The following is a 576,716-nucleotide window of genomic DNA, read 5'->3' as shown; positions in this document are numbered from 1 at the left end:
GAGTATTTGCTGTATTCCATATCTCCAAAATACGCCCTAATATAGACTGACGTCAGGACAGCTAAAGTGAATGCAACTTCCCAATCAACAAAAACCAGCTCATATTTCATGCCACAAACAAGAGACAATATGCAGATGCTCGATATCTGAGCACCACACACAAAATATTTCATGCCTTTGCTTTATTCAAATTTAAGATTTAGTTGCAGATTGAACTGAATTAATATTGCACAAGCACACACCAGCCTTAATGAAGGGTCATTTCCTCCATTGGTACTTCCTGACCAGCTGAGTTCCTCCAGCATTTTTATGCGCGTGGCTCCTGATTTCCAACATCTGCCGTCTCTATCATGTCTTAATTTTGCATAAAGTTCTATTACAGTAGGATCATTCTTTCCTTGGCCACCACATCATCAGTTAATCCTACCTCACTGTGCAATAATAGATTCAGGAGTTTGTTCCCTTCTTGTATCTTCAACCTACTGCTCTAAAACAATAGTTCAAACTTTATGAAATCCATGTAAAAAAATAGGAGTACAGGAAGGAGATGGAGAACCTAGTGACTTCTGTCATGACAACAACCTTTTCCTCAGGAAGGGGAGTAATATAAACACACTCTTGTTTATATCAATGATACTGAGTTTGAGAGAGTTGAGAACTTCAAGTTCCTGTCACCTATAGCCTGCTGTGGCCCAGCCACATAGATGCCACTGTGAAGAAACCTCACTAACACCTCTACTTTGAAAAGAAATTTTCCCTCTAGTCTTCACCAATATTTTATTGTTGCACCATAAAAACTATCCTATCTGCATACATCACAGTTTGGTATGGCAACAGCTCCATCTGTGACCACTAGAAACTGCAAGTGTTATGGAGTCAGTTCAGCTCATCACAAAAATCAGCCTCCCCTCCCCCCTCCATGGACTCTGTCTACAGTTCTTGCTGCCATTGATAAAGCAGCCAGCATAATTAAAGTCCCTACCCACTCTGGGCTTTCTCTCTTCTTCCCCACTCCGCCCCATTGAGCAGGAAATCCAAAACCCTGAAGACACCTACCACCAGAGAGCTTCTGTCCCAGTGTTTCGAGATTACTGAATGGTCCCCTGGTACAATAAGATGTATATTTCAACCCACAATTTACCTTCTTATGGCCTTTCACCTTACTGCCTATCTGCACTGCACATTTCCTGTAACTGTGATACTTCACTTCTGCATTCTGTTATTGTTTTAACATGTACCATGTCAACGTACTGTTGCAATGAATTGACCTGTATGGATGGCATACAAGATAAGTTTTTCACTATAGACTATATATTTGATAAATCTTTTGAGATAGTAACAATTCAGAATAAGTAAACTAGAATCAATTGATGTTGATATTTGGACCTTCAGGGAGTCTTCAATAAGATGCCACACAAGGAATTTTTAAACAAAATTAGAGCACTCTATACTGGTAATAGTAATACTGATATGGATGGAAGGACAGGTTTGGAGAAAGAAGGGATACATAGATTAATGGGGTGATGCAGAGATTGGGCTTTGTTTTCAGATTTTTACAGTTCATAGGAATAGTTTGGAGAGGGAACCAAGAGTAAAATATCCAAATTTGCTGATGATACTAAGCGGATAGTCAATGTGGTCTGTGAGAAGGAGACAGTGACATTTCAGTGGAAAATAGAGAGTTAAGGTGAATGGACAAGCGCATGGCAGATGGAATATAATGTGGTAAAAATGTCAAGTTATTCACTTCAGCAGAAAAATAGAAAGGTCAAGTATATTTTTTTAATGGTAAAAGATTAAATGTTTTGGCATTCACGGGGACCTGTGCCTTGTATATGAATCCCCTACTATCAACATCCTGGGGGTTACCATTGACAGGAAACTGAACTGGTCTAGCTATATTAACACCGTGGCTACCAGAGCAGGTCAAAGGCTAGGAATCCTGTGGCATAAAACTCACCTCCTGACTCCCCAAAGTCTGTCCACCACCTACAAGGCTCAGGTCATTGCAGCTCCATCAACACTCAAGAAGCTTGACACCATCCAGTACAAGGCAGCCCACTTGATTGGTACCCCTTCCACAAGCATCCAATCCCTCCACCATCGACAAACAGTTGCAGCAGTGTGTACTATCTACAAGATGCGCTACAACAACACACCAAAGTTCCTAAGGCAGCATCTTCCATACCCAAGACCACTACCGTCCAGAAGGATGAGAACAGTAGATACCTGGGAACACCACCACTTGGAAATCTCCCTCCAAACCACTCACCATCCTGACTTGGAAACATATTGCCATTCATCCATTGATGCTGAGTCAAAATAGAACATAGAACATAGAATAGTACAGCACAGTACAGGCCCTTCAGCCCACAATGTTGTGCCGACCCTCAAACCCTGCCTCCCATATAAGCCCCCACCTTAGATTCCTCCATATACCTGTCTAGTAGTCTCTTAAACTTCACTAGTGTATCTGCCTCCACCACTGACTCAGGCAGTGCACTCCACGCACCAACCACTCTCTGAGTAAAAAACCTTCCTCTAATATCCCCCTTGAACTTCCCACCCCTTACCTTAAACCTATGTCCTCTTGTATTGAGCAGTGGTGCCCTGGGGAAGAGGCGTTGGCTATCCACTCTATCTATTCCTCTTATTATCTTGTACACCTCTATCATGTCTCCTCTCATCTTCCTTCTCTCCAAAGAATAAAGCCCTAGCTCCCTTAATCTCTGATCATAATGCATACTTTCTAAACCAGGCAGCATCCTGGTAAATCTCCTCTGTACCCTTTCCAATGCTTCCACGTCCTTCCTATCGTGAGGTGACCAGAACTGGACACAGTACTCCAGGTGTGGCCTAACCAGAGTTTTATAGAGCTGCATCATTACATCGCGACTCTTAAACTCTATCCCTCGACTTACGAAAGCTAACACCCCATAAGCTTTCTTAAATCACGGCATTCCCTCCCTAACAGCACTGTGGGTGTACCTACACCTCAGGGACTGCAGCAGTTCATCACCATCTTCTCAGCTGCAACTAAGGATGGGCAATAAGTGCTGCTTATCTGGCGACACCCACATCCTGTAAATGAATTTTTAAAAATCACCAGAAGTTAATACAGCAACACAATAATCAAAAAGAAGCTGAACAATATTCGACCTTTATTGCAAGAGCAGTTGAGTGAATCTGACTGCAATTATACAAGGCCTGGTGCGAGCACATTCGGAATAGTTGCAGTAATGCAGTGAAGGAAATATGGTTAATGAATATCTACATATTTAATCATTTTGGGAATCTTTGCCTTGTGTTTCCAGTGAGGCCTTCCAATTTCCCTTCTTAAGTGGTGATTAGTTTGTTACACTCACAACAAGCTGGAGGAACTCAGCAGGTCGGGCAGCATCCGTGGAAACGATGAGTTGACGTTTCGGGCCGGACCCTTCATCAGGACTGTAGAGGGAAGGGGCAGAGGCCCTATAAAGTAGGTGGGTGGAGGGTGCCCAACCTGCTGAGTTCCTCCAGCGTGTTGTGAGTGTTGCTTTGAACCCAGCATCTGCAGATTATTTTGTGTTTACGATTAATTTGTTAGTATCCTGTAGCAGAGCAGATATTAGAATAACTGCAATTGAATGGATACACCAGGAGAAGGCCGGAACCTCTATTTCTATCAACCATTTGTTACATTGCTCAGCCACAAAATCAACTGTCAGTGTTAAATGCACAACCCCTTTACAACTGTAGTGCCTGGTATACTTCCAAAGTTGTGCACTCATCATGTATGCCATTATCAAGGTTAAATGTCCGCAACATCCAGTAAAGCAGAATGCTATTTTCCCCAGGCAACATCCGACATGGTAGTATCCACCCAATGGACACATGGACTAGAAAGAATCTGCACAGATTTTCCTATTGTTAATGTTACGAGGTTTGCGGTGTCCCCAGAAAACATGACAAGATATGGCATCGTGAGAATAGATAATAAGATGGCAAATTCACCCTGTGTATGGGAGGTTCAAGGAAGTTATTGGTGTCTTCGTGGCCATGAGGTTGGCATTGATGGTAGCTGTATCAATATCAATTAGAAATAAAATAAGAGCATTCTCTCATAGAGTTGTTGCAACACAGGAACAACACACACACTTTCTCTCACTCTCTATCTCTTTCCCTTTGAGTTTTCTTGTTTTCCTGTGACCTATTTGAGCCCAGAACCATATTTCAACAGGCATTGGTGATGTATCTAATGTAGCAATAAGTTTTTGACTAATTAACATGAGTAAATCATAACATAGTAATGTAAGTGAAAATCAAGCAGAAGACGTTGGTAACCAATAATGAAAAGAGAAAGTGCTGTGAACACCTAACAGACTAGGCAGCATCATGTTCATGTTTCAGGTTTGGGACACTCCATCAGAATTTATATCATTTAAGTTTCGTTGTATTTATTTCCTCAACAATGACTGTGTTGAGGAAACTTCAGGACAAATTCTGACACCTGTATATCTTGTTCGTATCATTTAGAAGACCACTATTTCTGAATGCAATTAATAAGCAAATCAAGGAATATTCTTTTAAATCCATGGACTAAAGAACTGAGAAGATTCTACCCACCACGATACCAATTCAGAATTTTAAGGGATTATCAAATACTGTCAGGTTTGATAGTTAAAGTTTCAGTTCTCAGCAAGAAGTTGTGTGTCTGGTCTCTTTAGCATTCTGTAGGTGTGCACAAACCCGTTACTGCAGAGAGCAACTGAGTATTCTATGGATCATGAGAAAATGAGTATTAGATCCTCCAAATCAAATAAACTGTCTGGGCAACTATTCACTCCAAAGTCCTTTCTCAGACGGCCAGCACTTTCCAAGTAACGCAGCCAGAGGTCACAAACATCTGTGCAAATCAATGCCTTTTTACATCAGTGCAATCTGATACAATGTGAAACAATGGAAATATTCACATGCCATCCTGCAACTAAGAATAGCCATGACCGGAAATGATGTAAAATAATTATATTATTATACTTAAGATAAGTGACAGGATTAACAATGTAACAATGTGCAACTTATCCACATACCTGTCTATGTTCCTCTATTCCTTGCAGTTCTATAAGGCACATTCCACATCAAGTCAAGTTTACTGTCATTTAACTATATACATGTATATACGTATATACCCATATAACATATATAAAAATGAGATGTTTCTCTGAATCAGGGTGTAAAGCACAGTGGTACACATAACACATGATAAATTAAGGCAAGGATAAAATCTACAGATGAATCACACATAAATAACCAACTGATGTGCAATAGTATTAAATATTGTAAGGTAAGGAATGGATTAACCAGTGACACTTCAAATATGATGTAGCAGGGTGATCAAAAGTCTAATGGCCTGGGGGAAGGAACTGTTTCTCATCTGACTGTCCTTGTTGATGGTAGAAAGTCAAAGCGGATGTTGGATGGATGGGTGGAATTCTTAATAACACTAAGGACCTTGTGTATGCAGGGGTCCTGATAAATGTCCCAGTTGGACGGTAGGGAGACCCTTATGATCCTCCCAGCTGTTCTCGCAGGCCTTTGTGGGGACTTCAGGTCCGATGCTTGATTGCTCCCATACCAGATGGAGATGAAACTTGTCAGAATGCACTCAGTGATGCTTCTGTAAAACACAGCTAAGATGGGACGGGTGAGCCTTGCTTGCCCCTCCATCTCCTTAGGAAGTGGAGGCACTGCTGAGCTTTCTTGTTCAGGGAGGTGACATTAAGGGACCAGGTGAGGTCATCTGTGATGTGAACTCCCAAGAACTAGGCAAACTTAACTCTGTCTATGGTAGAGGGGGTGATTCATCTGCACCCTCCTGAAATCTAAAATGATTTACTTTGTCTTCTTACCTTCAGATTTACGTTGCTCTTCTCCCACCAATCCACTTCCTCCCTATACTCTGTCTCGTCATTATTGTTTATAAGGTATGTGTTGCTGCCCACCCATACTGTTGATGACATGGTTTGAGCTAGATCCTGCAACACAGTCACACATCACCAGTGTGAACAACAACGGCTCGGCTCACGTCACACGTCAGCAGTGTGAACAACAGCGGCTCGGCTCACGTCACACGTCAGCAGTGTGAACAACAGCGGCTCGGCACACGTCACACGTCAGCAGTGTGAACAACAGCGGCTCGGCACACGTCACACGTCAGCAGTGTGAACAACAGCAGCTCGGCACACGTCACACATCAGCGGTGTGAACAACAGCGGCTCGGCTCACATCACACGTCAGCAGAGTGAACAACAGCGGCTCGGCACACGTCACACGTCAGCAGTGTGAACAACAGCGGCTCGGCACACGTCACACGTCAGCAGTGTGAACAACAGCGGCTCGGCACACGTCACACGTCAGCAGTGTGAACAACAGCGGCTCGGCTCACGTCACACGTCAGCAGTGTGAACAACAGCGGCTCGGCACACGTCACACGTCAGCAGTGTGAACAACAGCGGCTCGGCACACGTCACACGTCAGCAGTGTGAACAACAGCGGCTCGGCACACGTCACACGTCAGCAGTGTGAACAACAGCGGCTCGGCTCACGTCACACGTCAGCAGTGTGAACAACAGCGGCTCGGCTCACGTCACACGTCAGCAGTGTGAACAACAGCGGCTCAGCTCACGTCACACGTCAGCAGTGTGAACAACAGCGGCTCAGCTCACGACACAAGTCAGCAGTGTGAACAACAGCGGCTCAGCTCACGTCACACGTCAGCAGTGTGAACAACAGCGGCTCGGCTCACGTCACACGTCAGCAGTGTGAACAACAGCGGCTCGGCTCACGTCACACGTCAGCAGTGTGAACAACAGCGGCTCAGCACACGTCACACGTCAGCAGTGTGAACAACAGCGGCTCGGCTCACGTCACAGGTCAGCAGTGTGAACAACAGCGGCTCGGCACACGTCACACGTCAGCAGTGTGAACAACAGCGGCTCAGCTCACGTCACACGTCAGCAGTGTGAACAACAGCGGCTCGGCACACGTCACACGTCAGCAGTGTGAACAACAGCGGCTCGGCACACGTCACACGTCAGCAGAGTGAACAACAGCGGCTCGGCTCACGTCACACGTCAGCAGTGTGAACAACAGCGGCTCGGCTCACGTCACACGTCAGCAGTGTGAACAACAGCGGCTCGGCACACGTCACACGTCAGCAGTGTGAACAACAGCGGCTCGGCACACGTCACACGTCAGCAGTGTGAAAAACAGCGGCTCGGCACACGTCACACGTCAGCAGTGTGAACAACAGCGGCTCGGCTCACGTCACACGTCAGCAGTGTGAACAACAGCGGCTCGGCTCACGTCACACGTCAGCAGTGTGAACAACAGCGGCTCGGCTCACGTCACACGTCAGCAGTGTGAACAACAGCGGCTCGACACACGACACACGTCAGCAGTGTGAACAACAGCGGCTCGGCACACGTCACACGTCAGCAGTGTGAACAACAGCGGCTCGGCACACGTCACACGTCAGCAGTGTGAACAACAGCGGCTCGGCACACGTCACACGTCAGCAGTGTGAACAACAGCGGCTCGGCTCACGTCACACGTCAGCAGTGTGAACAACAGCGGCTCGGCACACGTCACACGTCAGCAGTGTGAACAACAGCGGCTCGGCACACGTCACACGTCAGCAGTGTGAAAAACAGCGGCTCGGCACACGTCACACGTCAGCAGTGTGAACAACAGCGGCTCGGCTCACGTCACACGTCAGCAGTGTGAACAACAGCGGCTCGGCTCACGTCACACGTCAGCAGTGTGAACAACAGCGGCTCGGCTCACGTCACACGTCAGCAGTGTGAACAACAGCGGCTCGGCACACGACACACGTCAGCAGTGTGAACAACAGCGGCTCGGCACACGTCACACGTCAGCAGTGTGAACAACAGCGGCTCGGCACACGTCACACGTCAGCAGTGTGAACAACAGCGGCTCGGCACACGTCACACGTCAGCAGTGTGAACTACAGCGGCTCGACACACGACACACGTCAGCAGTGTGAACAACAGCGGCTCGGCACACGTCACACGTCAGCAGTGTAAACAACAGCGGCTCGGCACACGTCACACGTCAGCGGTGTGAACTACAGCGGCTCGGCACACGACACACGTCAGCAGTGTGAACAACAGCGGCTCGGCACACGTCACACGTCAGCAGTGTGAACAACAGCGGCTCAGCTCACGTCACACGTCAGCAGTGTGAACAACAGCGGCTCAGCTCACGTCACACGTCAGCGGTGTGAACTACAGCGGCTCGGCACACGTCACACGTCAGCAGTGTGAACAACAGCGGCTCAGCTCACGTCACACGTCAGCAGTGTGAACAACAGCGGCTCGGCACACGTCACACGTCAGCAGTGTGAACAACAGCGGCTCGGCTCACGTCACACGTCAGCAGTGTGAACAACAGCGGCTCGGCACACGTCACACGTCAGCAGTGTGAACAACAGCGGCTCGGCTCACGTCACACGTCAGCAGTGTGAACAACAGCAGCTCGGCACACGTCACACGTCAGCGGTGTGAACAACAGCGGCTCGGCTCACATCACACGTCAGCAGAGTGAACAACAGCGGCTCGGCACACGTCACACGTCAGCAGTGTGAACAACAGCGGCTCGGCACACGTCACACGTCAGCAGAGTGAACAACAGCGGCTCGGCACACGTCACACGTCAGCAGTGTGAACAACAGCGGCTCGGCTCACGTCACACGTCAGCAGTGTGAACAACAGCGGCTCGGCACACGTCACACGTCAGCAGTGTGAACAACAGCGGCTCGGCTCACGTCACACGTCAGCAGTGTGAACAACAGCGGCTCGGCACACGTCACACGTCAGCAGTGTGAACAACAGCGGCTCGGCACACGTCACACGTCAGCAGTGTGAACAACAGCGGCTCGGCACACGTCACACGTCAGCAGTGTGAACAACAGCGGCTCGGCACACGTCACACGTCAGCAGTGTGAACAACAGCGGCTCGGCTCACGTCACACGTCAGCAGTGTGAACAACAGCGGCTCGGCTCACGTCACACGTCAGCAGTGTGAACAACAGCGGCTCGGCTCACGTCACACGTCAGCAGTGTGAACAACAGCGGCTCGGCTCACGACACAAGTCAGCAGTGTGAACAACAGCGGCTCGGCTCACGTCACACGTCAGCAGTGTGAACAACAGCGGCTCGGCTCACGTCACACGTCAGCAGTGTGAACAACAGCGGCTCGGCTCACGTCACACGTCAGCAGTGTGAACAACAGCGGCTCAGCACACGTCACACGTCAGCAGTGTTAACAACAGCGGCTCAGCTCACGTCACACGTCAGCAGTGTGAACAACAGCGGCTCGGCACACGTCACACGTCAGCAGTGTGAACAACAGCGGCTCAGCTCACGTCACACGTCAGCAGTGTGAACAACAGCGGCTCGACACACGTCACACGTCAGCAGTGTGAACAACAGCGGCAAGGCACACGTCACACGTCAGCAGTGTGAACAACAGCGGCTCGGCTCACGTCACACGTCAGCAGTGTGAACAACAGCGGCTCAGCTCACGTCACACGTCAGCAGTCTGAACAACAGCGCCTCAGCTCACGTCACACGTCAGCAGTGTGAACAACAGCGGCTCAGCTCACGACACAAGTCAGCAGTGTGAACAACAGCGGCTCGGCTCACGTCACACGTCAGCAGTGTGAACAACAGCGGCTCGGCACACGTCACACGTCAGCAGTGTGAACAACAGCGGCTCGGCACACGTCACACGTCAGCAGTGTGAAAAACAGCGGCTCGGCACACGTCACACGTCAGCAGTGTGAACAACAGCGGCTCGGCTCACGTCACACGTCAGCAGTGTGAACAACAGCGGCTCGGCTCACGTCACACGTCAGCAGTGTGAACAACAGCGGCTCGGCACACGTCACACGTCAGCAGTGTGAACAACAGCGGCTCGGCTCACGTCACACGTCAGCAGTGTGAACAACAGCGGCTCGGCACACGTCACACGTCAGCAGTGTGAACAACAGCGGCTCGGCACACGTCACACGTCAGCAGTGTGAACAACAGCGGCTCGGCTCACGTCACACGTCAGCAGTGTGAACAACAGCGGCTCAGCTCACGTCACACGTCAGCAGTCTGAACAACAGCGGCTCAGCTCACGTCACACGTCAGCAGTGTGAACAACAGCGGCTCAGCTCACGACACAAGTCAGCAGTGTGAACAACAGCGGCTCGGCTCACGTCACACGTCAGCAGTGTGAACAACAGCGGCTCGGCACACGTCACACGTCAGCAGTGTGAACAACAGCGGCTCGGCACACGTCACACGTCAGCAGTGTGAAAAACAGCGGCTCGGCACACGTCACACGTCAGCAGTGTGAACAACAGCGGCTCGGCTCACGTCACACGTCAGCAGTGTGAACAACAGCGGCTCGGCTCACGTCACACGTCAGCAGTGTGAACAACAGCGGCTCGGCTCACGTCACACGTCAGCAGTGTGAACAACAGCGGCTCAGCTCACGTCACACGTCAGCGGTGTGAACTACAGCGGCTCGGCACACGTCACACGTCAGCAGTGTGAACAACAGCGGCTCCGCTCACGTCACACGTCAGCAGTGTGAACAACAGCGGCTCGGCTCACGTCACACGTCAGCAGTGTGAACAACAGCGGCTCGGCACACGTCACACGTCAGCAGTGTGAACAACAGCGGCTCGGCACACGTCACACGTCAGCAGTGTGAAAAACAGCGGCTCGGCACACGTCACACGTCAGCAGTGTGAACAACAGCGGCTCGGCTCACGTCACACGTCAGCAGTGTGAACAACAGCGGCTCGGCTCACGTCACACGTCAGCAGTGTGAACAACAGCGGCTCGGCTCACGTCACACGTCAGCAGTGTGAACAACAGCGGCTCGGCACACGACACACGTCAGCAGTGTGAACAACAGCGGCTCGGCACACGTCACACGTCAGCAGTGTGAACAACAGCGGCTCGGCACACGTCACACGTCAGCAGTGTGAACAACAGCGGCTCGGCACACGTCACACGTCAGCAGTGTGAACTACAGCGGCTCGACACACGACACACGTCAGCAGTGTGAACAACAGCGGCTCGGCACACGTCACACGTCAGCAGTGTAAACAACAGCGGCTCGGCACACGTCACACGTCAGCGGTGTGAACTACAGCGGCTCGGCACACGACACACGTCAGCAGTGTGAACAACAGCGGCTCGGCACACGTCACACGTCAGCAGTGTGAACAACAGCGGCTCAGCTCACGTCACACGTCAGCAGTGTGAACAACAGCGGCTCAGCTCACGTCACACGTCAGCGGTGTGAACTACAGCGGCTCGGCACACGTCACACGTCAGCAGTGTGAACAACAGCGGCTCAGCTCACGTCACACGTCAGCAGTGTGAACAACAGCGGCTCGGCACACGTCACACGTCAGCAGTGTGAACAACAGCGGCTCGGCTCACGTCACACGTCAGCAGTGTGAACAACAGCGGCTCGGCACACGTCACACGTCAGCAGTGTGAACAACAGCGGCTCGGCTCACGTCACACGTCAGCAGTGTGAACAACAGCAGCTCGGCACACGTCACACGTCAGCGGTGTGAACAACAGCGGCTCGGCTCACATCACACGTCAGCAGAGTGAACAACAGCGGCTCGGCACACGTCACACGTCAGCAGTGTGAACAACAGCGGCTCGGCACACGTCACACGTCAGCAGAGTGAACAACAGCGGCTCGGCACACGTCACACGTCAGCAGTGTGAACAACAGCGGCTCGGCTCACGTCACACGTCAGCAGTGTGAACAACAGCGGCTCGGCACACGTCACACGTCAGCAGTGTGAACAACAGCGGCTCGGCTCACGTCACACGTCAGCAGTGTGAACAACAGCGGCTCGGCACACGTCACACGTCAGCAGTGTGAACAACAGCGGCTCGGCACACGTCACACGTCAGCAGTGTGAACAACAGCGGCTCGGCACACGTCACACGTCAGCAGTGTGAACAACAGCGGCTCGGCACACGTCACACGTCAGCAGTGTGAACAACAGCGGCTCGGCTCACGTCACACGTCAGCAGTGTGAACAACAGCGGCTCGGCTCACGTCACACGTCAGCAGTGTGAACAACAGCGGCTCGGCTCACGTCACACGTCAGCAGTGTGAACAACAGCGGCTCGGCTCACGACACAAGTCAGCAGTGTGAACAACAGCGGCTCGGCTCACGTCACACGTCAGCAGTGTGAACAACAGCGGCTCGGCTCACGTCACACGTCAGCAGTGTGAACAACAGCGGCTCGGCTCACGTCACACGTCAGCAGTGTGAACAACAGCGGCTCAGCACACGTCACACGTCAGCAGTGTTAACAACAGCGGCTCAGCTCACGTCACACGTCAGCAGTGTGAACAACAGCGGCTCGGCACACGTCACACGTCAGCAGTGTGAACAACAGCGGCTCAGCTCACGTCACACGTCAGCAGTGTGAACAACAGCGGCTCGACACACGTCACACGTCAGCAGTGTGAACAACAGCGGCAAGGCACACGTCACACGTCAGCAGTGTGAACAACAGCGGCTCGGCTCACGTCACACGTCAGCAGTGTGAACAACAGCGGCTCAGCTCACGTCACACGTCAGCAGTCTGAACAACAGCGCCTCAGCTCACGTCACACGTCAGCAGTGTGAACAACAGCGGCTCAGCTCACGACACAAGTCAGCAGTGTGAACAACAGCGGCTCGGCTCACGTCACACGTCAGCAGTGTGAACAACAGCGGCTCGGCACACGTCACACGTCAGCAGTGTGAACAACAGCGGCTCGGCACACGTCACACGTCAGCAGTGTGAAAAACAGCGGCTCGGCACACGTCACACGTCAGCAGTGTGAACAACAGCGGCTCGGCTCACGTCACACGTCAGCAGTGTGAACAACAGCGGCTCGGCTCACGTCACACGTCAGCAGTGTGAACAACAGCGGCTCGGCACACGTCACACGTCAGCAGTGTGAACAACAGCGGCTCGGCTCACGTCACACGTCAGCAGTGTGAACAACAGCGGCTCGGCACACGTCACACGTCAGCAGTGTGAACAACAGCGGCTCGGCACACGTCACACGTCAGCAGTGTGAACAACAGCGGCTCGGCTCACGTCACACGTCAGCAGTGTGAACAACAGCGGCTCAGCTCACGTCACACGTCAGCAGTCTGAACAACAGCGGCTCAGCTCACGTCACACGTCAGCAGTGTGAACAACAGCGGCTCAGCTCACGACACAAGTCAGCAGTGTGAACAACAGCGGCTCGGCTCACGTCACACGTCAGCAGTGTGAACAACAGCGGCTCGGCACACGTCACACGTCAGCAGTGTGAACAACAGCGGCTCGGCACACGTCACACGTCAGCAGTGTGAAAAACAGCGGCTCGGCACACGTCACACGTCAGCAGTGTGAACAACAGCGGCTCGGCTCACGTCACACGTCAGCAGTGTGAACAACAGCGGCTCGGCTCACGTCACACGTCAGCAGTGTGAACAACAGCGGCTCGGCTCACGTCACACGTCAGCAGTGTGAACAACAGCGGCTCAGCTCACGTCACACGTCAGCGGTGTGAACTACAGCGGCTCGGCACACGTCACACGTCAGCAGTGTGAACAACAGCGGCTCCGCTCACGTCACACGTCAGCAGTGTGAACAACAGCGGCTCGGCTCACGTCACACGTCAGCAGTGTGAACAACAGCGGCTCGGCTCACGTCACACATCAGCAGTGTGAACAACAGCGGCTCGGCACACGTCACACGTCAGCAGTGTGAACAACAGCGGCTCGGCTCACGTCACACGTCAGCAGTGTGAACAACAGCGGCTCGGCACACGTCACACGTCAGCAGTGTGAACAACAGCGGCTCGGCACACGTCACACGTCAGCAGTGTGAACAACAGCAGCTCGGCACACGACACACGTCAGCACTGTGAACAACAGCGGCTCGGCACACGTCACACGTCAGCAGTGTGAACAACAGCGGCTCGGCTCACGTCACACGTCAGCAGTGTGAACAACAGCGGCTCGGCTCACGGCACACGTCAGCAGTGTGAACAACAGCGGCTCGGCACACGACACACGTCAGCAGTGTGAACAACAGCGGCTCGGCTCACGTCACACGTCAGCAGTGTGAACAACAGCGGCTCGGCACACGTCACACGTCAGCAGTGTGAACAACAGCGGCTCGGCTCACGTCACACGTCAGCAGTGTGAACAACAGCGGCTCGGCTCACGTCACACGTCAGCAGTGTGAACAACAGCGGCTCGGCACACGACACACGTCATCGGTGTGAACAACAGCGGCTCGGCTCACGTCACACGTCAGCAGTGTGAACTACAGCGGCTCAGCTCACGTCACACGTCAGCAGTGTGAACAACAGCGGCTCGGCACACGTCACACGACAGCAGTGTGACCAACAGCGGCTCGGCACACGTCACACGTCAGCAGTGTGAACAACAGCGGCTCAGCTCACGTCACACGTCAGCAGTGTGAACAACAGCGGCTCGGCACACGTCACACGTCAGCAGTGTGAACAACAGCGGCTCGGCTCACGTCACACGTCAGCAGTGTGAACAACAGCGGCTCGGCTCACGTCACACGTCAGCAGTGTGAACAACAGCGGCTCGGCACACGTCACACGTCAGCAGTGTGAACAACAGCGGCTCGGCACACGTCACACGTCAGCAGTGTGAACAACAGCAGCTCGGCACACGTCACACGTCAGCAGTGTGAACAACAGCGGCTCGGCTCACTGCACACGTCAGCAGTGTGAACAACAGCGCCTCAGCACACGTCACACGTCAGCAGTGTGAACAACAGCGGCTCGGCACACGTCACACGTCAGCAGTGTGAACAACAGCGCCTCGGCACACGTCACACGTCAGCAGTGTGAACAACAGCGGCTCGGCTCACGTCACACGTCAGCAGTGTGAACAACAGCGGCTCGGCACACGTCACACGTCAGCAGTGTGAACAACAGCGGCTCAGCTCACGGCACGCGTCAGCAGTGTGAACAACAGCGGCTCAGCACACGTCACACGTCAGCAGTGTGAACAACAGCGGCTCAGCACACGACACACGTCAGCAGTGTGAACAACAGCGGCTCGGCACACGACAAACGTCAGCAGTGTGAACAACAGCGGCTCGGCTCACGTCACACGTCAGCAGTGTGAACAACAGCGGCTCGGCTCACGTCACACGTCAGCAGTGTGAACAACAGCGGCTCGGCACACGTCACACGTCAGCAGTGTGAACAACAGCGGCTCGGCACACGTCACAGGTCAGCAGTGTGACCAACAGCGGCTCGGCACACGTCACACGTCAGCAGTGTGAACAACAGCGGCTCGGCTCACGTCACACGTCAGCAGTGTGACCAACAGCGGCTCGGCACACGTCACACGTCAGCAGTGTGAACAACAGCGGCTCGGCTCACGTCACACGTCAGCAGTGTGAACAACAGCGGCTCGGCACACGTCACACGTCAGCAGTGTGAACAACAGCGGCTCGGCTCACGTCACACGTCAGCAGTGTAAACAACAGCGGCTCGGCACACGTCACACGTCAGCGGTGTGAACTACAGCGGCTCGGCACACGACACACGTCAGCAGTGTGAACAACAGCGGCTCGGCTCACGTCACACGTCAGCAGTGTGAACAACAGCGGCTCGGCTCACGTCACACGTCAGCAGTGTGAACAACAGCGGCTCAGCTCACGGCACACGTCATCGGTGTGAACAACAGCGGCTCGGCACACGTCACAGGTCAGCAGTGTGAACAACAGCGGCTCGGCTCGCGTCACACGTCAGCAGTGTGAACAACAGCGGCTCAGCTCACGTCACACGTCAGCAGTGTGAACAACAGCGGCTCAGCTCACGTCACACGTCAGCAGTGTGAACTACAGCGGCTCGGCTCACGTCACACGTCAGCAGTGTGAACAACAGCGGCTCGGCACACGACACACATCATCGGTGTGAACAACAGCGGCTCGGCTCACGTCACACGTCAGCAATGTGAACAACAGCGGCTCGGCACACGTCACACGTCAGCAGTGTGAACAACAGCGGCTCGGCACACGTCACACGTCAGCAGTGTGAACAACAGCGGCTCGGCACACGTCACACGTCAGCAGTGTGAACAACAGCGGCTCGGCACACGTCACACGTCAGCAGTGTGAACAACAGCGGCTCGGCACACGTCACACGTCAGCAGTGTGAACAACAGCGGCTCGGCACACGTCACACGTCAGCAGTGTGAACAACAGCGGCTCGGCTCACGTCACACGTCAGCAGTGTGAACAACAGCGGCTCGGCACACGTCACACGTCAGCAGTGTGAACAACAGCGGCTCGGCACACGTCACACGTCAGCAGTGTGAACAACAGCGGCTCGGCACACGTCACACGTCAGCAGTGTGAACAACAGCGGCTCGGCTCACGTCACACGTCAGCAGTGTGAACAACAGCGGCTCGGCACACGTCACACGTCAGCAGTGTGAACAACAGCGGCTCGGCACACGACACACGTCAGCAGTGTGAACAACAGCGGCTCGGCACACGTCACACGTCAGCAGTGTGATCAACAGCGGCTCGGCACACGTCACACGTCAGCAGTGTGAACAACAGCGGCTCGGCTCACGTCACACGTCAGCAGTGTGAACAACAGCGGCTCGGCACACGTCACACGTCAGCAGTGTGAACAACAGCGGCTCGGCTCACGTCACACGTCAGCAGTGTGAACAACAGCGGCTCGGCACACGTCACACGTCAGCAGTGTGAACAACAGCGGCTCGGCTCACGTCACACGTCAGCAGTGTGAACAACAGCGGCTCGGCACACGTCACACGTCAGCAGTGTGAACAACAGCGGCTCGGCACACGTCACACGTCAGCAGTGTGAACAACAGCGGCTCGGCTCACGGCACACGTCAGCAGTGTGAACAACAGCGGCTCGGCACACGTCACACGTCAGCAGTGTGAACAACAGCGGCTCGGCACACGTCACACGTCAGCAGTGTGAACAACAGCGGCTCGGCACACGTCACACGTCAGCAGTGTGAACAACAGCGGCTCGGCACACGTCACACGTCAGCAGTGTGAACAACAGCGGCTCGGCTCACGTCACACGTCAGCAGTGTGAACAACAGCGGCTCGGCACACGTCACACGTCAGCAGTGTGAACAACAGCGGCTCGGCTCACGTCACACGTCAGCAGTGTGAACAACAGCGGCTCGGCACACGTCACACGTCAGCAGTGTGAACAACAGCGGCTCGGCTCACGTCACACGTCAGCAGTGTGAACAACAGCGGCTCGGCACACGTCACACGTCAGCAGTGTGAACTACAGCGGCTCGGCTCACGTCACACGTCAGCAGTGTGAACAGCAGCGGCTCGGCACACGTCACACGTCAGCAGTGTGAACAACAGCGGCTCGGCACACGTCACACGTCAGCAGTGTGAACTACAGCGGCTCGGCTCACGGCACACGTCAGCAGTGTGAACAACAGCGGCTCGGCACACGTCACACGTCAGCAGTGTGAACAACAGCGGCTCGGCACACGTCACACGTCAGCAGTGTGAACAACAGCGGCTCGGCACACGTCACACGTCAGCAGTGTGAACAACAGCGGCTCGGCTCACGACACACGTCAGCAGTGTGAACAACAGCGGCTCGGCTCACGTCACACGTCAGCAGTGTGAACAACAGCGGCTCGGCACACGTCACACGTCAGCAGTGTGAACTACAGCGGCTCGGCACACGTCACACATCAGCAGTGTGAACAACAGCGGCTCGGCACACGTCACACGTCAGCAGTGTGAACAACAGCGGCTCGGCACACGACACACGTCAGCAGTGTGAACAACAGCGGCTCGGCTCACGTCACACGTCAGCAGTGTGAACTACAGCGGCTCGGCACACATCACACGTCAGCAGTGTGAACAACAGCGGCTCGGCACACGGCACACGTCAGCAGTGTGAACAACAGCGGCTCGGCTCACGTCACACGTCAGCAGTGTGAACAACAGCGGCTCAGCACACAGCCTTGGGGAGCGCCAGTGCTCAGCTTAATGGGACTGGAGACATTGCTGCCCACACATACTGACTGTGGCCTTGCTGTTAAGAAGTTCAGTATCCAATTACAGAAGGAGTTGTTGAGACCCAGTGAGGACAGTTTCCTGACCATTTTCTGGGGTATGAAGGTGTTAAACACAAAGCTGAAGTCTATAAACAACATCATTCAAGCAGAGGTAGAAGAAAACTCTCAGGTGTCTGCACTGGCAGCTGGGTTGGTCTTTCTAGATTGGAATATGATGGGGGTCTTATCTTACATTGTTCTTCCTGCACATTTGCAGGGGTCTATTTGCCTATTGAAATGTAGAGGAGGGCAATATGAAGTGCCCTGAATGAGGTAAGGAGTCAACATCTGACAAATAGGCTCCCCAGCTGTGTCTCCCCTTTTTTGGCATAATCTCTCAAATGACCCATCCATTCAGTGTTGCTAGGAACGTGCTGGAGAACAACTTCTTGAAGATTAGTGAAGTAATTAATGCCTATGGTCAATGTATCTATTTTCCCATTTCACGTGACAGCCAAAGCGTGCAAGCTCTCATCCAAGGACTGCAAGCTTGTGTTTCATTACAGCAACAATGCTCCGTGCAGTTGTCTGTGGAGAAGACATCAGTGCAAAGGATTGCTGCTGTGTGCTTTCAGGCAGTTGCACCAACCTTTGTAAACACCTATGGCCTGGCTGGAATGCCCGGTAGTACATTGCGCACATTTCTGCTGCTCCTTGTTGGCCAGAATGTGGAAATATTTATAAATTATTGGTGTCGTGGTCAACTTCAGCCCCTCCTGTTGGGTATATGAAGGTAATTTGGGAAGAAGTATGAATGAGTACCAGAAAACGGAGCATAGAACAATACAATGCTGAACAGACCATGCAACATAGAAAGTTCCGACAATCTTGATGCTAATTTATACTGAATGAGCTTGTCCTGGGTATCATCCATATTCCTCCATTCCCTTCATATCCCCGTGTCTATCTAAAAGCCTTTTGAACTCCACCAAATTGCCTGCTTCCACTGCTATCCTTGGTAAGCTATTCCAGACATCTGCCACTCGCTGTGTAAAAAACCTGCCCTCACCTCACATTGTTTTTAAACTTTAACTTAAAATGCATGTCCTCGGGCATTTGACATTTCTACCCTGGACAAACTTTCTACTGTCTACCCTTTCCATGTCTCTCACATTTTTAAGAACATTTTTCAGATCTCCCATCAGCCTCCAGTTCTATAGAGGGGGCAACCCAAGTTTGTCCAACCTTTCTGAGAGCATTCTGGTAAACCTCTTCTGCTCACTCTCCACATTCTCTACGTCCTCCCTACAATGCGTTGACCAGAACTGCACATAATACTCCAAATGCAAAGACTAAGGTTTTGTAGAGCTGAAGTATGACGTCCTCACTGCTACCCTCAGCATCCCTACCAACGAAGGTTATCATACCATATACCTTCTTTATCACCTCATCCACTTCCACTTTGAGTCAACCGTGGACCTGGATCACAAGATCCCTCTCTACCTCAAAGTTCAAAGTAAATTTGTTATTAAAGTACATAGATGTCACCAAATACAACTTGAGATTCATTTTCTTGTGGGCATTCATAGTAAGTACAAAGAAACACAATAGAATCAATGAAAAGCTGCACCTAACACGACAGAAAGACACCAATGTGCAAAATCCAGCAAATTGTGCAAAAATGAAAAAGAGGAATAAACAAATTGACAATAAGTATCAAGAACATGAGATGAGGAGCCCTTGAAAGTGAGTCCATGGGTTGTGGGATCAATTCAGCGATGGGGTGAGTGAAGTTATTCCCCCTGGTTCTTGAGCTCATAGGTTGAGGGGTAAAACTGTTCCTGAACCTGGTGATGTAGGTCTTGAGGCTCCTGTACCTCCTTCCTGATGCAGGAGTGAGAAGAGAACATGGCCTGGGTGGTGAGTGTCCTTGATAATTAATGTTGCTTTCCTGCAACATCTCACCATGTACATGGGCTCAGTAGCAGAGGGGGCTTTACCCATGATGGACTGGGCTATATCCACTACTTTTTGTAGGCTTTTCCTTTTAAGGACATTGGTGTTTACAAACTAGGTGGTGATGAAACCACTCAATATACTCTCCACTACATGTCTATAAAAGTTTGTCAAACTTTTAGATGACATGCAAAATTTTTGCAAACTTCCAAGAAAGAAGAGGTGCTGCCATGCTTTCTTTGTAATAATACGTATGTGCCTGGCCCAGGACAGATTTTCTGAAACGATAACGCCAAGGAATTTAATTACTGACCCTCTCCACCTCTGATACCCTAATGAGGACTCACTCATGGACCTCCGGTTTCCTCCTCCTGTAGTCGACAATCAGCTCTTTGCTTTTGGTTTTGCTGACATTGAGTGTGAGTTTGTTGTTTAAGCACCATCACCATTCAATGAGATTTTCAGTCTCCCTCCTACATGCTGGCTGATCATCACCTTTGATTCAGAATAAAGGGCAAAATAAAGTCTGACAGTAGAGAGAGAGAGAGTGCAGGAAGGCTTAAGGTGTAAGGTCACAATGAGGTAGATGGAGAGGTCAAACCCATCTTATCCTACTAGGAAACCATTCAATAGTTTTATAACAGTGAGATAGAAGCTCTCCTTGAGCCTAGTGATAAAAGCTTTCAGGCTTTTTGTATCTTCTGCCCAATAGGAGAGGGACAGGAGAGAATTCCGGGTGGGTGACAGCTTTAATTATGCTGGCTGCTTTCCTACAGTGGTGAGAAGTGTAGGCAGAGTCCATAGAGGGGAGACTGGTCTCTGTGATGTGCTAAGCAGTGTCCTCAGCTCTCCACACCTTCTTGGAGTCATATGCAGATCAGTGGCCATACCAAGCTGTGATACCTTCTGTGGTCAGCAACAGATATTGCAGAGGGTCAGCAGAGACATAACAAATTTATTTCGCTTCCTGACAAAGTAGAGGCATTGATAAACTTTCCTGGCCATGCATGCCATCAATGTGGTTAGAGCAGGGCAGGATATTGATGATATTCATTCGTAAGAACATGATACCATTAACCCTCTTGTAGACAGGAGCATTTGTACTGATCTTCCCCCCCCCACCCCACTTCCTAAAGTTAATGACTTTTGTTTTGCAGACATCAAGGAAAAAGTTTTTGTCAGGATACTCTAATTAGGCCCTCTATCACCTTCCTTGGGCGACGGGTTGGAGATATGTCTCTACCAAGGGAGGTACAAGGCATTCCTTCCCACCGTTAGCCTGCAGATCACTCTTGGGCAAGGTGTAGCCCCAATCATGGTCACGTGAAGCCATGGGAGCAGGTGGCAGATGGTCGTATGAACAGCTGGTGCATTTCACAAGTTCTGGCTATGCGACCACCGATGCCAGGCAGACAGTCTCTGAAGAGTACTGGTAATGGCTGGGGTCACCCGTCTTGTAAAGACACGGCCCCGAAGAAGGCAATGGCAAACCACTTCTGTAGAAAATTTGCCAGGACTGATCATGGTCACTTGACCATGACTGCCTACGTCATACGACACGGCACATAATGATGATGATGATCTCCTTCCTATTCTTTCACTCATTGTTATTTAGAATACAGGCTATAACAATGTTATCATCGACAGACTGTAGATGGACTTAGAACAGAATCTGACCTCCTATCTTTACTGATTGTGGTCTGTTAGTCAAGATGTATAGCTCAAGCATACTTGAAGTCAGGAGTTAGAGGTGGTACAATGGGAATGGCCAGCATTGTCGGCTTTCTCCTCTAATTCTCCTAGTGATCACCCGTCTACACGTAGCCTGCACTTGGGGTGTGACCACCTCACTAGAATGCTTATCTGTGATCGCTTCGGCTTCTTGGGTGATTCTAAGAACATCCAGCTGTACTTCCAGCTTCTTAATCTGGTCTGTCAGGCACTGCCGCTGGATGTGTACTTCCCACAGATGGAGACCGCGAGCTTCTGTCTGATTTCCCACATCTTGTAGGTGGGGTATTCCACTGCCCCGGCTGCCATTTTGTCTATGCTAAGTCAAAGCCGCAGATCAATAGGAAAATAGAAACCTTACTTGCTCCACACCTCCTGTGCTTCCTCACTGAAACCTCTTGCGCCAAAGCCTCAGCTCCCCACTCTTACAATGGCCCACTATCAAAGGAAGGAATGGTTGAATTTTTCACTATGCTCATGAGGGAGGCTTCAAGTAAGCCTCAAATAAACAATTAGTGAAGACACAAGGGGCTGTGGATGCTGAAACCTGGTACAATACACAAAAGCTGGATTAACTCAGCAAATCGGGCAGGATCTATAAAGGGAAATGCTTAGTCAGCATTTCAGGCTGAGTCCCTTTATCTGCACAATCACCAGAACACACTGGAGCTGCTGCAGGATCTCAAATGGAGCAATGACGGCTTCTGGTCTACTTATGACATACCAAGTTCATCAAAGTTGGGTAAAACCTTTACAGCTACTACACAGGCTGGTGGTCCAAATGATTTGGTGTGATATTGAAATGGCACCACAGTAATGTAGTAGTTAGCATGCCACTGTTACAGTTTGGGGTGTTCTCGAGTTCATAGTTCCATTCCAGGACCATGCTGTAAGGAGAACCCGTACATCCTCCCCATGGAATGCCTGGGTTTCCCCAAGGTACTCCAGTTTCTTCCCACAGTCCAAAGACGTACCGGCTAGGTTAATTGGTCATTGTAAATTGCCGTGTAATTAAATTAGGGCTAATTGGGTTTGTGGGATTACTGGGGCATTGTGGCTCAGAGGCCTGGAAGGGCCCACTCCATGCTGTTTCACTAGATAAATAATAAAAATCCTGCTGCTAAAATATCCATTGCTACCCCCCATTTTAGTCCCTCAGTGTTTTGTGCAAAGCTGCTTCTCCTGCTTTACTGGGCAAAACCTGCAATGGCTCAACTTCAGAATAAATAATTTAGTCATTGAATCTCTTTACAATGAACTGCAAGTCCTTTCTTTGTAGGGTTTCAATAATGATCTCACAGCTTCTAATCCTTCAGTGAGACACATCACAGGCCTGAAGCACACTGACTCTGCCAACAACACAAACCCAGTCTAAAACTGAACAAAAACTACCCCATGGATTAACAGTATATGCTAGACCGTTCATAAGATTAATAGTGTGTGATTACACAGCAGTATCTAATTTTACTATTCAGATTATTAGTATAAACCACTCAAGCTTTACTCTTGTAGTTTATGATGTTATCTGAATTCCTTGGGTGTATTGTTTTACACTTAGCAAGGGGACCATTTAATGTTGAATGACAAAGGATCTTTAAAATACGGTGGTGAGAGATGGGTGAGAAACCGATCGTTCTCTGGCATGGGAGTGCGTGGTTGTCCTGCCTGTTACTCGAAATGGGTGCACAGTGACAACTGAACAGCTGCCGGGAAGAAGAGACCATGTGTCACAGCTGACTAGGTAACATCTTCAGTTTTTACTTCCCTCGCACTGAATAGTGGTGAAGCCAATCGCAGAGACAAGTCAGACAAAATTTGAGGGGAAAGAATCCAACAAGGCTTTACCATATTCCTTAGCAGGCAAGGTACAGGAAGAGGATCCCAAAAAAAAAAATGGGCAAAGTCAAAATCCAAAAAAAAACATGAACAAGAGTTTCAGAAACTAGAGATTACTACAAACACAGGCTAGGTATCACTTACAAAAAGAAAAAAAATATAACTCCAAGGAACTGCAGACAAGGCACAGGTGATAACAATAAGCCAATAATCAACCTAATATGCAGGTGAGCAGGAAGGGGTTGGCCTTGTCATCTCTGCCTCCCTCTAGTGGCCAGTTCGACGTGTGACACTGTGTGCTGATGCTCAGGGATGGTTATGCACAGAGCATTTTATACAGTAGGTGCATTTAAGAGGATGTATAAATATATGAGACACAAGGGAATAATGGATCGCAAAATAGAGTTTCATGAGACAAGACATGAGGAATCTTGAGTGGAGCACAAACACTAGCACAGGCTGGTTGGGTTAAATGGTTGTTTCTGAGTTTTGTAACCATCATTTGCAGGATCTTGCATGAGGGAAAGGTTACCTGTCTCATGATTCTGTTTGAGATGATAGTTTCTAGAACAATGCCATAGACAGGACTGGATTACGCTCTTCTGCACTAGTAGCAAGCATTGACGATCGCCCTATACTGGAATAAAACTCAAAACACAGAGAGAAAGTGCATAAAATAGCAATTTAAATAATAAATGAAATCTGTTTTATGTGGTTGCAATAACTTACAAGAGGTTGAGAATATATCAAATGAAAGTTATTAGAGCTGAATGCTAAGGTCTTCAAGAGTAAGTTGATAAATTGGTTTATTATTGTCACGTGCATTGAGGAAATGTGAATAACTTAGTCTTGCATACAATTAATACCAATCATTTTGCACTTCAGTACATTGAGGCAGTAGTACAAGTAGTATATCGCACTTACATAGTCAACACAGTGCAGGTGAACAATAAGGTGTAAGGCCATGATAAGGTAAATTGTGAGGTCAACAGTTCATGTTTTGGTATTAGGAAACCGTTCAATTTTCTTATAACAATGGGATAGAAGCTGCCCTTGAACCTGGTGGTACATGCGTTTGTATCTTCCACTTGATGTGAGGAAGGAAAGGGAGGAATGGAGTGTGTGGGATCCTTTATGATATTGGCTGTTTTACCGAGGCAGCAAGAAATAAAAACATAATCCGTGGTGGGAGGCTAGCTTTTAAGATGTGCTGAACTGTGCCTACAACTCTTTGTAGTTTTGTGCAATCTCGGGCCAAGCAGTTGCCATGCCATGCCTTGATGTATCCAGATAGGATACTTTCTGTGGTGCGTTAGTAAAAATCAGTAAGGATTAAAGGGGGCATGAAGAATTTCTTTGGCTTCCTGGGACAGCCGTGGTGCTGGTGCACTTCCTTGGCCATGACATCTACATGTTAGAACCAAGAAAGGCTATTAGTGATGTGCACTCCTAGGGACACAGGATGCTCTCACCCCTCGCTTTGCTGTCATTGAGGAAACGGTTATGGTCATGACAGCATGCCTCGAAGCCCTCCTTCTCCTTCCTATGCCCACTACTGTGGTGCCACCTGCAAACTTGCAGAATCTGGCCATGCAGCTATGGATGCATAGGGAGTAAGTTAGGAGGCTGAGTCCAGATGGCACTGCTGATACACAGCGACGCTTTGCAGGAAGCTCACAAAACTTCTAGATATGTAGTCAATTCTAATTAATTGGGGCAACCGCTTACTTGAGACAACTCTTCAAGAACAAAAACTAATTGAGAAAATAGCTTTGTTTATTTCGGGCACTATACTGTATGTGCTTAATTTGAATTGAATCGACTTTATTACTTACATCCTTCATATATATGAGGAGTAAAAATCTTTACGTTACGTCTCCATTCAAATGTGTAATGTGCAATTGTAGTAATTTATAATAAATATTACATACAGCAGGATAGTCAATATAACATAGAAATGCAGTTGTGTCGGCATGCATTAAGCAGTCTCATGACCTAGCGGAAGAAGCTGTCCCGGAGCCTTTTGGTCCTGGTTATTGTGCTGTGGTAATGTTTCCCAGATGGTAGCAGCTGGAACAGTTTGTGGTTGGGGTGACTCAGGTCTCCAATGATTCTTCGGGCCTTTTTTACACACCTCTCTTTGTAAATGTCCTGAATAGTGGGAAATTGACATCTACAGATGCACTAGGCTGTCCACACCACTCTCTACAGAGTCCTGTGATTCAGGGAGGTACAGTTCCCAAACCAGGCAGTGATATAGCCAGTCAGGATGCTCTCAATCGTGCCCCTTAGAAAGTTCTTAGAATTTGGGGAACCATACCAAACTTCTCCAACTGTCTGAGGTGAAAGAGGTGCTGTTGTGCCTTTTTCACCACACAACCAGTGTACACACAATGTGAGAACCTCGGTTATGTTTATGCCGAGGAACTTAAAGCTGTTCGCCCTCTCAACCCCAGATCCATTGATGTCTATAGGGGCTAGCCTCTCTCCATTCCTCCTGTAGTCTACAACCAGCTCCTTTGGACAGGAGATCGTTGCTGAAAAGTTTCCAACTAGCATAAGTCGTGTGCACTTATGTGGACATTAGACCCTACACTATGCTTAGAGTAAATACCTTTAAAATAGCATCAGTTGTGTGTGCTTGTGTTAAAAAAAACAGTGATTTTTACCACTGATAGTGATGGGAAATAGCAGTAAGATCATTCAGAATTGTCTTGCTGTCTGTGGTTTCAAGCATTCAGGTTTGGAGATGCCAGAAACAGCCTGGAGTGAAGGTGAAACTATTTCAATGAGTTAGGTACTACTAAAAATTTAAAGGTATCCACAATCATCTTGAATGTTACAATGAAAATGAAGATTTGGAGGATGCAATCATCAAAGGCAGTCCATTATCTGCACTAGGCATCAATAAAAAGAACATAGCAATCGTCCGTTGATAACTATTAAGAACTAATACACAGTTATATAGTACTGTAGTGGTATTGGTAGTGTTTTCATTTGTTCATTTAAATACATAATTTGTTACTCAGTTTAACAGTAGTTTAAGTTTTTTATACCATTTTAACTATTTCCATGAAACTTCAACTAATTTTGCAGTTGCTTAATTGGGCTAAAATTTATTGGTCCTGATATGTCCCAATTAATGGGAATCCACTGTACTTCTTTTGAGCTACTATCACTGTGATCTGCAGTCTATAATTTCCCTTCAAGAAACATACTTTTGAACTGTCTAAGCAAACTAGCAATTTTACAGTCTCCTGAAGGACTCTGCGAACTTGACTCTCAGGAATGCAGGTACAGCACCTTAATGTAGATGAAGGTTGGTCATCAGAAGAGAGGGCTTCAAGCAAATTTAAATTATTGATGTATGAGGCTGCTTCTCCAAAGCATCCTCCTGGCCAATGTGAGAACAAGATAGTGTCATTGTCCTGACTGAACAGTGGCAAGCATTCATGTTTCAGTGATCCATTTCCCTGGAGTATGGTTAGCTGCCACTGCCCTTGGAAAGTCTGTACGTAAAGACCTCATGCTGAGCACTCAGTGTTCAATCGTAAGAGTTCCATTTCTAATACTGTTGTTTGTGATTTCGCGTTTGGATTTCATTGTGTTGCCTTGTTTATTTCAAGTCTGAGTTTATTCTAGATGTTACTCTGCACTTGGGTTCAGCACCATCCATAACTCTCTTGTTACAGATAGAGGACCCAAGGGCAAGATTGTTGTGTCAGAGGGAAATGAGGGATTGCTGTGTTCTCTGTTTCACTGAGACATGGCTCACACCTGACACTCTAGCCATTCCAGTCCAGCCCGAGGGGTTCCCGATCCACCGGATGCACTGGATTGCATATTCAGAGAAAGCAAGATTTGGGGGAGGGGGCTGTGCTTCATGACAATCTCTTCATGGCACTCAGTTGTGGCAGTATTGTCATACTCTTGTTCTCCTGACCTGAAACATCAAATGATGAAGTGCCAACCATTCTACTTACCGAAAGAGTTCTTTGACAAGATCCTGATTGCAGTTTACATACCACCTAAGACAAATGTTAATCAAGCACTCGATATATTGAGTCCTAAGATTAGCAATGAGAAACAGCCTATTCTAGTGCCTTTTTCAACCTTCTCGAGGACTTCAATCAAGTTTGCTTGAAGAAATCTCTGCCCAATTACAATCAGCACGTCCACGCAGCACCAGGAGTCCCAACACACTCAACCACTGCTACAATCCATCAAGAATGTCTACTGTTCCATCCCTAGACTACACTTCATGAACTATGATCACCTGGCTGTCCTCCACCGACCTGCATACAGGCAAAGGAAAAGGAGCAAGGCGTCAGATGTAAACACATCAAAGAGGTGGTCTCGGGAGGTAGAGGAGTAGCTATAGGATTGCTCCGAGTCAGTGGACTGAGCCATGTTCAAGTTCTCATCAGAGGGCCCAAGCGAATATGCCATAGTTGTCATGGACTTTATAAAAAACACTCGTGGATGAGTATGTCCCCACAAAATTCTTCAGAGTCTTTCCTAGCCAGAAGTCAAGGATGAACCAAGAGATCCATAATCTGCTGAGGACTAGATTGGTGGCATCCAGGTCTGGTGACCAGGAAAAGACAATAGGTCAAGGTGTGACCTCCAGAAAGCCATCTCACATGCAAAGTGACAATTCCAGTCCAAACTTCAATGGCCGATGTGCAGTCACCGGAGAACAAGATAGTGTCATGGTCCTGACTGAACAGTGGCAAGCATCCACGTTTCAGTGCTCCATTTCCCTGGAGTATGGTTAGCTGCCACTGTCTTTGGAAAGTCTGTATGTAAAGGCCTCGTGCTGAGCACTCAGTGTTCAATCATAAGAGTTCTGTTTCTAATGCTGTTGTTTGCGATTTCGTGTTTGGATACTCAAGAAGTATACTCAACAGCTGTGACAGGGCTTGAATGCTATCACCTCCTACAAAGTAAAACCAAGCAACATATGTGACAACGAGGATTTTCTCCCAGATGAGCTCAATGTCTTTTATGCTTACTTTGTCTGTCATCACATGGAGGGCTCTTCTCAAACTTCTACAGCCCCTGATGACCCTATGATTTCAGTTTCCATCACTGACGTGAGAGCTTTCTTCAGGAGGGTGAGCACAGAGGAAGCATCTGCCCCAGACGGTGTACCTGGGCAAGTACTGAAGACCTGTACTAATCGACTGGCTGGTGTGTTTACTCACATCTTTAACCTTTCACTTTGACAGTATGAGGTACCCAACAGCTTCAATCTTACTGCTATCCAATAAGAACATGGTAACCTGCATTAATGACTATTCTCCAGTAGCACTTACATCCACTGTGATGAAATGCTTTGAGAGGTTTTGTTACCAATCATTTCAACTCCTGCCTGATCCACTGCAATTTGCCTAGCATCACAGCAAGTCGACAGCAGGTGCCATTTCATTGGCTCTTCACTCAGTCCTAGACTTCTGGATGGTATGCATGCATCATGATATTCTTCATTGACTACTGCTCTGCAATCAATGCTATTGTCCCTTCAAAACTAATCAATACACTCCGACACCTAGGCCTTGATACCACCTTGTGCAACTGGATGCTCAGTTTCCCCACTAGCAGACCCCAGTCAGTTCAGATTGGCAACAGCATCTCCTCCACAATCACTATAGTCACGGGTGCATCAAAAAGCTATGTGCTTAGGCCCCTGTTCCACTTGCTGCATATTTATGACTGGGAGGCTAAGTACAGCTCCAATGCCATATTTAAGTTTGCTGATGACACCATTGCTGTTGGCTAAATTGAAGGTGGTGACAAATCGACATATAGGAGAGAGATTGAAAATCTGGTTGAATGGTGCCTGAACAACAATCTCTCACTCAGTGTCAGCAAAACCAAAGAGCTACTTATTGACTATGGGAGGAAGATACCAGAGGTACATGAGCCAGTCATCATTAGGTATCTGCGGTGAAGTGGGTCAATAACTTTAAATTCCCTGGCATTATCATTTCAGAGGATCTGTCCTGGGACCAACACATAAATGCCATTACAAATAATCCATGGCAGTGCATCTACTTTCTTAGAAGTTTGCGCTGATCTGGTGTCTGATGTTAAATTTTGACAAATTTCTATAGATGCGGAGTGGGATGTATTTTGACTGGTTGTAGCACGGCCTGGTATGAGAATGTCAATGCCCAACAAAGGAAAGGCTAACAAAAAGTAATGGATATAGTCCAGTCCATCACAGAAAAGCCCTCCCCACCATTGAGCATATCTACAGGGAGTGCTGCCTCATGAAAACAGCATCCAACATCAAGGCCCCCCAGCATCCAGGCCACGCTCTTTTCTCACTGCTGCTATCAGGGAAGGAGTACAGGAGCCTTAGTTCCCACACACACCACCAGGTTCAGGAACAGTTATTACCCTACAACCATCAGGTTCCTGAACCAGCGTGGACATCTTCACTCACCTCAACACTGAACTGATTCCACAACCTATGAACACACTCTCGAGCAACCTACAGCTCATATTCTCCATATTATTGATTTATTTGTTTATTCATTTATTGATGTTATTATTATAATAATATTATTATTATTTCTGTTTGAATAGTTTCTCCTCTCCTGCACATTGGTTGTTTGTCAGTCTTTGTGTGTATTTTTTCATTGATTCTATTTTATTTCTTTGGTCGACTATGAATGCCGACAAGAAGATGAATCTCAGAGTAGTATACTGTATGGTGACGTATACATACTTCGATAATAAATTTACTTTGAATTTTAAAGCTCCGGCCTTTTGGGACACCTATTGAAGATAATTGTGGTGAAGTTGTTGTTGCCTTTCCTTACTAACTGTAGTCTTTTGGTGAGGAAGGTAAAGAGAAGTGTTGAGTCTCGGGTCTAGGAGTTTGGAGATAAGTTTGCTTGTGTAATGTCCTGGAAAAGGTTTCACCACTAATGTAATGGCTGTTCTGTAGCAGCAGTGTTTGGGTTATGACTAGAGATAACAGGGGTTTTGGAATGTGCGCCGTCCAGTGTATTTTCTTGTGTACCTGAGAGCGGGTTGTTCGAGGTTTTTTGTTCGGCAGAAGATGCCAGAGCGGAGAGGTCATAAACTGCAGGATGGAGTGGAATTGGAATGGGGCTGGGAATTGACGCCACCCGGGGGAAGTCCATGGAGGACTAACAGATAGGAAACCGTGAGCTCCAACGTGTGCATTAGACTGTTTCATTAAAATGGACCCTTTTCTTTTTGTTTTCTTTACTAACCCTCTAGTCAAATTCAGAATTATAAAGCTAAATCGTTCAATTGCATATGGTGTACTGTTTGTTATTTCGAGGTACTGATTTGTAACAGGGGAACAGATCACACAGCATCCACACAAACGAGGTTTTGCGCCTCAGATTTCACAAGTTTGATGGGGCCAGAGACCGTCTTTCCTAGACTAACACCATCAGCCGAACCTAAGGGTTACACTTGGAATTGTGGCTTGCTTGAAGCCTCCCTCATATGCATAATAAAAATTGACAATGGAGCTGTAGTCAATAAATAATCGTCTAATATTGGTGTCTTTGCTATCCAGATGTTGCAGAGATGAGTGTAGGGCTGGGAAGATGGTGTCTACTGTGGACATATTTTGATGGTAGGCAAATTGCAATGGATTGAGATTATCTGTGAGACTAGAGCTGACATGTGCCATGATCAGCATCTCAAAGGACTTCATGAAGGTATGGGTCAGAGCCAATGGATGGTAGTCATTAAGGCACATTACTTTGTTTTTATTTGTACTGGGATGATAGTGCACTTCTTAAAGCAGGTGAACCTCAGATTGAAGTAAGGAGAAGTTAACACTCTCCTTACCGCTTTCAGCTGATCGGCACAAGATCGAGTGATACAGCCGGGACCGCATCATATGAAAATTAGAGATGCTTGCTTCTGAAGAAACTAAGAGTTTACAAGAAGATGGTATACATATTATATATATCATCACGCCATCGTTTGAAGCTAAACAACGGTACAGCAAAATGTGGAGTCAGTGTCAAGAGTTGAACCTACAGTGGAAAACCAGTTCCAGAAACCTCCTCCTATTGGAGCTATCCAGAATGACCTGTATTATTCTCATAAGCCCAAATCTGAAACACTCCATTGTCAGAGCCAGGGTTAGTAATTATGGTATTATTCCCCTTTGCTGAAGTTGTGACTTGATAGTGTGCTATGCAAATAATTATGGCACTGGATTAAAAAGAGCATTCAAATCTCAACATGCCAATTCATGAAATCAAATTCCATAAACATTCTTCTCAGGAGCACTCTGGGAAAAATGATTATTTTTTTTCCAACTTTATTTCTATGAATTCTGGGGTGAATGTAGGAAAACTTTTGCTACAGATGGGAACAGAAGACGGTTGACAGGTGGATGGCATGAGAGGGCAGGGGTGCAGTGGTAGCCGGGACGCTCTGAAACGCGTTCGGCACCTCTTCAAGAAAAAAGCTGAAATAAACAAGCTAATTAATTAGGTGCCGCCCAGGGTGATTTGAGTCTCTCAGAAACTGCTGATCTGCTGGGATTTTTACGCACAACATACTCTGGAGTTTACAAAGAATGGTGCCAAAAACAAAACAAAATCCAGCAAGTGGCTGTTCTATGAGCGAAAACATCGTGTTAAATCCACTCACTGGATTTTTTTTTTTGTTTTTGGCACCATTCTTTTTAAACTCCAGTCTGTTGTGTGTAAAAATCCCAGGAGATCAGCAGTTTCTGAGATACTCAGATCACCCTGGGCGGCACCTAATTAATTAGCTTGCTTATTTCGGCTTTTTTCTTAAAGAGGTGCCAAACGCGTTTCAGAGCACTCCGGCTACCAATGCATCCCTGTGGGAGGGATTTGTACAGGACTTCTCCCAATTAAGAGACTCGAGGTCCACAGCACTACATTACCCTGAGTTCTCCTTCTCTTTGTTTTTGAGTCAAGGATACCCATGTCAGCAATCCTCTTCCAAAGTGTTCTTGAGAAAATGCCTGACTGAATTCCTATACCTACCTGGTCATTTCTCGCTGTAACAAAACAGTTCCTTTTTGTGATATTGAGCAAATGAACACCCTTCAAAGCTAATCGTGTGACTTTTGGAGCAGAAAAGGCAACCTACTGGAGGAACTCAGCAAGCCAAGCAACATCTGTGGAAGCAGAGGTATAGATGAGTTGAGACCCTGCATCAGGTCAGAGTGTGCAGAGGGGAGGTAGTTAGCATCGAGGATTGAATCTATAGTGGAAAACCAGTTCCAGAAACAAAGTGAGGTGTGGGAGTGAGGCAGCAGCTAGCAAAATAATAGGTGTGTACGTGTTGGTAGGTTAACTGGCTACTTTAAGCTGCTTCTAGTGTGTAGGTAAGTGTAGAATTTAGTAGAAATTGATGAGATTAATGTTAGATTAGTGCAACATTAATTTCTTTCATGAGTGCGACATTAATATTGTATGTTGGATTAGTGCAACATTAATGTTGGGTTGTTCAAAGTGGTACAAACTCAGGTGGCTGAAGGGTCTATTTAGACCATAAGACATGGGAGCAGAATCTGACCATTCAGCCCATTGACTCTGCTCCACCGTTCTGTCATGGCTGGTTTACCATCCCACTCAACCCCCATTCTCTTGACTTCTCCCTATAACCTCTGACGTCTCTTCTAATCAAGGAGCTATCAACCTCCATTTTAAATGTACCTAATCATTGGGCCTCCATAGCTGTGTGAGGCAATGAATTCCACAGATTCACAACCTTCTGGCGAAAGAAATTTCTCCTCATCTCTGCTCTAAAGGAACATTCTTTCATTCTCAGGCTGTGCCCTCTAACTCTAGACTCCCCAACTCTATAGGAAGCATCCTCTCCATGTCCACTCTTTCTAAACCTTTCAATATTCAGTCGATTCCAATTAGATTCTAACCGCACCCCCCTTGCATCCCCCATGCCTCATTTTCCAGGCCAGAACCATCAAACATTCCTCATACATTAACACTTTCATTCCTGGGATCATCCTCTGGGCCCTACGAAATGCTTAACACATCCTTCCTTAGATAAGAGGCTCACAGTACTTCAAGTGCAGTCTGTCCAATACCTTAAAAAGCATCAGCCTTACTTTTATATTCTAGTCCTCTTGAAATGAAGGCCAACATTGCATTTTCCTTCCTTGTACTGTACCTCTCAGAGACTCTGAAGGGGAATTACTGCAAGTTGTCCTGGGCTTCTTTGAAGAGCTTTATTGCCCAAAGTCTATGATGTACACCAAGGAAGTTTATTATTTGTAAGATTCACTTGTTGATTGTAAGGCATACACTTGTATGCCTTAGTGTATTTAGTCTCTAACTATAAACATATTCATTGTTGTTTATGTGATGCAGCATCATGATTGAGTTTGTGATGACTTTGGTTTTGCAGAGAAGGCAACATATGTTGAACAGTTTCCATTTGAGCTACTCCAGCAGCTAGTTTGTTGGAGGTGATGTGCAGATTTGCAGCCAGTTGGGTCGAGAAATCCACCACACCACAAGGGAAAGGAAATGTGAGTGCACCCGATGGCTAAGGTCTAACAGAGCAAGCATGCCTTAATAGATGGTAGATGAAGCAAGCACAAGAGATATTGCACATCACTGATAACCACAACAAGCATGGATTCCGCAGCACTATTATGTATGATGGTATTGGGTTTGCTGACCATGAATTTTTAGTTTTTAGATTATGAGGTCACGCAGTCCTCTTTTATTGTCATTTAGTAATGCATGCATTAAGAATTGATATAATGTTCCTCCAGAATGATATCACAGAAACACAAGACAAACCAAGATGAAAAAAACTGACAAAAACCACATAATGGAGAAGATGGCGGCACGACGACAGCGCGTGCGGCCTCTCCGGTGATGAATATCTGTTATCTGTCAAGTACGGGACCGTGCACATTTCTGATTTGATGGAGACAGACGTGAGAGCACAGCAGAACATCTGGAAAACTTCTGAAATGTCTGCTTTGCTACCACTGCTACTGTATGGTAACCAGAATCTCTGGAGCTGTAGGCCTCGAAATCCTTGGCTTTGCGTGTTTCAGGGTCTGGGGTAAGGTCGAAGGCGCTCGGCAGAGGATGGAACTCGGGAGGCTGTATCGGAAAGGCTGGTCGGAAGCTCGGAGTTTTCAGACGGAGGGTCGGATGGGGTCAGCTGCCTCCAAGTTGACGGTGCCTGGAGGTTTATGGCAGGGAGTTTCTCCCTTTACCCACCGCTATCAGGGACTCGGGAGTCAATCGACTCGGGGACTTTGAGACTAATTTTTTTACTGTGCCTATGGACTGTTCTTCATCAAATTATGGTATTGCTTGCACTGCTGTAACTATATGTTATAATTATGTGGTTCCGTCAGTGTTCGTGGTCTGTCTTGTTTTCTGTGATATCACGCCGGAGAAACATTGTATCATTTCTTAATGCATGTATGCATTTCTAAATGACAATAAAAGAGGACTGAGTGTTCTCATAATCTAAATAAAATAAATAATTATAACCTATAGTTACAACAGTGCAAAGCAATATCATAATTTGATAAAGAACAGACCATGGGCACAGTAAAAAAAAAGTCTCAATGTATCTTGAAAGTCCCATCATCTCACGCAGATGGTAGAAAGAAGAAAAACTCTCCCTGCCATGAGCTTCCAGCACCGTAAACTTTCCAATGCAACACCCTGGAAGCACCCGACCACAGCCAACTCTTGAGCCCATCCGAAAACTTGGAGCCTCCGACACCGAGCACCGAGCACCATCTCTGCCGAGCACTTCGACCTCGGCCCCGGCAACAGGCAATAGGCAAAGCCAAGGATTTGGGGCCTTCCCCTCCGGAGATTCTCGATCGCACAGTAGTACCGGCAGCGAAGCGGGCATTTCAGAAGTTTCTCCAGATGTTCCTCCGTGCATCTCACGCCTGTCTCCATCAAATCAGGATTGTGCACGGTATTCTATTTACAAATACGATATCATTTCGGAGCGGCCACGCACGCTGCGTCACGCCACCATCTTCTCCTCCCCTCCTAATTTCTAATCTCAAGTGAAATCCTTCAGCCCTATTGGATATAAATAGCCACAAGCACTCTCATTAAAGAGAGATAACCTCTGACGTCTCTTCTAATCAAGGAGCTATCAACCTCCATTTTAAATGTACCTAATCGTTGGACCTCCATAGCTGTCTGAGGCAATGAATTCCACAGATTCACAACCTTCTGGCGAAAGAAATTTCTCCTCATCTCTGCTCTAAAGGAACATTCTTTCATTCTCAGGCTGTGCCCTCTAACTCTAGACTCCCCAACTCTATAGGAAGCATCCTCTCCATGTCCACTCTTTCTAAGCCTTTCAATATTCAGTCGATTCCAATTAGATTCTAACTGCACCCCCCTTGCACCCCCCATGCCTCATTTTCCAGGCCAGAACCATCAAACATTCCTCATACATTAACACTTTCATTCCTGGGATCATCCTCTGGGCCCTACGAAATGCTTAACACATCCTTCCTTAGATAAGAGGCTCACAGTACTTCAAGTGCAGTCTGTCCAATGCCTTAAAAAGCATCAGCCTTACTTTTATATTCTAGTCCTCTTGAAATGAAGGCCAACATTGCATTTTTCTTCCTTGTGCTGTACCTCTCAGAGACTCTGAAGGGGAATTACTGCAAGTTGTCCTGGGCTTCTTTGAAGAGCTTTATTGCCCAAAGTCTATGATGTACAACAAGGAAGTTTATTATTTGTAAGATTCACTTGTTGATTGTAAGGCATACACTTATATGCTTTAGTGTATTTAGTCTCTAACTATAAACATATTCATTGCTATTTATGTGATGCATCATCATGATTGAGTTTGTGATGACTTTGGTTTTGCAGAGAAGGCAACATATGTTGAACAGTTTCCATTTGAGCTACTCCAGCAGCTAGTTTGTTGGAGGTGATGTGCAGATTTGCAGCCAGTTGGGTCGAGAAATCCACCACACCACAAGGGAAAGGAAATGTGAGTGCACCCGATGGCTAAGGTCTAACAGAGCAAGCATGCCTTAATAGATGGTAGATGAAGCAAGCACAAGAGATATTGCACATCACTGATAACCACAACAAGCATGGATTCCGCAGCACTATTATGTATGATGGTATTGGGTTTGCTGACCATGAATTTTTAGTTTTTAGATTATGAGGTCACGCAGTCCTCTTTTATTGTCATTTAGTAATGCATGCATTAAGAATTGATATAATGTTCTTCCAGAATGATATCACAGAAACACAAGACAAACCAAGATGAAAAAAACTGACAAAAACCACATAATGGAGAAGATGGCGGCACGACGACAGCGCGCGCGGCCTCTCCGGTGATGAATATCTGTTATCTGTCAAGTACGGGACCGTGCACGTTTCTGATTTGATGGAGACAGACGTGAGTGCACAGCGGAACATCTGGAAAGCTTCTGAAGTGCCTGCTTTGCTACCACTGCTACTGTGTGGTAACCAGAATCTCTGGAGCTGTAGGCCTCGAAATCCTCGGCTTTGCGTGTTTCAGGGTCTGGGGTAAGGTTGAAGGCGCTCGGCAGAGGATGGAACTCGGGAGGCTGTATCGGAGAGGCTGGTCGGAAGCTCGGAGTTTTCAGACGGAGGGTCGGATGGGGTCAGCTGCCTCCAAGTTGACGGTGCCTGGAGGTTTATGGCAGGGAGTTTCTCCCTTTACCCACCGCTATCAGGGACTCGGGAGTCAATCGACTCGGGGACTTTGAGACTAATTTTTTTACTGTGCCTATGGACTGTTCTTCATCAAATTATGGTATTGCTTGCACTGCTGTAACTATATGTTATAATTATGTGGCTTTGTCAGTGTTAGTCTACGGTCTGTCTTGTTTTCTGTGATATCACGCCGGAGAAACATTGTATCATTTCTTAATGCATGTATGCATTTCTAAATGACAATAAAAGAGGACTGAGTGTTCTCATAATCTAAATAAAATAAATAATTATAACCTATAGTTACAACAGTGCAAAGCAATATCATAATTTGATAAAGAACAGACCATGGGCACAGTAAAAAAAAAGTCTCAATGTATCTTGAAAGTCCCATCATCTCACGCAGATGGTAGAAGGAAGAAAAACTCTCCCTGTCATGAGCTTCCAGCACCATAAACTTTCCGATGCAACACCCTGGAAGCACCCGACCACAGCCGACTCTTGAGCCCATCCAAAAACTTGGAGCCTCCGACACCGAGCACCGAGCACCATCTCTGCCGAGCACTTTGTCCTCAGCCCCGGCAACAGGCAATAGACAAAGCCAAGGATTTGGGGCCTTCCCCTCCGGAGATTCTCGATTGCACAGTAGTACCGGCAGCGAAGCGGGCATTTCAGAAGTTTCTCCAGATGTTCCTCCGTGCATCTCACGCCTGTCTCCATCAAATCAGGATTGTGCACGGTATTCTATTTACAAATACGATATCATTTCGGAGCGGACGCGCGCACTGCGTCACGCCACCATCTTTTCCTCCCCTCCTAATTTCTAATCTCAAGTGAAGTCCTTCAGCCCTATTGGATATAAATAGCCACAAGCACTCTCATTAAAGAGAGATTATACTGTAACTACCCAATCTTCAAACACTAGTTTACTTCCCTGTTTATTCTCCACAGCAAGTTCAGCTGCCAATATCTACTATTGAAGTGGTGGATCTCTTCTCCCTACCAAGAAGAAGATACTTCCAGTTTACAAAGTAATCTAAAACACAGTTAATTTCACATTCAAATCCACATATTCTTAAAGCACAGTTAATTACACATTCAAATCCACATATTCTTAAAGCACATTTAAAACTCACAGAGGAATTCTATCTTAACTGGAATCATTATCTTAAATCTTGAAACATTATAAAACATTTCCAAATTTCAAGCTATTTCTAAAACACAAGGCATTAAACATTTATTAAGCATAAAACTTTAAGACTTTCTAAAACTCAAAGAATAAAGCACAAAGTATAAAACATTTCTTAAACATAATCAATTTATTAACCTCAAAGGATTCCAAACCACAGGTGCAATTTCTATAAACTAAAAAGACATACCAAGAAGTTGCAGACAAACAAGTCGTCTGTTGCAGAAACCGAAACTGGAGCAATAGATTCTCGTTCAGCCTGTGTTTCTTTCATGTTTCTTCGTGATGTTACTTATCCTATTTCTATTAAGCTTAAATTGTGCTCTAAATTTATAACTTATTTTTGCACTTGGGTGACCTCACTCGCATATGATATTTCCTCAGATATCCTTTTAACACAAATGGTCCAAAAGCATTTTTGAAGACATAGATCTTCAGCTAATACTCACAGTTCACAATTAATACTGTAAAGCTAACTTCTTTGAGTATCTAAACCTTCAACTATAAACACTTTAGTTACTAATATGTTAAATGTTATTATCCATGTGTTCTGCAAGCTTCCTTGAATTAAGCAACTTAAGAATCAGCTTGTCTGTTTGAAATAACCCAATTTAAACAACATATTGTCTTATGCTGCATCTTGAACAGTAATAAAGTAAGTGAAATGAGCTACCATCTGCTTTCACAGATGGAGCACCTTCTAAATACAGAGCTTATTTGCAAAACTGTGTTTTAACTTCAAGCTGATTACTGTTTGCTATTTATATCTTAAGAACTGAAGACTGGCTTCCACTTATGACCAAAAATTAAACAAACTGTTAATTCAAAGTTTACTTATATATACTTGTGATCTTAAAGGTGGCAGATGCTGTGTTTTAGAAAGCAAACTTAACAAGAACAGTGAATATACGTCACACCTGACCATCTAAAAACCAAACACCAAAGGACTCAACCAGCTGAGAGGAGAACTAATCGAGTTTGTTGGTGTCCACTAGAACTATGAAAGAACTTCAACACTGACTCTACGCTTGACATGAATACCCCTGTTTTCCTCTTACTGCAAACTATCTGGTCCAGCCTTGCCAGACCAATCGTAATCAGAACATGATAAGATGGAACCCCATTGGAATTCTACAAACTTGGTGGAGAGAGTCAATCATAATTTTCACCCTCATCTTCCATACCTGGGAAGAGGAAGGAATGTCAAGGGACCTCAGAGATGTTTTAGAATTGTGAACATCAAGAAAGGAGACAAATCCAGTTGTAGTAACTATAGACAGGACCCTATGCTATCTACTGCAGGGTAGGTCATCACCAGAGTTCTCCTCAACCATCTACTCCCAATATATAAAGAGTGGATGCTCTCCATCTAGACATTGAATACCATCTTCCCAGCACAACTCCAAGGGAATTGCACAGTGCAGACATCAACCACTATACAGAGTCTATTATGAACTCCCAAAAGCCTTTGAATTTATGAATCAAAAGGAAATGTGGAAGATCCTTCTCAAATATGGCTGCCCATCAGAATCAGAATCAGAATCAAGTTTAAAATAACCAGCATATGTCATGAAATGTGTTGTCTTTATGGCAGCAATGCAATGCAGTATATAATAATAGAAAAAATGTATTACAGTAAGTAAATATGCAGTGTATTAAATAGTTTGAATAAATGAGTAGTGCAAAAACAAAAATAAAAAAAGTAGTGAGGTCATGTTCATAGGTTAAATGTCCATTCAGAAATCAATGACAGAGGGGAAGAAGCTGTTCCTGAATCACAGAGTGTGTGCCTTTATGCTTCTGTACCTCCTTCCTGATGGTAGAAATGGGACAAGGTGTGACCTGGGTAATGGGATTCCTTAATAAATGATGCCGCCTTTTTGAGGCATTGCTCCTTATAAATTCACCTCCAGCTGTATGATGGCATGCAAGTTGCAGTGTTAACAATTGGGTCTACAACTAACCCGTACTCAGTGCAGACTGAGTATCATCCAAACATCACCCCAACAGCTTCAGGAGTGGTACTTCACCCAGTCTTCGCTATGCATGTTTCTAGTGCCATATCCTCTTGATAGCTTCTGAAATGTTAGCAAACTATTCCACTTTAAAATAATTGCCATAACAGAACCCTCAGTAAAAAGAAATATTGGATAGATTCATCAGTATTTATACTGTTACCAAACCATAACAAACACTGGTGCTCACAGCATTGTTAACATAAAAATTCTCCTCTTGAAGGACGATGTCTAAGAGTGTGGAGCTCTTCCACAGATTGGCTACACTCAACACTTTACATCATTCTGCCAAAAACTGTTCCCCTTCTTGACAGTGACCTGTCTCATCTGTCTTACCAACCAAACCTCAAGAGCTGGAGTATGTTCATAGAATGGACGTTTGAAGATAAAATTAATCTCTCGTCATTATCACCTATAACTGGAATGTATACCAATAATCTGACATCGATCTTTATTTTCTTGAGTTAATGAACATAAATAACAAGGTGTCAGATATATATCAATATTCTGGTTTGGCAGCAAATTCAGGTGCAACCAACATACACGCACGCACGCACACACACAAAAAGGCATCCATCATTAGGCCTTGAGCCTTAGCTAATCAGTCTAACTGAGTTGCCAATATTCATTGCACAAGCAAAGACAGCTGTTTTGACACATCTGTCATACTAGCTGTAGCTCCCCATTGTCGGATTAGAGTGAAAAAATGTTATCTTTCTCACAGTTTAACTTTTCCTAAATGTGTAATTGTTCAGTGAGTTTTTCAGTAATGGTAGTGTACCTGATTCTGTATCTTTCTAGAAACTTCTTAGGTTCTCTGCAACAGGTGTTACATCAGTTGACTAGTTCAGAGGCAAACCTCTTATCACTGAAATATGCTTTATCTCTCTAGTGATCTAACTTTAGTATAAGACTACCACAACTTTGTTGTATCTTTCTTCGTTTCCTTGTTTCATTCTTTGTTCTTAATACATTTGATAAATGGCTGTAGTCACATAGCTTATGCCTCATTCTTGACTTCCAAAGAACCTTTGGACTGATGAAGGGTCTCAGCCCAAAACAGTGACTGTTCTGTCCTGACCTGCTGATCTCCTCCAGCATTTTGTATGTTGGATGTAGGAGAAGCTGGAGCACCCAAGGGAAGCCCTCACAGTCATGAAGTCATAAAGTCACACAGCACATTCCTAACTCTTTCACTACCACTGAGAGACCCTGGCCATTGTTTGTAATTTCCTTGACCTGGAGTTTTCAGCACAATCATATGCATAACTGCACAATATGAAAGTGTCATGCTATCATTGTTACTGAGCAGAATAGGACCGGTGGGCCTTATGGCACCTTAGGGTGACACACTGGCTCAGCTAATAGGTCAATGGCCTCACACTTCAACCACACAAGTTCAATGCTGACTCTCAGTGCTCTCTGTGTGGAGTTTACACATTCTTCCTGTGAACACACAGGCTTCATCAGGTGCTCCATTTTCTTACACATCTAAAAATATGTTTGGGATGGTAGTTTAATTGCCTAGGTGAGTGGCAGGATACACAGGGAGATAATGGGATTGTAAGGAAAAGTAAATAGGATTAGAATAAGTGAATGTTTGATACTCAACACTTTGGGAAGGAAATTTCGGATCAAAGGAGACAGTTATAAGCAGAAATTGACAAACGTGGTCACTTCCAACAGAGTGAAGAAAAACTTAATTTGTTTGCTTGCTCTTTGAGGATACATTTCTCCAATTTCCTTCCTAATTCACTTTCTGTTACCTCCGTTTTACCTCCCTTGTCTAATTTCTTCTGTGCATGTCCTTCTTCTCTATTCTCTACTTCCCTGCCATTCATCAATTTCCTTGGTTGAGTTCAGTCATATCATGAAGCTAACTGACACTGAGCTACCAGAAGATAATTTTATCTCCTCCAATCATTTTCAAGGGGATCTCAATATCTTTTTTGCAGTATCATGACTCCATCTTGGAAAGTGCACATACACTGCAGACACCATATTGGGCAGTTAAGTACAATATCTGCCTTATGAAAGGGTAACACAAATGAATTTCTCAGCTAATCTCTTCCAAATCATCCTTACAAACAGTGTGTACAATTCATTTTCAACTATTACACCAAGTCTTCCCACCAAAGCCTGATCCTGTATCTCTGTCTATTTTTAATGGAGCTTGCAAGTGATTATATGAAGCTGCAATATAACAGTAAGTTATTCAAGATTTGGTTAATTACTGGTCATAAATAAATTCATCAATAAGCTAAACTGTTAGGAACCTTGTTGTTTCATGATATTCTCATGGCAAGGTGCTCCAGTGCTCTGTTCGTGCAGGGTTACATGGAATATTGTTTTGAAAGACCTAGATAAGCTGACAGTTCTTTCTCTTTTTTATTTAAGTATTTACTTCACTGGGAGCAAGGTATAGTATGCTCTTTACTCTTCCTTTAATTTAGAAGTTCTCAAATCTTCCTGCAAAATAACCCATAAATAATTCAGACTCCTATTAATGTTTCTTCGCCACAGTTGGCTGAATTATTATTCAATCTTTCTGTCACTCACCCCATCCCTATCTCTGTCCCATAGAACAAGAATTTGCCTTATTTATGGGGAAAAAATCATAAATAAGGTGAATTCCTGAAATATCAACAATTGCAAGATTTGCAGTAAAAATCCCATTTGGTTGGCAGCTTGCCTCTCAGGTCTGAGTCCTTGTTGAGGAGAGAACACAGAATTCGGGCAATAGTCCAGAAGAAGGTGCACTTTTGGTTTTGGTCTGGGGATGTTGAGAGAAGAAAGCAGTGCCCTAAGTGAAGCAAACTTGGAGGGTCAGGAGTCATCACATGATGAGTAAGTGACCAGGAACAGAGAGATGGGGCTTGGGGATCCTGACAAAGGGTTCCAGCCCGAAACTTCGACTGATCTTTTTCACGGATGCTGCCCGGCCTGCTGAGTTCCTCCAACGTGTTGTGAGTGTTGCTTTGACCCCAGCATCTGCACATTGTTTTGTGTTTAGGGCAGGAGTGTACCAGTGATAAATAAGAAAGGGGATGGGTACATGACCATCCATTTGCAGAGAGAGGGAAATTCAATTGACCAGGTGTGTTGGATTGCTTAGGCTCTGGTCCTGGTAGTGCCGGTACGGGAGCAGGAATGGGAGGTATAGAATCAGATCTGTTTTGAGTTGTTGACAGTAGTCCATGAACTGAGCTGGGGTTTCTTTGAAAGCAGAAGGCAGTCTGGTCAGGAAAGCTTTCCTACTGTTCCTGGCCTGGAAGCAGTTCTGGATAATCACATGTGCCTATTTTGTTCAGTATTTCTCACTTTCTGTTCTAAGCTAGGCAAACCAGCATTAACGCCCACTGAAATATTCAAATGAGCTCCCATCTTTAGGAACTGCTCAGCTGATGTCCCCTCTGTTTTGCGCCATTAAAATCAGAAGAGGGTGGGCTCATCAAATGTTGGAATTAGGTTTCCTAACATTATTCAGTTCATCTGACTCAAGCTTTGTTTGCTGGAGATCAAAATTACCTGCATTAACTCTGTTTTTTTCTCTCTGTCTTTCCTTCCTAAAGGGGGTTGGGAGCTGGAGTGATAGGGCAAAGGATGGAGCAGTTGGTTTACAAACGGGGCAGAGTGTAGTAAGACTGCTAGCAGAGACAGGCCAATGATAGGGCAAAATTGCAATCAATGAGATAAGTTTTAGTGCAAAAGAGGGACAAAATTGTAAAGGGTGGTCAATGCAGGACTGAATGTGTTGTATTTGAATGGACGCAGTATACAAAATAAGGAAGGTGAACTCGTAGTGCATGGTTACAGATTGGCAGGTATAGTGGTGTGGGCATCATTGAGTTGAGGCTGAAAGAAGGTTATAGCTGGGAGCTTAACACCCAAGAATACACACTGTATTGAAAGGACAGGCAGATAAGCAGAGGGGGTGGGGTGTCTCTGTTGGTAAAAATGAAATCAAATCATTAGAAAGAAGTGACATAGAATCAGAAAGTGTAGAATCATTGTAGGTCGAGTTAAGAAACTGCAAAGGTAAAAAGACCCTAATGGGAGTTACATACAGACCTCCAAGCAGTAGCAAAGCTGAACTTTATGAATTACAACGCAAGATAGAAAATGCATGTCAAATGGGCACTGTTACAATAGCCATGGGGGATTTCAATATGCAGGTAGATTGGGAAAATCAAGTCAGTGCTGGATCCCAAGAGGGGGAATTTGTAGAATATCTGTGAAATTGCTTTTTAGAGCAGCTCCAGGTAGAAATCACTAGAGGATTAATTATTCTGGACTGGGTTGTGCAACAAACCAGAATTGATTAGAGAGCTTAAGGTAAAGGAACCCTTAGTAGACACTAATGAAAATATGACAGAATTCACGCTGCAATTTGAGAAGGAGAAGTCAGACGTATCATTATTACAGTAGAGTAAAAGGAATTACAGTGGCATGAGAAAGGAGATGGCCAAAATTGATTGGAAGAGAACTCTGGAAGGGATGGTGGCATAGCAGCAAATGGCTGGAATTTCTGAGAGCAATTTGGAAGGCGCAGGATAGATACAACCCAAACAGGAAGAAGTATTCTAAAGTCAGGATGACGCAACCATGGCTGACAAGGTAAGTCAAAGCCAACATAAAAGCCAGAGAGAGGGCATATAATACAGCAAAGATTAGTTGGAAGTTAGAAGACTGGAAAGCTTTTGAAAACCAACAGAAGGCAAATAAAAAAGTCATAAAAAAGGAAAAGGTGAAATACATACAAAGGTAAGCTAGCCAATGATATTAAAGAGGATACCAAAAGCTTCTTCAGATATATAAAGAGTAAAAGAAAGACGAGTGTAGACATAGGACCATTGGAAAATGATACTGTGGAGGTAGTACTGGGGGACAAGGAAATGATGGATGAACTGAATAAGTATTTTGCATCAGTCTTCACAGTGGAAGACACTATGAGTATGCCAGAGGTTCAAGAATGTCAGGGGGAAGAAGTGAGCTTGAGAAACTGAAAGGTCTGAAGGTGGATAAGTCACCTGGACCACATGGTGTACACCCCAGGATTCTGAAGGAGGTAGCTGAAGAGATTGTGGAGCATTAGTAATGATATTTCAAGAATCAATGGATTCTGGCATGATTCCAGAGGACTGGAAAATTGCAAATATCACTCCACTCTTCAAGAAGGGAGAGAAGCTGAAGAAAGGAAATTATAGGCCGGTTAGTCTGACCACAGTGGTTAAGAAGATGTTGGAGTGATTTGTTAAGGATGTGGTTTTGGAGTACTTGGAGTCACATGATAAAATAGGCCAAAGTCAGCATGGTTTCCTTAATGGAAAATCTTGCCTGAAAAATCTGTTGGAATACTTTGAAGAAATAGCAAGTAGAATAGACAAAGGAGAATCAGTGGATGTTTTGTACTTGAATATTCAGAAGGCCTTTGACAAGGTGCCACACGAGGCTAATTAACAAATTAAGAGCCCATGGTATTGCAGGAAAGTTACTGGCATGGATAGAGCATTGGCAGATTGGCAGGAGGCAAAGAGTGGGAATAAAGGGTGCTTGTTCTGATTGGCTGTCAGTGACTACTGGTGTTCCACATGGGTCTGTGTATGGACTGCTTCTTTTTACAGTATATGTCAATGATTTGGATGTAGTAATATAGATGCCTTTGTGGCCAAGTTTGTGGATGATACAAAGAAAGGTGGAGGGACAGGTAGCGTTGAGGAAACAGAGATGCTACAGAGGGACCTAGACTGATTAGGAGAATGGGCAAAGAAGTGACAGGTGGAATACAGTGTCAGGAAGTGTATGGTCATGCACTTTGGTAGAAGAAATAAAAGTATAGACTGTTTTCTAAATGGAGAGAAAATAGAAAAATCTGAGGCACAAAGGGACTTGGGAGTCCTCTTGCAGGATTCCCTAAAGGTTAATTGGCAGGTTGAGTCAGTGGTGAGGAAGGCAAATGCAATGTTAGCATTCATTTTGAGAGGATTAGAATGTAAAAGCAAGGATATAATGTTGAGGTTTTATGAGGCACTGGTGAGTAGTTTTGGGTCGCTTATTTAAGAAAGGATTTGTGTACATTGCAGAGGGTTCAAAGGAGGTTCACAAAGGTGATTCCGGCATTGAAAGGATTTTCATATGAGGAGAATTCGATGGCTCTGGACCTCTACTCATTGGAATTCAGAAGAATGAGGGGGGACCTCATTGAAACCTATCAAATTTTGAAAGGCCTGAATAGAGTAGATTTGGAGAGGATGTTCAATATGGTGGGGAGGTCTAAGCCCAGAGCACACAGCCTCAGAATACAGGGACGTTGATTTAGAACAGAAGTGAGGAGGAATTTCTTTAGCCAGAGAGTAGTGAATCCGGAATTTGTTGCCACAGGTGGCTGTGGAGGCCATGTCATTGAGTATATTTAAGGCAGAGGTTGATAGTTTCTTGATTAGTCAGGGCTTAAAGGGATATGGGAGAAGGCGGGAGATGGGGCTGACAGGGAAATGGATCAGCCATAAGACTCAATGGGCCAAATGGCCTAATTCTGCTCCTATATCTTATGGGTTTATGGTCTAAACTGTCAAGAGCTTCCAACATTCTCTGATCATTCTTCCAATCTGCGCCTTGTAAGACATGAAAATGCCCGACACAGGCCTCTCATGGTCTGAGTCGACGTTCCCTCCCTTCTTTTAGTACTACAGCACAGAAACAGATCCTTCAGCCCATCTAGTTCATGCTGAATTATTACTGTGCCTTGTCCCATTGACCTGAACCTGGACCATAGCCTTGTACACTCCTCCCATTCAGGTACTTATCTAAACTTCTTTTAAATGTTGAAAGCGAACCCACATCTACCATCTAGTAGCTTATTTCACACTCTCACTACCCTCTGAGTGAAGCTTCCCCTCATGTTCCCCTTAAACATTTCACCTTTCACCCTTAACCCATGACTTCTGGTTCTCGTCTCAGCCAACCTCAGTGGAAAAAGCCTGATTGCATTTCCCATATCTATATCCCTCATAATTTTGAATATCTCCATCAAGTCTCCCTTCATTCTCCTGTGCTCCGAGAATTAAAGCCCTAGCCTATTCAGATTTTCCCTACACAGTAACTCAAGTCCGCTGTATTTTAATCACTGGTGCTGCCCATTGTTTTCTCCGTGAGAATTTGACATTTGCTAGTGTCAGCTACCTTACGTCACCTATGAAAGTTCCTTATTCTCTGCTGATCATACAATATGTCACAGTATTTGCATGGTTGATAAAATAGTTAGTTTTTCTTTAGTGAGTATTTAATATTTTGTAAATAACCACACAGACATTGAACTATTAAGCATTTATTTAGTAAGTGATTTCTTCTGAGTTCATTGCAGTCTGTGTACAGAAGCAATTACAGGTGCTGAAATGAGGAGCAGCATCTGTAGAGGCAATAGGATGGTTGACGTTTGGGTCAAGACCCTGTATGAAGACCTTGCATTCTGCGCTGGCCTTTCAGCTGAGAAAAATATTAAACGCTGCTGATCAAGAGCTTAACAATTCAGCAGTTTAATTCTGACAGTGTCGCTTCATGTGCCTGAATCTACTCTATCTCTGCAAAGCTATAAGTTTCACATTGTTTAAAGCTCTCCAAAATATAATGGATACTCATTGTGCTGAAATCAACAAGCTGATTCTGATTTGAAGCTTGAAGCTTTATTTTAGTTCAGGTTGCTCAGAAAATAATGGAGAGCAAAAGTAAGCATTTCCACGTGTTCAAATTGTGCATAACTCTAAACTCAACATTTACTGCTCTTGAGTGTAATTAGCATGATGAAGGTGGATCCATCCTTGTTATCAAAGATATTTTGTACACTCTTTTATTCTTATTGTAAACGAAGGTTATATGAGAGCAATTACTGTCCTGAAAATGTGTACCTGATTTACACCAAATGTAACAAATAAATCTATCGGACAGTGTAAATGACATTTTGTACATCATTTTCATTTATTTGCATTTAAAATTTTGGGCGTGCTATAGGTACTTGTTCAAATGCCTATCGTTTTTGTTTGCAACCATGGTCACAGCATATAACATGCATTAGAAAGTGTAGCTACCAGTTATACATATTTTTCAACTAATACATCTAAGACATATAAACTGGATAACTATGTTTTATAATCCTTTGGCTATTTCTGTTGGGGGTATTAAGTTGTGGATGGAGTGTCTGCTCCGAGTCTTCAATGTTAGATTCAAGTATTTTCCTTTTTATATTCTGTTTGGTGAGCATCAGCTACATCTCATTTAAGAGGATGAGTTCAATATTCTAGAATCTGCAGAATCCGATCTCTCATCGTAGTCCTCCTCTGCATAAATGGATTGTTTGGTCACCATCGAGCAGCCTTCATCAGCAATTGAAAGCCTGGGGTCATTGGTAGGGTGAGACGGAAGGACTGGGGACCTGCGAAAAATGCCAGCTGAAGCATTTGGGAAAGGGGTAAGGTACTGGGATCTGAGCTGGTATTGTTGCTGAAGTGTCATGGTGTTCCACAGAGCAACATCATTTGATAGAAATGGACTTGCCTGGCTTCTGCTCAAGGTGTTCCTCAGAACCAGTGGGTAACGAGGAGGTTGAGGAAATTGGTGCTGTAATGGCATGGCCAGTGGGCTTGACATGACATTGCCAGGATCATTAGAGAACCTCAAGGAATCTGGGACCCTGAAGGCTGACCCAACAGACCATTTAGAAGAGGCGATGGGATAGGACCCAAAAGCATGTTCAAAAAATGTCTGTCCATTAGATGAGAGGTTTAATACGTCAGGGGCTTCTGAAGCTCTATCAGGGCGACTAGACAGAAGAATTTCAATGGCACCAACAAGGTCACCTCCACAGCCTTTCAAAATGAGCTCAAGGACTGTAGGTTTGTGATTTGGGAAAATCTTCTTCAGCACTTCTATAGGAGGTCTATTACCTTTTAAAGAAAAAGGAACTGACACAGCTCCAGATAATCCCTCCATCAGTATTTGACTCTGATCCAGATTACATTTGGAGCTCTCAGGAAGGGTTTCCAAGCTGTTGCTGCTCTTCTCAATAGGTAACCGTTCTTCTTCGACTACTGGCATTTCGGGACTGTCGGACGTGTAGCAATTCTTGTCTTTGACCATATCTGGTGAACTTAACTGGCGTGACACTTTGTCGTTGTATGTTTCCACAGTCTCATCTCTAATCTGGTCATCTAATCGTTCATCGCTTGTATCTAAAATAAAAAAGAAAGATTAGGCCAATGATAAACAAATCATAATTATAAACATTACAGCCAACTCTGTTGTAATTATCAATAGAAGTGATTCCCTGTTAATTTCCAATAGGACTCTCTTAAGTGGCCGATCTGTGTTCTTAAGAGACAGTGATGTCTGACTACTGCAGAGAGGTTATATGCGAACAGGTTATTTTTCCCCAAAACTGTTTCTCATTTGAATTTAATAACATTTATGGGAGCTTGTTTATATGTATAACGTGTCCATATTTCAGGCACACGTAACCTGGGAAAGGCCTGTACATTTTCTATGCTCAGACTCTCACCAAGGAGCCATTAATATTCAAATCAACGTACAAGGACACACAGCACATTGTTTCAAGGTATTATTGGAGCTGTTAGACGACTGTTACTTTTATTTACCCTAATAATGTGTATAATAGAGCAAAAAAGTATTGGTTCCTTACCCTTTTGGTATTGGCAATTTACAGAAAAATCTCAACTATATCTTTATGCTATAAACTCTAAATACGTTAGTCTGGGAATGTTCAAATAGGTATTAATAATTTATGTAATAACTATGGGAAGGATGGCTTGAACTCAAAGCAACAATAGGGTTAAATTTCCATTCACCTGTTGTATGGTTGAAGGGATTCAGTTTATTAGTCAAAGTTGGAAGTAAATATTTCTTTCTTACCTACTATTTTCTATTTTTACAGTTGTATTACTTCTCTGGGTCAGAGTAAATAAAGCCAATTTTAGAACATGTTCATTAGTATTTTAGAGCCAGGGAAGTATTTATGGAGCACGCTTGCTGTTGCAACATGGGAAACAATATCTATAAGAGACTTGCTCTTTAGGTTGACAAATTGGCATGGCAGATAGTACTGCTGCCTCAAAGTTCCAGTGATCCAGATTCAATCCTGATAGTATGGAGGGTCCATTTTCTTCCTTTGACCACAGGGGTCCCCCAGACATTCTGGTTTCATCCCACTCCTAAGGACATGACAAACTCCTAACAAACTCATTCGTAAGGCCGGTGATGTTGTGGGGATGGAACTGTACTCTCTGATGGTGGTGTCTGAAAAGAGGATGCTGTCCAAGTTGCATGCCATCTTGGACAATGTCTCCCATCCACTACATAATGTACTGGTTGAGCACCTACCTTCAGACAGAGACTCATTCCACCGAGATGCAACACAGAGCGTCATAGGAAGTCATTCCTGCCTGTGGCCATCAAACTTTACAACTCCTCCCTTGGAGGATCAGACACCCTGAGCTAATAGGCTGGTCCTGGACTTACTTCCTGGCATAATTTACATATTACTATTTAACTATTTATGGTTTTATTATTATTTAATTATTTATGGTGCAACTGTAACGAAAGCCAATTTCCCCCAGGATCAATAAAGTATGACTATGACTATGACTATGCCAGTTGGAAGGTTAAATGACTTCAGAAAATTACTTCTCTTGCAGGTGAGTAGGCAGGTATGAGAGGAACAGAATAAAGGGAAATAAATGAGAGGGATAGGATTAATTTGAACACCAGAATATACTTAGTAGGCTGAATAACTTCATTGTATGCCATGAAGAAATATGGGACAAATGCCAACATAGTAATGACCAGATTTACTAAATATTAGATTTATTGGAGTAAGAATTAGCCAGAGTGTATTGAGGTTGAATTAGCGGTTGTAATATATTTGCACTTTCAAAAGGTGTTCAGCGAGCTGCAACTCTAAGGCTACTTCACAAGCTGAGAGTTGGAGGTTATACAGATGATGGACCCTCCAGCAGGAAACAGTGATTTTTAAGGTTGATGACCTGTAACTACTGGGGTGCTGTGAAATCAAAGCTGGGACCACGTTGTTTACAATGCAAATCATGGATTTAGAGGAAGGAAGCTAAATGTATAGTAGACAGATCTACAGATGATAGGGGGAAAATAAACTGTAAGGAACATAAAGTTTACAGAGAGATATTGAAAGGTTAAATAAGTTAGCAAATTAATTATAATGCACATATGTAATATCTTTCTCAGGTCAGTGTGATCAAGCTTCAGTTATCAAACTGGAACGAATTCTTAACTGTACCTTTCATAACCTCAAAGCTTTCCAGAGTATTTGAGAGTCAATCAAGGACCTTTTAAATAGCCATTACTTTGTTAATGTTAGTAGTTATTAAATGTAACTAAACAAAGTTTATAAATCAACTTTCACTTTTATATATAAAATATATAAAATGTTGTTCTGGTGCCACAACAACAACCTCTTATTCAATGTCACCAAAATCAAAGAGTTGATTATTGACTGCAGGAGAAGAAGCTGAAGGTCCATGAGCCAGTCCTTATCAGGAGAATGGAGGTGGAGAGAGTCCATAGCTTTAAAATCATTGGTGTCAATATATAGGGGGATCTGTCTTGGAGCTAGCACATAAGTGCCATCGCAAAGAGGACACAACAGCACGTTGACTTTCTCAGAAGTTTCTGTAGATTTGACATTTCACCAGAACCTTTGACAAACTTCCATAGATGCTCAGTGGAGAGTACCCTGACTGGTTGCATCGTGGCCTGGCATCAAAATGCCAATGCCCGAGAACAGAAAATGCTACAGAAAGTAAGGGACACAGCCCAGTCCAACACAAGAAACGGCCTCCCAACCGTTGATTACAGTTACATGGAGCACTGCCACGGAAAAGCTGCATCCATCATGAAAGGCCTCCATGCTGGAGGCCATGCCCTCTTCTCACTACTATCATTAGTCAGGAGGTACAGAAGCCTTAGGTCCCAGATGACCAGGTTCAACAACAGTTATTACCTTATAAACATCAGGCTCCTAAACCAGCATGGATAACTCCATCCACCTCCTCTGAACTGATTCTACAATCTGCAAACACACTTTCAAAGACTCTTTATAATTCGTGCACTCAGTAGTACTTTGATGTGCACAGTTTGACTTTTTTTGCAGAATACTGTTTGTCAGTCTTAATATGTTTTGTACAGATTTTAATAAAATTCTATCGTTTTTTAACTGTAGATGCCCGTTAGAAAATTAATCACAAGATATCATATTGTTGCATATGCCTACTTTGATAACAAATTTACTTTGAAGTTTGAGCTTGAACTCAGAAGGCAGAAAGTGTTGGTAATACTCAACAGGCCAAGCTGCATTTGTGTGTGGATTCGGTAAAGATAGGCTCAGAGCTAAAAGGAATGTGAGTGGCAAGCTCCACTCAGAAATATCCAGGCTGATACAGACCTGTCGTGCTCTGACACTTTGTTTGAGATGACTGATCCAGGAGTGTTCTGAAAGTAATGAAACTCCAATCCAGATATCTCTGTGGTTCTAACAAATCCTATGGCAGCACTCAGTCAAACCACATAAGCTTTGACAGTCAGTAATAAGTACATACATCTGTCATGTTTCATCAAATTCAATATTTTGTAGACTATTTATTGATGTCAAATAAATGCAACTTATTTTATATTTTAAAAATTCATCGATATTCCAAGCTCCTTCACTAACTGCAGCATCCAATTTAACTTTGCATGGTCCTAATATTTCTGCCTGTATTTAATGGTTGATTATTCTGAGGAGGGCAGGCAGAGAATGCTTGTTGGCTTCTGAAAGTGTAGAAGCCCCTGTGTAGCCTGTGATTTCATATCACTTGACAGTGCACCTTATGTACTCACTGGTCAAAATGGAAAGCCTTTAGTTTCACCGATCTGGTAAAATATTTTGATATTTATTTTTACTTCTTTCTTAATCAGTCTTTGACCTGTCCTCCTAATGTATCTTTCAATGCAAAGTATTGAGAGCTGATCTCCTTGGAATGTGAGATGGTCTTAGTATGAATTACTTTTGACATGTACCATACCATTATCTTAGAGTTCACAGGAAAAGAACATTCATAGCTTACACACACACAAAATGCTGGAGGAACTCAGCAGGTCAGGCAGCAGCTATGGAAAGAGTAAACAGTCAACGTTTTGGGCGGAGACCCTTCATCAGAACTAAGAAGGATGGGTGGAGATGCCCAAATTTAAAAATTGGGGGAGGGGAAAGAGGCTAGCTGGAAGGTGATAGGTGAAGCCATGTGACAAACATTTTGATTCTGATTTCCACTTCCATTCTGATGTATCGATCCATGGCCTCCTCTTATGTCAAGATGAGGCAATCCTCAGGGTGGAAGAACAACACCTTATATTCCGTCTGGGTACCCTCCAAATGATGGCATGAATATCAATTTCTCCTTCTAGTGAACAAAATTTCCCACCTCCTCCTCCTCTATTCACCACTCAGACCTTTTACCTCTTCTCACCTGCCTATTACTTTCCCCTGGGCCCCCTCCTCCTTCCCTTTCTCCTATGGTCCACTCTCCTCCCCTATCAGATTCTCTTTTCTCCGGCACCTGGCTTCACCTATCAGCTTCCAACTAGCCTCTTTCTCCCACCTCTCCTCCTCTTCTTATTCAGACATCTTCCCCCCCTTCCTTCTCCGTCCTGAAGAAGAATCTCAGCCCAAAATGTCGATTTTTTACTCTTTTCCATAGATGTTGTCTGACCTGCTGAGCTCCTCCAGCATTTTGTGTGTGTTGATTTGAATTTCCAGCATCTGCAGATTTTCTTGTGTTAGTGATTCATTCTGTACAGAGGGAAGTACCATAGTCAAAACAATAAGGATATCCATATTTGAGAATTGTGGGCTGCTTATAACATTAAAGGAGAGTGTTATTCATTTTAATACAGCACCAAAATAAGCTGCAAAGACCAGGAACTCCAGGCAACACCAGTTTCTAGCCTATCATATAAACAATCTAAAAAATAACTAAAATGTCCTTTTCAATACTATTCCCTTCACGATTGTTTCATTTAGCATTTTAGAACATTCTTATTTTTTTCTCTCTATTGCCTTGGCCAGTCCTACTCAGGAAAATGCTTGAGCACACAGAAAGATACATCAGTGATAAATTAGAAAATAAATAATATAAACATTCTAAAACCTCGCATGTATTTCACTTTCAGCTTTCTAAATAAATGTAAACCTGCTGAAAATTACATTGTTAGGGCAGGCAAAAAGCAGCAATTTGGTCTTCAAGGCCTACGACAATATTTTTGCAGCAGAGGATTTGACAGTGTGGCCTAAACAGCAAGGGAGCAAATGGATGGTGGACATTACACCCAGATTAATATCTTAAAAGTAGCCAGCAAGCAGCAGGTGGTATTGTCCAATTAAATCAGCATACAGGGTTGGCAAACTTCCAGCACATGTGCCCAAGATGGAACATGCAAAAGTTCTATCGACACACAACATGCATTGCCACCCCTCAATTCTTTAAACTCCACCTATAATAAAAAGGTACATAATGCTTATCTTTACCACCAAAAGAAGCAGCAAATGAGGTTTTGCAACCTGAGAGCAGGGAGATGCTTTCACAGCAAACGTCTCGTGCTGGCGTGTTTCAAGTTTAATAATTCCTAGAGTACGTGATGTTGAAATCCTTGCAGGACTTGTGTAAACATCAGTATTTGGATAGTGTGCAGCTGGGCCAGTTGGCATTGGCTTTGTTCTGCTTATATTTTTTTCTTTTGTCACTTGTGACTGAACACTGGATATTCAGTGACATTAATGGTAAATACTATATGTAGTTTGGCACCTCCATGAATATTTATTTTTTCACAATAAACATATTACATTAGTAAAACTATGTTATTTAAGTTCATTGATGCGAAAGCTTTAGATTTTTCAGTTTGTTCAGAATGTCAGGTACACCAGCAAAGAAAAAAAATGTCCAAATGATGGGAGAGGTAGAAAGATTTTCAGAGAGTGGTGGAGTGAAGATTCGGCATGATTAAAAGTAGTGATAAAGCATTATGCATCTTATGTTCCAAAATAGTGATGTATGTAATATATCAGGTACAATAACAATATTATTTAGAAATTATACTATTTTCCAATTGTCTTTAAAAGATTCATATTAATAATTTTTGAACATGTTTTCTAAAGTACTCCATTTGCTTCAATCTGTCTCTGTTACACTTTCATTAATAGTAAAGCAATGACTACATATCAATAAGTTGCAAGACTCATCCTTTTTCCTTTAAAAAGTCAATAATTGCTGTACTATTTCATTAATCAGTACAGAAATTTACCATAATGATCAGGGGCTCCAGCTGCTTTCCAACCATCAGAAGCTCCCCAAGTACTATGTTGAGCAACAGACACAACATGCTGCGGGAACTCAGCATCATCATTTGATGCTGCCTGATCTGCGGATTTCCTCCAGCATTATTTATTTATTGAGATACAGCGTGGAATAGGCCCTAATTTAATCCCAGCCTAATCACGGGACAATTTACAATGATCAGTTAACTTACCAACTGGTCCGTCTTTGAGATGTGAGAGGAAACCGGAGTACCCAGAAGGAACCCACACAGTCACGGGAAGAACAGGCAGCAGCGGGAATTGAACCCAGGTCACCTGTACTGTAAAGCGTTGGGCTAACCACTACACTACCGTGGCACCCTAATTTGTGTGTGTTGCTCTGGATTTGCAGCATCTGCTGAGTCTCTTGCATTTATGAAGTACTATTTTAAAGCAGTTTCTAATTTTCAACCTACTCTGGAAAGAGCATTGTGTTTACTTTTCACAGTTGAATAATGGACATTTATTAAAATCTATCTTAACATCTTGATAACCTACAGTATCTAATAGGCAGTGCCATCTGCTTGATTTGTAATGTACTTTAAACAGTCAATATACAAACTGTATTTTTGATATTTCTATAGCTTTACTATAATTACTGTAAAAACTACTTATTATAAAGGTTTAAAATAAGCTGGTATTGAAGACTTCTGTAGATGCAATACAGTGCACCAGTGCATTCGCTAACACTTTTGGCTATGAACAAAAGAACAATGATATAAAAATAGATTTAATTTTTAAGAGAAAAGAAACAAAAATGATTATTGTTTATTTATTTTTCTTATGACTACTACTACTATTTGTACTTAGTCTTTTTCCCATACGGAAATTCCTGTACTTAGTCTTTTTCCCACACAGAAATTCCTATGTTCCTCATAAAATCACTTGCATATGTCATGATTATAAAGCCTGCATTTGAATGTATAGAGTAATTATTTGTTATCAATATCCTGTCACAAGTCAGCTTTCTTCATCCACTATAGTTCAGTTTTATGCCTTTGTGTAACTCTGTTGAACTACATTATTTGATACAATTTTGTAATTTTTTTCTACCATTTATAGGACCACATTCCAATAAAATAAATCTATTATCACTTTACATTCCTAAGAGAAAACTTAACCAGATGACATAATTAAAAGAGGTAAAATTGCACCTATTAACTTGTCTTCACAAGGTTCCCTTTCTCTAAACAGCATGAAACAAGAGTGAGGCCTCCAAATACCCTGCTTTCCAATTGTATAGCCCCCCAGGTTTCACTAATTTAATAATTATTTTCAATAATTTAATGCACTTCCTCATTTAAACAAACATATCTGCAAGCATGAGTCGCAGTCTCTAGTACAATTACAGTGGATTCTGGTTAATTGGTCCTTCAGTTAATTGGGGCAGCCGTTTATTTAGGATAACGCTTAAAGAACAAAAAATCATTAAGAAAACAGCCCTTATTTATTTGGGGCACTATGCCACTCAATTGGGACAGGAGGCTGTTGCCAAACAGTTTCTGTGAATTTGTGTGGCTGTTTGACACTACACCATGCTTACAGCGAACAATTTTTAAACAGCATCAGTTGTGTGTATTTGCGTTCAAAAAGCGGTGACTTTTGTCATTGATGGTTGCTGAAAAATAAGCAGTAAGACCATTTTGAATTGTCTTGTTCACTACAGTTTCAAGCATTCAGACTTGGAGATGCCAGAGACGGCCGGGAGTGAAAATGAAATGATTTCACTACTTCAACAAGTTAAGATCTATTAAGACTTTCAAGGTATCAACAATTATCTTGAATGTTTACAATAAAAATGAAGAGCTGGAGGATGCAATCATCAAAAGCATTGTATGAAGGCAGTCCAATATCTGCACTAGGTGCCTGCGCAAATTTTGTCCATTTATGGTCAATCAAAAAAATCAACCATTTTTTAAATTCATTGCATTGCATTGTGTAGGGATGTGCTGGGGGCTGTCCACAGGTATCAACATACACCGAGAGGACACTTTATTAGATACACCTGTACACCTGCTCATTAATACAAATATTTAATCAGCAGATGATGTGGCAGCAACTCAACGCGTAAAAGCATACAGACATGGTCAAGAGGTCCAGTTGTTCAGACCAAACATCAGAATGGGGAAGAAATGTGATCTAAATGATTTTGACTGTGGAATGATTGCTCATGCCAGTTTGAGTATCTCAGAAACTACAGATCTTTTCAGATTTTCACACACAATAGTCTTTAGAGTTTACAGAGAATGGTATAAAGAACACAAAACATCCAGTGAGCGACAGTTCTGTGCGTGAAAGTGCCTTGTTAATGAGAGAGATCAGAAGAGAATGGCCAGAATGGTTCAAGCTGACAGGAAGGCAACAGTAACTCAGATTACCATGCGTTACAGTTGTGATGTGCAGAAGAATATCTCAGAACACGTCAAACTTTGAAGTGGATGGGCTACAGCAGTAGAAGATCACAAACATACACTCAGTTGCCACTTTATTCAAGGACTCTTCATCTCATGTTCTCTATATTTATTGCTTATTTATTTTATTGTTTTTTAATTTTGTTTCTTTTTGTATTTGCACAGTTTGCTGTCTTTTACACCTTGGTCATTTGTCTGTATTGCTGTCGTTCATTGATTCTATTGTGTTTCTTTGTATTTGCTGTGAATACCCGCAAGAAAATGAATCTCAGGGATGTATTTCATGACATATTTGTACTCTGATAATAAATTTACTTTGAACTTTGTACAGGAGGTACCTAATATTGTTGCCACTAAGTGTAGCAAATCCCCAACTTACTAAGCCGAACCTGTACATCTTTGAAAAATGGGATCATCCATGCAGTCACAGGGATACAACTACCTACAGACTGTAGTGGGAATCGAACCTGGGTTGTTGGCGCTGTAAACATAACACTAACTGCTGCTCTGCTGTGACTGGAGCATACAGTCTAAGATAAAGTACTGCTTTTCCAGTGCTACTTTCTCTGCTGTTGTTGACTTCAGGAGAGCACAGAGCGACCACTCTCCGCTGAACATTGACGGCTCCTCCGTTGAGATTGCTAAGAGCACCAAATTTCTTGGTGTTCACCTGGCGGAGAATCTCACCTGGTCCCTCAACGCCAGCTCCATAGCCAAGTAAGCCCAGCAGCATCTCTACTTTTTGCGAAGGCTGAGAAAAGTCCACCTCCCAAACCCCGTCCTGACCACATTCTACAGAGGTTGTATTGAGAGCATCCTGAGCAGCTGCATCACTGCCTGGTTCAGAAATTGCACCGTCTCGGATCGCAAGACCCTGCAGCAGATAATGAGGTCAGCTGAGAAGATCATCGAGGTCTCTCTTCCTGCCATTACAGAAATTTACACCACACACTGCACCCGTAAAGCCAACAGCATTGTGAAGAACCCCATGCATCCCTCATACAAACTCTTCTCCCTCCTGCCATCTGGCAAAGGGTACCGAAACATTCGGGCTCTCACGACCAGACTGTGCAACAGTTTCTTCCCCCAAGCCATCAGACTCCTTAATACTCAGCGTCTAGATGGACATCTACATCATTTATTATTATATTGTAATTTGTCCCCTACTGAGCCTATTGTCTTGTTTATTATTTATTGTACTTGCCCTGCACTGTTTTGTGCACTTTATGTAGTCCTGTGTAGGTCTGTAGTCTAGTGTAGTTTTTGTGTTGTCTTACATAGTCTAGTGTAGCCTTGTGTTGTCTCACTTAGTCTAGTGTAGTTTTGTGTTGTTTCATGTAGCACCATGGTCCTGGATGAATGTTGTTTTGTTTTTACTGTGTAATGTAGCAGCAGCTTATGGTCGAAATGACAATAAAAGGCGACTTGACTTGACTTGAACTCAAAATTTTAAAGATTGACCATATCCAGATTCAAAAATCAAGATTCAAGAATGTTTAATGTCATTTCCAGTGAAAAGGAGAATGATATAATTGTTGCTCTGGATCCAATGCATCATATAAAAAAACAAACATACAATTATCTCTCAAACACAATTCCATGATGAAGTATGATTACTTAATAGGAAAATATTTAATTACCTATAATAAAATCTCATGTGAGCCATAATTATTTTCAGCTCAATGCTACTAAAATAGAAAATAGTGATTGTGATTATTAGCTTTGTTGTGGTATTTACAGAGTTAAGTCAGGCAAAGCTTGAGAGTGTAACCTGGAAAGTTAACCAGTAGCATGGATTTCATCTTATCATAAGAACAAAAGCTAATGGGTGAAAAAGTCATTGGTTAGGTGGTCAGCAAGCTGTCTTAGTGATTGACAAAACATAGGGATTAAAATAAGAGGCAATAGGGTGTTACAAAGTGACTGAGTTAAGTCTGAGGCAATGACTAGGGAGTGAGATGGAATTAATAAACATGGAGTTTGCAGTGGGAGTGAAGACTTCTTGATATTAACTACGATAAAATTGTGACTCAACCAAGGCTTATTCGCAGATGTGCTGTTGTAAAGTAGAAACGTATGTAACATTTGTAAATAACAGAGATAACACACGTGTGAATGCTGGTCTCAGTGAATAACTGATGGAGCAGCATGTAAACGAAATAGGGGAGAGAGCCAAGAGATAAAGAATCAGAATCAGGTTTAATATCACTGGCATGTGTGGTGAAATTTGTTGACATTACTTGAGTAGTACAATGAAATATATGATAAAAAAATGAGAAAAAATTGAGTTACATTAAGTACATAAAGACATCCATTAGTCTTGCGAGACCATGGATCTGCACCTGGAAAGTCTTCACTCTCCGGGGTGCAGGTCTGGGCAAGGTTGTATGGAAAACCGGCAGTTGCCCATGCTGCAAGTCTCCCCTCTCCACGACACCGATGTTGTCCAAGGGAAGGGCATTAGGACCCATACAGCTTGGCACCAGTGTCGTCACAGAGCAATGTGTGATTAAGTGCCTTGCTCAAGGACACAACATGCTGCCTCGGCTGGGGCTCGAACTCACGACCTTCAGGTGGCTAGTCCAATGCCTTAACCACTTGGCCACGGGCCCACTCACACGGCTATTAAATAGTTAAGTTAAAATAAGTAGTGCAAAAAATCAGAAATACAGAAGTCGTGAGGTCGTGTTCGTGGGTTCAATGACCATTCAGAAATCAGAAGCTGTTCCTGAATCACCAAGAGTGTGCCTTCAGGCTTCTGCACTTCCCAATGGTAACAATGAGAGAAGGGCACGTCCTGGGTGGTGGGGGTCCTTAATGATGGATGCTGCCTTCCTAAAGCAATGCTCATTGAAGCAGCTGCTCCATTTATTTGAAGTTTCATAGAAAGTTATAAAAAAGTCTAACTACTGTTTAAATGAGTGACAGATTATGTCTTTGAATGAAATACAAAACAAATTAGAACACTGTCAATGCTACTACAGTACTATAAAACTGTGCTTTAGTTCCTAATAGTTATTGACAGAGGAATTCATCCAGTGTACACTGCTGTGTATCGGGTGTCCAGCTCTACTGAAGGGGCTTGCCATGCCTGTTCTGGGGCAGCTCACCAACCTTTGGTCCCCTCAGGAAATTCAGCTCTCACCCTAGGCTCCAAATAGTTGTTTGCATGTGGCAACTTTTACATCCTTGTACACCGCTTTAACAGGTGGGTGAAACTGGGTGAGGGTAGCCAGCTGGCCTCATATCCCAGTGAAAAAGAGACATGTCTGTCCTAGAATGTGAAGTCAGCTCCAGAGGACTGGGCAGATGAGATCAACAGTGAGATCCAAAGGCTAAGAAGGCCGTTCTGCAATACTACATGGAGAGCGAAGGGAATGATAAGGGACAGAAGAAGTCATGGTTATCCACTGCAACTGAGTTTGTGATGATTGCTCATACCACTGGACCCAGACTTCTGAGGACAAGAGATTGGAAACAGGGTGACCTTTGCGGGCTGCTCCAGCACATCTTCGGTCCGTGTTGGTTGTTGACACAAATGATGCATTTCATTGTCTGTTTCCATGTTTTGATGTGTATGTGGCAAATAAGCAAATCTTTATTTTAGCTATGTTTCTTGAGTTTTTGGTACATCATTCTCGTGCAGTTCTATAGCATCTTAATAAGCTACATAAATCTACTTTAGATGTGTAATAGAATATACTGTAAACTAATCCTCAGCTATAATTTTGATAGATTTCCTTGAGGTGCCCTTTCCACTAAATCTCACATTTCTGATTTCATCTTTCCTGATCTTCCCATCATTAATGGCACAACCTTTAACCAACTGACAATATACAGGCCGCCTGAAATGAAATAAACCACATGATTTTTTAATGGATTTTTGATGGCAATTGACCTTCAAAGTGTGACAAAACATGGCAACATTGGTTTCACCAACAGTTCAGACTAAGTAACAAGGGAAAAGCATGCTGTTTGAAGAGGTAGGGAGAGGGGAGGGGGCAAGAAATGTGTGCGTGTGTGTGTGTGTGTGTGTGTGTGTGTGTGTGTGTGTGTGAGAGAGAGAGAGAGAGAGAGTGAAAGAGAGAGTGGGGGGTGGAGAGGGGGGAGGGGGAAGGAGGGGGGGAGAGAGAAAAAGAGAGAGAGAGAGATTATCCTCGGAGGAATTGGAGCTAAAAGTGATTCCTGTAGAAGTAAGAGAAAAGTAGAGCAATATCTCATGTAAAGGTAAACAAATAACTGAGGATTTATTGCGGAAGAATTCAAATGAATGAACTTATTGAAAGGCAAATAAAAGGGACCGGATGTGAGAAAAAAAAAAGCTTGCCTTATAGGGATTTAGGAGAGTTAAGTCTTTGCAGCCTTCTTTTTGCAGGAGGTTGCAGGCAGTTTGAAAATTATTTTTTGCATGCAGCCTGAAAATAATTTTATCATTGGCAGCAGAGTTTACACTTTTGAGAAACTCCATTGAAAATATACTGGCATGTTGCAATCTAAATATTTACTTCATACTGGATAAGTTAAATGTAATTTATGTTAGAAAGGACTTTGTGCATTTTGGGATAACACTGCACAAATTGTACTTTGTCCTAAAAGCTATAAATAAAAAAAATTGATAATAACATATGATGGCCATTAACACAGTGATTGGGTGATGGGATTTTGATAATTCACTTCCTTGTTTAAAAAAAGTGGCAATAAATGTGGAAATTTTCTTAACCAATTTTATGAAACTTAGAATCTACAATTAGAAACTAACATCCAAACAAGGAATTCTACCAGGTTAGCATTTGTCAGTCAATTAGTTAAATTACCAGAATTTAATAAACTGTCCTTTCAATATAAATAAATATTGGTTCACAGAGACAGAGTTTTCTGTCCTAATGTTTTTTTGATATTACACCTCATAACCCAAAACAGAATAACAATCTGTTAACTAGAGTAGTCACATTGCAAAAGACAGAAACATGAGGGGCACTTTTGTTTAGATAGGTGTATACCCAAGCATCAGTTTAAAATGTGGACAAACTATAGTTAACTTAATCAGTGAGTCAAAATGGGAATGCAATACTTTGGATTATAACAAATGATCCAGTCATTTATTAGTTGGCTGAAAAGGAATCCTTTGGTTTTAGTTAATTGATACTCCTGAGAAATTATAATACCCAGATTTACATGTTTAACCCAGATATCAAGGTAGCTCTCTGAAAGTCTTTTAAACTATGAGATGAAATTCTTGAGTATGACATTGGCTGAATTTTTAGTAAGAGTCTATTTTCAAGCAGATGGTGGGCCTTTCTGTACCAATAAAAAAGACTTTCATGTAGAAACAGTTTGCTCATTTCTACATTCTGTAAGCTGATGAAAATGGTGTAAAAAAATGTCTTATGTTATAATCAGAGCAATGTTTTCTCATCTTCATTTCTCCCTTTTAAAGGAATAATCTGTTTGCCTGTCTGGAAGCCACTGAAGATGAGATCAGCCCCTCACATGTTTTAATTCTATGCAATACAACTGGATTTGTTTACAAATATGAGTTATATTTTCACAGAATATTTAACACGTTTTACATTGCTTGATTTCATCGTTACGAGTGGTTTATATATTGATACTTATGTAAGTAATCTTTTCTTTTTAAAAAAAAAATTCACGTTTGATTGGAATGTTAGTTATTCCGTCTTATTCCAATTCTGTAATAATAATAACCTCTGTTCGGTTTCGAAACTGAATACAGCTTTTGAACAAAATAACCAATGGACCCTTAACCATTTCGAGATAAACTTACGATCTACAGCCGAACCACAAATTAAATGAGCCACTATGGGATGTCTGAAATTGCACCAGTAAACGCGGGATTTGTCGCGTTTGGTTCACTTTGCCCTTCCCTCAGTTCTGTTTGACAAGTGAACAAGTGAGAAACTAATTGTGTTCAGTATAATAAATGTGTTAAATATGAGCGATGCCTGGATGTTTTAAACTAAATTAATATAGCAATCGGTAAAACTTCCAATACCCAAAGATTGTTTGAAAAAAATATATTTTTTAAAAAATCGTGCCGAAAATTCCCCGACTGGGATTTACTTGGCGATCGCGCTTTGATACCAGAAACACACTGCCAGGTTAAATTTTACAATAAAATAGTGGTAAGATGAGTGATGTTTGGGTTTGGGAGGAGACTGTCGGATAAAATTAGAGAGAGGTTTTGTGATATTCGAGAGATGAAGGTGTAAGGATGTGAAGTTAATTGGGCAGTTTTAAACATTAAAAAACAAGCCTATTAAATCTGGATAAAGGTGGGCTGGGTCACTCCCCGTATCCTTGACTTTTAGAGAAAGCAACATTTATGAAATAGTGCGGAAGCTCCAGGCCTTGTGATTGATAAGGAGTTGGTCCGGGTTCGCTCTCTCTCTCTCTTTGTAAAGCCGTTCAGAAAATGCTGACTACTTGGCAAATCCCACTACATCAATGCAGATATAATTGTATTCCACACAACTCGCCTGTTGCTTGGTAACATTTTCAGGTTTGTTTGACCTTCTTTGAAGAAGTCATTGTTATCCTATTTCGATTGAATCTGGTCCTATTTGATTGCGGTAATTTGTTAAGAGTTTTGCAATATAGAGCGATTATTAATCATCCGCTCAAATCCAATACAGAGCCATACGTTTCATTTGTTCTCCAGCTAAGGTGCTGAAGTCTGCCCGTTGTAATCGGGCCAGTGTTTCATTTTTAAATTAAGTGCTTTTTGGAACAATCAATAAATCCCTCACCTCCACAGACGTCCCAAAACCATAATAAATTTTCACAACTGTTTGTGCGCCTATAAATCAAATTACTTATAAATTATAATCCCGTTGCAACATTCCAACGTAGATTCGAAGAGACTTTCACAACTTAAATTGTGTTATTATAAATCTCTCTCCCTCCCGGATACTTGGGACAAAATTTGACAAAGAATCGCCATTTACGTGTATCTTCTTTTGCAATTGTCTTGAGAACACAAATTTGGGGGATAATGTTTAATCTTGATAACGTTAATATAAATATTATGATTTTAATATATATTCTCTCAGCTGTGTCCAGATTAACATAAACTATAAAATGCGTGAATTGTAAAATCTTTAATCTGATAGAATTTAAATGTATTTTCGTAGAAAAAAAAGCATATGGTCCTGAACAACGAACATTAATGGAATTTAAAGCAAAGCCTCTCGGTTCCGAAGTTCCATCGATTTAATTATAGCTGAGACATACAAATATGAGGCATTGACTAAAGATTCTGCAAGTGTCCGATCGCTATCTCGTGCTGCTGGAGAGAGAGGAAAAAACCGCGCTGCTATAACCCCGTAGCCTCACCTGGCTAATATTTCTAAAATACGAAACACCTGACTGAATGGTGTTTATTTTATTTCAGGTTGGCTAAACAAAACATCCTTATTCATCAGCCAACAGACTACAAATAAACGTCTCCACTCACATTTTATTCAATCCCAATTTGCCGCAGAATGGCTATTTATTTTAAATGATCGGAAATTGAAATGTTTATAAATATATTATGTCCACCCCTGTTCGTAACAGAAGCAACGATCACTTGCTGCACACGGCAGTGGAAATGAATATTATCTATGAACTTCTGCAGTATTGGCGTCGACTATTTACTATTTGGTGGTTTAGTGTTCAAATCATCAGTCCAGTCCAGCTTTGGGTCTACGTAGATTCAAAGAGCAGAGGTAAATTCATTAAATGAAGTTATATCTTAAATATTTAAGAACATAATCAAACTATTGCAAAAACAATAATTTAATGAAATTATTCCAATCGGATACGGTCTCACCAGTCGAAAAGCAAACTCCCTCTATATGCAGATTAAACCGGTAAATAAACAACTCATAAAAAGTTCTATTCTAATTTTAGAAGTATCTTTGTTTTTCTTGGGTAATTGAAAATTACTAATAAAATATCTGGGTGAATATGTTCGATTACATAATAATTTACGATAAAGTTGAATGCAAGAATCTAAGAATCTAACCTTTGATTCGTCTAGGAAAGTTTCGGGTTTGATTGTCAATCTTCGCATGGTGAATAGATTGTAACATTTACCTGAGAAGTTCCTGAACAATCAACATCGGAACTGAACGGTGAAAAGACTAGCACTTGCGGACAAACGTGAAATCAACAAGCAGCAGACTTGCTGGAAGCAAGAAGCTTGTCTCATATCCAAATAAACCGATAGAGTCATGCAATATTCTGTTCTTTTTAATGTAAGCTTTCCCTGTGAATTATCATTCATTGATCGGAGAAAAGGATTATAATTCATTACTACAATATGTTATCTTTAGTCTTTTCATTAAGGTATTGAATGGTACATATTGCTAGATGTTGAAGGCATTGTGGGAGCAGGCCCAAACGCTAGCGCCATTTAAAATAAATACCTTATAGATAGAAGAATTTTATAGCAAATTAAAGACTTTCAATGTGTAGTAACTGTTGAAATGTAGGGATTGCGGTAGTCGGTCTCCACATAAAATCTTATAAACAGCAATGCGATAGTGACCCCAAAATCCGTCTAAGTGTAATATAAATATTTACCTGGACACCTGGGAGAACAAAAACAAAAACAACAGCTGCTGGAAGTCTGAAATAAAAGCGAAAAAAAAGGGCTGCCTGATCTGTTGAGATTTCCCGGCATTTTCTTTTTTACCTGATAGAAACCCCACGTCTTCTAACCTTCACCAGAAATGGGGTTGCTTTTTAATAACAAACGCCCAGTAATGTATTACTGTCTGTGTACTGTTCCGAAATCCTGGCCTAAATTTTGAGCTTAGTGCTCCAGAATGGGACCCGACGCAAAGTATCTTTGATGATATTTCCACATAGATTCACTTTTCCCTGTCGATCGCTGAATAATGTTTCACAACAGTATTGCCAGACAACAGAGGCAAAACAAAATGTTAATTGGAATTGTTCTAATTGTTTAATCTTAATTTGAAACTCATAAACAAACCTCTTCGTTTTTAACCATGACGCTTGGACATTATCGTTAAGTATAATTTAGTACAGATGCAACAATCTGAACACTGAGCAGTTCCCATACAACCTCCCCCGCCCCGGTTGGAGTTAATTTCTGAGTGAATGGATAACATGTGGAGAAAAAAAAGGTCCCAAAATCCAACCATAGTTCTGTAAGTTTTGCGGAGAGGTTAATCTTCGTACTAACGTCATAATCATACACAGTTAACATGTGTAGCAACTGGTACCGCAGTTTCTGCGTACTTCACGCTGAGTGCTGTTTTTAAAGAAATTACTAGCTCACAGTCCGCATCAGCTCTAAGCGGTTCCGTGTAGTCTCATCTCATGCTTACGTCACTCCACGACCTGCTCTGACATTCAAACATCGGCGATGTAACCATAGACGGATTTCAAATGCTACTAGAAGCTCTTTTTTTAGTTATAGTTTCGGGCTAGATGACTGGAATAGTTGGACCTGACCCGAACGCGCGTTTAAAATCCGATGTCCTCTAAAGGAATGCGGTCATGGAAACCGAGTACAACTTGCACTGAACGCGAGACACATGATTCAGCTGGGACCCTGGCCATTCTTGGTGTTTACAGCGTACGCAGGTCTTTCCGCTGGGAAACAGCAGGTCACCCGAGTCTTGGACATTTTTCTACACATATATTCCATTTAAGAAAATAATCATCTTCGTAAATCGTTAAATTATTCAACTGTTAAAGGTAAAATGAAATGCAAATAAGTGGCCTATACTGAAGGGGCGTTTTTAAAGGCCGTAAATCAATTTTTAAAAAAACTAATTATATAGGCCGTTGCACAGATTTTTGTATCCCTTTTGTAAAAGAACGGATTCTGGTGAAAGTGCCACGATTCTTTGGGCTATGTAAAGTTTACCCATTGGTAGGACGATTACGATCAGAAATGTACTTAATCTTCAGCCAAAACTCGCCGCTAAAAATCGGTTGGAATATTGATAAAGTCGTTCACCTTTACGAAATAATCACTGTTATCGAACTATCAGAATCTAATTCTGCTCATATGTCTTATGATCTAAACATATTTCATTTACATCGAATCTGTAATTAATGCTTTTAACGAAACACTTTGGTGGGATTTTGTCCTTTTTTTTAGCGTGTATAAGATATTTTCCTTGATGGGCAAATTTGTACAAATGATTCACCAACGCACACTGAGATAAATGATGTTACTGTCGAAATTTTCGCCGATATTGCGTATTCCTGGAGACCGGGGCACAACAATCCTAGTGAAATTATACGGGGCAGGGGTTCACACAACACCAGAATTAACGGGATATTGTTGGCAAAGATTGATTCTGTAGATTGAATCATCTTTAGAAGAATATTTAATCGGAATAACACACGGATGAAATGTACAAAACAGTTTTATAGGAAACGGGCAGCTTATTCCCCAACAGAAGTATCAATGTTATTTCAGTAGTTATAACAGTGTAAAAATATAAGAAATTTTATTTTCTAAAATAATAATAATAATGTCCAAGTACCCAAATTTGCCTGACGGTATCTTGTGAACAGTGTATATGGGAATAAGAGGACTACAGCTACAGGCAATCTGCTGTTGGAACTCATTAGGTGCGGGATTAAGAACAACTGTATCCATGGAAAGAGAAATAGTTAATGTTTTAGTCACCCCCCCCCACCCCCACCCAACGACCAAAGCAGTAGTTTTGTGTCAACGTGCACAGATGCTGTCTGACCTGCCAAGTATTTCCAGCATTTCATCTTATGGATGCTGGAAATATTCGTGCTGAAATAACAGCGTTCCAAGTAGTCTTTCTTCTACTAACTGTAAAAAGGAAACAAACGGGCTGACAATGTGAAGAAGCCGGTGGATTTTTAACAAGAATGTTCGATGTTCAGCAGTTTCCTTTCATGTCTCGGAGATTTCATTCAGGTGTATATGAGTAAAAACCTTGGACTAAAGCCCTGATGTTACTTTGTACATAAACTAACGAACGATTACTGCATTTCGGGTTTGTAATCATATAAGGGTAATGCTGAACATTAAAATTTAGCTCTTCCAGATTACGGCAACGTCTATCATAAATTAGTGCAGAATATATAAGTTTTGACCATGACAAATCATTTTGTAATATTAGGTAAATAGGTAAATTTCTTTATACGTGCAGAATTCCTACTTCAGGTTTCAGAGTCACGCCATAAAATAGAAATCGCAAAGCAACGAGAGGAAAGTTTTGTTTCCAGCCCAACTTTCTATCTACTGTGTGTTCCCTATTTAAAAACGTACTGTCGCTATGTAGCTAGGAGAGAGCGACGTCTCTCGTCATTTTAAGGTTTGCCTTAATTCGTATAAGCAAGTCCACCCATCAGAAGAGCTAATTAAACCATATTTTATTACGGGACCAGTAAACTCTCTCCCACTCCTGGTATGGTCTCTGTGCGAGTTGCTAAAGTTAAGCCCGTTACTAGTCACACATCCAAGCCCACAACACCCCAAGGGGCGTCCGTAATCACCTCGGCAAGTCATTCTAATATTACGGTTCGTTCTGCGGCTGAATTGAGTCGATGTCAAAAGTTGACAAAAGTAAAAGAAATAATATTTTAAATGGATTTTAAAGTGGCGTTGATTTCAATCGGAGTCAGCCCGCTTACCGGCCCTGGGCTCCGGGAGGCTGTGGGGTTGCTCGGGATCCCAGCGCAGCGCGCTCTCGGTGCTCTTGGCTTGAGTGTGCCGGGGCTCGGCAGCCCCAGGAGCCCCAGCCATGCCCTGCACGGCTCGGATGCTGTCCGGAATGAGGCTGCCGATGCATTCGTTGGCCTGCTGTCGCCGGAGAGCCACCTGCGCCGCCATCACCCGCTGCCTCTCGATGATCAAGATGCATTTCTCGCAGGTACAGTCCTTGAAGCGGCAGTAGCGCTTGTGTCCCTTCAGCCAGGATAGGACGCCGTGGTTCCGGCAGCGGGCGCACTTAGGGGTCCTCTGCAGAGGGGGCCGGGGCTGGGACACGGGGCCAGCCATGTACATGTAGGGAGATCCGTAGGTATTCATCTCTCATGGGCCAGAGCCCAGCGATGCTCCACAGCAGGTGCCCTAGGAAGGAAAAGCGTTTTCCTGCAGCCTGCTGGTTGCTTCTGTGTAGCTCCCAGCCTGGGGAGACGTGAAAGATCAGCCCTTCATGCACATGCACTGGTATCAGGAGCTGTTGGCTGTAGGCTGTCTTTGTCAGATAACTTGGAGCAGAAGCAGCGATCGGGTTTGAATCGATGTTGTTGCAACGACATCCGACCCCCGAGAGTTTAGAACAGATTCTGGCACGGCGAAGAGTCTCTGGCACCGAGCGCAGCGACAGCCCTGGAACCGCTGCGGTTCAACCCAAGCTCACCATTCCCACGGTGTGAGAGTACAGCAGGGCGCCGACTCTTCAGTTTTATTAGTCGGCGACCCACTCCATGCCCTGTGATCAGCTCGTTCCCTGCCACACTTCTACCATCGCCGTTGCCTTGAGTGTGTGCAGAGACGCGGCGGTAACAACCGGAGGAGGAGGGGTGGGGGTGGGAGAGGGAGTTCGGCGCTCATTCACTCCCTCTTAATTAAATGATTAAAATAGAGCCCGAGCGAAGCATCCATCAGTGAATTGCGTTTTGAAGGGGGCCCTGCCTCTTACGCCACATGTAACTGGAATCAATTCAGTCAGGCATGGTAACCTTGCCGCTTTCACAGCTTGTCAACTCACGCAGCCGTTTCTCCACCTGAGCTGACAACCTACCTCCAAAGCCAACTCCTATTCACTGTCCGCGAACGCACTCATGGTTTCCTGCATTTTTGCCGGTTATCCGTGACATGGCTGTGCTCGCATCGCTACCGGCCGCGATTCTTTAACAATCTGAATTTCCACAAGAGCCCAAAAGCAAACTCCATCCATCAACCTGGGGCCGGTATTCTGATAAAGGGACTGCAATTACAGCCCGAAAGTCCTGCAGATGCCAGACATCTGAGGTAAAAACAAATAAAAAACATCTACTGTGCACAGCAGGGCAGGCAACACCTATGGAGAGAGGAATGGAACTAATATTTCAAGTAATTGACTTTTGAACCTTTCCCTGATATGGCACATTTACGCCTTAGAGCAGCTTACATAAATAGATAGATAAAAGTTCTTAATTTAAAATGAGGATTTAAATTGAGATGTGTTTCCCTTGAAATCCCCTGCAAAAGAAAAGTGGTCGACTCTTAGACACAAGCAATTCTGAGGATACGGGAAACCTCGAGAAACACACAAAATGCTGGAGGAATTTGGCAGGTTCGGCTGCATCTCTGGAGAGAAATGAACCCTCAAGGGTTCCTGTTGAAAGGTATCGGCCCGACACATCGTCTCTTCATTTCTCTCTACAGGTGCAACCTGACCTGTTGTTTGTCCAGCACGCGGTGTGTTTCGACACTTCGTGTTATCCAGATTGTCAAAGCCATGAATCCCCGAACTGTAACCATGCTTTTGCGCTGGGTTGGTTTTTCTGCTACTAAATGACCAACGCGCCCGGGTGGATTACACGTACTTAGTAGCACGCTTTGTCACGAGAAAACTCACGGCGAAGTTGTGGCTTTCTCGCTACAAGTGGACGTGACAGTGCGCCCGAGTTTTTGTGACTTACTCTAGTTCATGTTGTGATTTTGTGAAGTCAGGCAGAAGCAGCACAGAAAGAGACCGTTCAACCTTTCTCAGCGCTGGGACAGTGCTCTCCGGTTTGCACCACACTCCGGCTCTTTGTTTTTTTTCAGGGTTGACAAGACCAGTATTTATTGCCCATCTCTGAGAAGGAGGGGAACTGAGCTACCTTCTTCAGCGTTGACAGCACTTCTGGTAAAGGTATTCCCAGACAGCTGTTGGGAAGGGGGGCGGGGATTGTGGTTACAGGATTTAGACCCGGTGGTGGTGCCCGCTTCCTTGAAGCTGTACTCGGTGGAGTAAGTGGAGGAAATTCCACCACACTTCTGTGTGCCTTGTGGGTGTTGGACTGTCCGGGAGGTGGGTCACTCACACGGGATGTCCAGACTCCGACCCACTTCTCCAGCCACAGCACTTAGGTAGCTTTCCAGCAGAGTTTCTAGTCAGTGGTGACCCCCAGATGTTACGTTGGGAAGCTCAGCAATGGTAATGCTACTGAAAATCAAGAGTAGATTTTCAAACCTTCTTTTGTTGGAGATGGTCATTGTCTGGCTGATTATTTGGTGTGAATGTTATATAGAGTCTTAAAGTCTTACAGTACACAAATATCTAGTCCCATTTGCCCACGTTTGGCCCACATCTTGCTAAACCTTTCCTATTCACATTCCTCTTCAAGTTACTTGAGGCTTAACCATCCATGCTTGAGTGTTGTCCTAGTCTTGATGCACATAGGCACAGAGGGCAGCTTCGTTTGCTGAAGAATTTGAAATAGAATTGAACAGGAGTGGCAGCATTGGTGAACTTCCCCCCTTCTAGCCCTGTCATAGAATAACGGTTACTGATGAAGCAGACGGAGACAGTTGGGCTGAGGTCACTGCCCTGAGAAGATCCTGCAGTCATGCTCTAGGGCAGGGATAATGGGCTTCCAACAATCACAATAACCTTTTTTTGTGTGATTCCAACCAATTGAACACTTCCCTCTCGAATCCCATTGATTTCAGTTTTACCAGGACCCCTTGATACTGCACTTAGCCAAATGCTGCCCTGATGTCAATAGCAGCCACTCTCATCTCACCTGTGGGTGTCACAACCAGGGGTCATTTTTTAAAAAGATTTTTTTTTGTCAGTTAGTACATGGACTGTTTTTTTCTCTGTGTCACCTAGTGTGTATGCTTTGTCCTTGGATTGTTTACTTTTTTATGTCTATTTGCTTGTCTTTGCACTAGATGTGGTTTTTCACTTTGTTTTCCAGGTGTCTCATTTGGAATCATAGGGATTGTTAAGCTCTTTGTATTTATCACTTTTCTTTAATTTAGGATAGCTTACTTAGCATGTTATTTTCAATGACTGGAATTCCTACGTACGCCAGGGTATATTTCGGGTGGGCATGCCACCCTCTCTCTATTGGGTTGTTCTGGTTCCCTGTCCAGTGAAACTTAAACTGAGTTTTTCTATGTATCAGGGGTGATTTCAGTTCTTCACGATTCTGTATAGTTTCCTTGTGCCCTTGGTAGTTTTTTCTTGTTAATTTCTGTAATAAATTTTTAGTCTTATTTTAATTGCTGAAGTCTCTGTGATTCCTGGATTTGAGTTGGCTAGTGACCCTGACAGTGGGTCTCAAATCCATACTTGGACCAAGGCAGTGGTAATGTTTGAAGTCCTGATGAAGGTCTCGGCTTGAAACATCAACTCTTAATGTCTTCTCTTCATAGTTGCTGCCTGACCTGCTGAACTCCTCCAGCTTTCTGTGTGAGTTGCTCTGGATTTTCAGCATCTGCAGAATCTCTTGTGTTTGTAGTTGAAAGGTCATGCTGGAAATCAACCAAAACATTAGGAAACAGGTTATTGGTGACTAAGTGCCCCTTGCAAGTTCATTGACACCTTCCATCATTTTCCCCATAGCCTTATCTTCCTTCAAAAATGTAATTTCAATTTCTAAACATGAGGAAGTCTGCAGATGCTGGAAATCCAGAGCAACACACATAAAATGCTGGAGAAACTCAGCAGGTCAGGCAGCATCTATGGAAATGAATAAACAGTTGATGTTTCGGGCCAAGACCCTTCTTCAGGACTGAGGTTTTCAGTCTATTTTTGGATGTTAGTCTTAAATCTTCTTCCATTACACTTGCAGGCAATGCATCCCAGAATACAAGAACTTATATACATAGTTCAAATATTACATTGCTTCTTTTGCTAACTGCATAAATTCTGCAGCTTCTAGATATTGGAGAAGTGTCTCTTTCTAAACTATTCCTGATTTTGAGCATCACTGTTGAATATTATTCAACTGATCTTTGCCACTGCATTTTCTACCCTGTCTCAGCTTTCAATATCACTCCTAAAGCTTGGTGCTCAGAACTTGGAGAGGCATGGGAAGATAGCAGAGTATTAGGACTAGCTGGATTGTAAAGATTCAGTATGCACAATCTCCTTCTGAATGCCATCTCCCAAGCAGTGATCATCTGAGATTCTGTGATTTAATTGCAATTTTCTAGATGAAGCCCAGTCAGTTTGTTGAAGATTCAGATAATTTCCCTGTTTTTGTGTTCTGTGTCTCTATTAGTAAAAAACAATGATACCATATACCTTTTTATACCTGCTCAACCTCTCTTACCACCTTCAGATATTTGTGTACGTAAATATAGACAAACATCTCTCTTGCACTCCATATAATACAGGGCTATTTGGATTGCCTTGCTTAATTCTATATGTATCACTTTACAGCTGCCTCTGCTAAATTGCATTGGCTACAGTACTATTTGCTCCACCAGACTGTTTGAAGTCTGCTATATTTCTGTCAGACTCAGTGTGTCTGATATTTCTGAGTTCTGTATCATACTTTAAAATACATTCTGTGTAGTGCAGCCAAGATCAAGCTATTGATAAAAGAGTACTTTGCTCTTCTGTATGAAGCTATTCTCTTTTATTTTTGCCCAATATCCCTTATCAACCATATATCCACGCTACCATTTCTTCAAGCCTAATTTTACTTCTGCTAAAAATTCTATTACTTAAGTGCAATTTGATGGAATACTTTTTAAGCTCAATATGCGTATGAACTATGATGCATTAATTAGCTCTCTCGGTTATTTCAACAAGTACTTGAACATGCTGTATTTCATTATTTCAAAAGCTGAATTAATTTTGTGCCAGATTGTTATCTTCCAGGTTCATCCTTCTTCCCTTCTTTAAGTAGCACCCTTTTCTCTAGTAATGTTTTCTACGACTGCCTAAAAATATTTCTAATCATATATAATGACCTTAATTAATTAATTATTTACTTCCGACTCCTTCCTTGATTTAAGGGAGATTGTGATTTGTCACAGTCACTCGCCACACATTCCAAGGGGTACAGTGCCACCAGAAGTATAGAAATATCCATATTCTACCATTATCTCTGAAAGAAAGAGGACTGCAGTTATTAAGTGCTTTTCATAATTTCAGAATATGTCAATATGGCACCAGAGACATGGTTATAATACTGGCAACTAGGCAACAACTTGGACATGGCAATGTCCTTCAAGAAGGCATATGGTAAGGACTAGATAGGCTGTGTTAGGCATGTTAATTGAGGGATATGTATTAGGCAAGGTAGCATTAGAACTCAGAGGAATCATGAAGCCGTGGAATCTTTGACATCCATCTGCAAAACAGGTAGGGTTCAAATCTGAAAGGTTGCACCCTCCAACTCCATAGCCCTGTCCTGTAATATAGCAAATTTTCATGTTGGATTTTGTGCTTAGGTTCTCAAGTGGGCTGTCAGACCTAATGTTTTCTTCCAATGCTTTTAATTCTAGAAAAGACCTGAAGTTATGCTTACTTTCTGTCAAAATAAATTGGACCCTTAATGCGCAAAGCTGTCTGCACAGAACAAAAAAAAATGCAGAGCACCTTTCCTTGAAATTTTGTTTTTATCTATATCAAGAATGTGTCCCTTTAATAATTGTACCATACTGTATAGTGTATGTTAAGGCATTCGTTAGCCTTGCGAGACCATGGATCTACACCTGGAAAATCTTCACTCTCCAGGGTGCAGGTCTGGGCACGATTGTATGGAAGACCAGCAGTTGCCCATGCTGCAAGTCTCCCCTCTCCATGACACTGATGTTGTCCAAGGGAAGGGCACTAGGGCCGATATAGCTTGGCACTGGTGTCGTCGCAGAGCACTGTGCTGTTAAGTGCCTTGCTCAAGGACACAACACGCTGCCCCAGCTGGGGCTCGAACTCACGACCTTCAGATCGCTAGTCGAATGCCTTACCACTTGGCCACGTGCCCACACATACCCCTTCAAAAATTTGCCACGTGACCAATTGTCCTTTTTTGTGTATGTTCTTAATATTGAAAGAGCTAGATCTATTCTGCCTTTCTACAAGTAGGCACTCAGAAAACGAATACTTTTCCCTTCTATTTCAGGCTCTGTGGTTTAATATAGTAGACCTTGGTTAAAAATTGACCATCCTGAAGACTCAATACAGAGGAATGCTTTTGAAGTGACAATAACAATTGAGGTTCAAGTGAAGGAAAACTCTTTCATGGGTCACCTGAACAGAAGAGTGGGGATTGAACCCACAAACCTTTTGAATCAGTGGTGAGAGTCCAAAGTGACTGCAATAGTTGATGCTATGGTTGACTAAGGTTTGTGATGGGAGGGGGGAGATTTAAAAGGGAACTGAAGAGCAACTTTTATCATATAGAAGGTGGTAAGTATACGGAATGAGTTGCCAATGAAATGATTCTGACAGGCACAATAGTATCATTATGAAGCTCTTGGATAGTTAAATGAGGGCTGGTCTCAAGTAGATATAAGTCAAACATAGTGAATTAGGGCTTACTGGGTTGGCACTGTGGTCTGCGTGGTCTGCATGGTCTGGTTGGGCCGAATGGCCTGTATCTGTGCTCTATTGCTCTATAATTCTATGGTTCAGATCAAACAGATTATTAATTTTCATAGTTACATGTATTCTCATGGGTAGTTTTCCATTTTGTTTATTCTTGGTTATTCTAAGCAAGAACTGCCTTAAAAAATTACTGGCATTTTGTTTTACATCTATTTGTTGAATAATGCTCCACTTAAAAAAGATCAGACAGTTGAAGTATTTAAAGGCCTTGTCTGGTGTATTGGTAAATTATTCTGATTAGGAAGAACCTAGTTTTGGCTAAAGCTGATATAACTGATTGTTAATCAGTAACTCCTGGTCGAAATGAATAAGTCTGAACAATCATAACTTTAATAGCTTCTCAGAGTTTGAATTGCCTGACAATAATTCTAAATTACACTGACACGTAATAAACAGCTTTATGGGCAAGTTTTATAGAGCCAGGTAATTCACTGCCTTCAATTGAAGTTAGAGGAGAACTTGGCTGAAAAAGCTGCAATACAGAAACTGCTATAAAGCAACGCAGGCAGGCACCCACAGTAAACAATGTACAAAATGTTTGTCTACACCTTTCAATGTGAATATCATAGTCAGAAGAATAAGTTGGTCAGTCACCCACCATGAGCTCCCATCGCAGTTATTCTGGACATCATTCGCAATTGCATTATTGATCTGGTCCAGACTCCAAATTAAGGCAGTAAATTATGCCAAGATGTGCATCAGCTTCAGTAATTTTATATGGTGGTATAAAGTGTGAGCTAAAAGGTTTTGAGGGGATCCATATGGTAATCACTTTATAGAGTGTGGATTAAACTTGGAATATGCTGCCTGAGGAGGCGATGGAGGTAGGTCAGAACCACCTAAACAAGCACTTCAAGTGCTAAAGCACAAAGGCCACAGATCAGACGTGGGTAAGTGGGACCAGTATGGATATACACTTCAGCTGGCATTAAGATGGTGGACATCCACTTCAGCTGGCATTAAGATGGTGAACCTAAGGGACTGTTGTTTTCTGTACGACTCTGACTCAGTGATCGTCGATGACTCTGTGACAAGGTTAAGATCAGATAGGCCAGTACAGTCTTGGATAAACTTCATGTTTGTGTCCCAAATGCTGACAGGCAGATCATCTGATGTTTTGAACTTGACTGCTGCCTCCTGCAGGCTGACTCAGATTCAGCAAGGCTGCATGGGAAAATGGAAGTTGAATATGAATTCACTGAGCTCGGAGAATGTTGGAACACATAAGAAGGGCAACACAGTTTTATGATCTGTGTGCCAATTCTTTGTCTCCCCATGCAATGGTGGGAAGCAATTACGAGCACTGTCTTCTTCAAAAGTGTTGTAAGCAAAGAAATTCAGAGATAAATACACCAACTCCAGTAAAGCATGCATTATCTACTGCTGCTGTTGTCGATGGCGATGGAAGTGGAGGAGGAACTCCAGGAAGTAAAGAGCCAGCAAGGATCCTTCATTTCCTTGGAATCCTTCCTTTCTGTTCCATGAAGCAGGATGAGTATGCTCACAGCTCCCTTCCAACGAGGCAGCTTTATGATCAGAAACCTTAAGGAAGAGTAACATCCTCCTTGCCTGCATCTTAATGAGCAGAAAGGTTGCCCCTAGTGTGAAATGCGGCTGCTATTTAGGTGAGTGATACAATCTGGGGGGAATTGATGTGAATTTGGATTAATGTAAGATTCGGGTAAAATGGATGACTGATGGTTGGCACAGTCTCAGTGGGCTGAATGGCCTATATCATGTTCAGTGACACAATCACCTTTGTGCAAGGGAGTGGGGTGAAGACTTGCCTTACTAGCTTGGATTAGGTGAAAACCTTCGTCGGGATGTTCCAAAACATGCTCAGTGAATATGCTACTCCAATTGGGATTCTGGCAGCTAAAAGTCTATTGGATACTGACATCAGTAGCACAGTTATATTCATGGATCAGACATGGAAACTTCTGGAACAAATCTGGAGTAAGGCAAGGCTACCCCATCTTGCCACTACTGTAGCATCTCAGAGGATCTATTCTGGGACCACCATATTGATGTAATTGTGAGGAAGACATGCCATTAGGAACAAGAGACAGTCTGCAGATGCTGGAAATCCGAGCAAAACCTTATATTCTATTTGGATAGCCCCAATCTGATGGCATGAGCATCGATTTCTTGAACTTCTGGTAATGCCCCCACCCCACCCCAGCATTCACCATTCCCCACCCGCTTTTTCCTCTCACCTATCTCCTTGCCTGCCCATCACCTCCCTCTGGTGCTCCTCGCCCCTTTTCTTTCTTCCATGGCCTTCCGTCTCTTTCACCAATTTACTTCCCAGCTCTTTACTTCATCCCTCCCCCTTCAGGTTTCACCTATGACCTTGTGTTAATTTCTCCCCTCCCCTCACCTTTAAAACCTGTTCCTCAGCATGTTTTCCTCCAGTCCTGCTGAAGGGTTTTGGCCTGAAATGTCAACTGTACTCTTTTCCTAGATGCTGCCTGGCCTGCTGAGTTCCTCCAGCATTTTGTGTGTGATACTTCATTAGGTGTTCGAGAATATTCGGTACGTCACCAAAGTTTCTAATAAACTTTTACTGATGTACATTGAAGAGCATTATGACTGGTTACATCTCGGCCTGGTATAAAGGCTCCAATGTGCAGGGTTGTCGACTCAGCCTGTTCCATGCAGGCACAAACCTCCACACCATGGAGGGCATCTTCAAAAGGCAGTGCCTCAAGAAGGTGGCATCCATCACTAAGGGTTCTCACCATCCAGGATATGCCCTCTTCTCACTATTACCAACAGGGAGCGGGTACAGGAGCCTGAAAACTCACATTCAATGTTTTAGGAATAGCTTCTTCCCATTCACCATCAGATTTCTTATTCAGCTGCCGTAAGGATTCTCCAAATGTATCTCACCCCACTGGAGCCAGGCATGAAGCCTTCCTCTAAATGTTCTGTTGGTCTGCTGGAGCTCTTATATTCTTTATAATCTTATCTTCAGATGCTTTTAATATTAGAAAAAGCCTGAAATTCTGTTTACATTCCTTCAATAATAGAATGGCCCTTAATAAACAGTTCTGTCTACATACACCAACAATATACAAAATATGTTTTTGTATGTTTTCTCTTTCTCTTTTGCCTCATTTCACACAGTGTGTGTGTGTATGTCTGTATATATATATATATATATATATATATATATATATATATATATCCCTCCCGTTGTTTGTTCTTTTACGTGCATGTAGTTGGGGTTGAATGTGTTAGATCCAGTTTGCCTTTCTGCAGCTAGGCACACAGAGAAAGAAATACTCTTTCCTTTGATCTCATGATCTGCTTGCTATTATTAAAATGCACCTTATTTTTAAAAACTGACAGTTCTGAAAACCAGATGTGGGGAGAAGCAATTGAATTTAAAGGAGTAAAATTTGAAATTCAAAGTGAGCTTTCTTGAGTCTCTTGCTCACCAGAGACGGTTGGGAGCCAGATTAAGCAAAAATCAAGGCAGCTGAGAAACGGGAAGCCAAAGGATGCTGCATTAATGCAGTGCTTTCTGCAGCTAGTCTGCTCTCTGAGTGAATCCTTCACAATTTCTGAGTGAGGTATGTGAACCACTTTGACAGGAAGAAGGTAACTTGATGTTGTGGTGTTCGCCGAGCTTTGTGTTTCTATAGACCCCCCCCCCCCCAACTCACCATTTGCTTGCCTCGGTCCTGATTGGCTACCCCTTCAGTTCACCTTTGATCTCTATTGGCTTGCATTTCTTTGGCTATTAGGAGTTCATAGAAGGCGCTGATTTCGAATAGTCCTCGTGCAGAACCTCAACCCAAAATGTCAACTATTCCTTTGCCTCCACAGATGCTGCTTGTCTTGCTGAGTTCCTCCAGCAGTTTGCTTTTTTTTTTCTTGCTCCAGATTCCAGCATCTGCAGTGCCTCGTGTATTCACACAGAGAGTGGTGAATCTGTGGAATTCTCTGCCACAGGAATCAGTTGAGGCCAGCTCATTGGCTATATTTAACAGGGAGTTAGATATGGCCCTTGTGGCTAAAGGGATCAGGGGGTATGGAGGGAAGGCTGGTACAGGGTTCTGAGTTGGATGATCAGCCATGATCATACTGAATGGCGGTGCAGGCTCGAAGGGCTGAATGGCCTACTCCTGCACCTATTTTCTATGTTTCTATGTTTCTATGTTTCAAGAAGAATGGTGTGAGGCAGTCACTCACAAGCAAGCAGATGATGGAAAGGCTGCTAGCAACAGAGAAAAAGTGTAGCCAGATACAGCCAATACAAGCCAGTACAACAGAGGCGACAAAGGTCTGCCAGCACCATGAGTATAAAAACAGTAAAGATGAAAGCCAATTTAGACTGAGACCGGTGACAGCTCAATGCAAACCATATCCCAGATCATGAAGGCCGCAATGAAGCAGACAGCACCAGAACAGGGGAACTGGTACCATCTCAGTGAGACCACTGAAGTGACTATAACGTAAGTAAGAGATGTGCGAAGCGGGAGTGTGTACTACTCATCCCGCTGAGTGAGATCATAACAGTTCAGCACTGGTACCCGGAAGAACTGCGACAACAAATATCAGACACGAAGGAGTAGTTCATTGACAAAAGAATTTGGAAGACTTCGCCACAAACAAGGGCACATTATGACTTTGGCAGTTATTTTTAAAGTTTGTTTTATTAAGGTAGAGAAGTAACCTATGTAATATTTATTGTGTTCCCCAATGAGAATTGTTCATTGTGACCACTGCCCTTTTATGTACTGTATAAATTGTTACATCTTTAGTGTCGAGCTGGATAGATCAGATTTCCCTTTCTGTGCTTACTATGCAGAAATTAATCCTTCATTGTTAAATAAAATGCTTTGTAGTTTGTTGTGGCTGCCCTTCGGTATCTTAGGGGATGATCCTGTCAGATAGCTCAAATCTTTGGGCACTTATTGCACTCCGTAGCCACAGGATTGGTCTGATATTTGTAATAATAGTAGCCTTTCATCAGCCTATCTTTCCACAGTTATGTCTTCCTCTATTCCTGCTTTTCCAATGACCGGAGTACATTTGGAGAATGAAATAAATTAATGGGAGTTGCTGGGACCTAAACTGAGGATAAACAGGGAGATGAGGGAGATTTTAAATGGAAGACGGACACAGAGTCTATAGAAGTGAGGCCAAAAAAAACAGTGAGGTTGTGGACCATGTACAGATTACAGAGGAGGAGATGTTTGCTGTCTCCAGGCAAGTAAAGTGGATAAATCCCCAGGGCGTAACAAGTTGTTCCCTCAGACATTGTAGGAGGCTAGTGCAGAAATTACAGGGGCCCTAGCAAAGATATTTAAAACATCCTTAGCAACAGGGGAGGAACCAGAGAATTGGAGGATAGCTAATGTTGTTCCACTGTTTAAGAAAGGCTTTAAAAATAAGCTGGGAAATTATAGGCTGGTTAGCCTAATGTCAGAGATGAGTAAGTTATGGGAGGCTTTATAAGGGTCCGGATATATTTGGACAGACTGGGAATGATTAGGGATAGTCCACACGGCTTTGTGAGTGGTGGGTCATGTCTAACCAATCTTATAGAGTTTTTCAAGGAAGTTACCAGAAAAGTTGATGAAGGCAAGGCAGTGAATGTTGTCTCTGTGGACTTTAGCAAGGCATTTGACAAGGTCCTGCATGGGAGGTTAATCAAGAAGTTTCAGTCACTTGGCATTCAGGATGAGGTAGTAAATTGGATTAGACGTTGGCTTCACGGGAGAAGCCAGAGAGTGGTAGCTGATGGTAGCCTCTCTGACTGGAGGCCTGTGACTAGTGGTGTGCCACAGAGATCATTGCTGGGTCCATTGTTATTTGTCATCTATATCAGTAATCTAGATGGTGTTACATACCCCGTAACTGGGTTGCCAAACCAGCAGAAATGGATCACGCAGTTGGAGTCTGGATTACTAGAACTAAGAAAGTTTTACTAAAGAAACAAGCAACACAGTACTCTAATCAAAAGGATAATGAATGCAACAGTTCAGCAATGATAAACATACATGTACACAGAATTAAGATAACAGGATCAATCAAGCTCTATTGTTGTCTAGGGGTAAATGACCAGTTTCAAAGTGACGCAAAGTTCAGTTCAATTTAGTTCAGTTCAGTTCGCAGTAATCGCTGCCGTGGCGATGGACAGTGGGGGTCAAGGAGAGAGAGAGCAAAACGAGTGAATATTCAACACAGCTTCCACACAGACGTTCGCAGTCAGCTTTCGGGCGAGTCCTTTGTGATGTCATCTGAGGTCACCGACCGTGACCCCTCTGTTTCCAGACGCGATCGTTTCCCTGCGGTGAACCCGGCACCCAGGCAAGGGTGGACACACACTAGGTTCCTGCCGATCGTGCCTTTCCACCCTGTGCGTCTATGGCCCGGGACTTCCCACCGACTTGTGAGAGACGCACCGCTTCCAGGGTCTTGTTACCTCGGGTGTCGTGTGTGTGTGTCGCCTTAGCGAACCTGTCCTTTTTTATCCCCCTGCTGGGGTATCGCCTGTCCATCACTTCAAACAGTTCGGGGTTCAAAGGGTGAGCCGCTCTTGACAGTTCTCCTTCCTTCATTAATATCTCCAAATGCTGCTCCATTGTTTTCCTTATCTCTCTCTCGCCTGAAGTCAGGTGGCAGACCAACTGCTGATTCCACTGGTGCCAGCCCAGGCCAGCTACATCTTAATCTATGTGTATTCTTGTCACAATGGTAATGTCGTAAACTGGATCAGCAGTTATTGAGAATGACACCAAGATTGCGGGTGTAGTGGACAGCAAGGAAGACTACCAAAGCTTGAAGCAGGATCTGGACCATCTGGACAGCACTTCCACACAGAGGAGTGCAGTAGAACAGAGGGACCTGGGAATACAGATCCATAATTCCTTAAAAGTGGCATCACAGATAGATAAAGTCATAAAGAAAGCCTATAATTTCTCACTTTGGCCTTTATAAATCAAAGTACTGAGTACAGGAGTTAGAATATTTATGTTGAAGTTGTATCACACTTCAATATCACAATATCACAAATCACAATATCACAAATGACCTGAGTTGGTCCAACCAAGCAGAGTTCACTGCCAAGAAGGCCCACCAGCACCTTTACTTCCTGAGAAAACTAAAGAAATTTGGCCTGTCCCCTAAAACCCTCACTAATTTTTATAGATGCACTGTGGAAAGCATTCTTCTAGGGTGCATCACAACCTGGTATGGAAGTTGTCCTGTCCAAGACTGAAAGAAGCTGCAGAAGATCGTGAACACTGCACAGCACATCACACAAACCAATCTTCCGTCCTTGGACTCACTTTACACCGCACGCTGTCGGAGCAGTGCTGCCAGGATAATCAAGGACACGACCCATCCAGCCAACACACTTTTCGTCCCTCTTCCCGCCAGGAGAAGGCTCAGGAGCTTGAAGACTCATACGGCCAGATTTGGGAACAGCTTCTTTCCAACTGTGATAAGACTGCCGAACAGATCCTGACTCGGATCTGGGCCATACCCTCCAAATATCCGGACCTGCCTCTCAGTTTTTTTGCACTACTTTACTTTCCATTTTTCTATTTTCTATTTATGATTTATAATTTAAAATTTTAATATTTACTAATTTTTTACTATTTTTAATATTTTAATATTTAATATTTTGTAATCCAGGGAGTGGAAAGTGCAGAATCAAATATCGCTGTGATGATTGTACGTTCTGGTATCAATTGTTTGGCGACAATAAAGTATAAGGTATAAGACATTGGTGAGGCATATCTTGGAGTATAGTGTGCCGTTCTGGCCACCAATCTACAGGAAAGGTATCAGTAAGTGTGCAGAGAAAATGAACAAAGGTGTTGCCAGGATTTGAAGACCAAAGTGAAAGGGAAAGTTTGAATAGGTTTGGAGTTTATTCCCTAGAGCATAACAGAATGAGGGGAGATTGATAGAGGTATACAAAATGATGAAAGGTATAGAGGGATAAATACAAGCATTCTTTTTCCACTGAGACTGGGTGAGACTAGAATTAGAGGTAAACAACAGGAATTCTGCAGATGCTGGAAATTCAAGAAACACACATCAAAGTCGCTGGTGAACGCAGCAGGCCAGGCAGCATCTGTAGGAAGAGGTGCAGTCGACGTTTCAGGCCGAGACCCTTCGTCAGGACTAACTGAAGGAAGAGTGAGTAAGGGATTTGAAAGTTGGAGGGGGAGGGGGAGATCCAAAATGATAGGAGAAGACAGGAGGGGGAGGGATAGAGCCAAGAGCTGGACAGGTGATAGGCAAAAGGGGATACGAGAGGATCATGGGACCGGAGGTCCGGGAAGAAAGACAAGGAGGGGGGCGGGGGGACCCAGAGGATGGGCAAGAGGTATATTCAGAGGGACAGAGGGAGAAAAAGGAGAGTGAGAGAAAGAATGTGTGCATAAAAATAAGTAACAGATGGGGTATGAGGGGGAGGTTGTTGCTAGAATTAGAGGTCATAGGTTAAGGGTGAAATATGAAATGGTTAAGGGGAACATGAGGGTGAACTCCTTCACTCAGAGGGTGGTGAGAATGTGGAACAAGCTGCAGCAGAAGTAGTGGACGTGGGTTCAACTTCAACACTTAAGAGAAATTTGGATACGTACATGGATGGGAGGGGTGTGGAAGGATGTGGTCCAGATATAGGTTGATGGGACGAGGCAGATTAATAGCCTGACATGGACTAGATGGCCCAAAGTGTCTCTATGTGTGCGGTAGTGTTCTATGTCTCTGAGACTTCATTGGTTAAATCCATTCAAACAGATAGACATTCAGGCTAAGGACATTGACACTATTCATAAGCACAAGAGATTCTGCATAATCTTGAAGTCTCATGCTGCCTGGCTTGCTGAGTTAATCCAGCATTTTGTTTGTGTTGCGATTGACATTACTAGTCTTTCTTAATGCATTGTGGTAAACTGTTCTGTTCATTGTGTCTCCTGGGATCTTATGTGTTCTTAACCTAAGATGTAACAATATGAACAACTAAACAGTCAATTAATTGATGCAGTTAACAAATGGTAGGCCCATTTCAGCTACAAACGGTGCAATTTCTGGATGAATGTAAAGGCAAGGAAGAAGTTTGTTGAGGCTATACATCTCTCCAGGTTGTATTGTTCTATGACCCAATGACTCCATCAGGAATTATACATGGTAATTATTTAGGGTCCTTTACCTTCACTTGCTTCATCAGTAATCTTCCTTCCATGAAAGAGTAAGGTTCCTAGTATGAGATTGTGTGTTAATCTTTATTTTGGCGTGTGCATGCATGTGCATCTGTGCATGTGCGTCTACGTGCGTCCGTGCGCGATGTTGGTGGGACGATGTCTTTTTCATGCCTTTACAAGGCGCGGAGCGAGAGAGAGAGAGACTGTGTGGTGCGCCACTCCTCACACAGACATTTCACAGTATTTTTCCCTTATTTTACAAGGTCAAGTTGCGATCTCGACACTAAACCCAGCACGGATGGAAAGCGTTCTCGGGAGTGGACCCGACTGGGTTTGAATCCGGGAACCTCCGTTCCAGAGTCCGGCGCTGATGTCATTGCGCCACCAGCCGGCCCCGAGATTGTGTGTTAATCTAACAGATATCTCAGCCCCATTATAACCTTTATCCTCTTTCATGCAAATCCACATCTTAGGAATGATGCAACACACATCAAAGTTGCTGGTGAACGCAGCAGGCCAGGCAGCATCTCTAGGAAGAGGTACAGTCGACGTTTCAGGCCGAAACCCTTTGTCAGGACCTCTTCCTAGAGGTGCTGCCTGGCCTGCTGCATTCACCAGCAACTTTGATGTGTGTTGCTTGAATTTCCAGCATCTGCAGAATTCCTGTTGTTTCTTAGGAATGATCTTAGGTTGTAAAGAAGTCTCTTACACAATACATTATCAAAGGCCTTTTGAAATCTTGAGATATTAAAGTTTTACTTTCTACTCCCTCAAAGTAGAAATGGTTAATCATCTATAAGTTGGCACGTTTAACAAACTGTCCATTGTAAGTAATTTACCTACAGCAAGTTGATCCAGTACTTTGTGTCTATAGGGGAAAAATAAATATTGTGAAGCCATATTGTAAATCAATCCAACAAATTTAGAAAGTTACAACTGAGAAAATACGAAGATTTATTCATGCATGCAGCCAAACATCCTAACCACATCTACAGCCATTGTGTAGCAGGACTTCTACTGCAATGGAATGTATGATATTCTTGTCTTTGCTATTATAGTTAGTGCAGTTTTGATATTGCCCCTGGATGTAGCTATAATTCCAAAATAAGGCACAACTTCTGAGTGAATTCCTTGCTGAGGTATAGTCTCAGAGTGTGAGATATCCCCATTCCTTTTTGAGCATGGTTCTTGACATTGGATCTAAATGTTTTTCCATGTCTGGGTCCAACTGTTGGTTTCTTCTCTTGCCCCTTCAAAAACATACACCCCCCATGAGTCCTGATGATCTGCTCGTGGACCAACATGGACTAAAACGGCTGAGTCATTGCTTATACAATCAATTGGTCAATTGTATCTTGCAAATTCATAGAATCAATTGCCACTTTGATAAGAATCATCATTAATCAGGAAAGAATTTAAGAACACAGTATAAAAAATACACTAACAGTTAACATGTGGAATTTCACACATTAATCCAAAAGCAGTGTGTGTGTGAATTTTAACAAATGTCATTCCCTCAGTATTGTAATACAGTGTGGTTTGAAAAGTAGCGGGGTGAAAGAATACATAATCAGCAATATATAATATAATGTCAAATAAATGAAGTGTGATCCTCAGAAATGCATCTGCCCTACAATAAAGAAGGATTGAATACAAATAATAGGCATTGGATTCACAGTGAGTTATAACTGAGTGCTTTATCTTTGCTGTTTCCATCGATCTGCCTATTTGCATTTTCCATTTTGAGTTCATTGTAAACACTGAAGCTGCAAGTGCAGAATCAATTGGAAGAATAATCCACTGAGGTTAGATTTTTAACTTCTTAATAATTCTTAAGTAAGATTTGGACTTCTCTAAGGTCACCATGTATTGCTTATAATAAGCTGACTTCTTGAACCACCGTGGTAGAAAATATCAACAGATAAGTTCAAGTGCAAGTTTATTGTCATCTGTCTGAACACATATATAACCAAACCAAACAAAGTTCCTCCATACCACTGTGCACTCACATACATATATCACACACAGCACATCAAACAAAATAGTAGCACATATATGTTAATAAAATAAAATTAAAATTGCATGTAGTGCGCAGCACAGATAAACAGTAAACAGCTCGTTGTCCTCGTGACAAGACCTTGGTGGTGGCAGGGCATTCATTAGTCACACAGCCTGACAGAAGATGCTGTTACCCAGCCTGGGAGTCCTAGTCCTGATGCTCCTGTACCTCCTTCTCAATGGTCGTGGTCAAAGTGATTGTAGGATGGGTGGGGGGGGGGGGAGATCCTCAACAATACTTCAGGCCCTATTCCTAAAATGTTGAGTGTGTATTTTCAGACTCTTGTACCTCCTCCTTAATGATAGCAATGAGAAAAGGAAATCTCCTGGCTGATGGAGGTCCTTAATGACAGATACCGCCCACCTTTTAGAGACATCGCCTTTTGAAGGTGTCCTCAATGCCGGGGAGACCAGTGCCCTAGATGGAGCTAGCTGAGTTTACAACTTCCAGCAGCTTTTTCCAAACAAATGCAGTGGCCCCTCCATACCAAACAGTGATGCGTCCTATTAGAATGCTCTCCATAGTATATTTCTCCATAGCCCAGAAATGTGTGGATGCCTTTGGTGACATACCAATTTTCCTCAAGCTCCAAATGAAATATAGCCGCTGTCGTGCCTTGTTTATAATTGTATCAACATGTCGGACCCGTGGTAGATCTTCAGAGATGTTGCCACCCAGGAACTTGGAACAGCTCACCCTTTCCACCTCTGATCCCCCAATGAGGACTGGTGTGTGATCCCTCGACTTCACCTTCCTGAATCCTCAATCAATTCCTTAGTCTTACTGACGATGAGTGCAAAGCTGCTGTTGTGAACCACTCGGCCAGCCGGTCTATCTCTGTGAACTGAAATTCTGCCAACAATAGTTCTGCCGTCGGAAAGCTTATAGATAGCATTTGAGCTCTACCTAGTCCATAAGTCCATAAGACCATAAGACAAAGGAGCAGAAGTAGGCCATTCGGCTCATCGAGTCTGCTCCGCCATTTTATCATGAGCTGATCCATTCTCCCATTTAGTCCCACTCTCCTGCCTTCTCACCATAACCTTTGATGCCCTGGCTACTCAGATACCTATCAATCTCTGCCTTAAATACACCCAATGACTTGGCCTCCACTGCAGCCCGTGGCAACAAATTCCATAGATTTACCACCCTCTGACTAAAAAAATTTCTTCGCATTTCTGTTCTGAAAGGGCGCCCTTCAATCTTGAAGTCATGCCCTCTCGTACTAGACTCCCCCATCATGGGAAACAACTTTGCCACATCCACTCTGTCCATGCCTTTTAACATTCGATATGTTTCTATGAGGTCTCCCCTCATTCTTCTAAACTCCAAAAAATACAGTCCAAGAGCGGACAAACGTTCCTCATATGTTAACCCTCTCATTCCCGGAATCATTCTAGTGAATCTTCTCTGTACCCTCCCCAATGTCAGCACATCCTTTCTTAAATAAGTCACATGGTCATGAGTGTAGCGAGAGTAGAGCAGTGGGCTAAGCATGCGTACTCGAGGCACACCATGTCGATTGTCAGTGAGGAAGTGTTATTTCCTCGAATGAGGCAGTCAAGGATCCAGTTGCAGGGGGAAGTACAGAGGCATAGGTTTTGGAGCCTATTGATTAGTACCGAAGGTATGAAGGTATTAACTGCTGACCTGTAATCAATAAACAGCAGCCTGATGTATGTATTACCTCCAACAGCAGCAGTGAGAAAATGTCACAAATAGTGGGGAGACAGACCCCCCATGAACCTCACGCCAGTTTTTACTATCCGCTCTAGGGTCTTGTGGTCTGATACCTTGCAGCTTCTGTACCAGATCATGATGCAAGCAGACAGGACACTTCCATTGGTGCTCCTACAGAAAGTTATTAGAATGGGGGCGGAGAGCCTTGCACACCTCAATCTGCTCAGAATGTGTAGGTGCTGCTGTGCCTTCTTGATTAATGAGGAGGTGTTGTGGGTCCAGGTTAGATAGTCCATTACGTGCACACCATGGACTTCGTTACATACCAGAAGAACCACAGTACTGTTGGATAATAAAAACAGAAAATACTGGAAATACTCAAAGAGAAATGGTTTACATTTAGCAATGAAGGGTATTCCAGTCCTTTTGAGAAATTGGTTGTGTGTTGGATTTAGTAAAGCTCCTGGCAATAATATTTTAGGTTGTTGACATTAGGAATCTCTGCAAAGATGGTGTCTTTCAGGTTGAGGATGCCATTGTCAGTACAAGCTTTGACTGTATTTTTGTAATCCTCCTCTGACATAAGCTGCTTCACGCAATAGTGAAAAGGGGTGTACTGTCATTGGAGCTGAGTTTCAGATGAGATGCAATACTGATGCTCCTTTCCCCACAGGTGACTTCATGGCCCCCAATATTCAAAGACTTTTAGAGTTCTCAAATATCTTAGCCATTGTTCAACCGAGAATTAGGCAATGCTTGACCCGAGCTTTGGTGGAATTCTAACTGCCCAAAATACCTTTCTAACCTTCCTCTGGGTTATTTAATCACTGAAACTTATAGAATCCTGCTATACATAACTTAATTTTTCTATTTGCCTAATTTTACAACAGTGATTATAATTCCAAAGTTATTATTGAAAATTGTAAAACGTAATGCAATTTTATGATGTTCTTAGGAAAAGTTAGGCACTGTGTAAATGTTAATTGGGCTACAAGATTGTGATTGTTACACTCCGCAATCACTATGATACAGAAGGAGGCAACTTGGCTCATACCAGATCCTTCCAGAACAACACATCAGTTCCATCTCGTCTCCTCTCCCTCACTTCTCTCCAACCCTGCAACTTAGCCTCTCTCAGTGCACTTCCACTCCCATCTGGTTCCATTGCCCATTAACTACTCCAAAGGATAATTCAAAGTTGCCAATTAACAAGCACACCTGATGGAAACATATACAGTTATGGGGAGAACATGCAAACTCCACACAGACAACACACGGCCCAGACCAACCCTGGTTACCTGCAGCTGTGAAGCGGCTGGACTTAATCCTGTAGCGACATCCCGAACACACTTGCTGTGCTAAACAGAGTTCTGGGCCATTCATCCAGAGAAATGAGTTTAAATTTGAACACAGTAGCTGGGGAATTTATTTCAACTTTTATCTAATTATTGGAATTTAAGCCTAACCTCAATACTGATTAGACCAAAACTACTGGGGAATCCCATTTAATTCACTGATACCCTCTGCAGGAAAGGACATCTGCCTTCCTTTCTTGGCCTAGTCTATGACTCGAGAATCACCGATGAGGCTAATTCTACTACCTCCTCCAATCAGGGGCAATTAGGGATGGACAATACATTAGGGAAGGGCACCACGGTAGCGTAGCAGTGGTTAATGTAATGCTCGGGATGTTGGAGTTCTGGGTTCAATTCCAGCAGTGTCCTCTGTAAGGAGTTTGTATGTTCCTCCCTGTGAATGTGTGGGTTTCCTCTGGGTGCTCACGTTTCCTCCCACAGTCCAAAGACGTATCAGTTAGTAGACTAATTGATCATTGTAAATTGTCCAGTGATTAGGCTAGGGTTAAGTTGGTGGGTTGCTGGCTCCAACAGCCTGTCCCAGCTGGATTTCTAAAAAATAAAAATACATATTAGCATTGCCTGTCCCTTGAATGAATGCAGAATAAAAGGAGGAAAGAAAGGAGGAAAGTAAGAAAGAAAGAAAGAATACATTCTTTAATATTCTCTTTAATTATAACAAGATAGGCATAAAATAATTTGGGAACAGCCACTTTCCTCATCATGTGACGAAAAGGAAATCCCTGATGAAGAAACAGAAGTTAGTTGGTCCAAAAACACAGGAACACTGTGCCTCAGTGATTACATAGAAACATAGAAACATAGAAACATAGAAAATAGGTGCAGGAGTAGGCCATTCGGCCCTTCGAGCCTGCATCGCCATTTATTATGATCATGGCTGATCATCCAACTCAGAACCCCGCCCCAGCCTTCCCTCCATACCCCCTGATCCCCGTAGCCACAAGGGCCATATCTAACTCCCTCTTAAATATAGCCAATGAACTGGCCTCAACTGTTTCCTGTGGCAGAGAATTCCACAGATTCACCACTCTCTGTGTGAAGAAGTTTTTCCTAATCTCGGTCCTAAAAGGCTTCCCCTTTATCCTCAAACTGTGATCCAGCAACGATGTTGAGCTTTCTTTCATGCTGGATGCAAGTCCAACTATTGGATGTTTTGAATCCCACTAGCTTCAAGGTGCTGATATAACAGTTAGTTAGATGCTGCCTTGATATCGTCTGCAGTGACTGACAGTTGTCCTTTCTAATTCACCATCTGTACCAGGTCTGGAATAAAGCTGGGAGAAAATGTAAATGCAAACAGTTCTGTTAGAACCAAAACTATACATTTATGAAGTAATGAATGACTATCAGTTGTTTGGTGGTATCTTTGATGCCTCATTTTGATACCTTAGTGAAAAATCAGTGAATATTGATAGGCAATATCTCATGGTTTGTACCTAAGGAATATTTTATACAAGAATAGGAAAATTAGGTTATTATTCCCAAATTATTCCCTGCATATCTTGTTATAATAAAGCAGAGGATCAAAAATTTGTTGTTCTGCTTTTTTTGTATTTAAGTGGAGATGGTAACCAATTCATTTTACTGATGTACAAAAATATCAGTCTTGAATGACTGGTTTTTGGTTACAGCTGAACTGCTGACTGTGCACTCACTACATTTGTGGTGGAGATCTTAGGAAGTACCAGCTTGTTACGTTTGCAAATGTCAATACCTTGGTTTACAAAAGGACTAGCTGGAAGTTTTCTTCCTTACTCAACATTATAAATGTGCCAATCAACTTTTTAAGTCCCAAAGAGAACTGGATTTTCCGGTTGCTAGTTAAAATTCTAACTAAGTGAAATCGTCTTCATAATGGTAAATAAATCTTGACCCAATTCTTGTGCTAAAAAACACAGAAGCTTTGCCATAAAGATATCTCTTAACAGTGGAAAAATGGGAATAAAACATTGTATCTTTTCAGGAGCATTAAGGATGTTCATTTTAAAGAAGTTCACAAAATTAGAACTACTATGCTCTGTAGATTCGTATACTTAGTGTTCTGTGAATGATGAATTGCAAATTCAGTTAACGAGTGGGATGAAATGTTTAAAAATGTAACTTAGCAGCATTTGTAGAGGAGGAAACAGATTTAATATTTTAGATTGATAATTCTTCATCAGAAATAATGAAGCATAGCACTGTTTCTCTGTCCAGACACTGCCTGGTCTGCTGTACGTTTTCAGCAATTTCTTTTTTTATTACATATGTCCAGTACCTGCAGTTCTTTTGCTAAGTACTGTATATGGGATTGTTTTGTTTCGGTTTTGTCTTTGCAGTTTAAAGTCAAAAAGACCACCTTTTCCCCTCTGGACAAGCCCAGGCATTTGCAGTGTGTCGCCCTGGTTTCATGGTTAGTTTTTTTTCTATCTTTAAACCAAAGGTTGTGGGATGGACATGAGTTTGAAATGCAGACTGACAATTCATTGAAGTCTCGGGGAGCGCTGTACTGTGAGATCCATCTATCTTTGATGAGAAAGGAAGCAAAAGGGCCTGGGCAAATGTATGTTTTAAGACCACTATGATTTTCATGCTGCTAGTCCAAGATTAATTGCCGCAATTGAAAAATATGTATCTTTGCGACACACACAAAATGCTGGAGGAACTCAGCAAGTCAGGCAGCATCAATGGAATTGGACAAACAGTCGACATTTCTGGTGGACACCGTTCTTCAGGACTGGAAAGGAAGGGGGTAATCTACCAGAATAAAAAGGTGGGGCGAGGGGAAGGAGGATAGCTAGAAAGTGATAGATAGGTGAAGGCAGGTGGGTAGGTAAGGTAAAGGGCTGGAGAGGAAGGAATCTGATAGGAGAGGAGAGTGGACCATAGAGAATAGAAAGGGGGGGCCAGGGGAGGTGATGGGCAGGTGAGAAGAGGTAAAAGGCCAGAGTGGGGAATAGAAGGGGACGAGGGGAGGGATTTTTTTACCGGAAAGAGAAATCGATATTCATGCCATCAGGTTGGAGGCTACCCAGACAGAATATGAGGTGTGGCTTCTCCACCCTGAGGGTGACCTCATCTTGGCATAAGAGGAGGCCATGGACCGACATGTCGGAACAGGAATGGGATTGGGAATTAAAATGTTTGGCCACTAGGAAGTTCTGCTTTTGGTGGATGGAGTGGAGGTGCTCAAAGAAGCAGTCCCCAATTTAAGAGGGGTCTCACCAACATAGAGGAGGCCGCATCTGGAGCACTGGACACAATAGATTCTCAGGTGAAGTGTTGCTTCACCTACAACATCTATGGTGGAGGAAGGGGAGCCCTGTTCTTTGAAGAAGGAGGACATCTCTGATGTTCTGGTAAGTAAAGCCACATCCTCAGGAACAGATGCAGCAGAGTCGAAGGAACTGAGAAAAGGGAATATCATTTTTACAGGAGATAGAGCGGGAAGAGGTATACTCTAGTTAACTGTAGGAATTGGTAGGTTTATAAAAGATGTTGTTCGACATTTTGTCTCCAGAGACGGAGACAGACAAATTGAGAAAGAGGAGGGAGGTGTCAGAAATGGACCATGTGAATTTAAGGGCAGAGTGGAAATTAGAGACAAAGTTGATGAAGTTGACGAGCTTGGTGTGGATTCCTGAAACATCTTTGCAGTTGACAGTTCAGAGTTCTACTATGTTGCTGCTGATGATGGTAAATCTAAACTTCAGCCTTGTGATTGTGTTAGGTAAAAGCTTTGTGATTGTGTTAGGTAAAGAAACAATCTCCCTTTCCAGCTGCAACATATCAAATGTTTTGGAAGGTGGGGAACCAGGACAATATCATAACACTAAAGGAAAAACAGTACCTATCATTAAATATGCTCTCACATTGTCCTTTAGTGTCAGGATCCACGAGTGTGAGCCTGCATATTCTCTTTATGACTAGCTGTTTTGAAGTTGTGTTTTAGTTGTACTAAGTAACAACAGCAGCATGCGATAGTCTGGAGGCCTGAAACATCCAGCTGTAAATGCTGGTGGACAGGTAAGGGCACAGGAAAGACTCAGCATGCGATACTAAGGAGAAGGTTGAAGCACTTGCAACCAAGTTCAGCCAGATGATCCACCTGGTCTCCTGCCTGCGAATCCCTGCTAAGGCATGTAAATCAATTCTTCAGATCTTCAAGTCTTCCATTAATTTGATTCACTCCTTGTGTGATAAAACAGCATTCGAAAGGATTAGCTCCAGCAAAGGCTAAGAGACTAGACAATATCCCAGCTGTAGTATGAAAGAACTGTGGTTCAGAACAAGCTATACCTCTAACCAAACTATTGCAACACTGTTACACCTGTATCATCTATCCAACAATGTGGAAATTTGCCCAGTATGTCTTTTTCACAAATCCAGTTCAGTTTATGACAGCCCTATCAGTGTTCTCATAATCATGAGGAAAGTGATTGAAGGCACCAATCATAGTTCAGTCAGTTAACAATTACACATTAATAGCCTGCTCTTTGATGCCAGTTTGGGTTTCAATAGCATGGCTCAGCTCCAGAATATATCACAGCCTTTGTCCAAACAGAGATTAAAGAACTGAATTCCAGAGGGGAATGCCATTGCACTAAACATCAAGGCAGCAGTTGACTGAGTGTCATGTTAGGCCCTGCTGGTAAAACTTAAGTTCATGGGCATCAAGAGGAGAACATTCCACTGGTTGGAGACCCATCTTCAAAGGAAGGAAGGTGGCCGTGGTTTTTGGAGATCAATCATCCCAGTCCCAAGACTTCCGTTGCAGGAGTTCGTCAGGGCAGTGTCCCAGGCTCGACCATTTTCAGCTGCTTTGTCAGTGAGCTTCATTCCACAACAGGACCAGGGGTGGGAAGTTCACCAATGTCTGCGCGCAGCAAGACCTGTACAATGTACAGGCCTGGGCTACTACAACCCAAGAGCATGCAAGGAAAGTGCCAGGCAATGTGTATGTCCAAGAGAGAGTTTAACCAGCTACATTTGACATTCAATAGCAGTACCATTGCTGAGTTCTCTTCTATCAACATCCTTAGAGTCACTATTGATCAGATATTCAATTTGACCAACCACATAAAGATGATACCACATTAGCAGGTCTGAGGATGGGTATCCTATGACAAATGACTCATTTCTTGCTCCCCTCCATGCCTTCTTACAAGACGTGCCAGGAATGTGATAGAACGTCTCCATCTGCCTGGGTGGCTCAAACTAATAACCTGCTTAGTGGCACCCAGCCAGGACACTCCGGACAGAATAGTCCATCTACATCATGTCTCATCCACCAACCAACCCTTGACATTCATTCCCTCTATGATAGCAGCATTGGAGGGGTTGAGGTGTCTACACCTGCAAATGCCAAAACCTATCATCTCTACCACCAAGATCAATAACGGCTTCTTAAACCTGAAGGCTCCCCTCCAACTCTCCATCCTGGTATGGTTCTTCACCATAACTGAATATAGATCCTGGAATCCCCTGACTATCACCTCTGTGGAGTTCCTTCACCAGGGAGTGCAGCTGTTTGAGAAGGCAGCTCACCATTGTCTTCTCAAGAGCAATTGGTGATGCGCAGTAAATGCTGGCCTTTACTTGAATCACACAGATCCCAAATAAATGAGTAAATGCACCATAATAATGGCAGCATATCCTTGCAAAAAATTGTATTTTGAGATGTTCATATTATTGTTTCTGTACCATTCTCCCATTCCTCTCCCATTCACATTCTAAGTGCAGGATAACTAGTTATTTGAAATTAAAAATAAATAACTTGCATTATTTCTGTTCTGCATGCCATTTAATTTGTACCCTAACAGCTTGGACAGAAGTGTAGGCAGTTCTGGGGCACAGATCTTTGGTGTTACAACCAGAATGAGGTGGACAGATGTCTCGGGGATGTTCTATCCTAAACATTGTTGCAAAAATGTACCAAGGGAGCAGTTTCTCAGTTCACGAAGTGGTATCAAACTAATGTAATACTGTATGTGGCTGTTGTAATCGCTTACGAAGATCAGAATCAGATTTAATATCACCGGCATATGTCGTGAAATGTGTTAGCTTTACAGCAGCAGTACATAGAAATACATGATAAATACTGTACAGAGAAAACTGAGTTTTACTAAGTATGTGTGTGTGTGTGTGTGTGTGTGTGTGTCTGTGTGTGTGTGTGTTTGTGTGTGTATTAAATAGTTAAAATAAGTAGTGCAAAATAACCGAATTAAAAAAGTAGTGAGGTAGTGTATATCGGTTCAATGTCCATTTAGAGATCTGATGGCAAAGGGGAAGAAGCTGATCCTGAGTTGATGAGTGTGACCCTTCAGGCTTCTGTACCTCCTTCCCGTCGATAACAGTGTGAAGATGTATACTAGAATATCTTAATGTACTCAAACTGTAAAATGCTGTCGAAATTGTACCGGCAGCTCAGTACTATCACCTCTCTACTGTGAGTTGTTGGTTCGTGTTGATCTTGGAACCAGGTCGGAAATATAAATTCCTGTTACAGGTCACTCCATTTCCAAATCCGACACAGACCCTGAAGAACAGAAGCAACCCAAGCCTTTCCCAGGGCCGTGAGGTACATTAAATCCAGTAAATAAGTGGGATGGAAATATTTTTAAAAATATAGCTTAACAGCGTCTGCTGAAGAAGAAACAGATTTAACATTTTAGATTGGCAATTCTTCATCAGAAACGTTGAAGCATAATACAGTATTGTTTCACTGTCCACAGACACTGCCTGGTCTGCTGCGTGTTTCCAGCATTTTCTTTTTTTTAAATTTCATATGTTCAGTACCTGCAGTTCTTTTGCCAAACACTGTAAATGAGGTGGTTTTGTTTTTGCAGTTTAAAGTCAAAAAGCCCATCTTTTCCCCTCCGGACAGGCTCAGGCATTTGCAATGAGTCACCCTGGTTTCACGGTTAGTTTCATTTTCTGTCTTTAAACCCAAGGTTGTGGGGTGGACACGAGTTTAAAATGCAGACTGACGTTTCATTGCAATCTCCGGGAATGCTGTACTGTGAGATCCGCTTATTTTTGATGAGAAACTAAGCAATAGGTGGCCTTCCAGGTAAACGGCGTTCTTTTTGTTAGAATACCTGCCGCCGGTCCCTACTTGGCTGTATGAAACCAGTTGGCTTTTAAAGTCATTTTCATCTACATTTATAAGTGTCCGCGGTAAGTGTTCATTGACGTGTATGTCTCTATACCTTTCACTTTTTAATTTTTAATTAAAAACCACATCACGATACCTCACAGTTATGGTTGTTAAAAAGGCCTCGTGCCCATGAGGAATAAGTCTAAAACGTGTCTCATTCCCTAATTTCATTTCATTGTTTTATGTATATTTATACTTTCGATCGGCGCAAAGTCATATTATCAAGTTACTCTTAATCTGGTGTAAAGTCGGTAAGGTAAGTTTTGGGAACTGAAGTCCTTGCAGACTTGATTCGGAAAACAGTGTCCTCGTTAAGTCCCTGATAATGAACTCGGGTCCCGGGTAGGAATGTTCATACCGCCACACGTATCTCCTTCGTTTGCCATTTCAGACGATCTCAAAATTGTAGATACAAACATTAAAAGGGGGGATATGAGCTGAAACGAATTTTTTGTTCTAACCTGCAGACATTGCATGGTACTGAGCTCAAATGTTCAGTTGTCAAGAATAAAAGCCAGCCTAACACTGACGGAATGGACTGCAGGTACTGCGGTGGAAATAAATGAGCTGTTCCTATGTATAAAAACCACAGACTACTGAAAAAATGAACGGCGCCGCCTTTCCAACCGTCTCACTTCTTCTAAAAACACCGCACCGTTTGGGGTTGGTTTCGATTTACCATTTTTTTTCGCATTTGTAATTTGACAAGGTCCCCGCTTTCCCAAACGCTGAGGCCGCCAGCGATTCCATTCCACTCGACTGCGTGAGATGTTGCCGATTTAAACAGCAGCGACTTCACACACTCGGACCCCTGAACTGGTTTTATGGGAGCTAAATGAATGAGTGGTGGGATTTATTTATTTTGTTGTTCTTGTATATATGTGCTATATATCTCTGCCCGGATTGGCTGTGGGTGTAGTTTGGGGATGGTGAAATGTCCCCTGCGTGAGTCAGTATTGTCAAGGAACACCTGACACCCCGACTCCTATTTCTGCATTTCAAAAGGGTTTATTCAAGCAAATAATGGGATCGCAGCAGAAAACGTTTCAGAGCAGGAGGCAATGTTAAACTTCACCACATGAACTCCGTTTCCAGGGCTATTAAGCTTTTAATTGGGAAATAGCGGTCGGGAGTTTCAAGGTGACTATAATGGGCTAGGTGCAAATTCAGATCAGAACAGTACACAGGCTTCGGCAGTGACGCGAGAGGTGGAAGCTGGGTGGGTGTGGGGAATAACTGTGCTGTGCTTTAATGGGGATGTTGCTGCAGTTATTTTGCTGGTATGTGGTGCGAGAGTAAAACTGTATGTCGCACTTTGACAGGCGATCTTGGCAGGTTGAAATGGGCATAAATACAGCATGTGAATTTGTTTTCCCCACTGTAAACCATGGACATGAAAGTTAATTCCAAAAACAAATGTGCGAGGATGTGCGAGGCATCATGCTAGTGTGGTTGAGGCGAAGGGCAGCCTGCTGTTAGATTTCTTTGACCATATGTCCATCACAGGGTTGCATACATTAAACATCGCGGTGACATAATAAACAGATGCTACACGTGAAAAAGACCCGTAATTTGAAATGAGCGGAGCAACAACATATGCTGCACATTATTATATAAAGGCAATAATGCTCATTTTCCGTAGCACTGGGCTGCGGCACTAAGTGCGCGTCGCTATTCGTTGTTATACTTCGAGACAAGATCACACATTAGACATGATTATCTCCTCTGGTACGAGCAGCGGGCAAACGATACAATAAAAGTCATAAGAACGCATCCCATTTTATTGCTTGCTGTTTTCATTAAAAGTTTAAGTTCGTTTGTTACCTGGCGAACTCAGTGATCGATCCTCTATTCCTGTTTAATATATCAAAATTATACTAAGAGTTGTTATTAACTTGTCATTAACTGAACGATTACGCCCAACGCCACTGAAGGCACTGCGAACTCGTTTCAAGCTCGTCAGAGTTGTCAGTCACCAAATCTGGCAAACTTCATTTAACGATATGTTTATTTAACGTACGAAAGCCGACCACAGATTTAATGCCGTGCTTTTTTTTTAGTTTTGCATTTGTGAATTATAACGCTGTATACGCATAATCAGTTTTTGTCTAAAGTCTGAAAATGACGGTGTTGCGACCTAGTTTTAACCCGCAAACTTTACGAAACTGATTATCTTGGGAACAAACTAATCAACTCTAATGGAAATTAGAGTACACTCTAAACGCATCAAAATAGGAGGAAACTAAAGATAAAACATGCTCATGAATTCACTCAAAGTAATTTCATTAGGCCGTTCCCCAAATGCGTAACACAGTTCTTCCGACAAACTCAATCAGTCGCACACTGAAATGTTATGTAAAGATGCAATTCGTTTCTACATTATGGGATGCAACAGACCATCTCGGCGGCTATTTAATTATTCAGAGTCGTTAAAAAACCTGGAACACACTTCCATTGTGTGTTATACTCTACGGCGCTCTCTACCACCCGCCTGCCATTGACACGCCCATTGCTCTACTTTATAATGCCCTCTTTTTTTTTGCCTTTAGTTTTACATTCACATTTGATCTTTCCCAAGTGCTTTCACGCCGCTTTTTGTGTGTACCTTTAATCGGGAAACACTTCCCTTGAAATTTAAGCACTTGGACTGCAAGTTCCACTTTGCAGATGAGCAGAACCAGTTTTGTCTTTCCAAGTTCCGACGAAAGGATTTCAACTTGAAGTGTTAACTTTCCTCTCTCTCTAGGTATCGGCTGGCCTTCTGAGTGTTGTTAGCATTTCAGATGTCCAACAGCTACAGTTTTAAAAAATATTTTCGTCGTGTAATATCGCTGTTTAGACAACAACGGTGCAGATTTGCTTCCAATTTAGTCGTCTCATGGTTTTCAATGGTTTTTTTTTACAATCATAAATGCACACGTACTAATTAACTATAATAATGCAAAGTTCACAGCAGTTTTCCTAATTAGGCATGTTTTGGTGTTAGGTTCCTTCGGGGAGATCAAAGAATTCGAGGGGGGAAAGATATGGATAGCATCACCGTTCAGGCAGAAGATAATTTATTAAGATGGCTGGCAGAGGGCCAAGATTTGGTGGGAACGTCACCACAGGATTTCTAATTATTGATGATATGATCAAGGAATGCACCTGGCTAAAACAAGTCCAGGGGGAGGTGGAAAAATCTTTGAGCCAATGCTGGAGTAAGGCTCAAAACCACCGCCCCCACTTTATCCAGTACTCAAGACAAATATCATTTGTGAACTGTGTATTAGCAACAGTCCTATGCGTCATCATTCCAGTGAAATATGCAGCTTGTTACTACTTTGCACAGCCTGCAGCTTCAGTGTAAATGAATATCGCAGGCAATGGTCCTGGATCAAATCAGCACTCGTCAAATCGGCACTGCTTGCACGTAAATGCTGACGGACTCCCAATAAAACACAACGAATGACGTAAAAATGCTGCATTCTGGGAGAAAATGGCTTGACTTGGAGCTTTTATTATCTTAGTTTGTTTCTTCTTTCAAATGTAATGGTGGGGCAGCCACAACGACTGTCTATGCCAACACTGGGTTAAAACAGCAGCTGTGACCTCAGCTGTATCACCAGTCATATCGTTTGGGCAATTTTATCTCCCTTTGGGGTGTGCAGGATTAAAACAGATTATGTACAATTGGGTGGACGGTCATGAGCAACCAAGCCTAGTCTTTCTGTTCCTTTTCTCTTGGATCCAGCCCGTATGTTAATTGTATTTAGTTTTGTATTTTGATGGGATTTAAACACAAGAATTTAGCTTCTCACTGGTATTATGTCTTATATAGGGCTATCAGGCTCCGAGATTCTTTCAAAGCAATTTTGTGAAACGGGGTTACTGTACATAAGCAATTCTAGATTACTTCTACAAGGTTCCACGAACTGCTGTTGGATGAACAGCCTGCTATTGAGATCGTATTAGATGGAACACCGAAATAAACACTTTGCTCTTCCTTAAATAGTGGTGCATAAGCACTTAAGCCCATCGTGATAGGATCAGTTTAAACACTTAATGCAAAAGATGATTTCCACTCATGAAGCCCAAAGACAGATGGTAGAAGTGTGGATGGAGGTTCCCAAAATCTTTCATTGGAGATCAGTGAGAAACGACCTGATTTGTAGCCATGAACATTCTCCCCATATTTTTGACTAAATTCCTCCCAGATCTGATCTTTCCTTTGCCAATAAAAATCATGTTTGCTATGAAACATCTTGTGCTTTTGTTAGGATAAAATGAGCACTTAACCTTCAAAACAATTTAATGTGGATAAATGTGAAGTTATCCACTTTGGTGGCAAAAATAGGAAAACAGATTATTATCTGAATGGTGGCCGATTAGGAAAAGGGGAGGTGCAACGAGACCTGGGTGTCATTATACACCAGTCATTGAAAGTGGGCATGCAGGTACAGCAGGTGGTGAAAAAGGCGAATGGTATGCTGGCATTTACAGCGAGAGGATTTGAGTACAGAAGCAGGGAGGTACTACTGCAGTTGTACAAGGCCTTGGTGAGACCACACCTGGAGTATTGTGTGCAGTTTTGGTCCCCTAATCTGAGGAAAGACATCCTTGCCATAGAGGGAGTACAAAGAAGGTTCACCAGATTGATTCCTGGGATGGCAGGACTGTCATATGAAGAAAGACTGGATGAACTGTGCTTGTACTCGTTGGAATTTAGAAGATTGAGGGGGGATCTGATTGAAACGTATAAGATTCTAAAGGGATTGGACAGGCTAGATGCAGGAAGATTGTTCCCGATGTTGGGGAAGTTCAGAACGAGGGGCCACAGTTTGAGGATAGAGGGGAAGCCTTTTAGGACCGAGATTAGGAAAAACTTCTTCACACAGAGAGTGGTGAATCTGTGGAATTCTCTGCCACAGGAAACAGTTGAGGCCAGTTCATTGGCTATATTTAAGAGGGAGTTAGATATTGCCCTTGTGGCTACGGGGGTCAGGGGGTATGGAGGGAAGGCTGGGGCAGGGTTCTGAGTTGGATGATCAGCCATGATCATAATAAATGGCAGTGCAGGCTCGAAGGGCCGAATGGCCTACTCCTGCACCTATTTTCTATGTTTCTATGTTCCTAAAACATGTTTTCGTAACTGAATTAGGCAGATTTCCAAGTAATCTCAGACCAAGAACCTTCAAAACATGCTTTCGTAACTGAATTAGGCAGATTTCCGAGTAATCTCAGACCAAGGTTGGAAAAGCAGATACACGAGTAAGCATGCATTTTATAAGTCACTGGTTTTAAGCACCAGGAATGGCTCTTTGTGCAGCTGACAGCTCAGTGAAAACTTGTACCATCTGGTTGCCAACATGACTTGCATTCTAGAAGTTTTTTTTCCCGGTACATAGATCGTAGTGGCGAAGCTGTGGCATCAGAATTTTATTTCCAATACATAAATAGTGGGGCAGAGTAGTTAATTTCTATTTAAAAACTAATTTATCCAGCCTGTCTCACAACTTCCAAAATGTCCAAATCACATTCTATATGGAAGTACCTACTTCTAAAATAATATAGAAAACACAACAGTGCACTGGAAGTTTATTTATAAAAGTGTGGATACTGATAGTACATATTCTTAGTGATTTAAAATAAATTGAAAACATTTTCCTCATTTGTCCTTTCATAATTCCATTCTTGTTTGTATTTCAATTTCTCCAAATGAATTTGCCATCAATTTCATATTGTAATATCCTTGGTTCAGGTTATGCCACTATAGGGCCAAACACAGGTAAATAGGACTACTCCCTCAGATGAGCAAATTGGTTGGCATGAATAATTTGGGCTGAAGAGCCTACTTCCTTGCTGTATAACTCTGACTCTCGATGGTTAAGTCCTAAATTTGTTTCAGGAGATATGCAAAGTTTATTTAAGCCTCAGACCAACTGCCGAAGCTGCTTATATTTGGAATGACAGGGTACAGATTAAATATATGAGAAATGGTCTATAAGGTCACAATGCTGAAGAACCAACAAGCAAAGAGGTTATTGCTGTTCTAGCATTATTTAATAAAATGTTAAGTAATGACCTGAGCTAAGGGGCTTTTAGGGAACAATAATGATATAGAATTTTATATAAAATTGAAAATGGCTCACCACATTCTACAGCGGTTGTATTGAGAGCATCCTGAGCAGCTGCATCACTGTCTGGTTTGGAAATTGTACCATCTCGGATTGCAAGACCCTGCAGCGGATAGTGAGGTCAGCTGAGAAGATCATCGGGGTCTCCCTTCCCGCCATTACAGACACTTACACCACACACTGCATCCGTAAAGCAAACAGCATTATGAAGGACCCCACGGACCCCTCATACAAACTCTTCTCCCTCCTGCCATCTGGCAAAAGGCAACAAATTATTCGGGCTCTCATGACCAGACTATTTAACAGTTTCTTCCCCCAAGCCATCAGACTCCTCAATACCCAGAGCCTGGACTGACACCAATCTACTGTGCCTATTGTCTTATTTATTATTTATTGTAATGCCTGCACTGTTTTGTGCACTTTATGCAGTCCTGGGTAGGTCTGTAGTCTTCTGTAGTTTTACGTAGTTCAGTGTAATTTTTGTATTGTTCATGTAGCACCATGGTCCTGAAAAACGTCGTCTCGTTTTTACCGTGTACTGTACCAGCAGTTATGGTTGAAATGACAATAAAAAGTGACTTGACTTGACTTTGAAATCAGTCTTTATGTCCAGATGGCGCAAACAATCAAGGCACACATTGGCTGTTAAAATTAACATATTGGCATGGACTGGTGAGTGTTAAATGGACAGAAAATAGAGAAGACAAATAAACTGATCGTTCTCAAGTTGGAAGGCTGTAACAAAGGCATGCCACAGGGATCGATGCTGGCATCCCAGCTGATCGCAATGCACATGAGGAATCAAGTATTGTGTTATCAAAGCTGAGTGGTAGTGTGCTGAGAAGCTTCAGAGGACAGACTCAAATTAAATAAAGGGTGAGGTCATGGCAGATGTATTATAGTGCGGTAAACATTCATGTTAGTAAAAAAAAAACAGAAGTGGTTTTATTTTTTAAAGTGGTGAGAGATTTGAGTTTTGTCCTGCACACATGTTGCTATGTTCATGGGCAGTTACAGACAGGAAGATAAAGAGATTTGTCTTCGTTGCAATGGAATTTGAGTACAAGAATTGTCATCTTGCTCCCATCTGGAATACATGTACAGGTTTAGTCTCTGATATATTTGTGATGCAGGAGGTTTGCTATACTGAATCTTGCAATAGAGGGTTTGTCAAATAAGGAGAGATTAGTCAGATGAGTTTGTGATGAGAAAGAAGTGTGATATAATTAAAATATATAAAATTCTTATGCAGCCTGATACATTTTTCCTGACTAGGATATCCAGAACCAAGTTTCAAAATAAGGCAATAACTATTAAAAGTGCAAATGTAAAGAAAATCTTTGGAAGCCATTGCCAATGAGGGTTGTTGAGGTTCACTTGCACAGCTGAATAAAGGCAGAATATTTTTTTATTATTGAGGGAATTAAGGGATATGGTGTTAATGCAAGGAAATGGTAGAGGTTAAAAAAGCACCCATGATCTTAATGAATGGTAAAGAGCAGGCACGGTGGGCAAAAGGCTTACTTCTACTTCCATTTCTGTCATTTCCATTCTGACTTGGATTTCTAACTGCAATTTTCTGGTCAAGTTTAAGAATCGTGAATAGCGATGTACTGTTTGTTCATTGTTGGATGCTGTTGCCACAACAGCATTGCCTAATATCTTTAATGGGTTTTGCTCAAATAACTCCTCCTGCTTTTCTATTATCAATGGAGAATGATAAATAAGGAACTCTTTCCCAGTTAGCAACTGCAACTTCTTTCAAGAGATAAACAGTGAAGATTGAGGCTGCATGGTGTTCAGCACAATACTTTACAGTACCAGTGACCCAGGTTCAATGCCCGCCGCTACCTGTAAGGAATTTGTACATGCCTCCCATGACCGCGTAGATTACCTCTGGGTGCTCCATTTTCCTCCCACAGTCCAAAGATTTACCAGTTGGTAGGTTAACTGGTCATTGTAAATTGTTTCATGATTAGGCAAGGATTAAATTGGAGGATGATTGGGGGCATGGCTTGAATGTTATGCTGTATTTCAAGAAAGAAATCACTCAATAATTCTCTTCTCAGTACGGTTAGTAAATATTAAATAAAACATGCAATATCATTACTAGTATAAAACTATCCCAAAGTATATAAAGCTCAACACAAACTCTAAAATGCATGATACCACTGTGTGACGCTCATGTAAGAGCCAGTTCACAACCTCGTGTTAAAGATTTCAGATGTCAGCAACAAACTGACAATGCTATCATTTTTGAGCTTATGGTGTCATTTGAGGTTATTCATCTGAATATCATTGTGTAATTATCTTGATTTAATTGCTTCAATTGATTATTTAATTTTTAAATTATTTCAGTGATTTTTGTCATGTTTAAGAATGATTGCAATACTAGATAGTGGAAATATTGTTCTGTCTCATTGTATTTCGAAAATTCATACATGCAAATTAAAACAAAATCCAATTCCAGATAATCTTCCTACAACCATAAATAAAACTTGACTTTAATTATTTTTTTCCAAAGAAAACTGATCCCTCAGTAAAGGAGTATCTTCACACAGAAGGCCCTAATTTTCACATTTCTCAGAAAAGGCTTATTCCCAGTTAAACATTATTCCCAACAATTAACAATGCTTCATCAAGTTTGATGATGTCATCCACTTGTTACAGGAGATTTACTTTCTGATTGAGTGAATAATTCATTTTTTTGCACTTCTTTTGTCTTAAGAAGTATTGTTCTTTCTTTACAAAGTGTTTGAAACATGAAATGAAAGCACAATAAAGTACTGGCCACCCCGATTGTTCAGAACATATTTTATTGATTTTAATAAGCTACTCCAACAGACAGGCATAGTGTGAACACCCAACACCAGCTCCTACCGTGACTTCTCTACCATTCAGGCTTGTTACATAGAGCCACAACACACTCTTGCTGCAAACTGACAAGTGTGATGAAATGGTCTTTCTTAACTAAACTCGTAAACCACAGGGCAATAAAACTCAATCTTCTGTGAAATCCAATTAAGTCATTATCTGACTGATTGTATCTTTAATTGAAAACAGAAGTGACAGTAAATTTCTGTGATATATCAGGATCAATCGATACTACCATACAATTTGGTTTCAAGAAGTGATTTATAATGTCAGATCCATATAGGTAACTCAACATTATTCTCCCTAAAATCACTGGTGGATGAAATTAAGAGTAAGTGCATTTAATAAAAAAACCAAGATGGCCAAGTTATTGATTACAATGGATGTGATGAAATCAGAGAGATTTTTAATGCACAAAGCAAAGAAAATACAAGTAATTTCCTTTTTCTTCATTCAGCATCAAAAATACATCCGCCAAAAATTCAATTCAAAAATTTTATCCGACATTAAGTCAGTGGCTACTGTATACACATTCTCAATGCTTACAATCATGTTATCAGCGATATTCAATACAATGATAAAAACCATACAACACAGAACCAAATTGTTCAAAAACACTTGGTAAAATGTATTAATGTAAACAACATCATCAAAAATGATTACTGTCTAGTAACAGCAAGTAAGGCATGATTTCTTCAAGGCGTCTTATGAAAGGAAATCAGGATCGTTTAATTGAAATGACCGTAATTTTTTGTTTGAAGTTGAAGACATTTGCTGTAACTCTCAAGTTCAGTGTGAATGCAAAAGGGATACACTGAATCAGCAGCCTCTTTTAAATACTGCCTAATTTGTCTTTCTAAGTTAATAGAAAGGAAAATCAGCCAGTGTTTATAAATGGCAACAATTTCGCTATCACCCTTCTGCAGTCTCATCAATGCTGCAAATGTTTTGCAGAAATCATGTGGATGAAGTGAGTTCTTTAATTACACTGCTCTGGTTAAAAGCTCATGAAAAGGAAATTAGAATCAATCCTTGGGCATGAGGAAGTGCAACTGGCAAAAACAATTGCATGGACATTCGAAGGTTTAGTCTGCCAGATACTCTATGATCAAAACCTGAAATATGCTTCTTCATAATACTTTCACATGAAGCAGTGAATATGGAAAATCTTCCCACTGTCCACAATGTCACTAATTAAATGACAAGAAGGTATTTGTGCCATATTTCAACAGTTAAAACAGATTAAAAATTTTGAATGCATGGTTTAAGACTTGCCAACTAAATGCAGTGTTTCCCACCCTTTCAAAGAACATAGTTTGATCAAATGTAACCCTCAAAATTCATGCCTTAATTGTGACACTTTCACAAGTAAGCAATGTTTCAAAAGTTTCTTCTGCTTATAACAAGGTTTTCCACTCCCTATATATAAAAAACCAGTTCATACTCCATATAATGAGTTATCTCAATAAGCTAAAAATTATGAACCAGAGAAAGGAACACTTAGGTAGACTCATACGGCCTGTTTAGTATCAGTGATAATGCCTGGTTCCAGTGTCATGTCAGTGATAAACCTGTGTAGTGTTGATCAGGTATTAATACTGGTATGTTTCTGAAGTCAAATGTGGGGGGAAAACACCTTCGTCCAGGAGTCACTTTGCATATAACCTATATACAAAGTGATACCTCTTTGCAGTGATACTTCTACTGTAAATGCGAAAGTCATTGAACGAATTTAATGAATATTGCAAATACAAAATTATCATGAAAGCCTGCAATTATTTAAGAAAACTAAATTTGCATTAATAATGCACATCAGAAGTAAAACAGAGCAGCATAAGCCTCCTACAACTCTGCTAAGGCCATCATTTTTGGAGTCAAGAACACTGCAAACTATATTTCTTTACTCTTCCAAATCTTCTTTAAAGTTAACCATTTCCATGCATGTGAAAAAATATATATAACTGAATCTGTCGTATCTGTCATCAACAACACTTTGAGTCTCAGAGAATGCAAGGGCCTTTGAGGACTTTGTGCTGTGAAGTGTTTACTCCCAAAAATCAAATTTTTAAAGTCTTTACATATATGCAAACGAGAGAAAAACAAATGTTCACAAGTAAGAATGTGCATGCACGTGTGGTTGAGTTATCATGTAAGTATGTCTCCATGGAGGTTACTGCAGTGGTGGGAGGGGGTGCAGTACAGGACACTCTTCTCAAATAGCACTAAACCAGGAATTCATAGCACGTGTCCAATATAGGCAAATGGGTTAAAGAGCACTAACCCGCTATGTGATTCTTAATGCCAATGGTTCTCGCACCTTGAGGCGAGTCAGGTGACAACCTTGGCATTTCTTTAGCATTTCTCTGTTTTTTACGAGGCCCAGCACTCAACCCAGCATGGATGGAAAGCGTGCAAAGAACTAACTGGATTTGAACTTGGGACCACTTACTTTGAAGTCCAGTGTGGATGCCACAACACCACAGGCCAGCTAAATGGTGGCAATAAGTAACGTACAGAGGTTGCACAGTTCCGATCATGTTATTCCTTTAATTTAGAAAAAACAGTCTTAAATTTAAGGGGCTGAAAAGTGGACTTCAATGGCATTTCCTTTTTGAATCTGCTGTGACATATCCCATCAGTTATATCTTTTCTATATTCTGGTCCAGAAGCTTTACTCTCAATAAAATAACACACACACACACACACACACACACACAAAATAAATATAAAATTAATATACATTTAGCCAAGTGCAGACAACATATTAAAGTTGGAGTTTACAGATATCGGTTCACTATTAAAATGACACACCATATGGTAATACTGCAAATATTTTTAATTTTCACTTGCCACCCTAAACTTGTGTGTGACAAAAGCCTGATGAGGACAATGTTTCAATGTCTTCAGTATCTGCTTTTGACTGTGTCACAGTTATTACAGGTATATGAAATACAATACTATGCATATTCAAATTATAGTACAAGCATTTTAGGTTGCATACAATTTTTTAAGTACAGTTCTGACATTTTGAACTTTGTAGTCCCATTTAATGATTATTCTGGGTACAGGGAAGGGAGAAAAGAAGACCATGTTGTAAAAATTCAGGATCTGCTTTTCAGAGTGTACATGATGTTAGGGGAACTATTACTTAGAATTTTCTCTTTTGTAAATGTTCATATCTATATGTTCAACACTTAATGTGAAATGTACATAAACGCTTCATGAAAAGAACATCATCTTTTATCACTGGAGAAGGTAACATGGTGGCACGTATTTTAGGATGCAAACATTAAATTTGGTTGGCTTTAGATTTTAATGTTTTTAAAGGTTAAGTTATATCACAAATTAACATAAGGCACACAAAGCTAGATCACCAAATTGCTAGAGGAATTCAGAGGGTCAGGCAACATTATGAAGGGCCTCTGTGTTCTTCCAGCACTTTGCATGTTGCTCCAGATTCCAACATCTGCACTTCTTTCTGTCTATGCAAAGCTAGACTTTTAAAATCTTTTTATCTCTAGTTTGAAGAATTTAACTCAAACTCAAACAATGATGCCAAAAATATCCAATGTCCCAAGAATCAAGATTAGAACTATACAACTTTCATAACTGTTTGGGCAGCTGTTAGGTACTTATAACAGATAATTGGTTTTGTTTGAATAATAGGAAACATATTCACATTTCTGCTCATTTTTACAGCTTGGAGATATGTTTATATGTTTGCTAAAATAGCAGGACATTTCACATAAATATGCGACTAACATTACAAAAATGAACTTTAGGCCCATGAACTCCTTAGGATAAAAAGTAGCAAATCTCAATATCGAACTTCAATTTTAGGAAATATCAAGAAGAAAAAACAGAATGGCATGTAGTACAGATCTAGAGATGTGCATATCTACTTGGGTTTCAAACTCAATCAGTTGTTGTATGTTTGTTTCCCGAAGTTCCTTGATAAATCTTGATAAAATATCAGTGACATTAGTGATATGCTCTTGCTAATTGCACAGTGATTTTTGTTTATCTTTTGTCAATATTAATTTGTATACCCTTTGACTACAAAAGAAATGTATAGTTTGTGGTTCTGAGAAAAGCTTTTATTCCTGGTCAAGGGAGAGCATCATGCATTACAAAAGAGGCAATAAGTTTTCTGCACAGTTAATGAACAGAAACGATAGTCCATTGGCCCAGAATGATCAAAGTTTTGAAAATCAGCCAATTATTAATTAACAATTAGACAATCAAAGTGTACATATGATTCATAAAAATTTTAAAGTGGGAATTTGGAGTCAGTGTATGCAGCCTGGCAAATAATACCCCACAGGGTATTTTATCTTTATTCTATCAAGTAATACTTTCAGTCAGGGTGGCAAAATGTTAGTAATTAATTGCTCTTGCATTATTTATTGAACTGTAGTTTTTGAAGCTATCCACAACAGTGTAAGGAATACAACAAAAACCTTTTCTTTTCCATTGCAGCGGAGAACTGGTTTCAGATGGTATGACCCAGCAGTTTAAACATCATTGTCACTACTCACTCTGCATTCTCAATAATGGAATCGACAGAGAAGGTGCCAGAGTCGGCGACAGATTCACATTCTTGTTTAATACTTCCATTGCTGACAGGGGAACTGCTGGACAGAGAGATCAAACCTGAGTCCTGATTACTGGAAGGTGAAAATACTGTAATGAAAGAAAAACGGTGAAAACCTGGATTAATATTTTCCATGTCTCTAATAATTTGGGAGAACATTGCTTTATCCCATAATAACAAGTTACTTGTTAAACTATAATTCAAGTGATTTGTGGCTGTGCAGTGAGCTAGCACAATCTAGTCCAGACAAATGGGGAAGAACATTCCCAAATGCTATAAAGATCCACTTATAAAATAACCATGGTCCTTCCACAGACTGGGCAGAGGGTAACAACATAACGTCTAAACTAACTGAGCAATCCCACTCAGATGTACCATGGGATAACCAACAGTGTGAAGCTGACATGTAAGGAATTCTTTTACACAGCTGATAATGGACTAGTGTCTAAGAATAAGGTGACTGTCAGAGGGGAATAGACTTGTTCTAGAGCTGGCTGTGTAATATTTACCCTCAAAAGCTTGATGCTGATACTGATCGCCTTAGTAACAAAAGTTCCACATTTCAATGCACTAACATCCTTCATCTTTATGGGAGCAAAAACATTCCTAAAGAGAAAGGCAAGACAGTTGCAGAGGAGGGAACATGTAAGTTTTGCAGTCACCCCATGAGAGTCAGCAAACTTAAACTGGATACACTCACTGTTGGGATCAAAGTTGTTCCTATTCTGACAGGATCCCACTTCCTTTTCTATTGTTAAGTTTGGCATGGAGGCTGAATGAATTTTTGCCTGATCACAAGCGAACAAAAAGATCACATTGTTTTCTTTCGTTCAGGAAAAATGGGATTTGAAACTGGAATGAAGGCAAATTATCAAATGATGATTCTAAAATAATGAATGCCTTCTCCAAGAAAATTAAAATTATAGTAGACGGTTCAAGGTAACAAGGTAAGAAAGATGCTCCCATGCAGCCTGCTATTTAGATAGCCTTACTCTTCAAAACATTTCAAATTATTTTTGTTTTCTTGTAATGTCATAAAGAAATTAATTTCATAACTAGTAACTCAGCCAAGTTATCATTCTAATTCACTTCCACACCTCCCGAGCCCACCTAGCCTTCACTATCCTGTCTGATTTCCTCACCTTCACCTCCTCTCTGTCCTGTGCTCTATTTTAACCACTCTGTTTCCCTTACCCTGCTCTTTGTTTGGAAGTTGGCACCATTGAGCAGTGTGAAAGGCCAGAATGAAGGAGGTCAGAAGTGAGTCTGCGAGATATTGATCAAAAAGCAAGCAGCTCTCTACCGAATCACACTAAACTGCACCCTCCTTTAAAATAAATCCAAAATGCTTTCTATCTTCTTCTGCTTTCCTTTGTTTCTGAACGTTTCAAATTTTAGTTATGGTTGCGGTATTGACAACCAGAGAATGGTACAGATATCTGGAGAACAAGAAACTAAAGATACTGGAGTCTGAAGTAGCAAACAATCTGCTGGAAGAACTCAGCAGGTCAGGCAGCATCTGTGGAGGGAAATTTACTCTTCATCTGCATCTACTGACCACTGGCAATCTCCCAAGCATACATCATCCCTTCACAGACTATAAGAACTGTGAACACTTGGGACTAAAATACATTTCAGTAAAATGGTTATTCAGAACAATACCATGATTGGTAAAATTGCAATGTATACCAAACCACAGTGTAAATCTTGCATACAGTTTATACAAATCAATAATTACAACAGTGTAATTAAAAGCAAGTGTAACAGCTGGAGAGAAGGTGCACTGCAGGTAGAAAGTAAGGTGCAAGTCCACAGCAAGGTAGATTGGAGTGAAGTCCGCCTTATGTATTTAGGGAACTGTTCAATAAACTTATAACAATGGTATTGAAGCTGTCCTTGAGCCCAGTGCATATGCTTTAAGGCTGTCGTATCTTCTGCCTGATGGGAGGAGAGAGAAAAGAGAAAGTCCAGGGTGGGTGCTGTCTTTGATTACGCTGCCTGCTTTACTGAGGTAGGAAGGGAGACTGGTTTCCATGATGTGCTGAGATGCTTCCACAACTCTCTTGCGGTCATCAGGAGAGCATCTGCCCTACCAAGCCATGATGCGTCCAGGTAGGATGTTTTTGATGGTGTGTTGATAACAATTGGTAAGCTTCAAAGGGGATATGCCAAGTTTTTTGTGTTGATAAATAAAAGTTTGTAGACATGTAGACTGCAAATCATCAGATACAGCAAAAACCAAACTGCTGGAGGAACCTGAAACGCTGCCCTCTGCCTCCACAAATGGTACCTGATCCACTGAGTTCCTTCAGCAGTGGTTTGCTTCAGATTCCAGCAATGAGCTATTCCTCTTTAAGGTGCACAGTTTGTAACTCGTCGCAGTAGTTGTCTGTGCAATAACTTAACTAGTTTCATTCCATCCACGTGCTAACTACACACTAAACAACTTCAATTATAAGTTATAATGAAAGCTGTTACTGGAAATGGTGAGTATCCTCCTATAGTACCAGGTTCTCTTCTACAGTTGGACTTGGGTTTATTTGGGCAGAGCAGAGAACATGCTCTATATCTGAAATGCAAAAGTATCCCCTATGACAGCAACGAGAATAATCAGCTAAACAACGGAATTCGTTCATTAAATTTTGTCGCACCAATTCCCCTCACCTCTTTATACTGGGCATCTCCTCTCTATAATGATACACAGGAAAAAGGCATTTAGTATAAATCAGCATCAGCACAACATCATGGCTGAAAGGCCCGTCCAGCCCTGTAAAATACTGTGTTCTACTCTTCTGGTACAGGTGAAGGATCTTGATCTGAAACATCAAGGGTCTACTCCTTCTAAAGATACTGCCTGAACTACAGTGTTCCTCCAGCAATTTATTTTGCTCTTTAACTTACAAGCCAATTAGCCCCTCGTCTCCATACTTTTTTGTTGAGGTTATGGTAAAGGCATGACACTTTATAATATTTTAATCAGGATGAAAGTGATCAATATATCAGCCAGTTGAAAAATGTAGGAACTGTATATAATTATGGTTTTGAATCCCACCAAACTGTAGCCACAATGGCTTAGACCAGTGGCCTGTAACAAGGATTTTGCAGAGGAAATCTTAAGCCTAATGCCATGTAGGCAAGAATGAGCTCCTTCCTACTGAAGTCTGGTTATCTCCATCCATCAACTCCTTAATGCTAGATACATTCTACAACTAGAGCACAACAACTATCGCCTACGAACTTCCCATTTCCCCCCCCCGTCTCCTAGAAATGGCCAAAACCAGAAAACTATACGCCTGAACGATATTCATTTAACTGATTCATAAGAATCTATAAAACATAAGTATTGAACAGTAATGCCAAAAAAAAATTAAAGTGACAATGATTTCCCTGATATTTTAGAAGGGCAAGCATTGTTGCTAGTCCTTTACTGCAAGAAGGGCTCCGAATTTTTGCTTAGTAAAGTGACAGCAGCTGAGATGTCTAACAATTAGGTTGCGCCTCTGTTTTAGGAAGTAGAAATGGTATGTTTTCTACTTTTGATTATGATCCCGGAATTCCTCCTGAATACTTAAGCACATAGGCACTGGAGGAGGTAGGCTGGGTGCTAGGAGCAATGTTCCAGTATATCTTGTGATTTCCATATTGTCTAGAAATATAACGTGGGAAACGTTTGAGTACAGTCCTATGAAAAAGTGATACTTGTGTGAGCGCATGCCAGGAATCAGGACAAAGAGAAAGCCTGCAATAATGCTGATTGCAATCAACCTGAAATGGTATTCTATTCTCCCTCTGGAACACAGAACAATACAGCACAGCAGCAGACTCTATGGCACATGATATCCCAAACTAATTAAGCTAATGACATCTCATTACTTCTGCCTTCACATGGTCTATATCTCTCCATTGCCAATTGCTTCACATTCACGTGCCTATCTAAGAACACTTATGCACCTGTATTGCGTCCTCTGCTACCACCATCCCAGAAGCACATTCCAGGCATCTGCCACTCTCTGTGTAGTGTACCACAGTACAGAAACAGGTCCTGCAGCTCATCCCCTCTGTTCAGATCTGTTATTCTGCCTTGTCCCATCTGCCCACACCTGGACCATAGCCCTCCATACCCTCCCGTTCTCACCTCAAACACACGCCAACCAGTATTAGACACTGCAACACTGGGGAAAAGATACTTCCCATGCTCTCCCTTACGCCTCTGCCACTTCAGAAGAAACAATCCAAATTTGCTCAACCTCTCCATATAGAACTTGCCCTCTAATCTAGGCAGCATTCTGGTAACTATCTTCTACAAAGCTTCCACATCCTTTCTATAATGGGGTGACCAGAAGTGAATGCAATACTCCAGTTGCAGCCTAACCACAATTTTATACAGCGACAGCATTACATCCTGACTCTTGAACCCAATGCAAGCACAGCATACACCTTCTCGTCCACCCTATTAACTTGTGGAGCCATTCTCAGTGAGCTATGGATATGGACCCCAAAGCCTTCCTCTACATCAACACTGTTAAGGGTCCTGCCTTTAACCATATACCTTCCCTTTACATTTGATATTCCAAAGTGCAACACCACACACTTGGCCAGGTTAAACTGCACCTGCCATTTCTCTGCCCACATCCAAAGCTGAACTGTATCCTTTGGCAAAGTTCTACGTTATCCACAATGCCACCAACCTTTGTGTCATCTGCAAACTTACTAATCCACCCATCCACATTTTCATCCAAGTCACTTATACGTATCACAAAAAGCAGAGAGGTCCCACTGCAGATCCCTATGGAACACCACTACCACGGACTTCCAGCCAGAGGAAGACCCATTGACCATTACCCTCTGTCTTCTATGGGCAAGCCAATTCTGAGTCCAAGCAGCCAAGTCATTATGAATCCCAATCATCTCAATCTTCTGCAGGAGCCTACCTTATTGAATGCCTTACTAAAATCCATGTCAGTAACATCCACTGTTCTACCTTCAAAGTTCAAATTAAATTTATTATCCAAGTACATATGCCTCACAATATAAAACCCTGAGATTCGTTTTCTTGCAGGAATGCTCAGTAAATCCAAGAACCATAATACAATCAGTGAAAGACTGCACCCAATAGAGTGGCAAGTGTGCAAAAGACAACAATCTATGCAAATACAAAAGAAAATAGTAAATAAACAAACAAACAAGCAAACAATAAATATCAAGAACACGAGATGAAGAGTCCCTGAAGGTGAGTCCATAGGTTGTGGGAACAGGTTCAGTTATGGGGCAAGTGAAGTTATCCCCACTGACTCAAAAGCCTGATAGTTGGGGGGTAATGACTGTTACTAAACCTGAGATTCTTGTACCTTCTTCCTGAAGGCAGCAGCAAAAAGACAGCATGATCTTTTGGTGGGGGGGCCCTAATGATGGAAGCTGCTTTCCTGCAGCACCACTCCGTATAGATGTCCTCAATGGAGGGTAAGGCTTTACTTGTTATAAATCCATTGTGGGATTTTCCATTTCAGGGCATTGGTATTTCCATATCAGGCTTTGATGCAATCAGTCAATATACTCTCCACCAGATCTACAGAAGTTTGTCACAGCATTAGATGTCATGACAAACCTTTGCTAACTTCTAAGGAGGTAGAAGTGCTGTCATACCTTCATCAATCAAATCACCTTCATCACTTCCTCAAAAATCTCAATCAAGTTCGTAAGACATGACCAACCATGGACCATAGCCCTCGACGGATGTTGGCTAACTTGCTGATTTAGCCCTCAGCATTTTTTGTTTTCATTGGTAGTAACATACTGCCATTTGTGGATGAAAAACAATCACTGGGAGATAAGTTTTAGTTTGCAAACCCTTTTCTCAAGTTTCTTTGCCAGTAATCCAGTCACCAAATTGGAAGCTGATTAATTTAATTTGTGCACTTGCCTGAAAAAGATAATGGATAGTCTGCACATAAAAATCTGGATCCTCAGCCTCGTTGTATAAACCTGACTGAAAATGGGTGGAGCTTGCATCTCAAGTACCTTAGCTAGCAAGTCACTAAATTACAACTACCAAACTTTTACCATTAATTTTCTGTAAGGCTGGAATAGTGAGAGTAAACAGATGCCAGTATGGTCATGGTTCTCTCTGCAGCATTATCCTGGGATCCTCCTCCCTATAGGATTTGTGACAGCCAGAGATCATCAGCTCCAAATTATGAAGCCATGTAGCAATGGAACCCGGCAATGTGCTTGCTTCAAACAAATGGGCAATAAATTATGAGAAGTAGAGTTAGTGTAAATGCAAGCAGGCTTTTTCCACTAAGGTTGGGTGGGACTACAACCAGAGGTCATGGGTTGGGTGTAAAAGTTGAAAATTTTAAGGGAAACATGAGAGGGAAACTTCTTCACTCAGAGAGAGTGTGGAACAAACTGCCAGCACAAATGGTGCACGTGAGCTCGATTTCAACGTCTAAGAGAAGTATGGATAGGTACATGGATAGTAAGGGTATGGTGGGCTATGGCCCAGTACAGATCGATGGGAGTAGGCTTAAATTGTTCCGCATGGACTAGATGGGCTGAAGGGCCTGTTTCTGTGCTGTACTTTTCTATGATTCTAATGCTGAAATTGGCCTCACGATCTCTCAAGCATTTTCAAAGTGCTACCCATGTGGTATAACAATCCAATGTATCAATTCTTCAGAAAGCTCCTTCAGAGGCAAAACAAAGTATTTATTACGAATGAGCCATTTACCTTCCACTACCTTGCTATTACATTGAGGTGACACTGAAGGAGGAGGGGGAAAATTCCCTTAAACTGGAGAAAACAACATTCACGCTATCAGGCTGGAGGCTACCCAGACAGAGTAGGAACTACTGCTCCTCCAACTCGAGAGAGGCCTCAGCATGGCAGTAGAGGAGGCCATGTATCGACATGTCGCAACGGGAATGGGGACTGGAAACAAAATGGTTGGCCGTCTGGAAACCCTGCTTTTGTGGTTGGAGTGAGGTGCTCGATAATGCGGTCCCCCAATCTACGTCAGGTCTTACCACTGAAAAGAAGGCCACATTATTAAAGCAAAGGAAAATGTATTCCTAAACATTCCGATAAATCGACATGGTTAATTATCCCGGAATAAAGAAAACATTTGACTTGGGGTGCCACAGTAGCACAGCAGTTAGTGCAACATTATTACAACTCGGGACGTCGGAGTTCGGAGTCCAATTTCAGCGTTCCTTCCCAGTTTCCTCCCACAGCCCAAAGATGCAGCACTCGGTAGGTTAATTGGTCATTGTAAACTGTCCCACGATTAGACTAGGGTTAAATCGGCATGTTGCTAGGCGGCGCGGCTCAGAGGGCTGGAAGGGCCTGTTTTGCGCTTTACATCTACATAAATAGATTTTGCTGTTGAGTCCTCAACCTCAAGAATATTTATTGAAATAACAACTTAACCAAACCACAATAACTTGATTTGTTTCTAGAACCAGGAGATAGATGCTTGTCTGTGACATACGGCTGGCAAAATAGCACATAAAAGGAAGAAAAAGTGAAACCAGCCTAGCCACAATAGTCCTGCACCATAATAACCTATCAGGTTACTGGCCACGGAAGATACATGAACCAATTGAAGGGTTCTTGACCCACCTGACCTTTACAAATAACAGCTGAGTTCAAATCCACCAACACCTCATTTTGTTGCTTGGTGTGAATGTAATTACAGTGCAGCCACAGTGGTAATTTTTCTCCTCATTAACTTCCTGATTGGTTTCATCCTCAGGCTCCCATAAGGCTGCAGTCTGTCAACAATTGCAAGCAGCCAATCCTTTAACACTAATGTTTATGTAACTAAATGCAAAAGGATCTGGCAGTGTTGTCTGTACAAATGATAATAGCACTCAGGTACATTAAAGCCCTGGTGTTAATTTAGCTTGAGTTCACCAGGAGGAAATCTATGATGCAATTAGCAAAGTACACCAGCAGTAGAATGGTTTGCACTGAGCTAAATCACCTCAGGCAATACAACACTTAGGTGTAAGTGTCAGTTTATTATGTTTGATTATCTGCAATCTACCATGCAATGTAAATTAGTGTCAAGGGACTCAGGGACAAAACTGAACAGTTTACGGGACTGATCCATTGTGTAATAGATAAAAGCGCTACTGAGTTCATGCACATTTTTGTGCGTGTACAGACAAAACTACTTTTGTTGCTCTGTTTAGCAACAATGTGCCTGGAGATAGACAAGCAGAGTTATTTAAATATACTTAGAAATTGTATCCCACTCATTCAGTAAATGATGATGCATCATTTTGGCAAGGTAACACAAATAATAAAAGCAACATTTCACACACTTAAGAATGAGTACTCCTGAATGCAAAGGCTTCCTTGGTCAAATCGCTTCCTGTAGCTCATTCTTTGGGGTGAGATTTGATGTATTTCGATTTGGTTGATGAACTGCAATGTTATGACCCATTCTGCTTCACCCGTGCATGAGCTACCACCTTTAAGAAGCATTAGTCTATAGCAGTCGGTGCAGGACAGTATGATTTCAGCCAAGGCTCACTGGAATTAATCATGCTGTTTAAAAAAAAGTAAATTATGAGCTCCATATAAATTCCAGAGAATTTTTTTAAAGCAATACACACAAAATGTTGGAGGAGCTCAGCAGGTCAGGCAGCATCTATGGAAATGAACAGATAGTCAACGGTTATCCAGGCTGTGGCTTCTCTTCCGTGCTATCATGAAGAAGCAGGGCTGCTGGAGGTGGTAACTTCTAGGTAATGCAGGTCAACGTAATGAAAGTTTTCACACACCTATTCAAGGAAGAGCACATCCTCTCCAATACCTTGCTTTAATAATCATATTGGTTGATTTATTTTTCTTGGTTTCAGAGACATTGCTCTGGAATTACAACAGTGAGAGGCACACTAAACTAAGTTACAGTTAAAGAGCATCTTGATATGACGAAGGACTTCTTTTACCTCACCAAGTTCATGATTTTTATTGTACCATTTTGGAGAAGACTGCATGAAGGTCTTGTATTTTCCAAGTCTGAGAGTCATTAAGAATAAAATAATCAGAGGGAAATACTTCGCTATGGTGAATAGCTTCCGAGCAGCTAATCCAGCAGCAATAATGGCAATGACCTACAAGTAGATAGTCAGCATGAACAGGGGAAAGGTGGTGACTCCATTGTCATTAGAAAATTGAAATACTTGCCCTACAAAATCAAAATTGACATACTATGAGATTTTATTCATACCATATATTTATTAACAATATAATTTTATGAATAACTAGAACAGGTATTTATCGAACAGCCACAGCAATTAATTTTGATCTTTATTTTTTTCCATTATAGATTGGAAGAGTTAAAATCATATCAGCCTTCAAAATAAAACTCTGCTACCCATCCTATAATATCCTTGACCCACTACCATCAGGAAGGAGCAACAAGAACATCAGGACTCGGAGTCCCATACTGGGTAACAACTTTTCCCCCCAGGCTGTGAGACTAATAACTGCACAAGTGGCAGGACAGCGTCGTGGTTAGCACAACGCTTTACAATACCAGTGACCTGGGTTCAATTCCCACCACTGCCTGTAAGGAGTTTGTATGTTCTCCTCGTGACCGTGTGGGTTTCCTCCGGGTGCTCTGGTTTCCTCCCAGTTGGTAGGTTAATTGTCCCATGATTAGTTGGGGGAATTGTTGGGTGGCGCCCACAGAAGGGTCTACTTCATGCTGTATGGCAATAAATTAAAACAATGAACACCCTGTCATCATTGATGCCTCATCACTAGGACAGCAAGCTGTTTACTGTTTACCTATGCTGCACATTTTACATTGAATAATATTTTATAAACTTACTTGTGGCAATTATTGTTGTGTGAATGAAGTCACAGGAGAAAAGCACTGGCAGCTATGAAGCAGCTTCTTTATTCGACAAAACAAGATACAGCAGGCCATATGGAGACGCTTTCGGTGGAAAGGTCTGGCTGGCCCAATGTGGGGCTCAATATCTTATGTGCTAAACATCAAAGGACAATTCCAGATTTACACTCGCAAACACGAAGAAATCTGTAGGTGCTGGAATTTCAAGCAACACACACATAAAAGTTGCTGGTGAACACAGCAGGCCAGGCAGCATCTCTAGGAAGAGGTACAGTCAACGTTTTGGGCCGAGACCCTTCGTCAGGACTAACTGAAAGAAGAGCTAGTAAGAGATTTGAAAGTGGGAGGGGGAGGGGGAGATCCAAAATGATAGAAGACAGGAGGGGGAGGGTATGGAGTATATTTAAAGTGGAGGATGATAGATTCTTGATTAGTCAGGGTGTTAAAGATTACAGTGAGAAGGCAGGAGAATGGGGTTGAGAGGGTTAACAAATCAGCCATGATGGAATTGCAGAGCAGACTCGTTGGGTTGAGTGGCCTAATTCTGCTCCTGTGTCTTATGGAACTATTGTACACTGTTCTTGTTGCCCCATTGTAGGAAGGACATGGATATTATGGAAAGGGTGCAGAAAAGGCTTACCAGAATGCTCCCCAGATTTGAGCTACAAAGAAAGTTCAGACAAACTTGGGTTGTTCTCTTTGGAGTACCAGAAGCTAAGGGGAAACCTGATAAATTGGGGCTTAAATTCTGAGAAGCGTAGGTAGGATAGAAATGTGTAACACCAGAGGAAATGCTTTTAAGGTTAGAGAAGGAAGTGAAGAACAAGCTTTTTTGCAGAGAGAAGTTAGTTTCTGGAATGGGTGACGAAGGGTAGCAGTGGAAGCAGACAGTTTGAGGGAGTTGTAGAGGCTTTTGGATAGACACATGAATAATGAAGTGAATAGAGGGATATCAATGATACACTGAAAGAGAGCATAAAGTATGAAGTGGCATGATGTTCAGCTAACATCATAGACTACGTGTCCAGTGCTATACTGTGTTTATGTTTCTTAAATGAAACGTGGAGCACTCTCAAGCTTCAAAGGTAGACTCAAAGTACTGATATCATCAATTGATACTAAGTTTACAAAGTTAATTTTTTACAAGGAATGGATCAGACTTAAAGAATAATCTGGAAAGAATGACTATAATAAAAAGGCAGTTTAATGAATTCTCTGACTATGAGCTGGGGTTTGCACCATAGCTGTGAAGTCAAGAAGAACACATGCTTTGAGAATTCCCAAAACTGTAGTGCCTTCAGAAGCTGTATGAGGCTTCAGGCTTATGACACACACCAGAGTAGCTATGCTTCTAATGAATGCTTACACTACTGTTATGAAAGCACAGCAGTCCAAATGCCATTAAGCAAATTCTGGGATATTTCTATTTGGTTAAAGAAGGTTACAACTGACCTTGACAATTGATTCTAGGGCTTCAAAAAGCCTTCTTTTTTGATGAGGCTATACATAATAGTACTTAACATGATCAATAGAACTTTTCTATTTCTCACAATATGTCTATTTTTTTCACAGATAGGAATATCCAGTGCCGTGCTTAGCAAAGATAAATCATCCATTTCACAGTTACTTTACGTGATATTCTGACACTTCTCTATTTTTGACTGATCAGTAGTCACAGGGTTTAAGAGGCTTGAACTAGTCCTCGCTTCCCTTGGCTGTCAGGTTTCCCACAACCCAGAGAAGAAGTGTAACCTTGGGTCATAGAATGAATATGTAGCACAGAGCCTCCCTTTAATTTTTAAATGACCAATCTACTGATTAGGAGCAGACTGGTAGCTCACCCCAAGCCCTATCTTTGTAATATCTTTGTGTGGATTGCAGGCAATGGGGTTGTTTTTTAAAATCTCACCTACACCTAATGAAGCTGTTTTTAGCTTTAAAGTTAACCTAGGAATTTAGTACATGGCTCTAAGATATTTGCTGTAGCTTTTGTAAGCAAATTATAGCCATTTCTTGCGACATGTTATTTTGACAGTCAGTTAAACAGCAGCAGAAAAACAGATTAATTCAATAATGGCAAAGTGTCATCCCACACTGGTGGGTAATACAAACATTCATCTGAAAAGCCCCAGTAACTCTTATGATTGTTGTCATAAAACTGTTTTGCATCAGTCAAAGTGAAAGAAAAATCTAATTCCTTAGCCCTTGACGCCCACTAACAGAAACTGGGAGGCCAGAATTGTACATTATAATGAAATGTTACGGCAGGAATGAATCAGATGGATGTGACAGCTTCAGTGGAAAAAAATTGGAATAAAAATTAGAACAAGGAAACAATCTATGCCAAGAGGCCTTGCCCACTTCCAAGCATTTCATGAGATTTTTGATTTTAACTTCCCTCTCTCAACCCACCTCTCCACTCAACCTAATACAGCAGGGTTTACTAAACAAAATATTAGTCTGAACATCTTCGCACATATGCGATACACCAACACACTTCCTTAACTATTTCAGAGCATTTTTTAATTTCAGCTTTTATAAAATACATATTAGAGCTGACTTTTGAGTTCACTTCTGTTAACAGTCCTTCAGCAATCTTGTCACTGACATTGATCCAAATACATGTGGAAGCTAACAACTCAACTTCATTTAGTGGAGACAGAATGCTAAGAGGAATAATCACATAGAGGGCAAAGGGTAATTAATGGCTGGTGACCTCCACCCTGCTCCATTTTATCTACCGTCCCTATTACATCTAGAAATACAGACTTTTAAAAATATTGACCAAACACTTCACTTCAAATAAAGCTTAAAGTCAGGCCTGACTGGGAAACTGCCTCGGGCTGTAAGCTAATAAAGATTCTGTGATGGTACAAGACCACACACTGTTGGTGTGACAATTACTCTCGTATTTAGCACATTTGTTGCTCATCATGAAGCAGTCAAATGACATGGCAATCCTCAGCTGCTTCATGTGGGAGTTCCAGCGTAACTGTAACAGAATGCAGTGATTCAATTCCCTTTGATAATTCAACCACAAAAAGCAACCTAAACCAACCCAACTTACTTTCTTACGATCACCACAGCATGTTTCAAAATACTTAAAAGTAAAATTAACTTTCCGCTCCCAATGAAAGCTATATTTTCCCTCATTAAACCTCATTCATTTTCATTCAGTAGGTTGCAGGGAGGAAGGGGAACAGGTAATCGTGATTTTAGTGGCGAACAGAAAACTTATCAGGTGTCCCTTGTGCATCTATCCTGACAAAAAAAAATCAAAAGTACACCCTGTACTGTTACAAAACCTGTATGTTCACCCCTACAAGATGATATTTTTTCGGTTCTCTGAATCTCCTGTCATTCAAAGTTTTAAATGCCTTAGGTTTAATACCAAATTTACAGTAACTTATAAAGCATTTGGCAAGTACAATAGCTTTACTGGATGGAGCAGGAATGACTTTAATGTAAGACAGGTTGAGTACCCCTTATTCAAAATGCTTGGGACCAGAACTGTTTCGGATTTTGGATTTTTTAATATATAATGAGGTAGCTTGGGATTGCCAAAATTTCCTACCCTGAATTTTGTGCTACTGGTAAACTATCTTTGTCTTTCACTTGTCTTACAGTCCTTTGAGGGTCTCGGCCCCAAATGTCGAATGTGTACTCTTTTCCATAGATGCTGTCTGGCCTGCTGAGTTGCTCCAGAATTGTGTGTGTTGCTTTGTCATACACTTGTTCATCACACATATGTACTTAACAATAAAAATTATTACATACCATTAATATAATTAAAATATAATGTGTGCAGGGCAACAAAAGCAACACAACAGCTTTGGGGAGTACCTGAATCAGCTGTTGAACTACAACAATGGCAGGTTTTCAGTCTCCACCTACAACGTCGTGTTTTGATTAAAAGGTTACAGCACACTATTTTACTTTTTTTCAAGGTTTTATGTAAGGTATATGCTTGTTCTGATGTTAAGATTTTCATCAATGAATTGGCAAAATCAACAGTGAATTTCTGTGCTACTTTAAAATTTTCATGCCCTGCCTTTGCCCAGATTTCCACAACCAGTCTGCAAAATATTCACAATTACCTTCAATTTTCAGAGCATTGTGATAGATCTTTGCTTGTTTCAGGATCAGGATCAGGATAAGTGGCATATGTTCAGTCCAAAGCTGACAAATCCACTCTTTCAATACACGATGAAGATCTTAATTTTTCACTTTACACGGTGTTTTTCTCTTCTTCACTAACTTCTGTTCATTACATATGTGTGATCACTTCTCAGAGCTCTCTGTGACGCAGAGACCAGGAAATCTTTTCAGCACCTTATGGAATTTTCCATTTGTGACATCATGTCAGTGCTCAAAAAAATTTTGGATCCCACAGGTTTTTGGATTTTGGATTTTCGGTTAAGGAGTACTTAACTTGTAAAACAACAATGGCATGACCAAAATGAGTTTTGAAACCAGTCTTTGACAGACAGAGGCAACAAGCAGAGAATTAGGGGGAAAGTTCCACATGATACAGATATGCCTGCTCAGGAATTGACGCAGAGCCTCAGGACTGACTGGAACAGAACAAACAGATACAGAATGGATTCCAGTTAAGTGGGACACATCTGGACCAGTACATTTTGGCCCAATTAAGTGGCTGCACCAATTGGCTGAAGTTTCATGGAAAGGGTTAAAAAGGTATAAAAAAGGCAAACTACTGTATAACTGAGTGACAAATTGTGTGTTTATATGAAACAGTACAAATTAGAACACAACCAGTACTATTATAGTCCTACAAAACTGTGCATTAGTTAATAGTTATCAATGGAGGAGTTCACCCAGAGTCTGCTGCCATGTTCTTCTGATTCTCTGTAAATGAACAAAATCTGCACAGTTACCTAGTGCAGATAATGGACTGCATTTATACAATGCTTTCAGTGATTGCATCCTCCAAATCTTCATGCTCATTGTAACATTCAAGATGATTGTCAATACCTTCAAATTCTTCATAATTCCTAACTTGCTGAAGTAATGACATCGTTTCATTTCTGGCATCTCTGAGCCTAAATGCTTGAAATGCAGTAAGCAAAATAGTTCTGAACTGTCTTACTGCTTAATATTCATCAACCACCAGTGACAAAAATCACTGTTTTTTGAATACAAACACACACATGATGTTATTTAAAGACTGTTTGCTCGAAGGACAGTGTAGTGCCTACACAACATGCACACGACAAACACTAATTAAAAACTGTTTGGCATCAGCTCCTGTCCTAATTAAGTGTCCCAAATAAACAAAGGGAATCCCGGCTAGTTTCTCGACATGTTTGATGCTTAAAATACGTTCCAAATAAACAGCTGCCCCGATTAACAGATGGCCTAATTAACCGGAATCCACTGTATTTTGAAATATAGGATAGAAAACATAACAGGAAGGAAGTGGGGAATACTCATGGAAGAATTTTAATGAAAGGATCAATGTTTCATCTTTCTTAACCTTTCTTGTATATATCATAGTGGATAATTCAGAGGAATACTAGACAATGCACAGATAGCCATTTCGACTTGTAGAGTTTTAGATTAGTTTAGATTGTGTGTATAGCAATACGGAATCCATTTGTGTAAGGTTTTAAGGAATCCATTTTTCACACATCATCATCTGAAACTGAACAGCAAAGACTTAACATTCACAATTAAGATAGACAAATTATTATAAATCTACTTGCCCCAATCAAACTCCTAGAAAGTTCTTTTTAGCCCTTATTTAATCTAAACATAAGGTAAAACTGGAAGGGGCAAAAAGTTATTTCTCAGAATCTGAGATAGTTAGTTTCAGGATTGATGCCAAGTGAAATTTGCAAAGTATTAAATCAGCAACTCCCCAAGTATATTCCAGTGGTTTAATGAGTTGCTTGTAATATCTTGTTTCCTCCTTTGTGAAGTATTAACTGCATGGTGTTTTTAAAGCTGGTCAATACACAATAACAATACAAAGAAAGACCTGAATATTATGGCACTGAAGCAACAAAATAGAAGTGTGGAGGTATCAGCAGAATGATAAGTTGATGCTTAGAGCCCATGGTGAGGCAGAACAGGTCAATATTAATGTCTAGGGATTGCTGCATCAGAAGCTGAAGTTCATCAATTAGTGGACTACAGTGAATGTCCACAGATCTCCATTATACTAAGGGCTCAGTTTAGCTATAATTTTACACAAACTGCGAAACACAAAGTGAACATCTCCTACATGGAAAGATTAAGACTAACGACAAGATATGCTCTGAGATATTCAGCAACACGTCAGGAAACTGAAACCTAGAATATGAGAGACTAAGAAATGAAAGAAACTTTACAAGATTCTGACTTCATACTGAAATTCGCAAACACGAGGAATTCTGCAGATGCTGGAAATTCAAGCAACACACATCAAAGTTGCTGGTGAACACAGCAGGTCAGACAGCATCTCTAGGAAGAGGTACAGTCGACGTTTCAGGCCGAGAGGGATCTCCCCCTCCCCCTCCCACTTTTAAATCTCTTACTAGCTCTTCCTTCAGTTAGTCCTGACGAAGGGTCTCGGCCTGAAACGTCGACTGTACCTCTTCCTAGAGATGCTGCCTGACCTGCTGCATTCACCAGCAACTTTGAAGCATGTTGCTCATACTGAAATTGTTGGGAAATATCTAACTGGTTTATATAAATCTTGAAACAGGTCTTAGAGATTCAATAATATTGTACACTTTATTGTAACGCATCTTTGAACTGAATACATAAATACAGGCCTGCAACTTTTTCTCTTGTCTGCAGGGTTTGTGTAACCTGTGTAGATTCTGTAGATAGGAAAAACAAAAATCAAAAATTCACTACAGTGTGTTATCAAGGAAGAAACGGACAATGGATTTACAATTAGTTATTTCTCACTGGGAGTAAATTATGCAATTATCATGCCCTTAGATAAAAAAATGAAGATTAATAATGGTTTACAAAGGTTTTTTCACTTGACTATGGAGCAGCCCAAAGTTAATGATTTTAGTTTGAAGGTTTGATTCTAAAATGAAGCCTTATTAAGTAAAAGATCACCCAATGAGGCAGATCAAAGCACTCCACTTTCAGCACGTCAAGTGGTCATTAATTCACCTTACTGCCAGAAAGCTTAATCTCATCATTTTTAAGAAAAAATAAACTATTTGATGAGTTCTACTTACTCGACATGTCAAATGATGGGGGGCTGATGTAAGCCCACTGTGTGTTCTGGGAATAGACAGCCAAACTTGCATATTACAGTGGAAGATAAACAAAATAGATAATGTTCCTCTATGTTATTACCTCAGACCAAGTAGTTGATTTCCTCATTTAAAAATATAAATTACTAAAGGATTTCCAACTATTAGCAATAATGCCAGTTCAAAATCCTAACAGCCTTGTTCATAACTTTAGGTATTTGTGGCAAAAATGGAGTGACAGTGGATTAGACAGTTCAGCGGCACAGGGAAAGGCCCTTCAGCTCACAATGTCTGAACTTCATGCCAACTTAAACTACGTATCTTCTGCCTGCACATGATCCTAGACTTCCTTTTGGATCGCTGACAGGTGGTAAAGATGGGCTCCCTCACCTCTGCCCCTCTGACTCTTGACGCAGGTGTGTCCTGAGTCCCCTTCTCAACTCACTTTACACCCATGACTGCAGTGTCACATACAAATCCAATCTGCTGATCAAATTCGCAGCTGACACGACTTTGATCGGCCTTATTTCTAGCAGAGATGAGAAAGTCTACAGAGGAGAAGCTGACGCCCTGACAGTGGTGCCAGGATTAACAACTTCTCCCTCAATGACAAGAAAACAAAAGAGCTGACTGGGGACTACAGGAGAAATGGAGACAGGCTTGCCCCAATCAACTTCAATGGGACTGCAGTTGAGAGGGTGAGTAGTTTCGAGTTCCTCGATATACACATCGCCGATGATCTCACCTGGACTGTACACACCAGCTTTGTGGCAAAAAAAGGACATCTGCGTCTCTTCCAACTCAGGCGACTGAAGACGTCCGGCATGGGCTCCCAAATCTTCAACCTTCTACAGGGGCACCATTGAGAGCATCCTGACTGGCTGTATCACTGCCTGCTATGGGAACTATACCAACCTTGATCACTGGGCACTGCAGAGAGTGGTACAGACAGCCCAGCGCATCTGTGGATGTGAACTTTCCTACATTGAGGACATTTATAGCAGTAGGTGCAGAAAGAAGGCCTGGAGGATCATCCGGAACACCAGTCACCCCAACCATAAACTGTTTCAGCTGCTTCCGTCTGGCAAATGGTATCACAGCATTAAAGCCAGGACCAACAGGCTACAGGACAGCTTCTTTCTACAAGCCATTAGACTTTTAAATTCACATCTGTACATTGTGACAGTCATAATGCAAAGGTTTTTACTCCCTCACATTGTGGGACAAATGTAGGATTTAAATAAATTCTAAATCTATATTTCCTCCATTCCCTACATATTCATGGGTCTATCTAAATATTTCTTAAATGTCACTATCCTATCTGCTTTGGTGATCCTTGCTCAAATTCAGATTCTTTAAAAAGATAACTGAGCTAAGTTCAACTACTCCGACAGAGCAAAAATTAGCTTAAACATTCTTCCAAAAAAAAACCTCTTCTTTTCAAAAAAAATCTTCAATATTTGAGCAAATCTAGCATGCTGAAATACCATCACAATTATTTGTTAATTTTTTGGCAACTTCTAGGATACAATCAGATGGGCAGGGTCCCTAAACTCTCCACATGCCAGCATCCCTGAACTCAGGAACACATAATCCACCACTGCCAATGTTACTTTGAACTAAGCAGCTGGAAGTGAACGAAGATGTTTTGTGATACTATTCTCCCAGCAACCATACAGACATCTCCCTGGGCTGCTTGATATCAATGTAAATATGAGACAAGGTTTTCAGCAGCACTGACAGCTTAAGACGAACCCAACTATACTGTTCAGCCAGTATTGAACCTGGGCAAGAGAGCAAAGTATTTCTTTAGAACTGTTAATTGTTCTCACAATCAATATTCAAATAGGCTAACATCTTATTAAGTTAGCCACTGTATGCTGCTTAGTCAATCTTACTGTTTATTTTTGCAATAAATATTTCTGGGATATATCTATAAAAGGTTGATTCTGATTTATCTAAAATATATGCTATTTAATAAAACAACCACAAACTACAGATATGAAAAAGGCTTTAAGGTTGAGCTTAAACACAAGAGGTTCTGCAGATGATGGAAATCTAGAGTAATACACACACAATACCTCCAGCATTCTGTGTGCATTATTTTACATTTGGCTTCCAATACCAAAGAGCGAATGAAATGAAAAGTTGCTTGAACTCTTAAACAGATGTTCAGAATATTCTAAACATCTTTGCTTTGCATTTGCTGGACAAAATGGGGTGGTGATCATTACCCAGACCACTTGATCTTTCAACAATGAAACAGTGAATAAATGGAAACAAAGAGATAGGTTTTAACTTTTGCTACGAGAATGAAAACTGACACTAATCAGATTACAGTGGATTCTGGTTAACAGGGCCATCGGTTAATCGGGGCAGCTGCTTATTTGGGACAACTCTGAATGAACAAAAACTGAGTAAAAAAAATAGCTGGGATTCCTTCGTTTATTTGAAACACTCTGCTGACTAATTGGGACAAAAGACCGTTGCCAAACTTTTCTAATTAGCATCAGTCATGTGCAGATTGTGTGGCCGTTAGACACTACACTGTGCTTACAGATAGCCTCAGATGTGTGTGTTTCTGTACAAAAAGCAGTGATTTTTGTCATCGATAGTCCACAAGAAATAAGCAAAAGGACAATTCAGAACAGTTTTGCTCACTGTGGTTTCAAGCATTCAGGCTTGAAGATTCCAGAAACAGCCAGAAGTGAAAATGAAACAATTTCACTACTTCAGCAAGTTAGTAGCTATGGAGAATTTGAAGTTATCAACAATCATCTTGAATGTTAAAATGTTGGCTCTGATTTTGTTCATTTACAGCCAATCAAAAGAATACAGCAGCATACACTGGAAGAATTCCTCTGTCAATAACTATTAGAAATTAATACACAGTTTTATAGTCCTGTAGTAGTATTGGTGGTGTTCTAATTTGTTCTGTATTTCATGAAATACATAATTTGTTACTCAGTTAAATGGCAGTTTGTCTTTTCTATATCTTTTTAAAATTTTCCATGAAACTTCAGCTAATTAGGGCAGCCGCTTAATTGGGCCAAGGTATACTGGTCCCATTGTTTATTTTATTTAAAGATACAGTATGGAATAGGCCCTTCCAACCTTTCGAGCTGCACAGCCCAGCATCCCCAATTTATCATTATCCTAATGATGGGACAATTTATAACACCAATTAACTGGTACTACTAACTGGTATGTCTTTGGACTATACAAGGACACTGGAGGACCTGGAGAAAGCCCAGACATTCCGTGGGGAGAACATACAGACTCCTCACAGTTGACATAGGAATTGACTGATGCCCCGAGATGTAATAGGGTCATGCTGCTCCGCTACAGTGCCCTCTCCCCCACCTCCATTAACCAGAATCCACTCTGCTTGCAAACAAATGGTGGTGCAATTTGATATGAGGCCGTTTATCATCAACTCCACGGAAAAAATTTCCCCTATGGAAAGGTAACCCTGCTAATACTCCAGACCTTACTGGACTCTGATACCACCGCGTGCATCTACAAAAATTAGCCTACAGCTCACTGTACTTTGATTATTTTGCAACCAGCTTATGAGATCTGGCTTGTGTGAAGATGTCAGTTAAGCTGTAGACTTCGCTACAGTGATGTCAAATTCCCTTCAGTTAAAAGGTTTGTTGTTATCTTTTGGGCAGAACACAGGTAAAGTTCAAATTGTACATCACACGTTTCAGTTGAGGCTGGCAACACACACAAAATGCTGGAGGAACTTCAGTCCTGCCGAAGAGTTTCGGCCCGAAACGTCCACTATACTCTTTTCCATAGATGCTGCCAGTTCCTCCAGCATTTTGTGTATGTTGTTCGGTTTTCCAACATCTGAAGATTTTCTCTGGTTTGTGACAGGATGGCAGTTTTCAAGGAAAAAGCTAAAATCAGATATACTGGTAACAGTAACTACTGAGGCATGGGAGAGGTGCTGCTCAAAGATGACTGAAAGGAGACTCTAGCAGCGTTGACAGCAGAACAGCAACGGCTGGAGTTTCTGGGAGTAATTCAGAAGACGCAGGATCAGTTTATCCCAAAGAAAACAAGTCAAAGACAACATACAAGCAAAAGAGAGGGCATATAATATAGCAAAGATTAGTAGGAAATTAGAGGATTGGTAATATTTAAAAACCAACAATTAAAAAGGCTATAATGATAGAAAAGATGAAATAATAAGGTAAACTAGCTAATAATATAAAAGAGAATACCCAAAGTATTTTCAGATATATAGAGTAAAAGAGAGGCAAGACTGAACATCAAACTGCTGGAAAATAATGCTGAAGGTGGTAAAGGGGAACAAGGAAAAGTACTTTGCCTCAGTCTTCACTGCAGAAGACTGCAACAGCATGCCAGAATTCAAGAGTATCAGGAAGCAGATGTGCATGTAGTTGCTGTTACCAAGAAGGTGGTGTTTGAGAAGCAGGAAGGTCTGAAGATAGATAAGCTACCTGGACCAGATGGATTACACCCCAGGATTCTGACAGAGGTTGCTGTTGTGGAGATATTAGTAGTGATCTTTGAAGAATCCCTAGATCCTGGAATGCTTCTGGTGACTGGAAAATCACAAATGTCACTCCAGTCTAAGAGGGGAGCAAGGCAAAAGGCAGGATATTATGAGCCAGTCAGCTTGACTTCAAAGGCTGGAAACGCATTGGAGTCCATTAAGATGAGGTTTCAGGGCACTTGGAGGTAGATGATAAGACAGGCCTAAGTGAACATATTTCCCCCTCGAGGAGAAATCCTGCTGTCAGATCTGTTTGCATTCTTTGAGGAAATAACAGGCGGGATAGACGAAGGACAATCAGTGGACTTTGTTTACTTGGATTTTCAGAAGGTCTTTGACAAAGGTGCTGCTAAACAAGGTAAGATTCCATGGTATTACAGGAAAGATACTAACATGGACAGAAAACTGGCTGACTGGCAGGAGATAAAGAGCGGGAGTAAAGGGGCCCTTTTCTGGTTGGCTGCTGGTGACTAGTGGTGTTGTGCAAGCGCTGGTGTTGAGTGTGCTACATTTCACATTACATGCTAACGATCTGGATGACAGAACTGATGGCTTTGTGGCCAAGTCTGCAGATGATATAGAGAAGGGGTGGGTACTATTGAGGAAACAGGCAGACTGCAGAAAGACTTGCACTGACTATGAGAATGGGCATGGAAATGGCAGATACAATACAGTGTAGGGAAGGGTATGGTCATGCACTTTGGTAGAAGGAATGAAGGTGTAGACTATTTTCTAAATGGGGAGTGAATTCAGAAACCAGAGGCGCAAAGGGACTTGGGAGCCCTTGTACATGATTTCCTAAAGGTTAACTTGAAGGTTTAGTCAGTAGTAAGGAAAGTCAAGGCAATGCTAGTATTCATCTAGAGAGGACTTTAACATAAAAACAAGAATGTAATGTTCAGGCTTTATAAGGCATCGGTCAGATCACATTGGAATACGATGTGCAGTTTTGGGCTCCACATCTAAGAAAGAACGTGCTGGCACTGGAGGGCCCAGAGAAAGTCTATAAGACCATAAGACATAGGAGCAGAATTAGGCCATCGAGTCTGCTCCACTGATCCTTTCTTCTATCTCCTCCTCAACCCTAGTTCCTGGCCTTCTCCCCGTAACCTTTGATGCATGTCCAATCAAGATCTATCAATCTCTGCCTTAAATACACCCAACGACCTGGCCTCCACAGCTGTATGTGGCAACAAATTCCACAAATTCACCACCCTCTGGCTAAAGAAATTTCTCCGCATCTCAATTTTGAAAGGGCGCCCCTCTATCCTGAGACTGTGCCTTCTTGTCCTACACTCTTCCACCATGGGAAACATCCTTTCCACATCTACTCTGTCTAGTCCTTTCAACATTTGAAAGGTTTCAATGAGATCCCCCCTCATCCTTCTGAATTCCAGTGAATTCAGACCCACAGCCATCAAACATTCCTCGTATGATAACCCTTTCCTTCCTAGAATCAGACTTGTGAACCTCCTCTGAACCTTCTCCAATGCTAGCACATCTTTTCTAAGATGAGAGGCCCAAAACTGTTCAAAATACTCAAGGTGAGGCCTCACCAGTGCCTTATAAAGCCTCAGCATCACATCTTGCTCTTTTATTCTAGACCTCTTGAAATGAATGCTAACATGGATTCCTTACCACCGACTCAACCTGCAAGTTAACCTTCAGGGTGTTCTGCACAAGGACTCCCAAGTCCCTCTGCGTCTCAGATTCCTGGATTTTCTCCCCATTTAGAAAACAGTCTGCATGTTTATTTCTACTACCAAAGTACATGACCATGCATTTTCCAACATTGTATTTCATTTGCCACTTTCTTGCCCTTTCTCCTAATCTGTCTAAGTCCTTCTGCATCCTACCTGTTTCCTCAACATTATCTGCCCCTCCACCAATCTTCGTATCATCTGCAAACTTGGCAACAAAGCCATCTATTCCATCATCTAAATCACTTATATACAGCATAAAAAGAAGTGGACTCAATACCGACCCCTGCGGAACACCACTAGTCACTGGCAGCCAACCAGAAAAGGATCCTTTTGTTCCTACTTGCTGCCTCCTACCAATCAGCCAATCTCTAACCATATTAGTAACTTTCCTGTAATACTATGGGCTCTCAACTTGATAAGCAACCTCATTTGTGGCACCTTGTCAAAGGCCTTCTGAAAGTCCAAATTTACAACATCCACTGCATCCCCTTTATCTATCCTACTTGTAATCTCAAAGAATTCCAACAGGTTCGTCAGGCAGGATTGTCCGGAATTTTATAAATCATTATTTAATCAGTTCCCGAATTTGAATGAGTTTTCATTGATCTGGGGCAGAGATCTTAATACCTGTTTATCTCCAGCTTTAGAAAGATCGTTTCCAATGCCACCACAATCTCTTAACGCTAACTCTTTCAGAACCCTAGGGTGCAGTTCATCTGATCCAGGTGACTTAAGTATCTTTAGGTCTTTCAGCTTTTTGAGCACCTTCTCTCTTGTAATAGTAACTGCATCCACTTCTCTTCCTCCACACACTGCAACATCAGGCATACTGCTAGTGTATTCCACAGTGAAGACTGATGCAAAATACTCATTTAGTTCAGCAGCCATCTCCTTGTCCCCTGTTATTATTTCTCCTGCCTCATTTTCTAGCGGTCCTATACCCACTCTCATTTCTCTTTTACTTTTAAAATACAACTTTTACTATCTTCTTTGATATTATTTGCTAGCTTGTTTTCATATTTCATCTCTTCCTTTCTGATGATTTTTTTTAGCCGCTCTCTGTAGGTTTTTAAAAACTTCCCAATCCTCTATCTTCCCACTAATTTTTGCTTTGTTGTATGCCCTTACTTTTGCTTTTACAATAGTTCTGACTTCCCTTGTCAGCCACAGTTGTATTATATTACCATTTGAGTATTTCTTCATTTTTGGAATACACATGTCCTGCATCTTCCTCACTTTTCCCAGAAATGCACAGCATTGATGCTCTGTTGACATCCCTGCCCGCAACTCCTCTCCTCTCTCATACCACTGTAATTTCCCTTACTCCACTGAAATACTGCTACATCAGACTTCACTTTCTCCCCATCAATTTCAAGTTGAACACAATCATATTGTAATCACTGGTTCCAAAGGTTTCTTTTACCTTAAGCTCCCTAATCACCTCTGGCTCATTACATAACACCCAATCCAGCATAGCGGATCCCTTAGAAGGCTCAACGACAAACTGCTCTAAAAAGCCATCTCTTAGGCATTCAACAAACTCACTCTCGAGATCCATTACCAACCTGATTTTCCCAATCGACCTGCATGTTAAAATCTCCGATGACTACTGTAATTTTGCCCTTCTGACTCGCCATTTCTATTTCCTGTTGTAACCTGTGGTCCACCTCCCAGCCACTGTTGGGAGGCCTTTACATTTGGAACGATGGAGCAAAGACAACTGGAATACACATGGAACCAGAAGAGGACAAAAAAGATCAGTGGAGTTGGAAAGAATAACATGGACATAGAAAGGGCAGGTCCCTGGGGTTATTTTTTTTAAATGTCAGTTACAAATTTAAGGCTTTGCCAGAGCAGGAACTAACTCAGGTAAACACGAAGTGCTGGATGGATGGTTTTGCAAATTCAAACATGAAGAAGGTTTTAGATGAGCTGAAGTTTAAGACGAATATAAATCAGAAGACCATACTACAAGAAAGCACTGCAACAGACAAGTAGCTGGGTTTTTTTCTTTAAAAGGATGGGAGCAGTATGGACGGCTATGGTCCAGGTGCAGTTCAACGGCACTGAGCAGAATAATAGTTTGGCATGGACTAGATGGGCTGAGGGGCTGATTTCTGTGCTGTACTGCTCTATGAAATCGATAAGGTATGAATTAGCAAATAATGTGAGACAGCAGCAAATCAGGAGATATTAAGGTGGCCAACTCAGCAATAGAAAGGATACAGGGTCACATGATCAGACAAGCGTCAGGAAGGATAGTACGCAGAATTTTTTAAATATTAGATCTTAAATTTAACATATAGACAATTTGATCAAATTTCAGTATTGAATAAAGCTGCAATAAAGAATCTGTTTAGTGAACAGCTACATTCAAAGAAAATAAATGACTGAAATGTAATCACGTAGTTTATTTTAAAAATGCCTAAGTTGTGCTAATTTCGAGTTATTCTACAGTTAAACTGAACACATGTCCCACGTAACAGAGAATGGGTGACACCGACTTCACCCTAACGCAGCTCCAAGCAGTTCAGTGCTATGTCAACTGCACTCATGCAGAGATTCCTGCCTGCATTCCTTAATGATATACTGTAATGTCAGGTGGCAATGCGGATTTACAGTAAAGACTGCCAAGGAGTTTTAGAGCAGTATACACTCCAGCAAGGCATATTTCACACTGGGCTGGTTTTATGAAGAACACTTCACCGCCCTGCCACTGGGCCCAGATGATAAACTATGAAAGAAGCATGACAAGCTCCATCATTGTTTGTAAATCTTAACTGTTCCTGCTCACTAATTCTGGATGCAATTTTCAAAGACAACACCAACAGAAGGACAGAGCTTCAGCCCTGAAGGTTATTCAACTCAACAGCAAGCTTCGTAAATGGAGCCATGGACACATTTTACTGACTACGGAAAGTATAAATGTTTACAATGGCTTGAATTCTCATTGTTTCATTGCTTTAGTTTATTTGCAGACCTGAAAGCCAACTCATTTAGTTTCAAGATATACAAAATTTATCAAAATGATTTTTTGACTGATGTCTTAACGTTTGTATTACAGACACACCCTAAAAGAACAAACTGAGTCACATAATAGAAACATAGAAAATAGGTGCAGGACTAGGCCATTCGGCCCTTCGAGCCTGCACCACCATTCAGTATGATCATGGCTGATCATCCAACTCAGAACCCTGTACTTGCCTTCTCTCCATACCCCCTGATCCCTTTAGCCACAAGGGATCAGGGGGTATGGATCCCTTGATATATAGGGATCCATGTATCCATACTTACATCATGCTATAATGTAAGTAGGCTGCATTCTGAAGCAGATACTTTTTTTTGCATACTAGAGGGGAATAAGAATAGAATAAGGGGTAGGCCATTTAGAACGGAGTTGAGGAAAAACTTTTTCACCCAGAGAGTGGTGGATATATGGAATGCTCTGCCCCAGAAGGCTGTGGAGGCGAAGTCTCTGGATGCTTTCAAGAAAGAGATGGATAGAGCTCTTAAAGATAGCGCAATCAAAGGTTATAGGGATAAGGCAGGAACTGGATACTGATTGTGGATGATCAGACATGGTCACAGTGAATGGCGGTGCTGGCTCGAAGGGCCAAATGGCCTACTCCTGCACCTATTGTCTATTGTCTAGAGGAATTCTCATTAATTATAATATGGAACTTGATGTGGGGACGTGATGTCGCACAGTTTACTACAGCATCGTAACCAGTGCCACTGATGGTACAGAGATGCGGAAACAAAAGGCATATGAGGATTTTGCCAGTGACTTAACAAATAGTAAGTGAGAAAGATCTGTGTACATTCACAAATGCAAAGAAAACCAGGGATCACTAAAGTGAATAGCAGCACTTCAGATGAGAAGTCAGAAACTCTACCAGGTGACAAAATGAAGTGGAACTATGTTAAGAGTAGTTGTTTCACACCATTAGCTTGCAAGTGGAGTACACTGTGCAGAATGGTATAAAATTAAAGAAACAGGCAGACATGAATACACAGACAATCAAGAAACAGGTAGCAAAAAAAGATCGGCAAACCCCTAGCTAAGAAAGCAACCCAATAAAGGAAGGCTCAAAGAAGAACTAGAAAATTAAAATAGCATGCAATATTGAAAAAGTTTGACAGATTCAAAAAACAAAATGTAACATCAGGAGAGATGGGGAAGCAAGAGTGTCAAGTACTAACAAAATGTAAATGTTAGTATAGTTTGGCTTGAAATTTACCTGGAAGACTTATGTGGTTACAAGACATCAGATAAAGAAATTGAAGGACAGGAAGACTTTTAAGTTAGAAAGGAGTTAATTGATACACTGTTTAAATTTAAAAACAACAAGAGCCCAGTCCAGATTGTTTCCATTCAGAAGAGACCAGACAGAGCTAAAGCATTTATTACATTTGACGGAAATTCTTTTGGAAAAGACCGGTTAACCCCTAATTAGACTTTTTTTTAAAAGAACAATTCCAAAACCTACACATCACATAGCCTACTATCTACTGCGGAAAGAAAATCAATTGACCACAGATGTATTGAAATGATAGAAATTTGCAGTACAGGAAGGCTATTATGTCCATGTTACTCCCACTGTCCATCTTTGTCTCCATGATCATATGGATTACAATTTTTCAGGTGCTCATCCAGATAGCTTTTAAACATGAAGGATTTCTGCCTCTGCCATCTATCAGGTAGTCAATTCCAGGCCTAACTACTTTCTCTGTGATTCTCCCCCCTAATATCTTCCAATCCTTCTGCAGTTAACTGAGATGTGTCCCTTAATTAACAATCTCTGCTAAGGAAATTGATCATTTCTGTTGGAATTAGGCTATTTCTGGTCATCCGGATGAGGCCTTTCGTTATTTGTATGTATTAATCAAACCTCTCCTGTCTCCTTTATTCCAAATAACCAGACTAATCAGTCTTTCCTCATCCTTATAATTCCCTAGATCCACATTAACTACCACTGCACCATCTCCAGTTCTTTCACATCACTGTGTAATGATTTGACCATACAAGCTTTTCACTGTATCTCAGTATTTGTGACAATAATAAACCATTCCAAATTCCAATTCCGCAGTCTAAAGTGATGACCAAAACCACATGCAATCTTTTAACTGTGGCTTAATGAGTGTTAAATTTAACCTATCATGATCTCCCTATTTTTCTAGGCATCGGTCAGTAACAGTACCATCATTGCCTTCTTAATCACTATGTGAATACCTGTTCTAAAACTCCTCTGTTCTTCCACACTCAAATTCACATCGTTATCTTGTATTCCTTCACCTTCCTGCTTTGTCGGAATGCACCAGCTTATAATATTCAATGTGTTACATTTTTTTCCCCCAAACTAGCCAGTCAATTACTATCTCCTTAATAGAACACAGAAATTTACAGCACCTCACAGGCCCTTCGGCCCACAATATTGTGCCGACCATGTAACCTACTCTAGAGACTGCTTAGAATTTCCCTAACACATAGCCCTCTATTTTTCTAAGCACCATGTACCTATCTAAGAGGCTCTTACAAGAGGTTATTGTATCCGCTTCCACCACCGCCACCAGCAGTACATTCCATGTACCCACCAATCTCTGTGTTACCTATTTCCATGCACCTTAAAACTACACACCCTCATGTTAGCCATTTCAGCCCTGAGAAAAAGCCTCTGGCTATCCACATGATAAATGTCCCTCACCATCTAATATACCTCTATCAGGTCACCTCTCATCCTCCATCACTCCAAGGAAAAAAGGCCAAATTCACTCAACCTCAACTTAATACTAGAACTTGCTTCCACATCATCTACTGGTTTGCTAGTTCTGGTATGATTTGTAAACATCATAATTGTAGCATCAACATAGTCCATCACGAACATACACTCAGTGGCCACTTTATTAGGTACACCTGCTCGTTAATGAAACTATCTAATCAGCCAATGTAATGCAGCATCTCAATGCATAGGAGCATGCAGACATGGTCAAGAGGTTTAGCTATTCAGACCAAACATCAGATCGGGGAAGAAATGTGATCTCAGTGACTTTGATTGTGGATTGATTATCTCAGGAACTGCTGATTTCTTAGAATTTTCATGTACAATAGTCAAAGTTTCACCAAGAATGGTACTAAAACCAATAGCATCCGATGATATTTGATCATTGATATTCTGTGGGCGAAAACATGAATCAGAGAGGTCAGGGGAGAATGGTCAGACTGGCATAAGCTGAGAGGAAGGTGACCGTGACTCCGATAACCATGCACTACAACAGTGGTGTAATGAAGAGAATCTCTGAACACACATCAAACCTTGAAGAGGATGGGCTACAGCAGCAGAAGACCACAACCATCTTCCACTCCTGTATCTAACAGAAGTGGCCACTGAGTGCATATCAAAGAGAGCCCCATGAACACACTGTCCTCCAGCCACTAAAACTCCAATGGGCATTATCCACTGATCCAAGTTGATGTTTCTTTTGAATCCCAGACTTTTACAAGCTGCCAAGTGGGATTTTGCAGACTATGCCAAAGAACCACCCTTACAAATCTGCTGAAAAGGAAAATGTTCAAATACTGTAAGTAATAAGTACAGGTACTAAAAACAGAGGTTGTGCCAGACTGAGATAGAATTATTTGAGGAACCAAATGCAAGCAGATTCATGAAAATGTTGCCAGGACTCGAGGATATGGGTTATAGGGAGAAGTTGGGCAGCCTTATTTTATTCCATGGAATGTAGGAGACCTTATGAAGATCAGAGGCATAGTTAGGGTGAATTCAGAGCCTATTTCTCAGGGAAAGGGAAGCAAAACTAGAGGACATGGGTTTACGATGAGATGGGTAAGATTTTACAGGGGCCTTCACGCAGACAGTTATGGATATATTGAATGAGCTGCAAGAGAAACTAGTTGAGGGAGATACAATGACAACATTTAAAAGACATTTGGTTAACCACATGGGAAAAAAAAGGTTGAGAGGAATATGGGCCAATTGCAGGCAAATGGGACTAGCTTAGGTGGACAGTTTTGTTGGCACGGACAGGTTAGGCTGAAGGCCATGTTACAGTGCTGTTTTATCCTGCGACTCTGGAAGCAGATAGAGCTAGGTTTCTGAAAATACTCTTGATAAAGTACTACACTTTTAATAAAGCTATACAAGGTTTACTTCCAGAGAAATATAAATATAAATCAGATTATACAAAATTAGAAAATTTTAGTTGGAACACATGGAAAGCTGTAAACTGTTCTAGTATCTTTATCACAGAAGATTTCTGGAGATTACTAGGGAAGATGTGAGAAATATTTACTAGAGATGAGAGATTTCATCTGCTAAGGATAGATCAGTAAACTGAGGCTGGTTCTCTTAAAGAAAGAGATGGAATACTGGCCTGGTAGGAGGTTTGTAAGAAAGTGAAATGGTCTGATAGTGGAAATACAAAGAAAATATAGTTCTGATCAGAAGAAAACACACAGATTAAAGTCTTTAATAAATACAATCGGGAATTCAGGAATTCTGTTCATCCAGACTGTGATTAGAATGCAGAACTTGTTAAAGGAGGTGACCAGTACAAATACTGTACATTTAAGGGAATGTTAGATATGAGAGAAAAATAAAAGGACATGTTGCAGAGTTTAGATAAAGAAGTGGGCAGGGGCTCACACAGAGAATGAGTAATTACATGGATCTGTAGGGCAGAATGAGCTCTAAATACTGTGCAATATATGAATGCTCAAATACTTTTAATGTCCTAATGCATGTTACTGTACTATAATTTCTAATCACGTACTTGCAGGGTTGTGCTCATGTTTTTAACTAGAAAACTAGTTTATTCTGTTAATCATGACACAATTTCTTTATTACAACATATATACTCTGGTTACCTTTCAGTAATGCGAATTCAATAATGTACCACAATTCCTCCTATCAAAGCTCTGATATTCAGATAGTTCAATATATCAAGATGTCTGACTTTGACAGGTTAAATGTATTGATGTTTTCACTTCAACCTCTGCAACTTTGATGAATGAAGTCTTCACTGTTTTCAGTAGGCTAGTGGGGAACATGTGAAGCTTGTTGTTTGGCCACCACTGAGCTGTGTAGACTGCCCTACACAGCTACAGCAGACATTTCAAACTATGTGTAACTAGCCATTACATAGTGCCTTTGAAAAATAGTCGAAGTGCTTCACAAAGGCACAATCAAAATATAAAAGCATTTTAGTTTCACAACAAGTCCAAAGAGGGATTAACTGAGAGTGACAAATTTGTCTGTGGCTAGCAGCTGAAATTAATAGTCAACTTAAACTGGAGATGCAGAGGAGAGAGTTTTTACAATTGGACCAAACACACATTTCTCTACAGATTTGCCTATATCCCAGCTGAAAAAAGATGTAAAATGGGATTTATTGGGAACACAGGGCTCTATATTATAGAGACCACCGAAGAGGAAAATGGAACAATTTATTTGGTTTAGTTAAACCAACAGGAATTAGGAAAACCTATCCTATTGTATACCATGAAGTCTTAGATACTGAATGCAATACCTCCTAATGGGATATGTCCAAGACTCCATACAGTTTTCCTCTTTATTACACTCTTCAGTGAGAGACTGATTATCCAATGACCTCTTGGCTGGTTCCTTATATATCAGATTTTGGAGAATTGCATAATACAGACATTCCAAATCTTTTATTGCTCTATGACTCTCAATTGTGAAGATACTGAGCTGGTCTTTCTTAAATGAAATATGAATGACCTTTCATTCTCCACAATTAATGCTATCCAAAGCAATTTTACCCAATCAGTCAATTTTTCCTTGTAAGTTGCTATTCCAGTCTACATAAATCACTGTGATAGTATTTTTCTATCCCTGTATCATTGTTTATTTAAACAAGGCCAGCAAGGACTTCATTCATTAATTACATACAGAACTAAGAAACAAAAAACTAACGGTCCCCTTGAAAAATAGCTTAATCTTACTTCGGTTCTTATCAGTGGCTGAGGTCTAATTATTTTGACATATTTCCATTACAGTTTTATCTACTACTGCAGCTAGGCAACACCAGAACCCCTGCCTTACTGATATATTATGATGATAAGTAATTAACCATGGGAACTTTATACTTGTGACCAAATTCACCAACGTTCTGTCATTTCAATATTTCAACCTAGGAGCGTTTTTTTTTAATATTTAATTTTCGTAAATTTTAAAATGATATTGTTTCCGTTTTAACACTAAACTCTAGGCATATTATGGAAATCCAATCCCTTGGATGATGACAGTATAAACAATGTTCCCTTCCTTCCCATGTACGATTTAATCTAAATTTCTATCAAGGTTTAAGCGTAAGTGTCAAGGAAATCAGAGCAGAGTCCTGGAAGAATCGTTTTACTTTCCCTATATTCTCACACTATCACAGAAGTGAAGTATTTCATCAGCCTAAAACACCTTGAAAAGATAACAAGCACTCACACAAGCAACAGCATTTCTGTCAAGAATAAATACTTTTAAAAGTTCTACAATGACATGTGGTGAACTGTTCTTAATTCTGATTTGGGAAAAGACGCAATTGCAACAAAAGCCATTGGTGTTTTTCAATGAAAATGCTCTTGTGAAAATAGGCGTCAAATGTTCTGATTTCAAGAAATAATTTAACACAAAATTTGTACCCTAACTACCTAAATCAAAATCTGTAGATACTGCATCAATTATATTTTGCCAGCTGACTGATTGCATCACAGTATCAATTATGTCAAATTTTATACAACCATTCATTACAACCACTCATTTACAAACACACAAAACTTCTGTTTAGATTACTAGCTGACTGCACAAGTATTAAACATGGAAAATCTTGTAGTTGGCAAACAAACATAAGGCCAGAAACAAGCAGATGTCAGTAAACTAGCTCACAATCTAATTTATAAAGGAACCCAGCTGTAACATTTAGCACAGTAATAGAGCTATTGGGTCTTAGTTTCCAGCCCTTTAATCTTCCAGTTTATGCTATAATGATGCAATGTTCCTTCCAGCAGCTCACCTTATTGAAATTGAAAAATAATTGTCACTCATGTTATAATTAGAATGTAATTAATTAAACAATTTGTACGCAAGCTATTTATTGTTTAGTTCTAAAGTCTATGCAAAGTTATGAATGCTACACAGATTAATTTTACACAGGCTATTTTCAATTACTACTTAGCTGAAGAAGAAAAGGGTGAGCTGTAAGAGGTAATTGAATTGTCATGCTAATTGACCTGCCGCTGCTGCCCATAAAAGCAGATTCAGACTAATTTTCAAAGATCATTATCGAGAAACATTAATTCTACTTCCATGATACCTGACCTTCTGACTATTTCCAGCATTTTCTGTATTTACTGCTGCTCTATCAGTTTGAAGGGAGTTCACAACAACCCTCCCTTTTCCTTATGGATTCAGGTGGTGTGTTAGATGAAGCTAAATGTACGGTTTGCCAGGCTTCCCATACAATATGCAGAAGTCCTTGAGTATTTTGAACAAATTTTGGATATAAACTATAGGATGCATTTATTAACAAATGGAGAAAGGAACACAAATATTGACTATATAAAACAGATACAAGAAGCTTTTACTTTAACGCAGTCCCTGACATTACCTCTGGTGATGAAACTGTTTCAGGCTGAGAAGTCCTCACACTCGTATTCCTTTGACGAATCTGGTAAGTAAACTAAACAAGTATTTGTACTGCTCATATAGAACTGCCGGCGTAATACTTTCATTCCTTTACTAAAGTACTGGAACATCATATTTCTATCAACAGTGATAACTGAGCACGACCAAGAAACTTTATCTTCAGGACTCAGAGGTCCCTGTCTCTTGACATACTTGCCAGCTTGCATTAGCTGGCATTTCTGGAAGGAGGTCCATGCTTCTGTATATTGTCATCATACAACAACAGCTTCATTTATGGCAAAAAAAAAATTTAATTTTAGTAAAGAAATGCAGTGCTGTGGAATTGAATTATTCAGTGTCAGGCATTGCAAAATCCAATCACATTTCCTTCTGCAGCAGTTCTCAACCTGCGGGCTCTTGCTTAATGGTATTGGTCCATGACATAAAAAAGATTGGGAAACCCCTGTTGTTCTATAGCAATGCACCTTAGCCATACTTTTGGGTTGGCGTGTGGCCAAGGGGTTAAGGCATTCGTCTAGTGATCTGAAGGTCGCTAGTTCGAGCCTCAGCTGTGGCAGCATGTTTGTGTCCTTGAGCAAGGCACTTAACCACACATTGCTCTAGTGTCTGTGCGAGGAGTGGTGCCCCACACAGACTTCCAATCTGCGCCTTGTAAGGCATAAAAATGCCTGACGCAGGCCTCTCATGGTCTGAGTCAATGTTCCCCCCCTCCTTAGCCATGCTTTAGGTGACTATTCTCAAATGCAGTGTTTCCCAGCCCTTTGTAATGAAAGACCTAATTGCTTAGACTTGATAAAATATACACACCTCTCTTTCCCACTCCTTATATGAGCTGGGTCTGTCTTGGGGATTCCCAGGGACTGCTGACACAGCTACCACAAATGCAGTTTGTGTGTTGAATATATTTATATTTCACTTCCTTTTTGTAAACTTTCTCACCAAATTACCTCAATATTATTAGTCTTCTGGCACTCTTTGGGCCCTGCCTCTCCCCAAGGGAATCATTACCGATGCACTTACAAGGCTGTCCCCAGGTAATGTAAGAGTTCTGTTCCTAAGAACATCAGTTTTCTATAGCTACCCATATCGTAACACTCTACAAACACTTTCGTTAATTCCTTCATTGAATATTCACTTTGACACTACCCATAATTAAACTAGCAGTATACTGCCCCCAGTTATACACACAAGATGCTGGTGGAACTCAGCAAGCCAGGCAGCATCTATGGAAAAAAAGTGAACAGTCACGTTTTGGGCCGAAACCCTTCACCTGATGGTTTTGGCCTGAAACATCGACTGTTTACTCTTTTCCATTGGTGCTGCCTGGCCTGCTGAGTTCCTCCAGCATTTTGTGTGTATTACTTTGATTTCCAGCATCTACAGATTTTCTGTTGTTTGTACTGCATCCAGTCGTTCAAGAATAGCACAGACCATTTTACTATCTTGAAGAATTCTTTAAAAAAAATCTGTAGGAGAATTTGCATAGAGTCAGATTTCTGCAAATCAGGTCTTTCCATAATGCAGAGAGCCCCAGTTTTTTCACTTCCCATAGCACTATCATCTCCTGGCAAATCTCAGTTAGAAGCAAACAAGAAGTAATTTTGCTCAAAACAAGGTACCAGAAGTGAAACAGTTAGTCTGTTGCTGCTTCCCAGTGCAGACACAAGACAGGAGTCTCTCAGTTCTAACAGTAAAGCTGTTCTTGTATTTTTGTATATCCTCAGTTCAACGAATCTAATCAAATCAAAAAACAATGTTAAAGAGAAACTAAACAGCAGCCTCAGGTCTTCCCTTCTGTCACAGAAATCAAACACTGCATTTAACTTTGGTGATTAATGTTAGCTGTTTTCACTCCTTTGATTTGAGTACTAACTGATCTTATATCCTGTGACATTTTATCTCCTGTTGATAGTGATATAATTGATGTAAAATCTGCGGGGTTGAAATCTGATGCCAAGAACAGCTCTGCCAAAACCAACCATTTAAAGTTTACAGAACCTTAGCAATGCTAGGAACCACAACAGTTTTCAGCAGCTGTACAATTTCAGATGAAATAGATTAACAGGGGAAAACGCATTTAAAGGCACTAGTGATGTTAATACACTTTTCCTTCTTTTAAAAAAAAATGAAAGCCTCACTTTCATGTCAAAAGGGAATATGAGGAAAGTATAAAAAGAATTTCCATTCTTGTCAATTTACTGGATATTCCTCTGTTTTTCTTTTCTTAACTGAAAGACCAGCTGTTAATTAAGAGTAAAATTTTTTAGAGATAATGGCAAGTCTCTGAAGCATGTTTGCGAGTTTATTCTTCATAAATGAACTGAGGCAGTGAGTGCTATTAGGATATTTGATTGTGAATAACACAGCAAATCAAATCCAAACCTTGAATGCACACAGGGATTTGTTTACACAATTCACCTTCCAGCAAAGACGAGTGGAAATCAGGCCACTTTCATCCATCCCTATGCACATTTCCTGAGCTATTGACTGTGGAATCATTGTATTAACCTGAAGATAGGATCTACAAACTCACAATATAATTAAGCCTGGGATTTCTGGTTTACAAGACTTAATTCTATAGCAAAACTATAGTCCTCTGACTGATTATTTGCAAGTCACAATATTTCAAAATTTGGCTCACCAGGTACTGATTTTGATGCTCTCTTTTACATACCAGAGCCCGTTTCCTGCATTCCTTTTAAATTCACCTGGGCTTTGTTTCCTGCTCTCACTTCAAGCTTAAGTTCATTGGAAAATATATTATGCTGCAATGTAACGTGTAAAGAAAGTGAATTCTTCTTCTTCTTCTATTTCCGGCTGTTTAGACGCATCCAGGCGTATTACAGCCCTCCGCAGGACGTATAATTAATTACAGAACTTCAAGGAATTCAAATTCTCGAATACAATCTAGTCTCACGTATAATCTGAAGACTCCTCAATCAGATGTTGATTCTCTTGATGGCCAAACAAAGATTGAATAGAAAACCAAAATAAATTTAAGCCAGACAGCCTCTTGAACAACATGCTTCTTTCAATTTTGTATCGATTACAGCTCAGCAAAACATGCTGGACTGTCTCTGGACTACCACAGTCACATAATCCAGTAGGATGTTTTCCTATTATCTTTAAATAATAGTTTAGCCCACAATGTCCCAACCTAAGTCATGTAAATTTCACCATATCTCTACGACTTAAAAGGTAACAGTCTGAGACCCTTTTAACTAGTGGGTGACTAGAAAAATAATGCCTGCCCCTTAATTCATTTTTCCAATCCTCTTGCCACTTCTTCACTATACCTTTTTTAAGAAAGTGAATTAAAATCGTTTTGGAACAGCATTCAATAATACAAAAAAATCTGACAGTCCAGCACCACCAAAGTCCCAAGCATGTCGGATTACTAGAGTTTCACTGGACAGCTAATCCTCATCAATCCTTAATCCTTAATCCTTAGTCAATTGTAGCTCAGTTAACAGAGTAGAACATTAACTATTCAAAAACAGAAAATAAATTCTGCACGTGGAAACAAAGCAGACCCATGTCACACACATCTTCAAACACAAGATTCAAAACTTGCTGCATTGCCTGTGGAAAGCAAAAGAACAATTCCTTCCTTTCCATCTTTTCAACCTTTCACAGGGCTGCACCCAAGAGCTTTAAACATATTCTACATGGGACTTCTTTTCTGAGCAGAATTACTATACTAAAATGAACTGGAACAAACCGATTGCAGTACACTTGCAGACAGATATTGTTGGCACGGAAGTCTATTAGAACAGTAATCATTGAATCATAAGATGTGGGAAAACTATTCCTTTTCTGCAGGCTACAGACATTCCTCTTTTCCTGAGGCAGTCCCTCAGAATGGAGGATGACTTGCTTCCATCTAGTTCTAAGAGCTTTGAGATGGCTGAAGAGTCCTGTATATCATCCAAACTCATGTTACGCTGAGGCAGACGCTGCTTGAAGGTTGGGGAGGGGAGGCACTGGATGTGTGAGGTATTCTGGAGTACTGTGTTCTCCTTCTACTCTTGTACATGTCTCTGAATGCTCCCATTATAGAGATTCAAGGTTTTCAGTGCCTTCCCGATACCCCTGGTAATCAGTTGATGTGATGAAGCTTGCGGTAGGGTACTTGTTTGCTTGTTCCAGGTTTTAGGCATGTCGATGACATGGTCTTCCATTTGGAGCTAACTGTCCTCAAGATCTTGATGCAGGGGATGTTGGCCTGCAATGGATTTGGAGGGTTTTGTGGAGATAGTGTTGGTCGTTATTCACTACTGTTTTGAGGTGCCTACTGTAGATTGATATGATCCCTGAGCCTATTGGGGGGGGGGCAGAAAGGATCACTTCTGCCTGGTAAACCCTGCACTTGGGGGTCAAGGTTGTAATCTTGGGTATCAAATTTGCTTTTCCTCCGTTGGCTGAAGGTCATACTGGCAGACTGGAGGTAGTGGTGAACTTCATCCTGAATGTCAACCTCCCTTAAGAGGTGATTTCCAAGATTTACAAGGTTGTTTTTCAGTCTCCCCATGGACCTTGTCTGTCAGAGCATGGATATAAAACAGAGATTGGTAGACGATCTTTGATTTCTGGATCTCCAGTATGAGGTCCATCCTTTCCAATACTTCAGCAAAGGAGTGAACAATGATCTGGAACAGAGCCTTCCAATCTGCACATGCAGAAACACTGCTATAGGCTCATCTTTGTTCTGGGGAGGGAATATCAAAGGTTCAATCACTTCCTGTATAGCCTCTAGATTAACTCTGCTCCAACACAGCTTGTCAGAGTGAGGTGCAGACATACAGCAAGAAAGACTAAGGAGAGGGCTGGTGTGATGACACCACCTTGCCTGATCCCAGACTGCACTGGAATTTGGTTTGTGATGGGCTCATCATTTAGCATCATGGCTCAGAAATAAAACAGAGTGACAATTAATCTCTGAGAACAGCTACAGTTGAGAATGATTCTCCTTAATCCCCTCGGTTGATGGAGTTGAAAACTTTCTACGAGGTCAAGAAAAGTCATGCACCCTGTATTTGCCTTAGATTTCTTGCACGTGAACATCATTTCCACTGATGAATAGAATCGTCACTGCTCTCCAACTCTGTCAAAGAAATCACCAATAAGGATTAGTTTGTCTTTTGCTTGAACTTAGGCCGAGAATTCCTCCTTGGTCTTAATTGGAAACCACTGAGATTGGGATGTTACACATTGATGACGAGAGCATGCCAGTTCCATTTCAAAATAAGCAAGAGAGTTACGATGTGTTTATCCTACAGCGGCTAAGACACAAGACCAGCTTAATCCTGACTGCAAAACTGATCCAATGAAGGTATTTCTATTTCCAATGTTCATCCAGAAAAAAGATGTAATCACTATGTTGTCCATTAAGTTGCTTTTTTCCCCACCTTCCTAAGGACAGCTATGTTAATATCAAAACATCTGACCTCCAGGTGTACAATAGCAGCAGTGCTTGGGTCTTTCCCAGCTGGCATTCACGACGACCCTGACATTCCACATCTTGAGTCCATTTTGAGTAGTAGCTGTCCCTACACGATCTCCTCTACCATGAGACAGCCGTTGTAAAACAGGCATTAGATAATCTTTAAAGAGCAAGGTTTTGTTCCAGTAGCAAGGAAGTCCAAGGTGACTGAAGATCTACGCTATCAGGGGGACTCAGCACAGGCTCACACAAAGAAAGACACACAGAAATCTATTCACATTCTAGGTCTGGGGTTCCCGACATTTTTTATGCCATGGACCAATACCAAGAAGCAGGGGTGGGCCCCAGGCTGGGAACCCCTGTTCTAAGTACATAAAGGTGTACTCCCACAACACATGGTTGGACAAAAAATAAACAAGAATGAGATCACGCTAAGAGTGTCGGCTGAGTTAGACTTTCCCAAAGAATAAATACATTCTTCCCCATCAGCTGGCGAAACACAGGCCAGTACGCATCTATTCTCTGCAGAATGAAAGTAACTCAAATGTCTTCAGAATCAGAATTTGATTGACATGATTGATATGTCATGAAATTTGTTGTTTTGTGGCAGCAGTACAGTGCAAGACGTAAAAGATTAATACAAGTTACAATATGAAAATGTAGTGCAAAAAGAGGAATAGTGAGGCAGAGTTCATGGACCCATTCAGAAATCTAATGGCAGATGGCAAGAAGCTGCTCCTAAGATGTTGAGTGTGGGTCTTTAAGCTCGGGTACCTCCTTCCTGATGGTAGTTATGAGAATACAGCATGACCTGGCGTACAGCTGTGTAAATTTTTTACTGTCATGCCAGTACTGGACATACTAGCCTGTACGAACTTACTTTCATTTCTGCCTCAGGTGTTCACAATTTGCTGACATTTGTGATGATCTCTTTGGGAGGTTCAAGTGTGGATAGTGTGCTGGGATTGCAGGCCTTGGGTACAATGGATGCTGTGACTCAGCAATGATGTGATGGGGGGGGGGGGGGTGGAAAGTTTGCAAATGATGAATGACAGACAAGGCACATCACCAGAGAACTAAATGGCAATGGTGGGATGGCCACTTCATTGGTTGCAGTATGTAAGAAACTGAGTAAAGAGTGAGAAAGGGAGAAGGGTAATAAGGAAATGAAGGAAGTTATAAACAAGGAAGGGGACAGAGGAAGAGGGGCATACAAAACCATAAATCTTTAAACTCTACATTGTTGTAATTTAGTAAAATCACATCAAGCGACTGAAATTGTGAGTGGGATATAAACCCACTCTAAAATTTTAAAGCATTTATTCTGATACAGCCACTTTTACAGGCATGTAATAAGTGATATGTATTAGAATCAATGCTTTAAAATTTACCTTACAGGAAGAAAAACTTCTGCAAAGGATACCAAATAAAAATTAAAATCCGATCACTTTTAGACCCTAAGACATAGGAGCAGAATTAGTCTATTTGGAATGTCAAGTCTGCTCCGCCATTTCATCACAGCTGATCCAATTTTCCTCTCAGCCCCAATCTCCTGCCGTCTCCCCGTATTCCATCATGCCCTGACCAATCAAGAATCTATCAACCTCTGCCTTAAATATACATAAAGACTTGGCCTCCACAGCTGCTTGTGGCAAAGAATTCCACAGATTCACCACTCTCCGGCTTAAGAAATTCCACCTCATCTCCTTTCTAAAAGGACCCTCCTCTATTCTGAGACTGTGTCCTATGGTGTTAGACTCTCCGACCATAGGAAACATCCTCTCCACATCCACTCTATCAAGGCTCCTCACCATTCAATAGGTTTCAATGAGGTCGCCCCTCATTCTTCTGAATTATAGTGAATACAGACTCAGAACCATCAAATGCTCTTCATATGACAAGATATTCAATCCTGGAATCACTTTTTTGAACCTCCTATGAACCCACTCCAGTTTCAGCACAAGCTTCCTAAGATAAGGGGCTCAAAACTGCTCACAATATTCCAAGTGAGGCCATCATCCAAATCATTACACATAACATTCAAAAAATCAGTCCCAAAAAGATCCTGCAGAACACCACTAGTCACCAGCAGCCAACCAGAAAAGGCTCCCTTTATTCCCACTCTTTGCCTCCTGCCAATCAGTCACTGCTTTATTCATATTGGAATCTTTCTGGTAATACCATGGGCTCATAGCTTGTTAAGCAGCCTCATGTGTGACACCTTGTCAAAGGCCTTCTGAAAATCCAAGCATGCAACATCAACCAATTCTCCTTTGTCTATCCTGCTTGTTGTTTCTTCAAATAATTCCAACAGAATTGTTGGGCAAGATTTTCTCTTGAGGAATCCATGCTGACTATGGCCTATTTTATCATGTGCCTCCAAATACCCTGAGACCTCATCCTTGATAATAGATTCCAACATCTTCCCAACCACTGAAGTTAGACTAACTGGCCTGTAGTTTCCTTTCTTCTTGAAGAGTGGAGTTACATTTGCAATTTTCCAGTCTTCCAGAACCAATCCAGAATCTAGTGATTCTTAAAAGATCATTACTAATGCCTCCACAACCTCTTCAACTATTTCTTTCACAACCCTGGGGTGTACACTATCTGGTCCACGTAACTTATCTACCTTCAGACCTTTCAGTTTCCCAAAAACCTTCTCAACTTCACACACTTCATGTGGAACATCTGGAACTTCCACCATACTGCTAGTGTCTTCCACAGCGAAGAACTGATGCGAAATACCTATACAGTTCACCCGCCATTTCCTTGTCCCCATTGCTACCTCTCCAGTATCTTTTGCCAGTGGTTCAATATCCAATCTCACCTCTCTTTTACACTTCATGTATCTGAAGAAACTTTCCAGAAATTCCAGCCACTGTTGCTCTGCTGTCATCCCTGCCAGTATTCTTTTCCAAACAATTCTGGCCGACTTCTCCCTCATGCCTCTGTAATTCCCTTTACTCCACTGTAATACTGATACATCCGACCTCAGCTTCTCCTTCTCAAAATCCAGGGCGAATTTGGTCATATGATCACTTGCCCCTAAGGGTTCTTTTACCTTAAGGTCTCTATCGAATTTTGCTTCATTGCACAACACCCAATCTAGAATAGCTGATACCCTAGTGGGCTCAACCACACCTGCTCAAAAAAGCCATCTCGTAGGCACTGTGGAAATCCCCCTCCTATAATCCACTACCAACATGATTTCCCAATCTACCCACATATTGACACCCCCATAACTATTGTAATATTGCCCTTTTGGTATCTCACTTGTAATTCATAGACCACATCCTTATTACAGTTTGGGGGTATACTTTCGATACAATGTTGTATCCTTGGACATTAAGCTCCCAGCTATAATGTGCTTTCAGCCATGATTTAGTGATGCCTACAACATCATACCTGCCAATCTGCAACTGTGCTACAAGTTCATCTACCTTATTCCATATACTGTGCGCATTCAAACGTAGTACATTCTGTCCTGTACTTACCCTTTTCAATTTTGTCCACCTTTTATGTTGCAACTCATCCTGTTGACTGCAATTCTGCCTAATCAACAGCCTGTTCTCACTACACGTTGCCCCGTTTGTAAACCTGCTACATCATCTTCAGCACTATCACCCACCTTTCCTACGATACTTCTTGCATTGAAATATACGCAGCTTAGGACACTAGTCCCATCATGCTCAACCTTTCGATTCCAAATTTTGTCTGAGGTCTTACCAACATCGACCTCTACAACCTCTCCACTAACTGTTCTGGCACTCTGGTTCCCATCCCCCTGCAACTCTATTTTAAACCCCACCGTGCAGCATTAAGAAGTATTTGCACTAGGATAATAGTCCCCCACCAGTTTCGGTGCAAACTGTCCCTTCAGTATGGGTCCCTCCTTCCCTGGAAGGGAGCCCAATGATCCAAAAATCTTATACCCTCCCTCCTACACCAAATTCTTAGCCATGTGTTAAACTGTATAATATTTCTGCTTCTGGCCTGTCTAGCATGCGGCATAGGTAGCAATCCTGAGATCACAATCCTGGAGGTTCACCCTTTAACTTGGCACCCAGCTCCCTGAACTCTTTATGCAGAACCTCGTCAGTTGTCATACCTATGCCATTGGTACCTACGTGGACTACAACTTCAGACTGTTCACCCTACCACCTAAGAATGCTGAAAACTCGATCCAAGATATCCTGGACCCTGGCACCCGGGAGGCAACATACCATTGGGGAATCTCATTCTCGTCCACAGAACCACCTGTCTGCTCTCCTAACTAACCTATCTCCTATGACCACAACGTGCCTCTTCTTCCCCACCCCCCCACCCCTTCTGAGTCACAGATGGAGACTCAGTGCCAGAGTCCTGACCACTGACCACTGTGATTTTCCTCTGTTAGGTCAACACCCCCAACAGTGAGGATGGCCACTGGGTTACTCTGCACTGGCTCCTTAATCCCTTTCCCTTCCTGACTGTCAGCCAGTTTCCTGTGTCCAGCACCTTGGGTGCATCTACTTCTATGTCCTACCTATTACCCTTTCAGTCTCCCAAATGATCCAGAGTTCATCCAGTTCCAGCTCCAGCTCCTTAACATGGTCTGTTAAAAGCTGCAGCTGAATGCACTTCTTGCAGCTGTAGTCATCAGGGACACTGGACATCTCCCTGCCTTCCCACATCCTGCAAGAGAAGTATTCCACCATCATGCCTGGTATCTGTACTGTTAGTTGAGCAGGTATGAAGAAGGGAAGGGAAAAAAACTTAACCTAGAGCTTTTCTTTTGCTTTCTCTGACTGAAGGCTCGAAGGGCTAAAGCCTTAAGATGACCACTCTGACTCTGTTCACTCAGACGATGGCTGCTGTGCTTGCCACTCCCTTCAACTTGCTCTTGCTAATCAATACCAAATGCCGATTGGTCGGTGGTCAAAGGACTTTTCTGTAAATTGCTGCGAATCTCTGCCTTTAAAATCTCGACCACCGTTCTGATTAAAAGGTAGTTCTATGATGCAGTCCCTGCCGTGGATTGTCCACCTCGACTTTTTCTTCAATTCCCTTACAGCGTCTCATGTCTCACGAGCCTCAAGCTGCAAGTTATTCCATCAGAGGATGCAATGACAATGGTATCCCAATAGAAAGATCATTTTCTCCGATAATAGCACTGCCACAGCTCTACAGAATTCAGCTGCAAAACCTGCATTTTGAAATTCCTTAAAAGAATATCATAACAGGCAAGGTGCATGCACACTAATGAATTGACAACATGGTGGCAACCTCCTGCGTGAGAAAACAGCAAAATAAAATCAAACTAGAAAAAAGGGAAGCAACTTTTTTTTTAAAAAAGAATTCCTAATAGGTTTTCTTTGTGGTGTTGGGACTGAATTGTATTAACCATAACCATATAACAATTACAGCACAGAAACAGGCCATCTTGGCCCTCTTAGTCCGTGCCGAACTCTTACTCTCACCTATTATGCTTGTTGACACTATAATATTTTATCCAAAACTTCTCTCTTCCCAATTTTAACAGAGTCATTAACTACTTGTTTTAACAAGTTAACATCTTCCCTAAAATTACAAGTATCTTAATGTTTCCTATTAACTGGCTCTCCAGTGTCTTTCGGAAGACATGCTCCACTATGTGTCAAGCACTGTAAAAACTATTTGAAGTTGTCCACATCACAACAGATGGTGAACATTCAGTTCTGAAGGGTCAGATCGATTTGCTCAACACACCACACTTTCAACGTTGCTCGAGCATTCCTGCATTTCCATTTAAATCAGTTGAAGCATTTAATTTGCCTTTATGTCATCATACTAAAGCATAGTTTCCTTACAATAAAGCTAATTTGATTAATTATGGCCATTCTTATTTGGTTAACTGCTCTGATGCCACAATTTACCCAGTAAATTACCTGAGTATAAATTGTTTCTCTAACAAGTAAAATACATCATCATTTGCGATATGTCAAGACATTTTGTTCTTTAAAATTTTTACACTAAAATATCTGATTTTTTAATTAGATCAGGCTACTGATATCAAGGACAGCATTTATGCATAGTTCTAACTGGCTCTTAGGTGAAGCCATCTTAAATAGCTCATTTGTTTTGGGTGAGGGTACTCCTACAATGCTGTTGGGAAGGGAATTCTGTATTTAGATGCAGGAACATTGATGGAATGGCCATATACTGTATATGCAAATCAGAATGATGTGCACCTTGGAGGAAAGCATACAAGATGCGGTGTTTACAGGTGGATAAAACTCTTCTCCTTTAGTAAAGTCTGCTGGTTTCAGAGATGATGTTTTAGTAGTCTTGGCAAGGAACTGTTAAGTATTTTGTAAGTGGTACATATTGTGAAAACTGTATGCCAGTGGAGGAGCAGGCTGGTGGAAAGGTTAACCATCAAACAGTCTGCTTTAGCCTGGATGGTGTTTTTGGATCTGCCCTCATCCAGGTAAGTGGACAGCATCGCATCATTCTTCTGATTTGTGCCTTGTAAGTATTGGCAAGGCTTGCTAAAATGTACATGCATAGTGATTAAAGCTACAATGGAAGGGTAGTTACAAAATTATACAAGAGAATGTGGGAAATGGAAAAAGAAGTCAAATTAGTGATGTATGTAGGATGCTTTTGAGACCACTGTTAATGCATGTTCTTGGACAGAATAGAGGAAGATTCTTCACACCCCTGGCCTGTGTTGTATATTCATAAACACACACTACTGTTCAATCCTCTTCACCTTGACGATTGGAAGTTTTCTGCTCTGAATCCATACTCAGCGTTGCTATGAATAAATGCTGAGCAGCCCCAGAGAAACAACTCCTCAGTAACGCATTGAATAATTAAAAAATGAATGAGCTGACAAAAATAAGATTTGACCTACCGTTGGATTTTACATCTGAGAAGGAGGAGCCATCTTCAAGAGTGAACAGCTGAGGAACGCAAGCTGCCGTGCTCAGCCCCTGTCCCAGGTAGGAGGCAGCAGAGTAGTAGGAATGCATCCTGTACTGAGGTGTCACATTGTGGCCTGAAAACCGACTCTCTGGGGATTTCATTTGCTGTAATGAGAAGAACATATATCCCACCTGTCAATCCTTTACACAGAACAGTAAGCAAACATCTCTAAAATTCAGTACACTGAGAATATCACAAAGGAATTGGTCAATCTGCAATAACAAAGGACTAGAAAATGCACAATAGGTTAATTATATTCTTTTGTTACATCTGAAAATGGAAAAAAAAGTCTATGTTTTACACTTGCACCTAGGTACTGTATACACTATAATTGCGAGCTCTGCAATAAAAATATAGCTCCTAGTGGGTATATTGCCGACAAGACCTACAGGAAGAAAATGATTGCAGAGCTCCCCCTGTGGATCAGTATCTTAAGGCACAGTTAGAATGACATCTGACTACTGAAGTTAGTTAAAATAATCAGACAGGTTCCTCAAAGTATAACATCAATGGTAGGAAAAATAATAAGATACCTAGTAAAAGAGACACTGAAGAACATGTAGAGTTAAATAATGAATAGTTAACAAGATTTCAAAAGTGACGATTTTACCTGCGACTGAAATTTATGAACAGCTAACAGACTGACAAGAGCCATGCTTTAATAATTTATCTAGATTTTAAAACAGATTTTATAAAGGACTCCATAGCAGACAGAAGATAAAAGATTGCAGAGTTGGGTGGATTAGTGGGCTGAATTGCTTTTTGGCAATCAGAAAGCAGAAAGTGGGAGTAAAAGTTACCTATTTGCATTTGGAGAGTACGTTCAACTGGTGCTCCACATGGATCAGTACTACACAATTTATACCAACAATCCAGACTTTGGGATCAATATCCTAAATTTAGAGGCAATACTAAATTTTGAAGGTCGGGGGGGGGAGTTGACAAGATGGGCAGGAGAAGTCAACAAAGAAGAAAATGGCAACCAATTACAAGGTTATTAATAAACTTACAAAAAGGGAAAATAATTGAGGGACGAGGTTCCACAGATAAATACAAAGTGGTATATTTTAGCATATAGGGCAGGGAGATCACCTCTTACTTCCCTGGGAGCCTATGTGGTATAGAGGAACAAAAGATTGTGGAATGCAAAATACAGTTGTACAACAGGTTAGTTACGCCGCACAAAATAAAATGCAAACCAAGCACCACAGTTTATTTCTAGAGGGGTGAATTGAAAAGTAGGAAATGGAGGGAACATGTACTGACTCTTGATCAAACTACATTTAAAGCGCAGTTCTGAATGCCATAAGAATTTCGAGGCAATGGAGCTGCAGAGTTATAAGGATGATACAAAGTACGCAAATATACAAGTATCAGGAAAGATTAAAAGATTCGGTTCCTGCTCCCAGGGGGAAAGGCATTGAAGGGTAACTTAATAGAAGACTTTAAAATAAAATTTCAAAGTAAATTTATTATCAAATTACATACAGTATATGTTACCACATACTACTTTGAGATTCTTTTTCTTGCTAAGTATTACAACAAAAAAAAAGGAAATATATAGAATTTCATGAAAAACTATACATATACAATGACTGGCAAACAACCAACTTGAAAGACAAAAGGTGCAAATAAAAAAATAATACTGGAGAACATAAGCTTTGAAGAGTCCATGAAAGTGAATTTGTAGGCTGTAGAATCCGTTCAGAGTAGTGAATGAAGTTATCCACACTGGTTCAGGAGCCTGATGATTTACAGTAGTAACTGTTCCTGAACCTGATGCTACAGGACCTAAGGCTTCAGCACCTCCTGTCCAATGGTAGTCACGAGAAGAGAGCATGGCCTGGATAGTGGATCTTGTTAGACGATAGAAAGCTTAGATAGAGTACAACAGGTGTATCTCCTGTTCTTGGAAAGGACACAATTATCAACCACCAATATGAGCGAGCCACCATTAAATTCAATAGACAACTCAGAAGAAAATTCTGTACACACAGTGATGAGAAAATGCAATTCCCCACAAGGAGTAGTTGAAACGAATTCTGCAGATGCACTCGACAAAAGGCTGGCCTAGCGTATGAAGAAGGGAGAAGAAGGTTGTGCTGAAAGACCTGGATGAGTAAAGATATGATAAGGCTCAAGGGGGACATAAATTCCAGGCTGAATGGTCATCTCTATTTTTACGTCATTTGACCGAATAGGACTACTATGCCATACAGTAGCCCCTGTGAAGAATTAAGTAATCAGACCCTATTTGTGTAAAACCAGCTCTCTTCATGTAAACAACAGAAGAACTTGCCTCCTGCGTGTGTGGAGGATAACTTGTTAGTAATCCCAATCACAACGTCAGCATGTGTGCATGTGAGAGTGAGTAAGTGGATGCATCTCCTATATAATCGATAAGAACTAAATAACTAATTGCACACTTACTGAACAGCTGGTGTACTGGAGGGCTGCTGAAAACCAAGGACTTGCAGGACAGGGAACCAAAATAGGGTAACATGGAGTTACCCAGCATGGAAACAGGTTCTTCAACTTTCAGCCACACACTAACATCAATCTTCCTGCATTCATTCCACATTCTCTCAACACCCCATGCTTCTCAAATTCTACTGCTCACCTACAAACTAAGTCTCTAAGTTTCATGGCCTCAAGGCAGCCGACATAAATGGAGTACAAGCAGACAAAATCAACAACTACTGACGAAACACAAATGATAATGAATTATTTACATTTGTGTTTGTAAAATGTTGAATGAGTTAATAGCTACAATGGTGAATTCAACTTCTTTCGTCCTCCACAAGGAAGCAACAGATCTTTAGTCCAATGCATTTGGTAGTTCAACATCTTGCAGTGTTAAAAGAATATTGGCTAAGAAATTCTTTATATCATTTAACTGAAGGCCGAAGGAGAAGGTGGGAGGATATTACCCCATAGTTTGAGACGAAAGTGGATCATCTTCTAAAGAAGGTCCACATACTCAGGAAGAGCCGACACTGCCATCATAGCAGCTTAGAGAGGACAGGCCTTTTAGCTAGCAGGAGATGGGCCTTAAGCCTTCTGTTGAGGCCTATTCTAGTGTGTGAAGCCCACATCACTTGTTAACTACTTCTCTAAATTAAAAATATGCATAACATCACATATTGGTCAGCCAAATTACATCACAAAACCTTGAGCATCTGTCCACCAAGGACTGGGATGCAGAAATGCATGCAATCTTGTATTAAGTAAAATCCGACTGCACAAGAACATTCTGTTGTGTGACTGAATTTCCAGGCTATTCTATCTCAGTGCCCTAATACATAATGAGTAATGACTATTTTAGAAAACAAGTAACAAGTCTTAAGTCAGAAAGAAAAATAAGCACTTTCAATGAGTGCAGAGTAAGAAGGGAGAAAAAAAGAACACTGTTTAAAATTTAGAAACCAAAAGAAACAGTAAGAAAACAAATATCTTAAGAGAATCAATGGGCATGTTTTGTCAAGGCCACAGCTGGACTAGGTAGGTAATGCAACCGCACAACAGTTTATCTGAATAAATAAAACAGAAATTGTCCTAAAACAGAAATCTCTTTAAAAGCGTAGCATTGTGGGACAGAAACTACATTTCCAAATCCCTGATCTTTATTCAGTCAGCTGATCTCACCCATACTCACAGCACGCTGGAGGAACTCAGCAGGTCGGGCAGCATCAGTGGAAACGATGAGTCGACGCTTCAGGCCAGAACCCTTCATCAGGACTGAACAGAGAAGGAGGGGCATCATTTCCACTGATGCTGCCCGACCTGCTGAGTTCCTCCAGCGTGCTGTGAGTGTTACGTTGATCCCAGCATCTGCATATTATTTTGTGTTTATGATCTCACCCATGGTCCCTGCAAGTCACTTACAAATTCTTAAAGTAGGAAGATGAAAAACTAAAGCTTCAAGTAATTTTATTACTGACTTTAATCAGATTTATTTTTGATTGGCTCATTCAGATGCTGAATGCAGAATTTTGCTTTCACCTTACTGCCATCTGCACATCAGGAATTGGAGGAATGAACATGAAGCATATTTTCAATGCTTGGAAAAATAGTCATTCTGGCCAATCTCAAAGATCCAGATTAAATGTATTTCTAAAAAGCCTCAGTTTCAAATTCTCTCCAGTTATTCAAAAATTGAGCATTGAAGCCTCATAAATTGATCAACCATATTGGATGAGAATAGGAGAGATAATAAAGTACATCCTTAATTAAAAGATAATAGTTTCCACTATGTTCAAGGTGAACAATTTTTTAAAATTTAATTTAGTGAATAACTGAGCATGATGCTTTGTCTAATGGCAAAAAAGTAAGAAATTTCAGTTAAATCCACAATTTGCAGCTTTTGGTTATGTGGTTTCCAGTGTTATACTGATCAAATTAATGCAAATTGACATGAATAAACTTTATTGTACCAAGCCAGTTATATACACATGGAAAAACATTACGTATTTTACTGTGCAAAAGTCTTCGCCTCATGTAAAAGATTTCTGTAAAGCGAAGATGCTTTCAAAGATAAGGAAAAGTTTCTGAATATCAAAAAAAACTATAAAGAGCAGCAAACGGTAAAAAACTGAATCAACTTAATATTTGATGCAACCATCCTTTGCCTTAAAACGGCATCAGTTACACTGTGGTTACACTTAGTTACACTGTCATGCAGTTTTATAAGAAAATCGTCAGGTAGATTGTTCCCAAGCATCTTGGAGAAGTTGCCACACAGTTCTTCTGCAGACTTTGGCTGCCTTGCTCTCTCCTGTCTCTCCAGGTTACCCCACACAGCCTCGGTGTTGTTGAGATCGGGGCTCTATGGAGGCCATATCATCAGAAATTGCATAAAAATTCTGGGATGCCCAAGACTTTTGCACAGTACTATAAATAAAAATGAAACTTCAATTTAATTAGGTATGTTAATACACAAGACAGCTCAAAATGTCTTTGCAAAGAAAAGGGGAAATAAAATTGAATTAGCAAGGGTATTACAAACCAAGGCAGCTATTGAGAAGAATTTTATAGAGCGGTGGGGGGGGGGGGTGGACAACTTTGGCCAAGTATTCTGTCAACAGTAAAGGATTAGGGAAATGAGAATAAAAAGGATGTTGGAGACAAGGAAAACATGGATAAAGAAAGATAGCATAGACCAAAAGTCTTCCTGTGCTTAATTTAAAATCCCCGAATCCTGTGCTTATCTTAAAATACCCCAATGGTAGTCACTAATTTAAATGCCACTTGTGAAGCACCTATATCGTTATGAAGTCATGCACCAATACAATACCACTTAGTTTACTGCTCTGTGAACATTTTTTCTGAGTGGCATTTCATGGCACTACCCAGAAAAGTGAAGTAAGAAGGTATATGTGAAGGAAATTCAAACAGCAGTGCCACCGAAGGCAATAGCTCGGTTCACAGGTTTTTGGCGGGGAGCCGCATGTTCTCAGTGGTAGTGAGGACTAGGCTTCCAGCCGTGGTGTCGCCCGTTTGCAGTCACCCTGGAGAGAGGCATCGGGTTGGTGCCGTGCGGCATCCATGCTGGCGTCAGTACATCCCTCCAGCGTTGGCTTGGCGGAACTGCAGGCCTCAAGCTGCGGTGTAGCCTGTTTGCAGCTGCCCAGGAGAGAGGCGACAGAGTTGGTGCCGGAGGCAGTATGGCGCAATGTCCATGCTGGCATCAGTGCTGCCCTCCAGTGTTTGCTCGGCAGAAGACAAGCTGTATTGTATTTGACTGCAGACTGCTGCAACATTCATGGAACTCGGGGACTCGGACTATGTTTTTTTTCTGTGTGACTGTATTTTACTGCTATTTTGTATGTGCTATATGTGCCGTGTGCTATGTAAAACTGTTGGTACTGTGTTTTGCACCTTGCTGTTTCATTTGGCAGTATTCATTTATGGTAGAAGGACAATAAAAACTTAAATTTAACGGAAAAGCACGATGGAGTGAACCACCTCATCAGGCTGCGTTAGTGCAGCACGTGTGTTTAAGAACGTTTGCTTTTCTTAGTTTTCAATTGTTAATACCTTTTGTATATTACTACTAAGCATTTCATTATTGAGAGTAAAATCATTAATTAAGAGCTGCAAATGGGGAAGCTAGCTAGCTAGTAAAGCCCACAAATGATAGCTAGATGAAACTGGTCATAAGTGATCTTATATTTTCACTCCAATGCTCCCACAGTAGTTAAGGAAGGCTTGTCTAACTATGAAAACCTCAGCAAATGCTATTAATGCAGCCTCGTGCTCAGCAGAAAACTGAACTACCATTGAATATGAGGTATCCGAGATAGTGTGGGCACGTGGCCAAGTGGTTAAGGCATTGGACTAGTGACTTGAAGGTCGTAAGTTTGAGCCCCAGCCGAGGGAATGTGTTGTGCCCTTGAGCAAGGCACTTAATCACACATTGCTCTGTGACGACACTGGTGCCAAGCTGTATGGGTCCTAGTGCCCTTCCCTTGGACAATATTGGTGTCGTGGAGAGGGGAGACTTGCAGCATGGGCAACTGCTGGTCTTCCATACAATCTTGCCCAGGCCTGCGCCCTGGAGAGTGAAGACTTTCCAGGCGCAGATCCATGGTCTCGCAAGACTAACGGATGATCCGAGATAGCAAAGGGATTTTTTAAGAAACATCAGAATACCATGCTGAAGTGCAAACAATCACAGAAACATCACTTCCAACTTCCTATGGAAGTGGGTTGACTGAAGTATGTAGCACTCTACAACTTTCAGGGTTGCTCAGTATGCTGAACCTCTGTCCTACAGTGATTCACTGGTCCTTGGCCTAGTTCACCAGAAGGCCCGGTAGCTAACGCAATCTTATCTGGCATTTCAATAGCCATCTGGTCCAGCTAGCTTTCTGGCCAATGATCCATTATTTCTGCCAGATGGCTAGGCTGGCTTGCGTAGCTTTATACTGACAGGCATATGTTCTCCAATCACATCACTGTCGCTGGGCACACCCTGAGCGGCTCCAGACATCTGCAAAGAGACAGATCTCAGGACTACTGTGAAGACAGTGGCAAGAGGCAGTGTAATATTATTCTCCCCTTCCCCTCCAGATTTTTAAAGTCAGCAAGCTACTCCACTGAGTTTGTCATGAGCCAATTTATTGAGCAAGTCTTGCAGCATGTGACAGATGGTGTGTATGACTCAAAGTCCTGTAAGGTACAGGTTTTGTCTCTGGTACAGACAGGTGATACTTGGGCAATACCTGTAGGAAGAAACAATAAAAGAGGATAGATTGTTAGACAGCAGGTACACCTTCAAATGTAACATAGCTCATTATGATCAAGCTTTCGAATAACTTAAAGATATAATACAATTTAAGGGAAAATATGAGTCAGCAACCCATCCAAATTAGTTTTCCTAGAGTGGCAACAATTTTTCACAATTCAATCAATACTACACATGTATAAATGGCAATAAACTTGATGACTTGAGGAGCTTCACAAACTTCCATGTAGAAATGCACAAGCAGGGGCCAAACTGAAAGGAAGACTCTTAATAACATGGATTATAAAATAAATAAAGAAATCAGAATATTTGAGAATGTTTGAAATGATCTTCCTCTTTCAGTTAGTGACCAATTTGCTTATTTACTCACTTATTTGATTGATTGATTGATTGAGATACGGTGCACAACAGGCCCTTCCGGCGCACCAAACCCAGCAACCACCTATTTTAACCTTAGCCTAACTGCAGGACAATTTACAATGACTAATTAACCTACTAGCTGGCACATCTTTGAACTGCAGGAGGAAATCCATGTGAACTCGGGAAGAACGTACAAACTTTCTTAGAGAGAATGCCAGAATTGCACCCCAAACTCTGACACCCCGGGGTGCAATACTGTTGTGCTGTGACCATTTCTAGAATTAAATATTTATCGCATCTGTCCATTTTACTGTGTCTGTCTATTCGCTTAACCCCTGCAGCCTTATTCCATACATTTCATGTTTTATTTCAATTCAGCATTTCATTATTTAATTTCATTGACATCAAATTTATTTATCCTTACGTGGCACTTACCCTTGTAAGCGGAACAAGTACTACACATGCCCTTACACTTTCTCCCTCACCACCATTCAGGGCCCCAGCCAGTCCTTCCAGGTGAGGCGACACTTCACCTGTGAGTCGGCTGGGGTGATATACTGCGTCCGGTGCTCCCGATGTGTCCTTCTATATATTGGCGAGACCCGACGCAGACTGGGAGACTGTTTCGCTGAACACCTACGCTCTGTCCACCAGAGAAAGCAGGATCTCCCAGTGGCCACACATTTTAATTCCATGTCCCATTCCCATTCTGATATGTCTATCCACGGCCTCCTCTACTGTCAAGATGAAGCCACACTCAGGTTGGAGGAACACCTTATATTCCGTCTGGGTAGCCTCCAACCTGATGGCATGAACATTGACTTCTCTAACTTCCACTAATGCCCCACCTCCCCCTCGTACCCCATCCGTTATTTATTTATATACACACATTCTTTTTCTCTCTCACCTTTTTTTCCCTCTGTCCCTCTCACTATACCCCTTGCCCATCCTCTGGGCTTCCCCCCTCCCCCTTTTCTTTCTCCCTAGGCCTCCTGTCCCATGATCCTTCATCCCTTTTGCCAATCAACCGTCCAGCTCTTGGCTCCATCCCTCCCCCTCCTGTCTTCTCCTATCATTTTGGATCTCCCCTCCCCCTCTCAAATCTCTTACTAGCTCTTCTTTCAGTTAGTCCTGACGAAGGGTCTCGGCCCAAAACATCGACTGTACTTCTTCCTAGAGATGCTGCCTGGCCTGCTGCATTCACCAGCAACTTTTGTGTGTGTTGCTTCAAATTCATTTGCATTGTTTTTATTAACCAATCATACTAAAAATTGTAAAAGTATTTTTCCTTATTATTGATACAATGACAATTACTTATTTAAAGACTAATGGCTTTTCTGTCAAAACATCACAATGCATAAAAGGGAAAATATGCAACTAGTAAAATGATTTAATGTTTTTCTTAAAATCCATATCATGTTATTGGTTAGGAGTCAAATGCTAGAAATGAGCAGTGAAACTGTACAGATTTGTTGAAGTTTGCTTGAAAAGGAATTTATAATCTCAAAACTAATCTTTACTGCTGTAAACAGATGTTGGCAATCTGTATGTTCTGGTGGGCAAGCAAGAAATGGCATAATTATTGACTGAAATTACTGACTGACTATTCTACTTTATTCTCTCAGGCTAAAACAAGATTTCAAAGAGACGTACTTAAGCATTAGTAAACAGCAGACAATGTTACTTGGCTTAGGACTGAGAACTCCTGGAAAATAGCGACAGACCACTAAAGAGACAAGTGATGAAAGAGAATGGCTATCCACAGCTTCAATCAATCTTTTAACAAATGCCAAGTCTCAAAGGCCACAAATCAATCAGGTTTTCTTTCATGATTACAACCTTCATTATTCACTTTAGTTGTGTTAGACAATGCTCTTCGAAAATCCTTCTCATATCTGCAACTGTTTCCTTTCTCTTTCTTCAGCAACTCAGGCAAATCCTGACAATAGGTAATAATGATGATCCAGAAGAAGATGGTGCCAGCGAACAACGTTACCACAGGCGACATTCTCCATATTGTCCACAAAACTGTTTCCTTGACCTTTACATCTTCTTTTCCTTTTAAATGTGGTTCTGGTCCTGTTGGAGCCCATGATCCACAGTTTGATGGTGTATTTTCCGGTCGATCGAGCAATCTTGCGCTTTGCTATCTCCAAGAAGGAACCGGGAGATGAGTCGCCTTGAGGCCAAGAAGGTTAGAGACAGGGCACGAGCCCATGATCGACTCCATTTCTCACTGATCTCGCTGAGGAAGACTGAAAACATCGAGGTGGATGCTGAGGGTGAGCAAGTTCAACACCATTTACTAGCCTCTCGCTCGCTGATGCTGGAGGAGGGGGTCTGCAAGTGACAGCCTCTCTCTCTCTCCCTTGTTGCTCCAGGGGGAAGGCCTCTGCATTCCAATGATCTGTCAGAGAATGGTGCTGGAGCAAGGTTTACTCGACATGTTTGTATTTGGACTGCAGTTCATATTACGATGTGTTATCTGCTTTATGGTCGCTCCTCTCTCTGCTGTTATTTTTGGGCAACTTCGAATTGGGGCGGCCTGCACACCATGAACATTGAGCTGAGCTAAATACGGACGCTTCCATTTTGTGTTTTATATTCTGTGGTTTCACTCACTCTTTCTTGTTGCCATTTGTATGATTTGTTAGTGTGTGGGGGGGAGGGGGGGGTTGATGTTTTTTCTTTGAACCAGTTCCATGGGTTTCTTTCTTGGTTTTCTTTGTTTCTTGGCTGTCCGTGGAGATGAATCTCAGCGTAGTATACTGGGTACTTACTTTGATCGTAAGAGATTATAAGTTAAAACAAAAATAGGGGCCTTTTCTGAGGATCAATGTCCCACTTAGAGTACATGGTTGGAATACATGTATGTTGTATTAAGATATTGTATTATATTATATTGTATTAATACATGATGTTCCCTGCCTAATGGAGCTAACAGAGTGTAATTAGGGTCTCATTGCTAGAAATTTGACTTGAGAAAGGATGTTAGTGTTATTTGATTATACTGCCTGGGTATTTGGAGAGCTTTTGAGGATCAGAGTTGGTAGTCTCTTTAGTGCTGTGTGATACATTGTGTAGTCTATGTCTTAGAAGCATATAGGAGGTAAAGGATCACTACTGTCCATTGAACCATGAGCATCATGCTGTACTTGAGGACGTGATCTTTAAATTTTCCCTTAGAATTAGTGAATGAGTTGACAGTAATGTGGAGCTTGACTTACCAATTGAATAATTACTTTGGTTCTGTCTTCACTAAGGAGGACATAAATATTCTTCCGGAAATAGTAGGGGAAAGAGGGTCCAGTGAGATGGAGGAACTGAGGGAAATACATGTTAGTAGGGAAGTGGTGTTAGGTAAATTGAAGGGATTAAAGGCAGATAAATCCCCAGGGCCAGATGGTCTGCATCCCAGAGTGCTTAAGGAAGTAGCCCAAGAAATAGTGGATGCATTAGTGATAATTTTTCAAAACTCTTTAGATCCTGGACTAGTTCCTGAGGATTGGAGGGTGGCTAATGTAACCCCACTTTTTAAAAAAGGAGGGAAAGAGAAACCGGGGAATTATAGACCGGTTAGCCTAATATCGGTGGTGGGGAAACTGTTAGAGTCAGTTATCAAAGATGTGATAACAGCACATTTGGAAAGCGGTGAAATCATTGGACAAAGTCAGCATGGATTTGTGAAAGGAAAATCATGTCTGATGAATCTCATAGAATTTTTTGAGGATGTAACTAGTAGAGTGGATAGGGGAGAACCAGTGGATGTGGTATATTTGGATTTTCAAAAGGCTTTTGACAAGGTCCCACACAGGAGATTAGTGTGCAAACTTAAAGTACACAGTATTGGGGGTAAGGTATTGATGTGGATAGAGAATTGGTTGGCAGACAGGAAGCAAAGAGTGGGAATAAACGGGACCTTTTCAGAATGGCAGGCAGTGACTAGTGGGGTACCGCAAGGCTCAGTGCTGGGACCCCAGTTGTTTACAATATATATTAATGACTTAGATGAGGGAATTAAATGCAGCATCTCCAAGTCTGCGGATGACACGAAGCTGGGCGGCAGTGTCAACTGTGAGGAGGATGCTAAGAGGATGCAGGGTGACTTGGATAGGTTAGGTGAGTGGGCAAATTCATGGCAGATGCAATTTAATGTGGATAAATGTGAAGTTATCCAGTTTGGTGGCAAAAACAGGAAAACAGATTATTATCTGAATGGTGGCCGATTAGGAAAAGAGGAGGTTCAATGAGACCTGGGTGTCATTATACACCAGTCATTGAAAGTGGGCATGCAGGTACAGCAGGCGGTGAAAAAGGCGAATGGTATGCTGGCATTTATAGCAAGAGGATTTGAGTACAGGAGCAGGGAGGTACTACTGCAGTTGTACAAGGCCTTGGTGAGACCACACCTGGAGTATTGTGTGCAGTTTTGGTCCCCTAATCTGAGGAAAGACATCCTTGCCATAGAAGGAGTACAAAGAAGGTTCACCAGATTGATTCCTGGGATGGCAGGACTTTCATACGAAGAAAGACTGGATGAACTAGGCTTATACTCGTTGGAATTTAGAAGATTGAGGGGGGATCTGATTGAAACGTATAAAATCCTAAAGGGATTGGACAGGCTAGATGCAGGAAGATTGTTCCCGATGTTGGGGAAGTCCAGAACGAGGGGTCACAGTTTGAGGATAAAGGGGAAGCCTTTTAGGACCGAGATTAGGAAAAACTTCTTCACACAGAGAGTGGTGAATCTGTGGAATTCTCTGCCACAGGAAACAGTTGAGGCCAGTTCATTGGCTATATTTAAGAGGGAGTTAGATATGGCCCTTGTGGCTAAAGGGATCAGGGGGTATGGAGGGAAGGCTGGTACAGGGTTCTGAGTTGGATGATCAGCCACGATCATACTGAATGGCGGTGCAGGCTCGAAGGGCCGAATGGCCTACTCCTGCACCTATTTTCTATGTTTCTATGTATCTCAGTATTGCATTGGAGCATCCTATAGACCAGACAAGCAGCTGCCAACAATGTTGTTGGCTATCCTGTACGTTGTAACTGTAAAGTGCAACACAAAGCCTGTAAAAACATCGGTCTTGTTACCTTCCATCAGGAATATTTACAAGGCATACAAGAGAAAAGCTCAGTAGGGAATTGTAGCTTGTAAAGATAATTGAAATGCACAGCTTTAATCTAATTCATAGCAGCTAATAAGCATGCATCATGAGCATAATGGTGTTGCTTGGGATGTAGCGTCTACATGGTATATGCTAAGTAACTTGCAGCATGCAAGCATGCACTGTGTTTATAATATTCTGTATACGTAGTGTTTTCTCAATTGCTCCAGATGGGAAAAAGTACAGGTTTTTACAAGTTAAGTGAAAGCAACTTCAGCCTACAAAGTTCTGATGAACAAATGGGCACAGAATAGTCTGGGGTCACCTTACTTCTGTAAGTCCACAGCAGAATTTAGCATAATTACATGACTGGGTACCAGATCCAAATTCTAAGGTGAAACAGATACATAAGTAGTCATGTGCAAACAGTAACAAATGCCACATCAGTCTGTGCACTGTTCTATATAACATATATCTTTGGAGTTGCCTCCTGCAGAAATGGGGTTAGAGTTAGTGTTAGTTAGTGCTTTCTTCAGCCTTCTCTGGCTTATTTCGGGGTTCTTGGGGTTGGTGGGTGGGGTAGTCTCTTTCTTTTTTAATTTTTTCTATTGGGCGGATTTAAAACTACAAAGATGTCCGCAGTGTCGAGATTTCCAGTTCCTCTCTGATCATGTATTCCTCTTCCGATTTCATGAGTTTACATTATGGTTAACCCTTTACTTACCAAAGAGTTAATCTCAAATTATGGTTCACATTATTAATTTTGTCTCTTGGAATACAAATGTTTTAAACCATCTAATTAAATGGAAAAAGATTTTCAAAGTATTCCAAAGACTGAATGATTGGAGGCCATTCATTCAGCATTTTCATTTGATGTAATTTGATCATTTCCAAACTTGTTTTATTTCTCTGTACTGTTGGTTGAGAGGAATGGAGTCGTCGACACTAAAGTTTTCTTCTTTCCCATTTTCAAGTTGTTAGTGTTGCCCAAGTCTTTTAGTTTAGTTGACAAATTCTGTTTAGCTTAGTTTTTTTTTGGGATGGGGTGTTTTTTTTTTCTTTTTCATGATTTTTCTTCAGTTTTTTTTTGCTTTGTATTATTCATTATTACTCTACACGATTGGAAGCTTTGTCAGTTTTTACTATTTGGTTTTACAATACCTCATTTTAAATGTAACAATGTATCTCCTACTACTTCTATTTTTGCTTTGTTACGTTTTCATTCTATGAAATTAATAAAAGGATTGAAAAAGAATGAAAGAGATAAGGTATGTCAAACAGCAGTCGTGTCCGAGCCTTCACTACTGGGGGACCCTCAAAAGGTGGGCTTGAAAGGCCAAGAAGCAAATGCATGACATAACGGTGGATGATTTTGGTCACCGAAGGGAAAACTGACAAGCCAAGGAAGTGTCATGTCCACTTTCCACTTCCGTCTAATAACAGCATACTGTCCGTACCTCAATAAGCACCAAGACCAACACTGGAGCGTTCCAACTCTTCCATCTCAGTCACAAAATACAAAGTTCCATCTTGGGAATTGGTTTCAAAAGACGGAAATTGGAAAGAGGCTGTCAAGGACATAGGAATTGTAAATGAGGCAATAAACTGTTGATCTAGGCCGTGATGGCAAGAGTAGACCACAGCCAATCAGCATCTCGATGAAGAAGCTCTGTCATTTGTGCTGACACGTCATAGTGATGTTCATGCAGACAATGACCTTAGAATGGCTTTCTGTGGGTGGTGTAAGGAATTGCTATGTGCCTTGTGAGATTTTCATTTATACCCAACAAACCCCTGAGAGTGTCTGCCAACAAACAACTTTCCAATCATTCAATGGCCAGTCGTGAATGTTTACTGACGGCAGTTCTTGCCCTTTGCTGAAAGTAAAATTCTGCTGGGTTCTCCTGATTTGACTCCCAGTGCCAAATCATGACAAAAGCCCCTCATAACTGCAAGTAATCTCTAGTAGGACCAAAATACTCTCCTAAATAACCACACTTAATGAAAGTACTGGAATTAACTGCGTGCAAGTTCATCCGTGATCACAAAAAAAGTCTATACACAAACTAAGGTGTAAGGTACACTTACGCAAGAGGAATTCTTAAAAGAACAGTGAGAGCATGAGTTAGGTGCTTTGCATTTTAGGAGTATGCTTGGCTCTACTTTTTTGTGATTAACTTAACCAGAGAATAAGTAATTCAGACTTACTTGACATCTGCAACTCCAGGGTAAAGCTTTTGACTCCAGGTATCATTTCCTTCTGGTCAAGTCATACTTAATGACACAATTGGGTCTTTTTCCTTTGAGCTCTCGAGAGTTTTCATTTCATTCCAGTACAGTATGACAAAGCTTGCGCAATGTATTTATAGTACCTTTTTTTAAAATGTTACCAAATTGTACACATCCTGTTCAGAGTGGTACTGGTGACCGTTCTGGAAACTTTGTCAGATGTATTATTTGAACTGCGTTGTGTAGATGTGATATTTCTTTAATAGCTGTTTTAACAAAGGCATTTCCTAAGACATAAAATGTTCATGAAACAAGTAACACAATTAATTTTACATTTTACAGCATTTGAATACAAGACATTCTCCAGATGCAATGTCTGTATTTTTTTCAGTAAGCCACCCGTTATGTCTGAGATCCTGCCAGAAATTTCACCCATAATGTATACAGGGCCTCCTGTTCCCTATAAAATGTACTGGATTTATGTGTATATTTTACAGACCGATAAAATTCTTGCTGTCAATGCAAGAATACCATTATCCAGTCAGCGAATGCAAAGAGCCACGATGTGAAAGTCATGCACAGGACATCACAGCTACAAGAAAATGGTGATCGAGCAAATCTTGTCAGGAGACAAAACAAGAACAAGGAAAAACATAAAATTCGCACATGCAGCTGAAGAACGAAGACAAAAAAAAAATTAGAAACTGAAGATGTTAAACCAGAAAGCAGTTCAGAGAGAAGCTACCATGCAGATAAATAAAATGAATAAAAATGTACTTACTTTCTCATCGTTTTCATTTCTCTGAAAATTAAAACACACCAATATAAATACTAACTTTCTACTAGATATTCAATACAATAACTGATTAGCTCAACCAGTTGTTAACAGATACCAAAGTGAGTAACAATTTACTTATTTAGTGATACAGCGTCGAGTAGGCCCCTCCGACGTTTCGAGCCACACAACTCCTGACAACCCTAACTTAATCACGGGGCAATTTACAAAGACCAAGTAACCTACTCAGTACGTTTTTGGACTGTGGGAGGAAACCAGAGCACCCTGGGGAAACCCACGCACTCCAAGGGGAGGACATACAGAGACTCCTTACAGTCAGTGCTGGAATTGAATTCCGGCACCCCGGGCTGTAACAGTGTCACCCTTAACAGCTACGCTGTCCTGGCATTCAGTTACAATATTAACAGATGGTTAGCTGGCGTGGAGCTTGGCTGGCTGGTGAAGGAAAACACTCTTGGTGATAGGAAGAGCTGTAAGGGTATTTAACTTCTCCCATAAGCTGTCCTTGCCAATAACCCACTCCTTTGGGCTGCCAAGCTTCAAGAAACCTGCACAACCCAGCTGCCAGCATTAAAACAGATTAAATGAATGGCCTCGCAACTCATTTTAATATTTAAGCAGCTACCACAATTGTGGACTCCTTCACACCCCTTTCATCTACCCCGCTCCTTAAAACCTGATAGTGATTGGGCTGGAGGTGGCCTTGAGCTTTTGAAGGCATTTACTTTTCAACTCGCTCCAACACATTTAAGGGTTAAATCATCATTTTTTTTATTGAGTGGTTTTATCCAAACTCTGCCAGTCAGCGGAAGAAGCTGAGGCAAAAGAAAAGTAATTTCCCTCCCTTTTCTATACTGACTGAAGACACTCGGAACAGATGTCCTGCAAACCGTACAACACATGGAACAGTGGGAGGAGCGAGGTTGGAATCATGAAAGCATTACAGGGTAAAAAATGTAAAATAACTGAGGAGAAAGGAAACAGGAAGATATCCACTGGATAGCTGCATTAATAAGTACATTGGTTGACTAAAGAGAATTCACTGAGATTAATTCAACCGGAGTTCTTAAAACTGCCTCTTTTAAAGAGTTTAGAATGGATTTTTCCAAGTTTACATGAACTTTCTAATCTTCTACCCACCCAGAATGTGGGCCCTTAACATGAGTGTATCATTCTACCACCACTCCATCTGCACTGTAAAACTAGGAACAAAAGGTACACAGTAGAGACCAACAGCTGCTGGGCCTCAGACCCTCTGTGTATCGCTAAAGTGGGCCTAAGGATCTGGTGGTCAGAAGTTCAAACATTTACTTCTTGCCTTAGAAATCCTCCTGGGTTCATTGTTGAACCTGGCACTGGCCCATCACTGGTGCCTAGAACTGCTTTTTGGACACATTTTTGAAAGCCTCCAGTTTCCTCAAACACACTGAGTGATAGACTAATGCCTGTTGAAGAGCTGGACTCACAGAGTTGTAAAGTAACAAGAAAAGCCCACAATCTTACAGGTTCCATCCCCATTCCTGTTGCTCTTCCAGCTGGCAATGGACATTCCTTAAGGAAAGGATCAGGAAAAATACCCCAGGTTTCTATAGATAAACCATCCAAAATATAATATAAAAAGTCACTTATGCACACAATTAACACAAAGCAGCAAAGTGACAATAGTAAAACCTCAGTGTTGATCTTACCGGCCACTGGCTTCCTGCTTGGCCAGAAACTAATGATGCAGACAGTCCTCGAAGATTGTTTTTCATGGTTGTCCCTCCCAAAGTTGAACCTACATCAGAAGCAGGTGAGTCCCCTGCCACAGCCACTTGGTACTGGGGATAGTTGTAAAGATTGTTGTAGTAAGCTGGATAGAGAGATGGCTGATAAAAGTTGCTGTAGTAGGAAGAGTCCACTACTAGGTCTGGGGTGGCATCCAGGTGCCCTCTGCTGGTTATGGACGGGATATCCTGGAGATGCAGTCGCCCCTCTGGAAAAGAAGACAAAAAGAATGAAATGTTACAATTGTATATTTTCTCATTTCAACCAATAAAAGTCACACTGGGCATGCTCAGAACATATTACACTTGGAACAATTTCTCACAAAATTTCAGCATAATGTGTTAATGTTTTCATTTCAGAGGACCTGTCCTGGGCCCACCACTTAAGTGCAATTACAAAGAAAGCACAGCAGCACATCAACATGCTTAGGAGTTCGCGAAGATTCAGCAGGATATCCAAAACTTTGACAAACTTCTATAGATGTGTGGTGGAGAGTATATTGACTGGCTGCATCACAGCCTGGTATGGAAACATCAATGCCCTTGAATGGAAAATCCTTTAAATAGTAGTGGATACGGCCCAGTCCGTCACGGGTAAAGACCTCCCACCATTGAGCAGATCTACGTACAGCGATGTCACAGGAAAGCAACATCCATCGTCAAGGACACTGAACACCCAGGCCATGCTCTCTTCCCACTGCTGCCATCTGGAAGAAGGTACAGGAGCCTTAGGACTCACACCACCAGGTTCAGGAACAGTTATTACCCCTCAACCATCCAGCTCTTGAACAAAAGGGGGTAACTTCACTTGTCCCATCACCGAAATGTTCCCACTTTCAAGAACACTTCCTCTCATGTTCTCCCGTATTTATGGCTTATTTATTGAATTGAATTGCCTTTATTTCTTACATCCTTCACATACATGAGGAGTAAAAATCTTTACATTACGTCTCCATCGAAATGTGCAATGTACAAACATAGTAATTTATAAAAAACAGAACAGTCAACGTAACATAGAAATACACTCAAATCAGCGTGAGTTAATAAGTCTGATGGCGTGCTGAAGAAGTTGTCCAGGAGCCTGTTGGTCTTGGCTTTTATACCTTACCATAATAACTTATCATTATTAATTCTTTCTTTCTGCATTTGCACAGCTTGTTGTCTTCTGCAATCTGGTTGAATGACCAGATTGGTGCAGTCTTTCATTGATCCTATTATGGTTATTATTTCTTGAGTATACCCACAAGGAAACTAATCTCAGGGTAGTATATGGTGACATATATGTACTTCGATAATAAATTTATTTTGAACTTAGAACTTTGAAAATTAGAAAGTAATGAAGTTCAAAGCACATTTATTATCAAAGTATGTATAAATTATACAGCCTTGACATTCGTCTCCTTACAGACAGCCACAAAACAAGAAACCCGAAAGACCCTATTTAAAAGAAAGACTAGCAAACACCCAATGCACAGAGAGAGAGAAAAAAAAAACACAAATCGTGCAAACAACAAAAGGAAGCAACATCATTCAGAACGGAAGTGAATACATAGACACAAAGCCCGGAGCAGCTGGAGCAAGGCCCACAGCCTCTGCGCCGGGGAGAGCAGAGTAAACACAAAGCAAGCAGAAGCAGCCCAACCCTTGCCTCTGGCCCAGACACCCTGCCCTTTCAACCCATCTGGTCCAGCATTTAAATTGTCCAAACATCAGGTCGTTCACTGCACTGGGACCCGGCCCTGCTGCATCAATACACTTTGGGCCTGGAACCCCTACATCACCCATACCTGACCTTTCCAAATCTTAGACCAAGATGACCTCGCTCCCAGCTTAGGTGGACAGGCTCCGAAACAGAAGATGATTAAAAAGAATCCACTTAATGACCAGAAATCTTGGATTATAATCACGTACAAGAATGTTGTGGTTGTGCATACACAACAACTTATAGTATCTTTTTAAGACCTCAAATTTCCCAAGGAGCTGCACAGGAGTGTCATCAGATAAAATTTGATGTCAAGCCAGTAAGAAGAAAATACTATGGCAATAAGTTTTGGTAAATTGGTCAGGTTGGTAAGTTGGCTCAACACACACAAAATGCTGGAGGAACTCAGGTCAGGCAGCAAGTATGGAAGGAAATAAACAGTTGACATTTCAGACTGAGACCCTTCACATGGACTGGAAAGAACATGGACAGAAGTTTGGAGAGGATTGAAGATATGCATTGATCCAGATTTCCATCATTTACAGTCTTTTGTTTCAAAATTGATAAATCAGTTTATTATTGTCACATGTATTGAGACAGAGTGAAAAACTTTTGTTTTGCATGCCATCCATATGCTACAACGATTTTATTACAACAGTGCACCAAGTCAGTGCAAGGGATATCAAAAACAGTTTTATTGAGGGAAATTGAGGGAAAGGTTGTTGCCACTTGGCTCTCTATCTCCTTCCTGTACTTTGACTCATCGTCATTTGAGATTTGGTCCACTATGGTGGTATCATCTGTTAATTTGTTTAAAGACTTGGCAAACATCTTCTGAAGGGTGACGCAAAAAAATGGAGATAGAAAGATAGAAGTATAATGAGGAAGTTCTGGAGGCTACATCCAAGATAACATGGCTGCCAAATATTGAGAAAGGTCATACTAAAAATTTATTTTTGCTGAGGGTGGTGGAACTCTGGATCATTAGGAGTATTTGAAGTGGAGGTGGATATTTGGAGATCAAGGATTAGAGGGGTATGGAGAAATGGCACAGGATTTGAGAGCAGCACAGATTAGTTAAACACATTTTAAATGATGGGGCTGGCTTGAAGGGCCTAATGGCCTACTGCTGTTCCTAGATTATCATAGGCGACACATTAGTGCGGATAGTGGAACTGCTAACTCGTAGCGCCAAGTGACCCAGGTTCAATCCTGGCTTAGGACGTGTTGTATATTTAATATTTCAATAATACTTGAGTAATCTTGTATATCTATTGTTTGATTAAGCATTCATATTCATTTAAATAATTCATTATGAATTATATGTATAAATACATGAATTATATATGTCATCATGTTACCATTTGATACATGAGCGCCTTGCTTAAGTAAACTCGAAGTCAGACCCACATTTCGGATGCCCATGTCTTCCTTTGAATTAGTTTAGTGTTACAAGACATAACAGAATGCTGCCTGTGTGAAGTGTGCACATTCTCCGTGACCACGTGGGTTTCCTTGGGGTGCTCGGGTTTCCTTCCACACCCCAAAGATGTAACGATTAATACATTAAATGGCCACTTGTAAATTGCTCCAAGTGTGGAGAAGAGCACTGGTAAGAACACCAGCAGAATTAAAAAGAGGGAGACTGATACACGAGTAGAAGTGTATAAATGGGTGACCGATGGGCGGTGTTGTTTCGGCATGTTGAAGGGCCTGTTTCTATGCTGCATCTTTCTCTAGCACTGTGACTCCAATTCCAGTGATTAACTTCTATACCAAAACAAACCAGGCCAACAATTTCACAAACACGAGATTCAGCAGATGCTAGAAATCCACTGCAACAACACACATTCATCCTTTTTCACAAGGAGGGATATGACTCCTCCTCCCCCCCCCCCCACATCCCTCAATCTTCGTATTCTGGCATCTACCCCCTTCCTTTCCAGTCCTAATGAAGGGTCCTGGCCAGAAACATCCACTGTTGATTCATTTCCATAGGTGCTGCCTGACCAGCCGAGATCCTCCCGCATTTTGTGCATTGCAACAGTTTCATATTACATTACTCCGTAAACATTTTGAACACGTTTAAATAAAATTCTCAGCTTTGGATACCATTTTGACCCTGACAGCTACGTGCACTCAGTAGTCTTAGACCCATGGGAACCTCTGTCTGTTATCTGTTTACTAGTGAGAATAATCAATTTCAAATAATTCCCAGGGTATGGCTCCCACAAGCACAATAAAACAATCGTTTCTCATTTCTGACCTGAGCAAGTCACCTTCCTCAAAGGCTAATCCCACCCCTCCCCCCAGAATGCCCCTGAAGATCTTCTGCATTCATCCGTTTTCACAAAGAAAGGGCTGGGCGACGGAATAGCTGCCAGTCTATCACACATTAACTGATTCACCTAGAGCTCAGGGTGACATTATCATCCATACTCACCGTACATCACTGGCTACTCTCACCTCTGACGCAGCCTGCTCCAGTTGCCCTCAATGACCCAATTTCGGAAACAGAGTGAATGGACCATGAAGTGTTTGACTTTAGTGAGTGAAGTACTCTGAAAGCTCTTCAAATGTAAAATGAAGACAATTGCCAGCCTACACGTACAATCTGGCTCAGGAGACCTCCAGCGCACTTGGGGTGCAGCGACTCCGAAAACTCTTCCCCAGCAGATCAGCTCCAAGCTATCCACTGCAACCTTGACCTGCATGTCTGAAAGGAAGGAACTTGTCCCATTCCATCTCCCAAGGTAATCGAGAAAGAGCACCAGTCAGCCAGAGATAAGCTCCTCCAGCTCAAAACACAAAATGTGCACAGACGAAAATCCAGCAACCAACAGCCGCTAAAGCAAGGTGTCCAGGCCACTGCTCACAGAAGTAGGAATTCTAACAGAAATCAGGTTTACATCCGTGTAGGAAGGCAACCTCCATCACCCAGACACATGCAGGTGTTTAAATGTCCCTCCCCATGAGTTTGTTCCACCATCCGATCATACCACAATGATCCAGTTTGGCTCAAACCAAAGTCAAAGTAAATTTATCATCAAGATATGTACAACCTTGAGATTTGTCTTCCCACAGACAGCCACAAAACAAGGAAAACCATGGAACCCATTCAAAGAAAAAACATCAAATCACCACCATGCAAAAAAAAGAACGAATCATGTAAACGGCAAAAAAAAGAGTGAGAAACACAGAATATAAAATGTCAAACCACTAAGTCATCCAAACAGTCCAGAGGTGTTCAGTTACAGCTCAGTTCAGTTCAATCTCATGCTGTGTTGTTCACTGACTGCAGGCCACAAAGGCCCTCCACCTCAATCAAAATTGCACAACATAGCAACAACATTCAGAAACCAGAAACACGCCTTAACGTGAACTACAGAATCCAATCCACAAACCACGTTAATGAAACCTTGCCCAAAGTCCAAGACTCCTTCATCCTCCTCTGGCAGCGATGAGTGAGATGAGGCAGAGACCAACTGAACGCAGGCACCGTCCTCCGGGAACAGCAAGCGAGAGCAAGAGAGAAACCAGTCGCTCGCAAGCAGACGGTGCTGAATACCCACTTGTCTTCTGCTCTCGTCCTCATTGATTTCAATCCTCCTTGATGCTTTAACATGAGAAATAGAGTTGACCATGGGCCCGTGCCCTGTCTCTAGGCTTCTTGGCCTCCAGGCCTCCCTTCGAAACCTCACCAAACTCCCTCAGAGACAGCAAAGTTCCAGATCACTCAATCAGCCCGAAAGTACACCATCAAGATGTAGATCACTTGCTCCAATACTAGCTGAATCATTTGAAAGAAGAGGAAGGAAAAGATGTCATTTCGTAAATTGTCTGAAAGATGTCGACTTTGGTCGCGTTGTTCACTGGCGCCATCTCCTCCATCTTATCCTTCTTCCAGATGAGCTGCCAATGACGGCGGACAAAACCCACCTGCCCACGTAAGATTCTACACCAGAGTTAGTTCACCTTCTGGGTCTTGTAGATAAGAGTAAATTTCAGCCACATGGACTATGCAATAAAATCTTTAAAGGCCTGGAGAAAAATTGAGTAATCCTTAATGTAAAACATTTCCCAACCTCCACTGCTTTCCCATTCAAGAATACACCAGAACAGATCTGACATGGGAACATTAGCTTCAATGAGCCTGATCAGCAATCAACTTCTTTCTCTTGCTGCCGCCATTGGGTGGAAGGTACAGGTGCCTCAGGACTCGCAACACCAGGTCAAAAACAGTTACTACCCCTGAACCATCAGGCTATTGAACAAAAGGGAATAGCTATACTTACTTAAGGACTCTGTTATATTGTTATTTCATGCTTGCTATTTATTGCTATTTATTTATATCTGCATTTGCACAGCTTGTTTACAGTTAACAGTTCCTGATGTTTACAGTTTAGTTACTGTTCTATAGATTTGCTAAGTATGCCTGCAGAAAAAGAATCTCAGGGTTGTATGTGGTGACATGTATGTACTCTGACAATAAGTTTGACTTTGAACTTTGAAATTTCCAATGAGATAGTATTATCTGGATTGAGGTCAAGAAAGGAACAAATTTTCTACACCTTCACTTTCCAGACCATTCACAGAAATACAAGATTCTCAAGTGTAATAAACTTGAGTCCCACAACCAAAGCAAAGTACAGGATGGTTTCTCTCTGAAAACATGCAAAGTCAGACAGAAAATTCTTCACCCACTTTCACAATCTGAGATGGGAGACCATTCTATACACAGCAGAAGCATAGAATGCATTGAAAAGGAAAAGTACAACTTATCAAAGTGAACTGCTACAAAGGACCGTCAACATACAGGACAATCCTCAAGATGTCAACTACGTTTTGCATACATGCATGTGTATTTGAGGGAAAGGTACAGACTCTCCTCCATGTTAAATTAACTCAACAATTTGTTATTAAGTGGGTAAGAAAATGTCACCCAAAAATTACTATAGGTGCTCCGTGAGGGCAAGCGGAGCTATCAGAAATACAAAATCATCGGCATTTTAACCCTTGTTTTCACACCAACAATGAATTGGGGGATTCAATCTTATGATTCTGGACCATCCAGAAAAAAGCTAGGAAAACCCAGTGGAAGGTGACAGAGGACCTCATCCTCTGTACAAGGACCAGTAACACTAAACCCTATCACCACATGAATGAAATCATTTCTCATCTAGGCACTTCCTACAAGTCAACAGACATCAGTATACAAAACTCAGATTTAATGGCTCCACCTATGGGACCCAATCCATTCTCAAAGTTGAATATAAAACACCTCAAAGTTTCAAAAACTGAAAAACAGCATTTGCCTTACCCTGCCACAAGGTATTAAATGAGCCCTGTGCAAAAGTTATTTTGCTATAAACAAGGCAAATGGTTTTCCAGCAAAAATACTGGGGAAATGCCACACTTCTAAGGATTTTCGTATTTTTATATTTCTGGTTCTATGAAATGTATGAACAAATATTACTTTCAAAAACATTCCAAGAACCGAAACATTAAAATATTCTTTATCTTAAAAAAAAGCATAAATCATGAATAATCTATAATTTTGCATGTAAATTCCTCATGAGATATTTGACCTGCTCTGTGTCCATTCCAATGAAAAGGACAATAATTGTTTTACTGCCACCGCGATATATTAAAATTAAATCTGTACTTGTCACATTGTCTTGATTCTTTGTTAGCCAAAACCTGTCACTCCCTGTTCCATTCTATCACTGCTCTGATAGCATTGTTAGTTAGGTTTGTTCACGATTCCCCTGAAGTCTGCAAATAGCCTTGAATAAAGCTGGTGTCGTGTCATCCCCTGAACACACAATCAGAACTGTAGGAACAATTTGTTTCTCCCACAAAACGACAAGGGACAAAAGACCATCTTGGCACTCAGCTGGCTGAATTTGTCTCATACAGATATGGTCATACTTTCTTTTCCCTCCACCTTTCAAAAGCTTAGATATATGGTTAATTTGGGGATAACATCATAACATCAGGTTACTAACAAGGTGCTCCAATTTCCTCCACACAAAGACGTGCGATTGGTAAATTATTTGGCCATCATAAACTGTCCCTATTGTGCATCTGAGTGGTAGTATCTGGGAGAGTTGATGAGAATAAAAAATGGGAGCTATCGAGTCATACAGCCGTGAAACAACTTTGACCCGAGTGCTCCGTGACAACCACATGTCCTCCCAAGCTATTCCTATTTGTCCATATTTGGCCCATAGCCTTCTAAGCCTTCCCTGTTTATGAACATGTCCAAGCGTCTTTTAAAAGGTTTATTGTACCTGCCCCAAACATTTGCTGTCAAACCTCTGTAAAAAGATTACCCTTCAAATTCCTATTAAATCTACCCCCCTCCCCAACACTTAAACATTTAAACCCTCTAGTTCTCGTTTCCCCAACCCTGGGGAAAGGACTGTCTATTGAGCCTATTTAGTGGTGTATAAAATCATGAGGGGCATTTACCCTATCTACGTGCCTCATCATTTTATATCCCTTTGTAAAAAATAGGATTAATTTCACATAAACAAGTGGTTAATGTCTGCTGAGCAGTACATCACAGAGGGAGTTGGAGACACTTCCTTGTGGACTTTAAAAAGCAAGCAGAGCCTTTCGGGACTTGTCTGCAGAGCGAGAGATTGCTTGGGGTATTAGTAATTTAGCAAGGGCCAATAAAAAGCGCAGTGTAAGTGGAGTGGACACTGGTGGGCCAGTTTAGTGCAGAAAGACTTTGGTGCAACAGGGCTTCATCGAGAACAGAGTTTTGTTTTATCTTTCTTTGTCTATTAGCACATAGCTGGTGTATTGAGAATGAATCTAGATATAGTGGTATGTTCTTTGTTTGAGATGTGGAAACTCTGGGAAACATCCAGTCTCCCTGATAACTACATCTGCATGAAGTGCACCGAGCTGACAGCTCCTTGGAGACTGTGTTAAGGAACTGGATCTGCAGCTGCATGACCTTCGGTTCAGAGGGGAAAATAAGGAGGTGATTGATAGGAGCTACAGGGAGGTAGTCACCCCTAAGTTTCAGGAGGCAGGTAGCTGGGTGACTGTCAGGAGGGGGGAAAGGGAACAGGCAGCCAGTGCAGTGGGCGTTCCCCTCAATGATACCTAAGTATACCGCTTTGGATATTGCTGGGGGAACGACCTACCAGGGCATAGCCACAGCAACTGGGTCTCTGGCACTGACCCTAGCTCAGTGACAGTGCTCAGTCCACAGCGTTCTAAAGGGAGAGGGTGAACAGCCGAATGTCATGGTATACAATGGTACTAACAACGTAGGTAGGAAAAGGGGTGAAGATGTGAAGAGAGAATATAGGGAGTTAGATAGAAAGCTGAAAAGCAAGACCTCAAAGTTAGTAATCTCTGGACTGCCGCCTGCGCTGTGCACCAGTGAGCAGAAGAATAGGTTGATTTAGCAAATGAATGTGTGGCTGAGGAATTGATGCAGGAGCAGGGTTTCAGATTTCTGGATCATTGGGATCTCTTCTGGGGAAGGTATGACCTGTATAAAATAAAAAGGACAGGTCACATCTGAACTCAAGTGGGACCAATGTCCTTGAGGGCTGCTAAAGCTATTGAGGTGGGTTTAATCTAATTTGGCAGGGGAATGAGAACGGTAGTGATAGGGCTGAAGATGGGGCAGTTGGTATACAAGTAGATGCTGTCTGAAGTGAGACTGTGAGGAAGGACACGCAGATGACAGGGAAAAATTGCAGTCAGTAGATGAGTTGAAGTGTAACACAGAGGCAAAATCAAAAAGAATGATGAAAACAGGACTGCAGGTGTTGTATTTGAATGCATGTAGTATACAAAATGGGGTAAGCGATCTTGTAGCGAAGTTAGAGACTGGCAGGAATGACATTGTGAGCAACACTGAGTGGTGGCTGAAAGAAAATCATAGTTGGGAGCTTAAGAATCAAGGATAGACAATGGCAGGTAGGCAGAGGGGGTGAGGTGTCTCTGTTGGCAAAAAATTAAATCAAATCCCTAGAAAGAAGTGACATTGAATCAAAAGATTTAGAACCTTTGTGAAAAGAGTTAAGAAAATGCAAGTATAAAAAGATGCTGATGGGAGTTACAGTATGTACATGTTTCTGAACAGCAGCCAGGTGTGAGGTACAAATTACAATGGGAGATAGAACCGACAGGTAAAGAGAGCAGTGGTACAATAGTCATGGGGGATTTCAATATGCAGGTAGAATGGGAAAATCAGGTTGGCGCTGCACCTCTGGAAAGGCCTGCAAGATGGATTTTTAGAGCAGCTTGTGGTTGAGCCCACTACAGAAAAGGCAATTCTGGCTTGGGTGCTGCGTAATAAATCAGATTTGGTGAGGGAGCTTAAGGTAAAGAAACCTTAGGAGACAGTGATCATAATTTGACAGAGTTCACCCTGCAGTTTGGGAGGGAAAAGATGAAGTCAGGTGTGTAAATATTACAGTGGAGTAAAGGGAATTACAGAGGCGTGAGAGAACAGCAACGTACTCATCCCAGGTCTCGGACGAATGAAGCTCTTCTGGACTGCTGCCAATGTTAGTGCAATGATCCTAAATAAGGGGATAAAAACTTTGTACAGTACTCCCAGTGCAGCCTAACAACACCCTGTATAATTTTAACAGTCTATCTCTACTAAATTTGAACCTCCTTGCAATGAAGGCCAATATGTCATTTGCTTTCTTAACTACTTGATGCACAAGAATACCTAGACTCCTCTGTATTCCACTCAATCTTTCTCCTTTTAGATAACAGTCTCCCTTTTGATTCCTCCTACCAAAGTATGTCCTCAAGCTTTCCTATAGTGGTCCATTTGTCCACTCATTCAATCTACTTTTAAGTCTGCAGAGTCCAAATATTCTCATCCCAACTATTTCCATACCAACAAAAAATTCTGATACCTTACCTTCTTCCTCACCCTGCCTGCAAGTCGTTAATATAGACAGTAAATATTTGAAAGCCAAGAACTGATCAAAAGCTTTCTGGAAAACCAAATACATTGCATTTACAGATTCCCTCTATTCCCTTCTTTGTTACAACCTTGAAGAACTCTAGCAAATTTGTTAAAAAAACAATTTCCCTTCATAAAACCATACTGATGTGATTCGATTGCATTAAGACCGCCAATATAACATAACACTTGCTATGAATTTCCTTGAGGAATTACTTTGTGACTTAGAATTTATCTGGATTTTCTGCTAAAGTTCAGCAGAATCCTAACAATGACCAGGTATAATCATAAAATGAAACTAGTGTACATAGAGGTTAAATCCAGCCAAACTATTCAGGAAAGTTGAAAACTTGCAAAAGGCCCCATTAAACATTATAGCGCAACGGTAGGCATTATACATAAAAGTCGGAGACTAAAAAGCCACAATAATTACTAATGATGATCAATTCAGAGGGGTTGGAAGCCTAGTAACATTATGATTGTCGTGCAGCTGCGGTTAATAAAAATAGTGAAATACAAAGAACGAATAAAACACCAGCATTCTGTATAATAAGGTAACATTGAGTGCAACATTCAGTTCTGGTTGGTTTGCTATTGGATAATGAGCAATGTGGTTAATTCCAGACTATTGCAAGCCTGGCTGTTAATGGGCTGCATCTAATTTATCTTTGGTTGGGAGTTCATGGAACCGCTAGCTGTGTCCTTCACACAGATTACTGGCATAACAGGCACGCTTCTGTGTTGTAATGTAGAAATACTCAACATGCTGGAGGTCTAATGTATTTTTGTTAGATGACCTCTTGATCTACTGAACCCTCCACTGCATCCAGGAGCAGTTTTCAATCATCGCAAGAAAAAGGCTACTTATACTTCACATCTGGGGCAGCTCCACCATTTGAAAAGGGTCAACAGCCTACATTCCTAATTTTTTAAATGTTACATTTATGTCTTTAATTTATGATATTTAACATGTATTCAATGTGGCTCTATTCTACTTTTCAAAACATTATTATTAATAGCAGAACACATGCTACACCTACCCCTACACCTCCTCCCTCCTTACCTTTCAGGGCCCCAAACAGTACTTCCAGGTGAGGCGACACTTCATTTGTGAGTCTGTTGGGGTCATTTACTTATCTGATGCTCCTGGTGTGGCCTCCAGTATATCGGTGAGGCCTGACATAGATTGGGAGACCACCTTGCCCAGCACCTATGCTCTGTCCACCAGAAAAAGCAGGATCTCCCGGTGGCAACCCACTTCAATTCTACTTCCCATTCCTTCATGTCAGTCCATGGCCTCCTCTACTGCTGCAATGAGGCAACACTCAGGTTGGAGAAGCAACACCTTATATTCCATCTGGGTAGCGTCCAAACTGATGGCATGAACATCAATTCCTGGAAGCTCTGGTAATGGCCCCCACCCTTCGCCAATACCATTCCTGTTTCCCTCCCTCACCTCATCTCCTTACCTGCCCATCAACTCCCCCTGGTGCTCCTCCCTCTTCCCTTTCTTCCATGGTCCTCTACTCTCTCCTATCAGATACCCCCTTCTCTAGCCCTTTATCTCTTTTACCTGTCAACTTCCCAGCACGCTATTTCACCCCTCCCTCTCTCCCGATTTCACTTTTCACCTATCACCTTGTAATTCTTCCTCCTCTCCACCATCTTCTTGCTCTAACTCCTCATCTTTTTTTTCCAGTCCCAATAAAGGGTCTCACCCCGAAACGTTGACTATTTACTCTTTTCCATAGATGCTGCCGGGTCTGCTGAGTTCCTCCAGCGTTTTTTGTATACTGCATGTTTTATTATTCCACAATCTCCATCAGCACAGGATGTGTGTTAGCCCCTGCTCTACTCACTTTACACCTACGAATGGGTGTCTAAGTACAGCTCCAACACCATATTCAAGTTTGCAGATGATACCACTGTTGTGGGCTCTGTCAAGGCGGGGGATGATTGAGCATACAGGAGGGAGACTGAAATTTTGGCTGAGTGGTGGAATAACAACAACCTCTCATTCAATGTCAATAAGACCAAAGAGCTGATTGCAAGCTGCAGGAGAGGGAAATCAGAGCTCCGTGAGCCTGTACTCATTGTCAGATCAGAGGTGGAAAGGGTCAATAACTTTAAATTCCTGGGTGTCACTATCTCAGAGCACCTGCTTTGGACACACCATATAAATATAATTGCGAAGAAAGCACAACAGCGCCTCTACTTCCTCAGGAGTCTGTGGAGATTCAGCAAGTCATCAAAAACCTTGGAAAACTTCTATAGATGTATGGTGGAAAGTGTGCTGATCGGCTGCATTATGGCCTGGTATGGAAACACCAAACCCTTTGAGAGGAAAATCCTACAAAATGTAGTATATTTGGCCCAGTACATCACAGGTAAAGCCCTCCCGACCATTAAGCACATCTACGTGAAACGTTGCCATAGAAAAGCAGCATCCATCGTCAAAGGTTCTCACCACCCAGACCATCTTCTTTTCTTGCTGCTGCCATCAGGTAGAAGGTATAAGTGCCTCAGGACTCACACCACCAGGTTCGAGAATAGTTACTACCCCTCAACCATCAGGCTCCTGAACAAAAGTGGATAACTATACTCATTTAAGGACGCTTTTACCTCATTATAAATTGCTATTTATGTATATCTACATTTACAATTTGTTGCCCATTATTTACAGATACTGTTCAATAGATCTTCTAAGCATGCCCGCAGAAAAAGAATCTCTGGGTTGTATGTGGCCACATGTGTGTACTCTGATAATAAGTTTTACTTTGAACTTTATTATTTACAAGTTACTTCAAGCTTCTAAATGTCTCTGATCATCAGAAACATTTAGAAGCAGAAAGTTAATTCACCACAGATTATTCAGAATTTTTATTGATCAGATCGTTGACAGTCAAGCAGTAATGCCACCAAACCTTTGTGTAGCTATGTCAAATTGAACTGCACAAGCCTTGAAATGAACTACACTCGCTCACAGCCTGAAGATGGACAGGGGCATCTGGTCCAATGTGGTTGTTGGGATTGTGATGTCATAAACAATATATTTGTGTTTGCTCTGGTTATGTGCTTGTGAAATCAAATTATGTCACAGAGAAACACGGAGAATTGGATGAAAATATGAATACACGGGTCTCCTGCTAAAATACCATGTATGTGTTATGTTAGCCGAAAGATTCATGCCCAGCAGCTGCGTTACCGAGGACTCCGTGATCTACGGGCTGTTCCCGGGGACGCACACGGAGACAAGCATCCGGTGCTGCTGGCAGGTCATCAATTCGGTGAAAGACGCGCTTTGGTCTGCCAGAAACTTGGTGGTCTGCCAGCACATGGAGATGTCCGTGACTGAATGCTGCCGACTGGCTCACTCTCGTCTGCAGGAGTACGCGCTGAGGGATGCACTCAAGCTTGGTGCGGCCACCGCGAAGGCCCGGTGGGGAAGGACCACAGTTTAAGGTTCATCACCTGTGGGAGTGTGAGGGGTTGGGTGGGGAGGAGACTAACCCTCATCAGCGGTGTGGACAGATAATCAACATGGTGCCCCAGGAGTGGGTGGAATTGTTAATTTGGAAAAAGCATTAGAGCCAACGCCTGCCTTTATTGCTGACAATTTTATTGTTAATAAGTCTTAACTCTTGACCAAGGGTTGAGAGTAAATGAACGGTTTATTGTAAACATCTTTCATTTGTATATGAACAGAGAGTCAACACATAATTTTATTGTAAATAACTTTATTGAATAAGGACTCAGAGTTAACGAATGTTTTTTCTCATATGTAAATAACTTTATTTTGTAATAATTCTGAATAAAGTATTTTTGGAGAAAAAAAATTTGTATTTGAGGCAGTGATGGGTGACAGTGATATGGGGCCACAATTACACTTGCCTTTGTAGCTGTGCAACTTCCAGGTCACACAGTTCCAAGTGGCAAAGGGCTTCAGGTGGTGAATTGACTTGAATTGAATTGGCTTTATTTCTCACATCCTTCACGTACATGAAGAATAAAAAATTATGTTATGTCTCCATCTAAATGTGCAATGTGCAATTCATAGTAATTTGCAATAAATAGTATGTACAACAGGACGGTCAATATAGCATACAATTGTATCAGCGTGAATTAATCACTCTGATATGGCCTGGTGGAAGAAGCTGTCCTACAGCCTACTGGTCCTGGCTTTTATGCTGTATTACCACTTCCCGGATGGTAGCAGCTGGAACAGTTTGTGGTTGGAGTGACTCAGGTACCCAGTGATCCTTCGGGCCCTTTTTACACACCTGTCTCTGTAAATGTCCTGAATAATGGGAAGTTCACAACTACAGATGCACTGGGCTATCCACACCACTCTCTGCAGACTCCTGCGATTGAGGGAGGTACAGTTCCCATATCAGGCAGTGATGCAGCCAGTCAGAGTACACTCAATTGTGACCCTGTAGTAAGTCCTTAGGACTTGGGGACTCACGCCAAGCTTCTTCAACAGTCTGAGGTGAAACCTGAGCTCAAGCCCTGATCTGGCCTCATAGCCTTTTGAGAGATTGTTCCATCAATTGCTTTTTCACCCAATTTTGAACTCTGAGGCTTTAGGTGGAATGATGTCTTTGGTCTTAACCACATTCACTGCTAATTTCAGGCACTAATAGGGCTTCTCTTTCTGCTGAAATTGAGTGTAAAATGGTCAAGTGCATTCATATAAAGAAATAACAGCAAAACAATACTTGAGTTACATTATCCACTTGCAATATTTTGGCATATTAGACCCCAGCTAGGATCCATTAAGAAAAGATGAATATAATTCTTAGACAAATGTTTGCTGTAAGTGTTTCTGAAGCTCTATTATATTCATCTTCTCCAAGGTTCTTTTACATTTTGTAGGCACCTGATTCCTACAGAGTGACATTTTCCCTATGCAAATATTCTGAGCTCTCTAATGCAGGTGCCAGTCTTGGAAAATAAGTTAACCCATCCACCCTGGATAATAAGCAGAGGTTTTTAAAGATCTGTTGATGCCTTTTTAGGCATAATCATAATCATAATCCAACATACGGTCATTTTCAATATTGGTTTCTCTGCCCAGATGGTTCTCATAGTCTAACCTTCCCGCTGGGTGCCTTAGTTAGCCTGTCTTGAACAGTGTGTAGAGATCTGTTTTCACTTTGACACAAAAGAGTCTTTTACTGTTGATCAGTGTCAAAAAAAGCCAAATTAAATCCACTGTAATTCAATGTTGTAAAACGATAAAACATAAAAGCTCCCAGGATGGGTGGGGGGGGGGCAGAGTAAACAATTTTTATAGGCATTGTATGTATACATTATATAACTTTGAGATTCATCTCCTTAAAGGCAGACACAAAACAAAGAACCACAAAAGAACCCATTAAAAAAGACTGCCAAACACCCTAATGTGCAGCGAAAAATAAACAAATCATGCAGACAATAAAAACAAGCAAAGAGTGCTCCAAACTGAAGTCCATGAAAGAGAGTCCATCCACAGACATGCAGCCACAGCCTCAGTTCAGCACAGAGCTCAGTAAACACCACAAAGCAGCGAGCTGAACACTGGCCCATGCCTCACAAATTACCAAAGCATCATCTGATCCCAATGTCTCTAGCATGGATAAAACACCAAACTACTCCCTGCCTTCAAAGACCTCACCATTCTTACCACCTGGAGAGTTACAATATGCGGGTAGATTGGGAAAAACAGGATGGTGCTGGATTCCAGGAGGGGGAATTTCTAGAGAGCTTTTGAGATGTCTTTTTAGAGCAGTTCGTGGCTGAGCCCACTAGAGAATCAGCTATTCTGGATTGGGTGTTGTGTGATCAACCAGAATTGATTAGAGAGCTTAAGGTAAAAGTATCTTTTTCAGCAAGTGATCATATGATCAAATTCACCCTGAAATTTGAGAAGGAAAAGCTAAAGTCAGAGATATCTGTATTACAGTGGAGTGAAAGGAATTGCAGAGGCATGAAAGAGGAGTTGGACAGAATTGATTGGAAAAGAACACCCGCAGGGATGACAGCAGAGCAGCAATGACTGGAATTTCTGGAAGCAATTCGGAAGGCACAGGATATATACATCCCAAAGAAGAAGAAGTATTCTAAAGGAAAGAAGACATAACCATGAAGTAAAAGCCAAAGAGAGAGCTATATAATACAGCAAAGATTAGTGGGAAGTTAAAGGACTGGGAAGCTTTATAAAAACAAACAGAAGGCAACTAAAAAGGTCATTAAGAAGATAAAGACGGGATATGAAAGTAAGCTAGCCAATAATATTAAAGAGGATACTAAAAGTTTGTTCAGATACATAAAGCGTGAAAAAGGGGAGAGAGTGAATATTGGACCTCTACAAAATGATGCTGGAATGGTAGTGATAGGGGACAACAAAACAGCAGATGAAATGATTAAGTATTTTGCATCAGTCTTCACTGTGGAAGACACTAGCAGTATGGTGGAAGTACCAGGTGTCAGGGGCATGAAGTGTGTGAAGTTACCATAACTAGAGAGAAGGTTCTTGGGAAACTGCAAGGTCTGAAGGTAGATTAGTCACTTGGGACCAGATGGTATACACATCAGAGTTCTGAAAGAAGTGGCTGAAGAGATCATGGAGGCATTAGCAATGATCTTTTCAAGAATCACTATATTTTGGAATTGTTCCAGAAGACTGGAACCACTCTTCAAGAAGGGAGAGAGGCAGAAGTAAGGAAACTATAGACCAGTTAGTCTGACCTCAGTGGTTGAGAAGGTGTTGGAATCTATTATTAAGGATGAGGTCTCAGGGTACTTGGAGGCACATGATAAAATAGGCCACCGTCAGCATGGTTTCCTCAAGGGATAATCTTGCCTGACAAATCTTCTGGAATTCTTTGAAGAAGTAACAAGCAGGATAGACAATGGAGAATAAGTTGATATTGTGTACTTGGATTTTCAGGAGGCCTTTGACAAGGAGTCACACATGAGGCTGCTTAACAAGCTACGAGCCCATGGTATTACAGGGAAGATTCTAGCATGGATAAAGCAGTGGCTGAATGGCAGGAGGCAAAGAGTGGGAATAAAGGGAACCTGTTCTGGTTGGCCTCCAGTGATTAGTGGTGTTCCACAGGGACCTGTGTAGGAACCAATTCTTTTTACATTATATATCAATTATTTGGATGATGGAATTGATGGCTTTGTTGCAAAAGTTTGTAGACAATATGAAGATCATTGGAGGGGCAGGTGGTTTTGAGGAAGTAGAGAGGCTACAGAAGGACTTAAACAGATTAGGAGAACAGGCAAAGGAATGGCAGATGGAATACAGTGTCGGGAAGTGTATGGTCATGCACTTTGGTAGAAGAAATTAGAGAGCTGACTATTTCCTAAATGGAGAGATAATGCAAAAAACTAAGGTGCAAAGGGACTTGGGGAGTCCTTGTCCAGATTCCCTAAAGGTTAATTTGCAGTTTGAGTCTGTGGTGAAGAAGGCAAATGCAATGTTAGCATTCATTTCAAGAGGACTAGAATATAAAAGCAAGGACGTAAATTTGAAACTTTATAAAGCATTGGTGAGGCCTCACTTAGGAGTATTGTGAGCAGGTTTGGGTGCCTTATCTTAGAAAGGATGTGCTGACACTGGAAAGGGTTCAAAGGAGGCTCACAAAAATGATTCCAGCATTGAATGGTTTGTCATATGGAGTGTTTGCTGGCTCTGGGCCTTTATTCACCAGAATTCAGAAGAAGAGGGGTGACCTCATTGAAACCTATTGATTGGTGGAAGGCCTTGATAGAGTGGAAGTGGAAAGGATGTTTCCTATGATGGGAGAGTCTAAGACCCGAGAACACAGCCTCAGAATAGAGCAGCATCCTTTTAGAAAGGAGATGAGGAGGAATTTCTTTCGCCAGAGGGTGGTGAATCTGTGGAATTCTTTGCCACAGGTAGCTGTGGAGGCCAAGTCTTTATGTATATCTAAGCCAGAGATTGATAGATTCTTGATCAGTCATGGCATGAAGGGAAACAGAGTGAAGGCAGAAGATCGGTGCTGAGAGGAAAGTTGGATCAGCCACGCTGAAATGGCAGAGTAAACTCGATGGGCCAAATGGCCTAATTCTGCTCCTATATCTGATGGTCTTATTGGCTCTTCAGTGGCTACTGTGACCGAAGCAGTAATCTCCCATCTAATTTCTGTGGAGTAAAGGTGACCAGGACACTCCCCTTACAAGTTCCAAAATATACTAAAACCAAACTTCATCCCAGTATTTGTGAACTTGGCTCCTCCATGGCTATTGAATTTTACCTGCAGCCCTTTGGCACATTTGTGTCATCAGATGGCTTCATATTGATGGCCAATTACATGGGATCAATGAATCAACGTAACTTCAATAACCTCTAAACACATAACAAACCTTTAATTTTAGACACCAAAGCTCAGGCAATCGAAATATGACCCATTGAAGATATTTCACCTCAAAGCATTGCTAATTTATTTCATTCTCAATACTTATTCTGGGAACGTCAAGGGAGGAATCAAGTAGAGTCATTGTACGAGGTGGTCATGAAGAAGGTGACATTTGTTTTCCTTTGAGCTACTGATGTAAAAAGGGGTATGACTGTTTTGCAAGTTCTTCTTAAGTTGATAACCATTTCCTTTGTCCTACTGACATTGAGGAAGAGGTTACTTGCCTGGCACCATGCCTGCAGCTTTTCCATCTCCTACCTGTAGGCTGTCTCACTGTGTTGGTGATGAGCTCCACTACTGTTGTGTCACCGGCGAACTTGACAAGGTGGTAACACAAGCATTTTGCACGCTTGAGCAGAATGTACAGCAATGGACTCAGCACACAGCTGTGGGGCACCCACGTTCAGAATGATGGAGAGGGAGGATCGGTCGTGCATCCTGACTATCTGAGATCTGTTGGTTAGGAAATCCAACACCCAGTTGCACAGTGGTGTATTTTGACCAAGGAGTAGGAGTTTGTTCTCCAAGGTCTGTGGGAGAATACTGTTGAATGCTTAACTGAAATCCAGAAATAGCATTCTGACCTAAGTGTCCTTATTTGCTAAGCAACGTCAGGGCCAGGTGCATGAAAGTTGCTGCAGCATTTGTTGAAGAACATTTCTGTCGGTATGCATATTGCTGAATGTCCAGTGTGGCAGTAATCGAGCTTTTGATATGTGCCATTACCAGATGTTCAAAGCACTTCATTATGATTGGTGCCAGTGCCGTGAGGCAGTAGTTGTTTAGGTTTGAAAGTGTAGATTTCTTTGGTACAGGAATGATTGTGGCTGATCTGAAGTATATGGGGAAAGCAGACTAGGTGAGTGAAGTGTTGAAGATGTCTGTGAGGATATCAGTGAGCTGGTGTGCACACTCACTGAGCACTCATCTTGGGATGTTTTCTGTCCCGGCCACCTTACTGGAGTTGACGGCCTGCAAAGTCCTTCTCACGTCTGCTTTTGCTACAGACCATGGCTGCTCACCCGAAAAGGGTGTTGCTTTCATGGCTGGCATAGTGTCGCACACATTGAAGCGTGCATAAAAGCCGTTTAGAGGGTCAGGGAAGGAGGTGTCATTGGTAGAGTCAATGCTGTTCTTCCTTTCATACTTAGTAATGCCCTTGATGCCCAGCCACATAAACCAGGGAACATTATCGGACAGGTGCTCCTGAAAATTTTGTGTGTAGGTAGTCTTTGCCTAAGATGAGACTTCTCCTGTCTGCTCCAAGAGCTGTTCTCTCTCCAGACTTGAAGGCAGCATGCCGGGTTTTAAAAGAGAGTGCACCTCTGTGTTCAGTCAGGGCTTCTGGTAGGGTTGTGAGGTACCAGTGTCATCTACACACTCACAAACGTAGCTGGTGACGGATGAGGCAAATTCCTTGAGGTCTGTGTCTTCTCCATTTGTGGCAGCCACCTTGAACTTCTGCCAGTTAGTCCATTCAAAACATTCCTGAAGCATAGAGATGGCCTCATTAGGCCATACAATGATGGTGCTTGTGACTAGAGTCTCCATTTTCAGCAATGGGCACTGGTAATCCGTACTATCCAGTATGTATCAAAGGAATGGTCTTTAAAATCCATGGGACATGTGCATCACAAGGGATGCATTATTGCCCCATGTACAGCAGGCACATCAAAGCATTGCAGATCTACCACTATCAGTGGCTCTATCAAATCGACAAAGTCCATTGGCAGTATAACTGAACACCAGGATCCCTTCTCAACAACCCCAGCAAAGACTACAGTCAGCCCGAAGGGGCAAGTCACCTCATCAGCATGCCCATAATCAGATTCCTAAAACCAGTACTACACTCTGAGCTCCATCACATCAACAGGACAAAATTCAAGGATGTTCTCAAAGCCGCTCTGAAAAAGTGAAATATCCTTGCAGACTTATGGGAATCCCTAGCCGGCAGTCAGTTAAAAATAAGGAAAGGCCATTGAGGACATCACTGAGATCTCTGGTTCTCTTCGGTAGAACAAGCAGAAGCCCAGCAAAAATGACAGACCCACATATACTGTACTCAACCACTTATCAAAGATCTTCTGCCTCTCTGTGGAAGCATCCGCAGGCCACGTATTGGCCTCACAAATCAGCTTTGAATCAATAAAACTGGAATGAAGGTAATTAATCTCCATCTTGAGGGACTGCCTAGGATGAAAGGAGATTTATAGCTCAGACTTTCCTTTTCACCAGCAAATAATGAAAACCCATCTCCTGAGGGACCAACTTTCATTGGCCCAGAGATGCATCTACCTGGTCCTTTGTCATTCTCTCAAAACAGGTGGGATCCTTGATCCTAGAGGGTCAGGGAAGGAGGTGTCATTGGTACAGTCAATGCTGTTCTTCCTTGCATACTTAGTAATGCCCTTGATGCCCAGCCACGTAAACCAGGGATCATTATCGTACAGCTGCTCCTGAAATTTTTGTGTGTAGGTACTCTTTGCCTAAGATGAGACTTCTCCTGTCTGCTCTGAGAGCTGTTCTATCTCCAGACTTGAAGGCAGCATCCCAGGTTTTAACAGGGAGTGCACCTCTGTGTTCAGTCAGGGCTTCTGGTAGGGCCGTGAGGTACCAGTGTCATCTACACGCTTACAGACGTAGCTGGTGACGGATGACCTGACCTGTTGTACTTATTATCTAATGTTATAAGAGAACAAGGCTGTTCATAAGAGAACCTACTCTGGTGAAAGAACAACTAAATTGTGATATTTTAGTTTCTCTATGAGATTAATTCCCCAACTCTGGATCAGGAAGGAGGAAAATACTGAACTGCTGCCGGTATCAGCTTCAACTAAGCCCTAACATGAGATGATAAGTGTTAATCCAACAAACACAACTGTCCCACTACCGTAGCTGGCAAATGAAATATAGCATTGCACCTCAAAGTTTCAGTATCTCCCTGACAAGGCTATATTACAATTATGACTTGCTATTAGTCATTAACATTCAGAGAGTAAGTAAAGTTGCACTACAGGTGTTGATCAATAATAAAATAAATTGGTTTATTATTCTCACATGTATCAAGGTACAGTGATAAATTTGCATAACATTTATACAGATCAATTCATTACAATATTGCATTAAGGTAGCACAAGGTAAAGCAACAACAAAGTGCAGAATGAAGTATCAGTTACAGAAAGTGCAGTGCAATTAGACAAGGTGCAAGGCCATTACAAGGTAAATTATGAGGTCAAGAGTGCATCTTATTATACTACTATACCGTTTAATAGTCTTATAACAGTGGGATAGAAGCTGTTCTTGAGCCCTATGGTACATGCTTTCAAGCTTTTGTTACTTCACCCCGATAGGAATGGGAAGAAAGAATGGGATGGGTGGGATCTTTAGATGCCGGCTGCTGTACGAAGGCAGCGAGGTATAGACAAAGTCAGTGGAGGGATGGTTGGCTTCCAAGATGTGTCCCCAACTCTTTGCAGTTCCTCGCAGTCACAGGCAAAGCAGTGCCATACCACGTTGCCTTTGCCACGACCATAGTAGAAAACTCATCCCTCTCTTGCTCTTCCCATAGTTACAGAAGGTGGCACGGTAGCAAAGTGGTTAGCATAACGCTGTGAGGTCGGGTTTCAATTCCCACCCAAGAAGTTTGGACATTCTCCCCGTGACCCCATAGGTTTCCTCCAGCTGCTCCCGTGTCCTCCCACATTCCAAGGCTGTACGAGTTACGAGTGAGGTTTACTAAGCTGTGGCTATGCTATGTTAGTGCTGGAAGCATGGTGACACATGCGGGCTGCCCCCAGCACATCTTGGACTGTGTTAGTTGTTGACACAAACAACACATTTCACTGTATGTTTCATGTGACAAATAAAGCTAAGTATTAAATATTTAGACTAGCATTATGCTTTCTTTGGATCTTATTTCAGTTTGCAAATGTCACTGCACGATCTCTTCCTGTGGGATATTCCAAAAATCTGCCTGAAAGGCTGCATCCAGGTCTTTACCTCATTCACCACAATAATAATCTCAAATTGATGATTCATCATTGATTCCATTCACCCCACTGGGAAAGTGGTGACCTGTTACTATATCTCCAGTGAGACAGACCTGTATAGAAAAATCATTTGTCTAACACAGTTTTCCCAACCTTTTTTTAGCCCGATGCGCCTTAAAGCACTTTCAGAAGCAATGTGTTTATGGTTGGAAGTTCATACCTACAGTTGCAACAAATCTCAGTAACATCTCAATCCAGCCGAATATTATTGATTTGTCTGCCATCAGCCGACTGAACAGAACCATCCATGAACAAGTAAAGAAAATGCCATATTGTAAAATAAATAGGAACATCAACAGTGAGACCATTATTCTTTTCAAAGTGTGTGTATTTATTACCATGTCAAAACCTTTAAAGGCCTTTGGAGGTTATGGGCAGTTGTTCTGCTGAAAACTTCACTGGCGACCTGCCATCAAACTTCTACGAGCCGAACATGAACTGTGATATCGCAATAGATTATCAGGATTAAAATGCAACAAAGCAAACTCATTTTTTTCAAACTCTGCAACAAGTAAATTTTAATCTTCCTCTGTATAATCTTTGAAAAATTGCCATCTACAATTATGTACACTGTACTGGAGACAAAAGTACAGCCAAATATTGCTGCGTTTAGAAAAATTGAGTTTGGCATTAGTTGTACGATATCAACTCAATTTGCATTCATATAGCTGATTAGCATAGGAACACGTTCTAAGCAGGCTAGCAGTTTAACGGTCTTATGATTTTAAGTTTAATCTTGAGACAATTAAATGGACACCTGAGGCAGTACTCTTTATTTTAAACTTTCCCAAGATTAGTGTTACTTCAAATAGTATTGATCTTAAAGGGCCAATATTGTTCTTGTGATCGATGCCTCTCTGAGAGTACATCATGAACTTCTCATGCTTTGCTAATACGGGGAGTTGGGGAATTTAAAAGGGTAATGGCAAGCCAATTCATGATTACAATTTAAATTATCTTCCTAGCAGGCATCTTTGGTGGAAAAAAACAGGAATATTTACTCTATAGTCAAATACTGCATGATGGAGTTTGTGTCAGTGAATTCCATGTTGTCATGCAATAAACTTTTAATGCTCAATACTAAATATAGTAAACTATGGTAACATGAGTGTACGTGGTCTTTCTTTTTTTTGTATGTTAAATTTAAAATGGCTTCTTTGTTATGTTATACTGGGGAATGCTCCTTTGTTATGTTAAATGCTGAGAAAGTCTCTAGCTAGTCAGTTGCTTGGGTTAATACAGACAGCAGGGTGCTATTAGCCAATGGGTGGTCGTGTATCATTTTGTTTTCGAATGATAATGCTGTCTCATATGACTGGGGACTGGGTTTTGGGGGGAGTCGGAGGAGAGACGGGGAGGACGGTGGACGTGCGGAAAGGCTCCGGTCGGTCACTTCCGGTGGTCCCGAGCCGTGAGTCAACAGGATTCGGGTGGTCGTCAGGAATCGATTGGGCTCCAACGGTTGCGCGCGAAGAACTTGGACTTTGATAAGTCTTGGTGCCTTTTTTTTCATTACTTCCTTTTCTGTATCGAATTTATATTAATGTCATAGAATTAGTAATATCTATAAAGTGTACTTGGTAAAACGTACTGGGTGTGCTGGCTGATGATTGATGTTTGCGATTGATTTGGGCAGCCACCGACTCCGTGGGAAGCGTTGAGGCAGGTGCTGGGTAGGATTTCCCCTAGACATATACGAGCCAATATAACGGAGCGTTACATGAGGATAATCTGAAAGATCATAAACATACTTCACATGAGATAAGGTCATGTTTTTTAAAAAGTACATTGATGTTACCGTGCAAAACTATGGTGAGATATAAACCCCCTGGTGGTTCATCCATATAGCTAAAATATACTTTTGGGTGTTTCTTATGAATTTTGGGCTGCTGATCACGAAAATCACAGTGAAATTTCACCCTATCATGCACCATTTTTTAAAAATTGCCTATATTTGTTATTTCAATTCATAATTCAAGTCAATTAAAATGCTGTCCACAATGTAGGCCGAGAAGTTTTCTATCTTGTCCAGGCATGCCTGGGTATGTTTAGGCAGGGTGGGTGCTGCGTGGTAAGACAGGATTAGGAAGGCTATAAAAGTATCACGCACACACACTGTTCTGTGCATTGTGTTTACATGTATATTGGTTTACAATCACATTTATGAGCATGCTCCATGTGCATATTGTGTGTACTCATTATAATAAAATAATCATATTTTCAGGGAGTAGTTGTGACAGCATAATATCTCGCCAAACACTTTGTTATACTTGTGTCAAGTATACACTTAAATCTCGAAGACAAAGCATGACTCCTCTTATTAAGAAAGCCTATGAGCTCTACTTTGGGTGTAAAATTGGTGACCAAGAAAAAACCTATGCCCCTCGCATTTGTTACACTATATGCGCTGTCGATCTTGGAGCTTGGTTCAGAGGTACTCGGAAGTCAACGCCATTCACTGTCCTGATGATATGGCGAGAGCGGAAAGATCATGTGACAGACCGCTACTTCTATCTGACCAGTGTGTCTGGTTTCCCTGCTAAAAACCATAAATCCATTGAATACCGCAATCTCCCTTCAGCCATGCGATCTGTGCCACATGGTGACAGTCTTCCCGTACTGAATTCACCAGAGACAGAGAATCTAGAGGAGGCAGAAGAAGATGCCATAATGCATGAGCCAGGAATGGAAAACAACACTGATACCGATTTTGAACCCTTTATGTCGGGTGAGCCTCATCTGATAACTCAATCTGAGTTTAAATGTCCTGGTCAGAGACTTCTGTTTGTCAAAGGCAAAAGCAGAATTACTGGGTTCAAGGCTGCATGGATGGAATCTGCTGTCACCAGGCACAAATTTTTCATGAAGGATTTCCATATCTGAGACAGATGTTTCCCAGAATAACTGATGCCAAGATTAAGGAAGGAATTTTTGTTGGTCCACAAATCAAAAAGGTCATCAATGACATGCAATTCAAAGAACTCCTAGTGGGATCGGAGAAAATTGCACGGAAGCCATTCAAGGATAATGCTGAAAATTTTCTTGACAACTGCAGAGCATCAAACTATCTGCAGTTGATTGACAACATGCTTCAAGCATACAAAACCACAAAGTGCAACATGCCACAAAAGATTCATTTTCTGCATTCCCATTTAGACTTCTTTCCTGCAAATCTTGGCACTGTCAGTGACCAGCATGGTGAAAGGCTTCACCAGGATATTGCTATCATGGAGAAACGGTATCAGGGCAACTGGAATCCATCAAAGTTGGCTGATTATTGTTTGACATGTAAGCAAGAAGCCTCAGACACTGAATACATATAAAAATCATCAACATTTTTAGCTTAGTTGAACTATTACAAAGCACTAGCAATATATTCAATGAAAGTTAATTTTTTCTTTCTCTAAATTCCTATGTGATACAAGAAATCTGAAATTATATTTATGCTTCAAGCAGTCTATCATAACCACAAAAAATTTTTCAGGAAGCAACACTTTTGAAAAAAAATTGCTGTCCAGTGTTATTAGTTCTCCTTTACATTTTATCTTTCTAATAAAGGTATTAGGATGGATAAAGAGTTTTGAGAAAATCCAAACAGCAGTAAATAAAAACTACAAGAAAAAAATTAAATCATATCCCTAAAGACACACGATTAAGTACCTGAATTACAGAATGAGTTTAGCATGTAAAGGAACATTCAGCCCAATGACTACATTCAACTCTACCTAAGAGCACTCCAGCAAATCAAACTCCTTGTCCCACACCCACAGTCCTACAAATTGTTTCTTCTCAGATACGTTTTGAAATGCTAGAATTAAATCTGCCTCCATTAATCCCTCAGCAGTGCACTTCATATTATACTGCACAAGGCTGTGCACAAGAAGGGCCAGGATATTGCCTCTACTTCCTGAGAAGATTGACGTCCTTTGGAGTATGCAGGCCTCTCCTTCACATGTTCTACCAGTCTGTTGTCACCACTGCAGTCTGCTATGTGGTGCTGTGCTGCGGCAATGGCATCAACATGGGTGATTCCCACAGGCTCAATAAACTGATCAGAAAGACGGGCTCTGTTGTAGGAGTCAAACTGGACACACTGGAAGCTGTGGTAGAACAAAGGGCCTTACATAAAATTCTGGCAATTCTGGACAGTGTTTGTCACTCTCTGCATGCCACCTTGGCTAAACAGAGGGGCACCTTTAGTAATAGACTAAGACAACTGCACGGCTCCAAAGAGTGCTATTCTTACCCTCGGCCATTAGGCTCTATAATGAGTCAACCTTTCGCCAGGGAAGCGATGAACTCTCCTGTTAGGCTGTTTGAGGTAACTTTTTTTATTGTTTCTTACTTCTCTCCTAATATTTGTATATCTGTGCACTTATAATGCTACTGTGACACTGTAATTTCCTCTGGGATCAATAAAGTATCTACCTATAATAATCTGATTCATAAAAATGTATCGTTTCATATTGCTTGTGGTTCTCTTACCAATCCCCTTCAACCTATCTCACATGGTTCCTGACCCTGTTGCAAATGAGAAGTTTCTCGGTATCTTCTCTGTCAAACATCACTCATGATTTCAAATATGTCTATCAGATCTTCTTCAAAGTTTCTTTGTTCTGAAGAGAATATCTTCAGCCTCCCCAGTATTACTCAGTCTATTATCACTGAGACTCCTGAAAATACAGTAATATCATAGGAACAATGAAAACCATGAGTCTTTAGCTATGTGGCTTCAGGAATCACCCTGAACCACATCAAAATGTACCTGATCCATGTCATCTTACAATGCTCACACTGCACTACAAATGTACTTTCTAACAATCTGAAGGCCAAATAAATCAGCAGAACGGCCCTCACACTAAATGTCACAAGTTCCACAAGCTAAATATCAGAGCTCAATTGCAAATTTTATCCTCAGATCACTGTACAAGAAAAATAATATTAGGCATCTTCTTCACCTAATATTTGTTATCAAAAAAATCAAGATACCACAGCGGCAGCAGACAAGTTCCATACCCCCGTGGTACAAAAAAAAGATGCAAGTTAACCTCTTTTAATGTTCATATTTGGCTGCTTTAATTTAATAGCCCAAGACGTTCTTGTTACAGCTAACTTCACCAAAAAAAGTCTATTAAGCCACAAATGAGCCAATCCTAGTGAAAGCTAATATATGGATCGTGCACCTTTGAATAAGCAACAATCTCTTACTCAATGTCAGCAAGAGCAGAGGGCTGACTATTGACTCAGGAGGAAGAAGTCAGAGCTCCATGAGCCAGTCCTCACTGGAGGATCAGAGGTGAAGAGGGTCAGCAACTTTAAATTCCTCCATGTTATTATTTCAGAGGACTTGCCTGGGCCCAGCACGCAAGTGCAATTATGAAGAAAGCTGGGCAACGGCTCTACTTCCTTAAGGTGTTTGTGAAGATTCAGCATGACATCCAAAACTGTGACAAGCTTCAAAGTTTGTGGTGGACAGCATATGGACTGGCTACATAACTGGCTGATACAGAAACACCAATGCCTTTGAACGGAAAATCCTACAAAAAGTAGTGGATACGGGCCACAGGTAAAGCCCCACCACCACTGAGCACATCTACACGAAGCACTGTCGCAGGAAAGCAGAAACCATCGTCAGGGACCCCCACCACCCACGTCATGCTCTCTTCTCTCCACTGCCATGAGGAAGAAGGTACAGGAGCTTCAGGACTCACACCACCAGGTTCAGTAACAGTTATTACCCCTCAACCATCAGGTCCTTGAACCAAAGGAGATAACTTTATGTGCCCTATCACTGAAAACTTCCCACAAATTTAGATACTATTATTATTTCTTTCTTTTTGTACTTGCAGTTTGTTATCTTTTGAACACTCATTGAATGCCCAAGTTGGTGCAGTCTTTCATTTGATTCTGTTATGGTTATTATTCTATTACGGATTTATTGAGTATGTCTGCAAGAAAATGAATCTCAGGGATGTGTATGAGGACATACTTTAATAATAAATTTACTTTGCTCTTTGAGTGGGCAACAAAAGAGAGTTGGAATAATTGTGTCACATTGAACCACACTTGTGAATTGTATCTCATTCACACTGAGGTGGGGAAAGGTAGAAGAGACTGACAGTACATGGGTAATTCTCACACTTTTCTCAATCACTTGCTGCAACATAGCATCTCACATCCAACGAACTGCACGTGCATGTGAGTCTAATCTTTGGAGCTAATGGGAAATTATTGAAGTTACACTGACTGTACCCTAAAACAAAGGTCATCAGTAATTGTGCTGCAAAGCTTGCATTCACACATGCTTGGAGGCCAAACTCCAGGAAATTGCTGACTTGGAGCTTAAAAGACAATTATTCTCTTCCTGCAACACTACACTGCCTTTTGAACACAGTTTAATGACAAAACCTTAGGAAGTACTTCCCATGTTTCAAAAGCCGCCTTTCGACAATGATGCTGAAAACCACCACCAGCTTCAAGACATCAGCAATTCTTTTGGCCAATCGAAACCCCTGACTAAACACAAAATTCAATGATTACTGGAGAGCGATTATCTCTCCCTATTGTATGCTTCCGAGACATGAACTACCCACACCTTGCACTTCAGCACTCTGGAAAAAGTGCCACTAATTCTGTCTCTGCAACATCTTCCAGATTTAATGAAAGGATGAAGACTATGGCAGTGACACTGCTAGACCAATATCTGTAGTACTGAGGCCCTTGATTTTGAATTGGTCACACCAGTCCTGCCGAAGTGTTTCAATCTGAAACGTCGACCGTAGTTTTTTTCCATAGATGCTGCCTGGCCTGTTGAGTTTCTCCACCATTTTGTGTGTGTTACTCAGATTTCCAGCATCTGCAGATTTTCTCTTGTTTGGTCACATTATTTTTGTGCCTATTATCAGACTCTCAAATCAGACACCCTCTTCCAAACTCTGTTATAGGAGTTTCCCAGGCAGACAGAGGGAAAAAGTCTAAGGATCACATGAATCCTCCTTGATGAAGTGCACCATCCCACTAACTCCTGGCAGCCTCTAGACCGTGACCACCCAAACTGGAAAAAGGATCATTTGACATACTTCTGAGAATTTCAAGCCTATGCATGGGGAGCATATGGAAACTCTGAAAATTTGGTAAAAGGAATGCAATTTCTTAAACTAACTACTCACCTGCCCTGCCAGCCATTTCCGAGCTCATCTACAGAAAACTGCACTTCCCACATTACCCTTATGAGCCACCTCCAAGTCATTCGTTACTGAGGAAATGCCTCAGCGGAAGAGGAAGAAAAAAGAAGGAATATTAAATAGTCTCTGACAGAGTAAAGGCATTAAAATAGAATTTAGTGTTATGCAGGTAAGACTGAAAACAGGCAACTGAATTGCTGGAGTGGGTACAGGGTTTGTATGAGATGGAAGCTGATTGCTCTGCTTAACAGCATAAGAATACCATAAAATTTCTATCTAACTGTGATGAACACAATTTCTTAAATTCCTGTTAAGTCTGCAACCTTCCATCTAAATGTCTGTGATTACCATGACAAGGCCCATTCTTCGTACATTGGGTACAGTGAACCCAACAAGAACACATCAGAGAACATTCTGTACTGTTTCTTTGCACAGCATTGCCTCGGACTGTGCTGTACTAAATATTACTGTACTGTATCAAAATCATACTTGCAGAAGTGTAAAAAAATGTGCAATTTATTAAGGAAAGGGAATCACTGGTTAAAGTAAAAATTTGAGTAATACAGACACCCTGCAAAAACTCAATTCAGGGAGGTAGCACCATCAATTTGCGGGAGACTCCCGGAACTTCCGGGAGAGGTGGGATGTCTGCAACAGAGTAGCTCCTTAGCAACTAGCCAGCTAGTTTAAGTAACGTTAGCTATGCTAATGAACGAATGACACCTGTTAAACTTACCTCAACATGTTTTTTACAGTCTTAACCCACTATGGACAATAGAAAAGTCGCTGTTGCAAACAGCGGAGCGAGCAACACTGTCATTATTTTTGACCTTGATTAGGCAGGGGTACACTTTACTATAGTCTGGGGTGACGTACGTTTTATATTTTCTTTTTTTTGGAACACTCTGCCACTCTGACTTTTTTTGGAACTCTCTCGCTCTTGCTCTTGCTCTCGCTCTCTCTCTATCGCAAGCGCACGCGCTCTCTCACTCGTGGTTGCTCTCGCTCTCTCTCTCGCGCTTCCTTTCTCTCTCTCGCTCGTAGTCGCTCTCACTCGCGCTCGTTTTCTTGTTCTTGCTCTCGCCCTCTCTCGCTCTCCCGCACTTGCTTTCTCGCTCTTGCGCTCGCTTTCTCACGCTCGCTCTCAAAAAAATCAATTTCCGGGACATTGTATATAATTTGCGGGCATCAGGGAGCCACTATTAATATGCGGGAGACTCCCAGAACTTCCGGGAGCGGTGGGATGTCTGGTAATAAAAGATTATTGTTTTTCCTTTATTGAGCTATTGAAATTTTCAGCTGCATTTGTTCTGAAAAAAAACTTCCATATATTGTCCTTTTCACAGGGTACAATTTATTTTCCAATTAACAGTAATTTAACAAAATGATTTTTAGTGAAGTAGGCGAATGCAATGTTGGCATTCATTCCTAGAAAAATAGAGTATAGGAGCAGGAATGTGATGTTGAGGCTCTATAAGGCGCTGGTGAGATCTCACTTGGGAGTACCGTGGGCAGTTTTGGTCTCCTTATTTAAGAAAGGATGTGTTGACATTGGAGAGGGTACAGAGAAGATTCACTAGAATGATTCCAGGAATGACAGGGTTAACATATGAGGAATGTTTGTCCGCTCTTGGACTGTATTCCTTGGAGTTTAGAAGAATGAGGGGAGACCTCATTGAAACATTTCAAATGTCAAAAGGCATGGACAGAGTGGATGTGGCAAAGTTGTTTCCCATGATGGGGGAGTCTAGTACGAGAGGGCATGACTTAAGGATTGAAGGGCGCCCTTTCAGAACAGAAATGCGAAGAAATATTTTTAGTCAGAGGGTGGTGAATCTATGGAATTTGTTGCCACAGGCAGCAGTGGAGGCCAAGTCATTGGGTGTATTTAAGGCAGAGACTGATGGGTATTTGAGTAGCCAGGGCATCAAAGATTATGGTGAGAAGGCGGGGGAGTGGGACTAAATAGGAGAATGGATCAGCTCATGATAAAATGGCGGAGCAGACTCGATGGGCCGAATGGCCTACTTCTGCTCCTTGGTCTTATGGTCTTATGGTCTTAATTATTTCCCTTCTAAAATAAGTTGTAAATTTATTACACCCTCTACTGTAAGTTGGGCTGGGCATACATGCTTCTGTACTGAATCAGATATCTGATTTGGACGGAAACCCATCATTGAATCATACACATTACTCAGAGCGGTAGCAAGCTGAATTTATTTCTGATATAGTTTTATACTGTAGGTTTCCTCATTATAAAAATGAACCTAATCTTGATCTCTTCAACACAGTTTTGAAAAAGCCATAGCTTAGTTGGTTTAAACTGACTAACCGTAGTTATTAATTGACTAGCTACAGTCTTTCAAACTCAATTAGCTCATAAGTCTGTGGCAACAACTCTGAAAACAGGAACGCAAAAAAAATCTGACACAACATATGGTTCATGTGTAGTTCAAAGTGAAATCTAGAGTTTGCTTTTCCTCAGTGATCTGTTGTATCTTTCTCCTGTCTATCAACAATATTTTGTTATTTATGTTCTTGTGGTAAAACTGATTGAAAATGTTATATCGTGTTGATTTACAATGCAAGTTTTGGACAAAGTACTCAGTCATAATGATTTTACAACTGGCCCAGAATACCCCTGAAGTTATTTTGCTTTTTTAATGTTGTTAACTTCTGCCATAGTTTTGTTTTCTTTGTAAAATATTGAACAATCAGTTAAAATGAGTGCTTCTTTATCCATATTTGCTTTAAATTTTACAAGTTGTTATTCAGTCAGCTCGATGGAATTACAGAAGCAAGTTTATTTTAGAAAAAGAATGCACATTTGTTTCTGAAATTCTTAAAATCTGAAATTGAGCTTTGCACATTGTGATTAAAGCACAAAACCTGCTCCTGTTTCAACAATGGAACGATCCTTCCAATGGCATCTTTCACTGAGCTTAGTAACAACAGGGCAGAGTGTTCTCAATCTAATTTCTGAAACCAAGTAGCATTAAGAAATTATAGCTTATGACCAAGTGTTTGGTCAACAAAGTAGAGTTCCGTGTCTAAAGGAAAAATAAAGATATAGAAGCAAGGACTTTAGTGAAGGAATTCTGGTGCCCAGGACTTTATCAGTTGGAAGATAGCTACCAACAGTGTAGCAATTAAATCCGTAATGCCAAACAGTAAAACTGAAGGAGTACCAATACCTTGGAATTTCTTAACTGGTTTCACAAAGAAGAGGGACAAGGTTCACATTCCCCTGCAATGAATTTACAATGCCACTAAGAAAGGCCATCAAAGTTTGCAGTCAGTAGCAGAAATTAAGGAAAATAATTGAGGGAAAGCAATTTCCAGTTGTTCTGTCCACGAAGTGTTTCAGACTGGCAGGTGGTCTTTCTCCAGGGAGGACTGGCTGCTGAATGTAAAGATAAGTAGAGCTACTAGGACTTGATGTTTCAATCCCTATGGTAGGTCGGCACTCTCGATGCTGGCAGTGGGCCTGGAGTGGTGACAAGGAGGGAGGGTAGGTATGTCATCTGGGTCATCAGGTGGGCACCCTCCTTCTCCGACACTGCTTTCTTTTCTTGTGGGTGAGCTCCTTCCTGTCCCAATCCACTGCCTCATAACTCCTTTACCCTCTGGATTACACGACAGGAGCAAACTATATGGTTTTTCTGCAATGCAATTCTCTTCAGATTGCCTGATCTTTTTATATGCAAGAGATACCCCCTTTATGTGGATCTAATACAAAAAGTTGCAGCAACTCTCTCTCTCTATGCTCATGCTTCCTCTCCAGGGACACTGGGCACATGCAGAATTGGCACCAGTCAGTCTGCAGCACTGCTGGGTTAAGAACAACCTGCCACCCATTGTAGTTACAAGGCAGTGGTTCCTGGAGTTAGACAGAAAGGAGATAAACCACAACAAAGGAAAACAACTGACCATTGGCCCACAGCTCACGTTGTGGGAACATTCAGTACTCCTTTCATTCTTCTAGTTCCAGTGAGCAAATCTACATCTGAAACATTTGAATGGAACAGTGCAATCATTTTCTGGCTAAGATAACTTACATGCAAGCAAATGAATGGTCCTATGCACCAAGCTAAATGGGCTACTTTCCAACTTTGCAGCCTGGATGGTATCTTGATAAAGCAACTGCCACCCAAAATCTCTGCAGCTTTTTATTGAACCCTGATTGCCTTCATTTCCTAGAAAGAAATGGAGCAAAAATCAGAGGGGGCGGGGCTAAGTGGGTCTTCAATGGTCAAATTCGCTGCCCTGATTAGTGGATAAATATAACAGCTATCCTTAAAGTCTAATAGTATCAATAATCTGCAAAAAGCAGGCAAATGCTGCTGGAAGTTTAAAAGTTACCAAATGGTAATTAGTGCAATTTAACATTAAATAAATCACGTCAGACTGCACAGCTATCTAACTCGACCACTCACTTTCCTAAAATGGATTTTCCCCCACAAGCTCAGAATGCAAGTACACATTTGTTTCAGTTGGAGTTTTTTTTTGGATACAACATTTATAATCCGGTCTCAGAACGTGCACTGTCAGCATCTCGCTGGCGAGCTAGTTACAAGACAGGAATCCATCTGAAGGGTCAGAAGGTTTGTTGCCCTTGCAAAGACACTTACTCTTTAAGACCAAGTGTTCCGTTTGAAGAGGAAGCAAAGCTTCACCTTCAGGGTCATAGTCCAAGGGATCCCTGAGCAATAGGGCATTCTAAACAATATCTTTGCTAATATCATCTCTCTTCTTCTGCTAACACGAAGAAATACCAAAATAAACAGGTCTCAACAGTGAAAGATAAATCTACCATCCTATGATAGAGCTAATAGACACCATAATCTCAAGCGAAGACAGAGACTGCTGGAAGTACTCAGCAGGTTTTAAAAATCTTTGTAAAAAGAAACAAAGGCAATGTTGCACGTTTATAACCTCTCCTCAGAAATTTTGTTAGATAGTCCTTTTGGCCTAACTGTCCTAAGCCAACCAACACGCATCATCCAGATTAATTCTATTTGCCACCATTTGGACCATAACCCTCACTATATTTCCTATCTATACAGCTGTCCATCTGTCTTTTATAAGTCACAGAGAGTTGTTATAGAATCCTGGAGTGTTGTGAAAGGTCATCAGCCAGAAACTTTAAATGTTTCCCTCCCCAGGGATTCTGCCTGACCTACTGAGTAGCTAGAGCAGGGCTCCTAACCTCAGTTAAGAGTAGAGGTCCGTGGCATTAAAAAGTTTCTCCCAAACAGTCCTTCCAGGTGAGGCAATACTTCACCTGAGAATCCACTGAGGTCCACTAGTGCTCCCGTTGTGGCCTCCTCTACAGTGATGAGACGCGTTGTAACTTAGGAGACTGCTTTGTCAGACACCTCCACACCATCCACAAGTAGGACTTCCCATGGCCAAACATTTTAATTCCAATTCCCATTCCCATTCCCGCTCAGATGTGAAGGTCCATGTTCTCTCCTTGTATCAAAATGAGGCCTATTCAAGGTGGAGGAGCAACACCTTATATTCCGTCTGGGTACCCTCCAACCAGATGGCCTGAATATCCATTTCTCCTGTCAGTAAACAAATTCCACCACCCCCACCTTTCTCTAATCTCCATTCTGACCTTTTACTTCTTCCCGCCTGCCTATCGCTTCCGCCTGGGTTCCCTCCTTCCCTTTCGCCTATGGTCCACTATCTTCTCCTATCAGATTCCTTCTTCTCCAGCCCTTGCCCTTTCCCGCCCACCTGGCTTCACCTATCACCGTCTCGCCAATGTCTTTCCCCTCCCCCCATCTTTTTACTCTGGCATCTTCCCCCTTCTTTCTCAGATCTGAAAGAAGTGTCTCAGCCTGAAACAACAACTAACTATTCATTTCCACAGATGCTGCGTGACCTCCAGCATCTTGTGTTCATTGCTTTGGGAATCCCTGACCTAGAGCATTTTGGCTTTATTTAGGTTTCCAGCATCTACAGTTTGTTCTTACTTACTGATCACCACAGTCTCAAACCTGTGAGATATTTAACTAAATTTCAACTTACATTCTGACTCAATTACAACCTATGAACTGTAAATATAGATCTGATTAACAATGAAGATTTTTTTCATTTCAGGACAACTATGCACAGGAGCAGACAGAAAACCCGTCTTCCACGTAAATCTGCTGAAGTGGAGTACATTTAACTCTTGTTAGAATGATTCCAAAGGTTATTCAGCATGACTTCAGACCACTTTACAATGTTATGCCTCTATAAATTACGAACACCAACTCTCAAGTACTGCACCAAGAGAAAATGGTAAGCATTTGGCACACTGAAGGGAAAGAAAAGGTGGAGCTGTTTGCTCACCAGAAATAAAAATACTCCTAAAATGTTTCTAAACCTAAGTGGATTGCCTCATAATAGTGAGAGGACACTTGCCAAATCAGAAGGAACTGTAAATCTCTCGTTAGAAACACTGTGTTCTGCAGTAATGATTGGGGGCTGCAACATGATTACCCTTGAAGACGCCAAATGCTGATTCCCAAATTTTCTCAAGGATTGCATTGTCACACAATTTACAACACTCTTAGTTCAGGGAACAAAAAAAACACTGCTGATTTACATGAACTAGAAAAGTGCAAGCCTCCTCTGGGTAGAGCATACGGTCCCAACGCCTGCAATGATCATCACTAAGACATAGCCAAAATAACTCCTGAATATGAACTTGTCTTTAATGCTACACGTTATTTCTGACATGTGTTATTAGAGCTTCCTTGTTTGGCTGATCTCTTACATTTCCAATTTCAGTTCATTTGCCACACTAACTCAACAGCCCTGCTATTCATCATCACTTTCTGAAATAAAACTAGAAAATACTGTAAAACCAGAAAATACTGATGAAGTTGCTGTCTGACCAATTGAGTTTTTCCAACATTTTCTGCTTTTGTTTCAGAATTCCAGATCTGCAGTTTTTCTTTCAGTTTTCATTCATACAGAGGTCAGTCCTTGGGTTCCAATTGACAAACCTGAGCTTTTTTGGACATTCTGAAAAGCATTCCACATTGTAGACCTATGTATTATGATGCTCTCTATTCTTTAAATCCAAATTTTATCCTTGATCTCTAGATCACTTGTTTTAACTACAGAGTTTATTCATCACAGCGGATGTGGTAATCCACAATAAACAGGTATTTACTATAACTGGACCAAGCCAAGACAGATGTACATTGAGGACTGCAGCACCAAGGCAAATGTAGCAAATGCAGAGATAGAAATGAACTGTTAAATTATTTACATCCAGTGAGATTTTAGACCAAGTCCGAGTAAATGTGTCAATGCCATTTCATGTTAGAACGCGGGCCAAGTCAAAAGTATTTTCAACCCACTGGGAGTCTATTTGTAATAAGAACATAAGCACATGAGTGTGCATGGAAATAATGACATGTCATTAAAGTATGTTTTAATAAGCAATAACATTCTGTAGCAGATGAGGAGAATCAGCAATTTGTGTTTGCTCCAAAATAGAAAGTTTATAGTGGGGTCTTGTATTTATGAAAACATCATTCAGTAATTGATATTGCCTTGATCGTCCAGGACTAAACAGAAATTTAACACAATTAAATTGTTTACAAAACCATCTTTTAGTTTATAAAACATTGACATGTCATTTCTTTTCACCATGTTTATAGTCTATGTAATTGGATATTTGAATCAAAGTTGTGTTTGTGTCTTTTTATATAATAAAGCATAGATTCTGCTTCAACAATTATAACAGAAACTAATACAGTTCGATGTGACTTTCTGAAAGTAATGGAACTAAACTCTTTGACTATATGTTTTCTTCAAGTGTTATTCTCCAAACGTACCCAGGATTGTAAATTTCACTTTTTAAGAAATGTTTTTAAAAATGTAACCAACCTATTGATAAGTTTATCTTTCAGATATGGGTTCAACAGTAACGACTGAAATAAACATTTTTAAATAAATTCCTTCCACATATCAGTTCTTCCTGACTGATTGATATTCACTGCTTTTTCTGTGCAAATAGTATGCATATAGATCTTAATCTGAATAAAACTGAGAGAACAATAGACCCCTGCTGAAGAAGTTCATGCAACAACAACTTAAAGGGACATTGTTTTGAACTTTCTCAGTGCAGATGGCCCCTATACTGTCAGACTATTCAGGCTATGGAGTTCCTCCCCTTACAGAATTCATGTATCACTATCCTAAAATTTGAGAGACGGGTAAAAAGTAGCTCTCATTGAATTTATGTGGAGAAAAACAGTGAATAAATGAACACAATTTTTTTTTCAATTTGCATTTCCTGACATATGGGCAGATGACGTGACTTCACATTAAGGAAAATTACAATACAACAGGAATTCTGCAGATGCTGGAAATTCAAGCAACACACATAAAAGTTGCTGGTGAACGCAGCAGGCCAGGCAGCATATCTAGGAAGAGGTGCAGTCGACGTTTCAGGCCGAGACCCTTCGTCAGGACTAACTGAAGGAAGAGTGAGTAAGGGATTTGAAAGTTGGATGGGGAGGGGGAGATCCAAAATGATAGGAGAAGACAGGAAGGGGAGGGATGGAGCCAAGAGCTGGACAGGTGATAGGCAAAAGGGATACGAGAGGATCATGGGACAGGAGGTCCGGGAAGAAAGACGGGGGGGGGGAACCCAGAGGATGGGCAAGGGGTATATTCAGAGGGACAGAGGGAGAAAAAGGAGAGTGAGAGAAAGAATGTGTGTATAAAAATAAGTAACAGATGGGGTACGAGGGGGAGGTGGGGCATCAGCGGAAGTTAGAGAAGTCGATGTTCATGCCATCAGGTTGGAGGCTACCCAGACGGAATATAAGGTGTTGTTCCTCCAACCTGAGTGTGGCTTCATCTTTACAGTAGAGGAGGCCGTGGATAGACATGTCAGAATGGGAATGGGATGTGGAATTAAAATGTGTGGCCACTGGGAGATCCTGCTTTCTCTGGCGGACAAAGCATAGATGTTCAGCAAAGCGGCTCCCAGTCTGCGTCGGGTCTCGCTAATATATAAAAGGCCACATCGGGAGCACCAGATGCAGTATATCACCCCAGTCGACTCACAGGTGAAGTGTTGCCTCACCTGGAAGGACTGTTTGGGGCCCTGAATGGTGGTAAGGGAGGAAGTGTAAGGGCATGTGTAGCACTTGTTCCGCTTACACGGATAAGTGCCAGGAGGGAGATCAGTGGGGAGGGATGGGGGGGACGAATGGACAAGGGAGTTGCGTCGGGAGCGATCCCTGCGGAATGCAGAGAGAGCGGGGGAGGGAAAGATGTGCTTAGTGGTGGGATCCCGTTGGAGGTGGCAGAAGTTACGGAGAATAATATGTTGGACCCGGAGGCTGGTGGGGTGGTAGGCGAGGACCAGGGGAACCCTATTCCTAGTGGGGTGGCGGGAGGATGGAGTGAGAGCAGATGTACGTGAAATGGGGCAGATGCGTTTAAGAGCAGAGTTGATAGTGGAGGAAGGGAAGCCCCTTTCTTTAAAAAAAGAAGACATCTCCCTCGTCCTAGAATGAAAAGCCTCATCCTGAGAGCAGATGCGGTGGAGACGGAGAAATTGCAAGAAGTGGATGGCGTTTTTGCAAGAGACAGGGTGAGAAGGGGAATAGTCCAGATAGCTGTGAGAGTCAGTAGGCTTATAGTAGACATCAGTGGATAAGCTGTCTCCAGAGACAGAGACAGAAAGATCTAGAAAGGGGAGGGAGGTGTCGGAAATGGACCAGGTAAACTTGAGGGCAGGGTGAAAGTTGGAGGCAAGGTTAATAAAGTCAATGAGTTCTGCATGCGTGCAGGAAGCAGCGCCAATGCAGTCATCGATGTAGCAAAGGAAAAGTGGGGGACAGATACCAGAATAGGCACGGAACATAGATTGTACGACTGTTTTCTACAAAAGCAAGCCACCTCCTCCCACCCTTCAATAGGAGGGTCGCCTGTAATAAGGCAACTTTTAAAAATGCCTTTGTACAAACGGTAGTCTTCTGTGAAGCTTTCAAAGATGTTCTAGTCGAAAAGTTTACCAACACATGATGGCAGAAACTGAAGAATATCCAGTCAAGCAGAATCAAGTAAACAATTCAATAACAAATACAATTATTTAAAAAACAGAAACAAAAGAAAGGTCCCACTGATATACATTCCCATACATTCCATACATGAAGTTCCTTTACACTTAAAAAAAATCTACTGACAAATAGACTCACATTCACTGCATTAGGTGGCAACCTCATTAAAAACTTAGCTTGTGTCAAATAATATTTCAACATCACCATGAACAAAGCCATTCAGATGATTATCAATATAGTACCAGTGAAATCTCCCCATTGAAGCATTCAATGTTTCTTGAATAAATTCTGACTCTGCTATGCTAACCAGCTGGAAATATACCCGAGTAGAGAAAATCCACTAAGGTTACATTTCAAACTCCCAAGCTTCAAGACGTTCCTTACAAAGCAGATTTCTAACATCAGAATTTAGTTCCATATTCTCCCTGCAGTATTTGCATATTCCTGATATTCACACTTTGCATGTTGTATATTTATTTATTTATTCCTCCTGTAATTTTTCAGCTTCCTTCTGGTTTATTATCCCTTCCAGTTATTATAACTAAATATATTCAACCAATTAAGTCCCAATACCACCAATCCTCTTGAATTTCACCATTATCACCACAAACAGCACTTAAAAGTTTTGATCATTTTCTACTCTTCAGTTAATTCTTATTTGCTTCGAAGATAACCCCTCCCAGATTTCACTTTGATTTGGCCATTTTTATAAGGCCAATCAGTCTATAATATAATAGCAATTTACTCACTAATTACAGAAAGGGAGCCTGCTATACTTAACTAGTCTAACCTATATGTGACATTACAACTATAATAATGAGACTGATACTTAAAAGCCCTTGTATTATTATTATTATTATTATTATTATTATCATCACCGCATTTTTATTTTTTTCTCAGCTCAAGCTGGTGAGATCATACAATTCTCAATTGCTAGGAATGTCTAGTATTGTGGCTTTATGGAGAGTTACATAAATATTACTGTTTCAGCCTAATTGTTAAATGCTATTGTGTAGTGACTTGGGGATGATACCAGTTGTACCTATTACTACTGGGACAATAACCTATTCATGTTCCAAAGTCTTTTAATTTCCTCTTTCAATTCAGCATATTGCTGGTGTTTTTCTCTTATGGATTTCTGTATGTTATCTATGTTTGGAATGGTTAAATCTATTAAGTGATTTGCTCTTGCTTGTTTATCTTATGTCCAGATGGTTATTCTGGATTGTCCTATCTGTAATAATGGATTTTGTAATTGACTTATACTTATAGAAAATTATGGTATCTTTCATGAGTTTGTATGTTAAAGCAAGATTTTAGTGAATTATGTTCGCCACTTGATTGTGCCTGTGTAAATTGTCAGACTGAGCTAAACTGCTGCAGAATCTTGCAATGGTTTGGATTGTGGCTGGTTTCTCTTGGCATCTTCTGCATTTATTGTCTTGAATTTGTTGATCTTTTATTGTGTGTTTTTGATTATTTTTTGTGTTAACCACCTGATCCTGTGTTGCCACGAAAAAATCCTTCTGTTTCTGTGAAGAGGACTCCCACTCTAAGCCAGGCGTTCGACGCTTCCTCTTCGACATCTAGTCTGCTCAGATCGTGGGGATGTCTTCATGGGGAGTCATGCTCTTCCACTGGTTAACTATTTCCTCTGTAGTGATACTTCCTTCACTTTTCTGGGTTATGCTTTCATTTAAGTTTAGTGGTGTGTACTTCCTATCAGAATTGCATATTCTCTCATGGAGTGCTGAATCCTGTTGTCGTTGATGAAAATACATCCTTAGAAGTTTTATCTGACTGTTGTGTAATTTTCTTTTTATCTCTTATTCCTCTTCCTCCTTCTGTCCTAGGTAGTGTTAATGTAAGTGCATTCGAGTGTATGTAGTGGTTCTAAAATTTGTACCTCAGTCCTTACTTTTCATTGTAAATTGTCCAGATCAGGTTTAAGACCAAGATATTATGTCAAAAGAATATATTAATATGGGTACAGTGGAAGTGTTTATTGCCTTTATTTTTATTTTTACTGCTCTGCTTGGCAGATTTTCTTAAGTCTTGAAATAATAATATCAACATTAATAATATTATTATGACATGAATCTCCGACACAGTATTTCTGTAAGTTTCTTCAGATGTATCGCAGAGATAATTTCTAACTAGTTGCATCACCGTCTGGTATGGAGAGGCCACTGCACAGGATCACAAAAGGCTGCAGCAAGTTGTAAATTTAGCCAGCTCCATCGTGGGCAGTAGTCTCGACTGCATCAAGGGCACTTTCAAAAGGCAATGCCTCAAAAAGGCAGCATCCAGCACTGAGGACCCTCGTCACCGTCTTCTTGCTGCTAACTCAAGGAGGTGGTACAGGAGCCTGAAGACACCCACTCAACATTTCACAAACAGCTTCTTCCCCTCTGCCATCAGATTTCTGAATGGGCAATGAATACTAATTCAGAATTCGTTTTGCTCTTTGTGCACTATATATTTAATTTTTATTTATATATATCTTACTGTAATTTATAGATTTTTTCTTATTACAATTTGCAACGCACAGCTGTTGCAAAATAAAGCTAATTTCACAACACGTCAGTGACACTAAAGCTGACTCTGTTTCATACAAGCGACACAGAACAACTGGATTAAATGGACTATTCCTTTGCCATAAATTCTGAGTAAATCTATGGCAGATACTTCAGCAACCAAGCATCAAGGGAATCCAATGCAGTCAAATGCTGCTGAACGAAGCTGCTTATGGAACATTCCTGTTCAAATCAGTGAGTAACTTAGATGAATGGTTAAATATTTACATTGATAAAAGGAAAACATTACAAACCTGTCTACCACAGAGCTTGCATTTTCTATGTCATAAAAGTTTACATTTAAACAATAAAGACTATACTGGAAAATGTTCCCAGAAGAAATACTAAAAGGATGACAAATACAAGGCTTCAACCAGAGATACTGACTGAAGGCATGTTACATACTTTTCTAGTTGAAACAGACCTGACTTTATCAAACCGATAATTCACATCTATCAAAAAACTGTAAATTTGCTCCTCATGATTCTCCCACTCTCGATATAGTTTTGACTTTCGACGCGTTCTTCCACCAACTGAGGCAATATATCCACAGTACACATTAATTATTACATTTCAAATGTTAGTTTTGTTATTTGGTAAGATGCTGACCTATTTTGAACGGAAAATAATTGACTATAAAAATAAACTAAGAAGGTTACACAACCATAAAATCACTTAGTTGCATTTTTGTATTAGTCTACTGTTATTACCACCAGTACTGCAAAAAAGCAAAGAAATTATCACACTGCTCCGACCAAATCTTTGCACAGAACTATTGTGACTCCATGGGGAAAAAAACAATCCTAAGTCCATCTCTGTCCCCCACTATACTCCACTCCATTAATTATTTTGTCTTGAATTGTGAAACTATCTGCCAAAGATGGTTATACCCTAATGCACTAAATTAGTTATTTTTTTTTAATGAAATACAATTCTTTTAGTGTCTGGTTGTGTGGATGCTCAAATTTAATAGGAGGTGTAGAATAGTATCAGCCAAGGAAAAATATTCAATCCAATTATCAGATATAAAACTAATTAATAAAAAGTCATCACATTAATGATCTAATTTGCTATGCCATAAGTGTTTATTTGTAAATTAATGGGCACTGAATTCCTGTTCTTGAATTTGCTATCAGTACAGTAAACCTCAGGATTTTCCCAGCAGGGAAATCATCATTCTCAAGCACACATCAAGAACACTTGCATTAATCCGTGTCTTGCAAGGCACTGAGGAGACCTCCTTTCATTAGCACAAATAAGAAAAGTTTGTTTTAAAAATTCTGAGTAAGTTAACAAAAATCACATTTTGTTACTGTATTGTCAAATTCCAGGGACTTGAAACACAAGATCCTGCCTGGTGTCTGAACTGAAGTACAAAAGGCAACCCTATTATTCAATGTTCTTTCCAAATTAAATAGTTTGCTGAAGGAAATGTGCATTTTCATCAGATAACATGCCGCCTTTCTTCTACTAATCTGCATTATTTTTACCTCTTGCTTTCTGCTTTCACTATTATACAGTCATAGAGTCAGGGACTATTACAGCACAGAAACAGGCCCTTTGGCCCATCTAGTCCAGGCAGAACTTTTAATCTGCTTAGTCCCATCGACCTGCACCCAGACCATAGTTCACCCATCCATGTACCCATCCAAATTTCTCTAAATTGAAATCAAACCCATATCCACTACTTCCACTGGCAGCTCATTCCACACTTTCACCTCCCCTGAGTGAAGAAGTTCCCCCACATGTTCCCCTTAAGCATTTCATCTTTCATCCTTAACCAATGAACTCTAGTCCCAGTCTCACCCAGAATCAGTGGAAAAAGTCTGCTTGCATTTACCGTATCTATACCCCTCAGAATTTTGATACTTTCACTTCTGCTTTGTATTCGTACCATCATCATAAATCTTCTTTCTCATCTTGGGATTCACACATATGGCATTCTGCACATTTTATACACTTATAATGTTGAATCCTTAAGTCTATTCTGCTGGACAGAGAGCTGCTTACGCAAACTATGTACAAGCTGCTGCTGACCTTGTCTTCTGAGGCAATCGAGGACAACAGACTCGAACGTGAGGTACTGGATTATGGAATCCTTGTCTCCTAGAGTTGATGCTGAATCGTGACATGATGGGACTTCCTCCCTTCAGCATTTCAGAAACAATGTATTTTGTCATCAAAATTGTTCATTTCCACTGTGTAAAATGGTGTGTGATGGCATGTGTCCATCTTTTTACAGAGACGCAATGCTGTAAGTAGGCGATGTTACAGAAAAAGTAAAAGGCTAAATTGGATTTGAATCTCTCAACAGCATTTCAAAAAACTCTTTAGTTGAATTATCTTCAGGGCTGCCCAAATTATGTTAGGTAAAGCACAGCATTTTCCAAAACAAAACATTTAACGATTGTAAAAGTTGCTGGTGAATGCAGCAGGCCAGGCAGCATCCCTAGGAAGAGGTACAGTCGACGTTTTGGGCCCAGACTCTTTGTCAGGACTAACTGAAAGAAGAGCTAGTTGCGTTCACCAGCAACTTTTATGTGTGTTGCTTGAAATTCCAGCATCTGCAGATTTCCTCGTGTTTGCATTCAACGATTGTCCTTTTCATCTTGTACATATAGCTGCTCAACAGCAGATTCATTCATTAATATTATTTAAATGGTTGCTGTTTAGCTTAACGTGAAAGTGAATTCTTTTTACAGTTTTAATCAATGGTAAATGAAAACCACTTCCTGAGATTGAATCAGAATTTTTTTTTCTCCGTACACCAATTAAATTTTGAGTTAGTGGCATCCTTGTATTTTGCTTTAACATGGATGGCTTTGGAAACGTGAATATAATTTAGTGGCAAAAAGCAAAATATTAAAAGCACAGGCAGCAACAAATGTCTGAATTTTCAGGCATTGCTACTGTCAATTCCAATTTTAGCTTCATTTTATTTATTCATGACACGGACAATGTCAGCATTTGCTGTCCATCCCTGATTACTAAGTCAACCTTGCTCCTAAGCTTGCAAATTACTGAAAAAGTCATTGAGAAAAGGCTGATGAATTCACTTAAAATTATGCTTTTAAATAGGCAAGTTTTGACAAATGATACCAAAGTTCAAAGTAAATTATCTGAGAACATACATGTCACCATATACAACCCTAAGACTGATTTTTCTACAGGTATACTTAGTAAATCTATAGAGCAGTAATTGTAAACTGTAAACGTCAGGATATTAACTGTAAACAAGCTGTGCAAATGCAGATATAAATAAATAGCAATAAATAACCAGCATGAAATAACAATATAACAGTCCTTAAATGAGTGCAGCTATCCCCTTAGATGGTTGAGGGGTAGTAACCAACCTTGAACCTGGTGTTGCGAATCTTCTACCTAATGGCAATAGACACCATCCTCTCCAAGAAACAGAACCAAATATTAACAAATACATTAAGCCTCACATGTAAATCATCTCTTTTAACCCCTTCTCTCAAAGCAGTAAAACTGCAACTGTTCAATAGGCCGGTCAAAGGTAGCTTATAACATTAACCCCTTATTTTCATTTAAAATAATAACACTACTTATTCACTTACCAGGAATATTTAAAACTTGATGAACAACAGAACAATTCCTACTCTGACTGAAGTTGCAATTTATCTCCTCGTTATGAATGCAGTACTCCATCTTTTGCTTAGCAATATTCTGTCTTGATATAAAATACTGTGAAGACATAGGAAAGTGACAGTCCCTAACTCAACTAGCTGCACAATAAATCTAACACTAAATGCCAGATATGAATGTACTGTGCAGAGAAAACCGCAAGAAACAAATTGTTAGCTGGAAGTAGTTTTAAAATCGTTCTCAGTAACGTTATTCTGCTCTACACAAAGGTTTAAGGACAAATAAGATGATCAGATAAACTGGAATGCTAAACAGCATATGTTAAGTCTAAATCCATTGTATTTTGGTAAGACAGGAACAAAATTCATTTAAACTGAGAATAACAGATGATATTTACTGGGAAAAAGAATCTCACTGAGGGACCCAAATAACATCATGAAATCTGAAAGGGAAGAAGCTAAATGACTTAGCAACTTTAGAAGTTTACGTCCTTTCCTAAATGTGGAGTTGATCAGGGTAGTTTTATTTTGAGTCTGCTCCCATTCCTGTTCTATACGTAATTGCGGATTGGACAATTCATATACAAAATATGTGAAACACCTTCATCGAAGTCTTTAAGTATTACAATACAACCAAGAATTTCTCTGCAGCAGCTGAAACAAAAGTAAATAACAGCAAAAACTGTAGTCCAGTAATCGATAAAAAGTGCAAAAGGACGTAAAAAACAACTGCACCTAACATCTCTGAAAATTCTAAGTACTGATTCCTGTATTCAGGAAGCAGCATTCAGGTATTTCTGAAGTAATTTAGCTTCAACAATTGCTCCTACCCAAGTAACTTATGAATATGCACTTGGCACAGGCATGTAACATTAATGTGGATGGTGTTAAACCAGCAGCTTCGAAAATTCACACAAGGAATAACATGTAATTAATAAATTGCAGTTTTTCTCCTATATAACACATTATTTCAGTGGATGATAACCATGTGCCATTTTTTTTATATTAATTACAGAACTAAAATAATCACTGATCACTATTTTCAAAGCTCCGGGGGAAAAAATCTCCCTCTCCTATTCAGATATTTAAGCACATTGACATTCTTTCCACTTAGTTTAACGTGTTTTATATTACATTATATTTTAATTTATTAAACTTTTCATCAAACACAAAACCAGGATCAAAACTACAACAGAATGAATCTTCAGACCATTATGTTAAAAAGTTTGAAATTTCAACCACCTTGTACAAATAGGGTGTATGCCAGGTCGTTCTTCATGAAGTAGTGGACAAAATCAGAACATACTAACACACTGAAGGAGTAGACCATTCCCATCCATTGAAGGAGGAGACCGTTCCCATCCTTCTATTCCACTGGACCATGAATTATCTCTAAAATCAGCATTTTTCTTCATTAACCTCATGTGCCATTATTCCCGACATATAAACCTACTCATTGCCGTCTTCAATAAACTTACCAATGGAATCTCCACACACCTAATGGTTTGAGAAGTCTAAACAATCACTAGCCTCTAAGTGAAGAAATGTCATCTCACCTGAGTCTTGAATGGCAATCAGATTGTGACACTTTCTTCTAGGTACACTAAACAGTTAAGACATCTCCCTTGCAACAACTTCTCATGAATTTTTTTTAATATTCCAGTGGTACGACCTCTCATTTTTTTAAACACTAGGGTACAGGCTTAGACTGCTTAATCTCTACCATCTCAAGATCCAGACTCCAGCGTGCTTAGTAGGATAAGAATTACCAGCTACTGCTTTTGCAGCAACATATAAAAACAAACATCAGGAGAAATAAATCACTCTTGTTTCAAATTTTGGAACAAAACTCCTGAGTAAGTGAACATAAAGATGCCTAAAGGATCTATGGCTCCATTTTTAAGACAACTACAACAAGCAGTTTAACCTAGATATAGTAAAGTGCATCTGCAAAATTGGAGCAGGATGCAGTCACCCCCACCATAACTTGGCAATGTTACTGTTGCATCAACTCTAGTTTTAAAGTAACAATGGCAATTTTGCATCTGTTTTAGATTAATTGGAAGCATATCTAGGCAACTGCAGAAAACTACACCGAAGGATATAACTTAACTGTCTGAGGGCCACTCTACACCAGAAATTTCAGCTGTAAACTGTGATGGTTACTCTAGCATCTTGTTTTAACATCTTAGCTCAATGATGTATTTTAATGTTTTTAATGTAACATGCATTAAAAACATTAAAGAGTAAACAATGCAGTTACCGATCTGTCCTCCAATCTAATAAAATACTGTGATACTCCTCAGTTACTAGTGAGACAGAAGAACAAATATTCCTAGAACAACGTTCACTTGAATATGTTTAAATGTTGCCCGTGCTATCTCAAAATAAGTTGGTTATTTCAGATGGGTTCAAAGGTTGGAAATCATTAGTCTCCCAACAGAACCAATAATTCCAACATTCATCCAACAATGCAGTTGTAATACTCTTTCAAAAGAGTAATCATTTCTATGTTTGCCCAATGGAAGAATGTTGGTTCTCATATTCTCCTAGTTAAATTACTAATACTTTCATTCAGAATAAAAGTTGATGAAAAATGCGATTTCCCCAAAATACCTGAAAGTGAACCTCAAAAACATGTTTAATACGCACTAAAGAAAACACAATTATCAAGAACACTGATTGGAATCCTTGTTCTAAAAACTGCCTGCCTCAGTAAATAGGATTTCCAAATCAAAAGTGTAAAACTAATTTAAAGAATTGTGCTTAACTATTATTAATTCTCACTCGGTCCAAGATCTTAACCTCCTTTAGTTTATTTGTGTTCAAACAAATTCGTACCAAGCGAGTGTTCATTGGCATTTTAACGCAGAATTTTAATTTCAACGCGCAGGGAAGTCTCGTTATCAACATGCAAGCTGGACAATGCAAATCGAAAACATTTTCTTCCGTGAGAAAACGATACGAATCGTGCAGTCCCGCCGCACGTTGACGAACACTGGCCTCCTACCTGAGGAAGTGACTGGGGTGCTGGGGTTGGACGGCAAGCCCGATCCCCCGCTGCCCAACGCGCACGAACTGTTCGGTATTGCATTCTCCCGCTTGATGAGCAGTTCGGCGGCCCCGGGCAGCGGAATGGGTCGGCTGATGCCCAGTTCCTCCTCTTGAGCCTGCTGTCTCCTGAGAGCCACCTGCAAGTGAAAACAGCCAGTTCAGCGCCGGCGAATGCGGGTCTGATCACGGGCTTTTAAGCAAACTTTTTTTACTGGGACAGTCAATGCAGTCTCATCGATTAGTTTCTACTTACAAATGACTTTATTTTGTCCCTAAAATTTGCTTTAAAACTAAATTCAAAGTGTTTAAACAACGACTTTTAATAAATTAACGACTAAAACAAAAAGATTTGCTTCGAAAGCTGCACGCTAATTTTGCAGCATAAATATTTAACATTCAGTGATTTTTCTTATGCAGTCGTGAAACATCACCAATAAATTATTGGAACCTAATCAATGATGAACGTACTACAGAATTACACCAATATATCTCTCCGTTATTATGATACAATTATCAGTGATTGGTAATGAATATTAGAATAAAATAGGCAGAACGGAAAATGTTTATTTTGGAGAAGGCTGCATATTTTTAAAGGGACATTGGTTTACACCTACAGATCCACAATTCAAAAATAATTCAGTTTCACATGAGTTTACAAATTTACAAGTCATGACATTCCAGTAAAAGTTTTAAACAGAAATTCATATTAAATTCAAAAGGTATATTTCAGGTTACATTATAATTCACGCTGCGTTCGAATGCAATTCCCTAGTATTGCTGTATTTTTTCCTCCATGAACGGATACAAAAATAACAGCTATTCATTATTAACGTTTAAATTCCAAAAAGTGGAAGCGATACAGTAAATACAACTCAATCCTAAGGATTTTTATGAAACCGCAATCACATGTGCCATTTAAATTATTTGTCCTAATACATTGTAATACTGTAATTTTATTTGAGAGCTGAAATTTCAAAGCAAAGCTCGCTGCAGCTATTTCATTGGCAGTTGCGAACATAATCGATTTTGAAACAGAGTGCAAATTTTAAATATAGAATTGCGGGAATGGTATTGCAATCGTCGTCTATAAATTGATTTGAAATGCGAATTATTCGATTGATTTATGAGATTTTGTATAACTGAGAGTTATACGGATGCAACGAACAGATCTATTTTATTTGAGATTTGATTATATGTTACAACATTCGTACGGTCATTATCTGATTCAATATCCGGTTTATTATTATATATAGCGTGAAATCCGTTGTTTTGTCGCAACGGTATAGTGCAAGATATAAAAAAACACCGTTACAATAATAATTAGTGCATGCTGATTCAATGTCTAACGCCGATATTTCTCAGCTACGGAATGGAAAAGGAGGGGTGTGTAACCGACTTTTGCCCGAGTCCCTCCATGCCCCCGATCCATGCCAATGCTGCAATTAATTACCTGTGCTGCCATGACCCGCTGTCTCTCTGCGATCAAGTTGCACTTCTTACATTGGCACTCTCTCCACATGCAGAATCTCTTGTGCCCCTTCAGGGCCGACACGTAGCCGTGATTCCTGCACCGAGCACACTTGGGAAGGCGAGGTGACTTCTTCGATGCGGGCGACACCGCGCCCGAGCTCAAAGCTTTGGAGTAACTGCCGTTGACGTTACTGTTGCCGGTGTTGAGAATGGAGTCGCCGTCGCCCACTCCGACTGCAGCCGAGGCTGAAGACTTAGACCCGGCTCCGTTTGGCATCTTCCCCACAAAAGCAAATATTACGATTCTGGCGTGGGTTTATACTTATTGTAATTAATTGTTTTCTACAATTTGCAGACGTGTTACTTGGCGATGGCGAGTTGTAACGAAGTTTTGGGTTGTTGCGGGGCCGGGCTCCCTCTCCCAGCCACGGTCCCTGCAAACGGACTGAAGCGTCGAGCAGAAAATTGGCGGCTTTTTTTTTTGCTACCTTCGCTGTTCCGGATCCTCCGTGCGATGTTCACGTCACGTGACGCGGGCTCCTCGCCGCCCATTGGCTCGCCGCGCGTCCGGGCTCCCGCGCTCCGGCCCTGCACGATCGTGACAGTGTCGCGCAGCGGGGCCGCGGCAGCAAGTGGAGGGGAGCGGCGACGGTGTGAATGCAGCTTCCAACAAACATGGTTCGCCTACCCTCGGAGAGTCTGGCTTGTGTTCGAGAACTGCAGCGTGGCGTTGCGAAAGACGTAAAAGTTTGATTAAAAGAGCAACATTTAGTGGTTATGGGAAGATCGCAACAAACACAATTAATCATCTGCAAATTAGCCAGGATAATAAAGCTATAGATATTACAAAATATACAAATGTGTAAACCATGTGCATCAATCTCATTAAAATTATGTTTAATAATGAGTTTAGGAAGTGGAACTTTAACACACACTAATGTAGGGCTCTATGACTTAACATTCGCTGCATTTCGAAAATCTGAATCCTGATTATTCATTCAACATTTCTAGTGCAGTGGTGCTGGGATGTTTGTGAACCCTGTAGAATTGTATCTGCTTCTGCATAAATAGGACCTAAAATGTCATCAGGTCTTCACATAAGTCCTAAAACTAGATAGAAAGCCCAATTAAATGAATAACACAAAAACATTATACTTGTTCATTTATTTATTGAGAAAATTGATCCAATATTACGTGTGTTTGTTGGGAAAAGTACATGAACCTTTTCTTTCAGTAACTGGTGTTGCCCCTTTGCACAGCAGTAACTTCAACCAAATGCTTCCAGTAACTTTTGATCAGTCCTGCACTTTGGCTTGGAGGAATTTTAAGCCTTTTTTTTTACAAAACTGCTTCAACTTTGGGTGGCTTCCTTGCATGAACTGCTTGCTTCAGGTCTTTCCACAGCATTTCTATAGAATTAAGGTCAGGACTTTGACTCAGCCATTCCAAAACATAAATCTTTTTAAACCATTCTGTTGTTGATTTACTCTTGTCTTTTAGATCATTGTCTTGTTGCGTTATCCAACTTCTATTAAGCTTCAGGTGACAGACTGCTACCTTTACATTCTCCTGTAAAAATGTCCTGATACAATTTTGAATTCATTGCTCCCTCAAGGATTACAAGCTGTCCAGGTCCTGAGGCAGCAAAGCAGCCCCAAACCATGATGCTCTTTCCACCATGCTTCAAGATTGGGACGAGGTTTTGGTGTTGGTGTACAGTGTTTTTTTTCCCTCCAAACATAGCAATGTGCATTTCTGCCAGAAGGTTCAATTTTTGCCTCAGCTGTCCACAGAACATTGCACCAGAAGCACTGTAGAACATCCAGGTGGGCTTTTGCAAACTTGAGATGTGCAACAATGTTTTTTTTGGGAGACCGGTGGTTTGCTCTGTGATCTCCTTCCACGAACACCATTCTTGCCTAGTGTTTTCCTTATAGTGGAAACATGAACAGAGATTTTAGCAAGTTCTGGAGATTTCTGCAGGTCTTTTGCTGTTACCCTTGGGTTCTTTTTCACCTCCTCCAGCATTTCACATTGTGCTCTTGGTGTGATCTTTGAGGATGCCCATTCCTAGGGAGAGTAGCAACAGTACTGAATCACCTCCATTTGGAGACAATTTCTCTTACTGTGGACTCTAATCTTTAGAAATGCTATTGTAGCCTTTTTCAGCTTCATGCATCTCTACAATTATTCTTCTAAGGTCCTCTGAAAGTTGTATTGATCGAGGCGTGGTGCACATAAATTGATTTTTCTTGAGAAGAGCAGGCTCTGTCAGTTACCTGACTTTGTGTGTCTTTTTTTATAGGGCAGGGCACCTCTACACCCACACCTCCAATCTCATCTCATTAATTGGAACACCCGCCTACAAATTGCTTTTGTAGAAGGCATTACGTCGGAGGTTCACAAACTTTTTTCAACGAATACATTTAATATTGGATCATTTTTCTCAATAAATAAATGAACAAGTATAATGTTTTGTGTTATTAATTTAATTGGGTTCTTTTTACCTAATTTTAGGATTTACATAAAGATTTGATCACATTTTAGGTCACTTTTATGCAGAAATAGAGAAAATTCTACAGTGTTCACTAACTTTCCAGCACTACTGTATATCGTTTTATGCTGCTGACTACACTCCTGACAGTTGTGATCATTAGATACACATAGCTGCCTTAGTTTATCTTAGTTCAGATACCAACTATTAGTTAAGGTAATACTCAAAACTTCCATTCCACCCCCCACTTGCATCATCTAATTTAACCTTATATAATTCCTGCTAACATTCCACCAGCACGTTATTCACTAAACATGACTTTTGTGATGAATTGCTGAACAGCAGAGCAAAATCTGTCTTCATAGTATGAATGTACAATTTGAAAGATCTGTATCCAGAACACTAATGCATCCTATTCTGATGCCAAACTTATGTTGTTAGTTTTGTAAAACCGTGACATCTCTAGGATCAGACAGAACAACAACAAAAAAACAATCAGGTTGGTGGTCACTGTGGAGGTTGGGGGTCATTTGGAAAAGCTAGTAAGTGAACAGAGGAGAGAAAGGATGACACGAATTTGCTACACAAGCTGCATCAACTATGGCTCTGTTCTGAGTTCTGGGTTCAATTCCTTCCTCCTAGGCTTGATCTCAAAAATGTTTCACAAGAGCACAACAGGAGTGCAGCATTCTTTAGTATAAGATGTTGAACCAAGCACTCTTCTGCTCTCGCCAATGGCTGAGAAAGATCAATGCTTAGTGTTAGTAATAACACATTGTTTGGTCATTATAACATTGCTATTTCACGGAGAGAGCTGTGCAGAAATTAGGTACCATATTTCAGGCAACAACAGTTCAATTTTGAAAGGACTTTGTTAGCTATAGACGATGTGGAACATTTTGAAAGATGAAAAATAAATAAAGCTTTTTGTTTGTGCCCTAACTCTTTCAAGAATCAAGACTCTGACTCTTTCACAATGCTGTTTTATGCTGTTTTTATTTTGTTTTTTGTTAAGCTGTATCTGATCTAATCCTACAAGTAGTATATTACACATTTCAAAAGAAAATATTTATAAATAAATTATACCCATTAAGGGTTTTCAAACTTCTGGTTAGTTAAAGGCCTACTTTAAACTAAGTTAGGGAATAACTTGTGTTTTTATTTGGTATTTAGCAACATTTTATGTGGCTGAAAATGCCAGGACTCTTCTATTGCCTTTGTCTTAAATATTTGTTATTCTGTTGATCGTTTAGGAATTATGTTTTGCAAACCAGATTCATTATGATAGCAAAGCAAATAAGAATGTTTCCACTCAATCAAATGGCATTTGCAAATTTGATCAACTGACCGGTTCAAATTTATCTTATAGTTATTATTAGGCACATGAGTGTGAGGAAAATGAAAGGATATGACATTGTGTCACAGAAGCCATTAGTTTAGTTGGCCATTTGATTACTAACTTAATTTGTTCGGCACTACATTGTCAGACAAATATCCTGTCCTTGTGCTGTCCTGTTCTATGTTCTATGTTCTTCATAGAGCATCAGAGACCGAAGGAGGGGGATCTGACAGAGGTTTTTAATGTGAGGAGCATGCATCGCATAGGAAATAAGAATCTTCCCCCTAGGGTAGAAATGTGAAGCACCTGAGAACATGCTTTTAAGATTGATGGGGAGGGGGGATTGCAATTTAAAATTGAAGAATAGGGCAAGTTTATTACACAGAGAGTGATACTGCATTTGTAAGATTTACCGGGATCATTGCATATGAAGGACCTTAAGCATTGCTGAGGGCCCCTACCACCCATCCCACAATCTCTTTGACCCACTACCGTCAGGAAGGAGGTACAGGAGCATCAGGACTGGTTCTGCCAGACTGGCTAACAGTTTCTTCCCTCGGGCTGTGAGACTAATGAATACCCTGCCACTGCCGAGGTCTCGTCACTAGGACACCAAACTGTTTACCTGCATGCACTTTGACAATAAACTTGAACTTAAACTTGATAGTGATCAAAGAAGAATAAAAGATGTCAGGTAAATCAGTTGGTATTATAAGTAGACATCTCGGCCTGCAGAGAAGATTTACTAGAATGTTACCTGGGTATCATCACCTAAGCTACAGAGAAAGGTTGAACAAGTTGGGTCTTTATTCTTTGGAACGTAGAAGGTTGAGGGGGGACTTGATAGAGGTATTTAAAATTATGAGGGGGATAGCTAGAGTTGACGTGGATAGGCTTTTTCCATTGAGAGTGGGGGAGATTCAAACAAGAGGACATGAGTTGAGAGTTAGAGGACAAAAGTTTAGAGGTAACATGAGGGGGAACTTCTTTACTCAGAGAGTGGTGGCTGTGTGGAATGAGCTTCCAGCAGAAGTAGTTGAGGCAGGTTCGATGTTGTCGTTTAAAGTTAAATTGGACAACTATATGGACAGGAAAAGAATGGAGGGTTATGGGCTGAGTGCAGGTCAGTGGGACTAGGTGAGAGTAAGAGTTCAGCACGGACTAGAAGGGCCAAGACGGCCTGTTTCCACACTGTAATTGTTATATGGTTATATGCATTTTTCCCCATAACCAGCTCTGTGGACTATATGAGTCTAGCTGGGAGTGAAAGAGGAGACCTGCCTCTAACAATGAGGAGCTTTGTCATTGGCTACAAGAAAATGTGCAGGCAAATTCTACCCGAGGAGATCTCATTTACATCAACGGTGGTGTGGTAAAGAGAACTGAGTATTTTCAGTTGCAGGAATGAACATCCCCAATAACCTGTCCTACTCCAACCATCTTGACGCTATGGCCAAGAAAGCTCACCAGCGCCTCTACTTCCTCAGGAGAATAAAGAAAATTGGCATGCCCCTTTTGACCCTCAACAATTTTTATCAATGCACCATAAAAAGCATCCTATCCAGATGCACCGCGGTTTGGTACGGCAACTGCGCTGCCCATGACTACGAGAAACTGCAAGTGTTGTGGACGCAGCTCAGCACATCACAGAACCCAACCTCCACTCTACGGAAAATATCTATACTTCTCTCTGCCCCAGTAAAGCAGCCAGCATAACCAAAGACCCAACCTATCCTAAACATTCTCTCTTAACCCGTTTCCCATTGTCCAGATGATACAAAAGCCTCAAACCTTGAACCACCAGGGTCAAGGACAGCTTCTATCTCACAGTTAACAGAACTTTGAAAGAATTTCTTGTACAATAAGATGGACTCTTAACCTCACAATCTACCTTATTGTGCACTTTTTGTCTATGTGCACTGCTCTTTCTTTGTTACTCTTTATTCTGCAGTCTGTTATTAGGTTACCTTGTACTACCTCAATGCACTATTAAAATGTAGAGATCTGTATCAAACAGAACCAGGTTTAATATCACCAACATATGTCATGAAGTTTGTTAACTTTGTGGAAGGAGTACAATGTAATACATAATAATAGAGAAAAAAATGGTGAATTACAGTATAAATTTATATACTAAATAATTAAAAACATCATTGTTTGTGCATTCATCACTCATCTGGCTGTGAGAAAGCCTAAAGGCCACATTATTTCTGAAGGTTTGTTCTTCCTCTGCTCAGTCCAAAACCGCTCTGATGCCAAACATTTCGGACATAGAACATAAAACATAGAACAGTACAACACAGTACAGGCCCTTCATCCCTTGATGTTATACCGACCTTTTAACCTACTCTAAATTAATATAACCCTTCCCTCAATATTGCTGTCCAGTTTTAGAAACATACATAGAAAATAGGTGCAGGAGTAGGCCATTCGGCCCTTCGAGCCTGCACCGCCATTTATTATGATCATGGCTGATCATCCAACTCAGAACCCCGCCCCAGCCTTCCCTCCATACCCCCTGACCCCCGTAGCCACAAGGGCAATATCTAACTCCCTCTTAAATATAGCCAATGAACTGGCCTCAACTGTTTCCTGTGGCAGAGAATTCCACAGATTCACCACTCTCTGTGTGAAGAAGTTTTTCCTAATCTCGGTCCTAAAAGGCTTCCCCTCTATCCTCAAACTGTGGCCCCTCGTTCTGGACTTCCCCAACATCGGGAACAATCTTCCTGCATCTAGCCTGTCCAATCCCTTTAGGATCTTATACATTTCAATCAGATCCCCCCTCAATCTTCTAAATTCCAACGAGTACAAGCCCAGTTCATCTAGTCTTTCTTCATATGAAAGTCCTGCAATCCCAGGAATCAATCTGGTGAACCTTCTTTGTACTCCCTCTATGGCAAGGATGTCTTTCCTCAGATTAGGGGACCAAAACTGCACACAGTACTCCAGGTGTGGTCTCACCAAGGCCTTGTACAACTGCAGTAGTACCTCCCTGCTCCTGTACTCGAATCCTCTCGCTATAAATGCAAGCATACCATTCGCCTTTTTCACCGCCTGCTGTACCTGCATGCCCACTTTCAATGACTGGTGTATAATGACACCCAGGTCTGGTTGCACCTCCCCTTTTCCTAATCGGCCACCATTCAGATAATAATCTGTTTTCCTATTTTTGCCACCAAAGTGGATAACTTCACATTTATCCACATTAAATTGCATCTGCCATGAATTTGCCCACTCACCCAACCTATCCAAGTCACCCTGCATCCTCTTAGCATCCTCCTCACAGCTAACACCGCCATCCATGTGCCTATTGAAGTCTCTTAAATATCCCTAACATACAGTATCTACCTTTATCACCACCCCGGCAGCACATTCCGCACACTCACCATTCTCTGTCTAAAATCCATCCTCTGACGTCCTCCCTGTACCTTCCTCCAGTCATCTTAAAATTATACCCCTCGTACTATCCATTTCCACCCTGGGCAATAGTCGCTGGTGGCCCACTATCCCTCTTATCTTATACATCTCTATCAAGTCAGAGATGTACAGAATGTGCTTTCATTCTGTACTACAGAAGGCTCCTTGGCAGATACCCCTAGAGATATCAATTGCTCTGTGGTGCTTCCTGCTCAAATACAAAAACTAGTTGACGCATTCACACATCCAGCTAGAATCTGCTGTTCATTTAGACACAGTTTAATAACTCTTTCAGTTATTAAACCGCTTGAATGCAATCCCCTTTGGTAAAAAAAAGATTGTATTGAAAATCTCTATGAGCTGGAGCCAAGATGCCTCTTTGTCAGGAGAGTTACCGCTTCCATGTTTCCGGCAGAACTTTATTCCCTGTAGGACTGAACCATAATAAACTTAATACCCCAATGGCAATATCATTAAGCTCACGGCTCTAATGGAAGTAGACAGTTTAAGGTAGCAATGGCCTTGGAGAGTCCATGGACAAGGAACGTCAGTTACACAGATTGACTGCAGAAGCTAAGGTTCTTTTTCCTATAGCAAAGAAAGTTGAGCAGAGGTTCAATGGAAGTGTTCAGGATCATAAAGAACTATACAATGTAAATAAAAAGCTGTGTGGAAGGTTAATAAGAAGACTCCAGATTTGAAGAGCCCAGTATCAAAACAAGGTAACATAAAAATAATGCAGACACGAGGAAATCTGCAGATGCTGGAAATCCTGATGAAGGGTCCTGGCCTGAAACATTGACTGTACCTCTTCTTATAGATGCTGCCTGGCCTGCTGCATTCCACCAGCATTTTTTGTGTGTGTAACATAAAAATAAAATAATTTTAACTTATTAAGTGGTTATAGTTTATAATGCTTGAAAGAGTATTGGAAGGAAGTTCAAGAATGGCTTTCAAAAATAAATTGTAAGTGCTTGAATGGGAAAATACTGCAACATTATGAGGAAAGAGACAAGAAACTAAAGCAATTGGATTGCACATCCAGAGAAATAATACCAATTTGATGGACTAAATGGCCTCCATTTGTACTCTGAAACTGGTATCATTTTAAGGATTTGCTACTTCACCTTTAAGATGAGGATAAGATGAAATCCCCGAAATTCAATTGAACACAAATGATTCCATAAGATTATTCAAAAAATTCAAGAAAAATTCTCCCAGTGCCTTTATAAGTATTTGTCCTTCAACCAGAACAAATAAAAATGGGCTAACTTGTCCTTACTTGTGCAGTTGTTTATGTGATCTTACTATAAAAAGAATGGTTGTACATTTGCCTGCAAAATTGCAGTAATACCACATAATTGTATGGATATGATTATGCTTAGACTTCAAAGATGTAATGGGAAGAAAAATGAAAGTTCTTTATTTTATTTGAGAAGTATATTTACTGCTAACAAATATTGTTAGTGATACAAAACAATGAGGTAATTAACATATAAATCATATTTAATCAAATTACAGTACAGAAAGAAAAAATGACAACAAATTATGTCAATATATTTAAATACTTTTCAAACATCCATATCATTTTAAAGAAAAGGCACATTAAAAGCTAAAACAATCAATACTCCAAATGTAAATGAATACAAGCAAAGGGAAAAAGGAACTAATGTCTCAGAGATGATTGAGAACAGAGTTGGGTTTTAATATTCGAAGATTTAACAGGCATCATAAAGGTGCATTGTTGCCAAAGAAGACTTGGCTGAAGAGCAAGGTCGACATGATCTAACCCATGTCCCTCTTGTTATCGAACAGATGGCTCAGTGTTGTACTCACTCCATTGTTTTATTACACTTTCTGATTATGACTCCACATTGGGGTTTCTTCTTTTCATTTCTAACTATCTTGTTTTGGGAAAAAATCTGGTGTACTTTTTAAAACCGCTTTGATAATATACAAATAACTTTTGCTTCTATCTTTAAATCTTGACACTGCAATATTCCCAGGAAGGCTATCACATTGAGAACTAGCAGTGAAAATACCATAAACATAATTAAATGTCGCTTAATTGTCCTTGACTGTGGGTTTCACAGACAAAGCTGATTTTTGCTGGATATTCTTGTTGCAGTAAGAAGGTGTTGGTGCCTTGATTGATTCAGTTGAAATACTTGCTAGGTTACCTTAGGACTAAGTTAAGACTCATTGATTATAAATTATAAATGGGATTGACTAATAGAATGAGTGTAAATTCTGAGGATTAATGTGCTGGCCGTGTGTAATCATGACTGTCTAAAGTCTTGGAAGATAGTGTTATGATGGTGCTTGTAGGTGCCAAGGTGTTGTAGCCTGTCATTATTGGTTACCAGTGTTGTGGGTCTGTCATGATCACTTGTGTTTCTTGATCTTAATTAACAGCACAAAAATTATCACGTATATGAAATAACCTGACAGCTTCTGAATAATATTTTAGTTTTGCAAAATGTTTCTTTTTACTTCTAGATTTTTTAAAGCAAATTCAATTCTTCACATTAATGTGCTATGATTTGAAGATTTATCCTCTGTGTTATTCAAACTAGACTTAAAATACCACAGGTTGAGCACCTCTTAAATGAAATGCTTGAGTCCGGAAGTGTTTCGGATTTCGGATTTGGTAATATCTAATAAGATAGCTTGGGATTGCCAAAATTTCCAACTTTGAATTTATGTGCTACCGGTAAATGGTTTTTGTCTTACATTTGTTAATTACACATACCGTATGTACTTAACCGTAAAACTTAATACATACATTAACATAATGAAAATATAACATGTGCAGGGTAACAGCAGCATCAGGACAATACTGTACCTGAATCAGCTGTTGAACAACAACAAACAATGGCAGGCTTTCAGTATCCACCTACGAGCTGTGTTTTGATTAAAAGGTTACAGTACATATAGTTGTATTTTACTTTTTTTTAGGTTTATGTAAGGTATAAAAACAAACAGCTTTGTACTTTTTTTCTGGTATTAGAAAAATACATCAGTGACAATTTTGGCAAACACATCAATGAATTTCTGTACTGCTTCACGATCTGCAGGCGCTTTAACACCAGAAATATTTAAAAATTTAATGCTGTGCTTTTTCTTAATTTTCTGCAACCATCCTGCTGAATATTCACAATTACCTTCAATTTTCAGTTCATTGTGATAGATCTTTGCTTGTTTCATAATCAGTATTGGTGGCATATGTTTACTGCTATGTTGACAAATCCACTCTTTTAATACACAATCAGCATCTTCATTTTTCACCTTTGCAATGTTATTCTATATTTCATTAACTTCTGTTCATTACATATGTGAAATCACCCAACTGTCTGTAGTGAACAGAGACCTGGAACTTTCCCAGCGCCTCGTGGAATTTTCAATTTGTGATGTCATGTCAGCACTCAAAAAAATTTTGGATTTCAGGGGTTTTCAGATTTGGAACTTTTTGGATAAGGGGTACTCAACCTATAAAAACATAACCACAATCTCAAGGTGCTCAAGTAGAGCTATTTAGCAAATAAATACTGAATAAGAAGTTCAAAATAATTTTTGGGACAGTACAAAGCACCTTGACCAAAATTTGACGATGTGTTCACTATTACACATCACCGCTTGATTAATATGCATATATTATCTCTGTACAGCATCATTATTATTCGGAATCTGCAAATCTAATGGTGGTGTTTAAATCGTGATATTCTCTTCCAATAGATAATCTTTCATACCAGGTATGTATGAGCAAAATATCTTCCTGACAACTGTCCCATGCTAGGATTAAGTAATAGCAAAAATGCTACATTTTTATTGGAGCTGTCCATTGTTAATTGGCTTTTAAAAGCTCAAAGTAAAATTTATTATCAAAGTACTTATATGTCACCATATACAACCCTGAGATTATTTTTCTTGCAGGCATATTCAGTAAATCCAAGAAACATAACCGAATCAATGAAAGACCACACCCAACAAGACGGACAAACAACCAATGTGCCAAAGGCACATTGTGCAAACACAAAAGAAATAATTATAATAAATAAATAATGAAAACATGAGATGAAGAATCCTTGAAAGCAAGTCTATAGGCTGTGGGAACAGTTCAGAGATGGGATAAGTGAAGTTTAGTGAAGTTATCCTCACTGTTTCAAGAGTCTGATGGCTGAGGCATAATAACTGTTCCTGAACCTGATGGTGTGAGTTCTGAGGCTCCTGTACATTCTTCCTGATGGCAGCAGCAAGAAAAGAGCAAGGCTGGGTGGTGGAGATCCTTGATGATAGATGCTGCTTTCCTGTGACAGCGCTCCTTGTAGATGTGCTCAGTGGTGGGGAGGGTTTTCCGCGTGATCGACTGGGCTGTATCCACTACTTTTTGTGGGATTTTTATAGAGCATTAGTGTTCCTATACCAAGCAGTGATGCAACCAGTCAATATACTCTCCATCATAGAAAGCATCAGGCTTTAAATATGGTGCATTCCTGTGAATGGGCTGGAAATTATTGCATGAAGTGAGATACTTGGCTCCAGCTAATATGCCTACCTGGGTGTCCTTTTCTCCTTCTGTGAACTGTAGCAGACTGTAAAACTCTACTAACATACAGAGCTAATAAGTGCCTGACATAAAAAAGTCCATGGTCAGAAAATAAAATCAGTTCTTAAATTACTGTCTGTAATTTTTCTGCAAGGGACAAGTGCGAGGAAGTAAAGCAGGTCTGTGTTTTGCTTATTTGTCATTGCACGGAACTTTGCTACCATCAAACCATTAACGTCTTGCTGAGGATTGGATTGAAAATAATAATGCTCCTGTTAAAACTGTTAAAACAGGTGCATTCACCACAGATATTACAATGGAAATACATCAGCTTTCATAATTATTTGTGTTCTTAAAGTATTTTATTTTATTTAAGTTATTGATTGATGTGCTTCTGAAGGATTTTTCAGGATGTGAGACCTTGAATCAGAGACCACCAGAACTGGAGGCTGGTCCTGCAATCCTTTTAGGAAGTGCCTCATATCATGACAATAAACTAGCAACAAACTGGAATTGCTTGCTGGACACATTCATTGGATAACCAATATGTCTTACCATTTGTACTTCTACATAATTCTACATCAGAAAAATCTGCATTTGGAAATTATCAAACAAGCACTACCCTAGAAATTCCATTGACCCAAGGATGCAGGGACATGGTCACTTTGAACAGTTTTGCAGTATTAGCAAGTTCCTGAAATACCTGAATCTCTCTCATGTCTAACTCACACGCCTCTGGAGATGATGTTGCATACAGAGTGGTTTGCATGATTTACCTAGGGAAGGCTGCAGTGGAAGTGTAGGGACACTGTTAAGCTTTCAGCAATTTATTTCATTTTTGTTCCAGACATTAGTTTCTATTTTATTGGATCCCTTTTATTCCAGAGCTGTTAACTTCTTCTGACATATTATGAAGTGATTATTGCCTTCAGCACACTTGAGGAAGGTGATGTAGACTAAATAATGGATTGTAGGATTGTGGACATGGATAATATAAATAGAAACAATTTCCCAATTAACAACTGATACTACTTCCCTTGTTTAGAAATTTAAAATGTTTGACATTTATGCACAAGCTAATGAAATCCATTTGCTTCGTGGTTTGCTAAGCTGTCCATTGCAATCATATTTTCCATATTTTAGAAGTTCATTCGAAAATGATTTGTATACTTTTGGGAACTGTGGACATGTTGATGACAATGTCCTTTCACCGTGCAATATTTGTTTTGGTTTTTGAAAGTAAGTGTTATGCTAAATGGGTATCTCTCTCATCAGGACTAGTTGGAGAATGAGAAAACAATTCCGAAAGCTGCAAGTGGAGGTACATTTTCCAAAATCGTGCAAATGGTTAACATTCCCCTGCTGCACTGCCCTGCATTGGCAAACTCTTATTATTTATATTCCATAGTCACTTTAGCTTTGGTCCTTTTACTGTCCAGCAGATAATGTCACATTCATTATCATAGCTCATATCTACTTATTGACATAGTAACATTGAATAACTTCAACTAGCATCTGATTGGATGTCACATTGTCAGGAGAAAGTTCGGATGTCATGGATTAGAATTGCAACATTCAGGCTGGACAGTGAGTGCTTTCACGTACCACTGAAACCACTAAACAAGTACTCAACGTAACACACGCAAAATGCTGGAGGAACTCAACAGGTCATGCAGCATCTATGGAAATGAATAAACAGTCGATGACTCAGGCTGAGACCCTTCTTCAGGACTGAGATTGAAGGGGGAAGACGACAGAATAAAAAACTGGCGGGGGAGGGGAAGGGGGCGAGTTGGAAGGTGATAGGTGAAGCCAGGTAGGTGGGGAAGCTAAAGGGCTGGAGAAGCAGGAATCTGATAGGAGAGGGGAGTGAACCATGGCTGAAAGGGAAGGAGAAGGGGACCCAGGGGGAAGTAATAGGCAGGTGAGAAAAGGTTAAAGTGGGGAATAGAGGAAAGGGGGAAGGGGGAAGTGTTTAACTTACATTAATGGCCTATTGCATGTAAACTGCAATAATTTTTCATATCATAGAATCATGGTATTATTACAGCATAAAAGATCATTCAACCCAATGAGCCTCTGTAGCCTTCTTTAAAGCAACAACTACTCAGGTTTAACCCCCTCCCTCTCCCCACTCTTTCTCCACTGTTCTAGAAATTATTTTTTCTTAGTGTCTTCACAATCACCTTTTCAAAGTACTAATTGATGTTGTTGCCATAACCATCACAGGCAATGATTCAAAGAAATGTTTTATTGCTCTTAAGTGCTATAGAATGGAAGTGGTTGCAGCATTGATTAACTATTGAAACAAAACACTTTCACTCAATAGTGATGAATATTATACAAATTGAAAAATATTTAAAAGAACAGAACCTGAATAAAGACTCAAGGTTGACCAGCAACAATGTCAACAGCTATTACATTATTATACTGTTACTGAAAATATTTGTGCGTATGTGTATATCTCCGTGTGTGATTACTGATGCACTCAACCTTTCTGCTCTCTACAATTACCACCCAGACTTCAACCTCCCTTTCTTATCCAAGGTTCTTGAACATGTCATGGTATCTTAACTCTGTAGCTATCTGCTGTGTAAATCCTTTGAATTCCTCCAGTTCAGTTTTCTTACAAGAGTGAAACAGCTTTAAGGAATGCTTTGGATGGTATCACCTGTTACTTTGTGCTTTACCTTTTCACCACCTCCTTAATCAATGTGTAGCATTCAACCATGACTTTCTTCTTCAATGCAACTCCACTATCACCTAGTCTTGTGTGATTGCTTTGCAAAGATCTATTTTTAAATATAGGGACGTAGCCAGCGCCTCTCCAGAAAAGACTTACTTTTCCACTGTCCTATCATAAATTAAAGAAACATAAAACTCTATCCTTGTTTTCCCAAATTTAATTTTTCTTCAGTGACATCATCTAAAAACATTGTGTCAATCTGACTCAAACACTTCTTGACCAGCTAACTAACCTTTAAGCTGAGAGGGTTTATGGCCAGTCTTCAATGTATCATGTCATTTTCAGCATTGACTTCAGATTTCCAACATGTGGATTTAACATTGCAGGGGTCTATCCATCACTGTAGTTCCGATTACAAATTTTTTTCTTCCTGGCTACTATTTTCTTCTCTCTTCCTCTTCCCTGTCTTAGTTCAAACAGGGCTATTCAAGCAAAAAGGAGTAGCGTAAATGAGCAATTATGTTGGCATGGAAATGGTGGGCTTTAGGGCCCCTTTCTGTGTTATATAACTTTAACTCTTTGAACATTTCTAACTTTAATTTCATTTCAGCCTCAATACTTTATACTTTATTGTTGCCAAACAATTGATACTAGAACATACAATCATTACAGTGATATTTGATTCTGCGCGTCCCACTCCCTGGATTACAAATTGATAGTAAATATTAAAAATTTAAATTATAAATCATATATAGAAAATAGAAAAATGGAAAGTAAAGTAGTGCAAAAAAACCAAGAGGCAGATCTGGATATTAGAAGGGTACGGTCCAGATCCGGGTCAGGATCCATTCAGCAGTCTTATCACAGCTGGAAAGAAGCTGTTCCCAAATCTGGCCGTACGAGTCTTCAAGCTCCTGAGCCTTCTCCCCGAGGGAAGAGGGACAAAAAGTGTGTTGGCTGGGTGGGTCGTGTCCTTGATTATCCTGGCAGCACTGCTCCAACAGCGTGCGGTGTGAAGTGAGTCCAAGGACAGAAGATTGGTTTGTGTGATGTGCTGGGCTGTGTTCACGATCTTCTGCAGCTTCTTCCAGTCTTGGACAAGACAACTTCCATACCAGGTTGTGATGCACCCTAGAAGAATGCTTTCTACAGTGCATCTATAAAAATCAGTGAGGGTTTTAGGGGATAGGCCAAATTTCTTCAGTTTTCGCAGGAAGTAAAGGTGCTGGTGGGCCTTCTTGGCAGTGGACTCTGCTTGGTTGGACCAGGTCAGGTCATTTGTGATATTCACCCTGAGGAACTTAAAGCTTTTGACCTGTTCCAATTGCGCACCACCGATGTAAATTGGGTCGTGCGGTCCGCTACTCCTTCTGAAGTCAACAACCAATTCCTTCGTCTTGCTGACGTTGAGGGATAGGTTATTGTCTTCGCACTATGCAACCAGGTTCTTAATTTCCTCTCTGTACTCAAACTCATCATTATCCGAGATACGGCCTACAATTGTTGTGTCATCAGCAAACTTATATCTTGAGTTTGATGGAAACTTGGCTACACAATCATGGGTGTACAGTGAATACAGTAGGAGGCTGAGTACACAGCCTTGTGGGGCACCGGTGCTCAGAGTAATTGTAGAGGAGAGCTTGTCTCCTATTTTTACTGCCTGGGTCCTGTCTGTGAAGAAGTTGAAGATCCAGCTGCAGATCTGAGTGCTAAGGCCCAGGTTCCGGAGCTTAGGAATCAGTTTATTTGGAATGATGGTATTAAAGGCAGAGCTGTAGTCAATGAAAAGGAGCCTTACGTATGCGTCTTTATTCTCCAGGTGTTCTAAGGAGGAATGTAGGCCAGAGAGATGGCATCTGCCGTTGACCTGTTGCTCCGGTAGGCAAATTGCAAAGCGTCGAGGTTGACCGGTAGGCTGTGGTTGATGTGTGCCATAACCAATCTCTCGAAGCACTTCATAGCAATTGATGTCAGAGCCATAGGTCGATAGTCATTCAGGCATGCCACCTTGCTCTTCTTCGGCACTGGGATTATCGTTGCTTTCTTAAAACACGAGGAGATCTTAGACTGAAGCAAGGAGCAATTGAAGATGCCAGCAAACACTCCAGCTAGCTCACTTGCACAGGCCTGGAGAGCCCATCCCGTTCTTACTCAAAAATATTACTTGTGCTGCTTCTATCCTCCTCTGCCACTGTGGCTGTTGCTTCTATCCCGAAACACCAAAAATTCTTTCATACTTCAGATTCAACCATTCCAATCCTCTGCTTGTATTTTCTGTTGCTACTTCCTTGTGTACTATGTTCAACACAAAGTCTAACTGTTCCTCACTCCAGTCCTTTCTAACCTATGTATTTGTGTTTTCTTGAACACTGCTGTGGCATCATCCAGTACCTTTCTTAATTAGCTTTCAGTTGACTCATGCAATTTGTGGATGGATCTCTAATTAAGTTGTAGTTGTCTCAGCTAATCACGACCCCACAATGCTGGCCATTTTGTTTTTACCACATGCAAGCCCAATGTGGCTTGTCAGTTGTTATATTTCATTGTTACGAATGTCATTCCCATAGGAATTATCTTTCCTCCAGTGTAAGTTCTTAGTTGGACATCTGCAAGCTTCAATTCAGTATCTATGAAATGGTGTTCAAACACATTTTATGGAATGACTGAAACAGCCGAGCCAGTGTCCAATTCGATCTTAATTAATTGCTGTTCACTTCTAGTGTAAGCCATATTGCTTGTCTCTTGTTAGCTTTCACACTATAAAGCTAACCAGTCTTGTGCCACGCTCATCATCATCATCATCATATCTTTCATCAACATCATGCGGATTAGTGCTCTTCTTGAAACTGTAATTTGATTTTTTTGATCTTTTTCTCTCCCCTATGCAATCCATTTATTTTTGTCTGCCCAATATGCTCCTTGTATGTGTCTTACTTCGTTTAATTTTCTGCAATGTTTGTCTTTAAACCTGCATTAAGTTGGTCTATGTGAGTCCCTGCCAAAATGGAAACACAATTTGTTCAGCCAGGCCGGTTTCTGTTTAGACATTGCAATTATATGCATGCTCTCTTTTATCTCTGACTGCAACTCACTTGCACCTCTGTCCATTGATGCGGCTATCTCAACTGCTTTTTCGAACGTGAGTTGTGCTTCAGTTCGGAGCTGTTTTTGATTGCTTTCTAGAGAGATTCCGCAAACTAAACAATCTATCAGTGCATCATTAAGCCCATCACTGAATTGACAGTGCTCAGACAATTTTGTCAATTCAGTTGAAATGGACTCCCCTTCCTTTTGATTCCCCTTATGAAACTAAAGTCTTCTGTAATCAACAATTGTTTTGGTCCTAACTATTCCTGCATTATTTTCACAATATCAGCAAAGCTCATTTCGATTGGTTTGGTAGGAACAGTAAAATTTCTCAACAAACTATATGCTTTTCCAACCCAGTGCTCTCAGCAGAACTGGTATTTGATTTTTACTGGCTATTTCATTTGCTTTGAAATGCTACTTAATTCCCTCAGTATATATATTTCAGTTATTTCTTGTACAATTGAATGTGCCTATCTTTCTGATGTAGCCAGCCATTGCTGCTTTTATTTTTATTTTTGGTTATTATTACCCAATGCTCACTGTTTATGAACCAATGAATTTATCAGTTTTCTGTCCTTTTTTTAATCTCACATGTCTTAAACTGACCATCTTGCTGCCCTTCAATGGGTAGGGAGTCGTCTCAGGTTCGTCTAAAACCTCCTCGTTGCCACTGTTATGTTTTGTAACTCCAAAGCAAAAAACTAATTGGAAGAAAAACACAGAGCCGGGAGTAACTATATACGTTTCATTTTTTACTTTAGCATGGCATACCCTTAATGACGTATGCCATTCACATACTTTTACATATGAGGGGTGATTGATAAATTTGTGGCCTAAGGTAGAAGGAGATGAGTTATATCACTCTTGTTACATGCATGTACAGTTCAACTCTTGAGTGAAGGTGCAGAAAGTTTGAGGTTAATAACCCAACTCCTTCTACCTTAGGTCATGAACTTATCAATCACCCCTGTTGTGGACCACTTCTGGAGGTCCAAGACGCCGACTTCTACAAAGAACAGATCCGTACGCTCTACGACCACTGGACTAGGTGTGTAAATGTAGGAAAAATAAATGTGCTAAGTCTTCTAAAATTGACTCTTTCTACCTTAGGCCACAAACTTATCAATCACCCCTCGTATAACCTGTAATGTATTGTGTAAGCAATAAAGAATACTTAATCTTACAGAATATTTACAAAATTACTCAAATGTCACTGAAATATTAAATACACAACACTATCCCCCTAGCATTCTTTGAACTACCTGTTCACTTCTCTCTTTCCTAGATTCTGCCCCTAATCCCCATCAGGTTCCTGGTAAATGAATATTGTGGAGTGGAGTGCAGTGCAGCAGGAGAAACTTAAAGGAAACTCCCAGCCTAAATATCAATGTACAGACTAACTACCATAGCCAAGGGCGGTCTTGTTTCCTTGCAACAGAAAATCGATGGACCTATTCTTTTTGATCAAAGTATTTTTATTAACAAAGAAAAATGGCAGAACATATGTTATGATACACCCAACCATTTTATACCAGTTATAAAAAGAACTCCCCGCCCCTCAATAAACAAGAACAAATGGAACCAGTCAGACCAGTCAAAAATAGATACAAAGGCCTAGTGTACATATAAAGATAAAGCACCTTACAAATTCAAATAACTTTTTGAGCATCCATATTGCCAAGTGGTGTTAAATCATGCAGACTGCCCCCTGACTGAATAAAGTACATGATATCTTTGATCCAATGTCCATATGTTGGAGGGGAAGAGTCTTTCCATTTGCACAAGATGAGCCTTCTGGCAAGAAGTGAACAAAAAGCGATGAGATCGATTTGGAATTTGCTGAGGTTAACATTCGGAGAAGGCACTCCAAATAGTGCTATTGGCCAAGATGATCCAATTAATTGTCCAAAAATTTTTGAAAAAGTTTCAAAAATAAAACCCCAGAAATTTACTAATTTTGGACATGACCAAAACATACGGCAGAGTGTAGCCGGGAGTTGTTTACATCTGTCACACATTGGGTCAAGATCTTTATTAACCTTAGCCAATCTAACTTTAGACCAATGACAATGGTGCACAATTTTAAACTGAACAACAACATGTGTAAGACACACAGAGGATGAATAAATTCTATGAATTGTTTTTTGCCATATGTCATCTGGATTTTGTTCCTCAATATTCTCTTCCCATTTATGTTTCAATAAATCCAAATTCTCAGGATTAACTGCATTAAGTAGCTCATAGATTTTGCTTACAGATTGTTTCACATCAATTTTGCACTTAAGGACTGTATCTAAGAGCGATGAAGGGGGGCTGTAGGGAAAGCACTCAAGATGAGAGGCCATAAAGCTTCTGAGTTGTAAATATCTATAGAAGTGTGTCCTAGAGATCTCAACTAGCTGTTCAAAAGAGGCAAAATTGCTGTCAATGTTGAGATTATACAATGAAATGATACCATGTTTAGACCAAATATCGAACGCGACATTCATTATTGATGGGCTGAATGGGTAATTTTTTGCTACTGGTGCAGCGAGTAAGAGGCTATTGAGTGCAAAATGATGTCTAAATTGGAACCAAATTTTAATAGAGTACATCGCAACTGGATTCAGTGTGAAACTAGTACAGGTTGTGACAGTGGTAGTTTAGCATATATCACCGTCGGAAAGGTAAATTGTAAGGATGACTTCTCCATAATCACCCAGCTAGGAGCAGAAATATCATCTCTTGTCCAATATAAAATTGCTCTCATATTAGCTGACCAGTAGTAATATAGAAAATTTGGAAGTGCCAAACCCCCCATCTTACGAGGCCTCCGCAGTATTGTTTCCTTTACTCTGGGCTGTTTTTTTATTCCAAATGAAATTTGACTATTTAGGTTACTGAAGATAGTCTTTGTTAGAAACATTGGGAGGCTTTGGAACATATATAAGAATTTGGGCAGGACAGTCATTTTAATTGTATTAATCCTCTCGCTAAAAGAAAGAATTCCAACGTTCAAATTTTGATGGACCTATTCTGAAAGATCTTCAAGACAGAGATTAGAAATACTTGGGGTATTCATGGGATCAGACCCTATCTGGTCAAGGACACAGAACAAAGAGGCATTGAGAAAGCCAGCAAGGACTATAACACCCAAGAAATACAACTTGTTCTGGATGGATGGCAGAGCAGTTGTGGGACATTTTAAAGTACTATACTCTTGGTGAAATCATAGAAATTCTAAAGAAGTCAGTGGAAATAACAACTAGAATAAAAGGACAAGCATCCACTGAACTTGTTATCAGTTAGGTCAGCTTTTTGACATCTGTTATCTTGGAATGCCAGAGTCATCAGTTCTGAAATGTTCCCTGGAACGTCAGTAAAAACTCCCACAGGTTTCTTAGCTCTGCTGGACTGTATAACAATGTGATGGGAATTAAGTTTTCATCTGGTTCCTTCAGTACTTGATGGATTTGGTCTTACATCACAGACTTTTAAAGGAGAAGGAGTCATTCAATTTAAAATGTGAAAAAGTTATGAGACTGCATAATATGATAAAATGGGAAAGCTTTTGTTTGAATGCCAATCAATTGGTATAGAAATTTAGTAAAATAAAACCTTGTTTGGCCTTTTCAATAACTTCAGATTATGGCAGTGGAGTGGAAGAAACTTAAGAGAAACTCCCAGTCTAAACGTCAATGTACAGACTAACTACCAGAAGTTATTTGACCACGGTATGAATCAAAGCCAAGGGTGGTCTTCTTTTCATGCAAAACGTAATAGATAATCTGGTGTGAAATAGATGCACAAAAGCAATGCAAGTCTGTTAGTAGCAACTCATCAATTTGTTTTACTCAATGCCCAATGTCTTATTCGATTGACTTCTGCCACACATTTTTTCTGCCCACAAACAACTCTATGATAGAAACCTGAACTCTGGTTATCCGCTCTCTGAATGAGGGATTTCAAAGCCAATTGCTCATCCTCTTTATAGAGGAAGCTCTGAACTGACCACAAATGAAATCTGGATGTCTTTTGTCCATGCTCAATATTGATCATAGAACAGTACAGCACAGGAACAGGCCCTTTGACACACAATGTTGTTCCAAACTAATTGAATCAGGAACTAAATCCCTTCTGCTTATGTAATGTTCATATCCCTTGATTCTCTGCATATTCATGAGCCTATCTAAAAGCGTCTTGAATGCCTCGATCTTACTTGCTTCCTCCACCACCAACCCTGGCTGCACATTCCAGGCACTGCCACTCTCTCTGTAAAAAAACAACTTACCCCATCCATCTCCTTTGAACTTACATTCTCTCACTTAATTGCATGCTCTCTAAACACACGACCCTGGAATAAAGATTCCAGCTGTCTACCTATGCCTTTCATAATGTTATTATTGGACGTTGCAAGCTAAGATGAAGATGAGAAAACAGGCCAAATTGTCCCAGCCTTTCACTATAGCACATGCCCTCTAATCCAGGCAGCATCCTGTTAAACTCCTTTGTACCCTCTCCAAAGCCTCTCTATAATGGCGTGACGAGAAGTGAAATCCTCCAGATGTGGCCTCACTCAAGTTTTATAAACCTGCAATGTAACTTTCCAACTCTTGAACTCAGTGACTACTAAAAGCAAGATTGCCATATGCAGTCCAACTCTCAAGACACTATCTTCAAGTACTGAATTGAGCTTCAAAATATGGCTATTCCTTTTCACACTTTTTCCCCTTTGCAAACTTGAGAATTCATCTGGAAATCTCTTCCTTTGTCAAAACCCAGTGATCGCCATTTCAACCTTTTTGAGCTCCTCTGTTGAGAAACAATCTCGGCCAATCCGACCTTTGGTCTTCTCAATCTCTCTGTCCAAAGAATACCCTTGGTATCATTCATTCAAGTTAGACTGAACAAGGGTGATGTTCAATTGCTAAAAAGCAAGAGCAGGTTATTAAATCTAAGCATCCAGGCCACTGACTTCCTCAAATGGGTCCAAGGTGAGAAGTGATGGATTATAAGTGTTACCACATCGACATCCCCTTCGACCTGCATGGCATTCATTCTAGCACTCCTCTTGACAACTGGACCATCTAGCAGAAGTTCTCTAGAAGAATTGGGATTCACAGGCCATTTCCTTTCAGGCTGAAGAAAATACTGAGGTCCTGACACCCATGTCTCATTCTTCAGGAATGGTTTCATCTTCAACCCTCTAAAGGCCACACCTGCTGGGTTGCTTGAAGTGTTTACGTACCTCTATCGAGATGCTTGTGAGACCTTAGGAATTTCTAAAACTCTGTTTGCAATGAAGGTTCAGAACCTGGAAGTTTCATTCTTGATATACTTCAGCACTGAAGTACTATCAGTCCAGAAAACTGAGCCTGAAGCTGCATGTGCAACTCCTTCCTCCACAATGTACTCATAGAGCTTGCCATCATAGCAGCAGTGAGCTCTATATGAGGGATGGAAGCTAACTTCAACAGAGCTACCCTAGCTATTCCCATGATAAAAGCACTGTGCACCTGAGAGTGCATGTTGTGCAACAACACTGCTCCATGGCCATCGTCGCTTACATCTGTAAAGTGATGTAAATGTGCAGCAGTAAATTCTCCAAAATCTAGAGATTTCAAACATCTAAGAACCTCGAAGTCTTCCATCTGGCAGAGTACTTCCAGCCAGCTTGTCCACTCATGGGCAGCTGAGGTTGGTATAGTGTTATCCCAGCCAAGTCCTTTCTTATATAGATCTTATAGGATCTTCTTGCCAGATAGCACCACCTAACTCAAGATTCTTAAAGGATCATAGATGGAACTAAATGTGAAGAGAATCTGCTTTCTAGTGAGTTGTTTATCTTGCATCGTGATCTTAATTGAAAGTATCAGACTGAAAGCATTATTGCACACTCGGTACTCTCTCCACCAAAGGAATATCTTGATCCAGCTCAAAATCCTCCATGTCTTTTGCCCTTTTCTCTTCTGGTATAATAGCCAATGCATTATCTCTGTTGCTTCTCTACTCTGTGAATCGCAAGCTGCCTTTAATACAAATGGATACGAGGCCATGATAGAGAGACACCACTTCTGCCTCAGAGGACACTGACACAAGATAGTCATCAGCATAGAAAAAATGCAAAACATTATCCACTTTCTTGCGGCTAAACTGTTCTTCATTGTCTTCTGCGCGTTTCCTAAGAGTGAAGTTGGCATGGGTCAGAGATGAAGTTGTTTGAAAGAGATGCACCATCATTCTAAAGTTCACCATACCTTGGTAGAGGTTACTGTCAGGTCACTAGAGAAATCTTAGCTGATCTGTACCTCCCACTGGTACCTTAACCTGATGAAACATTGATTCAATATCTGCCATAATTACCACTGGTTCTTTTCTGAAACTGGATATGACTCCAATCAGTGTGCCAGTAAAATCTGGTGCCTGTAAAAACTGTGCATTAAGTGATATTCCCTGAAAAGTCACTCCACAGTCAAACACAACTTGAATTTTTCCTTTTCTAGAGTGGTAAACACCATAATGAGGAGTATACCAGACCTTCCCATCACTGTGTTTCAGATCCTCTGTTGGCGCTCTTTTGGCATAATCTTTGGAGATGTCAACCTTCATGAAAGCTGTGTAGTCAGTGTGAAATGACAAAACCTTCTTAAAACTCTTCCTTAGATTTAGAATACACTGTTCAGAAATCATCCGAGTATTTGGCATGTCAACCTCCTTCATTCTCAAAGGTAAACTAATCTGGTGGTGGCCATCCACCAGCTTTGCAGAATTTGCAACCAGCTCCATGAACTTGTGGTCCTCTCTTGACAAACCAGGTTGTTCATCCAGCTGGCACTCAGGAAAGTCTGCCTCGAACTGCCATGGCCAAAGTTAATCCAGGTTCAAAACTGAGATCATGTTAATTGTCAGCTCTGGTTGTGAAAAGTCTCTCCCATCACTATTGTCTCCTTTCAGTGGTCCATTCACAGTCTAATCCAACATTGTTCTAATTGCATAAGGTCCATTACTGACACTGCAAATCACTTGCAACAACTCCAATGCTTTAGTTCATTTGTCCCTATCGGCAGCTCAATTTCTGAATCAATCCCTGGCAAATAGACATGTTTCAGGTGAGACAATTCCTGGAGACCCCTTCTGTCATGGAATGTTTCCTTTGTGGACAGGCATACTGGTCCTGCATATAGATGTTTGTTAGTTCACAATAGTTTTCACAAACTAAATCAGCCACTTCCAACCCTGAAACAATGTAGCTACTCATGATCTTCTCTTGACCAATGGTGCATAAAAGAATACATGTCCTTTTTCCTGTGAGGTCGAGCTTGTTCATGAGGCTCACCGTGCAGAGCACTGCTGTACTTCCTTGGTCAAGGAAAGTATGAGTAACCACTGTCTTGTTACTCTTCTTAGATTTCACTTGTACTGGAACTATGGGAAGTTTACAGTCATGATCACCAACCTCTGTAAGGCTATTTGATACCAGGGCACTGCTCAGTGCTCTACCCAATTCTTTCACAGCTTGTTTTAATTCTGCACCCTTTTCATTAGAGTGAATATGAAGTATGCTGGGATGCTTGCCACTGCATACCTTGCACGAAAGACATTTCCTGCAATCCTTGCTGACATGTCCTGTACACAAACAGCCAAAGCAGCCACCATTTTCTTTTAGGAAGGCAATCTTCTCACTATGAGCCCTTTTCTCAGGCAGAGGACACAGATCCAATGTGTGTTCTATTTTGACCACTATCAACTAAATGAAGAGTGATTCCATCCCGTAAGTTAATGTCCCCATGAGCTGTTGGACATGACATAGATTCAAAGTGGCTCTGAACTACCGCTTGGTGGTTTTGTTCATGTTTCACAGACACTTGAGGAATGAATAAATCCGCATTGGCATTGGGTGTTTTTGTTTTTCTTTGTGCCTTTTCAAAATAAGAATTCATACCATAGGACTGTCCTGCTGGAGCTTTTAGCACATTAACTTTAGCCATATGTGTGGCAATTTCTCCCTCCAGCTTAAGCTGTTCCTTCCTTTTCCAGAGCTGTTCCTTTCTTTTCCATAGATGATCCTCTTGCTCTTCCATCTGCTCCTCTTGCTCTACCAGCACGATAATCGTTGACATGTGATTATTGCAGCTAAATCAGCCTCTGTTTTAACATGTGCAGAAGAGGTAGTAGATACAGAAGATTTTCTTCCTGCAGTAGAGCTTGAGCATTGACATTAGACACAATGTGGTTTGGTTTCATGTCATCCTGTGGGTTGCCTGCTTTATTGATAGTCAAAACAGGCCCTGGAGGGCCGGCTGGTGGTGCACCGACATTGGCGGCGGACATGGGAGTGAAGGTTCCCGGGTTCGAAACTAGTCAGGCCTGCCCCCAAGTACACTTTCCATCCGTGCTGGGTCGAGTGTCGAGAACACAACTCGACCTCGTAAAATAAAGGGAAAACACTGCAAAAATGTCTGTGTAAGGAGTGGCGCACCACATAGTCTCTCTCTCTCGCTCCGCGCCTTGTAAAAGCCATGAAAAAGACATCATCACAGACGCCCACACGGACACGCAGACGCACATGCACAGACTCGCATGCATGCAGGCACATGCTAAGAAAAAACAGGCCCTGGAATTTGACAAACATTGTCTGATGGAAGGTGAGACACATATTCACTTGTTGCAGCACATGATCTTTAATGGAACATGTTTCCTTCAACTATTGCTTCGTATCCTCTATGAATGCAATGCAATTGTGATCAATGTTTGAAAATTATTGGTTCTTGTTTTCCTTGTTCGGCCTTGGCAAGTAATGAGATTAGCATGTAATATTGCCAAGTTAAGACCTCAAGATAAGATTTCATTTGAAAGGAATTTTCTTTAATTTTCGTAAGATCATTAATTGATAGCATTAAACCTTTAATTTTGTTCATATTTGTTTCACACTCCTTTTGAAGACTTTTGACTGGATTAGCCTTAGCTTTAGCTTTAATTTCTCTCTTGCCAGCCCCAGCTGCAGGGTCATTGGTGCTAATTACTTTCTTCGATGCACTCATGCTACTTACTCTAATTGCACAATTCGCAATTAACCTGTTGTTCACTCACTGCACCAGCGATATTCGATTCAATAAACGTAGTCAATAGACAAACTGGCTGTGCATCCACAGCACCTACACTAGACGGAACAAAGAGCCTTCAATTCAAATGTCAGCAACAGGATTATTTCAGCATTTCAATAAGACAAAGAAACGAACCCTTAGGCAAACAACACACGATTGATTATTATGATTCCAACAAAGATGAACAATCTTATAATGATAAAAAAACTAACAAAAGTTAATTAACGATATAGCAATCTTAGCACTTAAATCAGCATAACTAAGCCTTCTAATTAGCAATATAACTAAGTGATACTAAGTGTAATTAGTGGTTGGATTAAATTAGTGGTCTAATAATATTCCAATTAGCAAAGTTAGAGACCTTATTAGCATTCCAGCAATGTCCCAATTAGCGTTCAACAAAAAATATTACTCCCCTGAGTTATTTCCCCTCAACTAAATTAACTGACTAACGAAGTGTGAATATGTAGCTATATTTATTTGCTTCTATCACGCCCCAACACGTGTGACAGATTACCATAATAAACACACCACAAGGTACAATACAGACAGAAAATAGATACATGGCTCTTATAGACCTATACCCTTGTTACTGACCATCAGCCACCAGTGTCTATTTTCAATCCACAAAAGGGTGTTCCACTCACAGTAGCAGTATGAATGCAGAGATCAGCTCTCTGTTTCTTGGAGAACACAATCTCAAGATGGAATTCAACAAGATGACTAACCATGGAAATGCTGATGGATTGTCCCATTTACCCTTGAAAAAGAAAATACCTGAAAAATTTACAAAAGAGGACATTCCTCTTGACGTATTCTCTCTAATGCACATCAAGTTTCCCTATCACAGCAGACATGATCCAAAGGGAAACCAGAAAAGTGTCCACACTGTCTCAGGTCTACATGGCCACCCAAAATGGCTGAAATGTACAGCAAATATTTCAGTTCCCCCATTTTTACCAGCACTGGGATGAACTTGCATTTGATGAGGGTTGCCTTATGTGTGGATTCAGAGTTGCTCTACCATCCAAGCTGAGAGCTAAAGTATAGGAGGAACTATGTGCCAGTCATCTAGGTGTGGTTAAAATGAGAGAGCTGCCTCAAAGCTTTGTCTTGCTGGTCTACGGTAGTTCAGCAGAGCAAGCAGTTTGCCATGCTCTGTTCAGGATGCCAACATGTCCAGAAGAAAGTTGTCCAGAGCTGTCAGAGACACTTCCTGCCGTCCCAGAGTCGACTCTTAAAACCACCATGAAGGAGGCCCCAGGACCCGAGATTGTTTCACAGCCACAAGTCTCAACTGCCAAGCAGAGTGACCCCCCCCCCCCCCACCACCCTGTTAAGAAAGACATTATCCCACAAGGGTAAGAAATCTTTCATAGTGATAGACCTGAATGGGACAGTTTAAAATTTACTATGCTGTGGATGTCTATATAGTAGTCAAATATTTGATTTGAGTTGCATTCGAGATTGATTTGGAGTTTATTGCCAAGTAGGGAGGATTGTTGTGTATTTAATATTTGAGTAATTTTGTAAATATAGGGTTTTGTTAAGCATTCCTTGTTGAGTACATTATGCATTATAGGTTATATGTAAAAGTATGTGAATGGCATACGTCATCATGCCACCGCAGCATTAGGGGTGTGCCTTGCTAAAGTAAAGAGCAAAATGTATACAGTTACTCCCAGTTCCATGTTTTTTTTTCAATTAGTTTTATGTTTTGGATTTACAAAACATGACAAATAGAGCTGAAGTGATATAGTGAAAGATAAAGTGAGAAGGCATTCCCTTTTCAAAATTCCCTGCCATAGCCCAGTTGTCCCTTCTAGTCAATTATATTGAATTTTGGAAACTACTCTTTGGGATTTCTGCAGTGATTCCATATGGGCGAAATTCTGCAGCTTTCAGTTTCCAGCTATGAATTTTTGTCAGTTTCAGATGGGAAAATGTTGAGGCTGAAAGTAATAATTATGGGCTACTTAATGCAACATTCGTCAGTGGGAAAGAGCCAGAGTACATTATTAACAAGCGTTAAAGGACACCTAAAAATCATCGTGCAGTTAGGCAGACTCATCTTAGAATTAAAAAAGGAATTAAGAATATATCTGATATATTCATTATCTTTCCTCAGAGACATAACTAGGAGCTTAGATAGAGTGGAACCAGTGGATGTGTTGTATATGGATTTCCAAAAGGCATTCCATAAGTGGTCACATAAAGGACTACTGCTCAGGTAACATCCACCAATTAATACATTCCTGGTGACAAGCTATGGAGCATTGACTAATTTGTCCTCTGCCTCTGATTGGATATTAAAATTGAGGCTGTGCAGTTTCAAAACACAAATGATTCTCCAGTTTCCTATATTTCAAAACATTAATCTCAGTGCATTTAATTTGTCTTTCTAAAATTTGGAAAGAAAACTGATGGATTTGTAGTAATTTTGAAGCAGATCGTGTAAGTGCTAAATATTATCACATACTGAAACCTAGGAGATAACATTAAGCTTTTGAAATTTCAGACTTTTTTAATACTGTAACAGAAAGGAAATTGGAAAACTGGGAACTGGGTGAGTGCAAAGAGAGCATGGACAGACATCATTGATGAGCCAGATGCTGAACCATAGGGATTTTCAAATAGGTGGATAACAGATTATTGTAGCTTTATTATTTTTATATGGTTAATGAGCCTAGCCCAAAATATGGCCAGCAATTCTTAGATTCGCCCATAGTTTTGTTTCTTCTCATAGTTGCAATCCCCTATAAACATATTGCCTCATTTATCCACATTTAATACCTTCATTAAAACCTCTCTCTTTCCAATATATCCTTATGCAGCTGGCTGTAATTTTTGCGTGTCCGCTATCACTCCTGTAAGATGCCTTTGGATATTTTTGCTGTTCAAAGTTCAAAGTAAATTTATTACCCAAGTACATATTTGTCACCATATTCGACCCCAAGATTCATTTTCCTGTGGGCATAATCAGCAAATCTATAGAATAGTGACTATAACAGGATCAGTGAAAAATCAACTAGAGTACAGAAGGTAACAAACTGCAAATGCAAATATAAATCAATAGTAATAAATAACAAGAACATGAGATAACAAGATAAAGAGTTCATAAAGTGAGATAAGTGGTTGTGGGAACATCTCAATGGATGGGCAAGTAAGTGTAGTAATCTCCTTTATTCAAGAGCCTGATTGTTGAAGGGTAGTAACTGTTCTTGAACCAAATCCATTACCTTTTGTTGGAATTTCTGCTCAAAGGCATTGGTGTTCTCATACCAGGCCTTAATGCAGCTGGTCAATACACTCTCCACTACACATCTATAGAAGTTTGTCAAAGTTTTAGATGTTATGTCGAATCTCCACAGATTCCTATTAGAGACTATTGGAATCTATAAGTTGTTTAATTTAACATTTAAGTTGTATTCTGTTTCAGTGATCTTTAATACCAAATGAAGGGGGCACAGCTTAGGCAGCGCAAGATTTACTATCTGAGGTTTCGATAGAGTATTTAGTTCTATTTTTGTATTAAGATCACCAAAATGATTAGCGTAAGGAATGCTCAACTAGAACCATGGCATTTATTGTATCTCTATACTCTGCTTCTTTGGGTAGGTGGCTCCTCACTGAGATCAGGGAGTCAGAGAATTTGGCTTCTCATTTAAAGAGTTTCTCTGTGTTTTGGAAGAAGAGCAAAGAATTTATTTTTTTTGGTGGGGCCAGAAATTGTCTTCCCTAGACTTACACGGCTGATGGAACCAGGGTGTTCCACAAATAAAGGTGAAGATTTTTATGTCCAAATAAATTCAAAACCATCCTATTTTCCATTTGATGACTGATAATTTTAATGATTAATAACCATATACAGTATAACAAAGAAAACTATCTATGACAGCTAAAAAAAAATGTCCTTATAAAATAGAGGATTCAGTTCCAAACATACAGTAAAACTCAGAGAATCCAGCAATCTTGAGAGTTCAGTACTAGCAGAATGACAGACTTTCTTGATGATTGGACTTTTATTAGTAGCCTAACACATTTTAAATTCATTTTTTGTTTTATTTGATTCATGTAATAAATTTTTCAGTGAACCTGGTGAGTTTGAAAAGTGTATGAGAAACCAAGTTTTAATGAGTTTAAAACGAGTGTAGGAATGGATCCTGGAGAATTTAAATGATCTAGATACTGAACCATTGACGTTTCGGAAAAACGGCAGCAGAGTAATAGAGTTTTGTTGTGTGTGAGGAGGAAATAAGTTCATTCCAATAAAGGTCAAAGACGGCAAACTTACAATCACGTGCGTTCCAACTGCTGGAGCCTACTTCCACTGTTATAGAAATTGTCCTTCTCTCCAATACACCTGTGGGGTAAAACTCCAATTATCTGTTTGGAAATCTGGATAGTTTGGTACCTGGCTCCCCCTCTAATCTGGAGTGTGAGACAGGGTTCTGGAGTGCAAGCATGATATATGGTCGGGCTCCAGTCTGCGGGCTTGGTGTGTGGTCATATCCAGACTCAAGGTCTCTGGCTGCACCCTCAGGCCACAAACTACAGCCCAGTCAGGCTGAAATTTACAAGTTGATACTCATTGGATTCAATTTCCCACTCCTTTCAAGTTCACAAGGTTCACACAAAATTTTATAATATTACCGTGTACTGTGTAAAAGTGAAATAAAGCTTGTTGGGGTTTTAATGTAACATCTAAAAGTCAAGAAAATTTGCTAGTCTGACATGGAAATACACAGGGTACAGAATTATTGATTTTAATATCCTTATCTTCCCCTAACGCCAGCCTTCTCCTCCCTTCCCCTCAAAATAAATTAGTTCCCTCAGTCCTCTCCCTAATCAATGCTCCGCTCCACTCCCTTCAATTAATGTTGGGGATCATATTGACAGCCTCCTTCCCTATAAGGTCCATTGCCAATAGCACTTTCCTTTCATTTCCCCATGTCCAATGCCACTCAGGCAACAAATAGGCTTGTTTACTACATAATGGAGCTGAGGTGGAACATTTCAATGTAAGAAGAGACTGGATTCAATACACTGACAAGGCACTACGAGTACCTGGTTATGCCCTTTGGTCTTGCAAATGCTCCAACTGTTTTTCAAGCCTTTATAAACAGCATGCTCCAGGATACTCTACGTAAGTATGCTTTTGTCTACTTGGATGATATCCTAATCTTAACGTCCATGGAGTCCATGTTGCTCACATTCGGGACATTTTTAAAAGGCTGCTAGACCATGGGTTGATGTCAAGTTGGAGAAGTCCAAGTTTCATATGTGATGACAGTTTCATTTTTGGGTTTTATCAACTCCAATGGCAATCTCAAGATGGATCCCATCAAGACCCAAGCAGTCAGAGTGACCACTGCCATCCAATATCAAACAAGTCTAGTGATTCCTGCAAACACGAGGAAATCTGCAGATGCTGGAGATTCAAGCAACACACATAAAAGTTGCTGGTGAATGCAGCAGGCCAGGCAGATTCTCTAGGAAGAGGTACAGTCGACACCCCGGGCCGAGACCTTTTGTCAGTCCTGACAAAGGGTCTCGGCCCGAGGCGTCAACTGTACCTCTTCCTAGAGACGCTGCCTGGCCGAGTGATTCCTGTGGTTTGCAAACTTCTACCAGAAGTTCATCGGGATCTTCAGTTCAGCAGCAGCTCCACTGATGGCGCTAAGTAACAAATCCACAGGCCCTTTTGTCTGGACTATTGAAGTGGAGGCTGCTTTTGCAGAGCATAAACAATGGCTTACTACAGCTCCCACCTTGGTCTCCCCTCACCTGGACCTTCCCTTCATCGTGGAATTCGACGTCTCATACATGGGAGTGGGTGCTGTCCTGTCTCAACAACCACCCTTGGTTGGTAAACTCCACCCGTGTGCATTCTTCTCCAGGCAGCTTTCCCTGGCAGAGAGGAACTATGACATCAGGAATTGGAGCTTCTCACTGTTAAGTTAGCCTTGGAGGAATGGCGTCATTGGCTAGAGGGGGCCAGGAACCCTTTTATCGTTTGGACTGATCACAGAAATCTGACTTGTACTCAGGAGGCCAAAAGGCGGAATTCTAGGCAGGCCAGGTGGTCTTTGATCTTTACCCCCTTTGAATTCATCCTGACCTATCGTCTGGGGTTGAAGAACAGGATGCCCTGTCCCATTGGTTTGATGAACTGGAATGAGAGGAACAGCCTACCACTATTTTGCTCCAGGTCAGGGTGGTAGCACCAGTTTGTTGGGGAATCAACGCTCTGAGGGGGATTCCAAAGAAGGGTCATCTGGGTTGGCTGTTCGTCCCAAGTTCCATCTGGTCCCAGGTACTCCAATGGGGGCATTTATCGAGAACGAGCACTCATCCAGGGATTACCAGGTCCTTCAAGTTTATCAAAAGGAGGTATTGTGGCTTGGAATGATGAAAGGGGTTTGGCAGAATGTGCAGGCAAGTGAGGTGTGCACACAGAACAAGGAAACTTGTACACAATCTCAAGGGCACCTTCACCCCCTACCAGTTCTGGAAAGACACTGGGCACATATTTCTAAAGACTTTGCCACATGTCTCCTGCCATCCAAGTGGAAGGTGGTCAAGGTAGCTGAACAGTTTTCAAAAGCATACAAGTTCATTGCCTTGGAGGAGCTACTGTTCACAGCGGAGATGGCCGACATTGTCCTGGACCAGGTTTTCAGGATCCATGGATTCCCAGTGGACATTGTCTCAGATTGTGGTCCACAATTCACATCACATTCCTGGAGGGTGTTCTGTAAGTTGATAAGAGCAACAGCAAGCCTTTCCTCTGGGTTTCACCCACAGTCCAATGGCCAGTTGGAGCAGACCAACCAAACTTTAAAATGTACCCTAAGATACCTGGCCTTGGAAAGGCCTGATGAGTGGCGTGACCACTTGATGTGGGCAGAGGTCACCCACAATACCTTGCGGCATTCGGCGCATGGGATGTCACTGGTCAAGAGCCATTTTGGTTATCCTCTGCCTCTCTTTCTGGAGCAAGAGGCCAAGGTTGGTGTTCCTGCAGCCAAAGATCTCATCCAACACTGCAAGCAAAAGCGGATTAGGGCAAGAGACCTTGCTGGACTCTAGAGACCAAGGAAAACCAAAAGAGAAGACAGGGACCTGTTTTACAGCCTGGGCAACAGGTCTGGCTCTCCACGTGATTTGCCCCTCCAAGTGGAATCTAGAGAGTTGGCATCAAAGTTCATTGGACCCTTAAGTCCTGAGGAAAGTGAACCCGGTGGCTTACACCTTGCATCTCCCCAAGACACTAAAGATCAGTCACCACCTTGCACATCTCTAAATTAAAATCCGTCAGCACCAGCCCCCAGCCCCTTACCCCCACCATCAGCCCTGCCACCACCCGTGTCTGTCGGGCAGTGGGGGGGTGGTGGGGAAGAACAGATCTTCACAGTGAGACTCTTGGACTCTCATATTACTCAAGGTGTTCGACAAACGCTTATGGATTGGGAAGGATTCGGACCTGAGGAGAGGTGCTGGGTGCCTGAAAGATGTCTTGGATCAGACTCTCATCCACTATTGGCATCACTGCCTCTCCGAGCAGCCAGGGCCACCAGGAGTCCTCTGTAGGGGAGAGGGTACCGTTACAAGATGTTCCCAACTGCACCAGCGTCTGGGGTTTAGATGCCCTAACTCCACGGAGTATGGATGGCTAGGCCCCTTTTCAGAATTCAGGACAATCCCGCTCATTGATCATGTTTTGGCCCCCAAGAATCGAGTATTTAAGGAACAAATGAACTGTGTTCCAGTGCGCAATTGTAAGCCTTCTCATGATATAGTCTAGCATTTGTTATGTTCTCAGATCCAGTTTGATAGCGTCTTCAGTATCCTAGCATTTGGGTCCAAACTGTCCTCGTCAAGGATTTTTGTCAGGTTAGAGGAAGTTTTTTTTCCACTTGGAATGGCTGAGGTCTGGAAAGCACTGTTTGAGATGACAATAGAGGCATATACTCTCAGAAGTATTTAGGTGAGCACTTGAAAGGGCAAGGTATGGAATATTATGGACCAAATTCTGGCAAATGGGATTAGTACAAATGGGTACTTGATGGTCAGCATGGACATTCTGGGCCAACGGGACTATTTTTGTATTGTACAACTCAATGACATAAGCACTGAACTGTAGTCAGTGAGTTCTTAATGTTTATAATCCAAAAAGTAAAGTACGTAACATCTAGGACCAGATGTAGGCCATTTGGCCCTTTAATCCTATTATATTATTCATCATTATTGATCTGCTACCTCAATGTTATTTTTCAGCACAAATACCTCTTGATGTCTTTAATGTCCATAAATCTACCCATCTCTGCTTTGATGGGCAAGTGAATTTCCACATTTCTGCAAGTAGCAAATCCCAAGGGTGAATTGTGCATGAAGATATTTCTGCTTGCCTCCAGCCTGTGAATTGTGCATGAAGATATTTCTGCTTGTCTCCATCCTAAACATCTTGCTGCTTATTCTCTTACGACGCCTGGATCTGGGCTCTCCAGCCAGGGAAATATTCCCTCTGCTAGAAACCCTGTAGGGATTTTATAAGTTTTAAAAGAAGATCTCATTCTTCTAAACTCTAGACTCTCTTCAATCCCTCTTCAAATGGTGAACCTACCAAGCATGGAAACAGTCGAGTAAATCTTTACTGCTCTCCCTCTGTGGCAAATATATCTATTTATATGTTGTGTTGACTGTTTATTCATTCCCATAGATGCTGCCTTACCTGTTGAGTTCCTCTGTGTGTTGCTCTAGATTTCTAGGATCTGCAGAATCTCTTGTTTAGAACTTTACAGAGCATTGCAGGTAACATTTCATGGAAGCCGCAAATAACTGGTGAGAAATCTTTATCACTGTATTCAAGTTCTCATGTCAAAAAAGCCATCACTGCTTTTGTCTTCCATTTGCTTGCAGCATCTACGTTTGTATTTACACGTGACTCTGAACACTTGCATTACCTTTGGCCATTTAAAAATTACACTGTTTCTGTTTTGTACACCAAAGTAGATAACTTAATATTTTTCCATGTCTTTTTCCATTGACTCCACTTGTCTATATTCTCCTGAAGCCTTTTTACAGCTTCTTTTCTACTCACAAGCTCACTGGCTTTGCATCATGAGCAAACCTAAAAATGACATTAAATTCCCTCAATTGAGTCATTGATATGGACTACAAATAGCTGGGGCCCATTAGTAATCCTTGCACTTCCCTACTCGACTACGCTTGCCAATCTGAGAAAGATCCGTTTAATCCCTGTGCATGTTCTGTCCAATAACCAGTTCTCAGTCCACATCTACTAGTGACGAACAACCTCTGTCCACGCCTGGGACAAGGCACATTCCAACAAAATTAATGTGGAAGGATCACTAGAAATTTTTAAAATGCAAAATGATTGCATATCACTTGATCTGTGGAGAAAGCCTAGATTAGTATAAACTTAATCATCTTTCATGTCACTGAGTAAGTTTTACATTTAAAACGCAACCTTGATATTTTCTTCCAAGTTAATTAGAATAAACACTAAAATATACAAACATTGCTGAAAGCATTTTCTATCATTCTACTCAAGGTCGCCTTTTAACAAATGGAATCACAGAGTCATAGGACACTACAGCACAGAAAGAGGCCCTTTGGCCCATCTAGTCCCTGACAAACTATTAATCTGCTTGGTCCCATTGATCTGCACCCAGATCATAGCCATTTCTACCCCTTCCATTCATGTACATATCCAAATTTCTCTTAAATGTTGCAATCAAAGCTGCATACACTTCTGCTGGCAGCTCGTTCCACACTCTCACCACCCTCTGCGTGAAGAGATTTTCCTGTCATATTTCCCTTAAACGTTTCACTTTTCACCCTTAACCCTTGACCTCTAGTTCTGGTCTCACACAACCTCACTGGAAAGAGTCTACTTTCATCTATACCTCTCACCATTTTGTATATCTCTATCAAATCTCCCTTTATTTTTATACACTCCAGAAAATAAAGTCCTAACCTACCTTTCCCTTTAACTCAAGTCCTGGAAACATCCAGGAACATCCAATATCTTATACAACCTTAACATATACCACTCCTGTATCAAAACTGTGGATTCCGTTTAATTGGGACACAACGGGACCTTTACATTTTGGCCCAATTAAATTGCTGCCCCGCCCAATTAGCTAAAGTTCCATGGAAATTAACATAGAAATAATAAGTAAAGTAACACTAATAAGTAGTGTTCTAATTTGTTCTGTATTTCATTTAAATACATAATTAGTTGCTCATTTAAATGGTAATTTGTCTTTTCTATGTTAATTTCCATGGGACTTTAGCTAATTGGGCGGGGCAGCAATTTAATTGGGCCAAAATGTAAAGGTCCCGTTGAGTACTTTGAAACTGTATTAGTTCCTAATAGTTATCGACAGAGGAATTCATCCAGTGTACACTGCTGTGTTCTTTTGATTGGCTGTAAATGAAGAAAATCAGCATAAGCACAGTGCTGACAATGGACTGCCTTCATACATTGCTTTTGACAACTGAAGCCTCCAAATATTCACTTTCATTGTAACATTCAAGATGATTGTCAACACCTTCAAATTCTAAGTTGTTGTAAGTAGCAAAATCTTTCATTCTCACTCCCTGTCATTTCTGGCATCTCCAAGCCTGAATGCTTGAAACCGCAGTGAGCAAAACAGATTTGAATAGTCATACTGTTTCTTTCCCGTCAACTATCACTCACAAAAATCACTGCCGTATGAACGCAAAAACATGCAACAAACGCTATTTTTAAAACTACTCACTCTTATCATGGTGTAGTGACTATGGCCAACAAGTGCAAAATATTGATGCTAGCTGGAAGCCGTTCAGCAACAATCTTCTGACCCAGTTAAGCAACGTAGCGCTCCAAGTAAATTAAGGAAATCTCAGCTATTTTCTCGATTAGTTCTTTCTCAAATAAGCAGCTGCCCTGATTAATCAATTAACCATTGAGTGTTAACTTGATTAACTATTTTGATTTATGAAGGCCAATGTGCCAAAAGCTCTCATTTCGGGTAGATCTTATCTACTTGTGATACCATTTTCAAAGAATTATGGATCTTTATTTCCTAGATCCCTCTGTTCTACCACACTTCTCAGTGCCCTACCACTCTCTGTGTAAGCTGGTCATCCCAAAGTGCAACAACTCACACTTGTCTGCATTAAATGCCACCTGCCATTTTTCAGTTCATTTTCCAGCAGGTCCAGATCCCGTACCAAGCTCTGGTAAGTATTCCTTGCTGTCCTCTACACCGTCAAACTTGATATCATCCGCAAACTTGCTGATCCAGTTTAGTACATTATCTTCCAGATTGTTGATATAATTGACAAGCAACAATGGACCCAGCACTGATTCCTGCAGCACTCTTCTAGTTACAGGCCTCCAGTCAGAGAGACAACCATCTACTGCTTTGCCCTGGCTTCTCCCGTGAAGCCAATGTTTAATCCAATTTACTCCCTTATCTTGAATGCAAAGTGGCTGAACCTTCTTGATCAGCCTCCCAAGCATGAGTTTGTCAAAAGCCACGCTAAAGTCCATGTGGACGATATTCACTGCATTGCCCTCATCAACTTTCCTGGTAAGTTCCTCAAAAAAAAACTCTATAGAATTGGTTAGGCATGACCTGCCACACAAAAAGCCATCTTGACTTTCCCTAATCAATCCCTGTCTATGCAAATACTTACGGTATCTATCTGGTCCCTTATAATACATTCCAATGCTTATCCGCTACTCATGTCAGACTCACTGGCCTATAATTACCTGGCTTATTCTTAGAGCCTTTCTTAAACAACAGAACAATCTTTGGCACCTCCATCCTTTGATGTTCTAAATATCTCTGCTAGAGCCCCTGTAATTTCTGCAGTAGCCTTCCACAACCTCCAAGGGAACAACTTGTCAAGCCCTGGGGATTTATCCACCCTAATTTGCCTCAACACAACAAATACTTTCCCTGTAATCTGTATACGGTCCATGACCTCCCTGCTGTTTTGCCTCACTTCTATAATTTTCTGTCAGTCTCCTGAGTAAATACAGATACAAAACTACTTTGAAGATCTCCCCAACTCTTTCAGCGCCATTTACCTATTCTAAAGGTCTTTCACAATGATATATTCTTGTATTGATCGTTTTTATCGGTGACTCCATAAAATCTTTCCACTGCTTGAAATCACTTCATTTCCATTCTTCCAACTTTTTCAAAAAACACTAGAAAATCATGGCTCAGGTGTAGTGGGCACTGATTTACAGACATGTGTGGCACATTTTGATGTACATTAAAGTTTAGCAAATATGTCTGAAATGGGAACTGGGGAATCCAGATTTCTTCCAGATTTCAACGAAAGGGTGGAAGTGAGAATTTTACTCTGTGGTTGCCAGGGTTAAAATAAGGAGAGAATTAGGTTTTATTGACTGACTAATCTTGAAGAGCAGTGTGTGTGTGTGTGTGTGTGTGTGTTGGCAGTGTTTCCTTCGCTTTGTTGACAGCTTGTCAGCTTCAAGCTTTCAGACCAGAAAAAAATTGCACTAAAATGAATTCCCTTGGTTAAAAAAAATTTGTTTTGAAAGATTTGAATTTGAAACATGAACAGGAAAATATCAGCAGGAAGGTATTCTCATATCTGGAGGATGTCCTTCAGGAAATGTTCCAAAGTGATTCAGATACTGTCCCACGATTAAGTCGAAGATAGAGCATCCTGTAAGATTAAGCAGAAGACAAACATTGGTAATATTTTTCTTGGTTTTTTTTTGTGGAACATCAAAATCACTACCAACATTGGCATTTATTCTCCATTCTAAATACCCCTGAACTTCACAGTTAGTTGGGATTTCATCATTCTCATGATGGATTCACAGGAACTTAATCTCATAATTATGATGCAAGTTTAGCACTAATAACAGATCAAAACAGATTATAAGGGTTGGAGACTGAGTGAAATTGTACAAGAGCTGCACAGTTAACAATTTCAAGCTGTAGATCATGCATAGTATTCATAAATTCATAGGCATATCCAATATTCTAAGAAGGCAAAATCTCTTTAGATCCTGGCTGAGGAACAAAGGACAAAAGGACATGAATACTGTTTGGAATAGAAGGTAGGAGAAACTTCAAGCAGTATTTATATATTACTCACTTCTGGAGTCAAGAGCTGATGCATGAACTATATAAAATACAACTTAGATTGTACAGATGGCTGAAGAAAATGCATTAAAAAGATATGCATTAAAAAAGAAGGGTAGATAACTGGTAGGAACTTTACCCATTTGGACAGAGAATGCTGATGTGGTCTGATTGAACTGAAACACTAACCCCCCTGTTGTAATATTTGTATAGTCTGGGATAAAGAACATGCAAATTCAGCTCAAACTACCCAGCGCCTGGGGGATTTCAATATGCAGGTAGATTGGAAAAATCAGCTTGGTGCTGCCAAGAGAAAGAATTTGTAGAATGCCTCCAAGATGGCTTTTTAGAGCAGCTTGTGGTTGACCCCACTAAGGATAAGGGAATTCTGGACTGAATGTTGTATCATGAACCGGATTTGATTAGAAAGCTTAAAGTAAAGGAATCGTTACATAATCATAATGTAATAAAATTCACCCTGCAGTTTGAGAGGGAGCAACTGAGGCAAGAGAGAGGAGCTCGCCAAAGTCGATTGGAAGGGGCACTAGCACGGTTGACGGCAGAGCAGTAATGGCTGAAGTTTCTGGGAGCAATTCAAAAACTGCAGGATAGGTTCATCCCAAAGAATAAGTCTTCTTAAGGGAGGATGAGGCTACTGTGGCTGACTTGGAAAATCCAAAGGCAGCGTAAAAGCAAGAGAGGAGATATAATATTTTAAAAATTAGTAGGAAGGTAGAGGATCAGGAAACTTTTTAAAAACCAACTGAGGGCAACTAAAAAAGCCATAAAAAGATAAGGGATGAAATTGAAGGTAAGCCAGCCAATAAATGATGTTGGGGAGTAATCCGCCTAAACTAATAGCACACAAACAATTCTTATCAATACTGAATTTAAACAATCACAGTCTGGGTTCAAAAAGTGTCTGAAGCTTTGGGGTAATGCCTCCTACAAAAGCAATTTGGAATCAGGTGTTCCAATCAATGAGATGAGTTTGGAGTTTTGGGTTGTAGAGGTGCCCTTCCCTATATAAAAAAAGGACTCACAAAGGCAGGTTACTGATAGAGCCTGCTCTTCTCAAGAAAGATCTGTTTATGTGTACTCTGTCTCAATCAAAACAACTCTTAGTGGACCTTAGAAAAAGAATTGTAGTAATGCATGAAGCTAGAAAAGGCCACAAAAACATTTCTAAAGCCCCTGGTGTGCATGAGACCACAGTCTACCACATGTCTACTAATGGAGGAAATTCAATACTGTTGCCACTCTCTCTAGGAGTGGGTGTCCTGCAAAGATCACACCAGGAGCACGATGTGCAGTGCTGAAGGAGGTGAAAAAACCCAAGGGTAACAGCAAAAGACCTGCAGAAATCTCTAGAACTTGCTTAAGTCTCTGTTCTTGTGTCCAGTATAAGGAAAAACACTGAACAAGAATGGTGTTCATGGAAGGATACCACAGAGGAAACTAATGCTCTCCAATAAAGCATTGCTGCACGTCTCAAGTTTGCAAAAGACCACTTGGATATTCCACAATGCTTCTGGGACAATGCTCTGTGGACAGCAATTGAACTTTTTGCAGAAATGCACACCCCTACGTTTGGAGGAAAACGGGCACTACACACCAACATCAAAACATCATCCCAACTTTGAAGCATCGTGGAAGGAATATCATGCCTTTTTTTTGCTGCCTCAGGGCCTGGACAGTTTGTAATCATTGAGGGAACAATGAGTCAAAAATTGTATCAAGATATTTTACAGGAGAATGTCAGGGTAGCGGTCCATCACCTGAAGCTTCATAGAAGTTGGATAATGTAACAAGATAATAACCCAAAACGTTAGAGTAAATCAACGACCGAATGGTTTAAAAAGAGGAAAATTTGTGTTTTGGAATGGCCAAACCAGAGTCCAGATCTTAATGATGCTGTTGCATGACCTGAAGAGGGCTTCTCATGCAAGGTATCCCAGAAATACTGAAACAGTTCTGTATGGAGGAACGATCTAAAATACCTCCTCGCCATTGTGCAAGTCTAATATACAGCTGCAGGAAACATTTGGTGGAGGTTATTGCTGCTAAAGGACGTTCTACCAGTTATTAAACATAAGGGTTCACATACTTTTTCCAGCCTGGACTGTGAATGATTAAACAATGTGTTCAATAACGTCATGAAAAGTACAATTGTTTGTTTGTTATTAGTTTAGGCAGAATGTGCTTTTCTATTATTGTGACAGATGAGATCAGACCGCATTTTATGAGTAATTAATGCAGAAAACCAGGTAATTACAAAGGGTTCACAAACTTTTTCTTGCAACTGTAGATCTAAAGAGCAAAAGAGAGGCATGAGTGGATATTGGACAATTGGAAAATGATGTGGGGGACAAAGAAATGGTATATGAACTCAATAAGTATTTTGTGTCAGTCTCTACTTAGGAAGATATCAGCAGTGTGCAGAAATTCAAGAGTGTCAGGGGGCAGAGGTGAGTGTAGTTGTTATAACTAAGGAGAAGTTGCTTGGAAGTTGAATGGTCTCAAGGTAGATAAGGACCAAATAGACTACACTTCAGGTTTCTGAAAGAGGTAGCTGAAGAGATTGTGAGAGGCAATAGTAGTGATCCTTCAAGAATCACTAGATTCTGGAATATTTCTGAAGGATTGGAAATTTTCAAATGTCACCCCGTTCCCTAAGGAGGGAGGTAGGGAAAAGACAGGAAATTATAGGCCAGTCAGCCTGACTTTAATGGTTGGGATTGTGACGCCAAACCAAGCTATCGGACGATTGATGCTAATTGGACAGATAAGAGAGACAATGGAGAAACATTCAAAATGCTAATAAGAGAGGAGAGAGGGATTAACGGAAAAGAAACACAATTCAGAATATTGACAGACCGGTTACTTGGAACCTGAACTGTTTGAAGTTTGATGGACGGGTGATACCCCAGCAGGGGGATAAAAAGAGCAGGTTTGCTAAGGCACGCGACACACCACGAGATCACGAGATAACGAGACCCTGGAAAGAGCAGTGTGCCCCCACAAGTTGGTAGGAGTTTGGAGGATGGATTCGTGGGAACCGACCAGAGGCTCACAGGGTGTAAAGGTACGATCAGTGGGAACCTGGTGTGTGAGGTTCACCATGGAAGAATGATCGTATCCAGAACGGAGGGGTCACAGTCGGTGTCCACAGCGGGATTGAAGACATAAAATGGTCCGCCCGAAACCAACGACGAAGACATCAAAGGTCTGCCTGAATCAAATTGCATCCCCCTCCCTCTCTCTCTCTCTCTCCAACGGCACAATAGCGATTACTGAGAACTGTACTAAGCTGAACTGAACTCTGCGTCACTTAAGACTGATCATTTTACCCCTAGACCGCGATAGAGCTTGGTTGATCCCTATTACCCTAGTTCTGTGTACATGTGTGTATTATCATTGCTAACTTATTGCATTTATATCCTTACGATTAGAGTACTGTGTTACTTATTTCTTTAATAAAACTTTATTAGTTCCTAGTAATCCAGACTCCAATGAGTGGTCCATTTCTGCTGGTTTGGCAACCCAGTTACGGGGTACGTAACATAAGGATGTTGGAGGTCATTATTAAGGATGGGGTTTCAGGGTTCTGGGAGGCACATGATCAAATAGGCCAAAGTTAGTCTGGTTTCCTTAAGGGGAGATCTTGCCTGACAAACCTATCAGAATTCTTTGAGGAAATAAAAGGCAGGATAGACAAAGGAGAGTCAGTGGATATTGTTTACCTGGATTTTCAAAAGGCCTTTGACAAGGTGTCACACATGAGGCTGCCAGTCAAGATAAGATCCCTTGGTATTAAGGGAAATATACTAGCATGGATAGGAGATTGGCTTACTGGAAGGAGGCAAAGAGTGGGAATAAAGGGGGCCTCTTCTGGTTGGCTGCCAGTGACTAGTGGTATTCCGCATGGATTGGTGTTGGGGTTGCTTCTTTCCTCATTATACGTCAACAAATTGGACGACAGAATTGATGGTTTTGTGGTCTAGTTTTTGAACAACACAGAGACAGGGACAGGTAGTGTTGAGGAAGCAGAGCGATTAGGAGAATGGGCAACGAAGTGTCAGATAGAATACAGTGTAGGGAAATGTATGGTCATGCACTTAAGTAGAAGGAAAAAAGGTGTAGACAATTTTCTAAACAGGTAGAAGATTCAGAGATTATAGGCACAAAGGGATTTGGGCGGGGGGGGGGGGTCTCCTGCAGGATTCCCTGAAGATTAACTTGTAGGATATGTTGGTGTTAAGGAAAGCAAAAGAAATATTAGCATTCATTTTGAGAGGACTAGAATATGAAAGCAAGTATGTAATGCCAAGGCTTTATAAGGCATTGTTCAGACCACACTTGGAGTATTGTGAACTGTGTTGGGTCCCTTATCTGAGAAAGGGTGCCCTGGCATTGGAGAGGGTTCAGAGGACATTCACGATAATGATACTGGGAATGAAAGGGTTAATGTATGAGGAGCACTTGATGGCTCTGGGCCTGTACTTGCTGGAGTTTAGAAAAATGAGAAGGGATCTCATTGAAACCTATCGAATATTGAAATTCTTAGGTGGAGTGGATGTGGAGAGGATATTTCCTATAGTTGGAGAGTCTAGGATCAGAGGGTACAGCCTCAGAATATAAGGAAATTCTTTCAGAACAGAGATGAGGAGAAATCTTTCCAGCCAGAGGTTAGTGAATCTGTGGAATTCATTGCTGTGGAGGCAAGACAAGACAAGGCATAGCAGAATTGGGCCAGTTGACCCATCAAATCTGCTCTGTCATTCTCTGATGGCTGGTTTTTTTTTCCTCTCAACCCCACTCTCTTGTCTTTTTCCCACAACCTTTGATGCCATGAGGTCAAGTCATTGGATATACTTAAGGTGGAGGGTTGGTGGGTTCTTGACTAGTAAGGATGTCAAAAGTTACGTGGAAAATGCAGGAGAATGGTGTTGAGAGGAATAATGATGGAATGGCAAAGCAGGCTTAATACTTGGCATATGACTGATTATGCAGCATTGCAAAAAATTAAAGCATCTGATGCCATCTACTGGGAGAAACCATAACTTCTCTTTGTAAGATCAGTGATTTAAAAAGCAGCGAAACTAGCTAAATGAATGCAGGCAATCAAACGAAAGAAAGAATGTGTCACACATGGTAATCAAAAATCATGGTTAGGCTATTCAACAGCTGTCATTAAGTCTGAAGAGTGAGGATTCATCAATTTCTTCTCTCACATTAGGGAGTATTGGAGATCTATTCCTTCCTTAAGATCTGAAAATGGGAAGTCAAAGACTTAAATGCATATTCGAGTGTGTTCTATAATTCCTTAGCATGCACTTCTATCCTCACCTTTCTTCCATCGGCAGTAATCTTTGCCAGTAAATTTATTTTTATCTCCCTTTCTCCGAGTTCTGTTGCGTTTATGACTGCATCTCATTGACATTAAACCTACTCTGTGGCCACTTTGTAAACATGCCTCCTGTATCAAATAAAAAGGCAACAGAGTGCAGCTCATGGTCTTCCACTGCTGTAGCCCATCCACTTCAAGGTTTGATATGTTGTGTGCTCTGACCTGCTCTTCTCCATGGTTGGTTGAGTTACTGTCACCTTCCTGTCAGTTTGAACCAGTCTGACCATCCTCCTCTATCCTCCCTCATTAATAAGGCATTTCCACCCACAAAATTGCCACTCATTGGATGTTATTTTTTTCTTTTTCGCACCAATCTCTGTAAACTCTGGAGACTGCTGTGTATGACAATCCCAGGAGGATTAATTAAATAGTCATAGTCATAGTCATAGTCATACTTTATTGATCCCGGGGGGAAATTGGTTTTTGTTACAGTTGCACCATAAATAATTAAATAGTAATAAAACGATAAATAGTTAAATAGTAATACGTAAATTATGCCAGGAAATAAGTCCAGGACCAGCCTATTGGCTCAGGGTGTCTGACCCTCCAAGGGAGGAATTGTAAAGTATGATGGCCACAGGCAGGAATGACTTCCTATGACGCTCTGTGTTGCATCTCGGTGGAATGAGTCTCTGGCTGAATGTACTCCTGTACACAGTAGTGGTATGTAGTGGGTGGGAGACATTGTCCAAGATGGCATGCAACTTGGACAGCATCCTCTTTTCAGACACCACCGTCAGAGAGTCCAGTTCCATCCCCACAACATCACTGGCCTTACCAATGAGTTTGTTGATTTTGTTGGTGTCTGCTACCCTCAGGGATAATTGAACACGGGTTTCAGTCTGTACCTTGTAAGTTGATGTTACTCGGTGAAACCAAATCATGCTTTGTTGAAACTTGCTGGGAAAAAAGACTGATGGCTGACTGAAGAATCTCTAGCTCTCCAACGTCTGTCTAAATGTACCAGCTGATGAGGTGGCGAAATGCCCTCCAGGAAGAGGTCAAGGCATATAATAGAGAAAGTGTGGAGGAGACCCCAGGGAAAGTTACTATATGTACCAGGACGTACTCCAAAGACTTTGATTAAATGCAGAAAGAAGTTTAATATCATTGCATGGATTGTCAGCATCAACATATCTTCATCTCCCTTCCCTTCAAAGTTATCACTAGCCTCAAACACCAAGTGATACATCCTCAAACTCACCAGAAATGTGCTTACATCAGCACAGCTTCCAAGAGAGTTATCAGCATTTACTGTGAAAGTTGCCAGGGCCACAAAAAATACGGAGATCAGAGAATACATCCCCGTGCTTATGACTAATTTCACAATCATTATGGATCTACAAGATGGTGCTCAAGAAAGCCTCGCCCTCTTCTTTCCCTTCCCTTACATTCACACAATCCTTCCTCTATTATGTTTCAGGCAGCCTAGAATTCCCTTCTGGCACTCTGTCACTTGGCATCTTTCAAATCCTTACTCTAGGGTCAGAATCAGAATCAGGTTTAATATCACCGGTGTTTGTCATGAAATTTGTCCTCTTAGCAACAGCGACAATACAATGCAGTACTTCATAATAATTGTTAGATTAGATGTTAGGTTTGAATTGGAATCTGAATGTGAAAAGTCGCTAACCGTTAAGTAAATGACAACCGATGAGGAAGGAATGAGCTGCACTGATGACAGCTCCCCAAAGGGGTGAGGTAACATGGATTCTGCTGTAACAGGCTCAGATGGCTATGAGGACATTCAGTTCTTGAACCAACCTTCACAACCCTAATCAACACTATGACCACTTTAATTATTTTGCACTTATTTTGCTTTTTTTCTCTACATTTCTTGTAAAAATTTATAGTTTATGTTTAATTTATGTTTTCTTGTGCATGTTACTTATCTGATGCTACAGAATATGCTTTTCCAAGCACCTGTGCATTCATGTACATGCATTGTGTAATAAACTCAACTTTGATCCTTTCCAGCAGTGAAGCAATAGCTTCAATCCAGTGTGGCGTGATGATTGAGTCTGCCAGTATCCAGTAGCTGTTGTTTCTTCTTCCATGCCTGCACAAACAGAATGCAGTCAATGCTTAGGTGCTAATAGCAGAAGCTTATGTTACTGCTGTCAGAGTTTTGGACAACAATCTTTTATGGGCGTTGAATGTAACATGGTGGTGCAGCAGTGGTTGGGAGGAGAGAGAGGGTGATGTTTGAAGCCAATTTTTCTGAGTCACGAGCTGCCAATGCTCATGTTTCATGAGTCAGCTGCAGTTTTCTCTTCCCCAGATTAACAGCCTCCTACAACCTGGGCTGTGGCCATTACGATAACTGTGTTAGAACACGTGCAAAAATAAACACACAGAGAGAACAGGCATAAGAGCACACACAAGGGATGTTATTACAACTCAGGGGCGGCAGAGTTCTGAGTTCAATTCTAGCACCGTCTATAAGGAGTTGCTGTATGTCCTCCTTGTGGAATGTGCAGGTTTCCCCCCGGTACACCGGTTTCCTCCCACGGTCCAAAAATGGACCGGGTAGGTTAACTGGCCATTGTAAATTGTCCTGTGATTAGGTTAGGGTTAAATTGAAGTTGTCGGGGGTGACTGGACTGGCAAGGCTCCAGGGGCCAGAAGGGCCAACTCTAAGCTGTATTGTTAAATAAGTAAATAAAAGGGAAAGGGCTTAATTAACCTATCTATTACTTTATTTTAGAGTAATTTATGGAAAGTAATTTTGCTGAAGTTGCTGAAGGTGAAGTGCAGAGGGAGGTAAAAGTAAAACATCAGTGGAAATTGATTATTTGAACGACAAATGATTTAATTGATCGCTGATCACATGAACAGTGGAAAAAGATTGCTGATATGGCCCACAACCTCTTATTCCTCCTGCTTTTCCACTTCCTCCTTTACATTCTATGACTACCCAGTTGTTGTTTCGCCTCCATCTTCACTGCTTCAGGACACTCACTTTACGTATGATAATAATATAGTTTCAGCGTCACTTAAATGTGTCTTTAGCAACATCATAGGGCAGTCCTTATGAACAAGTACACAATCATCAGTGTAATGTAGCTTGGTAAAACTCTACCATGCCTGATGAGTACAGCCCCATCAACACTGAAGGAGCCTGATGCTATCCAGGACTAAGCAGTTTGCACTACAATTCTTGTTCTCAGCATTATTTATTTACTTATTTGTTTGTTTGCATTTGCCTACTTTGTCTTGTTCTGGACACTGGTTGTGAGTTTTTGTTTGTGATGAGTTTTTCATTAACTCAATTGTATTTCTTTGTTCTACTGTGAATGCCTGCAAGAAAATGAATCTCGGGATAGTATATGGTGACATATACATACTTAGATAATAAATTTATTTTAAACTTTGAACTTTGATTGACATTTACAGAGTCATAGAGTCATAAAGCACAGAAAAAGACCCTTCAGCCCAAGTTTCCTACCTGTCAGCAATGCTCCCTCTAAGGTGTGTGCACACACACATCTTTTGCTCCTAGCCACAGAGGAATTTAAATTGCACACATAAAGTTGTCACCCTCTACCTCGTTGGCATGTTAAGCATATTTCACAATTGTACACAATCATGTTTCCTTTTACGGTTTCTGATTAGATTAGATTAGATTCAACTTTATTGTCATTGTGCCAAGTATAGATACAAAACCAATGAAATGCGTTTAGCATCTGACCAGAAATGCAAGGAATAGTGTTATTTACAAAATAACTGCGAATAAAAAAAGTGCTACAGCACACAAATATAAAAGTACTGAGACAGTACAATACGGATGCAATACTGCTTAGCGCTGTGATGAGAGGCTCAGCAGTGTCACAGCCTCAGGGAAGAAGCTCTTCCCGTGCCTGCTGGTGTGGGAGTGGAGGCTCCTGTAGCGCCTACCAGATGAGAGGAGAGTAAAAAGTCCATGGTTAGGGTGAGATGCATCCAGTACTGATGCAGACAGTATTGACAACATGGAGTTTCTGATGATTTGTCTGCAGATTTTAGAACCAGATATTTATACCGTTTTCTCTGAAGAAATTATTCAGTACGCACATGTTGCTGGCACTGCTCAAAAAATTGCACAGCACAAGATTTTTGCGCACACTGGTCATTACAAATTAGAGGGGACATTGCCTGTCAGGTTCTTCAACCACCTTAAGCATTCATATTCATCATCACCCATTCACAATGAGGTGTACCATCTACAAAATACAGTGACCTACCTTGACTCCTCCCAATAGCAGTTCTCAGACCTATGACCTCTACCACCAAAGAGGACAAGGCATGGGAACAACTCCACTTTCTGGTACTTCTCCAAGATGTCAACCTAATGCTCTGGAAATATATTGTTAGTCCTTTATCAACACCGAATCTGGAATAACCTCTTGACACCTTCAACAGAAGCACTGCAAAGTTTCAAGGAGAGATCTTGCCATCAGTTTGTCATGACCTTTCTAGCAATGCCCAATTTCATAAAGTAAATAAATCAAAATAAAAAAAATCTTCCATGCAGATAAACAGGAAAATTGCAGAAAGGGCTAGCAATGTATTTCCAGATCATTAGGTTGACACCTTGGAGAAGAACCAAAAAGTGGAGGTGTTCCCATGCCTTGTCTTCTTTGGTGGTAGAGGTCGTAGGTGTGAGAACTGTTATTGAGAGGAGTGCGCTACCCAAGGGTTTCAGTGAGAAACATTGACTGTACTCTTTTCCATAGATGCTGCCTGGCCTGCTGAGTTCCTCCAGCATTTTGAGTGTGTTGCTTGGATTTCCAGCATCTACAGATTTTCTCTTGTTTGAAACAGGAAAATATGTCTGGCTGAATAAATTCGGAGATCAAGAAAAAGTATTTTTGATAGTCTCTGAAAAAAGATGCCAATGCAGTCTGTACTGCAAAGATAAGTTACCGAACGGGGCAATGAGACTGTAAAGTTCATTGTATCAGTTACAGATCATTTCTTGGAAACACTAAGTAGGCAAATTGAAAACTGCATTTCACAAACCACTGAGTACATACTGTATTTGCATTGAATGTAAGCATACATTCATGAAATGCCTTTAAAACAGAGTCCGTCCATACTCCAGAATATGTCATGTGGATTTGGGGGTATGTCCAATCTAATAACCGACAGATCAGAAAAAAATTACCTCTGTGTTTAGAGCTTATGCATAAACTTGAAATCAGCAGCCTCAGCTGCAACTGAAGTTCTCCATTAGTGGGGGAGTTTCTATTTAAATAACAGCGAGCTGGAGGAGTGAAGCACATTCCTATCAGCTGATGTTCAGTTGTAATCCTCCAATGTTTCAATAATTAACAAGCAACTCTTTCTCCTGAATTCCAGCTCAGGCCTGGCTCCTTGTGTCAGATTTGAACCCTGAAGCTGCATTTAAATGACAATTCTTTGTTAACTTTAATGGCTGCACACATTCCTTAAATTCGGACCACTCATTTTCAAAACAATTTGCTTTTAAGTTGTGCTATTTGCTGCCTAGTTTGACTGAATCAGTTCAGTTCAGTTTTCATTTATTGTCATTTAGAAATGCATGCATTAAAAAATGATACAACGTTCCTCCAGAATAATATCACAAGAAAACACAGAACAAACCAACACTAAAACTACAAAACCACATAATTATAACATGTAGTTACAACAGTGCAAAGCAATACCATAAGTTGATAAAGAGCAGACCATGGGCACGGTAAGAAAAAAGTCTCAAAGTCCCAATAGACTCATCATCCCACGCAGGTGGCAGAAGGGAGGAACTCTCCCCACCATGAACTTCCAAGAGCCGCCAACTTGCCGATGCAGCACCATTAGAAGCACCCGACCGCAGCGGACTCTGAGTCCGTCCGAAAACTTAGAGCCTCTGACCAGCCCCTCCGACACAGCCTCTCCGAGAACCATCCTCTGCCAAGCGCTTTGACTCTGCCCCGGCCACCGAGCAACAAGCAAAGCCGAGGACTCGGGGCCTTCTCCTCCGGAGATTCTGGTCCACACAGTAGCAGCGGCAGCGAAGCAGGCATTTCAGAAGTTTCTCCAGATGTTCCTCCGTGCTCTCACGTCCGTCTCCATCAAATCAGGATTGTGCACGGCACCCTCCTTGACAAATAACAGACAATCACTCACTAACAGCATTTGACCATCACCAGTGTGTATATAAAACATTTTTGTTACAATGCTGTGCATGTTTTTGCTTAGACATTTAATTTGGAACAGCGCAAGCAAAACTCCGCCTTAAGTTATTAGATTCAGAATCCGGTTTATTGTCACTGCCTTGCATGTTCTATCACTGTCATTTATAACTTTGCAGCAGCAGTACAGTACAAAGACATGAAATTACTATACACTGCAAAATAAATAAATAATACCAGCAAAGGAATAATGAAGTACTGTTCATGGTCCATTCAGAAATCTGATGGCAGAGGGAAAGAAGCTGCTTCTGAATTTTCCTCTGACTGGACTTCGAGGCGACTGGCTCTGCGTTCGAATCTGGCCAGCTCCTTCACACTTTCCATCCGCGCTGGGCTGAGCGTCAAGCTAGCAACTCGGCCTTGCAAAACGCTAAAGAAATGGCAAGGTTGCCACCCGACGTGCTACAAGGCGCGGAGAGCAGCAACAATCTGAATCTTTGAGTGTGGGTCTTCAGGCTCCTGTACTTCCTCTCCAATGGTAGTAATTGGAAGGGGGCATGGCCCGGATGGTGAGGGTCCTGAGTGAAGAATGCTGCCTTCTTGAGGCATTGTCTCTTGAAGATATCCTTGATGGTAGAGAGGTTTGTGCCCATGCTGGAGATAGCTGAATCTATAAGCCTCTGCAGCCTCTTGTGATCCTGTGCACTGAAACCTTCATATAGGCTGTGATGCAACCAGTCAGAATGTTCTCTACCCTACCTCTAAAGAAACTTGCTAACAGTTTTTGGTGACATACTAAATGTCCTCAAAGTCCTTAAGAAGTGGAGATGCTGCTGTGCTTTCTTTGTGATTACATCCATGTGTTCGGCCTGGGGTAGAGCCTCCGAGATGTTCACACCCAGGAATTTGAAGCTGCTCACCCTTTTCACCACTGACCCCTCAACGAGGACAGGTGCTTACTTTCCCAACTTCCTCTTCCATTTTTTTAAGATTAGATTTTTTTTTAAGATTATGAGAATTCTCAGTCCTCTTTTATTGTCATTTAGAAATGCATACATGCATTAAGAAATGATACAATGCTTCTCCGGAATAATATGACAAAAAGCAGGACAAACCAAAGACTAACACTGACAGAACCGCATAATTATAACATATAGTTACAGCGGTGCAAAGCAATACCATAATTTGATGAAGAACAAATAAAGTCTCAAAGTCCCCGAGCCGATCGACTCCCGAGTCCCCGATAGCAGGCAGCAAAAGGGAGAAACTCCCTGCCATAAACCTCCAGGCACCATCAACTTGCCGATACCTTGGAAGCACCCAACCACAGCCGACATTGAGTCCATCCGTCCAAAAACTTCGAGCCTCAGACCAGCCCCTCAGATACAGCCTCCCGAGCACCATCCTCTGCCGAGCACCTTTGACCTCGCCCCGGCCGCTGAAGCAAGCAAAGCCAGGGATTCAGGGCCTTCTGCTCTGGAGATTCTGGTTACCACACAGTAGCAGCGGCAGCGGAGCGGGCATTTCAGAAGTTTCCCAGATGTTCCTCCGTACTCTCACATCCATCTCCATCAAATCAGAATTGTGCATGGTCCCCTACTTGACAGATTACAGATGTCATCACCGGAGAGGCTGCAGCCGTCATGCCACCATCTTCTCCTCCTCTTCCTTTTCCTTAAGTCTACAATCAACTTCTTTGTCTTATTGACATTGCATATGAGGTTGTTCTTGTGACCAGCAGTGTGATTTCTGGTACAAACATTGAATTTTCCAATTTCAGGTCATCTACACCCTCAGAGTTCTCTTGCACACAGTCACTTTTCCTATTCTTTTGCTCACTTTGAAATCTCTCCCTCCCATCCCACGGTTCAACCAACCCATCATCTGCTCCCTGTACGGTACCACTAAGCACCTACCAGCCTCTGTATAGCACTGCCCTCGTATTGCTCCACACTAGCAGATGCTGCCTGACCTGCTGAGTTCTCCCAGCATTCTGTATATGATTTCTGGGAAACATGCTGGACTTGGCTTGCTGCCTGCACTCACTGGGAGTGACGTTTGCTCCCTTTACTCTTTTAGAGTTATAGGATCATGGAGCTGCATGCACTTTGACCTAGGCTGTCCATGACAACCAAGACTACCTGAGATAGTCTCATTTGATCCTTATTCCTCTAAACCTTTCCTCTCCATCTACCTGTCTAAAGGTTTTTTAAACATTATAAACGTACCCATCTCTACCACTTCCTCTGGCAGTTCATTCCACAGACCCACCACCTTCTGCATGAAAAACTGTCTCTGAAGTTCCCTTTAAGTTCTTCTCCTCTCATCTTAAATCCATTCCCTACTCTGGGAAAAACATTGTGACCATTCACTTTGCCATGGTCTGCTCTTTATCAAATTATGGTATTGCTTTGCACTGTTGTAACTATATGTTATAATTATGTGATTTTGTCAGTTTTAGTCTTGGTTTGTCCTGTATTTCTTGTGATATCATTCTAATAAACAAACATTTATTAAAATCTGCTCAACAATAGCAAAAAGTATTCAAACGACTAACTTAACCGGAAGTTAACTGCTCTGTGGCAACTCTCAAACAGTTCTTAAAAGGGTAAATTTGAAAACAGTTCATAAAGTGGTAAATTCAAAAGTCCAAGTGATTTATACAGTCAATAAGGAGAGACTTCTCTGGAAACAGATTTCTTCGAAGACGTGACGTTACTGCTGATTCTCCAAAGGGTTCACGATGAAGGAAATGAAACTGCTTAAAGGAACTGACCTTTTTCTGGCCAGTGAACACTGCACAACTTTCCCTGCTCTTGCAGGAGTTATCTCAGATACAGGTCACTTTTCTGAACAAATCCTCAATAAGGTCGATCCTTCCTTAAACCGCTGAAAGACTCTAACTTTATTCCGATCCTTCAGGTTCCCGTCCTTTAATGTCTTCATTCTCCAATACTACTGTAAAGGTAAATCAAAGATACACCAACAAAGCTGGCAGCGACCGGTGGAACTGCCAGCACAACGATTTTACCTTACAATAGAAAGTAAAACTCCAGTTTAAAATGAAACCGTATCATGAAACGAATACGCAGCATAACGAACTAACGAAGCAAACAACAACTCAACTGAAACTAACTGCGTCACACCAGGGGTCTCCTTTATACCTGTTGAGAACAGGTCATCATGTGACCTCACACTGGCCGGAAAATTACATCATGTGACCTCCACAAGACCATTACATCATGCTCATAAGACAGTCAATTACATCATGGTCATAAGATAGTCACAAGATACCCACGAGGTATGTAACAGTACACAGTCATTAGTGTAATGTAGCATGGTAAAACTCTACCATGCCTGATGAGTACAGCCCCATCAACACTGAAGGAGCCTGATGCTATCCAGGACTAAGTAGCTTGTATTGCAATTCATGTTCTCAGCATTATTTATTTCCTCTCCCATTCAACCTTTGCAGGTTCCTGTCTAATGCTATCGAACTTAGCCTTATCCCAACGTAGGACTTCAACTAGAGGACCTTTATCCAAAACCAGATAAAAATAACAGAACACAGTGTATACACAATCCCTTTGGCCCATGATGTCTATGCTAAATATGATGCCAAATTGGAATAACTCCCTTCTGCCTTAACAAATCTGTATTTCTCCATTCATTGAATACTCATGTGCCTACATAAAAGCCTGTTAAACTGTATCCAGGCATCTACCACTTCTGTGTTTAAAAAAAAAACTTGCCCCTCCCATACCCTCTAAACTTCCCCCCTCTCACCTTGAATAACAGTCCTCTAGCATGTGGCTCTAGCAGTAATCCAATAAGTATATCTGTACATTTATTCTCAAGTATTTGGAAAACGAATTTGCATCCATTTATATCCTTTTCCCTGGATTATCAAAAAGAGGGATTCTGCATGGCAGCTCGAACACGCCTTCACTTGGAAGTAGACTTTTGTTGTCCCGTGCTCCTCTCATAATTGGTTTATTTCCCTGTACCCACCAAATTCCCATGAATTTCTTGTGAACCACAGCAAGTGGCTAGCTGAAAGAGCAAATGGTCCAAATGATTATCACCCTCCTTCACCAGGGACCCTGGTCATTTTTTACTGATTGAGCTAACTCTCCACACACAACAGGCATCCTGCAAGGGGAAGTGGACAATGCAAAGTGAGTAGATCTCAGATACCACACGATTCTAATACGTTTCATTTGCGTAATTAGAAACCTTTTACTATATTAACAAATAAGTAGCAGCATTAAAATAATGTAAAATACCTGATGCATCTTTCTGTACAGTGCTGACAATTCCATTTAAATGTATGGGGTTGTAACTAATGCATCAGGGAGCCCTTGATACTGTAGGGTAATCTAAAGGGTGGAAATTTATGCATAATTCACAACATAAGATGATAAGAGGTGTTGATTGTGTGGACAGCCAGAGGATTTTTCCCAGGGTTGAAACGGCTAACATGAGGGGCATAATTTTAAGGTGCTTGGAAGTAGGTACAAGGGGGATGTCAGAGGTAAATTTTTCACACACAGAGTGGTGGGTGCCCAGAATGCACTACCAGTGAAGGTGGTAGAGGCGGATACAATAGGGTCTTTTAAGAGAGTCTTAGATAGGTACGTGGAGCTTAGAAAAATAGAGGGCTATGCGAGGGGGGGGAATTCTAGGCAGCTTCTAGGTAGGTTACATGGTCGGCACAACATTGTGGGCTGAAGGGCCTGTTGATGTTCTGTAGACTTTCTATGTTCTATGTTCTAACCACCAACACCGAGTTGGGTTTCACTCTGAGGCTGGTCTGACGTGACGATGCAATGACATGAGGTTTTTTTTTACCGCACTTTGTGTCCTGTGTTTGGTTGACAATATAGGAGTTGTTACGACTTCCCTTGGGGGTGTCCGTGGGAGAATGCCGCCTACTGGCACATTCTTGGCTGCAGGAGTACGTGCTGAGGGACGCACCGAAACTCGGTGCAGCCACTGCAAGGGCTCGGTGGGGAAGGACCATGGTATAGGTTTCTTCACCGGCGGGAGTGGGAGGGGTCGGGTGGCGGGGAGTATACCCCTCAACAACGATGTGGTAAGGTGAACAACTGGAGTGCCACGTGGGTGGCCATAAGTATGGATATGTACTGACTATAATGGAAATGTATGTAAAGGGTGAAAAGTTATTGAATGGTTTACTGTATATAATTTTATTTTTGAATAAAGTACATTTTGAAATTTAAAAAAACTTCCCTTAAAAGTAAAAAGCCTCTGCCATTTTATTTATTGAAACCTACAATGCAAACAATCCTCTGGGATCAGGAGCGAGTTTAGGAATGGAGCGGCGGATCAGATATGCTTTCATGTGACCTGCAGCTTATTGCTGACTTCTCTGCTTGATGGAGTTTATTAGATTAGATTATGAGGACACGCAGTCCTCTTTTATTGTCATTTAGTAATGCATGCATTAAGAAATGATACAATGTTCCTCCAGTGTGATATCACAGAAACACAAGACAGACCAAGACTGAAAAACTGACAAAAACCACATAATTATAACATATAGTTACAACAGTGCAAGCAATACCGTAATTTGATAAAGAACAGACCATGGACACGGTAAAAAAAAGTCTCAAGGTCTCTCGAAAGTCCCAACATCTCATGCAGATGGTAGAAGGAAGAAAACTCTTCCTGCCATGAGCTTCCAGCGCTGCAAACTTGCCGATGCAACATCCTGGAAGCACCCAACCACAGTCCAACTCTCAGTCCGTCCAAAAACTTCGAGCCTCTGACCAGCCCTCCGACACCGAGCATCATCTCTGCCGAGCACTTCGACCCCATCCCCGGCCGCCAGCAACAGGCAAAGCCGAGGACTTGGGGCCTTCCCTCTTGGAGATTCTTGACTGCACAGTAGCAGCGGCAGCGAACCGGGCATTTCAGAAGTTTCTCCAGATGTTCCTCCGTGCTTCTCACATCCGTCTCAATCAAATCAGGATTGTGCACGGCTTGGAAGGAGATCTGAGTGCAGCTAAACAGCAAACAGCCAGTGAGTGGCCCGTTGTGCCCTATACGATTACATAATGAGACCTGTCAATCCCTTGAGCTGCTCTGCTACTCAAGCTGTTCGTGGTCAATCTGTAGCTTTTTAGATGAACTCGGATGTCTCGATCTAGATTTAAAATATTCATAAATAATTTATTATCCTGCTCAACCCCATTTTCCTGCATTCTTGTCATAACCTTTGATGCCCTTACTAATAAAGAACCCATCAACCTCCACTTTAAGTATACCCAAAGGCTTGGCCTCCATAGCTGTCTGTGGCAAAGAATTACAGATTCACCACTCTCTGGTAAAGAAATTGGAAAACAATTAGATCATTTTGAGGAAAAAGAACCAATAAGTTATTGTAAAAACTGATTAATTTAAGACTAAAATTTACCCTGATTTCTGGATCTAATTTATCTCCAGAGAGAAGACTAGTGCCAGCGCAGTATCTGCGGCCTCACAGCGCTAGCATCCTGGGCTCAGTTCTGACCTCGGGTACTGATCGCACATTTCCTCTGTGATCGCGCGAGTTTCCACACATCCAAAAAATGTGCAGGCTGGTAGGTTAATTGGTCACTGTAAAATGCCCCCAGAGTGAATAGGGTCTGGGGTGGGACAGAGGAATAGCTGACAATATGCCGAGAAGAAGGTAGGACGAGTGTAAAAATGGGTGCTTGATGCTCAGCATGGGTTGAAGGGTCTCAATTGTCTGGTTGAAATCGCTACTAATAATGTAAGGAGCTTGGGTTTTTAAAAAAATAGTACTGTAATCCAATTGTTAGTGGATGATGAACGTTTGTAAAGTTTACAAAGATACTTTAAGTTGTCACTAGATGTCAGCCTGCACCTATTCCGGAATTTGGAGAATTGCATTAGCCAACACAGGGGATAAATCTGCTTGATGTTGCAGGAAAACTTAAGAGGCTTGATCAAATGTAAACTCCGCAGCAAAATATTCTGAAGTAAATAAAAGTTGTGTAAAGGAATTCATATAGATTGATGTAAAACAATTAAGTATTAAGAACTCAGATTTTGGACGGCTCCATGGAATTATCTCATGATGAAATCCATCTTGAAATTTGATTCATCAGCTTTTGTGGCAGGCCTGAACTCCTCTGAGATGAATGAAGTGGGGATTCAGCCGGACGTTTAACCTGAATACTGCGTCCTCACCTTCACGCCGCGCTTACCTGAGCCGGATGCAGAAGGCTGGACAAGCTGAACCTTCATCCCCGCCGATCAGCAATCAGCTCAGTGTTGAGCCCGTCGTGAGCATACCCCGATAGAAAGCAAGGGTCGGCCGGCTGGAGAGGTTGATTAACACTGACGGTTGCTGAAAATAACCTTTAAAAGTATGCACAGGAAAAATATTCAACACATGGAAATAATTAAACACATTAAAATAAGGGGGAAAAATAACTTCCAGGTCAGAGACTTCATTTAAATGAATAGCGATTTCGATCCTATACCAAGCCCAGGTGGGGTGACCGGGAATCCCGGCTCGTTCAGATCCCGCTGTTGGTTTCCAGTGCAGCCAGGTGATAGGTGGCCGGTTTTTTTTTGTGTTCCTATTTCTTTTGCAGCCTGTGATGAGGTAGCGCAGTGTAAATTCAGAACACAGTCAATGTTGAAAAGCAAAACAGAATACCGTAGGGCTGGAAATCAAGTATAATATAGCCCGAATATAACCACGAAACTACACTTCAGTGTAAACCAAACTGCAGCATCCTTACACGTTCTTATAAAGAAAGGTAGCGAAATGTGGAGTAAAATGTGGAAAAATTAAATAATCTACCTTGGTAGAAGGTAAGTACAGTTTGGCACAGCATTGTGGGCCGAGAGGCCTGTGATATGCTGTAGGTTTTCCATGTTTCTATGAAATAATATTTCTTTCTCCATCAGCTGAGACTTCATTTTCCTTAATGACTTATTAATCCCCTTTTTTCTCGTTCCTTTGCCATCTACTTAAATTATAATTTATAGCAGCCTATTAGTTAAAGTCACCATAATTCATGAATCAGTAAAGATTCATTTTCTTACAGGTATTTACAGGAAAATAAAGAGATACAATATAATTTATGAAAAATTATACATAGACAAAGACTGACAATGTGCAAAAGAAAACAAACGGTGTAAATAAAATATAATACTGAAACATGAATTGTAAAGAGTCCTTGAAAATGAGCCGGTAGGTTGTAGTTCAGATCAGAGTTGTGCTGAGTGAAGTTATCCATGCTGGTTCAGGAGCCTAATTGTTGTAGGGTAATAACTGCTCGCGAACCTGGTGATGTGGGACATTGAGGCTCCTGTACCTCCTGCCCAACAGTAGTAGTGAGAAGAGAGCATGGTGGGAGTCCTTCATAATGGATGCTGCTTTCTTGTCGCAGTGCGCCTTGTAAATATGCTCAGTGACTGGGTGGGCTTTGCCTGTAATGGAATGGCTGAATCCACCACTTTCTGTAGACATTTCTGTTCCTGGGCATCAGTGTTTCTATACCAGACCATGATCCAACCAGTCAGGACACTCCACTATACATCTACAGAAGTTTATGAAAGTTTTAGATGACATGCTGAATTTATACAAACTTCTAAGAAAGCAGATGTACAGTAGTGCCTGCTTTGTGCTGGCATTATGATAGATCCTTCAGTCTGCCAATGATAATGATGATAATGCCAAGGAGTGACCCACACCACCGAATGAGGATCGGCTCATTGTCATCTGGCTTCTTCTTTCTAGAGTGGACAATCAGCCCCTTGATTTTGCCATCATTGAGCAAGAGGCTGTTGTGGCACCACTCAACCAGATTTTCAATCCTGCCTCCCATTTGCCGATTTGTCACCAATCACTCACCTCAACTTTGAACTGATTCCACAACCTATGGACTCACTTTCAAGGACTCTACAATTCTCCTTCTCGGTATTATTTATTTGCTTGCTTATTTACCGATCTATCTACTTATTTTATTTGCATGGTTTGTCAATATTTGTACATTAGTTGTTTGTCTTTGTGTGTAGAGTCCATTAATTCTATTGTATTTCTCTGTTTTACTGTGAATGCCTATGGGAAAATGAATCTCAAGGTCGAATATGATGATGTACTTTGATAATAAATTAGCTTTGATTTCTGAACGTTTGATTTGACCAACAACAGTTGTGTCATCAGCAAACTGGACCAGATGGACTTTACCCCAGAGTTCTCAGAGACATAGCTCAAGAATCTCTGTAGCCAGGGAGGGTCCCAGAGGACTGGAAAATTGCAAATGTGACATTCTCATTTAAGAAGGGTGTGGGGCAAAAGTCAGCAAAAAACAAATTGTTTCACCTGACTTTAACGATTTTAGAGTCTATTATTAAGGATAAAATTTCAGAGTTCTTGGAAGTATATAATAAAATAGGACAAAGTCAGCATGGTTTAATTAAGAGGAGATCTTGCCTAACAAATCTATTTGAATTCTTTGAGGGAGTAACAAGCATGTTAGACAAGGGAGAATTACTGGATTTTATTCACATGAATTTTCAGAAGGCTTTGATAAAATGCTGCAAGAAAAAACCCCATGGGTTTTAGAGAAAGTTACTAACATGGATAGAAAATTGGCTCACTGGCACAAGTCAGAGAGTGGGGATTAAGAATTCTTTTCAGAACGGCTGCCAGTGAAAGTGGCTGCGGTGGTGAGTATTCGGACAGCAACATTTCACTTTATACATTAATGATCTGGATGAAGGAACTGATGGTGTTGTGGCCAAGTTTGCAGCTGGAGGAACAGGTAATGTGTCAGAAGCAAGGCTAGGACAGTTTGGGAGTGTGGGCAAAAAAGTTGCAAATGGAATATGGAGGGAAATATGGGGTAATACACTTTGGTAGGAAGAGAAAAGGTGTAGACTAATTTTTAAACAGGGAGAGAATTCAGAAATTGGAGGTACAACAGGAATTGGGAGTCCCTGTTTAGATTGAGTTGGTAGTAATGAAGGTAAGTTAGCTACGTTGTGAGAGGACTAAAACATAAAAGCAAGAGTGTACTGAAGCTTGGTCAGATGGCATTTGGGAGACAGTACCTTCTCTTGAATCTGGTTCAAGGGGAGATTCACAAAAATTATCCCAAGAATGAAAGGCTTAACCCATGAGGAGTGTTTCATATCTCTGTGCTTGCATTCGATGGAGTTCAGAAGGATGAAGGGGGAATCTCATTGAAATATACCAGATAATGAAAGGCCTGGATTGGAATGGCGTGGAGAGGATGTTTATGTTAACAGGAGAGTCCAGGATCCGAGGCGCAGCCTCAGGATGAAGGTATGTCCCTTCAGAACAGAGATGAGAGGTAGTACAATGGCAGAGTGGTTAGCTGTAAGATTGGGGTTCAATTCCTGTCACTGCCTGCAAGGTGTTTTGTATGTTCTCTCTATGACAATGTGGGTTTGCTCCAGGTGCTCCAGTTTCCTTCAGCTGTCCAAAGACATACGAGTTAGTGCTAGTTCATTCTATGTTGGATCGGAAGCTGGCAACACTTGTGGGCTGCCCCCAGCACATCCTTGGACTGTGTTGGTCATTCATGCAAGCAATGTACACACTTCACTGTACATCTCGCTGTTTCGATGTACATGTGACAAGTAAAATATATACCTTTTCTTTAGCCAGAGGGTGGTGAATCTGTGGAATTTGTTGCCCTAGAAGTCAAGTCATTGGGTATATTTAAGAAAGTTTTGGTGGGGAGTTGAGAAAATATATTGTAGATTGAAAAAAGCAACCATGATGGAATGGTGGAGCAGACTGTATGGGCTGAATAGTTTAATTGTGCTCCAATATCTAATGGTCTTATTCTGGTCTTTGAGGTATCGGTTGTTCAACAGGACATAAAAAGCAGCAGGAATACACCATTTAGTCCTTTGAGCCTGATCTGCTATCACTAGGATCATCGCAGATCCTTAATCTCAACAATTTATTCCACTATCTCCCTATGCCCTAGGTGCCTTTTGTATTCATAAAACCATTAATATCCTTCTTTAAAATATTTAGCATCTTGACCTCCACAGCCTTGTTTGGTAGAAAGTTCCACAGGTTCATGCGAAGGAGAAATTTCTCATATCATCCCTAAATATCTTATGTTCAGAGATTGTGACCCGTTTTTCTAGATCCTCTAGTTTAGGAAAGCATCCACCTTCCATAAACCCTGTCATTATTTTGTACATTTTAGTGAGATCTCTTATTCTTCAGACATCTAATGAATCTAACCCTGGGAGACCTAATGAAACTTCCAACTACTTGAGGAATCAGTCTGGTTAATCCTTGTTACATTCCTTCTATAATAAACCTTATGCTTATCCATAAGACAATCAGAATCAGGTTTAATATCACTGGCGTGTTTCATGAAATTTGTTAACTTAGCAGCAACAGTACAATGCACATGATAACATGAAAAGAAAAAATAAATAACCAAGTAAATCAATTGCAGTATGTATGTGTATATGTATGGGGGGGAGGGAGGGGACAACGTTCCCCTATATGTATTGAATACATTAAAAATAGTGCAAAAACAGAAATAATATATATTTAAAAAGAAAGAAAAGGGGGCAGTGTTCATGGGTTCAATGTCCATTTAGGAATCGCATGGCAGAGGAGAAGGAGCTGTTCCCGAGTTGCTGAGTGTGTGTCTTCAATTGCCATGTATTTGCCCACTCATTCAATTTTGAAAAATCTGATTAAGGACCCTTTCAATCCTTTTCACAATTTGCAGTTCCAGCTAGTTTTGCATTGTTGTTAGATTTAGAAATATTATATTTGTTTCCTTATTAAAGTCATTCACTTACATTGTTAATAACCAGGGCCTAGGCACTGATTCCTGCAGAAATCTACACATTGTTTGAATTGAATGAGGGGTTCATGAGTGGCCTGCTATGTTAACAAAATGCCACTTATTGCATGCCTTTAAACAATAAGGAAGATGGAAATCACTGCTGCTTAATAGGTCATGAGCTAGATAACGTATTTGAAATATTGGCCCTTGAGTATTCTTTTCTGCAGATGGTCAAAGACCCTAGTGGCACTCGCAGGTTGTGGAAATTGCAGTTGCTAGTGTCTAAAACAAAAACAGAAATGTTTGAACAACTCTGCTGGAATCCACAGAAAGAGAAATCACTTAACGTCAAAGGCCCATCATCTCAACTGGAGGAGTTGGTAGATTTCAACACTCATATCTCTCCATGTTGAGATACTCCCAACATATAGAAACTGATTTGTGTTTCCTGTCATAAATTTTGATTGTCTGGGAACAGTGCTGTGTAGCAAGAATGGTTTAACTGTATATTTAGGAAATTGTGCTCCTAAATATGCATAGTGGAATCTCAATATTTAATCACAGTATATTGGCTCAATACTGTTTATAAAGATATGGAACTAAGTGAGAGTTATGAAGATTTAAATGTTTTTTGATTTACTTACAAGGGAAGGAAGTCTACATTGTGACATCCTGGGCTGTTCTCACATTGAATAATTTATCAGCACAACTATAAATGAAATTTTAAATTTGATTCCTAGATGAACATCAATTGGTAAAAGTATTGTTAGAATGATAGATTCATCAAAGCAGAATTCACATCAAACAGCAATGGAAAACAAGGTTTTAAAGAGTTGTGCTTTTTATTCCCTTTGTATTGCTAATTTAAATATCCTAAGGACTGTTTAGCAAATCTCTGGTTTGTATATGGTGACATCTACACACATTGATAATAAATTTTACTTTGAAATTTACTTCAAAACAATCTTTGTTAACCTAAAATTATGGATAGGGCTCACTGGTGCCTGGAACCAGGAACTCATCCAATACTGTCCTGCAATAAACCAACAGGAGCCACACTGAACAGCTGCAATTAAAACCACACACTTCTGCTAAAGGCATTAATGTTGGCGTTACTTTCCTTTTTAACTTGATCCAGCCACAACAGGGTGGAAGATACTTCCTGCCCCGCTTAGTGCAGTTGTAGACAAAAAATGTCACAACTGACATTACGTCTAACCATTCAACTGAGCAAGGACAATGAGATAATATAAGGGGATATAATAATTTAGTAAACAAAATGGAACAAAAATTTAGTAAGGGATAGAGAAACAAAATGTTTTTCAACTGTATTTGAACTTTATGCCATTTTAGCATTAGTAATAATGAATTTATTATAAAATTATAGTCATGATTAGTCCATTGAAGTTTTAGGATTTCCATTGTAATTCTAGGACTTCAGTCATAACGAAGAGCTTTATCAAACAAAATTTGATAATGAGTCAGATACAAGATAAAAGCTTGAATGACATGAACGGTTCTCAGATGTGCGAGAGGCACACGAAGGAATTCCAGAAAGGGTCCAAGTGATGTGAGGCATAGTGGGTTGGCGTACAACTGACAGAGATTACAGAGATGTTCAGTTGAAAAGCAAGGAAGGTGAGTCATTGCCAGACTGGGAACCAGTGCCTGCCAGTGAGCATAGGGTTGATGAGTGCGATTCTGTACCAATTAGTTTAGTGATCACCTGGAATAACCTATACAGGAGATATCATCTGCAGAATTACCAAAGAACTATTCATCTAGCTGCCTTTCAGCTAGCAGTAGTGATGGCAAGTTACTTTGCACTATGGTGAATGAACAATTAAAGCCACCCAAGCTGGCATTATCTTAGCCAATCCCTTCCAACTGAAGGTGACTTGGGTTCTGTGGTGACTGATAAGGCCCAATATGGAGTAGGGGTCCCCTACACCTGGGTCCTGATGGAGGACACAGATGGAAGATGCACTCCCTCCGTTGTTTAAACCAGGTATCTGTGTGTTCTTCTTGCATGGACTCCAGGTTCTCAACAGTATCCTGAACACCCCATCACTTTGAGTGGTCATGGGCCAGATTCCCAAGAGTCAATGGGTCATTGTGTTTTATGGAGGATGTGAGGACATCCTTGAATCTTTCCCTGCCATCCCAGTTGTTGGCAGAGTGGCACACAGCAGATTTGATCCTCACTTCTGGTGACGCGTAGAACTTCCACGTTGCCAGTGACTGCATGGGTTTATTTCCCCAGGGTGCTTCACTTTCCTCCCATATTCCCAAGGCATTTAAAGATGGGTTAGAGAGAAAAGGCTGCATGGGATGAGATTGCTCTGAAAGCTGGTTGGATTTGACGGGCTGAACTAGCTCCTATGTGATCAAAAAAACTAAGTCAACAACATTCAGAAGACACTTGGGACAGGTACATGGATGGGAAAGGTTCAGAGGGACATGTACCAAATGCAGGCAAATGGGACTAGCTTAGATGCTGAGATGAGAACCTTGACTGGAATGGGTGAGTTGGAGTGAAGGGCCTGTTTCTGTGCTGTATGACTCATGATCATTTGATAGATCTTAGAATAGTGTGCCTACTTCAGAAATCAGTTGTCAGGTAGGCAAACAAGATGAGTTGACAGTGTGTAATTAGGCTTCAGTGGCCTGGGAGAGGTCACTGATGTTAGTCTGTTTACATGGGCTCTTTCCTGTATCTGTTTTAGGTATCTCCAGGTCAGATTCAGAGAGCGAAACAGGTCCTTGGGCCCCCAAGTCCATGCCAACTATTTGTACTGATTCTACATTCATCTCTATTTTATTTTCCCCACATCTTTATCAAATCCCCCCAAATTCTATCACCAGAGGCAATTTACAATGCCCTACAAATCATCATGGGATGAGGGAGAATAATCAGAGCACCTAGAGGAAATCCACACGGTCACAGGGAGAACAAGCAACTCCAGACAGCTCCTGAAGTTGGTCTCTAGACTGTGAGGCAGCAACTCTACTGTCTGCACCACTGACAGGGATTGCTGTTGTTCAGAAGCCTGAAGCCTTGATCTTCAATCTTTTCCTCAATCAGCCAGAAGCTGAGGTGGCACGTTGATGGCAGTAGTGAACTTCGTCATTGATGTCTGTCTTCTCTGAGAGCTTGCTCGAGATATGGAAGTGGTTCATGGTGTCCAGTGGCTTGCTCCAAAGTGGTGTTGGCAGGCTGCCCATAAAGTGAGGACAGGTTGTGGAGGGTTTTCCCTTGTGGAAGTTGATGCCATTCTCTTGTGAACACATTAGTAAGGATCCTAACCAGAGGTTTTAGAGCTGTTTCCTGAACTGCAATATGGATCTATAGGTACAGTGGGCAGCATCTTCACTATGCAACAGCTCTACAGGAATGCAGGAGGCAGCACTAACTGCTCACCAAAGCCTCTTTAAATCTCATGAACACCTGTAACTCCATTATCTGGGAGTGACGCCGTGAACCGCTCTCCTCAAATTTTGCTGCCACCAAAGTTTATCTTCATTTTATGTTTGCAAAACGATAGTATACAGGCCTAATCAACAGGGCCTCAACAAAGCCCATCACAGTGAGGACCAATATCAAACATGGCAGTATCATTGGCTAGACATATTCTTCAATATATTTCAGCTAAATTATGCAGTTCAATACTGAATGGAGTTGATCTTTGAGAACAATGAAAAACTATACAACCTATGGCAACTGCACTTATTTACCAAATACAATGTATCGTGACAGTTAAATTAAAACTTATTTGCTCAAGTACTTCTGTCCAGACAGTATCAATGAAATGGACATTAACAGAGTTAATGACCCAGAAGCACTAAATGTGAGAAATTCAGTATGTTCAACGCTGTCCAAGTTAAATTAGATTTCTATTTGCCCTGTGTTACCATCTCCATTATTCGTGAAAATGTGACCAAAATTTTTTGATGGAAATTACTGGTAATTGCTGCTGGCTTCACCACTCTGCTTTCATTCAATCCAAATCTGGTCTGAGATGAGCAAGGGATCTGAGCTATTCCTGGAGCTGATTTATGGTCGGCATTTATTTTAAATGGCATTGATTTAACAAAACAACAAATTAGCATAATGGAGCTTTTATTCTGAAAATATGGCAAGGATCTAAGGCACTTCAAACATTTAAATATACACCGCAATTTAAATGTAACAAAATTGCAGTCTTATAAATATGCACAGAAATCCATGTACAGGCCTTTAATTGGACAGGTCGATATACAAATAATATCTCAAATTGTCACTAAAATCAAATTAGATACAATGACAAATTCTAAAAGAAGTTAAAAAGCTATGTTCAATAGTAAATTGTTATCATGTAAAATTCATTACAGGCTACATATAAATGAGTTTGACAATACTGTTCGATATAATTTTTAATGATACAAATGATCTTGTTTGATATAAAAATTTCAACAATCCGAGATACATTTCTGTGAAAGAGGAAAACCTAAATAAAGGTATCCCTTTATGTCACCTTAATTATAATGTTATCATTTTATTCTATGTTTTCAGAAAATATAAATAGTATTCTAAAAGTATGACACATCTTTTAATGGAAGTTTATATAGACAAAAAATATAGATTACAACTTCTAACAGTGAATGCAATCAAATAAAACTGTCACCTGTGTGATCACTGAGAACTAAAACAAAGATGGGATCTTAAACATTCTGAAAAGGCTTGCTACAGCAGCATATTTTGAGGCAATAGTAATGCTGTGTATAGTGAAGAGAGAATAACACCAGCTCCCATAATGCTTTCCAGTTTAGATGCTGGTCAGTGGATTGACAGAACTACCTTTTAGTACTACTGCTAGAAATATTTTTGCTGGTGAACTCAGGCACACATATACATTCAGTATCTGTCAATATTAACAATACATAGCAGCGTGGTACAAGATCAGGTGAATGGCAGGTACTAATCAATCAAATTTGCTTCGGCGAGTTGGACTTGGAGAGGTTTTCCTTCCTAACCTGGGTGTTCCCTATTGAAATAAGAGAAGGAGATTTAGGAACTAGAAATGTACAAATGTTTTCAACTTAAAAAAAAGTGTGTATATATTGTGTACATTATATATAATTATATATTATTGTGTGTGTGTGTGTATATATATATATGTGTGTGTGTGTGTGTGTGTGTGTGTGTGTGTGTGTGTGTGTGTGTATATATATATATGTGTGTGTATATATATATATATATATATATATATATATATATATATATATATACACACACACACACACACACACACACACACACACACACACACTAGTTAACTATATTTTCTCAGGGTTCAAACATTAATACACTTTTAAATTAGAAATGTCATGTGGAACAGTGGCAAAAATAGAGATGACTTTGCTCAATATTACTCAATCTATATTACTCCAATGCAATTTATTTCCATTTTGTTCTTAAGTTCTTTAATCCCAATAAGATATTTAATAATCATTAGGTACAACATTAGGTCCAGATACACCTTGTTACAAAGCAGGAGATTAGGTAGGATCATCCGCAAAGTATACAACAGTATGACAGAAGGTCTGAAACTTCAGCTAACGATAAAAGTCTCATGGTCAAAATTACTTAGAGCAGAGAATTACTCTGATGATAAATGCACCTTTAAATTAAGAACGTAACTTGCAACAAAGTGGCAAAATAGATTCTTATTCTCAACAGTCTTATCAATAACCACCATTTGTGTAGTCCTCGGTTAAGAGAAATAGGAATGGAATGGAACAAAGCAGATGTTGGAAACTGGATGCACTCCACAGACCAGAGAGCATCAGTAAGAGAAATAGAGTTGACATGTCCAATTGAGAACCTGCCATCAAAACTGTTTTTTTTAAAAAAGTTGCAGACTAAAGTTGTCAAGGTAACAAATGTGGTAAAAAGAAGAGCTCCATGCAGGCATTTCCTTGACAGGTCAAACAGAAGTAAAATCAGTTAATCAAACAGATATTAAGCAACATTACCCAAGAAATATGGCTAGAGGGTATATTATGGAGATCAGAGGGATAAAAATCTCAGTATGTTGACTGTAGCTACTAACCTAAAATATTTCACCCGGATGTTACCAGTGAAGCAAGGCATGCTTTTTAACCAAAGGACATTTATTCACAGATCATTTAAGCTCTAAATATAAGCATAATTTAAAAAAAAGCTCACCGGTGACGAAGCTTTGGAGAAGTTTACATGAGCATAAAGCAAGACCCCTATATCCTTATGACCAGCCTCCAGAGCAATGGATAATGCTGTACTTCCATCCTGAAAATAAGCGAGAATGAAATTCATTTAAAGAAGCTACTCAAATATCTGAAGATTTCAAAATCAGAAATGCCCCAAATAAATGAAAGACTTTAAAATACTCAAAAAGGAACCAAATAATTTGCACTGAAAAAAAAATTGATAACATAAACTACCGTGATAGGGCTAAGACAATTTAGCAACATTGACAGGTATTGTAGCTTTGCCTTCAGCAGGACTGTTCCAGCTCGGAGAATATTTGCAATGAAATGAGGCTGTGCGCATGAACTGGACTGTAACCTTTTTGAATATATTAATCAATCAAGACTGGGTTAAAATGCAATTATATGCAATCACTGACAGTGCAAAACTTACAGTAAGAATGCTGGAAAAAAAACAAGCCATTTTCTAATTGTTCCAAATATGTCCTATTATAGAATTTAACAGAGAATGTGGTAGATTATTTTTGGGGGTTTTGTAATTGCTTGCTTGGTGGGTGGAGGGTGCTGATGCTTTTTTTTTGTTGAAGTGGGGGAAGGGGAGGGTCATTGACTTGCTGCTTGTGTGTGGTGGGGGGTGTAGGGTGCTTTGGGGTTCTAATGTTTTTACTGTCATTCATTCTTTTGGGCACTCTTCAGTTTTCATGGATGTCTGTGAAGAACAAGAATTTCAGGATGTATATTAAATACATGAAACGAATGAGATGATGTTTACCTTACCAGTAAAGAGAGTTTAAGCTGCAAGGGTTAAGCAGTGATGCCTTCTCACAGAAGGAGCTTCACTCAAGTAGCGTATCAGAAAGACTTTGGGACTTCACACGGATCCTCTTTGCGTTGTGTTTAATTTGCACAAATCATAACTGCATTTCTAGGTACGAGTCAAATCACCCAAATTACTTAAAAAATGGATGTGGCAATAGGGGGAATATATGGCTGTTCTGGATAGATTAGTTTGAAATGGTTGAAAGGCTTTCCTTCATACACAAGATATTCATAGTAATAGTTTCAGTCAATATTGTTTCTCCATTTCATTCTTTACTCTCTTATCACCACCACCATGTTGACACTTTCAACATGGAAATTTCCACTCATTATCTGGTTTCCTAGTAAAAACTTGTGTTACAAACTGGCTCTTGAGCCTCCCTGTACAGACAACATTGCTCTCCTGAGATGTTTGCTCACATTGTAAGAAAGGGTCTGGATTCACATGGTACTACACAAGCCAATATGATGACAATAATTAATAACATAACTAATTTAAAATTTTCACGGACTCTAACAACTTTCTGATGCATTTGTAGGAAGACATTGATTCTGAATACCTGCTTGTAATTTCATCATTCTGAACATAAGAGAGCAGAGTCTTGCTTCTGATATAGCATGCTGAAGAACTCAGACATACCCTCAAACTGAGTATATTTTAACCAGTAGATCTCAGAACATTTTCCATTCAGCCTTTTAGATTTGCTGGTATCAAGTACAAGAACCTTGGCAGACTTCTGAAAGGTCCAATATTACCAAGACTCGTCTCACTACCACAATTACTACTCTAGCTAAACTCAGCACAAAATGCATACATTTCTCTGTTAGTTTGAAAGTTCAGAAGAGCTTTCCATCCAGTATGAATACACCACAGGTAGAGATTCATTCATTAACATCTTGAAGAAAATAATCAAGGACATGTGTTCCATAGCTATGATGGATGTGTTAATTTTATCTGGTAAGAACTCAATAACTGAAACCCTGTGACTTGCAAGTGTGGATGGACTATGTGATGGGGAAGAGATTAGTGCAGCAGCCCCTGCAAGGAAACAATCAAGAGTAAATAAAAACAGGTTATTTACCCAGTGTTCTACAGAAACAGCAGTTGATAGCAACCATAGTAAAGTGGAGTTTCACAGCTCTCAAATACTTCTGCTCTTTATTGGTCAATGACTTGCTGGGAGGTGGTTAATCAGATTTGTCCACTCAGTCAGGGCAGGTCAAACGTACTTCAAAAATATTTGATATTTATTAAAGAGAGATTTGCATGAAGAAGGTCTTCTAATCTGTCTAATGGACAGAAGGATCTGAATAAACAAACGTTTAGATCTTTAGGTGGAACATCTTAATCATAACTTACATTGTCCGCTAGGGTGGAATCGCATCCAGGTTGGGCCAGGAGAAGCTTAACTATCTCCACATGCCCATGCTCACTTGCACACATCAGGGCTGTAGACCCTTCATCGTCCTGGATATTGACATCAGCAGCACAGAGGAGAAGAGCTTTCACCATGTCCATCCGACCGTGGCTCACAGCGAGCATCAGTGCTGTCTGACCAGCCTAAAACAAACAAGGATAACAGCTTAGGGACCTGATATAGAGTTATACACATTGCAAAACTATTTGCATGGTGGAAAAGACATACAAACAATCCACATGATAAAAATCTAGCAGCAGAAAAGATACATTCCACTTCAACAACAATCTCTCATCCCCGCCATTTGGAGTGGAACTAATTGCTTAGTAATGGAGTTATAGGTTACCATAGTAAGAGGTCCATATCATACAAACACAAAATTGCAAAAAAACTCACCAGACCTCTCTGACAATACTACATTATTCAAGCGTTAAGCTTGGTTGTTCTGAAAGCTCATGCACAATTTCATTGAAATCCTATATAGTCTATCTTCAATTCCACCAAGTCCAGGACCACCTGTACCCCATTGTCTAATTAGTCATTTTTGCTTAACATGCCTTAATACTTACCTGCCTTGAAAAATCAAATTAAACATACCAAACTTTTGAGAAATTCCCGAATTTCCATGATTGGTGAGAAATAGTACTTCAAGAAGAGAAATTTACTAATTTTAAGACAGTCCCCCTCCTCTGAATTTTTCCACCAGAAGAAATAGTTTGTTTGCAATTACTGCACATTCTTCAACAATTAAGATTACCATCTCCACCCACTAATGGAATGGAACTATGTTTATAGAAGCATTCTTCAATTTAATCCTGAGATCAGGAATCATTCTGGCAAATCCAAACTGTACCCTCCCAAAAGTTATCATATCCTGCAGAGGTGACATTGCCCAAAAATAAATACAGCACTAAACCTCAGATGTGGCCAGTGTTCCATACAGCTATATTCCTACTCCTTTGGGATAAAGGCAAATACATCATTACTGTTTTTTAATTATTCTTTGGTTTCTACAACGGTTGTAATATATGTTTAAGGCAAAAATATTAATGCAAACATATTAATATTGAAAAAATGTAGTGCAAGATTCCAATAAGTTAGGTGTTCATGAGGGGAAAGTGCGAGTGAGGCACAGAAAGAATAGAAGGAAGAGAAATCCAAGGCACGTGATTGTTAGATTTGAAAGGTGAGTAGACAAATCAGATCTCTGATACAATTTTTCGTTACTTTCGCCAGAGTTGGTGTCAAAGCAGGCTGGAATATTCTAGTTGAACCTTTGTTTTTTAGCATGAAAGAAGAAATCAATGGATATTGTATGAGAGTACCTGCTACAGAACAATTAGCTTTGTCTGAAAACAACTTCATTACTGGGTCTCTTAATCTCTTAAATTCAACACTTAGTAGCATTTTCCCATTCCCCAAATAGAGAGTCAAAGATATAATGAGTGGTTTCCTGTTGACTGGAAAGATTATGATTAAGAATTTCCTTCTGATTTCTCTGAAAGGAGTAAAATACAAGAGAAAAGTCACCTGACTGGCTTTGGCATTCACATCTCCTTGACTAAATAGCTCATCAACAATTTTCATGTCTTTCTCATTTTCCACTGCAGCAAGAGCAGCAAGCATGATGGGAGTATAGCCAGCTTTATTCTGCTGATTAACATTGCATACATCTGTAATAAAATACATAACACCTCAAACTCTAGTGACAAAGTTAGTATCAACCATCTTTATCAATATCAGCTATCAAAGCCACTGAGGCAAAAGTGGAACATCCATTTTCATTGTCCTTCAATATTAATAAGAACTTATCGTTTAATTAGAGAATACAATAGAACAAACATTGGGAAAGAACTTACTGTGAAGATAATGATGAGCTTGTTATACTAATCATTATCAACACAGAAAACAGCCAGTAACTTAAAATGAAGGAGATGTGCATTAAAATACACAAATTCAAAAACCACTAATCAAGATGGATTGTACCACTGACAGCTCTGTAAATCGGACTTTAGCCTATAGCACCCTATTGTTTTTTTATTTTTATTTATTCATTCATTTAAGATGGGCATTGTTGGAATTTTCTGCTCATTCTTAACTGCCCCAGAATTGAGAAGAAAGTGGGTTAACCACATCGATGAGTCTTGAGTCAAAAATACGCCAAATCAGGTGAGCATGCCAAATTTCCTAAAGGTCATTTCTGAAGCAGAAGGATTTTTGCAATCCAGTACTTGGTGTGGCAGGGATTAGTTTATCATCAAATTTCAAAATAGTTGCCATAAGTGATTCTAACTTGTATCCCTAGATCAGCAGTTATCAGTCCAGTGTTTTAACCACTGTGCTGTTGTAAACCTAATGATGGCTACAAATCCAATTTACCACAGAAAGTTAGAGCTCTTTCACTCCAAATGTCCATTTCAAACATTGTGATGAACTTCAAATTTTCAAATAAACTTTTGGACAATGGAAATTAATTTTTTAAAAAAACATCATTGTGCAATCTCATAGCTTCATCTTTAAACTATGATTTTAAAATATGACTTCTTTGTTTATTTTTTCCCTACCCACTTTCTTAGTGCACTCTTAGGCCTTCTAGCTATGACTTGTTGGAATCACCATTCTAGTTTATGTCCTGCTTCACTCTGTGCCAGTTATAACAATTCCTCAATCTGATTAAGGAAACACAGAATTATACCTGTAGAAGGCATCTTGCCATTTGGCTCTCAAGCTTACAGTAATTTCCCATGCAAAATCTCACAGAAAACAAGAGCCACTGGTTTACCACCTTTAGTAAATTAGTATTTTACCTAGATATTTCACCTAGGTACATTCCAATAGTTGTGAGCCAGTGAACCTCAGGTGGTAAACCTGTCATCTGAACATAGTAAGAGGGCTTCATGTTAATTTTCAGGGAAAGGCATCTTTTTGCTAATTTAAAAACTTGTACTGGGAATATTTTTATGATGCATCAAAGATGCACTTTACATTTCTAGCTTCTCTAAGAAAGCCAGAAGAATATAACAATAACATCCTCAGTTCCTATCAGCTCTGCTTTTCCTCCTGTTTATCCATTTCTTCCTCTCCCAAAGAGGTCTGATAAGAGCAGTGAAATAGAAATGTGGACTTAACATTTCCGCATGCTGTTCCTCAGAGGTCAGTATTGGGACCACTACTTTTCACATTGTTTGTCAGTGATTTGGATAATGGGATTGTAGGCTTTGTAGCAAAGTGTGCGAGTGATACAAAGACAGGTGGAGGTGTCGGTAGTGCTGAGGAATCTACACAATTGCAGCCGGACTTAGACAAATTGGAAGAATAGGCAAAAAAAGTGGCAGATGGAATGCAGTGTTAGAAAATATATGATAATACATTTTGGTAAAAGGAACAACAGTGTGGACTATTATCTAAATGGGGAGAATGTTCAAAAATCAGAGGTGCAGAGGGACTCATGAATCCTCGAGTAAGACTCCCAGAAGGTTAATTTATAGGTTGCGTCTGTGGTAAAGAAGGCCAATACAATTTTGGCATTTATTTCAAAGGGAATAGAATACAAAAGCAAGGAGAGAATGCTGAGGGTTTATAAGACACTAGTCAGGCTGTACTTGGAGTATTGCCAATAGTTTTAAGCCCCATATCTCAGAAAGGATGTGTTGTCATTGGAGAGAGTCCAGGGGAGATTCACGAGGATGATTCCAGGAACGAAGGGGTTAACGTATGAGGAGCATTTGGCAACTTTGGGCCTGTACACTGGAATTTAGGAGGATGCATGGGGATCTCATTGAAACCTACCAAATGTTGAAAGGACTAGATAGGGTGGATGTGGAGAGGATGTTTCCTATGGTGGAGGTGTCCAGAATTAGAGGGCACAGCCTCAGAACTGAGGGGTGACCTTTTAGAACAGAGGTAAGGAGGATTTTTTTTTTTAGCCAGAGAGTAGTGAATCTGTGGAATGCTCTGCTACAGACTGTGATGGAAGTCAAATCCACAGGCATATTTAATATGGAAGATGATAGTTTCCTGATCGGTCAGGGCATCAAAATATATGGCGAGAGGGCAGGTGTATGTGGTTGAGTGTGATCCGGGATCAGCCATGAAGGAACGAATGGTGGAGCAGACTCAATGGGCTGAACGGCCTAATTCTGCTCCTATGCCTTGGTCTTATGCCTGTTCTTTAGGCTGTTTAAAAATCTCAGCAATGCAAAGCAAAAAACAAAATCCCATATGTATCATGACATTTAAACATGACATTCATTTACTTACTTGTTCAAGTATATTCTAGTAGGTAAACATCAGAAAAACATTCAAAGTAGAGCCACTTCTGTACCAATTAAAGCGCCTGAGGCATCAAGTATACATTGTGATTTCAGAACATCCCTGAAAAACTTCTAATGAACTTTATATTTGAAATTTTACAGTGTTCTGGTAATTAAAATACTCAGTTTATGTAAAAAAATGTAAACTATGCAACAAAATATTTATCAGAATAAAAATTTTAAAGAAATCCTGTTCCTTATTTATAATGTTCCATGATAGATTGCAGAAAAGGCGCAAGGCACATAGGTAAGCAGGTACGAGAGTATCTGTTAAGCAGTGACAACAATAATGAACAAAGATGCAAAACATTCAACATACTTGCATCAAGAAGTAACTTCACAATTTCAAAATTTGAGTGAGACACACTGTAGTGAAGAGCTGTATTGCCATTTCCATCGGCCATGTTGACCACATGCTTTAGGATATCGGGCGAGATCTCCCTGAATCCACTCAGGTAATCCTCCACCATGATGGGAACTGCTGATTTTTGACTAGACACACGGAACCATTCATGTTGGACGTAGTTTAGGCAGGGTCTCTGTGAGATACACAAACTGTATTAGGGAATATGGTATTTTGAAAGCCAAAAAAAAACCTGGAAATTTGAAATTTAAACAGAGATTCCTGGAAGTACTTGGTACTTGAGGAGAAACAGAAATAATGTTTCTGATCAATGACCTTTCATCATATAGCTAACTATCTGAGTATAATTAAGATTAAAAAAAGCTGCTGAGTGAAATAGTGGTAAAATATTTTTTTAAGAATCAACAACAATGAATTTTAACTTTAAACTAGCAAAACATCCTAGAGTGCTTCAGATAGTGTGTCATGAAGTGAAATTTAACATAGTAGCTTAAGGAGAAACATCTAAATGTTTGTTAAACAAGTAGGTTGTTGGGAGCCTAATAAAGGGACAGTGAGAGAGGAAAGAGGAGTGGGGAAGGGCAGGAACACTACTTTGATGTTGTTATGGATGCTGTTAGCAGCTGATCTCACAACTCCTAGTGATAAGAGTGATTAATATTGAAGAATATCAAGAGCCCAGAAATAGATTATAGCTATTTTAGTGGGTTGCAGAAGTTTAGAGATAGGGATGGAAAAGCCATGATAGCATTTGTAAACAAGGATTAATATTTTTAAATTGAGGTCTTGTCAAAATTGCAAACAGCATGGTTCAGCTCCGCATGCTTGCCAGGAAAGGGGCTATACTGTATATCATGGTTAAGTGATGGAATTTGTAGTGGGCATTGAAACAGATCATCCAGATCTTGCTGGCCATGAGCACACCTGCATCTCCCATCAGCCCTACCTGTCCAGATGTGAAGTGCCTACCATGCTGGCCTGGACCAACCTGAACCCTGGTGACATGGCAGAAATGGTGGCACAGCATCCTAAACACAAAGCCCAGATCCTAAAACACTCTAAAAGGATCAGGGAGGAAGCAAAACCACAGATGTACCAGCTGCCACAACAGAGAGGATTTTTAAGGATTCCAGATGTTTCCAATAATTAGAGACAGTAAAAACTAATAAATTAAAGCATTAAAAAACAAAACTACCCACAACTAAAAGAAACATTTATATTTAAAATCATTCAACTAAAACAAATAAATTTTAAGAAAAAACAACTTTCCCAATGCTTTTATAACCACAGGGTTTACTATCTCAATTGAATTAGAAGGAGTCACAGATCTGACTGGTACAGGATCTGAGAGTGGATTCTCCAGGGTAATTACAGAGGAACCTCAACAGGACGTAGTCTGCCTCAGAACTGTTGTGTTTTCTAAATCTGAGGAAATTCAAGAATTTGTATTTGACAAGCCATGTGCTTCCATTTAAATAGACTACTCATGATTGTTTGGAACTGCTGGCATTTACCATTGAGTTCCGGGGAGTTCTCTCTGGTTTTCTCATGCTTAGTTGGTGGATATTTGCAAGCAATCTGCTGATTGAGACAAAGGGAGGATAAGTCAAGAGGTAATAGTGATGAGGTAGTGCTGAGTCTTATAAGCATACGGGTGGAAATGAAGCAGTTCACTTGGATAATTTCACTGAGTGAGCAATGTAACTCAAAAATACAATGGACCAGGGACAGCACTCTGGAGACATCTAAGGCAATGCTACACAAAACAGGAAGAAAAATGGAAAGCTGCTAAAATAACAAGAGCAGCCATTTTGGCCTCTGTACAATTGACTGAGCACAACTCAGCTATTAAATTGTAATTATCAATAACTGTTTATCTCCCTATCAGAAAACTATACCACCAATAAATAACAATGGGAGAATCCAAACCATGAGTTTGCTTTTGCATAGATGAGTTCTCAGTTACTCAAATGAAAAAAAATATGTAATTCAAACACACAAATCTGCATTAGCTTTTTGGACTTACTCAGGTTCACAATCTGTTGCACATTAGAATTGGAATTGGTTTATTACTACCACATGTACCAAGACACAGTGAAAATCTTGTTCTGCATACTTTACAAACAGATCAAATCATTACACAGTGCATTGAGGCAGAACAAGGTAAAACAATAGAATGCAGAATCAATGGCAACAGCCATAAAGAAGTGCAGTGCAGGTAGATGATAATGTGCAAGATCATAATGAGGTAGACGGAGGTCAAGAGTCTAACTTATCATACAAGGGAACTATTCAATAGTCCTACAGCAGCTGGCCTGATAATATGCTTGAAACGAACCACATTTTTCCACAGAAGACATTCATTTCACTCAATCAATTTAACTTCTTTAAAAGAAATTGTCAAGAGATTGCTCTGACTATCAAATATAAATCAACCAAGTACAAAGCAGTTCAGCTCCTGCCTCTTGCTGTTCACCCTTGACCTGTTAGTCTTCATAGACAGGATTCTTTCTTTATAAGGGAAGCTGCTGCAAATAAGTTAATACTTTCTAAATATATTATGTGGATAAGGACATTCAGAAATAATTGCAATTTGCTACAGAAATCATTTTTAAAAATCAGGTTTGAGTACCTTAAAAGGAGACATATAATTGCATTTCTACTGTATTGATGCTTAATGTGAACTTACCACTTCTTTGCTGGCCATTGCTTTTGGATCATTGAGATGGTTTTTCAGTATTTTACATGCCGACAACACCTTCTCACTTAACTCATACCTAGTGAGTATAAAAGCACATTTATTCAGAAAGCTACTTCCACTTCTATTAATGCATTTTCAAATCTCACTCAAACAACAGATAAGATCATTGGTACAGGTTTCTGATAATAACAAGCTAGAACCCAAGGACATTCTGGGCTTCTCCCTGACTTGTGGATGAAAATGCTTGGTGATCCTTCAGCATCTTCCCTTTAAAAATAATCTAACTCAAGTAAAGGACACAGTGGCATACATGTTTAGGGCAAATGAATTACAAGCACTTGCAGATGAGATCCTTCACAAGAAGATGAGCTTTATGCTCCCTACAAATAAATGGAAGTGGAATTAAAACAACTCAAATGCATGCCTTCATTATTTTGAGATTGTGATCATATGCAAAAGGATTATCAATCTGCTTTTAATCATTTGGTATAAAACCCATCTATTTCTCAGAAAATCAGTTATACCTTTCTCTTATTTCCACTTTTCCAATCTCTTTTTCGCTTCTTTCCGACTTGGTAACCTCCTGTTTTGATACACCTGCTGTCTCAGTCCTGAACGCGCTCGGTCGCTCTGGCCGCATCTCACAGTTAACCTTGACTTCATCTTTAGAATACTCTTGATCCTCAATCTCGTCATCTGATTCAGAAGATGAGCTTTCATCTGAACTTGAGTCATCACTGGATGTTGTTTCATACCTAAGAGAATAAAGGCATTTGATAATCTTTGAGTAATTATTGACAGCCAGCCAAATGTGTCCCTGACTCAGAGAGAAATTAAGCTGAAACACTTTGGTTGACTGTACAGACGACCCAGTATTTTAAAATATTGAAGAACTGCGGGGATAACAAATTTTCAAATCTCACTGCATGTAACGTAATTAGCGTTAATGTTTGTACTTAAAGTGGCCATACTGAAGACACTTATTTTAGTTTGATCTGATGTACCAAGGATTATTAGGGACCTCTATATCATGCTTTATCAAAAACTTCTCAAGATGCTATGACTTCTCTGTTTCAACTGTTGGCCTCTTTTCCTCTTCCTTCAAACTAATTTTTATCACAAAGGCAAAGGAAAGTGAAACACATTTAATTGTAGCTCTGTATCATTATATAGTCCACTTATGAACCCAGCTGCTGCATGCCTACAGCTCAACTCACACTGAAAGCAGACTTCCTGTTCACAAATTCTCCTTCTGTTCTTCATTCTCTCTCCTCTCGTGACCTTTGTTTTCATCCAGCCACCCTACCAGCTCCCACATGAAACCCCACCTCTAGTGGCCTTTGACTGCAACAACCCATAAGCTGCACCCACCTCTAGGATAATATTCAGTTATTAATATTGCAACACTGATAAATCCAAGTTCAATGTTCCATGCCGTCATAGATTGTTGGGTTTTGACAGAATGTGCTCCCTGGTCTATAAGGAGTGAAATACGATGTTATCACTACAAACTCTGGAAATATCACAAAGTTGCCTTTCACACAACCCTACATTCTAAACTGCATTTTTGATTCTCCCGAACTGCACATCTTCCCTCGCCTTCTACATACTTTGAAGAACATTTGCAGGTTTTAGACTAGGTTTGTTTTCTAGACAGCATCAGCTCTGCTTCTTAAATCTTTGCTTCACAATTCATACAGGCATCAATCTCCATGGTGGAACTTCCATGGACTTTTTGACTAGAATTCCCTTCTAACGCAGGGAAGTGATGAACAAAGTTGAAGAAGAAAGTCTGAAGTAGAAAGGTTCAGAAGTTGGAAGATCTAAAAGAATTTGAAAATAAGTTGGGAATAGAATGGCAACTGAGGTCACGGAAAAAGATCAAAAATATTTTAAAAAAAACCTTTTCCAATGACAGTATTGCAATTCATTTGACACCATGTCAGTTCGTAGCCAAATTCAGAATTTTACCCTCTCCCACCCCACCTCCCACCAAAGTATTTATCAAGTTCAAAATTGATTTACCCTTTTTGGAATAAGATTGTTCATGTAAACATAGGTAAAGATGGAGAACTCATTTAAAAAAAGCAACACAAGCTGCTAAAATTGTAACAAAGCACTGCAGAAGTTTTTCATAGATAAAGAATTGGAAAACTTACTTAAAACTTTGGCTACATCAAACTTTACTGGACAACAGGTCAGTCCTCATATTGCACTAAAGGACAACAGGTACTGTAGAGAGTGCCAAATAGATTTTACAAGGAGAATTCCATCACACAATACTATAACTAACCCTCAATAAAAAAGTGTTATACTACTTTTTCTAGAATAGACCAATTTTAGGTATGACCTACAGGAGGTCATTAAATTTATGATAAGAGTACACACAGACAAGTTTTCCACTTGCAAGCGAAAATAAAAACTGGGGGTGATAGAAAACTAGAAGACCTAAACTACTAATGTGTAACAACTAGCTCCCAACTCTGACCCATCTGACATTATCTGCAATCACCCTCAGAATACATGCAAGCCCTGCTCCAGAAGGCACACATCAGCAAGAAACATTCATGTTATTACTTCGTTCTTGTGATTTGCCCCTGCAATTTACCTGTTAAATAGCTACCTTCCCAAATTAGCTGAGGTTCCGTTAGCAGTTTGTAGCCTAAGAAGTGGCAAAACTTCATATAAAGAGAACATGATGCAAGTTTGGTTGCATTATAGACTAAATATTACAATCTAGCTCTGACCATCAGCTTTTTAAAGTCTTGCTGGTAAAACTTAACAAATTTATGCCCTTTATCTATACATAAAAAGGGAATAAAATTTCCACATTGATAGGCACCCAGGGAAAATTTACTTGAAGGATTTAGAATGGACATTTTGAAATATCTGAATATTTACTTAGATTTTTGGAATTCTATCATTTGTTAAACAATTAAAATAAGAGTGTGTTGTCAACAGTCAAAAAATAGCAACAGTATTCACTGGAACAATTTAGTTTTATCTTCTCACTTGCAATGATAAGATACAAGATATTGCATAAGAATTGCAACCAAATTATCATAAAGTTTAATTCATTGAAATTCCTCAAGGTCAAGTACAAAGCACAAAAATTTCCAATTCAGAATAAAACCCTGCACCAAACGTGCCTTCTAGCCTCCTTCTCCTTCCACCACCTTTCAATTCTGGCACCTTCCCCCTTTCTTTTCAATTCTGATGAAGGGTCTCAGCCCAGGACGTGTCTGTTTTCTCAATTCCATAGATGTTGCCTGACCTGCTGAGTTCCTCCAGCGTTGCCTGTGTGTCGCACCAAATGTACTTTCCCTGTTTTATTGATTAGCTTTAAAAATGAACATGCTAAACTAAACCTTACATTATATTAACTCTATCCGGAATTCAACTCACTGCTTCTGATTATGATTTTGACACGAGGACACGGGAAACTGAAGCTGCGAGAAACTGTAGCAACAAACAATCTGCTGAAGGAACTCAACAGATCGGGCAGCAGCTGTGGGAGGGAAGGAGCTGTATTGTGTTTCGGGTCTAAGGACTGACTATATTATGACATGGTTTAAATTGCTCAATAGTTTCAGATCCTGAACCAACATGCTGCACGAGCAGAGCAGAAGGAAGATTAAAATGCATTTCTTTAAAAAAATATCAGTAGCTTAATTATGTCCTCATAAGAAATGCACCGGTCATGGGAAAATGTGAGCCTATCTTCCACTGTTACTTAATTTTTAGCCTATTACTATATGACACCAAAACTGCTTCAATGTCTCTCAAATATTTGAAGTAAATATGTTCATGAGGAGGAACCTTTAGTTTGTTATAAATCTCATTGTCCCTTTTATTACACTAATCCCATTTACTTTGATTCCTTAAAACCTATGGAGCCTTTTTTTAAAAGGATTTATTCAGCAGTTAAACCTCCGCAACATGCTTGGGCACAGAATTTCTAATACCCACAAGACTGAAGAAAGTTCGGATCTCCACCCTGAATCACTGCATTGTTTCTTTGAAAATGGGCCTCTTGTTCTAGAAACTCCACCCAAGGAAAATCTCACCAATGTAATCACCATGTCATGTCCTGTAAGGATTTCAAATTAAATCCTGTCTCACACATCCAAATTCTGGAATGTGACGCCCAGTGTGCTTAATCCCTCATTGCACTCAAACCCCGTAACCTAGTCCTTAATCCAGTGAATTTGCACCACGCTCACTCAATTGCAAGTTTATCTTCCCTAGAAGAAGAAACCCAATCTAGACATAATAGTTTTCATGTGATTCTTTCAGTAAAACCATTGTAATTACTTCACATTTCTTCATGTTAACTTCAAGTCAGTATGTGCAATGATACACTGGTTCTCCTGAACACCAACCGCTTTCAAACACTCAACATTTAACAATATTGAATATTTCTATTTTTGTAATCATATCAGCAGACATCCTTCCCTATACTAAATTCCATTTAGTGTCCTTGGCTTACATGTGTCCACTCTAATGCTCTATCAATAGAAAAAGTTATGATCCTGCACAAACTGCATCTGCTTTCACACTCCAGAAAGTGAGGTTATGCATTTTGGAATGTCAGATACTAACAGGACATATGCATAAATGACAGGAGTCTTAAGGAGTATTGAGGCATAGAGAAACTTGGGTAAAAGTTCATACATAGTTCCTTGATAATATTGATACAGGTGTGGGATAGGGTCAATGGCATGATTGCACTCATAGGTCAAGACATTGGGCACGAGAGCTGGGACATCATAGTATTGCTGTTCAGGAATCAGAATCAGGTTTAATATCATTGGCATATGTCAGAGCTGACCAAGTTTACAACTCCCTACAGCTTATTTTGATCCTGTGCAGTAGCAACCCACCCCTTCTCTGCATCCCGCGCCCCCCACAATACCAGACAGTGATGCAGCCAATTAGAATGCTCTCCATGGTACCTCTGTAGAAGTTTGTGAGCGTCTTTGGTGAAATACCAAATCAGACATTAGATATTGGCTAGATCACATGGAATATTCTGCACAGCTCTGATCACCACACTACAGGAAGAACGCAACTTAGTAAAGTAATATAATAAAATCATGCTGTTATAGCTCCATTTGCTTTAAAAGCAATTCAGCAAGGTTATGACAAACTTTGATTTATTGTGAAAATTTTTCTGATTTTGTGACATGGTTATGCCAAAGTTTTGACGAATTTACTCTTGAAAACATTTTGTTTTTGGTTGCTTGACAGAAGTCCCACTCTGCAGTACCAACCCTGTAGCACTTGGATAAAACAAGCAAGTAGCTCAGGAGGGGAGACCCATATTTTGAATGGTCTTGAGATGGGATCTAAGTGGAATCCTTTGGCAATCAAACACTTACACAGCCACATGCAGCCACAGGAGTGAACTTGTGTCTCATTACAGGTGCAATCAAGGGATTGTTTGTTAAGGAAGGACGTGTAAAAGGAAGAAAACAAAAAGTAGGGAATGAGCTTTGTGTGAAGGAGACATTGTCATTGACCATTTGGGTCAAATTTCTTGTTCTGTAGATTGCATTACCTTGATAGAGTTAGCAAATGCCTTACTTTGGAAAAAATTATAATTTTCACTGATAAAAAGCTTATTCAACTTAATTTCAAATTATTCAAAATAATCATTAACAGCAAAACAACTGTAGTTTATTTTTCCTCCTGTATCATCAGCAACAATGCACAGTTTGTGCTCAGCAGGAATAATCAGTAATTACTAATTTGCCAACTTTCAGCAGTATTTTTGAGGTAACGTTTACAATAGTTACATTTACACAAACCAAACATAAGATATGCATTGCAGTTTTTACTATTGCCAAATATAGTTAAGTAATTAACTAAAATCAATAATAGCATGATATCAGTCACGCACTATATATCATGAGATCTTGAATTCTGTGGCACATCTTCATTACATTAACTGCGGCTAATATGCAACATAGAATTTCTATCATAATGTTTTCAATAGAATAAGATCTTTTGCTCCAATATTCATATACCAAATTGTCCTTTTAACTTCCTATAAATGGATAGCATTTTGCTGTATTTACTGGGGAACATGAAAGAAATTCAGACTAAAAGCCCCACTGTTCATTTGCAATTCATTATCATATTGCTTAATTAGAGCAGCAAAGATTTTACACTTACCCTCCATTAACACCCACAAACTGAAGGTTCTTCTTCATACCATTTGCTTCATGCTTTCTGGGGCTATCTTTCTTTTTCATAATGGATTTTAGTGCTCCTGTGCTGCCAGAAGGTACTACAGCAAAACAATACATTTATGAAATGTATGCCATCACAAAGTGATATCCACTGTATTTCCAAAACAAGAAATAGCAGCCTTGTCAGTAGCAAAATGTACAGAAGATGACTGAATCTGTCAATGGAGTGTATGTGTCTCTGTCACGGTCAGCGAGGGAGAAAGGTAAAATAAAATGATGGAGAGACAACATAATAAAAATTGTACTTTGATGCTCTTGAAAGTCAATGGAACTTGACTTTTGTTTGAGGCACAACATTTTATTTTAATTATGTCCGGCAGAACATTCAGGAGGCTTTCAATAAATTGCAGGCAAAAAAAAACACTTGCCCATTGAGTCCATTCCAAACAAAATAAAAACCATTTCAGCCGCACCCATGTCCCATGGAGGATTCAGAGTGACGGTTACACAATGGGTATAAGTAAACAGTTCTCAGTAAGGAAGGTGACCTGCTACTCATTTGCGTCTGTTAGTTGCTTGTTACAATAATGACATTTGCAGATGTTTGGGAGATGGTTGCTTGCCATCATTTAAGGAAATGTGAGACCAAGAGAAGTAAAAACATGAACTAATTTAATGAACACGAAAGAACATGCATTTCAAAATATGTTTTTGTCCCCTTATTGTTCAAAAGTACAGCATTATCTGAAAATTAACTTGAGGTTTATAGCACATCACTTAATCTGGAGTTCCCAGTACGCAATAAAAACAAATTTTAGAACCTTTGAAACCATTGTGACTTGTATTCACCACAGCATTGAAACAATTTTTGACCCTCGAATCAATTCGACAGTGCATTAATCAGTTACTGTGCAAATTTTATTAAAATTAAAACCAAACTAAAAGCAAAGAGGAATTTTTAAAGGATGACGTGGTTAACTTTTGCAGATACAAAAAAAAACGGATATGTCATGTAATTGGCATGAAAGTTGAGGCTGTGCTCAGGAACAACAGGTTCCTAAACAGCTTGGATTGGTTTGAAAAAGAAACTGGCTGGAAGGCAAACTGATTATCAAATAATGGTTAGAGTGGGTGCCAAAGATTCAGTTTTCTCAATGCTGAAACCAGATGCACTTAAGCCAAATCTCAGGCTGAGAAATACACAAGCACAGGGGTCAATCAAATAATCATAGATGATGGGGAGGCGCCACACTGCTGTAATGTGCAAACAGATGGAAAATAAGCTGAAGAGGTAGCAGTGATACTATTGGTGATGGAGAATTAATATTAACATTATGGGCACATGAATATTTCACACACACACACAAAAAACGTATAATTAGTTCTCCCCAGTATGACTATATAGCTGAATGGAATACATATAGATGGCTACCATGTTGAGATAATCCCAGAACCTCATCTCCTGTATTTAAGTTTACAATTAGATATAAAATTCTAATTGAGAACTCCTTTAAAATTATTTAAACTGACTAAAAACTTCAAATGTATTTACATTAGGTACTTAAAAGTAAATTAGAATTGAAAAAGGTAGCCCAGATAATGGTTGGGAGAGTTCCTGTATTGTGTTCCTAATGCATTTTCCAGCCTTGTGATTTTCCCAAATGATGTTTTAAAAACTAGGCAAGGTAGACACTACAAAAAGTTTTATAAATTCTGTGTTAGTTAAAAGAAATATTTAAAGTGGCCAAAGAACAAAAAGTTACTTTTGACTGTGACTGTGAATGGCCTAATTTCAAATAATAATGAGGCAGCCTACAGTAAAGAAGTCAGCACCCTGACACAGTGGTGTCAAGAAAACAACCTCTCCCTCAATGTCACAACAACAAAGGAGCTGGTTGTGAACTACAGGAGGAATGGAGACAGGCTAGCCCCTATTGGCATCAATGGATCTGGGGTTGAGAGGGTGAACAGCTTTAAGTTCCTCGGCATAAACATCACTGAGGATCTCACGTGGTCTGTACATACCTGCTGTGTGGTGAAAAAGGCACAACAGCGCCTCTTTCACCTCAAACAGTTGACGAAGTTTAGTATGGGCGCCCAATTTCTACAAACCTTCTACAGGGGCACAATTGAGAGCATCCTGCCTGGCTGCACCACTGCCTGGTATGGGAGCCATACTTCCCTCAATCGCAGGACTCTGCAGAGAGTAGTGCGGACAGCCCAGTGCATCTGTAGATGTGAACTTCCCACTATTCAGGACATCTACAAAGACAGATGCGTAAAAAGGGCCCGAAAGATCATGGGGACCCGAATCACCCCAACCACAAACTGTTCCAGCTGCTACCATCCAGGAAACGGTACCACAGCAAAAAAGTCAGGACCAATAGGCTCTGGGACAGCTTTCTCCACCAGGCCATCAGACTGATTAATTCATGCTGATAGAATTATATTTCTGTGTTAGATTGACTGCCTTGTTGTACATACTACTTATCATAAATTGCACATTGCACATTTAGACAGGCTAACTGTAAAGATTTTTAGTCCTCATGTCTATGAAGAATATAAGTAATAAAGTCAATTCAATTAAGTTTACTAGTTATATTGGATTTTAAAATACACTTCTTCACAATACATACCATGAAGAGAATTGGCTGTTTGCTGGTTGGCTAAAACAGTTTGAAGGACAACGTCTTCTTGTTGCAGCAATGTCTCACAAGAGTCTCCAATCTTTAAAGTAGTAATTTGGGTGTCTATTGTTGTAGAAACGACCTGACTGGAGGTTTGGATACAAGAACTGTGCTGTCGACATGCTCCTGTTGAATGGGACAAGGTAACTTCTTAGCACAAATCAGTACTACTAAAGCAGAATATGCAATATTTATAAGTCAACAACTTGGTATTTGGAAAGTGTAGATAGCTGCAAATACGTTGAAAGCACATAAACACAGGAATCAATAACCATGAGATGTATTAAACACATACAAAAACAGATCATGGTGCAATAGCCCATCACAATCCAACTAGATATACGGATGGAAGCATGGTGGGCAGGTAGATGAGTTTAGGGGTTTTATGGCAAGTAGTTTAAAGGAATAAGGCAAGGGTCCAGAAGTTGAAAATAGTTTAGAAGACAAGCCAAGGGAGGAGGCAAGGATAGATGACGGCAGGAAACCCGAGGATGCAGTTGCAGAGTTGTCATGTGCATAGGTACAGGAAAAGCAGAAATTCTGAAGAGGTGGCTTCAATCTGATCACAAAACAGAAGATCTGACCTCATTTCTTTTCCCTTGGAGACGAGGCAGGTAACTGAGTTAGAGAGGAACATGGGATCACAAGTGCTCTCCAGAATGACCCTGGAGCAGTGGACAACTCAGTAATGCAGCGCAGCCAGAAATAATGATTGATTGATAATTAGCTGAGGAAGAATTCCTCCCTAGATGACCACAGATGTTATCTTCAGCACATATCATTCCATTTCTCTCCCCAGCAGCTAACCAGATCTACAACAGACTTGATGTACTCAACATGACAAGCTTTGAACCTCAAGTTCAATCCTTTTAAATGGAACGATTGTCTCCATATTACATCAATTACAGAGGTTTGAACCATAGACAATCTAATCTACAACTGTTGCTTAAGATGAAAAAAGTTCAAATTGATAAAACAATTTTAATAGTAGCTAGCATGTCAATGCAGCCAACCAGAGAGGCATCCTTCCCCAGCAGACGTGATTTCAAAAGAAATTAAATACACCTTTAGTACAGACGACCTGGGTTCAATTTCCACCATTGCCTATCAGGAGTTTGTATGTTCTCCCTGTGACCACATGGGTTTCCTCAGGGTGCTCTGGTTTCCTTCCACAGTCCAAAAATATATGGTTTGTAGGTCAATTGCTCATTATAAGTTGTCTCATGATTAGGCGGCGATTAAATCAGGAGATAGCTTCACGGTGCGGCTCAAAGGACCAGAAGGGCTTATTCTGCACTGCATCTCAATAAATAAAAAAATGATATCTACTAGTGGCTGAACAAACTTATCCAGTGGAAATCTAGTTCAAGATTCAGTGTTCAGTTGGTATCAATTGTTCTCATTCACCATGATTGGTGGAGATGACTCAATTATTTGCTATGTCCTTGAGAGGAGAATGGGGTGGAATTCTATTCAGTGACCCCGGGAGAATATTTCCACAGACCTCAGAAATAAACTTCCTTGTGACAATCCATGAAGGTAGGCTGCACATTATATCTCTCATTGGCATGGTTATGAGAGGGTAGCCAAAACCTGTGGAAGCAAACTCCACCAACAATTTGGCTCATGAACAACAAAAGCAGGCACAAACTCATAAGTATATTATTTAAAGTGTCAATCAAGCAGATTGGCAGAATTTTAATAATTGCTGGAAAATATTTCAAAGAGCACCATTAAAGTGGAAAAAGAACAAGACTCAAGATATTACTGCTGGCCTTTTCTCTTCACAAATGCTGATTAACCAGCTCTGTGCTTTCGGCAGACTTTAGACTTTCAACACTTCCAGTCTTTCCCCTTGAAATATTAAATGTTGGAAATGCTTTCAAACAAATATTTACAAATATGAAGAACCAGCCCAATTGCCACCAACACCGCCTGCCTTTCATGGCTGCTGGTGGTTAGATGTGGGGCTCCTGCAGCAGGTTCGGTTTTAGTTTCTGTCTTCCTGTTATTCACCATTAGGACTTTTCAACAATTAGGATCAGAAAATTGGAAGCTAATACTAACAAGGTGGTTACCTAAATTCCACTTAACCAGCATACCATGATCAAGGATGCAAATATGAAATGTTCAATGCTTTGAATAAGTGAATAACCTTTGGCTGCATTTAATTTAGCAGCATAGAAATGAGCATAAGGCAGAGAACTACAAGTACCCAGAAAGAAATATTTCCTGTTTACCCTAGCTTGCCATGTTAATCATTGCCAACAATCACAATTTCATCCTATCAAAATAGCCTCATACTTTAACCATCTGTGGCTTTTTTTCCTTCAGCAAGGTTGTCTTGCAAAAACCCTTTATTAAAAACTGTGTACAACTCAAGGACTATTTTAATCATCTAAAGCTAATCAAACACACACCATGTGTTGCTCTGTTTTCCTTTATATTGTGTATAGCTACTGTGAGGCATTAAAAGTCACTTGACAAGAAAGACCTTTATTGCATTAGAACTAAATGGCATTTACTGAAAAGGAAGCAGATTTTGCTCTTTGAAAAATATTTTGACAGCCACCCCCTCGTGAAATACTAAGTCAGTACATGTACAATGGGGATTTGATTTCGCAAGTACTGGACATGTTTCACGTTCACTGTACAGTATGTGTTTAATTGGAAATCTCTCCCTACATGTTTGTTAATAATTAGCTTCATCACTCCAGTGCTGGGATAGGGATACTGTTATACAATGACTCCCACTTAAAATTTCCCAGTTTACATATTGACAACTGGCAATGTACAAACAAATTTACTGTTATTTACTATCCAGGCTTCTAAATGAATACTACTGAAAGTGACCTATAAGAACAACAGATGGATTTATCTACAAATGTGCTGACATATCACAAACAGATTGGTGAAAGCAAACTAGAAAACCATGAGAGTATGTGTTTAGGTCTTAAGCAACAAAGTACTGGAGGGAAAAATACGATCTGACACCACGAACGTCAAATTCTCAAAAATTTCGTAACTGGTCCCCTCACTGTCCCTTTTCCAACATTTCTCTTTTTTTTTCTCTCTTCTCCTGATCCAACCGGCGAACACCACCCCATGTATTCCCCTCCCCATCCGTCCATCAGCCACAAAGTCCTCCCACTGTTTCCCCTCCCCATTTCCCTCCCTTTATTCATGGATTCACTATCCTTAGCCTTGGGTCATGTTTACCTATCACCTCCCAGCGTTTGACATCCTTCCTGCCCTCCTGTCTCCCACTCACCTGGACCCACCTATTCCTTCTCGCTTCACCCCTTCCCTTTTAAACTGGCTAGCAAAAGGTCTCAACCCAAAATGTCAATTGTCCACCTTCCTCCATTAATGCTGCCTGACCTGCTGAGTAGTTCCAGTGCTGTTTCTGTTGCTCTGAATTCCAGCACTGCCCTCTCATGTCTCTGCTTATGTCGTTATTTTTTTTTAAAAGCAAATCCTAGAGTGAACCAACACAATTTTATTTTCTGCGGATCTCAGGCATACACAAGACTACATGGATCTATAATTCAAAAAAAATAATTAAGTGCATTTTAACTGTCTGCACAGACAAACATAAGCTAGATTTTTTCAACAGAACAGATTGGCTCTACATTCTAACTTCTTCCCCAGTTTCCATTGTGAATATAATGCCTGTGTTTCAACATATTACACTCCATTGCTACCAACAATATGCAGACTTATCAAGACTCTCCCACCAGTTATTCAGTACTTAGCCACAAGAAACCAGTATGCTCAACTTTAAAGTTTCTTATCGGCTCTTAGACAGTGTAAAAAAGAAGTCCCGCAAGTCCCAGTTAGGACAATGGAAGGAAACTAAAATGGCAATCACAGATATAGTTTCAAATGGGGAATCAATAAGATGTATTATGGTTTTCCTATTTATTGGGAGAGCCATATGGTTAAAATGTTCAACTCCTCTCATCTTTGTTATAAACTGTAAATGGAAGAAATTCTCCTTCCTCTGACCTAATTGTACATCAAGTGTAGGAATTATTAATTCCTCTTTTGTTACCTATGTGCAAGAACCAAAATGAGGAAGAGGCAATCACAGAAACGACAATGTTAAAGTATGGAAAGAGAACCACACTGTTTAAGCAGGTCAATAACTCAGCAAAATGAACAGAGAGGCAACAGATGAAATCCGGTTGAGCATGTGAGGGAGTATTCTGGAGTTATATGAATATGGCAGATATTAATTCAAGCAAAACCAGTCTTTGGTTCTTAGTGCAAATTATAAATTGCAAGCAGTAAATTGAAGATAGAGCACACCTTTGCAAATAACCAAAACTGTCTGTAAAAGATATGGTTTGCAAATGGTGACCATGAGCCACTTGCATATGCATCAGCCAATGTAGTTGTGTTAATTGGCCTCATTACTCCAGGGTTTGAGTAATGGGTTTAAGCAATTTGCACCATCATAAACAAGTTCAAGGAAGCTTGCAGACTGGACTGATACTATCACTTTGCTCTATCAATTGTTGGGTGTCTGGCTCTCTCTCACCAGAAATTTTAGTTTCTCCTCGCAAAGGCGTTTGAACCTTCAGAGGTGCAATTACGATGTGCTTCCACCATAAGTATGTACCACAAAAGAACCATCTGTCAACCCAAAATAATGAAGTAAAAAAAAGTCGTTTTAACTATTAAGAGCGTATTGAATCACCTGCTGTTACCTTTGATCTTAAGAGTATTAAGATGTGATGTAATATTGGGTTTATGAGCCTCTATCCAGAGTGTTTCCATAGGAGTGTTTGCTTGTCGTGATGAATAAAAAGTTCCATATCACCATCTTCAGTACCTCCCTGGTGACTTTGATTATAGTCATAACATCTGGGGGCTCGTCCAGGATACATCCAGGAAATATGGAGGGGAGGAGAAGATGGCGGCGCAACACAGCTGGAGAAACTTCTGAAATGCCCGCTTCGTCGCCACTGCTACTGTGCAATCGAGAATCTCCAGAGGGGAAGGCCCCAAATCCTTGGCTTTCCCTATTGCCGGGACCAGGGTTGAAGCGCTCAGCAGAGATGGTGCTCGGTGTCGGAGGTTCGTAGCTTTTGGATGGACTCAAGAGTCGGCTGTGGCCGGGTGCTTCCAGGGTGCTGCATCGGCAAGTTTGCGGTGCTGGAAGCTCATGGCAGGGAGAGTTTTTCTTCCTTCTACTATCTGCATGAGATGATGGGACTTTTGAGAGACTTCAAGACTTTTTTTTTTACCGTGCCCATGGTCTGTTCTTTATCAAATTACGGTACTGCTTTGTACTGTTGTAACTATATGTTATGATTATGTGGTTTTTGTCAGTTTTTTCAGTCTTGGTTTGTCTTGTTTTTCTGTGATATCATTCTGGAGGAACATTGTATCATTTCTTCGTGCATGCATTACTAAATGACAATAAAAGAGACCTGTGTGTCCTCATAATCTAATCTAACATTTGGGGGCTCGTCCAGGATACATCCGTATCCCACTATGTGGTCAGTGACTTTAGCTGTCTGAAAGTATTTCCTTTTAAGAGGTATGTGTGTGTGCGTGCTATGTGTAAGGGACCAGCTACCAGACAGCACAGGGAAGTTCACTGAGACAGGGCCACCAGTTGCGGAAGGTGGTTACTGACTGTTTAGGACAGCAGGGGGTGCGCGTATACTCGTTCAGTGGGCAATGGATTGAGTGCAACGAGTTTACGGAGAACACTTGGATAGTGTGGGAGATACTGTTTGGGACGGCAGAGAGAAAATTTGGGAAATTATCTGCGTGCGTCCGACTGTCTATGGGAAAACCTGAGAAGCCTAAGACGGGCGACAGTGTAGAAATATTTAACATTCCACATTAAAATTGAGAAGGTTGAATGGACATGGCTGGGTGGGTTAACACCTGGAGCCTAGAGGAACATTGGCAGTGGTGGAAATGTCAATCCATGAGGAAGTGAGGTAAAGCAGAAGTCATTCTATGTCATGTGTATTTGCAGGGGAGAATAAAGTGCCTGAAATCACAATGTACAGATAGTAGAGCTACAGAACAAATGGGATGAATACAGAGAAAGAGACAAAGAGACGTACATGAAAAACAGGCAGAATAATTAGTAAGATGCATGAATTAATTAGTCCTGAATCTGGGCAGACTGAGAAATAGAATAAGCCCCAGTAGGTGGATGCTTGCTGGGCATCAACCATGGGAATAACTGTTGAGGAAGATGATAAGGTAAATTGGGAAGTGTTGGACCAGGGATTTGACAAGTGGGAAAGTACCCAAGTACAGGAGACTAGATTACCTCAAGATTTCCACAATAGCCCTGACATTGTCCATAAAGTCAATTTCCACAGATTTTGGATAAGCTTGAGTTGATGCATACTGTAGTATAATTCTACAATATATAGATGATTTGTTATCTCTCTGACGGTGCTGTCTGAAAAGAGGATGCTGTCCAAGTTGCATGCCATCTTGGACAATGTCTCCCATCCACTACATAATGTACTGGTTGGGCACAGGAGTACGTTCAGCCAGAGACTCATTCCACCAAGATGCAACACAGAGCGTCATAGGAAGTCATTCCTGTCTGTGGCCATCAAACTTTACAGCTCCTCCCTTGGAGGGTCAGACACCCTGAGCCAATAGGCTGGTCCTGGACTTATTTCCTGGCATAATTTACATATTTCTATTGAATTATTTATGGTTTTATTACTATTTAATTATTTATGGTGCAACTGTAAAGAAAACCAATTTCCCCTGGGATCAATAAAGTATGACTATGACTAATCACCTCAGCGGTTGAAGTTGGGCACTGTGGAGCAATAGTGAGTGTTTTGGAAGTATTACAGCACCAGGAATTTAACACATGGCCCAAACAGGAACGCAACCAAGGGCATGTTATCACACAGGGTAGAAAGGACACTTCAGATGACAGAAAGACAGCAATTAATTCCACGTCCTATCCAGTCAATATGAGGGGAGTGAGGAAGGTTTAATTACTGCTGCAACTTCACTCCCAGATTTGCAGCACTGATGGCCCCATTACAAGCTTCAGTCAGAGGAGGGAAGCTCTCTCTGGAGGAAGGAAAGTCGGTCAGTAGAAGAGAAGATAATGAAATATTCACAGATAATAACAAAGCCCTAGTTTCTGCACCTGCTTGAGGATTAACAGGTCTGACAGACTCTTTCCCCTTTACTGCAGCAATGAGGGACAGTACTACAATACAGAAATAGCACAGGATCAGGGGACACGAAAAGGCCAGTGGCATAGTCCGGAAATAGTGGGGGACAGAGGGTCCAGTGAGATGGAGGAACTGAGCGAAATACATGTTAGTAGGGAAGTGGTGTTAGGTAAATTGAAGGGATTAAAGGCAGATAAATCCCCAGGGCCAGATGGTCTGCATCCCAGAGTGCTTAAGGAAGTAGCCCAAGAAATAGTGGATGCATTAGTGATAATTTTTCAAAACTCGTTAGATTCTGGACTAGTTCCTGAGGATTGGAGGGTGGCTAATGTAACCCCACGTTTTAAAAAAGGAGGGAGAGAGAAACTGGGGAATTATAGACCGGTTAGCCTAACGTCGGTGGTGGGGAAAATGCTAGAGTCAGTTATCAAAGATGTGATAACAGCACGCTTGGAAAGCGGTGAGATCATCGGACAAAGTCAGCATGGATTTGTGAAAGGAAAATCATGTCTGACGAATCTCATTTTTATTTTTTGAGGATGTAACTAGTAGAGTGGATAGGGGAGAACCAGTGGATGTGGTATATTTGGATTTTCAAAAGGCTTTTGACAAGGTCCCACACAGGAGATTAGTGTGCAAACTTAAAGCACACGGTATTGGGGGTATGGTATTGATGTGGATAGAGAATTGGTTGGCAGACAAGAAGCAAAGAGGGGGAATAAACGGGACCTTTTCAGAACGGCAGGCAGTGACTAGTGGGGTACCGCAAGGCTCAGTGCTGGGACCCCAGTTGTTGACAATATACATTAATGACTTAGGTGAGGGAATTAAATGCAGCATCTCCAAGTTTGCGGATGACACGAAGCTGGGCGGCAGTGTTAGCTGTGAGGAAGATGCTAAGAGGATGCAGGGTGACTTGGATAGGTTAGGTGAGTGGGCAAGTTCATGGCAGATGCAATTTAATGTGGATAAATGTGAGGTTATCCACTTTGGTGGCAAAAACAGGAAAACAGATTATTATCTGAATGGTGGCCGATTAGGAAAAGGGGAGGTGCAACGAGACCTGGGTGTCATTATACACCAGTCATTGAAAGTGGGCATGCAGGTACAGCAGGCGGTGAAAAAGGCGAATGGTATGCTGGCATTCATAGTAAGAGGATTCGAGTACAGGAGCAGGGAGGTACTACTGCAGTTGTACAAGGCCTTGGTGAGACCACACCTGGAGTATTGTGTGCAGTTTTGGTCCCCTAATCTGAGGAAAGACATTCTTGCCATAGAGGGAGTACAAAGAAGGTTCACCAGATTGATTCCTGGGATGGCAGGACTTTCATATGATGAAAGACTGGATCGACTAGGCTTATACTCGTTGGAATTTAGAAGATTGAGGGGGATCTTATTGAAACGTATAAAATCCTAAAGTGATTGGACAGGCTAGATGCAGGAAGATTGTTCCCGATGTTGGGGAAGTCCAGAACGAGGGGTCACAGTTTGAGGATAAAGGGGAAGCCTTTTAGAACCGAGATGAGGAAAAACTTCTTCACACAGAGAGTGGTGAATCTGTGGAATTCTCTGCCACAGGAAACAGTTGAGGCCAGTTCATTGGCTATATTTAAGGGGGAGTTAGATATGGCCCTTGTGGCTAAAGGGATCAAGGGGTATGGAGGGAAGCTGGTACAGGGTTCTGAGTTGGATGATCAGTCACGATCATACTGAACGGCGGTGCAGGCTCAAAGGGCCGAATGGCCTACTCCTGCACCTATTTTCTACGTTTCTATGTTTCTATACTATTCAGCAAAACAGACTCCTGTTTCTGCCGGACTTCCCTGGTGTGTCGCAGCCTTGGACCATGTAGCTTGAGCTGAGCGGGTTTGTGAGCCTGTAGTAATCATGGGGCAGCTCCCGTTACACACAGCACACACCAGTGTGGAGCTCCCGAATACAGTGAGGCTGAGAGCAGTCACAGAGAGCCAGAAGGCAGCTCTCACCTCCAAAGAGAAATCAGTAATGGGGGGGGAGAGGGGGAGAAAAAAAAGAGACAGACACACAGACACACACTGGGGTGAACCCCACAGGTGCCATCCTACAGAGGGTGAAACGTGAGTATCAACTGGAAAAAGACCTGGAGGAAGAATCTGGTGTAAAAGTAAATTCCACTGGAAGGAGAAGCAGAGGAGAGTTTTATAGGTGGGTTCTGGAGGTACTTAGATGGGAAGTCACAGACTAGATGCACCCTAGTGACAGTGACAGAAGAGAAATTAGCTGCAGGGGCACTGTCAGATGGATGCTCAGCTCAGGTGGCTGAACTAGTGACTTTAATAGAAACTGCAACAGGGAGAGAGTGAACATTTACACAGACAGTAGGTACACTTTGGGTGTGGTGCATGGTTACCTGACAGCATAGGTGTGGAGGGGGTTTGTAACCTCAAAGGGCATGGGTACTCAGCACAGGCACCTAGTAAAGGAACTGATAGAAGCAGTGAAGTTGCCTGCAGAGGTAGCAGTGATTAAAGTAAAGGCTCGCCAGAGAGTGAGAAGTAAAGATCAGAAAGGGAATGAGTGGGTGGAACTCAGGGCAAAAAGAGCAGCAGGAGAACACAAGCCAACAGAAATTGCCAGTGAAGAAGGAAAACCTACAGAAGTCAATCTAGTAAAAGTATATGGGCAACACACATCAAAGTTGCTGGTGAACGCAGCAGGCCAAGCAGCATCTGTAGGAAGAGGTGCAGTCGACGTTTCAGGTCGAGACCCTTCGTCAGGACTTTGTATATGGGGATGTGGAGGCAGAGGAGGAGGAGAAGTGGAGGAGAGGAGAAGCAAAGGAGGGACCAGATGGTAGCTGGATGCTTGGGGAAGAAGTAGCTGTAGCCCTGCACGTATTAGGCAGATATTGCTGAAGTTACATCACAGAGTGATGCCATCAGAGGGTGTGCCAGAAGTCCGTGAGTGTCAGGGAGCAGGACTGAGTGCCATTGCTATTCCAAGGGAAGAAGCGCCAGGCAAACTGAGAGGTCTTAAGGTGGGTAAGTCACCGGGACCAGGTGGACTACACACCAGAGTTTTGAGAGAGGTTGCTGAAGAGATAGCAGATGTTTTGGTCATGATCTTTCAAGAATCATTTCATTCTGGCATGATTCCGGAGAACTGGATGATTCCAACTGTCACTCTATTCTTTAAGAAGGGAGGAAGGCAAAAGAAAGGAAATTATAGATCAGTTAGACTAGCCTCAGTGGTTGGGAAAGTGTTGGAGTCCATTACTAAGAATGAGGTTTCAGGGTGCTTGGAGACTAATGATAAAATAAGTCAAAGTCAGCATGGTTTCTGTAAAGGGAAATCTTGTCTGACAAATCTGTTAGAGTTCTTTAAGGAAGTAACATGCAGGGAGGACAACAGAAAGACAATGGATGTCATTTACTTGGATTTTCAGAAGGCATTTGATAAGGTACCACACATGAGGCTGCTTAACAGGATAAAATTACAGGAAAGATACTGGCATGGATAGAAGAATGGCTGACAGGCAGGAGGCAGTGAGTGGGAATAAAGGGGGCCTTTTCTGGTTGGCTGCCAGTGACTGGTGATGTTCCTCAGGGGTCAATACTGGGACCACTGCTTTTCACATTGCTTGTCAATGATTTAGATAATGGAATTGATGGCTTTGTGCAAAGTTTGCAGATGATATGAAGATAGGTGGAGGGGTAGGTTGTGCTGAGGAAGCAATGTGATTGCAGAAGGACTTAAACAAATTGGACAAATGAACAAAAAAAGTAGCAGATGGAATATAGTGTTGGGAAATGTATGATAATGCATTTTGGTAAAGGGCACATTGGTTCAGATTTAATTGGGGAGAAAATTCAAACATCAGACATGCAAAGGGACTTAGGAGTCCTCGTGCAAGACTCCTATTAATTTACAGGTTGAGTCTGTAGTAAAGGCGGTAAATGCAATGTTGACATTCATTTCAAGGGGAATAGAATATGAAAGCAGGGATATAATGCTGAGGCTTTATAAGACACTATTCAGGCCACACTTGGGAGTATTGTCAATAGTTTTGGGCCCCATATCTCAGAAAGGATGTGTTGTCATTAAAGTGAGTCCAGAGGAGATTCACGAGAATTATTCCGGGAATGAAGGGGTTAACATATGAGGAGCATTTGGCAGCTTTGGGTCTGTACTCACTGGAATTAAGAAGAATGCAGGCGGAAATGCAATGTAACCTACCAAATGTTGAAAGGACTGGGTAAGCTGGATGTGAAGAGGATGTTTCCTATGGTAGGGGTATCCAGAACTGGAGCGTACAGCCTCAAAACCGAGGGGCAACCCTTTAGAACAGAGCCAAGGAGGAATTTCTTTTGTCATCTGTGGAATGCTCCGCTACAGACAGCTGTGGAGGCCAAGACTGTGGGTATATTTAAAGTGGAAATTGATAGTTTCCTGATTGGTCAGGGGAAATCAAAGGTTATGGCGAGAGGCAGGTGTATGGGATTGAGTGGGATCCAGTATCAACCATGATGGAATGGTGGAGCAGACCCAATGGGCTGAATGGCCCAATTCTGGTCCTATGTCTTATATTCTTCTCAGGGAGGGCACAATATGTTCATGACCCTCCAGCAGTCTTGGCCGTGGCCGGGGACAGGCAAGGATGTTGCTAAATTTTGTCGGACATGCATCATTTGTGCCCAATATAACCCCGGTGGCGAATAAAGGTGCAGCTAGCAAACCAGACACAGTCTAGGAGCCCCTGGGGAAACATCCAGATGGACTTCATGGGGCCCTTGTCAAAAAGCAGGGGGAAAAGCTACTGCCTGGTGAGATCATGGATCACCTCACCCAGTGGGTAGAGACTTTCCCAATGAGAGATTGTACCACCAGCAGAGCAGCATGGATTTTAACTCAGGAAATCCTCCCCAGGAGAGGAAGTGCAGCCCAGGTGGACTCGGATCAGGGAGCACATTTCACAGGGAAAGTGATGAAGGAAATGTGCTGTGCTCAGGATTCAACAACAATTCCACGTACCCTACCACCTTCAGAGCTCAGGAATGGTAGAAAGGATGAACCGAACGATCAAAACTGCCCTAGCTGAAGCTATAACAGAGACGGGACAGACATGGGTTAACGTATTAATGGTTAACACAATCCTGATCAGATTGTGAACAACCCCAAACCAGCCGCGAAGTCTTAGCCCCTACAAATTGCTGACGGGGCAAGCAATGTGACTCCCTTATGGAGTAATTGGGTTGCACTGTAACTGGAACACAGGGGATAAAATGACCAGTACGTAAAAGGCCTCTGTAACCAGCTGGGAGTGTTGAAGGACCAAACAAAACAACAGCAGCACCTTGTTGTGGGGAGCCAGAAGGAGAGGAGATGATCCTCCTACAGCTGGGGGACCAAGTCATGGTAAGGGAGCTGCTTGAAAAGGCAGGGTTCGCTCCCCAGTGATGCTTCTGACAAATGACCCCTGCTTTTTCTATACAGACCATGCGAGGCAGCCAGTGGAAGCACTGGACTTGGGTTAAATCGTATCACTCACCCTCAGACAGAACAAGAGTTCAAATCCACCCTCTAACAATGTCATTTCAGAGATGAGCGCCAGCCTGCCGTGTCACATCTGACCACACCTGATGGAAGTAGACCCAAAGGAGGAAGAGAATGGAAACGTGAATGCAGAAGAGACAGCGACTGTTTAAATAAACCATAAACAATGTATAATGGTCACTATGCTCTGTAATGAAGGCTGGTTCTGACAGGTGGATGATTAGTTGTATAGATAGATACTGAGGAAAGTAGATGGAAAGGGATCAGAGTTATGGCAGACATCAAGTTCCACAACATCGATGGCAAGAGAAAGAGAAGAAATTGCACGTAGTGTCTGAAGGCAGGCAGCCACCCCACCCTGGAATGGGAGGGGGCACGAACGACCTGGGCCCTTTCAGTCAACACACATCAAAGTTGCTGGTGAACGCAGCAGGCCATGCAGCATCTCTAGGAAGAGGTACAGTCGACGTTTTGGGCCAAGACCCTTCGTCAGGACTAACTGAAGGAAGAGTTAGTAAGAGATTTGAAAGTGGGAGGGGGAGGGGGAGATCCAAAATGATAGGAGAAGGCAGGAGGGGAGGGATGGAGCCAAGAGCTGGACTGAGACAAAATGCGGCCGAAAAGTTGAAGAGCCGAATTACAGATGGGGAGCAGTGAGAGATGGTTTCACTGAACTCCCGAAGAGAAGATTTAAACTTCTTCAGTGTAGGCATCACCGGAAGAGGCTTCGCAGTAGTGAATTTGGATCAGTGATTGAAAGGTCAGAGGCAGAGGAAGAGCCACCACAGTGAGGTCCTTGAGCCAGTCAAATAAGGACCACCCCAAACACTTCTGTAGATCAATCAAAAAGAACTGAGAGGCTTGTCAGATTATCCTGACAATCTTTTGTCTTGGCATAGAGTGTCAACTGTTTTGCCTGTGAAGCTGAGGTAAGTTACCCTGCCGGTACACTGCACACAGATAGATCTGACAGTTTCAGTTATCAGAGATTGAAGGGGTAATGATAAGGATATGATCAAGCTACAATGGGCCAGCAAGGAAGGAGACAACAAGCACATGAATGACAAAGCTGTATTTTAAAGATTGATTGAAATTGAGAAGACAAATATGCCCAGGAGGAGGATGTGATCAAATTTCTGGAACATTTTATCACTATCTTTGCTTAGTCTTGTAGAAAGCTAATTAGGTATGACAGATATTGTTATATGTTGGTACATAGGGACATCATAGTCATTAATTCTGTAAGGGATTTTTAATAGTGAAGGGCATTTTTGCCGCCCAACTTAATTAGATCCTCAACATTTGGCCTTTCTGGACAGATTTCTGTTCATGGACCAAGAGGACGGCATGTTAGGGAATATTCTAGAGTTACGTGAATATAGCAGATATTAATTCAAGCGAGAATCAGCCCCCAGTTCTCAATGCAAATTATAAATTGAAAGCAGTAAATTGAACTTAAAAGCAGCAACTTTGCAAATGAACAAAACTGTAAGAGATACGGTTTGCAAAATGGTGATCATAGGACAAGTGCATTTGTATCAGCCTAATGCTAAGATGATGGGGTTGTGTTAATTGGCCTGCATTAATCCAGGGTTTGAGTAATGGGTTTAAGTAATTTGCACCATTGAAACAAGTTCAAGGAAACTTGCATACTGGACTGATACTATGACTTAACTCTTAATAGTTGGGCATTTGTATTACCTATAGTTTATTCCAGCAAAGGCATTATGTAAGTGTCTTATCAATTACAATAAGCTTCCACTGTAAATATGTAACTCAAAGGAGCCATTTGTCAACCTAAAGTATTGAAGTAAACAAGGAAATTGTATTGAATTACCTGCTCTTAAGGGTATAAATATGTGATGTATTTTTGGGTTTGTGAGACTCCAACAAGAGTGTCTTTATGCGAATGCCAGCTTGTTCTGATGAATAAAGACTTCTATAACCACCAGTTTTGGTGTCTCTCTGGGGACTTTGATCTCAGTCACAATAGGGCCGTGTTAAGTGACACATTTTTTAATGTTGAATGAGGTGGGATGGTGCTAGTGTGAAAAATGACAAGATGTGAAAGTACGTATCTACACTTTTCTTTAAATATGATCCACGGGCTCCAGTACGAATGGATGTCTCACCTTCATAAGGGTGGCTGCAATCTCAGAAAGTAGAGACAGGTACTCCCACATTTAACAAGTATCTGCATGAACACTTGAATCGCCAAGACAGAAAGGACTAAGGACCAAGCGTTGGTAAATGGATTAGCATGGATAGGTAAAGCAAAAAGTATTCACCCACACCACCACCCTGGAAGTTTTCATACTTTATTGTTTTGCATTGAATCACGGTTTAGCCTTTTTTAAAATACTGATTAACAGAAAAAGACTCTTTCGTGTTAAAGTGAAAACAGATCTCCACAAAGTGATCTAAATTAATTACAAATATAAAACACAAAATAATTGATTACATAAGAATTCACCCCCTTTAACATTACACACCAATTTATCACTGGTGTAGCCAATTGTTTTTAGAAGTCACGTAATTAGTTAAATGGAGATCACTGTGTGCAGTCAAGGTGTTTCAATTGATTGTATTTATTTTTACTGGAAGGTCCAACTGCTGGTGAGTCAGGATCCTGGCAAAACCTACACCATGAAGACAAAAGAACACTCCAAGCAACTCTGCAAAAAGCTTATTGAAAAGCACAAGTCAGGAGATGGATACAAGAAAATATCCAAGTCACTGAATATCCCTTGGAGAATGGAAAGAATATGGCACAGCTGTAGATCTGCTTAGAGCAGGCTGTCCTCAAAAACTGAGTGGCCATACAAATAGGGTATAGTGAGGGAGACCACCAAGAGACCTATGACAACTCTGGAGGAGTTACAAGCTTCAGTGGCTGAGGTGGGAGAGACTGCGCAAACAACAACTGTTGTTCGGGTGGGTGCTTCCCCAGTCACAGCTTTATGGGAGAGTGGCAAAGAGAAGCCACTGCTGAAAAAACTCACATGAAATCTCGGCTAGAGTTTGCCAGGCTCTGAAGTCAGCTGGAAGTTTCTGTGGTCTGATGAAACCAAAATTGAGCTTTTTGGCCATCAGACTAAACACTATGTTTAGCACTGCACATCATCAAAAACATGCCATCCCTACCGTGAAGCATGGTGGTGGCTGCATCACACTGTGGGGATGCTTCACTGCAGCAGGCCCTGGAAGACTTGTGAAGGTAGGAGGTAAAATGAATGCAGCAAAGTAAAGGGAGATCCTGCAGGAAAACCTGATTCAGAGTGCAAGAGCACTGCAACTTGGAATTTGTTTTCTGCAATTTGCTTTCCAGCAGGAAAATAACCCCAAGCATAAAGCCAAAGCTATACGGGAAAGGTTTACAAACAAAGTTATGTCCTGGAGTGGCCAAGTCAGAGTCCAGACCTCAATCCAATTGAGAATTTGTGGCTTGATTTGAAAAGGGAAGTTCACTCACGATCCCCATGCAATCTGACAGAGTTTGAGCAGCTTTGCAAAGAAGAATGGGGAAAAAAATGCAGTGTCCAGATGTGCAAAGCTGACAGAGGCCTATCAGCTGCTAGAGGTGCATCTACTAAATACTGACTTGATGAGGGTGAATACTTATGCAATCGATTATTTGGTGTTTTATATTTGTATTTAATTTAGAACAATTTGTAGAGATCTGTTTTCACTTTGACACGAAAGAATCTTTTTCTGTGGATCAGTGTGATTAAAAAGCCAAATTAAATCCATTGTGATTCAATGTAGTAAAACAATAAAACACGAAAAGCTTCAAGGGGGAAGGGGTGAATACTTTTTATAGGCACTGTACTTGGTCAGAAGAGACATGGTTGGCTTTAGGCCTGATTCTGTGCTCAATGTCGCTGTCACTCAGTGAGACATCAATTGACTCAACGTCAATCAATAGGCCCCAAATGGAATATTTTGACAGGTGTCGATACACTACTGTAAGAACATTTGGCCTTTCAGTTATACATCTTTGATCTTACGGCATTGCTCCCAGATGACTTTCAGTAGTGCCTTGGTCATCTTAAGTTTCCTCAAAAAGACCCTAGTTGGCAAAAAAATCTCTAACAGTGGAAAACATTCACAGGTGGACTGCCAACGTAATGGGCGATCACCGGTATTAAAAGACAAGCCCAGCTACACACAACTGTGAGCTCAAATATTTTCTCTCCATACAAGTTGTACATGTGGATCAGATGTCCATCCGTACATGCAGCTTGGCTGAAGACAGTAGCATATAACAAGGTTCCCATCTGTTGCCAGGTTGACTTTGTTGCCTGCCTGGATTTCAATTTGGAGGGGGGCCCGGCGCTCAGTGGGTGGGGCAAGAAATGCAGTTCGGACAGTGCAAAGGAGAATGCACGAGTGGCAAAGACAGGAAATTCAAGGATGTGACACGTAACGCTGGTTGGTTCTGCTCTGAATTGTAGTAAATTATCAATTATTTTCTGTTGATAGAATGCTTTGTTTGACAAAGCAGGTAGAGAAAGCCACTGTAATTAATTGTCTAACGTATGCTCTATTATACAGTGCCTTGAAAAATTATTCAGCCCCCAACCCTTTGTAAATGAGAATTACAACCAGGAACTTTGATCAATTTGAGTGAGAATTTTTATTTGTGAAATCACATGCTCTTTTCTTCCCCATCCTCCCCCCCCCCCCAGAGAGCAAAGCCCCCAAAAAACAGGGAAGTTTGTAAAGCATGAAAAACTAATAATTCAACAACTGAAATGACAGCAGATCAAAAGTATTCAACGCCTATTAGATTTATGCCACACATACCGCTCAGCGTTAAGGCCAAGAAGTTCCACTTTACTCTTGTCTCACCACAACACCTTTATTCATATCTTTAGTGTCTTCTATGTGGCACTTTGCAGAGTCTTCATGGGCAAGGATGTATTTTTCTTTCGTGGTACATTTGGCGTAAATCAGCCAGGTAACACCATCCCTACTATAAAGTATGGTGGAGGTAGTATCATGCTTTAGGGATGCTTTTCAGCAGCAGGGACTGGAAATCTGGCCAGGATTGATGGGACTAAATACAGGGGGATCCTGGATAAAGACCTGGTAGCTTCTGCCAGAAAGTTAAACCGGAAAGGAAGTTCATCTTTCAGCAGGACAATGACCCAAAGCACACTGCCAGAGAAAAGTGATGTCCTTGAGTGGCCCAGTCAGAGCCTGACCCTAACTTGATTGAAAATCTCTGGCAAAGCCTCAAGAGTGCTGTCCAACACAGCTCCCCAACTAAACTGGCAGAGCTTGAGAAATTTTGCAGGGAAGAATGGGCAAATCTTGCTCCATCACACTGTGCAAAGCTAATAGAGACTTATCCAAAAAACCTACTGGCTGTAATAGCTGTCAGAGGTGGTTCAACTACATACTGAGCAAAGGGGGATGAATACTTTTGATCTGCTGACATTTCAGGTTTTGAATTTTTAGTTTTTCATGCTTTACAATTTTCCCTGTGGTTTTTGTTTGGGGCTATACTGTGAAAAAAGGAGCATGTCATTCACAAATAAAAATTCTCAGTTAAGATCGAAGTCCCTAGTTGTAATACTCATTTATGTGAATAAAATGTTGGGGCTGAATACTTTGTCAGGGCACTGTAAATCATTTACCTTTGCTTGTTAGTTATAATGACTGCCAATTGTCTACAGTTCTGATCATCACACCACAGGAAAGATGGGATGGCAAGAAGAGATTCACCAGGATATTGTGTGGAATAGAGGATTGTTGTCATCAAGACAGATAGGATATTCTGGGTTTACCCTCAATGGAACATAGGGTAAACATCAAAGAGGTTTACAAGATTGTGAGAGTCAAAATCTGTTTCCCAGGGCACGGAGGTCTACTGCTAGAGGCTAAAGGTTTACAGTAAGGGAGGGAAGGGGAATTTCAAGATCTGAGGGGCAAGATTTCCACAAAAAGGGTATTTGGAATGAGCAGTCAGAGGAACTGGTGGAGGCAGATACAATTACTACTTTTTAAAGGAATTTGGAAAGTTACGTAGATGAAAAGGTATAGAGAGATACAAGCCTAACAGAGACAAGGATTTCATGGTGAGCATGGGTAAGGTGAACCATGAGGGTCTGTTTCCATGGCTATACATTTCCATGATCTATGCTCACCTTCCAATATCTTAGCTGCCAAGATAGAGAAATACAAAGACAGAAGCAAGAGGAAGATCAGAGAGGTGAAGAGCAGAATATAGAACAATCAATTCAAACTGGGCTTCTGAAACTGTACATCAGGTATTCAAAGCACATGGACGATTTGCCCCATTGATAATCAGCAGACACATGGTGTGTGCTTCAACAGTGAGGCATCATATTGACAACAGTTGTTATGTATACTTGCTTTCCATTCGCAAATGGGAAACATGACGACCTTATTAGGTAGGGTACAGAAGAGATTTTCTCAGTTATTTCCAGGAACTGACAACTCCCATGGTTGTTAGCGACATGGGGAGAGAAGAGGAACTGTGCTCACAAAGTACAGCAAGTTCGGTGGAGATTTGAGGTGTTCAAAATCATGAAGAATTTTGATTGTGTAAATAGGAAGTCCATTTCCCAGGGCAGAATGGCTGGTCACCAGAGCACAGATTTAAGATATTAAGCAAAGAAATATTGGCTACATGCAGGAAAATTAATGCTTGAACAATAATTTTCCAAATGGTAATGGAAACAGATTCATCAATTGCCAAAAAGAAATTGCATGAAATGGGAAACCTCCAGGGCCATTGAGAAAGTTAGGGAATATGACTGATTGAATGGCTCTTCCAAACTGCGAAAAAATATACCAAGTGGCCTCATCCTGTAGTGTGTTAGTCTATGCCACAACCTAAAAATACAATCCCAACATGTAAACATTGAGAAGTTATTTAAAAATATATGAAAAGCCAACTGAGGACTATGATGAACCCAGTCATGTTCCTCTGCTCGCTGCATGCTACAGAAGATCAGAACCACAGGTGACCCACCCAATCCCTACATGGGCTGCACCCTGCCCCAAAATTCCCAACCCCTAATTCACTTCAGCCACCCTCAACATCATGCTGTGAACCGAATTGTGCAAAATTGGCCATTAAAAGTGGCAAAAAAAAAATTATTTGATTCACAGAGCTACTTCAGCTTTGAATCTAATTTGAAGCAAAATCTGGTAAGTCGATGGAAGGATTATTTTCCCAAAGCTTTATTTATGCCATTTTATTGTAATGACCAACTGTGGGACTTCAATTGTCATGTGATGTAGTCAGCTAAGAATTTGCTAAGCACTGGGACATTCCTTCAAGTCACAGAATATATTTACCCAGTCAAATCCTGTAATGCATCTTCTCAAAGAGTGCAAAGTCAGCATAAAAAAACACAACATGGGCACTGTACTGAGGCAATTAAATTGCTTTGTAAACTGCATCAACTGGGCTCTACAAGTATCTGCTTAAGATGGCTTGGTGACTTGATAAATTAAAATTAAAAAGTAGTAGATTTCCAAATTGGAACGCGCACAGAAATGAGAAAAATCCAATTTAAACTATACCATGTTTAAATGATAAAAAAATGATTACTAAATCACTTTAATAGCATGGAAATTAATCACACTCAGTGTTTGATTCTCTATTTCAAATGCGGGTCGACCTTCACTAATCCAGCACCACTGGGACCTGAGGAGTGCCGGATTAGTGAAAATGCCGAATTACGGAAGGATCACATTAAGCATAATCAGTGCTGGATTATCGAACGAACTGGACTACAGGTAATCGGATTAGTGAAGGTCAACCTGTACTAAAGTAGGAAAATAATTCTATCCACTGAATGCCTCAATTTAGGTCGGCCTAGAGAAACAAAGGGAAAGACATCAGACACATTAGCATCCAAGTCCCTTCGCAAGCTCTGAAAATTAAGAACTACTACCACTGAGCCAACTGGCATCCTTGGGTTCATTGTAAAGTGTCTGGATAAACTAAATCATTTTCTTTTAAAGGCAAATCCCTTTATTTAATTTGCATTAGCTGCATATTAGCAATGTATTTTTTTCTTTTACAGATGGGACTGATACTCACTTTACTTTTGGTGAAAGGCAAAAACAAAATGTTTTAAAACAAAATGCTTCTCCTGTCCACGATCTGCTTGGTTGCATATAATGAATAGTCAATGCAAGAACTGATTTAGGTACCTCCAGATTTCAAAGGTTTCTCTTTCCATAAAAATGCTGCCTAACTGAGGGCTGCTGGCATGTTCTATTTTTATTTCATATTCCCAGCATCTGCAAATTTGCTTTGAATTTCAAGAGAAGAAAACATCCAACTTAATGGCAGGAGCATTTGTGTCTTATGAAGACAGCATCAAAACACTTCATTCAAACTGGCTGCAGATGAAACCCCACTATTAACATAAAGGGGTGCAGGAGGAGGGAACTGGAGACTGGCTAGCTAAAAACAGTAAAGTGAACACTGAAGTACATCAAGAAATGTGATATCAGGCTTAGATATTTGTAATGGGATTAAATAAAAACCAAGATAGATTTATAAAAGGGAAATTGTGTTCAATAAATCCAGGGTTTTTTTGAGCATGTAATAGGTAGGATAGAGAAGAGCAAATGAAGATAGTCTATTTGGGTTTTCAGAAGGTTGGTGATATATAAATTCCCACTCAAGAGGTTAATACACAAAATCAAAGTAGCAGCAATGGAAGACAATAGACATGCATGGATTAAAAATTAATCAACAGACAGGAAAGAGAGAAAAAGAGCAAGTAGGACTCTGTTAGGGATGCAGTGACTAGTGGGATACTGCAGGAATCAATGCCTCAGTACCAACTAGCCACATTGGACACAAGGGATTTGAATGATGGAACTGAGTAAATCTTGTCCCAAATTTGCCCCCAACAAAACTGGGTGACATTGCTTGTAGTAACGAGGACATCGAGGCTCAAAGGTGACGTAGACAGGTGTGCATAAAACATGGCACATGCAGTCTAATGGGGAAAAATGTTAAGAAAGAAAATGTAAAGGCAGATAATGATAAATTAGGAAATATTGATGTAAAGAGCAACCAGACATGGAAAGCATGCACAATGGTGCAGCAAACAATTAAAATGGCAAATATAATGTTGGCTTCATAGCAGGAATTGTGTGTGCAGGAGCCTGGATATCTTGTTACAATTACAAAGGACCCTGAGACCACAAACGTCATCCTCTACATGCCAATTTTGTCTCCTTACCCGAGAAAGGATATAAACTGTCATTGAGGGAGTGCAGTGAAGGTTTAACAGACTGATTCATAGATGGATGGACTGTGTCATATGGAAACATTTGGTCAACAAAACACATCTCCCGTCGGGCTCTGAAGAGACAGGACCAAACTGAAAAGCAAAATTCTGACAGGGCTGGACAGACAGGGCAGGGGAAGGAGTGTGGTGGGGTGGTTGTTGGAGAGATTTACAATGCATTTGGAGGAAGACATTTCGGACTGAGATGAGGAAGAATCCCTTCACTAAGAGGACGGTGAAACTGTGAAATTCTCTACCAGAGAAGATGGTGGTGGCGACATTGCTGAATGCACTTAAGGACATAGTAGATAGATTCCTGCCCATGAAGGGATACACAGAACAGGATTGATATTGGATTGGCCAGGACTGTACTGAATGAAGAATCAGGATCAAAGAACACATTACTTTTGTTATTATGCAAATGCAACACAATTCGGGACAAAGAAAAAAATATCATGTTTTGTCAAAAGGCTTTAGGGCATAGTCAATACCTTGACATTAGAAGTTATTTCATATCTGAACAGAAAAAAAAATACAGGGTGATGCAGAGAATTCCACTGCGCATCAATCAAATATTAAATTTTTGAACTGAATTGAATGGCAACAGGTTTGAGTTAAACTTAAATATTTAAAATTAGCTGGAGCGGTGAAACCAATAAAGCACTTCTCCTAGTTCCAATGATACATTGTCACAAATATTTCAAGCTTGTAACTAACCTGCAGTCGCACCGGCAGAATCTGTACAAGGGCTGACATTAATAGTGCTTCTTATTTCCTCATTGCTCCCATATTTCATGACTGAATTTAAAGAAGTCAGTGTATTGAGAAGCTGGGAGTTCAGGGACCCAATCTGAGAATGGGGCTGTCCAAAGGCATCAGCTAGTTCAGTGTAATTTTCAGCAAGAAGCATCTGCTGCTCTTGAAGCAAGTTTTGTACACGCTCAACATAGTGGTTCAATGCGGATTCCGCCCCAGGATTTCGCTCCATCTCTTGGTACTTCGCAGCAAGCACAGACCCATCACCAACACCAATGCTCTTGGTGTTAGCAGGCACAAGTGGCTGATTGATCGTGCCGCAAGCAATGTTTCTAGTTTTCAAACCAACAAGGAAGTTTTCATTTATGCTTAACTGACCAACTCCAAAATCTTTGGTTTTTACAGATGACAACTTCTCCAGATCAATGTCACAAGTGGATGTCGTGCCCACACCAACGGAGCGGGTTTTAACAGTTGCATTGACATCCTTCACTCTACCATCTCCCACAGCGACAGTTCGCGTTTCGGTGGCTGTCGTGTTGGTCTCCTTATTGCAATTGCTCACAATGGTATTGGTGGTAGCGTCTGTAAGTGTTACCAGCTCAGTATTGGTGAATTGGTTCAACCTATTCACATCTATATGTGTCTGTTGGTTTGTTGTCTGTGGTACTGCCATTACTGCGGAATCAACGGCATTAACTTGTTCTGTGTTTGTGCTGGAATTCATCAGCTCCTTTGGTTGGCAAATTATAACGTCCACTGAGCAATCCCCAGATCCTACTGATTTAAATTCCCTCACTTCCTTCTTGGTGAGGTCTCGATCCTCCACTGCTCCTTCTGTATTTACAGCTACATCGCAGAAACTTTTCAGCCCGCAATCCATCGCCTTATCACACATTACAACGCGGTGACCCACGGCCATATCCTGCAATTCCACCTTCTCGTGTACAACCCAGCAGTTCATTGGTATATCTAAACCCACAGCGATATCTCGACAATCAGGCCTACAGGTGACTCCAGAGTTGTGTGTTTGCTGTTGAGTGCCCACACAAGCATCACAATAGCTCACGTGGTCACCTACTATTTGGTTTTTCATTTGCACTGTCGCTTGTACTGATGCAGTCGTGACCTGAGGTTGTACCATTACATACTTATCTGTCCTTTTCCTCGAGCCAGCAACCTGCAGCTCTAACTTCAGTTTACTCATTTCCACCTCATGAGTGGCTTCCTTTAACTGCACCTCAAGCCTGTAAATTTTCTCTTTCAGTGCATCAATCGTCTGCTGCTGCAGTTCAATTTCCATATCAGCCTCCGTGGTGATACCGAGAAGTGTCTCAGTAACCCCAACACTGGCATCAGTCTGGTCAACAGCCGTGCTCACTGCCACATCTTTGAGACACCTTTCAGTTTGATGATAAACCACAAACCCACTCATGTCCACATCGGCTCCCACAGCTACCGACCTGTACTCTTTTGCCTTTACCAATGGCTGTGTGTTCGGTTTTTCATCACCACCGTCCTGAATCTTTTTCTCAAGTGCCTGCATCTCTGCTGTCAGCTGCCGGAACTCTTCCATCCTCAAAGAACTCTGTTCAAAATTTTCCATTTCATCCTCCGAGTCGATGTGCAGCTCTCCAACCTGTTTAGCCTGCAGCAACTGCTCAAAGTGATCTGCATTTCCTGCGCTGTAGGATCGCTTTCGAAACCCACAAGCAGCAGTCTGATTCACAGTTTTTTGGTTTTTCAGCTGAGCTGTTAATTGCCTCCTTTCTTCTTGTAACACTGAAATTTTTACCTGTAGAATCGGAATCGTTTTCACTTGCTCCTCCAGCTCCTTGAGTCGTCGCAGTGCAATGACCATTTGCTCTCTGATGTGCTGCAGATGCATTGGGGTGACGTTTGTGACAGGCGTTGTGATGCCCGAGCTCAAAGGGCTGTGACGAATGGAACTGCCCATTGACGAAGCAAAATAAGGATTGTATTCACCATTTGCCTGGAAACCATTCTGAATTTGCTGGGAATTTGGCGAGGCTTGGTTTAACCCTGCAGATCCTGTAAATGAAACTAAAGAGTTGGTCGACCCCGTGCCTCCAAAACTTGCAAACCTAGGGCGCCGTGTATCTCCAATGGTAGACTGCATGATCAGTCTCTCTTGCTCCAGCCTTCTGCGAGTTTCCATCAGAGTTTTTTCAACATGGAAATTATGTGCTGCTGGCCTTGGTGAAGGCGGAGGCAGAAGTCTCTTTTCTTGAATGCTTAAAAGTGCTGGGGACGTCTCAATTCCACCACTTCTTATTTGAGGGGTATGCTGGCTTCTTGCACCAATAAAAAGCGACGGTGACAATTTGTTGTCTTCACTGTTGGAGGATGACAGGGATTCTGTTGATGTGCATTCACTGACCTGATCTCCAATGCTTCTAGGATTTGCAGGACCTTTACCCACTTTGGACTTTCTCTGAATATTCAGTTTCTTTATAGTGTTTCCCCTTTGTATGTCATCCACATATTTTAGAAAATCCAAGTCAATTTGAAAACCATAAGGAGTTTCCACAGAATATTGAGACTGCGGATCCTTCTCATCTTCTCCGTTTAAAGAAACGCCTCGTTTTTCTGTAGACGAAAATGAAAAATATAATTATGGATTTTTTTATTGTCTATACATGCAACACAGCTATTTTGTACAGAAAGCGGCAGGAAATAAGTTTTTTTTTTAAAAAAGTGTCATTTCGACTCAGCAACCTTTATCAAAACAGTTAACACAATGCCTCACAGAACAGAAAGAGTTAGCATGCAATCACGAAGAGTTTGTAACCGTATTACAAGACGTGTATTTCAGAGACTTTGCAGCTTTATTAAAATGGCAGTTTTGGCTGATAAAGATCCAGCACTGCAGATTCCTTAATTAGCACTTATTTGTGGCATTCTGTTAAAGTAGAACTTGATGCAGCTAGAGCTTTTGAGTTGAACTGTTATGCCTTAATCAGGTGACCAAATTCACTGCAGTGAACCACACGGTAAAAAATTCCAGCAGGGTTAAGAGTTAGAAATGCCGCAAGTAAATACATGAACAATTCCAACTAAAACAAAAGTTGCTGCTAACAGTCTTCCCTTCTCTGCTCCAGATTTGCTACTAAAAAGAGAGAAAAGATCACATTTTACTAACTTGAAGTTTTAAAAGCGTGCTCAGTCCCCTTGTGTTTAAGCAACAGCTTCTTACTGGATAAGTACAGTCCCAATCAGGTTGTGCTCAGCTCTGAGCACATTCACTAAAAATATGCAGTCAGACCCGTTTCTGACAGGGTCCGAAATTCCACAGCAAGTGAGGAACTGTCTAATCAAGCAACCGGCAGGAAGACAGAACAATCCTAAGAAATTCTGGAACAAAAGTTATTCAGTCAAGCTAATTATCAAGCTGTTTTGAAGCAAACGTTACAACATAAAAGAATGGCTGCTGCTCAGACTTATTAACTATGATGGCTTGGCCTATACTGCCAAACAGGAAAGGAGAATTCCATTACTTACAACTGCAGACAGGGAACTGTGAGGAAACAAGATCCAGCTTCTGAAACGTTGGTTAAGCTTACATTCACGCTTTTCTGTCCCCTCTCCCTGCAAGCCCCGAGAAGCACACTTCTTTTGTAATCTCTGATTCAGAGCTTCAAAATACTTTCAGCAAACTCTAACCAGGCTGAAAACTGTCATCTGAAGCCCTGCCTGCTCTTACTCATGCTGTGCCCTATAAGGAAAAATTCCAGTATTCCAGAGTAAACTTAGCCAAGTACAGCACACCGTAGCAGAGGCTGGGCAGACACCAATGAAACGCCTTTTCGGAATATGCCCCAGCTCCCCCACCTGCCGTTGAACACTGTCTTTTTGAACTGAAACAGAGCTTCCTCTGTTCATTCAAGTGACATGTTAAAAAAGCCAATGCATATTCTGCTAGAATGTTACATTGATTCAGGGAAAGGTGGTGGTGGAGGGGAATATGTACAAATGTGCTTTTCTTTCTAAAATCCACATACTGCAGTGGCATTAATCTCTTAACTGTAAATATAATAGTTAGATTTCATAAGTCTCAAAATCACTGTGTCTTAAAAAGCCAGATACGCTTCAGACTTCTGCAAAAGTTTAGTTTCAAATTATAGATGATGGATGCCTGTTGCAAATTGAATGGTGATTTTAATATTTTAATCAGATACGTTACATTGGCGTACCACTGCAGCATAGTGGTCTGCGTGACACTATTACAGCTCTAGTGTTGGTGCTTGGAGATCAATCCCAGCATCCTCTGTAAGGCAGCTCTGTATGTTCTCCCTGTGGGTTTTCTCTGGTTTAGTGTAAAGACCTCTTGGGCAGGTTAGTTGGTCATTGTATATTGTCCCATGATTAGATTTGGGTTAAATCGGGATTGAGGGCGGCTGTTGGTGGTGCTGCTTGAAGGGCGGGAAGGGTCTATTCCGAGCTGTGACTCCAAATAAAATATGAATAATAAATCTTTATTACCCCAGTGGTTTTTTTTTTAAAAATTCCCAGCTAAAACATGAATCCCACCTTAAATTGGTGGGCATAATGGTTGGGCCGAGCATTTCACAGCTTTCCATCCCCCTTTCCAGATGGTCAGTTTCTTGGCCTTTGATCACATGGCAAGTCAGCAGCCTAGTGTTCAGTTTTCAGTGAACGCTGTGCTTCCATCAAAGAGCAGACAATCCTGGCTGGCTGTTATCGGGAACTACTCGCTCAGGTGGCAGCATATTTCTTGTGACTGGACAATGCTGGACAACAGTTGAATCAGTAATTGGATAACCGCTGGTTTGACTGGGCTGGACCGGGTGGGCCTGAATGAAAAGGCTTTTGAGGAGAGCAGGCAGGAGAACAAACATCCAAGCCAACCATGCCCTGCTCTGATTCTCAGCCTCATGGTATCAAGGAGTTGGTGCACTTGAACTCTGTCGGGAGAGTACATTGCTAACTTTCCATAAATCTCACAAGCAACATGGATAGCAGCATTTGAATCACAGTCCAGTGTTGAGAGAGGCAAGGGTACCCTTGCGCAAGGATCACTGGCAGTTAACATACAGGTAATAGGAACCATTTTACAGCAAATTGCATCTTACCCTTTTTTGCAATACGTGAGCAACTGTCCTGCTGCAATAAAAACAGGCCTGGTAAATAATGCCTGGAATATTGCACAGAGGGCTGGTCTTCCTACACTGCAATATTTCTGGGGTGGGAGGGATTGTCCATGAGGAGCAACTAAGCAGACTCTGCCTACAGTGTAGTTTGGAGAAATGAGACATTACCCCATTTAAATATTCAAGATCCTTACAGGTCTTAAGGAGGGAGATATTGGAAGGATGTTCATTTGAGTGAGCTGCCTTGAAACCTAGGGTCATGGTCTCAAGAAGCAAGTCTTTCAAGGAGGAGATCAGAAGAAATTATTCACTAATCTGTGAAGAATTAAAGACTATGGATTAGAACAGGAAAGTGGTACCCAGGTAGATCAGTCATAATCTTACTAAATGCCAGAGCAGGAAAGAGGGACTGAAAGGTCATATGGAAGAATGGTCTTTTTGTATCTGAATGAATAACCTGCAGTAATCTTTGACTTGAAGCGTCAATGATTTGGGTGATGGAATTGAAGGCTTTGTGGCCAAGCTTGTGGGAAAAAAGGTGGAGGGGAAATGGTGCTGAGGAAGCAGGGTGTCTGCAGAAGCACTTAAGACACATTAGGAGGATGTGAAAAAGAGCGGCAGATGGAATACAGTGTAGCAAAGTGTACAGGCATGCACGTTGTTAGAAGGAATAAAGGTGCAGACTGTTTTCTGCATAGTTCAGTTTTGGACCCTTTAACTAAGAAAGAATCTGCTGGCTTTGAAGGGGGACCAGAGAAGGTTCACAAGAATGATCTCGGGGGTTAAGAGCTAACATATGAGGAGCATTTGTTAGCTCTGGGCCTGTACTTGCTGGAGTTTAGAAGAATTTGTGGGAGGGGGGATCTCAGTGAAACCCAGCAGATATTGAAAGGCTGAGACAGAATGGATGTGAAAGGTGTGTTTCCTATTGTGAGAGAGTTTTGAACAGCGGCACCGTCTCAGAATACAAACATGTCCCTATAGAACAAAGATAAGGAGGAATTTCTTTAGCCAGCAGCTGATAAATCTGTGGTATTCATTGCCACAGACAGCTGTGGAAGCCAAGTCGTTGGGTATATTTAAAGTAGGCAAAATTTTCAGGGAGAAGGCAGGAGAATAGGGTTGAGAGGAATAATAGATCAGCCATCATAAAATGGCGGATCAGATTCAATTCTGCTCCTATTTCTTATCGTTTTGGTAATGGAATTCATAGCATTTGAGGATAGAGGTATGGCGGGGAAGGAAATGTGACAGTCTACTGTTCCTTGGCAGGGTCTAAAGCTGGTTTACATATAGAGATCTAAAAAGAGGAATCCTCCAAACAGCCCAGCTATTTTTTAAGAACTAATTTTAATCTATCTGGAAATCAAACGTAACAAAAAAAAAGTCACTGTTTCTACACCCTGCCTAGTGACTTATTTTTTAAAATACAAGATCATATGGTCACAAAATAATTGCCATCATACTGTTAAAGGGTCATGGCAGAAACCGAAACATTACTTGGGGTGGTGATAATGATTGTCTCCAAGTTTAGTATTTTAGATTTTTCCCAATTTCTCAATAATTCCAGATCCACTAAAACATATATGAACACTAACTCAAATGCTTACTATGAAGTCATTTTGAAGTTCAAAGTAAATTATCAACGTACATATACAGCACTATACACCACCCTGAGGTGTATTTTCTTGCAGGCATTCAAAGCAGAAGAAATAGAACGGAATCAATGAAAAAGACTTCACAAAAAATCCTTGTATCACATCAGCAATTGATAAAGAATGACAAACTACCAAGGTGCAAAAGACAAACTGTGCAACTAGAAAAGAAATTATAAAGTAAATATTACTGAGAACATGAAATGTAGGGTCCTTGAAAGTGAGTCTATAGGTTGCGGAATCAGTTCCTCTTGCATTTGGACCTTTTACATGACTGATACAAATCTTCAAACTGCACGCAAAAGAAATGAATTGTACTTGTATATATTGTCATTCACCCTGAGCAGTTTATGCTCAGCAAATTAGATCTGGGTAGTTACCCCTATTATTTGGGCACCTTTGAATGCATAGTCCCACACACGCTTGTAGATTATTCCTCAATTAATCTGTTTTGGTGGCAGTAGGAATGAGGGCATCAGGAAAGTGCAAAGCAGTAACTCTCAGTAAAGGGGACAGAGACTTTAAATAAATCCAGCCCCAAACCATGACATTATTGCAGCAGCTTCACACATATGTCAAATGCTGATGTGATACAAGGACTCCACGCTAAAAGCAGTACAACAGCCTTCTAGAATTGGGTCAAGTGTGCTGCCTTGTACAGGCCAGTACAACTGTCTGGGTCAAAGATCCAATTGTATCCAGATGTGCACACAATAACAAGTTTTCATACAATTATTTATTTGAAATGCAATCATACTCATGTGCTACAACTTATTTTCAGTTGCACAAAGTCACATTATTTAATTCTACTTCAGACAAAATCCACTTTACACGCATAATGAACCCTACATTGACAAACTGAAGAAACTGGTTCATTGACATATGTGGTACAAGTTTAAAGGCGTTACAGCTTATCTTGATTTATATCAAACATTTTATTCTTTTTATAGCACAACAAGATTTCCTATTATTTCTAACATTTTTTAAAGTACTGGCTCTAAAATTACTAAATCAACTTCCAAATTACAACTATTCATGCAAGATTGGCGTTGTCATAAAGTGCTGATCACAACATCAGCTTCAAGGAAACACACATTTACTTTCACAAACAAATTTATTTAACAAATTAATGAATAACATAAATTTATGTTTGTTATTATTTTATGCTGTTAGATCTTTTCCCCAACTTGGGGTAAAAACTTGCTTGCCAATGGTTACTCATGGACCTTTTACACTGAAGGTCTGCTTCCAAGGATACCAGGACAAGGATTGCTGAGCAGTGATTTCAATTTACCTTCAGTGAACTGCAAATTGCAAATACACACATGTATTGGCCAGATACAAATGGTGCGTGCAATGTCAACCTGAGCTTGGCATTTTATGAGGAGCCTCACAATTTGAAATAGCAGCAAAATTCCAAACACGTACTGCTTGTGCTATGCATTTCAGATGACTACTATTGCAATAGGCCCATGCTATAATGGCGAAAGATGTATAGAAATACCTTCATCTTCACTTTTAACTACAGAATATATGCGCTGGAACAGCTTTTGGACGCCTCCGAACAAGAGTCTTTCATGATCGTGACATCTGAACAGACACCAAAATGTTAGTGTACAAAGCAGTGGTAATCCCAATGCTCCTGTATGCATCAGCAACCTGGACAACATACCGACGACATCTGAAGGCACTTGAAAAGTTCCATCAACGCTTTCTTCGAAACATCTTAAATAGCAGCTGGGAATTTGGAAGAACCAACGTCAGTGTGCTAAATGAAGCAAAAACAACAAGCATTGAAGCCTACGTCATCAAGAACCAACTAAGATGGAGCGGTCATGTTGTTCGGATGAAAGACAAATGTCTGCCGAAACAAATCTTCTACTCCCAGCTTAAAGAAGGCAGAGAACAGAAAAGATTCAAAGACTTCTTAAAGCCAACATGAAGAAATGTAACATCGACATCAACAATTGGGAAACCAATGCCAAGGACAGGAAACTCTGACAAGCCATCATCCAAGAAGGAACGGCAACTTTCAAAGCCAACAGATGTGCAGAATTAAAAGAAAAGAGAAGAAAATGGAAAGAGAGGCAGCAACAACCAAAGCCCCATCTGCCATCTGGAACTACCCGTCCTGAATGTGGAAGAACTTCCAAAGCCAAGATTGGACTCATAAGCCACTTGAGAGCCCATAAGTAAATCAACAGAATGAAGATCATCCTCGACCTCGAGGGATAGCCACGACAACGACAGAATATAATGCGATGTCATGACAAGTTTAGAATCTAGATGCATAGTTAATTTTGGTATTGGAATTGGTTCAATAAGAGTAAGATACCTCAACATAAAATGCTATTTAGTTTGTCTTTGGGTAAGCAAATATGTCAATAGCACTCACACATGAGCACTGCCAATTGACCACGCTCTAAAATGCACCTGTTATCTCACAAGCAGTGTCCTAATTTCACAGACCATAAAATATACGAGCAGAATTAGGCCATTTGGCCCATCGAGTCTGCTCCGATTTAAGGAACTGTTGACCCAGGTAGTTAATATTGGAAACTTGCAGAAACAATTAAAAAAGATTGAGTTTTTTTTTCCACAATTGTAGTCACTATGTTATAAGATTGCAGTAATGGGGGAAATGAGGTTCGAATGCCATAGGTTGGAGTGAACACAGCAGCTGCACTTTTCTGATTTTTCATATGGCCTAGGCCGGGTCAAGTATCACTAATTCAGAGTAATTAAATATACAAGGTTCTCATGAGTCTTGCTACATAGGATTCTGCTTTCACAGTCCATAATTCTATCCATTTTACTGCAAACACTGCACACTAAAGCCCTATGTTAGATAACAAGTGTAGAAATTGTATTTAAAAAGTCACTATATTAATAAATTATATTTTCCTGAGAATGACTGCAGAACTGATTAGTTTACAGATCCTTTCCTTCAGCTATTCTGAGAGAAGCTTTGGATGAAATCCATATGGAGCACGAAGTGGAATAGATGCAATTATGACTTTCACAGGGAACACAACTCCAGACTATTTCAGGAATTCTGCTACTGGTAAAATTAACTCAATACCAGTTACTCCAAATGAACTGAATATTTCTTTGGTTAGTTAAGTGCAAACAGATTTAGTCTGAAGGGTATGTCATTCCCATTGATAAAAGCCAATATTTGGTTCCAATTGCTACTTGGTTGGTTTAAAATTTTTACTATGTTAATACAGTAGGTAGACACACACAATATGCATGTATTAATGCAATGCAGTACTGGTGGTCCACAAGTTTAAAAGCAGAAGAAAAATTCAGCACAAGTACTTGTATTTTTTTCTACAGAAGTGGCCCAATCCAAAAGCACTTCCAAAGAACCTGCTGTACTGCGATCACTTTGCACAAAGAACCCAGGATATACTCAGCAAATCTTCATTACCTGAACTAGTGAGAGGATAGCATGGCACAGCCTGATCCAGGCCAAACCACACACATTTCTATCAGGATCTGCACTCAATCCAATCAGATCCATCAGATCAGCTTCTTTATAACAAAGCCCGAAGCTCTTCACCACTTCAGAGGACTCATTATGGGGCTACTTTGGTGGTCATATTTAAAAATAAAACAATTTTATTTAAAATAAATCAAAAGCAAAATACTGTACAAGATTTTAAGTCTTTTCCACACACTTTTCCACACTTTCTCCCTTGCAAATCAGCTGTGCCACTTTAGCTCCAGAAAGTTTTCAGTTCAAATCCCAGACTGCAGATACAATCCGAAATTTGAAGCTGACACGCCATTACTTCTAAAACTGTTAATGCCATCGTTTGGATGAGGTTTTAAATCACAATTCCACTTGCTTGCTTGGTAGGTGCAAAGGATCCATGGAACCTTGTCAGATCACTAGTTAATGTCTTTACTTAATATTACTCAGATTAGTTGATAATTATCATACTTCTATTTATGGCAGCCTGCTTGTTGCATTTCTTGCAATGCTCCTCAAAAATTATTTCATTAGGCATCTCTTTAAAAAAGGCATGAAAGGCACCATTTAAATGCAGGCTTATCTTTCGTCCTCGCTGCACTCAGCCCCAAAGTGATGCCTATGTTATACCTGCTTATATCATTTGTTTTGCTTAATGCCTGTTTATTCATATTTATGTTGAGATTTTCCAACACTCGATGGCTTGGCTGCTCAGTTCAGTATGCCATCTTATTAAGCCTTTGTCTGCCATTCATCAAGGTTTTGAACATTTATTTGCACCGGTTCCAGTGACATTTTACTTATTTCTTTCAAACAAAGTTATGATGCCAAGTTAATCCCCTTCCAAGTTCTGTCACTTATCTTTGAAACTGCTCTCCCCTTGGCACCAGCATTCTTGTCCTCGCTGGTGTCTCTTCATTATTTTTGTCTCAGTACGTGTATTGGGCCTGGACTTTCATTTCCCTCATGCCAAGCTACTCCCTCGCTCCATCGCTGCTCACCCTGGGACTGTCTCAATACAACAAACCACTGCTGAACACTGCCTTTGAAATGTTAACAGTGTTTCTTCTGTTCACTCTAACAGAATTGTCAAATGCTTCTTTAAGTCCTGCTACAATCTCATGTTGATTTAAAAAAATAAATACAGGTCTTCAGATAAATTGTAGAAAAGTAGCACTGAAGATGAGCACTTCAAAGTGAAATGGCTGAATTTGCAAAACCATTGAGGGCGAGGCACGACAAACTGCAAAGGGAACAATGGTGGAAGGGAGAGGAATGAGAGAACCTGGCAGTGGTGAGGGGCATGCTGGCACCAAAACCTAGACCGCTGACAGTGCTGATGGGGATCCATGTGTCAGAAGCATCAAGTCATTTGCCACTGTGCTAGAAGATATCAGAGAACAGGATGTTAATTTGGGGGCAAAACTGAAATGAAATTCAGTAAAAGCAATTATGTGCAGGCATTAAATAAAAACTTGAGACTGGCCAATGCATGGCTTTATCAACAAATTTGGAAAAGTTTAGCAATCAAGTGCTAGAGCTGATGGGAGAAGTGACACCAAGGGAACCAGAAACCATTGACATGTGGAAGAAAGATAATGAGAGAGTGGGGGAAAGAAGATAGAGTGATGTGGTAATTAAAGCATCAAGGCCTTTAGAGAAGAGCTAAAGTTACAGGCAAAAAGAGGACCTAATGGCCTAAAACCTAAAGACATAGATAAAGGTGGCATCCTCAGGGCAGAATGGTGAAGGAACAATAAGTTTAAGATCAGTAAGCTGGACAGAAAACCCAATAGCAGACGGGTAATGAGGGAATCCTTATTACACCATGAAATGAGCGTTGGAAAACAAAGAACCGAAAACTGACAGAAAAAGTCTTACCACTACAGAGACTGGTAAGACCAAGCAGATTCTATTACTTGCCATGACGAACATCTTAGAAATGCACAACCTCAATGAGACCGAAGTGATCTAACAATATTTGTGTTCGCGTCTGTAAACACGGCTCATCCCTATCCGTCTGATGTTGAAACTTATTCAAGATTCATCATACCCCACCTGGGGGAACTCACAGATTTTCTCAACCTCTGATGTGGATAGGCATCCAATTTCTCAAATTTTTAAACACTTCCTTGTGTTACATTCATTGCATGCCATTCTTCTGTAGCCTTGCAATCTAAAATGTTCTCATCTCCTTGTCCAACATTCTGCGGCTCACAATCCATCTGTGGCCTTTGTTTCATCTCTCCTTACAAATGATAGACATGCCCACTAACCTCCCAGACACCAACACTTGGATATTTCTCATTCATAAAAAGATTAAATAGAGAAAATAGTGTAAAAACACATCTTAAAATCCACCTCATTAAATTAAGCTGAACTTTGTTCTGCTGGACAGAGGTAAGCACATGAAAACTTCAGAGACACCCTAGTATAGTGATGGTAGTAGTGTAATACTTAGTGTACTGGGAATAAATATGTCCAGTATCCTCACTCAGGAGAACGGGAAGTTGTTTCCTTTTTTGAAGAAGGTGGGAACAGCTGGCTCTGAAAAAATCTATCTGTTCTTCTGATTTTGCTAGATCACGGTCTTAAAAGTTTACTTTTGACTGTAATGATGCATACTTGGCTATTTGTTAGTCTTTGTGTGTAGTTTTTCACTGACTATTCCATTTCTTGCTCTACTGTAAATGCCTACAAGAAAATGAATCTCGAGGTGGTTAGCATATGATGACAGATACGTTCTTTGATAATAAATTTACTTTGAACTTTGAATGATCGGATTGTGGGTGGGAATGGACATATCCTGTATTAAGTTTTCTTTTTACTCTTTTACAATTTAATTTCATGTCAAACAAATCTCAAATATTATAGGAAACAGCTTGGACAATTGATTCTGTGCTTTTCCTGTGATCTTGTGCTTTATTGCTCCACCCACATACTCAAAAGTTCTTGTTGTCAGTAGAACACACTGACATTAAGTTTACCAATTTAATTCTTATTTCAACGTAACTATCCCATGTACAAAATGTATTTTTACATTGCTTGTTTGTCAAATATGTCTTTGAAATGAACGGTAATCATGACAAGTATTCCATGTATGTGCAGTTTAGTACAAATCAGAGTTTGAGCCATTTACTCAGCACACTTCTGCACTGATGATAACTTCAATAGCAAGGACAAGGAGGTCGTGAGGACTTGGGTCAACTGGCCACTCTCGACAAAGTTAACTTAATGCAAAGGTTTACATCAGGTTAGACGTGAGTTTTTCACTAGCAGATGACCAACAAAGAGGGAAACCCAAACTTTAAATATTCATTAATTTAAATTGAATTAAAATAATAATTCCAATAGCTTGGCAGTTCGAGAATCAGTAGTGAAAAATAACACAAAGTTTCTAAGGCTTTGAGTACAAGTATTACTAACAACTCCAGGTAGTTTAGACCAAGTTTGGGGTATTTTAGTAGTGCTGTTATCTTTGTTTGCAGGCAGGTCTAGACCCTCTGCCTCAGTAACCGTCTCAAAAACTGTCACATTTATAGACCCACAAAACAGTGAGTCTGAAGGGAATTCTATTGAGAAGTCTTGAAGAAATTTGTCAAAAATTCTTGCCAGAATGATTGTGGTTTTTGGATCTTAAAATGTTCTGTAGTATTTTTCAAAATAGTTTGTTCTTACTTTGGTCCTGAGCACTGCAACCTTCCTAAAATACCATTGCAAAATGATTCTGATAAAGAACATTTTGAATGTGAATGTTAGAATTTTGGGACCTAATTATATATTCAGCACAATTCCAGAAAAATTTCAGTAACTCGGAACTATGTACTATAATTTAAACTAATTCCCTGCACTGAGAGTTTCACTGTAAAAGTATCAAAGTGATGTTATACAAATATTCATTAAATTTAGTTTCTCTGTATGGATGTTGGAATAAATATAAAATAAAGACATAACTAGTCTACTTACCATGGTAATAATGGTCTTCCTCTCACAGTGGAAAAAGTTAATCCTTTATTTAGTGCAGTGTGGAGAGACTGGCCCACATACTCTTGACACATCAGCAACAAGCTACCAGCATTACTAGGGCCAGCTCGCTGGGTTCTTTTGGAATTTCCTTCTAAATTCTGTAGAGGCTGCCAAAGCAAAGAACTTAATTCCACTGCTATTCTTACCACCAGTGAGTGCTGTGTAAATCACCCTGAGTTTGTGTGTTACTCTGAAGGTTCTACTGTACAGTTTAAAGGATAAAAACAGATCATACAGCCAATAAAGCAATGTTTAATTATTACATGGGTTTTATTGATAACTGGCTCATGCTTTGTGCACCAGCAGTTAAATATTAGACAAAAGCTGCTGATTGATGGTGCAATATGGGAAATTAATTTTTTTTCTGTTTTCAGCATGACAGCACTGAATGGTTACTTGCAAAATAAGAAAGTGCCATAGGGCTTGAACAGCTGCACTCTAATTATTTTCTTAAAGCACCATAGAATTAAAGAATCAGAAATTAGTTTTAGTTACAGAAATGCTTTCAATGGACGATTCAAATAGTGGGATTGGGAGCTGGTGGAGGGGTTTCCAGTTTAAGAAGGCACTGGTGAAACATAGCGATGCTTTACTGGCAGCTAACAAAACTACTAACGACTCTACCAATCACACTTTTTCTGGACACTGATCTCTGCAATCAACAGCCTGTAACATCCCTTTCAGAGATGAGGTTTTGAACCACCTGTACAACCTGGCATTTTCGTGGTGTGAGCTAAAGTCTCGAAGATGCAGGGCGGTTGCGGCACGGTGCGTGCAGGTCGGATTGAGGCGGCAGGGCCCAGGCCCCAGGCCCCAAGGGCAAGGGATGAGTCGAGGTTTGACCGACTTAAGCACTGGGCCAGATTGAAAAGGTTGGGTACGGACTGATCGATACAGTGGGGCCCAGGCCTGAGAGCGTATTGAAATGGCAGGGCCCGGTCTAAGAATGAGATTGAAAAGGTTGGGTATGGAATGAATCAAGATGGTGGGGTCCAGGTGTGAGAGCGAGAAACAAATCGATGTTTAGCCGAGTTAAGCACTGGGCCAGATTGAAAAGGTCTGAGTGTTGGAGTTAGAGGCAAGGGATGGGCCAATGTTCAGCTCGCTGCTTGGCAAAATTTACTCGTCTGTGCTGAACTGAGGCTGTGGCCTACAACTGATGGACTCCTGGACCGGCTGCAGTGATAATTGGCTTTGTGGTTGTGAATGCAGTTTTGTGAACTTTAGTTCTGAATGTTAATTGCTTCCTTTGCATGATTTGTTCTTGTGGGTATTTTTGGACTTTGGGTGACTGACAGTTTTTAAAAAAATTACTTCTATTGGGTTTCTTTGTTTTGTGTCTCCTTACAGGCAGCCAAATCTCAAGGTTGTATATAGTATAGATACTTAGATAATAAATGTACTTTGAACTTTTGAGATTCAGATTTAGAGCCCTGAAAGATGCCTTTTCAATCCCCAAAGATATAGCTCACATAGACAGAGCAGTGAATTGTTCCAATCTTATTGCAATAAAGTCACTGATTAATGCAATCTGCATGAGCCAGCAAAAGATGGGTGATGACCAAATATTTCAAGGGTGACTTGAAGGGATATCTTAAGTAGAGAGGCTAAGGTGCTTTGTAGAAAGCATTCTGGATTTTACAGTGCTGGATGCTTATAGGTACAACTGACTAAGCCATGGCAAAGCAAGTTTGGATGCAGAAGCACCTACAGCTGGAGGGGCAAACTGCTCGCTCAGGAAAGCTGTGAAGATGCAAAGAGACCAAGTCACGACAGGTTTTGCACACAAAGGTAAAAAGCAAGGCATTGGTGCAGGAGGCCAAATCACAGCAGCAGACACAGAAGGAGAAGTGGATCTGGTGCAAGTCACATGTGACTAGCAAGTCTTGTGGAGGGCAAAAGATGGAACATTTCACTGCAGATCACAGCGGATGAAGACGAGAAGTCTCAAAAGCACAGAACTTCAGTGCATGAACTCACGTAACTAAGGTTACATAGATGGTACAAGAATTCACTACAAAATTACTTTGCATTATCCCTACGTTCATGCCAACTCCCTATAGGCTCTCCCACTGACCTATACACCAAGAACAACTCACAGTGACTAAGCAAATCTTTGGGATGAGGGAGTAAATGACCGAAAGGAAAGGACAGGCAGCAACATCTCCATTAGTAGTCTAAACACTGGTACTTCACAAAATTGTGCCCTCAGTGCCTCCCTGTACAGTCATCACTGTGTGACCAGAGTCTGCTCTAACTCTCGTTTGCAGATGGTATAAACATAGTGGGCTGTACTTCAAATAATGATAAACCGAGATTACAGGAAGGAGATAAAGAGCTTAGTAATATGGTGCCCAGACAACAATCTTTTCCTCAAAGTCAGTAAAACAAAAGAGTTGGTCATTGACTTTAGTAAGCATGGTTTCCTTCAGGGAAAATCCTGTCTGATGAATCCGTTGGAATTCTTTGATGAGATTACAAGTAGCTTAGATAAAGGGAATGCAGTGGATGTTGTATATCTGGGCTTTCACAAGGCCTTTGATAAGGTGCTAAACATGAGACTGTGTACCAAGTTAACAGCCCATGGTATCATATGAAGGTTACTGGCATTGTTAGAGCATTGGCTAATTGGAAGAAGGCAGCGAGTGAGAATAAAAGGATCCTTGTCAGGTTGGCTGCCAGTGACTAGTAGTGTACCGCAGGGGCTGGTATTGGACCACTTTTTTTTAATGTTTTATGTAAATGATTTAGATGATGGAATAGATGGCTTTGTTGCCAAGTTTGTAGATGATACGAAGATTGGTGGAGGGGCAGGTAGAGTTGAGGAAACAGGTAGGATGCAGAAGGACTTAGATTAGGAGAACGGGCAAGAAAGTAGCAAATGAAATATGTTGTTAGAAAATGCATGGTCGTGCACTTTGGTAATAGAAATAAATGTGCGAACTATTTTCTAAACTGGGAGAAAATCCAAAAATTTGAGATGCAAAGGGTCCTGGGACACCTTGTGCAGAACACCCTACAGGTTAACTTGCAGGTTGAGTCGGTAGTGAGGAAGGCAAATGCAATGTTAACATTAATTTCAAGAGGTCTAGAATACAAGTGCATGGTTATGATGCTGAGGCTTAATAAGGCACTGGTGAGGCTTCACAATGAGTATTGTGTACAGTTTTGGTCTCCCCATCTTAGAAGATACGTGCTGGAATTGGAGAGGGTCCAGAGGTGGTTCACAAGGATGATTCCAGGAATGAAAGGGTTATCATACGAGGAATGTTGGATGGCTCTGGGTCTGCACTCACTGGAATTTAGAAGGATGAGGGAGGGACCTCATTGAAACCTTTCGAATGTTGAAAGGACTAGACAGAGTAGATGTGGAAAGGATGTTTCCCATGGTGAGAAAGTCTAGGACAAGGGGGCACAGCCTCAGGATAGAGGGGAGTCCATTCAAAACAGAGATGTGGAGAAATTTCTTTAGCCAGCGGAGAATTTGTGGAATTTGTTGCCACATGCAACTGTGGAGGCCAGGTCACTGGGTTTATTTAAGGCAGAGATTGATACATTCTAGATTGGACATGGCATCAAAAGTTACAGGGAGAAGGCTGGGAAATGGGGTTAAGGAGGAGGGAAAAAAAAGATCAGCCATGATTGAATGGTGGAGCAGACTCAATGGGCCAAATGGCCTAATTCTGCTCCTATGTTTTACGGTCTAAGTGGGTGGAGGGGGAGAAATTGATGCACATGCTCATCTGTATCGATGGTGTTGAGGTTCAGAGTTTCAGGTTCCTAAGAGTGAACATTGCCAGTGGCCTGTCTTGGTCCAACCAAATAGACACCACCACCAAGGAAAATCACCAGGGCCTCGAGTTCCCCAGGAGGCTACAGAAATTAGGCATGTGCCCATTGACCTTTACTGACTTTTAATCAATGCACCATAGAAAGGATCGTATCTTGATGCATCAGGGCTAGTATCGCAATTGATCTGCACGAGACTGCAGCAGAGAGATGTGGACACAGCTCAATACATTATGGAAACCAACCTCCCCTCCATAAACTGTCTATACTTCCCCCTGCCTGAATGAAGCATAATCAAAGACCCCACCTGGCCGGGACATCCTCTCTTCTCCTCTCTTCCATTGGACAGAAGACACAAAAGCCTGAAAAAGCATGTGTCAGTTGTAGAAAAAATAGATTCTTACACCTCACAATCTATTGTTATTATCTTACTCTTACTGTTTACACACTCTGCACTTTCTCTGTAGCTGAGAAAGTTTATTCTGCCCTATATTTCTTTTAACCTTGTTCCACTTGAACGCACTGTTTAATGATTTGATCTGTCTCAACAGTACGTAAGACAACTTTCTCACTACACCTCAGCGCATCTGATAATAATAACCCTACTCCAATCCCAGCACCTACAGGAAACCCACATGGTCATAGGGAGATTGTGCAGCCTCCATTCAAGGCCAGGATTGAACCCAGGTCTTGAGGCAGAGGCTCTACTAGCTGCGACGCTGTTCCACCTCAAGTATGGCTTTCAGTGCACAAAAACCGTGTTACTACATAGAGAATTCCATTAAATAAGATACCCAAAATGCTGGAGGAACTCAACAAATCAGGCAGCATCCATGGAGGAGAATAAACAGTCGGTGTTTTGGGCTGAGACTCTTCAACAAGGCAACAAAGGAAGGGGGACAAACCAGAAAAAGGGGAGTGTTAAGGCGTTTTCTGGAGTTATGGAATATAGCAAATATTAATTTCAGCTGCAACCTGTCTTCAGATCTGAATCATAGACACAAGAAGGGTCTCAGCCCAAGACGTTGACTGTTTACTCCTTTCCATAGATGCTGCCTGGCCTGCTAAGTTCCTCCAGCATTTTGTGTGTGTTATTTCGGCTCTGAATGTGGACTGCAGATTGAATTTAAAATGCTGCTCAGAATGGTCTTCCTGGAGTTGCAGACTGGGGTTGATTGCAAACCAGGAAACACTCCATTGACCAGAAATGTCTGCATATGCATGATGCAGTTTAGAGACAGTGGTGATCAACATTTATTTTGGTTGTCTGGAATGCCGGTGTAAAGATCTTAGTGTTTGAAAATTATATGTAAACAAAGGAAGTATTGTAGATATACTTCAACTATAGAATTGTCCTATCACCTTTGACCTTCAGCATATAAATATGTGACGTAATGTTGGGTCAAGGAGCCTCTTCCAAGAGTGTCTCCAATATGATGCCTGTTTGTTTTGCTGGAGCTTCAGTGTCTCTCCAGTGACTTCATTCACAGTCACAACAGTACAGTCTCTATCCAAGGTCAGGATTGGACCCAGGTCTGTGAGGCAGAGGTTCTACCAACACTGTTCCACCTAAAGTCTTGTTTTCAGTGTGCAAAGTCCTTGTTACTACATGTAGGATTTCATTAAACAAGATACACAAAATGCTGGGGGAGCTCAACAAGTCAGGCAGCATCTATGGAGGGGGAATAAACAGCTGATGTTTTGGGCTGAGACCCTTCATCAGGACTGGAAAGGAAGGGGGATGAAGCTGCAACAAGGTGGGGATAGGGTGGAGAAGTGCAAACTGGCAGATGAATTAAGGGATTCGTCAGAGATTAAGGGAGCTAAGGCTTTACTCTTTGGAGAGAAGGAGGATGAGAGGAGACATGATAGAGGTGTACAAGATAATAAGAGGAATAGATAGAGTGGATAGCCAGTGCCTCTTCCCCAGGGCACCACTGCTCAATACAAGAGGACATGGCTTTAAGGTAAGGGGTGGGAAGTTCAAGGGCGATATTAGAGGAAGGTTTTTTACTCAGAGAGTGGTTGGTGCGTGAATGCACTGCCTCAGTCAATGGTGGAGGCAGATACACTAGTGAAGTTTAAGCGACTACTAGACAGGTATATGGAGGAATCTAAGGTGGGGGGTTATATGGGAGGCAGGGTTTGAGGGTCAGCACAACATTGTGGGCCGAAGGGCCTGTACTGTGCTGTACTATTCTATGTTCTAAAGCAGAGACCAGGTGAGGGGGAAGGTGGGTGGGAGAGGAGTGATGGAGTTAGAAGCTGGGAGGTGACGGGTGCAGAAGGTATATAGGACTAAGGAAGAAAATATCTGACAGTAGAGGACAGTGGAGTAAGGGCAGAAAGTGGGGAACTAGTGTGGTGATGGGCAGGTCATGAGGATGGGGAGAAGTGGTGAGGGGCCATCAGAATTGGGGGAAACCAAAAAAAAATGGGGTGGGGTAGTAAAAAGAGTGGAATAGTTACCAGAAATTAGAGAAATCTATGTTCATACCAACAGGTTGGAGAATTGCCAGGTGGATAATGGGGTGTTGCTCCCCCAACCTGCGTTTGGCCTAGAGAAGGCTGTGGACAGATACGTGGGTGTTGGCTGGGAGACCCTGGCTTTTGCGGTAGAGAAAGCGAGGGGGAACCAGTCCCCCAATGTGCATTGGGTCTGACTGACGCAGGAGACCAGACCAGGAGTTTTGGATACAAATGATGCCTGCCAGCTTGTACTCCTCCAATCTTCTTAACTCTACTTCCTTTCCAGTCCTGATGAAAGGTATCAGCTCAAAAAGCTGACTGTTTATTTCTTTCCATCGATGTTGCCTGATTTGCTCAGTTCCTCCAGCATTTTACGTGTTGCTCAAGATTTCCAGCATCTGCAGAATCTCATGTCTAGAATTTCATTAATCCTGTTGAAAATCAGAAATCATGCCTCTGAACTAATTCTGAAACAGGCACCTCCTCCATTTCAAATGCAATTTACCACAATAAGCTTGGTATCAAATCACACAACAATTTTTAAATAAATGAAAAGAGTATGCTTTTATGCAACTATACCCATTTTTTCAAAATAGTTAAGAGCACTGGATATTCAACTCTTAATCAAATAACCTTATTCCCTCAAAATGTAACACAATTATTCGTTTGATTTTTTTAGGGTGACCTTCTTTGGAACAAAGATCCACAACGTTTTTTTTTAAATCAACACTCGTTGAAGAAGATATGCAAAAGTACCAAATGGACAAAGACTGAAAAAAGTAAAAGCACATTTCAGAATTCCTTGATGTGTACAACGAAACCAAATCTATCAAAATTCTACATTCTCAGTTTGAAAACCAAATTTGGCATATTCCTCAAGATACCTGATCTTCTTGACATCACAACTGTGCAATAATATAAACAACCAATTCAGATTTTCTCATGTAAATTTAAAAATAATATTCCACAACCACACCCAATATTCAGTGAGTGGAAGATCAGAGCCCAATTACACGGGGATCACCTTGATATTTTAAAACCAAGTCACTTCAGATGAAATTTTCTGAATCAATGTCTATACATCACTGCCCCAGTTTTTCATTCCACATTTTATTGACAAACTTCACTATGCTGCCAATATTTCTTAATTAGTTTCTTGGATGATATAAGTATGTTTACATGATCTCGTATGTCTGTACTTATTGGTCACACTTAACACTGTAAACTACATCATCACCATTAACTGCTTATAAGAAACATTCTATTCTAATATTCTCAGAGATGAATAAAAATAGAAGTCAATTTTACATAAAGTTTAAAGGGCAATCCAACTGGAAAATCAAAATCATATGCGAGTAACCAAATTAAAAAATTCTTTTATTGGTAAGTGAAACAATGGTAGGAAGGCAAAAATATTTCCTCTCCCCCACTCACCATTAACATTTTAAAAATATTTCACATATGGGATTCAATAAAATAGAAAGCTCAAAAACATCTGTTAATTGGCTAAATATGTTCACAGTTATCCAATTTTTTTTACACTCAATCCTACAGACATCTTTGAAGCAGCAGCAATATTTAAATAAAATTTATTCAGACTACTTTTCAGATCTCAATAAAGATAGCAAAACTACAGCAGAGTCCCAATAACATAGCTTGGAATGGCATGGCTTTTCTTTAACAAATAATCATTTCATCATCCTGGAGTCTCTGCTCAACAATACAAAAGCTGGAACTGACTCTGCCAATAAAGTCAGTGACATCATCTATTGTGGTAGTTTTTAGAGAATAATACTGAGGTAACAGAATATGCCTTGAGATTGTGATCATACGACAGGGAATGCACTTGGATGACCTTTGCTTTTAAGGATAAAAATCCACACAGTTCAAGCATAGCAGTTGAATATCTAGTTATAGTTCCAATATTGCAAAAAGGGTAGGCAAATGAAATTGCATAAAGACACCATCTCAAAATCTTGCTACATTAATTCCAAAGACTGCAAAGATTAAATCAAACCAGTCATTCAGTGGAGTATGAACTGTCTTCTTCCATTGGCCAAAAAAAAATTTTAAAATATGAAATATTTTGTTAAACCTTGAAGAGCAAAGGTAGAAAAACATGACAGTAAGTAAGCCCAAGCAGAACATTATGGAAATTGTTAACGTTAAACTGTGACAATAAGGGATTTTAAAAGTATCAATTTAATATAGACTTTTACAACTCTGGTTTTCTTGTATTAAGCTTTCTACAGCATTCACCATAGTTCAGTTGGTGCTTTCTAACCTCAATGCAAAACTCTAAGCACTTTCCATTAAGCAATACAATAAAGCTGCAGTATTAGATGCATGGCTATGCAAAATAAATATCTTTCAATTACAGAGAGCAATCTTAATACTGCATTAAATGCTTTAGGTTATTAACTTGATAAAATCATTTTCATGGTTTAATGGCTATTATATAGTTGGCAGAACAGGTAGATAGGATGCTATTGTAAGATTTTTTATAATTTGTTAAGACAAAGAATTATTGGATCTTTATGAATCCTCGTATTATATTTTAACTTTCATAGAAATATATAGAAGACTTCATTGTAATAATACATTTGATTACCTGGAACACTCCCATTAATCACAGTGTGAGCCATATCTGCATCTGCTTATTCATAAATCCACAAAGACATTAGTCATGCAATCAGCATGCATCAAGTCCAGTCACTCATGCAATCTGAAAGGAAAAAGAAATGCATGTCAAATACATGATCGCCAAATTGTTCACTGAGCAACTCAGAATTGACAGAAATTAGTGCAAGTTTAACTCCAGTTATGTAACTTCAGCACTAGCATAGCCTATGTTTTATTAGCATGCATACAAATACTCACAAAGGCAAAAAATCTCAAATAATATCGTAAATTATCAATTCCACACTGCATCAGATAAACTAAGTATGAGATTTCAACAGTAAAGTTAGCAATAAATGTTAACCAGTTTTCCCGATAATTGTGGAGATATTGCCCAATGAGATGTATGGGAAAAAAAACAGGGACAATCCTTTATCCCTGGTTTGTGATGTTCGTTTATTGGTTCATCTATCTACCTACGTACTGAGATACAGCGTGGAATTGGCCCTTCCGGCCCCTCGAGCCTTGTCGCCCAGCAATCCCTCAACTTAACCCTAGCTAATCACGGGGCAATTTACAACGACCAATTAACCTACCAACCGGTACATCTTTGGACTGTGGGAGAAAACCGGAGCACCTGGAGGAAACCAATGTGGTCATGGGCAGAATGTACAAACTCCTTACTGAGAGTGGGGGGGGAGGGGTGGTGGAAATGAACCCCGGTTTCCTGCACTGTAAAGCATTGTGCTAACCACTATGCTACCATGTTTGTGATTTTTCAACAGGATGCCCAGTGAGCGCGACTGACTTATCAGACAGCCCTCGTCACAACTGAGCATCACTGCCATAAAATATTTACAGACTGGAGATGGGTCATCTGTTACTCCTGAAACTTCTTCCTAACCAATAATATCTTCAACAAACTGATCACCTTAAATATATTCTTTTAAGTACATTCGATTATCATAGAAATAAATATAACTTCATCTACAACTACCAACTCTTGAATTTTTCACACTTCTGAATATTTTCAAATTATTGATGAGTGCATGTTTTCACATTCATTGCAAAACATTTGAAATGAAAATTAAATAATTATACATCACAAATACAAGTTTTCATACCACACATAAAGGCATTAGAAGTTGCAGAGGCTTTCCTATTAAAGCACATATTGGGAGCTAAACAAACAAAATTTATTGCTGATCATGTTTCTCCTAAGTACGTCAGTGCAATACATGAAACACAGAAGGTTTCCAAGCATTAAAATACCCGAGTGGAGATAAATTTGATCCAGGTGACACTTGTATACTCCTGAGCAGTAAGTATGGTTTCTCACATCAAATCACCATGGATGAAAACATGGACATTAGACCAGAAGGGCAACAAAGGACAGAATCTCAAACATTACCATAATAAAAAGGGAGGATGGAGATCTGCCAAACTATGAGCTTGCATGTCCTAATACTGGCAAAACTTTTTTGACACATACAGTGGCATGCAAAAGTTTGGGCACCCCTGGTCAAAATTTCAGTTACTGTTAGTAGTTAAGTGAGTAGAAGATGAACTGATCTCCAAAAGTTATAAAGTTAAAGACGAAACATTCTTTTCAACATTTTTAGCAAGATTAGTGTATTATTTTTGTTTTGTACAATTTTAGAGTGGAAAAAAAGGAAAGCAGCACCATGCAAAAGTTTGGGCACCCCAAGAGATTTGAGCTCTCAGATAACTTTTACCAAGGTCTCAGACCTTAATTAGCTTGTTAGGGCTATGGCTTGTTCACAGTCATCGTTAGGAAAGGCCAGGTGATACAAATTTCAAAGCTTTCTAAATACCCTGACTCCTCAAACCTTGTCCCAGCTATGGGCTCCTCTAAGCAGCTGCCAAGCACTCTGAAAATTAAAATAAATGATGCCCACAAAGCAGGAGAAGGCTATAAGAGGATAGCAAAGCGTTTTCAGGTAACTGTTTCCTCAGTTCGTAATGTAGTTAAGAAATGGTAGTTAACAGGAACGGTGGAGGTCAAGTTGAGGTCTGGAAGACCAAGAAAACTTTCCGAGAGAACTGCTCGTAGGATTGCTAGAAAGGCAAATCAAAACCCCCAACTGACTGCAAAAGACCTTCAGGAAGATTTAGCAGACTCTGGAGTGATGGTGTACTGTTCTACTGTGCAGCGACACCCGTACAAATATGACCTTCATGGAACAGTCATCAGAAGAAAACCTTTCCTGCGTCCTCACCACAAAATTCAGCATCAGAAGTTTGCAAAGGAACATCTAAACAAGCCTGACACATTTTGGAAACAAGTCCTGTGTACTGATGAAGTTAAAATAGAACTTTTTGGCCGCAGTGAGCAAAGGTATGTTTGGAGAAAAAAGGGTGTAGAATTTCATGAAAAGAACACCTCTCCAACTGTTAAGCATGGGGCTGGTGTTGCAGCCAGTGGCATGGGGAACATTTCACTGGTAGAGGGAAGAATGAATTCAATTAAATACCAGCAAATTCTGGAAACAAACATCACACCATCTGTTAAAAAGCTGAAGATGAAAAGAGGATGGCTTTTACAACAGGACAATGATCCTAAACACACCTCAAAATCCACAATGGACTATCTCAAGAGGCGCAGCTGAAGGTTTTGCCATGGCCCTCACTATACCCCGACCTAAACATCATTGAAAATCTGTGGATAGACCTCAAAAGAGCCGTGCATGCAAGACGGCCCAAGAATCTCACAGAATTGGAAGCCTTTTGCAAGGAAGAATGGGCAAAAATCCCCCAAACAAGAATGAAGAGACCCTTAGCTGACTGCAGAAAGCGTTTACAAGCTGTGATACTTGCCAAAGGGGGTGTTACTAAGTACTGACCATGCAGGGTGCCCAAACTTTTGCTTCCGGCCCTTTTCCTTTTTTGTTATTTTGAAACTGTAAAAGATGGAAATAAAAAAAGTAATCTTGCTTCAAATATTAAAGAAATGTGTCATCTTTAACTTTATGCCTTTTGGAAATCAGGTCATCTTTTACTCGCTTAGCTATTCACAGTAACAGAAATTTTGACCAGGGTGCCCAAACCTTTGCATGCCACTGTATACAGGCCATGATCATGTTAGCCATTGGGTAGATTTAATATGCTTCCTGGGTAGATTTTGCCACAAGCAAGAAAGCCAAGGGCTTGATTTTTTCTTAGCTCCACTAGAAAAGTCGTCCTGCTTAATTTTAGTCCCCAGGAGGGATACAGACAGTACACTGCCTAATATAGTGCCCATCTGGATGTTGATGCTGGACAAAGTAGGAAGAAGCAGAGGATGGGGGTGGGGGGAGGAAAAGTGCAGGGCTTAAGGGGAACTGATATAGTAGAATTTTCAGTCCAAATATTTGCCCCTAATTAGGAAACTCGGTTGTGCACTAAAAATACAAGAACTATTTTTGGTTTTCTAAGTAAACCAACAGCATCTTGTAATGATGCATTAGTTAAATATTAGTTTGGAAAATCAGAAACATGAAAATTCATCAAAATTTACAACCGAAAAATTGCAAGTTTTTAGAACTAACAATCCCAAATAATTTATTTTGCCATCGATAATAAGTATCTGGATATTTTTGGCCAATTTATTGATCAGGCTTGTACCATGAACATTGAATATAAATCACAAACAAGAGAAACTCTACAGATGCTGGAAATCCATTATCACACACAAAATGCTGGAGGAACTCAACAGGCCAGGCAGCATCTATGGAAAAGAGTACAGTTGATGTTTCGGGCTGAAACCCTTTGGCAGGACTGGAGGAAAAAAAGATGAGGAGTAGATTTAAAAGGTCGGGGGGGGGAGAGAGAAACACAAGGTAATGGATGAAACTGGGAGGGGGAGGGATGAAGTAAAGAGCTGGGAAATTGATTGGTGAAAGAGATACAGGGCTGGGGAAGGAGGAGTGCGACAGAAGAGAACAGAAGGCCATGGCAGAAAGAAAAGGGGAAGGGCAGGCAAGGAGATGAGGTGAGAGAGGGAATGATGGGGGAGGGGTGGCATTACTGGGAGTTAGAGAAATCAATGTTCATGCCATCAGGTTGGAGGCTACCCAGATGGATTACAAGATGTTGCTCCTCCAACCTGAGTGTGGCCTCATCGTGACAGTAGATGAGGCCACAGATTGACAGATCAGAATGGGAAGTGGAATTAAAATGAGTGGCCACTGGGAGATCCTGCTTCTTCTGGTGGACTGAGTGTTACATGCTTGGCGAAGCGATCTCCCAATATCTGTCGGGTCTCAGCAATATACAGGAGGCCACATTGGGAGCACCGGACACAGGATATGAGCCCAACAGATTCACAGGTGAAGTGTTGCCTCACCTGGAGGGACTGTTTGGGGCCCTAAATGGTAATGAGAGAGGAGGTATAGGGGCAGGTGTAGCACTTGTTCCACTTGCAAGGATAAGTGCCAGGAGGGTGATCAGTGGGGAGGGATGAATGGACAAGGGAGTCGCGTGGGAGCGATCCCTGCAGAAAGCAGAAAGTGGGGGGGGGGGGGGGTAAGGAAAGATGTGCTTGGTGACGGGATCCCATTGGAGATGACAGAAATTCCGGAGAATTATGTGCTGGACGCGGAGGCTGGTGAGGAGAAGAGAAACCCTATCCCCATCCCAACATTTTATATTCCACCTGGGTAGCCTTCAACCTGATGGCATGAACATCGATTTCTTGATGTTCATCCCCCCCCCCCCGCCCCTTCACTATTCTCTCACCTTATCTTTTTGCCTGCCTATCGGGTCCCTCTGGGGCTCCTCCCCCCACTTTCTTTCTTCCATGGCCTTCTGTCCTCTCCTATCGGACTCCCCTTCTCCAGCCCTGTATCTCTTTCACCAATCGATTTCGCAGCTCTTTACTTCATCTCTCCTCCTCCCAGTTTCACCTATCAACTTGTGTGTCTCTCACTCCCCTCCCCCAGCTTTTAAATCGACTCCTCATCTATTTTTCTCCAGTCCTGCCACAGGGTGTCAGCCCGAAACGTCGACTGTACTCTTTTCCAGAGATGCTGCCTGCCCTGCTGACTTCCTCCAGCATTTTGGGTGTCGCACTGAATATAAACCGTTTTTTTTTATTGTCTTTACAGTTGCCGAAATGATTTTGATAAACCATTACTGCTGAAAATACTCAAAAACCCTGGCATAACATTTCAAAACGAAGGTTAGCAGGTTGTATACATTGTAGAACACCAATACTCTAGTCCAATTCTATCAATTTGATTTTTTTGAAGAAACAGAGTATTTGAGGACATACAAGCTTGATGTTACAAAGAAACTACCATCTTAACTTCACATAAAAACCTTCCCATTTAAATTGTGACAGAGATAAAGAAAAATGCACATGATCTAGATAAAAAGCTTGATAAATGCCCACTACCAAACACAAACATCTAGTACCTATGGATGAAGATGACTTGTGTGAGATTAAGCAACACTTGACTTTTCTTCTCAGAATACCAACAGTCAATTTCAATCTCTTCAATTTTTGGACAAATTCCATTCACTGATAACTAACTGGAATTTGATTTTGTTTCAAATGGATGTCTACAGGTTTCTACTTGATCTTTCAGAAATAAAAGTCAGCCTGAAGGAAGGTGCTCTATTTTGTAATGGGATAATAATGAACCTTTTGGCACCAGCATACTTTCCCTCGAAAGCGAAGTTCTGATGAAAATTAATCAACATCCTTTGAACATTAAGTTCATAACAAAAAAAAAAATGAGAGGGTTAACTTGAATATATTCATTTCCACTTCAGTAAACAAGAGCAGGCAGGGAGAAAACATATTTGGTAAAGGGTTTTGGACTTCACTTTAAAAGGCACAAATATATGAACAACATCCAATATAATAGTTATGCTTCACAAATATAAATGTGTTCTTCAATTATTATATCCAGCAGTTAAGTTCAAAGTAAAATTTATTATCAGATTGAGATTCTTTTTCCTGCAGGCATCCTCAGCAAATCTACAGAATAGTGACTGTAAACAGGACCAAGTAAAGAGCAAGAGCATAGCTTTTGAAATGCAACTATAGCAAATAAATCGCAATAAATAACAAGAGCATGAAATAACAAGATAAAGAGTCCTTAAAGTGAGATCATTGGTTGTGGGAACATCTCAATAGATGAGTGTAATTATCCTCTTTTGTCCAAGTGCCTGATGGTTGAGGGGTAGCAACTGTTCTTGAACCTGATGGTGAAAGTCCTGAAGCACTTACACCTTCTACTTGATGGCAGCAGCAAGAAAAGAACATGACCTGGGCAGTGAGGCTCTTTGATGATAGATGCTGCTTTCTCACAAAAGCATTTCATATAGGCGTGCTCAATGGTTTGGAGGGCTTTACCCATTGTGTACTGGGCCGAATCCACTAATTTTTGTAGGATTTTCCACTCAAAGGCAATAGTGTTCCTGTACCAGGTCAGAATGCATTTAACTTAATGCAGTTAATTAAAAAATACATAATGTACAAAGAATTAAGGAAGCCAAACAATTCAGAATTAAAAGATAGTTATTACTAAAATTAAATCACAACTCAAAGTTGGCTGGCTTCTAATACTCTGAACAGATTCTAACTTCTAAAAGTCACAGATAATTGAAGTACATTCAGAGAATATACTGTACACATAGGAATATATGGGATAAATGCTGGATGTTTTAGATATTGTAGGAGAATGCAGTCGTCATATTTTTCTGCACGTAGTAGTTTACACCTGCACACGCAATATAGATCACTGATGCAAAACCTGACTTGATCCATAATATCCATCATATAATTTGAATGTTGACAAAATAATGACATTCCCTGGGATCCTCTGACTAGAAGTTCACACCACCTTTACCTTCATAACTGAGTGGACATGTATGGGACAATGAATCAAGGCTCGCTCCAGTCCAACCGGGATAAATGCTCGCAGATTTCCCAGAATCTGGGCTAAGTAGTCTGTCTGTTCAATGTCAGACACATTCTACTCTCTCAGTAGAATGTATCTGACATTCAACATTCAATGTGTCAGTAAGCTTGGGAATGGGGCTAAAATGGCTCTTTAAGTCAGAACTGCCACTGACTTAAACAGCAGTCCTGGGGATTCAAGCCAGAATTGTTCAGATTGGGCAGGCTGTGGGACAGGGCAGGCGCAATCTGATATCCAACTCCACTTTGCCAATTAAAGCTCCTATTGTTTGCCAATTGAAATGATGAGGGAGATTGAACCATCGAGGCAAATGTAGAAGCTTGGAGATCGTTTGGGTGCTTCAACGCCCTGCAATCTCCAAGAGGTTTCAAGGAAGTAGAGGCAGCGTGCACAAACTTCATGGCAAGAAGGCTGTGGGACAGGGTGCAAGCCAATGTTTGATCCTATTTCGCTGAGGGAGGTTGAAGCATCGGGGTGAGTGTGTACACACAGAGTTTGCATGCTCTCCCCGTACCCTCTTGGGTATAGTTCACATGCTTCAGTTTTCCTCCTGATCCCCGTACTCAATTCAAAAAAGTTTCTTAAGCCTCAGAGTACAAGGACATCCCTTTAACCAGCAAAGAGGAGGAATTTCATTCGACATAGGGTGTTGAATCTGTGGAATTCATTGCACAGAAGACTGTAAAGGCCCGGTCATTGGCTATACTTAAAACAGAGGCAGATAGGTTCTTAATTAGTAAGGGCATCAAAGGTTACAGGGAGAAGGCAGCAGGATGGAAATGAGAGGGAATATAAAGTAGCCATGATGGAATGACGGAGCAGACTCAATGGGCTGAATGGCCTAATTCTGCTCCAATGACTTATGGGCTTATAGTCTTATTGCTACTATCACCTTGGACACCATAATACTTATGCACTGCGAAGGTCAGATTTCAAATCTAACGTCATTTAATGCTGCAAATTTTATCCAGTCACAATGCTGACTATACTAGAAATACAATAGTTGCTCAAGAGAGATTTCCACGCCAAAAAGGAGGGAAAAATATACATCGTTGAATTAGCTTAAAGCTACTAAATTAACCATTAAGTTAAAGATACCAATGATACAGAAGTAAACACAAAAAGAAGACAGCACACCTGCAATCCCAATTCCATTTTGTCCTCTGTGGAATTTTGAGAAATTCAGAATACCAACACAGTTTCTGAATTTCACCTTTGTCTTAGTGAATTAAATTGATCCACTGGCCATCCCCTCACAGCAGTCAAATGGGCAAATTTCAGAACAAACAGCAGATGACTTGTGCACACAAAAAATAAAGCATAAAAGTCAAAGCTAATGCATTTCATATTATGAATTAGTGGGTACTTGCCTTGTGGATAACAGCTGGATCTTACTGAACCACCCCCATCATCAGGTTGAAACAATTCACATTTATCAAACAAGTTAACAAGTTGTAGCAGCAGAAACTCTTTCTCAACACAATACTGCTTGACATCTGCAGACTTTCTCCTGTATGTGATTAGATTGCGCAAAGATCTCAAATGCAACTCTGCATTGAATCCAAAGATCTCCAAATATGCAACATCTCACCTTGCAGCTCCGTTAACAGCCATTCACTTTCAAGGCAGTTGCAACCAATATAAATTGGGTCAATCTGCACCTGAGACACAAATCTCTGTCAGAAATAAAATTTTGCTGCTATGCCCATTTTACTGTGGCTATCAAAATCAAAAATTCCACAAAAAAGTTTGCTTTTTTTTTCCCCCAGTAGTAATACAGCTACTGGAAAGGGTTTATGTAGATATGAATAGACAGATAAGTTATTTGATCTCATTCCAATTCCTGTGCAAATCTGAAATTAAATATGCTTCATGATTGTAATACGGAGATAAAAATTGTATTTGACAGAAGCCAGTTGTGTTAAGCTAACCTTTGATGTTGGGGAAATGAAAGTCTCCTTTATGGGAACCTTTTCAAGGTATAGTTATATGCCCACGGCAAATTAAAACGTCTTAATAAAATGGTGCTGGCCCCGTCTTGTGACATTTGACATTTCCAACCATCACCGATAACACAACATCTTGTAGGATTTTTCTGTGCGCCAATTGGATACCAGACCTTTTTAACTTAGAACACGTCATTGGTTGTAAAGTTCATCACAAAATTAAAATTGCAATACTAGTTATTTCATAAGCAGCAATAAATAGCCTAACACAAAGCATTTTAGCTGCAAAATGCTGACATAGCTTTAGTGCATTTAATATTTCAGCAATATTGTAAATATTTGTTTGAGTAAATATTGTTTAATTGAATTTATTAACGGTTATATGTAAGAGTATATAGATGGCATACGTCATTATGCAACCACATCATATGTGAACACTTTACTTAAAAAAAATCAAAGCATAGTAGACAAGTCTCCTGGCTCCTGTACTTTTATTGTAATTTGTTTCTGGAGTTACAATACAACAATAGCGACAAGGAAGTTTTAAAACAAACCCGAGACGACTTTGTACCTGTTGAACTGCAGCACATTTTTCTTCGGAAGGGGAGAGAAAGAGAGATGTTTCAAGTTTTTTTAAAAATGCAGAAGGTGAATGAAATTAACAAGCAACAAATATGTAATAAACAGTTCATAAACAGTAAACATTGGGTGACAATTGCCGGCTGATGGCATAGTGGCATCAGCGCCGGACTTCGGAATGAAGGCTTCCGAGTTTGAATCCAGCTGGCTCCCTTGCACGCTTTCCATCCGTGCAGGGTTGAGCAACGAGCTAGCAACTCGGCCTCATAAAAATAAGAAAGGTTGCTAAAAAAAAAGCGCCGTCATGACGGCGTCCCAATGACTCCACTCAGAGTTAAGGGCTTTCTTCTTCTTCTATTGGGTGATAATAATAAATTTTATAAAGTAGAAAGAGCAGGCTACATCGGAAAGATAGACGCATTCAGTTGTACAAAAGATAACTAGTACTTGATTTTCATCAGCTATTTCATTTGCTTCAAAATATGACTCCATTTGTTCAGTATACATCATCCAGTGTTGCTCAGTGGAACAGCTGGAAAAGCATGAAGTTTACTTAGAAGTTTAACTGCTCCAACCAAACCAGTCAAAATTAGCTTTGCTGATATCATGAATGTAATGCAGAAACATTTGGAATTGACTGCAAAATTCTTTAGGTTTCCTAAGTGGAATCAAAAGGAAGGGAGTCCATTTCAGCTATGTGGCTGAATCGAAGAGATTGTCTGAGCATTGTCAGTTCAGTGATGGGCTTAATGATGCACTGAGAGATCATTTAGCTTGTGGAATCTTACAAGAAAACATTCAAAAATGGCTCCTAACTGAAGCACAACTGACATTTATAGGCATCAGTTAGTCTCATGAGACCACAGATTTGTGCCTTGGAAGGTTTCCAGGGAGCAGGCCTGGGCAAGATTGTATGGAAGACCGGCAGGTGCCCATGCTGCAAGTCTCCCCTCTCCACACCACCGATGTTGTCCAAGGGATGGGCATTAGGACCCATACAGCTTGGCGCTGGCTCAAGGACACAACACACTGCCTCAGCCAAGGCTCCAACTAGCGACCTTCAGATCACTAGACGAATGCCTTAACCACTTGGCCACGCGCCAACACAAATGACATTTAAAAGAGCAGTTAATGGAGAACAGCAGCCAGAGACACAACTGAGTGGCAGATAGGGATGAAATTGAGCATGAAGAAAATGAACAAATTGTGTTACCATTGTGGCAAAGGCTCACGTACACCAGACCAATGAAGGTTTAAAGGCAAAACCAGCAGGAAATACAACAAAGTAGGACACATACAAAAAGTATGCCAGGCAGAGAAAAATAAATGGGTTGCACAGGGAAAAGAAAAGGTAACAAGTTAAATTGCAGTTTCAAAAGAAGCACTAATCTGCATGCTGTTCATGATAAATCTGATAATGATGAGAATGACTCAGGACTCCGTAGCCTTAAGATATACATTGTGAAAACTAACAAGAGACAAGCAAACATGAGGAAATCTGCAGATGCTGGAAATTCAAGCAACACACACAAAAAATGCCGGTGAACGCAGCAGGCCGGGCAGCATCTATAGGAAGAGGTACAGTCGACGTTTTGGCCCGAGACTCTTTGTCAGGACTAACTGAAAGAAGAGCTAATAAGAGATTTGAAAGTGGGAGGGGAAAGGGGAGATCCGAAATTATAGGAGGAGACAGGAGGGGGAGGGATGGAGCTGAGAGCTGGAAAGTTGATTGGCAAAAGGGGTATGAGGCTGGAGAAGGGAGAGGATCATGGAACAGGAGGCCTAGGGAGAAAGAAAGGAGGAGGGGGGAAGTCCAGAGGATGGGCAAGGAGTTATAATGAGAGGGACAGAGGGAGAAAAAAGAGAACAAAAGAGAGGGAAAAAAATTAAAAAAAAAAAAAATTAAATAAGGGATGGGGTACGAAGAGAAGGTGGGGCATTCACAGAAGTTAGAGAAATCAATGTTCATGCCATCAGGTTGGAGGCTACCCAGACGGAATATAAGGTATTGTTCCTCGAACCTGAGTGTGGCTTCATCTTTACAGTAGAGGAGGCCATGGATAGACATATCAGAATAGGAATGGGACATGGAATTAAAACGTGTGTGAGACAAGCAATATTGCTTACCCCTGAAGTGAATGGCAAATTAATTAAAATAGAATGACATTTGTAACAGTGAAATATAACAACAAACAAGCTATACTAGGCTTGTATGTGGTTTAAAAAAAAACAGGAGGGCCAGGTCATGGTTGACTGAGACAACTACAACTTTATTGGAGATCCATCCACTATTTGCATGCGACATCCCCTGCAATATAGTTAACTGAAAGCCAATTAAGAAAGGTGCTGGATGATGCCACAGCAGTGTGCAAGGATGGCACTGGAAAGCTCAAACACATTAAGGGTAAAATAGTGTTAAGTGAAAATGCCACACCCCAAGTTACAAAGCCTGTCTGATTCCTTAGACCATCTGTGACTAAGTAACCAGTGAGGCTGAAGGAATTCTTTCCAAGGTGGAGCAGAGCCCATGGGCAAAACCAGGGGTGCCAGTAGCCAAGAAGTATTTGTCTGTCAGATCAGTGGTGATTTTAAGGTCACCATCAACCCAGTGTTGAAAGATCAATACCGTCTGCCCACAATAGAGAATATGCAAACCTTTCTGGAGCGAAACACTTCAGCATAGAGGGCTGAGCTGAGGCCTACCTACAGATGGAGATGGAAGAGCCTGATGTGTTTCTCACTATAAACACTCAGAAGAGATTTTTCATCACTATAATAAGCTTATTTTTGGAGCAGCGACAGGATCTGCACGTTCACTCTGGCAGAAAGCCGTGGACAAGGTACTGCAAGGCTGCCCAGACACTCAGTGTTACCTGGATGACAGCCTTGTCACTGGTGAAGACGAAACAGAATATCTCCAAAATCTCAAAACAGCATTAAAAATATCATGGGCTGAAAGCATGATGCGACAAGTGTGGATTCTTTAAACCAAGTATCACTGACTGTGGTCACACCAATGACACACAAGCATTACGAGAATGTGCTAAGAAATTTCATGAAGTGGTGGATGCCCCAAGGCCAAAGGATGTGTCACAGTTGCGGTTCTTTTTAGGATTTGTCAATTACTGTAACAGGTCCTGCAGTGTGAGGTGGCTTTCCAAAAGTTAAAGAAAATGGTGACGTCAGACCCTGCATTTACTGACCCGTCATCCAGTGGTATAAGTGAGCGATGGACGTGAACGCCCCATAGCCTTTGCATGATATTTTCTTACCACAGATTGACAGAGGGGCCTTGAGGCTGGCTTGAGGTGTAAAACATTTCAACCAGTATCTGTATCGAAGGGTTTGTCCTCAGTACTGATCATCAACCACTGATGCTCGTTTTCAATGCACAGAAGCAGCAAGCAGCACAAACACTGACAGCAGCAGCACAAATGCAGAGGTGGGCTCTGTTGCTTAGACGACACAATTACTAGATGGAATTCAAGAAGAAAATGAATCATGGAAATGCTGATGGATTGTCCCATTTACACTCGGAAAAGGAAATACCTGAAAAATTTACAAAAGAGGACATTCCTCTGGACATATTCTCCCTAATGCAAATTGGGAGTCTCCAGATTAGATTAGCGATGATCTAAAGGGATACCAGGGACTGCACAGTGTCTTTGGAGTGCACAGCAGAAATTCCAGTTCCTCCATTTTTACCAGCGATGTGATGAACTTGCCCTTGACAAAAGTTGCGTTATTTTGGTATTGAGAGCTCTTGTACTATCCAAGCTAAGGGCTAAAATGTTGGAAAGATGCACTGTACATGATTGACATCTAGGCATGGTCAAAATGAAAGTGTTGGCTCAAAGCACTGTCTGGTGGCCAGGGACAGATCATCAGATCGAGCAGCGTGCCACGCACTGTTCAGAAAGCCAACACGTCCAGAAGAAGCCAAGAGCAGTAGCTCTCCATCCCTGGGAATGATTTACATTGCCCTGACAGAGGATCCATGTGGAGTTTGCTGGACCATTCATGGGCACATATTTATTGGTAGTAGTGGATGTGGCTACAAAGTGGCCAGAAGTGCTCCCAATAGCCACCACCGCAGCTTTGCACACTGTTGGTGTGTTGAGAAGCCTCTTCTCAAGGACCAGTGTTCCAGAACACTTAGTCAGTGACAATGGGCCACAGTTTGTTGCGGAACAGTTTCAATCATTCCTGAAAATGAATGGAATAAGACATTTAACATCAGCACTGTATCACCCAGCTAGCTATAAATAGCTTGGCAGAAAGACTTGTCCAGAGTATACAGAACACACTGCTAGCAATATCAGTGAAACACACTACACTCACATAAACCAGAAGCTAGCCAATTTCCCCCTTATATATCGCAACGTAGCACACTCCACAACCAACTCACCAGCTATGCTGTTCCTGGGTCATCCCTTACATTTACACTTAAACTCAGTCTCAGAAGGGGTATGCAGGACAAACATCTGAGACAAATTGAAGGCTCCTCAAACAAGGTTCAATGTTTCACTTCTCGACAAGCAGTCCTGGTGAGGGACTACAGAGGTGATCAGTAGTAGGTATGCGGAAAGATTAAAGACAGAACTGGACCACTCTCCTACACAGTGGAGATAGTGCCCGATATCACCTGGAGGTTACACGTCGGTCAGTTAAGGAGAACACAGTCAATGAGTAGAAAGGTGTCCAGAGCCATTGTAACCACTTCCCGCAGTCCCAGAGTCAAATCCTACAAGCACCACAGAGGAGCCTGCAGAACCTGAGATCGTTTCACAGCCACAAGTCTCGCCTGCCAAGCAGAGTGATGCCCCCTGCTTGTCCTACAAGAGTAAGAAATCCTCCACAGCGAATAAATCTTTAAGCCTGAAATGGATCATTTATATTTTACCGTGTTGTGGATGTCTATATAGTAGTAGCTGTATTACATATTATACTGTGTATGTCTGTGTATAGTGTATTTAATACTTGAGTAATATCTTGAATGCATTGTTTAATTAAGCATTGTTTACATAATTCATCATCGGTTATATGTAATATAACATGTTAAGCCACCATGTCATATGTGAGCGCCTCACTTAAAAGAAGGAAATAAAAAAAACAAAGTAAACTAGTATCCCATCTCCTATGCTTTTCTTTTGGTTAGTTTCTGAAGTTACAAAACGGAACAAAAGCAGCTGCAGAAAAACAGCCCACAAAATATTGAAGGTGAATCTGAAAGAATATTGAGAAGTCTTTGTAGAATTCTGTTAATTCAACAAGGAGCTGGTTCATGCTGATTTCATCACCTGGAGACTGGGCATATTTGACAATTCTGATTCTCAATCAATAAAGTAAAATATCCATAAACAAAGCCTCTATTGTTCAAATTTTAAACCTGTACCCGATGGAAGCTCAAAGTAGTCTACAAGTAGCAACTGAATTTTATAATGAACTCCACAAATTTACACATTGTTACTGTAGCAACCCACTGGGGAGAAAAACAGAGACACATCCTTCTCCCTTATTAGGGAGAGAGAGAATCTGTGGTATGTCAAACACCGGAAGAAACGCAGAATCTTTGGGGTAACTGCAAATCTGTGTCTTTGCTATTACTTTGTTCACACTGGTGGTACGGATGCTTGCTTTTTTTTTGCCAGTGGGGAGAGGGGGGATTGTTGCTCACTGCTGCTTACACGTGGGAGGGATGGGAGCTTGGGGTGGGGGGAGACTTTGGGGTTATGTCGTTCATTCTTTGGGGCACTTCTGTGTTTTCATGGATGTTTGCCAAGAAAAAGCAATTCAGGATGTATATTGTATACATTTCTGTAACATTAAATTGGACTTTTGAACCTTTAAAACACTTCCATGACCTACTGCACATCCACAAACCAACTTCCTAAAATTAGAACAAATTTATTCTGGATTTTGTGGTGGGCAATGATTCTGTTGAAACTCTCCCAATAAAATACAGCTACTTGAAAGAAGTGGCAAAATATGTGAGCAAATAATCTGATAGCAGAATGTAAAAAAGTCAAGGTTTTACCTTATGTTATCCAAATATAAGCGTGAAACCTAGTCAGATCCCATTCCAACATGCTTGCAACACAACCAGTGGATTATCCAAATTTCAACTCCATTGAATGTAAAGTGCTCAACAAATGCCAAGGTTTTGAAATAGCACTATACAAAAGCAAGTTCATACTGTCACCAGTTCACCTGAACCTCAGATATTTTCAAAGCAATCATGGAAATATTCAATTAGAAATCATCAGTGTTTACCATTTGGAAAATCTAATGGCTGGCTTACAAGTTGTACACTGCACTCAGGTAATTGATGGAGTTTGTATGTGTAGGCAGACTGGCCAAAAACATTTCTGAATTCAGGCAAAAAAAATGACAAGTGATCTTGTAGATGGCCATCAGAAGTAGCTGGATGAAGGAAATATCATTTGGTAAGAGGAGTAAATCTTGAAATGTTTTTAAGAGCAGAAAGCAATCTGCTTGCTGATACCCAAAAGTATACGGAAATAAAGAAATGCAAGATCCATTTACAGAAACGAGAAAGCATATTTTAACAGCAGCTGTGATGTCAAGAAAATGCACACTTTGATCTTTCTGCCTTTTCAGAACCTTCCATTGCTACTAAACATATCAAGAGGACAAAATTTTAAAAAGTCTCATTTTATTGCACACACAATGTGTAATTATGCAGTGACACTTTAATCCTCTTAAATTTGTCATTGTCACAGGGAAAAAATTGACAGTGATGCAAAGCTTCAGGTTAATTTAGTCTCTGCACTCAACACAAAAGGAAAGGGAATTCAGACCATTTCAGAATGTGTTTTCTTTAATAAAGTGACACTATTAAGTTAAATTGAGAAATGGGTTTTACAAATAAACCATTGTTAATAATGTTCTTGGAATAGATTGCAATTTTATTTTGTGTAGCACTACCAAACAAACAAAACAAAAGAACCAGGTTTATCCACTCTGGTGGAAAGGGTTAACAGCAGAAACTAAGCTACATAGTGCCACAACATGAATAACCAGTTTGCAAATCAGAATTACTGTAGATTTCATGATGATGTGCTATGAACAACATACAATGACACATCTCGAAATGTTTTGGAGCAATTTAGATACAGATAACCAATGATCTGTTAAAATAGGCTGAATGACCGACTTCATTACTCAGCAGTTCTAAATTTATGGATCCACATTCTAAGGTAGACGACTACTTATAGTTCTGCAGTAAAATTTAATATATTACATTTAATTTTAAAGGGCAAGATCAAAACGCACACAAAGTTACTTTCTTAATTTTCAGTGTGGCGGTCACCAAGTTGAACCCATTCATCTCTTTAGCAGTCACTGGGTGGAAACGTTGCTAGTGGCAGTAAGAAAATTCCAAGCATCAGGCACAGTAGTACAGACGCCCCTAAAAACCGCAACATAGCTTTTCATTTCATAAACACACCCAGTGATAAACAGGACTCAAAAGTACACAGTAAAGAAAGAGAGGAATGTGCTTGGCTGCTATAGTGGAGCTCCATTTTTTTGGTGACGCAAACACTTTTAACACTGAGTGCCTACTCAATACCTAATGCTCTGCAGAGCTGATGCATTTATACATCAGGTACTACTTGGCTAGAGAACTGAACATTATTAGACACAAGCTTTTTCACCCGCAGCTACATTTTAATACAAACCAATCTGATACATTTTTGGAATAAAGAACTTATTGTCAACTTTACATTGACTACAAGTACTTCAAAGCTAATTAAGTACTTTTGAAGTGCCATTTCCACTGAAAGGCAGGCAGTCAATCTGCATACAGTCTGGTTGCAAAATTAGCAATAAAAGAGAAACGACTTCATTATTGATAGGTAAGGAAACCCATTGACTATTACGTCTCCTCTTCCACCAGGAGCCCAAACACCCTTGAACATTGCCAGATGGCTATCAATGATTATCTACCGAGCCACCCCCTACTCACACTTTGGTAAATCACCGCCACGAGACTGTGCTCCTTATCCTTGTGCACTAGCAGAAGCTAAAATCGGAGGATCCAAAACAGAAAATAGTTCAATTCTGGACAGAGAAAACAGATGAGCTTCTACGCCACTGCTGTGAATTGGTAGATTAGTCCATGTTCAAAGACTCAACTCCCAGCCCAAAGGCTTATATCGCCACTATCACAGACCTTGTCAGCAGGCTCAAAGTTCAAAGTAAATGTATTATCAAAGCAAATATATGTCAGCATATACAACCCTGAGATTAATGTCCTGCATGCATATTCACTAAATCTAATAATCATAATAGAATCAATGAAAGATTGCACCAAGGTGGACAGCCAGAGTGCAAAAGACAACAAACTGTGCAAGTAGAAGAAATTTAAAAAAAAATATAATAAATAAATAAATAAATAAATGAATTGGCAATAAATAGAGAACATGAAAATAAGTTCTTGCAAGTGAGCCCATAGGTTGTGGGGACAGGTTGGTGATGGGGAGGTGATTTTGAGTGAAGTTAGCCCCTCAGGTTCAAGAACCTGATGGTTGAGGGGCAATAACTGTTCCTAAACCTGGCACTGTGAGTCCTGAAGCTTCTGTACCTTCTACTTGATGGCAGCAGTGAAAGGAGAGCATGACCTGTGTGGTAGGGATCCGATATGATGGATGCTCTTTTCCTGTGACAATGCTCCATGTAGATGTGCTCAATGGTAGTGGGAGGGCTTTACCCATGAAGGACTGGGCGTTACCCACTATTTTTGTAGGATTTTCCCTTCAAGGGCTTTGGTGTTTCCATACCAGGCAATGATGCAGCCAGTTAATATACTCTCCACCATAGAACTATAGAATTTTGTCAAAGTTTTAGATGTGATGCTGAATCTCTGCGAACTTCTAAGCAGAGGCACTGCCGTGCTTTCTTCATACTGGCATTTACATGCTGGGCCCAGGACAGGTCCTCTGGAATGATAACACCGAGAAATTTAAAGTTGCCGACCCTCTCTACCTCTGATCCCCCAAAGGGGACTGGCTCATGAACCTTCGGTTTCCTCAAGTCAATAATCAGCTCCGTGGTCTTGCTGACATTGAGTAAGAGGTCATTGTTGTAGCACCATTCATCCAGATTCCCGATCTCCCTCTTCTATGCTGATTGGTCACCACCTTTGATGCGGTTTATGACAGTGGTGTTGTCAGCAAACTTAAATATGGCATTGGAGCTGTGCTTAGCTGCAGTTCTAAGTGTAAAGCGAGTAGAGCAGGGGGCTACGTACAGTATGGTGGCGCACCTGTGCTGATGGAGATGTTTTTCTCAGGCACAGCTATTACTGAAGCCTGCTTGAAGTTGGCAGGTAGCTCAGACTACCAAAGCAAGCATTTAAAGATTTCAGTGAACACTCCAGCCAGCTACCTCGTCTGGGCTGGATACTTTCCATCGGTTCACCCACCCGAAGGATGCTCTCACATCCGTCTGAGAGATTGAAAGCATAGAGTCATCAGGGGCTGTGGGAGTTTGTGATGATTCCTCCGTGTTTTGGTGGTCAAAGCAAGCATAGAAGGCATTGAGCTCATCTGGAAACTAAGCCTGTTTCATTTGATTTCATTTTGTAAGAGGAGATAGCTTTCAAGAACTGCCACAGCTGTCAAGCATCTTTCATTGATTCAAGTTTAATCCGGAATTCCCACTTCTACCATGAGATGGCTTTCCACAGATCACACCTGGACCTCTTGTAACTTTCTTCATTGCCAGACTTGAATGCCTCTGATCTGGCACTCAGCAGATTGCGGATCTCATAGTTCACCCAGGGTTTTGATTGGGAAAGACTCTGAGTGACTTTGTGGGGACACTAGAATCTACGACTTTTTATAAAGTCCGTGACAACTGTTGTATATTCATTCAGATCTGCAGATGAGTCTTGAACACAGCCCAGTCCACCAACTCAAAGCAATCCCACAGTTGCTTCTCTACCTCCCAGGACCACCCCTTTGTTGTCCTATCTCTGGACCTTTGCTTTTGTATGCAGGCAGACAGATGGACAGCCAAGTGATCAGATTTCTGCAGTTCAATCAGTGTGTTCCAAAGAGGACAATTCAGATGTTCCCAAACTGGAAACCATGGATAAATTGAGATCCTCAGCCTACTGAAGTCTAGGCCTGCAGCACTCAAATCAGGCGACCTGACCATTACAAGAAAGCTGACAGGGATGTCAGGAGACAATAAATTATACCACTGACCACAGGGGTGGCACCAGATGATTGAAGAGTGGCTAATGTTATTCCTTTATTCAAGAAAGGGAGTAGGAGTAATCCTGGGGATTATAGACTTCAGTGACGGTCAAATTATTGGAGAAGATTCTTAGAGACAGGATTGATGAGCATTTGGAGAAGCGAAGTCTAATTCAGTATAGTCAGCATGGATGAGGATGTGACAAAACACATTGATGTGTGTACAGCAGTGGATGTGGTATATATGGATTTTAGTAAGGCACTTGATAAGGTTCCCCATTGGGAGGCTCATTCAGGAAGTCAGGAGGCATGGGATCCAGGGAAACTTGGCTGTACATATACAGAAATGGCTTACCCACAGAAGGTAGAGAGTGGTCGTAGATGGAGCGTATTCTTCTGGGAGGTGCTGAGGTTGAAAGCATCAAGTTTCTGGGAGTGAACATCACAAACAGCCTGTTCAGGTCTAGTAACATAGATGCCACAGCCAAGAAAGCTCACTAATGTCTCTACTTCCTCAGGAGGCTAAAGAAATTTGGCATGTCTCCATCCACCCTTATTAATTTTTAAAATCGATGCACCATAGAACGCATCTTATTTGGATGCATCGTTGCTTGGTATGGTAACTGCTCTACATGCGACCACAAGAAACTGCAGAAAGTTGTGGACACAGCTCAGCACATCATGGAAACAAGCCTCCCCTCCATATTCTCTGGCTATATTTCGCCCTGCCCCAATAAAACAATCAAAATAACCAAAGATCCCACCCAACTCTGAATATTCTCTCTTCTCCATGCTCCCTTTGGGCCAAAGACACAATAGACTGAAAGGGTGTACTATCAGGCTCAATGACAGCTCCTATCTTGCTGTGTTAAGATAATAAAATGGTTCCCCAATACAATAAAACAATCTAGCTCATGTTCTTGCACCTTATTGTCTGCCTGCACGGCACATTCTCTGTAATTGTTGCAGTTTATTCAGCGTTCTGTTGTTATTTTTTACCTTGTACTACCTCAATGCACTGTTATGCTACCTCAGTACATGTTACAATAATAAACCAATTCCAGAAAACCTTTGCACTTATTCAAGTATCACACTGAAATACTTTGAGAGAGGGCAGAAAGGTCTGTGCTTAAGGTGCTACATCTAACATTAAAAGTGAAGAGGGTCCGGAAGTCAAGAGAGATTCCAGCCAAGATTATACGCAAGTCTTTGAACTGGATTTGAACTCCAGACAGGCTGACGTGAAGGCATTTCTTCACCAATACTATTTGTGTTTATTAAGTGCTTAGAAATATCATCTCTAAATTTGTTTTTTGATTCTGAGAATGTATTCCTCAAATGAGTGCATTGATACCAGCTGGAAAAGTTCAGCATTTACCCTCAAAAGGTGTCAGCAGGTTCAGGAACCTAATGCAAAACCCAGTACACAGCAGCTTGCTGAACCTTACACTGGGCAGGGTGTCTGTTGACCTATACCAGGAAAACTGAGCACACTCATTTCAATGGAAAGTCAGAGAGCAAAGGACATGAAATAATTTCTATTAATTCTGTCCTATCAGTTATTTAGAAATGTTTAGGTGATTTATTTTTACTTAAATCATTACATTTTCATTATTTTAATGAGTTTTCTCTAAAGTTTCTTAAACATATGAATATGGAGTTGGTCTTTCAATAAGATTTTATTAGGAAACCTGCAAGTGGAAGTTCAAATGGTTACTTGCAGCACATTCAACATTACAGCACAGTACAGGCCCTTCAGCCCACAATGTTGTGCCGATATTTTAACCTACTCTAAGATCAATCTAACCTTTCTCTCCTGCATAAACCTCTATTTTCCCATCATCCATGGCTACCTAAAATTATTCTTTCCTCGTAAACATTGCCAATGTATATGCCTCTACCACCACCCCTAGCAGCATGTTCCCTGTATCCACCACTCTGTAAGAAACCTACCACTGACATACCCCCTATACTATCTTCTCATCACCTTAAAATTATGCTGCCTTGTACTAATATTAAATCAGCAGCCATCAAGGTGACTTCTGCCGTCAGAAAGTCTGGGCTATTTTCTGGTTGTTTTTCACTGCCAAGTGCTGAGGCAGAATAAATGACAGGCAAATATATCATGACTGAAGTTCATATGATTCACTGGCCTGCCTTGTGGTGCCACTCGAGGTATTGCGAAAATGACCAGGAAATTGAACTGGCACAGGGGATACACTCGAACTGTTGTGGCACCCTGCAGAAATGCTTCATGTCTTGGAGAGGGAATAAGTAGACCTTGTATTTGATCTCTGGGACTTGCCCGCTATTCCAGTTATACAGGAGGGAATCGGTCTGTGAATGAAAGCTTGTGAGGGCAGTGAAGAGAATGCAATGCTTACAAGTTGTCGAGTGGGAAGTGGTGTAGTCCAGGTACTGTGTAATTAGTGGTGTCTATGATATAAATTGATTGGAAGCATGGTGACTAGTGTAAGAGAATGGAATGAATGGACAGATAAGAGTCAGAGATCCACCACGTGAAATACCGGAAATCTGAGCATTAATGATAGTCATCAAGGTGACAGATCAGAAAAAGCACAAGGGTGAAATAAACACTACAGGAAAGCAGAAATGATGAAAATTCCTACTGTAATACCTTTCATCCATTAAAACCAAATGCTGAGGGTAGGACAAAATGTTCCTCACTGTGATGTTCATCCAGTCATTTGACATTGGAGATAGGGAAAGAGTTATGAAGCTATTTAAGGAAGAGAGCCCTACAATGGTAGGATGCTTCACAGAGATCAGTGAATTCACAAGCATTTGTCAGAGTTTCTAAGGCAAAAGAGCATTCTGACCTTTGAAACGAAGCTTGCTGATCCTGTCCTCTCTCTCTCTCTCTGCCTTTGAACAATGGTAGGTGTAGACAAGAGCATATCTGGAATAGGCTGGCCTCTTATCACAAATATATATTTACCTTATAGGCAATGCAACTCTAAATGAATTCTTGGAATAAATGGGACGAACCATGAGGCAAGAGTAGAATGACCCAAGATTCTCCAGTGGTTAGAGGAGTAAGAGGCGATTTATTATAGGTGCTACAATATATTTTCTTTCTTAATGGATGATGAAAAGTTATGAGAAAATACAAACTTGTTATGCAAAGTCAACATTCAGTGGAAACATTCAAGCATAACAGATCATCGAAACTCAGAGACAATGGCAGAATGTGCAATAGTATGACAGGAATAGACAATAAGAATAGACATGATTCAGCCCTTATAATAAAATATTTTTCTATAGTCGTCTCAAATAAATATGTTCCTCAACAAAGTCTCTGCACCAAACATCACTGCCTGGACAGGATGTTCTGCAGAGTCCAACACTAGGAGCACATGATGATGTTGGTCATGAATTCACTGCACCACCACCACTTTCTTCGAGAGGATTATTCTTCTGGCCAAGAATCAAAAGGTCTGGAATTGGTGTTTTTTTTAAAGATACAATTAACAAACCCTCCCCTTCCATTGCACAATAGAAAATTATGTTAAGTAGTCAATCATTACAATGTGTTGATAAAGCTTCAACACATCAATGAAACCAATTCAGTCATCAAGTTAGGGGAGTTGCCTAAATAAATTCATGTTATCAATCTCCTATCCAGATGAGAGTTAGAGTGATTACAAATCAGCATACATAAAGGATGTGTTATTCAAAGCAGAAAGTACATATCAAGCAATATGATAGTGACACAAAATTAAAACATCAGTGACAGTTTGCAAAGTAAACATTAAACTATATAACCCTTTTAACTGGAACTAGGCAAACATCCAGGTGATTCCAGTAAAGTAATTTTCAGAGAGTAAATGCGAAATGCACCCTTAAATTGATGTGCAGTCAATCCTTTCCCCAGGCAACATGGCAAATAACTGTGTTAACCCATGGTTTTGTCTGCTGCAAAGCACCTAATTTAGTGATTTAAACAGAAGCTGCCTGCCCAACTAATTCCAGCATATTGTCTCTGCTCTATTTAAACTTGCAGATGTGAATAAATGCAAGTACTTTGGTACTTCATAATGTTCATCATATTCTATCAGCTATGTAACTAAACACTACAGTCAACCTTACAGAGAAAAGCATGGCCTGATATTTTACTTTTACAAAGTCACTGGAACTGGCTGCAGGAGGCCATTCAGCCTATTAGTTCTTGGCTGTCTCTTAGAAAGTGTAGTTGTGTATAGGCAAACATTCATGCTTTTTGTCCACATCCTTTCAAACTTCCCATTCCCAGCTACTTATCCAATAACTAATCAGAGAACCACTACTTGCCTTATTTTTCCAGATCATGGTAGTGTAGCGGTTAGCGCAACACTATTACAGCTCGGAGTGTTCTGGATTTAGATTATGAGAACACTCAGTCCTCTTTTATTGTCATTTAAAAATGCATACATGCATTAAGAAATGATACAATGTTTCTCTGGAGTGATATCACAGAAAACAGGACAAACCAAAGACTAACACTGACAGAACCACATAATTATAAGATATAGTTACAGCAGTGCAAAGCAATACCATAATTTGATGAAGAACAAACCATGGGCACGGTGAAAATAGTCTCAAAGTCCCCGAGTCGATCGACTCCCGAGGCCCCGATAGCAGCAGCAAAAGGGAGAAACTCCCTGCCATAAACCTCCAGGCACCATCAACTTGCCGATACCTTGGAAGCAGCCGACCACAGCCGACACCGAGTCTGTCCATCCGAAAACTTCGAGCCTCCGACCGGCCCCTCCAATACAGCCTGCTGAGTGCCTTGGACCTCACCCCGGCCGCTCAGACACGCAAAGCCAAGGATTTCAGGGTCTACTGCTCCAGAGATTCCGGTTACCACACAGTAGCAGCGGCAGCAAAGCAGGCATTTCATTAGTTTTCCAGATGTTCCTCCGTACTCTCACGTCCGTCTCCATCAATTCAGAATTGTGCACGGTCCCCTACTTGACAGATTACAGATATCAATCAACGGAGAGGCCGTGCGCGCTGCTGTCGTGCCATCTTCTCCATGGTTTGAGCTTGGAGTCAACACTGGCACTGTTCTGTAAGGAATGCCTGTACATCCACCATGGGAGAAAATCCAGGAATCTGAGATGCAGAAGGACTTGGGAGTCCTTGTGCAGAACACCCTGAAGGTTAACTTGCAGGTTGAGTCGGAGGTGAGGAAGGCAAATGCAATACATTCATTTCAAGAGGTGTAGAATACAAAAGCAGGGATGTGATGCTGAGGCTTTATCGGGCACTGGTGAGGCCTCACCTTGTGTATTGTGAACAGTTTTGGGTCACTCAGCTTAGAAGAGATGTACTGGTATTAGAGAGGGTCCAGAGGAGGTTCACAAGGATGATTCCAGGAATGAAAGGGCTATCATAGGAGGAATGTTTCATGGCTCTGGGTCTGTACTCGTTGGAATTCAGAAGGATGGAAGGGGAGGGGGGAGAATCTCATTGAAACCTTTTGAATGTTGAAAGGCCTAAACAGAGTAGATGTGGAAAGGATGTTTCCCATGGTGGGAGAGTCTAGGACAAGAGGGCACAGCCTCAGGATAGAGAGGCACCCTTTCAAAACAGAGATGCGGAGAAATCTCTTTCGCCAGAGGGCAGTGAATTTGTGGAATTTGTTGCCACATGCAGCTGTGGAGGCCAGGTTGTTGGATGTATTTAAGGCAGAGATTGATAATTTCTTGATTGGACATGGCATCAAGGGTTACAGGGAGAAGGCCGAGAACTGGAGTTGAGGAGGAGATAAAAAAGGATCAGCCATGATTGAATGGCAGAGCAGACTCGATGGCCCAGGTGTCCTAATTCTGCTCCTATACCTTATGATCTCCACGAGGAATGCGTGGGTTTTCTCCGGAGGTCCTCTGATTTCCTCCCACAGTCCAAAGATGTAATGGGCAGGTTAATTGGTCATTGCAAATAGTTCTGTGTTTGAGTTAGGGTTAATCGGGGCTGGGGTAGTGTGGCCCAAACGGCTAGATGGACCGGCTCCTTGCAATCTCACTAAGTAAAGGATAAAATCAATAAATGTTGGCAACACAAATAAAGAACTCATCTCTAAGTCTATAAGCCATTGGTTAATGACAAGTTCTAACTGGATCATTTTTAATACTTTATGAAAACCTCCAGTTATCACCAAAATTTCTGTGGGATCCTCTGCAAACATCTTCTGGTCCAAGAAGAACCGACTTAACCTTTCCACCGTCTTCTCAGAAGGCAAGTCCATCACCCTGGTAACATCCTGGAAATCCACTCTTGTGAACTCAAACATGTTCTTGATATTGTTGCTGAGACCAAACTCTCATTTTCCAAATGGACACTGCTGAAACTCTCATCCATGCCTTTGCTTGCATATGCCACACTTTGAGTGACATGTGAAACCTCCTGTTGATGATTTGCTTCCATCAAGAAATTCAACATCAGGCAATACACAATGCCACCCAAGAATGCCTAACCTCTCCTTATTGCACATGCCCTCAAACTCATGTAGCATCTCAGTAAACCTCTTGTGAACCCCTTTACAAAGCCTCCACATCCTTCCTCTAAATGAGATGAACAGAACTGAATGCAGATACTCCAGATGTGGCCTAATGGAGTTTTTATAAAGCTGCAATAAAGTTGTATAAAACTTCCTGACTCTTGAATTCAATGTCTCAAATAACATAGGCAAAAATGTCATATACAAGAGAAAACCTGCAGATGCTGGAAATGCGAGCAACACCCACAAAATACTGGGGCAGACCAAGCAGCATCTATGGAAAAGAGTACAGTCAACACTTCAGGCCAAAACCCGATGCCTTCTTTATCACAAAAGACTTGCTCAGCCATTTTCAGGGAGGAATCGACTTGGATCCCAAGATTTCTGTATATCAGTGCTGTTAAGGGTTCTGCCATTAACCGAGTGCTTTCCCCTTACATTTGATTGCCCAAAGTGCATTTGCCCTGTTTAAACTCCACCTACCATTTCTCTGCTCATATCTGCATCTTATCCATATCTGCTGCATCTTTTGGTAATCTTCACAATTCATTATGCCACCGATCTGCAAACTTGTAAATACCCGTCCAGCCCCCACCTTCCATCATCTCCCCAAGTCAGCATGAATTTTCCTTCACTACTGAGTAGGTGAGAATGGCTCTGGGAAAACTCAGACATGGCAAAGCATTGGGACTGGATGGTGTGAATCCCAAGGTCCTGAAGGAGTGTGCTGAGCAGCTGTGTGGAGTTCTCCAGCACATTTTCAATCGAAGTCTCAGCCTGGACAGTGTCCCAACTGTGTGGAAATCATCATCTGTGGTCCCAGTACCCAAGAAGCTCCAACCAAAAGTCTTGAATGACTACTGTCCAGTGGCCTTGACCTCAAACATTATGAAAACCCTAGAGAGGCTGGTCCTGTCTCACCTCTGACCCCTGGTCAGATCAGCCCTCGATCCCCTGCAGTTTGCCCACCAGGAGCACATTGGAGTCAACGATGCTGCCATCTACCTGCTGAACACTAATCCTATTTGGATAAGCAGGCCAGCACGAGAATCATGTTTTTTGATTTCTCAAGTGCCTTCAACACCATATAGTCATCGCTGGGGGAAAAGTTCCGTTCCAACCAGGCTGGCAAATCCATTGTCTCCTGGACAATGGACTTCCTGACTGGTAGACCCATTTATGTGGTTTCAGAGCTATGTGGAGACATGGCTATAAGCAGTACTGGGGTCTCACAGGGGACTTATATTGGCTCGCTTCCTGTTTACCCTGTGTACCTTGGACTTTAGATACAACGCTGAGACATGTTGTTTGCAGAAATTCTAATGACTGAGCAATAGTTGGGTCTATAAAGAGAGGACAGGAGGATGAATACAGGGCCTTGGTGGAGGACTTTATCAAATGGTGCAAGCTGAATCATCTGCAGCTCAACATCAGTAAGATAAAGGAGATGGTGATGGACTTTCAGAAGACTAAGCCTGCACTGCTCCTTGTTACTATTGTTGATGAGGACCTACAAGTACCTGGGGGTGCACCTTGATGACAGACTTGGGTGAAACATCAACACAGAGGCTGTGTACAGGAAAGGCCAGAGTCGCCTCTACTTCCTGAGGAGACTGAGGTCTTTTGGAGTATGCAGGGCTCTCCTTCATGTGTTCTACCAGTCTGTTGTCGCCAGTACAATCTTCTATGTTACTGGTGACAACAGTGCTGTGTTGGGGCAATGGCATTAACACTGGTGATGCCAACAGGCTCAATAAACTGATTAGAAAGGCTAGCTTTGTTATAGGAGTCAAATTGAACACACTGGAGGCTATGGTAGAACAAAGGACACTTCAATGGAGAAGCCAATTCTGAATCTAAACAGTCAATTCACATGGTCCTTGGTACTGTTATCTTCTGATGAGTCTACCATGTGATACTTAGTCAAGTGTTCCACTAAAATCCAGGTAAACGGCATCAACTGCTCTACTTCCCATCACTAAATCATGCTGACGGTCTCCAATTAAGTCATGCTTTTCCAAATGCTCATCAATTCTAACCCCAAGAGTATTCTCCAATAGCTTCCCTACCAGTGACATGAGACTCACCAGTCTATAATCTCCAAGATTATCCCTTTTTCACTTGCTGAACAATGAGCAACAGGAACTACTTGAGTTTATTTATTTGGAGACACAGCACAGTAACTGGCCCTTCTGACCTAATGAGCCCACACCACCCAAATACACCCATGTGACCAGTTAACTTACCAAGAAAATGTATCCCAGCTTAGAGTATGGTGACATACATACTTTGATAAGAAATCTACTTTAAACTCTGAACCAGTTACGAATTTGAAGTACGGTAGGAACCCCACACGGTCACAGGGACAAGGTACAAACTCTTCACGGGCATCGGCAGAATTGAACCCGGCTCCGTGGCGTTGTAATCATATTACCCTAAATGCTATGCTACTGCGCTGCCCCCAAAAACAAGGACCAAATTAACAGCTAAACGATCAGACCATGAGCCACATCTCCAATCTTGTAACCTCCGATCTCATGATTTCCTGATCAAACGCCACACTCCCTCTGCTTTGTAAGTCTAAAGTCATGTTTCATGAAATTTTAAAGTATATCAGTTCAGTGCTCATTAAGAGACAGAACGTCTAATTTATGCAAGTTGAACAGAATACAAGCTGTTAAATACTTGCTGGCATAAACAGAGTTGAATTCCACACTACACTGTATACCTATATCTATACTGGTCACGCTTAACACTAACTCTACACAAGTTTAAACCATTTCATCAAATTCAAAAGTATAAAGACATTTCAACGTAAGTTGCACTGCCAATTAAGCCTTTATTTGGATGCTCACTTAACATAAGCTTTCAATTGCCAGTAGGTTCATGCTTATTATTTTAAGTTTGATTTGTTTCTATGTAACGGCAAACCTACGAACTCATAGGAATGTTCTTTTAACTCTGTTATTCATGTCGGGAGCCCTGAATGCAAATATGGGAAATGGGTACACTAGTGAACTGTAATGGCTACTATCAATTATTTACTCCTTGAAAATGAGATGACAAGGCATTCTAATGCTGGATCAAATTCAAAAATTAATTTTGTATTAATACCATGAAGGGATAGAGGATATGATCTTTTCAGATTTCTGACATAAAATCAAGTTTTTACATTACTTGCTTCAATATTTTAAATTTGCTGCACCTTTGGATTCCCAACCTTCTCATTTAAAATGAAAGTACAGCACTCTAATTATGATAATGAGAAATCACAAATGTAGCAATGCAACATCATTTGAATGTTATTCAAAGTGCCATCTATATTACTGTGGTACCTGCCAAATACCTTCCTAATAGATGAATAAAAATCTACTAAGGGAAAGAAAGACTTTAATCATGGAAATGTTTTCTAGTAATTCCCAAGTTCTTGCCTCTGTTACCCAAAGAAACGCAATACAAGGGTCATTTCAGGCAGAACTCGGGAATCAATGGGCTCACTAATGGGGAGCTCTAATTATATAGTGGTTGGCTGACATTAGAACTCTTGATTTACCTTTCTTTGTGCAATCTTGGACATCAAATCTAATAATATATTCTCTGTTTGAGAAGCATATTTGAAGAGGTGGGTTAGAAATGTTTGAGAAAGGAAGATGAAGGTGAAGTTCATTGAAAGCTGGACAGTTTGACATCAGAGTGCTGAAAACAGCAATCCAGCTGGTGATGTGGGGGCAGTCAGAACACAGTGAAAGCTGGCAACACCTAACACCCAGGAGTCAAATACAGATGAGGAACAGTAAAAAAAACCTTTTTTGGAGTGTGGCAGTGGGAAGCAAATCCACTGGTATAGAATGCTGCTCTTGAATTACAGTTCAGTATTCAACACCATAATCCCCTCCAGGCTCAGCGAGAAGCCTTCAACCTGCCTTGTGTAGATGGATCCTGGACTTCCTGTCAGATTGCCAGCAGGTGGTAAGAGTGGGATCCCTCACCTCTGCCCCTCAACACAGGTGCCCCTCAGGGCTGTGTACTAAGCCCCCTCCTTTACTCTCTGTATACCCATAACTGTGTTGCCACCCACAACTCCAATCTGCTAATTAAATTTGTTGATGACACTACACTGATTGGCCTAATCTCAAATAATAATGAGGCAGCCCACAGAGAAGTCATCACCCTGACACAGTGCTGTCAAGAAAACAATCTCTCCCTCAATGTTGCAAAAACAAAGGAGCTGATGTGGACTATGGGAGGAATGGAAACAGGCTAGCCCCTATTGACATCAATGGATCTGGGGTTGAGAGGGCGAACAGCTTTATATTCCGCGGCATATACATCACTGAGAATTTCTCATGGTCTGTACATATGCTGCGTGGTGAAAAAGGCACAGCAGCCACTCTTTCACCTCAGACAGTTGAAGAAGTTTGGTGTGGACCCCAAAACACTAAGTATTTTCTACAGGGGCACAATTGAGAGCATCCTGACTGGCTGCATCACTGCCTGATCTGGGAACTGTACTTCCCTCAATCGCAGGACTCTGCAGAGAGTGGTGCGGACAGATCAGCACATCTGTAGATGTGAACTTCTCACTATTCAGGACATTTACAAAGACACGTGAGTAAAAAGGACCCGAAGGATCATTGGGGACCAGAGTTACCCCAACCACAAACTGTTCTAACTGCTACCATCTGGGAAACTGTAACACAGCACAAAAGCCAGGACTAACAGGCTCCGGGACAACAACTTCCACCAGGCCATCAGATTATCCAAAATTCTGAAATCCAAAAAGCTCCAAAAACCAAAGTTTTTTTTCGCCAACAGCTGATGTCACTCAGGTGTGATGTGGCAGCACTAGCAGAGGCCGCTAGACGTTATTTGTGGCTCAGCGCTCATACTGGTTACACGTGCATTTGCTGTTCGCTGATATTTTGTGTTCACTGTTGACTTTGTGTTTAATTTCACTGTGAAAATGTCAAAAAGAGCTGCAGATACCCTATGGGTAACAATGAGAAAGAGAGAAGGAAACGTTCATCATTATCAATAACACAGAAAGTGGAGTTATTGCAGAAGCTTGATCGTGGTGTGTCTGTGTGGCATCTTACTGAAGAAAATAATGCCGAAACTACCACTGTATATGATTTAAATAAACAGAAAGACAAGTTACTGGAATTTTATAGTGGCAGTGACAGTGACAGTCTATATGTATTCCAATAAGTCATTTACCATGTGTTTGATTCAGTTTGTTTGAAGCTGTATATTTTTATGTTTTTGTTGGAAACAAAATTTCTTGTCATTATTCCCTAAATAATACAGTATAACCATTATTTACATAGCATTTACATTGTATTAGGTATTATATGTAATCTAGAGAGGATTTAAAGTATACGAGAGGATATGCGTAGGTTTGGTGCGTCACCGGGTCCTAAAGTCCACCGCACTGAGACAGGTTAAATAAGGGACTTGAGCATACAGTACGTGTTTTTTTGGTATTGGGGGGAGGGGTCTGAAATCCGAAAAATTCTGAATTCTGAAATGCAACTGGCCCCAAGGATCTTGGATAAGGGATTGTGGACCTGTAATTCATGCTGATACAATTTTATTTCTGTGTTACATTGACTGTCCTGTTGTACATACTATTTATTATAAATTACTATAAATAGCACATGTAGATGGAGATATAACAAAGATTTTTGCTCCTCATGTATATGAAGTAATAAAGTCAATACAATTCAATACTGATGGACAGGCTTGTTAGTAAGGAAGCTCATGATCCATTTGGGCTTGATTCAGTGAGCATGTAATAGTTTTACACGAAAGACTGGCAGCATGTTACAAACATAACTACAGTAGTAATGTAGGATTTACTGTTGCTTAGCTGTTGAGTCAATATAAGAGCTCACTTTCTTCTAAACATTGTCTTTGAATGCAGCCATATGGTTTTTGCATGACTGGTTGGTATGGACACAGAAGGTGAGAGCCAAAAATTTGTCAATAAAGGAGCTTTGTAACAGGAACTAGATATCATCTGACATATGGTCACTTTATCACCCATCTCATTTTTCAAGCAGCATCCAATTTTTTTCTCTTTTTATTTTTCATTCAACTAGGAATGTTAAAGATGCCAAAGATCAGATATAGAACAAGCCCTTCATTCCACAGTGTCAGTGTTGATCATAAGGCCAATCTAACACCTCCCTTAGCTGCACAGTACTGGCTTCCCTCACACATCTTGTTTTAATTATCTTCTTGCCTTAAACCTATGCATTCAGATTCACATTTCCACCCAGGAAAGATGATCAACTACCTACCCTATACTGTGGTGACTGTGGACTATCTGATTGAAATGCTGGACCAGCAGACATCATCTTTCTGGAGATCCCCTCAAAGCACATGGCCTTGTTAGTTTTAAGATCAAAAGTAACAGCAAATGATTTAATACAATTTCAATAGCTACAATGGCACTATTTACCAAGTCTGAGAATGCTTCCATTCATATCTACAAAGGGAGACACCTCTCAATGTTCAAAGACCTTTGCTGGGGCTAACTAATTCACAAGGATGGTCTAAAAGCTGAGAACAGAGAATCCAGATATCCAAAGTTAATGCCGTGAGGGCTGACTTTCTGAGTACACAAACATTCCAACTGTTGATTGAGCAAGTATGTCAATGACCATGTTTGATGTGGCGAGTCACAATATCAAAGTTCAAAAAAAAAGTTCAAAGTAAATTTTATTATCAAAGTACATATATGTCACCATATAAATCCCCTAGATTTAATTTCCTGCAGGCATATTCAGCAAATCTATAGAATAGTAACTTTAACAGGATCAATGAAAGATCAACCAGAGTGCAGAACACAACAGACTGCAAATGCAAATATAAATAAATAGCAATAAATAAGGAGAGAACATGAGATCAGTTTGTTCCACAAACTTTTTTGAACTCTGTCACAACAGTGTAAAATAACTTAGCCATAGATGTCTGGTTTGAAGTAGTCAGGTCACAGTCTCACATTTAGCTGATGCATACTAGCACGTATTATAGTCACTTCACTTTAAAAACCACCTCTCTTGAGCAATCCGTTCCCAGCAAACGCATGTGCTCTGCAGACAGTACTGTTTGCTTAGAAAGCTGTCAAAGTGATTACTGCTTGTGATTCACATTAAGAACTGAATACTTCTCATTTGAGTTAAAATTCACTATATTTTGATAATTTCAAAACACCCAAAATCTTTCACCTATACCTCAATTTTATATGTACAGGTAGCTCTGTTATAATATGAAATTCACACAACTAAGAAATCTCATTTTTATAGAAAATTAATTACAAAATAGTCCATTGGGTCGAGAGGGAAAGAAATGGGGGGGGTGGGGGGAGATGGTTAGGGACTAAAATTTCAATTTCAGAGTAACAGTTACTTTCTTTGAAGGATTTTTTTTAAAAAAAAGGCATTTTTAATAACCAGGTTTACTTTATACTGCAAACTAAAATATTAAAAGGCACCATACTACATTGTTAAATAAATCAGATATGTACAATGATCAAAAGAAGCAATTGCTTGTCAACTCCCTCCTCCTGCAGTGAAACTGGCAACCTGTGTTCTTAAGGAACAATGGCACATGATTACTGCAGGAATGTTACGTGAAAACAGCCTTTTACTAAGACCAAAAGACCATAAGATATAGGAGCAGAAGTAGACCATTCGGCCCATTGAGGCTGCTCCAGCATTCAATCACGGCTGATCCAATTTTTCCAGTCATCCCCACTCCCCTGCTTTCACCCCATACCCTTTGATGCCCTGGCTAATCAAGAACCTATCTATCTCTGCCTTAAATACACCCAATGACTTGGCCTCCACAGCCGCTCATGGCAAAAAATTCCACCAATTTACCACCCTCTGACTAAAGTAATTTCTCCGCAACGCAGTTCTAAAAGGACGTCCTTCAATCCTGAAGTCATGCCCTCTTGTCCTAGACTCCCCTACCATGAGAAATAACTTTGCCATATCTAATCTGTTTAGTCCTTTTAACATTCAGAATGCTTCTATGAGAATACATCCCAAGAGCTGCCAGACGTTCCTCATACGGTAACCCTTTCATTCCTGGGATCATTCTTGTGAATCTTCTCTGAACACTCTCCAATGTCAGTATATCCTTTCTAAAATAAGGAGCCCAAAACTGCACACAATACACCAAGTGTGGTCTCACGAGTGCCTTATAAAGCCTCAACATCACATCCCTGCTCTTATATTCTATACCTCTAGAAATGAATGCCAACATTGCATCTGCCATCTTCACACCCTCCTTTCTGGGTGGTTAACCTTTAGGGTATCCTACACAAGGACTCCCAAGTTCTCTTGCATCTCTGCATTTTGAATTCTCTCTCCATAGAAATAATAGTCTGGCCATTTATCTCTTCCACCAAAGTGCATGACCGTACACTTTCCAACATTATATTTCATTTGCAACTTCTTTGCCCATTCCCCTAAACTATCCAAGTCTCTCTGCAGGCTGACTGTTTCCTCAACACAACCCGTTCCTCCACCTATCTTTATATCATCGGCAAATTTAGCCACAAATCCATTAATCCTATAGTCCAAATCATTGACGTACATTGTAAAAAGCAGTGGTCCCAACAGCGATCCCTGTGGAACTCCACTGGTAACCGGCAGCCAGCCAGAATAGGATCCCTTTATTCCTACTCTTTGCTTTCTGCCGATCAACCAATTCTCCACCCATGCTAGTAATTTCCCTGTAATTCCATGGGCTCTTATCTTGCTAAGCAACCTCATGTGTGACACCTTATCAAAGCCCTTCTGAAAATTCAAGTACACCACATCCACTGCATCTCCTTTGTCTACCCTGCTTGTAATTTCCTTAAAAAACTGCAGTAGGTTAGTTAGGCAGGATTTTCCTTTCAGGAAACCATGTTGGCTTTGGCCTATCTTGTCATGTGCCTCATCCCTAACTATTGATTCTAACAACTTTCCAACCACTTATGTCAGGCTAAGATGTATATAGTTTCCTTCCTGCTGCCTCCCACCCTTCTTAAATAACGGAGTAACACTTGCAATTTTCCAGTCATCCAGTACAATGCCAGAATCTATTGAATCTTGAAAGATCATTGTTAATGCCTCTGCAAACTCTCCAGCTACTTCCTTCAGAACCCGAGGGTGCATTCCACCAGGTCCAGGTTTATTCTTGCCTGTCAATATCCAAAGTAATTTTTAAGTAGATCTGTAGTTCTCAATTGAAATTGTGGTATCACCAATTCAGCCCATGTTATACAAACAGTGCTCCCTAATTCATCAATTACGGTTATGGAAACGCACACTACAGCAGAACAATGCATTGATCAGGGCACCCTCAGTCTCCAACACGCTACAGAAAACAATCTCTGGTATGTCTTTGATACCAACCTATCTACTTGTGTCGCTATTTTCAGACCCTGTGGACTTGTACCTTGTATGCCAATGCTTCTTCATTGTATACTTCCCTCTTGCATTTGATTCGTAAAGCTCAACACCTCACCTTAGTCTGGATTAAACTCTATTTGCCATTTCTCCTTCCAAGTTTCCAAACTCTGTACCCTTTGACAACCTTCCTCACCATCCACAACTCCATCAATTTGCATGTCATCTGCAAGCTTAAAAGGAGCTTTCAATAAGGTAATGGCATATTCTCTGGAGAAAAAATAAATAATTTGATAAATGATTGTCATAAAGGACATGTTTCAAGAAAGTAACTTGGAAATTAACATAAAACAGTCTGGAGGCGCTGAAGGAATTCAGGGAGTCAGGCAGCACCTACGGAGGAAAATTTATTTCTTATTTATATTTAGAGATACAGTGCAGAATAAGCCCCCGGGAACTTTTTGCCGCAATGCCGGATACCTACCGATTTAACCCTAGCCTAACCACGGGACAATTTACAGTGACCAATTAACCTACTAATTGGTACATCTTTCGACTGTGGAAGGAAATCAGAGAAGCCGGAAGAAACGAACATGTCCACAAGGAGAACGTACAAACTCCTGACAAATGATGTCGCTAGTGAACTCTGACACCCTGAGCTGTAATGGCATTGTACAAACGGTTATGCCAAAGTGGCACCCAAATGGGGTCATGACCCTTTGTTATTGAGAATCTTCATCTAACCATAACCCAAAACAGTGACTCCTGCCTTACCTGCTGAACTCCTCCGGCACCTTGTGTGTTGCTCTAAGTACCAGCATCTGCAGTCTCATAACAACTCCTACCTTTTTATGGAGAGATAATTTACTTGCAAGAGGATGGCAAATAAAAATGGTTTAACTGGACCCTCAGCACAGAAACTAATACCAGCTTCAGAAGAACAAAGCAAAGAAAGGTAGATGGATTTCGATAACCCAAAACTAAATCACATCACTTGATTTGCGAAAGGCAAAGATTTCTTGCTCAAACACACTATGACAAATACCTTCATGCTGTTTGTTGCAAGAATGGAATTCACAAAGGAATGCATAATTATCATAAATCTTCTGAATTCAATAACTTAATCAGAGCGCAAACCAGAAGTTTCTTATGCAAGACAGAACCGCAGCCAGGTGTTATTTTCAGCAGAAAGCTTAGACCTGCTCGCACACGGCCAAGCCTGGAATGAGTTTCAACCTGTGTGCATTGTGAAGTTAGATTTGTCAGATGAACAGGAATAAACAATTTCACTCCTCTCAAAGCTATTTCATTGATTTCCCTTATGGTTACTACACAAGTATACTGTTGTGCTATTGAGAGGCAAGAAGTGAAATAAACTTAATGAATACAAGATCAAAATTCTTTATAAGACAGACCAAAATAATCATGAAATCAGCAAAGGAATGAAAATGCCTTTGTATATAATTAGACCGTTTCTGAAAGGGTGGGACACAAATTGAGCACGAAAATGCTTCATTTTCTGCCACTGCTGAAGAAATGAGCATAAAATATCTAGATTATTCCATCAACTCAGATTTGCAATCACTTGTAATCTCTACTGTTGAACATCATAGATGTGTAAAATGGCATATAAGCAATGTTTAAAAAGTATTCCAAACTACCTTTAACTTGCACATTCTTCCTTGTGGGGATTTGATAAAATTGTCTTTCCCCAACAACTATCCTTCCTTTTTGCTGGTCGATGCTAGCTGACACAGTACAAGTGACATACTAAACCTTTAGTTTAGCAACAAGTGCTACTTCTGTCCTCAAACTGCATCCTGGACAGTAAGGATCACATTTTAAACTAAAATTATGAGATTGTAAACAAGTTATTGATTTTCCAAAATCCTGCAGAGGCCCAGCAGGGGAGAGCTACTATTCAGTGTCCTCCTGCCATTGTACACAATAATTGCATTTAACCCCAACATACAATTCAAGTTGGTAAATGGAAAATAAACATGTTAATCTTAAATAATGGAATGACCTAACTTGTGAAAATGTCAATTTGCATTCTGTATTATAAATGTATGAATATATTGATATAATTTAAAATATCCAATTAATAGCCATATATTCTCTCAGCCTAGAAAATCTGTTAGTCTGGCACCAAAGTCCTAAGTATGGTGGATTAGTGAAGTTTTACTGTTTTCCTCCATTCTTACAGAAGAGGGAAAAGGGTCACCCTCAGTCACGTCCTATTGGGTTTTGTCTGTAAGTGAACTCTTTCCACTGGAGACACAAGGATGACTTGGTAGTTAGCTTGCACAGGAGAGACTATCATTTTAATTCACAAGACTTGTTGATAACAAAGTTAGGAAGAACCAAAGAGTTGCAAGGAGAAAGTAGAAATGTTGAGATATGTAGGTAAAGGTTACTAGAGGATAATGGGCATGGTAATGACTGATGGAATGTCTAGGGATAAATATAAAATTATTGACTTTGGTAGGAAGATTTTTAAAAAGGCATTAAAAACAGCAAGAAAGTAAACTTAAAATGACAAGATTGTAAAGAAATTGGACTACAAAAGAAAGGAAATCCTGCTAAATCTACATAGGGCTTTTGGTGAGACCCACTTTGAAGTAGTGGGCCCATTTTTAGTTCAAATATCTGAAGGAGGATCCGTTCACCTCAGAGTCAATTTTGGTTCACTTGGCCAATTGTCAGGATACGGAGATTATTCTATGAAGAGGTACGGAGGAAAAATGGCTTCCAAACACTGGAGTTTATGGGAGCCCTCATGCAGAGTTCCTTACAGGAGAACCACAGGGATGTGTGCTTAGCTCCCTGCTCTACTCACTTTTCACCTGTGACTGGGTGGCTAAGTACAGCTCCAACACCATATACAAATTTGCTGATAACACCACTGTCGTGGGCTATATCAAAAGTGGTGATGAATTAGCACAGAGTAGGGAGCTTGAAAAATTTGCCTGAGTAGTGTCATAACAACCACCTTTCACTTAACATTAACAAGACCAAGGAACTGATTGTAGACTTCAGGAGAAGGAAACCAAAGGTCCATAAGCCAATAATCTGAGGTGGAGAGGGTCAGTAACTTCAAATTCATGGGTGTCACCATCTCAGAGGACCTGTCCTGGACCCATCATATAAACATATTTATGAAGAAAGCACAACAGCACCTTTACATCTTCAGGAACCTGTGGCAATTTGGCATGTCATCAAAAAACTTAGCAAACTTCTCTAGATGTGAGGTGGAAAAAGTGCCGACTGGCTGCATTACGGCCTGGTATGAGAACACCAATGCCTTTGCGTGGAAAATCCTACAAAAGGTCGTGGATTCAGCCCAGTGCATCATGGATAAGACGTTCCCAACCATTGAGCACAGCTACATGAAACATTGCTGTGGAAAAGCAGCATCCATCATCAGGGAACCTCACCACCCTGGCCAGGCTCTTTTCTCGCTGCTGCCATCAGGTAGAAGATACAAGTGCCTCAGGACTCACACCGCCACGTTCAAGAACAGTTACTACCCCTCAACCATCAGGCTCTTAACCAAAAGGAGATAACTACACTCATTTAAAGAGTCTTATCTTGTTATTTCGTGCTCGTTATTGATTGTTATTTATTATCTGCATTTGCACAGTATGTTTACAGTTCCTGATGTTTACACTTTACAGATCCTGTTTACAGTTAGTCCTATAGATTTCACAAGTATGCCCGCAGAAAAAGAATCTCAAGATTGTATGTGGTGACATGTATGCACTCTGATAATAAATTTTACTTTGAAGTAATCACAGAGATGTGGAAGATTAGGAAATTGAAGATAGATTGGATGTTTCCTCTATCTTGATTGTCAGGATATCAAGGTCAGTTATTAAAGTCTGAGATGAGGAGAACTTTTCCTAAAAGCTCCAAACCATTGAAATTTTCAACCTGGACAGCTCTGAATACTCAGTAGTTAGGTTCAGAGTTTTTAAATACTAAAGGAATCAAAAGGTATGAAAGCTTGTGTGAGAAAGTGGACAAGACATAAAAGCAGTGATGATAATGAATGGTGAAGCACACTTTAAGGATAGTATAGCCTATTCCTGCTCCCATATTTCACACTTCTACACCCCATTTTCTTCTTTCTGTACCTACTATTGCCTTGTATATGGATTCTTAGATATTTAAATAAACCATATTTAGTAGCACCGGAGCAAATTCAGAAAGCAGATGTGTAAAGAGACTTGGGAGTCCTCATGCAGAATTCCTTCAAGGTTAACTTGCAAGTTGAGTCTGTGGTATGAGAGGTAAACATAATAACACCATTCATTTCAAGAGGACAAGAATATAGAAGCAAGGATGTAATGATGAGGCTTAATAAGGCATTGGTCAGACCACATTTGGAGTATTGTGAGCAGTTTTGGGCTCTTTATCCAAGAAAGGATGTCCTGGCACTGGAGAGAGCCCACACAAGGTTCACAAGAATGTTGCCAAGAATGAAAGGGTTAATGTATGATGAACATTTGATGGCCCTTGGCCTGTATTCACTGGAGTTTATAAGAACGCGGGGGATCTCATTGAAACCTATCAAATATTGAAAGGCCCAGGTAAAGTGGATGTCGAGAGGGTGTTTCCTATAGTTTTGGGGGAGGGGGGGGGGTGGGGGAGAAAGAGTCTAGGACCAGAGGGAACAGCCTCAGAATAGATCGATGTCCCTTTAGAACAGAGATGAAGAGAAGTTTTTTTTAGCCAGAGGGTGGGGAATCTGTAGAATTTATTGTCACAGATGGCCATGGAGGCCAAGTCACTGGGTATATTCAAAGCGGAGTTTGATAGGTTCTTGATTAGAAAAGGTATAAAAGGTTACAGGGAGAAGGCAGGAGAATTAGTTTGAGAGGGATAGTATAATAGCCACAATGGAATGGTGCAGCAAACTGAAGGACCAAATGGCCCAATTTTGCTCCTATGCCTTATGGAATAGGTTGCTTCCCAAATGGCTCAGAGGTAATGTATAGACCATCATGTGTGATGCACTCAATGGCTGTGGAAATCATTTCACATCTGTCTCCAATACTACTACTGAAAAATGTCAAAATTACTTTTATCCTGGTCATTCTTGTGGGTGTAAATATTTTGCTAAACTTCCCAATGACAGAAATACAATTACAGAAGATTAAGCACATTTGTGAACCAATCATTTTCATTATAACAGCCTCGGCCGTTAATAATGTTTTGCAAATAATAAGCTCTTAACAATATTCCTCCAAATAGAGGGCACAAGTTTTGCCTGACAGTTTAAAAAAAAGCAAGGACCACACTGTATTGTGTAAAATTTCTGTGAACATGTTTAAGATCTAACAGAAATGAACTTCCAGAGACATTTTATAAAACTGCGTCACAGCCACAATTTATGTTGACATTTATAAATTTACTCAATAGGCAACATTCAAGTTTAAATGCTTTTGAATGTAATGCAGCATTTAGAAGTAGCAGGTGTAATATAACAGACAAAAGTAGTAAAAACAAAAGGTGTTGTATATTGTCATCATCCTTGTCACAAACTCGCTGAAAGCAAACATGCTGGAAAAGCACATGATCACTGTGTCAAATAGAATGCTGGCCTTCATAGAAAGAAGAGTCATGTAAGGAGCAAAGCTGTGCTACAATTATATTTCTTCGTGAGATCACATGATGCAAATACAATTACAGGGAATACTGAGTGCAGTTTTGGTCTCATACATTAAAAATGGGTGGCGGTATGGAGCTACGTCTCTACCGAAGGAGGTGTAAGGCATTCCTTCCCTCTGCTAGCCTGCAGGTCACCCTTGGGCAAGGTGTAGTACCCACTTAGTGCCCCGAACAGGGTCAGGTGAAGCCATGAGAGCAAGTGGTGGATGGTTGTTTCAGCAGCTGGTGCACATCACAAGTCCTGGTTACATGACCACTGATGCCAGGCAACCTCTGAAGAGTATTGATAATGGCTGGGGTCACACGTCTTGTAAGGACACCGCCCAGAAGGAGGCAATGGCAAATCACTTCTGAAAAAAGATTTGCCAAGAATAATCATGGTCTGGAATGTTCATGGTCATCATATGACATGGCACATAATGAACGATGAACACAAGGAAGGAAATATGCTTTAGAATAGGAGCAGTGAAGGTTCACCAGATAAATTCCTGGAATGGTGGGACATCTAGGTGAGTAGATGAATTGCCAGTGCCTAGTAGGCTACAGGTGAACTGCTGGTAAATGGAGTTCGCATAGATAGTTACTTGGTCATCACAGACACCTCAGGCTGAAGGGCCTGTTTCTCTGTGTGGAGAGAGATCACGTGAACTAGGTTTGCAATCATTATAACTTCAAAAGTTGTGAAAGAATGTAAATGAAACTTACAAAATTCCAACAGGTTTAGAGACACTGGATGCCACGAGGATGTTTGCCCTGGCCAGGGTGCTTAGGTCAACAGTTGTAGTCTAGACTTACAGGCGAAGAGAGTTAGGACTTTGTAGAGAAAAAGTTGATGAAGATTTTGAGGAGGAGATAAACTTTTAGGTGCAAAAACACACACAAAGCATTGAGGAGAGAGCAGGAATATGGTATTGATCCAGATAATCACTTGTGACGTGCTCAATGGCAAAGCTGTCTTGAAGTGCTGAACAGCCTATTCCTGCTTCTATTTTCAAACACTTTTTTTTCCCCGTCACTTGCTACGATAAAAGTCACTCTCCAATTCCTACATCTTGGATATACAGATGTTAAGTACTGACTTTTAAGCAGTATTGAAAATACGCTATTTATAACGCACAAGTTGGGGATGATAAACACAAACTACAAGCAAAATTCTGGTGTTCTGAAGCACAATGCAAAAATAAGGTAGATTGAAATAACACATGATGAACACACACACACAAAGTTGCCCGTTAAATAATAAATGTAGAAAACAGAATTACATGTTGCACAGTGGTGCTATAAACCTGAATTTTAAAAAAGTCACACACTCTGCCCGAAATGTTGACTGTACTTTTTTCCATAGATGCTGCCTGGTCTGCTGAGTTCCTCCAGCATTCTGCGTGTGTTGCACACATTCCAATGCACTGGGATTTGAACTCAAATCTCTCCGGGTTCAGAATTCAATCACATTTCTAAGTGCCAATAAACAAATGGTCAAATTGTACGATATTACACAAATATATATCTGGGAATAATTCTTTACAGTGTAACACAAAATGATGGAGGAGTTCACTCAGGTCAGGCAGCATTTATGGATAGGAATAAACAGTTGACGTTTGGGCAAAGACAGTGCACAACAGCGGAACTTTGGACATTCAACACACATTGTCTGCAGAAGCTACAAGTTCCCAAAAACAGTTAGGGAAGATGATGGAAGGCTGCCTCAAGATCAGGGAAAAATTGTGTAGGAAATGGACATGTATGTAATAATAACCCATAACTGACTTATTAATGTCTGCTATACATAGAAAATTATATACATGCACCTTTTAACCATACTCTATCTAGTACAGCATCTACTTATGGTACATTTGAAACTAAGTGGTAAAGCATCAAACTTGAACTGAAATTACAATTTCTACTCACATACAACACCAAACCCACAGCAGACATACCCCATTCAAACACGTTGCACACCATTGTACAGTTTTCAAATGTCAATCTAATACCAGATCACATGGTTTTCTTTCCATAGTTCGAGGTTAGTCTGACCTCAATTCAGGCTCATTTATAGAGGGTAATTAACTTTTCCAAATTGATGACTGTCAGAACATGAAAAATGAACTTGGGTAAATAATTAAGGCTTTTAAGTTTATAGCAGCAGCTGAAGTGTGTCAACCGCCCTGCACTAGATGCAGCCAAACACATCTGTCAGCAGTTTCATGATGCCATTTTTGTACTGTTCTTTAAGATATCTAATATTAAAACCTAACTCAAGCCAAAGGTTATATCTAGCACATGTATAAAAATAATTTTTTAAAAATTGATTTATTTTATTGCTACCATTTATTGTCCATCCCCCGTACCTGTAACGGTACCACCGAGTGGCCTGCCAGATCTTTTCAAAGGGCATTTGTGAGTCAACCATGTGGATTGGGTACAAGTCAGAGTTAGTCAGTATAATGAGGGAAAATTTCCTTCCCTAAAGAACATTTGGTATGTATTTTGAATTTCTGTAAGACATTGGTGGGACTAAATTTGGAGTACTGCATTGGGTTCTGGTCACCTACTAACAGGAAAGCTACCAACAAGATTGAAAGAGTACAGAGAAAACTTACAAGGATGTCCATGGATCGTAGGAGAATGAGGGGAAATTTTAATAGAGGTGTACAAAAATATGAGGGGTACAGACAAGATAAACGCAAGCAGGCTTTTTCCACTGAGCTTAGGTAAGACAAGAAGTAGAGATCACAAGTTAAGGGTGAAAGGTCAAATACTGAAGGGGACCTGAGGGGGAAATTTTTCACTCAGAGGATGGTGAGTGTGGAACGAGCTGCCAGTGGAAGTGGTGGAGACAGGTTGATTGCAACATACAAGTTGTTAGAGGCTATGATCTCAAACGTCCATTGGAAACCTGTTTCATGCAGTCCATAAGGGTGGCCTCGTGCTTCCGGATACATTTCCTATTTCTGCCCACCTTTGACTTCGCGATGTTCATAAACTATTCCAACAGAGCCCAATGCAAGCTTGAGGGACAGTACCTCATCTTACTCAACGAGCCAGCCTTTCCAGCTTGTATCTGACCTGCTCTGTTCCGTCAATCTGTACAGTTAACTCAGTTTTTCACTTGCCCCACAGATGCTGCCTGATCTTCTGAGTACTTCCAAGATATTGTCTTTTTAAAATCTCATTATATATAGTGCTGTTTTCAAAGCTTTCCCAAAGGCCGTTACAATGGAAATTAAAGAATAATTGCATAGTTAATACTAGGAGAGGGTGACCAAAGCTCGGTGTTGATAATGGAGGAGAGGGAAGTAGAGGATGGGATTAAGTTAGAGAGAGCCAACAAAGGTGACTGGTGGGTTCAAGGCAAACGACAGGATGAGCATGTGTTGCTGCAGAAGCAACAATGCTAGGTGACTAATGGTGCATAAAGACCAGTGTTAAAAACATGTATATAAATGAAAATTTGACTTGGAATTTCTGATTACATTTGTGAATATGCACCATTGATTTTAACCACTAAATTTTTATAATCTTACCTGTTGGGTGACACCAAATGCTCGAATTTCCATTCTGCAAATGGTTCCAGAATAGGATTACTTTAAGCACATACAAGCAAATCTTGTACATATTCAGTATCTCTGCTATTTTATATTCAAATATTACTGAAAACACACGATTTCCCTGTTTTAGCCATTGCCTCTGGATACTTAGCAGCAAATACTGCAAACTCATTATCACTTGATCATAAAGAACAACACCGAGTCCCAGAAAAACATTTCTCAAAGGTGGTTTACAATCATCTAGTTTTTGCACCTGGGCACATGCTAATAGCAACCAAACAAATGCTAGAACAACTCGGTTAGTCACGCTGCATCTGTGGAAAGAGAAAGCCGTTAACGTTTCGGGCTATGTATTCCTTTTCAGTAGCTGCAGCAATTGTCTTTTCATTGGATTCCAGCATCTGATGTTGCATCTGTTTTCCATACCAAATATGCTATTGGGAACAAATTTATAGGTCAAACTTGAAAGAATAATTAAACACACAGAACCAAAATATCTGATTAGATATGCCACCTGCAGGATATAGGTTGCAAGTTTTATAGTAAGTTATACAGAACATGGTGTACCATACGAACAGAAGAAACAGGAGCAGGAGTAGACCACTTGGCCTATCGAGTCTGCTCCACCATTCAAGATTATGGCTGATCTGTCCATAGACTCAGCTCCTGCCTTTTCTGCCCTCCTGCAAAAATCTGTCTATTTGATAAGGTAGCTTCTACTGCATCCCTGGGCAGAATTCCACAGATTCACTACTCACTGGAAAAAGCAATTAGTTTCTCCTCATCTTTGTCCAATATCTATTTTCCCAAATTTCAAGGCCATATCCTCTCGTTCTAGTCTCATTTTTCAGAGGAAGCAACTTTCATGCCTCAATCTTATATATTTCAATAAAACTTGGTTCAGGCTGTATTGCAATTCAAAGCTATGATGCACTGGAGCAGATTGGTGCATATAGGGCACATTATGATGGGCCTCCAAACCTTCAACTGTCTTCCCCCTCCACAGGTGCTCAGACTTAACCTGCTAAGTTCAGCAACTCTGCGCTTTTTTTTACAGCACATAGAGTAGCTTTCCAGCAGAAAGTCTAATGTTGAAGCCAGTGTAGTTTTTACATTCTGTCTAACATTATCTCATGATATTCCAAACTGTGTTACACTTGAGGAACTTTTAATGAATAATCACTATTGCAATGTAGAAAACAAGGAAGCTATTTTATACACAAACTGATGGCCCTTAATATCAATATAATGTGCAGATCAGACAATCTTTGTTTTATTGATGATGCCAGAAGATTACTGTTACCCAGAATGAAAAAAAGAGAACCTCCTTGCTCTTACCACCACCTGGCAGGCCAGAGGAAGTCCCAGTTTAATGGTTCATTTGAAATAAGTTAATCAGAATTCTTTGAATCATCATTACTTTCATTACATCTGAGACTAATAAAGCAGAGTTCCAACACTTTCTAGCAGGGATTGTTTAACAAAAAATAACTTTCAATCAATAAAATGCCTGAAGTAATGGCAGCATAATTAGAGACCTAAACAATAAGTTACCCAAATGTTTAATGATGGATTTTTGGATAAATTAAAAATGGAAACATTAATATGAGATTGCCTATTTGATATCATTTAAGTGCTCCAGATAATTATGAATTACACACTGCTCCAAGTTCATGTGTGTTTGTCTTTTAAAAACCCTCAAATTAAAACAGTATGTTTGATTGATACTTTTAATAAATGAAAAAACAGATGCTCACTTATGGTATTAACACAGCAACTATCACAGTACAGTAAGTACTGTCAATACACTTTCTTCACCCAGTTAAACAGATTTATAAAACTTGGAAGGTACCCCTGCCCAAGCATAGCTGCCTGTGACACAACAGTCACAATTCATTTATCAATTTAACATGCAAGAGTTAAACCGGCAGATTCCGAACGCAGACAGTAAACATATGCCATTCATGTTCTGTTACCTATTGAGTGCAATTCATTTGAAAGCAATAGGTCTTACCTGTTAGTGTCATGCTAAACTCCTGACAGTGGAAAACAGATAGCCAGCGGAGCAGGGTTACCGTTCCAACCAAAAGACAGTGAAAACTGAGATCAGGGTATCACCTCCTATCCAAATTAACTGCTTTGATCACATGACTGTAAAGCGACACCTCAACCAAAGGCCGGTAGGTACACGTCCACATTAAAGTAAAAGTGGTAACTTCAGATCTTCAAACGTCAACATCACAGGAAAATATTAAGTTTGATCAGCCAAATAAAGTAAAAGCATAAAAGACCAAAATTCACACATCAAAATGCAGTGCTTTTGTTATCGTGAGAAGGAGAAGTTAATCCTTCCGAAGTTCAGTCAAACTGCCAGCAAGTCGCTAATATTTCGGTCTGGGGACAGGCACGCAGGTTAGGTCACGTGTCGTACAAACAGAATCTCACATGCCTCGGATTGAAAATTAACCGGTTCAAACAGAACATTAGTGGTTAAATAAGGGTGAAGTACTGGTCTGGCCTGCTGGAATGGCATGCCTCCTTTGATTCAATGTCATGGATTATTTTGTTTCAATGTACAAACAAGGAGGGAACCAAGATTTGTACTGGAACTGAAGGAAAAAAATTAAATAAAATTGGAGTGACGACTCAGGAAAGGGAACAATAAACAAGGAAGTACCTCAACAATCTACTCAATTTACTTCTAGCTTTGGTGAAATATGAATATTTCTATTGATGCAACATAGTTAAACTCCAGGCAGGTCAAATTATATGAATTATAATAATGAAACATATTTTGTTACATCTTTTCTACATTACAGAATAATGAACGGCCAATACAACCAATGAGCTGGCACTTCCCCGTGGATAACAGGACCAAAGAAATTAGGAGACCTTTTAGCTTTGAAGTCTCTTCTCAGCAAAGATCCTTGTACACCACTGAGTGAGTTAACGAGCCCATGTCTCACATCTATCCCTACCCGTTGGCTTCAGAGACACTGGTAGTAACCTGGAATCTGCCTCCTCCTTGTGTGGCTACACACATTTGGGCCTTCTACAAGGGAGGGCTAAATATGACATTATGAGTCATTTGTCAGTCAGCAAATGTGAAAAAAATCCATCAGAGTGGAACTTGGCCGCCTGCCTCACATTATCCATCCATGTTTGTTCTGGCAAAATATTCAGGTCAAGTTGGCCATTGCCATAGGTGTGCTATGCTAGTGTAGCTCAGTACTTCCTCGATGTCAGGACGACTCCTTAGTTTTACTGCAACTGGCCCAGGTTCTTGAAGAATATTTTTGTCTCTATGCTTCTGCAAATGCCTCCACATCAGATTGAACATGGAAAAAAAACAAGTAATAAGAGATAGATCAGGAATTATTTTTCAGAGTGAGAAGACTACATCTTCAGGTACATAGAGAAAGAAGAATAAAATTAGATTTCTTTTTACTGCCAAAGTTCACCTATGTATTATATAAGCGCTGTCTAAATTATAAAAATCTTCACTCTCTTCAAACCTTGCCAGACTGCTTTTTATGTCATTTTCAGTATGAATTTAACCTGTACATGCCCTGCTTGCCTCTCAACTATCACAGCAGGATTAGTAAAACAGATAATGTTGCACTGGTCTTTTGTGGGATACAGTGAGAGGTATACAAGGGTAGTGGGGTAAGAAACGGAGAAACGGACAGTAGTGAGCTGGCAGCGTGTCCAGCACCTGGCCCAACTACAATGGGGGGGGGGGGGGGGGGGGGAGGGGGAGAATACCGGGACTGCACTTCTGGTCTTACACACTTGCATTCTTCCCCCTCAAGCTTTAAAATACAGTCTCCCAATAAATGTGGACTATTGTTCTTATCCAGTTTCATCTAATGAGCATTTGCAAACACTTCAATCCTACTTCACACAGATGAAGTTGTATCACAATGTACTTGTAAATGAACATACTGTATTCATGGAGGCTCCTCCTCCTGCCATTATTACTCGAGTGGTTTGACAAGTTTTCGAGATTCTTCTTGGAACTGCTCAACTACATTTATAGACTGCTATTTTTGGATTGGCTCTGGGGTGGAAGGGTTGGGTTGAAGCACCTCTCTCTAGGCTGAAAGTCAATAGGTCTTTTTAAATAAATCATCTTGCCTTCAAAGGCTGGGACTGAAGTTTTAAAAGTTTTATACAGTAGAATTAAAAGAGGCCAAGGACTGGGATGCAATTCATGTTTTGGTGAGGTAGCAAATTTACATCCTCAGACCCAGATCAAGTTTGGCTTGGCCATGTCAGGTCAAGGTTTTAATTTTGTACCCAAGATGGTCTCCAGTTTAAGCAGCTGTGCCCGGTACCTTCCACAGTTTAGCAATCTGATGCAGGGAATATTTGGTACTACCTCTGTTATAAAGTAGTGTCTGTTGAGCCAGTGAAGGTTACCTTTGAAACTCACATAATACGTTGGGGCACTGTGGGCTAAATTATTATTTAAAGATAATAGCAAAACATCCTACTGGATTATGTGACTGTGGTAGTCCAGAGACAGTCCAGCATGTTTTGCTGAGCTGTAATTGATACAAAATTTAAAGGAGCATGTTGTTCAAGAGGCTGTCTGGATTAAGTTTATTTTGGTTTTCTATTCAATCTTTGTTTGGCCATCAAGAGAATCAACATCTGATTGAAGAGTCTATTATTCTGTTCATACGTGAGACTAGGTTGTATTCGAGAATTTGAGTCCCTTGAAGTTCTATAATTAATTATGCAGGTGTCCCCCACTTTTCGAACGTTCGCTTTACGAAACCTCACTGTTACGAAAGACCGACATTAGTACCCTGTTTTTGCTTTCAGAAGGTGCTTTCACTGTTACGAAGAAAGGCAGCGTGCGCCCCGAGCAGCCGCTCTCCCCTGGATTCAGAACGGCATTGCTTAAACACGTTGCATTGAGCAGCCATTAGCAAGATGAGTTCTAAGGTGTCAGAAAAGCCTGAAAGAGCTCATAAGGGTGTTACACTTAGCGTAAAACTAGACATAATTAAGCGTTTCAATTGTGGTGAACCAAGTAAGGACAAAGTGAGTTTGGCTTGTGGAAGCTGACGAAGATGATGTTGAAGAGGTTTTGGCATCCCATGACCAAGATCTGATAGATGAAGAGCTCATGCAGTTGGAAGAGGAAAGGATAACAATCGAAACCGAATGCAGTAGCAAAAGTGAAGCAACTGCGTGAGGTTTTCACTGCAATGATAAAGTACGACTTAAATTTTGAAAGAGTACGTAGGTCTAGGGGATATTTGCAGGATGGTTTGAGTGCTTACAAAGAACTGTATGATAGAAAAATGCGCGAGGCTCAGCAGTCAAGTAAGCCTTCCACATCAGCCACAGCAGACGACGAACCTCGACCTTTGACATCGAGGTGGGCAGTCATAGGAGAAGATGAGCTGCCTGCTCTAATGGAAACAGATGACGAGATGATACCCCAGTATCCCACCACCCCAACACCCAGGCCCCGGACAGATACTGTACCGATTCGCGGAGAATGCAGCAGTAGCCGGGAGGCACACAACACATTTTTAAGAAAAAAGCCGAAATAAACATGCTAATTAATTAGGTGCTGCCCGACATGTAAATGTCGGCCCAGATCAGAGGCGACACCATCGGCAATCGGTATTGATCTGCACCGACATTTACGTGCCGGGCAGCACCTAATTAATTAGCATGTTTATTTTGGCTTTTTTCTTAAAGATGTGCTGTGTGCCTCCCGACTACCACTGGACCTCTGCCTGCTTCACGGCAATGTATCGGTCAGCGGCCTGGAGGGTGGGGGCCACTGCACCAGCCAACCTGCGACGACTCAGTCTAACACACCATCATCAGTGTGCTCGGCGCTGTCCCGATTCCGGTAAGTGATACTACACTGTACATACATTATTTCTACTTTATATAGGCTGTGTATTTTTACGTGTTATTTGGTATGATTTGGCAGCTTCATAGTTTAAAGGTTACTGGAGAGCGCGTTTATGCCAACAGCGTTTGCGTGAGATTTGCGCTACGGAGATCTGTGCAGGCAATCGTTGTAGAGAAGTATTTCTACTTTATATAGGCTGTGTATTTATCACATCATTCCTGCTTTTACTATATGTTACTGTTATTTTAGGTTTTATGTGTTATTTGGCATGATTTGGTAGGTGATTTTTGGGTCTGTGAACACTCACAAAATTTTCCCATATAAATAAATGGTAATTGCTTCTTCGCTTTACGACGTTCCGGCTTACAAACCGTTTCATAGAAACGCTCTACCTTCGGATGGCGGGGGGAACCTGTACATCCTGCGGAGGCCTGTAATAATAATGGGGGGGGGGGGGGGAGGAGAAGAGAGATAGATATATATATATATATATATATAAATTGCATCAAAAGGTCTGCAGTGTTTCAAAGTAAGAGTCCAGTGACGATCCTCATGAGGATGGTTATAAACACTGGCTTTTCTAGCAGTGTCTATATCCTACAAATGAATAAACACCAACATTAAATTAAAATACTTTGCATTGTCCATAAACCCTTTGTCACTCATTTCACCGTTTTCTACATACTAATGCATCTCTATTAAAAATAATCATCTCATAGTGGGATGCATGAGCTGTAAACTTATGGTCTAGCTTTGTCCTTGATATTTTGGAAAGTAAGATAACTTGCTGGCTCAAAAGTGTGACATTAGTTGCATTTGCTCTACTTTAATATGAACCAGTTAGCAGAGTTTGGTTAGGAGTCAAATCTCAGAATACACTTCTTGTTGCAATTCAAAGCTGATATCCCTGTTTTCAAGCAGTTGTGCTTTTTCCAAGTTGGACTGTTCCCTCGATATTTTCCAGATGCAGACACCACAGGAGTAGGGTTAGTCCACTAAATTAAACGGCAACAATGAAACCGAAGGTTTGTACAAGTCATTTTCACCAATTCATTGTGACGCATTGACTTTATAAAGTTACTTTGGTATCCTCATCAACTGAAGCCTCTCCTATGTGCCAGCTTCCTAACTTCAGTGCTGGCTGGCTTTGGCTTTTGAAGGTGCAAGTTACCCTAATTGCCTGGTGAGCCTTCAGTCCATACTCATTATTTCTGACTGTCAAGAGTATTGGTAGGATATTTACATCTTTATGGGATATTGGCATGGAGACAGCAACTGGTGGCAAAGAATAACATGCACCAAGTACCAATACAAGGAAATGTAACATTGCAATAAACTTCAAAACAATGTTTAGTTCAGGTGCCTAACTTCTGAAAGACAAAAAAAATGGCAAAGACTGAATCCTCTCTCTTGACCTACACTGATCCAATTCCTTAATAGTATGTCTTTCTGAAGAGATCTCAACTCTGAAATAAGATCCATGTGCAACAACAAACAGTACAAAGACCTTCAAAAGGGCACCAGTTTTAAAATAAAAAATACAAGCAGAAAACAGTTCCAAGCTGTTTATAACTAAAGTAGGAATGTGGTTAATTTTGCATTATTACAATCAAGCTTCAAAGTGTTAATGAAATTGACATCACTAAATTAAGTATTTCACAGTTCTAGTACGCGTATACCGCAATGAAGATCATTGTTATAGAGCCAATAGGGCTGACAAATATTTGCAAATTCATCTTAAATTTAGTATTACAAGTATCAAGTCTATAATCAAGTCTTTGTACTCCTCCATAGACACTGCCGACTTGCTGAGTTCCTCCAGCAATCTGCGTTGATCAAGATTCCCAGCATCTGTAGAACCTCGTACCTACATATAATCAGGCTTTATTTTCTACAGTATTGGGGAATTTACTCATTGCTCTGAAAACTATATTTTAAAATGGATACATTAAAGGAAGATTGGCTCAGCTGTTATGCCACTTTTTGGTTAAAAAAAATCTGTCTTACAGTGTCCAAAATTGTAATTTGGATATACAGTGGATTCTGATTCATTCGGCCATTGGTTGATCAGTACAGCTGCTTGTTTGGGACAACTTTTAAACAACAAAAACTTATGAAGAAAATTGTCAAGACATTATACCACTCAACTGGGGTGGCAGACTGTTGACAAACAGTTTCTAACTAGTGTCAGTCAAACGCACTTGTGTGGCCATTAGACGTTACACCGTGCCTAGAGTGAATAGCTTTGAAATAGTGTCAGTTGCATGTGCTTGAGTTCGAAAGGCAGTAAATTTTATCACTGAGAGTTGGTGAAAAACAAGCTCAGTTGGTCAACTGTTTTGCTCACCGCGGTTTCAAGCATTCAGGCTTGAAGATGCCTGAAACAGCCAGGAGTGAAAATGAAACTACTTCACTACTTCAATATGTTAAGAACTACAGAGTTCAAAGGTATTGACAATCATCTTTGATGTTACAATGAAAATGAAGATTTGGCGGATGAAATTGCCAATAGCAATGTATGAAGTTAGTCCATTATCTGGACAAAGAGTCTACACTGATTTTATTCATTGCATAAATTGGATGAAGTCCTCTGTCGATAACTATTAGGAACTAAAACAGTTTTATAGTACTATAGTACTATTGGTAGTGTATTTTTTCGGTATTTCATTTAACTGCATAATTTGCTACTCAGTTTGTCATTTGTATACCTTTTAAACTTTTTCCATGAAACTTCAGCTAATTGGGGCACTTGTTTAATTGAGCCAAAATGTACTGGTCCTGATGTGTCCCCAGTTAACTGGAATCCATTGTATTTACATTCACATCCTATTCTGTTGGCCCTGGATTGCCGGGGCCATCCCCAACAACACTTCCACTCATTTCTGAATGGGGTGGTGGGGTGGAGATACAGTGGCATGTAAAAGTTTGGGCACCCCTGGTCAAAATTTCTGTTACTGTGAATAGTTAAGTGAGTAGAAGATGAACTAATCTCCAAAAGACTAAGTTAAAGATGAAACATTCTTTTCAACATTTTAAGCAAGGTTAGTGTATTATTTTTGTTTTGTACAATTTTAGAGTGAAAAAAAAAAGGAAAGGAGCACCATGCAGAAGTTTGGGCACCCCAAGAGATTTGAGCTCTCAGATAACTTTTACCAAGTTCTTAGACCTTAATTAGCTTGTTAGGGCTATGGCTTGTTCACAATCATTGTTAGGAAAGGCCAGGTGATGCAAATTTCAAAGCTTTAAATACCCTGACTCCTTAAACCTTATCCCAACAATCAGCAGCCATGGGCTCCTCTAAGCAGCTGCCTAGCACTCTGAAGGCTATAAGACGATGAGCGTTTTCAGGTAGCCGTTTCCTCAGTTTGTAATGTAATTAAGAAATGGCAGTTAACAGGAACAGTGGAGGTCAAATTGAGGTCTGGAAGACCAAGAAAACTTTCCGAGAGAACTGCTAGTAGGATTGCTAGAAAGGCAAATCAAAACCCCCATTTGACTGCAAAAGACCTTCAGGAAGATTTAGCAGACTCTGGAGTGGTGGTGCACTGTTCTACTGTGCAGCGACACCTGCACAAATATGACCTTCATGGAAGAGTCAGAAGAAAACCTTTCCTGCGTCTTCATCACAAAATTCAGTGTCAGAATTTTGCAAAGCAACATCTAAACAAGCCTGATGCATTTTGGAAACAAGTCCCGTGGACTGATGAAGTTAAAATAGAACTTTTTTGGCCGCAATGAGCAAAGGTACGTTTGGAGAAAAAGGGGTGCAGAATTTCATGAAAAGAACACCTCTCCAACTGTTAAGCACGGAGATGGATCGATCATGCTTTGGGCTTGCGTTGCAGCCAGTGGCACAGGGAACATTTCACTGGTAGAGGGAAGAATGAATTCAATTAAATACCAGCAAATTCTGAAAGCAAACATCACACTGTCTGTAAAAAAGCTGAAGATGAAGAGGGTGGCTTCTACAACAGGATAATGATCCTAAACACACCTGAAAATCCACAATGGACTACCTCAAGAGGCGCAAGCTGAAGGTTTTGCCATGACCCTCACAGTCCCCTGACCTAAAATCATCGAAAATCTGTGATAGACTTCAAAAGAGCAGTGCATGCAAGACAGCCCAAGAATCTCACAGAACTAGAAGCCTTTTGCAAGGAAGAATGGGTGAAAGACTTAAGCCTTTATAAAATGTGATACTTGCCAAAGGGGGTGTTACTAAGTACTGACCATGCAGGGTGCCCAAACTTTTGCTTCTGGCCCTTTTCCTTTTTGTTATTTTGAAACGGTAAAAGATGGAAATGAGAAAGTAACCTTGCTGAAAATATTAAAGAAATGTGTCATCTTTAACTTTATGCCTTTTGGAAATCAGGTCATCTTTTACTACTTAGCTATTCACAGTAACAGAAATTTTGACCGAGGTGCCCAAGCTTTTGCACGCCACTGTACATCACTACCAAAGGAGTTGTAAGGCACCCCTTCCCTCTGCTAGCTTCCAGGTCACCTTGGGCAAGGTGTAGCACCTACTTATCCCCCCCCCTCAAAATCAGGGTAACATGAAGCTATGAGAACAGGCGGTGGATGATCGTATGAGCAGCAGGTGCATATCACAGGTCCTGGTTATGCGACCACTGATGCCAGGCAGATGATCTCCCGAGAGCATTGATAATGGCGGGGGTCACCCGTTTTGCAAAGACACTGCCCAGAAGAAAGCAATGGCAAAGCACTTCTGTAGAAACAATTGCCAAGAATAATCATGGTCATGGATAAGACCATGATTGGCCATGTCATATGATACGGCACATAATAAGGGTGATGACTCTTTGAAAATGAACAGATGCAGGAAATAGGAATGAAATGTCCTCATTATCCCTTTAAAGTTTCTCCTACTCTTCTAAAAATGTCAATGGCTGCTATACGCAGCTCCAGGGTACAAGCCCTTGGCCAATGAAGAGCATGAAATCCATTGGTGAAACAATGCTGAGCTGTACCTTTAATCTTGGCTTAAAACAGTCTAAGTATTTCCTGTGAAATAGATCCCAAGTTCTTAGGAACAAAGTTAAGCAAAACCAGCATTTGATCCCACTGCACTTTCCCAGCTGCCCTCTATGATCCATACGAACCATCCTGGCACTGTCTGTCAGGTTCAATGTCAACTCCAAAAACAGAAGTAACTACAAAGACATTGGAACAGCAGTGATATGCTGCAGATGAAGGGGAACTAATGAATGTACAGAAATTCCCTAAGCTTTTTTACAACCCAACTTGCAACTTTTTAACATTTAGTTATTTCTGAACTTTTGTCAACAGAGATACAAAGTATAAAAACAAGAGAAATTCTGCTACCACAGAATCAGTCCCTTTGGCCCACAATGTCCACCTTTGAATTCATTCATCTTCACTTGTCATTGAACCATACAGGAATACCGCCAAGCGGAACATGTTAGTGCAGGGCCAAGGTGTAAGAAACACAGTACCAACAGTCATGCCCAGCACAGGGCACATATAATATTAGCAGTAAAATCCAGTCACACAAAGAAAATATAGTCCAAGTCCCTGAGTACACGTATGTTGCAGCAGTCTGCATTTAAACACAATACAGCTTGCCAAGCCAACACTGGGGGTGGGGTGGGGTGGGGTGGGGTGGGGAGTGGAACTTTGACTCCAGCATGGATGCCATGCCACACCACTTCCAGCATTCTGGAGGGGAGCTCCCGACCCCGACACCTCGCCTGGATGGCTGCAAACAGGTGACACTGCGGCTTGAGGCCTGGTCCTCAATACAACCGAGGCCTTGCCACTCTCCCACCATTCGCCAGTAAGCCGGACTTGCAGTATTCCGTACCACCAATATCCAACAGGGTCCTGTGATCGTAAGAAAAGCAACTGAGATGATTACTCACTATTAGACCGTACACCCCCTTTGCACACTGACGCCTCTTTGTCGCAGGCAGCATCACGGTCCGCACCAAATCCAAGTCCTTTAGTTTCTCCGCTAACAAGCAACTCGCTGATGGGGTACACCTGCAGTACCTTAAGTTCTTAATGTCCAGCAAGGTCTTGCGATTGTGAAGAACAGGTTTAAAAAAAAATAAGATAAAACCTTCGGTTGATCCCGTAGAGGCTACTGCATCTGAGCGTGTCGCCACCTTACTGGAAGTCACTTTACTAAATAAGTCATTTAACATCACCAAATCTGTAGACTTCTGCCTTGCTGAATCAAGTGGCTATCTAGAAACTTATTTACATGCTATGAGTGGGTGAGCCTCCACCACCTTCTCAGGAAGCACATCACAGACTGTACTTACTATAAATATACAAAACATCAGTATGTCCTCAAATGGAGTATGTGTTCTATTCCGGTTATGTTGTTATAGAATGGATGTGAACACCTTATGGAGGGGGAGTGGTCAAGAAAAGATTTACTTGAATGGTGACTGGGATGAGAAACAATACATTGGAGGGGACTGTATTGGTAAAGGGAAAGATGAGGGGAATTTGATATGAAATAATGAGTGGTCACGACAGTGGAGAGTGGGAGTCTGCTCCCGTTGATGGGGGCTTCAACAACTAGAGGTCACAGATATCAATTAAAACAGGAGGTTAACCAAAAGCAAGAGGAGGAATTTCTTTTTTAACTAATGAAACACAAGTGTGTGACTCAAATCTTGTACGCAGTCTGCAGATGTGATGGAGATAGGCTTCATTGTTGGTGTGTCGGTCATCAGAATGGAATTAAGTAAATATGTTGCGTGGAAGACTTGCAAGGGTCGGCAAATCAAATGAGGTTTGAGGATGGAGAGCATTTTAAACATGATCAGCTGAAAGGCTTCCTAAGCGGTAACTTTTCTATGATCTGATGAGATTTTGCATGAAAGATTATTGCAGGAAATAATAGCTTCTTGTATAGGAGGTAACAAATTCTTGAGGGTTGAATACTGGCTGGCTAACAGGAAACGGAGGCGGCATAAATATTTTTGTCTCTGCTTGGCAAGATGTGCCGTGAGATTTGCTGTAGGGATCGGTGTCATCAATGCTTTATAAATTTATGTAAATGACTCCGATGAAAGTACTGAAGGTATAGTGGCTCACTTTGCTCATGACTCAAAAGCAGACATTAAAAACACATAATTACTAATGGATGTAGGCAAGTTAAACAAGTGGCCAAAGAGCTGTCAAATAGAGTGAGTGTGCAAACTTACTTTATACAGTCAAAGGGAACAAAGCTCATCTAAGCAAAGCTCTGATCATTTTTCTCAATAAATAAATGAACAAGTATAACGTTTTTTTGAGTTATTTATTTAAGTAAACATAGAACATACATAGAACGTACAGCACATTACAGGCCCTTTGGCCCACAATTTTCTGACCCTCAAACCCTGCCTCCCATATCACCCCCCACCTTAAATTCCTCCATATACCTGTCTAGTAGTCTCTTAAACTTCACTAGTGTATCTGCCTCCACCACTGACTCAGGCAGTGCATTCCATGCACCAACCACTCTCTCGAGTGAAAAACCTTCCTCTAATATCCCCCTTGAACTTTCCACCCCTTATGTTAAAGCCATGTCCTCTTGTATTGAGCAGTGGTGACCTGGGGAAGAGGCACCGGCTATTCACTCTATCTATTCCTCTTAATATCTTGTACACCTCTATCATGTCTTCTCTCATCCTCCTTCTCTCCAGAGAGTAAAGCCCTAGCTCCCTTAATCTCAGATCATAATCCATACTCTCTAAACCAGCCAGCATCCTGGTAAATCTCCTCTGTACCCTTTCCAATGCTTCCACATCCTTCCAATAGTGAGGCGACCAGAACTGGACACCATACTCCAAATGTGGCCTAACCAGTGTTTTATAGAGCTGCATCACTACATCGCGACTCTTAAACTCTATCCCTCGACTTATGAAAGCTAACACCCCATAAGTTTTCTTAAATACCCTATCTACCTGTGAGGCAACTTTCAGGGATCTGTGGACATGTATCCCCAGATCCCTCTGCTCCTCCACACTACCAAGTATCCTGCCATTTACTTTGTACTCTGCCTTGGAGTTTGTCCTTCCAAAGTGTACCACCTCACACTTCTCCAGGTTGAACTCCATCTGCCACTTCTCAGCCCACTTCTGCATCCTATCAATGTCTCTCTGCAATCTTCGACAATCCTCTACGCTATCTACAACAGAAGTGGGTTCTCTTTATCTAGCTTTAGGACTTGCATGAAGATCTGATCACATTTTAGGCTGTATTTGTGCAGAAACAAAAAATTCTACAGGGTTCACAAACTTTCTAGCACCACTGTAATTGAGAAGGCTATCTTTATTGCTAAAGTCATTTCACAAGGGGTTATGCTTCAGCTAGAGCAGTGGTCCCCAACCACCGGTCCACGGACCGGTGCCGGGCCGCGAGGAAACGATATGATTTGGCGATAGGAGTCAGCTGCACCTTTCCTCATTCCCTGTCACGGCCACTGTTGAGCTTGAACGCACGCGAGGTCATTACCTGCGCGTCATCCATGTCAGCACGGGAAGGAGATCAACTCCTCGAGCTTGCAAATGACGGCGGGCTGAAAAGTATGTTTGACATAACATCTCTGCTGGCATTCTGGATCAAAGTCAAGGCTGAAAATCCTGAGATAGCCACGAAAGCACTAAAAACGTTGCTTCCGTTTCCAACATATCTCTGCAATGAATGCAACGAAAACTAAATTGCGGAATAGACTGGACATAAGGAACTCCCTTCGAGTATCGCTGTCTCCCATCACCTATCGATAGGACCGTATTGTTGCAGAGAAACAAGCCCAGGGCTCCCACTGATTCAGCAATATTGGTGTGTTGCAATGATTTTATATGTTCATACGGGGAAAATACGTGCTGTGTGTTTAATATCCAAACATTACTTAAAATGTTATGATGCTATTGACTTATATAACCATATCACCATATAACAATTACAGCATGGAAACAGGCGATCTCTGCCCTTCTAGTCCATGACAAACGCTACTCTCACCTAATCCCACCGACCTGCACTCAGCCCATAATCCACCATTCCTTTCCTGTCCATATACCTATCCAATTTTTCTTTAAATGATAATATCGAACCTGCCTCTACCACTTCTACTGGAAGTTCTTTCAACACTTCAAGCTCCCCTGTCCTCCCCTGATAATTGACTTATCGCTATATTCATGCGAGGAAAATATGCGCTGTGTGTTTAATATTAAATTCGTTAGATAAACCCTTTTAGAAATGAAATTGAGTGCATTAGCCACTTATCACCTATATTCCGGTCATGATTAACACCCCCCCCACCCCGACCAGAATAGGCAAAAGCGATTTGTTGAAAAAAATCGGCACGTACACGAATGTGCAAGTCACGCATGTGCACTTGCGCCCGCGCAAGGCTTCATGGTCATTGTAGTCTTTCTCTGGGTAAGCCTAACGTATTTGACTGCTACTCTTGTCCGTTGGCAACCCTACCCTCCACCCACGCCCCCCCCCCCCCCCCCCCCACACCCCCGGTCGGCCGGTCCGCAAGAATATTGTCAATATGAAACCGGTCCGCAGTGCAAAAAAGGCTGGGGACCCCTGAGCTAGAGGACTGGTGAAAGTACATAGTCTCGTTAGTTAAGGAAAATTTCCAATGATCTTCTCATTACTGGTACAAGTATAGTAAACAATGGAGGTTTATTAGACCAATACCTGTACTAGAACATTGAGCATAACAGCACAGTAAAAGTCCTTCAGCCCATGATTTTGTGCCGATCCTTTAACCTACTCTATGATCAATCTAACACTTCCCTCTTATGTCACCCTCTATTTTTCTATCATCCATGTGCCCAAGAGTTTCTTAAATGCTCCTAATGCATCTGCCTCTACCACCACCCCTGGCAGGGCATTCCATGCATTCAGCACTCGGTGTAAAAAAAAAACTTACCTGAGATTCCTCTAATCACTCTAAACTTAAACTTATACCCCCCTTATTAGCCATTTCCATCCTGGAAAAAAAGGTTCTGGCTATCTAACACTCAATCTGTGTCTCTTATAACTTGTACACCTCTATCAATAAGTAGGCTGTCATAAGCTAGGTTTGAACCTGGAGGGATTCAGACGAATAAGAGATTATTTGATTGAAATGCAAGATGCTAGAAGAGATCATGACAGGATAGATGCGAGCCCTGATGAAGGATCTTGGCCCCAAACATCGATGGTTTGCTCTTTTCCATAGATGCTGCCTGGCCTGCTGAGATCCTCCAACATTTTGTGTGTGTTGCTTTGGATTTTCCAGCATCTGCAGATTTTTTTCTTGTATGGATGTGAAGAGTGTATTATAGGAGAATCTAGATCCAGGGGTCACCCATTTAAGACAAAGTTAAGATGGACTTCCGAGGATTGTGGGTCTTTGTCACACTGTCCTTCAAAGAGTAAAAGCTATGCCTTAAAATATTTTAAGAGGTGGACACAGTTGATCAGCAAAGTAATGAAAGGTTACCACGGATAGATGAGTAAAGTTGAGGTTACATTGAGGACACAGGTGGACTGCTCCTACTCATTCTCTTTGTCAGACCATGCAGTGAGGTCTTTAAAAACAAAACAAAAAACGAGAAGAGAAATATAGCTCCTAAAGGACTTCCTGTAATGTACAAATCCATGGTTCCTGCATCTGCTGTCCACAGAACCGGGTCTCTCCCTTTCAAGCCAAGTCAAGTCACTTTTTATTGTCATTTTGACCATAACTGCTGGTACAGTACACAGTAAAAACGAGACGTTTCTCAGGACCATGGTGCTACATGAAACAATACAAAAAATACACTGAACTATGTAAAACAACACAAAAACAACAATCCCTTTCACCATTTCCTGCCACCTTCATTTGCTTTTCTCCAATATTCTCCATGCTTCATATGGCAGTTAATATATTGGGGCTGTGCTTGCACATTGAAGCTGAACATCTTGGGAAAACCCCTTAGGCATAAGGTAGAAGACATCAATTCACACGAAATGCCACTTATGCTTTTCAGTGGAGTTATATGATTTTTAAACTCCCCATCCCGCTGGTGCTTTTCAGTTATTCCATCGTTTGTTTGGGGATAGTGCGTGGAACAAGCCTTTCCGGCCCAATGAGCCACACCAACCAGTAACCCACCTGATTAACACCAGCCCAATCACAGAACAATTTTCAATGACCAATTAACCTACCAACCGGCACGTCTTTGGACCGTGGGAGGACACTGGAGCACCTGGAGGAAATCCATGCAGTTCACAGGGAGAACATACAAACTCATTAGATGGCACCAGAATTTGAACTCCAGAATGCCCCAAACTGTAAGAGTGTCGCTCGAACCGCTGTACTATTGATGCTCACGGGACTGCTGGCATTTCCAGGCCAGGCCAATATTATGTGGCTGCAACATGAAATAGTTAAACTAACAATGGTGTTGTTAGGTTTAGATGAAGTAACTAGGCTCTCAATGCCAACTGCTCCATTGCCTTTATACGTAACAGTTGAGCAAATGGTTGGTTGGTCATCAGTATGGATTCTCTGATGAAATTTTGTGCAACCTTCTCTGAAATGATGTTCAAGAAACATAACACTGAGAAGCAAAATTAATAAAAACATACTGTAGCTGTTCTAATACATGTAGAAAAAAAATTCTAGGCATGCAGTTCATTGGTGAGAAAACTAGAGTGAATTGAAATATTGGCTGCCATGAAGAGACGCAGTTGAGAGGATTGGCAAAAGTTGCATTTCCAGTACAGAAAAGAACAGCAAACACATTGCTTCTAAATCTGAGTGCAACAGGAATGCCTCACTAACTGAGGCGCTAAAACAAAAATAGTAGCCTTCAGAATTTGCTCAGATCAGATTTGCACGTGGATATGATTAGTTATCCCCCAAAGCAGAATGCAGTGCACGTCTTTTTATAGTCAATGTTTTCAAGTGGTCTGAAAATATCAGAACTCACCATTAATCCTTAAAGGGACATATAAGTGCATTTACTTTATTCAAATTTTATATTTAGACTGTGGAGTCCATCTGACAAATCAAATTTAAAAGTTCTGAATCTCCTGTAGTATGAATTTGATAATGAAGAATCTGTTTTCATTTAACCATACAAGTGTTCAATAATCCAGAATCAAAACTGTGTCCCATGTATAGAACTTCAAGGTCTTCAATTCATGCTCACTGCTTGCATGTTTTGCTTTCCTGTTTTCTTATCTAACAACTTGCGTCATGTATTTTACGTCAACATGTATAAGGGCATGTGTTTATAACAAATTCCAAGGTCATTTGCTTGGAATCTTGCACTGCATATTTCTACAGGCGTACTAAGGAAAGCGTTCATCACCACCTGGCATGGAAGCTCCAATGCAGAGGGGTGTAGACCCAGCCACTTCCATGATGGGCACAACCCTCCCCACTGAGGACATCTTCAAAAACATGTAGATGTGCTCAGTGGTGGGGAAGGCTTTACCCATAATGGGCCGTATTCAGTACTTTTTGTAGGATTACAAAGGCATTGGTGTTCCCATACCAGACTGTGATGTAACCAGTCAATATACTCTCCATCACACAGCTACATAAGTTTGTCAAAGTTTTAGATGACATGCTGAATCTTTGCAACCTTCTGTGAAAGTAGAGGTGCTGCCGTGCTTTCTTCAAAGTGGCCGGACCCAGGACAGGTCTCCTGAATTGACAACACCAAGGAATTTAAACTTGTTGACTCTCTTCACCTCTGAAGAGGACTGGCTCGTTGACCACTGGTTTCCTCCTCCAGAAGTCAATAATCATCTCCATGGTCTTGCTGACATTGAGTGAGAGGTTGTTGTTGTGGCACCACTCTGTCAAACTCTCAGTCTCCTTCCCAGATGCTGATTTGTCACCACCCTTGATTCAGCCAACAGCAGTGTCATCGGCAAACTTCAACTCAATGATTTAGGAACAGCTTCTTCCCCTCCACCGTCAGATTCCTGAACTGCCACGAACACTACCTCAATATTCCTCTTTTGCACTATTTTTTAATTGTAACTTAAATAGAATATTTTGTCTTGCACTGCCCTGCCACAAAGCAACAAATTTCACGGCATGTCAGTGCTAATGAAATCGACTGCGATTCTGCAGTAGAATCTGTGCAATATTTTAAAACATTGGCTTATTAATGCACATAAACACCATCAGAGTCACACCTGCAAGATTTAAATTAGCTGACACAGTGATGTTCAAAAACCACACTTAGTAAAGTGGTAGTCCACCTATATCATGATCAAGCTTTGGAAAATGTACAGGCAAAACATCTTTACTATTCCCATCACAGCTTAGCCAACCTTAGCAAAGCAATATTCTGCATGTTTCTGTTGGTAATCTGTCACAGCCATCAAGGTCATCTTCCAAAGAAGGTGCCTCGAGGTGGTGATATCCATCTTGAAGGACCCTCACCACCTAAGACGTCCTCTTCTCATTCCTCCCATCAGGGAGGAGGTATAGGGGCAAGAAAATGCAGAACCGACATTTTAGGAACAGCTACTACCCTCCACTTCAGATTTCTGAATGGCTCATGAATACTACCTCCCTAATTTGCTTCTGCCATCTTCCTTTCTAGCCCTGATAAAGGGTCTTGGCATAAAACATCAACTGTTATTCCCCCCCCCCCCCATATGCTGCCCAACTTGCTGAGTTCCTCCAGCATATTGAGTGTTGAAAATTATTTACTGTCTTTCACAACATCAGATGACTCAAAACCACTGTTGTAACGTAGGAAACCCAGCAACCGATCTTTACACAACAAACATCTGCAAATAGTGACCCAGCGTTTCGTATGTGGTTGTTAGATCATTTCAGTATAAATGAGTTCTTTTCTCCCCGTACTCCCCCACCCCTAAAATAGGGCCATTTGATGCTATGAATTGCTGAATATGCAGGTTGGGCCAGAGTTTAAAAGTTAGCATCTCTCAACAATGCAGCCCTTCCACACTAAACTGAAATGTCAACTGAGACTCTACTCAAAATTTCCAGAGTCAAGAGTTTAACTGAACCTTGTAGGTGCCAACAATGAACACTTGAAAATTATAAACACAGGCTGAACTTTCTTGAGGCCAGCTAGTTCCAGAGCCCGTGCATGGGTGGATGATTAGCAGTATTCAATAGTGGGAAGATCAGAAACTATTTATTGATCGGGAATCTTGAGTACTGAAACAAGAAGAGACCTGATTCACACTTCTGACCAGCAATGTCAATAATTCCTTTCTTTTCCACAGATTATCTTGAGCTCGCAAACACGAGGAAATCTGCAGATGCTGGAATTTCAAGCAACACTTGAAGGATTGAAGGGTGCCCATTCAGAACAGAAAAGCGAAGAAATTTTTTTAGCCAGAGGGTGGTGAATCTATGGAATTTGTTGCCACAGGCAGCAGTGGAGGCCAAATCATTGGGTGTATTTAAGGCAGAGATTGATAGGTATCTGAGTAGCCAGGGCATCAAAGGTTATAGTGAGAAGGTGGGGGAGTGGTACTAAATGGGAGAATGGATCAGCTCATGATAAAATGGTGGAGCAGACTCGACGGGCCGAATGGCCGACTTCTGCTCCTTTGTCTTATTTCAAGCAACACACATAAAAGTTGCTGGTGAATGCAGCAGGCCAGGCAGCATCTCTAGGAAGGAGTACAGTCGATGTTTCGGGCTGAAACCCTTCGTCAGGACTAACTAAAAGAAGAGCTAGTAAGAGATTTGAAATATCGTCGACTGTACTTCTTCCTAGAGATGCTGCCTGGCCTGCTGCATTCACCAGCAACTTTTATGTGTGTTATCTTGAGCTGCCAAGTTCCTCCAGCGGATTGTTTGTTGAAACAAGGGAAAACCTCAAATTTCCCTCTTGTTTACCTTCAGCTATTTAAAAACTGACCATGAATGCTGATGATACATTTTTTTTTATAAAATCCAAAACATACAGCTTTATAAAAGATTTCATCCTCCTTTCTCCAATCTTTTAAAAATTCCCAAATCACTTTTCAAGTTGAACAGTACCTGGCTAGGGTCATGTTTTACCTGTTCAAGTGACAGATTTCACTCTTACAAAATGACAGAAGCAGCATTAATTCTACAGCAATCAAGCAGAAGTTTTCAACGTGGACAAGCAGCAGCATTCCAGCAATTCTAGAGACAGGACAGTGGAAAACTTTGATGTCGACAGTGGAGCACAGGAAAGGAAGACAGCCCCATAGGGTCAGAAGCCAGAGTATAAAGGGGTCAGAAGAAGTTGTAGAAGTAGACAGAAGGGCTTGCAGAAATCTGGACTCTAGGAGGAATTTTAAACCCATTGTCTTGCAGATGGCAATTTAAAACTTGCATTACTCACAACAAGATATGCAGCCTGTGGACCTGCAATACACTACTGGTGAGAATGAAGAGCATGGCACAAGTATGCTCAAATACTCAACTCTGGCCTGGCTGAGCTTTTACAAAATAGAGAACTTAAGGTAGGGAATTGCTCCCACGTGAATTTTATACTCATGCTCTTCCTGCCCTATCTCAGACCCCTGGCGTCAGAATTCTTATGATTCACCACCAACTACCATTTTAGAATTGACGCCTATTGCAATTGCTTTGCAGTGATGCAGAAGGAGCACTATAACAGCAGACGACAATTATAACCTGTTCATAAATTCTGATATAAGCTGGTGTAGCACTTCCCATAAATACACACCAGATGAAGGGTAACTTGAACATGACACCACAGCAAATGTCAAACTATCTCTTTAAGACTTTTTCTCACTGTTGTCAACAACTACATTTTATACTCCATAAGCATGTGAAAACTGGGAGGCTTGAAATAACCACTTACTAGTTCAAGTTCAAATTGATTGTCATTTCAAGCTGTCAAATGAAACAATGTTCCTCCAGACCAAGGTGCACAACACAGTACATGTAACTCATACACAAAGTAGTATTACCATAAATAAATAATAAAGTGCACTTACATCACAAGTTAAAAAGTAAACAGTACAATGCTACTGTTGCTTCATATGTCATGAGACCTGGATAGTGGCAGGGAGTTCAGAAGTCTCACAGCCTGGGGGTAAATGCTGTTTTCCATCCTACCAGTCCTTGTCCTAATGCTACAATACCTCCTGCCTGGTGGTGGAGGGTCAAAGAGATTTTTGGACAGATGGGAGGGATCTAGCCCCAAGTACTACATTTTTCCAAAGGTCACAACTACTCAGCTTTATTTCATTGGTCTCCAGAGGAAGGAAACGCTCTCTCACTCAAATGAGTTTTTTTTTGCAGTTACCTTTGAACCACAGTACTGGGAATTGGAAGAGGTGACAGCCCAGTCAGTGTCAGATGTCGCAAGAAAAAAAACCAACAATCCTATCCATTTCGTAACTAAATTATCAGGTTTCGCTTAATCCATCTTTAATTGTTCTTTCCTTGTGAGTTGTAAAGCCAATAAAGTGCACATTCCCAAGCTTGCCTCCATTTACCAACTCAAAAATAAACCGTTACTCTACCTTTGTTATTTTTAACACGTTTTGGCTGCTGGATCCAGTGTCATGAGTACTAGGAACAAGAAATGCTTTGACAAACATGTTACCAAAATCTATCCATGGCACGTTAACTCCATCATTTAAAGTTCCCTTTCCATTCATCCAGTGAAATTGCACAACAAAACTATAGATTCATCTTTTCCATAAGCAAATTGACTAAATCCACTAGCAAAGTGAGTACTTAAGTTTAAATATATATGTATAGAAAAAAATCATGTAAATCCCACAATTTAACACCCAGAACCGCTCTGAACCCAGGGGAAAAGTACTGGTTACAAGCAAATGATTCAAAAGCATATTCACAATCTTAAATTGAACAATCACTGAGCTGTCCCCTTATATGATTTTGCATTATAATGCCCATGCAAAAAAGCATGCAAATACCCACTCATACATTTAAACAACACACAGAAAATGCTGGAGGAACTCAGCAGGCCAGGCAGCATAGAAACATAGAAAACCTACAGCACAATACAGGCCCTTCGGCCCACAAAGCTGTGTCGAACATGTCCCTACCTTAGAACTACCTAGGCTTTACCCATAGCCCTCTATTTTTCCAAGCTTCATGTACTTATCCAGGAGTCTCTTAAAAGACCCTATTGTTTCTGCCTACACCACCACCGCCGGCAGCCCATTCCATGCACTCACTACTCTCTGCATAAAATACTTACCCCTGACATCTCCTCTGTACCTACTTCTAAGCACCTTAAAACTGTATCCTCTTGTGTTAGCCACTTCAGCCCTTGGAAAAAGCCTCTGACTATCCACACGATCAATGCCTCTCATTATCTTGTACACCTCTATCAGGTCACCTCTCTTCTTCTGTTGCTCCAAGGAGAAAAGGCTGAGTTCACTCAACCTATTCTCACTCAACCTATTCTCATAAGGCATGCTCCCCAATCCAGGCAACATCCTTGTAAATCTCCTAAATCTATGGAAAAAATAAACAGCTGACATTTCAGTCCAAGATCCTTCACCAGGACTGGAAAGGAAGAGGAGAATTCGGAGTAAGATGGGAGGGGAGGAAGAAGTACAAGGTGGTAGTAAACAATCTGTTCTGCCTCCAGAGCGCTGTTCATTTCATGTGCAGTTAGTTCTGTACAAAACAAACTGCTTGTAATCTTTTTCTCCCCCACATCATTTCCTACAGAGGTTAATTCAGATTTCTACTTGAAGCACACAGAGTAGAAAGACAACCATTTCCATCCACTATTTCCCATTAAAATAGCAATATCTGAGAGTCATAAGCTTTCTTAATATTGGCAAACATTTTAATAAATGTACTTTGAAGGAGACCCGGCCGGTGGCGTAGTGGCATCAGCATCGGACTTCAGGATGAAAGGTCCCAGGTTCGAATCCAGCCAGCTGGCGACCCTGCACGCTTTCCATCCGTGCTGGGTTACGAGCTGGTGATCTCTTTGGAAACTCACCCGGCAGAAGGCAACGGCAAACCACTGCTGTAACTTCCCTCGTACGCGAATCCCCACTACATCAGAGAGGCGTGGAGGGAAATCGTCCGCTAACCGGAGAAACTCCGGATGCGACGTACCTTTCCTTTCCTACTTTGAAGAAAGTATTAAGTTTATCGTTCATCATTATTAAGCTATCGCCGCACTACGAGTTTGTTCTAGTCCACGGCACAGCTATAGAATATTGCACGTGTGTATTACCTTGTTTAACATTATCAAGAGTAATTGATGATGATATATTCAGGTGCACAATGATTCTGTATTGATTCAGCTATCTGTTTTACTTAATTTTCTGCCGTTCCATTAAGTTTTCTCATTAAGAATCCTGAAGAACTCTTCCGGCTCAGATGATTTTTGAGAAGGTGTTTAATTCCCTGCCTAGCTATGTATGCAACAGCAGTAGAGAAACAATTGAGCACAACTGGAAAAAGCACTTTTAAAAACTTGGTAAGCTACGATGATAAAGGCCTCAAAGAAAACCATTATACAGAGAACACAAATTTGAAGCATTAAAGAAAAAAAAATCAAACAGCACTTGCTAAATGTTACATTTTCTCCATACTGATAACAAATTTAAATCAAAGTAAATTCTATCAAAGGACTGTAACCTTTCATTACCTCTCATCGGATTCAACGTCAGAACTTGCACATCACTATGACAACTGAGTAAGTGATCCAGTTAAAAGTTAGAGCAGGGTTTGAAATGTAATTCTGTGCTATCATGTGCAAGTCAAATTACTCAAATACAATCAAGCTCCTTGTAATTTATTCGGAGATAAAACCTGAGTTTAACAAGATAGCAAGTACCACTGGATGTGTACAAAAAAACCCCCAAATTTACATGCTTGGCTAACTTACAATAGCTATCAAAGAAGTCACGGTTAAACACGTGGTCAACAGTCTAATGAGTGTGCAAGGCTGCAACAGATGAACTGGACAACTGAGCTCAGGTTAGCAGAAACATCTGCTCAACATGTAAATCCAACTGCAATGTACAGAAGCACTGTCAACTCAAACACGGGAGGCACGTGATCTAGAAATATTTCTAATACGCGATATAAAATTGGACAAAAGACAAGCTATTGTATTTTGAAGATGTTGATACTGCTCACTTCTACTGTTTGCATCATTTGGTTTCTGTCCTTCTTTGTCCGTTAGCACTGGGGGTTGGTCTATTTTTTTCTAATTTGGGTTCCTCACTTTGAGACTGCCTGTTAAGCAAACAAGTCTCAAGGTTGTATAACTTATACATTCATTGATAATAAATGCACCTTGAATATTTGAATCTTTTTCCAGCCACTACTGTCTTTCTACAAGTACTCTTTTGTGGAATATAGACAGGTAGCTTTTTCAATTAACATAATGCCAATAGCATGCATCTTATACAACACCTTCGATGGAATGAAACATTCCAAAATGCTGAATGGGACAATATCAAACTAAAGTTGACAAGAAGGGTCCAGACTATCTGTCAAAAAGCTTTGACAATGGACGAGTAGTGATAGGGGCAAGAGCCAGGTGAAATCATGTGGTCTTGGAGGTTGGCAGGTCACCAGGAATCAGTGTGACTCAAGACTGTGCATTGTTTGCCAGAGAATGCAGTCAGTGGCTCAAACCAAAAACAGTGATTGCAACCTACCTGCCTAATGTTCACTTTGGAGGAACTATTTGCTCACCTTGTATTGGACGTTGGAGGATGTGATGTTAATTAGTTGAGACAACTTTCAGCAAGAGCGAATTAGGCATCATGGCAGTACACATAGATCATGGCATGGTTCTTCAATTACTTTCCTAATGGTATCATGTAACTGAAAAACAGGAGGGAAATCATGGACAGAGTTTTGAAAACTGAGGCTCTAATGGAGCAGGAAGGGAAATCTTTGGAGGCCATTTGTTGCACATGACCAAGTAGAACAGAATGGATACATGAGACATTTAGCCATCACAAACCAATGCTTCTTCAATGTATTGTTTACATTGTTCTGTTAGCTCTTGCTTCAATCATAGTTTCCTGGAAAGTCTCTCTTCTTTGTACTTCTCTTTTCCAGGCTATGCATCCCAATTTATCGCATCTTTAAAGTCAAAATGCTTACAAATCTATGAAAAATTTTCTGCCATTTCACCCTCTATTTGAAAAGTAACATTGATTACTAGTGACTAGTGTTTTAGCTAAATAAACATCAGTGCAACAGTCAAGACACAGAAGATTCTACACGTGTTGGAAATCTTGAGCAACACACAAAATGCTGGAGGAACTCAAAAGGTCATGTAGCATCAATAGGGGAAATAAACAGTCTGTGATCCTTCATCAGAGCTTCTGGTTTCTGCCCACTTCCTTTTGTCCTGATGAAGTGTTTTGGCCCAAAAGATTGACTGTTTATTCTTCTGCATAGTTTCTCCAGCATTTTATGTGCGTTGCTCAAAATTTCCAGCACTTGAAAATCTAGTTTCTTTGAGAAATACAAGATTTTATTCACACAGAAACATCTTCTGGAGAGCGGGTCTGAGAGCATCACATCCTTCTGAGACAGTATTTTATAATTTTTAAAATATAAATAACTATGATTTCAATGGCTAAAATTATCTATTTAACGTTAATATTTTCAATATGGTAAGGCAACTTTGCAGAAATGCACATTTGCAATGTTAGTGCATCCCAACTAGAACTGCTTTGAATATTCAGTACTGGTGTCTCTTCTAAGCACAAATTACAGACAACCAAAACATATCCCTTTTGGAACAGTGTTGACGGATGGCTCTCTGAATACGCAACTAACCAGAATATTAATTGACAGAAGAGACCTGATCTGAACTACTGTGCAGGTTTATTTGTGAATATATACAGCAGCTCTTCTGCTTAGGAACACGTGATGCCTTCAAACTGCGTTATGACTGTCCAATCAATCAGAAAGAGAAAGAAAAAAATTCTGTTGTTGTCAAATCATTTTGCTATTTGAAAATAGATACATAATGCACCCAAGACAATGAATCTGTTGATTAATCAGGGAGTCAAAGTTTATGGGGATAAAGCAAGAGAATGAGGTTGAGAAGGATAATAATCATCCATAGTGGAACAGCCAACAGACTCCATAGGATGAATGGCCGAACTCTGCTCCTAGTTCTTATGCTCTTATAAATCCCCTATTGTAATGTCAACATGTTATATGTTACTCTAACCAGAAAAGTCTGGTTCCTTGATTCAGACTGAGTAAGCCTGATGTAGATAGATGCCCAAGTTTATTATAACTGTTTTATATAATGGGCAAGTTCTTGTTTTGTGGTCATACAGCACAAGACACAAAAATACAGACGCAGATACACACATAGCAGTGACTTGAAAACAAACCAAAACCACAGAGACTGAGTACAGGAATTTAAACTGTACAACAAATAGCCAAGTTCTAAGTTGGAAAAAGTTTGTTCCATCCTTTATTACAAAACTAATAAAGACAGACGATCTTATAGTGATAAAAAAGTAAAACTAAATTAGTGATATAGTGAAGAGTAATTAGTGTTCAAATTAGCATAATTAAGCAGTTAACAAAAAAAATAATTGCTGGCTGCCTCTAACTCTCAACTAAAACTAAACTAAGACAAAACATGAATATGTAACTATACTCATTTGCTTCTATCACAGCCCAATCCACGTGACAAATTACCCATAATAAACATGCAACACAAAATACAATACAGACAGAAAAGAGACACATGGCTCCTGCAACATGAATACAACAAAGGAGCATCAGAGAGGTAGTGTTCATAGACCTTCAGAAATCTGATGGCAGAGTGGGAGAAGCTGCTTCTGATTCAACCAATGTGGATTTCAGGCTCTTGTATCTCCTTCTTAATCCCAGTAATGAGAAGAAGCAATGTCCCAGATGGACAAGATCCTCAATGACAGATGGTGCCTTCTTGAGGCATTGCCTTTTAAAAAATATCGATGGTGGAGAGGCTTGTGCCTGTGTAGGAACTGGTTGAGTCTTGTGATCCTGTGTGCTATAGGCTCCATACCAGGTCATGATACAACCAGTCAGAATGGTCTCCACTGCAAATCTACAGAAATCTGAAAGAATTTTTGGTGATATACTTCTTTTTCCACAGCTGTACCACCAATGCGTTGGGCGCAGGATAGACCCTCCAAGGTGGTGGCACCCAGGAATTTGAGATTGCTCATCCTTTCCAATGCTGAATTGCTGCATGTTTTCGCAACTTTCCTTCCAGAAGCCCACAATTAATTGCTTGGTCTTGCTGACATTGGGTATGAGGTTGCTACTGCGACATGACAACATCAGCCAAAGTCAAATTTATTGGCATAAGCACAAGTATGCACTTATGAAAAGTAAAACCTACCAACAGTAGTATCTCAGGTTCATACCATCATACAGGTAGCATTCACAAAATAGTAAACAAATTATACATGTCTTTTACAAGAAAATACTATTAGAACGAAGTGGTCATAGTGTTGCTAAAATGCAGTGATGAGGGTTTTGTTGGCTGGTTCAGGAAACAAATGGTTGAAAGGAAGTACTGTGGCTGTTCTTGTGGGACCTCAGGCTACCCAATAGCAGATGGTGGCCATGCACATTGCATCAGGAGCTGATTACTCAAGCTAGCTGTCCCATTTAACAAAATCAAGACTAACTTGTCTGTGATGTCAATGCCACATTTCTACTTACCTTCAGTAAACATTCACTCCCCTGGATGTCAAAGCTATCTACCACTGCCATCAATATTCAAAAGACTGCTTCCACAAGTTTTTGAGGAAAGTAATTCCAAAGATTCAAGATCCTCTGCTAAAAACGACGATTCTCAGTTCGGGACAAACAAGTTGCATTTTACAATTGTGACCCTCTTAGTTCTGGATTGCCCTTCAAGAAACATCCTCTCTACCATCAAGACCCCTCAGGATCTTCTTCATAGGATTGCTAGGATGCCAGCGGATATTTCAAAGCGCTGTGTTTTTTGTTATACACATTCTTTATACTATGTGAACAAAATAATTCTTTAATGCATGCAAATATCCATGTTGAATTTTAAAACAAGTAGCCAGAAATTTGAATTAAATGTGATCATGGAAATATTGTTTTTAAAAGAGACAGCTAATTTCAATTCAAAGGATATAACCACATGCTTTGTAGAACATAGTCACAAGGTTTTATAAAAATTCTTGATTTCCAAATTCTCCTGCCAATACTTTGCATTGCTGCCAAAATCTGCACTTCATTTTAAATAGACAAAACAATATGTCACGTAGTATCTAAAGTGCAGGAAGGTAGCCAGTGAACAAGCAGCCAAGACATGTGCAGAAACCTACAACCAACAATCATTCCGCAGCCGCTGTGGGGCAACCCTCATGTGCAGCAGGCAAGTGGGTGTGTTATTAAAGCCCTGATATGCAGTAGGGGAAACTACCAATGTTCAACCATCTTAACAGGAGAATTAGATCCAGAGTTCAGCTTTTGTTTAACATTTCTTTTAATGAGCCCTAGCAGTAAACACTTGAAGAAATAGAAGTATCTTGATTGTATGACAAAGCCTCTTCTTGAAGGACCCTTCCACCAATGGATAGCTCCTTGATATCCTGCGAAAAGTACCTTACGTTGCAGTCCTTCTCACCTGATAGCAGTATTCATATTTCTACCGTCATCCCTGTAAACCTTTGTATTAATTTTCTCCTGCATTTCAACCTTCTTGTTAACATTATACAAAGACTAGTACTCTGGAGTTCTGGGTATGCCGAAAGATCTGTGCAATGCAGAAAGCTTGTGCTGCAATTGCCTAGACAACCACCTTCAGCTGCTTATCAATGCGCTTCCCCCCATCAAAAGCGGGGGCGTTTACTGATGATTAACTATTTCAGTTCTATTATTTCTCTGATAATTAAGCTATTCATGTCAACATGCATGAACATGAACTGCAAGTGGCAAGTAGCATTTATGCTACATAGGAAAAATATTAAATGCTGGAAGAGGTTTAGAGAACCACGTTAGTGGCTTACGACAATAACAGCATCCTATATCTGCTGTAGATTAGAAACTGCGTGGATGCAGTAAGGGCATTTCACTTGTGGGAGAAGAACTAGGGGTCAGTGCTCAAATGCAAGGCATTGTTCATTATTTATTTATTGAAATAAAGTCCGGAATAGGCTCTTCCTCCCCTTCCAATCCACATCACCCAGCAACCCCTGATTTAACCCTAGCCTAATCATGAGACAATTCACAATGACCAATTCTCCATTAACTGGTACATCTTTGGACTGTAGGAGGAAACCCATATATTCCATGGTGAGGACTGTGGTGGCCCATGAGAGAGAAAAAAAAATCTCACCTCATTCTCAAGGACCACAAGTCTTTGAAAGTCTTTCTCAATGGCCAGTAAGAGTTTGGGCATTTTTCAGGCAGAGGTAAGCTAATTCTTGAGAAGCAATGGTGTATTGAAGTTGCAATCATCTCTCCCCCTTTTTTTTTACTGGCCATCTCCCCTGTATTCTTCAGTCCAGATGAACAGTTTCGGCCTGAAATGACAGTTGTCCATGTCCCTTGGTAATGTTACCTGATTCACTGAACTCCTCCAGCAGATGGATTCTTTCTGCTTCAGATTCCAGCACCTGCAGTTTCTCGTATCTCCAGAATATAGCACTTATCCACTGACAGCTGTCATGTGTAACACCAAGCAGAGCTACCGGATGGATGATGCTAATGAGAGAGATAACGGAAGACAATGGAGAAACATTCAAAATGTTAATGAGAGAAGAGAGAGAGAGATTAACAAGAAAGGAACACAATTCAGATATTGACAGACCGCTTGCTTTGAACCTGAACTGTTTGAAGTTTGTTGGACAAGTGATACCCCAGCAGGGGGATAAAAAGAGCAGGTTTGCTAAGGTACGAGACGCCATGAGACCCTGGAAAGAGCAGTGTGCCCCCACAAGTTGGTGGAAGTTTGGAGGACCAGTTCGCAGAAATCGGTCAGAGGCCCGCAGGATGTAAAGGTACGATTGGTGGGAACCTACGGTGCGTGTCCGCCCTTGCCTGGGTGCTGGGTTCACCGCGGAAGAACGATCGTATCCGGAACAGAGGGGTCACAGTTGGTGACCACAGCGGGATCAGAAGACATCAAAAGGTCTGCCCGAAACCAACTGCATCTCTCTCTCTCCCCCCCCCCCAACGGTACAACAGCGATTACTTCGAACTGCACTAAACTGCAGTAAACTGAACTGAACTCTGCTTCACTGATCATTTTACCCCTAGACTACGATAGAGTTTGGTTGATTCCTATTACCCTATTTCTGTGTATATGTGTGTATTATCATTGCTAACCTGTTACATTCATATCCTTACGATTAGTGTACTATATTACTTATTTCTTTAATGAAACTTTATTAGTTCATAGTAATCACAGACTCCAACGAGTGTTCCATTTCTGCTGGTTTGGCAACACAGTTACGGGGTACGTAACACAGCCAAAAGCCATAATTTAAGTTTTGGATACAGAACTTAAAAAGTATTTTGACTTCCAAAATCTTGCATTAGAACCATGTGAAAATCATTAAAATCTTTGTTTTTCTCTCCTGTTACTTTGTTCAACTGAATGTTCAACCAATTCTTAGTAACAATATCATCCTAATTATACTTCTTTTTTTAGTTTGGAGTATAGTTATTTAATTACCAAGTCAGACAACCTGACATTGTCATGTGCACAATAGGATACAACAACTTCATAACACTGATCTAGTAACAATTTCACATATGCAATTAGACAAGCTGGGGGAAAAAACTCTAAATGTTTTAACTTTAATAGTTATAAAGCAAGGAAATGAGTGCTCAGATACTGTTGACCTAGTGCGTCTTACAAAGTAAAGAAAGCTCAGCAAAACGTGTGTTTTCCAAGGAGGCTGAAGACAGCTGGCCTTTTGCACATCCATGCTAACATCACTCTACAGATGTAAAGACAGAGCACCCTGACAAGCTGCATCAATGCTTAGTACTGCAGTGGACAGGAAGGCTCTCCATTGGGTAGTCAAAACTGGCCAACGCATCAGCCTGTCCATCATCAAGGACATATATACAGAAAGGCACTGGAGCCCACCCACCCTGCTCATGGACTGTTTGTCACACTCCTATCATGGAGAAGGCTACATAGCATCCATGCCAGGACCACCAGAAACAAAAACAGTTATCTTCCCCAAGCAGTAAGGCTGATCAACACCTCCACCCCTACTTTATTATTTCATGTCAGCCACCTTATGTATAACCTAGCATCACTTTATGTACATGCAATGTACATAAGCTATCTTATGTATTTATTTTGTTTTATTGTTCTTTATCTTGTTTTTGTTGCGCTACATCAGATCCGGAGTAACAATCATTTTATTCTCCTTTATACTTGCATAGAGGGAAGGATATTAAACAAGCTTGAGTACCTTTTACTGAGAAAATCAGCTCACCAAGCAGTTATGAGAAAGTTACAGTCCATTTAAAATATGAGACTTCTTTGATCTGTCATACAGCAAAATGGCAAGTCAGTGTGTTCTCGATGTGACTTTGATAAGCATTCATTATAGCAGAAGCTCAGAACAGTACAAATCCTTCTTGAAATGCTGTTTATGGGCCCAGCCCAGATAAAACCCACATACCCTTTGAGTTCAATACCATGATTAATACCAGCAACGACAAACAGTTATGATTTTAAAACTGTGATCGGCATCTCCTTGGAACCACACTAGCACAGTCCAAAGCCACTGGCACAAGATGAAAGCACGCTCCTTATTAAGTACAGCAAAAAATGGAGTTATCTTGTACCATTATTCACTCAGATCAAACATTGGCTTTATGGTGCATCATATATGACAATTCTCTATCAACATGAATGACATCTGTAGATTGCCCCATGACAAAGAAACTAAAAACCATGAAGTATAAAACAAATTACTGTTGGAATGTGTCTTGCTTTCCGCAGCCCTAAACAGTTACTGTCAAAAAAAAAAAGTTGCATCCAACGAATTTGATAGACTTCATTAAAAAAAAAGTTAGTCATACAATGGTATACCTCGATTTTCAGGAAATCTTTGAAATTCTTCACAATGTAATCTTACAAAATTGTTAGAAAGATTGAATTGAATTGACTTTATTACTTACATCCTTCATATACATGAGTAAAAATCTTTGCATTACGTCTCCATCTAAACATGCAATGTGCAATTATAGTAATTTATAATAAATGTTATGTACAACAGGAGTCAATATAACATAGAAATACAGTTGTTTCAGCATGAATTAATCAGTCTGATGGCCTGGTGAAAGAAGCTGTCCTCGAACCCGTTGGTGCTGACTTTAATGCTGCGTTACCGTTTCCCAGATAGCTGGAACAGTTTGTGGTTAGGGTGACTCGGGTCCCCGATGATCCTTTGGGCCCTTTTAACACACCTGTCTTTGTAAGTATCCTGAATAGTGGGAAGTTCACATCCACAGATGAGCTGGGCTGTCTGCACCACTCTCTGCAGAGTCCTGCGATTGAGGGAAGTACTGTTCCCATACCAGGCAGTGATGCAGCCAGTCAGGATGCTCCCAATTGTGCCCCTATAGAAAGTTTTTAGAATCTGGGGGGCCATCCCAAACTTCTTCAACCATCTGAGGTGAAAGAGGTGCTGTTGTGCCTTTTTCACCACACAGCCAGTATGTACAGACCACGTGAGATCCTCGGTGATGTTTATGCCGAGGAACTTAAAGCTGTTCACCCTCTCAACCCCAGATCCATTGATGTCTATAAGGGTTAGCCTGCCTCCACTCCTCCTATAGTTCACAACCAGCTCCTTTGTTTTTGCGACATTGAGGGAGAGGTAGTTTTCTTGACACCACTGTGTCAGGGTGACGACTTCTTCATTGTAAGCTGCCTCAATATTACGTGAGATCAGGCCAATCAGTGTAGCACCATCAGCAAATTTAAATAGCAGATTGGAGCTGTGGGTGGTGACACAGTCATGGGTATACAAAGAGTAAGGAGGGGGGGCTTAGTACACAGTCCTGAGGGGCACCTGTGTTTGAGGGTCAGGGTGCAGAGGTGAGGGAGCCCACTCTTACCACCTGCTGGCGGTCTGACAGGAAGTCCAGGATCCAGCTACACAAGGCAGGGTGAAGGCAGAGGTCTCTGAGCTTCTTGTTGAGCCAGGAGGGAATTATGGTGCTGAATGCTGGACTGTAGCCCAAGAACAGCATTTATGAAAAGAAATTTACTACTGCACTTTGGATGAGGTTTTCTTTTCGTCTCTACCCTAAAATTCAGCATATTGGCAAAATACGTCACCGTCTAATGCTTACTACATGATAGCACAAAAACCATGACCCTAACCAGTGGCCCCCAATGAGAGACAAACTCAGTGCCAGCGTCAAACAAATTTGCGTCATCGGCGTAATAATTTTTTTCCTCCAAATCTTTCTCTGAACAATGTTTTCATCTCACCTCTCACAAGCTTCCCACTGGAGTGGAGCTGAACTACAGGACTAATGGTGAACTAACAAGTCAGTTTCACCACCACAGAGCCAAGAACTTACTGCCTTCCTAGAGTCAAACTATGGTCTGAAGAGACACAGGGAAACCACACTAAGGCACTTTGTTCACTGAAGCATAAGGGAGAAGATGAATCTTACACTGAAGATCTACAAAAGTCCTCGACCAACCTGCTCACTGGGCTTGAAAAATTACAGATCCATAGCCAGTCTCTGGAAAATGTGAACAACTTCCCATATCTCAGGAGTAACCCCTCAGTGATCGTATCTGGCAGGTGACAGGTAGGGTGGGGTGGGGAGAGAAAGTTTTAATTTTGAATCCACTTTTTAAACTTGACTGGAGACTAAGCAATGATCCCAACTTGGATTTGGACAGAAAATCTTTGCAGTAGATCGGAACTTGATTATTTTGTGTTCTTTCCCTGTTGTGATGCAGGAACATGTTCATGAATGTATTTAGAAGTCATTTTTATTGTGAACTTCTGCTTAAAACTTGGAAGTTGGATGTTAAAATTTTTGTATTGAAGGTATGTTTGGGGAGACGTGAATGTGGTACCTGGATGACCTGACCTATCCAGCAGAAGAGTTGGCATTGCTTTATCATGATGGAGATGCTCCTCATGTTGGCCTCCTCCAGTACACTGTATTAGTGTGTCTATTCTTCCATCTCATCCTCAAAATCTTTTGCAAAGATCTTTAGTGCTATTGTTCCAGGGCTTTCAGGAGTCTACTGTAGGTGGCCCATGACTCAGCTCCATACAGTAATGTAGGAAAAACAACTGCTCTATAGACCAAAAGTTTTGTTTGGACTTGCAGGTCATGGTCTTCAAAGATTCTTTTCCTTAATCTTGCATAGGCTTCACTAGCCCTACTCAGGCAGTTATTGATCTCTGAGTCAATATATGCTTTTGACAAGAAAATGCTGCCAAGGTATAGAAAGAGGTCTACATTTTCAAGAGCAATATCATCAACTTTTATGGAGGGCTGAATGGACATTTACAAAATGGAGAAGATAACAGCACCTGTTAATCATAAGTTGGATTAATTTGATTCATACTGGGAAAAATGGTTTAACTATATAACACCTCATAGGCCTGATTTTATTCTCACAAGTCAATGAATATGTTGTAAAAAATAAGATCACTCCCTACTTTGTACATAGTTTTCTTCTTTCATTTGTTCTTTCTTTCCTCTCCTTTCTATAAGTGTATACCTCAGATAAATATTATGCAGAGATTTGTGACAAATATGATATTTATGTACAGTATCTGAAATACATCATGGAAATGTTTGTTTGATGATGAACTTCAATAAAAAAAATAAATTGCAAAAAAAAAGAAAACAAGACCCAAGGCCTTATATGCCTTACAAAGGCATTCAGGACACAACAGAGGTCTCCTTCAGAGTGTGCTGCAATGGTGTGGTCATCTGCTTGCTGGAGCTGCATGATGATAAGTGGGGGTGCTAACCAGGCTCTTGGCCTTGAATCGGTTGAGGTTGAAAGCTCATCATCCATTCTATACACGATTGGGATGGCCTTGGTCAAATGATGGAGCCCTGTTCGACTCCTGCCTTAGCAGTGAAAGATTCAGATTTAACATCACTATTGCTGAATACTGTGGCTGAGATGCCGTCTTGCAGTAGCTTCAGTATTCATAAGTACTTGTCTGGGCAGCTATGTCTTGATAGTATACAGCAGAGAGTGTGACGGTCTACTGTATCAAATGCCTTTGTCACATCTATGACAGCCAAGTGCAAGGTGTGCCTTTGCGACAGCATTTTTCATGTAATTGGCATGCTATGAAGATCATATCTGCAATAACTCCGGATGGGCAGAAACCACACCATGATTCAGGGAGTGCTTCTTCAGATAGTGGAAGGAGTCAGCCGACAGGGATACGTGCAATCACCTTGCCTGTTGCTGACAAGAGGGAGATGCTGAAATTATGGAGGACACATTTCGCTTTTACAAAAAAAGACCCTCGCTTTAAACTTGTTTACCCTGAGAAAGACTACAATGACCATGGAACCTTGCGTGGGCAGGTGTGTGCGCATGTGCGTCGTGCCCAAATTGCAGAGCAACACAGACACACCAGCGCACAAGTATAAATGCTCACAACGCACGGAGGCCACTTGCGTAGGTTACGGCGTCATGTTGACGCACAAGTATAAATCAGCCTTAAATGTGACTCAATGCTGGGAAGGACCTTTCTTGTGATGGACTGGATTGTATCCACAACACGACACGAGAAGTTCATCTAGGCCACCTGGCCTTAGGTGGGGAACCTCATCAACTAGATTTCCAACCAGTACTCACTTTGCAGAGGTAGGTAGATACTTGTGGAATGCAATACTGACTCTTGTTTTGAAAACACAATAGCCAATCACAGGGGTTCCCAATTTGGGGTCCACAGAACCCTTGGCATAAAAAAAGTTGGTAACCCCAGGCCTATCAGGATACTAATGAAAGTTTGACACTGGGATTCTGTACCCCCCGAAGTGAACTGGAAATAAAGGAATTGTCACATTTTGCTGGTGCCACTGTCTGTCCAAATGCAAACTGGAACACAATGAAGATCTCAGACAAACAGTGAATGTCATAGTCAGTTCAAGTCCAACTGGGTTACTGCCCAAAATGGCCAAGCCAAGAGAGTAAAAATCCCTATATTGGGTGCAAATTTTCAGTCTTATTTAGAGTCACAGGAAAAATGCATGGACCATGTGATACTATTAATACTTATGAAAATTTCAAAGATTTCAATCAATTTTGTGCACACAGTAACTACAGCTGAGCTTTATGCTGGATGGTTATTATCCAAATAGAAATTTGAAAAAGTGTTTTGCTCTCGGTCTCCCTACTCACTTCCATAAACAATCTTAAAATAGAATCAAAGCTCTTGGTTACATTCAAAATATTCACAGTTCTAGCTTGCATCCAGAATTTAATTCTTCCTTAACTCCCAGGGGCATCATTCCACAGTTTGTGGCCAGTTTCCATTTCAGAATTGTGGCTGCTTATCCTGTCCTATTGGCAAATTGAAGGAAATTTTAAATTATTAACAAGAAAACTGCAATCTACACTTCTCTACCACATCAGCCAAAAAATTGTCCTGCCAGCAATGACTCGGCTGTGCAGCTTGACAAGTGACAGGAAGGATTTTGCAGATGGAATTCAATCTGGAAAAGTGTGAAGAGATACACTATGGAAGGTCAAACTTTAAAGCAGAGTTCAGGGGTTAATGGCAGGATTCCTCGCAGTGTGGAAGAGCAGAGGGATCTTGGTATTCGCATCCATAGATCTCTCAAAGTTGCTGCACATGCTGGTAGGGTGGTTAAAAAGGTGTTTGGTGTGTTGGCCTTCATTAGCCAGGGAATTGAGATCAAGAGCTATGAGATAATGTTGCTCTATTAAACTCTGGTTAGCCCACACTTGGGAGTACTGCATTCAGTTCTGGTCACCTCATCATGAGAAGAATGCAGAAGCTTGAGAGAAGGCGCAAAGGAGATTCACCAGGATGATGTTTGGATTAGAAAGCATGCCTTATGAGGATAGGTGAGCAAACTAGCTCACTTCTCTTTGGAACAAAGAGGGATGAGGGGTGACTTGATAGGTGTATTAAATAAGAGGCATATACAGAGTAGACAGCCAGAGACCTCCCCCCACCCACAGTTCAGAAATGGTTAATACAAGGGGGCTAACTTTAAGGTGATTGGAGGAAAGTACAGGGGTGATGTCACAGATGTACACAGAGAATGGTGGGTGTGTGGAACGCACTGCCAGCGGTGTGGGTGTTGGCAGAGGCAGATATATTAGGCACTTACAGACTCCTAGATAGCCCTCTACAATCCAAGTGCCTATGTGGGAGGGGAGAGTTAGATTGATCTTGGAGCAGGTAAAATGTTCACACAACATTATGTGGTGAAGGGCCTGTAATGTGCTGTAATTTTCTACGCTCTATGTAATGTGCTGTAATTTTCTATGCTCTATGTACACCCTTATCAGAAAAAAAATTACTTGCTACCAGGCACAACTTTGAGGTTTAAAAAAAAGTAAATTGACCTTTAGATGGCCCAAACATAGCTTGATAAAGATCAAAGTGTGTGGGCTCCATTTATATGTTTACAGGAAGCAGCCATTCCCAAAGTTACTTTTTTCCCCCCAGAAAAGAATTAGGCATCACATAAGTAAAATGAAAGTGGAAATTTTGAATAAAGTATTTATAAAGCCAAAACAATCGGCAACACTATCATTTAACGATCAATACATGGGAAGAATATGGTTCAGAAAATTATTTTGCCAGATTCTCAGAGTAGGCTGAATTCTGCATTTGCTATGATAGCAAAAATCAAATCAGCACCTTTGCAAAGCTATCAGCAAATTTAGATTTGTTGCACAAGGTGAGGAATACTAAACCATAATGAGCGCTTAGCAAACCCTTTGCCTTTCAAAAATAGATTGCAATTCACACGTTTCTACATATTGGATTTTTACAATAATGTATTTGTTACCTTATGCCACATCTTCAGTGTTCTACAATTTTTTTTAAAACTAAATATTCAATGCTTTTAGATGCTCCTGACTACTCTGAAGTTTGATGGCACCAAAAGGTGTTGAATGTCAGGGGACTCCTTTGAACCAATTCCAAACAGCAATTAGCACTAGGAAAGTTTACTTCATAGCTGGAAAAAGAAGAACTGTAAAGTTGAAGCAATTGCTACCAATTACATTGTCTAATAGTGACTTAAAAAGATCTACAACTAAGATCTCACCAGAATTTGCAATGCATTTAAATAGCAAACATTTATGTATTTCACTTTTCAACCTTAACATAATTTGATCAGTTAGTAAAAACCTGGCACTGACACAAAAATCATAGTATTTCACATATGTATTCCATACTTATAGCATTCCCCAGGGCACCAGCAGCCCAATTTAAAATACAAGCTCACCACATAACTTAGGCTTCTGATAAGAACATTCCAACATGTCAGCCTCCAGTACTGCCATAATGAGGGGACCATTGGGTAGGAGGAGCAACACCATTGGGTACTCTTCAACTTGATGGCATGAACATCAATTTCTTCAACTTGTGGTAATTTTGCTCCCCCTCCCCCTTCTTTCTACCATCCGGAACTCCCAGTGAGGCCTCCTCAACACTGGTGCAGCCCAATGTGCATCGGGGGACTGCTTTGTCGAGCAATTTCACTCCATCTGCAAAAAGCAGAATTTCCCAGTGGCCAACCATTTTAATTCCAATGCCCATTCCCATTTGATATGTTGGTCCACGGCCTGCTCGGCTGCCATGGTGAGGCTACTCTCAGGTTGAAGGATGGAGGAACATCACCTCATAGTCCATCTGGGCAGCCTCCGACCTGGTGGCATGAACATCGATTTATCCCAGTGATTTTCCCCCTCCCCTCTTCTTCACTTCTCCCATCTGTCTCTCCTACCTCTTTTCCTCACTTGCCTGTCACCTCACCCGGACCCCCTCCTCCTCCCCTTTCTTCCATAGTACACTCTCCTTTCCCATCAGATCCCTTCTACAGCCCTTTACCTTCTCCACCTATCCTTTCCGAGCTTCTTCCTTCATCCCCACTCCCCCATCCATGCTTCACCCATCACCTTCTAGCTTGTTCTCCTTGCCTTCCCCCACCTTCTTGTTCTGGTTTCTTTGCCCTTCCTTGACAGTCCCGGTGAAGGGGCTCAGCCCAAAGTGTCGACCGTTTCTTCATTTCTATAGATGCTGCCTGCCGTGTTGAGTTCCTGCAGAATTGTGTGGGGTGCTCTGGATTTCCAGCATCTGCAGAATCTCCTGTTCAAAATTATCCATGATATTGAGGGACTGTCTAATGCAACAGTGGCATAAGTATTTTACTCCAGCCATCTGTTCCTATTTCCCCAGGCCACCAGCAATCCCAAGCCACTGAAAGAAAGCACTGCCTAATTAAATAATGGGTAGGAAAGCTCATTTCTCACCATCTCTTTACAGCTGCCAGTCTTAGAGTGAGTGTGTGCACCTCTACAGGTGCAACAGCACACTTCATCAGCTTTGTCATTACTATGAGTCATGACATCATGCACAAATGGCTCCATTATCTCTGTAATGACAAACATCATGACATCACAGAACCCTGCCTGCATCAGCAGCAGCATCACCCCATTGCCAAGTTCACTTCCACAACTGCCCAGCTTGTTTCCTATTGTTTCTACACACACTTCCCAAACTACATGCTCATGGAAACATTTTCTACATTTATTTCCTATTCACAAAACCACCAATCTAGTCCTAAACAGCAACTAGGAATTACATTTCTTTTAAAGATGTAGTATGCTATCGGCTAAGTCAGGGGTCTCCAACCTTTTTTGCACTGCGGACCGGCCAAACCCCGGGGGGGGGGGGGGGGTAGGGTTGCCAACTGACAAGAGTAGCAGTCAAATACCTTGCGTTTACCCCGAGAAAGACTACAATTACCATGAAGCCTTGTGTGGGCAGTGGGCACCAGTGCGCATACGTGTACATGCCGATTTCTTTCCCCTACAAATCGTTTTTGGCGATTCTGTTCGGGGGAGAGCGGTGTTAATCACGACCAGAATATAGGTGTTAAGTGGCTAATACACTCAATTTCATTTCTAAAAGGATTTCTGTAACGAATTTAATATTAAACACACAGCGCATATTTTCCTCGCATGAATATAGTGCTAAGTCAATTACCGGAAAGGACAGGGGAGCTTGAAGTAAGTGTTGAACGAACTTCCAGTAGAAGTGGTAGAGGCAGGTTTGATATTATCACTTAAAGAAAAATTGGATAGGTATATGGACAGGAAAGGAATGGAGGGTTATGGGCTGAGTGCAGTTTGGTGGGACTAGGTGAGAGTAGCATTCGGCACGGACTAGAAGGGCCGAGATGGCCTGTTTCCGTGCTGTAATTGTTATATGGTTATACAAGTCACTTGTAAGTCAATAGCATCATAACATTTTAAGTAACGTTTGGATGTTAAACACAGCACATATTTTCCCTGTATGAACATATAAAATCATTGCAATGCACCAATATCACTGAATCAGTGGGAGCCCTGGGCTTGTTTCCCTGCAACAAGACGGTCCTATCGAGGGGTGATGGGAGACAGCGATACTCGAAGGGGGTTTCTTATGTCCAGTCTATTCCGCAATTTAGTTTTCGTTGCATTCATTGCAGAGATATGATGTTGGAAATGGAAGCAACGTTTTCAGTGCTTTCGTGGCTATCTCAGGATATTTTGCCTTGACTTTTATCCAGAATGCCGGCAGAGGTGTGTTATGTCAAACATAACTTTTCAGCCCACCGTCATTTGCAAGCTCGAGGAGTTGATCTGCTTCCCACACTGACAATGGATGACGTGCGGGTAATGATCTCACGTGCACTTAGGTTCAACAGTGCATGACAGGGAATGAGAAAAGGTGCAGCTGACTCATATCGCCAAATCATATTGTTTCCTCACGGCCTGGTGGTTAAGGACCGCTGGGCTAAGTAATTGTCTCAACGAGTCACCCTGATCACTATTTATGCAATTTTTTTTCTATACAAGCTTGAAGTGTGTGGGCACGTGGCCAAGTGGTTAAGGCACTGGACTAGCGACCTGAAGGTCGTGAGTTTGCGCCCCAGCAGAGGGAACGTGTTGTGTCCTTGAGCAAGGCACTTAATCACACATTGCTCTGCGACGACATTGGTGCCAAGCTGTATGGGTCCAATGCCCTTCCCTTTGACAATATTGGAGTCGTGGAGAGGGGAGACTTGCAGCATGGGCAACTGCTGGTCTTCCACACAACCCTGCCCAGGCCTGCGCCCTAGAGAGTGAAGAATTTCCAGGCGCAGATCCATGGTCTCGCAAGACTAACTGATGCCTTTACTTTACAATCTTGAAAAAATGTGATAAATGCATCTACTACCTTATTTTCAATAGAACATCATGATAATTAAATATACAAGATTGAAACTATCACAAATACTCACTGCAGTTCAAATTTTAAGAAGCCATTATTTTGCTTTCAAGATTTCACAAAATAGTATTTAGCTAACGATATCAAACAGCTCTAGTCAGAAACAAAGTTTTTTTAGTCAGAATTTTCTTATCTCAAGTCTTGAGTAATCCGTGTTTACTCAAACTGCATCAAGTTCACTGATGACTAAGCAGTGGTTGGTCTCATCAGCAAAAATGACAAGTTGGCATACAGAGAGGAGGTAGAGAGGCTTGTCAAATGGTGTGAGAACATCAATCTGGCTCTCAGTGTGGCCAAGGCAAGAGAGATGATTGAGAACTTCAAGGTGCAAGTCAAGCACTCTGCATTGCACATCAATGACTCTGCTGTTGAGAGTGAAGAGCACAAAGTTCCTTAGTGTGTACATAACAGATGATCTAACCAGGACCCATAACCTCTCCTCACTAGCCAAGAAGGCTCCGCCACATCTACATGTTGAGGAGATTGAGGCATGCAAGGCTCTCCACTCCCATTCTAAAAGCTTCCTACAGGAGAACCATGGAGAGTGTCCTGTCTGGCTGCATCATTGTGGTAGGGAACATGCAAGACCCTACAGAGAACATCAAAACCCAAGGGGATGACCCTACAGAGGACATCAAAATCCAAGGGGATCACTAGGGTATTCTTTTCCCCACCCCCCAAAACACTTTTTTGTGACATTTACCACGAATGTAGTAGATAAAACACAGAGAACCTAAAGCACGGTTGAGGATCTTGACCACCCATCCCACAATCACTTTGACCCATTACCGTCAGGAAGAAGGCACAGAAGCATCAGGACTGGAACTACCAGAATGTATAACAGCTTCTTTCCTCAAGCTGAGAGACTAATGAATACTCTGCCACCACCAAGGTCACATCACTATGACCACAAACTCTTTACTGTACTGTTCACCTGTGCTGTGCATTACCTGTGTTTTGAATTATATTTTACTAACTTATTTAGATAGATAGATAGATATACTTTATTAATCCCGAGGGAAATTTGGTTTCGTTACAGCCGCACCAAGAATAGAGCGTAAATATAGCAATACAAAAACCACCAACAATCAAACACCAAAATGCAAACTTATGCCAGATGGAAAATAAGTCCAGGACCAGTCTATTGGCTCAGGGTGTCTGACCCTCCACGGGAGGAGCTGCATGTTCGATGGCCACAGGCAGGAACGACCTCCCGTGCTGCCAAGTGTTGTATCACGGTGGAATGTGGCCGAAGTCCAACAGTAAAAAGTTCAATATCCAGTCTGCAAACACATTCCTCGATCGTAATATACCCAATTGCACCATCCGTTGTTAGCCAGAACAGTAAGCACCAAACTCCTTTACGCTTACCGCTCTCAGTGCACTTCCAGTCAGCCGGAACAGTATTACCCACCGAACTCCTCTTCTCCAAAAGTCTCTGTTGTCTCGACCCGGTCCTCTTTCCTCGGCTTTGTGATCCCACTCTGCATCCTCTGTATGTGTTCCTCCGGATTTCAGCAGGGGTGTCCACTGCTCTGTTCGCTAAGCCAGCCGGTCTTTGCTGGTCCGTGGAATACACAATGCGACCTTGCTTCTGTCCCGTGTGTCGGGATGTAACCATTTCCAGCGCTAAAGAAAACCCAAATAAAACTCTCTCTACCAGCATATTAGAGAGGGTACAGCTTTGACGTGTTACCATGAGGAAAAAAATATACAAAAAATAACGTAAATTAAAAAGTAAGAAGAAAAAAGTAAGAATAGATCGGAACGGCTGTACCAGGCTGCATGCACAACTGGCACATGCGTATTTATGGCAATATTATGTTTTTTGTGCTTTGTGTGATATGTTTTGTGGGTATACCATGGTCTGGAAGAACGCTGTCTCATGTGGTTGTATATATGTACAGTCAGATGACAATAAACTTGAACTATCAATTACTTTTAATCCAGTTTTTGTTCCAAAAACACAAAAATTCAGTGCTCAGTTCGCATGTAACAAATGGATGCCCTGAGCAGTTTAACTTACTGATCACATCATTTTCTTCCCAAACTTCAGTCTGAACGTGAGATGGTGGTCTTATTTTCAAATTTATTCTTGTAAAAGAGGCCTGCATACCAGGTGGTTGGAAAAAACTGTTTCAGCAACACAAGGCTGGGCAAGATGTCATTGACATTAATAGTGGTGACCAAGGACAATAATTGCTCAGCGGTTTTACTTTAAGATTTGGGGAAATCTTTGAAGAATAAATTCTGGGACTTCAAACTCCTGCTAATAGAGAGAAGCTGGGGATGGGAATCAGAGCACCGGAGAGCTGCAACAAACTGCTGGAAGAACTTAGAAAGACGAGCAGTGTCTGTATGTGGTGGGGGGGGGGGGGGTAGGAGCTATGGTGCAGAAAGAGGAATGGTCAGCATTTCAGATTGAGACTTGTATTTGGACAAAGAATGGAGAGGGAAGAAAGCCGGCAGGGGGGAGAAAAGAAAAAGAGGCTAGAAGTGAGGTGGGCCAGTCTCCAACAAGTGAACCAAGGAGGAATGAAGCGTGGAGCTGGAAGACAGATGCAGGGGGATAGAGGCGACATGGGGCACAAAGGCATGTGGTGGAATCCAATTACTGAGGATGATGATAATGGGAACACAAGAGAGAGGTGAAAGGGAAGACTGAATCCAGTAGCTGAAGTGTGGGCAGTAGATAGATGAAACCAGGAAAGGGAAGGGGACAAAAATAGGTGATGAGGGAGCAAAAAAAGAAAAGAGAGAACTGGAGGTGGTTTGCAAGGGCAAAAAAGTGACAGAGATACTCTACAGTAGTTTAGCTCCTACCTCTGTCTCCCAACTCCACTGCTACCCAAAGCAATACACACAAATTCAGGACTGGAAAGGAAGGGGAGAAGTCAGAGTGACTGGGAAAGAAAAGGGAGAAGTCACCTGATAAAGGGTCTCGGCCTGAAACAATGACTGTTTACTCTTCTCTATAGATGCTGCATGGCCTGCTGAGTTCCTCCAGTATTCTGTGCGCATTACTCCAGATCTCCAGCATCTGCAGATTTTCTTGTGTTTGCGATTCCAACCCTCCTCAACTTGGCTCCTTCTGCCATTATTCCTTACCCTTCAGTCCATCTATTAACTACTAGCCCCATCTCACCTGTCCTTATACCAGCTATCTTCCCTCTCTGCTCTCAGTCCTGATGCAGGGCTTCCACCCAAAATGTTCACAATGCCCTTTTCTCCTCACAAATGTTGCTTGACCCATTGACTTATTCTTGCAGATTTGTTTTGCACCAGATTCCTGTGTTTGCAGTTTCACATCTCAAAAATCATTCAAGCACTTCAAGGCGTCGTGTGGTTTATAGTCAATTAACAAATTCTAAGAAATTCTGAGACCACCCAGATCTATTTGGGATGTCTTTGTGACCTTTTTTTTTATCAAGTTCATTATTTTGCACGTACATTCTTATGAGGATATTTTAACAATTACTCTTTTACCTTTGTTAACTTTTCAAGCACCTACAAAATAACCATCAGCTACAAAATAACCATCAACTGTCTTAAATCCTTAAACTGGAGCAAACCAGACAGTTCTACTGGCTGACGTGCACGACTTAAGAAAATCATTCGTCCAGGTGGTCCTTCAAGCCTGTTCCACCATTCAATAAAATTATGGCTGATCCAATTTTGGCTTCAACACATTTTCCTCTCACTCCTCATAAGCCTTGATTCAAGATTGTTTAATGTCATTTCCAGTACACAAGTGTAAAGGAGAACAAAATATTGCTACTCCAGATCCAACGCAGCACAAAATAAAACAACAAGATAAAGAACGCATAACAAAAACACAATAAATACATAAGTTAGCTTATTTATGGTGGCGTAGTGGCATCAGCTCTGGACTCTGGGGTGAATGGTCCAGAGTTCGAATCCAGCCGGCTCCCTTGCACACTTTCCATCCGTGCTGGGTTGAGCATCCAGCTAGCAACTCGACCTCGTTAAAAAAAAAACTGGAGAATGCTACAGAAACATGATGAGCTATCACTAAAAAAAATCGGTACAAAAAGCTTGTCATGACAGCGCCCCGATGACTCCACCAGGAGTTAAGGGCATTCTTCTTCTTTAGCTTATGTACAAAGATTGATTGTACATCCATAAAGTGATGCTGGGCACAGGGCTGTCTGCACACGAGGTGGCTGGCAGGAGATGATAAAGCAGTGGTGATGGGGGATGTGGAGGGGTGGTTTAGTGGGTCGAGGTGTCGATTAGCCTTACTACTTTGGAAAAGTAATGGTTTTTGAGCCTGGTGGTCCTGTTGTAGATGCTATGGAGCCTCCTCCCTGATGGGAGTAGGACAAACAGTCCATGAGCAGGGAGGGTGAGATCCTTCATGATGTTACTGGCCCTTTCCCAGCACCTTTCTGCATATACTGTATGTCCTTGATGGCGGCAGGCTGGTAGCAGTGATGTGTTAGGTAGTTCTGAATACACATTGTAGAGCTTTCCCATCCACCACTGTGGATTTTATGTGGTATGTAGTGATGCAGCATGTTCAGATGCTCTCTACTGCAAATCTGTAGAACGACATGAGTATAGATGTGCATTGTCCAGCTCTCTTCACTCTTTTCAGAAAGTAGAGGCATTGGTGAGCTTTCCCAATTGTGTAGGATGTGTTCTGGGACCCAGAGAGTTTGAATCTGCTGTGCTGCTGGTGTAAAGAGGGGTGTGAGTGGTGTGAGCTCCCCTGAAATCGATATACAGCTCCTTTGTCTTGTTGACATGAGGAAGAGCTTATTTGTCTGACACCAGGCCTTCCTCTCTGTTGCTGCAGGCCATATCATCGTTGCCGGTGATGAGCCCATGACTGCCATGTCATTGGCAAATTTGACAATGTAATTACTCAGGTGTTTGGCCGTGCACTCATGTGTGAACAGAGTGTACATTGGGCTCAGGAGGGCACCCGTGTGAGGATGATGGGAAGGGAGCAGTGGCTGTGCATCTGAGCTATCTGACATGTTTGTTAGGAAGTCCAATACCCAGCTGCACAGTGACTGAGGAGGAGGAGTTTGTTCACCAAGGTCTGTGGGACAGTGGTGTTGAATGCCGAACTGAAATTCAGAAACAGCATTCTGATATAAGTGAGCTTGTTTTCTAGGTTTGTCGGGACAAGATGCATGACAGATGCTTATGGCATCTGTCTTAGAGTGGTTCTATTGCCAAGCATATTAGGGAGTGTTCCCCAGTAACCTTGACGCCCTCTTCGTTGAATAATCTGTTAACCTCTCTCAGAACACATTCAGTGACTCTACGCCCACGGCTCTCTGACAGAGAATTCCACAGAACTGTGACTCATGGAAGTGTCTCTTCCTCTCCACCGAGAATGGGAAATTGCTTTCCTGAATCTTTGCCCCTTCCCACCCCGCTAGATCTAGATATCCATGAGGTAAAACATTCTCCCTCTGCTCGAGCCAGGAAGGAAGGTGGACAACCCTCTCAACACCACATCCAATGCAAACTCATCCTTCTGCTAAATACGGAGTTCAGAGCTGCAAGCCGTTTTGCCCAATCAGTCCCTTTTAAGGTTTAATCACTATTTTCCTATTTTTATATTCCATATCACTTACATAAAAGCCAGCATACGATGCAATGGAACTCTCAGATCCCTTTTCACTATAATATTTTGCAGGCTTGCCTTATTTAAATAATTATTTATTTTCTCATTCCCCCTTACAAAGTGGAAAGCCTCATTTTCCTTGCATCATATTCCATTTGCTAACTTCCTCGCCACTCACTTGACCTTGACAGCTCTACACAGGCTGTGCTGTCCTCAGGACTTGTTAATACACCTATTTTTGCAAGGCAACAAACTTGGCTCAAGTCCAAATGGTTCCTTTATCCATGTGGTTAATATAGATTTTACACTCCAAATAAGTTTATCAAGTACACACAGGTCACCCTGAGTTTCATTTTCTTGCAAGCATTCACAGTAGATACACAGACCGCAATAGAATCAATGAAAATGCAAACAAATAAGGACAGGTAATATGCAAAAGACACTGCAAATACAGGAGGAAAAAAGTAATACAAAATAATAAATAAGCAACAAGCATCTAGAACACAAATTATAAAGTTCTTAAGAGGTTGCACATAGGTTGTGGAATCAGATCACTGTTGGGGTAAGTGAAGTTGTCCTCTCTGGTTCAAGAGCCTGACGGTAGAGAGGTAACAACTCTTCCTGAAGCTGGTGGTGTGGGACTTGAAGATGCTGCACCTCCCTGCTGATGATAGCAGTGTGTAGAGAGCAGGGCCTGGATCGTGGGGGTCTCCAGTGATGGATGCCACCTCCCTGCGACAGCAGTCCTTGTAACTGTACCCAATGGTGGGGTGGGCTTTACCCATGACGAACTGGACTGTATCCAGAACATTTTGTTGGGTTTTCCGTGGAAGGGTAGTGCTGTTTCCATATCAGAACATGATGTAACCAGTCAGGATATCTTCCACTGCACATCTGCAGAAGTTTGTCTAAGTATTAGATGACATACCAAATCTGTGCAAGCTTCTAAAAAGGTAGAAGCACTGATGACTGTGTCACTGTACTAGCTTCTGATGTCAATCAGAGCATAATTCATTTACTCCAACTGGTTTAATAGGCACTCTCCTAAATATGCCTATAATTTAAATCAAATCCTATGTGCTCTCACCTTGTGTATGAACTGACTGTTCAATTAAGGCCTGGGGCTTGATCCACATTATTGCACTTTGAACAAAAAGCTCTAGAACCAAGACTGCTGCCACTGTAACAGAACTAATTTTAATGTTTCATTCTCATCACATGTAATTATTATTTCAGAAGCATGTTATCTTTCTTTTGTGGACCAAAAACTTGCTGCTATCGTATATTGTTGTCAACCATTTCCTTCGGTTAAAGTATTCAGGTTTTTGCCGCCATTCACAATGGGCAGATGACCAGTTAGACCCAGGCAAATTACTTGACTGTACTTCAAAGTCTGATGTAAATTTAATATCAAAGAACATATATATGACCATAAACTACCCTGAGATTCTTTTTCTTATGGGCAAAGTCAACTCAAAAGGAACACAATAGAAAAAACGAAATAACTGCACAAAGATGAACAAACCACCAATATGCAAAAGACAGCAAATTATGCAAATATAAAGTAGTAAAAATAATAAATAAATTATAAATACCAAAAGCATGAGTTGTGGAGTCCTTGAAACTGAGTCCATAAGTTTGTGGAATCTGTTCAGTGTTGGGTGAGTGAAGTTATCTCCTCTAGTTCAAGAGCCTGATTGATGGTTGAGGGGCAATAACTGTTTCTGAACCTGGTGGTGTGGGACCTGAGGCTCCTGTACCTTCTTCCTGAATGCAGCAGTGAGAAGAGAGCATGGCCTGGTTTGGCTGGGGGGCAGGGTTGTGGTTGGCAGATCTTTGATAATGGGTGCTGCTTCTTGCAACAGCACTCCTTGTAGATATGCTCAATGGTGGGGAGGGCATTACCTGTGTTGGACTGGGCTGTATGCTCCTTTTTCATACAACGGCATTGGTGCAATGCCAGGCTCTGATGCAACCAATCAATACTACTTGTTGGTTTGTTTTTGCTCTTGTTACCATTGAAGACTTGAAATCAAGCGTAGTGTTGTCCCGGTACAGGAAGGCTAAGAAAAATGCCACTTTGTAGGCTTTTACTTAATATGGAGTTTAAATGGCACCAGTGATCAAATTCAAAAGATATTTTAGAACCGAGAACTCCTCTTAAAAAGAAAGAAAATGAAAGAAAGGCTCCCAGGGTCATTTCAATTATGCACTCCCAGGAATTATAGTAAAATACACTGATAGAAAACTGACAGGCAATTGGTGTTGCTGTTAGTTAGCTGTTTGATTAACACTGTGGGAAAATAACACTCATGCAGCGCAGTTAACATGCTAATTAGCAAAAAAAAAGGCACAGTGGAAATGGGAAGTTAAAATTAACTCAAAATGACCAGATCACAGTCCACTATTACTCTGAAAATGTATCATTTTCAGGGTGCATGAAGCTGAAAAAATGCATGAATTTGAAGCTTATTACTTGAAGTACTGTACTAAGTATATTTTGGTACAATTTCCTTCTCAAATGTACTTCAATTTATTCTCTTTACATCATAGCTGTGACCTAGCTTATAGAAATATATGTAATTAGTGTTAAATAGTTAACAGCAACTAACCGAGGCTGAGTACTTCAATATGCAAAATGAAGGAACACTCATTGGCATTACAACCAACTGAGCTTGCCAGTACTTGAACTAGATGTCAGACTGAATCTGCTGAAGATAGTGAGCAAATGAGTATGAGATTCAAAGCTTTGATCTGTCTGTTGGCAGCGGTATCAATTAGCTCCTTTTTTGTTGCACGTATTCCTGTATTGTAACCTTGCCATCTCGGAAATGTTTTTGGAGAATCTTGCACTGTTCACACATTCCCTTCTGCACCTGATATCCGAGGGTCCAAACACAAGATGTATTTGGACCAGTTGTGCAGTGAGCCATAGCTCCAGTACCAGGCTGATTTATAAACCGAGTGGCAGAGTGTAATGTCATATATACTCTTTCTGATGACTAGCTCGAGTTTGATATAGACAGGCACGTGAGCAGGAGGGCCACAGACCACATTCAGAAAGATGGCATAAATTTGAATCGGCGTCGCAGCCAGTTCAGTCACGGTGGGCTGAAGGGTCAGTTCCTGTTCTGCAGTGTGCTGGAGTACAAATGGCTGATGGTGGGCAGTCATTTGTTCTTACATGTCGGATTTGCAAACAAGCAATCAAAAACGGACATTGTGATCTCATTAAGCATTGAGATACAAAGACCAATTTCATTTCTCCATTCCTTCCCCAACCAAAATGGAGACTGGACCAAGTCAGTCCCCATATGCTTATCCAAGTGCCTCACAATATGCTTATCCACTGGGTTTATGATAAAAAAAAATTACTGCAAAAATCATTTGAGAACTAATCTGCACACTGTTCTTCTGCAGATGCAAACTGGTTGGTACAGCTCTGTCAGGAGAGAATTGTATGAAACTTTATAGGCCTCCAAACAGATGTCAGCTCTGTTGGTTCCTTTATGTCTGAGCTTGGAAACAGCTGGAATTCCCATGGTTGAATTCTGTTCAGTTATTTTGAAAGCAAAATATCTACTTGTGGTGACGAGCCAAGGGCATGATTTTGGTTGGAATGCTGTGTGAAGATAGAAAGGCAGTTAAGGGTCAAAAGTTCACATTTATTTTGGGGGTCTTACATTAATTTGGTGATCAGCAGTAAATGCTGCAGGGTACATGCGAATATAAGCACTTGATGGAAAAAAGGCCATTCTAGTGTCCTTATAGCAGAGTCATTTGCACTTCCCATACACACACTGGAAGTCAAGGCAGGATTAAATTGTATTATGTGGTACAGGACAGGCCTGTTGGACTATGTGCTTTTATCTTCCTGTTGCATCATTTTATGTGCTGCCTCTCAGAGCTTGAGAACAAACCCTGTGTCAAAGTTAGCAATGACAGAGAAAAGCCAAAGAGTTCTCTTTCAGGAGCAAGGTTAAAGCAACTGTAAAAAATCAAAGCTCCAAAATGCTTCCTTAAACCAACTACCTTGGGGCAAGATAAAGCCAGAGGTCTTATCAGCACGTTTTTTCATTAGCCTCGGGTTACATGACATGAGGGAGAAAATGCAAGTCCATTTACTCAGAGCTGCATGTGACTCAACTTGCCAGCCACGTCTTTCTGCAGTTTTCATTTTAATAAGATAAAAGGAACAGCAGGCTGATGAAATTTGGAAGCAGTTCAAACATGGTGCAAATCAAAGGTCACATTTCTTGTGTGTTTGCTAAGTTATTGGTTAACTGTTGAAATGCTGATACTACTTTCAAAACTAACAAATAGCAAAGTGATTCTTGTACAGAATTATGGTCATGAAGCAATCAACAGCCATCACTACCAAAGTGGTCTGAATGGAATACTTGGCTCCACTTCCAGTAAGAACCTCTCTGACAGTCCCTCCTCTCTAAATCCACTTTTCCCAAACACTAAGGTCAGAGTGTTAATGATCACCAATAATCTCTGGTACTTCACAACTTCTAAAAGGTTATTCAAGATTCACTTTTATTTATTAAATGTACATTGAAATATAATTAAATGCATCATTTGAATTAACAATCAACACAGCTGAGGATGTGGTGGGAGCAACCCACAATTGTCACCACCCATTCTGGCACCAGCATAGCATTTCCACAATGCTCAAAACACAAATCAGAACACAAGCAACTAAACCAGTCCCATTCCTTCCTCCCATCCACGCACATACATAGCCTTCTAGTCCCAAGGGAAGTCATCTTCTTCGGCCTCCAGTGGACTCTGACACAGACATTGGGCTTTCGACTGCTCTCAGAGATTCGCTGACCTAGGCCTCCGACCAATGGGCCTCAACTTCCAAATTCCAAATTAACACTTGGCATCAAGCACAGGATCTGGTCACTGAAAGCCAGGCCTTGAACTCCGGACTTAACAACAGGCCGCTGAACACTAGGCCTCACCATTTTGCGAACCCAGGGGTCATCTGACTTCATTTCTCCTGCCTGCACGGTACTCCAACTCTAGAACCCACAACAACTCTGACACTGGGTAGGCAGCCACCAGCCTTGGTCCATACTGGTGTATTGGCTGGATATCCTGACCCAGTCTGCAGATATCCCACATCCATGTTTGTTTTTCTATCATTATTGAAATTGAGTTTGAAACCATTTCCTTCTCCTTTAGCAGTTCCTCAGAGTTGAGAATCACTTGCCTTTTGTTCCAGTTCCCGGAGCTCCGACGTGATTGACAATTTGTGACATGTCGACCATGTGCTGTTTGAAGGGGTATAAAATGGCCCATGTAAGTAGTTCTGTGTTCCTTTTGCTGTTGCGCTTCACCTCCAGGTTTACCTGAAATGTTGCCGTGTTCTGTGTTACCAGAAGCACCTTCATTTTGATGAGTCAGACCTGGGGTTTCCAACAAGTTGATGGGAGGTTACATTTTCCAAGTAGGTTGAGAAGCTTCCTTGAAGTCAGTTCCCCCCCCCCCCCCCAGCAAGAAGTTTCATTGCATGACAAAGCTTGGAATGGAGATTTTCTGGATTCTAGTGTTGGATATGCAGAAAACATGGCCTTCCTGTTGGAACGGGCTATGTACAATTACCGATGGTACTGGTCCAACAGTGTGGAACAAGACACACATTAGTTCTGATGACAATTTTTGACTCAAGACTTAACTTTCTAACCTGTTGAGTATTTCCAGCATTTCCAGTTTTATCTGTTTGTCCCTTAAAGTATTTGGAGAATTCTGCAGAGACTACATTTGGCGGAATGTCTTCAGTGCTGCGGTAACTGCCAGAGGCAATCCGCATGCCTAGTTTGGCAGAAACTTTAAGTCAGATCTAAAGTCATGACCTTCAAGTGCTTCTCATCAGATGGTCAATGACTGTACTGATACACTGGAAACCAAAGTGAATTTTTTTCACCCGATGTCTGCTTAAAGGGCAAGGGTGGTGTCGTCTTTAAAGCATGACACATAATCATCATGAATTTGTTGTCAATGGAGACGGCTCTGTTCAGGAGTCGGAGTACTTTTGCCTCAAGGATGTCTGATGCAAGGCCAATCCTTGGAGCGTGTTCTTTAAATCATGACCATTTTCAAGAATAAAAAAAGAAACCACTTCCGAAAACTAAGAGGAGTTTACTTACTGTAAACCATTGGGGACATCACTACAAGGATCCTCATCGGCCAGACACCTGCTTCCCAAGGCATAATTGGGAAACAATGGACGTGAATTTCAACTCACAAATCAAAAATAAGATGCAGGTGTCAATGTCAACTGCAATCCATAGCCTTTTATAACTCTGTCAAGGAGGAGGATTTTGCCAAATAATAACTGACTGAAATCAACAGGAACACAAAACAGTCCATTTGTTTTTTCGGGTAGCTCTACTAAATCATCCTCGGGTCTGTAAAAATGAAGGGTGATTTTTAGTTGAACCAAAGTAACCAGGATTTTGAGATATTCAGTCTTGTAGTCTCTGGCCATTTCATGCCACCAAATAAAGTTCTCAAAACTGGATCAAAGATTCACAAAATAAAATGCCCTCAGGAATTTGTCATTTTGTTCAATGGACCTCTGTCAAAGTTCAAAGGTCAAAGCAAAATTTATTATCAGAGTACATACATGTCACCACATACAATATGGAGACTCTTTTACCACGGTCATATTTAGCAAATCTATAGATCAGTGACTGTCAAATGCAGATATAAATAATAGTAGTAAATAACAAGCATGAAATAACAGTATAACAAAGTCCTTAAATGATTGTAGATATCCCCTTTTGTTCGAGATCCTGATGGCACAGGGGTAGTAACTCTTCTTGTATCAAGTTGTGCGAGTCCTGAAGCACTTGTATCTTCTACCTGATGGCAACAGCGAGTAAAGAGCATGGCCTGCGTCGTGGGGATCTTTGATGATGGATGTTGCTTTTCAACTGCAACGTTTCATGTAGATGTGCTCAATGGTTGGGAGGGTTTTACCCGTGATGTACTGGGCCAAATCCATTATCTTTTGTAGGATTTTCTGCTCAAAGGCATTGGTGTTCCCATACCAGACTGTAATGCAGCTAGACAGCACACTTTCCACTACACATCCTATAGAAGTTTTCCAAGGTTTTCGATGACATGCCACACCTCTGCAGACTCCTGAGGAAGCGGAGGTACCATGGTGCTTTCTTTGCAATTACATTTATATGATGGGTCCAGGACAGGTCCCCTAGATAGAGACACCCAGGAATTTAAAGTTACTGCCCCTCCCCACGTCTGATCCTCCGATGATTACTGGCTCCGGTTTCGCTCTCCTGAAGTCTACAATCAGTTCCTTGGTCTTATTGATATTGAATGATAGGTCTTTGTTATTACATCACTCAGCTAAGTTTTCAACCTCCTTCCTGTACGCTGATTGATCACCCGTTGATACAGCCCACAGCAATGGTGTCATCTGCAAACTTGGATATGGTGGTGGAGCTGTACTTCACCACACAGTCACAGGTGTAAAGCAAGAAGAGCAGGGGGCTAAGCACACATCCTAATGGTGCTCCTGTGCCAATGGAGATTGTGGAGGTGTTTTTGCCAATCTGAACTGACTGGGGTCTACAAGTGAGGAATTCCAGGATCCAAATGCACAAGAGGGTACTGAAGCCCAGGTCTTGGAGTTTACTGATTAATTTTGAGGAGATGATGGTGTTAAATGCTCATGTATCAAAGAGTATTAGCACATCTAGAAACACTATCTACTACGCTCCAGAAATGGACCATCAGCAAGTACCAAGTGGAATACTTTGTTTAATGTTGAACTAAATTAACAGAAGTATTGCCAGGATTGTTATCACTTCTCAGTCCCCAGTACCACATAATATTGTCTTGCAACTAACTCATTCAAATGCAAAAGGGTTTCTGTGAACATAAATTTCTGTGAAATTCCCATTCATTATATCAGGCACAAAGAAGTCAGACTTGCGCCCTCAAGGAATAGTTACCCAATAGTCCACCCCAAAACCTCTCAAATTTGTAGTTATGATTCTTGGCAAGATTTCCCAGCACTCATCATGAAGGAACTTGGTCTAATGGTGTGATTTTTGTGACAGTATTTCTGAACTTTAAAACTGAGGCCACAAGCAAACTTTAGAGAAAGGCCTTAGCAGGGCTAAGCAAAAATGCAGAAAACAGATAAAATGAAGCAATATCATTTCAGTAAAAATCAACACTGCAAGAGATGTTACCACAGATTTGTTGACAGCCAAATGAATCACTGCATGTACCTGTAATACAATCGCAGACATCTCACCTCTCCCGGAACTTCCGGGAGTCTCCCGCATATTAATAGTGGCTCCCTGATGCCCGCAAATTATATACAATATCACGGAAATCAATTTTTTTGAGAGCGAGCAAGAGAGAAAGCAAGTGAGAGCATGAGAGAGAGAGAGAGAGAACGAGAGAGAGAGAGCGAGAACGAGAGAGAGAGAGCGAGAACGAGAGAGAGAGAGCGAGAACGAGAGAGAGAGAGCGAGAACGAGAGAGAGAGAGCGAGAACGAGAGAGAGCGAGAACGAGAGAGAGCGAGAACGAGAGAGAGCGAGAACGAGAGAGAGCGAGAACGAGAGAGAGCGAGAACGAGAGAGAGCGAGAACAAGAGAGCGAGAACAAGAGAGCGAGAACAAGAGAGCGAGAACAAGAGAGCGAGAACAAGAGAGCGAGAACAAGAGAGCGAGAACAAGAGAGCGAGAACAAGAGAGAGAGAACAAGAGAGAACACACGAGCGAGACATGGCAGAGTGTTCCAAAATAAATATAAAACGTATGTCACCCCAGACTACACTAAAGTGTACCCCTGCCTAATAGGGATCAAAATAATGAGTGTTGCTCGCTGCACTGTTTGCAACAATGACTTTTCTATTGCCCATGGTGGGTTGAGACTGTAAAAGACACGTTGAGGTAAGTTTAACAGGTGTCATTCGTTCATTAGCATAGCTAACGTTATTTAAACTAGCTGGCCAGCTGCTAAGGAGCTACTCTATTGCAGACATCCCACCTCTCCAGGGAGTCTCCCGCAAACTGATGGTGCTACCTCCCTGAAATGAGATTTTGCAGGGTGGGATGTCTGCAATCGACCATTTTTGAAATCGAGTTACCCAATCATTCATCAACTTACACCAGCACACATATACAAAGTCACAATTCCAAAAGCATCAAAAAAAAAACATATCATTGTGTTCCGTCCAAACCACTATTGCATTGCTTTATTCATGATAAAAGAAACATCTTTGCTACTGTAATGGTGATGCGGCTTAAATCCTGATTAAGCAGGTGCGGGCTGTTAATGCAGTACTGTTGAAAGGACAAAAAACTACCACATACCTTGCACTGGAATTCTGAATTCTCCAGCTGAGTAGCAGCATGCTGCCCTTCATAGCTTTTACTTTTCACTTACCAAGTTCAAACTAATTCACATTCTTGAAGGTCTAATTAAGTTTTCTTCCTGTGGTCTTTTAGGAAGCTTATTTTTAAAGATCCAATTTCTCGTGTATCTCAGATGCAATCTACAGAACGCATGTTGACCTTGTTAGGAAATTGCTTTTTCTTTTGATAACAGTACTTATGGCTTAATTACTTCCTACTCTTACCACTTAAAATGATTTTGGATAGCTTTAAGTTCAAATAAAAGAAATCAATTGAAGGTACAGAACAGAATTTATAATTTAAGCATTATTCAAGCAAGACTATGAAATAGAACACTAATTTCAAATGTACACATTTTAAAAATAACTGGAATTAATAAAACAAACATGCCAATCTGGGAAACTGTTGTAGATTAATCAAAACAAACTGACATCTCCAAATTGACTTTAAGTGTGTATCTGTGAGAGCAAGTGAGAGCTGTGGGTAAATCTTTGAAATGGAGAATCTGAGGTAAAGAGAAATCCGCTGAAGAAAGTTTTAGTTTCAATTTACAGTGTAGTATTTTGCATTGCAGATTTTTTGAAAAATGAGCATTATCAAAATTTCAAGATGTAATTTTATTTTGAAATGTGTATGTCAAATTCCTTCCAATCATAGGTAAATTATGAAGGAAAATGGTTAATTCTTAATTTAAAAACAATAGTATTCCAATACAGCTACAATTCCTTCAAATGCCCTCTCAACAGAAACACAGTACTGTACACTTCTAGAAAAATATCTATGGCAAATTGGCAAGTCCTAAAAACACTCCCACACTGTGCTTCAAGTCCAGAAATAAAGAGTCTAGGATCTAGTGCTTTCCTGGCATATATGACAGATAAACTCTTCTTGGGCTTCCAGCAGGGTACAGGTATTGGCCATAACTGACATTTCGATGGCACACTACCATTTTCTTCACGGATTATGCCTGGGCATGTCTAGTCCGGTAGTATTTAGGGTGCAGAAGATTGCATTCACAATGGCTACAGGATTGACTTTGATGGCACAAAACTACTGTGCCACCCCAATAGCCTTTGGGAAAGGAAGCCATTGAAATAAAATTATAGGAAAAGAATTTTAATAAAGCCGAAGGTCTCTCCCCACTTAAGAACTGGAATTCGACTGTAAACAAGGTGGGAGAGCGGAAACCTGATTGGATGAGTACCAACCAATCAGGAGGGACGAACTACAGGGGTATAAATACCACTGGACTAGACTTACCCAGGCATCATCCCTGAAGATAGCAAAGTTGTAACGTTAGTTATAATCGACACCTGTACCCGGCTAGAAGCCAGAGAAGGGTTTATTCATCCTAAGAATCTAGGTTACTCGCCTGCAACCATGTACTTACAACTTGTAGCCCTCTGGGGCTTTGCTGTGCAAACCCACCCATAGGGCAGTTCCAGAGGAGGCACCATAATGGCACGCAGTCAGAAAGGAGCACGTGAGTTCTTGACTTCTGCTCAGCATTCCCTGAAGACTCAAGCCATCATGAAAGATGAATGCACAGCTGTAGGTGCTTGGTGGAGGGCTTTCTTATCCATTGATGAATTAGTACTCTGGACTATGGACAACATTCAGAAGTAGTGCTGAGGGCAAGATCATGTACAATACATACTCTGGATGAGTGCCTCTAATGTTCATGAGCAAAAATAATAACAACTGAGTTCAGACCCAAGGACATCAACAAACAGAGGGGTCTTGTCAAGAGGCGGTCAGAGATTCAAAACACCATAACACCAAACCTCACCGGTTTGTATGTCAAGGATGCATCTCTCCTTGACAACACTAATGGGAGTGATTATGAAGACAAAGTCCCTTCTTCACACAGAAGACACTGTCTATCTACCAGCTGACCTTCTAAGGGCCCATCATGTTAGCAGACCAATCTCTACCAGAGGTGAAGGCATGTGCTCACACCATTCAAGTACATTTGGACAAGCACTTGAATTGCCAGAGCATTGTAAGCTACAGACCAAGTGCTCATAAATGGGATTAGTGCAGAGAGATGTACAATGGTTGTTATGGATGTGGTGGGGCCATTTCTACGTTGTTTGACAATGACACTAACAGAGTCATCCACCAATAGATTCAACACTAACCAGATCAAATTTCTGCATTCCTGCCACCTCTAATTATGCATGTCTTTGGAAAATAATGAGGGGCAACGGCTTTGTACAACATCATAAACTCACAACTGGGGGAGTCTAACATACAAGTGCCAAAGGCAGGGCTGAAATATTGTTAGCCAGGGTTTTCTTCATGGCCTTGTCCTGACATAACAGATGCCAGTCTTCCAAAATATGTTTCAATCCATAGAAATTGTATTACAGCAAGGAAATGGACCCACTTTCACAACAACCCCCCCCCCATCTGACATAATTTTATCACCCCCCCCCCACCCCCGTAGCCCTATTTCCCACTATATCGACACTAGGAGCAATTTTACAATAACCAATTAACCAACTGCAGGATTTTTTTTTGATGTGGGAGGAAAACAAAACACTTAAGGGAAACATAAACACAAGGAATTTTGCAGATGCTGGAAATTCAAGCAACACACATCAAAGTTGCTGGTGAACGCAGCAGGCCAGGCAGCATCTCTAGGAAGAGGTACAGTCGACGTTTTGGGCCGAGACACTTCGCCTGCTGCGTTCACCAGCAACTTTGATGTGTGTCACTTACGGGAAACACGTGATGGTGCGTGGCCAAGTGGTTAAGGCATTCGTCTAGTGATCTGAAGGTCGCTAGTTCAAGCCTTGGCTGATGCAGCGTGTTGTATACTTGAGCAAGGCATTTAACCACACATTGCTCTGCGACAACATCGGTGCCAAGCTGTATGGGTCCTAATCCTCTTCCCTTGGACAACATTGGTGTCGTGGAGAGGGGAGACTTGCAGCATGGGCAACTGCCAGTCTTCCATACGACCTTGCCCAAGCCTGCACTCTAGAAACCTTCCAAGGCGCAAATCCATGGTCTCACAAGTCTAACGGATACCTATATATAAGGGAAACCCACTCTGCCACTGGGAGAACATTCAAACTCCACACTGACAGTACTAGAGGTCAGAATTGAACACGAGTCTTCGGAGCCATGAGACAGCAGTAATATCCACTGCACCACTGTTCCACTCACCAAGAACTAGCCGCGCACACTGTATCAGAGGCTGTGGGACTTAAGGGTATGCTGGCTGCAGTGCTGGACATTTGTGGTTCGGGCATGCCCCAGGCCGAGCTGCTCCTGTGGAAGTTGCAGTGAGGCAAGGGTTACGGTAAAGTCCAGGCAAGGATAGTTTACAGACAGATTGCAATCAACCCAGGCAAGGAAGCGCCTTTGAAGAGCATAGCTTCCCTTTGCATAGCAGGGGAACAGAGCCATTTGGCATACCAATGTGCGATAAGGATGCAAACTAAGGATTCGAAAGCGACTCTTACTATTGTTCAGTTACTTTACTAATTCTGAAGTATCATTGGCTTTTAATAGAGATTCTATTAGCTATTAATACCTTTATTATCACAGTGACTGGTGACTGATCGTGCAAATAAGGAATATGAACATCCACAAGATGTAGATTGGTCAATGTCTGTATTCAACCACGCAATTTATATATAAAAGCAGCATTTCACTGTTTAAAGTTCAGAACAATGTGGTGACAAGGGCCATGTTCCAACGTGGCTACAGAACAAGTCCCTATCCAACAAAATGGGAAATCCCTCAGGCAAGTCATGGCCACAAAAAGGACACATCTAATCCAGCAAATGCTGTTCAACTGGTCAATTATGAACTTGAACGGCAGAAGGTGCAGTTGAAAGTAACGTTAAAACAAAACCTGAGAAAAATCTGCAGATGCTGGAAATCTAAGCAACACCCACAAAATGCCAGAGGAACTCAGGCAGCATCTACGGAAAAGAGTAAACAGTTGAAGTTTTGGGCCCAGACCCTTCGGTAGGGCCGGAGAAAAAAGATGAGATGTCAGAGCAATGAGGTTGGGAGAGGGGAGGAAGTTGTACAAGGTGGTAGGTGATAGGTGAAACTGGGAGGGGGTGAAGTAAAGAGCTGGGAATTTGATTGGTTTAAAGAGATAAAAGGCTGGAGAAGGGGGAATCCGATAGGAGAGGGTAGAAGACCATGGGATAAGAAGGGAGCGGGAAGAGCACAGAGGCAGTGATGGGCAGGTAAGTAGCGAAGGTGAGAGAGGGAAACAAATGGGGAAATGGCGAAGGGGAGGGAGGGGTAGTTACCAGAAGTTCAAGAAATCGATGTTCATGCCATCAGGTTGGAGGCTACCCAGACGGAATACAAGGTGTTGCTCCTCCAACCCGAATGTGGCCTCATTGCGGCAGTAGAGGAGGCCATAGACTCACATGTCGCCATGGGAAAGGGAAGTAGAACTGAAATGGGTGGCCACTGGGTAATCCTGCTTTTTCTGGTGGACACAGCATCGGTGCTTTGCGAAGTGGTCTCCCAATCTACGCTGGGTCTCACCGATATACAGAGGCCACACTGGGAGCATTGGATACAGTAGATGACCCCAAGAGACTCACAGGTGAGTGTCACCTCACCTGGAAGGATTGTTTGGGGCCCTGAGTGGTAGTGAGGGAGGAAGTGTAGGGGCAGGTGTAGCAGTTGCTCTGCTTGCAAGAAGTGCCAGGAGGGAGATCAGGGGGGAGGTACAAATGGACAAGGGAGTCGCATAGGGAGCGATTGCTGCGGAAAGCAGAAAGTGTGGGGGAAGGAAGAGGAAGGAAAGATGTGCTTGGTGGTGGGATCCCACTGGAGATGGTATAAGTTATGAAGAATTATGTGCTGAATGCGGAGGCTGGCAGGGTGGTAGGTGAGAATAAGAGGAACCCTATCCCTGGTGTGGCGACAGGAAGATCAGGTGAGGATAGACGTGAGTGAAATGGAAGAGATGCAGGTGAGGGCAGATTATATGGTGGAGGAAGGAAAGCCCCTTTCTTTGAAGGAGGATGATACCTCATTAGTTCTGGAAATTACTATTGTCTCGAGTTTCACCAAACACATTAATTCTAGTCCTTACTACAACCTCAATTCACAAATGAGGAAGAGGGCAGCCTGCAACCGCATGCACCAAGCCCTTAAACTGTCTGTTGGGTTGCTAAGTGGCAAACACAAAACAACATCTAGGTAAGGTTCTTTTCCCGTTAAGGGCATTAACTTTAATCAAATACACTGAATTAGATTTCCTGTATTTGGTCAGATAAACAAAGTCCCTGCTCCATGGAAAATACAAGTAAGCAGCTTCAGCATTCACTTCCTCCAATCATAGCAGACAATGATAAATACAGCAACAAGGCTTCATCAATGAACTACCTTCCCATAAATACGATCTTTATCTCTCAAAAGACCAGCAGACAAAATAAACCCCACCTATTTGCTAGTTCTTCAGATGCCATTCAGGTTTTTAAAATGCTTGCTATTCCTCCATCATACCAAAGCCCTGGAGCTCTCTGTCAGTAACAATATGGTGTCAATATCTGCACACCTCAGGATAGGGCATTCTCTTCAAAAGCAATTAAGGGTCAGCAATAATCGCTGGACTTGGTGGCAATGCTCAAATTCCAGGAACAAATAAAACAAAAGCAGAACCACCACATGTCGCATTGTTGGAAATTCTGCCCCTTAATCTTGCCAATAGTCTCCACTGAGTTTTGAGTTGTCTTCTCTCCATGATGGAACCCAAAGCTAGATTTTGGGCAGTTCTATCACCTGGTCAGGAATACAGAGATAGTAGTAATGAACAGAGGTAACAAAATTCAATCCAAAAACAGATGCACAGCAGTCTACCCGAAGCAACGCTGCCAAAAGCCAACGATGATCTATAGGCGAAAGCATGTTCTGTGGTAACGTGAATTTAGTTGCTATTCTAAGCTGTTCTTGGTGGTGGTGCTCCCGTAGAGCTCTTCGGAAGCAAGATTCAGACACAGGCGCAGCAGACAATCATCAAGTTAAGAAGGTATGTCACCAACAAGAGAAAATCTGCAGATGCTGGAAATCCAAGCAACAGACACAAAATGCTAAAAACCCAGCAGGCCGGGCAGCATTTATGGAAAAGAGTAAACAGTCAACGTTTCAGGCTGAGATCAGTCCTGATGAAGGGTTTCAGACCAAAACTTTGACTGTTTTCTCTTTTCCATAGATGTTGCCTGGCCTGCTGAGTTCCTCAGCATTATGTGTCTGTTGCTTAGAAGGTATTGTAGTTTGGAGGGTAACCCAAAAGTAGCAGTGCTCCCATTCATTTGCTAACGTAGTGTTTCTAGGCAGCTGAGGTCACAGGTATAAAGTGCCATTGGAGAACCCTTGCCCTCTTACGAATGATCCAAAAACAGTCACAGAACACCAACAGTGAAGAGAGAGTGTTTATGATAGTGCATGCATTGTCACTGGCAGTCTTGAGTTACACTTATTTTAGTAATAACATTGTAATAAATCTTTCAATGTTTGGACACTTGGAAAGGCATAGGTGTCAGGAGTCACTCTGAAGCCAACTTTTTTTTTAAAAGTGTCATCTTACTATGAGCATAGAACATTGGCCATCAACATTTAACAAGATAAAACACCGAATAGAAGGTATTCTTTTGTGCGTGTTGCTCGGATTTCCAGCATCTGCAGATTTTCTCTTGTTTGCGAATAGAAAACGGGTTTGTCTGTAGTCTGTATTTTTTATAACTTTCACTATTAGTGCAAGGTCAATTTAGGTTTTAAAGTATTATCTTGTTAAGAATGAGACAAATTAGCTGCGTGGTCCAGGGGTTAAAAGCTGGAAACATTTAGATGGGTTACAAAAGTCCACATCAGGTTATTAAATAGTGTGTTTGGAAAGTCACTTTCTACAATTTTTCAGACTGGGAAATAATCACATCCGTTTATTAAGGACGCTACACAAAAGACAACAGATATGGGAATGCAAACAACAGGAATTCTGCAGATGCTGGAAATTCAAGCAACACACATCAAAGTTGCTGGTGAACGCAGCAGGCCAGGCAGCATCTCTAGGAAGAGGTGCAGTTGACGTTTCAGGCCGAGACCCTTCGTCAGGTATGGGAATGGCTGCAAACCCAACCCATTTTAATTATGCCATTATTTTGTTATCCATTTTTCAGGATGTGGGTGTTGCTGGACATCCCTAATTGCCAGAGAGATGGGGGTAAATAGCCAACTTCAGGACAGTCACACTTGCGATACAAGTGAATTCATATTCGATCAGAAATGAATTGAGAAAGGATCAGAGGGCAATTAAGATTCAACTGTATTGCTAGGAGCCAGGAGTCAGGAATAGATCTCATCAGAGCAGATTTGTTAACCTGAATATTATTGTTTAAAGCAATCTAGTAACTGGGTAATTATCACCATGGAGGTGGAAATAAAATTATTTAACTAATTGAATTTCAATTCCACAGCTTTTCAATCCTCATTTTTGAATTGTTAGCTCAGGCTTTTGGATCATTTATCTGGTAATTTACCCACTGAACCACTACTGTGCCTATGATAAACAATGACCAGACCACTGAGACCAGGACAACTATTTTAACTGCAATGCAGATCTGAACACTGAATCTTAACAGACACAATTGAAAAGCAAATCATTCAGCTTTGCATCTGGGACAGAAATGAGGTGAAAAATGAATTGTAGGAATTGACCAAGTAAATGTTAGAGCATTATTTATACTGTAGTGGAATTAAATGCTATTTGAAAAGACGGTAGAAAGTAAAAGCTATTGAAAGAAACTAAATGCACAAAACACCTTCTTTCAATATAAAAACATATTACAAAGCAGGAGTTCATTATAATAATTAGTTCAAATAGGAAAATGTTGCATATACTGCTTTCTCTTCTACATCGAAAGCTAATCCTAAACATTAAAAGTGTGTGATCGGGAAAATACTTCAGTCATGCTTTGTAATTTGATTCACGGAGAATAACAATCTGAATTCAACAAGTTAACAAAATAACCACTAGCACCATCTGCCTGTCATGAAAGGAAACTACGCCAAATTATTTTCACTTGACAACATGTTTCACAATTTTCAGATGATTTATTTCTTACTCAATAAGAAGAGATGGGGATAAGGAAAAGTACACTGGCAACTTCACAAAAAAAACATCTGGTGCAAAAGTTCTTTCAATGAACAAAACTCACTCACAGAATACTCATTCATGTTGGCCTAGTCACGTTCATCAGAAGGTGCAAGTCCTTCACAGTCAATAAACAAAAATGATTTACATGCCTTTGAAACCAAAAGCCAAGTCTGTGGAACAGTCCCACCGGCTCTTGCACATACGTGAGACTTAGAGGATGGAAGGGTGAACGCAGGAATTCTCAAAGACAAGAGAGGCTGAAGATGGTGGAAATCTGGAGCAACACACAAAATGCCGGAGGGATTCAGCATCTATGGATGGAACTAGAAAGCTGATGTTTCGGGTGAAGACTCCTCTCTAGACCCTTTCTTTTCAGTCCCAAAGAAAGGTCTTAAGTGTTTGAACCCAGAACATCTACTGTCCATTTCCTCCACAGACGTTGCCTGAAATGCTGAGTTCCTCCAGCATTTTCTTCATTGCAATACACTGCATTCTGTTTGTAATTCAAAGATAAACTTTATTTGTAATATACAAGAAATTCAAAAAAATATTCATGGTTCTCCTTATGTTCAGCATTGTTCAATATTTATGTTAATGTTATTGATTCTATACAGTGATAATCTTAACTTCTTTCATACGCAGAGCACCACTGGCTCTCGTGTAGTCTCCCGGGTATGTGTGTCAGCAACACCTAACTAAGCATGCTGTCATTGATGTTAATCGTGGTGACAGAGGACAAGAACAGTCTAGTGGTTTTACTTTTAAGATTTGCACATTAGCAGGGTGGTTAGCACAATGCTTTATAGTACAGGCAACCTGGGTTCAATTTTGGGACTCCTGCACTGTAAAGTGGGGAAGGAGCAGTTTGGACATTCTCCCTGTGACCATGTGGGTTTCCCCCGGGTGCCCTGGATTCCTCCCACAGCACAATATGTACTGGTTGGTAGGCTTATTGTAACTTGTCCCATGATTGGGCTAGTATTAAACTGGAGGATTGCTGGGTGGCATAGCTTAAAGGACCAGAAGGGCCCATTCCATGCTGTATCTCAATAAATAAAAAGTAAGCGTGTTTCTATTCTGGGATTATCCCTTCAATGACTAGAAGCAGAAGTTTCCTCGTCTGTAGTCCTTCCTCCAATGTCATGTTGAAGTTGTATAAGAAACTGGTGAAGCCTAATTTGGAGTATTGCATGCCGTTCTGGTCACCTACCTATAGGAAAGATTTAATAAGGCTGAAAATGTACAGAGAAAATTTACGGAGATGCCTGCTCTAGAGGACCAGAGTTATAAGGAAAGAAAAGATTGTGACTTGGAATATTAAAAAAAACTATGAGGGGTATAGATGGGGTAAATGAAAGCATTTTTCCCCCACTGAGGTTGGGTGAAACTACAACCAGAGGTCATGGGTTAACGGTGAAAGGGGAAATTTCTTCACTAAGGGAGTTGTGAGAGTGTGGAATGAGCTGCCAGTGCAGGTGCATGCGAGCTTGATTTCAACATTTAAGAGAAGTTTGGATGGCTATATGGATGGTAGGGGTATGGAGGGTGCTGGTCAACGGGAGTAGGCAGTTTAACTGGTTTGGCATGGTCTAGAAGGGCCGAAGGGCCCTTTTCTGCGCTGTAATTTCCTCTGACTTTATGACTCCGACTCCATGAAGTCTTTACATTGGCTGCATCAAGCTTCAGTACTGCCTCAGCCTGCCCGCAGCAATGGAAGAGCAAGTTTCAGCCAGACCAAAGTGAGTCCGTCATCGAGTTGACAGCCCCTCCAGCAGTGGTTTACGTCCACCTTCCTGCTTGTCCCCGAGAACAAATCAGATCAGTGTCAACATCTTCTGAACAGATGATTTACAGAGAGGTAGGTAACCATCTCATTCTCATCACAGCCACCACAACCACGTGCAGGGAGAGAATGCGACTGTACAAGAAGGGTCAGAATCAGGTTTATTTCCACTGACATAGGTTACAAAATTTATTGTTTTGTAGCAGCATTACAATGTAATACAAAAAAAAGTAGCAGTTACAATAAGAACTGTATTAAAAATAAATACATAGTGCAAAAAGAGCAAGTGGTGAGGTAGCCTTGCAGCACACACAGAAAATGCTGGAGGAAGTCAACAGGTTAGGCAGCGTCAATGGAAAGGAATAAACAATTGACGTTTTAAGAACATAAGAACATCAGAAATAGGAACAGGAGCAGGCCATCCGGCCCATGGAGCCTGCCCCGCCATTCAATAAGATCATGGCTGATATGCCCGTAAACTCAGCTCTATCTCCCTGCTTTTTCCCCATGTAAAAATCTACCTAACAGTATCTTAAATATATTTAGCAAAGAATCCTCAACAGCTTTCCTGGGCAGAGAATTTCACAGATTCACCGCTCTCTGGGAAAAACAGTTTCTCCTCATTTCCGTCCTAAATCTTCTCCCCTGAATCTTGAGGCAATGTCCCCAGTTGTTTCCATTTCCTACCAATGGAAACAACTTTACTATTTCTATCTTATCTATCCCTTTTGAGCTGAGACACTTCACCAGTCCTGATGAGTGGTCTTGGCCAGAAATGTCCACTGTTTACTCCTTTCCATAGATGTTTCCTGACCTGTTGAGTACCTTAAGCATTTCGTGTGTGTTTCCAGCATCTGCAGAATTTTGTGTCAGTGAGGTAGTATTAATGGATTCATAAGTCATTCAGAAATCTGATGGGAGAGAGGAAGAAGCTGTTCGTAAAATGTTAAGTGTGCGTCTTCAGGCTCCTGTACTTTCTCCCTGATGATAGGATGACGACGATGACAGGGAAGGTCCTTCTCACTGCCTGCCAAGCAAGACCCAGGTACTCACTGGCGAGTTCTAGCAAATCATTTAGATAGTCTGTTCAAGAAACCACCCCATAACAGCCAGCAAATCTTTGCCCTACACTGCATATAGGCCACTCATATATAAAGATATATGAGATATGTAAAGAGAAAAGAGGAGAGATTGGACCACTGGAAAGTAACGCTGGAGAGGTAGTGGAGCAAAGGAATGGTAGAAGAACTTAAGTATTTTGTGTCAGTCTTCACTATGGAAGACTAGCAATAAAACCAGAATTTCAAGAGACAATGATGTTAATGATTATGTAGGACATATTCATTAGTGTGCAAATAAGTACTCCGGATTAACTCCAGAAGTGGACATGGCCTTTTAAATAAATATTTTTGTAAATAAGTTACAGCCTAGTTTAAAGGAAAACAGTGTTACTTGTGTGAGAAGAGTTAAGCAAAATTGAGAGCGCTTTACAATATTGCCAAAAGCAATTAAAATATCAAAGGATTAAAACTGTTAAGGGGAATGATGACAATACTTAAAGTGGGACTTCCTGGGCTCCTCCACTAGAGACTCTGGGCAATATTGTACGTGGTCTTTAAAACTAGTGATAGCTGCCCTATACAATTTGAACATTATTTTAACTTGTGGCTTTGTTTTGTATTTAATCAAATTGATAAGAGACAAAATTTTGGCTAATAATTACCAGATTAACTTCTGCTTAAAATTTCACCATAAACTTCAGATGTGGCATTACCTGCTTTATACACATGGCTTATGTGACCCACTAGTGACTGGTAATTTGTTTTGCACAGTGCAATTGTTTAGATAATACTATTCTAAATGTATGGCTTTTATAGTTCTTTGACCAAACAAACATGGAAATGAGACAGTGGACATATTAATGGTAAACTTGGGGATATCCGTTAGGGGTATGTTTTGTTCACAGACAGCCTCGTCACAAGGCTCGAAGATGTCCTCAGGCCAAGGCAACTTTGATAACAACTTCCTTATCTGCCACCATAGACTACACAGTTTAAGTGTCCTGCCGAAGAGTCTTGGACCAAAACGTTGACAATACTTTTTTTTCCCCCCGCCATAGATGCTGCCTGATCCGAGTTCCTTCAGCATTTTGTGTGTGTCAAACAATTTAAGTAATCTGTTCCCGAAATGAATTTAAGAACTTGTACAATTTTAATTCTGCCCATTGTAAAAGTCTACCTGATATAATTTTTTCTTTGATGGCATTGATACTGAGGAAAATTTCCATGGAAAATCCTAGTGGATATGCGGTGTGTGCACCTCACATAGCAGCTGAGACAGCAGTTACCTTCCCTCCTGTTCTAACTTTTGAACCTTTTTACCTGACAAAAACCTGCATCCCTGCAGCTGGTGTTACTGTACCTAGTTACACTGATCTCATTATGCCTTAGGAGTAACACAGGACAATGGACAATTAGGAAAATACATGGATTTCTCACCTCTTCGGAACTCTGATAAAACCCAGTGAACTAACTGTGAATCTTTTTCTGCTTTTCAATTACCTGCTGCCATTGCTCTTACAACAATGAGGCTCATACTAACAGGTAGGATGAAATAACTGGAGGGAACAAACGAGCTGACTCCTTTGCTAAGGCAGCAACAGCAGATCTTTATGGCCATGTAGCACCCCAGTGTGATCAGGTTGACAACACTGTCCGAACTTTTGATGAACTAGTAAAACTACAGTGTGAAGCGTCAGAGGCTGAAAGGACTTCATGGACTAAAGGCAAATTCAATTCAGCTGTGAGCAGTTGAAGTATTTCAATTCAGCATTTCAACAGAACCAAGGGTCGAACTACTCACACAAACACCATTTACGGCTTTTAGTTGCCAATGGACAGGCAGCGCCGACTATTCAAAACTGTGTTTCAAACTGAAGCACACAACTTGAACCAACAAAATGTCATTACTTGCCACAAGCTGCTCCAGGCTGCAGTTCATCTAATTTCACGGACATGTCCGAATGCTGATGTTTGTTTGGTATAACTATCAAACTTTTGCTGACAGAATGCAGTGGCAAAACCAAACCAAAACAGGACAGTTTCCATAGCGACCCTATGGAATTGATACAATTGCATGAAGCACCTTCACTCCAATAATGGTTGCTTCAAAAGTCAAGGATATGTACTCTGACCCTTTATTAGCAAACATACAATCTTGAAGTGACTAAACTTAAGCTTACCAGAAGGTAAGCTAAGTGTACTTGAGTATTGAGCGGTCAGCAAAATATATGACCTCCGTCAGTCCCCAGCTACTACAAACTGCTCAGAACAAAGCATGAATACATAACTTATTCCCTTCTGTTCAACCACACCCTGATTTGTGTGACTAGTTACCATCACAAACATAACAAATGCACAACACAGAATGCAGATTGAGAAATTACATGGCTCCTACAAGCTGTGCGGCCATCTGACCATTACCCCTAAAAAAAAGTGGAATATTAGGCCTAAACCACAGTGGTGGCTGGATTGGTGTACCTTGCCTATGTAGTGCTATACATGTACCACCTGCTTACACTCTCTCTGCATCCCACTGTGTGGGGCTGCCATCAAAGGAGCATTGCGGAAACTGAGCATTTCTGGGTAATAGTATCCAAGTCCTGGGGACCTGACAGACTTGCTTGCTGGGATGTCACACCCCTGACATGTCAAAGAATATCCCAAATGTAACTGTGTGCATGCACATCTGAGTAGAAGCAGATAAGGTTAGGGTGATTGGAAAGGAGCTGCACACGACTCCATTCTCATCTTGGGGAATCATTAGCTGACTTCGCTCTTTACTAGGGGCTGGGCAACTCCATCATTGTACAGTGGGCAATGGGAGCTGTATTCTTGTCGTCATATCCATTTTAGTTTCTTGCCTGAATTACTCTGTGGAATGTTAGCCCATAGAGCAGACACCTCTATTGTGAAACAACAGCCAATTGCTCCTGATGAAATGACAGCTTCAGAGGCTCTATGCTATTGAAATTCAGTAAGATTGATGTTATCCTCCAGAGGACAAAAAGGAGGGAGTGTGGGAGTTGCAGCAAGGCAAGGGTTAAAGACAACATCCAGGCGAGGATGACTGCAGTGGTGTGTAGTTAAACACAGCCAAGGTAGACCTTCGAAGTGAGATTGCTGGAGCCAACCTTGCCCATTGCAGACAGATACGTGAGGATGACTGGGGCATTGTGTAACGAACCTTGAAGAACTTAGCTTCTCATTACACAGTAGGGGGGTGCCAGAGACAGATGATACAGGAATAATGGAAGGATGTGAAACACACCCAACACAAAGGGAAATTGCTTTACTAACTTCAAAATATCATTGGTTGACAGCTTGAAGTTTGGTTGACATTTAACACCTCTGTTGTGAATGGTGACTGATCTTGTAAGTAATGAATTCAAACATATATAATTTACTAATCATTAATATCCATAACTGAAAAGCCAATTCTGTATAAAAATAGCAGTTTCCAGTCCTGACTTCAGAACAGTGTGCATGACCAGAGGCTTTCTGTTCTCCGTGCACAAATAAATAACATGTTTGAATTGTAAGAGTGTGTGTGTTCTGGGCTGTTATTTTGGTTATCTTATTTTATCTCCTTTATTATTGGTGATGACAGGTGCTCGCTTTCCTCCCGCAGTTCAAACACATATGGTTAATAATTTAATCGTCCTGTGATTAAGCTGGTGTTAAATAGGTGGTTTGCTGGGCAGCGCGGCTCATTGAGCTGGAAGGGCCTGTTCCTTGCTCTATCTCTGAATAGATATTTTTATATAAAGAAAATTACACATGAATGATAGAAAGAGAGAACAATGGAGGGCTATGTGGGGGGGAGGAGAGAAAGAGAAAGAGTTAAATTGATCAAGGGTGACGTTCTCAGGATTGCTGCCAGTGCTACGTGACAGTGATGGTAAGAATTGGAGGAGATGGCAGTTGAATGCGTGGCTGAGTTGGTGCAGGGAGCAGGGTTTTAGATTTTTAGATCATTGGGATCTCTTCTGGGGAAGGTGGGACCTGTACAAATTGGATGGTTTGCACCTGAATTTGAGGGGGAGCAATATCCTTGCAGGTTGGTTTGCTAGCATGGTTCGGGAGGGTTTAAACTAATTTGCAGGGGGATGGGACCCAGAGCGATAGAGCAGTGAAAGAAGTGCATGGAGTAAAGCCAGATCTAACATACAGAAAGGCTTTGAGGAAAGAGAAGCAGAATAAACAGTGTAAAGACAGTAAGGTAGAAGGGCTGAAATGTGTGTACCTCAATGCAAGAAGCATCAGGAACAAAGGTGATGAACTGAGAGCTTGGATACATACATGGAATTATGATATAGTGGCCATTACAGAGACTTGGCTGGCACCAGGGCAGGAATGGATTCTCAATATTCCTGGATTTCAGTGCTTTAAAAGGGATAGAGAGGGTGGAAAAAGGGGAGGAGGGGTGGCATTACTGATCAGGGATACTATTACAGCTACAGAAAGGGTGGGTAATGTAGCAGGATCCTCTTTTGAGTCAATATGGGTGGAAGTCAGGAACAGGAAGGGAGCAGTTAGGGTATTCTATAGGCCCCCTGGTAGCAGGAGAGATACAGAGGAGCAGATTGGGAGGTAGATTTTGGAAAGGTGCAAAAATAACAGGGTTGTTATCATGGGTGACTTTAACTTCCCTAATATTGATTGGCACCTGATTAGTTCCAAGGGTTTAGACGGGGCAGAGTTTGTTAAGTGTGTCCAGGATGGATTCCTGTCACAGTATGTGGACAGGCCAACCAGGGGGAATGCCATACTAGATCTAGTACTAGGTAATGAACCGGGTCAGGTTACAGATCTCTCAGTGGGTGAGCATCTGGGGGACAGTGACCACCGCTCCCTGGCCTTTATAATTATCATGGAAAAGGATAGAATCAAAGAGGACAGGAAAATTTTTAATTGGGGAAAGGCAAATTATGAGGCTATAAGGCTAGAACTTGCGGGTGTGAATTGGGATGATGTTTTTGCAGGGAAATGTACTATGGACATGTGGTCGATGTTTAGAGATCTCTTGCGGGATGTAAGGGATAAATTTGTCCCGGTGAGGAAGATAAAGAACGGTAGGGTGAAGGAACCATGGGTGACAAGTAAGGTGGAAAATCTAGTCAGGTGGAAGAAGGCAGCATACATGAGGTTTAGGAATCAAGGATCAGATGGGTCTATTGAGGAATATAGGGAAGAAAGGAGCTTAAGAAGGGGCTGAGAAGAGCAAGAAGGGGGTATGACAAGGCCTTGGCGAGTAGGGTAAAGGAAAACCCCAAGGCATTCTTCAATATGTGAAGAAAAAAAGATGACAGGAGTGAAGGTAGGACCGATTAGAGATAAAGGTGGGAAGATGTGCCTGGAGGCTGTGGAAGTGAGCGAGGTCCTCAAAGAATACTTCTCTTCGGTATTCACCAATGAGAGGGAACTTGATGATGGTGAGGACAATATGAGTGAGGTTGATGTTCTGGAGCACGTTGATATTAAGGGAGAGGAGGTGTTGGAGTTGTTAAAATACATTAGGACAGGTAAGTCCCCGGGGCCTGACGGAATATTCCCCAGGCTGCTCCATGAGGCAAAAGAGATTGCCGAGCCTCTGGCTAGGATCTTTATGTCCTTGTTGTCCACGGGAATGGTACCGGAGGATTGGAGTAAGGCAAATGTTGTTCCCTTGTTCAAAAAAGGTAGTAGGGATAGTCTGGGTAATTATAGACCAGTGAGCCTTACGTCTGTGGTGGGAAAGCTGTTGGAAAAGATTCTTAGAGATAAGATCTCTGGGCATTTACAGAATCGTGGTCTGATCAGGGACAGTCAGCATGGCTTTGTGAAGGGCAGATCGTGTCTAACAAGCCTGATAGAGTTCTTTGAAGAGGTGACCAGGCATATAGATGAGAGTAGTGCAGTGGATGTGATCTATATGGATTTTAGTAAGGCATTTGACAAGATTCCACACGGCAGGCTTATTCAGAAAGTTAGAAGGCATGGGATCCAGGGAAGTTTGGCCAGGTGGATTCAGAATTGGCTTGCCTGCAGAAGGCAGAGGGTGGTGGTGGAGGGAGTACATTCAGATTGGAGGATTGTGACTAGTAGTGTCCTACAAGGATCTGTTCTGGGACCTCTACTTTTCGTGATTTTTATTAACGACATGGATGTGGGGGTAGAAGGGTGGGTTGGCAAGTTTTCAGATGACACAAAGGTTGGTGGTGTTGTAGATAGTGTAGAGGATTGTCAAAGATTGCAGAGAGACATTGATAGGATGCAGAAGTGGGCTGAGAAGTGGCAGATGGAGTTCAACCCGGAGAAGTGTGAGGTGGTACACTTTGGAAGGACATCCTCCAAGGCAGAGTGCAAAGTAAATGGCAGAATACTTGGTAGTGTGGAGGAACAGAGGGATCTCGGGGTACATGTCCACAGATCCCTGAAGGTTGCCTCACAGGTGGATAGGGTAGTTAAGAAAACTTATGGGGTGTTAGCTTTCATAAGTCGAGGGATAGAGTTTAAGAGTTGCGATGTAATGACGCAGCTCTATAAAACTCTGGTTAGGCCACACTTGGAGTACTGTGTCCAGTTCTGGTCACCTCACTATAGGAAGGATGTGGAAGCATTGGAAAGGGTACAGAGGAGATTTACCAGGATGCTGCCTGGTTTAGAAAGTATGCATTATGATCAGAGATTAAGGGAGCTAGGTCTTTACTCTTTGGAGAGAAAGAGGATGAGAGGAGACTTGATAGAGGTGTACAAGATAATAAGAGGAATAGATAGAGTGGATAGCCAGCGCCTCTTCCCCAGAGCACCACTGCTCAATACAAGAGGACATGGCTTTAAGGTCAGGGGTGGGAAGTTCAAGGGGGATATTAGAGGAAGGTTTTTTTTACTCAGAGTGTGGTTGGTTCGTGGAATGCACTGCCTGAGTCAGTGGTGGAGGCAGATACACTAGTGAAGTTTAAGAGACTACTAGACAGGTATATGGAGGAATCTAAGGTGGGGGCTTATATGGGAGGCAGGGTATGAGGGTCGACACAACATTGTGGGCTGAAGGGCCTGTACTGTGCTGTACTATTCTATGTTCTATCTCAGAGTTGGTTAAAAGGTCAGCAGGGCCTATGCAGTAACATTCTATGGAAAACAAAACCGGCTAAAATCAAGAAAGTTTTCACTGATCCCTTGGAAAATAAATCTGCAGATTTTCAAGTTGGCGTCAACACATTGTGCTTATTAAATCTGAGAGGAAGGTGGCTGCACTGTTGATACAACAATGAATCCAGTTCAATTTTGTTTACTCGGATGCAACTTGATCATTGATGTATTAACTGGCCATTCCAAGTGGTCCCTAGTGTAGGTGAGTTGTGGAATTTGGGAGAAGGGTGATGGGAATGAGGAGAGAATAAACAAGGATTGTTCTAGGATTATGGCAGTGGGGTGCTGGATGGGTGCCACATGCCCAGAGGGCAACAACCAATCATTTACAAATTATACTGACCTAAACACACTTACTATTTGGCTTTTTTCAACAAACTCTTCACCACAAGCTTTAATTTTAAATTGACGTAATTATCTCTACAAATTTGAGAATTTAAGCAGTAAACAACTTAAAAAAACATTACCAGAAATGACTGAATTCTCGGTTTTTGAGGGTTCAAAACAGACTTTCCACAGATAATCAACATGGCTTTGTTGAAGGGAAGGTCGTGTCTCAAAAGCCTGATTGAATCCTTTGAGGAAGTGACAAAAACATATTGATATAGATAGAGCAGTGGGTGGGATGTGTACGGCTTTTAGTAAGCTATTTAACAAGGTTCCCCTTGATAGGGTAATTCAGAATGTTAGCAAGCATGGTTCCAGGGAATCTCAACTGCCTGGATTCAGAATTGGATTTCTCAGAAGGTGTAGGGAGTAGCAGGTGGAGCAGTTTCTCCCTGGAGGTCAGTATCAGTATTGTTCTGTGGGGATCTATTCTGGGACCCCTGCTCTTTGTGATCTTTACAGATGAATTGGATGAGGAAGTGGAAGGGTGGGTTAGCAAATTTGCAGATGATACAAGGATTGCTTAAATTGTAGATCATGTAGAATGTTGACTTAAATTAACAACGGCGGATTGATAGGATGAAGAGCTGGGCTGAAAACAGGCAGATGGAACTCAGTCTGGAAAAGTGTGAAGCAATTCTCTTTGAAAGTAGAATGATTCAATAACGCAAACACAAGGAAATCTGCAGATGCTGGAAATTCAAGCAACATACAGAAAAAATGCTGGTGAATGCAGCAGACCAGGCAGCATCTATAGGAAGAGGTACTCCCCCCCCCCCCTCTCAAATCTCTTACTATCTCTTCTTTCAGTTAGTCCTGACGAGGTGTCTCGGCCCAAAACGTCGACTGTACCTCTTCCTATAGATGCAACCTGGCCTGCTGCGTTCACCAGCAATTTTTCTGTGCGTTGCTAGAATGATTTAATAGCAGGGTTCTTCGTGTAGAGGAACAGAGTGACCTTAGTATTCAGGTCCTTAGGTCCTTCAAAGTTGATAGAGTGGTTAAGAAGGTGATGGTGTATTGGCCTTCATTAGCCCAGGAATTGAGCTCAAGACCAACTTGCAGCTCCATAAAATTCTAGTTAGATCACACTTGGATTATTGTGCCCAGTTCTTGTTGCCTCATTTTAGGAAGGACGTGGAATGTTTAGATAAGTGCAGAGGAGATTTACCAGGACGATGGCTGGATTAGAAAGCACATTTTATGAGGATAGGCTGAGAGAGTTAGCAATTTTCTCGTAGGAGAAAAGGAGGATGCAGGTGTATATGATTAGAGGCCTAGATTGAGTGAACAGTCAGAATTTTTTTTTCAAAATACGGAAATAGCAAATACAAGGGGTTACAACTTTAAGGAAGAGGCGCAGGTCCGCTTTTTGTTTAATGCAAGGAGTTTCTTCTTTTATGTTACCATGTTAATTAAAATGGCTTCTTTGTTATGTTAAATGCTGAGAAAGTCCCCAGCTAGCACCTTGCTTGGGTTATAACAGATAGCAGAGTACTCTGAACCAATGGGTGTCCATGTTATTCTTTCTTGGGGTGATACGCTGTCTCATATGGCTGGGAACCAGGGGGTTTTGGCGGAGAGTTGGAGGAGAGACCGTGAGGACGACGGACGTGCGGGGAAAGCTCAGGTTGATCACTCCGGGTGGTCCTGAGCTGCGAGTCGAAGGGGTCGGAGGGGTCCCGAAGAGGTCCCCGAGCTCCAACGTGTGCACGAAGAAACTGAACTTTGATAAGTCTGGCGCCTGTTCCATTCCGTTTTGGTATTGAATTTCTACTAACCTCATAGACTTAGTAATATCTATAAAGTGTAATTAGTAAAACGTACTGTGTGTGCTGGCTGATGATTGATGTTTGAAGCTGAACCAGGTGGCATTTGTACAGCAACCGACATAACCCGGAGACAGGGTGGGTGACGGACGGGGTTTCCCCGAGATTAATACCAGCCAATGTAGCTGAGCGTTACATTTAAAAAGAAAAAAAGTGCTGTGTTTGTGGAACATGCTTCCAGGGTTGATGGTAGAAGCTCTCTCATCCATGTATCTAGGAGATTCTTAGATAGGCACATGGATGAAAGAAAAACGGAAGGCTATGGGGAACGGGAGTATTAGATTGATCTTGGAGTATGTTAGAGGGTTGAGTTTTTCCACAACATTTTATTTTATCTCAGACTTCCAGCATCTTGAGAGATCACACACACACACTATTTTTTTCTTGAAGACAATAAAATATTCTGTGAATATCAGTTCCATACTTAAATGCAAACTTAACTCGGGTACGGATGCCACAACTCCTCAGATCTGCCATTCATCAACTCTCACAGCTCCACGCAAATTCAACAAATCAAACTTTTATCCTCTTAAACTGTTCCTCTTTGTAAATTTTGTTATCAAAAAGTCCACATACTTCAGCAAGGCAATTACTAATTTGCTGCTGCTTAATCATTACAGCAGAAAAGCATTTAAACACAAAATTTGACGTTCACATAATACAATTTAAATAACTTTTAAAATGACACTAAATTATTTATTAATATATCGGATTGCCCACAAACTCCCCACAGTGAATTTGTCCACATAACATTTTAAAGCCATCAAGCCCACAAGCAGCTGGTGCGGAGACTGAACACATCCCTTATGAATCTTTGACAATTCTCTTGACAATTAATTTGTTGTAAAGTGATAGAGATTGATTTTTTTTGTTGCACAGAGGTAACTACTTTCAACTCAGAGTGAGAAACTACCCTGATCTGGTTGGGATGTTACTCATTTTTCTAATTTTCACCTCTGCACACTTGGAACATCTACAAAACAGGCAATTTGCAATACTTGCATCGGTAATTCATTCCGAGTACATGGCTAGACGTGAGCAGGGCTGACTCTAATGCAGTTCAGACGAAATTGCCAGAGGGGTATCACGGTAGCATACTGGTCAGCACGACGCCATCACATTTGTTCAGAATTCAGTTCAGGTGTCCTCTGTAAGAACGTTTACACGTTTTTCCCCATGTGCACCTGATTTTCCTCTGGGAGCTCTAGTTTTCCTCCCACATTCCAAAAATGGACAGGTTAGTAGATTAATTAGTCATTGTAAATTGTCCTGTGATTAGACTCATTAAAATTAGTAGGTTTCGGGTGGCGCAACTTGGTGGGCCAGGTGGGCCTGTTCTTCACTGTAACTCTAATTTTTTTTAAATTCCACAAATGCTTAAGGTTTGGCCAAATTTACAATTATTCAAAAGACAGCAAAATTTAGCCTTTAGTTCAATAATTACAAGAAAAATGCATTACCCTGATCAGGCACTGCCATTAAACAACGGGCAGACAGCAGAACTTCTCGCAGTTTCCAATAGAAATGCAATGCAGTGAAGCAAAGCATGAATAATTAAACCAGGTGCAACCAGCAGGGCTTGAGGAATTAAATTGCACAATTTACAACTCATCAATAATTTAAGGAAAGCCTTCTGAAAAAAGACACCATTCATTCTTTTCCAAGTCAGATTTCTGATACTATTAGGCAGTTGCAAAAACCTCTCCAGGTAATTCACAAAGTGCTATTATCTATGATGCACGGTTGCATATGCTTTGTTGCAATACAGATACATTCACCTTTAAGTTACAAAGATACAAGCTAATTATACAACGGGCAACAGTGGTAACTTTCATGGTTTAAATTAGTGCAATTATTCTAATTCAAACTTGTAGCTGTGCAACATTTTATGAATTTTTTAAGCGCCAAAATAATCTCATGGGGAAATCAACTTTAAGCAATGAATCATTGATTTTTCTGGTTTAATATTAGTCCAACAGATGGGCTATCAAAACTTAGCTGAAAATATGAAGTAGCTTAGATTTGAAAGTTAGCCTTCATTACTGATTTTTTGTGAGCAAAGTACCCTGATGGATAAAACAGCTCATCAATCACATGGGCTACTGATGGTTACGCTATATATCAATAAGTAAAGTTTCTCAACATACAGCTAATACTTAGCACTTGTCCTCAGCTGTAACGTATGCCCTACACTCTTGCCTTCAGCATCTGCTACACATTTTAAAAATTAATTTTCCAATAAAGACTAGGTGAAAGGTTCATCTAATCCTGATAAGCTTGTTTTCCAAAATATCAAATGCTTAAAAACTCAACATAATGCTGAAAAGAGCAATTTAGTTACCTCTCCTGACATCAAATTCAGCAATGAATGTAACATCTCACAAATTTTTTTTTTAAAAATTAAAATACTACATATATTCAAATTAGGGAAAATGTCTGAAGGTTAAAACAAGTTAAATATTTAAGACCGTAATCGTTCATGCTAGCTGGTTTGAGAAAGATTAGATACAGCTCATTAAAATCAGCAGTTAATCCATAGACTGGAAGAGGACATTAATGACAAAAGATGACAACATAGATCATATCATGAATTAACAGTGCAAGGCAAACGGTGGTACAAAACGGGCACGAAATGAAAGATGTCTCTATCAGGGCTGGGACATCTGGATAAAGGCTAAAATCTGCTGATAAAGAAAAGCAGATTTTGCAATTACAGAAATATTGTATTATAATTTTGTCCAATTTGTTCAAAAGCCATTCCTCTGGATCACGACAGACTGAAAGAGCAGGAGAGATATTCATTCCCACCGTGCAGATGTTACAATCTACAAAGATCTGCTGCACAAAGTCTCTTTACAGGAACTCTCATATACTAAATAAAAATTACAAATCTGAGCTGTTGGAAATATGAAATAAAACAGGAAGTAACACTCACAACACGCTGGAGGAACTCAGCGGCAACATCTGTGGAAACCATCAGTCAATGTTTCCACGGATGCTGCCCGACCTGCTGAGTTCCTCCAGCGTGTTGTGAGTGTTGCTCTGACCCCAGCATCTGCAGAGTATTTTGTGTTTAAAACAGGAAGTATGTTTTGATTTATTTCAAGCTTCCATAACAATTTAAGCCCATAAGACATAGGAGCAGAATTAGGCCACTCTTCTCCACCATTCCATCCTGGCTGATTTATCATCTCTTTCAACCCCATTCTCCTCCCTTCTCTGTAACCTTTGACACCCTTACTAAGCAAGAACAGTCTTTAAAATATGCTCAGTGACTTAGTCTCCCCATTGCTGTCTGTGGTAATGAATTCCACAGGTTCACCACCCTCTGGCTAAAGAAATTCCTTCTCATCTCTGTTCTAAATGAACACCCTCAATGCTAAGGCTGTGCCCTCTGGCCCTAGACTCACCCACTATACGAAACATCCTCTCTATATCTACTCTATGTAGGCCTTTCAATATTCAATAGGTTTCAATGAGATCACTCCCTTCATTCTTCTAAGCTCCTGCAAATACAGCCCCAGAACCAAACACTACTCATACAGTAACCCTTTCATGCCCATAATCATTTTCACAAACCTCCTCTGGACCTTCTCCAATGGCAGCATATCCTTTCTTAGATGAGGAGCCAAAAACTGCTCACGATACTTCTACTGAGGTCTGACCAATGCCTTCTATAGCCTCAGCATCATATCCTTGTCCTCTCAAAATGAATGCCAACATTGCATTTGCCTTCTTCACCACTGACTCAACCTGCATGTTAACCTTCAGTGAATCCCGCATTAGGCATCAAATTCCTTTGCAACTCTGATTTCTGAATTTTCTCCCCATTTAGAAAATAGTCTACTCCTTTATTCCTTCTGCCCAAGTACATAACAATGCACTACCCTAAACTATATTCCATCTGCCACTTCTTTGCCCAATTTTCTTTTTCCAATCTGCACAAGTCTTTCTGCAGACTCACTGCTCCCTCAATACTACTAGCCCCTCCACCTATCTTTTTAATCATCTGCAAATTTGGCCACAAAGCCATCAATTGCATCATCCAAATCATTGATATGGAACATAAAAAGAAGTGGCCTCAATATCGACTCCTGCGGAACACCATTAATCACCATCAGCCAATCAGAATAGCACCCCTTTATTCCGACTCTTCCTCCTGGCAGTCAGCCAATATTCTGTCCATACAAGTATCTTTCCTGTAATATCATGGGCTCATAGCTTGTTAAGCAACCTCATGTGTGGCATCTTGTCAAGCGCTTCTGAAAACCCAAGTAAACAATGTCCACTGACTCTCCTCTGTCTATCTTGCTATTTCCTCAAATAATTCCAACAGATTTGTCAGGCAAGATTTCCCCTTAAGGAGACCATTCTGACTTTGGCCTACTTTATCATGTCTCAAGTATCCCAAAACGACATCCTTCATAATGGACTCCAACATCATCCCAACCACTGAAGTCAGGTTAACTGGCCTATGACTTGCTTTCTTCTGCCTCTCTGCCTTCTTAAAGAGTGGAGTGACATTTGCAATTTTCTAGACCGCTGGAACCATTCTAGAATATAGTGATTCTTGAAAGATCATTACTAATACTTCCACAGACTCTTCAGCCGCCTCTTTCAGAACCCTGTGTTGTAGCCCATTTGGCCAGGTGACTTACCTGAAGCCAGATGTTTCAGCTTCCAAGCACCTTCTCCTTAGTAATAATAGCAGAGCTACACTCTGTAGGTACATTTCTGGCATTCTGATTACTTAAATTCATCCACCATTTGTCCCCAGCATCATTTTCCAGCGGTCTGATATCCACTGTCGCCTCTTCATACAGTTCTGTGCAGAAGTCTTAGGCACCCTGTTTTTTTAATATATATTTTGTTTTAGATGGTATGGCATCCACAAAGCCCTGATCTCAACAGCATTGAGGCCTTCCCAAGATTACTTGGAGGGACAGAAGCAAGTGAGACAGCCAGAACTATGACAAGTTCTCCAAGATGCTTGGAACAACCTACCAACTGATTTTCTTATAAAACTGCATAGCATACCTAAAAATTTGATGCAGTTTTAAAGGCAAAGGGTAGACACACCAAATATTGATTTGATTTAGTTTTTTTAAAACTGTTTTCTTCTCTTTATAGCAATGTTTTTGATATTTAGGAACTTCTCATTGAATTATTTTTGAAAGCATCTTTGCTTTACAGAATCTTTTTTACATGTGCCTAAGCAGCACAGTACTGTAAATATGAAAAAAACATTTACATATTTCATTTTTTGGCTCCTTATGGCTTTTTTAGTTGCCTTCTGTTGATTTTTTAAAAGCTTCTCAATCTTCTAACTTCCCAGTCATTTTTGCTATATTATATACCTTTAAGTGCTGTCTTTGACTTCCCTTGTCAGTCATGGTTGCCTCATCCTCCCTTTGGAATACTTCATCTTTGGGATGCATCTATCCTGCGCCTTCCAATTGCCCCCAGAAACTCCAGCCGTTGCTGTTCTCAGTCATTCTTCCATGTGTTCCTTTCTAATCAACTTTGGCCAGCTCCTCTCTCATGCCCAATTCCCTTTACTCCACTGGAATATAGATAGATACATCTTCTCCATCTCAAACTGCAGGATGAATTCTATCATCTATGATCACCATATCTTAAGGGTTACTTCACCTTAAGCTTCCTAATCAAATCCAGTTCATTACATGATACCCAATACAGAAATGCCTTTCCCCTAGTGGGCTCAACCACATGCTGCTCTAAAAAGCCAACTTGTAGGCATTCTTCAAATTCCCTTTCTTGGGATCCAGCACCAACCTGATTTTCCCAGTCCGCCAGAATATTAAATTCCCCAAGACCATCGTAACGTTGCCCATTTTACATGCCTTTTCTATCTCCCGTTGTCATTTATAGCCCACATCCTGGCTACTGTTCGGAGACCTGTATATAATTCCCATCAGGGTGTTTTTACACTTGTAGTTTCTTAACTCTGTCTACAAGGATTCTACAACTTCCAGTGCTATGCCACCCCTTTCTAAAGGATTTAATTTGTTTTTTTTTAAAAACCACCCCACCCCCTCTGCCTACCTAAACCCGCAAATATGATCTTCTTTCAGCCACGACTCAGTGATGCGTACAATGTCATACCTGTCAATCTCTAACTATGCTACAAGATCACATACATTATTCCACATACTGCATGCATTCAAATATAACATCTTTACCCCTGTATTCACCACACATGAAGTGCCCCACGTTATACTTCACCTCATTGCACTGACTGCAATTTGCCATATCATGTGCCTGTCTGTCCTTGCAGTCTCAATACACACTGAATTTACTTTTGTATCAACGGCCCCATCACTCCAATTATGTTCACTCCATTTGAAACCTCTGTTGCACCAAACATTGACATGTCCCCCCCCCACAAAGGAAAACAAAATTGTTCCCGCATTTCATTGAAATGAAGAACCTAGTAGAATCTAGTCACAAACATCCTTTCAGCTCTGCAGATAAAAATGTTCAAGATCGTGACAAAAGAAAGAATGCCAAAAGGCTTCAGTCTATAAGTACAATGGTGTGAATTTCAAAAAGGTGCCAAAATGCCCAGGGGGAAGAGCTGCAAAGCTGACCCAGCTCTACTTCATGGTTCAGGATGAATAACTAACTGCACACCCTTGCTATTTTCTCTTGACTGCTGAGTGGGTGGAGTGGTTTCCAAATTCAGACGAGATCTTTTGTTTAGAAACAAAAGACTATGTATCCATTCGATCAAGATTTGTTTTACATAAATCTATAACAAAACAGTTGACCACATTGCAAGAAACCACTTCATTTTTTTTAAAGTTGAAAAATTGAGGTTGCTTCTTGACAATTCCTATTGTGTCAAACACAAAAATTGGCTGGTTTGGCATTACGATGCATTTATTAAACTTTTACGTTTTTACTCCATAAGCATCATAAAAACCTTCAAGCAACACACATAAAAGTTGCTGGTGAACGCAGCAGGCCAGGCAGCATCTCTAGGAAGAGGTACAGTCAACGTTTCAGGACTAACTGAAAAAAGAGTCAGTAAGAGATTTGAAAGTGGGAGTGGGAGGGGGAGATCCAAAATGATAGGAGAAGACAGGAGGGGGAGGGATGGAGCCAAGAGCTGGACAGTTGATTGGCAAAAGGGATATGAGAGGATCATGGGACACGAGGCCTAGGGAGAAAGGGGGAGGGGAGAAGCCCAGAGGATGGGCAAGGAGTATAGTGAGAGGGACAGAGGGAGAAATAGGACAGAGAAAAAGAATATAATAAATAAATAACAGCTAGGGTAAGGGGGGAGGTGGAGCATTAACGCAAGTTAGAGAAGTCAATGTTCATGCCATCAGGTTGGAGGCTACCCAGACAGAATATAAGGTGCTGTTCCTCCAACCTGAGTGTGGCTTCATCTTTACAGTGGAGGAGGCCGTGGATAGACATATCAGAATGGGAATGAAACATGGAATTAAAATGTGTGGCCACTGGGAGATCCTGCTTTCTCTAGCGGACAGAGCGTAGGTTTTTCAGTGAAATGGTCTCACAGTCTGCATCGGGTCTAGCCAATATATAGAAGGCCACATCGGGAGCACTGGACACAGTATATCACCCCAGCCGACTCACAGGTGAAGTGTCACCTCACTTGGAAGGACTGTCTGGGGCCCTGAATGGTGGTAAGGGAGGAAGCGTAAGGGCCTGTGTAGCACTTGTTCCGCTTACAAGGATAAGTGCCAGGAGGGAGGGTCTTTCAGTTAGTCCTGGCGAAGGGTCTTGGCCCAAAACGTCGACTGTACCTCTTCCTAGAGATGCTGCCTAGCCTGCTGCGTTCACCAACAACTTTTATGTGTTGCTTGAAATTCCAGCATCTGCAGATTTCCTCGTATCAGAGTGAGGAACTGCCTAAGACGGCAAAGACAACCTAATCATGCCTTGATGGATCAACCACACTCAAAGCAATTGAAATCTGAAGTAACCCAAATTATACCACCTCTCCATCAGAAATACATTCCAACTATGTTCACTTGGTCTTTTGTCACTCTCTATTACTTCACACTCATGGGCAAAATACTTTAGGTTCCCCCCCACTGACACTGAACACGTATAATTTAATGAATGACTTTCTCCATTAAGTACAGGGTTTCACCATCATTCCTCTTACCCGCTGTCACTTTCAAATGCCATCCCTGTGGTGTTAATTAGAATGGCACCAAAAGCTACATGTCATATAAAGATTTTTGGTATCTATTACCAATGACTTCAATAAAGAACAAAGTCAGAATCATACTACAATCTGTCAAACCAACAGAATATCACCTCTATCTAGCCCAAGTAATTCAATTACTTCATTCCTACTTGGGACAGAAAATTTCAAAGCAGGCACTGCTGAAAGTCAGAACTTTTTGTTTGATCTGAAATCTTACTTGTGGCTTTTATTGGACCTTCCATTCAACCCCTCAAGTTCCCACTGTTCAGAAATGATGCTTTAATCAGACATTAAATGAAGCCATGATTTTAATCTAGAAGTTTATGAAAAGAGAATTAATCCGTTAAAGCTGCTAGTTTTCTTCTCCCACTGCCCCCCATTATGATAATTGCACTATAATAGGTTTTTTTAAAACCTTCAGAATTTAATCAGCAATTGCATTTTATTCCCTGGCCTACGTTTTTTGGGAAACAAGTGACTAAAAGAAATAACACATAGAGTCAGCAATCAAATGGTAGGCTATTGGAACAACAATGTCATCTTTAAACTTCTCATTACCCTCACTAATTCAATTACTTAATTCCTAATCAGGGCAGCTTAAAACTTCAGTGGAGGTACTGGTGATCAAAGAGTCATCCATTGCGGTTCTGTCAGAGAGCAGTAACATCAACAGGATCAGCCTAGCCTGAAGTCATTCCCAAGTGGGGTACAATTCAGATTCTCCGTTAAATGGTTGAGCTCCATCAAATTCTCGTCAAATGTAATGATAATGCATGCAGGCAAAGCTGTTTGCAATGTTGCAGCACATCACAAGATTCTGGTAATAAAATTCAATGTGTGCAATAAATTACTTAAGAGTTCAGTCGTGGGTTCATAAGAAATTGTCAGCTACCCTCAATGTAGGTAATTAATCTCAGTATATATTTGCTGGATCTTGCATTCATTAGGCCAAAGTTTTCAGGGTGCATATGGTGGCATCTTTGACCTGCAAAGTTCTATCCAGAGATCAAATATACTTAGGTGACCCAAGATCATAAACAGCAACAATGAACCTTTGTTCAAAGTTCAACATGGAACATTGTGAGCATACTATGTTGGCACCAAAATGTTTGACGACACTTGTTGGCTGCCCTTGGACATCCTTGGATGGGTTGGTTGATAACACAGATGACACATTTCACAATGCATGTGATAAGTAAATCTGAATCACCTGATGTTACAGTAAAGATTCACACAAATGACCATACTGAGCCAAGAAACAACAGTTTCCTGCTAAAGTGCATGAAGACCCCATGACAAAAGAATCTAAAATTTCCAGAATGAATCCTGCAGACTGCAGAATAGCAAATGTGACCTGATTAGACAAAAGACAGACACATGGTAATAGTTCCAGGGAAATCAATGGGAATCTACAGCACTATTCAATTACCTCTTACTCAATGTCAGCAAGACCAAGGAGCTGATTATTGACTTCAGAAGATAACAAGCAGTCTCACTGGATGACACAGGTGGAGAGTATTAGCAACAATAAAATTCTTGGTGTTATTATTTTGGAGGACCTGTTCTGGACCCAGCATGCAAGTGCAATTAGAAAGAAAGCACAGCAGCACCTCCATGTCCTTTGGAGTTTGTAGAGATTTGGCATGACATCGAAAACCTTTACAAGCTTCTATGAGATGTGCAGTGGAGAGTATACTGACAGGCTGCATCACAGCCTGGTATGGTAACACCAATGCTCGTGAATGGAAAATACTACAAAAAGCAGTGGATGTGGTCCAGTCCCTCATGGGTAAAGCCTTCCCAGCCATCGAGCACATCTACATGCAACATTAAGGACCTCAATCACCCAGGACATGCTGTTCTCCCTGCTGTCATCAGGAAGGTGCAAGAGCTGCAGATTTACACCACCAGGTTCAGCAACAGTTACTACCCTACAAAATATCAACACTTAAACCAAAGGGGGTAACTTTACTCAATCTTACTTGCCCCATCATTGAAGTATTCCCACAACCGATGGACTCACTTTCAAAGACTTTAATCTAATAATCTTGATAATTATTGCTTATTTCTTTATTATTATTTCTCTTTCTTTCTTTTTGTATTTGCACAGTTTGTTTTCCTCTGCATTCTGGTCAAATGCTCTAGGTCTTTCACTGATTCTGTTATGGCTTCTATTCTATAGATTTGTTGAGTATGTCCACTAGAAAATGAACCTCAGGGTTGCAAATGGTGACATATGTACTTCAATAATAAAATTTACTTTGAACTTTGTATATTATTTTCTTACCATCAATATAGATCTATGAAGCAGAAATTACATTTGACTAATCTATGAGATGGAACCAGTAGATGTGGAGGAGAAGAAGATGGTGGCATGACGCAGCACGCGCTGCCTGTCCGGTGAATGGTATCTGTAATCTGTCAAGTAGGGTACCATGCACAATTCTGATTTGATGGAGACAGATGTGAGAGTATGGAGGAACATCTGGAGAAACTTCTGAAATGCCCTCTTCGCTGCCGCTACTACCGTGTGGTCCGGAATCTCTGGAGCAAAAGCCTCGAATCCTTGGCTTTGCTTCTTTCGGCGGCCGGGGTGAGGTCAAAGGCGCTCGGCAGAGGATGGTGCTCGGGAGGCTGTATTGGAGGCTCCAAGTTTTTGGACGGACAGACTAGGTGTCAGCTGGGGTTGGCTGCTTCCAATGCATCAGCAGTTGTCAGTGCCTGGAGGTTTATGGCAGGGAGTTTCTCCCTTTTGCCACCTGCTGTCGGGGACTCGGGACTCGATCAGTCTGTTCTTTATCAAATTATGGTATTGCTTTGCACTGCTGTAACTATATGTTATAATTATGTGGTTCTGTCAGTGTTAGTCTTTGGTTTGTCCTGTTTTTCTGTGATATCACTATGGAGGAACATTGTATCATTTCTTAATGCATGCATGCATTTCCAAATGACAATAAATGAGGACTGTGTGTTCTCATAATCTAATCTAATCATAAGAGAATCTGCAGATGCTGAAAATTTTGAGCAACATACACAATGCTGAAGAAACTCAGCAGATCAGACAGCAACTATGGAAGGGAATAAGGTCAGCATTTCAGGCTGAGGAATCCTTCACAAGAACTGGAAAGGAATGGAGCAGAAGCCAGAATAAGGCAAGAGGAGGGGAAGGAGTAAAAGCTAGCAAGAAATGGATGAGAAGATGTGAGGGGAAAGGAGGGCGAATGCAGGTGGGTGTGAATTAAGAGGCTGGGAGGGGATGGGTGAAAGAGTACAGGGCTGAAGATGGAATCTAATAGGAGACAATAGTGCACCATGGAAGGAGGAGTGGAACTGTAGTGAGGTTAAGAAGCAGGTGAGGAAAATTGAAGGGGTGAATGGGCAATTAGAATGAGAAATAGAAACAAAAACACTGGTTTGGGGAGGGGGGGGAAGAAGAAAGACTTCAATAAGTTAGAGAAATCAATGTTCATGCCATCAGGTTGAAGGCTACCCAGATGGAATGAAGTGTTGCTCCTTTGACCTCATTATGACATTAGAGGTGGCTCTAGACAGACATGTCAGAAAGGGAATGGGAAGTTGAACTGAGTGGACATCGTGTTTAAATTTTCAGAAGGGTTCTGATGATGTCCCATTCAGATGGCTGGCGGACAACGTCTCAGTACATGGAACTGAGGTAACTTACTTGCACATCAACAGATGGAAAACAAAAAGTTAGGAAAATCAACTGGTCCTTCTCAGACTGGTACTTGTGATTGAGTAAATGTTTGGGTCCCATTTATTGTAACATGGATCGTCTGCCATCCAACCATTCCGAAATGTTGATGGTTCAGCGTCAGACTCAAATAAGTAAGTAGCACAAAAAGAGCAAAAAAAAACTACAGCTTCTCAATGACAACTATGATGCTTCCCGATATTTAGACCTCTGAGCAACTGCAGATTCAAATAATCAGGTCTCCAGAACAATGGCATGGTTCGTCCAGCTGCTGTTGCATAGCTCCAGAAAACCAGGTCATTGCGGCATTCATACAGAATCTGCATGTTCACCTTGAGATCATCTTCGTTATGCAGAGCGATCTAGTTTCCTCCCAAAATCTCAAAAACACAGATTCATAGGTTAATCAGCCACTGTAAATAGCCTCTTACATATTGATGAGTAGTAGAATCTGGGGGTAGTCAGTGCAAATGTGAGGAAGTAAAATGGAATTTTCGCCACTTACCTACAGGAAAGAGATAAGATTGAACGAGTACAGAGAAAACTTAGAAGGATGCTGCTAAGACTTGAGCACTTGAGTTACAGGGACTTTATTCCCAGGGGCATAGGGGAATGAGGGGAGATTTGACAGAGGCCTTTTCCACTGAGGTTGGGTGAGAATTATAGGTCAGAGGTTAAGAATGAAAGGTGAAATATTTAAGGGTCATCTGCGGGGGAAATTTCTTCACTCAGAGGGTGCTGTAAATGTGGAATGAGCTGCCAGTGGAAATGGTAGAAGCAGGTTCAATTTCAGCATTTAAGAGAAATTTGGATAAGTACATTGAAAGGAGAGTATGGAGAGCAATGGTCCAGGTATGAGTTGGTGGGACTAGACAGAACAACAGTTCAGCATGGACTAGATGGGCCAAAGGCCTGTTTCTGTGCTGTTGAGCACTATGACTCTCAAGTAATCCAGAGAACGGGTGTTGAAGCCAAAGTTATTTTAAAAAGGTCTTGCATCAGAATCTACATTTAGAACAATATAAACAGATCGTTCCATAGAGTTCAGTATGGTAAATTAAGTTAAGATCATTCATGCTCATTGCAATGGAGCAAGGGACAGTAACATCTGGGGTATGCAATACTGCTGAAAAATGATAAAAATGTTCAAAATATTCAAAGTCAGGAAGCACAAATGGTGAAATGTAAAGAGCTAAAATGCAATCAGTTAATGAGAAGGCGGCATATCCTGGATGGTGAAGGACCCCAGCGATGTATGTCATCTTCTTTTGAAGATGTTCTTCATGGTGGGGGCTAGTGTTCATGATGGTGCTGGCCAAGTCCACAACCCTTCCTCCACCCCCCCCCCCCAAGAGTCTGTGTGTTGGAGCCTCTACACCAGGTGATGATGCAACCAGTCAGTACAGCTGTAGAAATTTGCTCGTCTTTGGAGACATCTCCTCAAATTTCTAATTTAGCATAGCCACTGAACAGTTATTTTTTTGATTGCAGGATAGACCTTCAGAGATCTCGGTGCCCAGGAACTTCAAACTGCTCACACTTTCCACTGCTGATCCCTTGATGAGAACTGGTATGTGTTCCCAGACTTCCATTTCCTGAAGTCCACAATCAATGCCTTGGTCTTACTGATATTGAGGAAAAGGTGGTGGTTGTGACGCCACTCAATCAGCCAATCTGTCAAACTCCACGGCAGAATCTGAAATTCTGCCTAGCCACACAGTTACGAGTGTAGAGTAGAGCAAAGCAGAGGGCAAAGCACACATTCTTGAGGTGCACTGGTGTTGATTGTCAGCAAGGAGATGTTATTTGCAATCCACACTTACAGCAATCTTCGAATGAGGAAACCCAGGATCCAATTGCAGAGAGAGGCACAGAGGCCTAGGTTTTGAAGCTTTTTGATTAGCACCAAAGGGATGTTGTTGTTAACTCTGAGTTGCGATCAAGAAACTGCAGCCTGATGTAGATATTGCTGTTGTCCAGGTGGTCCAAGGCAAGGCCAATGAGATTGAATCTGCTCTGGACCTGTTGTAGCAGTAGGCAAATTACAGTAAGTCCAGGTCCTTGCTCAAGCAGGAGTTAACTCTAGCCAATACTAACTTCACAAAGCACTTCACCACAGTGAGTACTACATTGAGGCAGCTCACCCTTCTCGTCTTGGATAGCTGTATGATTGATAGACTTTTGAAGCAGGTGAGAAGTTTCAGCTGCAGCTGTGAAGTTGAAGATACTCTGGAAAATTTCAGTCAGTATCGGGGCCTGCTGCCTTGTGAGTTTTTACCCCCTTGAAAGATGTTCTGATATTAGCCTCAGAGACAGACATCACAGGATCAATCAGATACTGCCGGGATTTGTACATGTAGTTTTATTCTCACCTTGAAAACATATGGAAAGTCCCTGCACTTAAGTGCTAAGGTTACAGCTTCCTTCTTTCATATGAATAACCCCAGGGATGGTCTCCATCAACACTGCAGGTGAGTTCTGAGGTGACTGACAAGGACAATGTAATAATAGCAAATTCTTCTGTAGATGGTGCAAATGGTCGCTGATGAGGTGGATAGTCATTTTGTTAAGTAGTCTACTCCAACAATTGCTTAACAGGACCTTTAGGTGCCACTGATGCATGGCTATGTGATTTGCAATATCACTAAGGATAACCTCTAATATATTTACGTGCAGTTTCTACTTTGTTTTCATGTGGTCCTTCATCTGCGAAAATGTGAGGTTGCTACACTGATTTACTGTGTTTCCACACATTACCAATTATCCATGAGTGTCACCAACTCTCTTTTGCAATCTAAACACCTCATCCTTAATGCACAACAGTAGCTACAAGCATTACAAATTAGAACACTTCAAGAATAAGTCACTTTGTGATGAGCTCCGCATTCTTCGTGTATATCGTCACATTTCAAACATACACATGCAGACATACACAAAGAAATGCCTGCATAACCCGCAATTTATAGAAAAGCTATTCCAAAGGCAATCCATTAGTGGCATTGTTCAACATTTTGTACTCATTAAACTTTTCCAAACCAAGATGTTGCAAGATTTACAGAACTTCTTAAAGCACAATTAAATTTCTTGTTATTTTACAAAGCACAACCTACCATGGAAATGAAAAACAATTACATCTTTCAACTGGTGTTTAACTGACAGTGCCATATACAAAACGGAGTTTGGGATCAACTGACGGCCTTATCAAGATAAATGTTTTTTTTAAAAAAGGAAACATATTCCAAATAAGAAGAAATTTTCAAAGGGAAGAAGGACACTACCCTGGCTGACAAGTGAAGTCAAAGCAAAAGAGAGGGCATACAAGGAAGTCAGAGCTAGTGGGAAGATAGATTGGAAATTACGAACAGGGTAGACAAAGGTGATGCAGTAGACGTGGTGTACTGAAGGCCTTTGACAATGTGCCGCACTTGAGGCTGCTTAGTAAGATAACAGACCATGGAATTACAGGGAAGTTACTAGCATGGGTGGAGCATTGTCTGATCAGTAGAAAACAGAGTGGGAATAGAGGGATCCTATTCTGGCTGGCTGGCTGCCTGTTACCAGTGGAGTTCCACAGGGATCGGTGTTGGGACCGCTCGCATACCGTAAAAATTAACCTCTAGGTTGAGTCAGTGGTGAAGGCCGCGAATGCAATGTTGGCACTCATTTCTAGAGGTATAGAATATAAGAGCAGGGATGTGATGTTGAGGCTCTATAAGACACTTGTGAGACCACACTGGAGTACTGTGTGCAGTTTTGTGCTCCTTATTTTAGAAAGGATAAACTGACATTGGAGAGGGTTCAGAGAGGACTCACGAGAATGATTCCAGGAATGAAAGCGTTATCGTATGAGGAACGTCTGGCAGCTCTTGGGCTGTATTGCCTGGAGTTCAGGAGAATGAGGGGGGGGGGTGGGGGGAATCTCATAGAAACATTCCGAATGTTAAAAGGCCTGAACAGATTAGGTATGGCAAAGTTATTTCCCATGGTAGGGGAGCCTAAGACAAGAGGGCACAACTTCAGGATTGAAGGACATCCATTTAGAACAGAGATGCAGAGAAATTACTTTAGTCAGAGGGTGGTAAATCTGTGGAATTTGTTGCCATGAGCAGCTGTGGAGGCCAAGTCATTGGGTACATTTAAGGCAGAGATAGAAAGGTTCTTGATTAGCCAGGATATCAAAGGGTATGGAGAGAAGGCAGGGGAGTGGGGATGACTGGAAGAATTGGATCAGCTCATGATTGAATGGCACAGCAGACTCAATAGGCCGAATGGCCTCTTCTGCTCCTATATGTTATGGTCTCATGGAAATCCAATGAGATGTACTGTCGAAAAATAGTGCAAAAACCCCATCAAGAAATTTCGGATAATTGCAGGAAATTATCTGGGAGTCAAGTCAAAGTAAGTTTTATTTAGAGAATTGAAGAGTTGTTATTCTTAGAAGGAAACTTTTAAAGACTTGATTATAGCAAGTGGAAGACATCAGTATAAATACAAATATGTGTTCGCAAAAAAAATCGAGTGAAGATTTTTAATTGAATAATCTGAATACAAGATGTGCTATGTTTTAATCAAAAAGGATATGGAGTATAATTCCAAAAGAGATAATATAACATACAGCAATTGGGATATTCTATCCAATACTCACAAAAACAAGCAGCTCATTTTATTGGGTGGTAACATTCAAATTTCATCGAAATAGCAGACTAAAAACATAGGCAAACTTTTGTCCAATACCTTGAAAATAACATTTTCAACTCTGCCCCAGGTATACATTTTCTAAACAATTCCAGTGGCTTGTTCTACAACAATACCATCTTTTTGCATTATTCCAACATTTTAATCCACCAGTTGGTTAGCTGAACTGAATAACTTTGAATAAGGTTTACTTTCAACTTTGAATTTAAGATCTTGGTCTTAGTGAATTCTGTATTTCATCTTGGATAAAGTTCTCACCATTGAACACACTGAAACAGCTCAAGAGAATGAACACAACACCCAACCCAGTAATGCTGCAGCAAGGCTACATCATTGCCTTCAAGCTGCACACTTCTACAAACAAGGAAATATGTTACTGTTCATCATTTTTACCAAAAAAAAAGGATGCAAGTTTGGAGCAAACCTTGAGAACATTGAACATAAGATGTAAAGCAGGTCAAAGCTGCTTTTCATCACCTTCTGAGGCCAGGTAGAATAGATATAACTTTGCTGACATTACTCATCTCCCTGCAAAGAAAGAAACTATAGTACAAACTCTCCAAAATTAGTTCTGAATTGACTAATAATCTTAGGGGTGGGGGGGGTGGTAAACCATGTATATATGTTGTAACTCGGTTACCTGTCTGGACACACCTCTCTGCTGACTGCCCCTGTGGCTCCTCCCACAGAGTCCTGTATAAAGGTGTTCGCCTTGCCCCTCCCCCTCAGTCCGGGGGCAGACACTCACTGTGGAGGTCGTATTGTACAGCGAATAAAAGCCTTTCAGTATTTTTACCAAACCTCAGTCTTTTGGAGTAATTGAAGGTGCTTCAGAGGGGAACTTGTTTCCCTCCTTTATTAGTCTGTGTTTTTCCAATTATTAGGGCTTTGCTGGAATTGCATTACTGAAGGCAGTGAGGGTGGGGTGGGCAGGGAGAGAGAGAATGGATGATGGGGAAAATAGTGACAGCACATGAAACACAAGTAGGAGGCAATTTGCTCCCTTATGCCTGATCCAAAATTCAATAAGAAAGTTGATCAGCCCAACTTCTCTGCATAAATCGTGCACCCTTCAAAACACATTATCTAAATATGAATGGACCTATCTTGCCCTTCACAGTGCTTCACACTTCCTTGGTAAGTTGACAAGTTAGACATTTAATATTTAGCTCCACCTGCTCACAAGTGGAAACATTGAAAATAACAAATGAGTAAAAAACCAGGTCTTAAAGATTTAACTTAAAGCAACTCTGGTTAAGATGCCTTTTGGATCGGGACTACAGAGCGTCATGGGAGCTGAGTTGTGAAGGAAGGCAGTTTTTTTAAAACTTTGAGTGCAAGAAGGGCGAGACTGCGCAGGCACGTGACGTCAGCAGGACCGCGCGGAGAGTTTAAAATGGCGACCACCCTATACAGCGGGCAGCGGAGTGAGCGGTAGCAGAGTGTCGGGCTTTGGCTCCAACAGGCTTCGGCGATAAACGGGAAGAGGCGAGAGCAAAGTGCCAACTCTTTTTTCTCTCCCCCCCCCCCACCCCTTTTGCGAATCGGCCCGGACAGACAGGAACAGCAGGGCTCTCACAGCTAATGGTTTAAAAAGTTTGTCTGTTTGGCGAGGTAAGTGGGTGAGTAGACTTATTTTTTCTGTTTCATTTGTGTAGAATTAGATAGCATGCCTGCAGGGTTAGTGCTTTGTTCAGGGTGTCAGATGTGGGAATCCTGGGAGACTTCCAGCCTCCCTGATGGCCACATCTGCGCCAGGTGCACCGAGGTGCAGCTCCTCAGAGACCGTGTTAGGGATCTGGAGCTGCAGCTTGATGACCTAGTGCTTATCAGGGAAAGTGAAGAGGTGATAGACAGGAGCTACAGGGAGGTAGTCATTCCTAGGCTACAGGAGTCAGAACACTGGGTCACTGTCAAGAGAAGGAAGGGAAATGCCCGGATAGTGGAGAGCACCCCTGTGGCTGTCCCCCTCAGCGACAAATATCTTGTTCTGGATGCTGTTGAGGGGAATGACCTGACGGGGGACGCCCACAGTGACCGGGTCTCTGGCACTGAGCCTGGCGCTGTTGGCAGGAGAGAAGGAGGGTGAAGAGAAATGCGGTAGTCGTGGGGGATTCCGTAGTCAGGCGAACAGACAGGAGATTCTGTGAGCCTGACAGAGATACCCGCATTGTGTGTTGCCTCCCAGGTGCCAGGGTATGGGATGTCTCGGATCGGGTCCTGAATATTCTAAAGGGGGAGGGTGAGCAGCCAGTTGTCTTGGTACATGTTGGTACCAATGACATAGATAGGACAAAGGAGGAGGTCCTGAAGAGAGATTTCCAGGAGTTAGGAAGGAAGCTGAGAAGCAGGACCTCCAGGGTAGTAATCTTGGGATTGCTACCTGTGCCACGTGCTAGCGAGGGCAAGAGTAGTCGGATTAGGCAGATGACTGCATGGCTGAGAGACTGGTGTAGGGGGCAGGGCTTCAGATTCTTGGATAATTGGGATCTCTTCTGGGGGAAGTATGACCTGTTCAAAAAGGACAGGTTACACCTGAACCCGAAGGGGACCAATATCCTGGCGGGAAAGTTTAATAGAGCTGTTAGGGAGGGTTTAAACTAATTTGGCAGGGGGATGGGAACCGGAATGATAGAGTGGAGGAAGGGGAAAACAGAAATAAATCTAAGATAGTGAGCAGTAAAGATGTCAGGAAAGACAGGCAGGTGATGGGGCAAATGTGTAGCCATTGGGATGAGTTGCAGTGCAATAAAGTTGCAGTGAAATCAAAGCAAAAAGTATCAAATACTGGTCTTAAGGAGTTGTACTTAAATGCACGCAGCGTAAGAAATAAGGTGGATGATCTTGTTGTACAGCTACAGATTGGCAGGTATGATATTGTGGCCATCACTGAGACCTGGCTAAAGGATGCATGTCTCTGGGAGCTGAACGTCCAAGGACACACGGTGTATCAGAAGGATAGGAAGGTATGCAGAGGGGGAGGCATGGCTTTATTGGTAAGAAATGATATTAAATCATTAGAAAGAGGTGATATAGGATCAGAAGGTGCAGAATCTTTATGGGTTGAGCTAAGGAACAGCAGGGGTAAAAGGACCCTGATGGCAGTTATTTATAGGCCTCCAAACAGCTGCAGGGATGTGGACTACAAATTACAACTGGAAATAGAAAAGGCTTGTCAGAAGGGCAGTGTTATGATAATTGTGGGGGATTTTAACATGCGAGTAGATTGGAAAAATCAGGTCGGCACTGGATCTCAAGAGAGAGAATTTGTAGAATGTCTGCGAGATGGCTTTTTAGAACAGCTCGTTGTTGAGCCCACTAGGGGATCGGCTGTACTGGATTGGGTATTGTGTAATAAACCGGAGGTGATTGGAGAGATTGAGGTGAAGGAACCCTTAGGAGACAGTGATCATAACATGATTGAGTTCACTGTGAAATTAGAAAAAGAGAAGCCGAAATCTGATGTGTCGGTGTTTCAGTGGAGTAAAGGAAACTACAGTGGCATGAGAGAGGAACTGGCCAAAGTTGACTGGAAAGAGACACTGGTGGGAAAGACGGCAGAGCAGCAGTGGCTGGAGTTTATGCGAGAAATGAGGAATGTGCAAGACAGGTATATTCCAAAAAAGAAGAAATTTACGAGTGGAGGAAGGATGCAACCGTGGTTGACAAGAGAAGTCAAAGCCAAAGTTAAAGCTAAGGAGAGGGCATACAAGGAAGCAAAAATTAGTGGGAAGACAGAGGATTGGGAAGTCTTTAAAACCTTACAAAAGGAAACCAAGAAGGTCATTAAGAGAGAAAAGATTAACTATGAAAGGAAACTAGCAAATAATATCAAAGAGGATACTAAAAGCTTTTTCAAGTATATAAAGAGTAAAAGACAGGTGAGAGTAGATATAGGACCGATAGAAAATGATACTGGAGAAATTGTAATGGGAGATGAGGAGATGGCAGAGGAACTGAACAAGTATTTTGCATCAGTCTTCACTGAGGAAGACAGCAGGACACTCCGGACACTCAAGGGTGGCAGGGAAGAGAAGTGTGCGCAGTCACAATTACGACAGAGAAAGTACTCAGGAAGCTGAATAGGCTAAAGGTCAATAAATCTCCTGGACCAGATGGAATGCACCCTCGTGTTCTGAAGGAAGTAGCTGTGGAGATTGCAGAGGCATTAGCGATGAGCTTTCAAAATTCGATAGATTCTGGCATGGTTCCGGAAGACTGGAAGATTGCAAATGTCACTCCGCTATTTAAGAAGGGGGCAAGGAAGCAAAAAGGAAATTATAGACCTGTTAGCTTGACGTCGGTGGTTGGGAAGTTGTTGGAGTCGATTGTCAAGGATGAGGTTACAGAGTACCTGGGGGCATATGACAAGATAGGCAGAACTCAGCATGGATTCCTTAAAGGAAAATCCTGCCTGACAAACCTATTACAATTTTTTGAGGAAATTACCAGTAGGCTAGACAAGGGAGATGCAGTGGATATTGTATATTTGGATTTTCAGAAGGCCTTTGACAAGGTGCCACACGTGAGGCTGCTTAACAAGATAAGAGCCCATGGAATTACAGGAAAGTTACATACGTGGATAGAGCATTGGCTGATTGGCAGGAAACAGAGAGTGGGAATAAAGGGATCCTATTCTGGTTGGCTGCCGGTTACCAGTGGTGTTCCACAGGGATCAGTGTTGGGGCCGCTTCTTTTTACATTGTACATCAACGATTTGGATTATGGAATAGATGGCTTTGTGGCTAAGTTTGCTGACAATACGAAGATAGGTGGAGGGGCCGGTAGTGCTGAGGAAACGGAGAGTCTGCAGAGAGACTTGGATAGATTGGAAGAATGGGCGGAGAAGTGGCAAATGAAGTACAATGTTGGAGAGTGTATGGTTATGCACTTTGGCAGAAAAAATAAACGGGCAGACTATTATTTAAATGGGGAAAGAATTCAAAGTTCTGAGATGCAACGGGACTTGGGAGTCCTCGTACAGGATTCCCTTAAAGTTAACCTCCAGGTTGAGTCGGTGGTGAAGAAGGCGAATGCAATGTTGGCATTCATTTTTAGAGGAATAGAGTATAGGAGCAGGGATGTGATGTTGAGGCTCTATAAGGCACTGGTGAGACCTCACTTGGAGTACTGTGGGCAGTTTTGGTCTCCTTATTTAAGAAAGGATGTGCTGACGTTGGAGAGGGTACAGAGAAGATTCACTAGAATGATTCTGGGAATGAGAGGGTTAACATATGAGGAACGTTTGTCCGCTCTTGGACTGTATTCCTTGGAGTTTAGAAGAATGAGGGGAGACCTCATAGAAACATTTAGAATGTTAAATGGCATGGACAGAGTGGATGTGGCAAAGTTGTTTCCCTTGATGGGGGAGTCTAGTATGAGAGGGCATGACTTCAGGATTGAAGGGCGCCCTTTCAGAACAGAAATGCGAAAAAATTTTTTTAGTCAGAGGGTGGTGAATCTATGGAATTTGTTGCCACGGGCAGCAGTGGAGGCCAGGTCATTGGGTGTATTTAAGGCAGAGATTGATAGGTATCTGAGTAGCCAGGGCATCAAAGGTTATGATGAGAAGGCGGGGCAGTGGGACTAAATAGGGTAAAATGGATCAGCTCATGATAAAATGGCAGAGCTGACTCGATGGGCCGAATGGCCTACTTCTGCTCCTTTGTCTTATGGTCTTATGGTCTTAAAAATCCTAGTCAGCTGTTGTAAAGTAGCCTAGATAACAATCTGTGTGTTTGTATAGTCTACTCTTAATGTGGATGTACTTAGCAGATTGGAAGAGAAAATAAATGTCAATGAATTTAGATTTAAACTACAGCATTTAAATCCAGGAAATGTAGGTTTACAATTCCTTTTCCTGTGCATTAGTTACACCAGTGTTAATGATTTTTAAAACTCTTAGGAAGATTTGATCTAATGTAGCCTGACAAATCTGGAACAGCTGAACTCTTCCTTTTCAAAGATTTCTTTCATGTTTGAATTAGCTAGTGGAAAACAGAAATGCAGCTTTTTAAATGTGAAGCACTTTTGCACACACTTAAAAACTCAGCAATGCTACAAAACTACAAACGGAACTGATTCCAAGAGCAAAGCAAGAGATAAAATGAAAATAGCAATCTTCCAGTTAATATAACCCCTGTATGCCTTCTCTTCATCTGTTATATTCTTGGAACCCAAAGTCTGAGAAATAGCCTTGAAACTCAATTCTCTCTTCCCTGGTAACTTTGGTGCAGGAAAAGTAAAATTTTTCAGATCTAAACATTGAAATTTGGACCCCACTTCATAATTAGTAACAAAAAGAAAAGAAAAACAGTACCATCTAACATTTTTGCTGCACATTAACAATGAAGTCAGGCTTACAAAATGATGTAGTGACAATGGAATGCATGGGAATTTGTACAGAGATTCAACATGTTACTCAAATCAGTGAGCAGAGATTAAACCAAATTTTAGAAAAATGAAGTACACACCAAAACTACACGCAGCCATCCCTAAATATAGCTGTGATTTTTTTTTACTAGCTTGTTAAAGGAACAAAATTTTTTGAAAAGGTCATAAACCTTAGTGACATTTTTAATTTAGGTACTAGAATTAAACACATCTTCAAACATGAAGGGCATTTGCCAACAAAGTTGATCAGTGCAAGTCTGAAGCCTGTTATGGTCCACTGTCAATGAATGCAGTTGTGGTTCAGCACCTGCCGTCCAATGTGTTCATGTGGCAGTAACACACTTTTTATACCTTTTAAGTTTGATGATGAGCATGCAACAGTTAATTATCAGGTTGAGAAACTAAGCAATTTCCTAAAATACCACAACACAAAAGAAAACCTGCCTTAGAGACTTTAAATCACATGACACAACATTTATACCATAAAACATAGGGGCAGAATTAGGCCATTCAGCCCATCAAGTCTACTCCACTGACAAAATAAGAGAGAATTCAAACCCATTTCCAATTCAACAAACTTCAGCAAGCCTTATTTGATAGTAATTACGGATAGAATCCTGATCAATTTACATCCTCTTAATCAGATCATTTTAAATTTGTCTATATAGCAAGTTTCCCTTAATAGGCATGAGGACTTGGAGAGACAGACATCAGCATTTAAAAGAAGTAGGTCTCAGGACTCACTGGAGAGTTTCCCCAGGAGCTTGGATATGGAATGAGTGATATTTTCAAATTTTTCATTTAAGTTGATTAGCTAATAAGCTCATTAACAATAGGCAATAGAAAGTTAGGGTTGAGCAGAGCAACCACTTTTTTTAGTAGGCCAGTAAGAGCAAAGAGTTAAGGCTTTGAGACTTCAAAAGCAGAGTAAATGGTCCACGTGTGGGGAGTGACAGCAGCTAAGGAGCTTCAAAGAACAGGTAAGCTTTTAAGCAACGCACACAAAATGCTGGTGGAATGCAGCAGGCCAGGCAGCATCTATAGGAAATAGTACAGTTGACATTTTGGGCTGAGACCCTTTGTCAGGACTAACTGAAAAAAGAGATAGTAAGAGATTTGAAAGTGGGAGGGGAAGGGGGAGATCTGAAATGATAGGAGAAGATGGGAGGGGTGGAGGGAAGTGGCTAAGAGCTGGAAAGTTGATTGGCAAAAGAGAGACAGAGTTGGAGAAGGGGGCGGATCATGGGACAGGAGGCCTAGGGAGAAAGAAAGGGGGAGGGGAGCCCAGATGAAGGTGGAGAGCAGGCAAAGAGTGATTGTGAGAGGGACAGAGAAAAGAAAAAGCGGGGGACAAATAAAAATAAGGGATGGGGTAAGAAGGGGAGGAGGGGCATTAATGGAAGTTAGAGAAGTCAATGTTCATGCCACCGGGTTGGAGGCTACCCAGACGGAATACAAGGTGTTGTTCCTCCAACCTGAGTGTGGCTTCATCTTTACAGTAGAGGAGGCCGTGGATAGACATGTCAGAATGGGAATGGGACGTGGAATTAAAATGTGTGGCCACTGGGAGATCCTGCTTTCTCTGGCAGACAGAGCGTAGGTGTTCAGCGAAACGGTCTCCCAGTCTGCGTCGGTCTCACCAATATATAGAAGGCCACACCGGGAGCACCTGACGTAGTATATCACTCCAGCAGACTCAAGTCTCAGTGATGTGTAGGAGGTCACACTGGATCTAGGAGATGACCCCAACAGACTCGAAGTGTCACCTCACCTGGAAGAACTGTTTAAGACCCCGAATGGCAATGAGGGAGGTGGTGCAGGGGCAAGGTGTGGCACTTGTTTCACTTGCAAGGGTAAGTACCAGGAAGGAGAACAGTGGGGAGGGATGAGTGGATAATGGAGTCACGTAGGGAGCGATCCTGCAGAAAATGAGGGAGAGGGAACAATGGGCTTGGTGGTGGGATCCTGTTGGAGATGGTGGAATTTAAGAGCTGGCCGTGACGGCTTGTGGGGTGGTATGTGAGGACGAGAGGAACTCTATACCTGGTGTGCCAGATGGGGTGAGGGCAGACGTGCTCAAAATTGAAGAGCAGTGTTGATGGTGGAGGAAGGGAAGCTCCTTTCTTTGAAGGGGACATCTCAGTAGTTTTGGAATGAAAAGCCTCAGAGCAGATGTAGCAGAGGAACTGAGAGAAAGAGATTGCATTTTTACAAGTGATAGGGTGGGAAGTAGTATAGTTCAGGTAGCTGTGATAATCAGTGGGCTTGTAAAAGAACCAGATAAATCTCCAGATAAAGAAAAGGGAAGGAAGTGTTGGAAAAGGACCAGGTAAATGAGGGCAGTGTGGAAGTTGGATGCAAAGTTGACGAGCTCAGCATGGGTGTAGGAAGCAGCACCAATGCAGTCATTGATGTAGCGTAGGAAGAGTTGGAAAGCAATACTGGTGTAGGCTTGAAAGATGGACTGTTCCACGCAGCTGACAAAAAGGTAGGCATTGCTGGGACTCGTGAATGCCGATGGCTATTCCTTTGTTTGGAAGGATGTGGGAGGAGCTGAAGGAGAAACTGAGAGTAAAGACCAGTTCTGCCAGATGCAGGAGAGTGGGGGTGGAGGGGAACTGGTTGGGTCTGTCCAGAAAGAAGCTGAGAGCTGTAACGCCCTCCCGATGGATGATGGAAGTGCATAGGGATTGGATATCCATAGCGAAAATATGACCAAACATATGACCTGAAGGAATAACCCATCAGGGCACAGCAGTAGCCAGGTCAGTAACACCTGGCTGGCATTGGGGCGTAGTAGGGAAGGTGGTGATTAAGGCAACAGACTGAAATTCTGTGGCTGCAAAAGAAATGGTGTTACTTCGCACTTCCTGAGTGCTAGGTTGCAGGTTTCTCAGTGACTAAACATTCTCAACGGCGGAGTCTGTGCAGGCAGGGGGTGTGGTACACATTAAAACCAATGACACAGATGAAGTAGAGATGATGTCCTGCACCCTGAGTGTAGAAGGGTTTTAGATTCTTGGATATGGAAACTGTTTCTGGGGGCAAGAGTGACCTGTACAAGACTGGCTGGTGCACCTGAAATGGACCGGAAACAATATCATGGCCAGGTGGTTTACTAGGGCTGGTAGTTTGGCAGGGAGAGGAGGAGCAGGCCAGGAAAGAGGGATTGAGAGGAAGGGAGATGTCACTGGTAAAGTAGCTAATATCGTTCCCTTATTCAATAAAGAAAACAAGGATAGTCCTGGAAACAATAGTGGTAAGGAAACTACTGCAGAGTATTCAGTCAGCATAGCTTTGTGTCCAGCAAGTCACACCTAACTTGATAGTCTTTTTGAGGTGATGAATGTAAAGTGGTGGATGTAATCGTCACTGATTTTTAGTAAGGCTTTTGGCAAGGTGCCTTATGGGAGGCTCACCCAGGATATTAAGATCCACAATGAATTGCTCTTTGAATTCAGAATTGGTGTGTCCATACAAGACAGGGGGTATTTGCTCTTGAACACTTATTCTGTCTGAAGGACTGATTTGGGGTGTTCAACTGGGATCTGATGTGGACTGTTTGCTTCTCTCCACAGATGTTCCCTGACCTGCTGAGTTCCTCCAGTATTGTTTGTTCCTCTGTGCTAGGATCGGTGTTCAACCTGGATGAAAGCAGACGAATGGCATTGAGGATAGCACAGAGACTGACAAAGGTCAAAAGACATCAGTTGCAGATGAGAGTGGTGAGATGGTGATGTTTAACCTAGCCAGATGTGAGGTGTTCCATTTTGGGATATCAAATATAAACAGATATTCTACTTAATTACGAAACCTGTAACGGTGACATACAGAGGGCTCTTCGGGTCCAAGTCCATAGCTCCCTGGAGTGAGTTCACCGGTTGATAGGGTGGTAAATGCACCATATGGCTTGCTTGCCTTTTACTAGAGAAGCTGAGTTCCAGCATCTGCAGATTTTCTCTTGCTGCTGAAGAGTCTGAGGTCATGTTGCAGCTTTATAAAACTCTTGTTAGGCAACATCTGGAGTATTTTAGTTCTAGTCATCCCATAAAAGGAAGGATGTGGAGGCTTTGGAGAAGGTGCAGAAGTTTATCGGAATACTTGCAGTAGAGAGAATGTGCCAGGAGGAGAGGCCGGACAAACTCAGGTTACTTCATCTGGGACACTGCAGGCTGACGGGAGACCCAAGAGGTTTATATGGTTGAGAGGAATAGATATCCAGCATCTTTCTATCAGGGTTGAAATGTCTAATACCAAAAGGGAAGCACTCAAGGTGAAAGGGTGCAAATTCAAAGATGGTGTAGGGCAAAAGAAACTGGTGGGTATCTGGAATACACTACCTGGGAGTTGGAGGCAAATACAATAGGTATTCAAGAAGCTTAGGCACATGAAAGTGCACAGTAAATGGTGGAAGTAGAAGGATTCATTTAGTTGGGCATTTGGTTACCAATTTAATTAGTTTGACACATTGCAGGCTGACAGGCCTACTCCTGTGCTCTACTAGTCTATGTTCACAGGTGCACCAAATAACAAACACTTAAGCCAATGCTAATTTATAGTCCTGACGAAGGGTCTCCGCCTGAAACGTCGACTGTACCTCTTCCTAGAGATGCTGCCTGGCCTGCTGCGTTCACCAGCAACTTCAATGTGTGTTGCTAGTTTATATGATGTCTGTCTCCATCTCTGGAGACCATTTAACCATCTTTTTAAAAACCTACCAATTCTCACTGCAATCTTGACTATTCTTTGTCCCACTCTGTATTCTGTAAAGAATGCTATTCCTTTTCCCTCAGTTCCTTCATTACGTGTGTTCCTAGGATGAAGCTTTCTTTCCAGGACAAATATTGTCCTCCAAAAGCAGTTTTTCCCCTTTGTCCTACCAATAATGCTGCCCTATCCTGCATCTCCTTCAGCTCCCAGATGTCACTGCTCATCTCATCTTCCCGCTGTCTTAACATGGTTAGAGTTCTTGTCCTCACCCACCATCCCATAAATCTTTGCATCTAATACATCAATCTCCACAACTTCTGTCATCTTTAGGGGATCCTACCACCAACCACACCTTTGCTACCCCATCTTTCACCCCCCCCACACTCTGCTTTCCACAGGGATTCCCTTATCCATTCGTCTCTCTCCACTGATCTCCCTCCTGGCATTATCTTTGCAAGCAGCTGAAGTACTGTACTTGTCCATTCACCTCCTCTCTCATCTCCATTCATGGATCCAAACAGTATTTCCAGGTGAGGCATCACTTCACCTACAACTCTGTTGTTAGTCTAATGTATCCGCGTATCCAGTGCTCCCAATGCACTCTCTACTTTGGGGGGAGTGGATTTAAAATTGGGGGAACACTCAAGCACCTCCATGCTATCTGTTTAAAAAGGGAATTTCTTGATGGCCAACTATTTTAATTCCTACCCCCATTTCCGTATGTCTATGGCTTCCTCCTTTGCCATAATGAGGCCACTCAGGGTGGAGGAGCAACACCTCAAATTCCATCTGGGTAGCCTCCAACCTGATGGCATGAACATTAATTCCTTCTTCCAGTAAATTTTCCCCTCCCATTTCCCTCTTCTATTTCCCCAACTCTTGCCTCTTCTCACTTGCCTATCACCTGCCAACTAGCTCTCACCTATAAGCCTATAAGTCCAAGTAACTGTTTGTTTGCACAGTGGCTACACCTTGGTACACTGCTTTGAAAGGCGGGCTAAACCAGGTGAGGGTAGTTGGGCACCTACAACCCCGGTGAGATAGGGATATGCCTACCCCAGCATTCAAACAGTTCTGGCAGACTGGACAGACAGATCAACTACAAAATTCAATGGCAAAGAAGGGCGTGCTGCAACGCTTCATGGAAGGGCATGACGAGGCACGGCTATCAACTGCAGCCGAGGAAATCTCCAGCCATGACGATTTTTCATACCATTGGACCAAAATTTGAGGCAGAGTGCAAAGGGTTTATCACTATAAAACTCCCACATGAACTACATAGACAAATGTCATCATCAGAAACCAAGGACAATCAACATAGTGACCTTATGTTAAAATTTAAGACATAATTAATTCAAGATAGAAATTCTTCTACCTCACTTCTTGAGGTAGTTGTAGACATTACTTATACATTCAATTCCAGCATCAGATTCCAGACAGCAAGTTTTTTGCCCAAGTAGAACAACTAAATCTTAGTTTGATTAGATGTACTAGAATAGCAAGTCAGTGAAATGCAAGGCAGTGAAAAATACTGCTAAGCAAGTATTTACAATGCCTATTAAAAAGTATTCACCCCCCCCCCCAAAGTTTTTGTTTTGCTTTACATTTAAACAGTGGATTTAATTTGACTTTTGACACTGACCAACAGAAAAAAGCTTTCATGTCAAAGTGAAAACAGATCTCCATGAAGTCATCCCAATTAAAAATATAAAACAACAATTGATTGTACAGGTATTCACTCCCTTCAAGTCACCATTTAGTAGATGCACCTTTGGCAGCAACAACAGCCTTGAGTCTGTGTGGAATGGTCTCTATCAGCTTCGCACAGCTGGACAGTAATTTTTTCCACATTCTTCTTTACAAAACTGCTCAAGCTCTGTCTGATTGCATGGGGATCATGAGTGGACAGCCCTTCTCAAATCCAGCCACAAATTCTTCATTAGATTGAAGCCTGGACTCTGACTTGGCCACTCCAGGACATTAACTTTGTAGCTTTAGCTTTATGCTTGGTCATTGTCTTGCTGGAAAACAAATCTTCTCCCAAGTCACAGTTTTCTTGCAGACTATATCAGGTTTTCCTCCAGGATTTCTGTATTTTGCTGCACTCATTTTCCCCCTCTATCTTCACAAGCCTTCCAGGGCCTGATGCAGTGAAACATCCCCACAGTATGATGCAGCCACCACCATTCACAGTAGGGATGGTGTAATTTTGATGATGTGCAGTGCTTAGCTCACACCAAACATGGCATTTAGTCTGATAGCCAAAAAGCTCAATTTTGGTTTCTTCGGACCACACAGCCTTCTTCCAGCTGACTTCAGAGTCTTCCACATACCATCTGGCAAACTAGCTGATATTTCATGAGAATTCCCCCTCACCCCCCCCCCCAACTGTGGCTTTCTCTTTGCCACTCTCCCATAAAGCTGTGACTGGTGAAGCACCCGGGCAACAATTATTGTATACACTCACTGAATCTTGTCACTCCTCCAGAGTTGTCATGGGTCTATTGGGGCGGCCTCCCTCACTAGTCCCCTTCTTGCACGGTCGCTCAGTTTTTGAGGACAGCCTGCTCTAGGCAGATCTACAGCTGTGCCATATTCTTTCCATTTTTTGATGACTGACTTAACTGTACTCCAAAGGATATTCAGTGACTTGGAAATTTTCTTGCATCCATCCCCTGCCTTGAGGTTTTCAATAACATTTTCACAGTTTCTTGGGAAGTTCTTTGTCTTTATGGTATAGATTTTGCCAGGATACTGACTCACCGGCAGTTGGTCCTTCCAGATACAGGTGTATTTTTACTACAATCAAATGAAATGACTTGACTGCACAGAGGTGACCTCCATTTAACTAATTGTGACTTCTTAAAACCAATTGGCTGCACCAGTGATGACTATGCATCACATTAAAGGGGGTGAATACTATGCAATGAATTATTTTGTTTTATATTTGTAATTAATTTAGATCACATTGTAGAGGTGTTTTCCACTTTGACACAACTTTTCTGTTGATCCGTGTCAAAAAAGCCAACTTAAATCCACTTTGACTCAATGCTGTTAAACAATAAAACAAGAAAACTGTAAAGTGGGGTGAATATTTTTTATAGACACTGTATATTCCAGATCAACAAGGACTATAATTTTAATTGATCTCTTCCTTAAGCAGTTTACTGAAATAAATATTACCACCAAATACAAAAAACCCGCATTTGTTAAATACACAATGGAAGCAGATAGAGGAAATTCTCAGTAGATCAGGCAGGAATTGTGGCGAATGAACAATATGAAATATGCCGACTAAATTCCAATCTGCAACACAGGTGAGAAAGCAGAGCAGATTTAGTCATCCTTAACTTGACCAGAGTGGAGGAAATGAAGAGCTTTGCTCCAAATGAGAAATTTAAAGTTTTGCAACTCATTCAAGATCTCTCCCCCCCCCAAAAAAAAACATGAGCCATTCAAAAAAATGTTGAATGCATTGTATTTCTACATTTGTCTTAGAGAATATACTTCATTCTTAACCCTGCTTTCCACAGCCCACATTTCAAATGTGAAGTTATATTCAATTAAACAATTGGTAAAACCAAAATATTTAAATTTGCATGAAAAATTGTAATTCATAGTTAAATCGCACAAAAATACATCCTTCATCACTTGAAAGCCTGCAATGCTTTGCTGAAAAGGTTCAAAATATTATCAAAAGATGGTAAATTACTGTCCAGACCATTATGTATGCCAACTGTGAACAAATATGCAACAGATTTTTTGAAAAGTGCAAAGGCATCTCAAACAAAAAATCATCCTTTCCATATTAAGCCTTTTTACATTTTAGCTTCTCTTCTTCTCTCCCCCCCCCCCAAACTACTGTACAATATTCTTAAATTTTTACTGCTGCAATTGGAAGCATCAAGGGGTACGGGGCATTGTACAGTAAATGCAGTTTATATAATTGCTTTAGTCCTCAGATTTCACATTTAATTTGCTTTTATAAGCTTGTACAAGCATTCTCCTAGTTTATCCAATTATGTGCAAGAATGCAGGTGCATTTTCTAAAACACCAGAAGGCCTGTTGTTTCTTCTTTTCAGACTGTACATGTGACACTGTCTATTATGCCAAGAAAATAAAAGCATCCTGCAGCTTTCCATTCATGGATGAAAAGTCAAGACCTTCTTACTAAAAGGAAATCATTTACTCCTCACTAACCAATAGATTACAAATGAAATGGCATCTCAAGTTTAATTAATACTGCAAAACATGGCTACGTGCTGCCCATCGAGTACTTTAAGCATTTGGCAATTATCCAGGCAAGCCAACCTACTTTTAAGCTTGGAAACATCAAACAAGCAGTTTTCCACTCTTGGACAAAACAAAGAATCCAACACTAGGACTGGACCCCCACATACAATCAATTTAAGTTTTGTCAACAAAAACATACTTCAGAATTTAAGTATAGAGGTTAGTATTAAGGAGGAACTGTAAAGTGCATCGACACCCTTCATGGAGAAGATAACACCAAGTCTCTAAGAACGAGCTGCCATCAATTAAAGTTAGTCTTCCTCAGGTCCATGAGGAAGAGTTAGAAGTGGGGTGGCAGTCTATGCAGTTCCACAGTTCTAAGCAAAATCCTCAAAGCACAACCTGTCAGGCTGATACTTTTGCAAGATTACCTTCTGAAGGACAGGAGAGGTGCTGTCAACTGAATTCTGAAGCCCTAGTGGCTTCAAGCTAGTTTGTATCCTTTGTGTTTAAGATTAATTTTCTACATTAACTTATGGATTACCATTTGGTATTGAACCATGACATTTCCTGGCCCCTTCCCTCCTGATCTCCAAAGATCTTCTGTAATTGACAGCAAGGTACAATCTTAGTCTACGGCCATTCCCAACAGTTTTCCATTCAGCCCACTGAGAACACTTGGCCAACAGTTCCTTCTACACTACTGAAGTTTTCAATAAAATCCATCTATCTAGTGCCTGTTATAGACCAAAGCCATCCCAAAGAATTCTACAGAAAAAGTATTTTAAAGTGGAGTCACTGATGTAATGTAACAACTCATCAGCAACTTGTGCAAAGCAAGCTACCAGAAACAGCAAAGCAGTCGATAGACTGAATATTTTGTTTAATTTTCTGGTTGAGTTAAATATCAGAAAGTACACGAGGGAAAATTCTGATATACAGTACTTCACAATACTGCCCATGGATCTTTTATATCAACCAGAAAACAGTCAATACCTAATAAGACCATGTCAGATAGTGGAACACTTAGTATTAGCTTGGCTTTAAAGCATGGTTGAACATAGATGTGCCAATGCTTTGTGCCAAGTGTTATTCACCAACTCATTGAAGAAAAAAACCTGACCGAAGACAAGTTGAAGCATGCAGTAGTTCTATAAATTCCTTAAAAAGGATGTCTATGAAGAACATGTTGTAATTTTAATAGTGGACCTTTTGTTTCCTTGGTGCTTATGTTGGATAGGAGAATCAGATGATACGCTCACTTGTAAAAGCAGGAGCTTCTCACATCCACAGTCTGAGATGCTGCTGCAAACAAAATGTGCCGCCTTGTAAACAAGTCCTTTCTTTCCTCCACAGAGCATTAAGACCCTGAAGGTCACTTATTTCTTCCAGTCATAATTTCACACTTTTCTACATTAAAGCTTCCATCTATACACTTTGGCTCATTTTGTCACACTACATATTTTAGGCAGCCTATTAATAACCATCCCATCTCTTCTAACTCTACAAATCATCAACTTAGCCCTAAAGTCTCCTGTAATGCATTTCCAAATCTGCTCAAAATACAGTAGCTCTGAAACAAACTATATCTGAAGTACTCAAATTTTAAAAGGGAAAATATGAAAGAACTAAATACAATCTTTCTCCATTCTATGAGAAGGCATTTAACATTTTAAGTGTGGACTGTACAGTTTTTTTTTGCAAAAATAAACTTCTTGGCAAGCCAAAGATCAAATACACTACACTCAGCAAGATTCAGCTGTAAAACAGCCTCCTCTCCCTCGTCTTCATCGTTGAATTTATGGATGGCTCAAAATGCACATAATTCTTCAATTTACTGCTCCCACATTCCAATATCAAAGATGCACATTAAAATGTCTCGTTTCAATTCAGAGAGATGACTTTTTGTTGTGCTTCGAAAAGTAATGGGTGACCACCCCCTTATATCTATTCTTAAAGGACAGGATTTTAGTGATTTTCTTAAGGTAAATGTGAAACACTGGCTTTAAGAATGCAGCAATCTACACTCAGCCAATTTAAATGGCATGCAAAAAAGGTTTTGGATGATATACAGCAGTTTTCGACAAGGCAATGCTGTGAAAGATTAAAGATCAGGCTATCAGAGTAAGATTACTTGCCTCTCCCCGCAATTTACATATTTGTTAAGAATATTCCGTGTCTAACCTCTATAAAGCTTACTTGACTTCAAGATAGCTTCCTGCACAATTAAACCAGAAAGCAAAAATGTATCTTGTGGTATTTATCTTAAATAATAAAGTTAGAGAGGTTTTGTTTCCATTTTGAACATTTTAAAATAATTACATATTTAGGAATGAGAAAAGAAACCAGGATTCAAGGACAAGTGCTATGTTAAAAGGAAAGCAGCATTTAAAAAGCATTGTTTAGATTCCAAAGCAGAACTCCTAAAGGGCACACCACAGTGCTAGTCATTAGATCACAGTGAGCAATAAACAAGCAGGTATCCAAATTCCTGGTTTACAAGTTTTGTCTGACTACATTCTTGTCTTCTCTTGAATTTGTACACACCACGAGCCAAATGGCCCAAACTGTACTGATCTGGTATTAAAGTTATAGTGCATTTATTGCTTTTCATGGGCAGTGATTTAGGTGCAGATAATTCAAAGATTGTACTGCATTGAAACATGCCCTTTGGCTCGCTATATCTGTGCTGGTCTTCTCTGCTAATTCTAATCCAGCAGCAATTCACCCTTTGCCTTCTATGCCATTTTAAGTGCTCATTTAAAGCCGGAAGTCAGTTACATTTAAATGCATTTCCAGCAACTTACCTTTCAGCTTGCGCATCCTTTGCTCGAAGGATGATATTTACAGGCACAAGTTAAATTTTCTTTGCAGACTTTCCAAATTGCAAAATTCATTTTCAAGCTTGTATCAAAACACAGGAAATTTTGCCTAAATCAGCATTTTCCACATTTATTTTCATTCCAAAACAACTGAATGTCTGTAGAATAATCTTCTCTAGTAGTTGCAGGTGACTTTTAAAATTAGTTTTAAGATTAAAAGAAATATTGAACAATGCATCAGTATAATTATTTAGTGTGCAATGTCAGAAAGTGTGGCTTGCCACAGAAGTTCTGTAGGGAGGTGAAACATATCCCTGTCTCAAATGTTACCCAATGAACAACGCCTCAAGATATGTGCCAGCCTTTCTCCGTATCAAACGAATTGCAGCCAGTCAGCAAGTTAGCTCATACATTTTAGGCAGCTGTATGGGAGTGAAGTGACACCCACCATTGATTTTTTTTATTTCTGAGATGGTTAACAGGAGCAATACAAGAACTACAAGCTCTGTCTGACACATGGGACAGGTGATGCCCAACGAGCACCATTTTAAAGGTGGCTTGATCTTGAAATGCTTACAAAGGGCATCCGGGAGCTCCAGAGATTGTCAGTATCATCCTAAATGCCCCGTATCCAATTTGATCAGACATGTGCCAATAATTCCCAGGTGCAAGTAGAAATGTTGCACTTAATGGAGGGTTTGAAAACATTTTTGAACGATTTCCTGTCTGATAATCCCCATGAGTTTGGAATAGTTGCAAGTTAGCACGCACGCATTGTCTCCTACAGGGCCTTGGGCTACAAAGTTTATAGACAACTAGTACACACAAATGAGCATTTGGAAGATTAAGGGAATAGGTGGGGGTAGATTTGCTTGGCATCATCTGCCTGGTGGAAACAGTGCATTCACACCGCCTCCTATCGCCAATGCACCAGGCCACAACAGTCGGGTTTGGGTCCAACGGAGTGAGGAATGCTGAACAGACTAGGTCACTCACTGAGTCACTAAGGGTGGCTGGTGACACCTTCTCAGTGGTGACAGGAGAGACTGCCTGCTCACTCTTAAGTCACACTTTTTCTGTGATCTTCTCCCACACACTTCATTCATTTCCAATTTCTGAACAGATCAGGTTGCAAACAGTTCTGAAGAACTATACCCTGTCATAAACCTGGAGACTACCTGTATAAAACGGCAAATCATTCAAATGAATAGATAGATGGATTGGCATTAATTCACAGTACACCTTTTATCAAACAAGAAACAAAAGTTATTTGCTTTTGTAGTACAGTAATTTAGTAGTTAAACTAACACTTGTAATCTTAGTTTCCATCTCTTCCCAGCAAAATAGCGTTTAGGAGCCAAATAGTAAATACAATTCATTTACAGGATCTGAGTGGTCACAGACAAGGTCAGCAATTATTCTCCAATTGCCTTTTAGGAGACAGCGGTGAACAGAATTCTTTTAACTACTGCAGAACCTGTGGTAAAGTTAATTTCAGTGAGATGTGTTGGGGGGGGGGGGGGGGTTCCAGAATTTAGACTCAACAAAAATGGAAGCATTATTCTCTCTCCATTGTGCCTCACGTACTTGCTGCCTACTAGAGACTCTGCAAAGTTAGTCATAATGCTCTACCTTAAGTATTTGGAATGTTTGAGTTGAAACTTGTGTAGATGAAATACGGACGGTTAAAACTCATTTAGTCTTACATCGTTTCTCAGCTGTTTATTTAGTTTTAGTATTTGTATGTTTGCGTATACTCTAAAATAAACGAATGATAAGACATTCTACGGGTGCATGCATAACCAGTAATATAAATGTTACAAAATAAAACTTACACAATCAGTCTAATTTGACTTGAGAAATTTAAAGTGCTTTGCCATTAATAGCTCTCATTGGTTCAAAGTTAAATGCTATAATTATATGCCAAAGCCATGGGCCTCCCTGGTATGTTAATCCTTGGCCAGCCTCTGTAAACAATGCAAGTAAAATGTCAGTTTCAGAGTATAGGATGTCAATTAAATTGGCTAGTCAGAGCTCTGAATCCATTCTATGCACCTGCTCATCAGTTCCTCACTGGATCTACAGTCTGAAGTAAAACACAAGACTAGGAGCAGAATTAGGACATTCTCCTGACTTCTGCCCATAAACTTTAATAGCCTTACTAATCAAGAACCCATCACTCTGCTTTAAATATACCTAATCATTTGGCTTCCACAGCTGTCTACGGCAATGAATTTCACAGAATCACCACCCTCCGGCAAAAGAAATTCCTCCTTATCTCTAAACGGATGTCTTTCTATTCTGAGGCTGTCCCCTACACTCCCCCACGACAGGAAACATCCACTCTACATCCACTATCTAGGCATTTCAATATTCGATAGGTTTCAATGAGAATCTCTTTCCCCCACCCCCACATTCTTTTAAACACCAGCAAGTACAGGCCCAGAGCCATTAAATTTTTTTTTCATGCATTAATACTTTCATTCTGGGGAGCTTTCTCATAAACCACCTCTGGATCCCGAATGCCTGGGATTAATTAAGGCACCTGACACTGCAAACAATACTCCAAACATCTTTAAAGCCTCAGCATTACATACTTGCTTTTATATTCTAGTCCTCACAAAATGAATGCTAATATTGCATTTGCCTTCCTTACCACTGAATCAACATGCAAGCTAACCTGTAGTGACCCCTTCATGAGAACTCCCAAATCCCTTTGCTGAATTGTCTCTGTTTAGAAAATAGTGTATGCTTTTATTCCTTCCACTATCGTGCGTGACTGTATACTTCCCAACATTGTATTCCATCTGCCGTTGCTTTGCCCAGTCTCCTCGCCTGTCCAAGCCCTTCTGCAGACTCCGCATCCTCAACACTACTTGTCCCTCCACCCATCTTTGGATCATCTACAAACCTGGCCACAGAGCCATGAATGCCATCATCCAAATCATTGACTTAACGTGAAAAGGAGAGGTCCCAACACTGACCCCTGCAGAACGCCACAAGTCAATCGGATCTATGAAATCCTGTGCTTCATCTTTGATTCACAAGAAACCAGATGACATTAAAAAGCCCATTGGCTTTTCTGTACACAGCAGGTCCACCGGTAAACTAAATAACTCCAACATCATGTACTCAAACTGAATCAGAGGCCTCTACCACAAAATTGTATTTGGGTGAATGGAACTACAATGCTACAAGTATCTGTGGGCTTTCAAAATGGAGGAAAAAATGAGTTTTACATTTACAATTTCACAATTTATAGTGAATGCCAGTATAACTACAGCAAGTCAATGTTCACTGGAAGGAGAAATTGACACTCATGCTATCAGATAGGAAGCTACCCAGACAGATTACAAGGCGCTTCTTGCGTCTCCACCCCGAGGGTGGCCTCATCTTGGCACAAGAGGACATCATGGATCAGCACTTCAGAACAGGAATCGGAATGAAAATGTTTGACCACCGGGAAGTCCTGCTTGTGGCGGATGGCTGATCTGATTGTAACCTCAACAGGATACTCCTACCTACACATGGCAACTTCTCAGCCTCCTGGTAGAAGGTTAGTATTCAATTGTCAATGCTATAATGATTTTTCATGAAAAAGTTCAGCAAGATAAATAGTCAATAGACAAGATTAAAAAGATTACTAGCACCTTAAGCTATTTAACATACCAGTCTGACTCTTACAAGCACATATGCACATTGCCTAGTAACAGACAAACTATTCTCAATAGAACATGACACATCTCACTGTTTCACAGTAAGCGTCAGTAAGATGCAAGGAAAGAAGCCAAATACCAACCATTTAGAGGCACACAGTGGTACACAAAAAAAAATGCATGAAAGGTAATGATTACTGGATTGTTTTCAGTGATTTTAGTCTGGAGATGAGTGTTAAGCACAAATATTAACATAGCAAGCATTTGGAAAAAGCGTCTGGTGAATTCAGAGAACAGGGAGAAACAGGAGAACTTTTTTTAAAAAGAATTCTTAGTAAACTCATCTTTGAACAGGAATTAAAAAGCAACCCATAGATAATACTGCAAGCAATTCAAGGGACAAGTACTTTTACTTTTGGTCATGGATGGAATAGCGTGGTAACTAGAAGCTTTGGCCCACGTGTGTGCACAAACTATCAAGCACCATTTAAATTAATCTCATTTTATTTTCCCCTAATGTCCCATCAATTCCCTTGCTTACCCCACCCCTCATTAACTGAACTACACACTAGGGGCAACTTGCACTATGAATAGAGCACTCAAGAATGAGTGAACTCCACATAGATAGCACCAGAGGCCAGCACTGAACCTCGATTGGAGTTGTGAAGCAACCCTATTTTTAAAAATTAATTTCTAAAAGTGTTGCTCATGGGGAAAATACTTCTTGCAAACTAGTATGTGTAGGTGGTACAATGAGAGTAGACATTTCAGGTGACCAATGATTGGCATCTAAATCACAATGTCATAAATTTCTAATAATATCAACCAGACTCAGTAGCCTCAGAGTAGATTACCCATGGAATGCATGGAATTTGGTGAAGCCAGGCAAGGAGCAAAAAGAAAAAAAGATTAGATATGTAATTTTATCCTTAAGTCAGAACATAATAATGTACTTACTGTTTTAAGTAATTGGTTTAAGAGCCATTACTGCTTTAATAGAAAGCAAATTAATTTTGTTCGCGGAACTTTTATATTATGATCACCTTTTCTGAGACGGGTGGGGGTGTGCCAGTGCATTTGTAATTAAGTTGCTGTATTCTGCTCAGATCTTGAAGACCTATCAAGCATCAGACACTAAAACATCTCATCAACAATGCCCAAAGCTGCTCCCACACAGCCTTCAGTTCTGATGATTAACCCATTCTTCTGATCTAAAATTCTTCAAACTTTAGTGAATTGTGCTCTGTAGAGAATTTAATTAATTGTTGTGTAACAATTAAATTACTAGTCTCCACATCATTGAACTGCCTCTGAAATACAAACACAAATGCCACTACAACCAGTTTTAAATCCTGCAGTTGTTAATTAACAAATCTTTGAAACAACTAGCTAATAAACTCAACTCGGCAGACTTAATTCTGAAGTAGGCACAGCGCCTTTAAGCAGATGAAGGTTCATTGCCATGGCCAAAAGTGAGGCAGGAGGTGGAGAAACAGGGTGGAGACTCAAGCCAGTTTCAAAAACAGGAACGAGACCCCCTCTACCCAGCAAATATGCAAACAAAATTAAGGACCAGAGGGAAAGATTGCTGTATTGGAGGGAAATGAGAGATTCTTGTGTCCCATGTGTAACTGAGACATGGCTTACTCCCAGCACGCCAATACGGCAATCGGACCCAAAGGCTTTTCAGGATAGACCAAACTTCTGATTTGGAAAAGGCAAAAGATGAAGGTGCATGTTTCATGATAAACCCTTGGTGGTGTTCCAATGTGGCAGTTCTGTCGAACTTGTGTTCCCCCGACCTTGAACACCTAACGTTCAAATGCCATCTGTTCTATTTACCCAGGGAGCTCTCTCCCACGGTTTACACATCACCAGCAGCCAACCATAAGCAGGTACACGTACTGTTTCTTGATTGGAGATGACATCCGGATGCATTTCAAATCTTTGTCGGGGACTTCAGCCAGGCCTGTATGAAGAAAACTGCCCAATTGCCATCAGCATACAACCTGTAGCAGCAGAGGTCCAAACACACTACACCACTGTTATACTAAGATAAGGAATGCCTACCGCTCCATGCCCAGACCACATTTCAGTAAATCTGATCACCTGGCTGTCCTTCCCCTGTTGGCATGCAGGCAGAAGCTAAGTGCAAGGCTCCGGAGATAAGGGTAACAAAGAGGTGGTCACAGGAGGCAGAAGAATACCAACAGGATTGCTTCAAGTTGGTGGAATGGGTCGTGTTCAAGGACTCATCTGTTGATTTGAATGAATACACCATACAGTTATAGTCGAGTGTGTCCCCACAAAATCATTCCGAGCCTTCTCGCAACCAGAGGCTCCAGACAAACCATAAGATTCACAATCTGCTGAGGGTCAGGTCAAAGATTTTCAAGACTAGTGATCAAGAGAGTTACAAAAGCTCCAGGTACAGTCTCAAGAAAGCCTTCTCATGGGTGAAATGGCAATTCCGGACCAACAAAAAGGATGCTCGACCGTTGTGGCAGGGCTTGAAGGCCATCACCTCTTTTAAAGAGAAATCAAGCACAGGCGACAGAGCTTCACTCTCAGATGAGCTTAATGCCTTCTATACCCGCTTTAACCATCAAAACATGGAGCAGCTACCACAAAATCCCTTGACCCCTGATGACCCTGTGATTTCAGGATCTGAGGTTGACTTGAAAGCAGCCTTCAGGAGAGTGAACCCACGGAAAGCATCCAGCCCTGATGAGTACCTGACCAAGTATTAAAGACCTGTGCTGATCAATTGGCTGGAATACTTAGAGATCTTTAACCTCTCACTTTGGCAGCAAGCAACAGGTTCACAGCAGATGCCACCTCATTGGCTCCTCACTCAACCCTGGAACATCTGGATAGCAAAGATGCATACATCAGGATGCTCCTTATCGACTATAGCTCAGCATTCAATACTGTCATCCCCTCAAAAACTAACCACTAAGTTCAATTCCTCCTCGTGCAAATAGATCCTCAATTTCCTCCCTTCCAGACCCCAGTCAGTTTGGATTGGCAACATCATCTCCACAAACTCCATCAGCACAGGTGCACCACAAGGCAGTGTGCTTAGTCCCCTGCTCTACTTGCTTTACACTTGAGACTATGGCTAAGCACAGCTCCAATGCCATATTCAAGTTTGCTGACGACACGACTGTCCTTGGCCAAATCAAAGGTGGCAACGAATCAACATATAGCAGTGAGAATGAAAATCTGGCTGAGAGGTGCCACAGCAACATCCTCTTACTCAACGACAGCAAGACCAGACAGCTGATTATTGACTTCAAGAAGAAACCAGAGGTCCACGAATCAATCCTCATCAGAAGGTCAGAGGTGGAGAGGATCAGCAACTTTAAGTCCTTCTATAATTTCAGAGGACCTTACCTGGGCAAAACACACCAGTGCAATTACAAAGGAGGCACTGTAGCACCTCTACTTCCTTTGGAATTTGTGAAGACTCAGCATGACATCGACAACTTTGACAAACTTCAGTAGAAGTGTGGTGGAGAATATTGTATATTGTCTGACTGCATTACAGCCTGGTATGGAAACACTAATGCCCTTGAACAGAAAATCCTACAAAAAAAATTGTAGATACAGCATAGTCCATCATGGGTAAAGCCGTACCCACCATTGAACACATCTACATGAAGCATTGTCGCAGGAAAGCTGCATCCAATATAGAGGGATGCCATTACCTAGGCAGTGCTCTCTTCTCACTACTGGCATCAGGGAGGTACAGAAGCCCCAAGACTCTCAACACCAGGTTCAGCTTCCGTTATTACCCCTCATCCATCAAACTCTAGAACCAAAGGGGATAACTCTCCCATCACTGAAATGTTCCCACATCCTATCAACTCACTTTCAAGGACATCTCATATTTGTTGCTTATTTACTTATTATTTCTTCCTGTGTTTGAAGTTTGCGGTCTTCTGCTCACTGGTTGAACACCCAAGCTATTATGGTCTATCACTGATTCTGATAATTATTCTATTAGATATTGAATATGCCCACAAGAAAATAAATCTCACGGTTTTATATTGCAACATTTATGCACTTTGTTGTTTTAAAAAAATTACTTTGAACTTAACTACAGAACTACTAGCCTTGCAAAGCCTACCAGTTTTACATTCCATTAGACCACAAAATACAGGAGCAGAATTAGGCCATTTGGCCATCGAGTGTGCTCCACTTTAAGGAAAGCAACTTCATCCCATCACCTAGCTCATAACACAACTCCAAATGTTGAGAGGAATGGCTCCACGTTTCCCTCTGAAAGAATTCAGCTTTTTTTGCATCAAGCCACTACAGAATTCTAGTAGGTTGAAGGAACACAATTCTCACCAAGCTGCCAGAAGGAAAGTAGATGTGAGTGACAAATGTTGGCCTGGCCAGATAAGTTGTTAATTCACTCCTCAGGTTCAAGGCATCATTAATGAGGCCAGTAATTTTTGCCCATCCTGAGTTAGTCATAAGTAGGTGGTAGTGATGGCTCTTCAAAATGTTGTATTCCTTCTGGGTGCAGTTTATCTCACAAGTTCAGCAAGTTCCAGGATTCCCACCAAACAATGGAGGACTGGTGAAGAGTCTCAGCCGGAAACATCAACTGTTTATTCTTTCTCAACCTTAATAGTTCTTGGCAAATTTTCCTACAGAAGTAGTTTCCCCATTGCCTTCTTCTAAGCAGTATCTTTACAAGACAGGTGACTTCGGCCATTATCAATACTTTCAGTGGCCACATAACCATGACTTGTGCTACACACCAGCTGCTCATCCACTACCAGCTCCCATGGCTTCACGCGACTGATCAGGCAGCTAAGCAGGTGCTACACCTTTCCGGAGGGGTTACCTGCAGACTAGCAGAGAGAAGGAGCACCTTACACCTCTTCTGGTAGAGATGCATCTCCACCCCGCCACCCAATCAGCAGATAGGAATTGTTTTCGTTAATGGGCTACATAGACATGGGAGGAAAGTAGGTGTAAGGCTACAATGAAATAATGAAAAAGAAAATAGGATCACGTTCCCAATGGATGGCCTCCTGTGATGTAGAGGTAGGTACCAAGGCTGTACTCCAAGCCTCAGTTCCTCAAGATACCTACTGATGAAGCAGAGTAGACAGCCCCAACCCGGACATGATGTACTCAAAGTAAATCTAATTGCAGTTCTCTTAAAGAGAACTATAGAGCTTTAACCAAAGGACATTTTCTTTCCAATTCGAAACCAACCCAAGACTCATCACACATTGTCTGGTTTCATTGGGCTAAGCTCTAATAGATATTGGTTGGATAGGTGAGAGTGCAAACTAAGGACACTCCAGCAAAATGGACCAGAGACACACCAGTTTAGCACAGGAGTCAGACCATTACCGTTTCGTAGTTGAGAGTGAAGATGTAACAATCACATTCAGCGAACATTTGGCAATTTTCGTAGGATTTCTTTCTGGAACCATGGAAGAACATCAAAAAGCACAGACACCCTTACTATAACATGCAAACAGATTCTTTGGTTCAAACAAAGGGATTTCTTCTACACATGATTAGTCATCCTTATCACAATTTCCCAACCTGTTCACTTCTTGCTGCATTCCCCCACTTGCCCTTTCTCGAACTGCCTAGTCTTAAAAGCCAACGTGGTCTCGTTTTAATGATTAACTCTGACTGTCACATGCTTGAGCCTGTGGAATGTGTTAAAGCTTCTCTCCATTCCAGACCCACTGCGTTTAAACTTGTAACTGCTGGTATTACCTCAGATTATACAAACCTTCATAACATTGATCATTTTCTCCTCTGCTCTTAAAAACAGCTCCAAATATTTCTAAACATTTTCTACTTTCTCATGATAATTTTGTAAAGGATCTGTTCTGCTCTTTTCTGCATCGTTAGCATTCTTTCTATGATGTGAAGGGCAAAATTGTACATAGATCTGTAATTGCATTCTGGCTTGAACCTTTGTTTCTTGTTCAATAATTTAAATTTGACTCCTGGAGGATATTATGCTTGCTGCAATCTACTCAGTAAAGGAATTCACAAACAATTCAGATATGGAAAGGAGTGAAGGAAGTGTCTCTCTTTGGGTGTCTTTCCACCCCCACATGTCCCAGTGTAAAAATATTTGTCTTGCAATTCTTGACACAAGTATTCATGGCTTCACATTACAGAAAATCGTGATACAGGGCTTTTCTAGGACACAACCCCCATAAAACAGAAGTTGCCTGTACTTATAGGTTCTCCTAAGCTACTCTGCTGGATAGGTTGAAGAATTCCAATAATTGAAATCACACATTTGCCTTTCATTCTGATTGTTGAACTCTGTTTTTAATACATCATAGTTTCTAACATTTTCCCTGCAACAGTTTTTAGGCTTACAACTCTTTTCCCTTCACCCTTTCTTAAATAGTGGGGTTACATTTGCTACTTTCCAGTCCACAGGATCTACTCGACCAAATACAGACAACGATCGCAAAGGGGTCCTTCATCTCCACAGCTACCTTTCAAAGCGCTCTGGAGTCAATCCTCCTGTTACAGAGGCAGAGTAACACGACTCCTGAAATGGGTCCATCCACATCGATGCCGACATCTTATTGCCTGTCTATACAAAACCTATTAGCACACATTTCAATTATTTGTATCCTTCCATGCCTTGCAGAATTAAGTATCAAAATGTCTCAAGTGTAGCAATGGCATCTGAATCAACAGCCTCCTCTACTATCAGATTGCCCCCAAGGCTCCACTGCTCCAGGAATTTATCAACTTGAGCTCTCCACTTCTCTGACCAAAGTACTGGGCTAATCTCTTATTCTCTGAACCCTTAGCTCTCTAGCATCCCTGACAGATTTATTTTGTGACTTTTGCCATGAACTAGTACTCAAAGTGGTTGCACAATTGTTCTGTGGTTTCCTTTCCATTGTAAGTTCTCGCAATTCTCACTTAGGGATCCATACTTACATAAACAAAGAATTTCTTGTTAAGCTTTTCTGTAGAAATTCTTAATATTCATTTTGAATGTTTCTCACCAGTCTGCTGTCATATTTTCACTTCCCACCACACCCATATCCCCAGACATCCAATCCTCCTTTTCCAACTTCTCAAGTGCTCAGAATCCTTGATCCTGCTGCTATTTTTGGCCACTTTAAACTGCTTCCTTGGATTCATGCCATCTTAATTTTGTTTGTCAGCCAAAGACGAACCTCTCACAACATCTCAACTAAATGGCATAATCTGCAGCCTTCCTTAATAGTTATTCAATATTTTTACGGATTTCTTCAAAAGGGTAATTAATCCACATTTGCGCCTATGGCCATTGATTGCTGTGGGTATGGGTTCAGTGAGCTTTTTTTCATCACTGCATTTTCAGCAATGGAATAGGATGACACATCATAACCCAAAGAGACCACAGAAAACATTTTATTTGTTGTTCCTTGCCACGTCTGTGTTTTTTTAACAAGTTACTCAAATAACAGGGTTGAAAGCCTGTAAGGAGGTAGCCAGATTTGAACCCAGCACCACTTGCTTCAAAGTCCAGTGTGGATGCCACTACACCACCAGCTGACCTTCCTTTTAAATCAACTACACACTAAACCTAAAGGATTAATGATTAACCTACAACTGTAGGACAGATGGCATCACACATCTTTTAAATGGAACTATTTAGTTACCAGCCACACATTCAAAATTAGTGGGAGTTCTCTCTGGCAATCGAGTGATTTATATGTTAATATAGTTTCAAGATTACAATCACATTTGTTAATACGTGAAAAGTATTTTATTCTACTGGCTGACATGAATGAATTACAGAAATATTAAAACTTTGAATACTCCAACTGCTACTAACCAAAATGTATTTTACCCTTCTGTTTTAAAGTGCAGCAATTGAACAATATTCCAAGCACTCCTCCACAACCTGGATCAACAGGTTGATGTCACGTGAAGGATTGTGTGCTTTAAGGACTCCATCAGGGCGACGCCAACTCAGGGCCACCCATGTTCGAATGTCTGTGGACAAGATGCCAAACAAAGATCGATCCAACCCCCAACTCCCGAGTGAACAGGCCCCTCCAGGGCCACACTTCAGATCAGAAGTGTGAATTCCATATGAAACAATTCCAAGCAATTTACAGTTACAACATTTAGATAAAAAGAACTGGGTTATACTGCCATACAACAGAAGACAAAACCTAAATGCTTTAAACAGAAAAATTACAAGCCTTGAAAGCAAAAGTGGAAATGTTCAGAAATAGGCAAGTTCACTTATTTTATATACAGAAACCCTTGTTAATTTTAATAAATGTGGCCAATATTACTGTTGGCCAACTTTGGTAATATCAAAAACTCAATGTGCATTTATTATTAAAGAGTGTAAAAATTATTTACCTTGAAACTTGTCTGCTAATAGGCAGCCCAAAAGCAAGAAACTCATATAACCCAATCTTTTTTTTAAAAAAACCATAAACCACTGTACTTTTAAAAAAAACACCACATTGTGCAAACAAAAGCCAGCCAACAGCATCCCGATCTAGACTGAGTCCTAGCTCCACTCCTGGAGCGATCGGAGCAGGCCCAAGCCAAGAGCACAGCAGCCGGCTCAGATATCATTCTACACATTATATGTCATTAAAGGGCAAAGAACATGTTTTTCCATGCAGCTCTCAGTGCCACTTACCAAGTTTATTGTCATTTAACAATATAGCTGTATTAACATATATAACCATACAATGCATATAGAAACAAGACAATTCTTCTCCAAACCGGCTGTAAAGCATAGTACACATAACACACGGTAACTTACGAAGGCAAGGATAAAATCTACAGATGAATCACATATAAATCATAAACTGCAGTGCATTAATATCAAATACTGTAAAGGTACAGAACAGACTAACCAGTAACACTTCAAATACAATGCCGCAAGGAGTTCAGAAGCCTAATGGCCCAAGGGAAGAAACTGTTTCTCAACCTGACCGTTCATGTTTCTATGAATAGTAGAAAGTCTGATTGTAGAAAGTCAAAGAGGATGCTGAGTGGGATCCTGGTAATACCAAGGGCCCTGCATACGAAGCGCTCCTGGTAAGTGTCCCCAGTGGATGGTAGGGAGATCGCTACGATCCTCTCAGCTGTTTTCACAGTCCTTTGTAGGGACTTCTGGTCCAATGTTTGACTGCTCCCATACCAGATGGAGAAGCACGTTGTCAGAACACTCTCAATGGTGCTCCTGTAAAACACAGTTAAGAAGGTGATGGGAGGGGAGGAGCTTTGCTTGCTTCAATCTCCTTAGGAAGTGGAGGCGTTGCTATATCTTCTTGTTCAAGGAGGTATATAATAAGGGACCAGGTGAGGTCATCCATGATGTGAACTCCCAGGAACTTGGTGCACTTAACTCTCTATGGAGGAGGCATGTATTCGCAGAGGAGGATGGTTGGTCTGCAGCTTGCTGAAGTCTACATTGATTATCTTGGTGGTCTTCACACTTAAGCTTAGTTTCTTCTCACATCAATCCACCAGCTGCTCTACTTCCATCCTATACTCTGTCTTGTCTCGTCTCGTCATTGCTCTTGATAAGGCCAATAATTACGTTATTATTAGTGTTCGACATCCAACAGAATACCAATAATCACGTAATGTGCACTGTAATTTCTAAAACAGTACAAGTATACAAAATGTTCTACTGAATTGCATTTTCACTATTCCAAAGTGCCAAAATTGTTACTTCTATACAACTGTGGCACAAATGTAGAATTTTGAACCAAGTTTCCTCAGGGATCATCCATCCATGCTGGAAAGATCAATACAGGATAACCCAAACAATAACAGCATCTATAACAGACGACTCCAAATCCCACTGATCCAAGAAAATCCGTGTCCCGCTTGCTCGGGGATTTTCAAGCTGGCTGGATTAATAGGAATTCTGCATCCGGATCTTGAACTCAAATCCTAGGCCGGTACTAGATTACATGTCTGAGGTTTGCATGCTCTGGTTTAGAATTTAAACAGAGGCTCTGTCTTTCCCCTTGCATAAATATAAAACAGCCATTCCTGATGAGCTCAAGACATTCTCTACACATTTTGAACAGAAGAGTTGGGTATAACACTGCTCTCCCTGACTGTCTCCATCACAAATGAATACAGACACTTTCTTCTGCTGGTTCACTCTCCAGATGGCATTGGATCTGGATTGTGTCCCTGGCTGTGTCTTTAGATCCTGTGCAGATCAGCTGGCAATGGTATTTGCACACATTTTTAACCTCCTCAGGCTGTGGGTCCCCTCTGCTTTAAGACCACTATCATTGCAATACCCAAGAAAAACAACAGAACACACACCTTCAACGACTACTGCCCAGTGGCTCTGACATCGACCAACATGTAGTGCTTTGAGAGGCTGATTAGAGCATGCTTTTTGGACAACCTTGACTCACTGCAATTTGCTTAATCGCAGAAACAGGTCTACAGCAGACACCATCTTCCCAGCTAGGCACCTTTGGAGCATCTGGACAGTAAAGACACCTATGTCAGGATATAGCTCGTTGACTACAACTCTGCCTTCAATACTAATGTGTCAAGCAAACTCAACAACAAACTCTGGACCCTGGAAGTCAATACCTCCCTCTGCAACTGGATCTTTAACTTAGTAACCAACACATTGCAATAAACATTGGCAGCAATATCTCTGCCATGATTATTCTAAACACTAATGCTCCACAAGGTTGTGTCCTCAACCCTTTACTCCCCGTGCGGATTCTGCTCTATTAAGCTTTGCTACTCACCAAATGTACCTGGTGTTGGGTAATGAGCCTACCCCTTTCAGTGTGTGAACAAGTTAGTGACCACAACTCCTTAGGTTTTATGATAAATAAGGCCAAGTATGGACCTTGCCGGAGAGTATTAAATTGCTGCAAAGACAAATTATGAGTGTATTCGGCAGGAACTTGGGAGAGTTAATTGGCAACAGCTGGTTTTGAACAAGTCGACATCTGACATGTGGAAGGTATTTAATGACCAATTGCACAGAGTACAGGACAGGTAAGAACAAAGATGACAAATTAAGGGAACCTTGGATGTCAGCAGCTGTGATAAATTTAGTCAGGCAAAAAAAAAAGAGGAAAATTATGTAACACTTAGTATGCTGGGATCAAAGAGCCCTTGAGGATTTTTTTTTAAAACTGAGATACAGCACAGAATAGGCCCTTCAAGCCTAGCAACCCATGATTTAATCCTAGCCTCATCATGGGACAATTTACAATGACCAATTAAACTCCCAATCGGGAGGTCTTTGAACTGTGGGAAGAAACCAGAGCACCCTGAAGATACCCACAACAGTCAGGGAGAAAACGTAGAAACACCTTACAGTCAGCGGTGGGAATTGAACCCAGGATGCTGGTAGTACAAAGCATTGTGCTGATCACTACACTACCATGCCACCCCAAAAAAGCCAGAAAAGAACTAAAGACAATTAGGAAAGTGAGAAGGGGCCATGAAAAGCACTTGGCAAGTAGGATTTATGAGAATCCCAAGGCATTCTATACATAAAGAGCAAGAGGATAACTCGGAAGGGGTAGGACCACTTAAGAACGAAAGGGGGAGACTATTGCTTGGAATATGGGTGAGGTCCTAAATGAGTACTTTACATCTGTATTTACCAAGGACATGGAGGATATGGAGATCAGTGCTGATATGCAAGGGCATTTTGAGGTAAAGGAGGATGTTAATGTTGAGTCCCTTAAACGCAACATTAAGAGTCCAGAGAAGAGAATTCTTAGGGATGAGCATTTTGAAAATCGGCCTAATTAGGGAAAGCAGCATGGCTTTATGTAGGGCAAGTTGTGTCTTATTAACTTGATTGAGTTTTTGCAATGAGGTGACAAGTGTGATTGATTAAGGTAGAGCTTTGGATCTTGTATACATGAATTTTATGAGTGTTTTACAAGGTTCCTCATGGGAGGCTCATCTAGAAGATTAAGATGCATGGAATCCATGGCAAATGGCCAATGGCCATTTAGATTCAGAACTGGCTTGCCCATGGAAGACAGTGTAGTGGTTGAAGGGACTTATTCTAGCTAGAGATCTGTGATTAGTGATATTCTGCAGAGATCTGTACTGGGATTCCTACTGTTTGTAGTGTATATAAATGACCTAGAAGAAAATGTCAATGGGTGGGTTAGTAAGTTTGCAGATGGTACAAAGATTGGTGGTGGTTGTGGATAGTGTAGATGACTTGCAAAGAATATTGTGGGATACAGATCAATCACAGATATAGCCGGGGAAATGGCAGACGGAGTTCAACCCAGCCAAATGTGAAGTACTGCACTTTGGTAGGTCAGAGGCTAAGAGACAGTGGACCGTTAAGGATCTTGCCCTTCACGGTTTGATGAGCAGAGGGATCTTTGGGTTCAAGTTCACAGTTCCCTGAAAGTGGCTACACAAGTTGATAGGGTGGTTAAGAGGGCATATGGCATGCTTGCCTTTAATCAGGCATTGAGTTGAAAAGTCATGAAATTATGTCGCAGGTTTATAAAACTAATCAGACTGCATACAGTCCTGGTCACCACATTACAAGGATAGTGAGAACTTGCAGAGGATGCAGAAGAGCTTTACCAGGATCCTGCTTGGATTGGAGGGCATGTGCTATCATGAGAGATTGGATAAACTTGGGTTGTCTTCTCTTGACAGTGGAGGCTGAGGGGAGATCCAACAGATGTTTATGACAGGCATAGTTAAAGTAGGCAGAGTATCTTTTTCTGGTGGTTAAAATGTCTAATGCCAGAGGACGTGCATTTAAGGTGAGAGGGGGTAATTCAAAGGAAATGTGAAACACAAGTTGTTGTTCTCCCCCCCACCCCCCCAAAAAAAGAGTGGTGGGTGCCTGGAATGCATTTCCTGGGGTAGTGGTAGAGGCAGAAACATAGACATTTAGATAGACAAATGAATGTGAGGAAAATGAAAGCATATGGACATTGTGTAGGCAAAAGAGATTAATTCAGTTGGGTATTTGATTACTATTTTAATTGGTTCAGCAGAACATTGTGGGCCGAAGGGAGTGTTCCTGTTCTAAGTTTGACCATTTGCAAGTTTGTAGATGTCACCACAGAGGGCTGCATCTTAAATAATAGTCTGAGTACAGGAAGAGAGAAACTAGTGACGTTATGCCATGACAACAACCTTTCCCAGTGTTAACCAAAGAGCTGGTCATTGACCTCATATACACATGCTCATGTCGACATCAACCGGATGGCGGTTGAACACATTGAGAACAACATTACCAGTGAAGAGTGAACATCAATTGCCTGGCCCAACAACACTGATGTTATGGCCGAGACATGGCCAATGAGGCTAAGGAAATTAATCATGTCCCACCAACCCTGATTTTTAATTGAAAATATTCTATCTGGATGCATCATGACTTGGTCTAGAACTGCACTGTACATGACAGGAAGCAGCAGAGAGTTGTACGGGGCTGTGTCTAGATCACAAAAGCTACACTGCCCTCCAAGGACTATCTACATCTCCCTCTGCCTCAGTAAGACAGAAGCATGATCAAAGATCCCACCCACCCCAGACATTCTCTTCTGCCCTCTCCCATTCAGCAGATACAAATGTCACCAGGATCAAGGACCATTTCAATCCCACTGTTAGAAGAGTATTGAACGGACCTCTTGTACAATAAGATGGGCACTTGCCTACATGCACTTTGTTATGAGCTTACTTTTTATCATTTGACTGCACTGCACTTATTTGGCAGCTTTTATATTTTATTGTGTTTTTATGGTTTCACCTTCGTCTACTTACGCAAGGTAACCTTTTCACTGTACCTCAATACACGTGACAATAATAAACCAATGCCAACCTCAAAACACTTAGAGATGCAGAGCAGTTTACATTTATCCCTCAGGAAAGCCTTCAAAAGACTCCTGGGTCATTTACACATTCCTATTTTGTGGGATTTTGCTCTGCATAAGACCGCTTGCCATATTTTCTGCATAATAATGGTACCTCAAAGTGGCTCATTGGCACAGCTATTCAGGACAATCCAAGGTTGTGAAATGCTATGTCGGAGTGGCCTGCCCTCCTTTGATGCAATTACTTTCAATACAGGAGAAAATTTTGAAAATTAATTAAGTCTTCCAACTCATTTTAAAAAATCTTTCAACTACACCAGAGATGAGACCTTGTACACACTATTCTATTGAAAAATCAAGTTTATGGATCAACTGAACTGAAACAGGCTATCATTTTTCCAGGCTGAAAAAGTTTGGTGTCACTTCAAAGAGCCTTGTTGAGAATGTATGACACAAAGTGCAGTGACATGGGAAGATAAAGAATGGTGTGCTATTGCACCAAGACAGTTTAAGACCTTCCACTAGGAATGAAAGAGAAGAGTCCTTGATTTACAAGTTCCTGTATGTCACACAGCATGTGTACAAATACCAGGCGTCACCAAAAACCCAATCACTACATACCAATTATGCACATGCAATGCAATCTCTAAATCTGGTTCTGGGTCCTTCATGCACATATAGAAACATAGAAACATAGAAAATAGGTGCAGGAGTAGGCCATTCGGCCCTTCGAGCCTGCACCACCTTTTATTATGATCATGGCTGATCATCCAACTCAGAACACCGCCCCAGCCTTCCCTCCATACCTCCTGATCCCCGTAGCCACAAGGGCCATATCTAACTCCCTCTTAAATGTAGCCAATGAACTGGCCTCCACTGTTTCCTGTGGCAGACAATTCCACAGATTCACCACTCTCTGTGTGAAGAAGTTTTTCCTAATCTCGGTTCTAAAAGGCTTCCCCTTTATCCTCAAACTGTGACCCCTCGTTCTGGACTTCCCCAACATCGGGAACAATCTTCCTGCATCTAGCCTGTCCAATCCCTTTAGGATTTTATACGTTTCAATCAGATCCCCCCTCAATCTTCTAAATTCCAATGAGTACAAGCCCAGCTCATCCAGTCTTTCTTCATATGAAAGTCCTGCCATCCCAGGAATCAATCTGGTGAACCTTCTTTGTACTCCCTCTATGGCAAGGATGTCTTTCCTCAGATTAGGGGACCAAAACTGCACACAATACTCCAGGTGTGGTCTCACCAAGGCCTTGTACAACTGCAGTAGTACCTCCCTGCTCCTGTACTCGAATCCCCTCGCTATAAATGCCAGCATACCATTCGCAATTTTTCACCGCCTGCTGTACCTGCATGTCCACTTTCAATGACTGGTGTATAATGATACCCAGGTCTCGATAATAATCTGTTTTCCTATTTTTGCCACCAAAGTGGATAACTTCACATTTATCCACATTAAATTGCATCTGCCATGAATTTGCCCACTCACCCAACCTATCCAAGTCACTCTGCATCCTCTTAGCATCCTCCTCACAGCTAACACTGCCACCCAGCTTCGTGTCATCCGCAAACTTGGAGATGCTGCATTTAATTCCCTCATCCAAGTCATTAATATATATTGTAAACAACTGGGGTCCCAGCACTGAGCCTTGCAGTACCCCACTAGTCACCGCCTGCCATTCTGAAAAGGTCCCGTTTATTCCCACTCTTTGCTTCCTGTCTGCTAACCAATTCTCCATCCACATCAATACCTTACTCACAATACCATGTGCTTTAAGTTTGTACACTAATCTCCTGTGTGGGACCTTGTCAAAAGCCTTTTGAAAATCCAAATATACCACATCCACTGGTTCTCCCCTATCCACTCTACTAGTTACATCCTCAAAAAATTCTATGAGATTCGTCAGACATGATTTTCCTTTCACAAATCCATGCTGACTTTGTCCGATGATTTCACTGCTTTCCAAATGTGCTGTTATCACATCTTTGATAACTGACTCCAGCAGTTTCCCCACCACCGACGTTAGGCTAACCAGTCTATAATTCCCCGGTTTCTCTCTCCCTCCTTTTTTAAAAAATGGGGTTACATTAGCCACCCTCCAATCCTCAGGAACTAGTCCAGAATCTAACGAGTTTTGAAAAATTATCACTAATGCATCCACTATTTCTTGGGCTACTTCCTTAAGCACTCTAGGATGCAGACCATCTGGCCCTGGGGATTTATCTGCCTTCAATCCCTTCAATTTACCTAACACCACTTCCCTACTAACATGTATTTCGCTCAGTTCCTCCATCTCACTGGACCCTCTGTCCCCTACTATTTCTGGAAGATTATTTATGTCCTCCTTAGTGAAGACAGAACCAAAGTAATTATTCAATTGGTCTGCCATGTCCTTGTTCCCCATAATCAATTCACCTGTTTCTGTCTGCAGGGGACCTACATTTGTCTTTACCAGTCTTTTCCTTTTTACATATCTATAAAAGCTTTTACAGTCAGTTTTTATGTTCCCTGCCAGTTTTCTCTCATAATCTTTTTTCCCCTTCCTAATTAAGCCCTTTGTCCTCCTCTGCTGAACTCAGAATTTCTCCCAGTCCTCAGGTGAGCCACTTTTTCTGGCTAATTTGTATGCTTCTTCTTTGGAATTGATATTATCCCTAATTTCTCTCGTCAGCCACGGGTGCACTACCTTCCTTGATTTATTCTTTTGCCAAACTGGGATGAACAATTGTTGTAGTTCATCCATGCAACCTTTAAATGCTTGCCATTGCATATCCACCGTCAATCCTTTAAGTGTCATTTGCCAGTCTATCTTAGCTAAATTCACAACTCATACCTTCAAAGTTACCCCTTTTTAAGTTCAGAACCTTTGTTTCTGAATTAACTATGTCACTCTCCATCTTAATGAAGAATTCCACCATATTATGGTCACTCTTACCCAAGGGGCCTCTCACGACAAGATTGCTAATTAACCCTTCCTCATTGCTCAAAACCCAGTCCAGAATAGCCTGCTCTCTAGTTGGTTCCTCGACATGTTGGTTCAAAAAACCATCCCGCATACATTCCAAGAAATCCTCTCCCTCAGCACCTTTACCAATTTGGTTCACCCAATCTACATGTAGATTGAAGTCACCCATTATAACTGCTGTTCCTTTATTGCACACATTTCTAATTTCCTATTTAATACCATCTCCGACCTCACTACTACTGTTAGGTGGCCTGTACACAACTCCCACCAGCGTCTTCTGCCCCTTAGTGTTACGCAGCTCTACCCATATCGATTCCACATCTTCCCGGTTTATGTCCTTCCTTTCTATTGCGTTAATCTCTTCTTTAACCAGCAACGCCACCCCACCTTCCCTTCCTTCATGTCTGTCCCTCCTGAATATTGAATATCCCTGAACATTGAGCTCCCATCCTTGGTCACCCTGGAGCCATGTCTGCACTTTCAATTCATCCACCTTATTACGAATGCTCCTTGCATTGACACACAAAGCCTTCAGGCGCTCTTTTACAACTCTCTTAGCCCTTATACAATTATGTTGAAAAGTGGCCCTTTTTAATGCTTGCCCTGGATTTGTCGGCCTGCCACTTTTACTTTTCTCCTTAGTACTTTTTGCTTCTACCCTCACTTTACACCCCTCTGTCTCTCTGCACTGGTTCCCATCCCCCTGTTGTGAACTAACTTCCTCTCGCCTAGCCTCTTTAATTTGATTCCCACCCCCCAACCATTCTAGTTTAAAGTCACCTCAGTAGCCCTCGCTAATCTCCCTGCCAGGATATTGGTCCCCCTAGGATTCAAGTGTAACCTGTCCTTTTTGTACAGGTCACGCCTGCGCCAAAAGAGGTCCCAATGATCCAAAAACTTGAATCCCTGCCCCCTGCTCCAATCCCTCAGCCACGCATTTATCCTCCACCTCATCGCATTCCTACTCTCACTGTCACGTGGCACAGGCAGTAATCCCGAGATTACTACCTTTGCGGTCCTTTTTCTCAACTCCCTTCCTAGCTCCCTATATTCTCCTTTCAGGACCTCATCCCTTTTCCTACCTATGTCATTGATACCTATATGTACCACGACCTCTGGCTCCTCACCCTCCCACTTCAGGATATCTTGGACAGGATCAGAAATATCCCGGACCCTGGCACCAGGGAGGCAAACTACCATCCGGGTCTCTGGACTGCGTCCACAGAATCGCCTATCTGACCCCCTTACTATTGAGTCCCCTATCACAACTGCCCTCCTCTTCCTTGCCCTACCCTTCTGAGCTACAGAGCCAGACTCTGTGCCGGAGGCACGGCCACTGTCGCTTCCCCCGGGTAAGCTGTCCCCCCTAACAGTACTCAAACAGGAGTACCTATTGTTAAGGGGCACAGCCACCGGGGTACTCTCTATTACCTGACTCTTCCCCTTCCCCCTCCTAACCATGACCCACTTGTCTGCCTCCCGTGGCCCCGGTGTGACCACCTGCCTGCAACTCCTCTCTATCAACTCCTCACTCTCCCTGACCAGACGAAGGTCATCGAGCTGCAGCTCCAGTTCCGTAACGTGGTCCCTTAGGAGCTGCATCTCGATGCACTTGGCGCAGATGTAGACGTCCGGGAGGCTTGGACTCAATGGCCACTTTATTAGATACACCTGCTCATTAATGCAAATATCTAATCAGCTAACCAAGTGGCGGCAATTCAATGTATCAAAATATTAACATGAAGCAGTTCAGTTGTTGTTCAGACCGAACACCAGAATGGGGAAGAAATGGTATCCAAGCAACTTTGACTGTGGAATGATTGTTAGTACCCGACAGGGTGATTTAAGCATCTCAGCTATTGCTAATCGCCAGGGATTTTCATGCAAATAGTCTCTAGTTTACAGGGAATGGTGTGAAAAGCAAGCATACAGAGAGTAGTCATGTGGGTGTAAACACCTTGTTAATGAGAGAGGACAGGGAGAATGGCCAGACTATTTGACAATAACTCAAATAATCACAGCTTCCAACCCCGGTGTGCAGAGGAACAGTTCTGAACATACAACACTTAAATCTTGAAGTGGATGGGCTACAGCAGAAGATCGCACCAAGTTCTTTCGGAGTTTAATAAAGTGGCCTGTGTATAGCATGACAATGGCTAGGCATGCTCCAAACACATGCAAACCATGCTGATGCCACTTGCAGATCCCAGGCTCATGACTGGCATGTGCCACACTGACAGATGTTTGAAGAGTGGAGAAATGATTTGGCATAAAGGAGACCAGAAGCCAGTCTGTGGGTTGACAGTCCACATGGTTAACCATCTTCAATTGTGTAGATACTTAATTTTTCTTGGTGTCTCACCACCCCTCCCTTCACAAATGGAACCGATATTGCTCAGCTTCCCTCATGCATCCCAGCTCAATGGCTCCCAAAACTGTCAAAACTAACTCACTTTCTTTCCTCATCTAAATCTTGGAATATTTAACTATGACACCAGCTTCTTAAACACAATCATTTTGTTACTGACATAACCTGCCTTGATGGCTGCCGCTGAAATTTTTTTTTTTTTTTAAAACAGCTTTGGCAAGGGAATGCCAAATTAATAATTCGTCCCAGATGGGATGAAAATAAACTCCTTCAGTGCCAAAATAACAAATTGAAACTGACTGGTGCTCAAATGGAGCTAGTTGAACAACATATGGTCAACAGCAATAAACTGATACTAAGAGGTAGAACTGGCATTGCAAATACAATGCAAGAGGAGCAAATTTCCTAGTTTGGTCCAACAGGGCAATTCTTCTGAGCTTGGGAGATTGTGTGATAAATTGTTATGGATGGGGATTTTGGGTGCTTTATGTTGACAATGGTGCTTGGAATAGGAAGACTCCACTCTATCAATGAAGCTTCATTGATCAGGTTCAGAACAAAGTAGATATCGTTAATCTCTTCTGAGCACAAAGTATTCGGCCATATTTCATCCTTCCTTCTAAGTCAAAAAACATTTTGCATTCCCACACAAGAAAACTTCCACTTTGGTGCATCACCTCATTGGTTATAGAATCACAGCATGCTCATATTATACACAATGTATGGAATCGTATCCATTCTCACTTCCCATTCTAACCCCAGATATTTTGTCAGCTGTTTTAATAATAGAGCTGTTTACTTGAAGACGTCAGATTAATAAACTCACTTGAGCAACTCCAATTTACATAATACTAAACATAATGTTTTACCAAAAGGTAATCATTTATATTGCAAATAGCAACTTACACAAGGTCTGCAACAAGCACTGGACATGTGCCCTGTACTTGTTTGCTTCACTCCTGGTGCAGGGAGACTGCAGTACTCAAATAATATTTTACATAAACTATGTCAACTAGAATATACCCTTTGTGGCCACTACTAGATCCACCTGCTCATAAATGCAAATATCTAATCAGCCAATTATGCAGCAGCAGCTCAATGCATAAAAAGACAGTCAAGAGTTTCAGTTGTTGCTCGGAGACCAGAATGGGAAAGAAATGTGATCCAAGTGACTTTGACCGTGGAATGATTGTTGGTGCCAGATAGGGTTGTTTGATTATCTCAGAAACTGATTTCCTTGGATTTTTACACTCAAAGTTCTAGAGTTTACAGAGAATGGTATTTTTAAAAAAAGCAAAAAAAATCCAGTGAGCAGCAGTTTTGTGGGCAAAAACGCCTTGTTAATGAGAGAAGTCAAAGGAGAATGGCTAGACTGGTTCAAGCTGACAGGAAGACTAGGGTAACTCAAATAACCATGCATTACAGTGGTCTGCAAAAGAGCATCTCTGAACGCACAACACATTGCACCTTAAGTTCACGGGCTACAGAAGAGGGCCACAACCATATACTCAGAAGCCTCTTTATTAGGAAAAGGAGGCAATCCCCAGAAATCCTGGATACTGGTTTCTTTCACCTGAAAAATGGGCAGGGGCAAGAAATATAGCTTCAATGGACAACAGTATCAAACATTTAATTTATCAAGGCCATGCACATCCTCCTGCAGCCTTCAGACCTGCACAAAACAGACCATTATTGCAAACAAAGGAGTAACACTTCTTGCAAAGTGGAAGGGAGGTAGGCAGAAGGAAATAATAAGCCAGTTAGCCTGACTTCATTGGTTGGAGAGGTGTTCAAGTCTATTACTAAGGATGAGGGTTTGGAGTACTTGGAGGCACATGATAAAGGCAGCCAAAGTCAGCATGGTTGTCTAAAGGGGAAATCATGTCTTACAAACCTGTTGGAATTTTGAGGAAATACAGTAATGGGAAGGATACCAAGGGGGAGTCAGTGGATGTTGTTTATTTGTAGTGTTGTAGTGGATTTTCAGAAGGCCTTTGACAAAGTGCCATATACGAGGCTGCTTAACAAGATAAGAAACTATGGCATTACAGGAAAGCTACAGGCATGGATAGAAAATTTGCTAACTGGCAGGAGACAAAGAATGGGCATAACGGTGGCCTATTCTGGTTGGCTGCTGATGACTAGTAGTGTTCTGTGAGGGCGTGTATTGGGATAGCTTCTTTTCTTGATATATATCAATGATCTAGATGACGGAATGATGGCTTTGTGGTCAAGTTTGCAGATGACTCAAGTAGGTGGAGGGGCAGGTAGAGTGTCTACAGAAGGACATAGTGGGAGAATGGGCAAAGAAGTGGCAGATGAAATATAGTGTAGGGAGTGTGTGGTCATGCACTTCAGTAGAAGGAACAAAGGTGTGGACTATTTTCTAAATGAGGAGAAAATTCAAAAATCAGGTGCACAAAGAGACTTGGGAGTCTTTGTGCAGGATTCTGCAAAGGTTAGCTTGCAGGTCGAGTCAGCGCTAACGAAGGCAAATTCAATGTTGGCATTCATTTCAAGAGGTCTAGAACATAAAAGCAAGGATGTAATGCTGAGGCTTATACAAGGCATTGGTCCGACTGCATTTGGGAGTATTGAGAGCCGTTTTGGGCCCCTTATCTAAGAACGGATGTGCTGACATTGGAGAGGGCCTATAGGTGGTTTATGAGAATGATCCCAGGAATGAAACGGTTAACATGAGGAGTGTCTGATGGCTGTGGAGTTTAGAAGAATTGGGGGGGGGGGTGAAAGAGGGAGAAGTCTCATTGTAACATATTGAATACTGGAAGACCCAGATAGAGTAGATGTAGAAAGGATTTTCCTATAGTGGGGGAGTCTAGAACCAAAGGGCACAACAGCCTCAGAATTAAAGGGCATCCATTTAGAACAGAGATGAGGAAACATCGGTGGTGAATGTGGAAAAACAGTGCCACTGACAGCTGTGCTGGCCAAGCAAATGGGTATATTTAAGGTGAAGGTTGATAGATCCCTGATTAATCAGGGCATCAATGGGTTATGGGGAGAAGGCAGGAGAATGTGATTGAGAGGAATAATAAATCAGCTATGTTGGAATGGTGGAGCAGACTTGATGGGCTGAATGAGCCAATTCTACTTCCACATCTTTTGGTCTCTTTCCAGATAAAGAGATCCAAGTTCCATTTAATTGCTCACACACTTATCAAGTCAAAGTTCAGATTCAAAGTGTACACAATTTCAAGAGCTAGCAAAGAACAAAACTGCACAGGGAATTGGCTATCAATAGATCTTCTCTTGTACTGATATTAAGGACAATTTCAAACATTTTCCTAAACTTTATTTACTTTACCAGAGGTTTCATTAAAAACCCATTTGGTGTTAAGATTCATTTATCTTAATTCAATAAAACATGCAAACAGCAATATATTTCAGTCACATATCGTCAACACAAATTTTAGTGCCTGCCCAGTGGCCAGATGTGATCTTGAATGCAATTCACTGACAAAAATGCATAAACATTCTAGGACACAGCAAGAGAAAAGCAGAGCACTCCAAGGTATAATTTCCAAGTACAGAGGAGAAGAACTGCAGTAAGCATGACACAATGAAATCTAACCTCTGTTGGTTGCAAACATTTCGAGCAATTCAAGGCAGCTTTTACAGATATACAAACTACAAGATCACACAGAAACTAAGTAGAGCAGAGCTTAAGTTCCTTCCAGTGTTTGCGCACATGCTCCAATTTTCTTGTCACGAACTGTTGAATATTTCAACAACTGTCAGCTATGAAATTATACAAGTCTTGTGCAGGCTGCTGGGTAGCTTTCTTCCCTTGGAAAAAATGTTCATCTAAACAAGACCATTTTGAAAATGAAATTCATCTAAAATAATGAAAATAATCATAAACCCTGCAAGATACTATTCAAACTATTTACATATCAGTAGGGAACCCATCAAATTATATCAACAAAATGCTGCACCTTGGAGATGTCATAAACTTAGAACCTCAAGCAGAAGTTCTCTATACAGTAAAAACCACCATTACTCTGTACTCATAGTTCACTCGTCTTCCTTTTTCATTTGGGTTTCTCAAGTCTTAATTCCTCAACTAATGTTAATAATTGCCTGCATCTGCTCAGTGCCAAGCTGACAGAAGCATATAAAACAGCTGATCTTAAACCTAGCAATCTTTAAAGTGTTTCTAGCCATCTAATGTCTGTTGCTTTAAAAGAAAATCAGTGAATAATAAAAAAAGCAACTTTCCCTATACTTACAACATTTGTTGTTATTGCATTTCCAAGAACAAACACATGACCTATTGGAAAATAATCAATATTGCTGCCTCTGGGTTTGCTGTTGGGAACACTAGTTCAGACTAGCTCACTTTTTTTTTAAAAAAAGGCAGCCTGGGAGAATGATCACACAGTGAAACAAAGCACTAATATCAAAATTACCACCTCAATACTGCTGGACAATCAGGCCTACACCAGGATGTGCTGAGTTCCAACTTCCTCCAAATGATGAGTGACAAGGAGAACCATTGTTAAATGCAGCTTAACATGGAGGCCATCCAGATCCTAATGCAAACCACACATGGAGGCTCCAAATCAATTCTGAATGGAGTTAAACAATGCAGAATTGTCAAATACTTCTACTAACCATATTTCAGGGACAAGATCAGTCAAGCGGCAGCTGAGTAATGATTAAGCCAAAAAAAGGTGCTTCACTGGCCAAATCTGGCTAAGTTTATTTTATTCCCCTTAGCCAAAGGGAAGTCTAGCCATTGGGTGGTTTTCTGCTAGTAAAGTCATTTTTATATGTTCCTGAACTAAACTATAAAAAGATTAAGTTTAGTTCCAAAAGAGAATTGCTTTCAAGACATGGAATAGCATTAACAGCAGAACTGAAAAGAGATACAAAAGAATTGAACTATTTCTAGAAATACTCAGGATATTGACCTTTTATGCTAATTATGTTTCCCTAACCATAGATCTAACGTTTTCAACTTTTATTTGCACCCATAGTTTTGTTGGTTCTCAATTTATGAAATGGCTGCTGTACTGTGGGGATGTTTATTTTTGTTGAGGAACTGAGAGGGGTGGCTTCAGTGAGATTGTTAACATTTTCCCTCTGAAAATTACATTTGCATGGCATTGCAAAAAAATGACTCAAAATCATATTTTCAAAAGCTGGATGACACAAAATTTCTAATTTTTAAAGCTGCAGGGCATCTAATCTCAGCACAAATTAATCTTAAGTTATTTGAAAACCCTACAGTGGAATGAGATCAGGCTAAGAACATTACATTTAAAGCCATTCCAATTTCTGATTGTTTTGCTCCCCACTGGAGGACACTTTCAAAAGGTGACGCCTCAAAATGGTGGCATTCATTGAGGACCCCCCTCACCCAAGACATGCCCTCTTTCATTATTACTACCATAAGAGGTACAGGAGTCTTAAAACACACTCAACATCTTAGGAACAGCTTCTTCCCCTCTTTCAGATTTCTGACAGGACAATGAACCCACGAACAGAACACTTGCTTCCTCCCTAGTTTTACTCCCTTTCTGCACCAAATTTTTCTATTGCAACTTATGGTATATTTTATTGTACTACTGCCACAAAACAAATTTCGTGACATATGATTCTTACTTGAATGCAAGTACAGAAAATATCACTTTCAAATTTAAAAAAGTGACATTATGGTTGCAGCTGCTGCCCATCTTGTATTTAAGAAATTATAGTAAACTAGATTTTAAAAATCCAGGACAAAAAAAAATTCTAAAAAAGTAAAGCTAGCCACATTTGGGGTGGGGTGGGGGGGAAGGGGAATAAAAATAATATGACTTAGTAACCCAATGGAAGCCCCTATTCCACCTCCACATTAGGTATAATTATACAAAAACTTGGAATAAATAACATTATTTCCCATCACCCCACAAAACCAAGAGTTTTGATTTTTGTGGGAAAGTATCCTATTCTGATTTTTAGAAAGGATTAACCTTTGTATTTCATCTGTTACAGAGTCAGAAACACAGCACAGCTACAGGTTCTTCAGCCTAATGCGTCCACCCGACTACAATGCCCATTCACATTGCCCCAATTTCCTGCATTTGGCCCATACTCTCTCAGGCCTGACCTGCCCCAACCCTCCACGGACCTGTCTAAATGCTTCTTAAATGACACTACTATTGTACTCGCCTCAAACATAACATCTGGCAGCTCATTCCATGCACTCACCACCCTCTGCATGTAAAATGTGCACCTCGGGTCCCTTTTAAATCCCTCCCCTCCCACCTTATACTTATGCCATCTAGTTTTGAACTAACCTACCCTGGGGAAAAGAGTAAACGCCCAACACATCACCTTGTTTATGGTTCATAATTTTATACATCTTTTTTAAAACAAGGTCGCGCCTCATTCCCCTATGTTCCAAGGTACAAAGACCTATCCTGACCAAGCTTCTGTGATTCAGCCCGTCTAGCCCTGGCAGCATCTTCAAATCTTTCCAGTTTAACCACATCTTTTAATAAGAGGGTCACTAAAACTGTACACAGTACTCAAGTCCAGCCTCACCAATGGCTTGTCCAACTGGAACATAATGTTCCCAACGCTTCTAATCAGTGTTATGACTGAAAGGGCCAGAATGCCATTCTTTTCTTGCCACCTTGTCTACCTGTGATATTACTTTCACTTATACTCCCTATTCCCTGTTACATTAAACTATAGTGGGGCACTGGAGAGTGCAAGTCCAACTTTGTTTTGACTTCCAAAATACATCCGCTCACACATCTGTTTCAAAATGCATTTACCACTCCTTACCCCACTTCCTTAACTGATAGAGAACTCACTCTAATCTATGGTAACCTTCATTATCAACCACTAGTTTCTGAGACATGCACAGACTTACTGATCAAGCCTTCTGCATTCACATCCAATTAATTTATACAAATAATGAACAACCATGGCCTTAACACCAACTCTTGGCACATCACTGGCCACTGGCCATTCCAAGAAATCACCACTCTCCGCTTCCTCTAAGCCAATTTTTAAAATAGAACTCACTGTCCTGGGTTCCATAATAGATACGAGCACAGTTAGGCCACTGGACCCACTGAGTTTACTCTACCATTTTATCATGGCTGATTTATACGTTTCAATGAGATCCACCCCCATTCTTCTAAATTCCAGTGAGTATAGGCCCAGAGCCAACACAAGGAGCTAACCAAGCTCATCACATATCCCCTTCATTCCTGGAATCTCATTATTGTGAACCTCCCCTAGATTCTTGCCAATGCCAGCATATTCTTTCTTGGATTATGGGGTCCAAACCTGCTCACAATACTCCAAATACCATCTGATCAATGCCATACAAAGCCTCAGCATTACATCCTTGCTTTTATATTCTACGTCTCTCAAAATAAATGCTAACATTGCATTTGCCTTCCTTACTGCCAACTCAATCAGCAAGTTAACCTTAGGGAATCCTGCACTAGGACTCCCAAGTCCATTTGCATCTCCAATTTCTGAATTCATTCCCCTTAGAAAGTAGTCTACCCCTTTATCCCTTCTACCAAAATAGAGGATCATACACTTCCCTACACTATATTCCATCCAACACTTCTTTGTCCATGGTCCTAATCTGTCCAAGTCTTCCTGCAGTCTTCCTGCTACCTTAATACTACCTGTCCCTCCAATCTTTGTACTGTTCTCAAATCTGGCCACAAAGTGATTAATTCCTTCATTCAATCTAAGAACTGTAACGTGAAAAATAGTCCTAACACTGACTCCTGTGGAACACCATCAGTCTCTGGCAGTCAACCAGAAACCACTTAGCCTCCTGTCAGCCAGCCAATCGTCTATCCAGGCTGGTACATTTCCTGTAATACCATGGGATCATATCTGGTTAAGCAGCCTCATGTGCAGCATCTTGTCAAAGGCCTTCTGAAAATCCAAACAAACAGCATCCACTGACTCTCCTTTGTCTATTCTGCCTGTTATTTCCTCAGAATTACAACAGATTTGTTAGGCAAGATTCCTCAAAGAAACTATATTGATTACAACCCATTTTAAGCATATGCCTCTAATGACCAGAATCCCATCCTTAATAATAGACTTTAACATCTTGCCAACCACTGAAGTCAGATTAACAGGCTTTTAACTTCCTGTCTTTTGCCTCCCTCCCTTCTTAAAAAGCTGAGTAACATTTGCAATTTTCCAGTCCTCCATGACCATTCCAGAATCTATTGATTCTTGAAGGATCACTAATGTCTCCACACTTCCTTCAGCCATCTCATTCAGAACACTGAGGTGTAGTCCATTTGGTCCAGGTGACTCAGCTATCTTCAGACCTTTCAGCTCCCAAGCAACTTATCCTTAGTAACACCAATTGCACTCACTTCTACCCCGATGCTCACATTTCTGACATACTGGTGTCTTCCACATGTGAAGACTGATGTAAAATACTTATTCAGTTTATTTCTTTATCCCCTATTACGACCTTTCTAGTGTAATTCCAAGGGACCTTACTTCCCACACCAGCATACCAAGATGGTCCTTGTTGATGGCCTTAACGTCCAAATAGACAACATTCACTGCTCTACCCTTGGTTACCTTTTCAATTAAAAAAAAACGACAAAAATTTGCAAAAAGGCTTAGGCGGACGTACACAAGGCTTAGGTATCCAAGACATTTGCACAGCAGTAATTGTCAACGTGGAGCTGAGAGCATTTGCAAATCTGGCGGGAGAAAAGAATGTTGGGAATGGCAAGGGTGCAGCACTGTGGGGAGGGTGTGGGACATGTGGCAGAGAAGACACACCCAGCCCTGAGACACTAGGGTCATTTGATTCCAAACTATTGGTTTATTGATCATTACAGAATGTCTTTCTGGTGTTTCCCTGTAACCTCCACTTTTCTTTCCCCTTTTCCCAACTATGATTTCCCTCTCCCTGCCCCTTTCCCACTCTCAGCCCACAATAGAAACTGGTTTATCACTCACACATTCTGAAATTTGTTACTTCTTGTGACAGCAGTACAGTGCAACATATAGAATTATCACAGTACTGTACAAAAGTCTTGGGCACCCTAGATATATCACTTTTTCATCACTAACTTAAGAAATACAATTGGGGCCATCAGAGTCAAAGGGCTCCTAGATTGCCACTTCAGTTATTTTCTCTGCCTCATTCCCTCAGTCCAGAATTGTACCCCGACTGGTGCTCTCTACATATACACTCAGAAAACTTTCCAGGACACACTCCACAAATTCAACTCTATCCAGACCCTTAACACTCTTTGTGGCCCACTCAATTGTGAGAAAATTAAAGTCTTACACAAATACAACTCTATTATCCTTAAGACTACGTGTACCCTCTCTAGACTCCTCAATATCCCATTGGAGAGTGGGGTGGGTGAAAGAAAAAAAAATTCCATAAGACAGCCCCATTGTAGTGACCCTCCTACTTGTTTCTAAGTTCTACGATATGACTTGACTGAACCATACCCAAAGGACGTCATCTCTTAAGTACTGCTGTTTCATCCTCCCTCATTAAAAAGGCTACCCACCCCTTTATTTACCTGCACCTCTGTCACACCCCGCAGGACCTGTATTCTACAAAATGCTGGAGGAAATCAGCATGTCAGGCACCATCTTGGGGATGAATGCACAGTCTACTTATTGGGTCGAGACCCTTCTTCAGGACTGGAAAGGAAAGGGGAGACACCAGAATAAAATAAGTGGGGAAAGGGGAAGGAGGAGCAGCTAGATGATAGGTGAAGCTGGTTGGGTGGGAAACGTAAAGGGCTGGAGAAGTAGTAATCTGATAGGAGCGTGGGCCATGGGAGAAAGGGAAGCAGAATCACTGGCACGTATCCTGAAATTTGTTAACTTAGTGGCACAGTACAATGCAATACATGATCAAATATAGAAATAAATACACAAATAGTTACTTAGAAAATAGTGCAAAAACAGTAATAATAAAAAGTGAGGCAGTGTACATGGGTTTAATGTCCATTTAGACTCGGATGGCAGAGGGGAAGGTGTTCTTGAGTTGCTGAGGGTGTGCCTTCAGGCTTCTTCACCTCCTTCCTGATGGTACAATGGGAAGAGGGCATGTCCCGGGTGATGGGGGTCCTTAATAATGGACAACACTTCCTTGAAGATTACTTGGATACTCTGGAGCCTAGTACCCATGATGGACCGACTAATTTTACAACTTTCTGTAGCTTATTTCGGTCAGGAGGGGCACCGGGGAGGTGATAAGACAGATGGAGAGGCAAATGGCCAGAGTAGGAAATAGAAGAGAGAAGGGCAAAGGAAAAATCCCTCCCCTGTTTAGTTTCTTGAACAAACAGATCAGCTGTATATCCATTTCCATAGAGGCTGCCTGATCTGCTGAGTTCCTCCAGCATTTTGTGGGCGTTGCTCTGGGTTTCCAGCATCTGCTGTATCGCTCGTGTTTCCGTATCCTGCAACACCGAGCTGGCAGTCCTGCCCTTTTCTCAGCCATATTTCTGAGACATCTATGATATCCTAGTTCTCAAAGCCAATCGATGCTGTTAGTCATCTGCAATAAATGCAGATGAACTGAATATTCTTTTCCCTGCCTTTACTGTGTTATTAACTATCCTGATTACCAGTCGGGCTCTCACTGGCTACTACTTTATCCCACGACTTCTTCATAGAGTCTTATCACCACCATCAATCTAGCTCAAATTCTCCTGAGTATTCCTGCAAAGATATTGATTCCAAGGAGCTGCAAAATATATTCTTGTACAATCATCTACTTAAGAGACATGAAATGCAAATCGCATGAAAATGTGGAAAATTTGAGTGATTCCAAAGAGCTGCATTCCAAATAATAGTGCAATTTTCCACCCCTCAGTAGAGGCAATGACATGATCTTCACCTTGTATCAATGCCAAAAAATATTAAGTAGCTGAACCACCATTTAGAGCTTTCGACTCTCAGTCAAGCTGAACTGCAGAGAATCCTTCTCAAATCTGGTTACCCTGAGAAAGTCGTCCTGATTCAACATATTGGTGCACAGAGCAGAGTTCCAAGTCATCATTCATTCTGATAGATACAGAATGGACTTGGACAAATCATATGTAAAATATGAAAGGTCCTCTGCTAACAAGATCCTATAAAACATTATAGAAAGCACCTTTCAATAAAGTTATTTAAGAAAGATATTCAGCAGCACTAGTTAAGACTGCCTGAGGAAAAGTGCGATCAAAAAAATCAAGACCTTAAACCTGGTGCAAAGGGAATCAAGATTTTTGTGTTGTCAGTCACTGATGAGATATTAGAATACAGGAAGACAGCTAATGTTTCCTTTTTCAAAAAGGATGGAAGGGATAAGGCTGGAAACCACAGCTGTTGAAGATTATTAAGGTCAAGATTCATTTTTATCTGGAAAGGCAGCGACTGATTTGCAGTCAGAAGGGGGAGATCATGTCTCACAAATTTCATTATTTTGAGGTGGTAAAATCAAGATTGATGAATGGAGGGTGATAGATATTGCCCATACAGACTTCATAGCTTTTGACAAGGTCCCACATGGTAGGCTGGTCTGGACGGTTTAAGGCACAAGCCATCCAAGGAGTATAGGTGAATGAAATCCAAATTTGGCTGAGTGATAGGAGGCAGAAGGTTGTGTTGAATTGGCGTCTTTGTGGACTGGAAATCTGTAACAAATGGTGTTCCACGGGGATACGTGCTTGGAATCCAAGTTTGCGGACAATGCTGCAAGCTGCTGGAGCCAAAGATAAGAAAAGGTTTGTTTCAAGATAAAGTGGGACATAGATCAGCTGGGCAGAGCGGTGGCAAGTTATGCACTTTGGAAGGCAAATCCAGGACTCCCAAGAAGTGTGACACATGGTTAAGGAAGCACAAGAGACATTTGCTAAGCTTGCTTTCATGGGATACGGCCCTAAAATAGGACCAGCATCATAATTGGCAGTTAGAATGGCAGTTACATCAAGATTCTCTGCTTCTATAGTCCATGGGGCTACAGTAATCCTATATATTTCAGAGAGAGTGACTACCTACAGCAAGCACCTCACACACTGGAGAGGTAGCATGAATATCATCTCAATAGCTTATTAATCCATTGGTAAATTAAGCAAACCCAAGGCAACATCCCCAACACTGAGCTCAAATTGTACTCTACTGGCTATAATGGGCAAGGTAGGCCTTTAAATGGGCAACATCAGCCTCCTAATGCAGGCAGTTTCCTCAGAGCAAGGAACACTCTCAATTTGCAAACACCTATCAAAAGAAAACATTTCAGCTCCCACACTAACCTTGCTGCATTTAGCACCCCCAGTCCATCTGTGGTTCCATATTGATCATATCAGTATGCTCACTGTAGGAGTGAGAATAGAGAAAGATTGCTTTTAATGCCCACTTTAGTATTGTATTACTCCTCCTCCGTTTTGAGAAGCATATCACTGCCTTTTCCCAATTATTGGGGACTCTCCCTGCACATGACTATTGGGCACCTCCTCTTGCAGAACAAAGTACTGGTGCTATCTACCAACATCACCGAAGACTGATCTGGGAATGAGAAACCAAGGATTTGATGCTCAAATATCCAATCAAAATGCTTCCAATAATATTTGTGGACACTTACGGGCACCTAATTTGAGAATAAACATGTTTGCATTCATCTCCACCAAGTGAAAACAAGGGAGACAAGTACTCAAGGATCAGTGTAATGAATGTCTTGGAATAGATTAACTTGCTTACATTAGTTATATTTTCCAAAACATAACTGTTTCCAAGGCACTTTTCCTTAATGACTTCAGTTCAGCCTAATCTCTTATTTTTGATAAAAGGATGTTAACTTGTCTTTCCTAAAAGAAATAAAACAAACAAATCTCCACGCAGCATGACTCTCGAATTTCTCATCCATCAAAAACTCAATTTCCAATCAACTTTACAAACTTCTCTCACCAACTTATTCCTGAACAGAATCCTTGGAAAAGCTCTCAAATGTTTTCCCCTTACACAAAGATGTTATTTTACAGTTTTAGAAAAGATTAATACATTCCCGTTACTGCCTAATTAGAGTACTGTCTCCACAAGTCAGATGCTACATCTACCATTATGATCCAGCTCCATTTTACCAATACCTTTCATCAACTAAGCCGGTTGGTAAACTATCACAATTTCAAATGCTAGATAAGCACCAAATGTTAGAAAACCTGATGGCAGTCTTTGCAAGCAGCTACAAACTCAATTTCCCTATCATCAATTCCATTCTTCTTCTGGGATGCAGAAGCTGGAATAGACTCTCAGAATCTCTGGTATACATCATGAAATTTGTACTTTGCAGCAGCAGTGTATTGCAAAACAGAATAATAAAACTACAAATTACAATAAAAATATTTAATTAATTAGTACAAAAAGAGCAAAAGAAAAAAAGTGAGGCAGTGTACATGGGTTCATCGCCCACTCAGAAATTCGATGGTGGAGGCGAAGAAGCTGTCCCTGAAAATTGAGTGTGTGTCTTCAGGCTCCTCCCTGGTGGTAGCAATGAGAAGAGGGCATGTCCTGGATGATGGGGGTCCTTAATGATGGATGCTGCCTTTTTAAGCCATCACACTTTGAAAGCGTTCTTGATGCCAGGGGACTAGTGCCCTTGATGGAGCTGGCTGAGTTTACAACTTTTTGCAGCTTTTTCCCAATCCTTTGCAGTAGCTGCTCCATACCAGACTGTGACGCAAACAGTTAGAATACTCTCCACAGTATATCTGTAGAAATTTGTGAGTGTCCAGAGATGTTGACACTCAGAAACTTGAAACCTCGTGCCCTTTCAAATGTTGATCCCTCTGTCACCTTCCTGAAGTCCACAATCAATTCCTCGGTCTTACTGACATTGAGTGCAAGGTCATTGTTGCAATCCCATTCAAACAACCAATCTCACTCCTGTACACCACCTCATCACCACCTGAAATTCTGCCAACAATAGTTGTGCCGTCAGCAAATTAACAGATGATTTGAGCTGTGTCTAGCTACATAGTCATGGGAGTGGGCTGAGCATGCATCCTTGATGCACACCAGTATCAATTTTCAACAAGGAGGCTGTTATTCCTAATCCACACTGACTGATCTCCCGATGAGGAAGTGTAGGATCCAGTTGCAGAGGCAGATTTCAGAATACCATCACCAAAAAGTGCTTTTTTTTGCCTCCATGCCCCAATGCAGGGCTACTGATACTTCCAGACTTGATCTACAAAATAAATTTGAATTCATCTAGAGATTACTACTGCCCATACCCTAACATATACCAAAACCCATTCACCAATTGCCTTGGACTCACTGGCCTACAGAAGGTCCTGATTATGGCATTCTTGCTTTAAAATCTTAGGGTCTTAACCCAGTCACCTCCAGGCTGAGGATCTTTGAGATCTGTGCACCAATGCACTACCAAATTAACTTACTTCACCAAGAGCTATCCATTGAATCAGTAAGACCACATATTCTGCAATTCCTTTTTTAAAGATGTATTCATCTCCTTAACACTCAAAGTCTAGCTTTGTCCAAGCTATGGGTCATCTGCTCCACCATTTCCACTGGTGGTTCAGTATCTTAGCTTGCACTTTCTGAGAAAGCTCATGACAAATTCAACATGTTATCAGAAATGATGATTTAAGAAATATTGGATCATTGATCCAAATTGGCTAGTTCTTATTGTTTTGAAAATTTCTAACATGTACACCCCAACCTGTCCAAAGTGTTTCAAAAATCATAATTTTAATTATGGTTATGATTATGGAAAAACATGCGATTTTTTTTTAAGGTCTCTTTCATCGTGATGGTGATGGAAACAGTACATTGAAGGGACTGTCATACAAGCAGAGTAAGAAAATTGTTCTTCTTATCGATGTTTCATTGGCAAGATACAAGAATGCAGTCAAGCTTATCTAAATAGTAAAATATACCAAATACTAAATAGCAGAAATAATACCAAAAAATTAACTCCCAACACATTTTTTGCATCTGCAATGTTATTTAGACTAATCTGTAGTAATTGGTAGCATCTCAGCCCACAATTCCAAACTGACCTGCAGCAGGTCGTGTAAACACTTGCAGTCCACTTACTTTGTAATAAAAAAGATCAGCAGCTGCTTTCCCCAATTCAAGTTATGGTTGTGGTGTGCAAACACCACCAGCTCCTTCCAAATCCCACATTTTACCAGCAACACCCTCCCCCCCAGTATTTACCTTTTTATCTGTGCTTAAATTATGCATTTCCACACACACACACGCACGCTCCATCTGCCACTTTCAAATGCACTTAAAAAAAACTTGTCCAAATGTTGAGACAATCTCTCTGCCCTCTTCAATCTAGTTGCTAGTTTGGGTTTGGTCTTCTTAAGCCCATCACCCCTACCGGGACACTGACCATTAACAACAGCTCGCCAGACTTCAGTCCTGGGCTGAAGGTTGAGCAGTCCTTTGGCTTCCCTTTCATCACGCAACTTCATCCATCCTACAGGTGAAGGTCCTCTCTCTCCCAGGGTTGAGCCCTAAACAGCTTCTGTTGGTGTTCCTGTAGCTCTGGGTTTTTAATGGGATGGGGTTGCTCGCCCCATGCCCAACCCTCGTCCTTTTGCAGCCGGGCCTGGGACAGCCCATGAAAGCTTTAGCTTTTGGTAAACTGTAAAATAAATTTGATATACATTATATATTAGCCCCCTTGTCCAACTCAGACTAAAACAGTACCGATCCATATGACACAGACTGCAGATGCCAGAAATCTGAAGCAACAGGCAAGCAGCAATGCCTGCAGTTGTACTGTAGATATAGCCTGCAAGTCCAAAAGGTGATCTGTATTTTCCTGCACTGTTTTCAGTTCAGTTATCAATCCTCACACTGTAATAAAGTGGAATAATCATTTGACAGTACTCATTTTTAATATAACCTTTTACTAATGCCACACAATATGCATCAACAGCAATTCTGACAGCGTCCTATGAAAATGTGTGGAAAACGCAAATAAAAATTCAATGGTCAATCTGCACAATGCAAGCTCTCAAAAAGCCAATGAATACATAACTAATCTGCTTTGCTAATGTTCACTCAGGGAGGAATGTTTGGTATGAAACCAGAACAACTGAGTTCTCTTAATAATGCTTCAGGACATCTTGTATCTGAGCACACAGGCCAGTCTTACATTAACCACTTGAAAAAAACGGCCTATATCAAATCTTAAAGAACTGCACAGAAATGGATTAGATGCGCAAGTCTGCAGTGTAACAGGTCACAAATTTCTTTATTTAATCGTTCTTGATCTTCCTCCATCTCTTTAAAACCCTTTTCTGTAAAGTTTTTTTTGTCACTCAAAATAATGGCTCTAATTTTAACTGTCAACTTTTGCCATCTTAGTCGTATGCAGCACTTTGGAACACACTACTAGAAATAAATAAAAGGCACTAGGAAAGTTATTGTGGCATTTCAAGCTTACATAATGTATTCCAAGCTTATATGTTTAAAACTTGCATTTAGATTTACAATTCAGGATAAAATAAAATCAAAATTACTGACAGTCAAGTTTGGAACAAATTGGTTGCCGCAGCTCAGAGCTAGCAAAACTTTGTTGTACGGATTGTTCAAAGTTTTCTGATAAACTGCTGTGACAACACTGCATTAGAACATGGGCCTGGAATTTGTGCTGATGGGAAGTCTCAGGAATATAACATCCAAGTCAAGAGTGAATGCTTCAGGAAGAAGCACCAGCAATAAGGCACTTGTGACTCAGAGGTAAAACTGGAAACTACTCTGATCTTCACTATGCCCTTTTGTTTAAAAAAAAGTCTTAGACACGTGACTAGAATCTTTTGCTTTCTCCCTCCTCCAGCTAACTAGTGAGCTCCCAAAAACTTCCTGGTATCATGCATTTCCAAGCCCTGCAACTTCACACCATTCATTCAGTGAAACAGTAAAGTAGGAATGTGTTGGGAACACAGCAGTTTGCCCTCTGGTAATATTTTTACCACCCACACAGTGTTCCACAACTTTCCTCAGATAATTTTAAGTGGAACTGTGCCAGCAAGCTTGAAGCAAATATGCTGAATCCTTAAATTTTCCATATTGGAGGAAAGAGAGAAACAAAGGGCAAGTCCCCACAGATTAACGAGATTACAAAAATCATTCCCTTTCATTGTTCATACCTATATTAGAAGAAAAACACACCATTAATTTGGGAAATAAGATCTTTACTCCCATTCTCAAAGATTGGGAATGTGTCAATGACAAATCTAAACCTGCATTACATTGGTATAAACAATCTAACTGAAGCAAAAGGTTTCCTTTCATCTACAACTGAGATGAAGAGCTGATTTAAAAAAAAGAGAATCTTGTCTGTTCCCTCAGGTCAATACAAACTGTTGCTTGGTATCATCTTATAGAAAAATTGAAAAGGTCATCAGGCTGGATAATACTCGACCTGGGCCATTCCTCATGCTTTTTGACTGCAGTATTCCCAATGAATAAATCTCACTTTCTGGTTGTGTGTATCCAGCAAAGTTCGACTCTTTGTGTTTGTAGTCATATAGCCCAGCAAAATAACTCATAAGCAATGATGAGGTGACAGACTCCAAGCCAGTCCCCACCTATAATAAAGGGTGTTATTTTTTGACAGGTGGCTGCTTTCAAAGGACTTCATAGCATTCAGTCAGATATCTTAAAAAGTGTGAAATGTAAATAATTACATGATTAATAAATACTTGCAACCTTGGTTTCATGTTTAAATTAACTACTAATATAAATTAATCAAACTGGAATGAGCATCCACTCACCCACCAACTACATCAGCAGGTTCACCACTCCCACACTGCAATGTGAGAGGAGAGAGGTGGACTAGCAGCTTGCTGGTGGTTCTCTACAGGATGATTGGAAAAAGCCAAGTCTGTTTCAGGCCATTAAAAACATTCATGATTTTAAATACCGGAGGTTGTACAAAGGAACAAAAACTTGAAACCTGTACAAAATGCTGGTCAAGCCTTATTTTTAAGAAGCATGACACCAAGGGTAAAGGACTGAAGAAACATACCAGATTATAGTAATTAAAGGTTAGGCAGAGGGTTAGCTTGAGGCTAGTAACTATGTAGCAGAAAGGAAGAGGAAACGTGATAGAGGTGATCAAAATTCTGATTTGGAAACAATGAATAGTTTTATATGACAAAAGCTGTAACCAGCAAATGTACGATTTATGGGAATTGCAGAGGAAGGAAATGGGCAATAAGTATTTTGTGTTTTTATTGCAGTCCACTTACAACAATCTGGAAAATGCTTCCAGAAATAACAAAGCAGATTCGATAATTATTTTCAAAATACATCAAAATATCCTTGGGAGGGTTAAATTGGACAGTTCTTTCAAAGATACAAATTGTGAAATTCACCTTCTGTGGTAGACACAAAGGATTTTGCAATTTCACTTAGCTGTTTGCACAAGATTGCTGTCAGCAAATCGTCCCCATTACCTACAAGTGAAGAGACCTTAATTGGGAAGTACTTTGAAGGCTGCAAAAGAAAACAAGTGTTTTTATTCTTCTGACTCTGCAGTTGCTTTGTTCAAGGCCCCTGAATAGAATTACTTGTACTTTCTGCCTTTGCTGATGGAGATAACCACTAGAGCCACTCCTGAAACTTTAATGAAGTCTGTAAGTGAAAAAATGTATACCTCCATACAAATTTAGTACTGTTCTACAAAATATTCTTTGATAAGTAATTGAATTTCTTAAATCTGCAATTTTGACTTTCATGGACATAACATGGCTGTTGAGTCATAATGCATCACAAATTTCTATCAACTTAAAATACAAATGGGAAATTACACATGCATATATACTGCATTCCAGTCAGCAGCCAGTTTAAGTAAGTGGTATTCAAAAAAATAATTGCCCTCTTGACCATTTGCTAATCAATACCCAATTAGGATGCTTTTCCAAGTGCCTCTTCTATATGTCCAGGCATCTGTGTTTCCTTTAAATACACCAGACAGATGGGGAATGGTCAAAACATAGTAATTAAAATAGCCTTGTATCTGATCTATGATCATATCATTACACTTTGGTCACTTAATTGCCCATAGAACGGTTGAGAAATATCTTGAAATTAAGAATAACTACAGTAGTCAATAGATGTAGAGTAAATGAACGTTGCAAACAATAATGAAGCCAATGGAAAACCATAATGCCTACTTAACACCATCTGTAAAGCTTCAGGAACTAGCCATATTGCAACAGGACTTGTGTCATGAAGTTAGTTTTTCTTCTGCATTATGTGGTTAACTGGATCAGCAAGTTTACCGATGACACCAAGATTGGGGGGTGTAGTAGACGGCAAGGATGGCTCTTATGGCTTGAAGTCGAATCTGGGCCAGCCGGAAAAATGGGCTGAAAGAAATGGCAGATGAAAGATAATGCAGAGAAGTGTGAGATGTTGCAGTTCGGTAGGACCAACCAGGGTAGGTCTTGCACAGTAAACGGCAGGGCACTGAGGAGTGTGGTAGAACAAAGGGATCATAGAATATAAGCCCATGAATACAAGCCCATAATTAATTGAAAGTGGCATATCAGGTAGAGAGTGTCATAAAGAAAGCTTTTGGAACAATGTCCTTCATAAATCGAAGTACTGTACCAAGTACAGGAATTGCGATGTTATATTGAAATTATGTAAGACATTGGTGAAGACTAATTTGGAGTTGTGTGAAGTTCTGGTCACCTACCTAAAGGAAAGATGTAAACAAGGTTGACAGAGTACAAAGAAAATTTATAAGGGTGTTTCTGAGTCTGGCGGACCTGAGTTACATGGAAAGATTAAATAGTTCATGACTTTATTCCTTGAAATGTAGAAGATGGAGAGGAGATTTGATGGAAGTATACAAAATTATAAGGAGTATAGGTAGGGTAAGTGCAAGCAGACTTCTTCCACTGAGGTTGGGCAGGACTAGAGGTCATGGGTTAGTGGTGAAAGGTGAAAAGTTTAAGGGGAACACGAATGGAAACTTCCTTACTCAGAGGGTCCTGAGAATGTGTGGAATGAACTGAGAGCACAAGTGGTGCATGCAAACTCGATTTCAATCTTTAGAAGTTTGGATAGGTACACAGGTGGTAGGGGTATGGAGAGCTATGATCCCCGTGCATGGCGATGGAAGTAGGCAGTTTATATGGTTCAGCACGGACTAGATAGGCTTTACTTTTCTATGACTAAAGGAACTCCAATTCTGAACACCAGGATCTTTGAGCTCCCACCGTGCAATGTCAGAAGGCTACAACTCAAGTTAAACCATTCTGTTCCCATCGGTCATGTGGCCACATCACATCATACAGTGGAGGCAAAATAAAGATTGCTCCTATTGAAGAAGGACCTATTGGGCACCACAGGAGCATAGTGGTTAGCACGTCACTATTACCGTCTGGGGCTTTCTGGAGTTTGGAGTTCAATTCTGGTGCTGGTTTTCCACAGGTGCTCCAGTTTCCTTCCATATTCCCAAGATGCACCAGGAAGGTTAACTGGTCTTTGTAAATTGCCCTGTGATTGGATTAGGGCAAATAAAAATAAATCGGGGTTGCGACGTTGCCGGGACAGCATGGTTCAAAGGGTCTACACCACACTGCATCACTGAATTCGTCCCAAAGATTCACTAAGTGTTAGATTCCATCTCACAAAATACAGGTGGCCGCAGAATTCACATCATGATGATCAAAATGAAAGAACTGGAGCACTGAAAACATCCTGTGACAAACTGCATGCAGCTGAGAAAAGGAGAAGCTCTTCCCTTCCTTTCAGCACATAGAAATTGTGTAACACAAGAGGTTAAATTATAAATTTATTATGGGAAGATTGTGGGCTCAGATCACAACACGACAAACGTGAATTCTTTAAACCAAGCATAATTTATTATGGTCATACCACTGCTAAACCTGACTTCTGTGCTCCATCCCTCGAACTCATTACTACAGAGCAGGAAGAAATTAATGGACAAAGCAGTGTGAGGTGGCTTTCCAAGAAGTGGGTTTTGCTCTTTAACAGCCGTCTCATTTGGTCTAGTATCCTCAATCTCTCCTATCCAGATGTGCCCACCACAACCACCATTTCTGATCGCCCATTCCAAATTTGTCTGATATCCCTCTTAAATCCCTCACCTCTGATTTTTCCATCTATGGCCTCTCGCTTTTAGCATCCCCTTCCTCAGATAAAGACTATATGCTTTCACCCTTTCTAAACCCCCTCATTATCTTACACACCTCTATCTCTGTCCCCTACATTCAGCTATCCACATTTCAGAAATGGTCTTTTAGTTGCTCAAAGTATGTCCACACTATTTTTGGCAGCTTAAAGCCCAAGCCTTCATGTCTGGTTGTGGTTTCTCTAGTGGGCACCAATCTGCTTGTTGTCAGTTGCTTCCTTCACTAAGAAAATTGCCCAGCACTTAAACTTTTGGCCCGAGTCTGCAGCTGTTTTGAAACAGAACCCGCCTGCCTACTTAACGCAGGTGTATTATTTGTCCATTTGCAAGACAGCCTGACAAATGCCGTAGGTAGAATATTGATGAGGCTGCTACTTGCTACAGGACCTTTCCAAACAGGATTGGAATGTGTGCAATGGATAGAAGCCATTTGACATTCACTACCTTGCAAATAATGTATGTTATTTACATAAAAATGTTGGCAATGTTTGTAAATTCAAAAGGCTGGGCATTAAGAGCATTTTGGTGCAATGTATCCTTATGAGAGGAAAGGGGTGCATATTAAAAACTGGACTAGTAAATAGAACACGATTGGTTCCTTGGGTAATGTGTTACAGTAAAACTTCATAAATGGGATGCTCCTACATCTAGGAATACATGCAATTTAAGCAAAATAAAAGGCAAAGCAAGGTAAAGATGCTGTACACATTCTTTTCCCCCCAGACTGGATCATGGATTTGAAATCAAGGGTTCAAAATTGATTCCTTCATCCAGAAGCTGGAAAATGTGTGCAACATCATCTCAAATATTAATCGATCAAATTCTCTTTTAAAGACAATGGAAGTGAGCAAATAACCCCAAAATAATTTTCCCCAAGTTAGTTATTACCAACCAGTTGATTCTTTAAAAAACATTGCATGTTTTTGACAATCTGAGATCATCGTTCTGTAAAATGCAAAAGCTAGCATGTCTGTTTTAAATTATTCTTATAGATATGTTTCAGAGTTTAAACAATGAACATGCAACACGTCAATACTGTCATTTACCAAGTAAACTAATTTGTATGATGTATTATGTATTCAGTTAGTATTGCACAATACATTTTCAATCAGTACGAACCATATTCTTCCCTTTCAAGTGCATGCAGGAGGCCAACTATATTCCATTCAATTGAAATACTAAAGAAGGAAAGTTTTGTGGGTGAAATGAAAGATCTACATGTATATATCTTGCATAAACACACACACTGCAGAAAAATTAACCCCTTTCATTTTCATTTCATTAAACTCGCATATGGCCATTAAAAGATTTAAACTGTGAATTTGAATGTCTGGTGGATTTACAAGAACAAAAAGGTAAAATTGGCGGTTTGTTTGTGAACAAAAATTGTTTGCTTTCCAATAACCTCAACAGGTTCAAATTTGAATGTGTTACAAATTCTAGACTAATTAGTTCCCAAACGCAATTATGAACATCATCCAAATAAAGTTATTTGATCCAGTCTCATCTACAGTGGTACCACAGTCTTAAAGTTTGAACAATTGATTCTGGTCACTGCAACTTGATTATGGCATGGGTCCTATTCAAAATCTGGAGAAAAACTTTCAAGTTTATGGGAAGGACTGCAACCCATGAATCAATGGTATTTACAGCATAACAATCCTTCAAATTCAAGTTAGTATAGATTGTAATACAGTAGATTCTGGTTAATTGAGCAGATCAGGACATATTGGCTTAATTAAGCATCTGCTCCAATTAGCCTGAGTTTCATGGAAATAGTTAAAAAGGTATAAAAATGTGAACTACTGATCAACTGTGTAACAAATTATGTATTTAAATGAAATACAGATCAAATTATAACAATACCAATAAACCCAGCTGGGTCTCAACACCTTTCTGTAACCAGATCGTGGACAGTCAGTCTGTGTTGGTAGAAACATCTCATAGTAATATGGTATTAGCTCCATCACGCTGAGCACCAGCTATCTTCAGGCCTGTGTGCTCAATCTGCTGCTGGTGTGTGACTGCATTGCTCGATGTAGTTCAAACCTAACCCTCAAGTACATTGACACATCAGTGACTGGCCTCATCAACAACAATAACAAGATGGCATGGAGAGGCTGGTAAAATGGTGCGAGCACAACAACTTAAGTCACTACATGGATAAGACCAAAGAGGTCATTGCAGACTTTAAGAACATGCAGGATGATCACTCCTCACTGCACGTACATGGCTTCTCCATAGAGAGAGTCAAGAGCACCAATTTTCTAGAAGTGCACATAAGGAACAATCACACCTAGTCCCTCAGCACCAACTCTGTCAAAAAAAGTACAGCATTTCCTGAGGAGATCGAAGCAAGTGAGGCTCATCTCTCCCCCACCCCTCTGCACCTTAATTTTTTTTCTAAAAAAAAAAACAGGAGAATCACCAAGTGTGTCCTGACCAGCTGCATCACTGTCTGGTATGGGAATTACATAGCATTGACCATAAGTCCCTACAAAGGAATGTGAGGACTGCCGAGGGGATCATCAGGGTCTCTCTTCCACTCAGAGATATTTATCAGGAGCACTGTGTATGCCTTTTGTTGGTGATGCCTCCCATGCATCCAATGATCTCTTTGACCCTCTGCCATCAGACAAGAGGTAGCATAGCATTAGGACAAGAACCGTTAACAATGCTTGTCCTAATGCTAAGCTACCTCTTGCCTGATTGTAGAGGATCAAAGAGATTGTTGGAAACAGCTTCTTCCGCCAAGCAGCAAGACTACAGAACTCCCTGCCACCACCTAGGTCTCATCACTATGAAGTGCCAGTAGCGTTATACTGTTTACTTTTTAAACATGTGTCACATATCCACCTTATTATCGGTTAACTCATTTGTGGTAATGCTACTATGTGTCGTGTGTGAGAGTTACAAGTACTCTATTGTGCACCCTGGCCTGGAGGAACATTGTCTCGTTAGGCAGTATACATGAGCATGGCTGACAGACAATACAGCTGAACTTGATAAAGCTGAGTATCATTCCTCAGTTATTCTGCAAATGAACAAAATCAGTACACACACCTAGTGCAGGTAATGGACTGCCTTCATACGATGCTTTTGACAACTGCATCCCACAATTCTTCATTTTCATTGTACAACTCCAGATGATTGTTGACATCTTCAAATTCTTCATAGTTCCTAACTCAGGTTAGCGAAATAGTTTCATTTTCACTCCCACCCATTTCTAGTATCTCCAAGCCTAAATAATTGAAACCACAGTGAGCAAAACAGTTTCAAATTGTCTTACTGCTCATCTCTGGTCAATCGTCAGTGACACAACAAAAAAAATCACTGCTTTTTGAACACAAACACACAACTGTTGCTATTTGAAAACCATTCCCTTGAAGCACAGGTGTAGTGTCTAACGTGCAATTGGGTGGCCGTGACTGACGCTAATTATAAACCGTTCAGCAACAACTTCCTGTCCCAATTAAGCAGCATAGTGTCCCAAATAAACAAGGGGAATTCTGGCCATTTTATCGATTAGTTTTTGCTCTTTAAGAGCTAACCCAAATTCATTGTAATTGTTCCTTAACTGCTCTTTAGCTTCATGACATATGGAGTATCATGTCTCCGCCAGCACTTATCAGCATAACTGAACACATTTATCACATACACCTCCTTTAACCTTTATGAGTTACTTTCTACAAAACATTTTCAATGCATTAGCATGCAAACTGCGGATAGCTCAATATTGCTGTTTTAATACAATGGACCAGACGGTCAAAACCAGTCTCAATCCCCTGGAGTCTTTTACCTCCAATTTAGCTGCTCAATGCACACACAAAGGTACATTATCATGACTTAGCCACTCATCCCTTTTGTACTACTCCACCAGTTAACAATTCATTATAACCTCCACTCCATCTACCTGCAAAAAACATACATTACAGAATCAGAGACTATTCATTTGGTTCACGCTGCATCGCAGACACATCACATATAAAGCAAATCCACACACTTGCTTATCAATTATCTCTCTACCACAGTGTTGAACAGAAGCAAACAATGCTTCCACCACCCTTACAGGAAGAATTCCAAAGACTCAAACCTTCTGAGAAAAAAAAAGTTACCTCATCTGTTTTAAACTCATTAACATCTTTTCTTTAAAAAAAAGACAAATCTGTACACCTGTCCTTGTGCTCACCGATGGTCAATACACCTCGAGAATATCCCCCATTTTTCTTTTCTACTCACAACAAACAATATTGTCAGCTTTCCCAATCTCTTGTTTCTGACCTTTACGATAGCCACATCTGGAGCCTGCAGTCAGTCCCCCTACTATGCATTGGCAATCAACTCTACCAACCAAGCCAATCACCTCCCTAGACTGCAACAATAAAGTGTGGTGCACCAAGCTATGTGCATTAAGGAAAGTATTCGGTTATGGTAAAACACGCCACAGGCATGGATTTACGTGTACTTAATGTAATATCCTCCCCACCCTGAAGCAAATAAACCCAATGACTTCTGCAAGTTACTGCAATAAAAGCAATTAATTTTCCACAATTTGTCTTTGTCAGCAAATTAGACTTTTTTTGTTCATACTACAATTTAAGTAGGGCTTTGTAACAGCAGAGGTAGAATAAAAGTAACCTTCGAGTGATCTCTTAGCTCAATAGACCCAACCTCCTTACATCTGTTACACTGGAGATATCATTAAAACATCCTGTATATTCTGCATATCTATCCATCATTGGAAACTGACGTTTTTGATCTGAGGTTTTTCAAAGTCAAGAATGAGGCAAAATTCAACTGTTTTATTCACTTCCATAGATACTGCCTAACCTGCATTCCTCAGCATTTTATTGTGTTGCTTCTGAGTGGCAGAGGGAAATCTCAGATACCAGATCTTTACTCCACTGTTTATAATTGCAGAATGAAGATTTTTATAGAATATTCTGCAATATGTAAATATAGTAGATTAATTCAAACAAGAACCAGGCTTCTGATTATAAATGTAAATATATTCAGGAAGCTTGAAATTAGCCTTCAGTTTGTTTTGTAAATTGCAAGCAGTAAATTGAAGTTAAAAGCACAGGCTGCTCCACAAAGAGATTGCATATGCAATAGCCAAACATTAAGACAATGGGGTTGTGTTAAGTGGCTTGCATCAAACAAGGCAACATGGCTGAATTATTTGCACCATTGTGACTGAGATAAAGCAGCAGACCCAGAAGGATGTTGTAACTTAGCATATCAAACATGGCTATAGGTATAGACAATCAATAGTTTCTGAGTACTTATGATATTTGTGTACTCAGAGACAGCCCTGACAACATTAACTTTGGATGTCTGGGATCCCATCATTCCCACAATCCTGATTGAGAAGTTGCAGAACCTGGGCCTCTGTACCTCCCTCTGTAATTGGATCCTCCACTTCCTAACCGGAAGACCACAATTTGTGCAGATTGGTGATAACATCTCCTCCTCAGCTGATGATCAACACTGCCGCACCTCAGGGGTGTGTGCTTAGCCCAATGCTCTACTCTCTATGTACACATGACTGTGTGGCTAGGCATAGCTCAAATACCATCTATAGATTTGCTGATGATACAACCATTGTTGGTAAAATCTCAGGTGATGACAAGAGGGTGAACAGGAGTGAGATATGCCAACTAGTGGAATGGTGCCGCAGTAACAACATGGCACTCAACATCAGTAAGACAAACGAACTGACTGTGGACTTCAGAAAGGACAAGACTAAGGAACACATACCAATCCTCATAGAGGGATCCGAAGTGGAGAGAGTGAGCAGTTTCAAGTTCCTGGGTGTTAAGATCTGAGGATCCAACCTGGTCCCAACATATCGATGCAGTTATAAAGAAGGCAAGACAGCAGCTATAATTTATTAGGGGTTTGAAGAGATTTGGCATGTCAGCAAATACTCAAAAACTTCTATAGTTGTATCATAGAGAGCATTCTGACAGGCTGCATCACTGTCTGGTATGGGGGGGCTACTGCACAGAACCAAAAGAAGCTGCAGAAGCTTGTAAATCTAGTCAGCTCCATCTTGGGTAATAGCCTACAAAGTACCCAGGACATCTTCAGGGAGTGGTGTCTCAGAAAGGCAGCATCCATTATGGAGGACCTCCAGCACCCAGGGCCATCAGGTAGGAGGTACAGAAGCCTGAAGGCACACACTCAGCGATTCAGGAACAGCTTCTTCCCCTCTGCCATCCGATTCCTGAATGGGTATTGAACCCTTGGACACTATCTCACTTTTTAAAAAAAATACAGTATTTCTGTTTTTACACATCTTTAAAAAAATACATAATTGATTTACTTGTTTATTACATTTTCTCTGCTAGATTATGTATTGCATTGAACTGCTGCTGCTAAGTTAACAAATTTCACATCACATGCCTGTGATAATAAACCTGATTCTGATTTCTGCCACGAGACACTATTAGACTATATTGTGTGAATTACTTTGTAACAAAGATGTTTGACCATTCAGCGGTGTCTGTCACTGTAGATATGCAATTCAAAGGAAGCATTGAAGGAAACATGCCATTGTAACTATTGAAACTGTACCAGCTCCTGTTACCTTTGATCTTAAGGCTATAAAAATGTGATGTACTTTCAGGTTTGTGATCCTCTGAAGAGAGTGTTTCCAGAATGCTGCCTACTTGTTGTGATGAATAAAGACTTCTATATCACCAGCTTTAGTGTCTCTCCAGTGACTTCATTCACAGTCACATTGATGTTTAGGAGATCGGTTTTTAAAACTAAGAACATGGGAACAGGAGTGTAGGTCATTGGGCCCTTTGAACTGGCTTCATTACTCCTCAGGACTACAGCTGATGTATATTGAAACACTAACTCCACATCCCTCAATTTTCTTAAGTTCCATAAATCCATTCATCTGTTTTTTTTAAATAAATACACTGTGCTTCAAGGAAGAAAATTCCTCAAAGTAGAATGAGAGAAAAAATAAAGTATCTTTCCACAAACTGGAAATGAGCTAACAAATAAACATGATAAATGGTTTGTAAATTCCACTCCTTTGAACAAATCTGCCCAACTATTTCCCTGTATCTAAATGTCTTTCTGTTGTATATTTCACTGTGACAAAACTGCAATGCAAATTGCCATTGCCCAGTAGGTAGAACATGAGCATTTTAAAATCATGCTGTGGATGTGGTTGAAACTATGCACGATAATTCCAATTATGCCCCTAAACCCTTGCAAATCTGAACCAGAAGGTGTAGATTAAAGCTAATGTCCAGAGAAATCCTGTTGACATTAGATCTAATTCTGTTATGGAAGAGTTCAATTACCTGTACTCAATATCACCCAGGTAAAATTAGTCTTAGATGAAGATAAACTCATATAAAAAGATGGTTTTACTCTATTCTCCACAAAATGGAATCCATCATAGCCACTTAAGATTCAAAAAGCCTTTCACAGCAAGGCTCATACCATCTTATAACTATTTTGCTTTAACAAAATTTGGAAACACTGTCTATTAAACGAACAGTTAAGTTTCGAAGCAATAAAAGTTACGATGCTGTTTTTGCCCCAAGTGATACAGACAGTATCAGCCAATTCTCTGCCATTCAATTATGTTTTCTTTCCCTACAAAATAAAACTCAGCTCATAAGACCATAAGATATAGGAACCGAATTAGGCCATTTGGCCCATTGAGTCTGTTGTGCCTGGCTGATCCAATTTTCCTCTCAGCCCCAATCTCCTGCCTTCTCCCCATATCCTTTCATACCCTGACCAATCAAGAATCTATCAAACTCTGCCTTAAATATACATAAAGATTTGGCTTCCACAGGTGCCTCTGGCAAAGAATTCTACAGATTCACCACTCTCTGGCTAAAGAAATTCCTCTGCATCTCCCACCACAGGAAATATCCTCTTCACACCCACTCTTTCACCATTCCATGATTTTCAATGAGGTCACCCCTCATTCTTCGGTATTCTAGTGATTAAAGACCCAGAGCCATCAGATGCTCTTCATATGACAAGCCAATCAATCCTGGAATCATTTTCATGCACCTTTGAACCCCCTGCAGTTTCAGCACATCCCTTCTCAGGAGGCCAATACTGCTCAAGTGAGGCCTCAGCAATGTTTTATCAAGTCTCATCATTCCATCCTTGCTTTTTATATTCTAGTCGTCTTGAAATGAATGCTAACTTTGCATTTGCCTTCCTCACCACACACTCAAGATGCAAATTAACCTTTAGGGAATCCTGTGCAAAACTCTCAAGCCCCTTGGCACCTCAGATTTTTGAATTTTCTCTCCAATTACAAAGTAGACAACCCTTTAATTTCTCCTACCAAAGTGTAAGACCATACACTTCCCCGACACAACTCCATGTGCCATTTCAGCCCGTTCCACTAATCCGTCTAAATCCTCATGCAACCGCTCTACTTCCACAAAACTACCTGCCCCTCCACCTATCGTGATATCGTCTGCAAACTTTGCAACAACATCAATTCCATCATCCAAATCATTGACATGTAACATAAAAAGAATCGGACCCAACACAGACCCCTGCGGAACACAACTAGACACCGGCAGCGAGCCAGAAAAGGTTCCCTTTATTTCCTACTCTTTGCTCGCTGCCAATCAGCCACTGCTTTATCCGTGCTCGAATCTTTCCTGTAATAATCTTTTTCAGCTCACCAAATCATATTAGACAGTTGAAGGACTCAAACACACACAGAGTGAGGGGATTATTGTAGTTTGCATTTCGCAAGTTACAGAGTTGATACTCATTTATCCTTGGCCAAACTACTGCTCCTTAACTTGTATCTAATCCGCCGCCCAAGAGGCTGACCTCTATAATACCAGACCTTTCTCTTTCACTGGGTGGTAGATGCCTGGAACGTCTATACCGAGCACCTGCAGGGAGCACTGTAACAAAAAGCACAGCTGCTAAACCTGCAAGTCAACACCATAATTTAGTTAAAATGAAGGGGCAGGCACCACCTCGCCAACAAAATAATTAATATTCAAAGAGCAAATAAATTTTAACAGTACCATTCAATGGTAAAGCTCTCATTAACAAGAAACAGCTAGAATGCACACCGAAACCATTTGTATTAGAATTGACATCGTCAATCAATTCTCAGAATAAATATTGCATCAGGTTGTTAAAAGTTATGAGTATGCACTGAAGTTTTAGATAGTGAAAAGGAACTCAAATCGAAGACCCAAAAAAGACACTGGTTTCCGTGAACACCTCCGTAGATCTTTAAACAAAAAGTATTAGAAATAATTTGTTCTAAAAATTAAAAAGTTGCTTGGATATATATGTCTTTTCAAAGGCTTTGTTGCAGTTTTTTTGGTTGAATGTTACACTTTCCTTCTACACAAGTACATTACGAATATGCACTATGATAGGAAACGGGGACACTTGGAAAATAAGACCTAACCTTGGGGAATTAACAAAGAAAACAGTAGCGTCCACGATTCTGGCCAAGGTAAACTCTGTTGCCTGCAACAGGGCTCTCTCAGCACGCGAGAAGAAAACTCTCCACTCGGGGTCACCGCTCCGGCTTTGTGAGTTGGACGTGTTACTATCCACATCAACTGGCCTCTCTCACTCGGATCAAACACTTGTCCCGGGTCATGAATATTTATTAAATCGCTGTGGACAGCGTACTCTCTTCAACCACCTTCCATTCAAAAAAAAAGCTCTTAAATTTTTCTAACAGAGCAAAAAAAAAGCTAAAGACACTTGGAAACTCAATAATCACTGCTTACATTTACAAACTTTTAGATTATGGATTACATTTTGACTCAAACTTTTACGTTAATTAGGAACAAGTACAGTAATTCGCCGGTAATGCAAATTAGCAGGTAATACAAATGTGTACAATCCCATAAAAAAGTGCAAGTTATTTTTAAAGGATATTTATCCTGTTGAGAAGATATAGCGAAAAGCTCCTTCACTCTCATTCTACAAACAAGACTCCCTGCTCTCCAATGTAAGCCACCGAGAAAAAAGCAAAGACCTACAACTTTTACCGAACTGCAATCTTCTCTAAAAACTCTTCGCAGCTGACTGACCTTGTTCACTGCACAAAACAGATGGAAGCTGGTTCTGTCCAAAAGACCGGTAACTTTAACTTTCTTCCACCCGCCTCCTTTCGTAACCGACCTCACAGAACAAACTGCAGTCTCGCCGCTTTGTGCACATAGGTCGCAGTACCGCACCGCGCATGAACACTTAAGTACGTATGGGAACTATGGGAGTTGTAGTGTCAATGCACTGAGTTTCCCAAAGGAATTAAATTACAAAGATTAAAGGCATTATAGACAGCTTGACCACAGTAGATTTTTAACAGTGCGAAAGGAGTAAAGGAACAAAATTACAGGATGAGATAAAAGAATGACTTGCACTTTTATTTAGAGGATTTCACCTGTCAAAGATATTTCACAGCCGATGCGGTGAATTGGAAGCTTAGTCACTGTTGTAATGTCAGAAACGCAGCAAAATAAAAAAAAGATGCAAAAAGTTATGAAGATATTACAATACTCATGGGTTTGACGATAGGAGAGGCTGGATAAACTGGGATTATTTTCCTCTGGAGCATGCAAGGCTGAGCAGTGATCTTTTAGAGGTTTTAAAAACATGGGGGGCATAGAGAGGTAAATAGCTGTGGAAGCCCAAAAGAAGAAGGTGTAGGTTGTCAGGCGTCCATGGTATTAATGGTATTGGTACATGGCATTAAAAGGTTGGGAATCCCTGGCTTAGAGTGAGAGGGAAATTCTGTAAAAGGAATCTGAGGGGCAATGTTTACACATAGAGAGGAGAACCGGACAAGACAAGCTGCTAGAGGAAGTAGTAGAGGCAAATACATTAACGACATTTTAAAGATATTTGGATGGGTACATGGATAAGAAAAGTGTTTAGAGAGATTTGGGACAAAGGCAGGCAGTTGGGAACCAATTCAGTTAAGTAATCTTGGACCAAAGTTCTTATTTCTGTGCTTCTTGGTTCTTTGTTTCTCTGGCTCTATGAGTCCATTTGCACAAAACTAGCTCTCCTGAACACCCAGAGTTCAGGACAAGAGGGAAATTTCCTAGTCAGCTTCAAAATAATACTGTAGGATCTTCTACATTAACTTGAGAGAACATTAGGAGCCTCAGTTTAATTCTCATCAAGAAGACTACGTGGCTGACAATGGAAGGTTGTTGCACAAGTTGAATACATTCTGCTCTTGTCTCCCATAGTGACGTTCCAAGCCACAGTAAAAGGTTGGTGGGTAGGTCTGCAGTGCATTGAGTAGAGATGCAGCTTTTGTTTGCTTTTTAAATTCTTTCTAATGTTTTACATGGCCCCCAAGATTTAATTGTATTTAACAAGCCCACAGAAGTTATTTGTATGGAAAGATTCACATTCAGTAAGCTCTATTTTTATGTTATATTAAATGTAGGAAAGTTAGAAAACTTTTCAGCAGTTATGTCATGTTAAACTGCATTTTATAAAAGTCATATTGAACAAATTTACTATTTAGAAATATAAATATGCAATTTAGCAAGATCTCAATTTTTTTTCTAATTTATATTTTTCTAGACTTTTGGATTGTTGATACAGTCTTCCTATATCTCCAGTTTGCCCTAAATGTATTTCCCATATGTTATTCTAACCATTTTCTTAATATTATAGCCATTTTTGGCTTTCAAAATATCTTCCCTTTCCTGCCATTTTCCAACCTTTTACTTTGTCAGAGTTATACAGTACATGCAGGCGGGTTCACTTTCTGAACTGATTTGGATTAGTTAATTCAGCCTGAAACTATTAATTTCATGTCTTCAATCTGATTTATTAAGGTGATGTGCAATTGCTTGTCCAATTCCCTCCTTGCAATATTATCAACTTGCACTTCCAGCCAATTACCATAGCAGAATCTTTAACACCCTATACATGGAGTGCCAAGTCTTAATAACAGCAAACACAGTCAGAAGTTCTGTTAAATAAATTATGGCTCAATATCTAATTCTGCATCATAGTTCTTAGAGGTAACAGAGTACATTTTTAGCTGCATCCAGGATCTTCAAACATTTACTGTGTCGAGGTGAAAAGAAGCCTACCAGCTGCACTGAATTTACAAGGTAGATTCTCTGGTCAGAAAATAACCAGTGCTTTGCTGTAACAATCATTGCTACAAATAGCACATTCAAAAGCTATTAGAGAATTAGGATATACTCGGGATTCAATTACCTCAGTTACTATTCAGAAAGACTTATACGGAAAAGGTTTGCATACATCATACTGCATAATTGATCGACTGGTGCAATAATCTAATGTGGAAAATATGTTTTTCTCTGCTGAGGAACTTGTTGAAAGGAATGTGAAGATAGTCAAATATGTGGATCTTAATAGTCCTGCTTGTTTGGACCAGCATGACTTATTTCTTAATGCCTATTGGAGACATTGCAGAAATCTATGCAAAAAAGTTAGGGCAAACAATCGATCAAAGAAAAAGCATGAATGAATTGAATTGGGAAAAAATTCACTGGAGGACGGCCAGGTATATTTGGAACAAAATAACTGGGTCTGCAGTGCATGACCCAGGCATACCCATGCCAATACTTTGTGCTCTGAACATTGCTAATGCTGGTAACAACAAAAATATTCACCATGTACAGAAAGCTTTCCTGGACATATGATGAAGCAAAGACATCTGATTATAATGGGGTGGATTATTCTGGACCCTACCTAATGCTTGGTCTCTGTCCCCATTGCCAACACTACAGCTTCCCCACAGGCACAAAACTAGCATCCCTAGTCAAAGGCATTTGAACTTTTTTAAAACTATCTCCAGTCAGTTCTATTAAAAATACAAGTAGATTAAAATAATTAAAACATAAAAAAATCTAAAACCAGAACATAATTTAAACCATTGAAATTAAATGAAATAAAATGGCTTTGTTCATATTTTTTAAAGTATATATATTCAATTGGAGAGATCTGGGTATGACTGGTAAGACCAATGTTTATTGCCTGTGCAAAGTTTCCCTTGAAAATGTGCTTGGTGGCAACTGAATGATTTCCTGGGCCACTTGAGTCAGCATTTATGGGTCAACCTCATGGGCACATTTAGACCAGATTAGAAGAGTACTTCTTCATCTAAAGGGAATACACAATTTCCACATGTACAGCAACACTTTTCAAATAAAAGGTCAGTCCTATTTGTAGGCCACTCTTTCTGGCATATAGATGTGGGAGGAGAATCTGAATCAACACTACAGGCCGAACTGTTCTGATGAAAGGATTTTCCTTAGATACTGTCTGACACGTTGAGTATTTCCAGAGTTTTTGGTTTTTATTGCGATTTCCTCACTTTCCTCTGTAAGCCCATTAAACATGATGAATATAATGTATCAACATGACAATCCAGAGTGAATTTTGACATTATATATGTCTACAAAGGGCCCGATGGAAAATCCTGGCAATTCTGCATAATGTTTCTTGCCATCTTGGCTGAACAGCGGAGCACTTTTAGAAAAAGACTAAGATAAATGCCCTGCTCCAAAAAACGCTATATGAAGTCATTCTTACTCTTGGCCATTAGGCTCTATAATGAGTCAACCTACAGCCACGGAAGTGATGACCCCTTCCACCCCACCTCCTGTTAGATTGTTTGAGGTAACTTGTTCTTTATTCTTTCTTACTTCTCTTCTAATACTCTTACTTTTGTATATCTGTGCAATTGTAATGCTACTGTGACACCGCAATTTCCTTTGGGGTCAATAAAGTTAGGCTAATTTGAATTGGGCTAATTCAACCACAACTAATTTCATCTACGTGCAGAAGAATCACTTATTAAATGCACACAATGTGCCAGAAATAGTATACCAAAACAGTGCAATCCCCGACACTTATTACACAGCAAACTTCCATATGTATGACTGGTGAGAGTTGCTAACTTATGGCTAGAGTTCTTCAAGTAGTAGTCCTCAATGGAAAGTTGTCAAACTAAATGCAGCTATTCATGTGAATGCTCACTGACACATGATTGAACGTTGTGGAGGTGAACATAGAGCAAGGATCAGAATGATCAGGGCTACCGACCTGCCTTGTCACAAAGCAAATACAGGAAAATACCGAGGTGCTTCATCGCCATATCTGTGCATATGGTTATCTCCCTTGACTGACTTCCCTCAGTTCCTGCTCGCCTGTACCTGCTTTTTCTAGGTATATTGATTCATCAGCCCTCAATTTCCCTCTGTCACCAAAGACTTATCCTACATAGTTTAAGCTAAACCATGGCAAAGGTTTCTGTACTATTTTAAATTAGCTCTTACAGATTGGACTTATGGAAACATATAAATAGATTCAAGTAATTTTTATGTCCTAGGTATCAATTTGCTGGTGTTTTAGTTAATATTAAATTCAAGTTAAATAAGGTTGGACAGGCACTCTAAAAGTGGCTCAGGAAAGAATCTACTTCAATGTCCTTTGACTAAATTCATCCTGCTCCTATGGCCTGCTTTGCTAATGGAGCTTTGTCAAATGTGTGTCCAATGCCAGCTGCTGTGATTCTTGCACGGCCAGTG

At 41.2% G+C, this 576,716-nt stretch overlaps 3 protein-coding genes, 1 long non-coding RNA gene and 1 other non-coding gene across 12 annotated transcripts; 1 reads left to right on the top strand and 4 right to left on the bottom strand.

The window, feature by feature from the left end:
- Nucleotides 1-48,842: 48,842 nt before the first annotated feature.
- Nucleotides 48,843-70,470, bottom strand: dmrt3a (doublesex and mab-3 related transcription factor 3a). 3 transcript variants are annotated; one of them, XM_072281105.1, is made up of 3 exons: nucleotides 70,066-70,470; nucleotides 60,722-60,785; nucleotides 48,843-49,759 (listed from the first exon to the last, which is right to left on the bottom strand). In XM_072281105.1, exons 1-3 carry the CDS (start codon nucleotides 70,468-70,470, stop codon nucleotides 48,843-48,845), a joined length of 1,386 nt encoding a protein of 461 aa, XP_072137206.1. The 3 variants fall into 3 exon arrangements, with proteins under 3 accessions (XP_072137206.1, XP_072137208.1, XP_072137209.1); XM_072281107.1 differs by having other exon boundaries at nucleotides 48,843-49,774; nucleotides 60,755-60,785; XM_072281108.1 differs by lacking the exon at nucleotides 60,722-60,785 and having other exon boundaries at nucleotides 48,843-49,795; nucleotides 70,074-70,470.
- A 41,464-nt stretch (nucleotides 70,471-111,934) lies between these two features.
- dmrt1 (doublesex and mab-3 related transcription factor 1) lies at nucleotides 111,935-227,276 on the bottom strand. The gene is made up of 5 exons (XM_072281151.1): nucleotides 226,980-227,276; nucleotides 225,486-225,666; nucleotides 175,806-176,092; nucleotides 158,308-158,482; nucleotides 111,935-112,083 (listed from the first exon to the last, which is right to left on the bottom strand). The coding sequence occupies exons 1-5, from the start codon at nucleotides 227,274-227,276 to the stop codon at nucleotides 111,935-111,937; spliced, it is 1,089 nt and encodes a 362-aa protein (XP_072137252.1).
- A 67,010-nt stretch (nucleotides 227,277-294,286) lies between these two features.
- kank1a (KN motif and ankyrin repeat domains 1a) lies at nucleotides 294,287-572,335 on the bottom strand. Of its 6 annotated transcripts, XM_072281739.1 has the most exons (13): nucleotides 572,220-572,335; nucleotides 556,357-556,611; nucleotides 360,821-360,934; nucleotides 337,622-340,270; nucleotides 314,851-315,027; nucleotides 312,198-312,312; nucleotides 306,545-306,775; nucleotides 306,009-306,096; nucleotides 303,275-303,494; nucleotides 300,173-300,315; nucleotides 298,585-298,785; nucleotides 296,386-296,484; nucleotides 294,287-295,201 (listed from the first exon to the last, which is right to left on the bottom strand). In XM_072281739.1, the coding sequence occupies exons 3-13, from the start codon at nucleotides 360,852-360,854 to the stop codon at nucleotides 295,139-295,141; spliced, it is 4,020 nt and encodes a 1,339-aa protein (XP_072137840.1). In that variant the 5' UTR covers nucleotides 360,855-360,934; nucleotides 556,357-556,611; nucleotides 572,220-572,335; the 3' UTR covers nucleotides 294,287-295,138. The 6 variants fall into 6 exon arrangements, with proteins under 6 accessions (XP_072137840.1, XP_072137839.1, XP_072137842.1 ...); XM_072281738.1 differs by lacking the exon at nucleotides 556,357-556,611; XM_072281741.1 differs by lacking the exons at nucleotides 556,357-556,611; nucleotides 572,220-572,335 and adding an exon at nucleotides 431,204-431,271.
- LOC140211687 (uncharacterized) lies at nucleotides 314,976-361,750 on the top strand. Its single transcript, XR_011889550.1, has 3 exons — nucleotides 314,976-315,044; nucleotides 358,889-358,988; nucleotides 361,614-361,750. It is a non-coding gene; the product is annotated as an uncharacterized lncRNA (long non-coding RNA).
- LOC140211765 (small nucleolar RNA SNORD98) lies at nucleotides 529,114-529,179 on the bottom strand. The gene has a single exon (XR_011889578.1). It is a non-coding gene; the product is annotated as a small nucleolar RNA SNORD98 (small nucleolar RNA).
- Nucleotides 572,336-576,716: the final 4,381 nt, after the last annotated feature.

This window comes from Mobula birostris, chromosome 17 (assembly GCF_030028105.1).
Source record: "Mobula birostris isolate sMobBir1 chromosome 17, sMobBir1.hap1, whole genome shotgun sequence".
Taxonomy (NCBI): domain Eukaryota; kingdom Metazoa; phylum Chordata; class Chondrichthyes; order Myliobatiformes; family Myliobatidae; genus Mobula; species Mobula birostris.
Note: the sequence above shows the minus strand (reverse complement) of the source record. Positions and strands in the feature narration are given on the sequence as shown.

Excerpts from the sequence above, each read along its gene's own strand:
- dmrt3a (XM_072281105.1), bottom strand. The coding sequence starts at position 70,470 with ATGAATACCTACGGATCTCCCTACATGTACATGGCTGGCCCCGTGTCC. Across the intron at positions 60,786-70,065 it reads AGCCCAGGGCCGGTAAGCGG|ACCTGCACCCCGGAGAGTGA; the intron begins GCTGACTCCGAT and ends AACCTTGCCCAG. Across the intron at positions 49,760-60,721 it reads GTCTCGCAAGACTAATGGAT|ATGAGACTGTGGAAACATAC; the intron begins GTCTTTATGTAC and ends ACCAGATTAGAG.
- kank1a (XM_072281739.1), bottom strand. The coding sequence starts at position 360,854 with ATGGCTCACACTGTGATTAATGGGAGTGTTCCAG. Across the intron at positions 300,316-303,274 it reads GAAGTTACTTCTTGATGCAA|ATGTATGCAATGTTAATCAG; the intron begins GTATGTTGAATG and ends ATTTTATTACAG. Across the intron at positions 295,202-296,385 it reads TCTCCAAAGCTTCGTCACCG|GGAACACCCAGGTTAGGAAG; the intron begins GTGAGCTTTTTT and ends TTATTTCAATAG.
- dmrt1 (XM_072281151.1), bottom strand. The coding sequence starts at position 227,276 with ATGCCAAACGGAGCCGGGTCTAAGTCTTCAGCCTCGGCTGCAGTCGGA. Across the intron at positions 176,093-225,485 it reads CACCCCAGTCACTTCCTCAG|AGGGGCGACTGCATCTCCAG; the intron begins GTAGGAGGCCAG and ends CTTCTTTTCCAG. Across the intron at positions 112,084-158,307 it reads CTCAGATGTAAAATCCAACG|TATTTTCACCTTCCAGTAAT; the intron begins GTAGGTCAAATC and ends CTTTCATTACAG.